Source organism: Myotis myotis, unplaced genomic scaffold, assembly GCF_014108235.1.
Source record: "Myotis myotis isolate mMyoMyo1 unplaced genomic scaffold, mMyoMyo1.p scaffold_m19_p_11, whole genome shotgun sequence".
NCBI classification, from domain to species: domain Eukaryota; kingdom Metazoa; phylum Chordata; class Mammalia; order Chiroptera; family Vespertilionidae; genus Myotis; species Myotis myotis.
In genome coordinates, this window is record NW_023416315.1 from 45,136,230 (window position 1) to 45,692,009 (window position 555,780).

The 555,780-nt window shown below is 37.4% G+C and overlaps 1 protein-coding gene and 2 non-coding genes across 3 annotated transcripts; 2 read left to right on the forward strand and 1 right to left on the reverse strand.

Annotated features, from left to right (window-relative positions):
• Positions 1 to 125,038: 125,038 nt before the first annotated feature.
• PCLO (piccolo presynaptic cytomatrix protein) lies at positions 125,039 to 399,030 on the forward strand. Its single transcript, XM_036328338.1, has 25 exons — positions 125,039 to 125,588; positions 131,450 to 133,127; positions 155,253 to 156,659; positions 246,017 to 246,904; positions 257,849 to 262,922; positions 263,287 to 265,301; positions 287,440 to 289,627; positions 293,439 to 293,575; positions 299,429 to 299,519; positions 306,555 to 306,680; positions 329,448 to 329,556; positions 330,100 to 330,167; positions 331,310 to 331,524; positions 333,120 to 333,170; positions 336,449 to 336,573; positions 338,997 to 339,023; positions 343,471 to 343,564; positions 344,232 to 344,303; positions 346,225 to 346,405; positions 349,975 to 350,169; positions 366,747 to 366,888; positions 375,141 to 375,214; positions 391,913 to 392,047; positions 392,467 to 392,612; positions 394,424 to 399,030. Exons 1-25 carry the CDS (start codon positions 125,332 to 125,334, stop codon positions 394,562 to 394,564), a joined length of 15,636 nt encoding a protein of 5,211 aa, XP_036184231.1. The 5' UTR covers positions 125,039 to 125,331; the 3' UTR covers positions 394,565 to 399,030.
• LOC118666644 lies at positions 211,283 to 211,387 on the forward strand. The gene has a single exon (XR_004971003.1). It is a non-coding gene; the product is annotated as a U6 spliceosomal RNA (small nuclear RNA).
• A 29,314-nt stretch (positions 399,031 to 428,344) lies between the features above and the next one.
• LOC118666643 lies at positions 428,345 to 428,451 on the reverse strand. Its single transcript, XR_004971002.1, has one exon. It is a non-coding gene; the product is annotated as a U6 spliceosomal RNA (small nuclear RNA).
• Between the last annotated feature and the right edge of the window lie 127,329 nt (positions 428,452 to 555,780).

The window sequence follows — 555,780 nt, forward strand, 5'->3', positions numbered from 1 at the left end:
AATAGGGGAAATTAGAACATATCTTAAATTTTTGAAATATATTTAACTTTTGAAAAATTCTCTTATGTCTTAAGATGTTGAAACCTTAACTCCTTCAAAGTTTTTTCTAGATACATCTTTATAAAACTCAGAGTTAATCCCTAACTCCTAAATCTACATTAACATTATGGTATGTATGATCAAAATAAATGGTTAGTGATGTGCCTAAATCCCACTCATTTCTATTTCATTTTTAGGACTTCCTTCCTTAGTTTCATGAAGGAAGCTCAAATAATGTCAACTACATACAGGTCTAGACCTGCCTTAGTCTATGCACAAATTCTAGCAGAAACAGGAATTTTTTTAGCACCCGCTGTTCCACATTTAAAAAGTCAGATCACTTCCCCCAATATTGGATCTGTGGCAGCCTGCATACCATTTTTTTTTTTTACCATTTCCCCTTCTGATTATTATTTTACTTCCAATCATACCAAAAATCCCCTGAGATTGGGGTAAGTCCTATTTATCTGTATAACCAACATGGAGAAACACCATGGCATAAGCTTTTATTTAAAAATTCTGAGTATACGGTAGCTCAGAAGAGTGTTCTACGTCAGGGGGAAAAAAGAATAGAAATTGATAGAGTTAATAATGGTCCTCAAAAGAGGAAGAAAATGTTCCTGTGGATTAGTAGCTATTGGGATGGAAAGGAAGACCTAGGGGATGAGATTGTGGGCAAGAGGGGGTGAGAGGAACAGCTCTGGAGGTCAAGGACATAAGAGGGACTTAGTAAAAAACCCTCTGTCCTTCTGGTTCCTTACACCTTGAACTCCAACTTCCTACTTGTCCCTAGGCATCTCATCCCCTTCCCATATCCTAATTTCTGCTCACTTATCATGCCCCAGGTTTCAGCCTTACAGGTTGGAAGCACTGATAACGGGAACTACCTTCCATGTTGGTAGTACTGATCATTTCTTTTATCCCAGTGTTTTACACTTTTCCCTTTGTCCCTAACAACCTTTCAGGGCTCACCATTTAAGGACAAGTCTCATGTTGCTATCAAGCACATTGCCTTATTTTTAATCGGACAACAGTCACAAGGTTGACTTCTTCTATAGCTGTATCCTACTAGTAAGAGGATCCTAAGCTTTACCTAAATTTTTGGATTGTCTGATTGCCCTCACAGTAGCAGGCAAATCTTTGCCTTACAAAGCACGTCTCTGTCTGGCTCGTTTCTCTTCCCTACTGTTTCCATTACTCCAAGGTTATGAGTTATTTTGCACCTACACATAATCCTTCCCAACCTGAAAAAAAGATAGGGTTTTGAGAGGTAAATACTAGTAAGATATAAGAACACGGAACATCATTCATTAACAAAAGTGCAAAAGGCAAAATGAACTCAAGAAACTGCAAGTTGCCCATTCTGACCATTGTAGCTAGAATGCTTCATGGAGAGTTTATTTAGCAAGGTGGTTATGGATACAATAGAAACCAAAGTGTACCTTTTGACTGTAAAGACACACACCAACCTACACTCCCTTGTAGTTAGGTAGAAACATGTGACCACACTCAGGCCAAATAAACTAGATCTGAAATTGATGAGGAAAATCCCTACTCAAGAACTTTGTTTGTTTGTTTTGTTTTATTTTGCTTTCTGTTCCCTCTCTTTCCTTTCCATACTGACAGTAAATAATGTACATTAGATCTGCTGCCTTGGACTCCAAGCTAGAATTAATGTCAAGAATAGCTAGGGTACCCTTGCTATTAGTCCCGAACCTTTGCACTTTTATGTAACAAAGCAATAAACTTTTTATCCTAGCCTCTGTTTGGGGGTCCCACTTTTACACTAACCTATATTTTTATTAACGAAGAGCATTTGAAGACTTTGGAGTAAAGTGTGAATGAAAAATTCAAGGTTGCTATGCCAAAAATAGATTCTACCCATCAAAAGATGCTCAGCCCTAACTAAACTGATGCCAGGGTGAGTCTCACATTTTCTCTGGTCCAGTGTTTTTTCTGGCCAATATTGTAACATAAATATATCAAGAGACATCTCTTTCTCACTGAGCTGGAGAGATGCTCTTTTAAAAAACGAATGGACTTTGGAACAGGAATGTTGCCTTGCAGTGTCAGGCGTCAGCAGCAGAGGAACCATGTTTTCAATATGATATATTCAGCCTGGCACAAAGCACCTCTTTTATCTTCCTACCAGAGTGAGTTAGCTCTTCCCCTTGACATTTTTAGTTAAAACATTGCTAATGTTCATAGGATGCCTAGAAGAGAGAGAAGACCAGAGTCTTCTAATATATTGTCTATTTGCCCAGGTAAATTGTTCTATTAGGAGTTTTCATTTAGAAAATGTCAAAACGTAGATACTAAGTAATTCAATTTTCCCTGGAGCTTGGGGTGATAAGGCCTTCTTCCCTTTCACCGCAAGTGGTAGTGTCCAAACCCAGTAAGACTGACTTCATGGCTTTGGGTTAAGCTATTCACTCTGAAATTGGAGTATCCTTTTCCTACTGAGTGCTCCCGGGCTGCCAGAGGAATCCTTATGATATATCAAGAAAAAGAATTTTTTGAGACTTATACAGGAGAATGAGTGATTTTTATTTGCATGGAATTGCATCTCTGACCTTACAAAGTCTCATTTCCCTTAGTCCAGTTATAGAAGGGTAGCTGGGGTTTCAATAAAGCTAGAAGCAAAGCCAGTGTCCACAGTTTCCATTTCATATTGTGGCTGGGTCCAGTTTAGCTTCAGGCTACTTGCAGGCCATTAGTCCATTGTGTGTTGGGGTCTACATGGACGTGGGCCATGTGGGAGAATGCAGGCGAGCCCAAAGAGCTCACCCCTGCAACAAGAGTCCGAAGGGCAGCCAAGAGCAACCAGGAGAGTGAAGTCCTTTGTTCAGGTGATTAAATATCCCATATTTTGTGTTCTTGCAGTGGTCATGCCCATTCTGGCCAATGACCTGCTCCCAGTTGTGACTGACACACAAGTAGCTACCTTATGTCACCCCAACTTTGCTGGGCATGCATCTATCTCCTCTCCTTTGGATCCCTGGAGTGTGCAAAGTTATAGCTTCCTGGTGAAGCTGCCCAAATGGCATGCCTATAATATTTGGCCTTCCCTTTGCTCCTTTCCTATCCTATCTAATAAAACAGAAACATGGTAATTAGCCGTACATCCGCTACCCTTCCCATTGGCTAATCAGGGCGATATGCAAATTAACTGCCAGCCAAGATGGTGGTTAACCACCAACAAAGATGGCGGTTAATTTGCATATGTAGCACAATGCTGGGAGGCAAAAGGGGAAGGACTGAAGAATGGTGATCCGCAACCCAGGCGGCAGGCAAGAGCTGGGGGGTGGGCAAAGGCCGCCTTCAGCCGGTGATCGCCATGGGAAAGCCAGTTGGGATTGCCGGCTGGCCTGCTGGAGCAATTGCCATGGCGATCCGAGGGTGGGAGGGCCTGCGCCCCATGATCGGAGTGCGGGAGGGCCAGGGCACAGGCCAGGCCGCAACCCCTGATGCCCCGGCTGGCCTGCACCCAGTGATCGCCATGGTGATCGGAGGGCGGGAGAGCTGGGGAGCAGGCCAGGCAGCAACCCTGGTCCCCCCGGGGCGGGGTTGCCGGCTGGCCTGCGCCCAGAGATCACCATGGTGATCGGAGGGCTGGAGGGCCTGGGAGCAGGCCAGGCGGCAACCCTGGGCCCCTCAGAAGCCGCCTGCCCGCACCCGTGTGCGGCAGCAGAAGCTGACAGCCTGAGCCCGTGTGCAGCCTCTGAAGCAACCCGCCCACAGCGTGTGCAGCCACAGAAGCTGCCTGTCGCCGCCTGTGACCTGATCCGGTCCCGGGTTGCAGGCCCGCACCCGTGTGCGGCTGCAGAAGCCACCAGCCCATGCCTGTGTGCAGCCGCAGAAGCTGTCACATCCCACTATGATCCACTGAGTTATGAGGCCAGAGAGCAAGGAGAACTTCCACCCCTGAGTCAAAGTGGGGAGCGGAGGACACGGCCTCCCCTCCTAAAGTCGCCAAAGGACAGGACCTAACCTAAGCCACATCCTCTGAGACAGCCGGGCAGGCACCACTGACCCTCTCTGCAGGCCGGGCCCCTCTCCCCCTTCCCCTGTCCCTGCACAGCTCCCATAGCTCCCCACTGGCTGAGGCAGGCACAACAGGTTTGCAGCCACAGGGCCGATTTAGCAGCTGATGACAAATTCGAGAACGAACAAATGAAGCAGCTACTGCAGTGGGGAAAAGACGTTCATCAAATTCGTTGTCTCTGTGAAACTGAGGCAGCCAGCACAGGCCCCTGCACAGGATGAGGCTTCTGCTTCTAAAGAAACGTCCTGGGGTTAGAGGTGAAGGGGTGCTGCCTTTCCCAACTCAGAGCTCTAGGAGGAGTCTGTGCTCCCCCTCCTGGTATTCTGAACACCCAGAGACCCCTCCCCAGTCCAGGCAGGAATGTTCCACGCTGACCGCCTCCAGAAAGCAGAGAACAAAGAGGCACTTCTTGACTTTAAGCCTCTAAACCAGTGGTTCTTAACCTTGGCTGCACATTAGAATCACCTGGGAATCTTTTTAAAATCCTGATTTCTGGGCCTCATCCTCCGGAAATTCTGTTTCTTTGTTATGGGGTGAGGCCACAACATTAGTAACAAAGAAACAGAATATCCGGAGGATGAGGCCCAGAAATCAGGATTTTGAAAAGATTCCCAGGTGATTCTAATGTGCAGCCAAGGTCGAGAACCACTGCTCTAAACAGACTTGACCACTGCGGGCAAAGACCTGCAGCTGAGAGGGGGCAGGTTCTGAGTGTCCAGGTCCAGAGCGTGGAAGACCTTCTGGGGGAGCAGTGGATCTGGAAGCCTGTGTGCTGGGTCAGAGACACGCCTGCCTCCCACCCTCCCCTGCCCTGCACATAGACGTGCCTGGACTGGGGTGAGGAGGAGAAGGAGAACTAGAAGGAAGGAACACTGAGTGTTTGTTGGCGGCCACGTAAAAAGGACTGTGATCCTCCCCTCCCACTGAGTAACTCCCTAAGCAGCAGGAGACGGAGGGTCTGAGAGCAGCCACATAGCTTTATGGCCGTGACCAAGGCACCAGGATGGTGTCCATGCAACGGGGCTGAGGAGGTGTCAGAGGACCTCAGCCCAGAAAACCCAATAGCTCTTTGTGTGAGAGAGAGAAGGTGGCAGGGAGGGAGAGAGCAAATTGGACTCAAGAGGCCTCAAGGCCCAGATGAGGAGAATATACCAGGGATCAGCATGGACTTGAGCTCTGAGGTGAGGGTCAAGGGCAGCTGGTGGGGGCCAGCCCAGACAGAAGACTGAGGTCCAGATGTTCTTGACCCTGCTTGGTTCTTTGGCACCTCTGCCTGAGATATAAACTGTCTGACATGGAAGTACAACTCCAGAGAAGGGGGGTGGGGAACCTAAGTTAAATAATATTTTGTTTTTGTTTTTTCACTTGGCAGAATGGGGGCTGAAGTTGAAGTTAGGTTTGGTTACTAAACAATAAAGAAAGCAACATTTCTTGCACACCCGACTGTGTGGTCTGAGTTTGCTGCTGCCTATAAACCGAGAAAAAGTTGTAAAATGAAGTACTAATCTCTAGGGTTTAGGTCAGACCGAGGAGTAGTGCCACTCAGCCAGAAGCTGGCTCATGGCTGGCCAGTGCAGTGATGGTGGCAGGAGCTTCTCCCACCTCCGTGGCAGCACTAAGAATGTCCAACTAACAGTTTAGGCCCGACCCTTGGGGGCCTAAGCCTTTAGTCAGACATCCCCCGAGGGCTCCCTGGCTGCCAGAAGGATGTCTGACTGCAAGCTTAAGCCTGATCCCCTGGGGAGTGAGCCTAAGTCAACAGGTGGATATCCCCCAAGGGGTCCTGGACTGCAAATGGGCGCAGGCCGGGCTGAGGGACGCACCTCCCCCCCCCGCCCCCCGAGTGCACAAATTTTGTGCACTGGGCCTCTAGTTATTAATAACTAGTTTAACTACAACAGTATCAACTATACTACTTCAACATTCCATGGCTCACATGAGGAGCTGAGTACAATTTATTCTTACCTCTTGGTATGGCATGGAATCGGCCTTAAAACCATTGGGCATTAATTCCTCATCTGGAAGCAGTTGATGTGATATGGCAGAGTAATAATGTAATTTAAGTCAGAGTGCTGCTATTCCTGACTGTGGAAAGTCACTAATGAGAAAAAAAAATACATGCATAGTATAATCAAAGTTTGATAGATGTTTTCAAGATAAAAGTTATGTGCAGTTTCTAAAGACATCTGAGCCTAACTTCTCATTTCATTAGTCAGTTATAAACCAAGTTAATGTTTCTTTTTTTTTTTTTTTTAAATATATTTTATTGATTTTTTACAGAGAGGAAGGGAGAGAGATAGAGAGTCAGGAACATCGATGAGAGAGAAACATCGATCAGCCGCCTCCTGCACATCTCCTACTGGGGATGTGTCTGCAACCCAGGTACATGCCCTTGACCGGAATTGAACCTGGGACCTTTCAGTCAGCAGGCCGACGCTCTATCCACTGAGCCAAACCGGTTTTGGCAATGTTTCTTAATAAAAATCTTGCAAATCCAGGTTTAGGATCATTTCCCTTTCCTTTGAAATTTTCTCTTTTAAAGTTTTTAAATAGATATTTCACACCCCTCTTCTAAATATATTATACCACTTATTTTCCATTTAGCAATAATTTGAATTTGATATATAAAGAAAACCTGGAATGACCTTAGTCCAGAAACAAGAGCAGCCCGCCATCCCCTGTGATTTAATCAGTGGGTCTGGCTGTGAATTTTTCCAGTGAGTGAGCTCGGTAATGAGCTGCTTATTTTCCCAGTTATCATAATAGAAAGGGCACGAACCAGAAACTGGTTCCAGCGGGAGTGCCTCGTGACTGCCAGGTAAGAGGAGTTGCTTTGAGAATGCGCCTGTGACTCAGCTCTGTGAAGTTCACCAGCATGCTTCTCCGAGATAAAGACTACATGGCAGAATGAGAAATCTCTTTAAGCCTCTTAGTAGAGAAGAAGGATTCTGAATACTGAAGCTCTCCTAAAACTCAAGGGATGCTGATTGCTGATCTAGATAAGAATGGAGCGAAGTCCTTGGTTTTTTATGGTACTGAGATTAGCACCATTTATGGTCCTGTTGATTTCTAAGAGATGACAAGCTTCATTGACTTCACATATGATTCTTAGCCCAATGTGATTTTAAGCTCTCTAAGCTATAGGAATTTGGCTGTGCTTTCTTCATGAAACTAATCACAATGTGCCAAAACGTGCCTCATAATATAGTTGCTTCATACATATGTCAATACTTTTACATTCCCTATTGAATTCAGTTTCTCAAGGTTTCCAGTGTCATATTTATATTTGTTTACTCCTGAGATTAGTGATTTGCACATATACATAAATAGACCTATTGTATAATAAGGGGGGTGATTCCTCTCTTTTAGGTATTCTGAAGATTTTTTCCCTCTAGTTATCCAGTGTTATTCTTTGACTCCCTGGTGACAGACTACTTATTAAATGAATGAAATTATTTATATTTTACTAGAGGCCTGGTACACAACAATTCATGCACTCCGGGGGCAGGAGGAGTTCCTCAGCCTGGCCTGTACCCTCTCGCAGTCCAGGACCCTTCAGGGGATGTCCAACTGATGGCTTAGGTCTGTTCCCTAGGGGATCGGGCCTAAACTGGCAGTCAGACATCCCTCTGGCAACCCAGGAGCCCTTGGGGGATGTCCGACTAATGGCTTAGGCCCGTTCCCCACGGGGAACAGGCCTAAACCATTAGTCGGACATCCTTAGCACTGCCATGGAGGCATGAGCTGGCTTCTGGCTGAGCTGCGCACCCCCTGTGGAACTGCACTGATCAGGGTGCAGCTCCTGCATTGAGCATCTGCCCCCTGGTGGTCAGTGCATGCCATGGAGACCGGTTGTTCTGCTCTTAGGGTCAATTTACATATTACCCTTTTATTATATAGGATTATTTGTGACTTACAAAAGCAGCAATATCTATGTTTCAACTTAAAGTCTTCACAAGTCATAAACTTAAATAAAAGTTACATTAATAAGCTAAACATACTGTAAACCGTATGTTATATTTAAAATGCCATATTTGGATATCTGTTAGATGAGCTTTAGAGTGTAAGTTCTTGGAGGTGCTTCTCAATATTTTAGATTAAAAAAAAACACACACATAAACTCTCTTTTTCCATAAGAAATCTTTTTATGTCTTAGTTTAGGTTTCACAATATAAGAATGTACTAGTTGCTACCTAAACTAATTTATATATTATTCTGAGAAATTTATGAAATATAAATCTAGCTTGAATGCAAGTTATGATGGAAAGAATTATTTTAATACTAGAGGCCCAGTGCACAAAATTCGTGCACTCGGTGCTGGTGGGGTCCTTCAGCCTGGCCTGTGCCCTCTCCCAATCCAGGAGCCCTTGGGGGATGGCCAACTGATGGCTTAGGCCTGCTCCCCACGGGCCTAAGCTGTCAGTCAGACATCCTTAGCACTGCCATGGAGATGGGAGAGGCTCTTGCCACTGCCACTGTGCTCGCCAGCCATGAGCCCAGCTTCTGGCTGAGTGGTGCTTCCCCTGTGGGAGTGCACTGACCATCAGGGGGCAGCTCCTGCATTGAGTGCCTGCCCCCTGGTGGTCAGTGCGCTTCATAGCGACCTGTCGTTCCACCATTCAGTTGATTTGCATATTAGCCTTTTATTATATAGGATTTGTAGATTGCATAAATATTAATACTGTAACTCATTGCATTATAACATATAAAATGTTTATTCATCCACTTAACAAGCATTTCTTAAATGCCCAACATGGGGAGGGGCACTGACTCTGGGGATACAGACATGAAGGAAATGACCTATATCATCTCAAGGAACTACAAAAAGGAGTTGAACAACATCCACTGTTTATATACTTATGTCACTGATAGTCTTACTTTATGTAATGAAATCATTCTCTAGTGCAGTGGTTCTCAACCTTCTGGCCCTTTAAATACAGTTCCTCATGTTGTGACCCAACCATAAAATTATTTTTGTTGCTACTTCATAACTGTAATGTTGCTACTGTTATGAAACATAATGTAAATATCTGATATGCAGGATGGTCTTAGGCGACCCCTGTGAAAGGGTCATTCGACCGCCAAAGGGTCGCGACCCACAGGTTGAGAACCGCTGCTCTAGTGATTTATGCTCTAATTTATTGGGTAAAGAAAATTCTTTCCTCTATTATTATAGTTTAACATCTAAACAATTGTGACATAAATGTGTATATGTTATTCTAAGGATTAAGTACCATAATTCTGTCTAAATCTTTTCTTTCTAAGCCTGTGTCTAGTGAGAGAAAGGCTTTAGGAACCAAGGCTTTTTTTTTACGTGAGGGGGCCTTTTAGAGATCAAAAGTATAAGGCAAAACAGTTCACAGAGAAATGCTAATTAGTGCCAACTCACTCTTACTGCCTCCTGTTCAAAGCTATTTTAAAGAGCTATCAAGTGAACCTGTGAACATACCCACTCACAATAACGGAGGCGGAAGGCTTTCTACTGCTCCCAAGCCTGCATTGGGCCTGATGTATCTGCATGGGTAGCACCTGAGCCTTTTACTAGGCAGGTGGGAGTCTGTTAAAGTTATGTGGTAGTGTGAGCCCTGCCTCTTCGTAGTCACAGTCTTGTGAAAGCCCTTCCTTTAGTAACTTGTATTTAAAGAACAAATACAGCAAAAGTGATGTCACTTCCAGGATTAGGTTATAAAAATATCAGTACTCCCTCTTTTGTTCTCTCGCTGGAACATTCTGATGAATCCAGCTATCATATGTGAGCTGCCCTTTAAAGGGCAGCCTCCAGCCAACAGGCAGTGCACCATCCCACGGGGAACTGAAGCCTGCCAACAGCCCTGTGCACGAGCTCAGGAGCAGATCCTGTGCCAGTTGAACCTTGGGATGATGGCGGTCTTGGATACCACCGTGACTGCAGCACGTGAGAGACCCTGAGTCAGAGGAACCAGCAAAGAGGCACCAGAAACCTGACCCACAGAAACTGTGAGATAATGACAATGGGTTATTTCCAACGACCACATTTAGGGGTCATTTCTTACACAGGAAGAGATAACTAATACAAATTTTTATCTCCTATGGTTGAAATGAAAGATTTTAGCTATGAAGTAAGATGAAAGTAGGATTGCTGAATCAAGGGAAGGCAGATTAGATTCATGATCATAGGCCATTTTGGGGGGCTTTTTTTTGCTCTCAATTAATATATTGAGAATCAAGTGAAATAAATAAGGACAACCAAAGGAAACAGAACTTTTTAACAGGTCAAGTTTCAACTGGAAAAAAATATATATAAACCCCAGAGACACAGTTAATCAGTGAGAAATCCTTTTAATTGTGGTATCAACACAATATTTATGAACAGGATCAATTCCAATGGCCATTACAATTAATTTTAAGATATTCAAAGACTTCAAAATATTAAAATAACACACATATACATGCAGGAATTCCTCAGAGATATTGCAGGCTTGCTTCCAGATTACAGCAATATAACAAGTAGTAATATTTTGCTGGTGGAGGGTCTTGCCTTCAATTTGTAAATAACCCAACACCTGTGAAGTGTAACAAAGTGAAGCTCAAGAAAACAAGGTATTCCTGTTTACTTACTAGATAGGTGAACTTTGGAAAATTACTTGACCACCCTATCCTCTGTTTCTGTATGTCTGAAAGAAAGATTGTCCTAGCCATCCCTTAGGATTGTAGAAATGGGAAAATGTGTGCAAATCGCTCAGTGCAGTACCTGGATCCTACCTGCATGATTTAACTTTCCTCTTTCATTGTATACAGTGTATGAGAGTCTCATTCATTGATTATGGCCACTCGGTATTTAACTTGAATAATGAATGCCCAAATGCTCACAGGAGCCTTAGAGGCTGTGAGAGATGCTGGTCTACCTGCTCATTGAGGCTTCACCATAATGAGTTCTGGGGAGAGAGCTTTTATAATCACAGTCAGAAGTTTCCTAATTTGCTTCCAAGTGTGGAAGTGGAGTTCACATTTCCAGAAAGAAAATCCATGTTAACACCCACTCTTTAACACATATATAGATCTAAGTCTGTGACATGCTGTCTTAGTTGAGTTCTGCTTTGTTGGGGCTGCCTGAAACAGAATTGTTATTTTCCAAATAGCCATGGAGGCTCTGTTTATTTCTCTCCTTCTTTCTTTCCTACTTTCCTTCCTTCCTTCCTTCCTTCCTTCCTTCCTTCCTTCCTTCCTTCCTTCCTTCCTTCCTTCCTTCCTTCCTTCCTTTGTGTCTGAAATATCAGTTGGTAAAAATTCTGCATTTTTTACCACATTGATTTTTTTACTCTCATCTGGCATTAAACTTTGACCTAGATTAATCCTTCAAAATTATCACATAGTGTTTTAAAGCAGCTGGTGTCAGAAACCCAAGTAAGGGAGGAAGGGAAGACACAGTTATTGGTGAATTAAAAGTACTTCTTCCTGGAAAATGGCAATCCTGGGATAACTAATTATTCTGTACTTACAATATGTCACAGTTGGAAAGTAATGGACACCAACTCTAGCAAAAAGGGAATCTATTAAAACAATACGAAGACACTCAGGCTTGAACGGAAAGGAACTTTTCACCCAGAGAAGGTCTCCATAGCAAGAACCATAGTCTTGGTTCTTGGATAGTCTTGCTCAGGTACTACTGCTAGAAGAGGTAATAACTGAATAGATTTGTTGTTGTTGTTTTCTCCTCCATTTAACTAAAATTTCAAAGTGTAATGTCCAAAGCATTATACTAACTGGGTAATAACAATTATAATCAAAACAGGTATCTAAACTTGAAGAATCCACATTCTAAGGGGAAAGACACGAATACAAGCAAACAAATATTTAAAATGCAGTAAGTGCAGAAATAGAGGTGTTGTGTGTTCTTTAAAGCCCAGCTGGTCCCAGCAGCAGTAAAATTCATAGTGTCTGGGCCACAGCAGGCATGCACAGGAGTGAGAGGAGCAAGACAGGAAAGGCAGCTGAAAACACACAAGAAGGGACTTAAACACAGTGTCAAGGAGATTGTACTTCATTTTCTCAAAAATAGAAAGACAGCAGGGTTAATGTGTTAATAACTCTGCTGGTTTGATTGAAGTGGAGAAAGATGGGCAATAAGAGGCCCAAGCAATAATCTAAGGCCAAAATGATGAGGGCCTGAAGTGAGGTTGTAGCAGTGGATCATGCAGAATCAACAGGGGTGAGTGGCTGATTGACTTTCAGCATGAAGTCAATGGGGAGATGGTAACAGTATAAATACATACATACATACATACATACATACATACATAAATAGGAAAAGCAGATTTGTCCAGGGTAGAGAGAAAACCTTTCTTGTAGATACATACCATACGACATCTGAAGCGTTTTTTAATGTGAAGAAGGAATTTGAGCACATATAATGATGTGAAATTACATATTTTTGTTGTAAAGCGTTACATGGGGCAGTAATTCCATTAGCACAGCAGAGTTTGTTTTTTAGTTGCTATTTTCTAAGAACTTAACTCCAGTGCTATGAGTGAGTGACTTTAATGTAGTTTATTCGGCGGTGATTTAATATAAAATCTTCTTTCTCTGGCTGCTGTTTTAATCTTCTAGAACTAATTGTAGCTCTGTTGATAATCTACAAGACACAGTTTGGGTTTACAGTACCCTATCATTGAAGTTAGTGGCTAGGTCTCATTTTGATTAAGTCTTTGAGAAAGTAATTTTCTCATTTGAAAAATCATCTGCGAAATCTTTCCTATAACTTCTTAACTTGAAAGACTATAGCCCTAGGATAGAGGAAAACTTATCTAAATAAAGGGCCAGTCAGGAAAAAAGCATGAAATCTAATGTTCTGAGAACATAACTGTCAGACAGTTTGAGTCTTCAGTTTGTTAGAATGAAGAGAATTTGTTAGAATGTTGAAAAGTACCAATTGGCAACTGACTCTTCACACTGTTAATTGACTGACTTCATTAATATATTTAAACATAAGAAGTCTCTTACTTAATTGCTCAGCCAACAAGATAATTTTCCAACTTTTCTGAGGTATAATGGCATACAAAAATTGCATATAACTAACATATGTAATTTAGTGAGTTTGGACAAATGTATACACTTGTGTTACTATCACCACAATCCAGGTAATATATCATCACCTCCCAAAGTCTCCTTATATTCCTTTGTTTTTGCCCCTTTTTTAAAAATATATTTTATTGATTTTTTACAGAGGAAGGGAGAGGGATAGAGATAGAAATATCGATGAGAGAGAAACATCGATCAGCCGCCTCCTGCACACCCTCCCCCCCCCCCCCCCCCCCCCCCCCCCGTACTGGGGATGCACCTGCAGCCAAGGTACATGCCCTTGACCAGAATTGAACCTGGGACCCTTCAGTCCACAGGCCGACGCTCTATCCACTGAGCCAAACCGGCCAGGGCTGCCCCTTTTTTATGGTAGCATAAGGACACTTGACGAGATCTACCCTCCTAGAAAAAATTTAAGTACACAATACTTTAGTTAACTCTAGGCACTATATAGCACAGCAGATCTTTTGACACTTGCTCATTTTGTATAACTGTAACTGTATACCATTGAATAATTCCCCATATACCCTTCCCTTCATCCTCTGGTGACCATTATTCTATTGTATACTTCTATATTTTGACCTATGTTATATTCTTTAAAGTTTAGGAATCGCTAGACCCAGAGTTAGATACGGAAAATTGAGATAAAGTATTTGACAGTATTTTCTTTCAAATAATAACACATAAATCTATATACACACATGTATATGTGTATATATATGAGAAATAGAAGTCTCAGGTTGCAAAGAGGACAAGCATGAGTGAATACATTTGTGATTAATTGCCTTTTTTGTTTTGTATATCTGAGAAATGGGTAAATATAGATTTTGACCTGTAAATGTATATTTTTGTTTGAGATGTAGAGTATAGGCCTTGATAAAACTCTCACAGAATCTTTGTTGTTGTTGACACACAAAGCTTTTAATTTCTTTGCTTTTTTATTGCTATTAAACAGATCTATTTTCTACTTTTATATTCTTGAAGGATTAATGAAGAGAGATATCTAGCAGAAGTTACATACATTAATTGTTTGATTTCCATATGGTATTGCTAGTTCCAGTTTGTACAGTCTGAAATTACCTATTTTTACCTCAAATATATTAATTATATTTGAAAGGAATAGTTATACAAATATAGGGTATTACATAAACTATCATATTTTCTTGTTCATCCAAGTAGCATCTTAATATTTAATGAAGAGAAAAATCAATTTACAGATTTTAAAAACAACATTATATTTAAATATCTAATCTAAGGAACTACATAAAGTGGGTCACGAGCCATCAGGAAATGTTAAAACCTGAAAGCCTAATTGTCTATGACAATGGCCAGCACTTGCCCTCCTCCACGTGCCCTCTGCTCTGGTTTTCTGTTTTCCTGTCAGAATTGGATGCACATATGGTCATTCTGTGTTTGTCTTGTTCATGATTTTAGTGTAAGTGGCCCTTTCTCACAAATGATTTGGTCTTTGATTTTGTTAAATTTCTTTTTATAGCTAATAAATTGTGGCAAATTAATTTATGAAGTTGGTAGAGTCACAAAGGAGAGTCAGAATGAAGGGAATGGCATTGATAAACTAGATTTTCTTTGCCTCTTTGGACCTTTTGAATGCTTGATTAATAGCCCCTTGATTTTTTTTATTTATTTTGTATACTAAAAAGAGAAAATAGTGTTTCTGGACATGAAACTACAATCTGCTAATTGTTATATCAAAATCTCTGCTCTCCCAAATTCTGTTCCCATTTCAAATCTGTTTGGTTGCCTATTACCTTCTTAAAGTATTTTATCAAGGTTGTAGTGCAATCTTCATTATCATTACTATCCTATATAATAAAAGGCCAATATGCAAATTGCCCCCTTGGGAGTTCAACCGACCAGGAATTCAACCGCTCGCTATGATAAATTGCACATGGTATAATAACCATACAAATCAAGTTAAAACGAATAACTCCAGAAAACTGCCTAATGTATCTTTCTAGTCATTTCTCCCCTGTCTACCCTGTAATTAGCACAATGAATGATCTGAATCATTATTATTAATTGAACCTGATCTAGTGGAATTGTATGGAATGTACTCTTTTTTTTAATATATTTTTATTGATTTCAGAGAGGAAAGGAGAAAGAGAGAGAGATAGAGAAATCAATGTTGAGAGAGAATCATTGATTGGCTGCCTCCTGCATGCCCCCCTCTGGGGTTTGAGCCCACAACCTGGGCATATGCCCCTGACTGGAAGGTACTCTTTTGAGTCTGGTTTCTTTCACTGATAAAAATGTTTTAAAGATTCATCCATGTGGTATAATTATCAGTAGTTCACTCTTTTTATAGCCAAATAGTAGTCCATTTTTGAAAATATGTCAAAATTGATTCATTTATTTGTTGGTGGATACTGAATTCTTTCCAGTTTGGGCTCCTATGAGTGAACATTCTTATACAAGTCTTGTATAGACATGTGTTTTGATTTCTCTTGGGGAAAATCCTACGAGTGATATTGTTGAGTCACAGAGTAGCTTTGAAATTTAATATTTTCAAAACTGCTTTTCCAAAGTGGTAGTATTATTTTACACTCCCATCAGTAAAGTATGAAAAGTCAAACCGCTTAATAGCCTTGCAAGCAATTGAAATTTGTCAGTCTTTTAAAAATGTGATATATAATGGAATCAAATTGTGGCTTGAATTTGCATTTCTCTAATACTTAGGATGCTGAGAACATTTTCATGCACTTGGTCATTTGTATATACTCCTCAATAAAGTGTACAGTGGGGCCTTGACTTATGAGTGTCCCGACTAACGAGTTTTTTGAGATACCAGCTGTCTCTCGGCCGATTTTTTGCATTGAGTTGACAGAGTAATTTGAGTTAACAAGCTCCTTAACGAGCTCGGTCTCAGAATGAATTAAACTCGTAAGTCAAGGCCCCACTGTATTTTCAAATGTTTGTCTATCTTTATTAGCTTGTTTGACTTTATATTATTGAGTTATAGGAGTTTTTTCTTTAATGCATTCTGGATAAATTATAGTTTCTTTAATATAATCTAGATATAAGTCTTTTCATTTATATTTGTTTTCCAAATAATTTCTTCCAGTCTATGGCTTGACTTTTCATTTTTCAATCTTGTCATTTGATGAGCAGAAGTTATTAATTTTGATGAAGCCCAGTTTATCATTTTATTCTGAGTCTTTTTGTATTCTGTCAAAAAAATCCTTGTCCACTCTATGTTTGCAAAGATATCTCCCTATATTTTGTTCCAGAAGCTTTGTGGTTTTAATTTTTATGTTTAGGTCTATGATCTATCTACAATTAATTTTTGTGTAGGTGTGATATAGTAGTTTCTTTTCATTTTAATCTTTTCAAACTCCAATTGTTCCAAAACCATGTTGAAAAGATGATTTCTTTCTCATTAAGTTACATTGGTGCTTTTGTTGAATGATAATTGAACATATATATACTTGGGTCTAGTCATGGTCTATCTGTTTCTGTCCCAGTGATATATTTATATAGCTTGGTGACAATTATACATTATTCCCATAACTTTAGCTGCATCTAGCTGTATTGTAAACATTAAAATTAGGGAAAATAAGTAAAATCAGGCATGATGTACGTAATTATGTTTCCAAGATAATTTTTTGCTAAATTCTTGGCATTTCCACATAAATTTTAGAATTAGCCAGTCATATTCTTCATATAAACTGCTGGAATAATGACTGATATTTTGTTAAATTATAGGCCAAACTGGGGATACCTAATATCTTGATAATATTGATTCTTTAAATTCATGAACATGGCATATTTCTCCATGCATTTGGTTCAAATCTTTATCTTTTGAGTTTGTCATAGGGAATTTCTTCAATTTGTTATATGGTAAATTATTACTCATTTTCAAATGTTGAACTAAATTTGCATTCTTTTCTTTTTCATTGAGGAATAATTGACATGTAACATTATATTCGTTTCAGTTATATAACATTTGATATTTATTTGGATGTATTCTAAAATGATCACCACACTAAACTTGCATTCTTGAGGTAAACTCCTCTCCTTGGTAATGTATTATCCTTAGGTATATTCTGGATTTACTTTGTAAAAACTTTGTTATAGATTTTTCAATATGTTCATGAGTGATATATATAAAATGTTTTACTGCTCTTCTCAGGTTTTGCTATGAGATTTACACTCTATTTTATTTCGCTTTCCAGTTACCTTCAGCACTCAAAGGAGATAACAAGTTGATCATCTCACTGTACTTACTATCTTGGCAAGTTGCATCAGTTTCTAAGCTGATGTAAAAAACACACAAAACAACAACAACAACAACAAAAACATACCACAAACTTAAATTTGGTGGCTTCAAATTACAGAAATTTATTCCGTCACAGTTCTCCAGACCAGAAGTCCAAATCAAGGTATTGGCAAGACTGTACACCCTGTAAAACCTCTAGGGGAGAATCCTTCCTTGCCTCTTCTTGCTTCTGGTGGATCTAGATATCCCTTGACTTCTCGCTACATAACTCCAATCTCTGCCTCCATCTTCAAATGGCCTTCAATTCTGTGTCTTCTATCTCTTATAAGCCATTGAATTTAGGTCTCACCTAGATAATTAAATGTGATCTTATCCCAAGACCTTTAGGATAATTATAGATTAGTTACTGTATTATTTTTCATATGAATAACTGAAGAAATATAGTTAATACAGAAAAATCTCAGGCAGGGATAAAGTCGGTTAATGCAGTAATTCAGGTAGTCAACAAGAAACTAAAACAAAACAACTGATAATACTGAATGTAAACAGATGATAGATAGATAGATAGATAGATAGATAGATAGATAGATAGATAGATAGTGATCATTAAAAAGGAAAAGATTCAATGTGCTGCTAAACCACCTTACAGTGGTTTTAAATATCTGCCATGTTAGTTACTTAAAGCCCAGACATAGCAAAGGCTATCGTCAATGAAATTAAGATAATGAAGCATCCAAGGCACACTAGGAGTCTAACATTAAGGTGATAGGGCTGATGGAATAAGTCATATTTTTATAGCTTGCTCAGCCTAACTGCGCTGGAAGGACTCAGAGAACACTTCCTTGAACAAGGCATTTAGAAATCCATAGCCCTTCAGGAAAGGCTGAAGACTATGCTTAGACAATGAAGGACATGCCTCCTCACCAAGGCTCAGCTGGCCTACAACTGCTAACTACCCAACTTTGTTTCAGTAAAGGCAGATGCTGGGTTCCTGATATGTCACCATTCCCCAGGTGGCCCACAGCTACCTGGTGTCTGGCTGATTATATCGTACCACTTCCATTAAAGAGGGGGCAGGAATTTAATGAGAATATATGTGCATTCTGCATGCAGATTTCTCTTTCCTGACTGAAATACTTCAGCCTGCACTATTACTTAAAAATGTCTAGAATGCCTCAATCATCACTGTGTCTCTTCTACAACATACATATTCTCTAACTAAGGATTTTAGTTTATGTTGAAAGAAATGAAACAGTGCTGTCAGACTTGTGAAATCTTGTTTTATTATGTGCTCCATTATCTGGAAAGATCTTAGTCAATAGAACTACGGACTTGCCTGAGTCCATGGAATAACATCTTTTATAATTGTAATGGCCTCAGCCATGGGATAATCTCCTGTGGGTTGTTGATTTACAGGATGTAGTTAATCTTGCAGCAAATACATGGCTCACCATGAAAAGAATCCTTGGTTCAGGAATCAATTGCTATTGCCCTTGATAACTTACTTGCTGAATTTGTCAACGAAGTCACTAGCAAAACAACAGAGGGTAGAGGGAAAGGATGAGTTTGGTACATTATTCCTCCCCTTTCTCTTCCTACCTTATTGATGTTTGGGCAGTGGGTGTGTTCCTTAAGGACAAATCAAATCAGGTGCTCCTTGTTCCATGGTTTCAACGCTCACTGTCTCACTGGGCTCTGGCAACATCATCCCTTTGCCTTCTCTTTTCAAAACTAAGGGTAACAGCTCCCCCAGTTCATTCCCCTCTGCCCCCCATACCCGTGAGTGGTCCTTGGTATTTGACCATCCCTTGTTGGTTTACTATCCAGAACTCTGCCTATACCTCTGTACATAATCCCCAAAATCAATCCTCTTTACTTAAACCCTTTGAGCACTCCATCTGTTTCCTCCCCCACACTGTAATTTATAGAATAAAGAACCATTTTAGTTACCCTGTGTTTATAATTTAGAATCACATATATAACCCATCTTGAGTGAACTTAAGTATAGCAGAAGAAATAAAGCATTGCTTAAACATAAAGCTATAATAAAATACTTGAAAGGTAATTCTTTAACAGAAATTCTTTAATGAATAATCACGAGTGGTTTTAGATAAGGCAGAAAATATTTACTTTTTTAGAATAAAAGAAAATTTTAAACATTTGAAGAGAACTTAGAAATATTGTTTCAATTTATACCTATGGTGAGGTGGGTGCAGGAGCCAGGTAAAGAACATGTGACCACAAATTTGGGGAAGCACTGGTGTACTTCAAAGTGCGGTTGGGTCACCCAGACTATGCCTGGGATGTTATAAATTAGTGTGGAATGTACTGGAATTTAAATAGTATGAAATTTAATGTATGTTAATAAAAATACTATCCAAGATATTTTTAAAACTTCTTGCATTTACAAAAAATTCAATAGCCTTGTAATGGTTGAAAAACTAAAAACTGGTACAGTAGCACATCTAATTCTATGTGTGAAGGCTATGACCATTCACCTACTGCATACATCATACAGTTTCTGAAAAAGTAAACAAGTCATGAAAAATATGGGTGACTCAATACTAGTAGATGAAACTCCAAACAAAGGACATCTCCTGTACTAACAGGAAAATAAGCCAAACAACTTCAATATCAAGTTAAATGGTAAAAGATAAAAGAACTCAATTTTGCAAAATGTGGCAGATAAGATCTCTAGAGCAGTGCTTCTCAAAGTACTATGTATATGTGTATATGTATATGTGAATCACCAGGAGATTTTTTTTAAGTGAAGATTCTGACTCGGGAATGGGTATGAGATTCGGCATTTCTTCTCAAAAACTCCCAGGTGCTGCAACGTGCTGGTCTATAGAGAAACAAGAGTCTAGATAACAACGCTCTGATTATATACGACTATAAAATGAACAAGCTATAGTCCTATTAGCTGCTGGAAGTAAAGACATCAGCTAGAAATATTCTGCTGCTAAAGACAAATCCCCGACCCTGTTCACTGAATGCCAGGAGAGGTCTCCGGTCATTGCAGCAGACATTCCTCCGGAGACGTTTAGCACTTTGGGCTGGGAGTCTTACAAGCAAAAAGGTGCTCTGGGTCAGCAGAGATGTTGACTGTTTGGGAAGTTGACCACGAATTCGGAGGGAATAGCTAAAGTGTTGAGAAACTGGAGCCATGTGGGGCTTGAGTCATATTAGAGGCTCTACAGAGGTATAAGGGATGAGGTACAAGGGATGAGCGCTGGGCGATGAGGCCTGGGAGGCTTGGTCTTCAGTAGTGACTGCCAGAAATAGGAATCTAGAGCTTGATGGAATTTTCTTGATCTCTTAAAAAAGTGTGAATGATAGGTTCTAATTGCAGCTTTCTTGTCAAACGCTTTCTTCTCTCAGGAAGTTTTTAGTTGTGAAGCAGATAGTGTCGGGAGGTCCCTGTATCCGCACCTCACTCCAATGCTGAGCAAGGTTCAGCCAGCAGGGGGACAGCCACACGGATGGAGACATATTCAGAAAAAGTATTATGATCATAAGTGATCAGATTCTTATCATTTCAATAGAAATATATTCAGTTTATATTTTCTTACGATGCTTTTCTACAATCCCACAATTTTATATTCGAAGCTAATGTACATTTGGTGGGACATTAATCATATTACCCATTATAATAATTTCTGCCAAATAATCATCTTTATTTTTGTTATCCTGTTTTAGGTTGTTTTAATCTTTTGTGTCAAACCATTCTGCAGGCTGTTATCAATTTAAGCAAAGCCTGGTTAAAACTTGTTAGAAATCAAAATTTCAACATTTTATATGTGAGGGGAATGTTATAGCTAATTCTGATTCATTTCAGATGATTCTGAATTTTAATTTAACCTAAATTAAAATAATTTAAATCGAATTGACTGTTAGATTTTTAATTAAATTCCTAATTTAGATGTTTTTCAAATTTAATTTAGAATTTTAATTTATTTGAAATATAAGCTAATTTGCATTCATTTTGAAATTCAGATTTCTTTCAGATTTAATTTGAATAAACAGCATTCCTTTTACTCCGCTATTTCAGCCTATGAGGGTAGATTAATTATGTTCTTTTATCACAGCTTCTTTCCTTCCCTCCTTCCTCCAGTGGCTTACCAAAAGTTAAGAGAAAAGGTCAGCTGCCTAGATATAAGCAAGAAAGGCATGTATTGTAATGTAAAGTCAATAATAAGACCAACCAAGGGAAGTCAGTCTGACTTTTATGTCACAATGCACCAGCAGTTATTACAAACTGATGCATTCTAAAAGAGATGCTACAGCTCTGTGATAGTAGTTTGTTGGCCTAGTTATAAATTGGTGCTTAATGTTCAGTTTTAATAATATGAATATACATTCCAGGTTAGCACAATTTTATTACAATTTTTAAAAGACATTATATTTTATTTGGCAGCTAATTTGGAGAGCTCCCTATGATATATATTTGTGAACTCCGCTGCCTGTCTTCATTTGGAGAGTAAGCTTATAATGGCTTAGAATCATTCCAATTAGCTTTGGTTATAATTCCTGTTGCCACCTCCAGTTGATATGATGTATTTCTATATTTAAACACTCAATTCAAACAAAGAGTGACAGCAGAGCTATTGTAAAGATGAAGAACCTGAGTCACTTCATTCTGTCACTTGATGTGACCACTCAGAGTTATTTTTTATTTATAATTTTAAAAATGACAGAGCAGAAATTCAAGGTATAATACTTTATTTCTTAAATGCAACTTTTAGTTCACTGATAAAATACTTTTTGAATTTAAATATCTTTAAAATTAAAATGTTTTAAATTGTTATCCTTAGTTGATATTAAACCATACTGTTATTATTTACTCCTATTACAGACCAATGTATAGGTGTCAGTCTTCCCCACCTTATAAAAAATACATTAGTATAATTAATAAAAATTAATCCACTGTTTTAGTTTAATATCACAGTTTGCACTGTGATATTACTTGTTTGTCTGCGTATCTTAATTGTGGCATGATTTTACATACCATATATATATATATTTATTTATTTATTTATATTTAGTCTTTATTGTTGAAAGTATTACATATGCCCCTTTTTCCCCCATTGACCCCTTCTAGCCTGCCCCTGCCCCCTGTCCCAGGCATTCACCACCCTATTATCTGTGTCCATGGGTTATACATATATGTATACAATTCTTTGGTTGACTTTTCCCACCCACCCACACACCCACCCCTGCCTTCCCTCTGAGCCTCCACAGTCTATTCCATTCTTCTGTCTGTGGATCTATTTTGTTCAACAGTTTATTTTGTTCATTAGATTCTACATATGAATGAGATCATGTGCTACTTGTCTTTCTTTGACTAGCTTATTTTGCTTAGCATAATACTCTCTAGGTCCCTCCATGCTGTCTCAAAGGTAAGAGAGCCTTCTTTTTTTACTGCTGTCTAGTATTTCATGGTGTAAATGTACCACAGCTGTTTTATCCACTCACCTACTGATGGGCAGTTGGGCTGTTTCCAGAGCTTAGCTACTACACATGTACTAGTATATTTCAATAAAAGAACATTTTCACTGCCTTTTTTCTAGCCATTATTTTATTAATTATATGTCTTGATTGCTATGCTAAAAAATGATCTGCCCTGCTCCCAGTGTCAAATATCTAGGAATACCATTCTGTTCCTCCATCTCTTTCCTCCTCTTTCTTTCTCCAAATATAAGGGTTGAGTGGACTTGGGTGACTCTCCTGAATCTACAAGTTCTGAATCACATGTTAGGTGCTCAGGAAACACTCATTATGGAAAGGACCATATTATGCCTAATTCCCTTATATTTTAATATATTGGGTTATTTTATGAGAAATAAAGAATGAAAATTAAATGCCTGTTAGGATTATCATAGATTATATTGTCATTTGGAATTCAAATTTTCTTAAAGAAAATACAATTATAAGAAAAATCTATGAAATTCTATCCAAAGAATGAAATAAAATTGAATGACTAGAAAAGACTGTGGAGAGAACTGTTAGGATAAATACATGTCCACTATTTCACTTGAGTTATATCCTGTACCTTTCAAGTTCCTGAAGAGCTACGGAAAATTTCCCAGTTCTGTGACTATGAATATATAGAAGAAACTGTTGTTTGATTCACGGCCTTAAAGACGTTTTGTTGTAGCTGAGTCTGAGCAAACGGCTGGAGATTTCTCTGTGCTCTGAAAAGTAAGGCAGACTTTATTACTTCCGCACGGTACTCATCACTAGAAGTGAATCACAAAGACAGAAACCCAGACATTAGGCATGAGTACCTTTATGACTTTTGTACTATGAACTTCATTTTTCTGTAACCTCTACAAGTAAGGACTCTGGAGAGAGACAACTTCGGTCTGAATAGCCTGCTAGTCACTTACCTGTATGATCTTGCAGGTGACTTAGCCTCTCGTTGGAAAAAACAAACAAACAAAAAAAGCTGTCTGTGAGTATTAGGTGGATTAATATACGTAAAATGTTTAGAACATATTGACATAGGTAAAGTGCTTAGAACATAGAAATGCATGTTATCGCTATTATTTCAATAAGTAACATATTATTAATATACTAAACATGTATGTGTCTCTGGTTCTTTAACTTTATTTCAATCCAGTGCAGTATGACTAAATGACAAGTAAGTGATTTTCTTAAAGTCAGCAAAATGGAGTTAGAAAATATATTTGAATTCTTTCATATAGTTTGGTGCAACTATAGTTGATAGAGGGCTTACTTTAATATTAAAAAACATTTTACCTCATTTCTCTTTCCCAATAACAGTTACATAGCCTGCAATTGTTAGTATTTTTTGTGATACGTTCTTGTGCGTCATGGAGGATAGGGCAAGTGCTCTGATAAAAATGTGTTGTTTGTAATGTGCTGATTGTTGAGATTATGCTATTCCTAAGAGACCATCGATAATGATTCTGAGAGATTGGGGCAAGAACAACAGAACACGCGGTTTTGAAAGACAAGTCTGAGGCTACATCCCAGATACAAAATGACTCACCATCCTTTCTTCTGAGTGATTGCTGCCTTTTTAACAACAATATCCCCAGTTCTTCTTCATTCTCCCACCTAATAAACCTAAATAAGATACGGAATTACTCCCAATTCTTGACAGCACTCAATGTAAAATTCCCCTTATCCTTGCTTAGAATAATCTACACATGTCCAAACTCTCTAAGAGGCACGCTATTGTCCAGTTCCTGTGATGTGCCATCTCTTGCTACAGTAAGTCAAGAACCTTTTCTTTTTTAAGCTACAGGTATGATTCCTGTGATTTTTCATCAATGGACTTGAAATTATTCTCTAGCTCAAAGGATATAAAAATCTATAAAAGAGAACTGCACACTACACAATCTTCATCTGTCATGTGTCTGTGCAACTACACTGTATTCCATAGTTGACCATCCTGGTCATTAATCGGCTGTGAAGCAGAAAAGTTAGAAAAGACAGTGTTTTATCTTCACTAATGTCACTTTAATAAATCAGTAGTTTGTCTTTCCAAGTCTATTCTAGTCTACAAATCATCTATAACAGTGGTCGGCAAACTCATTAGTCAACAGAGCCAATTATCAACAGTCCAAGGATTGAAATTTCTTTTGAGAGCCAAATTTTTTAAACTTAAATTATATAGGTAGGTACATTGTTATTAACTTAATTGGGGTACTCCTAAGGATTAGGAAGAGTCACAGTCAAGGGGCCAAAGAGCCACATGTGGCTCGCGAGCCGCAGTTTGCCGACTACGGATCTATAAGATTAAAATAAATAAAAATAACTCTCGTTTTCTAGATTTATTTTTGTTTTTTAAAATAAGACAGCAACCCATAGGAAAACGCTATTAAACTAAGATTATAAAATCACTGTATATTCCATTATTTTTAAGCAGATTGTGGGAATAATAATATTATTTAGGAATGCATAGATTTCTATTTTATGAAAATAGTTCATCTTAAAATTGATAGTCTATCACATTAGGGAGGATACTGTCAATATTCATGCCCTTCTCTTTCTTTCATGTTTCTGCTAGACACTATTGACAAGCAAAACCTTAGTGCATAAAAACTTAGTGCATAAAACCACTGTTGCATGGTTTAAATAATATATCTGAGTAACAGTGCCATTTAGTAGTTCTTTTACTCTTTTTTATTTATTTTTCCTTTCTTTCCTAGTTTTACTTTTATGTTTTATTAGGAATTTCTCCAAAGTGTTTAAGCTTTCAGAGTAATTCATAGAATTAGGTCTTTCGCATCTTTATTTCCTAATGAAAATCACATTGGTCTATAAAAAATTCAAGAATAGCCCGGCTGGTGTGGATCAGTGGATTGAGCGTCAGCCCATGCACCAAGAGGTAGCTGGTTTGATTCCAGGTCCAGGCACATGCCCAGGTTTCAGGCTCGATCCCCAGTAGGGGGCATGCAGGGGGCAGTGGATCCATGTTTCCTTTGCATCGATATTTCTCTCCTTCTCCTTTCCTCTCTCTCTAAAATCAATAAAATCATATTTTTTAAAAAAAGAATAAAGAAATAATTTTGGCCACAGCAGACTGAAGAATTTAAAAATGAGATGGAGCTCCCTAACCCACCTAAACCAGTCTAAACACCATGTTTTCTCAATCTAATATTTTTATCACATTTCTTGCTGTATTTGATGCTGGAGATGAGGAGCTGTAGTGGTGTTTGGGTGGCAGGCTCACTACACTGTGAAATGAAGCTCCAAAATAGATAATGCCTGCATTCGATAAGCCCTCAAAAGTAACTAGGCTTGTAATTCTATTATGAACACTGGTCAGGTTATTACTGTAGGTAGATGCACAACTTGAGGCTTATTGAATTTTAATCTGCTTCTGCACTTCCAGCCGTTAAACAGAGTTGCATAATAGGCCTGTATTTTTCACTGAGAATTGCTGTAAAACAAAAAAATATCCACTAGCAACAGGCAGAACAAGGAGCCATTATTTTTAAATGTCACATTAAAGATCAGCCTGAAAGAGCCTCATCACTTTAAAGCCAGAAGCTGAGTGAACAACATTTTGCACCCCAGTGATTTATCATCAGTCTAGATTTTAGAACTAGAGCCAGACAACTCAGAAGTGGCCACAAGGAGCGACTGGGGGATCGAGGGCTGGCAGAGGAGCCTAGCACACCTGGCATACGACTTTTCTCACAACATACACAGTATAAAGCTAATGTTACTATTATTATTGGACTGTATTTTAGATTTTAAATAATGTCCCCTGGAAGCATTCACAACATATTTTTGAATAGGGCAGACTGAAATCCCTTAAGGTTGGCATATAAAAACTATGTGTAGACCTAGTTTTCATTTTCATTTTTATATGGACATAAGTTTTTTTCTTATTTTGTTTTTATTTCTATTAATGAAATAGGTAAGAGTTGTATGAAAAGTTATCCACTATAAAAAATTTGCAACTTCATAAAATTTTTAAGGAAAGGAAAAACAATAACCTACATTCCCACTATTACTATTTTGTGATTTTTCTTTCTATGCACAATATTTTTATTGCTGTTTATAAATAACTATGATTAGGATACATAAGCGAAATTTTATAATCTGATTTTTTCCTTTATGAAAAAAATTTTACCAAAAAATGTAGGGAATATATACACATACCCATGTAAACATATGTTTATTTGAAATAAAGCATAATCTAATCTAGTAAAAGACAAACATGCAAATTGACCGTACCTTTGCTATGCCTTAAGCCATGCCCACCAGCCAATCAGAGCGACTATATGCAAATTAACCCAACCAAGATGGCGCTGGCAGCCACGGAGCTGAAGCAAGCAGGAGGCTTGGTTTCTTCAGTGATGGAGGAAGCCAAGCTTCCTGTCCAGCTCTGAGCTCCACTCAAAGCAACAAAGTTTCAATTATAGAAGATAAATAAACCCCAGATACCTGCTTTCAGCCGGCCGTGGCCATGGAGCTGGAGCGAGCAGAAGCCGGCTCTGAGCTCCACTGAAGGCAACAAAGTTTCAATTATAGAAGGTAAATAAATCCCAAAATAAAAAAAAAAGAAAGAAAGGAGAGGCTGGGAACGTCCATTGCCGGGGGGCTTGGCCAGCCTCAAAACAGCCATCAGCCCCTCACCCAAGCTGGCCAAACCTCCATGGGGTGAGGGTCCCCACCGGGGGGTGGGGGGGCTTGACCAGCCTGCAAACAGCCATATGCCCCTCACCCAGGCTGGCCAGGCACCCCAGTGGGGACCCCCACCCTGAAAAGGGTGTGACCAGCTGCAAACAGCCATCAGCCCCTCACCCAGGCTGGTCAGGCACCCCAGCGGGACCCCTACCCTAATCTGGGACACCCTTCAGGGCAAACCAGCCGGCCCCCACTCATGCACCAGGCCTCTATCCTATATAATAAAAAGGTAATATGCAAACTGACCCTAACAGCAGAACGACTGGGAATGACTGGTCACTATGACACACACTGACCACCAAGGGGCAGATGCTCAATGCAGGAGCTGCCCCCTGGTGGTCAGTGCGCTCCCACAGGGGGAGCTCTGCTCAGCCACAAGCCAGGCTGACGGCTGCCAGTATAGTGGTGGTGGTGGGAGCCTCTCCCGCCTCCTCAGCAGCGCTAAGGATGTCCGACTGCAGCTTAGGCCTGCTCCCTGCTGGCAAGTGGACATCCCCTGAGGGATCCCAGGCTGCCAGAGTGATGTCTGACTGCCAGCTTAGGCCCAATTCCCCAGGGAGCGGGCCTAAACCAGCAGGTGGACATCCTTCGAGGGGTCCCAGACTGCGAGAGAGCACAGGCCAGGCTGAGGGACCTCCCTGAGTGCACAAATTTTTGTGCACCGGGCCTCTAGTAGAACAATAAACACCAATCCCCAAGCCCACCACCCAGTGTAAGAAATAAAATACATTATCACTGCTAACACTCTCTTCAGGCCTCTGTGTTTCACCCTTTATTTTAAAGGTGTTTTTCAGGAGATCTTGTCAATCAGACTGCTGAAAACAGATGTCATATTTTCTAAGCAAAACTTTAAATGAAGAAAATCAGGAAGCCTCCTAACATTCTTCTTAACTTACTGTGACTAGTATTACATCTCCTTTCTTTCCTCAATACTTTTTTCAAAAATAATCTTACTGGGAGCATCAAAACTTTCTTTCTTTGAGAATTATATGGTTTAAAGTTCTTCAAAGTGAAGGGCCAATTATTCCAAGACTGTAGTCGACCTTTATAAAACCAGTGGAATTTTAAACCTTACCTGTGAGCATTGTTCATAATTTATGTTTGTTGTATAGTTAAAGCAGCTGGTCAGTCGTTTTTCTCCATTATTATTGAGATGGAGGGCACTACTCTTGAATTGAATATCGATTTTTCTGGATATGAATTAGTTTTACTCTATATACTGCATCAGAAAGGCTAATTTTTTGGGGGGGAGGCATCATTATGCAGTACATGATGTTTGCTTTGTTCCTTGTACTTTACCTCTAATAAATATCATAAAAGTCAGATACTTTAAACTATAATTATTCCATCTTTCAGGGGAATGTGAAATTTGGATTTATACATACCCATCTTTTTTCTAACGTGTCAGTGTCAGACTCTCCCTCATTCCCAGGAAAACTGCCACTGTTATGCTTTTTATTTGGAGCATATTAAAATTTTAATAGAGACTCAAATCACTTGAACATAATTGGAAGTAGTACAAAATCAGATTTGGGAAGCTACACATAGATTCTAATGATTTTCAGTCTGTTATTATCTGCTGGATATTCAGAAAATTCAACATGAGAAAATGCCTCTATTGAAATCTGTGTCAGGCGTAGCAGAAAGGCAGTGATCTGTAGGTAGGAGGGCAAGCTCCCTAACAGAGCTTACAATGAGACACAGGCATGATAACAAATTCTGCAGTTCAAGCAATTCTGCTTTCACCTGGTCCTTGGCCTGGTGATAATTTTAGAATACAGCCCTTTCTAGAAAAGTGATACTAAAACTGTGACATATTGATTAAGGAAATGAAACTGGTGGCAAACACACATTAAATACTGGCAAAGAAAATGGTCACGATGCTCCAAGATGAAAATTGATCCTCATGTATGACCCTAACCAGTGTCCTCTAGATGTCCTACCCATTTTATTCTGAGACTTTGGGTTACATTGTAAATAATATACATATCATATGCATATATAAACATTTAAATTTAATTTTAATGAATAAATTGTGGAAACTTTAACTCTTACTCTCTACCTTGCACTTGTTGAATCATTTACTGTGTATTAAAAAGAAAGAAAACTTTAGCCCTTCAGTCTGGTAGAAATCCAAATTCTTTGTATGATAGCCAAGAATATCTTGGTTTTGTTTCACGGACATAAAAATGGCTTTAGTCTTCTCAGTTGTGAAGTGGCTCAATCAATTGACACATTCTTATATTATTAGCTCCCAAAGAGGGCTGATGAACAGGAGGCAGAAAAATGATAATTTTGACATGGAAATAGAATGAGTGTATTGTTCAGATTTTAATTTTTAAGCTATCATAAAGGAGTTTTCATAAATGTGAGCACTCCTGTTAAAAATTGTCCATGACTCAGAGTAAGTTAGAAAAGGGATTATCACCTTCTAAGGAAAATGGGAATATCAATGACAATTTCATGAAATAGAGCTCCTTGACATGTTATTTTTGACTTAAAAACCTTATAATTATGCTTACTCTAGAATTAAACTGTTCTTTAAATTTGTTTAAATAATGTATAAATTTGATAGCATTAATTCTAAAATGACAACTAAGATCACTATGTAACAGAGAGAATATATCCTATATAATAAAAGAGAAACATGCAAATTAACCATCCCTCCACTACACTCAAGCCACGCCCACAAGCCAATCAGGAGCGAGTATGCAAATTAACCCAACTAAGATGGCAGCGGCCACAGAGCTGGAACAAGCAGGAGGCTTGGTTACCCCTGGCAATGGAGGAAGCCAAGCTTCCTGCCTGCCCTGGCCAACCCTGGGCTCAGCTCAAGGCTACAAAGTTTCAATTCTAGAAGATAACTAAATTCCACAAAAAAGAAAAAAAGGAGAGGCTGGGAGCTTTGGTCACCAGAGGGCATGACCAGCCTGAAAACAGCCACCAGCCCCTCTCCCAGGCTGGCCAGGCACCCCAGTGGGACCCCCACCCTGATCTGGGACACCCTTCAGGGCAAACCAGCTGGCCCCCACCCGTGCACCAGGCTTCTATCCTATATAATAAAAGGGTTATAAGAAAATTGACCCTAACAGCAGAACGACTAAGAATGACTGGTCACTATGACTCATACTGACAACCAGGGTGCAGACGCTCAATGCAGGAGCTGCCCCCTGGTGGTCAGTGCGCTCCCACAGGGGGAGCTCTGCTCAGCCACAAGCCAGGCTGATGGCTGCCAGCACAGCGGTGGTGGTGGGAGCCTCTCCTGCCTCCTCAGCAGTGCTAAGGATGTCCAACTACAGCTTAGGCCTGCTCCCCGCTGGCAAGTGGACATCCCCCGAGTGCTTCCGGGCTGCCAGAGGGATGTCTGACTGCCAGCTTAGGCCCAATCCCCCCGGGGAGCAGGCCTAAGCCAGCAGGTGGACATCCCCCAAGGGGTCGCAGACTACGAAAGGGCACAGGCCAGGCTGAGGGACCCGCCCCCCCCCCCCCGAGTGCACAAAGTTTTGTGCACCGGGCCTCTAATATATATATATATATATATATATATATATATATATATATATATAATATCTTTTTAGAAAATAAAGTTATAGGAACATATAAAAGTGTCTCTGGAAAGATTTAAATATATGTTTTCATCAGGGAAGAGTAATTGGGAGTGAGAGGAATATTTTCACTCTTTCATTTTATACCTCTTTATTATTGATCTTTTTGTAATCATTATTTGAATATAAAATTTTATTTAAAGCAAAAGAAAAAAGAGAGAGAGAGGAAAGGAAATAAAAATAACATATATTGGTAAGTACTTGCTGTTTATGTAGCTGCATTTAAAAATCTATGGGTCCCCCCAGTTTTAAAAATCTTCTGAGAGCCCTAGCCAGTTTGGCTCAGTGGATTGGGCGTGGCCTGCAGACTAAAGGGTCCCAGGTTCGATTCTAGCCAAGGGCATATGCCCAGGTTGCGGGCTCGATCCCCAGTAGGGGTGTGCAGGAGGCAGCCAATCAATGATTCTCTCTCATCATTGATGTTTCTATCTCTCTCTCTCCCTCTCCCTTCCTTTCTAAAATCAATAAAGGTATATTTAAAAAATAAAATAAAATAAAAATCTCCTGGGAAGTAAAAATAATGAGTAATATAAACTAAGCATTTTTTATTTATTTTTGTTTTTAAGATTTTTAAAAATTGATTTTTAGACAGGAAGGGAGAGAGAAACATCAATGTGAGAGACAAACATTGATAGGCTGCCTCATGCATGCCCCCTACTGGGGACTGAGCCCCCCAACCCAGGCATGTGCCCTGACTGGGAACCCAACCAGCAACCTTTTAGTGCACAGGAGGATGTCTAACCACTAGCCAGGGCCCTTTATTTTGATGGCCCGGTTACCTTTTGGTTAACATTTTATCTTTAACCCAGAAAGGTATCGCCATGCTCTGTGAAATCACAAAGTGTCACATCTGAGAAGAACCTGCTTATGCTGCAGCCTGGGGAGCATTGTGTCTTCTCAGACCACATGTCATTATTAATTTTTTTCAATTTTTGAAATAGCTGGAAATGATTTTTTTAAAATATATTTTATTGATTTTTTACAGAGAGGAAGGGAGAGAGATAGAGAGTTAGAAACATCGATGGGAGAGAAACATCGATCAGCCGCCTCCTGCACACCTCCTACTGGGGATGTGCCCGCAACCCAGGTACATGCCCTTGACCGGAATCGAACCTGGGACCCTTCAGTCCGCAGGCCGATGCTCTATCCACTGAGCCAAACCAGTTTCGGCTGGAAATGATTTTTTGAAGTTAAGTAGAACAAAACAGTTATGGTCAAATCAGATATATTATACACTAGAATATTATTCATATACACCCACAGGCTAAGTCCTGCAGTTTTTTAAGCATTTTGTTTTGGCCTAACCAAAATTTGTTTCACACATTTGACAATTTAACCTCCCTCCCCCCTCTCCCCCCTCCCACTGTTTCTAACAGTGTTCTATGAAATAACTAGTGGCAAACAGAGAATTTAAAAAACTCTGACAGAGAATAATAGCATTCTCATAGCTGAACAATACTTCCATGTCTTGGTCATCAGCCAAATGAGAATATTGAATTTAAATATAAAGATGATATTTAGAAAATCCTATAATGATAAACTCAAGACTTCAAAACTAAAAGCTCACCTGAATTTGGCAGTTTGGGATTTATTATTGAGTTAACCTTAGGGAACTGGTTTGTGGACAGTAGATCCAACTGCATAATTCAGAAACAAATCAAATCAAGCAGAAAAAAATTGAACTTTTGGAATGCTTAATGTTGGATTAATTCTATAAAATAATAACCTTTCTTTGTCTGAGTCAGAGTACAGCTAAAACTGAGTGATTCAGTAATATTTGTAGTACAGTGTTCTATGATATAGAAAAATCTTTGCATTGTGGAAGACAGAGGAAAAGACTTGCCAAGTGCATATTTAGGTGGCAGGCAATGTGCTGTCCTTAAAGCATACAGGTGGGAGATGGCAGCTGATCCCCTGACAGTTATTAGCACTAATCACAGAAGATGAGAAATACAGAGAGTATAGTGGTCTAAGTGCTGTTATCAGCACAGGGCATTGTGGAATCATAAATCATTAGAATGCATAAAAACTCTTATTTATGAATTTACACGTATAATAAAAATAAATCAAATTTTCTTTCTGAGTAGTGTTCTGGGACAGAGTGTGGAGCATTAAAGTATTTATTTATATTTACAAGCAGTTGACTAATGGATGACTAGCATATGCAATCTATGATCAGGATTCAGAGGGGTAGACATAAAGGGAAAAACAGCTAACACTGAAATAGAAATATTAGAGAGAATGCTGTCACCATGATGGTAAGATGTGTGCCGCTGAAAAACAATTGAACTTATTTCTGCCATCCTTATCAAATCAACTTGGTAAGTCAATGGTATAATTTTATTTGGACATTACGAGAAAATCATATTCTTTGAATATCAAAAATCAGCTATATTTCATGCCTGATGATATTAAATATAGAAGATGGAGATCATTAAGGCATCTAAATCAGGCAGAGTGATAAAAAAAATAAATAAAACCATGGCATTTCAAGCAAAGACAGGAAATAATTTAGCGATACGGTCAGTTAGCTTTCCTAAGGAAGAGGGTATTGGGAAGTTGTGCTGTCACCGGGCATGCAGAGTGTGCAGCTTCCTGGTGACGGGGAGTTTTAATTAATGAAGACTAGTGAAACAGTGAGGCTGTGGACAATTTCTGTTTTGAACCGGAGGGCATTAGACCAGATGCATTCAGGGGTCTGTGGCCAACTTCAGAGATTTGCTGCGTAAGGATGGCCGAGTCTCTGGGATAAGGCAGGTTAATTACGCGCAAGTTCCAACAGCACGGGAAGACCACGCCAGAGGCTCATGAACGCTGCCGGGTTGGAATAAGCATGCTTCTGGAGGATGTCAGCAACTTGAGACATTCGTTTAAAAAAAATTAAGGTTCTTGTCCTTGACTGGGTTCAACTCTGTACTGAGCTCCACCACAGTAGCTTTCAGACAGGAGCCATTAACAGGTGCCGGTGCATTTTTAGGCAATGAAGTTTGAGAAATCCTGTGACAATAGTAGGTTTACAGTTGTGAGTATGTGAAACACAGAGTGTACTCTTGTATTATTGTTTATTAATTATTGTATTATTTTCCATACAAACAACTGTAAACCTACTTTTGCCCACCCTGTCTATAGACCAAGAGATCCATCACACTGCATGTTTTGATTTGTTTAAAGTTTGCTCCCTTTATGTTTCTACCATGAAGAAAATTCTTTACTTAATTCATACAGTTTGACTACCAAAGGTCTGTATTTTGGACAAAGAACTGTTGCCTCAGATCCCATGAGTTGCTTTATAAAGACTATTTCCAATCACTTTAATTCATTGCTGGCAGAAGTCGCTTCCCTTTGAAAAGCTGGAAATGCCAGAGATTCATTTTCTGTTCTTCCAGCCTGATTTTGAAAAGGGAATTGGAGAATTCTTTGGCAGAGTTCCTTCCATGTTACAAAGTCATACTTAAGGAGAACCCTTTTTTTCTCCTTTCTCCTTCCTCCCTTGAATGTTTTGTGTAAATGAGGGTGCTTTTATGGACATCCAAAAGACGTTAAGAGAAGCTGGGCCAATGGCCTAACATCAGTGAATCAGGTCTAAAACCATCTGCTCTGGACTTCTTATTTCATACATTAAACTTCCATTGTTTAAGCCACTTTTAATCAAAAATGTGGCATTTGCAACTGAAAGCAACTTAAATGATCTAACCTGTATTTAATGTATTTACCTCAGATCACCATGGAGCAGTCAGGGTGGAGAATCCTTCAGGAAGCCAGTGCCAGGCTGGACCAAGTGGGTGCACATATGCAGAGGAACCTGGGAATGCCCACTCCTTAACGCAGCCATCCTGGGGATTTGGTTAGTTAGATTGGACACAACTAAGAAAACTAACTCAGTCATGGAGGAAAGCAATGGGGTTGAAGCAGTTCCAAGTTGTCTTGGTTGTTTTTCTCAGATAAATCTGGAGGGAAACACAGGCAATATAACACGTCATCTTGTTTTTAAAAACTCCATAGTCATCAAAATATCCAATGGAGGTTGAATATATGTGGCAATAAGGAAAAGGATAGGTGAGTTACAATTATATCAGCATCAGCAAGAAACCTAAAATTAACAATATTGCACATTTGGATGCATGTAGGACACACTAAGTATTTTCTTTACTTATAATCTAAAGGGATATGACACAATCCAAACACGCTACTACCCATGGTGATAATAAAAACACATATACCCAGGTTTAAAGAAAACAAATGCTAGGGACATTCTGTCCTTTAACAACCTTTTGTTATAAAATAAAACATCTATAACAGAAAATATGACCAACTAAATGAGTAGATGTGTAAGTTAATGATATATAAAGCAAATGTCCTTGTAGTTACCAACCGGATCAAGAAATAAAATATTGCCAGCAAGCCAGGACAATTTTAAGTACTTGCTTCTTCCAAAAGAAACCTCTAGCCTGGTTTGCATAGTTATCACTTCCTTCCATTCTTTTACATTTTTTTTTCACTCTAGTGCAGTGGTTCTCAACCTTCCTAATGCCATGACCATTTAATACAGTTCCTCATGTTTATGGTGACCCCCAATTTCATTGTTACAAATTGAACATAATTAAAGCATAGTGATTAATCACAAAAACAATATGTAATTATATATGTGTTTCCTGATGGTCTTAGGCGACCCCTGTGAAAGGGTCGTTCGACCCCCAAAGGGCTCGCGACTCACAGGTTGAGAACCGCTGCTCTAGTGGGTCTCCCTAAATAGTACAGTTTAGTGTTGTCCATGGTGAAAATTTACTTGATAAAGCTCTTTATTCTCTTTTAATCTCCACCCCTTGTATTTCCTTACAATTTATCTGTTAAAGAAACTGATCTAAGTGATACTAGAATTTCCCATAGACTAGGTTTTAGAGATTAGAAAATCATCATGCAGTTTAACATATTGATAAGTCCTTTGTATTTTCTGATCATTGGCAGCTGGATCTGGAGATTTGAATAGATTCAGATTCTTCCTATTTGAAAAGGCCACAGATGGTGGTATATTCTTTCATCAGGAACACTGGTTGTCTCTCATTATAGCAGAGGTTAATGCTCAATGTGTAGATCCATTAAGAAGTAGCAATATGGGCCCTAGCTGGCTTGGCTCAGTGGATAGAGCATCAGCCTGTAGACTGAAAGGTCCCAGGTTCAATTCCAGCCAAGGGCACATGCCTGGGTTGTGGGCTCAATCCCCAGTGCGGGGTATGCAGGAGGCAGCCACTCAATGATTCTCTCTCATCATTGATGTTTCTATTTCTCTCTCCTTCTCTCTTCCTCTCTGAAATCAATAAAGAAATACATTTAAAAAAAAAAAAAAGAAGTAGCAATATGGTTATATTTTAATCCTATAGTTTCTTTGTTACTTACTAGCTGGGTAACCTGTATAAAAGGATTCCTTCCCTCATCTATTCTTTTTTTAGAGTTCAAATACTGAGAGGAGACAAATGCTAGGTTTTCTCTTTTATTTACCAGTTTTCAAAATAAAAGTTTTATTTTCTCCCATGTGTAACCAGTTATTTTATATTATGATGGCCATATTTGCTAGATTTATCTACTTCAATAACTATTTTTATTAAAACTCAAGTTGGTCCCATCTTTGGTCAATGAGGTTTCTTGAAACAGGGTCTTGCATCTTTTTGACATGACCCTAGCAGTATAATGGCTTCCCTGCTGTCTAGTATAACAAAATGTTCCAAGCTTGCATTCGTTTCCTAATTACTGAGTGACAAATTACCACAAATTTCAAGTCTTAAAATAAAATCCATGTTTATTCTCTCACAGTTCTGTAGTTCAGAAGTCCAGCACTACGTGCCTGGGTTTTCTGCTTCGATTCTTAAAAAACTGAAATCAAAATCTTGGATGAGCTGCATTCTTATCTGGAGACTCAAGGGAAGAACCTGCTTTCAAGCTTATTTAAGCTGTCAACAGAACTAGTTCCTCCAAGCTGTAGGACTGAGGTCCCATGTTCTTGCTTGTGGTCACCCTCAGGTCCTGGAGGCCTTGTTGTTTCCACAGAATCACTTCTCCGTCTTCAAGCCAGGAATGGCACGCCAGATCTCCCTGTGCTTTGTGAGGTTTTCGTTCGTTTAAATTCCTTACTTTCTTTTCCTGATGTATTGATGTATAATTAACAAATAAAAGTTTAAGGTATTATTGGTTGTTGTTGTTGTTTTTGCAGAGCCCACTCCCCTAAGTATCCAGACCTTAAAAGAAACTGCTTTATTTCCATTTATTTCCCATTCTAATTCAAGAGATGTCCCCCCTTTCTTAAAGAAATAACACAATGAGGACAGAATCCTTGGCCTGCTATTGTTTTCCTTTGACCAAGAATCTTTAACCCAAGTGCAACCCAGCGATTTTTGTACAACGTCAATATTTCTTATGTATCTCCATTCATCAAACCAGGAATTCCTGGGTGTTGAGGAAGACACTTAATGACTTGATATATGTCTCCCTGGTGCTTTAAATCTCTGACCTCTTTTAAAACCTGCAGAAGAAAGCTCTGTGCTTTTCAAGTGCTCATGTGAGTAGGTCAGCTCATCAGGATACTCTCCATATCTTTGGGACTTTAATTACATCTGCAAATCCCTTAGGTAGCAATATTAATATTTGATTGAATAACTAATATAGGAATCTGGGAGTACAAAACACACATATGTATTAATATTATGTATAATAAACCTCATGAACTTATATTTTTATTCAAATTCAGGACTTTACAATTTTTATATAACTTCAATATTTCTTATGTATCTCCATTCATTAAACCAAGAATTCTGGTTTTCAAAGATACATATGATAAAGGAATTAGAGTTTCCTATAACTGCTCATTGCTTTATAACATATTACACACACAACTATTTCAGAATGGCAGTATCAATAATACAACCATTAATAAGCTTCTTGAAAATATGTAAACTTTACATTTAATAAAAGATCTTGCATTTTCTCTAGCCATTAAAAATAGTTGTACTCTGGCTATATTTTCCAATCATATAACCTCTACTATACTCCTTCTTTTTTTAGCACTCATTTTGTCTTAGTTCTACAAGTAATTGCATGTTTGATGCACATCACCAGTTTTTATGTAGATGACTCTCTAGTTGCTTTAACTATCTGAAGATTTTTCTCTTGTAAATACCTCAGAAGGATTCTTGAAAATTACATTCCTTGAGTTTTTGCATGATGATAAAACTTTATCTGTGCTCTTTATAATTAGAAGTCAGTTTTGCTAGACATAAACCTTTTTGTCCACATTTTGTTTTCCTTAGACTCTTAAGTACATTATTCCAATTTCTCCTCACATAAAAAAACTGCTGTTAAAAAGTGTGATGACAAGCTAATTTTATTTCCTTTATGAGTCATATGTTCTTTTTTCAAGAGCAAAGAGATCCTTTCATACCTAAAAGATTTTTTAATGTCAGTAATTTTATACATTGTCTTGTTGTCATTCACTTTAAATCAATATTCTTAACTATGCAGTGCATTCTTTCATTAGGTAGTTTCAAAGTTTTTTAAAAATCAGAAATGTTTCCTTGAATTATAATTTTTAATATTAGTTTGGTTTTATTTCATTTGTTTTTGTCTTCAGGTTTTCTATTATTCCTGAATTTGATATTCTTTGTTTTTCTTTTTTTTTGGGGGGGGGGGGGAGGGGTTTTTATTTTCTTATTTATTTTTTGCTGATTTCCTTCTCTATTTTATTTTACTTTTTATTTTCAAAAAAATTTTGTGGCCCAGTGCAATAAATTCATGCACATTAAAAGGGAATTAGTTAGAGGAAATATTTTAATATTGCTATTTGCCCTTTCTCTAAATAGAAGTGTCTGAGATGAAAGAAAATCAGTAAAATGTATATTAAAATATCCCTCCTGGCAGAGTCTGGGTGCACCATGGGACCTAGAGTCAAGTCCCCACCCACCACCCACACGAGCTTGGAAAACACAGGAGACCCAGACCCATCTGGCCCCACCCCCATTGGGTGAGACCCAGACCCAACCAGCCCCGCCCCCATCAAGCCCCTCCAGGTGAGGGGCGCAGCCTCAGGTCCCCCAGCCTGGCACTGGGTGGGGGGCGCAGCTTCAGGTCCCCAGCCCATCCCCGGGGCAGGAAGTGCGGCCTGAGGTCCCCTGTCAAGCCCTGCGGGGTGGAGGGTGTGGCCTGAGGTCCCCCAGCCTAGTACTGTGGGGGGGGGGGGGAGATGTCCTGAGGTCCCCTTTCAAGCCCCTGGGGTGGGGGACGCAGCCTGAGGTCCTGCACCCTGGTCAGGCGCCATGTAGTCTCAGGTCCCTGCTGTTCAGTTGTGACATTACAGCATCTGGGCTAATTTGCATATTCCTCTATTATATAGATAGATATACACATACTAGTATATATATACACATACATATATATACACAACTGCACAAACATACACATATATATTACTTTTTATTATTTTTAATTTCTTTATTCCTTTCTAATTTAAAAATTTTCCATTTTTACCTTTTTTAAAGCATTACTTATTATTTTTCTTATTCCGTTATTGTTAATGTTTGAATTTTCTAAATATCTGTCTTTCCTGAGTTTTATCAACTCTTTTTTAAAAATTGTTTTAAAAATTCTTATTAGTGCATTTTTCTCTTGTAGTTTTAAAATCATTTTCCTAATATCTTTTGCTCATTTTGTTCTGTTCTGGGTGTGTTTTTTGGTGTGTTTTCATTGTTTGTAGAAATGTTATCCTGCTTTTCATTCTATTTTTTATTATCACAACTATGTAAAGAATTACATATTTATGTTTTCTTATTCTTAACTTTTCTAAAAGTTTTCCTTAAATTTTAGAAGGGGGTTTGGTTCTGTGGACGAAAGGGGCCACATGTTGACCTGACAAGCTCAGGGGAGGCCTGCATGGCAGTCTTGCAAACTGAGAGACCTAAAGTAACCACAAAGGATGGTCTGAAATTAAACTTAAAAAGCCATTATGGTGAGCAGTTACATCCTAGGCTGGTATCTTCACCGACAAGGTCAACCTTTACCTATGTTTCTGTTCAATATTGTATATTGTGCAGTTAGCACAGTGTCTGACACATAAGAACTCAGTACTAAATGTCTATGAAGATAAGAATAAGTGAGTAAATGAAAATATGCTACTGAAAGGAGTTTGGGGGTAAACTAGGAGTTTTGGGGGTGAAATAAGCAGGTTTAGGAAATTTTTAAAAGTTAAGGGGTCCATGGGAAAAGTCCAGAGCTACAGAGCTGCAAAAGGTACATTTCCATAGAATAAGGAAGCTGGAAAGACCAGAAGGCACATTTCCATAGAATAAGGGGATTGGGAGCTGCAGAAGGTGTACATTTACAGAATAAAGGGAAGGAAGCTCTCATTCGCACAGAGAAGAAGAAAGCCCAGAGAGAATAGGGGGACGATGAGGGAGGAGGGGAAGAGAGCCTCACTTGCCCCAAGTGAGGTTTGACCTTTGGGCTCAGGAGTTGCTATAGTGACCAAGTCAGAAGGATAGTGACCAATCAGAGGGGATATCAAGGCACAAAGATCTGCAGCCTTTATAAAAGGGACTCGGTGGGGCTTTTTCCCCCTCCCCACATAGGAGTCTGTGCTTGTTTCTCAATATGTGGTTTCATTCAAGAGCCCCGGAACCATCCTGCCCAGGAAACGCGAGGTGTTAACAGAGCATCGGACGATCACTGCATAGGTAAACTTTTAGTTTTCCCACAGTAAGGCAGCAGCGTTAACCTATTTCTACTTTTGGCATTTTCAAAGGAAGACTTAGATTAAGTAATGTCAGTTACTGGTACTAAAGAGTAAAAAGTGGCAGGGCTTGCCTTGTGTAGTGTAAGGGAAAACATGTGACCTAGGCTTTGCTGGAGTAAGTACAGGCATGCCACCGTTTGTTGCACTTCACAGGTGTTGTGTTTTTAACAAATTGATAACAAGATCCTTTACCAGCAAAAAGATTGCGACTCGCTTCATTGTGGTGTCTGGGATTGAGCTCACAGTATCTCCAAGGTATGCCTGTATGCTATCCATAGTACTTGCATAAAAGGGGTTCCAACACCACCTTTCTTCTCCTTTTTTTGGTTTGGGGTGGGCCAGGGAACTCATTCGCAGTGTTAATTATGCTGACATCCAAAACAACCTGAGACTTGATCAGCTGCGGAAATGGGCCTTTGGGCCGTATTCCAGAGGAAAGATCTTAGAGACAGCCCTGGAGGTAACAGGAAGCAAGCTAAATGTAAGGGAAACTCTCAGTTTCTCTTGCCTTTTAAGTCCCACAACCCTCTCTTCCTAATTCACTTAGAGTGCTTCACAACATTCACTGTAATGACAGATGAAATTTCAGTGAAAACAGTTGGGTATGGTGTGCAGCCTGCTCTCACAAGTTACAGTAGACTGAGTGGCTTGTCAATAGCACGCGTTCCTTTCTCACAGCACCGGAGGCCGGAAGGCAGAGAGCCGCAGGCAGGGTTCTGGTGAGTACCTCTTCCAGGTGACACACTGCCAACTTCTCCTGGTGTCTTGTGTGGTGAGAGCAGTGAGGGCGCTAGCTCTTCCTCTCTCTCCTGATACTGCTTTTCGACAAAGAGTTCTTGGGGGTCAATCTTTTGCTGTTCTTTAAAAATTATGTAGAAATGTTCATAAGGAAGGGTTTTGGTTTCGCACTTCTGCAGGTTTTTCCCATTGTTGTGACACTTCTTTTCTCCTTTGGAGTAACTTGCCCCCTGGCAGTAGCTTGTGGGAGCCTGGTTAAAGTTATGGACACCATCTTGAGGTTTCTTCTTCCCCTGCCTGCAGCAATCCTGGAAGGTAAGCCCAGGTGTTATTCCTGCATCGACATGAGCTGATTTATTAAAATATTAACTTGCTTAAAGATGAGATTGAGTTAGCCATGCTTCACATTTTGAATTTTTTAGGGAGAATTTGAATGCAAGTAGTTAAACTAAGTGCAGAGTAAACACAGCTGTCCAGATGTCTGAATTATCAAAAGATTTCATAAGTAAGCAGTTCTTTAGAAAAATGAGCTATTTTGTTCAATTCCTGTAGCAGAGCCCATATTTATCTGTATAGGAAAATTCCGTTCCACAAATAGAGTAAGATTAGAAATTAAGAATTTTTATAATTCCTTTGTCATGGGAATGATTATGGAGAGATATACATTAATTTACATCTTTTCTTGATGTTACAATCTAAATTTCTTTTTAAAAGTTTGGATTACTCCAGGTTTCCTCGGCTGTCTCCTTCAGAGTTTTACTTAATCAAGGATTTGTTCAACTTCATTAGAAAAGGAAAAAAAAAAATGGAGAAATGTCCTGATTTTTTTCTGCTGGCATGGTCAACATTCTGAATAGGCTGATGTCTCTTTTCCTCGTTCAATCTACTCACTTAAAGACAAAGTCCGAATGTTATCCTATTCCATCCAGTTTTTGCAAACAGGACTTTTATATCAGAATTTGAAAACATTGTGACTAAAATAGCAGAACCCAGAACACTGTTTCATATGATGCATACATTCAATAATATTTAGCAGGAAACTATTTTCCACGATTTTAAAAGAAAAGATTTCTCTGCCTGGTGGGCATGGCTCAGTGGTTGGGTATCAACCTAGGAACCACGAGGTCACAGTTCGATTCCTGGTCAGGACACATGCACAGGTTGTGGGCTCGATCCCCAGGGTAGAGCATGCCGGAGGTGGCCAAACAATGATTCTCTCTCACCATTGATGTTTCTCTCTCTCTCCTTTCTCTCTGAAATCAAGAAAAATATTTTTTTTTAGAAAAAGAAAATATTTCTCTTAACTAAAATTCAAAACTTTTCTATATTTTTGAAAGTTTCCAGACAAAAGTGCTAAGTGGAGCAAGAGCTATAATAACAATTAAATCAGAACTTTGTGTTCAATCTCATATACACAAGAACTCGTTACAAGAAGTAATGTGTATGTTTGGTTGAGAATAATGGTGTGCCAACTGTGAACCATGTACTGAACATCAAGGATGAAATTTCTTATTCCTGCTGGAAGAGGAGGGCTTTTGGAGTGTCATCACCTGCACTCCCTCCAGCATAAAATAATTATGATTCAATATCTAGAAAATTTTACCCTGGGAAATGCTAAACACTTAAGCCAGTCGTGTAACCTCTGGCTTGTCTTTGCATTAATCTAACCTTTTTTAGTACAAACAGGATATAACTATTTGGAGAGGATTCATAAAATTAAATAATTTAAAGGTTATTGCTTTAAATTCCTAACTTCAAATTTTCAAGGGAAAAATCAATATGAAAACACTAGGAAACCCATACCTGTTCCTTACTGCCACTGACTTTATAAAATCTCTAAATTTTGATGTGAATTATGCAAATCATCAGATTGTAATATACTCTTCCCTAAAAGCAGTTATTTCCTTTGTCACAAGGTGGCGCTGCACACAGTTCTAAATGAGCTATTTTTCCTTAGGGAAGAACATTTTACATATTTGAAAGAAATCAGCATTGCCCTTGAACATTCACACTTTGTTTCCAGGGTATTGGGAAGTAACATAGAAGGAAAAAACAACTTTCCAGACTCCAAGAGTGTGTAAAAAAAAAATAGAAAAATTTCATTTTTCAGAATAATTTTAATGTGGAATAAACAAGTAAAAGAGGAGATAAAACTATAAGAGATTTGCCCAGATAAGTCTATCCACTCCACTTTGGGATTAAACAGAACAGTCAGGACAAAACTGAAAGGGAAGGGTGAAAAAATAGAAATATTAAGTTGGGATTTTGAACACTGTGTACGTTCTTTAAAAAAAAAATGTGGGGGTGGGGGCATTATATTGCCAAAAGAAGAAACCCTCTTCCTTTTCCTTCCTCACAGGACCTAAGTATGGAGTCAGGCTTGGCAATAGAATCAGCTATGATTACATTTTAGATATGCAAATGTAAGCAATGGGTAGAAAACTTCATCTCTGGTTTTCATCACATTCACAGTCACTTTTTGCAGAATTCATATCACTTTCTGCTTACTGATCCTCAGTGGCTCTCCACTGCACTCAGAATGCAGCTCAGACTCCTGGAGTTGCTTAGTGCCAGGCTTTGAACCCTCTTTTACAGATTTCCATGACATGATATACTTACGACAGATGGAAAAAATCAATCATGTCGTCAAGCACAGTGTGTAACTCAGCGGACCTTTTTCCTTCTCCTCACGGCTTTCTCAATGAAGGAAGCTATGCATTGATTACCTCAAAGCACATCAGCGCTGTCTTAGAGGACCACTCTGCTCTTCCTGACTCTCTCCCTTGCTGCAAAGGCTCAATGCACTGTGACCGTTCTGCACCTAAAATGAAGGAGCCAAGTTATTTTTCATGATTCAGGGAATCTGTGCTTACTGCTTCTATTTCTGTCTGTCACCACCCTAGTGACTTCATCCTTCATACCTCACAGAGGTATTCCCAGGCCACCTAATCTAGAGTAGGTTATCCTACCTGATAGCACCTTTTTATTTTATGTTTATTATCATAAATTGTAACTACAGGGTGGGGCAAAAGTAGGTTTACAGTTGTTTGTATGGAAAATAATACAATAATTAATAAATAATAATACAAGTAAAAACTCTGTATTTCCCATACTCACAACTGTAAACCTTCTTTTGCCATGCCCTGTATATGAATAAATGATGTACAAGTTTCGTGTTTTAGATAGATTTGAGAAAGGCAAGTCATGGGCCCTCTGGTGAGCCAATTTCTACACTAGCCTATGACAGATTCTGGCAAGTCCTATTCTAAAGAAACCTACTGAACTTTATTTAATCCAGAGCTTCCAAAAATTACTTTTTGGTATTAACATGTTAGGAAGCTATATGGAAGATCCTTTAAAAAACACTAATCAAGCCATCAAAGCTCTGCATTTTATAGAAGACAGAACAGGCTCAGATTAGTGATTGTCCATGCTATTTAGCTAGTAATAGTTCCGGGCTATCTTTGATGGACACAATCATATTGACAGCAAATATATTTCCATGGAGTGAGTGAACCCACCCTTACTGTTATTTTTTATTACCCCTGTTTTACTATATTTGGGCTAGGCTTTTTTCTTTATTTTCTTTTATTAACTTTTTCAATTATAGTTTACATTCAATATTATTTTGTATTAGTTTCAGGTATACAGCATAGTGGTTAGACAATTAAATACTTTATAAAGTACCCCACCCCGATATTTCCAGTATCCACATGACACCATACATAGTTATTACACTATTATTGACTGTATTTCCTGTACTGTATGTACATCACCATGACTATTTTGTGAATACCAATCTGTACTTCTTAATCCCTTCACCTTTTTCACCCAGTCCCTCAGCCCCCATCCCTTTTGGAAACCATCAGTCTGTTCTTTGAATCTATGAGTCTGTTTCTGTTTTGTTTGTTCAATTACATTGTTCTTTACATTCCATATATAAGTGAAATAATATGGCATTTATCTTTCTCTCACTGACTTCTTTCACTAGGCTGTTTTTACTAATCTTTATTCCAGTAGCTCTCTTTAAAATTAGCACAGCCGTAGCCGGTTTGGCTCAGTGGATAGTGTCAGCCCGTGGACTGAAGGGTCCCAGGTTCTATTCCACTCAAGGGCAGGTACCTCGGTTGCAGGCTCGATGCCAAGGTCCCCCCCCCACCACCAGGTTGAGCACGTGTGGGAGGCAACCAATCAATGTGTCTCTCTCACATCAATGTTTCTCTCTCCATGTCTCTCCCCCTCCTTCCCACTCTCTCTAAAGATAAAAATATCCTTGAGTGAGAATTAACAACAACAAAAAAATTAGCACAGACTAAATATTATCAGAATATATTTATTTGGTTACATGCTTCTGTTCTCTCTGTTTCTATCCACAAAAAGAAGTTTTTCATTATTTCATTGTATTTTAGTAGGTTTCTATTGTAGCATGGATCAAATAGAATAACAAAGATTCATTTCAATATCTCTCTCCCATTTCTAGTGAGTTATTAAAGGGAAGAGAGTTTACATTATTCATTCAAATTTATTTAGGGCCCATGAGAAATCAATACCAGAGGATATAAATATGCAGACTGTCTCTCTGGAGGTAGTGAAGTCTAGAGGGGAGATTAACATAAATACAAGCAATCATAATGTGTCAGGCTGTGATGTGTTCTATGCGAGAGAAAGGTTAGTTGTGAGGAAGGGTTCTGGGATTGCTTTTCAAAAGTGGTAATAGGTGAGTTAAACGGGACAAACAATTAGGATTTCACCATATGGAGGAGGAAGGGAAAGGTAGAGGTAACATCATAATGCAATCATGCTATTTCGCCCACCTGGAATAGTTTACCCTGGCTAAATTTTAATCTAGGTGCCATTAATTCTTATCTCCTCTAGACTAACTTATTACGTTGATTACTTGCAAGTGTTTAAAACCAGTCTTAGAAGGTAATAATTAATAAAACCATTTAATGCTTTAGAGCTGAGCTTTCTAGGTAGCCACTACCTAGATGTGTTCACGTAAATTTCTTTAGAACTAAATAAAATTTAAAATCTAATCCATCACTTACACTCACAAGTGCTCATAGTTATGTTTTCAAGTGTTTATTTGACCTCTGCAGAAAGTACTCCTGAACAGTGCTATGGCTTAGAGGGAAATAACGAAAACAAATAACCGGGAGCTTTATCGTGCTAGCTCCCATTTCTGTAGCACCATATATTATTCAGAATCCTTTTCCTATGCTATCTTACTTGATTGTGAGAAAGAGCTGTTGAGTGGGGTGCATAGGGATTAGTATCATTGCCATTACTAAGATGAAGAATGTGCTAGACAGCCACTCAGCTGACTCACCAACTTCACTTGGTAGTAGCTGCAGCAGGGCTTAAAGAAAAGAATTTTGACTCAACTACAGACACCTTTTCTTGGTAAGAGATTAAAACAACAACAACAAAGAACAAAACAAAAAAGAACATAAAGGGCCCTCTTCCTCTTGGTCATAAATTCTGGGAAAGTCACATTCTAAGAGGAAGCTAAAAGCAATGAGGAAAATAAGAGATGAATGTTCACCTTTATTGAAATCACTCCTGTGATTCAGTATGACAGTTTCTTAACAACATCTGTAGAACCACATGACAAGATATGATGGGAAGAAGAACACATGCATTTTAATCCAACGGAAGGAAATACAGCTAGGAATGTGATCATCAGCAAATAACGTGAAGAGCTCAAAATCCCCTCGTCATCCAGGCCAGGCTGTTTATCTGCTTGCCTGGAATGAGCAGCTAATTTATAGTGAGAGCAGCAGCAGCAGCTTCCTAACAACGCCCTTGCAGTCCAGCATTTCACAGTCAGCCAGGCATCCAGGCAGCATGGCCATGGTGTCGTTCTCTGTCCTACTTTTGTTTAGACAAACAAGCAAATGAGGGGGAATAAAGGAGAGGGTTAGAAGAGCAGCTCTACTTAGGAGGATGCTCTCCATAATGTAGATTAACAGGAGGAATATGTTAACTAATAAAACAGATTGTAAAATCTTCAGCTTAAAATTCAAAGCTGAGAACCACATAAAACCCAGGGCCTAGAGTACAATGTGTGACTCATAAAATTGTAATTTGTGTAAGTGTATGTTGTTTCTGGTAACACATAAAGACGCAAAGCTGCAGTACGGTTTCCAGGGAAAGCATCGATCACAGCAGCCTTGCTTTCTGCGTGGCCTATGAAAGTTTTGACTGAGGTTCTCAGGATATACACTCGAGGATGCTAAGGTCAGCATCTGAGTCATGACACCAAAAGGAAAATTCCATTTGCTTCCTATTGAGTTTAATAAAGCAGGATGAGATTGTAGGCACTTTACAAGAGAGCCTAAATATCTATTGAATGAATAAACACATTTCTGGAGGATACGTTCTTACTGTTGTGATATCTCTTATATAGTCAGTATTTTATTATTCATCACAATACAAAGTCTGATTAGTCGGATAAGATACGTTTGCTGCCGAAACCGGTTTGGCTCAGTGGATAGAGTGTCGGCCTGCGGACTGAAGGGTCCCAGGTTTGATTCCGGTCAAGGGCATGTACCTGGGTTGCGGGCACATCCCCACTGGGGATGTGCAGGAGGCGGCTGATCGATGTTTCTCTCTCATCGATGTTTCTGACTCTCTATCTCTCTCCCTTCCTCTCTGTAAAAAATCAATAAAATATATTAAAAAAAAAAAAAAGATACGTTTGCTACCAGAGGAGGACTGGGACCAGTGCGGATCTGCCCCAGCACAGTCCGGAAACAGGATTCTTCGGCCATGTCCTAGGAAAAGAATTTCGGTGACACGCGTGTAGGAGGACTTTAAGCGATAGTGTCAAGATTTATGAGAGTAAAAAGAGATAGTTTATGAATGGCCCTGGAGAGGCAGAGAGTGGGCAGGCTATGGGGCAGCACTTGGTGGACTCAGGAAGGAAGTTACAAAGGCCAAAGGAGAGGCCCCCGCCTCTGCTCACTGCTCCTCTGGTTGCAAGTCTGTGGAGACCCTTAGAGTTTAACAGAAAAGAAAGCAAAAGTGCAGTGCATGCCCCAGAGAAGGGCGGGAGTGTGCTCCACGGAGGGAGGGCGCATGCTGGTTTCCTTGTCCAGTTTCCATATATTTCCTTGGTTTCGACCCATTCTCTATCCTGTCTCTTCCTGGGCTTGTGCCCTGCTCCCTTCCAATCTATTTTCTGGATTCTCTGAGGCTGTACCTTCTCTAACCCTATCCGTTTCCCAGACTTTCCTAGCCTCGTCTCCTCCTCCTTATGGTCACGATCTTAGCTTCTGCTGCACATGCCTCAGAGTTCTGCTTCCTCATTTGGCTTCCAAGGCTTTGCATGTCTCAGAGAAAGGAATTTCCCTCGCCATTTCCTCCCTCCCCAGTTCATTCAGAGGAAGGTGTCAGTTGCTTCCTAGGGTGACTGGAAAGCATCTTTCCTGCCTATTGATGCCTCAGTAACAGTGAAACTGTCCTTTCCTAGTTAATCCAGCTTAATCAAATGTCTGCCTTAACCACATGTCTGCTTCCCTTTGCTCCCTTCCTTTTTGTTAATATCTAACTAACTGCCTACTGTATTGAATTACCCCCTGACAGTTACTTGGCTTTCCCTTTCTCCTGGTGTCCTCCCTTCCTCCCTGACCCTCCCTGACCCACCCCTCTCTCTCCAATCCTGATTACAGCAATAGCTCTCTTTGTACCATTGATATGATCAACAGCTAGTGGGCTATTTTAACACTGGAAATGTGTACTTTAACATATATTATGGTAGGGAAGAAGAATTAAGAAATTTTTAAAAAATATTGATTTCAGAGAGGAAGGGAGAGGGAAAGAGATAGAAACATCAGTGATGAAAGGGACTCATGGATCGGCTGCTTCCTGCACGGCCCCTACTGGGGAACAAGCCCACAACCCAGGTATGTGCCCTTGACTGGAATTGAACCTGGGACCCTTCAGAGCACAGGCCAACGCTCTATCCACTGAGCCAAATCATCTAGGGCAAGAAACATTTTTTAAAAAAATATTTTTATTGATTTCAGAGAGGAAAGGAGAGAGAGAGAGAGAGAGAGAGAGAGAGAGAGAGAGAGAGATGAAAACAATGATGAGAGAGAATCATTGATTGGCTGCCACCTGCACGCCCCCTACTGGAGAACAAGCCCACAAACCTGGTATGTGCCCTTGACCGGAATTGAACCAGAGACCCTTCAGTCTGCAGGCTGACACTCTATCTATTGAGCCAAACCAGCGAGGGCTAAGAAACATTTTTGGGAGGGAAAACTGGTAGGATAAGTCTTTCAACTGTCAATAAACTTACTAATTTCATAATCTATGTGCAAATATTTTGATAGCAAGGGTAAGATTATTTTTGCTATATGTATTAACAGAGTATTCATCTTAAAAACTAGATAACCTTCCTTATATTTACACATTATTACTAACCCCCAGATAAGTACTGTAACCATGTAACTTATCTTCCAAGCCAGGAAAACTTTAAAAAGTGAAAGGGCATCCTATATAATAAAAGGATAATATGCAAATTCACCCTAACAGCAGAACAACTGGGAATGACTGGTCACTATGACACACACTGACCACCAGGGGGCAGACGCTCAATGCAGGAGCTGCCCCCTGGTGGTCAGTGTGCTCCCACAGGAGGAGCTCTGCTCAGCCACAAGCCAGGCTGACAGCTGCCAGCACAGCAGTGATGGTGGGAGCCTCTCCTGCCTCCTCAGCAGCGCTAAGGATGTCCCACTGCAGCTTAGGCCTGGTCCCCGCTAGCAAGTGGACATCCCCTGAGGGCTGCCAGGCTTCCAGAGGGGTGTCTGACTGCCAGCTTAGGCCCGATCCCCCAGGGAGTGGGCCTAAGCCAGCAGGTGGACATCCCCCGAGGAGTCCCAGACTGTGAGGGCACAGGCCAGGCTGAGGGACCCCCTGCCCCGAGTGCACAAATTTTTGTGCACTGGGCCTCTAGTTATTAATAATTAATAAACATAAAAAGAAGTATACATAGGAACAATAGCAGGCAACCTGTGATGTATGTGTGTCTTCTTGTCATATAAGCTGATTATAATCAAAACAATAACATTCTATATATACTCACTGACAAATGTAGAATATAATTGCTTGGTAATAAATATTGTAGAATACAGTGACACTCTTTGCCTACCTACTTCAAAGACTCTCTGTTTACCTCATGGTAAAACGCACATTATTATTATTTATTTATTTATAAGGGTCTGAGGGCTGAGCAGTTAGAAAGCAACTTGTCTTTCTTAACTTTCAAGAATCTATGGCAATAGTCTCTACTTTCAAATTCTGAGGCTCTTTTTCTCAGTGTCTCTACTGTCTAGAACAGTGATGGCAAACCTATGACACGCGTGTCACAGGTGACGCGCAAACTCATTTATTTGGTTGATTTTTCTTTGTTAAATGGCATTTAAATATATAAAATAAATATCAAACATATACATCTTTGTTTTACTATGGTTGCAAATATCAAAAAATTTCTATATGTGACACGGCACCAGAGTTAAGTTAGGGTTTTTTAAAATGCTGACACGCCAAGCTCAAAAGGTTCGCCATCACTGGTCTAGAATGTCTGTCTCTTTTTGATACAATATAAGTCCAGAGAACTTTGAAAATGGTTCTGGGCATTTGGTTCAAATAGTATTCTCTCTGCTCAGCAGTATTTGAGTATATTATTAGATGGCTATTTTTATGATTCTTGTCTCAAATTCTCACTAACTAGCAGGAGATAGTACAGCATAATATGTTACTATCTTGTGGATTTTTTTTTTCTGATTCTATCCATGGTATCCCTGAATTGATTAATAATTATGGAATTGATTAGTAGCTGCATACTTCCAAATAATGTGTTAACACTAAAAAGTGATCAAACTTCACAGGAAGGCAATATAATCTGACAGCATAAGTTGAGAAAGATTGTAGAGATTTCTTCATTAGGATACAGACATATAAGTGAAATAAGATAAAGAATTGAAAGCATAGGAATACCAGTGTTGAGAGAAAGCCAGGAAGGGAGACTAAAGATATGTATAGATATAGATTCACAAATCTGATGTATAACCAGAATTTTGTTTACCTGTCCTTTTTAGGAGAATGATACTAAGATAGTCAAGAAAATTTCTTGAAAATAAATAAATGAACAATATACCAAGTTTAACTTCCAGCTCCTCTGCCTACCACGCTCCTCTCCCCCTCTGCCTCTTTATTTATACCACTGAGGATACTTCCAACAGAAAGAAACAGAAAACGCAAACCAAACTTACTGAAATATTGATGGGGATTTGGGTTCATATCCCTACAAGTTCCAGAGGAAGTGTGCTGTGCCGTTGAACAGGGCCCAGGGCCAGCTCACTGCGATTCTCTTGGGATGCGTGCCTCCGAGAGCCATCTTCAACTACAGGAGGTTCTGTTCCTGGTGGTGACATGGCTATTGGTTAAATAGAGATAAATGTTCATGGTATGGTATTCCTGGCCCACCCACGTCTCAAGTTCTATCCCAATTGCTTAGGCTTGATTAACCAGAACAGATTTTTTTTTTTTTTGGAAGAGACATACTCTGTTCCCAGAGTCAAGGGGGAATTCAGTCTTACCTCCAACTGTATGGCTGTCACACCGTTAGGTGTAAATAAAAAATTAATATAAGTGACACAGCCCCCCAAAGGAAAACTGGCTCCTAATAAAGAAAGACAAAGGTAGGAAGAGACAGGCATGCAATAAGTACATATTTATTTCTACCAGATGCTGCTCTTACTTTGCACCTTGCCATCTTTCTTTCACCCATGGACTACCATGTTCTCATATTCTCATCCCATTAAAAGAACTTGTTATTATAAAATGTTTATTTCAACAATATATGAAATATATTTTTCAAGAGACTATTATTATAGTAGAGCAAACCCCCATCACATTTTTATTTTTATCTTATAGGTAGTATTGATGTTTATCTAGCCCTAGCATTCAATCTGGCCTATTTTAACACAGTCCTATTTTTTCTTCTTCCAATCAATTTCCTCCTAGGTGGATTGAATCCCACTCTTTTCCATACTATTTTAAAGAGAATTTGCAATATAGTTATTTTTATAGAAAACCAGATTAGGTGCAAGCAACAAATCCAAACATATTTCCTAAAATAAAATGATATGTTCAAACTAAATAGTAACGTTTGTGAAGCATATTTTTCTGCCAGATTAAAAAATGATGAAGCCAAGTGAAAAAATGCAACATTTTAAATAATTACAATAAAATGCCACTAAAAATGCTCCAATATCTTTACTTAGAGTGATGTCAATAGTTGCCTATCAGGGAAAGGTTGAAACAAACAAAAACAAATACATGCTGCATCCATAAAATTGAATTCTGTGGAGTTATAAATAATTGGGGAACCTCTTTTTAATCTGATATGGAAAAATGTCCACAATATTTTGCTGAGTAAATTTTAAAAGTAATAGAACACTGGGTATCTTATGTGGGCATTTTTGCATAAAAAAATCAGGAAGAGAAATCATTTCCTCGAGTTTGCATAATGGTCTCGTGGAGGATGTGTAAGAAACCAGGAGGAGAAGCTCTCCGTGCTGAGTGTCAGGGGAACTAGGCAATTAGGGACAGGTTATGAAGTCTAATTTTAATGTTGGATTATGTCATACAAAGGGTCATGTAAGTCTCTATGTACTGACAATGTAAAGATGTACTAGAAACTCGGATTCAGAATAGTAATCTGATTTTGCCAACTGTAGCATATTTAGTATAATGTGGTCTAATTTCTTTGGATGCTTCACTACCATGAGTTGCCTTGTGATTTTGTTCTGAAGATCAGTTTTTATCTTACAAATCTGGAGAGGAAGATGCTGTAGAGGACTGTTATTCTTTTGCACTATCACCCCACTAAATATCTCTTTTTATTCAGGTTTCTCTTTTCTATTAAACCTTATTATTCTCTTTGCTTTACTGAATGAAAAATTCATGAGGTAGGGGTGTTTCTCTGTTTTTTTCATTTCTGTATTCTAGCACATAAAGTAGTGGCTGGTATATGGTAATCAATTCATAAATATTTCTTAAATAAGAATATTTTTTAATCTAATACTGATTTCCATGAATGTAATCAGCCACTCATATATTTAGCAAATTTTCTTTTGTGCCATCAACCAAGGACTTGTATGCATGCATATAAGCATAACCAATGGACACAAGACACTGAGGGGTAGGGGGAGGCTGGGGGAAGGTCAAGGGGGGAAAAAAAGGAGACAAATGTACTACTCTTTGTAATATTTTAAGCAATAAAAAGTAATAATACAGTGGGGCCTTGACTTACGAGTTTAATTCGTTCCGAGACTGAGCTTGCTCAGATTACTCTGTCAACTCAATGCAAAAAATCGGCTGAGAGACAGCTGATATCTCAAAAAACTCATTATTCGGGACACTCGTAAGTCAAGGCCCCACTGTAATAAAAAAAGAAAAATAAATAAAAGCTTCTGTATTAACTCTTATTATACTTAATTACTATTTTGTGTAATTTATTAATTACACTTGAGAATAATTATTGTGACCTTTATTGAAGAAACAGCTAAAAATTGAGTCAAGAGGGACACAATCGAGAAGTCAGGCAAATTTTCATAGGGTAAGTTTCTGAGTAATCTATAGATTGTTCTCATAAAACAAGCAATTATTATCAAGACAGTATCTGAGTTGATGTGGTGGATTATAGAACATTATGTAAGATCATCCCTGATGTAAAAGGGAATATAAATGTATAACTTCTTTGAAACATCAGTGTCTCTAATATTTTAGTCACTCTAAATATTTTAGTCATCCTAACCCTAACCCTAAACCTACCCCTTAGCCCTAATGCTATCTATTTTCACAATATGCGTTAGATTTCTAAAAATGCATTGTAATGATATTTCTATTAGTGGCTATCCATTTATCTCTTGAAGATGTTGCAGTGGCTTGCCAACGGTTGTGGGTTGTGTTATAGACTCCCTAAAAGGTTAATAATCAGTCACAGACAGCCCAGCCCTCAGGGCTCTAACCAGGACAGAGAGGATTGCTGGGGCACCAGGAAGGACGGACGGTCTGCCTCACATCTCAGGTCCCATCCTCCCTTGGCCTGAGCCAACATTCACCCACATCCCAGCCCAGGTGGAGGCAACCTGGAGCCTCTGCCACTGGCTCCAGCCTTCCAGGGCCTTGGTGTTTTCAGTGATTCCCCGTGACCTGCTCCTCACCTACCTCAAAACCACCTGGGTAGGTGTTTAAAACCACTTTCTAGGGCACCACCCCCGATCTTCCAGAGGTCAGCATGGAGCCTCTCACCAGGTGAGGACCAGATTCCCCAGGCCAGGTTCAGCGAATCCCAGTCCTGTGCCCCCTTGAAACAGTTACAGCCTTCACCCTCTTCTCCAGCACCCCCAATGCCGGGCCATCTCTGAGCTCTCCCCTGAGAAGCTGAGCTCCTTGTGCCTTAATCATACCCCTAATCCTAACCCAGCCCTACACCTAACTGTGCCCTTGCCCTTGCCCTAACCCTAACCCTAGCCCCAACCGTATCCCTAGCTCTAACCCTAACCTTATCCCTAGTTCTAACCCTAACCCTAGCCCCAACCCTAGTCCTAGCTCTAGCCCTAACTCTAACCAAAACCCTAGCCCTAACGCTAACCCCCCATGCCAGGCCATCTCTGAGCTCCTCTGCTGATAGGCTGAGCTCCTTGTGCCTTAACCATACCCCTAGGGAATCCTAGCCCAGCCCTAGCCCTAGCCCTAACACTAACCCTAGCTCTAACCCTAATCACGCTGAAGAAAATTTTCTTGATTTTCGGCTGGAAAATTTAAAAGTCATGCATTTCTGCAACTGGCAGCTTGTAGCAGCTGCTTAATCTGAAGACACATGAATTGATACCGACAAAATAAACACTGGCTATGACACCAAGCTACATTTAATAGAGAATAAGTTTATTTATGGCAAATATCCTTGACAACTCATTTCAAATTTAGCAACATTTTTTTCTTGGTATCTTTCAAGACTTCCTCTTGTATCTATAAATGATGCAGGAGGAAAGTCATTTGATCTCACCCAAATTATTATCATAATAACTTTAGTAAAATTAATGTAAATTAATGTAAATAAATACATTATACAGTACATATTTGGGGGGTTGGCTGAAGGATATTCTGTTTAGACTATGTTCATCTCATCTGGAAGCACAGATTTTTGAAAGATTTCCTTTAGAGTACTGATTTTATTATTGCATTCTATTCCTGAAAATAAATTTTAAAATACTGAAAACCTTAGGATATTTTCTTCATCTTATCAAATTCCATTGAAACCCAACGACATTAAAATACATGGTGTCATTTAATTTTGAAAAAGAAAGGTATTAAGGCAGTTCAAAAGTAAAACATGAACATAACCTTAATATATGCTAGCCTTTAAATGAATCAAGTTTATCTTCATTATTTAGTAGTAAAACTTACATTTTGGACTTTATTTTACTTTAAGAAGTCACTGAGTTTGAAAATTATAACTCCAGCATTCTGAAATCTATACATTTTCCTTCATTTTAGAGGCCATTATCTTTTTCTGCTTTTACTTTCAAAATGTACTGCTTATCCAGCTTAGCAAAGACATTTCCTCTTTCTTCCTTTGTTCTTTTTAAATTGCTTCTTCATGAATCATTCAAATTCATTCTTCACATAAATCAGCAGAAAATTCTTTTTGAACAGAATGGCTCAACCTTACCAACATGATGGTGTTTATTTAGTTCTGACTAAATTTCAAGAAAATTTTACCAACTTCAATGCAAACTCTTCTGCTCAGTCAGCTTTCTTATTGAATAATTATCTTCCTTCTGATAAGTATTCATTCAGATCCTTTTCAGCAAATGTAATTCGAATCTGGATTCAAAGAAAAAAATCTGTCTTATAATTTAACGGCTCATGAAGTTTCCTTTTTGACTAAATTAATGATTACTCCACCGTGTGTGTCACATGCTAGGCTCCTCTTTACTTTCTATGTCACTGGTGTCACTGGTACAACATTTACAGTCCCAGGAAAGCACATGCAATTGTCAGACCTTAGGTTAGTCTCATGCCGACCGCCTGGCTATACCCAAGGTATGAAAGGAGGGGAACTCTGACTTCTATAATGAAGATTTTTCTCATGCCAAGACTAGACAAACCAGAGAATTTTACCCAAAGAGAAATGAAATGGGATTACTGGAACAATAAATGACTACACAAGTGGCCTAAAAAAGAGAGAAAGCCTCTTTGTACTTTACTTTAGTACATCATGGTTGTTCCTGAAATTCTAGTTGCTCTAGCTCATCTCTTTCCATGAAGACAAGCAATTCAGCTACACCCTTTGCAAGCCACAGTGCCCTGAATCTTGGCAGAGACAACGTGCTTAGGGCTTCTTACTGGGCCCTCTGAGATCCTGCCACCACCTAGAGGCCTCGCTAGGTCAAGCTGATCGCTGCTACTTCCCAATTATGGAAAGTTTACTTCCTCTCTGTCACCATGACCCTTCTTAGACCCCAAAGGCACTCCAATTTTATTCCTTCCCCTGCAAATTACCTAATGCTCCAACTGTCAAACCCTTTCTCTTTTATTCTCCTAAAAGTTATTGAGGATCATAAAAAGGCTTTATTTATGTGAGTTCTATCCCATCAATATTTATCCTATTAGAAACTAAAACTGGGAAAATTTTAGAGCAAAAGAATATGCAAGCATATAGAGGTAGGGAAAAGGAGGTTTATAATTGTAATATAAATAAATAATATAATATTTAATAAATAATAATACAAGAATAAACTGTGCTTCACATAGTCATAATGTAAACCTACTTTTGCCCTCTCCTGTATATTCTTAGTTGTAAACATAATGATACCACCTGTCATGTAGCTAGCAATAATAAATTGCTATAAAAATGTGAACCACTACACACACCCCACGATCCTTACACACATTTTGAGTCTCAGGGACACCTCAAGATCCTTACACACATTTTGAGTACCAGTGACCTAGTCTAAATTTCTTAGTAACCTTAAGATTTTTTAAAAGAATATTTTAATACAGATGGTGAGTTAAAACTTATTTAAGAAGGTTGTTTTCATGAATTTCTATTTTCAATTCCACAAAATATCTGGTCATATTGGAATGGAGAGAAAAATATAGTAAAACACAATTAATCACTATTTTTCAAAATGTTTACAACAGTGAAAATAGGATATAATTTAACATCACAGTATTGTAGATTAAACTTCCCCTCGTGGTAAAGCCACTGTCAGGGAAAGAAAAAAAAATTGTATCCATTTTCATCACATAGATTGATACTGGATAAGTAGCTTTTTACCTGTAGGGATACATTTAGAAAGTACCTAAAACATACACAACCATAATGATCAAGTCAATTATTTCTATACTGATAAATTCCTTCATTGCAAGCTTTAAAATCAGTCCCTTTAATTACTAATGAATTGTGAACCAAAATGTAAGGTGTGTCGGAAGTTATGTGTCATGATTTAAAAAATCTGGAGTTTTCAGGGGTTTTAAGGTTCTCCTTTCCCAAATGTATATATGAGTGAGTGAGGCTGAATTTTATTTGTTCTTCAATAAATAAACAACATATCCCCACACTTTGACTATAGCAGCAGATACAGTACATACCTATCTTCTATTAGCGTGGCTTGAAAGGGATTTGCACACATGTAAACAATAGCATCCTCCTCATATTATTTTTGGGAAAACATTTTTTGGCCGAAATATATTATTTAGGTTAATATATAATGGGGTTTCTTCTTGTTATTTTAAAATAAATTAATAAATATTTTAAAATGCCAGGTTTTAATTTTTAATGTGTTAAATATCAATAGTTATAACTTGCATAAGCAAAAATTGCTTGACTAGAACTGCCAATCTATTTCTCCAGGAACCACACATATCCTGCAGTCTGTTTTATCTGTGTGAAAACACAAACTGGGTTTGCCCATGGGAGCATGCTGGACATGTGAGCATCATCCATCTTGAGCATCAAGGGGAAAAATGATACCTCTCTCTACCCGTGGGTTCTAATGAGGAAACTACTAAAAGCTGGCCCGCCACCAAACCCTTAAAGAAAACTTTCATTTCAGTTTATATCTTTGTGTTATTTGTGCATGGTGACTTCCAAGAGGAATAAATATTCCTTTTAAGAGAGATATAATGACTTACTTTAATAGCTATATTCCTTAGCTCATCTCCCTTTTCCTATTGAGAATAGAGATTGGTATAAAACAAAGCACTGTTCCCTGGAGTTATATATTTATTTAATAGATTTTAAAATATTATGCCAATGAGTTAATGTCAAAATTAAAATACACCAAAAATAAACAAAGTGGGTATGTCCAACTAAAAAGGTTTTACACAGCAAAGGAATCCATCAACAAAATGAAAAGACAACCTACTGAATGGAAGAAAATATTCACAAACAATATATCTGATAAGGGATTAATAACTAAAATATATAAGAAACTCATGCAGCCCAGCCAGGTGTGGCTCAGGAACGTCCGTCCACCCAGGAACCAAGAGGTCACTGGTCCAATTCCCGGTTAGGGCATATGCCCGGTTGCAGGCTCCATCCCCAGTGTGGGATGTGTAGGAGGCAGCCAATCAATGATTCTCTCTCATCATTGATGTTTCTAGCTCTCTCTCCCTCTCCCTTCTTCTCTGAGATCAATAAAAATATATTTTAAAAAACTTCATGCAACATCAATAAAACAAACAATGGAATAAATTTTACTGTTGGGACCAACAGAGCCCATACTCCTGTCCACTACTTAATTGTGGCCTTGCTGTGGTCCCAAATGATAACACAATGAAAGAAATGATCAACAGAATCTGAAGAAATGCCATTGAACTTCTAGTAACTCCCAAATTATTTGAACAGATAATGGTAATTCCCAAACTTAGCTTAAAGGACAAACATAAAAATAAAATGGCTCATTTGGGCCACTTCTAATATCTGAGATTAAATGAACAAGCTGCCTAAAGTTACCCTTATTTCTATAATAATAGCTAAAATGCATTAAGCTTTTATGATATGTCAAGTATTATGCAAAGTATTATCACTTATTACTCAGAATAATCTTATAGATGAGGCAATTGAGATTCAACTTATCATACAGTTTACATATGGAAGAGTTAAGATTCCATTCCAAACATTTAAGTTTTATTAGCAGTTTGGTGATGGAGTGGGGGGTCAGGTCTCCAGCTCAGGTTGCCAGATAAAACACAGAAAGCTCATTTGAGTATAAGTATGTCCCAAATATTGCATTTGTTATTTATTTAAATTTCAGATTTAGCCTTGTCTGGTTTTTCTCAATGGTTAGAGCATTGGCCCGTGGACCTACAGGTCTGCAGTTCAATTCCAGGTCAAGGGCATATACTTAGGTTGTAGGTTCCCCAGCTCCTCTAGGGGCCAGTGCAGGAGGCAACCAATAGATTTGTCTCTCTCTTTCTGATGTTTCTCTCTCTCTCTCTCCCCACCTTACCTCCCTTCCATTCTCTCCAGAAATCAAAGGAAAAAAATACCTCAGGTGAGGATTAAAATATAAATAAATAGCATTCAGATTTAAAAACAAAAAAAGCACTAAGAATTATTTTTTAATTAAAACAAAATCAACACCATATGGGAAAGTGCCTAGAGAAGGTATCTGGAGAATATAAACCTGATAGTTGGAGAACTAAACCTCAAAACGTTACTTAAATAAGAAAAACAGAGTGAGCTGTGAGAAAGACATGGTAATGAGTAAAATGACAATTAAAAATATTTATCTTGAGATATAGAATACTGTTAATCCACATCTTTCTGGTTTTTACCAAAAAAAGCACTACACAACCCTTCAGAGCATATAGAAATCTCTAAGCAGACATTGATTATTTGCAGCATCAGATTTTTAAAAATTAAGTAGGGAGGGATACATTAGCAAATCCACTACAATTCAATCTTTCTGTAAATAAAATTTTTATACAATTTCAGTTCATTTTTAGCTTTTTATCTAATACTGCAGGGTGTGGCAAAATTAAGTTTACCATGGTGAGTACATGAAACAGTTTATTCTTGTGTTATTATTCAATAATTATTGTATTATTTTCTATATGAATAACTGTAAACCTACTTTTGCCACAGCCTGTATATGTGAAAATATCTGGCGTTTATTCTTCTCTTCTGACCTATTTCACCCACAACAATAACCTCGTCAGTGGTCGGCAAACTCATTAGTCAACAGAGCCAAATATCAACAGTACAACGATTGAAATTTCTTTTGAGAGCCAAATTTTTTAAACTTAAACTATATAGGTAGGTACATTGTTATTAGCTTAATTAGGGTACTCCTAAGGCTTAGGAAGAGCCACACTCAAGGGGCCAAAGAGCCACATGTGGCTCGCAAGCCACGGTTTGCTGACCACGGCTCTAGGTCATCCATTTGTTGCAAGTGGCAAGATTTCATTCAGGTTTATGGCTGAATAATATGCCATTGTATATACACTTCTTTATTCATCTATTGATGAATGCTTAGGTTGCTTCTATATCTTGGCTATTGTAAATAATGCTGCCATAAACATATGGATGCATATGTCTTTATGATTTCATTTTTGTGTTTCTTCAGATAAATTCCCAGAAGTGGAATTACTGGGTCCTTCTTTGTCTCTTGTTATGGCCTTTTTTAAAATTCTGTTTTGGCTAGAGGGGAAAACCAAGATGGCGGCATAGGTTAACGCCGGAGATTGCTGCCTCGAACAACCACTTCAGAGATATAACTAAAGGACAGAACGGACATCATCCAGAACCACAGGAAGGCTGGCTGAGTGGAAATTCTACAACTAGGAGGAAAGAGAATATCATAGCCAGACTCAGAGGAGGCGCAGTGCTGAAGTGAAATACTCAGATCCCCAGGGATCCGCCCCGCCCAAGCCCTGCACAGAGCCATTTGCCAGATAGCCTCAGGCAAACACTAGATTAATACCGCCCTAGAGATCCAGCACAGAAGCTCTCCCACTGCAGACACAGCTGACTCTCATAGCCAGTTAGCCTGGAGGTCAAATCACCCCTGGTATTGCCGACAACAATCAAGGCTTAACTACAACAAGACTGCGCACAAAGACCACTAGGGGGTGCACCAAGAAAAGATACAAAAATGCCGAGACAAAGAAACAGGGCGCAAATGTCAGAAATGGAAGATATAGAGCTCAAAACCACACTTTTAAGGTCTCTCAAGAACTGTCTAGAAGCTGCCAATAAACTTAGTAAGGCCCTCGAAAAGACTGGTGAGACCGCCGATAAATGTAGTGAGATCCTCAAGAAATCTAATGAGACCCTCGATGTTGTGATAAAGAACCAACTAGAAATTAAGCATACACTGACTGAAATACAGAATATTATACAGACACCCAACAGCAGACCAGAGGAGCGCAAGAATCCAGTCAAAGATTCGAAACACGAAGAAGCAGAAAACACCCAACTGGAAAAGCAAAATGAAAAAAGAATCCGAAAATACGAAGATAGTGTAAGGAGCCTCTGGGACAGCTTCAAACGTACCAACATCAGAATTATAGGGGTGCCAGAAGATGAGAGAGAGCAAGATATTGAAAACCTATTTGAAGAAATAATGACAGAAAACTTCCCCCACCTGGTGAAAGAAATAGACTTACAAGTCCAGGAAGCGCAGAGAACCCCAAACAAAAGGAATCCAAAGAGGATCACACCAAGACACATCATAATTAAAATGCCAAGAGCAAAAGACAAAGAGAGAATCCTAAAAGCAGCAAGAGAAAGAAACCCAGTTACCTACAAGGGAATACCCATACGACTGTCAGCTGATTTCTCAACAGAAACTTTGCAGGCCAGGAGGGAGTGGCAAGAAATATTCAAAGTGATTAATACCAAGAACCTACAACCAAGATTACTTTATCCAGCAAAGCTATCATTCAGAATTGAAGGTCAGATAAAGAGCTTCACAGATAAGGAAAAGCTAAAGGAGTTCATCACCACCAAACCAGTATTATATGAAATGCTGAAAGGTATCCTTTAAGAAGAGGAAGAAGAAAAAAAAGGTAAAGATACAAATTATGAACAACAAATATGCATCTATCAACAAGTGAATCTAAGAATCAAGTGAATAAATAATCTGGTGATCATAATAGAATCAGGGACATAGAAAGGGAATGGACTGACTATTCTCGGGGGGGAAAGGGGTGTGGGAGATGCGGGAAGAGACTGGACAAAAATCATGCACCTATGGATGAGGACAGGGGGTGGGGAGTGAGGGCGGAGAGTGGGGTGGGAACTGGGAGGAGGGGAGTTATGGGGGGAAAAAAGAGGAACAAATGTAATAATCTGAACAATAAAGATTTAATTAAAAAAAAAAAAAAGACAATAAACACCAGAACTTCGCTGGAGATCCTGACCAGAACTTGGCTAGAGATCCTGGCTAGGCTGCTGATCAACTGAAAAAAATAAATAAATAAATAAAAATAAATAAATAAAAAATAAAAATAAATAAAATTCTGTTTTGTCTAGTATAAGTACTCCAACCTCAGCTTTTTTGTGTGTTTCCATTTCCATGAAATATCTTTTTCTGTCCCTTTACTTTCAGTTTCATTGTCTTTTGATCTAAAGTAAGTCTCTTGTAGACTGTATATGTAAGGGTCTTGTTTTGTTATCCATTCAGTCCTTTTGATGGGGCCATTTAATCCATTTCACTGAAAGTAATTGTTGATAGATACATATTCATTGCCATTTATCATTCATATTTTTTTATTTTTCCCTTCTTCTTAGAGAAGATTCTTTAACATTTCTTGTAATACTTGTTTGATGGTGATGAGCTCCTTTCAGCTTTTTCTGTTGGGGGGTGGGAGGGTGGTGAGGGGAGGTCTGAAGCTCTTTATCTATCCTTTGATTCTAAATGATAGCTTTGCTGGGTAAAGTCATCTTGGTTGTAGGTCCTTGCTTTTTATTACTTAGAACATTCCGTGCCCATCTTTTCTGGCCTGCAAAGTTTCCATTGATAAAGCAACTGACAGTCTTATGGGAGCTCCCTTGGAAAACATTGCAGGTAATTGCTTTTCTCTTGCTGCTTTTAAGATTCTCTCTTTGTCTTTAACCCTTTACGTTTTAATTATAATGTGCCTTGATGTGGGCCTCTTTGGATCCACCTTGATTGGGACCCTTTGTGCCTCCTATACTTATATGTCTATTTCCTTTGCCAGGTTAGGGAAGTTTTCTGTCATTATTTTTTCAAATAAGTTTTCAAATTATTGCGCTCTCTCTCTTCTCCTTTTGGCACCCTCATGATGCAAATACTGATACACTCAAAGCTGTCCCAGAGGCTCCTTACATTATCCCCATTTTTTGTATTCTTTTTTTCTTTTTGCTGTTCTAATTGGGTGTTTTCTGCTTCCTTATGTTCCAAATCACTGATTTGAAACTCCGCTTTATTTCCTCTACTGTTAATTCTGTGTAATTGTTCCTCACTTCAGTTTCTGACTGGTTCTTTTTTATGTTTTCCATGTCCCGTTTTATGCTGTTGAAGTTCTCACTAAGTTCCTTAAGCATATTCATAAGTATTGTTTTGAACTCTGTATCTGGTAATTTGCCTGAGTCTACTTTACTTAGTTTTCTTAAGAGGCCAAAGGATTTGAAGTAGCACAAACCACAACCTCTTTCCTATGTTTTCTCAACTCAAATTAAGAAATATTTTATAAGAAATAAAGAAGCAGCCCAATGAATATTTATTTTATACATAATCCTTTCTGATTATTGTACAAATATACTTAGGTCCCTACTGAAACCTCTCTAAAAGTTTACTAAACAACTGTTAGATTCAAGCATCTTTTAGTTTCATGATTATCCAGGATATTTTGGAAATATTAATTTGGAAGAAGATCAAACTTACCATTCTGCATTTGTGAAGTCAGTATTTTAAAAATATTAGTAGAGCTCTCAAATTAGTAAAACTACTATAAAATATGTATTTGTATACAAGCCATCAATGGATTTTAAGCCCTGCGTTAAGACTTATGCTTTTTTTCTTGCTTCCTCTTTATTATAAATCCTAATGACTGTTCTCAAATATTCATCTTTCTAAACAATAAGATTCATTATAGACAATATTATAATAGATTAAACATGTTTAAATTCATGTCAGACCCTTTAGTGAGTCACAAGAAAACTTGGTAAAAGAAAATGGAAATGTATTTTGGGTAATTAAATAAGCCCTTTTGTTTTCTTCCTGGCACCACTTCCACACTCCCATCCCCACCCCAGAATTTTTTTCCATTAAGCTTCCACTCTATTGCCTTTACTTAGTAGGGAATTAAAGATGGCTGAGCAAGAGGCAAAATCTATTATTCAGGACATGACTTGCATCATTCTTTCACTTTCACAAAACAAGTTGAATTTTTATTTTAGGATTTCTTATTTCTTGAGTAATAAGCTTTGAAGGCATTATTCTTTGGAAATATTGAGAGGAAGATAAGTCAAACCTAGAAAATTACAGTTTCAGCCTAGTATTTAGAGGATTAAAAAAATCCCAAAACTTACTTATTTGAGCAGCTTCCTGCAGTGAACATGTCTCATTTCCTACTCCTACATTCTTTCAATTACAATTTCTCTCTATATATAGAGCCATGGTAACTATGGTTTTTGCTGCCCAGCATGGTCTCCTTTTCCTTTTTCCTGATAACAACATGTATCTTTGCAAATAGTGGATAACCATTTCCTGTACTTTAAGTGCAGCAGGTATAGGGACAGCCTATTATTTAAGCCTGGCCAATTAGATTGCCTGATCTTGATTGCCACAGCTAGTAGTTCAGGGAATGGTAAATAATACAGATGGAAAGGAAAGAAATGCATAGTAGAGTAAACTGAAATTGATCATTAAGTGCTAAATATAAGACCATGTGTGAAAGCTATCTGTTTTGTTCAGTTTTTAAAATGTTTGAAAGTTTTTAAAATGTACCCTGATAACCTGATAACAAGCAGGCACATGTTACAACAGAAATGTCTTTCATGAACAGAACACTAAAGACAAAAGACGAAAGGATAGAAGTGACTATTTCTTTGGGGGTGGGTGGACACATTAGAAATTATTACATTCAAGAGACTACATATCAGCAAATTCATAAGTTTTATAGGTGTTATTAGGCTTTTATGGTAAATATTTCAAGCAAAGAAGTTTAGAAGAAACAACAAATGCTTCATAACTATAGATCAGAAGGATAAAGGTAGAGCTTCCAGCAATAGAACAGCCACCTAGTTTAAGCAGAATAGGTTGTGTGCTATTGGTGAAGTACTAATGGAAAGTCTCTCTGTATCTTCATAATGAGTAAGATGATAAAAAAGAAATGGGGATCATAGAGTGAAGAGAGCAGTTGTAAAATTTTATGTATGCCAACACTTAAATTATTGTTACTTATAGCTTTTTGTCAACCAAGCTTCTCACTATAAATACTATGCAAGAATGTTTGCAGGGTAATGCAGTAGATTAGAGTTAATGATCATTATATTCTGATATTAAAAGAAGATATTAATATAGTAGTTAGGTTATAAGAGTTAATTATAGCAGGATTGATATTAGCCTGAGATGTTTTACTGAAATAAGAATGTCCAAAGTACTGATGCCTCGTCAAAGCATAAATCATAGTGATTAATAGTTCTGTAATCATGGGTCTGAGGAGATTTGAGCAGTTTATATCAGCTTTCAGTATTACTTATTGACAACAGTGAAATTGATGATTTGCAACGCGTCTTCATGAAAAACACCTTGAGGGCTCTGTCGTTGAGGCTTGTTACATAATAGGAATATGTAACAAGTGCCAGCAGGATATAAGAAACCCTGATTGAGGCTTCATTTGGGTTTTTGCGTTCTGAGGTATTCTACACACATAACAGCGATTCCTGATCTAGGAGAATAAGTGCATCCACAGTGGTCTATACAAAGGAAGACAGTTGGAATTTATATTTCTAGATTGAAGCTTGGCCTCTCTAGATTGGCTGTGATGCATATGCTTATTTTAATTATGTGAAATCATTTTATATTATATAATTAAATCATTATGTGTGGTGTTATATGATTTTTCCGGTAATAAATTATAGATTTTTGTCATTTCAAGTTTTATTTAGCAATTGAGTACCAGCTCATTAGTACAGTTGGTACCAAAATTGGATTCCTTAGAAGACCACTGACTCATTGCTAACTAAAAATATGACTAAATTATTATTTAGAAATAAAAATGATGCTTCTGTAAAGGAGACCAAAATGAATTTTTAATGCTGCATGGTTGCTTAACTAAGGTTTTGGAATCAATTACTAATAATAAAACTTTACAGTGGAATCTGGTAATGGTAGAACCTGAACATCAGCAGCTATGAAAATTGGATTAAAAGGAACTTAAAATTGATTTTTTATTTTATTATTTTTTAATTTTTTAATTTTTTTAATATATATTTTTATTGATTTAAGAGAGGAAGTGGAAGGAGGGAGAGATAGAAACATCAATAATGAGAGAGAATCATTGATTGGCTGCCTCCTGCACACCCCCCAACTGGGAACTGAGCCCACAGCCCAGGCATATGCCCTTGACCAGAATGGAACCCATGACCTTTCAGTCCACAGACCGACGCTCTATCCACTGAGCCAAGCTGACTAGGGCTAAAATTGATTTGTTAAATGGATAAAAGTTTAGTTCCCATTCAGGGCGCATTCCTAGATTGCAAATTCCATCCTGGTCCCAGTGTAAATGGGAAGCAACCAATCAATGATTCTCTCTCGCATTGATCTCTCTCTCTCTCTCTCTCTCTCTCTCTCTCTCTCTCTCTCGATCACTTTCTCAAATAAATAAAAACATGTCTTTGGGTGATGATTAAAAAATTATTAGTAAAAAATATGGTCTTAAGTAGTCAGTAAATTTTAAGAAATTTGACCAGCGAAACAGAAAGTATGAAATATAAATGAAATGGAAATTTTAGAAATAAACACATTGTATGCGGGAAACGTATTTATACGTTTTACATTGACTGGTAGTAGAGCGCGGGACACGTATTAATACATTTTTTATAGACTAGCGGTAGAATGCGGGTAACGTATAAATACTTTTATTTTATACTTTTTTATTGCTCTAAAGGGATGCTAACATGCAGATATATGAATTCCAAAGGACAAAATTTAATTTGGGTCTCTAACACATACAATGGTGAATTATGTATGTACTTCCAGGTATAACGGTAATCTATTCAACTGCATAGAGTCATCCCTTCACGCAATTCTCTTCCTTGCCACGCATTCAGTGTGATTCTAAGAAATATAATTCAGTATACATTTTATAGTAAATCACAAAAAGTTTCATTGAAAAAAAAATATGTAAAACTAAAGTTATCGTAATTTTACTGAACATTGCCATTTGCGCAAAAAATTAGCAAAAATGGCCCGCGCCACCTGTTAGCACGTGATAAAAACTACCCGCAAACAATGTGTAAACAGTAAAATAATTGAAATGAAGATTCACTGAATGAGCTTAATAACTGATTAGAAAAATATATCAGTGAAAATCTAAAAATATTGCAGAAAAATAGACCTTTAGCTACCTATGAAACAATATCAGAAATCTATAATATACATGTAATTGGAGTCAAAGATAGAGAAAAAGTAGTTATTGAGGTAGAAAAACTATTTAAATGTAAAAACTTTCCAAATTTGACTTTAAAAAATGCTTTCCTAGATTAGGGAAGTTCAGCAATCTAAGTCAGAAAAACAATAGCCGGAACCGGTTTGGCTCAGTGGATAGAGCATCGGCCTGCGGATTGAGGGGTCCCGGGTTCGATTCTGGTCAAGGGCATGTACCTGGGTTGCGGGCACATCCCCAGTGGGAGATGTGCAGGAGGCAGCTGATCGATGTATCTCTCTCATTGATGTTTCTAGCTCTCTATCTCTCTCCCTTCCTCTCTGTAAAAAATCAATCAAATATATTTAAAAAAAAAGAAAAACAATAAAAAGAACTATAAGATCACTGTCTTTTTATCAGAAAGTAAAGGTTGAACATAATTTTATGTTGTTAAGAGGCATTCACATTTGTTTTTCCTATTTATTTATCTGAATTTTCTACTATGTTTGTACATTCATGTGTTTTTTATTTCAGAACTCTTTGCATATTAGAGATAGTAAACCTTTGTCTGTAATATAAGCGTCAAAACTGTGATACAGGCTTTATTTCCCTTTTCACTTTGCTTATAGTGTCTTTTCCATGCTTTTTTTTAAAGTTTATGCTTGTGGATTTTGTGTTATAGTTAGACAAGTTTTGCCAATTCTGAGTTCATATAGAAAATCAACCATATTTTCTTATGATACATTTATGGTTTAATTTTTACATTTAATTCTGTTTTACTTATCCTGGCCTATCAAATAAGTTATGGATCCAATTTTATCTTTTTCTATAGTGCTATCTTATTATTACCATACTAATTATTAAAGGGAAAGTTTCATATTCTCCTGAAGCAATAATAAAAGTAATATGCTTATAAAACAAAGAAAAATAACTAGAGTATATGACCATGTGTGGAATAACAAGGATTCTGGAAGCTTAGTACTAAAGAAAATATGTTTACTCCCTAATATTTTACACAAATAATTGGCTAAATTTAGTGTTTAAAAATTTTTATTTTGCAGGATTACTCAAGATGTTGTTTCTTTGTTTAATTAATCACTCTTTGCAGGAAACATAACATCTATTGATCAGAAAATAGACCATTTTATTCACAGTATTTTAGCAGTTCCACACCCCAATTTCCCATGCAAAGTTCAATGAGTATCTGATGTCATTTGTGCCCTTAGTATAATTTGCATCATAAGGAAAGAACCCCAAAATTCTGAGACTTGGTACTTTTATAAGAAGGCAGAGAGAGACAGAGTAAAGGAAGAAGGGATGAAGGGATTGGGGAAAAAAGTCAGAGAGAGAGAGAGAGAGAGAGAGAGAGAGAGACTTGCTCAATGCTCTAAAGCAGTGGTTCTCAACCTGTGGGTCGCGACCCCTTTGGGGTCGAACGACCCTTTCACAGGGGTTGCCTAAGACCATCGGAAAACACATATATAATTACATATTGTTTTTGTGATTCATCACTATGCTTTAATTATGTTCAATTTGTAACAATGAAAATACATCCTGCTTAACAGATATTTACATTACGATTCATAACAGTAGCAAAATTACAGTTATGAAGTAGCAATGAAAATAATTTTATGGTTGGGGGTCACCACAACATGAGAAACTGTATTAAAGGGTCACGGCATTAGGAAGGTTGAGAACCACTACTCTAAAGTAAACCAGTTCTCTAAATTCTCTAAGGGAGGAGAGAAGGCTACTACTACCCTGGAAGTAAACAAAAGTATTTGAGCGAAAGAAAAAGATTATCACTGGGTTTTACAACCTTCAGAATGTAAGCAAATGGCTTTGGGAGATATGTCTTTAAGTCTTTCCAGAGCAATTCATTATTTTTAACTTCCAAGACAGTTTACCATTCAATCATCCTTTAATCTAGGTTGTCAGTTCTCTGCTCACAAAGCCCAGACTATGCAGAAATGTGGAAATACTCATGAAGAAATTTTTTTCTGACAAAGACTGGTTACAGGGAAACTGAGATTAGGCATCTAGCTAAGAAGATGCTTAACATTTAGGTTCTAGAAAGTATACAGATTAAGACCAGTCTGGTTGAAATAAAGAGGATAAAATATGAAAATCATATTTTATATAAAACTTTGTAGGACTTTCTGGAATAAGTATTAAGAAAAATGAGATTTATGAGTTAAAATTAATATGCACTTTCAAGGGTGAATTTCAAAAATTATAGAAAAATTAAAGAGAAGCATTTTTTTCAATAGTGGGCAAGAGAAATGGGTTTAAATGTACAGTATGTAAAATATTTGAGATATAATTGGAGTGGCAGATCAGAATTTACTCTATTAAGTACTATCAGAATTAAGATATTTTGAGGCAGAAATACATACTTATGTAGGTTAAAAGAGGGAATCTAGAAAGGAGCAAATATTTTTCAATGAAACAGAGGAATAAAAAAATATTATTTGTCTGGACAGTATAGGGTCATATATTCCAAAGGAGACAGCTCCCAGAGAAGTAGATTACATATAGCACACAGTGCTGAGAAAGATTATAAGCAGAAGCTATTTAATTTAGTCATAGCAATCTTACTGTAGTTAAGCAGAAGCCAATTATATGATTAGAAGAGGAGGTAAGTGGAAAATAAATGAAAAAAAATATATATATAATTTCATTACACGGAGGGACCACTATCCAATTAGCACAAATAAAACAATTCTTCACTGTTTTGACATCTTTGCCTGCGTTTCTCTGACTGTCTTTTACTCTCAGTGACCTCTCTGTTTCCCTCAGAAACCCCAGATACAAATGTATTTTTTAAATTTCAATTATGTTATAGAAAAAGAGAAAGAAACATCAATTTGTTCTTTTACTTATTTATGCATTCATTGGTTTATTCTTGTATGTACCTTGATCGAGGATCGAACCTACAATTTTAGTGTATTGGAACAATGCTCTAACCAACTGGGCTACCGGACAAGGGCCTTATACTAGTAAATGCATTTAGAGAAGCAAGTGTCTGTATTGCACTGAAACACCAGCATTTAAAAAATAAATTAATTCACTATGTTTCTGGATGAGTACTTCTAGGACTATATATGGTCTTGAGGATTTTTTTCATTAATTGAATTTATTAAATAAGCAAAACACAGTTACAACAGGTCACTCTCTATGGTTTGAAGATAGCTCCAGCAAACAAAAATTTTCATTTGAAATGTATTAGGTTAGAATATAATTGTATCTGAAAATTATAAATAAATATATATATTATTTTTTTCTGTGACATATTATGTTTTTCAAAATTCCTTGTCTTTGACAAAAATACTTTTAAGAGGTCTTTTTAAAATAACCCTCAGACATAAATAGAACTAAAGGTTATATGTGAGTATAATTATAAAACAGAATCTCTTATGTTGAGTCAGGGGATTAATATCCAGGCTGGCATTGAAAATCTAAAGAGTTTCTAAGTGGTAGCAGTGTTGGTTTAAAGTATTACACAGCTGTCTGGCTGTCTCTTGTGGAGAGAACATTAAAGGCTATCTTGGCTTCATGCTTCTTCTTTTCTTTAGATTAATTCGTACTCTGCCAGGATTTCTGGGAAATCCCATTGTCAAGGTTTCAAGTGTCTAAAGCATTCACTCTCATGGACAGTTTGAAATTGTACTAAAGTAACTAGTAAAACCTTTGTGATTCATTTTAGATGCCCATAACATTTGGCTTCTCTCTGCCATCTAATCCACTCTGTCCAGTGAGTTTTTAGAGAAAGTTCAAAAAGTCCCAAATTTTCCAGATGGAAGCATATGTCAAAATGATAGTATAATGCAGCTGAGTTATTTTCATAAAATTTTGTTCAATCCTTTTTGTCACTACAAAAGAGAGCAGAAAAAGAACTGCCATTTATTGTCATTATTTTAAAAAGGCTTTCTTCCAGCCAGGACCAGGTAGCTCAGTTGATTGGAGCATCCTCCCATGCACCAAAAGTGAGTTTGATTTCCTGTTGGAACATACTAGTATATCTAGGTTGTAGGTCCAATCCCAAGTCAGGGCGAGTACAATGTTTCTTTCTCACATCGATGTTTCTCTCTCTCTCTCTCTCTCTCTCTCTCTCTCTCTCTCTCTCTCTCTCTCCCTTCATCTCTATAAAATCAATAAACATATCTTTGGGTAAGGATTGAAAAAAAAAAGGTTTTCTTCCAAACAATGGCAAGTAATTTGTCTTATAAATAGTGTCAGAATATTGAGGGTATTTTACACTTAAAGAAAGCTAAACAATTGTTTTTTATGTCATCTAGAAAAGATTTACACATAGTATGTCATATAATTTCCATTAAGAATTTCGAGAGTACATTATAGATTACCCAAGTTTGTAATGAACACATTTAACAAGTCTCTGTGTCATGTCATCAATAACGGGGAAATTTTCCATATACATCTGTATCACCTGATATCCACCAGATAATCTCAAAGTCTCTCACAGCATATTATGAGGAAGCTAAACAACAATCTAATGCCCCATGGCTGTCCCTGGTTTCTCTTCAGGCATGAAAGCTATGCAGATCCCTGACTACAACTTGTTTATAGACTAGTAAGAATAGATTGCGCTGATAAAATTTCAGTAGCTAGACTATATTCTGTGAGTTTTATACCTATTCATTCACTTCTCTAAAGTAATTTCATGAGGTCATTGCTATTATTATTCCCATTTTTACAGAAGAAATTAAAGTAATTTGCTAAGAACATGCTGTAATCAGTCTCTAGTTACTGGAGAAAGCATGAAGGTAACATTCATAGAACAATTGAAACGATGCTTCATGGATCATGCACATCAGAATTTCCTGGGTCTTTTTAAAAAATGGAGTTTCTTAGCCTTGTCTCTTCAAATCAGAGTCCATCAGGCTCCACCTGGATTCTTCCTCCTTTTGCTGTGGCCTAGAAAGTCTCTCAAGGCAGTAAGCGAGGCAATCCTAAAGGTCAGTTTGTTTACCTCCTCTCAGGGTTCTCTGTCCTTCATTGACTAATGTCCACTGTCTTGAAACTCAGTGATTTATATATTTCGTCTATGTTTTTTATTATTTAAGATTTAAGACAATAGAGTTAATTCTGGTCCCCATTCTTTCATGTTGGTTAGAAGTAGATGTCCTTTTGAGTTTAAAAACACTTTTGTAATCTCTATATAAAAGAAAAGTGTACCTATCATAAGTATGTGGTAGAATAAATGTTTATAATCTATAAACAAAGGATGACAAGACCAGCATCTAAAATAAAAGATTGTTGTATTTATTTCTTACTTTTAGGAAGGGGAGTTGTACTTGTCAGGCACAGTGCCTCTGAGCAGAGCAGACTGCTGATCTTATACAAACTTTTGGGGGGAGCGTGAAAGCCTTGTATTGACACCTTTTAGAGGTCAACTGAGTTAATATTAGCTGTTGTGTTCACTCAGGTGAGAGTTTGTATTGATTAGTTGTCAGAGGTGTGCTTACTGCAGAAAATTCATTCCTGATAAACGGACTTTCGGAAGCAAGAGGCTGTCACTGATTATAAAAGCACATCCGCTGAGGTGAGTTTTTGACCGTCTAAAGAAGTTTAAAACCAGTGCTGGTGGCTATTTGTTATCACAGATATAGGACAATCAGTCTTTGGTTAGGTGTGTGAGAACATTTTTTGTCTTTGAAAATAGCTAAGCAAACAACACTGACAAACAAACAAACAAATCAGACCATTGCTCCCTCCCAGAAGCCCTACCTTGTGCTCTCCTCCGACTATTATCCTGACTTCTAACAACATAGATTAGTTTTGCTTGTTATTGAACTTACAGAAATGCAATTACCATATATGATTTCTTGTTCTAGCTTCTTTTGCTCAACATTATAAGATTCATCCATATTTAATTCTAATTGAAATCTATATGAATGTATATACACACATGTGTTGAGTATATACTAAGAAGGGGAGCTGCTAAATTGTAGGACTGGCATATGCTCAGCTTTAGTAGATACTGATAAATCATTCTCTAATGTGGTCCTACCAATTCATAATCCCATCAGTACTATATACTAATTGCTCCCTATCTCCCTATCTTCACCAACACATATTATCTGATACATATGGTTGTACCACATTGTAGTTTTAATTTGCTTTTTCCTGATGACTAATGGGATTGAAAAGGCTTTCCATGGTGATTAATCTCCCAGCTGTGTCCATCTCGTGGATCCTAGAGCCTTGGAAACTAGGCTTACACCCTCTAAGCAAGTGATATAAAAATTATTCTCCAGGAAACTTAAAATAATTAGATATTGATATTGGTAGTTTCTCCAAAAAGTATCCAATCATACCATACTACCAGGGAGCCATATTTGACAAATCTGTCCATGCACACAGAGCTCCCAATTGGCATTCTAAAGTCCAACTTTTTACTATCAGTAGTCAGCCGAAGGTCATTAAACATTTTAGAAAAGTACCTATCATGAAATATAGACCCAAATAAAAAAAAGAGGGAAAATAATTTGAAAGAAACAGTAACTTATCAAGGATAAGCATTTATTATCATAATAAAAATAAATGCTTATCTATCCAAAATTATGCTATAACTCATAAGGACATATGTACTGCATGCATATTTGCAGTGGGTATATGTATTGAGTATGTGCATTGGATACTAGCGTGTAGTGGCTGTGGGGGAAGTTATGAAAATGATATAAATTTTCATCTTCCATTGTAAAAATAACATAATGCTTAAAATTGAAAAATAACAAATGAGTATTAGTGTCTGATTGAATGATAGAGATGATAAGATAAAAGGAAATAGCTAATAGTTGAAAGTGACTGCCTCTGGGCAGATAAATAATGCTAGGCAGGGAGAACGGTTTTTGGTAAGAATCTTTGTAAAATCAGTAGCCTCTAAAACTTTGCCTGGATAATGTTAGAAAAATAAAACCAAATTTAAATTTTTTTAAAGGCTGAATGATATTCCATTGATGTGGGCAAAAAGAAAAGATTTTTTAAAGTGGAATGGTGGTTGCCGGGGGCCAGGGAGAGGGGTAACGGGAAGTTGTTCATTTATGGGCACAGAGCTTCAATTTTACAAGATGAAAAGGGGTCTTGAGATGGATGGTGGTGATGGTTGCACAAAATATAGACATACCTAAAATTGATTAAAATTAATAAGTTTTATGTTAAGTGTATTTTGTGACAATAAAGGAGTCAGGAAAAATTCACACACACACAATAAACATGTGGACACACTTGGCCACCTTTAACCAGGAGTGCTTCAGTAGATGTTGTAAGGGGAAGGGGAAAAGAGTATTCAGGTTCCCAGTATGAGGAGGTAAGAGAGAAAAATTGCATATTTTAAAATAAAACTAAAATCAAATAAATCAATTTAGCATCATTATATTAGTAGACATGATCTCTGCAATGAAGGGATACATTGATTTTTACAAAAAAGTAATAATAAAGTAATATCACTTTCTAAATTGGATTATTCATGTTATCTCATGTGCTTAATGAGAGAACAGCTAAAACACATTACTTTAAACCGTTGCTAGAGTGGGGGAAATAGAAAAGCACCCACACGATGGCTTTGCAGTGCAAGGCGTACCGCGCAGAGGGGAGAGCTCAGAGCAATGAGCACACGGTGGAACATGTAAACAAACCTAGGACACTTCCCCCAGAGAGCAGATATTTGAGCAAGTCCTGCAGATTGGGTAAAATAAAATCATGTGAAATAATGTTGCAACCTTCCCAAATGAAATACATTTATTTGTTGCTGTTTGTTTCTTATTCATTTGAACAGTTACTGCGAGAAAGGGAAAGCAAAAGCATGAGGAAGCTAAGTCAGTAGCTGAAGGCCCAGACTCAGTAATATGACTGAGTCAGTTCTCAAGTCAATCCCTAAAACTTGTCTGTACATCCGACAAATCTAGTAAGCTTTAATAGATACTAATACCTGGGACCTACAACCATAGACGGAGCTTTAACTGGTCTGTCGTGTGGACTAGGCATGCCATTGATCCAGCAATCCTACTTCTGGGTATATATATCCAGAAGAAATGAAAACAGGATGTGGAAAAGGTATCTGTACCACCATGTTCATTTTGGCATTATTAACACTAACCAAGATATGGACAACCTAATTATCCATCAGTGGATGAATTGATAAAGTTGCAGTGTACATAGCCAATAGAATATTATTCAGCCATAAAAAAGGAGATTCTGCCATTTGTGACAACAAGGACGGTCCTTGAGGACATTATGCTAAATGAAATAAGTCAGAGGAAGACAAATACTGTATGATAACACTTATGTGAAATCTTAAAAAAAATGAATTTGTAGAAATGAGAGGAGAATGGTGGTTACCAGGGGCCAGGACTGGGGACTGGGTGTTGGGGAATTATGGAGTTGTCAGTCAAATCGTACAAACATGCAGTTAGAAGTCAGTAAGTTTTGGAAATCTAATGAACAGCATTGTGATCATAGTTAACAATACTGTATTATGTACTTCAAAGTTGCTAAGAGACTGGATCTCCAATGTTCTCACCTCAAAAAACAAATGAATATAAGTGATGTGATGGAGTTGTTAGCTATAAAACATTACTATGGTAAAAATATTGCAATATACAAATGTACACTTTAAAGGTATCTCTATTTAAAAAAGGATTTATGAAATAAGTATATACATAGATAGATGGTAGATGATAGATAGATGATAGATAGATAGATAGATAGATAGATAGATAGATAGATAGATAGATAGATAGATGATAGATAGATATATAGATGATACTACATAGCTAGGTAAGATAAAAATTCCCCAAGGAATTCAAATGTATGTCTATGTTGAGAACCAAAGATGTCAGTTATTTCCTATAATGAATTCAAAAGTGAGAGAATATCTCAAGAAAAATGACCACCCCATAAAATAAATTATAGCAGAACTCTAGGACTACCAAATATACATATAATACATGTAGTATTTTTCACATAATACAAAGGAAAATGTGGCCCTTGCAGTTGTGATGCAGGAATACATAGGATTAGGAATTTAATTTTCTCTTTAAAATAGTAAAATCTCATCATGATCATGCCAGATTTTGGATTCATGTGAACATTTCTGGAATAGCTTCAGGAATCTGGCATTTTTCAGTCGTCCTGTTCATAAGATTGATGTTGATGTATTATCTTGGAGTTTGTTTCTTTGTGATATTTCTCTGTCTTACCCAGCACATACAGTTCCCTTCCAACAAGTATTATATTCTCACCGGAACATTAGCTCCTTAAAATGTCTATTTATCTGGGGCCCTTACTGAGTGGCTCCTCACTATAATTGACCATATTTTTCACTATAACTTACTCCAGCAATTTGAGTAGAATCATATTTCTCAGAGTAACCTAAAAAACAAATTTTAAGTATTTCTTAAAGTAGAGAGTCCCTTTCCCTACCTTTCTGTCAATATTGTTTCTTGGTTTTACAATTACATACTGTGAAAAATGTAAATACCCAGATGAGCACATAAAACAATGTAAATAATGAGGCAACAACTAAGCAGATACTATTTTGTGTGTGTTTTTTTACACTTTTCTTTTCAGGAATAAGATACATATAGATACAGATAAAAGTCCTTTCTCCCATCAATTTCCCCCTCTTTATTTTTTTTATTCCAATAGGTATTTTTGTGCTCTGCTACATGAGTTTAATTATAAAATAAACGGATTATTTGCTACTGGTTCCTCATTGCCACCACTGAATATTAGGTATACATGTTGATACACATAGAACCAGTTCAGTTATGTTCTTATAATTTATTGGATAAAGAGAGTACAGTTTTTCTATGCTTCTGAAGTTAATTTTTAAAAATATTTTTACAATTCCTAGCTGGGCAGCTCCATTTGTTAAAGCACCATCCTGATAGGGAAGGCTACGGGTTTGATTCCCCAGTCAAGGCACACACAAGAATCAACCAATGAATGTATAAGTAAGTGGAACAACAAATCGATGTTTCTCTCTTTCTCTGCCCCCCTATTTCAAATGAATAAATAACAATTTTTATAATATATATATTTGCAATTATAAAATACTTTTTGAGCATTTCCATAAATATTTCTATCCTGTTTCTGTTCAGCTGTTTTATTCATTACTTAATGGTATCACAGTGTAGCTTTGATTTGTTTCCTTATATGACTACTCTGTGTGTTTCTTAACCATTTATATATTATCTTTTTTTTTTACAATATTTGTTTGTTTAATTTAAATTCTTTATTGTTTAAAATATTACATAAATCTCCGTTTTCCCTCATTGACCTCTCCCTGGCTGCCCCCACCCCCAGCACATGCCCTCACCACCCCCAGTACATGCCCTCACCACCCCACCCCACCCCCCGTGTCCATTGGTTATGCTCATATGCATGCATACAAGTCCTTTTGTAAAATGACTGCTACCTGTCTTTTACCTTTTTTAAAAAAATTGCATCATTCCTTATTTTCTTATTAATTCGTGGGGGTTCTTTAAATATTCTGAATATGAGCCCTTGTCAGATATAACATTTGGAATATGCACATTCCCTTAATTATGTTTCTTGTGAGCAGATTTTTAAAAATATTTATGCCATTTTATTAATCTCCTCTTTTTAAAACTTATTTATGCATTCAGTGGTTGATTCTTACGTGTGCCCTGACCAGGTATATCAGGAGGATGCACTAACCAACTGAACTACCCGGCCAGCACTTACCTTCTCTTTCATAGTTAGTGCTTTCTGTCTCCTATTTGAGGCATCTTTCTCTACCCTAAGGTCATGCAGATATTCTCTTTTTCTTACCCCTTCAAAATGCTTAATGGCCTTACCCTTCACATGTAAGCCACATGATCCATTTTTTTTTTGGGGGGGGGGCGGGGGGGCTCTAAAATAGGAGTTAGGATTTATTTTTTCCCAATTAAAATTTCTAATTGATCTAATTCATTTCATTGAAAAGACCATTTTTCCCCCAAGTATTTGCTTTGGCAACATTATTATAAGTCAGTAGATAGAAAATGTTTACATCTGTCTGAACTCCCAATTATGTTCCACTTTTTCCTTTCTTCTGCCCAGTCACTTTCCTACTCTTCACTCTTTTTCTCAATTACAAATAGATTGTTGTGGGTAGACTTCTATGACTCTAATTTGTGCTAAAGGTGTGAGTTAGGGTGATTTTATTTGGTATCCTAGTCTATACTGTCTCCCTGAGACTTTTTGGAGCATTTGGAATGTATGTGGCCACCATTTCTTATAGGATTCCAGAACACATCTTTAGTTTTTATTTATTTTTATTTTTTTTAATAATATTGATTTTTTTAAAAATATATTTTATTGACTTTTTACAGAGAGGAAGGGAGAGGGATAGAGAGTTAGAAACATCAATGAGAGAGACACGTCGATTAGCTGCCTCCTGCACACCCCGTACTGGGGATGTGCCCACAACCAAGGTACATGCCCTTGACCAGAATCAAACCTGGGACCCTTCAGTCCGCAGGCCAACGCTCTATCCACTGAGGCAAACCGGTTAGGGCACATCTTTAGTTTTTAAACAATAAACTCCAAAATACTAGTAAACTGACAGAAAGCATATCTATATAGATTTCTTGACCTACAACAGCATGTTTCTTTAAAAATTTTAAAATATGTTTTTATTTTTTTTAGAGAAAGGAAGAGAGAAGGAGAGAGATAGAAACATCAATGATGAGAGAGAATCATTGATTGGCTGCCTCCTGAACACCCCCTTCTGGGGATTGAGCACAATACCCAGGCATCGAACCATGACCTTCTGGTTCATGGGTCAACACTCCAACACTGAGTCCCACTGGCTGGGCTACATTGGCATATTTCATACTCCTCTCTACAGGGGTAAATATTGGTTTATCTGTTATTAAATACTCCTATATAAATTAGCTCACCCCATAATTCTTTGGATCGATGGGATTCATACCTCAGAATTCATAAAGGTAAACCCAGAGCTTTTAAAAAGTTCATATTTTCCCCTAGTTCCTGGTCTGAGAATGGGGCCTAGGAATCCACATTTTTAAGAACCCTCTATTCCGAGGCAGGTGGGAGAAAAGCGAAGTTTTCTGTCTCTTCTTACTTATTATGTAATGAGATAATACAAGCCAGTCTCTGCTCAGTGATAAGCAAAATTCCCTCACTTCTAAGAAATATATTTAGGCATATGGACCCAAAACCTGATTAAAAACCTAAGGGAAATTTTAAGCTCAAAATTATATGTCTAAAAATTCAGAATTCCTGCCATTTAAGTGCTCTCTGATCTCATTCCTAGAAATGTTCCATGCTGACCATTTTCTAAGAACTGGTTTAAAAAAGAAAATGTATGATTCTGCATTTTGTATTCTATGTTCTACATTTCTGATTTTTAAAAATTAATGAGTGGAATTATATGATATCTCATTATAAATAGTGCCTGAAAAAATCCTTAAATTGCACATATCTTTTGTAGAAACCCACTAAGAAGTCATGAACTATAAAACTCAAAAATGGACTTGTATCTAAGGATTTGAATGCTGTAGCTTAAAGATGCAAATTCTATTATCAAATTTATTGTTCTCCCTCAACTTGTAAAACTACTGTTTTAAATAAAATTCCCTTAAACTAAGCAGTTTTTATTATAGAATTTAATTCTTGCTCTCAAGAGTGGTGCAATTAGCCTAAAATATACAACCTTTAAAAGGTAATGCACCATTTCTATATGATATTTTTTTCTCACACAGAAATATGGCTATGTACTTCAGCAATGTATTAAATAAAGAGAACGTTAGCTGAAATTTAAAATTTAAAAATGACTTACCTATTAATTTTGTTCACCTATTTAAGTACTATATATGTTCATGTATCAGGTGATACCAAATATAAGTTAATTCCACATTTTTGTAATTGTAATGTCCCAAAAATGTTGTGATATAAATTTTCATGTTTGTAGATAGAATTATCTTTTTCACTTTTATAGTTATATTTGAAATCCTATATGCAAAACATTGTAAAGAACATTATTTTTTATTCCCACCGTTTTATTGTTGAGAGAAAGATAGAGACAGAGAAGGAGAGAGAGAGAGAGAGAGAGAGAGAGAGAGAGAGAGAGAGAGAGAGAGAGAGAGAGAGAGAGAGAGAGAGAGAGAGAGGTGAGAGTAAACATTGATATGCTCCCTGACTGGGCGTCAACCTGGGTATGTACCCTGTCTGGGAATTGAACCCACCACCTTCTGGCATATGGGACAATGATCCAACCAACTCAACCACACCAGCCAGGACTATTTCCACATTTTATGAAACTATTTTACTTAAAGTCTTGATACATAACTAGACATTGGTACCTTTGTAATGACTAGAATCATCTGTGGACTCATCTAACAATTTTTAAGAAATTATTGCCTTTACTTCTCACTGCCTAACTTGTTTGGATTCAGTTTCTGAATCAGCATATGAAACTATCATTGGAAATTTTACACCATTCATTTACTGATTTATATAACGGCATAATTTGGTTATTGTTTTTAACATTTTTCCTGTTGGTAACTGTTGATACCTCAAGAATATACTATTTAATGTATAGCTTTAGAAAGGATCTTTAAAAGAATTATTTTAATAGTGACATCCATCTCTTGCAAGTGTAAAATATATCACTTAAGGTCATTACAGGCTAATGTAATATTCCCAAACAGTACTTTAAACTGGGACTTAAATATAAAGCAATTACCTCTTTAACAGGAATGGTTTTGGAAACAAAGTTTTCCAATCTTGTAACCTACATCTATTACTTATTTATACCTCAATTTATTTAAAAAAATATTCGAAATACATCGAACATAGGTCAGTGTTTTAAACTGCCTATTCTATTTTTCTGTTTTAAATTTAAAATGAGGACTTTTAGAGGCCTCCCTTAATCACGTTATTATTATGCCTTTTTAAAAGACATAAGAGTTCTCCTTGACAGCAGGTTTTTGTTTTTCTTGTTGTTTTTTTAAAAATATATTTTATTGATTTTGTACAGAGAGGAAGGGAGAGAGATAGAGAGTTAGAAATATCAATGAGAGAGAAACATTGATCAGCTGCCTCCCGCACACCCCCTACTGGGGATGTGCCTGCAACCAAGGTACATGCCTATGACCAGAATCGAACCTGGGACCCTTCAGTCCAAAGGCGACGCTCTATCCCTGAGCCAAACTGGTTAGGGCTTGACAGCATTTTTTTACAAGATTTATGGGAGCTCCTGCAGCACTTTTCTACTCTGCCCAGTGGATGCTGGGATTTAGTGCAGAAGAGTGCCTTTTGGTGCCCACTTCCAGAGGGACTGCACCTCGTGATGGCTCAGAAAGCTTCACACTCTGCTTCCACCTCAGTCCACAGTGACATCCCTGAAAAGAATAGATTGTACTTTCAGATTTTTGAAATAATTCCAATAATTCATCTTGAACACTCATGTTTCTTTTCCATATTAAGAAAATATCCGTAATTTTTAATATGAATGGAGAATTGCGACTTTTAAAAAACTATTTCAATGATTTCTCTTCCCCAAAGCAGAATAATGGCCATCTTGACTTTTGTGTATCAGCAACACATCAAAATGAATCAATAAAATTTTCATTAAAAACATGAAAGTTTTTATGATGCTCAACTTAGTTAATGAAACATGACTTTACTTTTCTATGTTTATAGAGCTATCTAAAATAATTCTGCATGTAAACTATACAGATTGATACTGAGTACTCTAAAAGCAAAGTAAATAAATATTAGTACCTTAATTGTGATTCCATATAGGAATAAGTGATGCAATGAAAATAGCAACCAAGAAGCATATCTGCTTTATAAAGAAAGTTCTTCTTTCCATATATTAATTTTCTGACACAGTCAGTGAGTCATAACCTAATTTCTTGATCATTACTAAGTATAATAGATTAGAATCATTCTTAAAATTACTGATAGCATTTCATGACCATTTGTATTAATACAGAAAAAAATAGAAAACACCTGCTTAAAAACACAGTATTCAGGCCTGTGGCTGAGTGGGGAGAGTGTAGGGGCAGGCTAGAAGAGGTCAATGGGGAGAAAAGGGGGACATATGTAATACTTTCAACAATAAAAATTTTTTTAAATGAAAATAAAAGTAAATAAAAACATAATATTCAGCTTTTATTAAATGTGTAGGCACAGTCATAGGTTCATAGTCTAAAGGATATAAAATTGCTTATTATAGTCCAGCTGGAATGACTCAGTTGTTGAGCCTCAACCTATGAGCTAGGAGGTCACAGATCAATTCCCGGTCAGGGCACATGCCCGGGCTGCAGGCACAATTCCCTGTGTTGGTTGTGGAGGAGGCAGTCGATCAATTATTATCTCTCATCTTTGATGTTTCTATCTCTCCCTCTTCCTCTCTGAAATTAATAAAAATATATTTTTTAAATTGCCTATTATAATAGATTTTTAAATTCTTCACAGATTTTAGAAGTACAGTGGTTATTTGGTGGTCATATTTAAATGTATATGTTTAGTAATACTTTACTTAAATCTATTAATAAATCTACTAGAGGCTTGGTGTGGCTGCACAACCAAGGGTGATCCCAAGTGGGGGGGGTGAAAGGATTAAGGAAAAGACAGACAAGAGAATAATAGCTGGGTCTCGGTGGGACGCTGCCTCCCCGATGAGGAGACAATGACAGCGCCCACAAGCCATGTCTTTATTTTATAGCAGATGTCACAAGGCAAAGCAGGGGTGTGATCACGTTGTTTACAGCATTCTCGTGAGCTCCAACCCTACTCAACTACATGCACCTGAACTCTAGCACAAGGCACGTGGGGCTACGTGTTTGGACCATAGGTTCAAGCTTACAACCACAGCCGTTGGCTATGATTGTGCTGGGAGGGCCCTGCCCTCCAGCTGGGACTTGCACGTGGCAATGAGAGGACCCTGTCCTTTCATTAGTCCGAGGTTTGAACCTGGCCAAAACACCGTAACTGTGCCCCACAGCCTGGTGCACAAAAATTTGTGCACTTGGGGGGAGGAGTCCCTCAGCCTGGCCTGGGCCCTCTCGCAGTCTGCGACCCCTTGGGGGATGACCACCTGCTGGTTTAGGCCCGCTCCCCGGGGGATTGGGACTAAGCTGGCAGTCAGACATCACTCTGACAGCCCACGAGCCCTCGGGGGATGTCCACTTGCCAGTGGGGAGCAGGCCTAAACTGCAGTCAGACATCCTTAGCGCTGCTGAGGAGGCGGGAGAGGCTCCTACCACCATCGCTGTACTGGCAGCCATCAGCCTGGCTTGTGGCTAAGCAGAGCTCCCCCTGTGGGAGCACACTGACCACCAGGGGGCAGCTTCTGCATTGAGCGTCTGCCCCCTGGTTGTCAGTGTGTGTCATAGTGGCCAGTCATTCCCAGTGGTTCTGCTGTTAGGGTCAGTTTGCATATTACCCTTTTACTATATAGGATAGAGTCCTGATGCATGGACGGGGGCCGGCTGGTTTGCCCTGAAGGGTGTCCCGTATTAGGGTAGGGGTCCTGCTGGGGTGCCTGGCCAGCCTGGGTGAGGGTTTGATGGCTGTTTGCAGGCTGGTCAAGCCCCCCTCCCCAAGTGGGGACCCTCACCCATGGATGTTTGGCCAGCCTGGGTGAGGGGCTGAGGGCCGTTTTCAGGCTGGCCAAGACCCCCGGCGATGGAAGCTCCCAGCCTCTCCTTTTTTTCTTTTTTATTCTGAGATTTATTTATCTTCTGTAATTGAAACTTTGTAGCCTTGAGTGGAGCTCAGAGCCAGCCAGGGTGGGCGGGAAGCTTGGCTTCCTCCATCACCAGGGGCAACCCAAGCCTCCTGCTCACTCCAGCTCTGTGGCCATGGCCAGCTGAAAGCAGGTATCTGGGGCTTATTTATCACCTATAATTGAAACTTTGTTGCCTTGAGTGGAGCCCAGAGCCGGCCTCGGCAGGCAGGAAGCTTGGCTTCCTCCATCACTGGAGCAACCAAGATTCCTGCTTGCTCCAGGTCCGTGGCTGCCAGCAGCCATCTTGGTTGGGTTAATTTGCATATAGTCACTCTGATTGGCTGGTGGGCGTGGCTTAAGGCATAGTGAAGGTACGGTCAATTTGCATGTTTGTCTTTTATTAGATTAGATGTATTTAGTATCTATATTCCAAAATTTCCACCTCTCTGGGCTACCTGTGCAGTGTACACTAAACAATTAAATGCACTATCATAAGTTGTAATTTATTTTGTGGACTTTGGGATTTCTAATCATAAGAAAGAAAAAGGTTCTCCATAATTTACTGGGTAAATCAAGTGAATATTTTAAGATAGAGATATCATTATATTAAAAAATTAGTGTTTTTATTACAGTGGGGCCTTGACTTATGAGTATCCCGACTAACGAGTTTTTTGAGATACCAGCTGTCTTTTGGCTGATTTTTTGCATTGAGTTGATAGAGTAATTTGAGTTAATGAGCTCCTTAACGAGCTCGGTCTCAGAACGAATTAAACTCGTAAGTCAAGGCCCCACTGTATATTAAAAATAATATCTCAAAAGTATATTTTTAGCCCTGGCCAGTGTTTTCAGTGGTGAGAGTTTCAGCCCACACACCTAAGGTTCTCAGGTAGGGTCCTTGGGTTAAATTCCCAGTCAAGGGCATATACCTGGGTTGCAGGTTCTGTCCCTGCAAGAGGCAATGAATCAATGTCTCTCTCTCTCTCTCTCGCTCTTGCTTTCTCTCTGTCTCTCTCTCTCTCCCTTCCACTCTCTCTAAAAATAATCACTGGAAAAAGTATTCAGGGTGGGGATTTACCCCAAAAAAGTATATTTTTAAAATTTCATTGATATTTTTAATGTATTGAGAATTTTTATAATGCATATAAGACCCTTTAATTTATCTAATTTATATGTATAAGCTTTTGTTAATAAAGAATATACTGTTCTAATTCAGATATTTGCCTAATATTTATTGAGCACTTAAATGAAAAGTTAAAAAATATGTGAAATGTAAGCATAAGTTCAGAAGCTATTTCTTGTAGTCATATGAGGTCTGGAATTTCATCCCTTTGGGTTCAGGCTCATTTACCTTAAGGTGATCTGTCCCATAAAATGCTTATGACTCATTATTAACATCACCTTTGATAGAATGATTTATATAGGCTGTTCTCGCTTCATTTCCAATTTTATACCTGGCTAAGTACCAGAATCCATATCTGCATAGGGCATCTTCTTCCTGTGGGGCATGTTATCAATAATAATTCAAAATTTAAGGTAAGAGAAAGTGCATGATAAAAACAGAACAATATGGTTCATGTGTTGTCATCAGAACAACATAGTCCAATAAATTGCTTTTCTCCATTCCTGGAATTTATTTGCTTGAAAACTGAGACCCTTTTTCTAGAACACTCTCTCCTAATTTGTGCATGAGAGAAATGTTGATACATTTTAATTTTCAGCTCTCTTTTTCACCCTTAATTTTTTAAAAATATCAGTATACATTTCCTACTACAGTGACACTTTATTAGCATCATGGCAATATTTTTTCACCTTTGTGTTTTAAGTGATATCACCCTGGACATAAATTTCTTACTTTTTTCTGTGTTAAATTATCAGCTTCTTAATGACATAGAAAGTCTCTTTAAAATGTGGTATGAGTAAAGGGAGAAGCATGAGCTCTGAATCTGACAAGTTGGGCCTCGGTGTTAGCTGTTCAATGCTCAATCCAATAACTACAAAATTATAAGTAAAGAAATCGTGAGGATCCTGAGCCTTTTTTTGAATGTGTCTTCCTTCATAAAAATAATGAAGTAGATTAAATAGTCACTAAAACGTTATCACGTAACTATCCTGGAATAATAAAAATAATATCTGAGCCCCCAGCAACTGTCCGCGGCCCCTCCCCCTGGCCAGCCTGTCCCGAGGGGCAGGCCAGCTGGACCGCACCCATGCATGAATTCATGCACAGGCCTCTAGTAGATAACATCTATCTAGCTATTTTTCACTAATAATAAACCTCAACTCTAGTTAGTTATTTAACTCTTAGCCATGTAATTGCTATTACATGCAATTGCACTTTTTCCCTGCCAGAATTCAATACAGTATATATTTTTCAGGCTTAAGGCTATAGTCCCCAGCTTGAATAAAGTAGTAATTATATAATAAAATGTGTCAAGAGGCAAGGGCCAGAATATTACAATTGTATATCTTTATTTGTGGCAGATAATTTTATTGTTAACTGATGATGCACAGCTCATATTTCACTTCAGAAGACTCATTCCCTTGTTGCTATGGGTTTCAATAGGCACCCTTTAGCTCTCTGCCCTTCTGTGATTGTCTCAGCTGAAGAGCACCTCATTGACCATGGCCACATGGCTCACATCCAATGAATTATGGACATGGAGGAACAAGGGACCAGTCATCTTTGAAGTCAAGAAAATTTTGGAGGACATTCTAGCTCTTCTCCCTCCCTGTGCAGTCAGCTAAGGCTGTTGCTTCCCAGTCCTGCTTCCTCCCCCTCTTCTGCAGATGCTTATCCCAAATGTCCCTGGTGAACACCCTGCATGTGCAATTCTCTCTGAGTCTGCTTCCTGGAGAACTCAACTTGCAAAAAGTGTTTATGAGATTTAAAATTATGTACAACCTCTGAGGAGAAATTCATTCACATGACTTCTATAAAGCACTATAATGGTAATTAAATGCATCCAGATGATCAAAATAGAAAGGCTATACCTCTCTTGTGATGAGAAATTATGTTAGTATGTGTGTGTGATGTAATAGTAACAAATACTTAGGTCAGTGACAGATAAAGGTGATTTTAAACCAAATATTAAATTTCATCCTTCTTCTTTACTAACTAAATTATAATCTTGATCAGAGCAATGCTATTTCTTATTGCAGGCGCAAATCATCATTCTTCTAGCCTGTCTTTATCATAGAACATATTTCAGGACTGTGAAATAGAAACAGCCTCCTGCTAGTTGTCTTGGGAAGCATTTTCTCCTTTTAACAAATGGGGAAACAGGATTGGCACTTCCCTTGTTACCCTCCTTTCTGCCTTTTGGGCAGATGTGCTGTCTGGAGCGGAGATATCCATCCATTGGCTGTGAGAAGAAAGAAAAAAGGACAAGGTTAAAAAAGATCTGAGCCCTGGCCCTTATATTGCTAAGTGGCTGAACCAGCCTCCGCAGCCATCTCTGCCCAGACTGCTTGATATGCATGAAAAATAAATCCCGTAGCTTAAACAGAGGCCTGGTATTAACTTTTAGTCGCAGGACTGACTTTCTTAACTCTTAGAAGATATGAACACCACGTGTGGTTTTTTTTTCCATGAAATTTTAAAAAATCAAATCCCTTTAGCTCTGCTTTAATGTATTAAGACTGTACTAGAACATCACATTTTTCATAAAAAAATGAAGAGGAGGAGAAATGAACAGTCTTTCAAGTTCTGGTAGATTATTGGGAATAAAAATGGCAGGTGAGGAAGAACAAGGATGCCAAAGATCAGAGTTCTTATCCCTCCTCATCCCCTATCTCTTTTACACCTCATGTTGGGTGTTATAGAGGGAGGAAGGGAGGGGGGTAGAAGGGAGAGAGAGAGAGAGAGAGAGAGAGAGAGAGAGAGAGATGTGAGAGAGAGACATCAATTGGTTGTCTCCTGAACATACCTTGACTGGGGCTGAGTATTGAGCCTGCAACCCAAGTACTTGCTCTTGACCAGGAATCGAACCCATGGCCAACTCTAATCAGTGTGCCACACAGGCCAGGGCCTTGCATGTAATTGTTTATCTTTTTGGTGGTCTCATTATAACCAAAATCACTTATAAGAGTGAGATAGATAGCCCTGACCAGTTTGGCTCAGTGGATAGAGTGTCAGCCTGTGGACTGAAGGGTCCCAGGTTTGATTCCGGTCAAGGGCATGTACCTTGGTTGCGGGCACATCCCCAGTAGGGAGTGTGCAGAGGAGGCAGCTGATCAATGTTTCTCTCACATCGATGTTTCTAACTCTCTATCTCTCTCCCTTCCTCTCTATAAAAAATCAATAAAATATGTTTGTTTGTTTTTAAAGAGTGATAGGTAAATAATGAAACTTTCTTTACCTCCATATCACAATTCAAATAATGCTATAGCTTATTGTGGACATCCTAATAATTATAATATACTAGCAGCTGGTGCACAAAATTTGTGCACTGGGGTGGGGGGGCACCCTCAGTCTGGCCTTCACTCTCTCCAATCTGAGACCCCTCAGGGAATGTCCAACTACCTGTTTGTGCCCACACTTTTAACAGATAACAGCTCCATTGTTGTTTCTTTCTTATGCTTAGAGCCATTGGAATTAGTAGGTATTCAAAGTGTGTATACATTTTGGGGAGACACCCTGTATATCTCTAGTCAGCGGTGAAAGAAACCAACAGCAGATTTGGAACCCCCAGACAGGGAACCTCGCTCACTCCCCACATGCCTCCCCACTTCAGCAGCAGGAGAATCAACATTTTCTCTCATTAATTTGGAAAAGCACGTCCTGTCACCCGCTGCCTGGCAGGAGTGCGCTAGGCCCCAAGCAAGCGAGGCTCAGTCAGGGCAACCTTCCCTCATGGGTGCTGGCACCCAAAGTGCACATTCCTCCTCTACAGTCGCCCCGACTATCCCACTGTTTCACTGAGAGGACAGAATTCCTCTCTGCCTCTGGGTTCTTGATCTTGAACGCTGACCGAAGGCACCTCAGTGATGGCTGCCCACGCCCACCAGGTGTGTCTATCTGCACCTGCTCCTGCCTCAGCACCTGCATTAACCCACCAGAGGTGATCTCGTTACTGCACTGGCCTCCGTGAGAACAGAGCATCACCACTCCGCCCTCTCACTGCCATCTCACAGGCGCCCACCCTCAGCACCCAGAACACCCAGACACTCTCCAAAGGACGTGAGCGCATCAGAGGGGATGTGTGCACATCCTGTGGGGGTGGTAGGCATTCTGGGTGGATGGAAGTGCAGTGAAGAAGCGGGGGGACCTTGTGCACGCCTTGTTTTGCAACTGTTGCAGTCATGGGAGGGTGACAGTGTGCTGGGGGATGTTCGCACGCCAGCGGGGGATGTGCACACTGGAGGCCTCTGGCTTTGCAGATGCACAAACTCCCGTGGTGTGGCCAGGAGGATGTCAGTCTGGCCTGCCACGGTGGCTGTCCCTGCGATCCTGCACCTTCTGGGCCAGGAGGCGGATCTTGTGCAGCCACTCCTGTGCGCTGATGGCCTGCAGGAGCTACTTCAACTCAGCCTGCAGGCTCCGCTTGGCATGCTCACAGCTGTCACTACCGCCATGTGGGGAGTACAGGCTGCACTCCGCTGGCCTGCCTCCCCTGTCCAGAGGCTCTCTGCGCTGCTCACCTGCCCAGAGTGACTGGGGCTGGGCGGAAGTCAGGTGTCCTGGCCAGCCTGGGTGAGGGGCTGAGGGCTGTTTTCAGACTGGCAGGTGACTGAAGCTCCCAGCCTCTTTTTTGTTTTATTCTGGGATTTATTTACCTTCTACGGCTATTACTAGAGCTGAGAGCCGGCTTTAGTTCTGAGGCTCGACTCCAGCTCTGAGACCTCGGCTGCTGAAAACAGGTATCTGGTTTGTTCGGGTTCTATAATTGTAACACTGTTGCGGTCCTGCTCGCTCCAGCTCTGATGGCTGAAAGCAGGTTTCTGGAGTTTGTTTAGGTTCTATAATTGCAACATAGTTGCTTAGACTGCAGCTCAGAGTCCAGCAGCAGCAGGTGGCGAACGTTGGCTTCCTCCGTCACTGGAGCAAGCAAGCCTCCTGTTCGCTTCAGCTGCCTGGCTGCCGGCTGCCATCTTGGGTGGCAGTTAATTTGCAAATCCTGCTGATTAGCCAATGGGAAGGGTGTCGGGGTTATGGTCAATTTGCATGTTTCTCTTTTATTAGATAGGATGGTATCTCTAAATATTAAATGAAAGATAAAGGAGCAATCTAGGCATGGTGCTGGATGGGTTTGGGATTTGTTGGGATGATCACATATTAAGTTATATAATGTCTGGTCACTGGGGTGTACAAAAAATAAATAAATAAATAAACAAACAAACAAACACAATATCTGCAAAGTGTAATAAACTAAAGCACAATAAAAGGAAGTAGACCTGTAAAAAAAAGATAAAGGAACAGATGTACAAATAGAAGAGTGAGTTTTAGTACTGAACTTCAGCTGGCATGTGCAACTCAAAATTTGGTCTTATTAAAAATACGTGTAGGAAGCACTGATAAATAATAATGTATTACCTTTAGTAACTTTGTGTTAATATGTACTATTATGCCACTAGAAAGCCATCTGTGCAATCTTTCTGAAGATGTCTTTAAAAACGCATATATGTTAGTTAGTACCCAATAGTAATGGGTTTCATTAACTTACATTAGTAGTAGCAATTTTTCTTTCTTTAGTTGTGCATCCACATATACATAGCCTACAAAAATATCACCATGAGTGACACTGTAGAGAACCCTACAAAAATTGTTTGCAAGTTTTTAGATCCACAATAAAGAGAACAAAATTTTTGAATAAAATTCCTTGCCAATGAATAGTTTTCATTTAAATGATGGAAGGAAGAGATGGAGAGAGGGAGGAAATGTTAAAAGGAAGCTTCCTCAAACGAATTTTAAAATGTAACTGCCTTTTAACCCAGCGATCCCACTTCTGGCAATATATCCTAAGAATTCTGAAACACAAATCAGAAAGAATATATGCACCCCTATGCTTAAAGCAGTGTTATTTATATAGCCAAGATCTGGAAACAGCCCAAGTGCCCATCAGTAGATAAGTAGATAAAAAAAACTGTGGTACATTTACACAGTGGAATACTACACAGGCATAAGAAGGAAGGAACTCTTACCCTTTGCAATAGCATGGATGGACCTAGAGATTATTTTGCTAAGTCAAATAAAAAATATCATGTGATCTCACTTATATGGGGAATCTAATGAATAAAATAATCTGGTAAACAAAACAGAATCAGAGGCATGGATACATGGAACAGACTGACAACTGTTAGAGGGAAGGGTGGGAGGTCTGGATGAAAGGCAGTGAAGAGATTAGCAAAAGAACGTATATGCATAATCCATAGACACAGAAAACAGTGAGGTGCTGGCCAGGGAGAAGGGGGTGGGAGGTTGTGGGAGCTGGGTGGAGGTGGCAAAGGCGGGGGAAATGGGGGCATCTGGAATAGGGTCAACAATTAAAATAATGTGTGTTTTTTAAAAAAGAAGAAACAATGTTTTGTTCTTAATTTATTCTGTCATTAAAGTCAAACATTCTTCAAAGTATAGGTTTTCCTTATCTTTAGGTGGCAAAGAGCCAAAATAGTTAAGATAGAAAATTATATTTCTTAAAGAAAAAACAATTCGTTTTCTTCCATTGACCTTACTTCCTGGGTCAGCTTGGGTCTACTGAGAAGCATATACCAAGTTGGGACTAGACATGCAGATGATGTATGGGGGTTAAAGCATGTAAAGGATAGAGAGGAGAGGGCGCAGAGCAAGGTGTGGAGAGCCTTCAGACAGATGTGTCCCCGATGCCTGACACTAGACACCCATGAGAGAGGAAAGAAAGGCAAGGAGGGAGGATTCGGTAGGAAGAACTTCAGACTACAGTGCAGGTCTGAGAGTCTTGCTCAGGCCTATGGAGAGGTTTGGGCATAGGTTGCCCATTAGTGAGTCCTGGTACCGGCAGTAGTGAGCCAGCTCTGGTACAGCTGCTGTGGTCAGTCAGTGGTCAGGAGCTGTCCTCGGCAGCTTGAGCACTCTGATGAACATGAAGCTGTAGCTGCTGGAGGCTGTCAACCAGCTAGGCGCCTTGCAGCAGGTTCTCTTGAAGGGAGTTGAGTGGTGCAACTCCATGGCCACACATCTTTACTCAATGCTGCCGTTGTCTCTTTCTTATGTTGTAGAAGCACCAGACAACAAAAATGCTGGTTTTCTGTCTGTATTTATTTGCCTGCATATTTCCAACATCCTCTTTGGGTCTATTGCAGGTTTATTTTACAATATAGCACCCAGCCCAAAAAAGGGGGAGAATTTAATGGAGGCAATGTTTTAGACTTCTGGCTCACTTAACTCTGGCAAGTTGATGGCTTCTTTAAGGCCATTATAAAAATGCGATAAACAATTTTCAAACCTTCGCTTCCCTATGCCTATAGAGTAATGTTTTTCCCCCCTAACGTGTAAGTTTAGTACCACACACCTGTGGGAAGGAAATGGGGACTGCTGTAGTTCAGTTCCCTTAGCCCACATAATATAGAGAAGATGTTCAACACAACCTCAGAGGTGAAGTTGAAATAATTATTTTACCTCAATTAAGTCCAAATTCTCTAACTTAGTAACCACACAGCATGGTTTGATGAAAATTGTAATGGGCTATATAACTGCCAAAATAAATTTAATGGAAGACTATAAAAGAATGTCTATTTGGTGGAATAGTTGCAGGTTGTTATAGAGACTTCAATTTAATGTAAAATAAAGAATGCATTACAAAAGGATTTATTACATGAAAGTTCTCGAGCAAGGACAATGAAAAATCTTGATAGACCTTAACACAGAAGCCTATAAAGGTTAAAATACCCATTTATAACATTCAGGGTGATTTGTTTTTTAATCATGGAATCAAGAATTCTTTCTTAGCTGTGTGAGAGGTTAGCTCTGAGGTTTTCTCGTTTTTGAGAAAAACTGCATGAAAATCTTGAAATACAAAAATTTGCATGTCTCTGGAGTATTTTAATTGTTAGACATTATACTAGATGAAAATAGAAACATGATCATTGTTGAACAGATGATTCAAAAGTTTGTGCTATGCATATTTTAAAGGACACAATCACAGGGGATATCTCTAACTCCTTGGCAAATAGTGTGTATTTTTCAAGAAAGTCATATTCACGCATCAAATATTTGTCTTAAGTCTTCATAAGTATAATAACCAATAAAGGCATAACCTCTAATTCTTACAATTCTGTAATTACTCTTTACCATGACAAACCTTCAGCATAAATCATTCACCAGTATCCCAAATTATCAAGATGTGCATATTAAATTCAATAGCTTTCCTAAATACTTCCCACACTATACTTTTAAAAACTTCAAAATACTTAATGATTCACATTTCCTGTATAATACTGAGACCTTCGTTGCTGGCCTTCATAGGACCTCACTGAAGGAAGCATTTGTCATCATAAACACATAATTGAGGTGATGTGCTGGTTGGGTGACTGTGCTGAAGGCTTGTCATGGCAAAGGGTAATTGTAGTCACTGGAAGTAATTATTATTATCTAGCTTTTATTCTACCATGTTTTAAGAATGGACCTGTGCTTCTGAGTGCCACTGACATCAAAATAGAACTTAAAAGCATTGTATTTTTCAGCAGCACTGTTGAGGCTTGTATTAGTTTGTTAGGACTACCATTAACAAAGTACTGCAGACGGGGTGATTTCAACGGCAGAAATATATTTTCTCATAACTCTGGAGGTTAGAAGTCTGAGATGAAGGTGTTGGCAGGGTGTCTTCAAAGGGCCTCTCTCCTGGCTTGTAGATGACAGTCTTCTTCTGTTACCTTCACATGGTCTTCCACACACCCTCTGTGTGTGTCTGGATCCTAAGCTCTTTTTATAAGGAAACCAGTCATATTGGATTAGGGCCCAATCATATGACCTCATTTTATTTTAATTACCTCTTTAAAGGCTCTGTATCCAAATACATTTCCATTCTGAGGTACAGGGGATTTGAATCTCAACATACTAAGGTGGGGGATGGACACAACTCAGGTCACAACAAGGCTTATCAATAAGGGTAGATTTGAGCCCGAGTGGGTTAGAGTGTTGGCCAGCGCACAAAAGGGTCTCCGGTTCAATTCCTGCTCAAGAACAGGTACCTGGTTGGCGAGTATTCGGGAGGCAACCAATCAATGTGTCTCTCTCACATCAGTGTTTCTATCTCTCTCTCTTTCTTCCTCCCCCCTTCCACTCTCTCTAAAAATCAATGGAAAAAGTATCCTCAGATGAGGATTAACAATATTAAGAAAAAAAGAGGGTTGATTTTGAAAATATCTTTAGGTTTGGAAATAAGAATCAAGTTTAATTATATAAATAAATATTTTTACAATGACTTCATCTTCTGTTTTATTGTGATGGGTAATGTGTGCATATGTGAAATTCTTGTGGGATTACCGGTTTACTTATAGGATTTGAACTAAGAAGTAAAAATGGATATACTTGGATTTCATTTTCATAAAAATCTGATAATCTTTGGCAGGGCTCAACTTTTGTTATGGCCATGTTAGCAACACCTTTTCTTGTCATGTGAGGTTTCCTATGTTTTCCAGCATGAACATCATAACTTCAATACCATTTTCTATGTAGACTGGTTAGAAAAGATTTGAACGATGTCAAAATTATTTGCAACATTTTCTATTAATGATTCTACAATTTCATAAAATTACTTAAAGGGCAGTCACTATAAAAATGAGATTATGAAAGGGATCTGTTATATCTTTCTGGAACAACACATTATCAGGTTATTTCTGAGCATGTTTACCTGGAGCATGAATCAAACATGTTTACTCTCCACTAATGTTAACTTTTATAATATACTAGAGGCCCGGTGCACAAAAATTTGTGCACTGGGGGTTGGAGGGGGGGTCCCTCAGCCCGGCCTGTGCCCTCTCGAAGTCTGGGAACCCTCGGGAGATAACGACCTGCTGGCTTAGGCCTGCTCCCGGGTGGCAGAGGGCAGGCCCAATCCCTAGGTGCAGCCCCTGGTCGGGCTCAGAGCAGGGCCAATTGGGGAGTTGGGGCACCGCCCCCTGTCATGCACAGAGCAGGGCGGATCGGGAGGTTGCGATGCCACCCTCAGTCATGCTCAGGGTAGGGCCGATTGGGGGGTTGGGGCACCGCCCTCTGTCACACTCAAGGCAGAGTCGATGGGGAGGTTGTGGTGCCACCCCCTGTCACACACAGAGCAGGGCCAATCTGGGGGTTGGGGCGCTGCCCCCTGTCACGCACAGAGCAGGGCCAATCAGGGGTTTGGGGAGCTCCCCCCTGTCATGCACAGAGCAGGGCGGATCAGGGGGTTGGGGCACCGCCCTCTATCACCCACAGAGCAGGGCCGATCAGGGGGTTGGGGCGCCGCCACTGTCACACTCAGGGCAGGGCCGATGGGGAAGTTATGGCTCTACCCCATCACACACAGAGCAGGGCCTGTGGGTGGGGGAGGGCATTGGGGCGCCGCACCCTGTCACACACAGAGCCGCAGGGCGATCAGGGGTTTGGGGAGCTCCCCCGTATCAGGCACAGAGCAGGGCTGATCAGGGGGTTGGGGCGCCTTCCCCTGTCAGGAACAGAGCAGGGCAGATAGGGAGGTTGTGGCCCCGCCCCCTGTCACACACAGAGCCGCAGGGTGATCAGAGGGTTTGGGCGCTGCCCCTGTCACGCTGATCCCAGTGCCTGGAGGCCTCTCAGCTCCGCTGATCCCGGTGCTGGGAGGCATATTACCCTTTTACTATATAGAATAGAGGCCTGGTGCACGGGTGGGAGCCAGCTGTTTTGCCCTGAAGGGTGTCCTGGATCAGGGTGGGGGTCCCCACTGGGGTGCCTGGTCAGCCTGGATGAGGAGATGATGGCTGTTTGCAGCTGGTCACACACCCTTCAGGGTGGGGGTCCCCACTGGGGTGCCTGGCCAGTCTCGGTGAGGGGCTGAGGGCTGTTTTTAGGCTGGGACTGAAGCTCCCAACTGCTCCTTTTTTTCTTTTTTCTTTTTTTATTCTGGGCCAGCTTTAGCTCTGAGGCTTGGCTCCAGCTCTTAGGCCTCAGCTGCTGAAAGCAGGTATCTGGTTTGTTTCGGTTCTATAATCGAAACTCTGTATCAACTCCAGCTCTGAGATCCCAGCTCTCTGAAAGCTGGTTTCTGGGGTTTTGTTTAGCTTCTATATTTGTTAGAATGTTTTAAACTGCAAGCTCAGAGGCCGGCAAGGCAGGCGGGGAACGTTGCAGTCCTCCGTCACTGAAGCAAGCAAGCCTCATGTTCAGTTTAAGCTGCCTGGCTGCCGGCCGCCATCTTGGCTGGCAGTTAATTTGCATATCACCCTGATTAGCCAATGGGAAGGGTAGCGGTTGTACGCCAATTACCATGTTTCTCTTTTATTAGATAGGATACTTGAGTTTGGTGAATGATGATAAATGATAATTTTCAATAGCAATATGGGATTTTGGGGTAAACATATTCAAAGAGAGCCTGCAAATGATTATGAGAATCCTCTAAAAAATTTGTCAGTTGTTTATTTCATGGACAAACTGACCTTCCCAACAGCATTACAAATTGTGCATCCTGATATGGTAGTTATCTTTATCACTAACAATAATTTCTTAGGTAAATATAATATACTAGAGGCCCATTGCACAAAGAGATTCATGCAATAGGCCTTCCCTTCCCCTGGCTGCTGGTACCGGTTTTCCTCCGGCACCCGGGACCCAGGTCTTCGCTCCAGCTGGAGCCTTCAGTCTTTGCGGCTCTGGATGGAGCCTTCAGTCTTCACTCCACTGCTTCGCCCCTACGTATGCAAATTAACCACCATTTTGTTGTATTAATTTGCATACTCTTCTGATTGGCTGGTGAGCGTAGCAGAGGAATGCTCAATTTACATGTTTGTCTATTATTAGGAAAGATTACTAAAAGATCATTTAGAATGACAGTGTTCATTTACCTTACTTGTTAGATCAGCCGTGGGCAAACTATGGCCCGTGGGCCGGATCCGGCCCATTTGAAATGAATAAAACTAAAAAAAAAAGACCATACCCTTTCATGTAATGATGTTTACTTTGAATTTATATTAGTTCACACAAACACTCCATCCATGCTTTTGTTCCGGCCCTCCGGTCCAGTTTAAGAACCCATTGTGGCCCTCGAGTCAAAAAGTTTGCCCACCCCTGTGTTAGATCATCATTATATTTTGGCTTTCCATTTTGGGATTAACAAAATACACCAGATATATTCCAAACACAGAATTCTTTCTTTTACTTACTTCTTACTAAGTCAATCACTTTTATGATACTCCTGGAAGAAAGTCTCATTTAGGGCTAGGAAGAAATCAAACGGGGAGTTGGCTCTGTCATTTAACTTATAACAGTTCCCAATAGGTCATTCATCTATTTTATAAGGTGAATTTAAATATGTCTTTATCAATATCTGGTTCAATAAACAATGAGTGTTTTTTTTTAGGACTTAATCCTAAAAAAAAAAAAAAAAAAACCAGACCCCATATTTTGTTGTTGTTAATCCTCACCTTTTGCATTTTTATACTTAATCACTGCATGGAGTTAGTTAACTGATTTTTCTTGGCTATGAACTATAATTGAGCCTTAAAAAGTACAAATACTAGTATTTCACAATCTTGAGCATATAAATTAATTTTAACAAATATGAAATAGTTGGATAATTACCATGGTCTCTAGAGGGAAAATTAATTGCAATAATTTACTTACTAACTCTACTAGATCACAATTTAAAATATTTATTTAGAAAATGAGCAAATATTTTCCAGAATGTGAATGGATTGCCTCAAAAAGGGAAGTCATATTAATTTAGATATTTATTTTGTTAGATATATCATCATTAAGTTTCTCTAATTAAAAAATAATATTTGTGATAAAACTTTAAATAAAGCAAACATTTGTCCAGTAGAAATAGAAATGCTCCTATAGCCAATCCCCATGTATAAATCTACATAAATATATTCACCTCTTATAACCATCTTGGTTAATAGTGTGACTACATATATTCCAAAATTTATTCACATTTAAATGTATTTTTAAAAATACAACAACACAAAGGAGACATTGCTCTCTGCATAGTGTCTTGCAAATTGTTTTAAAAAAGCTGGCACTGTGTATTTTCTGCCCATATTTATATCTCCATTCTATTCTTCCCCATATTGTATTATATTGTATTTAATGGGTTTTCATTATTTATTTTAATCAACTTCCTATTTATAATATTCAAATTGGTTAAATATCATTTGATCTTCATTGGTTAAATGTCAGTTGGGTGAATTTAAGTGAAATCTGCACAGGTGTGGTTAAGCTCAAAGAGAATTTTCTTAGACAGGTCCTGGGATATCACTTGAAATCCCAGGAACCTGGAAGAATCATGTCTAGAGAAGGTGAAAAGAGGGGAACAATCAGCTCTGGTCAAGGTCTCAAGCACCAATGTGATTTATAGAAACCAATGTGATTTATAGAACCCAATGTGATTTATAGAACCTAATGTAGTTTATAAAACCCAATCTTGAGTATGTTGTTCTTCCCCTAAAGGGGCTTAAAAAACAAATAATAGGTGATTTATTCACAATGTTAAAACTGATGATAGTTCTTTCACTAATACAGGCAGTATTATAATCACGATGTAATGAACATCTGAACAATATTGGATATATAATTTGTAAGACCCAGCTCAAAACAAAAATATGGGGTCTTTTGTTCAAATGTTAGAAGAATATCAGGATGGTGACAACAGAGGATTAACCAAACATAGGGTACTTCCAAACACAGAGCCCTCTGTAATCGTACTGTTGTCTCATGCTCATGATATCAGCCCTGTTTTTGAGCTAACTGCCAAAGTTGCATAAATTATTTTTCATAAACCTTACTAAAAATGGAAAGGTAAAGAATAATGAACCTGAAATTTATGAGTGTATGTGTATCTTCAGCCATCCTTTCTCCCACAAAAATATTTTCTTACAAAAGTTTGAAATGCAGTTATGTATAGGACAATTTTCCTAGCTTAAGTAAAGTATACCGTGAAAAGCACATTTGGTAAAAATAAAAATATTTTTATTTCTTTTGTTGTTGTTGTTAATCCTCACCTGAGGATATTTTTTTTTTCATTGCTCTTTAGCAGGAGTAGAAGGGAGGGAGGGAGGGAGGAGGGAGGGAGGGAGGGAGGGAGGGAGGGAGGGAGGGAGATGTCTTCCACTGGTTGCCTCCAGCAAGTGACCCCACTGGAGGCAGAGTGAACCCACAACCCAGGTATGTGCTCTTGACCAGGAATCAAACCTTCAACCCTTTGGTGTGCAGGACAATGCTCTAACCACTGAAAAACACTGACCAGGGCTTATTTAATTTTTAATTTAAAGTTTTTGTTTTGCCAATGCAGGCCAAAGTATATTTATTCCTAGGAGTATTTATCTCGCTATTTGAACTCACATGTCACTGTAAATCAATGTTGTCATTTGATGGTAAGGAAAGGAGCAATTTTATGGTTGGTTTAACAGATGAAAGACTTAATAGTAAATTATTCAAGACATGTGAATGCTCTAATATTAGTAGATAAAAGTACCAGAGAAAACTAGTTTAGAAATCTATTTATGTTAGACATTGTATCTTTAAATTTTACTCAATTAGATTTTGTCTGTTGACAATCAAAGCTTTTCATTTTATTTTAAAGTATTATATATCCATAAATTAAAACAAATGTTTATGTTAATCTAGAATATGCTTCTGTTTATTAAAGACTGTTTAGGTACCATAACTCAACTAACATGCGGCTCTCCGCATTCAAAAAAGCAGTAGCGCAAATGTAGGCGAAGTTGCTAAATGATAAAGCAACAACATGGAAACTGTCTAAAAGGAAATGATGTCTAGCAGATGAATACTTTTCCTAAATATATATAATAATTAGGAAAAGTATAATAATATATTATTTTGTTGTTAATCCTCACCTGCAAATATTTTAATAAAAGGCTTAGTTCAGGTATAATAACTCTGGGCCCTGGAACCAAACATCATATATATATATATATATATATATATATATATATATGACTTTTTTATGCATGCAATACTTTTTTACGGGCACAGTGTTCTTTTTAATTGCCAAATTATTTTATTTGGATTTTCATTAGAATGTCTTTGCCTCTTTTTTTTTTTTGCCTCCCAATGAGTTATCTCCAAAATTCTTACTAAAAAGTGATGAAATATTAGAAAGCAATGGATAAAATACTATATGCTTAACAAGTCATAATTTTAATCAAGCTTGAGGAAATTAAAAGTAGGCTATCTGAATTTTTTAAGCAATATAAGTTATGGTAGTTTCATGTCATTGTACAAAGCAGCTACTGAAAGGCAAGCCAATTAATAAAACTTTGAAAAGCTCTATTTTTCTTTAGCTAATATAATTTTTTAATCAGTGTCTAGATTTGGCTGTTCTCTGTGGAGATTATACATATGTTAGGAAAATTTAAACGACAGCAGTCATACATACAAAGAAAGAATTATTTGTGAAAGTAATAACAGGCACGGGAGAATTCTCTACGTTGCACAGAACTGAAACACTGGTGCAAATATTTTAATAAAAGGCTTAGTTCAGGTATAATAACTCTGGGCCCTGGAACCAAACATCGTATATTGACTTAAAAATATACCATGTCACATACAATCATTGTTTTTAGACATATAGCCAATCCATTGTCATCTGGTTTATTGTTGCCCCTTCATTTCCCAACCTTCCTTAAATATACATTCACCAAAACAGCGTAAACTCCTCAGTATATGATATAGTAAATTTCTTGACAAACATTGAGGACACAAATCAAGACTGCCTTGTATAAGTTCCTGGTATATCAAGGTGCTAACATCTTTCTTTAAAGAAAACATTGCAGAGGCCCACAAGGGTTAATGAACACTTTCCTAAAGATGTGCAGACTGTGTCTAGAGGATAAGTCTATGACCTACGAGGACACTGCCCACTAAATTTTGCCAAGCAGATTCCCAGTGTGGAAGCCCATGATACCCGACATTATATATGAAAACTAATAATTATATGTGACTTGAGAAGCTATGGGTTCAGTAGCACTGGGACACCACCAGGCTTTCAACCAAGTAAATTCTGTGCTAGAACATTATTGTCAGTGTCAATCAACATCTAAAACTGATTCCTGTTTTTGCCAATGGGTAACTACTTTTTTAACCCTTTATTTCACACGAAATGTTATTTGTCTTTTTCAAAAGTCAAAATTCTGTGCACTACCATATAGCGCTGATATTTCAAAATAAGTTTATTTAATTAACATAGTCCATGGTCCTGGGAAGTATCTTCCCTTTCAAGATTAAATCTGATTTATCTGATTTGGAAATGTAAATTTAATTTTAAAAAATCAATCTCTAAAACTCCATGTTATGATTCCAGACACTGTACCTACTTTGTCACCAGCTTAGTAGCTGTCAACACATAAAATACTTAGGTATTTGACATCCATATGATGACAGTAGGCTGAGTGCTCAGTAATACTCCGCCATGCCATCTTTTTGTATGGGTGTAAAATAAAGCTTGAAGGGCTGTAGATTTGTGGTTAAGAAGAGCCTGGGCTATGGAGATGAACTACCTGAGAGAAAATCTCAACTCCACTACTACAGTGGACATGGAGAAGCAGAGTCATCTCAATCTCCTAATCCATAAAATAAACCTGTTGTGAAGCTCAAATGACATAGAGCTGAGAACAGCGTATGGCCCATTGTGAGTGCCCCGGGTCCCTGGGTAGGTTAGTTATTATTCCTACTCAGCAAATAGTATAGGTCACAACGCAGAGCTTGGTTTGAGCCCTTGCGTTGAAGCACTAGGGTATCCTATGTCTCTGTTGCGGCTGTCTACCACCGCACCCCTTTTAACTAAACTGTGCCATGATTCCCAGCAGAATAATGTACCTCAACATATTTAAGGAGTAGATTTCTGAGTGCAGAGTGGAGAAAATGAATGCAGGATTTTGTTGAAAAAAGTGATTTAATATAAAAAATTAGCCTTTTATAGTATGGTTAGTCTTTTATATCTTCCACAGCACATCTACCACAATAGTAGGAACATAAGGACTGTGAGAGAGTTGAAAAACCTAAACAGGGGAACCTAGGAATGGATTTCTTTAGGTCATGTTTCAGGAAGTGGTAATAAGATTGTCTTGAGAATGGAGCAAGGCATATTTTCCAGTGAAAAGGAGGAGTCTGGGGTAGGTCTTTAGCACATGCTGGGAGGTGTGGAAAGAAAATTAAAACAGAGAAGATAGTTTCTCTGAATTGGAGTTCTAGGGAAAGATAATTGCCTTATACTAATATGCATATGAGAAAGATAATTGCTCAAGGAAGAAACCAGCAGAAGACATATTCTAGGATAAAGGCAGTGATACAAGAGGTTCTAGAACTGCCTTGGAAGTCAGTTTTTCTTTATTGAACATGGACTACACCCTGGAAACTGTGTAGGGATCACAGGCACCACCCCTTACCACTTCTGCTTCCAGACTGGTTCATGCCGTCGTAATATTTTGCCTAGATTTTCGGAGTAGCTTCTAACTGGTCTCCCCGCTTTTGTTTTTGCTCACTATGCACCACAGCCAGAGTGACCTTGTACAAATTTCAGTTAAATAATGTCCCTCCTTTGCTCATAACGCTCCAGGAAATTGGTCTTACCTAAAGGAAAGTCTTCATAACGTACCAGCTCCAATATGTCTCCAGCTCCCATTGTTTTTCTTTTTTTTTTCAATCTTTAATTTCTTTATTGATAAGGTATTACATATGTATCCCATTGTCTTTCTCACTGCATCTCTCACTGCCTGTACCAAATGCTCTGTCTGCCCTGCTACGCTGGCCTCCTTGTTGCTTTAGACTAGAACAAGCAAGGCAGCCTGCTGAGACAGGCCTTTTAAACTTGCTTTCCCTGACCTATATTCTCTCTTCAATTACGTGCATGGCTTGTTCCCTTACCTCCTTCAAATCCTTGCCTAAATGGCATCTTTTCAATGAGTTAAGCCTTACTTACCCCATTTAAAATTGGAATCTTTGCACCCCCATGAGGGTGGGGACTCTTCAATCATTAATTTGTTAATTTACGAAATTGATCACTTTTTATCCCTTATTATAAACAGGAATTGGGGATAAAATGGAAAAAGTCCCAGCCTTCATAGAGCACATATTCTTTTTTTCCCCCCCTCATTTATTTATTTATTTATTTTTAATTAAGTCTTTATTGTTCAGATTATTACATTGGTTCCTCTTTTTCCCCCCCATAACTCCCCTCCTCCCAGTTCCCATCCCACCCTCCACCCTCACTCCCCACCCACTGCCCTCATCCATAGGTGCACGATTATTATCCAATCTCTTCCCGCACCCCCCACACCCCTTCCCCCCCCCCAAGAATAGTCAGTTCATTCCCTTTCTATGTCCCTGATTCTATTATAATCACCAGTTCATACTGTTCATCAGATTATTTATTCCTTTGATTTTTAGATTCACTTGTTGATAGATGTGCATTTGTTGTTCATAATTTGTATCTTTACCTTTTTCTTCTTCTTCCTCTTCTTAAAGGATACCTTTCAGCATTTCATATAATACTGGTTTGGTGGTGATGAACTCCTTTAGCTTTTTTTTATCTGTGAAGCTCTTTATCTGACCTTCACTTCTGAATGATAGCTTTGTTGGATAAAGTAATCTTGGTTGTAGGTTCTTGGTATTCATCACTTTGAATATTTCTTGCCACTCCCTTCTGGCCTGCAAAGTTTCTGTTGAGAAATCAGCTGACAGCCATATGGGTACTCCCTTGTAGGTAACTGACTTTCTTTCTCTTGCTGCTTTTAGGATACTCTCTTTGTCTTTTGCTCTTGGCATTTTAATTATGATGTGTCTTGGTGTGGTCCTCTTTGGATTCCTTTTGTTTGGGGTTCTCTGTGCTTCCTGGACTTGTAAGTCCAGTTTTTTCACCAGGTAGGGGAAGTTTTCTGTCATTATTTCTTCAAATAGGTTTTCAATATCTTGCTCTCTCTCTTCTTCTGGCACCCCTATAATTCGGATGTTGGTGCACTTGAAGTTGTCCCAGAGGCTCCTTACACTATCTTCCTATTTTTGGATTCTTTTTTCATTTTGCTTTTCCGGTTGGGTGTTTTTTGTTTCTTTGTATTTCAAATCTTTGACTTGATTCTTGCGCTCCTCTGGTCTGCTGTTGGGAGTCTGTATAATATTCTTTATTTCACTCAGTGTATGCTTAATTTCTAGTTGGTCCTTTATCACAACATCGAGGGGCTCATTAGTTTTCTTGAGCATCTCACTACATTTATCGGCGGTCTCACCAGTCTTTTTGAGGGCCTTACTAAATTTATCGGCGGCTTCTAGACAGTTCTTTAAAGACCTTAAAAGTGTGGTTTTGAACTCTATATCCAGCAGTTTGCTTTCCTCCATTTCTGTCATTTGTGTCCTGTTTCTTTGTCTCGGCATTTTTTATGCTTCGCTGTGTCGATAGAGTGACTTTCTGTGCTAAGTGTCCCAATTACCTCAGGTAGACACTCTTGGTGCACCCCTTTGTGGGCTTTGTGCACAGTCTTGTTGTAGTTAAGCCTTGATTGTTGTAATTATCACTGGGAGGAATTGACCTCCAGGCCAATTGGTTGTGAGAATCAGCTGTGTCTGCAGTGGGAGAACTTCTGTGCTGGAGACACCCTTATGGGGCAAGACTTACTTCAATGGGTCTTTTGAGTCTGCCCCCTGAGTGTAACCTTTATGGTTCCACGGAGCTGCAAACTGGATGGTCCCACTCTGACCTCTGGATTTCCTGGCTCCTGGATCTCTAGGGAGGTGCTAATCTAGCCTTTGCCTGAGGCTGTTCAGCAAAAGCCTCCCTGCAGGACTTGGGCGAGGCAGGTCCCACAGAATCACCAGGGCAGGGCTAGCAGTTATGGCTGCTCTCAGTCTTGCCATCAGAGGCTCTGCTTCTCAGTGTCCCAATAATCACTGCAAGCCCCTTGGAGAGAAAGCTGCCCTCAGGTTCTGACCAATGCCAGACAGTCCCGCTTCTCCTGTATGAGTCTGGGTCCCTAGAGACTTGCCCAGAACTGGAGCTCAGAGCCTGAGACTCCCTCCCGATTGAAAATGACAACTGCGCCCTCAGCCCGCTCCCAGCGCGCGTGCGCCTCTGTACCTTAGTATTTCACTTCCACACTGTGCCTCCTCTGAGTCTTGGTATGCTTTTCTCTTTCCTTCTAGTTGTAGAATTTCCACTCAGCCAGCCTTCCTGTGGTTCTGGATGATGTACGTTCCGTCTTTCAGTTGTATTTTTGAAGTGGTTGTTCGAGACAGCAAACTCTGGTGTTTACCTATGCCGCCATCTTGGTTTCTCCCCTAGCACATATTCTTAAGCATAGAGAGGAAGAGAACTGGAATTAATAAAAGTGTGTGTGTGTGTGTGTGTGTAAAGCAGTGATGGCAAATCTATGACACACGTGTCAGAGGTGACACTCGAATTCATTTTTTGGTTGATTTTCTTTGTTAAATGGCATTTAAATATATAAAATAAATATCAAAAATATAAATCTTTGTTTTACTATGGTTGCAAATATCAAAAAATTTCTATATGTGACACAGAACCAGAGTTAAGTTAGGGTTTTTCAAAACGCTGACACGACGAGCTCAAAAGGTTCGCCATCACTGGTGTAGAGGATAAGTGTTCAGAAGAGAAAGAAAATGGTGGGGCAGTGGAGGTGCTAGAAGTGGAAGCAGAGGGTGTAATTTTACATAGTCAGCTGTATTTGAGCCAAGACTTCTATACTAATATGCATATGCGAAAAAACAATGAAGTGTTAAATAAACATTTTTTTACCATTGGATTAGCTTCCAGGCAGGTTTTGTTTGTTTGTTTGTTTTTTAATATATTTTATTGATTTTTCACAGAGAGGAAGGGAGAGGGATAGAGAGTCAGAAACATTGATGAGAGAGAAACATCAATCAGCTGCCTCCAGCACGTCCCTGCCTAGGGATGTGCTCACAAGCAAGGTACATGCCCTTGACCAGAATCAAACCTGGAACCCTTCAGTCCACAGGCCGATGCTCTATCCACTGAGCCAAACTGGTCAGGGCTCCAGGCAGGTTTTAAAAGCTTTCCAAATTATCATTATCTATCTATCTATCTATCTATCTATCTATCTATCTATCAATAATCTATCATCTATCTATATGTCTATCATCTATCTAACTTACTCTGTATATTGAGAGGCAGTATAGAATAGTGTAAAAGTAGTACAAAAGACTGGATTAAAATTTCAATTCTTACATTTACGAGGTGGGTGCCTTAATATACTTTACTTCATTTACTCATCTGAAATGGTAGAACCTACTGGATTTTAAAAATATTTTTTTTATTTTGAAATAATTTTAGACTTACAGATAAGTCACAAAGATAATAGTTATTGTATGCTTTATTCAGCGTCTGCTAATGCTCACATCTTACATAACCATTGTGTTTATCACAAGTAAGAAATTAACATTGGTGCAATGCTATTAACTACACATTTTATACAGATTTCACCAGTTTTCCACTATTGTACATTTTCTTACCCAACATTCATCTAAGTTCCCAGGCTGCATTTAGTTTTCATGTTTTTTTAATTCCTTCCAATCTGTAACCATTCTTAAGTCTTTCTTTGTCTTTTATACCTCTCTGAACTTATCAGGAGAAGTGTATTATAATTACATTTCATCTGTAATCTAGTATTGCAATAATGTTAACCTGTTAGTCCCTCATTCATTCATTCAACCATTGTACATGCACAAAATATTTATTGAATTACTATTATGTGCTAACCACTATTCTGGACATTAGGGATAAATCAGAAAATATCACAGAAAAATAAAACCCCTACTCTAATGGAGTATACTTTCTAGTTGGGAAGATAAAATAGATGTTATATATATAGTATATCATATATGGATAAGTGATATGAAGAAAAATTAAATAATGGAGGATAATAAAAAGTGCTAAAGTGGGTAGAGATTGCAAGTTCAAAGAGACTCTTCATGGAAGGTCTCAATGAAAAGGTGACACTGGAACAAACAACTAAAGAGCAAATACCTAAAAGCGGGAGCTGTGTGTACACAGGAAGGAAAATTGTATCAGGCATAGGGAATGTGCAAAGATTCGGAGGTGTCATGGATGGTATGTTTGAAAAACAAGTTGGCCAATGTGGATATGAGTAAAGGGGAGAGTACTAGGGTGTAAAGAAAGTTGGATTAATATAACTTTGTAGGCCCTTGCAAATTTTTTGGGTTTTCCTTTGATTGACATGGGAAGTCATTGGATGAGTTTGAGTCAGAGTAGTGGTATGATCTGATAGTAGGATTCTGGCTACTTATTGTACAGAGAATGGACTAAAGTTGGGCAGGGGTGGACACTAGCAGAGCAGATAGAAGTCTACTGCAATAATCTAAGTAGGAATGATTGAGTTATCATAGTAGCAGTGTGGATGCTGAGAGTATTTGAATTTGGATAAATTTGAAGGTTGAAGACAATAGGTTTTGCCACTGGATTAGACACTGGATTTAGGAGACAGAGCAGGGTCAAAAAATTGAAGGTCAGAGAAAGAGCTTCACAGACAAGAAAAAGCTAAAGGAGTTCATCACCACCAAACCACTATTACAAGAAAGGTTGAAGGGTATTCTTTAAGAAGAGGAAGAAGAAGAAATAAAAATATGAACAATAAAATGGCAATAAACACACATCTATTAACAATTGAATCTACAAATCAAAATAAATGAACAAAGAACCTAATGAACAAAATAAACTGATGAACAAAATAGAACCAGAGAAATGGAAACATGCAACAGACTGACGGATTTCATACAGAAAAGGGGTGGGGTGGGGTGGGGTGGGGTGGCAGAGAAGAGATTAACTAAAGATCGTATATGCATATATGCATTACCTATGGACACAGACAATAGGGTGGTGAAGGCCTGGGGCAGGTAGAAACTGGATGAGGGGGTAAAGGGGGGCGGTAAAGGGGGCAGATCTGTAATATTCTGAACAATAAAGATTTTTAAAAAATCATCCCAAGATATCTGACCTTAACAACTATAGAGATGGAGTTACTGTTAAAATGTGAAAAATGGCAAGAGTAGTGCTTTGCATGTAAGGGGTGGAGATTAGTATTGATTTTAGACAGGATAAGTTTAATATAACTATTACATATGCATGGGCTGAACATGTAAATCCCTGAATATCTGGTAAGATCAGATACAAAGGGGAGGATAGAAGTGGGCTAAAGCTATAGGGAGAAATAAGGTTAAAAGAGAACTTTTTAAAAATATACTAGGGCCATGGCTGGTGTTTCTCGGTGGTTAGAGAGTCAGCCCTGGACCAAAGGGTCACCGGTTTGATTCCTGGTTAAGGGCACTTACGTGGGTTGGGGGTTGCCCCCCACCCTATCCCCAACCCCCATCACGATGCGTGAGGAAGGCAATCAGTAGATGTTTCTCACATGGATGTTGCTCTCTCCTCTTCCCTCTCCCTTCCCCCCTTCCACTCTCTCTGAAAAATAATGGAAAAAAAAATCCTCTGGTGAAGATGAACAAAAACAAAAACATACTAGGAATAGAAACATGTTTGTCTGTTGATAGGAAAGATTCATTATGGAGAGAAAATGTCATGGTGTAGGACCTTTGATTTAATCTAAGAGATCTCAGAACTAGGCTGTCGATGGATATTTATAGAGTCTTTTTTTGTGTGAAAACCAATATTATGGACAAAAAGCATGAGCTACAGTTCATTTCTTTTATAAACATATTGCTAAAAGAGTTTAAAACATATTTACTTAATAAAATGAATAATATTTCAATCTGGTGCATGATCTGAGACATCTTGGAAGGGAAAAAAGTTCACATAAGGAGCAAGGGGAAATAAATCAGGAAAGGCATATTGATGCTAGAGACTGTGGAATATATAACTTAACAACCTTCAGGAAGGGAAGTTGTCTTAACTGACTCATATTTCTGACTTGGTTCAGATTTTTTTTCTGAAACAAGTTAAAATTGCATTGTGGTCATTAAACATTAGATATAATTTTATTTTCATATAAAATTTATGGTCATATATATGACATTAATTTTTCAAATTGTCTATAAGGGATATTAAAATATTGCTAACATCTTCCAAGAGTTAGTAAGCCCTGGAGAACTCATGAACTCCAAATACAAGGTTTCATAAAAGGAGGCAGGCCGATGTGAACGCTTTACCTCAAACAGATTTTTAGAAATAAGAATAGCTACTTGGAAAGCAAGGTCATGTACATTTATTAGAAATTATTTTGGGAGAGAAATTATTTCCAACTAAAGGAAGACATTCATTACAAAAAACCTCCAGACGCTAAATAAGGAGGAAGATTTCTCACTTTATATATTGCCGTCACTATTATTTTACTCATGTGATTGTTAATTGCAAATCTGACACATGCAGGTGCAGAGAAAGTTCAACCTGTCACTGTTTATAATCCAGGCACACAAACCGATGTGCTCCAAGGAAGATCAATAGTAGAAATTAGTGAAGAGGCAAAGAAGAAAATGTGGCTGAAGTCTATAAGATATTGAACATCTTGTCCCCCATCTTTTAAAAATGAAGTTCAGTTGACAGGTCTAAAATCAATGATGAATTTCATGAGCCCTAACTAGTTATATCAAACTAGAGGCCCAGTGCATAAAAATTTGTGCACTCAGGGGGGAGGGGGGTCCCTCAGCCCGGCCTGTGCCTGGGACCCCTCGGGAGGTAACGACCTGCTGGCTTAGGCCTGCTCCCGGGTGACAGAGGGCAGGCCCAATCCCTAGGTGCGGCCCCTGGTCGGGCTCAGAGCAGGGCCAATTGGGGAGTTGGGGCACCGCCCACTGTCATGCACAGAGCAGGGCGGACCGGGAGGTTGCGAAGCCACCCTCAGTCACGCTCAGGGTAGGGCCAATTGGGGGGTTGGGGCACCGCCCCTTGTCACACTCAAGGCAGGGTCGATGGGGAGGTTGCGGCGCCACTCCCTGTCATGCATAGAGCAGGGCCAATTAGGGGATTGGGGAGCTCCCCCCTGTCACGCACAGAGCAGGGCCCATCAGGGGGTTGGGGAAATCCCCCCTGTCATGCACAGAGCAGGGCCAATCAGGGGGTTGAGGAGCTTCCCCCCCCCCCCCCCGTCACACACAGAGCAGGGCCGATCAGGGGTTGAGGAGCTCCCCCCTGTCACTCACAGAGTAGGGCTGATAGGGGAGTTGGGGCACGGCCCCCTGTCACGAACAGAGCAGGGCAGATAGGGAGGTTGTGGCCCCGCCCCCTGTCACACACAGAGCCGCAGGGCAATCAGGGGTTTGGGCGCTGCCCCCTGTCACGCTGATCCCGGTGCTGGGAGGCCTCGCGGCTCCGCTGATTCCAGTGCTGGGAGGCATATTACCCTTTTACTATATAGGATAGAGGCCTGGTGCATGGGTGGGAGCCAGCTGGTTTGCCCTGAAGGGTGTCCTGGATCAGGGTGGGGGTCCCCACTGGGGTGCCTGGCCAGCCTGGATGAGGGGATGATGGCTGTTTGCAGCTGGTCACACACCCTTCAGGGTGGGGGTCCCCACTGGGGTGCCTGGCCAGTCTCGGTGAGGGGCTGAGGGCTGTTTTTAGGCTGGGACTGAAGCTCTCAAATGCTCCTTTTTTTCTTTTTTCTTTTTTTATTCTGGGCCAGCTTTAGCTCTGAGGCTTGGCTCCAGCTCTTAGGCCTCAGCTGCTGAAAGCAGGTATCTGGTTTGTTTGGGTTCTATAATCGAAACACTGTTTCAACTCCAGCTCTGATCCCGGCTGGCTGAAAGCAGGTTTCTGGGGGTTTGTTTAGTTTCTATATTTGTAACAATGTTTCAAACTGCAAGCTCAGAGGCCTGCAGCGGCAGGTGGGGAACGTTGGAGTCCTCCGTCACTGAAGCAAGCAAGCCTCATGTTTGCTTCAAGCTGCCTGGCTGCCGGCCGCCATCTTGGCTGGCAGTTAATTTGCATATTGACCCGATTAGCCAATGGGAAGGGTAGCGGAGGTACAGCTAATTACCATGTTTCTCTTTTATTAGATAGGATTGTTACACAGATTATATCCTCTCTAGATGGGAAGTGGAGACTGTGGCCTAGTCAAATACAAAAATATTTACAGGTGGGCAGGCAGGGAAAATACACTGAGAAGTTGGGTGGGAGCAGGTCTAAAGTTGCTACCCCACTATAGTGAATTGTGTCCAGGCAGGAATGGGCTCAGAATTGTCAGTTTCATTTTTCCAATGAAGCAAGAAACCTAAATGTTTAAATGAGAAAGCTCTCAATTTAAAAGGGGAAAAAAACATGTGAAAACTACTGTGTGAACAAGACACACCACCTGTGGGCCACATTCAGTCCTCTAGTACTTGGTTTGTCATCTTAGCCACTACTGGAAGAGGAAATGGACACGCTATCACCATGTTATCCTGGCCGATACCTAGGTAAGGATTCCTAAAGTTTCCCAAAGATTCAGTCCAAGTCTGAAGATGAATCTGTCTCCCTTTGTTTAACTCAGAACTTGTTCACTTCCCATTTTTGTTTGTTTTAAATGTAAATTTTTAAAAATATTGGCACTGCATGTGATGTTTGATGAACAAATTATAGTACAGTATTGTCAAATAAGTAATGGTAAAAAAAAGTTGTGAAAGATTTTATTAGCACATCTTCATGCTTAAAGTAACATGTGTATCAGGGTAGTATAAATATTTCAAATTTTTAATACAGTTAAATTAATTTTTATTTTATTTTGTTTGTTATGCTATTTTTTCTTATAACCACAATAAACTAGTACAGAGACTGCCCTGTACAAGACAACATAACAGAGGTCCAAAGGTCAAGGAGCTCCCTTAGTAAGGCTAAAGAACTCAGTCTCTAGTCATTGGAATTTAGGCCATAATCCTTGTATTTTGATGGATCACTGTGTGCATGGCACACAGTCCATGCTTTTAACCAGGTATGAACAAGTGATTGGCAACGAGGCCCAGGTAGAAGTAGATAAGGTGGTTGCTTTTTATGTGTCACAGGACTACCCTAAGTTCCTCTTCACAATGCAGTGCCCAAAGGTGTTGGACTTCTTGTCAACCTCCCTACCCAGATGAGTCTCAATGTCCTTATGCTGTAGCTCTTCAGTGCTTGAGTAGCGCACTCCACCAAGTCCCGTTGCATCTCCACTCTCATGGTTGTATCTATGATCATGGCTTTTTGCTCTCACAGAAAAATTAAACTTCTCTAGTGGCAAGTGTAAATGATACAGGAGTTATGCTGGAGACTGGCTCATTAATTCACTTCTGCAAGTTACCTTACAGCAGTGATTTTCAAGCAGTATGCTGCAAGAATTTTGAAAACATGCAATACCTGACTATTTTGTCAGAAGCACTAACATCTTTTCCCTTAGACTGTCGAGCAAAAAAATGACAACAGCCAGCACAACAATTGCCATCAGCTGTGAATGAATCAAAATTATACCTATTTTTTGGTCAGATTGGCAAAAAATATATTTTTGGTGTGCCGCAGAATTTTAGTGATTATTTTCTGGGTGCCATTAGATGAAAAGGGTCTAAAATGCTGCCTTAGAGCATGGACTGGCCTACCACAACAGTTCTCCCGCGGGACTGATTTCTTTTTCATATTTAGCCTCGCTCATTACACTTGAAAAAAACTCTCTCCGAGATTATGCTCAGCTGAGCAATTGCTGGTTCCTGACTCAAGATACTGAATTCCAATTATACCTCCACTATAACCAAATGAATGCTCTGTCTAAATACCCACATACTCTAAGCGGAAGCGTCAGATGGAAAAAAAAAAGATTAGAAATAATAAATAACAAAGCCTGATTGGCTCTGTGTACCAGGGAATTTGAAAGTATGTTGAACATCTTTCCTGGTACCTAAGTTAGAAATTACCGTCTGTTAAACAACCCATGGCCTCTAAAATCAAGATGTAAAGTATACAGTATACATTTTTCCAGTAGTCCTTCTCCCTTCCCATTTTCACTGATCCTATTCAGTCTTCTTTATTATCATTTATTATTTCAAACTTTAAGGGGCATGTAAATCATCTGAGGATTTTGTTACCAAACTCAAGGAGTTCTATACTTGGGGTGTTCTATCCCAGAACAAGATGCTTAAGCTAGTTTAATTTAGTTGTAGCAAGTAAGAGACAAGAGATTCAAGTGCAAAGTTCTGTCACCCCAAAGGGGTGGGCGTGGGGGGGGGGTTGGCCATGGCTTAGAAACACTATTAATCAATTACCTGTTGATTTCTTCATTGCAGTTGGCAGAATTTATCTGGTTGAGTTCCTGTCAAGAGCATTCTGTGTACAGCAGCCTCTGCAAAATATTTAACATTTAGCAATAACCGCATTCAGTAAGAATCACCCCGAGCTTTAGACCCTTGTCCTAACATTTTCGTTAAAGTGCACATTCTAGGGCCAGGCTGGAGAGTCTATTTTCCCACAAGCTCTTAAACCGTGCTGATGTGGAAGGTCAAGAACCACACTTTTCCCAGAAAGATTGCAGACAATTGTTACAATTTCTGGCTCAAGGATTAGTTGGGCTCCTCTTCCTACTCAGTGTTTTTAAATTTTTTTTTAATTTCACTTTCCTTACTTTTCTTCTCTCATTCTTCTCATGAGCTATTTCAATTTTGAGCTGCCTTTTTACCAGCTCCCGTGAAACAGAGGTCTAGAGTGAAAGTACCTTCCTCCAGGTAAGACTTTCATTTGGCTTTCACCTTTTATCTAGAGGTACAAAGGGTTCACTTCAACCAGTTAACTGCCACGTGTCCAAAACGGAAACCATCCTTGCGTCTATAGACACTTATGGCTTACAAAGGGTTAATATTGGAAACATAAAGTTTGAGACTTAAGTTTTCTTGCAGAACTTAGGCAATTTACCTGTAAAACAGGCAATTGAAGGGTAAATGTTGAGTTTACCCTCCCCCTGCAGCCCTCTGGTGTTCCAGCTCATTACCTGGAGATCTCATGTCAGACCCTTCACCATTTCAGACTCAGGGTTTTTACTTTTATTATTAATTTTTTAATTGACTTGAGAGAAAGGAGGGGGGGGAGGGCAGAAGGAGAGAGAGAGAGAGAGAGAGAGAGAGAGAGAGAGAGAGAGAGAGAGAGAGAGATTTGTTGTTCCATTTATTTTTGCATTCATTGGTTGTTTCTTGTATGTGCCCCGCCTGGGGTGGAACCTGCAAACCTGGCCTTTCAGGATAATGCTCTAACCAACTGAGCTCCCTGGCCAGAGCCTCTGGGCTTTTATTTTAGACCTTCTCAAAACTCAACAAGGCTGTTGAAAGGAAAGATGAAACTTTTCTGAATCAGCAAATGCTCTCAGCACAAAAGCAGCTTGCAGGTTCCCATTTCCCTTCAGTTTTTGTAGTAATTCACCATATTGTATCATCAGCTCTTTGATACACTTTAATATTCTCTTTCAAAAAATCCTCACCCAAGTGTGGTTCTTTAGTTATTTTTTTTTAAGAGAGAGGGAGGGAGAGAGAGAGAAATATCAATATGAGAGAGGAACATCGATCAGTTGCCTCCTATATGCACCTGACCGGGGATCAAACCCATAACCTAGGTATGTGCCCTGACTGGGAATTGAATCCGAAACCTTTTTGGTGTATGGGATAACACTCCAACCAACTGTGCCACCTGGCCAGGGACATCACATTATCCTTTTAAATGTATTTTGACGACTAACTTCTTAGTTGTTGTTGTTTTTTAACAAGGGGACTTGTCCAAATAAGTTGGCTTGCCATTTTTGAAAATAAGAAATCTGTAATTTTAATAATATCTGTCTCCCCCACTACATTGTACACTTGTTAAGAACAGGAACTGGGTCTCTTTGGTAAGCCACTATAGTTCTAGCTCAGCGCACAGTAGGTGCTCACACTGGCTGCTGAATGAAGGAAGCCTGCCCCACTGAGCAAAGCCAGGAGATGATTTATAGCTGCTAAGGCCGGCAGCAGGCAAGCAGGTGAGAGAGATGGTTCTAAGATGGGCATCTAAAGCAAACTAGTGAGCTGCAAAGTCTGACCTTGCTCCTGAGCCAGATGGTTCGCCTTTCCTCCTGATGCATTTGAGAATGAAACTTATAGGATAACCAGAAAGAAACTATGTATATTGTTCTCTTCACAAGGAGCCTTTCCTCTGAGGAAAATCTAACAGCTTCTATTTGAATCTTTTACTCTCTATGATTAAAAATAGCCTCTGCTTCCTGCCAAACGTTGCAAAGAAATCAATAAAAGATCATGATTATCTATCTTGGAATGTCATTTATTAGATTGATACGATTACTTTTTTTTTTTCTTTGAAGAGCTCGGATTTTGAGTCTGTGATTGGTATGTCTTTGATCTTATGAGATGAATGATGAGAATAAAATGTGTGAAAAATTAAACTTCTCTAGTGGCTAGTGTAAATGATACAAGAGTTATCCTGGAGACTGGCTCATTAATTCACATTTGCAGTTTAACCACTTATAAAGCAGACCTGTGATGGTTATTGCAGTATCGTATGGCTGTCAGTTTTCAAGTTTGACACCCCTGCAGTGAACATGAAGTAATATTATTATTGACAGGTTATGGACCATCTGCCAATAGCAGACACTGATCTTTGTATATGAGCACTAAGTCCAATGGGGAGGAGGGAAGACATGGGAAACTTCAGGCATAATTATATAAAATCTTTGCCATCTTCTACTTACTGAACAAGAATTAAAACTGGCAAATCTAGATCTTGGTTGGAATAAAGGGCTTGTGAAATGGTGAACAATAAAATTATTGCTCTATGATTTGAGGCAAAGGCATCTAGCCCCAAATGCAAATAAAACATGATAAATAGATAATGACAACTTTTTATTAAATAATCCTTTAAAATCAGAATAATAAAAATAAATTTATTACATTTTCCCAATGTACTTATTTTATTCTTTGGCTATATGGAATACTTCTTAGATAATTAAAGGACTGCATGCCACTTTCTAACTTTCATTATAATTTTTGGTCAGCTTGTTAAGAACGTATATACACTTCCATTATACTTTAAGTATTATAAAATTTCTGAAAGTGGCCACAGACATACCACACCACGAGTCTATGCACTCAGTAGGAACTACGTTTTCCTATCTGAGTGCTTTGGTAACATTTAAATATAATATGATCAAGTTCAAATTCTGTCATTATAGAATATCCCTTATTCTTAATGAAAGCATTCCCTTATTCTCTTCCGCCATAAGTGTTCTCTACAAAATAACTAATGTGTTTTTTGCATTATTCACATTTTTCATCTGAAAACTTCTCACTAATGCATTTAATGTCTGTTGGTTTGAGCATTCACTGTATGAACTGGATACTGATAAGGTTGCAAGAGAAATAAAAACATTGTTCCATCATTCTAAGGACTCAGTCCTGAAACACTTAACAAGTAAAGCATGACCATATGTAAATAAATGTCAAATGAATAGTAAGATTCTCAAATAATAATTGAAAACAACAGTGGCTTCAGAATAAGAAAAGATCTTTTCAAGATAAATGGGCTTTGAGTTTGGCCTTGAGAAATGAATGGATGGGTAGAGGCTAGAAGACAATCTTCCCAGATTAAGGAAAAACAGAAACTAGAAAAGAGGTGAGTTTGGCATTTTGGGAGTCAATGAAGAACTCAAAAGAAAAACAAGACATGAATCACCGATGTGGAATGAATAAGGGGAGCTTGTGTTTTATTAACATTAGTTTCTCCTGTACAGAAATACCTCTTTCTATTCTATATTAGTTAAGATAACACTACTGCTTTAATAAAAAGACTAAAGAAAAAAAACATACTCTGGCTCACATACAATAGACATTTCCCCCCCCTCATTCATGAAAGTGCACACAGAACGTGGTCTTAGAAGGGGAAGGCAGAATTCCACACATGGTTTTCCAAATAACCCTCCTAGTGGTTCTGCCATCTTCAATTCATGGAACCTCTGGAGTTCACCTGTCTCCATCCTGTCAGCTATAGAGGCATACACTCCAGAATTCCACTGGGCTAGGCTTAGAAACAGCACATTTTCATTAGGTGGAGCTGAGTCATAAGGCTACACATACATAATGTTACCATAGATAGTCAGTTTGAGTTCCAGGGAGTCTCCCCCATTGGCCAAGATGGCTCAGGGAGAGGTTCTTACACTGAGTGAACCAAAAGCTAGCAAGATAATTAGATAGGAAAAAAAAGCCCTCCCCTTCCTATCCCTATAAGAACTCCAGGCTTGAGCTGGAAGGGGGATGGTCTTTGAGACAGGATTCCACAGTTCTCCCAGGTCATGACATCTGAATAAACCTCTTTCCTTTTGAATCAACACCTGCTTCATGAGTTTGGCGTTCGTTTCGGCAGGCAGCTGAACCTGTGTTTTTTTGGTTACTGTAACTGCAAGAGAAGTTGGCAATTGTGGTCAAGCTACTTGCCTAAAAGGGGAGAAAACTGATACTGGTGAAGAGTTAGCATCCTTCATCCCAATATGGGATGTAAACAAATCTATAAATGTACTATATCCTGTCTTCTTTTTTTCTCTTAAGTATGTCTTTCCCATGTATCCAAAAAGCCCCTTATATTGAGTTTACCAGATTTAGATGAACATTTTTAATTCATATTCTTCAGTAAAAGACTCTAACATTTCTAGATTTCCTTCGATCTTCTAAATTGCAGTGATTGATATCTTCTTTGATTTGCTGTGCTTCTCTAGTTCTATTACACGTTTTGCAAAATGTGGTGACCAGAATTGTATACCATATTCCAAATGCAGAATTACCACTTTGAACAGAGTAAATCTGTATTTTTTAGCTTTCTCTTAAAAAATCATTTCTGATAATGGCAACCATGTTGCTGATGCCTTTGGTTCCAGCTTCAAAGAAAAATCTACACTGATTCCCAAGTGGCTCTTTCTTGTCTTCAGTCTTGTATTTCTGACAGTAAAATCTACTATCTTTTCAAAGCAGTAATTCTCAACCCACACTGTATGTTACAACCATCTAGGGAGCTTTAAAAAAAATACAAATGCCATCCTTTCCCTCAAGATTCTTAATTTGTAGGAGATGAAGCACAGCTATTGATCCTTTTCAAAACATCTATAAGTAATTGTAATATCCTCTCAGGGTTTTAAACCATTTTTTTTACTATTGTACTTTACATATGCCTATTGACAATTATCTATTATTTTTCTTCTAACAGAGAGATGAGAGCAAATCTTTCCAAAGAATCCTCCCATTAGTTTTGAATTAGCACATGAGAAAATTGTAGGGCTCTCTGAAAACCATAATAAACTTTGAACTTCAGCACATATGATAATAATGACTGAAACACAGATGTCAGATACCCTTTGTCCTCCACTCCTGTGTATGAACATGGTATCTACACTCCCTATATTTTTAATGTACTTCAACTTGGAATAAAGGCTGCATCTCTTTTGGTGCCACCCCTCACTCCTACCCCCTCTCAAAGAATCCATGTACAAATGCCTTAGTAATATGGACTTTCCTGGAATTTGCGTGAGAGAGACAAAGTTGGGCTTTACATTCCACCATCCACGGAAGCCACCTTGAAGCCTCACTGACTTGTCAGTCCTGTAAAGCTCCCTAGGTCACATCACCACTAGAGGCAGCAGTGAGGACATTTCCATTTCTCCTTTCCACCAAATAAGTGGCATCAGATATCCGCCTTCCAATCCATGGTACTCAACCAATTCAAATTGCTCTCTCTTTATTCTGCAGAGCAATGCAGATAAGCCCTGGATATGTCTTCCTTATCCATTCATGTATCAGTGGACATCTAGGTTGCTTCCATATTTTGGCTATTGTAAATAATGATACAGTGAACATAGGGTGGGCATATTTTTTTCAAATTAGTGTTTTCATTTTCTTCAGATAAACACAGAAGTAGAACTTCTGGGTCATGTGGTAGATCTATTTTTAGTTTTCTTTTTGCTTTTGAAGAATCTTGATACTGTTGTGCATCGTTCTAGCCACCATCTTGAGTGGACCTTAAAAGTGTCACCCCCGCCCCCCAGCAGATTCTCCAATAAGTACATTGGTCTCCCTCAGAAAAATTCTCATGCACACGTTTTCCATCTTTGTAGTTAACTTTTTACTTGGATAGTATAGTGTTACATCATTAAAAACCCATCCTCCTATTTTTTCCTGTGAGCCTTTCATGAAACAAGCATGTAAGTATTCAGTATAATTGGGTTCTTTCTCATTCATAGATGAGAAGAGTGGTATTTGGAAATTTTGAGCCAATAAATCAAGTACAACTGGACAGTAACTGGGAAAACAGTCACTAGAAGTAAAAGAGTGAAAGGGGAATTTTGAATGATTATGCATAATCATAATGTGTAAAAACTGGAATTTCTAAAACCTCCAAACTTAGTGATCTGAAGTGATTACAAAAGTAACTATTATCATTCCATTTCATGATTCTTTCGGCTTATAGTTCAGCTCTGGTGCTGGTTTGACCTGATTCATTGATGTGACTGTAGCCAGCAGGGACCTCCCCTCAGGCAGGTTGCTCTAAGGGCACTCATTAAGGCTTCAGCTGCGATGGCTGGAGGCTGGAGCAATGGGTTCCTCTCCTCACGGAGTCCCACCTCCTGGGCTTCTTCAGAGCATGGAAAATCTCCAGATAAGTGGGAGGGACAGATTGGAAGGCTAGCCTAGGAAGTTATATGCCACCACTCTTTTGGTAAAAATAAGTCAGGGTTTCATTTCTCGTCAAGGGATGAGGAAACAAACCCTACCTCTTTTTTTAAAAAAAAAAATATATATACATTTTTTATTGATTTCAGAGAGGAAGGGAGAGGGAGAGAGAGATAGAAACATCGATGATGAGAGAGAATCACCATCGGCTGCCTCCTGCTTGCCCCCTACTGGGGATCGAGCCCACAACCCTGGCATGTGCCCCAGACCGGAATCAAACCTGGTACCCTTCAGTCCACAGGCCAACGCGCCATCCACTGAGCCAAACCAGCTAGGGCCAAACCCAACCTCTTGATGGGAAGTATGGCAGTCCCACTGTAGAGGGCGGTGGACAGGCAGATTTGAGTCCCTGAGGACCAGTATTGTAAGAACCTACCACAGTTGCGATATGTTTCTTACTTTACAAGCGCATTCACATCCTTTTCTCATTTCGTTATCACAAGAACCCTGAGAGTTGGTAGATTTTTTCCATTTTTGGAGGTGAGGAACCTCAAGTTCTGAAGAGTCCAAATTGGTCTATGATGGCGGAGCTAGGATTTAAAATCAGACATTGTCAATCAACAATCATGAATAAGACATGCACGCGTAACCCCGCTTTCCAAAGAGTAGGTTATAAAGTCTAAAGCCTACTATACACTGGCTAAATAATGCCGAAACGTCTGAGGTATAATCTCAACACTTACTAGAATTTTCACATCACACAATATTGTAAAGTGACATAGAAACTAATTTTGTTCTTAATATTTTATATACCTTATCCCTATAGGAATGTGTTTTAAATACATGTGTCTTTCTCTATTTTAAATCACAGATTTGTGTTGGAATAAATATAAAGGGAAAGAAACTGTCTGATATTCCAGATGTCAGAATTCAAAAATAAATTTTTCAAACTCTTCTCTAAAACACTTCTCGTGCTTTCCCCCCTCAAAATTGAGAAGGCAGTTTATAATCAACCGTAATCTCACTTGAATTTCCTCCATTCTAACTGCAAATCTCATTTTAAAGCAGAGCGAACAAAAATGGCTGAGGAAAGCAATTGAGAAGCAGCTCAGCCATAACAAAAAATTATGTTGGACCTTAACGTCCTGCAGGTTCTTGCTCCACTAAATTAACATAACCCTCTCTTACCTTCTATCGGAGAGGGAACATTAAAAAAAGGTATGTGCCTATATAGAAATTGACATAATGTGTATATTTACACAAACATAAAGTTATACATCCACACATACACTAAAATTCATGGGCTTTTAAATCCAAGGAATCATTATGGAGTCATGTTTAGTTGGTAACTATCACATTTAGATTGGTTCTAATTTACCAAAATCGAAACTACTTGGGGAACTGAGACAAGAACAAAACAAATAGGAAAAGATCTGGATTTCTGGAGTAAAGAAATCATTTTAGAAAACATAATGGTATAGAACAGTGGCGGTTTTAAACAACTAATGATTCCTTTTATGACCCACCTATCAAGATGAGTGAATTGGACCTGAAATAGCATCTTGTTAAATTTAAATTCAAATAAATGATCATTAGAGTAACAAACAATATGACAAACAGGGAGCAATAAAGATTTTGAACTCAGCACCATTAATTTGCAGAATGAAACAAATTATGATATTTTTCTGTGTAAGTAATTAGAAACTTGATAAAGTTATCTACAACATTTAACTCCTCATTTTTGTACCTTTAGATTTCTGAGAACACATACAAAAGGAATTCATTGTTTCTCTTTAGATCATAAACACTTCCAAAGCACAATAAGTCTTAAGCCCAAATGGCGGATTCAAAAGAGAAATGTTATTCAAAACTCCCAAAGGCAAAATCATTTTTAAAAATCAACAACCAAAATTTTCCCAAGTGTCAACATCGTATCTTTTGTTTTCACAACCCATTTACTCTTCTCACCATATACCCCAATTTTCCTATTTTTGTTTATAATGTTTGCTCCTAGGAGAGAGAGAGGAGGGAAGGAAAAGGTGAATGCACATTTTTGCACAAATGATTACTTTTTGGTTAGCCTAGCAACATTACTTTGCGTATTGATGATCATTTCTTATTTCTTTCTTATTACTTCACAGGATCCTTTTTATCGGCAGTGGGAGAGAATATGGAGTTAACTATATATTTTCTTATTTAATATTACTCTGAGGTTAGAGTTGGAAAGCATATTTATCTGATTATTTTTTAGCTTGTGGTTTGTGGGTGTGATTCCTTCAAATATTTTATTTTCACAAACCTTGAGCATATTATGAGAAAATAAGCCAATATGTGACTCTCCTCCTTTCTTACCTTCATCCAGACTGTTACTGATTCACAGGGCAGTCTGAACCATGGAGCAGTTACTTGTTTTGTCAGAGAAGGAATGGTGACTCAGAATTGTGTACCAAATTATTTCCTTTTTTGAAGTAAACTCATTTCTAGGAGGTATGACCATAATGTATTTGCCTCCGAGTGTGGCCATCAGAATGATTGGTTGCCTCATCTTGATTTCTTTGTATGAAGTGAGAGCATTCTCTTTTTTATTTAAATGAATGGCTCTTAGCAGTTTTGACTTTTAAAGTCACATCCGTTATTTTTGAGAGATTCAAAGTTTATGCGAAGTTCTTGTAGGAACTCAACCAGGAATGATACTTCATCTGGTGATTAGCTAGAGTCATATAGTCACACATTGTTATAACTGTGCCAAGTGTTTATTTTTTTCTGCTCAAAACACCTTTATTGGCAATTCAATTAATATTGAGCCCTCTCCACACACTATACTCCAAGTCTCAAAGCCTTTTCACATTATTTTTCCACCTAGAGTTTCCTTCTTTTCCCACTTCTGCATGTCTACAAACTTCTTAGTTTTCAAAATTCAGCTCTGCCTGAGTCCTTACTGAGCTTCCTGTTGAAAATGACTTATTCATCTTTAACCCGCTCCCTCCCTGAAATAGTTTTGTTCCATGGACAGAATCATAATTCTTAACAATCGTTTCTAGTTTTCATATAAGTGAAATGCAGTGTCAAACTATTATAATGATTATTGCAAAACCTTGGTAACATACTTTCTGAGCAACTCATTTATTTCTGTTTTATTTATTTTATTCATTCCCAGTTAGCTTTTTATTTTGTTGAACCTCAACAATTGGGACCTTAAGACTACTTAGTTAGGAAAGGCAGGCAGTAAATTTGGGGCTGAAGATCCAGTGCTGATCTAAGTCATTCCCTTCTAAGAAATGGAGTAGCAAGATAGAGTGTATGTTGGGGATGAGTGGGGAGTGGGTCCAAAAGAGCGGTTAGTTACATCTCTGCTGCTAACCAGCTGTGTGACTCTATACAAATGAATTGACCTTTTCGGGTTCTTCTACCCACATCTTTTACCAAAAAAAGAGAGATTGAACTCATGTTTTCTCAATTCCACATTGTAACATTTTAATATTCTACAATCTATATCTTACTAGAGTAGCCTACCCCCAATTTCCCATAATCCTTTACTTTTGTGTAGTCCCTTTAGGGTACAACACAGTTATATGCATTAAAAGACCTTACCTGCTTACTGATTCTGTATCTAAGATTTTAATCTAATTGTTCTGGGAAGGATCTAAATGGAAAGGGTCAGTTTTAGCTCCTTTGGGAAAATTTAACCCAGTGATATCATGTTTTTCCTGTGAATCTCCAGTTACCTGAACCCATTCCTAGGATCTTTTTAAAAACCCTCCTGGAGAAAAAAAACACACACACAAAAAAACCCCCAACACCTCCCCCCACACCCTTACACACACACTTGCGCGCGGCACACAGACACAGACACACACACACACACACACACACACACACACACTTGAAACTACAAATCCCATGAACCAAGGATCAAGGCTGGGAGTAGACAATTCCGCTCCCGTCCCCTTGCGCCCCCGGAGTGCAGACGGCCGAGAGTCAGGCTGGGGCATCCCACCATGTGCCTGAGAGAAACCACGGCCGTTTCCTCCCGGCTTTCACCGGCGCTCGCGCTCGGCTCCTTTAAATCGGTGCTGAGGGCGAGGAAAGATGCTGAGCGACGCCGGCGGGATGGGCGTGGGCCCGGACATCACCTGTTCCGCGGCGCGCATGCGCACTGCGAGGGGGCGGGGCGCGGGGGCGGGGCCGACGGCGCGGGGCCGGCGCGGCTCGCAGCTGCTTCTCCCCGGCTCCGGGCGGCGAGGCGGCGGCGGCGGGGAGGTGTCTCCTGCCGAGGTGGCCTGGCGTTGTCCAACATGGAGGAGGCACCGGCCGCGGGCGTCCCCTGCGAGCGGGACTAATCCCCGCCTGTCGTTCTAGGGAGCGGCGCCGGGTCCCGAGCCCAGGACTCCGCTGCTGCCCGCACACCCCGCTGCGGACCCCGGCTCCGGTGGCTCCTCGGGCCGCCGGCTTCCCGAGGGGACGGCGCCAGGAGGGAGCGCGGCGGCTCCGAGTGCCCCCGAGCCATGGGCAATGAGGCGAGCTTGGAAGGGGAAGGGCTCCCCGAAGGGCTGGCGGCGGCGGCAGCGGCGGCGGCGGCCGGAGGAGGGGCTGGCGGGGCGGGGAGCCCCTTGCACACCGTGATCCCGGCCGGCATGGAGGCGGACCTGAGCCAGCTGAGCGAGGAGGAGAGGAGACAGATCGCTGCTGTCATGTCAAGGGCGCAGGGGCTGCCCAGGGGGAGCGTCCCCGCGGCCGCTGCGGAGCCGCCTCCCATGCACAGGCACGCACAGCATGCTCTGTATGTCCGGGCATATATGTACAGCTTCCCTGCACATACGTGTCGGCACGGCGGTACATATATGTCGTCTCCGTCCCTTTTACGCTCCCGAATGGGGTGGCGTTCAAGGAAGCGTAAGCCTCCTTTCTGATGGGCAGAGTAAAAATGGTGCATTTGTAGACTTTCTGGTGGGATGGTCAAGGGTTGCGTTCTTGGAGCTGTGATTTGGGGTTGTGATTGTTGGCCTTTTGGAACCTTTTCCCTCCAGGATGGCGAGGAGAGACGCCCTCCCGTGTTTTTACTAATCGGAAAGTCTTCCATTAATGCAGAACGGATGTGCTGGGACATAGGTAGATAGGGGCATCTACCTGTCTCTGCTTAGACCTCCTCATTCTGGGGGCTTTTTTTTTTTTTTTTTTTTTTATAAATGTCTAAATGTTTCTGTAACAATACCATTAATTCCCGGGAGGTGTTGTGTTTTGTCTTTCCTTCCCATCCCACCCCCCAGAGGAGAACGGGAGCAGTTTGGGTAGAAGGTCTAAAATGAATGCATCCTTTATATTCCATGCGGGGCCCGAAAATATGTTGTGGCATTAAACAGATGGGTTGGTCACAGCAGAGCAGGTGCTGTGCATGTATTTCTGAATTGGCATATGCTATTTTTTAAGCCACTGCTCTTTTATATACAAAAAGTGCCTTACAGTTTATGGAAGAACATGTAAATTTGTGGTATCTTAAAATTAGTTTCCAGTCCATACTTTTAAAGACAAAGCAAATCAATGACAACTTGCCCAGGCAATCAGGTGCTAGTCTGTCATGTTAACGTATTCATTTCTTGCGCTAGCTCCCCATTTTCCTTCATCCTAATAAATTAGTTGTTTTCTAATTAGTGTACTAAGAGGGTATAATCATTGTGCCTTGCTCTGCCTTTATTATTGTAAACAAATCCTTTAACTTTCCCCCTTCCCATAGAGAATAGTTTTCTATTGGTGGTCCTGAAACCATTCCCGTTTTATGATAACTGAAAGGAAAACTACAATTTTTTCATTTGAAGTATTAGAAATATTACAGATCTGAATATATAGGTGTAGATTATTATACTGTACTTCATAAAATAAAAATATTTTAACTTCAGCACTCTCATATAAGTATATGCAAATGATTGTCAAATAATTACAATGTTAAATTTAATATAGGAGAACTGTAAAATGAATTATGGATACCTAAAATGTTTTATGACAATATTTTTCATATAAAATCCTAAAGGTCTAAAATCTATCAGGTAAAAACCCTATTTTCTTGAAATGAAACCACCACTGCTAGTTAAGTTAGCTCCTTATATTGACTATGTTTTTCTGTGTTTTTAAACTACTAATATATTGGGCTATTTCTTTGGTAAAAAGCCTTTCTTATTCGTTATTCTAAGTAGTACAGCTATGTACTGTTTTTCTCTAACGGATGAAAATTTGACTTGGAAAATATTTTGAATGCTCATATACTAGATTCCCATAATGAGGCACAATATTTTTATTAACCTTTTAGAAATGTATGCCTGCTCTACAGTTTTTCCTAAGAGGCACAAGCAACAGGTTTAGCATGCTCCTTGCACATACCAAGAAAAGTATGAGTTTTGATTTCTAAATTCCTAACTTTTCTTCTTTCAGAGGACGTGTGAAAAATATTTCAGCCTTTGTTTTATGCACTATTTATATCAGATAGCATACTTTTAAACTCTCTATTGATAATTTTATGGTAGAATTTTTATTAGTAGGTAATTTATGACTTCTTGATTAAAGCTTCATCTAATTACATAAACAATGTAATTTTTAATTTTTGCAGCTTACATTTTATTGAAAATTTTCTATAAGAGGCACATAATTTTTAGAAAATTATTATCCCCATAGGTGATAACCAAAGAAATACTTGGCTTATCATTTAAATATTTAGAAACACATTAATTTAAGTATATATGAGAAAGTATATGCAAATTACTTGAAGTTTTAGGAGATTAAGTGTTGTGAATTAGACACGGTTGGGTCCGATTTTTTAAAATCTTTTTAAGAAATATGGGTTGAGAGCCCAGGGACCTAGGTTCATATTTTGTTAATTTTAACTGACTCATGATAAATTAAAAATACTTCTCAGCCATATGTGCCTCAGTTTCCTTGCTTCTAAATAAGGCAGGTGATACTTGTCTTACCTGTCTTGTGAAGTCATTCATTGTGAGGATTAAAAATTCAGAAGGACGTTTTGTTTGAATTTTAATATGAAGAAACCTTATAAATAAATAAAAAGTAGTAATATTAATATCAACAGTGAATGGCACTGACAGTGATGGCTACAGACAGGTTGTATATTGAGTTATTCATTATTATGAATTAGTTTGACATGTCTATATTTTACATATGGGACAGTCAGTGCAATATAGTGGAAATCCCCCAGGAATCAGGACACCATATTTCTGTGACTAATTTTATAACGTTGGATTAATTTCTTAGCCTCTTTAACCCCTAGTATCCTCTACAGTATAAAAATGAATTCCTGTAGTTGCTTGTATTTCTAATATAAAATTTTATATGACTCAGCATATGAAGTTAAGTGTCATTGCCTATTGTGTTACATTTAACAAAATATTTCAGCATTCCAACTGATTTTACATTCTACTCTTAAATACATGTGTACCTCATTTGTAGATGAACCATTTTTCTCCTGCTAGCCTATAAAAGAAAATTCTACCCTGGGGATGACAATAGCAAAATAGTGATATTGTATAAAGCATGAGGAATTATAAGCTAGAAGTTACAGGTTGCAAAAGTAATGCTCCTAGATTTTTGATTCGTCGTAGACCCGGGAAATGCCATTTTATTACTTCTTCTACTATTCTTTATACAGCTACAGATGAAAAGGGCTTACTAAAATCCACTTCTGATTAGTAGAATATTTTATAAGAATTCTGTGTTTCTCAATTATTTTCTTTAGAATTCCTCTGGGCCTCCCCTCCTGTCTAGACACTTCCTCACCTGTTTGTCTTCCTAGAGCAGCAGGCCAAATCCAGGATCTAAAAAGAATATGGCATGTTTCCAGTTATATCTCAGAAGGCCTGTACAAGAATTTGAAGTGGAAAGAACTCAAGAAACATTAATTTATAATAATACAAAACTTGCCATGTTCATCATTCGCTCACTCATTGCTATTCACTCGTCAATCATTAATGCTCATTTCCTAGTTGCCAGATTTGGTTCTAGTGGTGCAAGGATGAGTGAAACACGTTGTCCAGGAGTTCATAGTCAAGTGAACAAGACACAGATTGCATTGTAGTCATTTTTCTTTTTAACAGAACAACTGTTAATACTAAACAAAAATTCACCAAAAGACCACAATTTGCTAAGACAACTTTATATTTTTGTTTGGTATTAAGCCTACATTTTCTCTTTTTATATTTTATTTTTCCATCTATCCCCTCTATGCCCTCTTCAATGACTGTCTTTCTATTTCTCCAAGGTTTCCATGTTTTGTGTTTATTTACATAATTGTAGCAACTAAGATTAAGTGTAAATTGTAAGGCAGTCTTTATAGCTGTAAGGCAATCTTAATAGGTATTTTTTTCACAAGGGGAGCCTACAATATAATACAACTTATATTTGTAGGAGGTACATGAAATTATAATTTCTGATCCAAGCTGCTTTCTTTGAATTGTTTATTGTTATACATATTTGGTATTCATGAACTTTATTTTTCATTTGTTCAGTTGTATTATGTGAAATAATATCATAAAACAGTTGTTAAGTGTAAGTAGTATTTCCAATAGAGGACAATTTAGTTAAATTAAGAATAGATTTTTAGGTACTCGGTTTAAATATACATTTCTAGGACTCTGAACAAGGGAACCAATTCAATAAAATGTCTAAATAATTACTTATAAGATAGTCACTTGTATAACAGAATCCTGAAGCATATGCCCTTCAAGGGAATGGTCTATTTTATTAATTGAATGTGAAACATTTCTAGAACAATATAAAGATCTAAACAATGGAACTCTGAAAATAATATATTACAGGTTTACTATGGCTTTTTCTTTCATATGGAAGAGAACACATAGGAAGGCCTATAAAGAAACATTCAAGATCATTTTCCCCAAATGAAAATATGTGGCTATACATTTTAAAACATATCTTAAAATTGTTGGAGTTAATATGGGTATTAATTTTACTTCCTTGTTTAAGTAAAGGCTTCAGAGACATGCCAATACCTGAAGTTTTGTAACATTTTTTCCTGGAGGAAATTGCCAGAACTACGAATTTTATGTACTTATCTTCTATTAAAAAATCACTTTGTGTATACATTGCCATTTATAGGTTATTTTCTTTCTGACCCTTTTCTAATTAGAAGTAATATTTCAGTGTTTCTTTCTACCATGCTTTACATTATTAACTTACAAATGATCTGAAATTTAAAATTTATTCTGTCCATGAGTAGGTATATTTTGATAAAACAAATAAAAACCTGTAGAACTTTACTGTGATCATCTCACATTTTAAGTGTGACTGAATCACTGTTTTTTCCTCCATTTTTTTCTATTAATTAAAAAGAAGTAAAACTTTTCCAAAATGGAAAAGCTACATATATTAAACAGAATACTTGAAATTTGATATTTTTCTGTGATTCTAATGCAGCATGTTTTTAGTTTCAAGTTTATAAATAAAGGATGGCTTCCTCAAAAAATTAATGTACTTGATTTTTGGCTAAAGGTATATATAAGAAACAATTATTTTAATTCTTTAATATAGTGATTTAAATTTGATCCTGTTTCCAAAACTATTTTAAATTATCCATCTTGTATATTTGTCTATGATTTAAAAGATATCCTTCAAATTAATTACTTCTTACGGTTTAAACTCAATGCCAATAAACATTATTAATAATCTAAGAATAGCAATAGTATATGTTGTAGAAAACATTACGCAAGAATATCATATATTTTCTTCATCTAAGGAAAGTAGCAGCTAAGGAAAGAGGTCACAGCTAGCTTGTTGCGTTTGGCATAGCAGGCTATATCTCACGATGCTTTAAACATCTATTGTTCCCTTGCAAACAGATCTCAGAATGAAAATTAACTATTAGAAAAAATAATTAAATGATATAACATTCTTCCATAAGACAGATGGAACTATTGCCTAAAAATTGCTAATTAAGTAGAATTTTTCATTCTATAAACTTTAATATTTGAGGGATATTACCTTTTTAGACAGAATAGGGTAAAATTGACTAGATGATCAACTTTATCAGAGTCCCTATTATGTGTAACCTTCTGTACTGGAAACTCCCCTGATGTCACATTGTGGGCAAACAACAACAAAAAACAGTTGCAGCGAGCTCCCACATTTTAAAATGAATATTTTTACTTATTAGTGCTGCTAGTATTTTGGAGGCTAACATACTTTGGCCATAACTTTTGATGGAAAAGGACACATCCTATGAACGTGAATGTACTGGAATATAATGTTGCATGATTTACTGAGTTAATATATTTAATTAGGTTTGAAGTATGGCCAGATTCTATTAAGTGCAGATGTAAATTATTTTTATTATGAATACTTTCTGACTAGATATCTTAATTTTTCATAAATCATAGTAGCAAGTATTGTCTTCTTCCCCATTTTCTTTGCCTTCCTGTTGAAAATCTTTCTTTATAAAGAAAGTAATAAAGGCATTAGATGTTTTAGATCACTTACAGGATGTTATAAAAATGGGTTCTAGTTATATTTATACTCTTATAATTTTGAGGATTTAAGGAAGTTACACCTTTTTGCTTTCAGTTGTAATAATTTTAATTTCATTTTTTTTTGTTTGTTTCACTCTTGTAGGAAACAAGAATTCGATAGTAGTCACCCTCCAAAGCCGCCAGGAAAACCGCCGGATCCTGGACGTCCAGCTCAGCCTGGTCTCAGTAAAAGTAGAACTACAGACACTTTGAGGTCAGAACAGAAATTGCCTGGAAGGAGTCCTTCCACTATTAGTTTGAAAGAATCAAAGTCCAGAACTGATTTTAAGGAAGAGCACAAGTCTGGTATGATGCCTAGCTTCCTCTCAGAGGTTAACCCGTTAAGTGCTGTCTCCTCTGTTGTAAATAAATTCAATCCTTTTGATTTGATATCAGACTCTGATGCATCCCAGGAAGAAACTGCCAAGAAACAAAAAATATCTCAGAAGGAACAAGGAAAACCTGAGGGAATCACAAAACCTCCATCACAACAACAGTCACCCAAGTCAGTTCCTAAGCAGCAAGGACCTGTGAGGGCCCCGCATCAGCAGGATGGCTCTCCCAAATCAGTGTCTTCTCAGCAACCAGAAAAAATGAAATCACAACCTCCAGGGACCGGAAAGCCAATTCAGGGACCTACCCAGGCTCCTCAGACAGATGAGACAAAATTGCCACTCCAAAGAGATGCAACTAGGCCTCAGACTAAACAGTCAGACACAGTAAAGGGAGAATCCCTCAAACCCTTGCTGCAAAGCCCATCCAAACCACCGACTCAGCAAGCAAGTCCTGGAAAACCTCCAGCCCAGCAGCCTGGACCTGAAAAATTTTCCATGCCACAGCCTGGACCTGCAAAACCCTCAGCTCAGCAACCAGGGCCAGGGAAGACCCTAGCCCAACAGCCAGGGACAGCAAAGCCCTCAGCTCAGCAGGTGATAGAAAAACCCCCAGCCCAGCTACCAGGGACAACAAAGCCTGCAGCTCAGCAGCCTGGGCCAAAGTCTCCAGCTCAGCCTCCAGGACCAGCAAAGCCGCCTGCCCAGCAGACAGGGCCACCAAAATCCCTAGCTCACCAACCTGGGCCACAGCCTCCAGCTCAGCCACCTGGGCCTACAAAGACACCTGCGCAGCAGGTTGGACCGGTGAAGTCTCTGGCTCAGCAGCCTGAGCCAGGAAAGACTCCTGCTCAGCAGCCTGGCCCAGCAAAACCCTCAGCTCAACAGCCTGGTCCAGCAAAACCTTCAGCTCAACAGCCTGGTCCAGCAAAACCTTCAGCTCAACAGCCTGGCCCAGCAAAACCCTCAGCTCAACAGCCTGGCCCAGCAAAACCCTCAGTTCAACAGCCTGGCCCAGCAAAACCCTCAGCTCAACAGCCTGGCCCAGCAAAACCCTCAGCTCAACAGCCTGGTCCAGCAAAACCCTCAGCTCAACAGCCTGGCCCAGCAAAACCCTCAGCTCAACAGCCTGGTCTAGCAAAACCCACACCTCAGCAGCCTGGCCCAGCAAAACCCTCAGCTCAACAGCCTGGCTCAGCAAAGCTCTCAGCTCAGCAATCTACAAAACCAGTAAGCCAAACAGGAGCTGGGAAACCTCTGCAGCCACCGACTTCTCCATCTGCAGCCCAGATCCCAGTACAAGGCCTCCCTAAAACCATCTGTCCTCTTTGCAATACTACTGAACTTCTGTTGCATGTTCCAGAAAAGGCCAATTTTAACACATGCACTGGATGTAAAACCACTGTGTGTAGCCTCTGTGGTTTTAATCCCAATCCTGATATAACTGAGGTGAGTGCATTTATTCACTGTGTCCATGCTCTTAAACTATTACCGTCTTCCACAAAGGATGTTTCACTTATCGCTAATATGATAGGATGGCATTGTTTTCCTCTGGTTCTTCCCTTCTTTCCCTCCTTCTTGTCTCCTCTTTCTCTTTTCTGCCAATTGTAAGTTAGAGTTTTTAAAAACCTTTTCTTCAATAATCCTAAAATATTGCTGCAATTTCTGATACATTTGGCATATAAAGCAAATATGAATTGATTGAAAGATGCTGCACTCTGTAAGAACCACAATATTTATTATTTAGTATGTAGTGATATTACTTTAATTTTAAATTCATGCTCCTACCTACCAAAATTATGATACTCTTACCTGGGATTATATTTGTGCTGGGAGAACAAGTTTTCCAATTCTAATAGAATTTTAATGTAAAGTTCAATACATTAGTCAAACCACACATTCCTTTTCCTTGACAGAGATTTTGATATCTCCTATGAGGCATTCTTCCCTCATTAGTTGAGAGTCATTAATACTAGCATAGTCAGTTCATAAAATGAAGAAGTCATTAGAGAAGGGTCAACATTGATGGGTGACCTCTCAGAAGGACTATAGTTTATATTCCAAGTATTTGGGCAAACCTTGTTGACATATCAAATTATAATGGAGCTGGTAGTGCCACAAATGAATTCAAAGTTGTTTATTCTGAATGAGGATAGAAAAGTAATTTTCATCAAGTCAAGGTAAAAATTTGGCAATATTGGTGGGAGAGGGATAAAAAGCACCAAATAGCTGAAAAACTCGGAAATTCTCTTGAGTTAAGAAGTAATACAGTGAAGATAAGATAATAACATAAAATAAAGTGAGAATAAAGATGCTTAGCATCCAAAAGAATATATTTTTAAAAGAAATCTGGTAGCCCGGATAGGCACTGAAACGGTTTACTCTGTCGGGAGGACAGCTGTTGGTGGGCTGTGTGCATTATGTCTGGAACAGCCCAGGAAAAAAACAAAAACGACAGCAGGCAATGAAGAATTATGTGATTTAAATACCCTTGAGAGGGGAGACTTGTGTACCTTTTTTATAAAGGAAATCTATTTTATGATAATAACAGGAATGAGGATTGATAGCTATTATGTTAGTTTGGATACTTATGGTGATGAAAGATGAAAATGATGTGCATTTAAAATGTGACAACTTCTTGTTATTTTGTAAAGTATATTTTAATCAAAAGTCATGTTGAGTACCTTAACTTTTTAAATAAGTCATTCTTTAATGATAAAGTTTCAATTAATAAGAACATGCTGCTTTCAAGTTATGGAGGAAATCAGATTATAAGTAGTTTGTTTATGTATTAATATATTTTTAAATGTTGATAAAGGTATATTTCTACCTATAATATATGATCTTGATAGGACTGTCCAGTAATAATGACTTCAAACAATAGATTATTACTTTGTAAAATATTTTCTATGTTTTTATGGCAACTTATAAGGCAGAAATATGCAGTTGAACACTCAAGCCACATACATGGTGGGGCACAAGTAGGTTTACAGTTGTGAGTATGCAAAACACAGAGTTTATTCTTGTATTATTATTTATTAATTATTGTATTGTCTTCCATATGAAAACCGTAAATCCACTTTTGTCCCATCCTGTATATTATTTGACTACATACCATATAGAAGACATCTTACTATATGTTTTGTGGGATATAAAAATAACTAAAACATAATGCTGATCTTAACATGATCAAAATGTACTAGGTTAGATAATAAATGCACAATGAAATATACTAGGTGGTCAAATGATGATGACTGTCTTAAGGGTAGGAAGTGTCATTTTCAATGGGCGAGATTAAGGCAAGCTCAGTGGAGAAAGTGGCATTTGAGCTAGGTTTATAAGGCTGGATACTGTTTCTATAGATGAAGAACAGGAAAGACTGTAATGATTTCGTCCAAGACCTAGAGCCAAACTATTGCAGGCAATATTTACAGAATCAGGGATAAATCTAGGTTGGCTGAAGTGGTGGCAAAGAAGAAACAGACAATGAGATTGGAGAGAAGTTGAAGTCAGATTTTGGTCTTCCACTTTTAGCAGGTAGTGATGGGCATTCTGCTTTATGAAACTTAACTTGACTAATGTAGTCATACCTTCAATCCTTCATTCATTTTAGAAATTTGTATCAAATACATAGTTTTGAGGCACACAAATAAGTGACATGATAAAATCAAGTATTCATTAGATATAGAGTCATCCTTCAACCAGAAAATAGGGGAAATTAAAGTTGTATATAAGATATATATAAATAAATTTGTGTGTGTGTGTGAAAAGTAACTTTGTATAGGGCTTTATAGTTCACATAGTTTTTTCCTATTTGTTTTATCAAAATTAAATTTCCAAATAATTCTATGGGCATATATTCTGTTTTCTCTATTATACTAATGAGAAAACTGATGTCCTACTGGTTACTATGGTTAGTTTACTTTCAGGATCATCCTGATAGTAAATTGCTAAGCAGAATCCAAGCTAAATCTTCTGATTCCAAGTCATGGTGGGAAGAGAGATAAAGTGCTGTGAGGTCAAAGGAAGAAGCCGTCACTGTCAGCAGGGGGTATCACGACTGTTTTAGTGAAAACAAATATTTGAGCTGGGACTGTGAAGATTAATAAGAATTTGGACACACATGAAAGGAATTGTGAATGTGGAGGCTGGTAGAGGGCCTCACTTGTAATAAAGGAAACATCTCCATATTGATGAGATGAGCTTGCGCGAGTCTTTTACACTTTGTGTGACAATGACATCATTTGAAAAATAATAACATGTTCTCTGTCAAACACATTGGGTTGTTAGGAGGATTAACTGAACCTTTGTATGAGAAAGTGTTTTGTAATATATGAAGTGCTTTTCAAGTTGTAACATAATGTGACATGGGTATTCTACCTTAAATAGATTTGACTTTTGAAGCTACTCTCAATTTGTTCTCTACATAGATACTGCATCATAAATTATTGGCTTCTGAGGTTGCAATCAAAAGACATTTGATCTATGATGTTAATAGTAACATTTTAACTTTAATTTTTTTCCCCCCTCTAAGGAAAAATGCAATCCAAGTTCTAATTCTGAACTCTAGGAATGCATCTTCCCTAATCCTGTTCACCAAATGGCCAGTTCCTCAAACTCCTGAATTATTAGGAGGTCAGAGTTGGGAAGTTCAAGCTCTGGATAGAGACTGAGAGCCTCTGTTTTAAGAGAGATAAGACAATTTAAGAGAGATAAGAGAGAAAAGAAATTTTAGGAAATATCTCCATTTCTAAACTGTTAAATATATGATGAGAGAGTTAACTTCTCTGCATCTTTCAAGGAGGACCTTACACTCTAGGTCTAATCATCCTGAAATATTCAAGTTGAGTGAACAGTTTTTCCATGCAAAACAGGAAAAGAGGCTGATGAACCTTCTGTAGCATTTTATGTATATGACTTTTTGGTTTTCAAGTTAGATGTTTATATGCAGTAACGCAATATTATTGATTTGTAGATGACGGGTAAAATAGAATATTGGTCTCTTGTATCACTCCTTGAAAAGACTAGGAGAATTTCTCTGATACTTCTTGTTACTAACATATCAGAATTATGACTACATTTGCTTATGAAGATCCTGGCTCTTAAATAACTACCAGGTCTCCGGGGGAAGCACTGGAAAGATACCAACACTCAGAGAAGAGCTTTAGGGAAGGGAACTTGTACTTCCTTAACTAAATTGGCCAGTTTCCCCCATCTCTCTCTCTCTCTCTTTTCTCTTCTCTCTCTCTCTCTCTCTCTCTTTCTCTCTCTCTCTCTCACTTCAGGTCACCCAAATTTCTGTGTGAGGAGGATACTGTTTAAATTGACTATCCTCTCTGGTACTGTCAAGATGCATGCTTGCATGCTTTTCCAAATAAACCTTAAGAATAGACTGGTTCCAAGCCTAGATTTTGATGCCAAGAGGAGTGTATAGCTCTATCTCTTCTTGCCAGTCCATTAATGGAATAGATCTCAACCATGAAGGCTCTCTCTTTGGGCTTTCTTTCTGATACAAAAACAGTATTTGCTTTCTAATTAGTAACAAAAGCATTTTGTTGTTGTTTTTGTTATGTTTGATCTATTTGTCTCTTTTGATGTGTAGCCTGGGGCACAATAGATTTAGGGACAGATTTAAAGACTTGTCCCTAATTTATGATAATTATCCCGGCTCTTATGAAATTTTGTAATATATGAAATGATTTGTCATTTTTCCGAATGTTGATAATAACCAACTTTTAGTGATGGAAGTTTTTCTTTTTGTCATAATATTTTGATTATTATTTCCCATATGGTAATAAGTCTTTTGGCTGAATCTAGATATTATATTAAACAAAATATGACCATATCTTAACAGCCAGAAAAACCCAAAAAGCATACACACCTAAACTTGCATATAGACTATCTCCATTATTAAAAAACAAACAAACAAAAAATGACTGGAATTCTTCAGATTGGTCAAATGATTTAAGTTGCCACCTCTTAGGTGGATAGGCCTACTACTTCTTCCATTTATATTAAGAGAAACTGGGGGGAGAGTGGGCAGATCTGTTAGGAATTGCTGGTGAGAAAAGACTAGAGTTATGGGAAATGTCAGGAGGCTGAAACCTATGGAGAAAGAAAACCAATAAGACATTTTTAATGGTGGAGTAGCTTAAAGAATTTTTAGAAAAGTGGAGAGTCTCTGTTAAGTTGCTTGCTATTTTAGTGGTAAGGTCAAAAGATTGAAAGTATAGTAGTTCCTGAAAATAGGAAAGATCACCAATAGCATAAGTTGGCATGTTGAAGATTCTTAAAAGATAGAAAGAAGATAGGAAGGAGGGAACAAAAAAAGAGCCAAGGAAGCCACTGTACAAGTGGGTTTCTAAGAGAAAGCTCAGTGAAATTCTAAGCTTGATATCAACATATATAGAAAACAGTAGTGGGTTGTGGGTAGTGATCACACAATAAGTTAAAGACTGCAGTAGGAAAAATATATGACAAGCGGACTCTTTCCTAATCTCCAGTGGGAAGACATGGAGTAGGGAGAAGCCTTATTTTTTCCCTTCAGGCTAATGCCAGAGAATTATCCAAGTGAAGGGATGAGCTGCTTAAAGAAGGACCCTCATGAGAAAAATAGGGCCTTCAAAAGAAGCTCAGAAGAAGTAATGCTCTTTTCCCACAACAGAGTGATACAAAGGAAAAAACAAGACACTACTCAACCAAAAGTCGAATGTACTACATCTTTTAGCATCGGAGTAAAGCAGTCCTTACTTGGGCTCCAACCCTCCACCTTTCTATTTCCTCTCATTCAAAGGAGAGGGCTAATGAGAAAGCAGACCTGTCCATAAATACAGAAAATATGCTTTTGATTACCTCTGCTAAATAATGGAGACATTCACTATAAATGAATGGTTTGAAGAGACTAACGACATTTTAGCAATAATATCACATGAAGGACATAGATGAACTAGTGAAACAAAAGAAAAAAAAAATCTGACCTCATAGAAAATAGGTCATTTAAGAAACATAAAGAACTTATAAAAATTTATTAATCCTGAGAAATATTTAAGAGGATAGCTCATCAATAACTGCCAGATTCAAATTTCAGTGGGCTGATAGAGGATAAAAATGGGTCCAGGCCCAGTTGATGGTCTGGAAAAAAAAAAAGACCCAGATTTTCCCCAGATAATAGAGCTAAAAGACAATAAAACATTATTCAACTACTTACTAAGCATCCACTATGTTTCAGAGACTCCTCTAGACTCTGGGGATATAGTAGTGAAAAAAAATAGGTAGAAAAATCTTGCCTCATGGAATTTATTTTTTAATAAGAGTAACAATAAAACATATAGTGTGATAGATGATAATAGGTGTTATGGAGAAAAATGAATTAGGAGAAGGGCACAGACCAAGGGAGGGGTGGGATGGGGTGGTAGGATACCCTCCCTTCCATTGGTAGATTAGAATCTGGGATGGACGATTTGGAATTCTGGGATTTTTAGTGGTAACTAAAGGTCTGTCTCATTTGTGTGTGTAATCTTAACTGAAGCTGGAGATTTGAGGGGGAGTTAGTGGTTGGTAAGGAAGGAAAGGGTAAGAATGTACTCAGGAATATGTAGAATTCTGAGATTCCCATCTTCACTCCTTCCTTTATTTTTATTTTTTATTTCTATTTTTATTTATTTATTTATTTTATTATATATATTGGTTTCCAGTGTACAGCTTAGTGGTTAGACAATCATGTACTTAACTAGTGTTCCCCTTGATAATTCCAGCACCCCTATTGGTACCACGTATATTTATCACCCTATTATTGACTGTATTTCCTTTGCTTTACTTACTCCCCCCTTACTCCTTCCTTTATTGATGTGGAGGCTGGGATGGGACTTATCCCTAGTATGGAGAGCTCTTTCTGGACTGCTGCCCATGGAGTTGTAGGCATTTTTGGGAGGTTGTTATCTATAACTCTGGAGCTCCCTTAGGACTCTGAGAGCTTTGGAGTGTTAAGAGACATTAAAAATCATGGAGATTATATCTAGATCTCTAATAGGAGTTCCAGAATCAAGACCACAGAGGCAAGCTCTAGAACATTTTTCTGAGCTAAAGAAAGATTGAAGCTTTCAGATTGTACAGCTCCACTGATGGCCAAGAAAGATTGATAAAATTACTGATAGATAGGTCTTGGTGAAATATCAGATTCCCAAGATAAGGAGAAAACTTGAAGACTTCATAGAGGAAAGCAGTATTGTCTACAAAAAGATGAGAAATCAGGTAGCTATCATACTAATTATCCAAACACAAAACAGCGGATAGGAGGCACTTTCTTTACATTTCTAGAGTTGGTGATAAAATGAATCCTGTATCTAGGCACAATATTAAGAGACTATGAGGGCAGGTTAAGAATTTTTCTCATGTGAAAGAACACATAATAGTCATCATCATTCTATCTGCCTATTTAAATAACGGTCTATCTCTACAGAATATATACATGTATAAATGTGTATGTATGTGTGTAGAGGTGTGTGTGTGTGTGTGTGTGTGTGTGTTTGTGATACAGTGATATCACAATCACTGTAGGAGTTTCTCTATTAAAGTGGATAATAATACAAAAAAGAATGGGATGGAATAGCTGACTATACCTCAGAATGAAGAAAACTCGAATGGTATTAAATCAGTGTTTTCCAAAATGTGATTACATAACAGTGGTGGAATGTGAGATGATATTAGGTGGTACACAAACCAAACTCAAGAAATTATGTATTATTTTATTGTGTATTAAAACATATAATACAATAAGTCCTTATTTAACACCAGTGTTAAGTTCTTGGAACTGTGGTAAAATAACCTATAATGAAACCAATTTTACTATAAGTTAATTGCTATAAACAAGTGTTAAGTTTCTTTGGCATCTCATCAACATTATAACAAAAAGATACTGAATGAAACAACTGTTAGTTGAGGGCCTACTGAATATTGCTTATGGCAATCCTAAAATAGGTGATAATATAAGGTTGTCTATTAAAAAATGTGGCTTTTATAGTAAGGTGAAAATCCACAATATTTTAAATTTGAATCAAAGCTTATTATTTGATGTTATAATGGCAACCGTAAAAAAATCTCAAGGCAAAAGTTAACACTGATTGATTCTGGAGAGTAAGGCTTTTACTATTAATCTCATAACTTTTTGTGCTATTTTTTTTAACCTTCTAAATGTTTGTTAAAATTAACACTTTGGTAATTTAAAACATTCTCATTCATCAGATGATTGATTAAATGATTATAGAATGTTAAGGGATGGATAAAGGATTTAGATTCTTGATTTTTATATCTTCAGCCTTGGTGAAATGCCTAGAAATTTTGGTTCTAAAGAACAGTGATGACTTGAAATGCCTTATGCCTGTGATGCAAGTTTGGTCAGTTTTTTAATGTAATCTTATCACAGCCCTGTGTACTTTAACTATCACCGTTTTTATATGAATCCGACAAAGAGAAAGTCCCTTAATTTAAACATAAGGTTTTTAGATGATAAAGGATATTGAGGTGTTTTTTTTTTTGCTATTTTCTGGTGATCCATATGTTATCATTTATAGTATTTAAAATAATATCCTGACCATAGCAAAATTAATTTATCTTCATTTAGTTTTAAAAATGAATTTAAAGGAATAGAAATACTTGATTAAATCTTTTTAAAATCAGTGTTACTTAAATATGTTTACCAGCACTATATTTGCTTAACTCTCATTTTTGATGAGGTCCAATTTGCAGCATTTCCCTCATGACTTGGATGTTCCTTATATAAAATGACTGTATATTCCTCATGTTTTACTTGTAGGTTTAATCATTAGAACCAAAGCCTTTTTTTTTTTTCACATTCAGCTTTTAAATAACTAGATGTTTTAAATAACTAGGTGTCTTTCTGCATAGTCAGCATTTATATCTATTAAGCTTGTTGTTGTATATTACTGCAACTGGTGTAATGATCTGTATAGCTTAGTAAGAACAGGTGTTCTGCTGTGAAAGCAGATACCCACACTTAACAAAATCATTTCTTGGATCTGTAAACTTAATACAATGATGGGTTAACTTTCTTATTGTCTACATCCCTTGGAAAACACACATATGTAACAGTCTCTCCTATTCCATATCTTAATTAGCTTAAATAAAAATGGGCTCATGCTTATAAATATGTCAGAGGTATTAGATTAAAGACAAAGATGTGAATTATTTATGCAAAGTTTATAAATCTTTTCTTAAATTAATGCCTATATCACATGCATTTATAAGGCATCAAAGATCAGAGTTGTAGTTCTAGTAGATCTGCTGCTCACATATGTACACTCCTGCTGATGTAAAACAATTAAAAAAGTGAAAGGCATGTTTCATTATATGCTGGTTGAATTCCTGGTCAGGGCACATGCTCAGATTATAGCTGGATCCCCAGTAGGGGGTGTGCAGGAGGTAGCAGATCCATATTTTACTCTCACATTGATGTTTTTCTCTCTGTCCCTCCCTCTCCTTTCCTCTAAAAATTAAAAACATAAAGGAGGTATTTTAAAAAATGACTAAACTATAAGTTATAAGGGGCTTCTAGTAATAGGAAGTTTAAACAGGCTGAAATCACTTACAAAAAGTCATTTTACACAAGCTTTAATATGCTTTTAGCATTTCATATATATTTTTGTCTTCCATTATAAAAGTAACATATGTTTATTTTAGAAAAATAGAGAAGAAAAAGGAAGAAACAAAAATATTATCTATGGCCCCAACATGTAGTAACAACCACCAGTTATGTTTTCTTCTGTCCATAATTTTTTAATTAAAGTAAAACATATACTTTATATAACATATACATATATATATGTATATGCACACACACACACACAAATCAACTCAGTGAATTTTCACAAACTGAACCCGTGTTAGCAGCATCCAAAATTAAAAAATAGAACATAATCAACATTTGAGCAATCCTTCACCTTACTGCTTCCAATTACTACCCACTGCCCAAGGGTAACCACCATCTGATTTCTAACCATAGATTAGTTTTGTCTGTTTTATTTTAAATCTTCACATGAAGATATATATATATATATATATATATATATATATATATTTTTTTTTTTTTTCTTTCCATTGTTTTATAGAGAGTGTGGAAGAGAGAGGGAGAGAAAGAGAGAGAAAAAACATCAATATGAAAGAGACACATTGATTGGTTGCCTCCCACAGGCCCTCTTTCCCCCAAACAGGGCTGGGGAATCTAACTTAGAAACCAGGTATATGCCCTTGACCTGGAACCAAACTCACAACTCTGGTGTGCAGGCAGACCCTCTCACCACTGAGCATCATCAGCCAGTCTGTTTTTGAACTTGATATAAACCATACATACTTATAAAAAATACTAGAGGCCCAATGCACGAATTCGTGCATGGATGGGGTCCGGTTGGCACCCCCTCTCATGGGGCTGATTGGGCCAGGTCAGTGAGGGGGGAGGTGATGCAGGAGGTTGGCCCATCAGCCCCACCCTCAATCAGGGTGGGGGGTCGATTGGGGACCAAGCCAGCGGGGGGAGGGGCCATGGGAGGTTGGCTGGCAGGCCCCGCCCCTGTTCTGGCCAAGCTGGCCAGGGGGAGGGGCCGCCCCTCCCCACATCAGGCCAGTTGGCCAGATGCAGTGCACTTCATAGCAACCAGTTGTTCTGCTAGTTCCAGTCAGTCTGGCGTTTCGGTCTCTTGGCTTTTATATATATAGATAGCTTGATCATTGTTATTTCAAATTATAGCATAAACATTTCTATTTTGTTAAGCACTTTGTAAACATACTTTGAATAGCTGCATAATCCTATACACAGGAGGAACTGTAGTTTACTTAACCATTCCTTTCTTGCTGCAAATTAGCACATTGTGCACCATTAGTTTTATTGCTAGCTTTACCCAGTGGCCAGATAAGTTTCTATTGAACGAGTACAAAAAATGTTTTACAAAGTATCATACTTTAAAAAGATATTAGCTTGTAAGAACATGTAATAAATAACTTCAAAATGCAGTGGGTATTTAATTTTGAGGCGTGCCTTTAACATTTATGTAAAACACTGTGTAATGTGAAAACACGAGAATGCTCGTGATCCGCCCGCAATGTGTTAATATTCTGCAGACAAAAATTTTCCTGCTAGGTAGCCAAATCCAAAATCTATAGAGCAAGCCATCAAGGAAGGGCAGACTAGAACTCTCAGGCAGGAGCCGAAACTATAGTTCACAGGTGGAATTTCTTTTTTTTTTTTTTTGCTTTTTTTATTGAATTTTATTGGGGTGACACTGGTTAACAAAATTATACAGGTTTCAAGTATACAATTCCATAACATGTCATCTGTACACTGTTTGTGTGTTCACCACCCTGCAGATATATTTTTTTAAAAAGTTTCTTTCCTTTCCAAGTCAACATACAAGTGATTGTCTTAATTCCAGTGAGCATCTAATTGGAAAAAAAAAACAAAAACATGTAGCTTTCAGTATACTTAATGAGTTCACAAAGTTTATGAGACCTTAAATTTTCACTAATATAACTGATTTTTTTATTTTTAAATGAAATAATAGCACAGTTCAATAACTTACTCAAATAATTGTACAAACACTGCCGAATTAGAAATATATATTACAAGCTACTAAATGTGTGTAAAAATTATTTGAGGTATAAAAGTTTGTATTTGCCTTATGAGAGGCTGTTCAGAAGTGTTAATGTAAGTTCGTATACTGTTATGGGATCTTCTCTTTATGTAACTGTAATAGAGTACAAATATATTTTCATGTTCGTGCACTGCAATTGTTTTGTAAATTGTGCTGTGATGAATGTGTTATGTCAGTTTTCTTGTTTTAGACTGCAGTGACAAACATTAAAATATGCTGTTATCATTGGATCCTATATTGTGAAGATTTATAAATGTTATTGCTAGCATTCGGTGAACATTATTATACTTTATTTAGGAAAAAGGGCCCATTTAATTTACATTTCACAAGGTTTGTAGACCACACTATTTCTGGATGGACTGTTTTGAATAAAATTGTTTCACCAAATTGCTGGGTATATCATCACAGTTCTGAGGAATGCTAGTGTCTAGTTTTTAACCAAAATACATTTTTCATTAATATGCATAGCTAAAGATGTCACCTGCAGTGAGCCATCTGTACCCAAAATGCTTCTATAATGGAGTTCATGTGGTTTGGGAAATCCTGAATAACACAAAGCATAATCTGTTATCAAACGTTAGCTTGGTTTCCTCTTTATAATATTGTACGTTATATTATTATCTAATGTGTATTATAGTATAATTATATTTTATGTGGCATTCAAAATAATACAATATAAATATAATATACGTAGTTATATTTATAACTATATAACTATAAATAACACATTCAGTAAATATTTGGACGTAATTTGATGAGAAATAGAAAAAAAGTTTAGAATAATTTATCATTAAATAATATCTAAAATTTTCTTGGTATCCAATATAGAGACGTAGTCACTCCTTTTAAGAGTCTAAGTGAGGAACGGAGAGGAGAGGAAATAATTGGAAAGAAAGATTTAAAACACTATCTATTTGAGTCCAGATGTTGTGGTTCACACTATTGTTTAATAGTTGAGAAGAGACAGACCTTAATTGATGATGGAATATTAAGTGATAAAGGAGGAAATTCAATGTAGACCATAAAAAGGTACCATTTTGATATATGGGTGAGGAATACAAATTGGACTGTGAATTATAACTCACATTAGAGAGAATGATAGTACTGCTTTAATGGAGTAAGTGGTATATTTTGATGTCATGGTTTGCAGAAAAGCTTAGTTGTGATGTATCAAGACCAAGAAACCCAACAAGTTTTATTGTAAAGGACAAGATGAAAGCATGATTGAAGAAAACTTATTCAATGGCTAATGTGAACGGTATGAACACCAGCAAATAAAGATTCTATGTGCTTGTTCTTTTGATATTCCATTCTTCCAGGTATTATGCTATGTTGTTGAGCAAAGATTTTATTATAAATTTTATGTAAATTTTGTGTTGAAAGTGTCCAGTTTGGAGCATATCGAAGGGTAGATGTTAGTCATTAAACTTTCTGGACTTTTTTTTTTTTTTTTGAGAGGCTTCCATTCTGTTTTGAAGTTAAGCAGATTAGTAATAGATCAGAATAGGAATATGCTTTAATTCTGGAACCCCACATTTGCTAATTCACCTTATTGCTTAGGTGTCTTGAGTTAACTCGGTTGAATGATTACTGAAGACATCCTCTTAAAATTCAGAATATAATTTTTCTTTAAATTTTATTTTATTGCTTAAAGTATTACAAAGAATATTACATATGTCTCCTTTTTTCTCCCCTTGACATTCCCCTGGCCTCCTCTACCCCCCAGTGTCTTGGGCCCATTGGTTATGTTTATATGCATGCATACAAGTCCTTCGGTTGATCGCTTACCCCCCGCACCCCAACCCTCCCCAGCCTTCCCGCTTTAGTTTGACAGTCTGTTCCAGGGGTGGGCAAACTTTTTGACTCGAGGGCCACAATGGGATCTTAAACTGGACCGGAGGGCCAGAACAAAAGCATGGATGGAGTGTTTGTGTGAACTAATATAAATTCAAAGTGAACATCATTACATAAAAGGGTACGGTCTTTTTTTTTTTTTTTTTTTTTTAGTTTTATTCATTTCAAATGGGCCGGATCCATCCCGCGGGCCGTAGTTTGCCCACGGCTGGTCTGTTCCATACTGCTCTGCCTTTCTATCTATTTTTGTTCATCAGTTTATAATGGTCTTTATTATCCATAAATGAGTAAGATCATGTGGTATTTTTCTTTCATTGACTGGCTTATTTCACTTAGCATAATGCTCTCCAGTTCCATCCATGTTGTTGCAAATGGTAAGAATTCCTTCTTTTTTACAGCAGCATAGTATTCCATTGTGTAGATGTACCACAGTTTTCTAATCCACTCATCTGCTGATGGGCACTTAGGCTGTTTCCAGATCTTCGCTATGGTAAATTGTGCTGCTATGAACATACGGGTGCATATATCCTTTCTGATTGGTGTTTCTAGTTTCTTGGGATATATTCCTAGAAGTGGGATCACTGGGTCAAATGGGAGTTCCATTTTTAACTTTTTGAGGAAACTCCATACTGTTTTCCATAGTGGCTGCACCAGTCTGCATTCCCACCAGCAGTGCACGAGTGTTCCTTTTTCTCCACATCCTCGCCAGCACTTGTCCTTTGTTGATTTGTTGATGATAGCCATTCCGACAGGTGTGAGATGGTACGTCATTGTTGTTTTGATTTGCATCTCTGGGATGATTAGTGACTTTGAGCATGTTTTCATATGTCTCTTGGCTTTCTGAATGTCCTCTTTTGAAAAGTGTCTATTTAGGTCCTTTGCCTATTTTTTGATTGAATTGTTTATCTTCTTTTTGTTAAGTTGTATGAGTTCCCTATAAATGTTGGAGATTAAACCCTTATCGGTGATAACATTGGCAAATATGTTCTCCCATGCAGTGGGCTTTCTTGTTGTTTTGTTGATGGTTTCTTTTGCTGTGCAGAAGCTTTTTATTTTGATATAGTCCCATTTGTTTATTTTTTCTTTAGTTTCCAATGCCCTAGGGAGCAGTATCAGTGAAGAAATTGCTTCGGCATATGTCTGAGATTTTGTTGCCTTTGGATTCCATTTTTAATAATCAATAGTTTTGATATTTTTTAAAAAGTGTCACCATTTATTAAAATTCTATACGTGAAGTTCAGAATTAAAAGTTCAAGTGGTACCTCTCCAAACAGCTGTAAATAAGATATTTCTCATCCAGCAAAGGCCTTAGCCAGGAAAGTTGTAATACTGTATTTTACAGCTCTGATACATAACAAAAGGGAATGGAATTAAACAGGGAGATGTGTTATAGACATTATATGCAGGTCTATCTTATAAAACACAGAGACCTCCGAATGAACAGAAATCCTGGCTGACCACTCTCTTAACTCCATTTTTATAGCATATTAAGTCAGAAGACTGAATGAATAACCTTATGCCTTTCTTTTGTTCCTTTCCATTAGAGCTAATTGAAATAGAGTAGCTCATTAAACAATTGTGTCTCCAGACCTTGCATTCTATTTATCCACTTTCTATTTTACTTATGCACTTTCTGTAACTAGGGCGGAGAAAGCAAAAAATGACTCTTTTTCCTTAATATATGAACCCTAAATTTTAGCAATAATTGAGGCATAACATATTTATCTAGTACAGTTAGAATTTTTCATTTTAATGCTTATATTTTGAAGGTAAGAATTCTTCTGGGACACATGATCCAGTTGTAGGCTCTCCTAGTATTGTTTCTTCTATTTATCTCATAATATTTCAAATGGATGTGGATGATCAGAGTGCAATATAATTAGACCTAATTAGAGCATAATTTTAGGGAGTGGGTGCTACTTGTGACAGGTGACCTGGGAAGTTGTTCATGAAATATGGATTGAAGGCTTCTGCGAACTGTGGCATGGGGAAGAAGTGATAAGGACTAAAATCTTTTAAGATCCTCATTCATGGTTACAGTGGAATGAAGACCAATCATGCAGACCTAGGGAAACCAACTGTATCATAGACATGGGTACTAGATGGAATTGGCAGTTAAGTGTCTAAGGCAATGATGGTAACAAATTCAGGTTCATTTCTGCTCAGAGTTAGAGATAAACATTTAATTTTAGGAGAAAACAAGGCAGTAATTTTCTCCAGGCAAGGAAAATATGGTTAGCAGGCATGGTGATTAAGGAGGACTCTTTCAGTTTGAATGAAAGGGGGACCATGGGCAGAGATGTCGACTAGAGTTCTAGAGAGAATGGCATGTAACCAGAACATGAGGGCAGAAGCCTGTCATTCAGGGTGGGTAAACAGTGGGAATTAGCAGAATAAATACAGATATGCTGTAGATTGAAAAGCACAAACATTTTCAATTAATTTACTTAATTCAGATCAACTAAAAAAATATTTTTGAACATCTATAATGCTTTATGGGTTAGTTATACCCTGGGATCAATAGAAAGACCACATTGCCAGGAACACCTTACCATTTGTTGCTTACAGCCTTTTGATGGGTACAGATCGGGAAATAGAATTATGTAAGTGCTTGCATAAGAACATTAACACAACTTTATATATTGAATTTGTTACAAAAACTAAACTTTATTTCACAGTTATTGGAGATGAGGATTGAGGGGAAGTAAAGATAACCCCTTCGATGGTTTTTTTTAAACAGTGTATTTTTGGTGGAGTTATAAGGTATTTGAGAAATGACAAGGAGGACCAAATGAGGAACAGTGACTTGGACATATGAAAGATTGAATGGGAAATTACCTTTCATAAGCAGTATAGACACATGAGTAACAATTGAGAATGCAGGTACAATATGGCAGAAATTGTAACTCAGATGGCTGAGAGGGTCAAGGTTCTGTTATTACTCCTTATGCTCCCTAAGTGCATCGCAAAGAGAAGTAGGAGGTTGTTCATGATGTTAATGCTGGGGCTGGTTGTGGCCTTTTTCGTTTTCTCAAATGTATCGGAAGGTTTTTTGTTATTTTTTTCTCAGTTGAATCAAGAAATTTGAAAATCATCCTGTTTTCAGTATTAAATTGTTAAATGCTGAGATAAAAATAATTTTTATTTTTAACAGATTTAGACTGTAGAACTAAATGAAAGGGAGGTTCTTTCTAAAAAATCCTAAAAATACAGAAAGCTTTTTATATTGTGACAGAGGCCTGGTGCATGAAATTCGTGAACTCAGGGGTTGGAGGTGGGCAGAACCTCAGCCCAGCCTGCCCCCTCTCACAGTCTGGGAGCCCTTGGGGGATGTCTGACTGAAGGCTTAGGCCCACTCCCCAGAGGCTCCCGCCACTGCCACTATGCTCACCAGCTGTGAGCCAGCTTCTGGCTGAGTGATGCTCCCCCTGTGGGAGTGCATTGACCACTAGAGGGCAGCTCCTGAGTTGAGCAGGATTGGGCCAAAACTGGTGCTTCGACATCCCCTAAGGGGTCCTGGATTGTGAGAGGGCGCAGACCATGCTGAGGGACCCCACCGGTGCACAATTGGAGCTGGAGAGGGATGCAGGAGGTTGGACAGCTAGGGAGGGACCTTGGGAGGGCTCCAAGGCATGTCTGGCCCGTCTCACTCAGTCCTGATCAGCTGGACCACAGCAGCAAGCTAACCTACTGGTCGCAGCATCTGCCCCCTAGTGGTCAGTGCACATTGTAGTGACTGGTTGACCGGTTGACTCTCTGCCCCTTAGTGGTCAGTGCACATCATAGCAAGAGGTTGAGCAGCCTTAGCATATCGTTAGCATATTTTGCTATGATTGGTTGAACGGCCAACTGGATGACCGGACACTGAGCATATTAGGCTTTTATTATATAGGATAACTATTGACAATGTATTCTAGCAGTGGGGAGGAACATTGAGGGATCACATATCTTAATAAATGTTTGAATAAAGAAATGAATAAATTTGGCATCTCCTTTGCTTTGACACTTGTCAAAAAGAATAGTAGTAATTTAACTATAATAAAAGTGTTATATGCTAATTAGATCAGACAGGCCAATGACCTTCCGGATGTCCTTCTGGACAACCTTCCGGATGAAGCCGGGACTGTGAGGGCTGAGGCAAGCCGCCGTGGCTGCAAGGGCCAAGCCCCTTGCACAAATTTTGTGCATCGGGCCTCTAGTTTAACTATAATGAAAGTCACTGACCCTAGGCGTTTGTAAGTTAAAGTGGTTAATGTGGATGCAGATCTCACATAATATTTTATAGGAAAACTAGAGGCCTGATGTGTGAAAATTCATGCAAGAATAGGCCTTCCTTCTCCCAGCTGCCGGCACTGGCTCTCTTCAGACCCCAGGAGCCGAACTGCTTCCCTCCTCCGGCCACCGGCAGGCACCCAGGACCCGGGCTGCTTCCCTTCTCCGGCTACTGGCAGGCACCCAGGACCCGGGCTGCTTCCCTTCTCTGGCCACTGGCAGGCACTTAGGACCTGGGCTGGCTTCCCCTCTGGCCCTGGCTTCATCAGGAAGGACGTCCAGAATGATGTCTGGTCTAACTAGCATATTACCCTATTATTATGGATGTGAGTAATAGAGTATAGTTAAAGAATTATGCTTTTAATTATATTTTCTTCTGTGTTGCCTGGCTGCATGATTATGAGGTGATATATCATTGAAAGCTGTGGAAGAAGAAAAATAAATAATAGAACAGAAGAATTGACATTGACAATAAGGGAAATGGGAGATGATTGAGTGGGAAGGTGCATAATTATAGAGGAATTTCCTTCCATCAAGAAGGAGGCAAAATGGAGTGAAAGTTCCCTTACATTCTAGCTCACTTTAATCATGGTATTTGCATAAGGAGCAATTGCTTGATTATGTTTTGGGATGTACATATGTATATTATATGTATATATGTATGTATATATGTGTATATATATGAAGTTAGTTTGTGAAATGTTTCAAACATACAAAAAGGTAAAGATAAAAATATGCATAGGTATTCAACACTCATATTGAGAAAAAATGTAGTGAACACCCCTATCACTCACTCATACTTAATAAATATTTTAATTCTACTTTTTGATACAGATTTTTAAACAGAAATATAACATGTCAGTTGGAATTGAAAATCTCCTTTAACCTCCAAATAAAAATTTGCTCTCCTTGAAATTGAAAAATAAGGCTTTTTATATAGGTGTATGAGTTTAAATAATTTCAATGTGCTTTTTAAAATTTTAAAGCCATTTTAATGATTAAGAAAAATATTCAGTATAGTTTTTTCCCATTAAAAAAGCTTAACTATAAACTGTCATATTACAAAAAAAAGTTTAGTGATTATTCAATTTCTTTTCAAAAGGAAATTATTTGCAAATAAAGAGTATGTTTTTTACCAGCTGAATAACACTTCACGATTTTATATGGAGGAAAACTTTTCTGGTATCTGTGCTCCATATATTTACTTTTTTTAACACATAGAAATCTATACAAAGATTTCAGTGTTAAATTGGTAACATTGGTTACTTTGGTTGGAGAGATTGTATCATGTAGAGTTTGCCATTCTAAATTACTTTGTTACTATTTAAAATTTTATATAGTAAGCATATATTATTTTGGAATTAAAAAAGGTAATGTTAAACATAGGTACTTTTAAATTATCTCCTAAACCAGTGATGGCGAACCTACGACACACGTGGCAGAGGTGACATGCGAACTCATTTTTTTGGTTGATTTTTCTTTGTTAAATGGCATTTAAATATATAAAATAAATATCAAAAATATAAATCTTTGTTTTACTATGGTTGCAAATATCAAAAAATTTCTATATGTGACACAGCACCAGAGTTAAGTTAGGGTTTTTCAAAATGCTGACACGCTGAGCTCAAAAGGTTCGCCATCACTGTCCTAAACTATATAGTACCAACTTCAACATCTCCTTTTCACATTGAATGTGATTTGAAAAGAGCATCTATACCTATACTTATACGTACACATATATATACATATATATGTATATATCTATACCTATACTTATACATATACTAGAGGCCCGGTGCACAAAAATTTGTGCACTCGGGGGTGGAGGGGGGGGTCCCTCAGCCCGGCCTGTGCCCTCTTGAAGTCTGGGACCCCTTGGGAGATAATGACCTGCTGGCTTAGGCCTGCTCCCGGGTGGCAGAGGGCAGGCCCAATCCCTAGGTGCAGCCCCTGGTCGGGCTCAGAGCAGGGCCGATTGGGGAGTTGGGGCGCCGCCCCGTCATGCACAGAGCAGGGCAGATTGGGAGGTTGTGATGCCACCCTCAGTCACGCTCAGGGTAAGGCCAATTGGGGGATTGGGGCACCATCTCCTGTCACACTCAAGGCACGGTTGATGGGGAGGTTGCGGTGCCACCCCCTGTCACGCACAGAGCAGGGCCAATCCGGGGGTTGGGGCGCTGCCCCCATCACCCACAGAGCAGGGCCGATCATGGGGTTGGGGCGCCGCCACTCTCACACTCAGGGCAGGGCCGATGGGGAGGTTATGGCTCTACCCCATCACACACAGAGCAGGGTCCGTGGGGGGGGGGGGGTTGGGGAGCTCCCCCCTATCAGGCACAGAGCAGGGCTGCTCAGGGGCTTGGGGCCCCTCCCCCTGTCACACACAGAGCTGCAGGGCGATCAGGGGGTTTGGGTGCTGCCCCCTGTCACGCTGATCCTGGTGCTGGGAGGCATATTTTACTATATAGGGTAGAGGCCTGGTGCATGGGTGGGGCCGGCTGGTTTGCCCTGAAGGGTGTCCTGGATCAGGGTGGGGGTCCCCACTAGGGTGCCTGGCCAGTCTGGGTGAGGGGCTGAGGGCTGTTTTCAGGCTGGGAGTGACTGAAGTTCCCAACCGCTCCTTTTTTTCTTTTTTATCCTGGGCCAGCTTTACCTTGAGGCTTGGCTCCAGCTCTTAGGCCTCCGGGGCTGAAAGTAGGTTTCTGGCCTTTGCTCACAATGTTGCAAATCTGCTGGCTGAAGTCCGGCGGTATTTGTTACAGTGTTTCTTAAACTGCCCGCTCAGAGGCCTGCAGCCACAGGTGGGGAACGTTGGTTTCCTCCAATGATCCTCCGTCACTGAGGCAAGCAAGCCTCATGTTAGTTTCAAGCTGCCTGGCTGCCGGCCGCCATCTTGGCTGACAGTTAATTTGCATATCTCGCTGATTAGCCAATGAAAAGTGTAGCGGTCGTACACCAATTACCATCTTTCTCTTTTATTAGTGTAGATGTATATATCCTATATAATAAAAGAGAAACATGCATATTAACCATCCCTCTGCTATGCTCAAGCCATGCCCACCAGCCAATGAGGAGTGAGTATGCAAATTAACCTGACAAAGATGGCGGGTAATTTGCATACACAGAACAGAGTGGGAGAGCGGGTAGTTTGGGGGGACGTGGCTCCCTCAGTCGCTCCTTAGGTCGCTCCCTTAGGGGAATGTGGCTCCCTTGGTCACTGGATGGAGAGCAGAGCAGGAGAGCCGGAGGCTTGGGGAGATGTGGCTCCCTTGGTCGGGGAAAACTGAGAGAGTGGGGAGCACCAGGAATCCTGGGAATAGTAGTTTTGGTGGCAGCCCCAGGACCAGAAGTGGAAGCCAGCGTGCAGGGAGCACCAGGGATGCTGGGAATCGTAGTTCTCCTAGACACTAGAGCATTGGTTCTCAACCTTCCTAATGCTGCGACCCTTTAATACAGTTCCTCATGTTGTGATGACCCCCAATTTCATTGTTACAAATTGAACATAATTAAAGCATAGTGACTAATCACAAAAACAATATGTAATTATATATGTTTTCCGATGGTCTTAGGCGACCCCTGTAAAAGTATCGTTCAACCCCCAAAGGGGTCGCAACCCACAGGTTGAGAACCGCTGCACTAGAGCAAATTGAGCCTGGAGCAAGTTACTGCTGTGGTTGGGGCTGGAGGGAAAGCAAAGGTGAGAGACATAAGTAAAATCAGAGTGTCTAGAAAAAATTAAAGGGAAGATATCCTAAAACTTCCAGGAAATCTCCACCAATGGAGCAAAGACAAAAAAATGCCTCTATTATTCTGTGAGCAACAAACCAAACTGGGTTGTGGGTCTCAGACAATTTGCTCATATGATTGCAAAGACAGACAGAAACTCTCGGATTGGAGAGGGCTCCCCTGAGGGCTCCCTGATTGGAGAGGGTGCAGGTCGGGCTGAGGGACCCCCCCTCCCCACCCCCTGTCGTGCACAAATCTTAGTGCACCGGGTCCCTAGTGTGTGTGTGTGTGTGTGTGTGTGTGTGTGTGTGTGTGTGTGTGTATGATGTATATCTCACTTGTATATGTATCTCCCCAGTCAAATAAGAATATTGCTTCCTTGTATTCCTTACATTGCAGTTTCCAGTATATTCAGAAAATTCAAAGGAAACAATATTTTCTCTATTAGATCATGCTATTTAGGCTAATTTGATGGGAGGGGATGCCATTATTTTTTCTATATTTTGTTAACAGAGAATGTTCTCTTTTTAATCCAGCATGGTTAACAATTTTTGTTTTTCACACATTTGATTATGTCTCCTTGGAGGGGGAAGTAATGCTGTGCTAATTTAGGAAATTAGCAATGTGTTAATAATTTGACAAGCCTACTCTGGGTTGTATAACTAAAATCTGTTATGAACCATCAATAGAGAAAGTATCTAACATAACTGATTTATGGAATCTAATATATATTACAATTTATTTTTTATGATACTTGCTTTTCTATTTCTGGGAGTAATAAAACTTTGAGTAAACCAAAGGTGAAGAATAACAAAATTAACTTTAGAAGAAAAATACAACTCTGTTGATTTTTACTCTTATATTTCCTTAAAAAATAAGAGTGCTTAAGTCTCTGAGGTTCATTAATTACATTTTAAGGTAATTACTTGAATATTATTTAATTAAAATAATTTGATCTTTTATGTTTTGCTTGATGAGAGACATAGTTTCAGATGATACCAGCATTTTGAAAATGTTTCACATTGTTTTTATCTCAGTGACTGTTGTTTTATTTTATTTCTAGGTAAAAGAGTGGCTCTGTTTAAATTGTCAGATGCAAAGAGCTCTAGGAGGTGACTTGGCTCCAATTCCGTCATCACCCCAGCCCAAACCGAAGACAGCCGCAGGTATTCTTGCATCAGTGGTGAGCAAACCATCGCCACAGTCACAGCAGATTTCTCCAAAGAAGGATGCTGTACCCAAACAGGATATCTCAAAGGCACCTGAGTCTAAAAAGCCTCCACCTCTTGTGAAGCAACCAACCCTTCACGGTTCTCCCCCTGTCACGGCCAAGCAGCCTCATGTGGCAGAATCCTCACCCAAGCCAGCCCCTTTCAAAGAGCCTTCTGTCCCATCCGAGCTGGCCAAGGTCCCCATGGCTGATGATAAACCAAAGCAGCCCAAGATGGCAAAGCCAGCCACAGACATTGTGTCTTCATCGTTAACAGCAACAAAACCTGATATTCCAAGCTCCAAAATACAATCCCAGGATCAAGAGAAAACAACTCCTCCTCTGAAAACAGACTCTGCCAAACCTTCACAGAGTTTCCCACCCACTGGAGAAAAAGTCACCCCATTCGATTCTAAAGTCATACCTCGACCTGCATCAGATTCGAAAATTATATCACATCCTGGGCCCAGTATGGAGAGCAAAGGTAAAAAACAAGTGGATCCAGTTCAAAAGAGGGAAGAACCCAAGAAAGCAGAAACCAAAATCAGCCCTAAGCCAGATGCCAAGCCTGTGCCAAAAGGGTCACCAACACCTTCCGGCCCACGACCTACCCCTGGCCAAACTGCCCCCCCATCCCCACAGCCACCAAAGCCTCAGGAGCAGTCAAGGCGTTTCAGCTTGAATCTGGGAAGTATTACTGATGCTCCTAAATCACAGCCCACCACTCCTCAAGAAACTATGACTGGGAAGCTCTTCGGGTTCGGAGCATCCATCTTCAGCCAGGCATCAAATTTAATCTCCACAGCAGGCCAGCCGGGATCTCATTCACAAAGTGGGCCCGGGGGCCCAGCAAAACAAGTCCCTCCTCCTGCACAGCCGCCTCCCTCTCAGGGGCCACCCAAGTCTACAGGTCAGGTACCAGCAGCACCTGCAAAGGTTCTACCTGTGAAAAAGGAAACAAAAGCCCCAGGAGCTGAAAAATTAGAGCCCAAAGCTGAGCAAGTTCCAACAGTCAAACGAACAGAAACAGAAAAGAAGCCTCAGCCTATTAAGGATGGCAAACCTTCAATAGCTGAGCCTCCGAAGGCTGCCCTTCCCCCCAAACTGGAGAAACCCCCCAAACCAGAATCAGCCTGTCCTCTCTGCAAAACTGAACTCAACATAGGTTCTAAGGAGCCTCCTAATTTCAACACTTGCACCGAGTGCAAGCATCAAGTGTGTAATCTCTGTGGATTTAACCCTACACCACACCTGACTGAGGTAAGCAATATTTATATTACATATAGATGTGAGATGATTGTCTTCATTCTGAAATATTTGGTAGCCAAATTGCCGAGCAAAAAAAAGAAAGCAAGTAAATATTGATACCTTAGAAGTTTCAATTACTTTTTATAGGTTTACGTACTTATTAAAAAAGTTTATGTAATTTATACTTTTCTGGGTTAATGCACCAAAAGTAAGAGGATGATATAAGCTGAGAACTTAAAATACAACTATCCCAATCCTTTATGAATTAACCACCTATAGCTTTGGAGGACTGTCTGGTTTTCACCTGTAAACATCAAATAAGAGAAGTAATTTATTATTTCCAACCTTTCTAATCCTTCTACTTTCTTTAATAAAAAAAGAAGTTTGATTGGTTGCAGATCTGTTATTTTAAAAAACATGAGATCTATTATTTACAAAAATTGTTAAGAACTCTGTTAAGGGAATATTATTGTCTACTAGAAAATATCAGTTCAAATATATTATGTCTAGACTTTTTGATAGTTCTGTTTGAGCTGTTATTTGGCATAAATATAATAAATTATTTTATTAAGAACTATAGAAAGAAAAAAAATATGGATTTAACTGACTAATATAAGGGAATTTTTTTAACGGAGCAACAAGAAAACTTTTTCCACAAAGTAAATGACTAAAAACCACATAGCCAATTTCTACCTAACCCTATATAATAAATGGGTAGTATGCAAATTGACCCTAACTGCAGAATGACTGGATGCTATGATGTGCACTGACCACCAGGGGGCAAACACTCAACACAGGAGTTGCCCCCTGGTGCACTTCCACAGCGGGAGTGCTGCTCAGCCAGAAGCCGGCTCATGGCTGGCCAGCGCAGCAGTGGTGGTGGGAGCCTCTCCTGCCTTCGCAGCAGCACTAAGGATGTCCGACTGGTGGCTTAGGCCCGTTGCCCTCCCCTGAGGGTTCCCCCCCTCAAGTGCATGAATTTTCATGCACCAAACCTCTAGTACAGTTATAAAAGAAGGAATCTATGAGCCTTAGTAATGTGTTAGGGCTGTTAGAATTTTGGATCTTTGGAGACTGACGGGTTAAATGACAGCTGCTATCTTAGATAAGTAACAACAATGTTTTAACAATCATTTTGGGATTGAACTTTAAATAGTTGTTCATTGTTTTTATACAAATCAAAAATACTTAGGGATTATTTTATTTCATTCTCCTTGATTTTGTAATTGATTGGAATGAGAAATTATACCAATTTTTAGTAACCATACAAAAAAAACTTTAGAAAATCTTGCTGTTGTTTTCAAGTTGTTTTTTTTTTAAAGAATATACCATACAATATTTTAATTTTTCACCTTTGAAAGATATTAGGTTGCTTTGATATTATTAACACTGTTTGAAAATATTGTCTTTACAGACTTAAGCAGGTTTTTATTCTCTTTAACTGTGATGAATAATGTTAACTAAGGTTTATTTTAAAAGGAGGTAAAATTTGGTTTCTTTCAGTGTCATGAGTGGTAACAACTATAATTGTTACTTACAGTAATATTTTGAGAAGAATTGCCTTTGGTTGAATATTCATGAAGAGGAAATTTTGATTTTCCCAGTAAGCAGGTTCTCAATAATGTTGCTTCATTCAACGTCCTTTCGTTATAACGTTGATGAAGAATAAAGAAAATGATTCCTGGCTAGAGAAGTGGAGTTTGCACCTTCTCCCCATGTCTTTGTCGGTTTTCTCTGAGGCCTTCAGTTTCCTCCCAGGTCCCAAAGAGGTACACATTAGGTGAAGTGGCGTGTTGACATGTTCCAGTCTGAGTGAGTGTGAGTGTGTGTAAGTGTGCCCTGTGATGGAAATGTTCTGTCCAGGTGGGCCCCACCTTGCACTCTGACCTGGGATGGGCTCCAGATCCCTACAACCCTGAATGACTGGAAAATCATTGTCTTATCTACTTTTATTATTCTTTCTCAAATGTATGTATAATTCACATTTATTTCAATGTTTAATATTGGGAGTATTTTGGGTCTTTAGTTAGAAGTTTGGTGATGTTTTTGTGACCAGAAATATGCTGTAGGAACTTAACTCTTGTTTATATCAAGTAACCCAGGGTAGAATTTATTTCGTTATATGTTGTTTCCTTAAAGTTGAAGTTTCTAAGATCCTAGGAACATCACCAGGTGAGGACTTCCTGTACAACTGTGTTAATTTCATTGATTTAAAACTTTGTACTTAAGCCTAACCAATGGACACAGACAACAGGGGGGTGAGGGCATGAGTGGGGAGATGGGGGGCAATGGGGCAATAAGGACACATATGTAGTACCTTAATCAATAAAGAAAAAACATTATTAAAAAAAAGGTGGGACAGACAAAGGCAAAGATTTATTGTATTGTAGAATTAATCTGAACTTGTTATCAAGAGATAAAAAGGTTGTAGAAATTAGTTTGTTACTTTAATCAAGCTTTTAAAAGTATACAATGGAAAGATATAATTAAGAAGTACACCAATTTTGTTAGGCTATTTGCTTTTTAAGAATCTTATTTTTAGGATACCTAAAAATGAAGAAGAGGAAAAAGGTCCAAAATGCATTTTTAAAGGATATATATACTTCCTCTTAAACTACATGATTATAAATGATGTAGAAGAAATGAGAAAAACTGTCTTATTTAAATTTAATTGTTTCTGTTATTCTAACTTCTAAGACAGAGAATAATAGAAGTGCTGAGTGAAACCCAACTAGAAAAAAAAATTTAAAAAAACCCAAAACATTGTAACATTTAATGAGGAGCCCTGTTGTACCAATACCAGGCAGTTAATTTACATAGTTACAAAACTGCACCACTGAAAACAAAACGATAATGTCTATGTTTAAAGTGCATTTGGGGTACACTACAAAAAAGTGGCTGCATTGTGGAGGGATAACTATAACTTATACAATGGGGCCTTGACTTACGAGTTTAATTCGTTCCGTGACAGAGCTCGTAACTCAAATTACTCGTATGTCAAATCTCAAAGTGAACGAGTGAGACATGTGATGCTGGGCTGATGTTGTGGTGTTCACTGTGACGTTCGCTGTGCCAACTAGCTGTAGGGTATCTGAAGCTGGCTCGTAACCCGAATTTTAGCTTGCAACTCAAAGCAAAAAATCGGCCTAGAGACGGCTTGTATCTAGAAAAACTCGTTAGTCAGGACACTCATAAGTCAAGGCCCCACTGTATGAACATTTGTGTGTGTATATGTATATATATATTTGTATGTATACATTTGGGCCAATTTTGTCAGTGTTTGGAGCTATGAAATGAGAGCCCTGAGTAGAGAATCAATAAACCTTTCACAGAAATCTTTGATTTTTTGTAGGTTGCTCAATTATACTTTAGAGGTGGTAATTTGGAAAGGAGAGTTCTTGAATAAAGCAGAGAGCTATCTAGGCATGGAATTTAAATAGTTTGAAAATATAGATGGTTTCAAGTTTTTAAATGGTTTAGGTGAATCCAATTTTAAATGTGACCAGTTAGACAATCTTTCATTGTTCAGATTATTTTGTTGTGTAGTAAATTTGGAAGATCACGTTTCAGAGGAGAAGAAAATTTGCTGTAATTAAAGCGTGTATTAGTGTTCCTGGCTCAGTCTGACTGCACTAATCCATAAGAAGTTTTCAGTTAGTAGGTCTTAATGCCCTCTGGTCTCCAGCCGAAGTCCATTGGCTGACCTGGCATCTAGGGAGTGTTTAATCCATGTCAAATAGTTTTTGAATTATTACCTAAAGGACTTTAGAGGACTGGATGAAGGGGTTGGTTGAAGAGAAAGGCACAGTGTGTATGCATATGTGTGTGCGTGTGTGTGTGTGTATACATACACATATGTGTCCAGGAAATTATAAATGTGATATATAGGCTTAACTCATGGTGCTATCCCAGTGTTCATACTGTGGTTAGGAAGGCACCTCCTCCTTGATCCTTGTTTTATTTCTATGGGTTTTTCATTCTCTTTGTAATATTTTTCATGTGACCCAATATTTTCTGCTGGGCTGGCACTGTACTTCCATTGTAGTTTTAGAAAACACATTCTGAAAATGCTCACACTTTATGCCTGCATTGTAAAAAGATATGGTATTCCTTAAGAAAGATTCAACTAATTTCTATTTATTTTTCTAATAAAACACATTTGACTATTTTATAAGCTTCTGCTCTAATAACTATGAGACAGGACTTCTTTTTCTGTTGGTACCATCCTGCCCTCCTCTTTGGTGTTCTGTTCCTCTGGTGGTCAGAGGTGCCAGTACTAGTTTGTCATGGGTTAAGGAGCTCTCCATAGTATTCCGCCTTCCTCCCCGATTAATCAAACACACCTTTCTCTAGGGTTGCTTCCTGTCCTGTAGTTCACCCTCCATATCCCCCACAACACCAGTAGAGCGCCAAGGGCTGCCTGCAGGGCTCTGGGGTGTAGCCAGGCTTCAGCCTAAGCCTTACGGTTTAATTAACTGTTTGATGGCCAGTATGTATAAATGGTACTATAATCCATCAATCTGCTAGCAAGGAACACTTGTTTTAGGCATTAATTTCTGCCAACTCAGGGAATATTTCATCTTGGGAGGAATTTTAAAATTGGCAGCAAGGCTTTCTGGAAAAGCGAGTTTATAGAATTTGGAAGCATGCTAGGAAAAACAGATTAAATGGGTAATCAGTTTACCTAGTGAATTTTAAGCATTCTGGTTCAGTTCAAATGCAGAAAGATGTCAAATTACTCATAGTGGGTATTTATTGTTTGTACTATCCTTTATCAAAGTAACTTTTACTATGAACATAAGACTTAAAATTAAGTTTTTTTATGTTTCATGAAGTCCTAGAGGAGGGGTGGTCAAACTTTTTGACTCGAGGGCCACAATGGGTTCTTAAACTGGACCGGAGGGCCGGAACAAAAGCATGGACGGAGTGTTTGTGTGAACTAATATAAATTCAAAGTAAACATCATTACATAAAAGGGTACGGTCTTTTTTTTTTTTTTTTAGTTTTATTCATTTCAAACGGGCCGTAGTTTGCCTACGGCTGTCCTAGAGTCATACTTTTGCTTCCCTAGTAAAATAATTATGCATGACCTAAGTGGTGTAGGAATAGCTTGCATATATTTGACACTTTGCTTTTACTAAAATTTGTTAGTATGCAACAAATGGGCCTTTTGAGCCAATTAAGACACAGCAGTATAATGGAGATCCCTTCAGATCTTCACTCTCAAGCCAGAGTGGCTTCTGCATTCTCTGTCAGATACTCAAGGAAGGCCTGGTGGGGACAAGCTGCACTTGTTAGTTTGGCAAACACATAATATCTTGCCTTTAGTTGGAAGATCATTACATAAGATTTTAAAATCATATATATGTTACTGTAAAACATTTTTTACATAAACATATGAAAAATTAAAGATAGAAAGAATGATAAAAAATCAATAAGTAGAAAAGAATTCTACTAATTAGTTTTAAAAGAACTACATATAATGGAGATCTGCATTCTAAGTAAAAATTTTTGTCATGTATGGCAAAGAGTGACACTTGATGGCACTTTTTGATTGACATAAGAAAGTTGATAAGTTTGTTGGCAGGACTGTAATTACTCTCATTTTTTAAAAAAAGGAGTAAGTTTTGTTAAACTCATTTGCCTTAACCTGGCACACCCATTTCAAGTAATTTATCTAACAAATCAAAATACAATAAAAAAAATAGTTATAAGTGTTTTACTCCGGCCTAGTTTATACAGTAACAGGAAGTAGAACACCCTTAATTTCTCAGTTTTCAAGAGGGAAATGCACTTCAGTATTGAGATACTGCACAGTTATATACCTTATAAGTAGTAAGAGGTAAGTCAATGAGTGTTCACTTGAAAGAATGTACAATGTATAAAGTTTTGTGAAAAAAAGAAGTCAATAAAAATATGTAGGTGTCTGGTCAAGATGGCAGAATAGATAAACACTTTGCTCGCTTCCTCCTATGACCACATCAAAATTACAACTAAATTATAGAACAATCAACCTGGAGAACCATCTGAAGACTAGCTAACAGAACTCCTATACTTCCCTGAATCTTTATCTTCTATCCATTCTTTAAGATTCATCATTTCCCCTTTTTGTTCTATGCTCCAGTCAGCCCTCATAAATAGTATTGCAATTGTCTGTTTATGTAACCTCGCCAGAAAGTGAGTGACTCCTGGAGTACAATCAATACTATCTAAATGCCAGCACATAGTAGGTGGTCTACATATTTATGCAGTGGAGGAAAAACAATTTATGAAAATGGCATGTAGAATGAAATACTGCTGGGGTCCAACCCCAGCAGGTCCAGGGGTCCCCAAAGGTGTGGACGGAGTCGGCGAAGAAGGAATGACACAGAGGCAGCGTTCAGTTGATCAGCATGGCCGGGTTCTCTTGTCAGGGTCTCCAGCCAAGTTCTGTTCAGGATCTCCAGCGAAGTTCTGGTTAGGATCTCCAGCCAGGTTCTGTGTCCGTGTTCTCTTGCTAGGTTCTCCAGCCAGGTTTTCCAGGTTCTCCAGCCAGGTTCTGTAGCCATGTTCCCTCGCTAGGTTGTTCTGTCCAGGTTCTCCAGCCAGGTTCAGTCACCAGGTTCTAGTCAGGTTCTCTTGCCATGTTCTATCCAGGTTCTGTAGCCAGATTCTGTCTCTAGGTTCTTCAGCCAGGTTCTCTTGCTAGGTTCTGTCTCTAGGTTCTGTGGCCAGTTTCTGTCCAGTATCTTTTGCCATGTTCTCTCCAGCAAAGTTCTTCTGTCTGTAGGTTCAGTGTAGGTTCTGTGTCTAGGTTCTTTGCCTAGGTTCTGTGTCCTGTTGTCTTGTTACATCTGTATTTATACCAGTGATTCCAATCCTATCAATCTCTATTACAAAGGTTAGGGCGTTTCTTATCTCCATTCCAGGGAGTAAAGATTATGTAGCTTAAGCATGATTGTTCATAGTTAAAGTGATTAATTACCCGCCTGGCACTTAGTTAAGGGGTTTTATTCCCTCCCTAACTTCAGGGGAAAATCCCTACCTGGGGAAACAACCTTTCTCAGAGAGGTGACCTTGGTTAAAACACATAGTGCCAAGAAGGTGAGCAAACATATTAAGAACAGTATGCCTATATGCCAGGTCCCTTGAAACAGCAAGGATGGACCGGCTCCCGGCAAAATACATGCTCTATGTTAATAGTATTATAATTGTAGTTGAAAATAGTTTGAAACTCATTTAATTTTATATTGGCTACAAGAATTTTAAAGTCCTCCTAAAAAGTCTTTCATACTAATATGTATCCCTTTGCCTATGTTCTTAAAGTATGGAAGGATTAGAAAGAAGATAATTTTTACATGAAAAAATAAGAGCTTTATATTTTTAAATTATTTGCTTAAATATAACCTCAATGAAGCCAACCACAACCACTCTATAACCTGCCAATCTCCCAAAATGCAGTTTTCTTACTCTGCACCTTGTTTCTTTTATCCACAGCACTTATTACCTTGTTATGTAATATTTAATTTACTAATTTATTATTTTTTTGAACAATTATCTCTCTACCTCACTAGAACACAAGTTCCATGAGTGCCAGGCCCTTGACATAAAATGAACTCACAAAATCTTTACTTGGCATGCTATAGACTCACAAAATCTTTGTAGAATGAATAAATTTTTCCCACATAGTTATTTCAGATATAGTATCTGAATTAGGTAAACTAGAATATTGCATCAAAATGCTAAGAGGTCAACCTCATATCTGGTTAGCTGCAAGTATTTTTCATAACCTTTCTAACTCACCTTTTCCTAGTATGCCTCCTTTCAAAAGGTGAAGACACACGCCACATATACTGAAAACTTTCTCCAAACAACTTTTCATTACAAAATTGAGCCCATAACGGATAATGTATCTTCTGAGGGATAAATGAGTGAAATTAAGCTTTAAGAAAAAGAGACAATGGCTTTGGTGATTCATAGAGAGGAAGCGTAGCAGGGGTGTCAACAGAGCACCTATGTCCTCTCTTAGTGGCTTGGTTTCTTCTATAAAATGATATGTGGATCTACCTCATTGGGCTGTTTTAAGGATTAGAGAGTTCAAATAATAGTTTTCATAGCTACAGTTGCCAGATCTAGGAGGCATATGGTGTCAAAATACACCTTTTGTTAAATAGATAATATAAAAATGATTCTTTTCTAAGTAAGGTTTTACCTATAAGAAAAGTTAAACTGCTTAATGAAATGTATTTTGATGTTAAATAGCAAGTGTCGGCCTTTTCTCCAGGTTTGAAAGATTTTATCAGATTATTTTATATAGTACTAGAGGCCCAGTGCATGAAATTCATGCACGGATAGGGTCCCTAGTGTCTGCAAGCTGCCAGCCAGGGCCTTCCTTTGTTCTGTGCCGCCCCCTGGTGGTCAGCGCACGTCATAGCAAGTGATCGAACTCTAGGTAAGTGAAACTCCTGAGGGACATTTTGCATATTCGGCTTTTATAGACTAGAGGGCCAGAGCACGAAATTGCAGAGTACAGTCCTTAGGCCTGGCTGTGATCAGGGCCATCTTCTCTGGCTGCACGTAGCGCGCCCCGCCCCCCGCCACCACCCACCCCTGCTTCCCTGTTCGCCATCGGGTGATTGGAGCCTGCTGGTTGGGGGGAAGGAACCGAGAGGTCGCCTGTTCTGCCTGCTTGCCAGCCCCGACCCCGCCACATGTTGCCCTCTGTGTGGGGGGCGACTGGTGGGGCTGGGGCCTTGGCCTGGCGCCACCTACGTCCCCTGCCACCCACCCTTGGTTCCCCGTTTGCCATCAGGTGATTGGACCCTAGGTCAGGGAAAGGGACTGAGAGGTGGTCAGTGCGCCTCATAGTGAATGGTTGAGTGGTCATTCTGGTTGTTCCGCTATTAGGGTCAATTTGCATATTACCCTTTTTATTATATAGGATGGTAAAAAATAATTGGCCCTGACTAAAATGAAAACACATGCATTGCTCTGTTCTTTTATTTGCATTGTCAACAGTGCTTCTAATTTTACTTATTTAATGAGCTACGATTATAGTATATTAATATGAACGTTTTCTTTACATATGAAAAGAAGCAAAGAACTTTTAAGATTTTGAAAACTTTTATTATGAGAAGTTTTATCATGGATTTTCTTTAAAATTAGTATATTTGGAAATCCTTAGAAAATTCCTGAAAAGTGATTACCAGTGAAAGTATGTTGACATGAGAAATTCTCACTGAAACTTTATAGCTAAATGGCTTAATTCATGTCAGCTATGGTTTGAAATTTATTTTATTTTCTGACATTTAAATGAATTGTTCACATATTTGTATTTTTAAAACAAATGGAATTATATAAAGGTTTTATAGCATAATGACTTTTTGCTAAATGAAGCCCAGTAACCAGAATGTTATAATGATTTATCCCAGTACTTTAAAAATAAGCATATATTTCCTAATTAAAACACTCTGTCACCCTCAGGGAAATTGTAAATATAGTTTTTGACAGAATATTACTTAAATTACACAAAGTAAACAATCATATCATTTTTAGTTTTAAAAATGATATTTTCTCTATTTCTAAACCACCATGTAACATTTAAAGGAAACCTAAATATGGAGTCCAGTTTAAAACTGACGTTACTCTGAATTTATATTGTAAAGTAAAAACTTATTTTTTTCCTCCAGTGGTATTGATTTGCTATATAATATGTTATCACAAATTTACAGCTTAAAACAATAACTTATTGATTACCTTACAGTTGTATAGCTCAGAAGTCTGGTATGGCATGACTGGCTTCTCAGATCACAGTCTTAATAAAAGACAAATCAAGATATGGTTGAAGCTGTGTTCCAAGTTTATCCAGGTTGTTGGCAGAATTCAGTTCTTTGTCATTGTAGGACTGAGGTCTTAGTTTCCTTGTTAACCAGAGGCCATTATTAATTCTTGAAGGCTTCTGGCATTCCTTGTCTAAAGGCTCTCCCCCATCTTTAAAGCCAGTAATGAAGAATTTCCCTGAAGTGAAATCCATCTCCCTCTTTTAAATCATGTCTTACAAAGGATCCAGGCTTCTTCAAAGACTAGGTGATTGGATTGAGCTTGCCTGGATAGTACCTCTTTTGGTTTACTCAAAAGCCAACTAATTAGTAACTTAATCTTGGAGAAATAGCCCATGATGTTTGCAGTTTATGCCCACACAGAAGGGGAGGGAATTAAAAATAAGGTGTGTATACAAGAAACATAAATCTTGGAGATGAAGATACATCTTAGAATTTCCTACCACAGCAACAAGTAATTGAATTTATTATAGCATGAAAATTTTGTAAAGGAAGGCACATTTATTTGATTTTGTCACAGGGCATGCATACATCAATGTACATGGGCACTTCATTGACACATGGCTCTAAAGAATTATTTTATCTCAAATTCCAAGGCAAGAAGAAGAGTTAGAGCAGTACCAGAAGTGATCTTTATGGTGCCATCTCTCCTTTCAGACTTTCCACGTAAAAATAATAATGCATCATTCTCCTTATTTGGGATGGTAATGAGAGGTCTTTATGAATTTAGAGTTAAATGCTTGAGCTTTATTTTTTTAAATCTTATAATTAATTTATTAAATGAACAAGAATCTTTTAGAAATTAAAGTTAGGATTTCCTCTAAGGGAGGACATGGACTTGACAGGGCTTACCAGATGACTGAGTATCTGGAAGTTGTTTTCATTCTGGGATATTGGGGCAGTAAAATCAGGTAAAAGTGGAATAATATTATTATTTCATACTCAAGAAAACTTGAAGTACTAAGCTGACTTCTAAAAATTGTCATGCTCTTAATTGGTCAGTGAGATGAATATGGAATGATTTTAGAAGGATACGGAACCAAACACCCCAAATATTAATTCCAGTGCATGGTATTTCATCATTAGAGATTTAATTATCTGAGTAATAAAGACACCCTCTCCCCCCAGCAGCCTATTAAAATCTATGTATTCCTGCCCGGCCAGCGTGGCTTAGTGGAACTAGGAGGTCATGGATCAGTTCCCAGTCAGGGCACATGCCCGGGTTGTGGGCTCAGTGCTCAGTTGGGGGTGTGTAGGAGGCAGCTGATCAATGATTCTCTCTGATCATTGATGTTTCTATCTCTCTCTCTCCCCCTCCCTTCCTCTCTGAAATCAATAAAAATATATTTTTAAAAAGTTTTAATTGTTATAGCTAGATTGATAGGTAAAAAGATAAGTAGTCAGGTAGATAGATAGACACATCCATATATAGATAGATGCTCTATGCTACAGTAACAGTTCGAATATATGGTATGAAAATGACCAAGTAAATATGTACTTAGGCACTAATATACAGATCAGAGCAAAGCAAAAGAAAATCCATCAGTTTCTCCATTAATCAACATTTTTTGCTTCTTCCTTTCTCAACTGAGTGAATTTTTAAAGATGGATTTTGGGTTACTTTTTTCTCACACTACCATGAATACACACATGTAAGCACATAAAAACTAATTATTTGACTTTAAATAAATTATGTTACCTTACCTATGATGGTTCATCAATGGCCATAACTGTTGCCAAGGTATATGTTAAAACTATTATAATTTGAAACTATTCATACTATATCTGTAACACATATATGTTATTTTATGGGTAGTTTTGCTTATTTTGAGTTAAAATTATATCTACCAAGAAATAAATTTTCTGGTGAATTCAACTGGGTATATTTATATATTTAAAAACCCAAAATGCCAACTCAAAGTTAATTTAAAGTGACTTAGAATTGAGTTTTTAATACTTTGGTAATGATTGATGTATAATTTAAGTCATATTTAAATCTCAGCAAAGGTCTAAATAAAGCAGACATTTTTGTTAATTGTTTTGTGTGTGTGTGTTTACTGTGGTTTTTTGTTTGTTTGTTTTACTTTGACAAATGAGAGAAGGGTAGGCTCAGGTGAAATGGATTTGCGTTGGTTTTAATTGAATATTAAATTTTGTTCTACACAACACTTAACTCCAGCAAGTGCTAAATGGAATTCACCCAGGAATGGCAGTGTGACGTAAAAGTGCTGATGTCTAAATATGTTCTCTTCCTGTTACTTTTGTCAATGGCAGGATAAATCTAGGTACACAGGTGCCTGGCTGACGATAGTGCAGCTTCTTTAGTAATTCGGACGAATGTCCACTTGCAATTAATAGGTAGTAAATTTCTTTGTTTTCAATGTTGTTTGTACCATTCTTTTAAAAAATGGAATGGCTCTTGGTAAGAAATATTTAATTATTTTCGTTGTTATGAAATGTATTTGTGATCATAGGTTATGAATTTTTTGTTGCCTTCCAAAGTCAACCAAGGCTAAGGATTTGACCTGTAAGGTAATCTTTGATACCTCTTCTTTGGTGTAGTTATTGGCTAACATAGCTATAGCAATTGATACTCACCTAGGATGAGATCTAAATCCTAAAAGGAAAATTCTGGAACATTGATGGGTTGAAAAAAATAATAAAATCATTCTACAATTAATATTAGATTTTCTTTCTTCACTTAATTGTTCACAGAATTACACAGTGAGGCAGTATATGGTACACAGATATATGAGGATGAGCAGAAAGTAAAAAACAATCACATTTACAAAGATGAAGATAGCTTAAATAAATGACTACGTTTTCTTTTTTTTTAAAATTCAGTGAGTCTGTATTCTTGCCTTCAAATATTTAGATGTATTTTCTACCTTATTATATAATGCTAATATGAAAGCAGCTGGTAAAAATCCTCAAGCTAACAGGATTTTTAAGAGATTCTGGAAAGATGGGTAAACATGATCACACTATTAATATGCACGTATGTTTGCTATGTTAGATCATGTTGATTAAACTAAGTTAAATATATTTTTTTTCTCACAGCAGAGAATACTCAGAATTTTGAATGTGATTAAAACCTCCAGTAAAGGGCTGTTCATACATTTCTCATACTTATTTTCATGAATGTGTCTAGGGATCTGTGTGTGTTATTTGAAACATGCTTCTTGAAATGTTGACCTAGCTAAATATGTTATAGTCTGTTAAAATTGACTAATCATGAGACATAAAATACACCTATATTTTTCTTTTCTAGTTGGATATTTTTTTTAATATATTTTTTATTGATTAAGATATTACATATGTGTCCTTGTCCCCACGTTACCCTCTACCCCCCCCCCCCCCCCCCCCCGCTCATGCCCTCACCCCCCCGTTGTCCATGTCCATTGATTAGGCCTATATGCTTGCATATAAGTCCTTTGGTTGATCTTTCTCCCTTACACCCACCCTCCCCTACCTTCCCTCCAAGTCCCGACAGTCCAATCAATGCCTCTCCGTCTCTGGATCAGTCCTTGTTCATCAGCTTATGTTGTTCATTATATTCCACAAATGAGTGAGATCATGTGGTATTTATCCACTCTCCAGTTCCATCCATGCTGTGGCAAATGGTAAGAGTTCCTTTTTCTTCTTCCTCTTCTTAAAGAATACCTTTCAGCATTTCATATAATGCTGGTTTGGTGGTGATGAACTCCTTTAGCTTTTTCTTATCCGTGAAGCTCTTTATCTGACCTTCTATTCTGAATGATAGCTTTGCTGGATAAAGTAATCTTGGTTGCAGGTTCTTGCTATTCATCACTTTGAATATTTCTTGCCACTCTCTTCTGGCCTGCATGGTTTCTGTTGAGAAATCAGCTGATAGTCGTATGGGTACTCCCTTGTAGGTGACTGACTGTCTTTCTCTTGCTGCTTTTAAGATTCTCTCTTTATCTTTTGCTCTTGGCATTTTAATTATGATGTGTCTTGGTGTGGTCCTCCTTGGATTCCTTTTGTTTGGGGTTCTCTGCGCTTCCTGGACTTGTAAGTCCATTTCTTTCACCAGGTAGGGGAAGTTTTCTGTCATTATTTCTTCAAAAAGGTTTTCAATATCTTGCCCTCTCTCTCCTTCTGGTACCCCTATAATTCTGATGTTGGTACGCTTGAAGTTGTCCCAGAGGTTCCTTACACTATCTTCATATTTTTGGAATCTCTTTTCTTTTTTCTTTTTCGGTTGGGTATTTTTTGTTTCTTTGTATTTCAAATCTTTGACTTGATTCTTGGGATCCTCTTGTCTGCTGCTGGATCTCTGTAAATTATTCTTTATTTCAGTCAGTGTATGCTTAATTTCTAGTTGGTCCTTTTTCATGTCCTCCATGGTCTCACTATACTTATTGAGGGATTCATTAAATTTATCGGCGGTTTCCATAAAATTCTTGAAAAACCTTATAAACGTGGCCTTGAACTCTATATCCAATCGTTTGCTTTCCTCCATTTCTGCCATTTGTGACCTGTTTCTTTGTCTCCGCATTTTGGCAGCTTCCCTGTGTTGATAGAGTGGCCCTGTGCGCCAGGTGTCCTGTAGGGCCCAGTAGCTCAGCCTCCCCAGTTACCTGGGGTGGACACTCTTGGTGCACTCTTGGTGCCTTGGTTGTTGTAGAATCACTGGAAGGAATTGACCTCCAGGCCAATTGGCTGTGAGAATCAGCTGTGTCTAAAGTGGGAGAACTTCTGTGCTGAAGACACCCTTCTGGGGCAAGACTTGCTTCAGTGGGGCTTTGGTGCTCACTGAGTCTGCTCCCTGAGTGTGTCCCTTATGGATCTGAGGAGTTGCAATCTGGGTGGTCCCCCTCTGACCACTGGGTACAGTGGCTCCTGGATCTAAGGATGTGCTAATTCAGCCTCTGCCTGAGGCCACACAGCAGGAGCCACGAAGAGGCTCAGCTGTGAAGCAATGCAAGCCGCTGCGGGGCCTTGGGCCTTCTCTTGGAAGTTCCGGGTCTGCCTGGTTCGGCTGCAGTTAGGTACATTCACATGCAAAAGCCTCTGCCGCAGCCTGGGTGGGGCGGGGTCTCAGGGAGTCAAAGGGCGGAGAAAGCAGCTATGGCCAATTCTCCGCCCTGAGTCGCGCGTCTCAGTGTCCCGGTAACGGCTGCAAGCACCTCTGAGGGAAAGCCGCCCTCAAGTTCGCCCGCTGCCGGACAGACCAGCCTCTCCCCGTATGAGTCCTGGGTCCCCAGAGACTTCCCGGAACCGGAGTTCAGAGCAGTCGGGAGCTTGTGATTCAAAAAGACAGCCGCGTCCTCAGGCACCACCCCCTTTCCTCGCGCGCGAGCCGCCGTACCTCTGCACTTCACCTCTGCAGCGCCTCTGGCTCTCAGCGTGCTTTTCTTTCCTTCTAGTTGTAGAATTTACACTCAGCCAGCCTTCCTGTTGTTCTGGATGATATTTGCTCAGTCCTTTGCGGTAATTTTCAATTGTTGTGTGAGGCGACAATTTCCCAGTGTTTACCTATGCCGCCATCTTAGTTTTCCCCTTCTAGTTGGATATTTTGTTTCATATAAAATTCAATTAAAATTTTAAATCCTTTGGAAGATTTTAGAAAAAAAGGAATGATACAGCATCTGTCTTCACAAAACTCATAACTCAGTAAAATAGGAAAACATATAAAATGGCTATTAAAAGTTAGAAAATGGTAATTACTATACTTAAAGTACAAAAATATGTGTTCATAAAATATGGAGAAATGAGCAATTTAAACTATTCTCTTTGCTTAAGTGGAATTTGACTTGTCTGTAAAGGTGGGCAGGACTTTTGTGATGGATGTTTGCTGCGTTGTTTTGGTTTTCCACAATCTAGGCATCATTCTAGTTTAAGATAATGTTCACTGGATAATTTTGTTGGGAGACACAGCCTTGTTTCATACAATGGATGGGGAAGGGCAAATGCTCCTCCTCCCTACTCCACACAAGCTAAGGCTGGTCTGATGGGAGTCTCTCAAGTGACTTGGCACCTTGAGAAATGCTAAGATGTGCCAGTGTAGAGTTTACATTTGTCCTTGGTGGTGGAGGTCAGCCACTGCTCTGAGCAGGGCTCTGGTGGCAACAATACCAGCACAGCATTTTTACTAGATAATTCTAATCTTTTTTATTGTTGTTGTTGTCAATCCTGACCCGAGGAAAATTTTTTCCATTGATTTTTAGAGAGTGGACGGAAGGAGTAGAGACAGAGTGAGAGAGAGAGACACCAATGTGAGAGAGACACACCGATTGGTTGCCTCCTGCACACGCCCCGACCTGCACTGTGGATTGAGCCTGCAACTAAGGTACATGCCCTTGACCAGAATTGAATCTGGGACCCGTCAGTCTAGGCAGACCCTCTAACCACTGAGCAAACTGTCTAAGGCAATGCTTCTAATCTTGAAATTGACTCTGGTTTTTATTGCCTCGTCTCCTAGTTTCCTCTGTATTTTCAGACTGTTCCTGCAAAATTAGCTGATTTTGAGAACTACTAGAATGTCATATTCCACCAAACAGTCTTCCTTTTTCTGCCTGTTTGTCAGAATTAGGTTTTGTTAACTGTGAGCAAGTGTTACCTGTGGAAGTGGGGTATCCCTTGCTCCACTGAGTGCTGGGGGTGGGATTCTTATTTTATCTAAAGAAAAAGAATTTTCTGTGAATTGCACGGCAGGATGAGTGACTTTTGTAAGATAGCATAATTAAGATTATTTTGAAAATGTGTGGCCATAAAATATGGAGAAATGAGCAAATTAAAGTATCATTTTTTCTATGACAAATTGATAACCAGGAAAGAATATTGAAATGAAGTACTTATTATGATTTGGCAGAGTTGCTGTTAGTTGAGATTCTAATTTTCTTTTCTGATTTAATTTTCTTTTACTAAGTTAAATATGGGTATATTGAAACAGTTGTGAGATTCATAATTGCATGTCTCATAAATACAATTTCCCCCTTAAAAAATAAGGATGACAACTGGAGGGGGATTAAGTAGATGATCTCTGAAGGTTTTCCTGGTCAAAATTTTATGTCATGTTTCTTTTATTCTGGGCACTGTTCTAAGCACTTTGCCCACCCACTATGTTATTACTAGTTCTATAATTCTTAAGAAAGATATAGTAATAACAGGAGTAAATTGCAAATGTTTTATAGTAGAAGTTCCCACCATATAGGGAATTTGTAATTATGTAATTGTGAAGTATGTTAAAAATACGAGTTTCAAATATAATCAGACTGTATCTATCTGTATGTATTGGGCTCTCATTATGCCAGATCTTGTATCAGGTTCTAACTCTCTAGTGAATAAAATAGGCATCCTTTGCTATTTCAGTTCATAAATATGGGAGAGGGAGGAATATAAGTAAATACTACTAAAACAGTGTGGTTCCCTGAAGACCTCTTTAAGGTTGGATCATTTTAGCTGAGACCAATAAAATGAGAAGTAAATGGCTTATGGGGCATGAAGGGCAATTCAAGCAGAAGGAATGGCACATGTAATGGCTCTGAGTGGTAGAGAATATGCAATTCTGATGTTAAGTAGAGAGAGCCAGAAAAAAGTGTCAAGAAACAGCTCTCTCCAGACTGTGGAGGACTAATATTTGTAAATAACTTCTGTAAACAAGCCGGATGTTTATAGGTTTAGAAAGAGCCTAGCCTGTTGGTGTGTTCTTTCTCAGGTTAGCCAATCAATATTCCTAATTATCATCTTTTAAAAATTTCAATATAAAGGTTTCAAATTCCTTGGAAAGTTTGATTTTAATAGACATATCAAACTTGTGAATGCCATATGATTGTGCTTATAAGGCATTTAACATGCTTAAATAAGAAAATAAAACATGCCTTTTTGGTGTGCAAATACATGTAGTTTATTGAAACAGTAGATCTTATCTTTTCTTCTTCTTTGAGAAACATCATACTCATCACTTAGATGGATTATAGAAAGTGCTATACAGTGCACAGAATTAAACTATTCATTCTCCATGATTAGAAAAATCATTATGAACTATTTGGTTGAATTTACATGACACAACAATTTATGAACTCTAACAAAACTTTTCCTTTCACGTCTTAAAGTACCAGATACAATGATTAGAGTTATTCTTTGAGTTATTTCCAGTCTACTTGTTCACTTGATTAAAATCACTTTTGGCTCTGAGTCAAAAAAGTAGTGATATTTGCAGACAAAAAGTGTGGGTTTATTTGAATTTTAGCTCTTATCAGTGAAGCATTTAGATATCTACTAAGAAGTATAGACTTCATGATAGCTCTGAGGAGAATGATCTCCAAACTAGCAATTTGGAAATTTTTTGGAGTGTGAGGTAGGAATGCATCGTGATTAGTAAAGTTAACTTTAGAAGATTTATTCTTAGAAGCAATATATTCAGCCATTTCCACATTGAAATGTCACAGTTTCTTGTGCCAAAAGTAAAACACATATACCATTCAAATTATCCTTTACTTCAACATACATTAGGTAACTAACGTCTATCAGTGTGTCAATTAGTAGGCTTTTTCTATGTTAATGATTGTTTTCAATTTAAAGTTATATTTGTATACAAGTATACTCTCTGCCTATGTTTCGAAGAGTTTTAAAGGAAGGTTAAGGAAGGTCTTAGTTTAACATTATGTAACATTCATGAACAGTTTATCATTTTATGTGGATTATGTAGTATCAGTAGAATTTATTAATGAGGTGAGTAATCATGAAGTGAATAAATCATTAACTTGAGGAAAGATTTGCCAGTGGATGTAGTTTATACTATACCAAATGTGTTAAGCAAAGAGAAGTAAAAAATAATAATTTTTAATTATTGAAAGCAAAACTAATATTTAGCTAGAGATAAAAAACACATCCTGAGTTTTACAAGCAACATATCTATGTAGTTTTAAATAAGAAAGTCATTCGACACATATTGATTGTGTGCTTACTTTATGACAATCACTTTAGGGGGCACAATTTATATTATCATTATGCTATAAAGAGGGTATTGCCATTTCAGGTCTACAATGGAAATAGCTAAATGTCAGAGATTTTAGTTAACTCTTGATACCACAAAGTGGCACAGGTAGAAATCAAACGAGATCTTTCCAATTGCAAAATTTCTATTTTTATTAAACTGAGTGCTCTATTTGTGTGTCTGTGGGGGGAGAGGTGGTGTAGGGTATGGGAAAATGATATAAAAGGTAGGAACTGACCATTGAGATAAAATGTAACTTTTGATTTTGAGCCAATTCACTGATGTAATTGGCATTGAGGGGGTATGGAATATTAATACATTTTTGTACAAAAAAAGTACAATTTTTTTTTCTATCAAGAAAGAATAACCATCATTACACTCTGCTTTTGTGAGTTCAGCTCTTTTTAGGTTCCATATATAATGCTCACATTGTACCCTTAAATGTACACAATATTTTTGTTGTTAATGTTATCTCAATAAAGCTAGAAAAATAAATATTAATTTTAAAAATTTTAGTAAAAATTCTGTATCCTATAAGCCAAAACATATTGTTTGTTTCTTCTTTAATATTGTTTCTTCAATCCAATTATTTTTTCCTTTCATAATTCTTGTTTGGAGCTTTCTCACCACCAGTCGTTTCTTGTACACTCCTCTTCAATATTTTATTTACTCTGGATACCTCCACTATTTCTCCTTCTCTTCCCTTATCATGCTGTCATCAGAACAAAGTATTTTTTGTCTTTATTTATTAAGGTATTACATATGTGTCCTTATGCCCTCTTTGCCCCCCATCTCCCCCACTCATGCCCTCACCCCCCTAGTGTCTGTGTTCGTTGGTTAGGCTTATATGCATGCATACAAGTCCTTTGGTTGCTCTCTTTCCCTTACCCCCACCTTCCCCTACCTTCCCTCTGAGGTTTGACGGTCTGATTGATGCTTCTTTGTCTCTGGATCTATTTTTGTTTATCAGTTTATGATGTTCATTATATTCCACAAATGAGTGAGATCATGTGATATTTATCTTTCTCTGACTGGCTTATTTCGCTTAGCATAATGCTCTCCAATTTCATCCATGCTGTTGCAAATGGTAAGAACTCCTTTTTTACCTCAGCGTAGTATTCCATTGTGTAGATGTACCACAGTTTTCTAATCCACTCATCTGCTGATGGGCACTTAGGCTGTTTCCAGATCTTAGCTATGGTGAATTGTGCTGCTATGAACATAGGGGTGCATACATCCTTCTGATTGGTGTTTCTAGTTTCTTGGGATATATTCCTAGAAGTGGGATCACTGGGTCAAATGGGAGTTCCATTTTTAATTTTTTGAGGAAACTCCATACTGTTTTCCACAGTGGCTTCACCAGTCTGCATTCCCACCAGCAGTGCACGAGTGTTCCTTTTTCTCTGCATCCTCGCCAGCACTTGTCCTTTGTTGATTTGTTGATGATAGCCAGTCTGACAGGTGTGAGATGTACTGCATTGTCGTATCTCGGATGATTAGTAATTTTGAATATGTTTTCACATGTCTCTTGGCCTTCCTTACATCCTCTTTCGAAAAGTATTTAGGTTTGTTGCCCATTTTTTGATTGGGTTGTTTATCTTCCTTTTGAGAACTAAGTATTGCTAGTAAATGTTCAGGGGCTTTGTTTATAGAGGAGATTTGAAATTTCTTACCCTGATATTTTAAATCTATAAAATTTGTATTTAATTTATATGCTTAGACTTTTTATAAGCTATTCAAATTTTGTAAGCTTATCAAAGTTAATCACCTCAATATTCCAGGTGTACTTCATTGGCCTTAAAATATGTCTTGTGCTTTCTAAACCCAAGGCCTTTATTCACACTGCTCTTTAGGACATAAATCCCTCCTATCCACGTTCTATTCATCCTTCAAGACCCAATTTGAATCCCACTTTTATAGAATAGTTGCTGACTACTGCAACTTACCATTGTCTTTTCTTATGCTGGTCTCCTATAATTCTTATCACCCAAGAGGAATATTGAAATATCAAGTCAGCAGCAAAGGAAAATCATATATTTACTGGAACATGAAGGAATGTTTCTTCTTGAGTATAAGAGAGAACTTGGTCAGGGAAGGTAACTATGTTAGAGAATGCTGAAAGATGCTTGCAGAGCAAAGAGTGTAAGACATGCAGATGCTTTTATAGTCATGTGCTGAGGCATTCAATAGGAACATCTGTTTAGGACTGTTACTGATATTACTGGTGTTATTTTAACTCATTTATTGATATAACTGGTGTTACTTTAAGTCAATTTTGCCATACAAAATTATAATATGCAAAGGTCTTCTACAGATACATAAGGCTTAAGATTAATCATTGTGACATATAGTTGTCACTTTTTGTAGACTGAAAACTCTAAAGGAAAGAATTTTGCTTTCTCTTGGTGTTCAGTACAAAGCCATAGGTGAGGCAGATGCTTATTATTTTCTTTTTTAGTTACTTGATTATTGACAACACAGTAATATAGAGATGTAGTTGTTATACGGTGCATCTGAAAGATAGAGAGTACCGTCTATACTCACTGTACAATATTTACAAAAAGTGTGGTATTTCTCAAAATTAGAAATCAATTTGTAAATAAATTATTTTCTGGGATTGATATTAATGCTCTTTATTCTGATTATCTTAATTGTTGGACTGATAAACAGGTCAATAAAAATTATGCTTTTGATATCTATATGAGGTACATTGAGAGGCAATTTCTTAGCTGAAAAACCTAAGCTGTTCGACTTGTATTATGGAAATATTCTCATTCATTTCTTTATTAACAATGTGGAAATCTGAGGCAGTTTAAAGTTCCTTTTAATATTTTATCTTTTTCATATTATTATTTTATCAGAAAATAATATTAATCTAAGAAGAGAGAGAAAACACGAATGGTCAATATAAGTAATGAAAAGGGGATATCAATATTGATCCTGCAGACATCAAAAAGATAAAGAATGCTACAAATAGCTCGACAAAAAGACAGTATTGACAGAATATAATAATTTCTTGAAAATCACAAACTACTCAATATTAAATAATTTGAACAGCTCTATAACTATTAAGGAAATTGAATTTGTAATTTTAAAAATTTCGAAAAAGAAGATCTTCAAGTTCAGATGATTTCTCTGTAGACTTTGAAGAAGAATTAACCAATTCTACACAATCTTTTCAAGAAAATAGGAAAGGAAGGAGCACTTCTCAATTCATTTTGTGAAGTTAATATTATCCCAATTCAGAAACAAAACAAAGACAGACAGTATAAGAAAATAAAATTACAGACCAATATACTTCATCAGGGCAGGAACCAAAATCCTTAAAAAGTATATTAGCAAAGAGAATTCAGCTGTATATAGGAGAATTATACCATCTAGAAAATGTTTGAGGTTTCTTATAAAAGTAAACATGTAACTACTATATTACCCAGCAGTTGCATCCCTGGTTCTTACTCCTTAAAAAATGAAGGCTCAAGTTTATACAAATATGTGAACCCAAATGTTTATAGCAGTTTTGGTCATAATAACCAAAAAAATGGAAACAACTCAGATATTCTTTGGTGGGTAAACATGTAAACAAACCATGATACATCCATGGAATACTCAGAAAACCACAAAAACCCAAACTGTGATACACGCACAACAACCTGAATGAACTCCAGATAATTATACTGAATGAAAAATTTTAAAAAAATCCCCAAAGGAATACTGTGATTCTATTCATATAACAATAGAACATTCTTGAAATGACAAATTACAAAAATGGAGAACAAATTCACATTTGATTGGATTTGTATTTGAGTATCTAGAATATTAGCCTGAGAATGTGATCCGGGTTTAGTTTTGGTTCTTCCAATAGTTTTGGGAATTAAATTTTGGGGCTGATTGCAGGCCAGTGGCACAATAAGTAAATGAGTATGTTTGATGCCATCCTACCTCCATTTTTCTGGGCTTTTCCTTCTCCTTATTCTCATTGGCTATTTTTGTCCATTCATCCCCATGAGTCTTGCTCTCAAGTGGTTGCCAACTCTGAGGATGTGTGAATTAGGGTTCTATTTTAATATAGAATCTCTCAAGACTGAAAGATGTTCAGGACTGTAATGACAGGTAGTGAAGAGGATGTTCCGAAGACCCCCGCACTGACTCACAAACGATGTTTTCTGGACAGCTGCCAACTATGAGGCATCCTAAGTTATTCCTGACTTAGTGTTTCCCACATATTGCATCAGAACTAAGTTAAAAACTTTTAAATGCATGTACTGCTTTTCCTCCTCCTATCCAAATGTAATATTCAATAGTCATTAAATTCAGGTGGGAAACAGGGCATATTTTTAATAAACAAATATGAGATAAAAGAAATTTTGAATTGACATTTCCATTTTTCAGTGTTACTTATTGTCAATTCAACTTACAACTCCAGAGTGATTTTTAATTATGGCATGTAGAAACTTCCATCAGTAAGTACATTTAAAAAAATTTCTTCACTGAACTAAAGGCATTTGTTTTTTAATATGGCACATGGTTAAAACCTTCATGTTAAAATATTTATAAGGGCTTGGTAATACATTGAATGGCCTCACTTTAAAAAACACATGTTTTCTTTTAAGCTCTGACTATTTCAAAATGCATAATCAATAGAATATTTGTTACAAGCAAAGCCAAGTGTGCAAAATCTATATCAGTAAGTGCGGAAAGAAAATGAAGAGAAGAAAATTGGAGTGATTCCTTCCCAAGACTGTTTAGCAAAACTACAAATTGGCAGCTGATTAGAGGTTTTAGCTCTTGCAATCACTTCAGCCCTTGCGTGTCAGATTACACATTCTTATTCAGCAAATCTCAAAATCAGAGTTTTATTCCTCCTAAGCCCTCAAAGAAGTGGCAAAATACTAGGGAAATAGATCCATTTTCTTCAGTTGCCAAGAGAGAATATGATTCTACTTTTCATAGCTATTTTTGTCGCATCATGTCTTTGATATGCTTTGAAATGAGTATTTGTTATTTTCCACTCTAATATTCAGTGGGCATGTTATTTTCCAGTTTTTTGATGTGGATTGACATTAAAGAGATGAACATTTTTTTTTAATCCCTTCATCCATAAATCATTATTTAGTGGTGAAGAATATATCTATATATCTACATATATATATCTATATATCTATCTATATATATTTACATTTGAACTCTTTTCAGAGAATTAAGGACATATATATATTTAAATTGCCTATTTCCTAGGTAACTAAAAATGAGTTGTTTGGATAAGCATACTTTATTACTTATCAAAACATCATTTAGGCAAGGGATTTACATTATATACAAATTGTTTCTTTAATTGGTACAAAAAAGTACTTGGTACATATATGTATTCCTCAGAAACTATAACTTTATTGTGACCCCACTAATACTCTTGTTGAGGGAAGGGCGACAATAATAGGATGATATATTTTGCATTTAGCACATGGGTAAGATAGCTATATTTATTTGGAAAAAAATTTTTTTTTTAATATATTTTATTGATTTTTTACAGAGAGGAAGAGAGAGAGATAGAGAGTTAGAAACATCGATGAGAGAGAAACATCGATCAGCTGCCTCCTGCACATCTCCTACTGGGGATGTGCCCGCAACCCAGGTACATGCCCTTGACCGGAATCGAACCTGGGACCTATCAGTCCGCAGGCCGACGCTCTATCCACTGAGCCAAACCGGTTTCGGCTGGAAAAAAATTTTAACAGAAAATATAACACTGTTTCAGTTCCAAGTTTGTCAGAAAATGTTAATTTTAAAAATAGTTTTTAGAATATTTTTGACTTAAAAACGAAAATGATAGTCAAGTTGTAGATTATCTTGGATCCTCTGGAAACCCATGGCTTCTCTTTGTACGCTTTCTAGAGCTTTTTGTTATTGAATTATAAGATTTTTAGCCGGAGCCGGTTTGGCTCAGTGGATAGAGCGTCGGCCTGCGGACTGAAGGGTCCCAGGTTCGATTCCGGTCAAGGGCATGTACCTGGGTTGCGGGCACATCCCCAGTGGGAGATGTGCAGGAGGCAGCTGATCGATGTTTCTCTCTCATCAATGTTTCTAGCTCTCTGTCTCTCTCTCTTCCTCTCTGTAAAAAATCAATAAAATATATATATATAAAAAAAAAAGATTTTAGACATGGAAAAGGATGTCAATAAAAGGCAAGTTAATTTAATATTGAGAAAACAGACTCACAGAGTTTAAATATGATGCTCAGTTCACACAGATTATTTAGAACTGATCTGCAACTGATATTTTTCTGTGAATGCAGAATGTTTACTGTTGGTTAAAATATTTTTGGAATGAAGTCATGCTTCCTGATTGATTGTTTGAGAGGAATCAAATGTATGGTTTTGTTTTGTTTTTTTTAAGAGACAAATAAATGTCACCTTTCATTGACTTTTCTGCTACTTGGATTTCTAGCTATATGTTTTTTGAGATTTTTATGTCTTCAGCAAATGTCAACCAATCAATAACATTATTTTATACTAGAGGCCCGGTGCACAAAAATGTGTGCACTCAGGGGGTCCCTCAGCCTGGCCTATGCCCTCTTGCAGTCTGGGACCCCTCAGACGATGTCCACCTGCTGGCTTAGGCCTGCTCCCTAGGGGATCGGGCCCAAGCTGGCAGTCAGACATCCCTCTGGCAGCCCAACAGCCCTCAGGGGATGTCCACTTGCCAGCAGGGAGCAGACCTAAGCTGTAGTCGGACATCCTTAGTGCTGCTGAGGAGGTGGGAGAGGCTCCCGCCACCACCGCTGTGCTGGCATCAGCCTGGCTTGTGGCTGAGCAGAGCTCCCCCTGTGGAAGCACACTGACCACCAGGGGCAGCTCCTGCATTGAGCGTCTGCCCCCTGGTGGTCAGTGTGTGTCATAGTGACCAGTCATTCCCAGATGTTCTGCTGTTAGGGTCAGTTTGCATATTACCCTTTTATTATATAGGATAGAGACCTTTTGCATGGGTGGGGGCCGGCTGTTTTGCCCTGAAGGGTGTCCTGGATCAGGGTGGGGGTCCCACTGGGGTGCCTGGCCAGCTTGGGTGAAGGGCTGATGGCTATTTGCAGCTGGTCATACCTCCTTCAGGGTGGGGGTCCCCACTGGGGTGCCTGGCCAGCCTGGGTGAGGGGCTGATGGCTGTTTGCAGGCTGGTCACACCCCCTTCCAGGTGGGGGTCCCCACTGGGGTGCCTGGCCAGTCTGGGTGAGGGGCTGAGGGCCGTTTTCAGGCTGGCCAACCCTCCCCCACCCCCCCACCCCCCCAGTCTGGCGATGGAAGCTCCCAGCCTCTCCTTTTTTTCTTTTCTTTCTTTTATTCTGGGAATTATTTACCTTCTATAATTGAAACTTTGTAGCCTTGAGAGGAGCTCAGAGCCAGCCAGGGCAGGTGGGAGGGAAGCTTGGCTTCCTCCATTGGACAACCCAAGCCTCCTGCTCGCTCCAGCTCCGTGCCCACGGTGGCTGAAAGCAGGTATCTGGGGTTTATTTATCTTCTATAATTGAAACTTTGTTGCTTTGAGTAGAGCTCAGAGCCGGCTGCGGCAGGCAGGAAGCTTGGCTTCCTCCATCATTGAGGCAACCAAGCCTCCTGCTTGCTCCAGCTCCATGGCTGCCGGCTGCCATCTTGGTTGGGTTAATTTGCATATAATCACTCTGATTGGCTGGTAGGTGTGGCTTAGGGCATAGTGAAGGTACAGTCAATTTGCATGCTTGTCTTTTATTAGTGTAGATAGATAGTACCTGTGTTATGCATAAAAATTAAAATTGCTGATTTCTTACATTCTATGTTAATTTCAGAAAGTTGGTTGTAAATTTTACATGAACATGAAATACTGGATATTAATGAACTGAAAGAATTGCTTGCTGTAAAGTGTCCTTACTCTATAGTCCTGACAGACACAAGGCAGGTTATTCAGAAGCTTAGGGGGACTTGGGCAGAATCCCTGTAGATGACTGAAGTGGTGTGGTATGTAGTACGATGGCACACCAGGTTTGCTGCAGTGACCGCAGGTCATTAGTACTCAGCAGCCTATCCTGTGTCTCTTCCTGCTCCCTCCGTTTGTAGGGTTGCACTGACTTTCATAGTGGACCATATCAAATCCAAACTAATGAACAAATAAACTCATGAACGAACCGAAAGGCCCCGGGTTCAATTACGGTCAAGGGCATGTACCTTGGTTGCAGGCTCCTTCCTGTCTAGGATCCTTGTCAGGGCTCCTGCAATCAGTGTGTTTCTCTCACAGAGATGTTTCTCTGTCTTTCCCTTTCTCCTCTACTTTTCCCAAAAATCAATGGAAAAATATCCTCCTCGGATGAGGATTAAAAAAAAAAAAGTAATTTAAGTCATTTGTAAATTTTAACAAATTATTCCATTTGAATTTGTATTTGTATCTGGATAGCTTCTCCCAATCTCCTGCAACATGGCTTCAAATATTTTGTGTACCCCAGAGCCTTAAAATAGCGATTTCAAAAATATTAATGTACAACTTCTAGGATGCTTTCACACTACCTCCAATTCAAATTCCCAAATTCATAAGGATGTCTGAAGAAAAGCTTATAAAATTAATTATAGTATGAACTGAAAATTAAGAACATCATATATGAATTTCTGTCACTTAAAGACAGTTCAGCCCTGGCTGGCTTGGCTCAGTGGACAGAAGATGGGCCTGTGGACTGAAGGGTCCCAGGTTCAATTCTGGTCAAGGACACATGCCCAGGTTGCAGGCTTGATCCCCAGTAGGGTGTATGCAGGAAGCAGCCAATCAATGATTCTCTCTCATCATTGATGTATCTATCTTTCCTTCTCCCTTCCTCTTTGAAATCAATAAAAATATATTTTAAAAGAAATAAGACAGCACAGTGTTATGTGTTTTCAAGATCTCTAATTCACAAAGATGTGTGTGCATTGGGAAGAGATCCTCTTCATCATTCTCACCTTTTCTTCCAGTCTTTATCTTTCCCATTAAGGAGGCTGCTCTGACTTCCATTTCCCACACAGAGGGTGCTCTCATTTTAACCCTGCCCTACTCCTCCTAACAACTTTTTGTAAGGAAGAATTTTGAAAATTATATTTACCCTATCATTATTACAAATGGCAGATAAAACCTAAATTAACTGCTTCTAAGTAGATTTTTTGTTGAAAGGAGAGAGATTTGTATCAAAGAAATAGATCACTAATGGTGAAATTTTTAAAAAATGGTTCATTTGCTGGAAATATTTTTTTGGTGATAGGATCATTACTAATACTCTTTGAAATCATGACATAGCACTGAATTCTGCCTTCTCTACATGTACACTTAAAGCACATACTTTTTTCTTTTTACCATTTTAAAACCTATTCACTGATAGGCAACAGATGGAGTAATTTTCCATCTGCTTTAAAATGGTGGATCCAGCCGTTACAGTGGTGATTATAATTTGTCCATGAAAATATGCAGTGTTGCCCCGTCAGTTTGGGAACAATCAAGGAGCACATAGAACTAAAGGTTAGAGAACTAGGGAAACAAGATTGTCTAGATTAATTTTGTGTATACTACGAGCAGCGGTTCTCAGCCTGTGGGTCGTGAACAATGAAAATACATCCTGCATATCAGATACTTACATTACGATTCATACCAATAGCAACATTACAGTTATGACGTAGCAACGAAAATAATTTTATGGTTGGGAGTCACCACAACATGAGGAGCTGTATTAAAGGGCCGCAGCATTAGGAAGGTTGAGAACCACTGACTATGAGATATAGAAAACCTCATAATATTTATTTTCGTTCAATGTAAAAAGAAACCTTCAAAAACACAAAAAGCTAATATTTCACCTCCACACATAATTAACATTTTTGTTGAATTGCTTTTTATACATATGGATTAGTGAAGTTGAGATCACATTTTCTATGTTGCTTTTAAGACATGCAGATAGTTTAAACATTATAGTTTTTATTTAATAGTTTATTAGCTTTAACATGTATTAACATTATAGCAGTGTTAGGTTGTTGCTAATCAAATAAGATAAACATGTTTCTCAATAAACATGTGACTTTACACTTTTTCACATTGGCCACATTAATAATCTGAGATTAATTTTGTGTATAGAATACGAAATAAAGTTCTAAAATGAATTTTTTCACATAGTTGATTGTAACAGTGTTTCTCCTTAAATAACAGTTTTCCTCCTCACTGATTTATGAAATCCCTTTTCATACATAAAATGCATCAAATAAATTTTTTAAAAATATATTTCATTGATTTTTTACAGAGAGGAAGGGAGAGGGATAGAGAGTTAGAAACATTGATGAGAGAGAAACATCGATCAGCTGCCTCCTGCACACCCCCCACTGGGGATGTGACTGCAACCAAGGCACATGCCCTTGACCAGAATCGAACCTAGGACCCTTGAGTCTGCAGGCCGACGCTGTATCCATTGAGCCAAACTGGTTAGGGCGCATCAAATTTTTTGACATTGTTTCTAGATGGTCTGTTTAGTTCTTTGGGTGATTCTGACTATTTTAGTAGGTAGATCATTCAAATTATGTAGGGACATAGATTTTCTAATTAGCCTTTATAATTCACAATTTTGAGTTCATCTTTATATTAATGTAGTTTGAGAAAAACTACGTATTTCTTTATTCATTAAATGCAAAACATATTAAATCTATATATATACATATATATTTATATACACACACTTATTTGAGTTAGTAATAAACATACTGATAAATACACCATCCACTAACAAAAATGAGAGTTCATTGCTAAGTGGAAAGCTTCCAGAAACCAGTTAGTTATTTTATCTTTAAAACCAAACCAATTTTAGAAAAAAACTTAAAAATGAAAATTGAAATGCTGAAATAGGGTTTTTTTCTTCTTCTTTTCTTCATCAATGGTTCTATCAGAGTTATTTCTGCCCCCCTGAATAGTGGAGAGGGAAAATGAGAGCTGATTATTCATCACCACTCCTATTTTTATTTCAGTTGACCCGGTTTAGAAATAAGAATAAAAATAATTTCTGGCTAGTTATATGGGCCATTCTGCAGTTCTTATGTTGGTTTTGAGTTAGCACTACTTTATTGGTTAACAATTTTGATAAATATGTTACTTTAACTTTTGTTAGTATTAAATGTTACTATACTGAAATACATATATTATTTTTGTGCCCCCTAATTTTATTTTATTTTAAATATATTTTTATTGATTTCAGAGAGGATGGGAGAGGGAGAGATAGAAACATCAATGACGAGAGAGAATCATTGATCTGCTGCCTCCTGCACACCCCCTACTGGGGGTCGAGTCTGAAACTCTTGCATATGTCCTGACCTGGAATTGAATCCTGACCTCCTGGTTCATAGGTCAACACTCAACCACTGAGCTACGCTGGCTTTTTAATAATATCTGTCAGTACATATATCTTCATTAGCAACAATATGTCAACTGGTAATGTAAAATAATGACATTTGACATCATGTTACTTGGTTTATATTTGTACATTAACTTTGCCTCTGCTTATTGGCTTAGATTTAGAGAATTCTAGTAAGAATCTTCCAATAACTTGTTTTTCTTCTAAACATCACCTATGTATGGTTTTAAAAATATTCATTTGTTTTAAGCTAGCTGTATTCATAAGCTATATGCTTTACTTTGCTTGTATTAATTCTTAAATTCCAAGTTCGACTAAATAGGTTTGTATTAGCAATGAATGCTAGCAATATATGGAGTATCATTTTAATCATAATAATTTGGCCAGATAGGGTGATTTTATACAACCTGCAAGTCTACTTTCTTGTGTCATAAAAAAATGTTCTCCTGTTTGTGTGCATCTTCACAAGTTCTGTTAAAAATAGGGCAGTAAAAGTTGATATAGGCTATTTTGGGAATAAATAAGAATTGGCTCAGAGCCTACCAACCTAAAATTCTATTTGCAGATAACTCCTTGATAGTAAGGCTTGAGTGCTTTTTGTGTCTAGCAAATCTCTTGGCTAAATGTCATCATTTTTATGTTTTAATAATGTATGTTTGCTGATTACAGGATATAGTGATAGGTTCAATTTGCATTTATCTGGTTATATTCCTGAAATTAAAGATTTATTTCTCTAAGTAGCCATTATTAGGAGACTTGAGAGCACAGAAGGCAGGACATAGCTTTTCCCTGTACTCTGAGTGCTGGAAATGGCTTTGGTGGACTGTTTTAAAATGCAATCACCGATCTTCTTTTTTTTTAAATATATTTTTATTGATTTCAGAGAGGAAGGGAGAGGGAGAATTAGAAACATCAATGATGAGAGAGAATCATTGATCGGCTGTCTCCTGCATGCTCCCGTCTCCCTCTAGGGATTGAGACTGCAACCCTGGCATATGCCCTTGACCGGAATTGAACCCAGAACCCTTCAGTCCACAGGCTGACACTCTATCCACTGAGCCAGATCAGCCAAGGTGCAATCACTGATCTTGACCTCTGATGGTCTTTTATGGCCTGTCCTCCTTTTCCATCTGTTGTTGAGATAATTTGGATCTCTTCCATTAAGTCTTCTAAGCTCCTGTATTTTAGACTTAACTGTTTTACCTTGAACATTTCTCCTTAATGGATCTCATGAGTTTCTATTATCATCTCCTTCAATAAATAATCTTTTCAGATGCTTATTTAGCTGACTTCATGTGAATCCATTTGTAGGAATGATTAATCCAGGTGTGATTAGATTCCATGTGAACTGTAATCTCAAATCAGACATACTGGCAGAACTTCTAATACTAACAAATAACTCTTTTTCACCTGGTTGAAATTTTATCGAGACTGGCTTGTCTTTATTGCTAAGAGAATGCATCTACTTAAGCATTTTGATCTGTAGTTAGAGATCAATTTTTTTTTTTTTACTTTAAAACTCTGCATGAAGTCTAACAGAAGTTGGTTTCAGCCTTCACACTTTATTTTTTGGTGGTGAAACCACTTAAAAAGCCCAACAACAGCTCTGAATGGGTAGCTCAGTTGTTTGGAGTGTAATTCTGTACACCAAAGGTTGTGGGTTCGATTCCTGGTCAGAGTACATACCTAAATTGCAGGTTCGATCCCCAGTCTGGTGCATATAGGAGGCAACTGATCAATGCTCCTCTTTCATATAGATCTTTCTTTCTTTCTTTCTTTCTTTCTTTCTTTCTTTCTTTCTTTCTTTCTTTCTTTCTTTCTTTCTTTCTTTCTTTCTTTCTTTCTTTCTTTCCTTCCTTCCTTCCTTCCTTCCTTCCTTCCTTCCTTCCTTCCTTCCTTCCTTCCTTCCTTCTTTTTTTCTTTCTTTCTTTCTCTCTTCCCCTTCTTCTCTCTCTGAAAAAAAAAATCAATACATACATATCCTTGGGTGAGGATTAAAACAAAAACGACAACAACAAAAAACCCAACAACAGTAATAATAGTAGGCATCAGGGGTAAGACTTGGGAAAGAAGTGATAGATTCGAAGAAAAGGAGTTAGGGAGCATTCATTAATTTATGCTGGCCCCTTTAAAATTCAGTCCTAATATTATCGAACGAGATCTAGCCTTTCCTCCCTCTTTTGTTGACCTGTTTCAGTCTCACAAACTGGAAAAAGAAAAGTATAATAGAGTAGCAGAGAAGTAGCAATGATTAAAAGACAGCAGGGCCCACTAATGTAAGTGTAAAATTTCACTTCGTTGTTGTACTCTATATACTAGACTTTATAAAATAGCTTCCTATATGCAGAATATAATATTTTAGTCTAAAAATAAAATAACATGGATTTTAAAACCCTTATTATTTTGACACACATTCATATATACAAGTATCTAAAATTATACTTTTAAATTGTTTAAAGCAGGATATCATGTTCTAGATATAGAAGTAGTGCCCCAAAATATCTTGAGAGTAACCATATTAAAATGTACTGTTTACTATTCCACATGTACACCTTATTATATCTATAGTAGACAGATTTGAGAGCTGATTATTAGCTCTTTAACCCTAAGAATTTCGCATATTCCTTAGACAGTTATCATTCATTGATGAACAGAGGATTAGAAATATTCAAATGTTTTGTATGTTTTTATATATTATTATTTGTTTCTTTTTGCTTTGTTTTTAGCCAGAGGAATATAACATTAAATAGGAATGGGAGTTTTTTTGGAGTTAAAATGTCATTATTTAAAAGTTTTATTATTAAATCAATTGAGGTGACAATGGTTAATAAAATCATAGATTTCAAGTGTACTATTCTGTGATACATCATCTGTATATTGCATTGTGTGCCCACCACCCAGAGTCAAATTTCCTTCCATCTTCATATACTTATCCACTTTACTCTTCACTGCCTCCCTACCCCCTTTCCCTCTAGTAAGCATCTATGAGTTTTAGTTTGTTTTATCTGTTCATTTGTTGCTTTCAGTTTTGTATCTCACATATGAATGATATCATATGGTTGTTGACTTTTTCTGTCTATGACATTTTGCTTAGCATGATACTCATAAGATCTATCCATGTTGTCACAAATGGAAGTATTTCATCTTTTCTTATGACTGAGTAGTATTCCATTGTATATATGTACCACATCTTCTTTATCCAATCATTTATCTGGAGGAACTTGGGTGTTTCCATGTCTTGGTTACTGTAATGCTACAATGAACATAGGGGTGCAAACCTTCTGAATGTTTTTTACAGGAAGGTTTTAAGAAGTGAATTTCTCAACCATTTACCTTTTGAAGCATTCCTTGGATAAATCAACTGTATAGCAGGGATAAACTATGAGAATATAATGATCTATACATTTCAATATGAACATGTATAGGAGACTTATGTAAAACTAGAGGCCCGGTGCATGAAATTCGTGCATGGAGAGGGTCTGTAGGCCTGGCCAGTGATCAGGGCCGATCAGGTTCCCCGCCTCCATGCCTCCTCCTTCCCTAGCCACTTGTGTTCCCCCCACTTACCTGCCTCCTCACCTCCTCCTTGCCTCGCTCCCTCAGCACCCCGCCTTTGCCACTGCTTGCCCGCCATGATTTGCGCTGGCCCCTGGTGGTCAGTGCACTTCATAATGAGCTATTGAACTCCTGTTCTCCCGGCCGTACTCTCAAGGGGACACTGTGCATATTAGCCATATATATACCCAGATAAATAGATAGATAGATAGAGAGATAGATATAGATATAGATAGATAGATAGATTTCAGTTTTATGAAAGCCTGAGAAATTAGGAGTGGTTTGAAGAGGCATCCCCAAAGTAATGCAGAGAGGCATTAAAGACCAGACATAAATAACTAAGACATAAATTTTTATTTCAGACCATACAATCGTGGTAATCCTATCTAAAAAAGAGGGAATATGCTAATTGACCCTCACACCATCGCAAAGATGGCAGTGCCCACAGCGAATAAGGAGGGAATATGCTAATTGACCATAGCACCGTCATAGATGGCAGCGCCCACAGCCATAAGATGGCGGCACCCAATCCCCTCAGCTCCAACTGGGTGGCCTTGCCACGTGCCTGCTTCCAGAGACTCCCAGTCACCTCAGCCCACCAGCTGCCCATGGCTGGCCCAAGGTGCAGGCAAGCCTCAGATGGCGGCTGCCCAGCCGCCCAGGGCTGCCTGAGGCTCAGGTAACCAGGGCTGGCTGAGGCTTGTGCTGCCGGCAGTGGCAGCAGCAGAGGTGTAATGGGGCATCACTATCCCCTGATTGCTGAGTTGCCTCCCACCTCTGAGGGCTCCCAGACTGTGAGAGGGGACAGGCCGGACTGGGGGACCCCCCCCTCCAGTGCATGAATTTTCATGCACTGGGTTGCTAGTGTTTATAGAAAAATTATGGTTATGATACACTCAAAATTATCTGAAAACAAATGAAAAATGTTTTTGTATTAAAAGTTTGAATCAGCATTTCTTACACACATAGATTGTCTTTTATTTCTAACTGTATCTCACTGTAAACCATAAAAAGACATGGAAGAAAATCCTTTGGATGTATTATAAGGTTTACTTAAAGGATGTAAATTAAGCTTTTTTTGTGTTAACATTTATAATTGTTAAAAACTTTTAAATTATATCCAATCAAAAGTTTATACACCACATGAATAATTTTCCAACACTCTCTTTTGATGTGTGATGTTTAAGTTGGCATTATAGGGAAATATAATGGTGACTGACTATTTTCATGTACAAGGTTTAAAACTGCATTAGAATCTAATGATTCATCCCAGTGTTATACTACTTGTATCTTGTCAACCCTTAGTATCATTTCACTTACTTTTGACAAAAAAAACATTGGCCATAATTTAGAATTCATGGATTTTTTCTATTTTTTTGCAGTCATTTTATACTTAAAAATGTGTAAGATATACTTTAGAGTTCAGTCATCTTTGGGTGAAATCTAAAACAAAAGTCCAATTCAACTAGCTGGGATCTTTCAGAATTGAATCAAGGCACTCAGAAATTAACCAGCTGCATTGGTGACAACATGGGTGGATCTAAATGGGATTTGTTTTCATTACTCATAAGGTTTTTATTTAATTGGTCACCTTCACATGTCATTTGATTGCATGATTATGATTTCAGTAAATTATATTTTTATTATTGATACTAAATATTTTTAAGGATCATAATTTATTTAAAAATAAAACTTAATTTTGACTTTCAAAGTTATACTGTCACAGCATATGTAGTTGCATTTCACTATTACTATGTAGTTCTTGGGTATTTTAGAATTCATATGGTTCACTAAATTTTTATAGCAAAGTAACAAGATAAATACAGGGTAGTTACTTTGTTTGCATTAAAAAAGGTTCTTCCTTGGTAACTGAATGGAAAAAAAGCTAAATGCAAGGCAGAAAATGTATTACTCCTCCAGTGCACAATTTTGTTCTGTTTACATTGCGATCTATTTTGTTTACATTTCTATCTCCCCTATAAGGCAGGAAACCTTGAAGGGAAAAAATAGTAATCTCTACTTCCCCAACCACTAGCACAGTATCTGGTACAATGAAATATTCTCAGTAAATTCTAATTGTAATGAACTATGGCTCACAATGTGGGAATATATTAGCTCAGTGCCCTTTCATAATGATTCTTAGTTTATAATTTCAATACCAGTGTATTTTTAATCAGTTTGTGGGATATTCAGAAGTTTGGGCTAATTGATACCATTTTCAATTGTAAATAGTGTCTACTTACCATAGGGCTCAAAGGTGAAAATTGCATTATCACTTCATTTAAGTGATATTTCCAATCTGTCACTGCCTGATGCCAGAGAAACTAAATTAGAACCTTAGCAATCGTCTAGGTGACTAGCAATAACAATCAGAAATAGTATGGGGGAATGGAAATGGAAAGGTACAAGACTACAGAGAGGGGGAGATAAAAAAACTAAAAAATGAATATTGCAATTGAGTTGATATTGAAGATACAGGGAAGAGAAGACTCAAGAATTATAGATTTCAGGTCTGGATAATGGAGAATTTTGGTGACCTTGTCAAGAAACACAGGAAATGGCTATGTAGTAGGGCTTTTTCATTAGTTTAAATAAATTTGAATTTGAGGTAACTGCAAGAAGGAAAATGTATATAAAGAGAGAAATACCAGAAAATCTGCAACTCAGGAGACGTGTGATATCAGATTTGAGAGTTATAAAATGTTGTAACTGAACAAGAACTGGCATAAAGCTTAATTTGTTAGCTAAAGAAAGTGAGTCCCAGAAGAATGAAGTAATATGGCCAAGATCCCAGAGATACTGGCAAAGTGAAGACTAGAATCTTCATCTTTTCTTAATTCTTTTTTTTCTAATTTTTTACATGTAATTAAAGATATAGCAAGAGAATTATTTAGAAAATAATTTTTGGGAAATAAACAAAAGAATGAAAAAGAGAGTAAATATTGAGGTAACTGGCTGTAAGAAGCTCTCTTGGCATGAAAGGGGAGAGTGGTCAAGTTTTCATGCCCTTGAAGTGAGTGTCTGCCTCAGGAAACTGGAAGACCAAATGGTTCAAAATGGGCACAAGCTGGTTAGTTTCCACTTAGTTTCTGTCTCGGATGCAAGCATTTGTGAAGATGATTAGGCCCAGGTAATTTATGCGAAATGATTCCTATGAAGGAAATGAAATGTCTGAGGTGCTAGATAGGGCAAGGCAGTCGGACCCTGTGTTGTGGAAAGAACTGATCTCCCACCTCCCAAAATTTCTTGTTCACTTGAGGAGGGAAAGATGACTTTAAAAGTGTTAACTTAAAGTAAAAAGCCAAAATGAGAGGCAACAAGTGTTTACTTGAGATAAAAAAGAATTACAGTCTGGGGCACAGATACAGGCAGAAACCTAAATTATGGAGTGAGAAAGCAAGGTGGGTTTTTTGTTGTTTTTTTTTTTTGTTTGTTTGTTCGTTTTTTATGAGAAAAAGAAGGGAAATACATGAATAGAAGAAAGGAATTTCTATTGGTGCTAACCAGCTAGATTACTCTTTAGCTATACATGGCTGGTTGTCATTAGTCCTTGTGGTCATGGTGTTTGCTTTCCTGAATCTTTACAACCAGTTGTTTATAAGCCGATGTTGGTTTGGCTCAGTTTCTCTGGAATGGCTGCTGTAACTCTATTTTAAAATGGCTTCACTTTTGTCAACTTTTTACAAGGAAGAGCTACTTAGAATTAATAATTTGTATCCTTTTCCCATCCATTTTGACATCTCTGAGGGAACATGAATGTCCATGGCATCAAAGGAAAGACAAATTAACTTTTTTTTATTGCACCCACTATGTTTATTGAGCTTCTGTGAACGCAGAGCCTCTCTCTTCTTTCAGGGACACGTTAATTGGAAGTTTGCCTCCTTTTCCTTCTTATTCTGTCCCTATTCTGTGAAATCAGGGCAAGTTTTCTGTAGAAAGCAGAATTCTGATCAGTGAACAGTGACAAGGCATACTTCGGTGAACATCTGTGATGTTCCAGGCCCCATGCTAGGAGTCTTACAAACACTGTCTTTTTTAATCATAACAGCAACTCTGTATGGTAAAATGATGTGTTTGTTATGAGTGGTGTTCAAAATCACACTACATTTCAAAGAGAACCCAAAATCCATAGCCTGCCATCCAGGATGCTCCCTGCTTGCTTCATCTATTGTTTTATTAATTTCTAGTATTTCATTTCCTGTGTAATATTTTTTCAGGCTACTCTGTGTAATCCTCCTAAAGTATAAAACCTGTGCTTCCCTTCTCATGTTTCTTTTTGTAGTTCTCATGATATGACATCACCCAAAATAATTTTACTCAGCCTTACTTGAGTCTTTCTGATGCAACATGCCAGTATCTTTTTTTTGCTGTGGTTATTGTGTTTGTAACAAGTTATATGTATTTGTCTCATAATTTGACTATATATTATTTCATGGCAAGGAAACCCTCTCAGGAAGCATATATATTCATCTCTATATACCTAACCCTGCTCAGTGTAGGTGCTTGTTCATGGAAATTTCTTAGTATGTTTGTATTGAATGATGGCCCACTATCTGCAAAGCACTTTCCTATTGTAAGTTAGTACCATATATTCTGGGAAGGTAAATGAGAGTATAAGGCAAAGTTCATATCCCTAAATAATTTGTACCTTCTCAATAAGGCAAATGTCACAGAGCACAGTCAAATAAGTCAAATATCCACAGTGTGAAAAAACATTTTATAGTGCAGAAATGAAGTAGTTGTTCAAGAACTTTAAAGGAGGGGATGCCACAATAATTTGGGTGGTCAGACAGGACTTTATGGAAAGGTCAGAGCCTGAGATCAGCTTGAAAGATAAATCACATTTGATTAGGTTGGGAAAGAAGGCATGCCAAATGACAGGAAAAGGGCAATGATGGGCGTGCTTCATTTAGTTTCAGGGATTAAGAAGAGTAGATTTGAGGTCTTGGTTTAAGCATTTAGTCTTAACTTCATGGATGATGGGCATGCTTCCAGGTTGTTAATTTACATGGGAAGAAAATACACTAGTTATTATAGGACAGTGATGACGAACCTTTTGAGCTCGGCATACCAGCATTTTGAAAAACTCTAACTTAACTTTGGTGCCGTGTCACATATAGAAATTTTTTGATATTTGCAACCATAGTAAAACAAAGATTTATATTTTTGATATCTATTTTATATATTTAAATGCCATTTAACACACAAAAAATCAACCAAAAAATGAGTTCGTGTGTCACCTCTGACACGCGTGTCATAGGTTCGCCATCACTGTTATAGGAAGTGGCTTTGGAGTCAGATACCTGGCTCTACCTTAGGAAACTTCCTTGGTATTTGTTTCATTAGGTTTCTTCTGCAAAATGGAGATAATAAGAATTCAACTTGGTGGTTGCAAGATTTAAATTATGGAATGCATATAAAGTAATTAGAAGAGAACCTGTCAAATGGCACTCAAATATAACATGCAGGAAACATTAACTTCTGTTAGGAATTTGATCATCGAGCAGCTGTGTATATAAGAAAATTTGGAAGGGATAGTCCATTTTAGGCAGAAAATGTAGTTCAGTGTTAGAGAGCTAATGCCTCACGTAATATTGTGGTTCAAGGTTCTTTACAAGAGTGCCAGGAGAATGAAAGTTAATGGAATAGTATGGTGGGCATTAAAATAAATCTTTTAACAAGATTGGTTATGGTGAGTAGAGGTGATGTGAGATATCAAATAAAATATGAAGTTTTGAGCTTGAAGGACAAAAAACGTGATAATAGCACGGGTTGAAACAGAGAGAAGTGGAAGTTGGATGTAAGATAGTTGATACCAAGTAGTTGTGTATTAAATCTGATGTATGCCTCACACTCAGGACTCAGTGAATGTCTGCTGTTGAGCAGGGCTCCTATTGGTGAGGCTAGTTTTGCTTTCATTTAAATAATCATTATATTTACACTCATTATTTATACTCAACATCCTATCATGAAAGGGAGGAAATGTAAATAAACTGATTTTTTTTTTCACTTCAACCCAGAATATTTGCTCAGTTGCAAATGACTATCCTCTGTCCCTTTAATATAGGATTTAGATGTAGTAATTTGCCTTTTATCTAGAAAGGCATTGACTGCTATATTTAACAATATTTTTATTTTGCTCATGACATAGCATATTGATGAAGGCAAATATTAATTTTCAGTAGGAACATTAATTCCCATAATTCTATAATGACAGCAATTACATGAAAACTTTGAAATCAGATCCAATTACAAATACAGTTCTTACTATTTTATAAGCGTTTTATTCATACAGTCTTCCAAGAGGACCTGTCATGAACTACATGAAACCAAATTTGTATTTAACATATCCAAAGACATACTTCTGAGAGCCCTTGCTAACCATAAAGCTATGCCTGTTGGCTCTTAGTCATCAACTGTCAAATTAAAAATTCTGAAATATTTGAAACATATGACCTTGTTGCCAAAATAACTTCAGGTTCTCAGGAGTAGGATTGGATTAAGTCATTTTGTATGTATTCAAAGTACTACCCTATAAGCCAGAGTCAACCCAAATAATTAGAAAGTGAGTCCAAATTGACTCAGAGTTATTCTGAGCTTTAAAGCTAATGGTTTGTGACTTTGTCTAGTTGATGGGGCACTGCAGAGGCTGGAAGGGTGTTATTTTCAATAGGAGATAAATGTACCTGTTCTAGAAAAGGAACTGAAAGTTGCATGTGAGGTTAGCATGTGTAATTTGAATACCAGTCTACCTGTGGTAAGAATAATTTTAAGATTGTCCCTAATATTCCTGCCCCCTGATGCTCATGCCTTGTACAGTCTTTTCCCCTTAAGTGGGAACTGGACTTGTGAATAAGATTATCACTCCCTTCATTATACTATGCTTGCTGTATGGCAAAAGGTATTTTGCAGATGTAATACATTTCTTGATCAGTTGACTTGTTGACCTTGAGTTAATCAAAATGACCTAATAAGTTAAGCTTTTTTAAAAAGCAAGAAACAGGAGCAAATGTTATTTACAAATTGGCCTTCACAAGACAAGCTCCCATGTTTTGGGGAGGGCCACATGGGGAGTAATGGCTGGAGACTCCTAGTAGCTGAGTTACCTCAGTTCTCTAAGCACAAGGAACTGAATTCTGCCAACAACCTGAAAGAGCTTGGAAGAGGACCCCAAGCTCTACATGAGAGTGCAGCCCAGCTAACAACTTGATTTCCAATGTGTGGGACTCTGAGAAGGAAACTCAGTTATGTCATTCCGGAACTTCTGACCTCAGGAGCTATGAGATGATAAATTGGTGTTGTTTTAAGTCGCTACATTTCTGGTAATTTTTTTTACATATCAATATAAACTAATATGCCACCTACACATCTATTTTCATTTTACTAAATTTGTTGAATATTAGCCATATTCTGGTGTGTCTAATAAATTGTGCACTGCAGTCTGTGGTTGACAGCAGTAACAGAAATCATGTTATCAGGATGTACTGTGTTGCTCATAGTAAAAAAAAATCTTTAAAATTATCATCATTGTGAAGTTGGACTCAGCAACCATGACTAAAGGGAAGAGTAGTGGTTCAGATCACTGCATCTTGAGCTTGTCCAGAACCAGCCAGTACCCACCTCCTGCCATTGGTGACTTCTATGCAACTAGCAGAAACAGGTTCTCGAGTAATATTGGAAGAACCATGTGATTCTTTGTGTCTTGCTCCAAAGGTGCCCTCTGAGAGAGTTGTACTTGGAGGACTGGGTGTGTTTTCTTGATATCAGAGAAGAGAGAATGTGTGGCAGAGGGCAGAGTGGTAATGTCATCACACTTAGGGAAGGGGCAGCGCTGTGAGCAGCAGTCGGGGCAGGTTTCAAGCCCTTATCTTGTGGAAGCTGCAGCAGAGCGAGCAATAATGAGCAGCAGGTCAGGTGGCATTTCTGGCAGAGCAACTGGCAATTAATGCGAGCACAGTCACAAACAGCAGCCTCAGCACCAGCCAGAGCTCAGCAGGAAGGAGCAGCATCCTGATTTTATCCCTGGGAGCATATGGGACGCTTCATGGATAGGGCTATAGTGTGTGTGTGTGTGTGTGTGTGTGTGTGTGTGTGTGTGTGTGTATTAAGGGGGTAAAAAAGGGGCCTGAGATCTGACCATTTTACCAATGAAGGTTATTAAACTATCACATTTGGGTTTGGGTTTCTAAGGTGACATTTGTTACCTGCTGTCTGCAGTATGTAAGCACTGGGTTGTACAAGTTAAAAAATAACTTTACCAGGGCTATTTATTCAGACGTGTTATATCTACACAACTCTTCTTATCATAGTAAATATGATTTAAGCCACAGAAAATAAATATTAATTACAACTCCTTATAATCCATGGAAATATTTAAATAGCTTTTGTTTCTTTTCAGATTATCCCAATGACCAAGAGAATAATGCTGCTATCATTTTAACCTTCTCTCACATGCTAGTTCATACTCAGCACACTTCTGAAAGACAAATATTTCTTTATCCATTTTGTGTTAGGACATGGCTTTCTGAATCTTAAACTATTCCACTACATTTTTTGCTTTCTGTTTAACTGGGGAAACTTGATTGCTTCCCCTATGTTGACCTCTCTTTGACCTCTTTGAGATTTCCATCTTGATACTCCTTTCAAATGGCATAGCACCTCACTTCTTACCCACCAGGATGAATGAATCCACAATTCAGCACTTACCTCAGATCCATCTCTTCTGGCACATTGCTTATCAATAATGCATAGTAGATTTGTTAGTTATATGTCTGTCATGACTGTATTTTAGGCCTACTCTAATTTTTTTATTAAAAAAAATCAATTGATAGTTACTTCTGTTTATATTAGAACTAGAGGCCCGGTGCACAAAAATTTGTGCACTCGGGAGGGCCCCTCAGCCCGGCCTGTGCCCTCTCACAGTCTGGGACCCCTCGGGTAATGACCACCTGCTAGCTTAGGCCCGCTCCTCAGGGGATTGGGCCTAAGCTGACATCCCTCTGGAAGCCCGGGAGCCCTTGGGGGATGGACATCCTTAGTGCTGCTGAGGAGGCGGAAAAGGCTCCCACCACCACCGCTGTACTGGCAGCCGTCAGCCTGGCTTGTGGCTGAGCAGAGCTCCCCCTGTGGGAGCGCACTGACCACCAGGGGGCAGCTCCTGCATTGAGCGTCTGCCCCCTGGTGGTCAGTGTGTGTCATAGAGACCAGTGATTCCCAGTCACTCGGCTGTTAGGGTCAATTTGCATATTACCCTTTTATTATATAGGATAGAGGCCTGGTGCATGGGTGGGGGCCGCCTGGTTTGCCCTGAAGGGTGTCCCGGATCAGGGTGGGGGTCCCGCTGGGGTGCCTGGCCAGCCTGGGTGAAGGGCTGAGGGCCATTTTCAGGCTGGCCACACCCCCTTCAGGGAGGGGGGTCATGCTGGGGTGCCTAGCCAGCCTGGGTGAGGGGCTGATGGCTGTTTACAGGCTGGCCAAGCCCCCCAGCAGGTACCCTCACCCCATGAGGGTGTGGCCAGCCTGGGTGAGGGGCTGATGGCTGTTTGCAGGCTGGCCACAGCCCTCAGCTACCCAAGCTCCCAATGGAGGCTGGCTGGAAGCAGGTATCTGGGATTTATGTAGCTTCTATAATTGAAACTTTGTTGCCTTTTGCGGAGGCCACAGCCGGCCAGAGCAGGTGGGAAGCTTGGCTTTCTCCATTGCCAGGGCCATCAAGCCTCCTGCTTGCTCCAGCTCCGTGGCTGCCGGTCGCCATCTTGGTTGGGTTAATTTGCATATAATCATTCTGATTGGCTGGTGGGCGTGGCTTGGGCATAGCGAAGGTACAGTCAATAAGCATCTTTGTCTTTTATTAGTGTAGATGAGAGTTTTTTGTGATTTTTATTTTTGCAGTCCTAGCCAGGAATTCCATAGTGATTATTGCATATTAACCAAATCACTCATTTATTGGTTGATCCTCTCATTTTTAAAGAATATTCATGTCCAATACTATATATACTTATATATATGTATATATGTCATATAGTATGTCACGTTTTCTTGATTTTTAAGATGTTGTAGCTTATAAAACTTGATAATTGTGCTAATAACAAAATAAAAGTAATTTTTAGTTTTTTAAAAAAATCTGAGGTTATTTATAGTTTGCATTTTATTAAAGACAGGGAGGGAACAGCTGTTTCTTAAGGAAGGAATAGTAATTTTGCTCAAATTAGTATTGCCATTGCTCATGTTTGATACTTCATTCATAAAAGCTGACATGTCATGAATTCCATTATTAAATAACTGGAAAGCCCTGGCTGCCTGTATGGATATGACATTTCACAGTTACTAAGAGGGCAAGATGTAGAGTCAGATTGCCAAGGTTCAAATTTAACTTCATCACTTGCTGATGATATGAATTTGGTCGTAGAACATAACTCCCCTCCCCTATCTCTCAGTTTTTTTGTTTGTAGAATAGGAAATGGTAGCAGTGTAGTTGTGAGGATTTAAATGAATTCATGTGATGTTCTTAGAATAATACATGAAACATACTGTATTTGATAAATATTAGCACATGTATATATAATTGATCCATATTGATATATTTGATGAAATTCACACTTGCCCTTGAGAATTGTAAGCTGCACAGCATACAAGAGAGTTTTAGTTTTGCTGTGTAGTTTAATGCTATACCAATGTAAGGCTGTGTGTAAGAAAGTGCCTCAGATTCTTTTATGGTTTTTATCTTCCAAAAGGATTAAATTCTTTTTGAGAAATTGTTCCTAAGTACCGTGACAGGCATTCAAAATATGCTGCACTTTGAGTTTTCAAATGTAGAGGTTGCAGTTTCCTTGGAGTTACTTTTAGCAACTGACACTAAAAACAAACAACTCCATGTTAAATACCTATGTCTTCAGTAGAACATGAGGCAGACTGTTCCGATTTCAAACAACTCTGAATGTGAGAATATTCCTCCAAAAAATGAACTGAAGTCTATATTCTTATGACTTCTACCCACAGTTCTAAGTTCTGTAGCCTTATGAAATAGGCCTGAGCCTTAAATATGTATGAAGACTGATACCAGGCCCCACCTGTCTTCTCTTCTTCAGAGCAAACTTCTCTAGTTAAGCTTCACAAGCCCTGAGCTATCTTCTTTCTATTCCCCCAAGAGACTAGTTCATTTTGTTCTGTCTTAGTGGAAATGGCAATAAATTCAGGATCTAGTTTTCTGATCTCTCATATTATTATAAAATCAAATTAGTTAATTGTATTTAATCCAAAAGATTTGGAGTAACACTATCTGTATTCTTTCCATCATAAAATAAATTTCAAAAGGTGATATAAAACACTCCAAGTCTTCACTGCTTGAGGTTTATTCTTCTATATAAATGAGTATTGACTACTTGAATTACTTAATATTTGATTGAGGACCACTATATGTAAAATACAGGGTTTTTTTTTTCTAAAAATGTTTTAATTTGACTTAATTTACTAGTAAATCCTAAATTTTGAAAAGTCTGAGTTCATTTTCTGTCCTTTGGTATAGAAATAGCACGGTGAAATATATAGTAAGCTTTTCTGGGAGCATATATACTATTTATTTTAATGCAGTGGCTCTCAGATTTTATTGTTTATAAAGATCTCAGGGTAAGACTGTGGAAATGCAAGGTTAATATAATTATTAATATCCAGTACTTACTCCTAAAGTGATTCTGAGATTCAATCTGTGGTGTAAGGCCTAGGAACCTACCTTTTTAATAAACATGATAAGTAATTCTAATTCAGAGGCCCCATACTTTGGAAAGTACTGTGAAATTACCTGGATCAAGAAAACAAATATAAGTTGGCTATACACTATTGTATTAAAGTGTGTGTACCCACAAAAATCGTGGCACCTACCCAAGAGAGAAGCTAAATATCTTCTCACACATGACTTGAAGCCTTAGGTGACTGGATTTCTAAAAGAATAGCAGCATTTGAATAATTGGACTGAATTTAAATGTGAAAGAAGTATTTTATTTACTTTGAATTATCTTCCTGTCTTAACCCAATATTTTTTTCTTATTGTGTAAAGTCAAAACTAGGAGTAAAAAAATATTAAACTAGTAGAGTACTTAACCCCACACGTTGTTCTTTTTTTGTTTTTTAATATTCAACAATATTGTTCTATTTTCTAGAAAATTCACAAGTTTGCAAAAGCATTTATACCTACTGACAGCCTTTTTTATTTCTGCAAGTAATTTACTTTGCCAACTTTGCAAGTGCTGCCCTTTAAAAATAGACTCAAATAGTGTCTAACTGATGGAGACAATCCTAAAAGGTCCAGGTGCATAATGGACATGTAATATTGGGGCTAATAGACCAACTAAATAATTTTATGTTGATGCTTTTAGGTCAAGTAAGATTCTGCAGAAGGTTCCCATCATCCCTTGCTCCCTCCCAAAAAAAACCAACAAAAGATCATCATTTTAAATTTATTTTTTTCCATAAAGCCTGTAGTGAGTCTCTTCAAATAAAATCAATAATTGTGACAGAATGTCACAGGTCATTACAGATCTCATTCTAAAATTCTCTAGGCACTTTCTTCTCCACATTTCCTTATTGGCCAGTGGGTAGGAAGATGTCCCATTTTATTCCACAATCTATGTGGCCCTCTAGGGTTTGAATGTTTTAGCATTATTTGTGATGCTGCAGGGAGGGGGTGGGGATTGTGTAAAAACAAGTCAAGGTTTTTATTATAGAAAACATGGTCTTTCCTATTAATGAAGTCAGGATGGCAGTGCAGTAAATATCTAAGCCCTTTAGGAGATCTTCAGGTGTGGGAGGATTAAATTTCAACTAGGATGGCTCTGATTTAGTTCTTTGAGCAAATAAAAATATGCAAGATACTGCATTTAAAAAATAAACTATGGAAGTGGAGATAGAAAAAATTAGTAATTTTTAGATTTGCAGATTTATACTTACTTTACCATGCCATAGTTAGAACATTTAAGTTAATTTGAACTAATGTACCTACCTGGGAAGTTGGTCAACTGATTCAACAAAATTGAATTCCTGAGCAGGTAATTACTTATCATTGACAATGCTTTAAAAAGGCATTTATCTGAGCAAAGAGGGGATTGGAATCCAGGGCACATATTCAGGTAGCAACCTAATTGTGCTCTGGAGAGTACAAAGAAAAGCAGGGCTTGTAAAACGAGGGCTGCATGCACTGTCCTCAGTCCAGTCTTCTTTATCTAAATGAAGGATTCTGGCTAAATTAATAAGGATTGGTTGAGCCCAATAATCAAATGAAAGATGTTGATTGGCAAAATGGGTTGGTTCCTTTCAAAGTAAGAAATCCAGTTGTCATGGTGAGGAGGGGATTAAAGTTCAGGCCTGGGGGAAAGTTTAAAAGTTCATGGAGAAACGTGCTGGGTGGAACATGTTTAAGACAGACTTCATAGCCTCCAGCCTCCAAATTAGTTCCTGGGACATAAATGACTCCAACTGGCTCCATCACGGCTCCATTCAGAGTTTCTATTTTAGTGCACACTTGCCTTGTAATTATTTGTATTAAAGTTGTACTCAGTTAGCCAATTGCTGATGAGCTACTATGCAAATTTTATCTGCATGTTGCTTTTTAGTCACGTGAGAAAATTGTTGTTCAGCCACTTGATCCCTCTGTATCTGGCTTAATGCTTGCATTATTCCTTGAATCCCACCATAGAACTAATATATTTTTTTAAAATTTTAGTTTGTTTTTAAATAAAATTTGTCTGATTTACTAATCAATATTATAACATTACTAGAGGCCCGGTGCTTGAAATTCATGCACATGGGAGGGAGGGGGCGAGTCCCTCAGCCCGGCCTGCAACGATGCCAGTGTCCCTTACCCTGGCCTCCGGCCCAAGGCCCCTCCCCTCCCCTCCCTCCATGCGGCCGTGGTGTGGACGTTGGTCTCATGTTGCCGTTGCAATGCTGCCAGCTAACCACCCCAGCCACTATGGGTGCTACCATCTTTTTTGTGGAGTGACGGTTAATTTACATATTATTCTCTTATTAGATAGGATAATATTGAAGAAAAGAACCTGTGAAACATCCTATATAATAAAAGGCTAATATGCAAATTGTCCCCTCAACTGGGAGTTCGACCAGGAGTTCGACCAGGGTGCGGGACGGGCTGGCCAACTGCCTGCAGCCCCTCCCCCTGACTGGCCCTGCCCCCATTCGGCCCCCGCTACCCCAATCAGGGGTGGGGCTAGCCACAACCCACCCATGCACAAATTCATGCACCTGGCCTCTAGTCCTATATAATAAAAGCCTAATATGCTAAGTGTCTGGTCGACTGGTCAGTTGTTCAACCAATCAAAGCATAATATATTAATGATATGCTAAGGCTGCTCAACCACTCGCTATGACATGCACTGACCACCAGGGGGCAGACAGTCGACTGGTTGACCAGTATCTATGACATGCACTGACCACCAGGGGGTAGATGCTCTGACTGGTAGGTTAGCTTGCTTCTGGGGTCCAGCTAATTGGGACTGAGCGAGACGGGCCAGATATACCCTGGAGCCCTCCCACAGTCCCTCGCTGGTCCTGATCGTGCACTGATGGGGTCCCTCAGCCTGGCCTCTCACAATCTGGGGCCTCTTGGGGATGTCAGAGAGCTGGTTTTGGCCCAATCCCGCAGGCCAGGCCAAGGGACCCCACTGGGGCATGAATTCATGCACTGAGCCTCTAGTTAATTATATTTGGGCATATATTATGTCAGTCTTTGAAAGACAAAACATGAAGCTTGGTTGGGTTTGCAATATTGAGTTGAACTGAGTATTGCATAAGAGCATTTCATGGAATTGGTTGTAAGGCAGTCCTTTTTGCATAGGAGAGCTCCAAAGAATTAACTATTACCTTTGATAAATTTTTTTTTTGTCTTTGTAGCTAGAATAATTTGTTTTGCCTGAACTCAGAATGTTTTATAGACCCTCTGAGTCATGTAAAATATCATGTTTCTCTCTTGGCAGTAACTACTGTAATTTTAGTGCCATAATTAAAATTATTCTGTGGTTCTCTAACTGGTATTTGCAGACCCCAGAGTTATAAGGCAATATTAAATGGTTTTCTTTCCTTTTAGGGTACATAATGAACAGTCCATAAGAATTATGTCACTTTATTGCTTATATTTCATAGATTCCACAATATTTTTTTTCCCACATTTAACATTTCTGAAGTGAAGATGTCCTTATAATTTTGTTAGAGTTTATTTGATACTTTTTCTTTTTCAGGGTTACATAAGGTATTGTAATCTTAAAATAGATGTCATCTTAGAATCAATTAAATAAAATATTATAATATCACTAGAGGCCTGGTGCACGAAATTTGTGGACTTGGTGGGGGGGGCTCCCTCTGCCCGGCCTGTGCCCTCTCACAGTCCGGAAGCCCCGCGATCAATCACCCCAAAGAGGTAGGCCCTGCCCACCTGGCAGGCACTCCGCTATGGATCGCCCCTGCAGAGGGAGGCCCCACCCACCCGCCACAGTGCTACTGTGGGGGAAACTGGGCCTCCCTCTTTGGGGCGATTGATCATGCCCCGCAGAGGGAGGCCCCACACACCTGCTGCAGCCTGCTGGTCAGTGGCCTGGGCCTCCCTCTTCGGGGCACTTGTGGAGCCCCCTGATTGATCGATTGCCCTGCCAGCCAGTGGCCTGGGCCTCCCTCTGCAGGGCAATCATGGGGTGATGGCCAGGCCCCCGACCAATCGCATTGCACCCGCCTTGACTGGCCTGGCACCAGTGGGTGTCATAGCATGGTCATCCAGAAGGTTGTCCAGATGGTCGTTCTGCTGTTCGGTTGTTTGGTCTGTTTGCATATTACACTTTTAGTATTATAGATTGCAGTTTAGGGAATACTTATCTATATTGAAAAGAAGAGTGTTATTGAAAACTCAAAATGATTGAGTGGATTTAGAGTGAATTCCCAGATTATTATACATAGTCAGATAACTCTAAAATGTAGCTCAATTCCTTATTTTCTGTTAAACTCACAAAATGTTTTACATTCTATGTGTTTAAGTTATCTTTCCAAAATAATATCTGCTCTAATTTGTCTCTATTCCTCCCTTCTTCTATCACTCCTTACCACCATGGTTCTTTCCATGCTTTTCACCATCTATTCCTTTATTCTTTTCTTTCAATATTTACAAATATTAAGGAAGCACATTTTATATTCTAATGACTTTCTAGTTGTTATTATATTGGTTTGAACTCAGTATAACCCTTGATGTCAAGTTGCTTGTATTGAGTCTGCAAGACAGGAAAACAAACCTCTGTGGTAGTGCAATGGTTTACAGAGGAGGGAAAGATATGGCAAGGCATATTATTTGTCAGAGTAGACTGAGAAGGGAACTGATTTAGTGAAGCTAAATGTGGCACTCAAAGGATAAGAAAAAATAACCGGATAAAAAAAGTACATGGGCCTCAGTAAGAGGAAATGGCAGGAAAGAGTAGAAAATCTACAGAAAACTTTAAGCTAAAATGTCTGAATAGTGATGTTAACTTGTGATGTTGGCAGAAAAGGCCAAAGAGGTAGGAAGACCAGACCATAAAAGGCCGGCTGCATTTTACTGTGGAAAATGCCATCATAAGCTTCTCTGGATGGCAATGTGAACCCAACTTAAAAATTATAATTATATTTGCCTTAAAAAAAATCATTCCAGCAGCAGTGTAGAGAATTAATAAGAAGCATGAATATTAAACTGAAGCTAGAGTCTTCAATATGGGGGATGATCTCCTTGATTAGATGAGAGATGATCAGTACAGAAAAGTAAAAGGACAGGGGTATTGGATTATAAACCTAATTACATGGTAGAATCTATGTGCAGTAATGCTGAGAAGGAGAAGTCAAGATCATTCCTATTTATAGCTAATGACTGTGTAACACTGACAAGATAGAGGGATATAGATTGCACAGCAGGTGTGAAAGCAGTGAAATAATCATACTTTAGTTTGTGGTCATGGTGATTTTTTGATTCCTGTGAGATAGCCAGTAAATTGTTTACAAATACAAGCTTGGAATAAAAGCATTAGAGAAATTGTGCTAAACATGTGGCATGAAAATTAATTGACAGTATTTTCCTGTTAAGTCAGACTATGAATGTTTCCTTTTTACAGATGCAATTGTAGTCTTAGAGAAGTTACTACCTGACTCAAATCACTAAAAAGTAGTGGAGATCGTTTTGGACTCCAAATATTTCTAACTTTAGAACATGTGTTTCTTTCTTCCTACCTTCCCTCCCTCCCTTCCTCCCTCCCTTCGTCTCTCTCTCTCTCTCTCTCTCTCTCTCTCTCTCTCTCCCTTCCTTCCTTCCTTTCTTTCTTTCTTTCTTTCTTTCTTTCTTTCTTTCTTTCTTTCTTTCTTTCTTTCTTTCTTTCTTTCTTTCTTTCGTTTTTTTTACATTCTTTTTATAGGGCAGTTTAAGGCTCACAGCAAAAAATGAGAAGGTACAGAAATTTCCCAGGTACCTACTGCCCCACACATGAATAACCTCCCACATTATCAACATAGCCCACCAGAGTCTTTCAGTTGTTCCAGTTGAATCTACATTGATATTATAATCACTGAAAGTTCATAATTTGTATTGCAGTTCAGTAATCATGTTGTGCATTCTATAGTTTTGGAAAAAATAAAATTATATATATATAATTATTATTATTACTAGAGGCCCGGTGCACAAAAATTTTTGCACTTGGGGTGGGGCGGTCCCTCAGCCTGGCCTGTGCCCTCTCACAGTCTGGGACCCCTTGGGTAATGACCACCTGCTGGCTTAGGCCCGCTCCCCAGGGAATTGGGCCTAAGCTGGCAGTCAGACATCCCTCTGGAAGCCCAGGAGCCCTCGGGGGATGTCCACTTGCCAGTGGGGAGCAGGCCTAGCTGCAGTCGGACATCCTTAGCGCTGCTGAGGAGGCGGGAGAGGCTCCCATCACCACCGCTGTGCTGGCAGATGCCAGCCTGGCTTGTGGCTGATCAAAGCTCCCCCATGTGGGAGCGCACTGACCACCAGGGGGCAGCTCCTGCATTGAGTGTCTCCCCCCTGGTGGTCAGTGTGTGTCATAGTGACCAGTCATTCCCAGTCTTTCTGCTGTTAGGGTCAGTTTGCATATTACTCTTTTACTATATAGGATAGAGGCCTGGTGCACGGGTGGGGGCCAGCTGGTTTTCCCTGAAGGGTGTCCTGGATCAGGGTGGGGGTCCCGCTTGGGTTACTGGCCAGCGTGGGTGAGGGGCTGATGGCTATTTGCAGCTGGTCGCAACCCATTCAGGGTTGGGGTCCCCATTGGGGTGCCTGGCCAACCTGGATGAGGGACTGATGGCTGTTTTCAAGCTGGCCACACCCCCTTCAGGGTGGGGGTCCCCACTGGGGTGCCTGGCCAGTCTGGGTGAGGGACTGTGGGCCGTTTTCAGGCTGGCCGGCTACTGAAGCTCCCAGCCTCTCCTTTTTTTCTTTTCTTTTTTTTTCTGGGATTTACTTACCTTCTTTCATTGAAACTTTGCTGCTGTCACTGGAGCTGAGAGCCGGCTCCAGCTCTGTGGCCACCGCCGGCTGAAAGCAGGTATATGGGGTTGGTTTAGCTTCTATAATTGAAAATTTGGTGCTTTCGAAGCTTAGAGCCGGGCTGCGGCAGGCGGGGAACCTTGGCTTCCTCCATCACTGGAGCAAGCAAGCCTCCTGCTCGCTTCAGCTGCATGGCTGCCGGCCGCCATCTTGGTTGGCAGTTAATTTGCATATCACCCTGATTAGCCAATGGGAAGTGTAGTGAAGGTATGGTCAATTACCCTTTTTGTCTTTTATTAGATAGGATTATTATTATTATGGTATTATACAGAGACTTTTCACTGCTCTAAAAATCCTGTAATGCAATTATTCATTCCCCCACCCCACACACACTTTCTAACCCAAGCAATCACTAATTTTACTGTATCCATAGTTTTGCCTTTTTCAGAATGTCATACAGTTGGAATTATACAGCTGTAATCTTTTCACATTGACATCTTTCACTGAGTAATATGCATTTAAGGTTCCTCCATGTCTTTTCATGTCTTGATAACTCATTTCTATTTAATATTGAATAATATTACATTATATGAATGTATCACAGTTTATCTATCTATTCATGTTTAAGCATTTAATATAGTACCTGAAAAATAGTAATCTCTAAGTGGGAATTGCTAATACTTGTGACCAAAAGTACTGATTGCAATCATTTATGTATATTGTGGATGTTTATGGTGGCCTGTCTGTCATCATTAATATGAACACCAAGAGAAATGAATTTTGAACTCAATATGCAAGTCAAATTGACTATGATAATGTAAAAAATAGTTGTAGCATTTTCAAAATTAGCCAGTATTTAATGAAAAATAAAATATATGAAGAAACTTATTTTTAATATCTTAGTTTCTTATATATATTACATTGGGCTTAAGGTAGAAGCTGTATATAATGCTTTTTAGAAAATTTAATCATATATACATTTTAAAATATGTATATTTTTTATTGTTGATAGTATTACAGATGTCTCCCATTCCTTCCCCCCTTTACCCTCCTCTGTCCAGCCCCTACCCCCTCTCCCATGATGACATTGTATGTTAACAAATGTCATATCTGTGCATATAAAAATACATCCATTTGTAGGTAGATAATAAGCAATTCTTTCATAATCTCTTTGATGTTAAAAATATTACCAGATAAAGGCAAATTACTAATTGTCATTCTTTCCAAAGAGGTGGCAGTGTTATCTGGGGAAAAAAGGTAAACAACTGATTTATGTAATAAAAAAGCTTTCTTTGTCATATTTATTATCTTTGGTATTTAGAGTTTGAGCTGTTTCCTATTTTTGTTTTAGTTTTATATTCATAATGAAGTTTTAGTAGCTCCCAAGTTGAGAAAGCACAAATTAGGGTACAATATCTAGCTGGAGCATTTCAAGGTAACTAATTGTTTTCTATTTCTTAAATGCTACTTGGACAAGTTTGCTATCTCATATTGATTTTCCTTTCTATCCTTAAAATAATTGCTCCTGGGCAAAACACAACTATTATTTTGTTGTTCTATACTTATGAAAATGCTAAAGCACAGAGTGTAAGAAATGCCAGTGACAGCCAAATCTGTGTGTTTAAAAATTGATTTCTCAGCCAAGGATTCAAATACCTAAAATATAAACACACATTTCCGTTTAGGGCTTTGGATATGAACCAAGTTTTATTCCTATCAGAAAGGGGATATTTTAAAACCAGAATTAATAAGAATAAAATAAGAATTTGGAAAATGTGTGTATTCATAATCTGTGATTTATATTTTATATCTGGATAAATTTAATATTATATCTAAAAACAGAAAAAATATAATTCAGGAATTTTGAAAGTCATTTAGTGTTTATGAAATGCTTTTAGAATCTCATTCTTGAAAAAAGTTTTGGAGAAGTAGAATTATTATCATTCCTCAGAAAATGCCTTTTCTTATTTTAAAATTAGCACTTAACCTATTTAGAAAATCTAAACCAACATGATAAATAAATACACTAGAAAACAAGCAAAAAAAATATGTATATTTGTATTAAGTCTGAGAGTTTATCATGGGGAAATATTAAGGTAACAGTATAGTTAGAAAGTTAGATATTCAAATAGGCAGTGTCATGGGATGAATTCTCTCCCCCCCCCCTCGTCCCTCCCACTCCCCGCCCTATGTTGAAGTTCTAACACCAGTACCCTTGAATGTGACTGTATTAGGAGATAAGGTCTGTGAAAAGGTAGTTAAGTTAAAAAGGAGTCAAAGGAGTCATTAGAATGGTCCTAGTTCAAATGACCCATGTACTTAATAAGAAGAGGTTAGGACACAAATTACTTAGACTGAGGGACAGCCATGTGAAGACACAATAAAAAGGTAGCCAGGAGAGAGGCATCAGAAGAAACCAAACCTGTGCTCGCTTCGGCAGCACATATACTAAAATTGGAATGATACAGAAAATATTAGCACGGCCCCTGCACAAGGGACACGCAAATTTGTGAAGTGTTCCATATTTTTTAAAAAAAGAAAAGAAACCAAACTTGCAGCTTCATTGATCTTGGATTTCTAGCCTTTACAATTGTGATAAAACAAATCTCTGCTGTTTAAGCTCCCCAGTTTATTTTGTATGGCAGCCTAGGAACCTAATACAAATAGCTATCTTACTATGGTAATATTAATATTATGGTTCTTAGAATTCTCACCTGTTGAAAAAGGTCTTCCTCTATTAAAGTATTGAACAATTGTAATTAACCTTTAGTTCTATGAATGAGTCCAGGAACAGATCTCTCCGGGATCATCATCTTTCCAGACTTCTAGGAAAGTCATTGGCTATGGGCTAGGCAGAAGAAAAAAGATTATTAAATAAACAATAATTGGAGATAGATAGCATCATCAGTGTACCAAAAGAGCTTAACAACCAGTAATGGTGATAAGCTCTGAATACAAATAATTATAATGTGAGCCAAAACATGCTCAGTGCCATAAGAAAGATCCATGTAGGAATAAAAAGTTCTGAGGAGATAAAAAGTTAATCATTTGTATTCTTTGTTCCAGAGGGCAGATTAAGGAAGTCTCCTTGGAGCAGTGGGCTTAGCTGGATTATAAAGAATGAGTAGAATTTTGACAGAGGATTTTTAAAACAAATTACATTTTTTGCATTAGCAATGCCTAAGCAAAAGTACACTTATGGAAAAACCAATCTCACTTTCTTTCCATCCCTGCTATAACAACATCACCCTTTTCCTTTTCCTTTGTCAAGTGCTGATCTTTTCTCTATAAAAGGATATAGACTGGATTTGAGAAGACAGTAGACACTGTGACAATGTGGCATCTAATAGCTATTGGACTGGTATGTTAATTAGTTCCACAGTGAATAAATGATACCATTAAAATTGAATTGCCTCAGGCATGCTTATGTGTCCAGTCCTAATTGTCATTGGACCAGGACCAGTCTGGGACTGCCTCGGGCAGGCCTGTATTGTGTGGGTTTTTGACTTAGTGTAGAAAAGATTTCATCACATGAGTTTTGGTGATTTTGTATTAAAGTTGACGATAGTGAAATGAAGGAAGGACTTAGGGCAGAAGAAGCAACAGGAGGGAGACTAAGTGGTGCTCTGCCTTAACTCCTAGAAATGTTATAGGAAAGAAGTGAGCCAAGACAGGACTGCTGTTAGCTCAGTGGGAAGTCAGAGAAAAAGGGGGCTTTGGAGACAGGTTCAGGGGGGAAGCCTGAGAGGAGCTGCTATTACCCTCTGCTCCCCTGGTTGTAAGTCTCCTGGGGACCCTTAGGAGAAGGAAAGTAAAAAGGTCGTGCCAGAGCACAGGCATGGGCATGCTCCAGAGCAAGGCCACACTGGTATTTTTTGTCTTGAGGGTATGTATATATATGTATGTATGTATTTATGTATGTATGCATTTATTTATTTATTTATTTATTTTTCTGTGGGCAAGAATCTTAGGGGAGGGTTTCAGCAGAATGTTAGCTTTCTAGGTGTGTTTTAAATATGTTGATGTATTAAAATGAGCATACAGGGGAGTTTGGTATTACTTTTGGTTGGCTTTATTGTTTGATTTTTACTTGGGGTCTGTCTGGCTCTAATCAGGTCTTTGTTATTTGTTCTCCATCTGTCCTTGGGTTTGGCTGGCACAAATGGTATTAATTGGGTCTCTGTCCTCTATCTCCCTGACCATGGTGCTTTAAACTATTTATTCTCTGGTCTGGGGGGAGAGGTATAAGCCATTTGTTCTCCAGTGTCCTTGGTTAGGAAGATAAGTTCTTGTGATTCACTAGCTGGCTATAAATTGGTCAGATTTTGTTACCTTATTTATCTTGTCTCAGTTTCCCTATCCCACTTGCTCAGGAATGGTTTTGCTTCTTACTACCCTGCCTTACTAACCAATTAAATTACCGCTTTACGGTCAGATTTTAAAACTCCCATCAGTTTATAAGACACACTGAGTAATAAGAGTATATCGTGGTTTTATAAATATTTTTGCTATACACTGTGGCTAGGAAGATCATTTTTTTTAAAATATATTTTATTGATTTTTTACAGAGAGGAAGGGAGAGGGATAGAGAGTTAGAAACATCGATGAGAGAGAATCATCGATCAGCTGCCTCCTGCACATCTCCTACTGGGGATGTGCCCGCAACCCAGGTACATGCCCCTGACCGGAATCGAACCCGGGACCTCTCAGTCCGCAGGCCGACGCTCTATCCACTGAGCCAAACCGGTTTCGGCTAGGAAGATAATTTTATTCCATCATTGTGGCTTTTATTTGAAGCCACATTAAGTGACAAAAGAAACATCTTCTCATACTTTGACTGCCAATAAGCTGAATATTATCCTCCTCACCAGCTACAACCTACACCCCCACCAGTTGTAGGCAAGAAAAGTTCACACAATATTGGGGAGGTTCTTATTTAGACTCTAAATCAAGGTATATATTTGACCACTATTTGTTCTTTTCACACATGTAATGTGTGCAATTTAGCATTCCGAATTATCAATCAGTAAAATAGTTACTTTCTTTTCCTGTTTTGTATAGACTGGTCTTTACTTGCTTTTCTTCATTATATAATCCTCAATAAAGTTTGTGGAGCAGGTTCATAAGGGACTATGTACCAAAAAACAAAACTAAACAAAACAAAGACACCTAAATAAAACAAGATAGTTTCGAGATTGTTATAATTTTAATGGTAAAACATCTTGTTTAATTACAACCACTCAAACAGTTAATATTCTGTTGATCATCTGCTATATAGAAGATGCATTTAACTACTTAGATTTCTGTGTTATATTAACCCTTTAAGTTGAAATAATTGTGTTATTTTACCTAAAATGTTTAGACTTGCATACTTTAGGGATATTCAGAATAAAGATGTATAAGGACACCCCCCACACACACACACACAATAATAAAGTTGACTTATTAAGGCTGTCTTTTTGGTTTCATGTGAAGGAAGCAAGATTCCAATTTCTTTTCTGGAATTAAAATAATTAACTAAAAATAGATTTGTGTGCAGTGAGCTTTTGCAGCCATGGCCGACTTCTGTCCACCCTAGTCACAGCCTGAATTTTTAAGTTTCTGTCAGAAGAGGCAGGAAGTCTTCTGTGTGGGATGCAAGTGAAAATTGAGGACAGTTCAAATGTTGCATGCAAGAGAAACCAGCACCACTTCAGTTCTCAGTTAATTTGCAACTTATGTAAGAAATTGCCATATGACTAGTAAGTATAATATTTTGGCAATTTTTATGCCTTTTTGGAAATCAAGAGGGTGCACATAATTAAATATCCAACACATTTTCCTTCTGACAAATTTGAAATAATGCCATATCAAATCAGTTTATTTACTATCTTGCCAATATGCTATGGCTATGAAGTAACAATACTGAATCAGATATAGTTCTGCATTCAAGAGCATATATATTGAAAACAAAAGAAATGGAGAGGATAGGCAAATTCCCATATTTTTTTCTTGATTATTATTACTGTCTTAATGCTTTCTCCAGAACTTCAGCTTCATTAATTTTAAGGCAGTGGCTGCAATTGTTGAGATTTTGTACTACCCAGGGTATATTTGATAATATCTGGATACATTTTTGGTTGCCACAACCAGGAAAGAAATACAACAGGCATCTAGTGGGTAGAGGCCAGGGATACTGCTAAACATTCTGTAATACTCAGAGCAACTTCTACAATAAATCAGTGGGTCCCAAATGCCAATAGTGTAGAGTTTATGTGGTTTAAAGAAAGAAGTAACTTGAGAAGACAGAGCATAGCATAGGGAGGCAGTTGTTTCCAGTTCTGTCATCTGCTTTGCTTTGGATCCCCTGTCATTTTAAACAAGTCCGTTTCCCACCCTGGTCTAGTTTCCTTCTTTAAGTCTATAAATCTTTAAAATTAATTTATAATTATCTCACTTTTTGAGAGGGGAAGATATAGGGGATTATTTGAAGAGATCATTTAATTAACATTTTTAGGTTATAGCCTTAGAGAATTAATTCAGTTTATATTTATCAAAGCAGAGATACAAATGGGGTTCACATCAATCCCACTTCTATGTTCTAACAATGAACTATATGAAAAGACATTAAGAAAACAATCTAATTTACAATACCAACAAAAAAAGAATAAAATACTTAGGAATATATTAAACAAATAGATATCCAGTGTTCATCAATTAGAAGAATTAATATTGTTAAAATGTCCATCTGCCCAAAACAATCTATAGAGTCAATATAATCTCTGTCATAATCCCAATGGCATTTTTTCACAAAGAAGTAGAAAAAAAATCATCCTAAAATTCATTTTTAACCACAAATAGACCCCAAATAGCTATGAGCAAGAAGAAAAAAGCTTTCTGACTTCAAAATATATTACAAAGATATAGTAGTCAAAACTGTATTGGGATGGCATTAAAGTAGACACATAGACTAATAGAGCAGCATAGAGTCCTGTAATACACCCATGCATATGTGATCAACTAAATTTTTGACAAAGACACCAAGAATATACATTGAGGAGAGGATAGTCTATTCAATAAATAATGTTAGAAAACTAGATAGCCACACACAAAAGCATGTAATTGAAGTTTATATTACACCATACACACACACACACACACACACACACACACACACACACAAACACACAAACAAAAAAACACACTCTTAAATGGATTAAAGTCTTAGTGAAAGACCTGGAACCATAAAACTCCTTGTAGAAAATGGGAAAATTTTGACCTTAGTCTTGACAATGGTGTTTTTGGAATTGACACCAAAAGCACAGGCAACAAAAGGAAAAGTAAACAATGGGATTACATCAAACTAAAATGGTTTGTATGTCAAAGAAAACCATCAACAACTTACAGAATGGGAGAAAATATATATTTGCAAACCATATGTATGATAAAGGGTTAATATTCAAAATATATAAGGAACTCATATAATTCAAAGGCAAAAAAAAAGCTATTAAAAATGGGCAGATGAACTGAGTAGACGTTTTTCCAAAGAAGACATACAAATGGCCACGTGGACGAAAGGGGCCACATGCTGACCCTGACGAGCTCAGGGAAGGCCTGCATGGCGGCCTTGCAAACTCAGAGATCTAAAGTCACCACAAAGGATGGTCTGAAATTAAACTTTAACTAAAAGCAGTTATGATGGGTAGTTACATCCTAGGCAGGTATATTCACTGACAAGGTCAACCTTTACCTTAACTGAGCCTATCTGTCTTTTTGTATCTATAATAACATACCCTTGAAATGTCTGGGTATCTTGTAACTTACCTTTTTATGGACCCCTTGGGGCACAACCTAATGTGCCTGGGCTCCAAGACAGATACCACAGATTCCTTCATTGTTATGTTAATTATTCCTGCACACACACACCCCCCCCCAAGTATATATCTCTCATTTTTATCCAATCCCAGGGGTTTCCCTGCTTTGCTTTCTGCTGCCTTTCTAGTCTATCACCAATGGATTTCATGTAACCCACATACATCCCTTTCCTTTGATTGCAATGTATAAATACAGATGTAACCCACCATTCTCTGGAGCATTATCTCAATTCATTGAGGTTCTGCTTCCCAGCATATGTTGACAGTTTGGCTCAAATAAACTCTCAAAAATTTTTTACAGGTTTAGTGGTTTTTTACATTAACAGCCAGCAGATATATGAAAAGTTGCTCAACATCATGAATGATCAAAGAGAGAAATGCAAATCAAAACTACAAGGAGATACTACCTCAGACCTGTTAAGATGCTATTATCAGAAAGTCAAAAGTTAAGCGTGGGTGAGGATATAGAGAAAGAGAACCCTCATGCACTGTTGGCTAGGATGTAAATTGGTACAGCCATTATGTAAAACAGTGTGGAGGTTTCTAAAACAAAAAAAAGTAGAACTACCATTAGATCCAGCAATCCTACTTCTGGTTGTATACCCAAAGGTAATGGAGTCAGTATCTCAAAAATATGTCTGGACTCTGAAGTCATTGCAGCATTATTCACAATAGCTAAGATATAGAACAACCTGAGTGTTTTTTGACAAATGAATGGATAAAGAAAATGTAGTTATAAAAAATAGAATGTATCCAATCCTTAAAAAATAAGGACATTCTCTCAAGACAAATAAACCAGACACCGAAAGACAAATATGCTATGATCTCATTTATATGTGGAATATGTTTTAGAGTCTTAATGAATAGCTTGGTGACTATAATTAATAATAATGTATACTTGAAATTTATTAAAAGAGTACATTTCAAGTATCCTTACCACACAAACAGATGCAAAAGGTACCTATTTGAGATGATGGTTATGTTAATTAGTTTGATTGTGTTAATCATTTCACAATGTATATTATATCAAAACATCACATTTTATACCATATATACACAATTGTCATTTGTCAAAAATAAATGTTATTCACAATTTTTCTATGAGTGTGCAAGAATTGAAAGAAGCTTGAAAATATAGAATTCACATTCATACTTTATATGTGAGGTAACTGCACTATTATGGTCTATTAAATTTTGAAATAATACCATTAATTGTATCTTATGCTTCTCAATCAGATGAAAAGAGGTGGCACATCTATAAATCTAACTTCTTTTAAAACAACTTCTATTTTAATTCAAGTTTATCTGTAGCACCACAGAATCTATCAATGTTGATGTTGTAAAATGCATTTGACTTTAGTAACTAAAATCTGGGTTTCAGCAGATTTTATTACCTCTTTTAGACTTTACTTTCCCTATTAAATAAACACATCTCTTTGGAAGCCCTAGCTGATGTTCATATATTATTTTTCAGAAACACTTTCTGATTTAATTTAGTAGTATAATGATAAATGTAGACCAAGCTCCATATTTTTATATCTTTAAAAAAGTAATTGTAGGAATTAAAGTTAAAACTTATCAAAAAGTAGAATTTAAAGTTGTATTCATTCCTAGATAATTGAATGGACACTTGATTAATTACTGGATTGGAACTTCATGCCCTGGGCTACCTCATTTTTATGCTTTACATTTCTATAATGACTTTATAGGTTAAGATTTGCTAAGGAAAGATAAAGGATGCTGTTACTAGATTTTTTTCTAAGATTTGAATTGTAGAATTATTGGAGAGTTTTAAGACACAGAACTTAAAAAAAATGGGCTTCGCTGCTATGAGAATATAAGTCACTTTTAAAGTGTAGGTGTTAACAGACTGTGGAGAATTGGCAGGAGGTACAACAGCAAGTCTGATGAAGTTAACTTGAAGCAAGAAGCTGCAGGCTCACTTCACATATATACCTATTTTTTTTATATTTCTGATTCTTTATTCCTTTTGATAAAAAATTCATATTGGCCTTATAACCACATAGATCATTTCATTTTTTGAAGGGCACACTTCATTTTTTTTAAGTTTGAACTTGCTTTGAACATTAGTGCAATATTGGTGGTTTTGCTATATTTCTAAAAGAAGCAATGGTAAAATCAGCAGTTATAATTTTTAAAGGAAAAAATAATCATTGTGTTTGTCATCATATTTGCCATTAAAAGCTATGAAGTTAAATTTCAGAGAAGTTAAATTTCCTGATTAAATGGTATTCTCAGTCTAAAAACCATTCACAATTGTTCTTTAAAATTAACCTATTAAGAGGTGTAAGTATGCATAAGAAATGAGAGCTCATGATAAAAATACTATTCTATTTATTGTGTGATTAGTGCAGCATTGCAGATTTTGTGTCTGAATATGTATACTAGAAACTTTGTATGAAGCAAAATATGGCTCATAATGAATTATTGGCTTCCTTAATGGGAATTATATTATTAATATCGTTAGTTTATATTTCACTGTTAAGGTTAATGACTACCTCTGAAAGGAAATTTTTTTAATAATTTACTGCGTCAATACATTACAAAGTTGGCTAGTAGTTTACTTGTGTCTTGCTCAGTCCCAATCTGCCGGACCCCAGCAACAAGCTAAATTACTGGTCAGAGCATCTTCCCCCTAGTGGTCAGTGCATGTCATAGTGAGCGGTTGAGCGGCCTTAGCATATTATTAGCGTATTATACTTTGATTGAACGGCTGACTGGTCGAGCAGACACTTAGTATATTAGGCTTTTATTATAGAGGATGAACCCCCTGGAGTTCCACTTTGGCATGATAGCATATGGATCTTTGATGTCTGGGTGGGGGGCGGGGGCACACTTAGAAGGGGTTAATGGGGGGAAAAGGGGAGCATTTGTAATACTTTCAACAGTGGAATATCATTCAGCCATAAAAATGAGTTGAAGTGCTTATACATACTGAAAAATGGGTGAACTTTGAAAATATTCTAAGTGAATGATACCAGGAATAAAACACAATATAATATTTCATTTCTGTGAAATGCAGCATGGTCAAATCTGCAGAGAAGTAGTTTAGTGATTGTTTAGGGATGGGGATAGGCTAGGGCAGGAACAAAATAGGATTGTGATAACCACAGGGTATGAAGTTTCTCTTTTAAATGAAAATATTCTAAAATTCATGGTGGTAATATTACATATATCTGTGAATGTACTGAAAACCATTAAATTTTATTTTATTTATTTATTTTTTATTTTTTTATTGCTTAAAGTATTACAAAGGGTATTACATATGTGTCCATTTTATCCCCCCGCCCTAGACAGTCCCCTAGCCTCCCCTATCCCCCAATGTCTTATGTCCACTGGTTATGCTTCTATGCATGCATACAAGTCCTTTAGTTGATCTCTTACCCCCCTACCTCCTGCCCCGCAACCCTCCCCGGCCTTCCTGCTGCAGTTTGACAATCTGTTCGAGGCAGCTCTGCCTCTGTATCTATTATTGTTCAAAAGTTTATAATGGTCTCTATTATCCATGAATGAGTGAGATCATGTGGTATTTTTCCTTCATTGACTGGCTTATTTCACTTAGCATAATGCTCTCCAGTTCCATCCATGGCGTTGCAAATGGGAAGAGTTCCTTCCTTTTTAGAGCAGCATAGTATTCCATCGTGTAGATGTACCACAGTTTTCTGATCCATTCATCTACTGATGGGCACTTAGGCTGTTTCCAGATCTTAGCTATGGTGAATTGTGCTGCTATGAACATAGGGGTGCATATATCCTTTCTGATTGGTGTTTCTGGTTTCTTGGGATATATTCCTAGAAGTGGGATCACAGGGTCAAATGGGAGTTCCATTTTCAGTTTTTTAAGGAAACTCCATACTGTCTTCCATAGTGGCTGCACCAGTCTGCATTCCCACCAGCAGTGCACAAGTGTTCCTTTTTCTCCACATCCTCTCCAGCACTTGTCGTTTGTTGATTTGTTGATGATAGCCAGTCTGACAGGTGTGAGATGGTACCTCATTGTTGTTTTGATTTGCATCTCTCGGATGATTAGTGACTTTGAGCATGTTTTCATATGTCTCTTGGCTTTCTGAATGTCCTCTTTTGAAAGGTGTCTATTTAGGTCCTTTGCCCATTTTTTGATTGGATTGTTTATCTTCCTTTTGTTAAGTTGTATGAGTTCCCTATAAATTTTGGAGATTAAGCCCTTATCAGATATGACATTGGCAAATATGTTTTCCCACACAGTGGGTTTTCTCGTTGTTTTGTTCATGGTTTCTTTTGCTGTGCAGAAGCTTTTTATTTTGATGTAGTCCCATTTGTTCATTTTCTCTTTCGTTTCAAGTGCCCTAGGAGCTGTATCAGTGAAGAAATTGCTTCGGCATATGTCTGAGATTTTGTTGCCTTTGGATTCTTCTAGAATTTTTATGGTTTCCTGTCGTACATTTAAGTCCTTTATCCATTTTGAGTTTATTTTTGTGTATGGTGTAAGTTGGTGGTCTAGTTTCATTTTCTTGCATATATCTGTCCAATTTTCCTAGCACCATTTATTGAAGAGACTATCTTGGCTCCATTGTATGTTCTTGCCTCCTTTGTCAAATATTAATTGAGCATATTGGTTCGGGCCGATTTCTGGGCTCTCTATTCTATTCCATTGATCTATATGCCTATTCTTGTGCCAGTACCAGGCAGTTTTGAGAACAGTGGCTTTGTAATACATCTTGATATCTGGTATTGAGATCCCACCTACTTTGGTCTTTTTCAGGATTGCTGCAGCTATTCGAGGTCTTTTTTTATTCCAGATGAATTTTTGGAGAGTTCGTTCTAGATCTCTGAAGTATGCCGTTGGTATTTTAATGGGAAGTGCGTTGAATTTATAGATTGCTTTGGGTAGTATGGACATTTTAATGATGTTGATTCTACCAATCCATGAACACGGTATGTTCTTCCATCTGTTTATGTCTTCCTCTATATCTTTTTTCAACGTCCTGTAGTTTTCTGAGTAGAGGTCTTTTACCTCTTTAGTTAAGTTTATTCCTAGGTAGCTTAATTTTTTTGGTGCGATGGTAAACGGGATTGTTTTTATAATCTCTCTTTCTGAAAGTTCACTATTGGTGTATAGAAATGCCTCGGATTTCTTGGGGTTAATTTTGTATCCTGCTACATTGCCAAATTCATGTATTAAGTCCAGTAGCTTTTTGATGGAGTCTCTAGGGGAAAACCATTAAATTTTAAACTTTAAGTGGATTAATTTATTGCATGTGAATTATATCTCAATAAAGCTGTTATTAACAAAAGCCCTTTCTTCACACTTATACTTCACCTAGCACAGGTACTTTACTCGAAATTTAACCCACAGTTCAGCAACCCGTAGAGAAAAGCAACATTATTTGATAGCAGTTAATGTGCATTTCAAAATAATAAAATAGCTCTGGCTGGGTAGCTCAGTTGATTGGAGAGTCATCCCGTACACCAAAAGGTGGCAGGTTTGATCCCAGGTCAGGGCACTGCGGAAGGCAACTGAGGATGTTTCTCTCCTCGCCACCCCAGTTAATTAAAATAAAGTAATATGCACTTTATCCCTCAGTAGTCCCAATAAAATCAGTCATTACCATAAGACAATTAGTGGATTACAAAAGGATTGATGATAGATGAATTATAAGTTAGGTGATTTCTAAGTGGATATTAAGCAGACATCATTTCAATAGCTGCTACTCTTGAATTCTTCTGGAAAGGGTATCATGGGAGAAGTCAGAGGAAGCTGGAGCCCCAGGATATGCTTTTTCTTTTTCCTTTACTATAAAAAGATCAGAATTGATATCCTATTTATGAAAGTTATGTTAGAGGTATTGTTTAAAATATACCTACTTCTGTCCGTTTGCTCTATTTCTGACCAGAGCCCATTGCCAGTTTCCTCTTGGTAGCCATCAGAAATGAGTAGAGAGCACTTTCCATTGTCCATTGAATCTGGTTCTCTTGTCACTTCAGCAAGAATCTATCAAACCTTTCAAACCAACTTATAAATACATTAATACTGATAGCATCATATACTTTGGCCTTGTGATGTGGTTATAGGCTGAGTACCTACTGTAAAATCTCCTAATAAGAAAATGACCTGGAAGAAAACCATTTTAAAAGCACATTTGGAAACCAGGCCTCTGTCAATAATGGTGCATTAAGCTTAATGTGACCGAGCAACCTGCTACAGTTTGATCAACAAATAGGTTTGCTTACCTGTTAAAAAAGGTTTGTTCTGTCAATAAGTAATAAACAATACTATTTTCCCTTTTTTCAAAATAAATGTTTTGCTCTTTACCTTTCTTCAAAACCAGTGGAAATACCATCAGATAGTTGAATGTCAGATCTGTTTACTCCCTATTTCTTTCTTTTTTTTTTTTTAAATATATTTTATTGATTTTTTACAGAGAGGAAGGGAGAGAGACAGAGAGTCAGAAACATCGATTAGAGAGAAACATCGACCAGCCGCCTCCTGCACATCCCCCACCGGGGATGTGCCCGCAACCCAGGTACATGCCCTTGACCGGAATCGAACCTGGGACCTTTCAGTCCGCAGGCCGACGCTCTATCCACTGAGCCAAACCGGTTTCGGCTCTCTATTTCTTATTACTGCTTAACCAATATCCTATTGACCCCATAAATCATCAATGCCAGATCAGGACTAACTTTGAAGAAAGGACACAGTGCCCATAAAGTTATTTGGCCATGAAGAGGCAGCCTTGGAGCTAGGAAGCAGTAGGGGATAGGATGGAAGCAATTACAATAGTAATGGGAATAGGAGCAATGTAATTAGCAGCTGTGTCAAGGGCAATAATTTGCAGGCATTATGACAATGGAGAGTTGCTGTCTCAGAGAACTTCCCACTCCCTCACCCTCCCCAAAATGTTACTTGTCCTATATTCAGATTAAGGCAGGAGTGACAAATAGGGCTGTGTTCTGGAGTCTTTAGGAGAATTTGCGACTATGCGGAGGTCAGCCCCACATTTCAGAATATTTACATCTATAGTTATAACGATGCATGCGAGGACAAATGCTTCTATGGTAACAAAAAGAGGCAGAGGAGAGGCTACAGTCATCCAGGGGTAGCCAGTGTCTATACCAGTAAAAGTATCATGATCAAGAAGTAGATGATGTCCAACCTAGATTAATTAGCTGTCGACCTGTAGGAGATTTAGCAGTATATCCTAAGACAGTAATTTTCAAAGTGTGGCCTCTGCACAGTGTCAGCATCATATAGGAACTTTGTAGAATTGCAGATTCTTTTTCCCCACCCAGACCTACTGAATCAGACACTTTGGGGATGGGGCTCAACAGTCTGCATTCTATCAAACCTTCCAGGTGATTCTGCTGCATAGTAAAGTGGGCGAACTACTATGCTAAAATTGTTCATAAGATGTGAGGGTCACTGCACAGATTAGACATTAGGCATCGCTTAGGAAGGCATGGGGGATATAATAGAACAGTTGGCAATGAATCTTAAAAGGAAAGGAATCAAGATAAGATGTGAGTCCATCCCCATCCACCCCCAACCCCTAATAAAAAACAACCTATTGGGTAGGAAGACATGGATTCAGAAAAATGCATGGTTTTAACAAGCACTATACAGAGTCAAACAAATATTTTGGCTTCAAATACAGATATATAACCCTCAACAAGCTAGATCCTTATGCCTCAATTTTCTCATCTATAAATTAGTGTGATGATAATGATTATAGCCCTGTAGAGCTATTATGAAAATTAAGTGAATTAGACAACACTCAGAATATGTCTGTCACATAGTAAAGATAGGATAGATATTAACTCACATAATGATATTTATATTATTAAAACTGAGATATGTTTTGGGCTTCCTAAATTATAATTTTAAAGGATTAAAAACATGACTATCATGTAATATAAAATAAATGTGTCAAAAACTTCAAAAAATTCATTAGTTAATGAAGTAACTAGTAAAATATCAAAACTGGGTTCAAAGGAGATTTTGGAAAACATCTGTCAAGAATGCTGAAATATTTCTAATAGATGTAAAACTGGATAATATCCTACATAGCAATACATTGTAATACTTGGAGTTATCTTTTTTTTTTAATCAGACTAAAACCAATTGCATCTCTCCTGGACAACATTTATATACATATATATTATTATGGACATGAATTATTTGTATTACGCCCAGATAAGGATCACTTGAATTGATATCAGTTTTCCAGAGGGTAACCTCTAGCCCTACAAAATTTTAGAAAAGCTTAGTCAATAGAAAGTTAATCAAAGATGCACCCACTCTACTATGAAAAAAACAAGCAGTAATTGATTTTACTTACTTTCAGTTCTGGAATTATTTTTCTTGATGGATGTTTCACAAGAAATAGTATAAGCGCCAGGTTATTGCAGTTGATTTATAGGAACAAAGCACAACCAGAAACAAAGGTGGCCTGGCTAGCATGTATGCCCTGGAGCATTTGAGCCTGATAGTGGTTAAAAAAACAAAACAAAAAACAACTGTGAAAATTAAAGAGACCTGTTGCTAGAGCATCTGAATGAACATTACAGCATTTAAAGATGTGTGCATTACGAAAGAGAAATTCACCCTTGATTTGAAATATTTTCATTTTTAAATGGTCAACAGAAACTAATCGGAACATTATCCTCAGATGTATGAAATATTTACTTATTAAAAATAAAACTGTAACCAAGGGTATAAGATAAATAAGGATTTTACTGTGGTGTCTGGTGTTGTAACATTCACTGTGTTTTTCTCTAATGCAAATGGTATCATCAAATTTGACTTAAAAAGGCCTCAGTAAGAGGTTTTAAAGTATCGCATAAAGTGTGGATGCTGCCTAAGCATGCTATAATTAAGTCACCAATATGGTCTGTGTTGGACAGTGATTTTAATATAGCATATATACAAGGATTAGATTGGTAATTCTCATGTCAGAGACGTGGCTAAGAAGAATAAGAAGATAAAAAGTAGTTTGCTTATTTTTTTTAAAATATATTTTATTGATTTTTTACAGAGAGGAAGGGAGAGAGATAGAGAGTTAGAAACATCGATGAGAGAGAAACATCGATCAGCTGCCTCCTGCACACCCCCTACTGGGGATATGCCCGCAACCCAGGTACATGCCCTTGATCGGAATCGAACCTGGGACCTTTCAGTCCGCAGGCCGACGCTCTATCCACTGAGCCAAACCGGTTTCGGCAGTAATTTGCTTATTTAAAAACCCTGCATCATTATGGGAAAATTATAGCACATCCTTTTTTTTTTCTTTCCAAAAGTTTTTATAGAAACAAACTCGTTCTTAGGAAAAAACATAGAAGAAATTTATATTTCTTTTTGTTTTTTAATGTATTTCTTTTCTTTTTTAAAGATATTTTTATTAATTTCAGAGAAGAAGGGAGAGGGGGAGAGAGAGATAGAAACATCAATAATAATGTACTGTAAAAAATAATGTATTTCTTTTTTTCTTTTTTTTTTTGATTTTCTGTCATGGAATGGAACAACAGGAGATGGTACGAAGTACTTTTGACTTTTTTCTTAACTATATTGAATTCATTAACAATTTACAGGAATTCAAATTAAATTATTTAGCAACTTGATTAAGGCTATGTACTAAAGATAAATATGATACCATTTATCTAAGAAATTTTCCATTTTATCTGGTAATGAACTATTACTTCAAATAAAGGGAAAATGAATGTAGTAAAATCAATAATAGTCTACGTGAGCAATGACATTGTAGCAGGAATATTTTGAGGAATTTGAAAATATAGTGGGGAGACATGTCTAGGGAATAGAGAAAACAAAAAAATTGAAAAATACAGAATTGGCTACAAAGCAGTATAAGTGTTAAAAGGAAGAAAGATTATATTAGTATGGAAGGGTAATTTACCTTCATAAAGTCTTTATGAAGGGAAGAATATTTAAGATGGACTTGAATGATGGTAGAATATAAGTGGTATGTGATGGGAAGATGTTCTAGGCTGAAGAAAAAACTGGGATATGTATGTAGATAGAAACATTTAAATAATACATGAGGAATAGGTTACTTATAGGAAAATGGCATAATAATGTCATATTGTATCTAACTTTCAAATGTCATTTTATTTTGTTTGATCTTTACAATAACCTATTAGGTGATATTATAACTTATTTCTGGATTAGTAAGTTACCTGGCTAAAGTCAAATAACTAAGGAGTTAATAGCAATTCTGTCTGATTGGCTTGATAGTCACTAAGCCACATCTCAGGCATTTGGAGTGTTAGATGGGAAAACTTCATGATTTGATTCTAGATTATAGGAAGTGAGTGTAAAGGTAAAAAAAAGTAGTCAAATAGATGCCAATGTTTCATGCCTGGGTGATTTGGAAAATGGTAGCACCATAAATGAAAATAATTTTCATTATAGGACTAGTAATCAAAAGGTGCCAGTGGGCCTGAAGGGAATTACTATAACAAATAAAAATGGATACTTGTATCCAGAATACTGGAGAGATCTGAGCTTAAGACAAAAAAGGATAATAAGACAAAAAAATCCAGGCAAACAGTGATGTTAAAAATAGAAAGAAGAGGAGCCAGTAAAGAATAAAAGATTAGCCAGGATGAAGCTAGAGCTAAGGGAGTCCTGTGCTTCTGCATTAGAAGGAAAAAGAAAAGAGAGTGTGAAGTGAAATGTCCTGTACTCAAAGGATAATGAGTTTGTCAATTGTAATACTCAGGATGCCTCTTTAGACACTAGCTGAGCTGTATGGTGAAAATTTTAGAATCCAGATTGAAAGAAGAATAGGAGTGACTGGTTGGTAGACAAATGGATGCCAGGGGCATGGATGAAAAAGTTAAAAATTATATTGTATGTCTTAAGAGATGGTCACATTTTTAGTAAGTAAGAAAAATCAAAATGAAAACCCCATACTATTTAAACACTCACATAATAAAACCTGCAGCTGAATTGAAGAAGTAGATAATCAACACATCTACCTACTACATAGAAACAAGCACAAAGAGACAGCCATAATGGGGAGACAAAGAAACATGCCCCAAATGAAAGGACAGGAGAAATCTCCAGAAAAAAAAAAAAAAAGAGCTATGTGAAATGCAGGCAAGCAATTTATCAGAGAGAGAGTTAAAAAAAAAAAAGGTTATAAGGATGCTCAAGGAACTGAGACCTTCAACTGCATAAAAAATGACATAGGAACCATAAGAAGCAGTCAGAAATTTCTACCTGAAATGAAGAATGCACTAAAATGAATAAACAGTAGGTTGATATAGTATGAGCTGGAAATTACCTTTACAGAGCCCTTTCATATTACTTTCTTCACAGTAGCTCCACTGTTAGCGCAGTTACTATTATCTGTAATTTATGAGTAAGTTTGAACATTGCAAGTCAAAGGAGCTCAGTGACTCCTCCAAGATTCCACAGCAAGTCAAAAGCAGACTGGAAATAGATTTCTGCAGCGCAGTGTCTTCTGGAAAAAGAAGTACCCTTATATACACTTACTTAAGAATTTTTAAATATATTTTTATTGATTTCAGAGAGGAAGGGAGAGAGAGATAGAAACATCAATGATGAGAGAAAATCATTGGTTGGCTGCCTCCTGCACGTCCCCCTACTGGGGACTGAGCCCGAAACCAGAGCATGTGCCCTTGACCGGAATCGAACCGGGAACCCTTCAGTCTGCAGGCCACTGCTCTATCCACTCAGCAAAACCAGCTAGGGCAATTTAAGTATTTTTTAAGTGACTGTAGATACAAAGTCCTGTACTGCCCTATCTGTTCACACACCACTGTCAGTCTTCCTAAATCCAGCCATGGTAGGACCTGACAGGGACCTGAAGGGGCTGTTGCCAACTGGGAACCAATGGGCTGACTGGAATGTCTCCTTTCATTGCGCAATGACACAAGTTGTAAAACAAAGGGACAGCAACCACCTCTCTGTAATGTATTTTATTCTTCATGAGGTTTTTTGGCATTAATTTTGATTTTTAAAAATATATGGCTACTGAGCTTTTTCATGATCCTTTATTTTTTAAAATTGTCAATTATAGGTTACATTCAATATTATTTTTTATTAGTTTCAGATGTACAGCATGGTGGTTAGACAATCATATACTTACAAAGTGATCTCTCCAGTATTTCAAGTACCCACCTGGCACCATACAATATTATTGACTACTAGAGGCCCCTGTGCACGAAAATTTGTGCACTCAGGGGGGTCCCTCAGCCTGGCCTGCACCCTCTCACAATCTGGGACCCCTTGGGTAGGGTCCCTAGGCCTGGCCCTGAGATCAGGGCCTATCTGGGCTTTCCTTCCCCTAGCTGCAGGCAACTGGCCCCATCCCCGCCACTGCCACTGCTTGCCATCTGTGCAGCGCTGCCTCCCCCACCTCCCACACCCACCCCTGCCACCAGTGGCCTCCCTCTGAAGACAATAGGCATAGGGTATGATGACTTGGCTGGCATGGGCCTCCCTCTGCAGGGCTATCACTGGCCTGATGCACACCTGCCATAGAATTGCCACCGGTGGCCTGGGCCTCCCTCTTTCTTTGCTGGGGAGTGGAGCCAGCCCTGCGAGGGGCTGTCTGCCTACCTGATTGCCCCTAACCGCTGGCCTGCCTACCTGATCGCCCCTAACCACTGATCTGCCTGCCTGCCTGATCACCCCTAACCACTTGCTTGGGGGCGGGGCCGGCCCTACCAGGGGCCCTGGTGGTTCTGGTCTCTGGTCATTCCAGTTGTTATGCTTATTGTGGCTGGCCTTTTATTACATAGGATATTCCCTAAGCTGTACTTGCCGTCCCTGTGACTATCTTGTGACTCCTAATTTGTCTATACCCCTTTAAATTTGCTCCAAAGTGTGTTCCTCACTTGTATCACTCTAGTCCCAGCTCTGCAGCATAGTTCTTTCTCCATTATGCTACTCTGCAGTATAAATTGCATAAAAGCAAAAGGACCAAAGAGACAGAGGGTGAAGAAATCAAGGGCAAAGACTGATTTATAGTTGTTTTTAGAAGATAGCTTCCAGGTGTTCTCACCTAACCATACCTTGGCTCATGCCATCATAAGGGTGGCATATCTTCTTTCCTCTTATTTTGATAAAATCCCAACCATTATTCTAGGCCCGTGGTCGGCAAACCACGGCTCTCGAGCCACATGCGGCTCTTTGGCCCCTTGAGTGTGGCTCTTCCACAAAATACCACGTGTGGGCGCGCACGTACAGTGCAATTGAAACTTCGTGGCCCATGCGCAGAAGTAGGTATTTTGTGGAAGAGCCACGCTCAAGGGGCCAAAGAGCCGCATGTGCCTTACGAGCCGCGGTTTGCTGAGCGCAGTTTGCCGATCACTGGGCTAGGCTTATCAAATTGTATTAGAGTTTTAAATGTCAGTCTCATTCCACCAATTGTGAGGCTTTTAAAGCTGAGCTGGGCCTTTTCTTCTCTAGTGAGTGTCAGTAGTACCTAACATGGGGACTGGCCTGCAGCCAGTGGGCAATGATGATCACTGAGTGACAGAATGGTTAAGATGAGTCAAGTCACGGAAATTACTCAACAGGCAGCTTTTCCATCTCCTTAGTTTGAGGTGTGCATTCCAGAAAATAACAAGTTTCCTGGAATGGCTATTGAAATTTCGAGAGTGAGAAACCATAAGATGTTTAGGCACTATTGTTGCTACTGTCATTGGCATTGATACATTAGATAATTATTCGTTTAGTTACATACTTGCACCACACTGGCACAAGACATGTTTACTTAGTTTTTGACTGAACTAGTAAAGCTTGGCCCCAAAGTGTATTAAGCTTTTCTTAGTCATGGCACCCAGATACTACATATTCTAACCCTATTTTCCCCCCAAGTAGAGACATTGTTGCTGAAAACATAATCATTTGTCTTGCTACTCAGGGCCACAGTCCTTTGTGCTAAAGCACTGAAGGACTAATATCTAGTACTTTCACATAGTGATCAGTTTCAAAGTTAAAGACATGCCTTATTCTATGGCTCTCTCATTCTCAATGGAATGTCATATATGTACTTGGCTATGTGAATACTGTTTCTCTTTCAATCTCATCTTCTTGTTCAACACTTAAGATTAGAAGACAACCTGTTATAATAGATTAAAGCCAATACATTAGGTTATAAAATATAGGTTTTATATAGTTTTGCCTAAATTGATTTAAAATGGAAACAAGAGAGCTCAGTTCTTTATTTCTGCTCCTCTTTCTGCTTTACCCCTGAAAGATTTAAAATTCATTTGGTCTAAAGTTAAAATAGCTATACTATTTACAAGCAAAGCAAAACACATATGTTGAAAGAACTACAATTTCTTTAAGATATTTTAACAACTCACTGTTGACACTTTCATTCACTTATTCGTTCACACATTCATTCGTATATTCATACAAGGGTTCCAGAAATATTTATTGAATATAGCTTCAATATTAGTACGTGTAAGTTATAAGCAAACAGGAAGATGTCACGCGCCTTAGTATGTGCCATCATAGTTCTTTCATTTTCATCTCCATTATTTCACCTTCCAGAGATGTATTTTCCACATAACTCAAATTTTAAAAAAGCTTTCCTCTAATATGTATTCTAACTGAGTGCTAAATAACCTTTAAAACGTATTATACGTTAAAACTTGCCATCAATTCTTTGATGTTGTGGAATACTTCACTAAGTACATCTCAATTATGTCCTTATTTTTAGGCTGCTAATTTAAGTTACAAAACAGATTAACCAAAGATGTCATATGCATATATGTATAACCCATGGACACAGATAATAGTGTGGTGAAGGCCTGGGGGTACAGTGGGAGATAATAGGGAAAAGGGGGACATTTGGAAGACCTTCAATAATAAAGATAAATTTTAAAAACCCAAACAAACAAACAAAAAAACAGTTGTATAGTAGTCACAGCAAACGATAAACCACTGATTCATGCTACATTGAACTCCTCCCTGAAATTAAAAGCAAATTAGTATTTTCTTTAAAATATCAATTAAGATTTAATATCTGTGTTTTCAAGGTGACTTGTAGATCCCCACTTAAAATGGCGTGGTTATAAAAATGATTTAAATATAACCCTACTAAGCATATTTTAAAAGTATGTAATTCTGTCAGATATATTACCGTTCAAATACCAAAATGCACAAACACTTTCAACAGAAGACCAAAATTTGACATTTTAATCTTTTTTCCCTGATTATAATAGAAAAAAATGGTAGAAAATTTAGAAAATACATAAAATTATTTAGCAAACCAAAACAAAACTGGACAATGTATCATAACTGATTTCCCTGATGTTGCAACTATTCTTAACATTACGTATTTTCTTTATTCGTCACATTTATTCTGAGATTCTATAGATATTTATTAATAGCTATATTTGCAATTTTATATTTTATTTTTCACTTAACAGAATTATGTGCTACACATTTTCTGTGGCATTAAAAATATTTTGAAGGCCTGGTTGGTATTCTCAGTTGTTAGAGCATCGGCCCAGGGACCAAAGGGTCATGGGTTCAATTTCTGGTCAAGGGCACATACTTTGGTTGCTGCATCCCCAGCCCCAGTCGATTGGGGTAAGTGCGGGAGGCAACCAATCAATGTGTTTCTCAACTTGGTGTTTCTTTCTTTCTCTCTTTCTCTCTCCCGCCCTCCCTCCTTTCCTCCGTCCTTCCTTCCCCCTTCATCCTTACCTTCCAATCTCTAAAAATCAATGGAAAAAGTATCCTTGGGTGAGGATTAAAACACACACACACACACACACACACACACACACACACACACATTTGTAAACATTTTGATACATAGATTTTTTTTTTTGTCAGTGCATGACAATTTATTTTGGAGCCCTTAGCATGCTTCTAATTTAGTTTTTATAAAAATATAAATAATACTGCTATAAACAATTTTATGCATTTTAGAGTGTTGCACTTATAGTACAGCTATTCCATTTTGGAGTTCTTCATGTAGATTTATTGCTTAGCAATTTGAAATGTGTTGTCAAGATATTTTTCCCATGAAAATCTTATAGTTACTATTACATGAATAGTCTTTATATTACCTATAATAATAAAAGCATAATATGCTAATTAGACCAGACGACCTTACAGATGAAGCCGGGGCTGTGAGGGAAGCCCAGGTCCCAGGTGCTGGAGGGAAGCCAGTGCTGACAGCCAGGGGAAGGAAGACCTACTCTTGCATGAATTTCGTGCATTTGGCCTCCAGTACATTATATTTATGTAATGTATTTCTATGTCATCATATAGAAACTTGGTTGTGTACAGTTTGTATTTTAATGTCTCTTTTCTCTGAAAATGTGTAAAAATATTATCTAGTATGCAGTGATACAGAAGCGTAATCTCATTTTGCGGCGGTAAATGTAATATGAATTATAATATCTCCTTAAGAAAAGCATGGTATAATGATTTTAAGATAATAAATATAGTTATATCACTCTGCAATGATTTTTCCTGGAGCTTAGTCAACCATCTGCATACGCTAGTCCTTTTCAGCAAATGTGCCTGTGCTTACTGCTCCTGTTCCAGTTCTGGTTTCATTCTCTAGAGTGTTTGTAGCTATTTCATGTCCTTTCATTGACCAACTTAATTTTTCTGTCTTTGTTCTCTTCAACTCCACTCAAATATTTTAAAGTTTATACTTTCTTTTCTGACATCAAAATACAGTTTAACTCTATGACTGCATTATTAATTTACTGCAATTATTCCTCTCCTCACCCATCTTCCTTGCCTTATAAAAGACGTATTTTTATCTCCAGATCTTCTCCCTCCTACTTCATAGAAAGCATTTTTAAACATTTTATCAACATGCCAAATTGTTTTCTAATTATTTTTCTTATACTTTAATAAATCAATTTTAGAGGCCTATTTGTCTTCTTATTCTTTAGAAAGATTTTCATTTTTCTTGTTCTCCTTTAGACCCATGGAGCCAAAGTTTATTCACTAAGGGAACAGAGCCAGATTCCCCCTGTACCCACTTTAAGCCTTCCTCAGGTGAGGACTACTCACTCCTAACATGGTTTAAACCAGAAAGTCAAGCACATGAATTGCCCTGGGCTCTACAGTCTTACCTAGGATTGCTTGTTGATTGCTTCCCATAGTCTGAAAGGAAAGTTGATGTGCAATTTTTGCAGCCTCCCTTTATTTAGCATACTTTTCAGCTAAGTCAGTGCCGTGTCTTTCTGTCATTTTAATCTACCCTATATAGCACTCAGAACAATTTTCTTAATATTTATTTTCTTCATGTCATACATTACATTTTTCTACTCAATACACTGCAGTGATTTCTCTCTTTTTAAAGGATGACTTTCATATTCATGAACCTGGCTTGCAAGTCCCACCAATAATAGACCTATTTCTCCAACCTCATCTCAACTCTTCATCTCTACCCTCTCCCGAATCTACTGGTTGCCCAAGCAATAACCTTTCTTTGAAGCCAAGATTAAAAAAATAAATAAATTCTTTAGCCCTGGTAGATTTGCTCAGTTGTTAGAACATCAGCTTGCAGACCCTTTGGGCTGAAGGGTCTCGAGTTTGATTCTTGGTCAAGGGCACATACCTCAGTTGCAGGTTCTCCCTGGCCCCGATTGGGGCACATGCAGGAGGCAACCAATTGATGTGTCTCTCTCACATAGATGTTTCTCTCTCCCTTTCTCTCTCTCTCTCTCTCTCTCTCTCTCTCTCTCTCTCTCTCTCTCTCTCTCTCTTTCTTAAAAAAAAAAAAGAGTTGAAAAAAATATCCTCAGGTGAGGATTAAAAAACAACAAAAACACACATTCTTTAATGGCTCAGACCTCTATATTTGCTTATTAGCATAAGCTTCCTAAATAAACAGAAGAAAGCTAAGACAATTAAAACAGACTATCAAAAAATAAGCATCCTCCTGGCTTCTGTAGCACATGTTCAAAAAATAAGGGCCCGGTTCATTCTCTTTTTAAAAACATCCACACTTGAACTGAATTCTTGCAGAAACCGAAAATGCATTTTTAATCTTACTTTCTTCAACATTGATTCTAATTTCAGGTTCCGTTTTCACACATACTACTTTCCCATTTCCCTCAACCTCTGTGTTGTGTTTTATTTTGACATTTCCAGATTTTGGCAGCAGTGCTCATCTTAGTCGGTCCATCTGTTGTTGGGCCTCTGATAGTGGGTGTCCAGCCCTGTGCCATGTCCTTTTCACATGGGGACCTCGGGGAGCAGTGGGGAGAGCAGCACCTGCTCCCAGTGTTTGATTATCTCCCCAGACGATGCACTTGCATGAAAACAAATGGGAGCTGGTGCTAGAACACTGCCAGGTTCCTGCACTTTTAAAAAGGAGATAGACATAAGAATGTGTAGCGCTGCAAAACTAAAGAGTGTGCGAAGAACAATTGTCTGAAGGAAATGATTTTTTAACCATGGCCATGATAAAAAAGCACATGTTCTTTACAGTAAAATAAAAGAGTTATATTTTAGCCCTAGCTGGTTTGGCTCAGTGGATAGAGCATCAGCCTGCAGACTGAAGGGTCCTGGGTTCGATTACGGTCAAGGTTACATGCCCAGGTTGCCGGTTTGATCCCCAGTAGGGGGCAGGCAGGAGGCAGCTCATTCTCTCTCATCATTGATGTTTCTATCTCTCCCTCTCCCTTCCTCTCTGATATGAATAAAAAAATATATTTTTAAAAAGAGTTATATTTTAGGACCTTTTCTAAGAACCTGTATTGTTGTGGGGGGGAAAACTTTATAAAAAGAACTAATTCATAATGTGGTACAAGATTGTTATATCACTGCTAAGGAAATGAAAGGATAATGACTATGCATCCTTTAGCTAGTTCACCATGATACATTTATGGGTAACGTGAGCTTTTATTTAGCCTGATTGTCACAATAATAAATTTCAAATGATAATTTGTTATAGAGTATTGTCTATAACACCTACTTATATCAGTAAGCAGTATCTCATTGATAAAATCCATTGATACCATTATAACTAAATCTGTTTATGTACAAAATACATTTACTTATTTCAGAGATACACAGTGTTATGTTTTATGTATATTTTATAGAAATATATGGAACTTTGTAGAGTATATGTGTATAGGAAAGTAAAAAGAAAACACTAAACTCTGAAATAAGAAAATATATATTTTAAATAAACAGATTTAGTAATAAAAGTACCAAGGTTAGTTTCCTCGTGGAGGAGGATGACTGACCACCCCAAAAGTTATGTTTTTTTCCTTAATGTAGACCTAGCATTGAAAGCCCAGACATTTAACCTTCACAGTGGCTAGAACTCGTGATGGGTTTCGAGTTACTGACTTATGCCCACCAAGCTCACAGAAGTATTTTGTACAAATTATGTAATGTCAGTAAAGAAGTATTCTAAGTTTAATGTCATTAAGTGACTGTGAGAAGCACTGTAGAGTACTGTTTAAGAAAGATCAAAGACTTAGGCACCAGAATGCCTGGGCCTGAATCCTGTCTCAGTGGCTCGCTGCGTAATCTCAGCAGTTATTGTTCCCTTCTTTGCCTCAGTTTCCTCATCTGTAAATGAGAATAATAACCTGGCATAGCTCATAGAATTGTTGTGATGGTTTAAAGAGTTAACTTAGGTAAAGCACTCAGAACAGTGTCTGGCACATAGTCACTGCTCAAAAAAAATGTTCCCTATTGTAATTACTATTACTGTAAGAAACAAGTAAAAAGGACCAGCATACTCACATTGGGTTTTTGTTCGTTCGTTTGTTTTGTTGTTTGTTTTTGTTTTCACTCTCTGGTAGTAGCTACCAGAGAAACTGAACTTCTATGTCAAGCAAAAATTTGCTCTTTTAGGCAGGAAATTAGGACAACGATGTTAGTTACATAATTGGATTGTCTAATGCATGTTGAAAGTCTATCTTCTGTTGCATTTTCTTTTTGCTTCTATCTCACCTTTAATTGTGTAATGATGTAACAGTCTCTTAATCTTAGGATTCTAAGATGGTATCAAGCCCGTTATCTCTCCCAACGATATATTGAATTTCACATCTTTTGGTGACTTACAACAACTAAGAGGTTATTAGGCAACAGAAAGTGATGAAGCCTTGCCCTGGCGGGGGGCTCAGTGGTTAGAGTGCTGGCCCAGCCACACCAGCCAGGGCTTGTCCTGTATTTAAATGGCTGAGACTGGAGAAGACATACACAAAGAGGAACTTACTGGAGTATGCTTTGGGAGTACTAGCTAACAAAACAGTTTCTGAAGGACAGGCAAAACTTGGCGAATAACCTCTGATGGAGTTATTATTGTCACCAGTTTTATGTGAGAAAAGAAAGGGCCCCTGAGCAGATAAACTGTGAACAATGAAAACCATTTAACCCTGAGAGAGAAAATGCATTCACTGACCTTCTGCTTCCGAATGCATGTGGTGGGGCTTACAAATGGACAGTTTTATCCGAAAGGAAGGAAAGTCATTCTAGGAGTTTGTCATACACAGATTTGTATTTCATGAACATTGTTTGGACAGCAGTATATAGCTAACAAGATTTTTGATTCTACCTCAGGGATTTGGATAGAAAGGCCAGAGATGACTCAGTGGCCGGAGATTGTTGGCCCGAGATTGGTGGCCCAGGCTCAGTACTTCAGTATCAGCTAAGTAGCTTGGGTTCTGATCAAGCCCTAATTTATAGACTTCCAGGATCCAGAGAAAAATGTCTTTAATTTTTTAAGTAGTATTTTCCACTTACAAATATATAATTAATATTAATTGCAGAAAATGTAGAAAATAAACAGGAGCAAAGCAAATAAAATCAAAATACTCTATAACTCTTGTCACTTATAATTAGCTACTGTTAATAATTTTGGCAAATATTCCTGCAGTATTTTTTCTGTTTTTATACATATATATATATATATACACACACATAATTACATGTAAGATTTTCAACAAAAGTAGATAAATATAATAGCTTTTATCATTGTTATTCTTTTCCCAAGCTTTTATCATTGTTATTCTTTTCCCAACATATATAATTATGCACAATTTTATGACATGCATTTTTTCTAAAATATAATTAGTATTTTATTATAAAAGTGATAAATGCTCATAAAAATAGAATCTTCTCTTAAGCAAAAATGAGATGATTAGAATCATCAATTTCTCCTCCTAAAGATAATGATAAATATATTTCATTTTTTCTTCTATGTTGGATTCTGTCAATCAGCATTTGAGTGCGCTAAAGATTTTTACATGTTGAACTAAACTATAACAAATATGTATAGTATCCATTATTTATCAGATATGGTTCTAAGAACTCCACATATGTCATGTGTGTGTGTGTGTGTGTATGTGTGTGTGTGTGTTTTCACAAAACCTCTGATGAAGTTATTATTGTCACCAGTTTTAAAATTAAGTCATTGAGGCACAGAAAGATTAAGTAACTTATATAAATCCACACAGCTAGGAACTAGCAGAGCCTGTCTCCAAATCCGGGATATCTGTTTTCAGATTTTATGGCCTTGAATTTATATTCATTTCATGCAGTGATTTATTTCTACTTACCCTTCACCGTGAAACTTCTCTAAAGTGTTACTTATATTTTATGCTTACATTTCCCATATCCCAACCACTCTGTTATAACAATTTACCAAAACAATTGGTTCTTGCTAGTCTCTAATAAATTTCAGGAATCCAGTTTATTTGCACCATCAACCCACCCAGGGCAAGGACTGCTTCTCCTCACTCTCTTTTTCTTGGTTTATTTGCCTTTTTTATTTTGTTAATTCTCACCAGAAGATAGTTTTCCATTGATTTTTAGAGAGAGTGGAAAAGGGGAGGGTGTGAGAGGGAAACAGAGAAACATCAATGTGAGAGAGAGATATCGATTGGTTGCCTTCTGCACAAGCCCGGACCAGGACTGGGGATCCAACCTACAATCTCAGTATGTGCCCTAGACTGGGAACCGAATCCGTGACCCTTTGGTACATATGCCAACATGCTCTAACCACTTGGAAACACAGGCCAGGGTTTTTTTTCTTGGTTTCCATGGTTCATGCTTCTTTTTCTGTTCTACCTATGACATTCCCTGCTCATTCACAGGCTCTGATGTTAGGTCATTACCTTCAACCAAGCTTCCGAATGTTATACAGCTTCAGGGTTTGGCTATAGCTCCTCATGTCTTCTACTCTATATCCTTTTCTTTGGATTTCATCAATTTCCATAGCTTAAAACATTATAGATTTGCTGTTACTCCCAAATGTGTATCTCTGTATCATATCTCTTTTCTGAGCTTCAGACCCATAGGAACAATTAACTCAGCATCATCACTTGATACATTAAAGAATGTCTTTAAAATATTGGATATTCAAATATCTCCTTCACCCTGTTGTTCCTATCTTAGTAAATGATACAACAATCCAGCCAGAAATTTATGGCAGAAATTTGGGAGTGATCTTCATACCTCCTCTCTTCCTGCTGCCCCAGAGAGAGAGAGATAGAGATAGATAGGAGGGAGGGAAGGAAAGAGGGAGGGAGTTAGGAAGATATTAGGGAAATGAACACTATTTTGTTCTTATCCATGCAAATAAATATATATTTTGCATAAATATAAATATATATTCATTTGCATATAATAGTTATAAAAAGAAACTAAGCCTCTGATTTTCATGAATAAGTTCTGATAAAATTGTGTTCATGTAATAATTCAGAGGTATTTGAAATAATTCATTTGCGTATTTATATATTATTTATGTAATGGTATTTAAAATAGCAAACACTCTGAGATTACTTTTTAGTTTAGGAAAATACATATGAACTGTGATGAGAAAGTGGCTAGAAAAATTATCCTGCTATAGTCAAAGAAGAATTGACTGAAAAAGAATATCAATTAGGAGTATGAAATTATAATCTAAATATAGCTTTAATCTCTGATGTAAAATACAAGACTTTAGTTGGCATGTTTCTATTATAGAAATTTCTGTTAATGTAATTTACATTATATAGAAACTTACATTTAAAGATTCTACTGAATGAAACAGAGACTTCATGTGGGTGTATAGGGGTGTGAGGGTCTTAGAGAAATAAGCATAGACATAAAAGAAGAGATGAGTAGGGACAGAACCACTGATTAATTTAGACCTAAGAGTGATAACTTCAGTACAAGTTCCTAACAGTATCCAATATTCTATTAGAATCTGTTATTGATTCCTACCCTTCATATTCAGTAATTCCTTTAAAATTAAATGCCGTTTTTTCTTAGTTTTTATATGAGTGGTTATGTTCTAATATACTCTGATATAATTCTTATAACTACATATAAATTAAAGGAGGATGAACCCCAATATTTCAATTAAGTATTTTGGATATGAGTTAGTTTTGTTTCAATGCTTGTAAAGGGAACAAAAATACTGAGTAAGTGTATATTCAAGTCAAAAAGAGTATGATAAGAAAAAGAGTCGACTCACATCTTATTCACTTTTAGGAAGCAAGGAATAAGAATAGAAATATTATAAGTACATTATTGCATATAGTTGCACAGTGCAGTCTCATGAGTGATCACAGATTTCTAATACCCTAATTGTGTAGTCTGAACAACTTATTTTGTAATCTGAAAAAAGAACGCATGAACTGTGATTTCAGTCTTTTTCCCTTTCAAGGACAAAAGGAAATAATTTAGACTTTTAATAAGCAAAAAATGATTTTCAGGATGTAAATTGAATTGTAAGAGTACATGGGCCTTCAATAAACAGAACACCCTAATGCTAAGGCTGTAAGTGACATTGATACAAGTGACCATTTGCAGCTAACATTGCTCCCAATTTTTGGATCTGTCAATGAGTTATAGTGATTTCTAAGAAGATTATTAGTGTAATTATTTCTCAACTTAAAAAAAAATAACATTCTGAACGATAAATAAACAGAAAAACAAAAACCCATGTAAAAATTTTATTGTTGACTCAAAATCTTAATAGTAAGCAGGAAACTCAATGGTATTATACTAGTAGTACCAATTCCTTGATTGCTGGCTTTTTCTTTACAGAATTTTGAGTAGGGGCAACCAAGTCTCTGCTTAAATACCTCATTGATGGAAATTATATAAACTTCAAAAATCAGTCCAGTTGGTCTTTTAATGAAAGTTCTTGTGAAAATGCTATTAAGATTTTTCAAATACAAATATGCATGCTGTGTAGGTTTTGCAACCATAGCTTTCCTTTCATTTTAAGTCTAATGGCAAATTTCAACCTGCTGTAGGTCTTATTATCATGCTTCAGTAAAGATACTTGGAAAAATAAATAGGCAAGCCTGAAGTTCTCAGATTTTTCTTAATGGTATTGTTGCTATAGTTACAGCTGAACTGTTATATAAAGGAAATTGCTTATTGATGGAAAAATGCTGAGTAGCACAGCAGCATCCTTTTTTTTGTGTTTTTATTGCCTTCATTTCCCACTCTCCACTTAAGATTAATGGATTTTTGGAGGTTTATTTTGTTTGGAACAAGCCCTGATTATTTAATTTTAAAATAAATACATTTTATTAACATGTACTAGCTGACAATTGAATATGTTCTAGTATGTTTGATCAAAGTGGGGTTACAGTTTTTATAAACTAACAGAATTTTTCCCACTTGGATGAATATTGATATATTGGTTATTAATATTAAAACTTTGAATAAAATGTTTTTGATTTTACAGAGTCTTCTGCATTTATTTAATACATTAAAAATCTAGATGAAGCATAAACATTTTTAAAAATGCATATTTTTATTGATTTCAGAGAGGAAGGGAAAGGAGGGAAGAGAGAGAGAGAACATTGATGATGAGAGAGAATCATTGATCGACTGCCTCCTGCATGCCCCACACTGGTGATCAAGCCTGCAACCCAGGCATGTGCCCTTGACCGGAATTGAACCTGGGACTCTTCAGTCTGCAGGCCGATGCTCTATCCACTGAGCAAAACCGGCTAAGGCTGAAATATAAACTTTTATTATGTTTTGTACTATCAAGAGACTAAGAGTATACTAAAAGTAATATCTATTTTAAAAACAAAGAAAAACAAAAAGAAATGGTCTGAGAGCATCTATATTGATGACTAGTATGTTAAAAAGCCTACATAGGCATTTATATTTTGTAATTTTCTATGTAGTAAACTAAGTAAATAATAGAAATGCTTTCAGTATATATATATATATATACACACACACACACATATAATACATTATACATAATTTATAGTGTATATTTTTTATTGCCTAACTGTCTTTATTTCAAAGAGAAAACCATAACTTGATATTTAACTATAAGGCAAAATACGAATAGTCATGTGTTTCACAATTGCAAGTGTTACATAATGGTATGTCTGGTAAAATCTTTTCAGCTAGTGAAAATCATATATGGCAATGGTTTATTATACACTGAATTCTTATATAATTTAAAGAATCTTGATTAATTTATCTTCAGATTGCCACTGGACCAGAAACATTATGAGTATTTAATGGTATAGTTATTGAGGAATTAAAAGTACAGATAATATTTTTAGACCTAGTTATATAATACATCTTAATTAAATTCCTGACTATATTGATAAAAAAAAATCTTTGGGATTATTTTTTGGTAAAGAATGCAAAAAAAAAAAGTGAACCACAGATTTTTACATCTTCTTAGGTGTTTACAGAGCATTTCCCAAATTATTTTTGTGAAGCAAATTATTCCAGTAATTGTGTTTGTATTTAGTGATGTATGATAATGACAATGACTTTTGTTGTCCAAAATGAAATTTCATTTACTCATGTTGGTCCATTTTTCTTTTCTCATTTCCACTTTAGATTTTACTGTTGCCCTGAGTTTTTCTACCCTCACAATAAATAAATAAAATTAAATGTACGTGTTTAAAGAAATATAAAATTTTGGTGTTACTATAAGTTTTTTCTCTGTCTTTCAGTTCTTTATTGATATTAAAATGTCCTTGTTGATTATGTTGGCATTCTAATTTTGGTTCTAGGACTGCAGAAAGAAGAGACACATATTTGAGACCATCCATTCAACATTTCCGATTGGTGAAAAAATACTCTTGTGAGACTCATGATGTATTAAATCTATGTTCTAAATGGGTTCATCAGACAATCCTGTTAAATCCATTGCATTCTTTTTATTTTCCTTATTTTTTGAAGCAAATTGTTAGTATACTTATTTTTACTCATGTCCTAATTGTCCTACTTTGATGTGCATTCCTTGATAGAATAAGTATTACAAATACACTTTCCAAATGCTATGTGTACACCATAGATAGAAATAGAAAGAAATATACAGAATCATATATAATAAAAGCCTAGTATGCTAAATGTCCAGTTGACCAGTTGACCATTCAACCAATCAAAGCATAATATGCTAATGATATGCTAATGCCACTCAACTGCTAGCTATGACATTCACTGACCACCAGGGGGCAGATGCTCCAACTGGTAGATTAGCTTGCTGCTGGGGTCGGGCCAACTGGGACTGACCAATATGGGCTGGAAACACCCTGGAACCCTCCCATGGCCCCTCCCTGGCTGGCCAACCTCCTGTGTCCTTACCTGGCCCCAACTGTGCACCGGTGGGGTCCTTTGGGCTGCCTGCACCCTCTTGCAGTCTGGGACCCCTCAGGGTATTTCGGAGAGCCAGTTTCAGCCTGATCCGGCAGGCCAGGCTGAGGGACCCTCCACTGGTGCAGGAATTTGTGCACCACGCCTCTAGTAATTACATAGTTGTCATAGTTATTTGTAACATAATAAGAATAGTAACCTCAGTTTCCAGATTAATTTTGGTGACAGTAAAAAAAAAAAAAATTAGGCTTTGCCTTGTAGTTTTACTCAAAATGCAAGTCAATCATGCAACCAAGAGACCAAATAAAGCAACATCATGTTAAAAATATTACAAAATAGCAATGATTAAAAATATTAAGTTTAAATGAATATGTACGAGATATCAAGCAAAACATGAATTTGAAGTAGCCAATGAAACTGTAAGGATAAATTCTGTTTCTTTTAGATTGGCACTATTGCCTTCTCTTTGCCTTGAGACCTTAGTAGTGTGTGGGTTATCACTGCTTGTATGTTTATTAAGCATTATTTCAAATCAGGAGAATGAAGTGTTTTATAATAAGATTAATTAGAACATACCTTTTATCCTATCTGAACTTCAAATGTGTGAAAATACTGAATATACTATACTATTTTGAAATAGTCACTGTGTTAATTTCCTCAACACACCTTTTAACAAGAGTTGTGTGCCACTGTGGTATTATATACTGAAAGTAGCAAGAGAGGAGAATTTTGTAAGAATTATATTTCTCCAAAACTCAGGTAAAATAATCATATTTTAAATTGACAAGAATTGCCAATGAACATAGACACAAGGAGGGTAAGGGCATGTGTGGGGGACAGCGGGTAGGGTGGCCAGGGAGAGGTCAATGGGAGAATAGAGACATATGCAATACTTTAAACAATAAGGAATTAAAAAAACAGAATTGCCAATGTAATTAAACCTGTATTCTTGGTATACTAAAAATTTCCTTGTTTACATTAGGATATGCCCTGGACGGAAATGGTTAACACTCGCCTGATTTTGGATTTTAGAATCCATTTCACAAAATGGCACAGTGATCCAGCTCTTTGTGTCTGTTTTGTTTTTTAAAATATCAGGTTCTGAATGAAGATTTCTTAAATGTGGCTCAACCAAGTTTTTAAACCCACAGCAGAGATTAACATTGATTTTCTGTAAATAATATGCAAGTATCTCCTCCAGGGACAATTCTGCACATGGGCTGGAGCTTTTAGTATTTGACATAAGGGATCAAATCAGGTTTTTTCCCCCTAAGACTTTTATATTAAAAAGCCACAATTCACTTCAGAGCTGCTTAAGAAGGAATTAAGAAGGGAATTGGTACTGGATGATCATACAAAGAGCAAATTAATCCATAATACATACTAATGTTTTGTAGACAGCATTTTCCTGAAGTTAAATATTTGACTTTTGACTTTACTCTTTTAGATCAGCAAATAAGAATTATAGTGGCTTACAGATTTCAAAAGAGCCATTATAAAGCAACCTTTTTTATGTCTCTAATGAAATTGGGAGCTGTAGTAAGAAATGAAACTTAATATATCTGATAATATCTTAGAACAGTAAGTGATTTTTGTCTCTAAATAATTTAAGTTATGCAACTGAAAAGAGTGATGTAGTAGTATGAAAAGCATTTTGAAATTGAACTTTGCAGAAGACAATGAAACATATGAATGCAATACTATTTTGTATGAACCTCCAATTGTATACTTTACAGAATAAGAACTCATTAAATGGTAACAATTAGAAGCTATACGTATAGTTTTTACTTTGTACATGATAGCAAGTATAATGTAAGAAAAAGCACAACGTAAATCAGCAAGGCAAGAATTCTATAATAATATTAGTTGAATATAATGTCTCCCTTATAATTATTTGTACATATTTTGAGAGAGTTTTCAGTCCTCAGTTTGCAAAAGAATTAACCAACAATTTATTAAAAGGGCAGATCCACCTTCTTCTACGCCAGGATCCTGCTAAAACAGTTTTGGTGTAGTTCCCATGAATTTGCATGTCCTCACCATAGTTTGGCAAAGGTAGCCCATGAATTACACTGAGGAGCAGAGATAAAAGGAACTGTTTTGGTCAGCAATTCAAAAGACTGTGGGGGTAAAGATACCAAACAGTTGGAGCCTGTGAATGTGTCTTGCTCAACTGCATGAGAAGTGTGAATGTTATTAAAAATGAAATTTTATTTTAATCCTACAGCACATAGAGAATTATGCCTAAGTGATTCTTGAAAAATCTCCATGTACTTTGTAAAGTTCTACTGTGGTACATAGAGCTACCTTTGACCCAAGTCAAGAGATACGCGACTATAGGCTAAATTAAAAAAAAAAAAAATCTTGATTAATTGGTGATTAAATGAAAATTACTATGAAATTTAATAGTTCTATTTGGAGCAAATGCAGATTTTTCACACAGAGAAAGGAAAAAGAGAGGGTATTTTCCTGGGTCCATCTTTATTGTTAAAGATTTATTTTCTTTTTTATAGTGAGGAGAGTAAATTAGTCATCTTTAAGGATCCCTCATATTTTTTTTATTTCAGATAGTCTTTTTGCAGTCTTCTTTAAAATCACTGTTTCACTGATTTAGAAAACAGTGATCCAATTCTCCATATACAAAATAGAACTAGAAATTGCCAGATTTAACCTTGGTAAATGCAGTGTAACAAATACATGATCATATAATTAATCTGTTTAATGCTGTTTTATTTGCAGATTCAAGAATGGCTTTGTTTAAATTGCCAAACCCAGAGAGCGATGTCAGGGCAGCTTGGAGACATGGGCAAAATGCCTCCTGCACCATCAGGGCCAAAAGCCTCTCCTCTGCCTTTCCCTACAGAACAATCACCTCAGAAAACTGCAATGCCTGGTCAAGGGAAAGTTAAAAAGAAGGAACAAGAAGGAAAAACAGAAGGTGAAAAAATCATACCAGAAAAAGTACAAGAAACACCTTTATTTGAAAAAATGCTTCCCAAGGTAACCACAGATAAAAAACGAGAAGAGCGTAAACAAGAAAAAGACCAAGTTTTAGCCCTTCAAGAAAAAAAGGCAACCCCTGAAGATAAAAAACCAACCACTGAAGAAAAACAGCCACCTCCTGAAGAAAAAAAGGCAACCATTGAAGGAAAAAAACCACCTCCTGAAGAGGAAAAACCAACCACTGAAGAAAAACAGCCACCTCCTGAGGAGAAAAAGGCAACTACTGAAGGCAAAAAGCCACCTCCTGAAGAGAAAAAGCCAACCACTGAGGACAAAAAGCCACCTCCAGAAGAGAAAAAGCCACCTCCTAAAGACAAAAAGCCAACCCCTGAAGACAAAAAGTTTCCTCCAGGAGCAAAAACATCAGCTCTAGAGGAGGAACAGAAACAGACTTTACTTAAAACTCAAGTACAAGTTGCTGAAGAAACGCCTGAAGACAGCAGAGTGGCTCCTCAGGCAGTGCAAGAAAAGAAACCACCAGCGATGAAGATGGAGGGGGTACCGCCTGGGGTGCTCCAGACATTGCCTGAGGGAGATGATGGGGCAACTCAAAAAATAAAAGATCAGCCACAGGAAGTATGTGCAGCGAAGCCTGATCAGGTGGAACCTGGGAAAGAAAAAACGGTAAGTTATGTTTTCTTAACTTTGCACAGTCTTATGTATATAATTGACTAATTTTTACCTAAGAACCTAGAGTGCTTAATGGTAATTATACAAGGAAAATCCTTTGATTAATATTTTTTTTCAGAAAAGTGTAACAGTTGATTGCTAAAATGAAGAACTTTTTTGACAGCTTAAAGCATAGATAGAAAATTTATTTTTCTAGCTTTTATGTCTATCAGATAATTTATCCACATCCTATAGAGTGATAAAGAAACGTTTGTTACAATTTTAAGTTATTCCTTTTTCTCTCCACTATGAACATAAAATCAGTATCCTCCTTTAATATGAAATATGTGTGTTTTTAAGTTTCTATTTCCTTATCCACTTGGTTAATTAAGAGTCAACAAGTTCCTTTCAAGTTTCGTTCAACCATAAAATTATATAATTATGATTGCAAAAAGAGTGGAAACATTTAAGACAAATGTCATTTTTTTTAAGTTCATTTTAGTATTTAGTATGATTTTAATTAATGTATTCTGTTTGTGGTTTTGCTCAATGTGTTTAATATTGAAGGGTTATTTATAACCCAAGCATAATCTGCAATAATATATATATATATATATATATATATATATATATATCATTTTCTTTAGTAGAAACTTTTAAGAGTGCCCCATCTTAACCAATATTTACAAAAGCAATAATATCAATTTTAGAAGAACTATGATTTTTCAGATTACAGGAAATCTTACATTATATCTGGTTGAATAAATTTATTTATTTTATTTTTATTTTATTTTTCCCCCCATCACCATTTATCTCCCATATACCCATCTCCACCTCCACTGACCCCTCCCCCTACCCTCTGTAATCACCACTCTGTTATTCCTGTCCATGAGTTGTTTTGTTGTGTTTTTCTTACCCCCTTCTTTTTTGCTCAGCCCCTCCACCTTCTGGATGCTAGCAATGATTTGCTGGAAAAATGAAATGATTTATTAGTATTAAAAGTTAATATGATAAATCTAATTAGAACCTATAGTCCATCCAGACTCTGGTTCAGTTGTTCTGTTTTGTTGTTTAAATTTTTTTAACACATGGTTACTAACCTACCTTTGGTATGTGATGTATATCTCATTAAATAAATTTTGATCTCCCTTTGTTATATGAATGAGTTTATTTGAGTCAGAGAAAGTAGATGCTTATTTATGTATTCCTTACTCTAATATCCTGATCAGCCACCACCACCACCACCCATAGCCTCTAGCTAACCACTTGCAGAGCTTCATGCTTTTCACCATTTCTCCCTTTGTGAAACTATCCTTTTCTTTCGTGGCTCTTCCCTTAATGTTCTCTCTTTGTCTTTCCGATCATCCCTCCTGAGCTTTTTATTGTGACTATTACTTTCTCTTTCCCAATCTCCATACCATGAGGTTTCTTGTTTTCTTTCGAGTTCTGTCTTTTCTCCTAGTGAAGTCACATGGACAATTCCTAAATCCGCTTGTGTACTTAGACCCTCTTTTCATTGTGAGACCTGCATTTTCAAATACCCAATAGATTGTCCCACTTCAAAGCCTGATTGCAAGCTGGAAGTCTGTACAGAGGCAGTTTCTGCTTCTGACTTTTCTATTTCTGATAAAGGCACCACCATGCACCCTGTCTCTCGTTTCCCAGGATGAGTGATCTGAGATTTCTTCTTGCATGCTCTTTGCTCTCCACATCCAGCTTATCACACTCCAGTTCATTAGCTCCTATTCCTAAGGACACTGTCCTATGCATGGCCTTCCTGACCTTTCACCAGTGATTTAAATAATCTCTTACTGGCCACTGTGCCTTCTGTTTCTCCCTTCTCCAGTATGTACTCATCAGGTAATTATGATTTTCCAAGGTTTGGACAGTTTAACTCTATTGCTCACATACATCTACTGATTCTCTATTGCTTGTTAAATACAATCTGAACAATGTGTCCTAATGTTTGTTAATGCACCAGTTTTTATATTATTTTGCACCTTTATCACTTTCTATCATTTTTTTTCCTGACTTTTTCTTTTATTTTATAACCTCAATATATACATCTGTATATATATACTTATTTCTAAATTAAGTGTATATACTAAGTTACTAACATATTATTTACTATATAAAATATTGACATATAAATAAAATAAAAATCAGTGAAATAAACAAAAATTGTTTTATTATATGTATTTAAATGTAAATACTTTTGACCACATTAAAATTTGATTAAAGATAGTGTTTTATAGAGAACATTGATTGACCGTGCTTCAATATTTTAGAAAATCTGGGTCTGAAATATTTTGATAGAGTTATTTGAAATTGAACTTCTAAGTTAAGCTTATTTTTATATTTTGATATTTAGTTTTAATGGCTATTATAACAACAAAAAAGATAGCTCACAAGCTTATACCAGAATTGGAAGAAGTGGATCAAAGATTGTACTTGTCGCATCTTTCTGTTTTCTAAGTTTGAAATTGAAAACAAAATTTTTCCTTAATTGTAGAAATTCCACAAATTAATGTTAATCTTCCTTGATACCAATTATCAGATAATGAGGTGTTTTAAAATATTTTAACAAATGTCTTTGAAGCTCACCAGAGTTCTTTATCTGAAAGATCTATAAACAGTAAAAATATTCTCTGCAAAGTTTGTTAAATGAGCAGATCTGAAAGCCTTTTAGAATCACATGCCATTTCATATAGCATAATCACATAATTTCCAAAAATCTATATCTTCAAAGGAGTGTTTTCACATATAATTTTTTGAAGAGACAGCTATTGTTTATTTTTTTCCTAATTAAAGGAAGCATATTGCTGATAACCAAAAGGTAGCATATTGCTGGTAACCAAGGTTTACTTTCTTCCTAAATACCTAATAAGTAGTATATTGCTGATAACCACTTGTCATCACCCAAAAGTTGGGCAAATTTTCAATTCTTCTACTTTTGTTAAAAAGGAATTAAATCTTCACATTTACAACTTTTCAAATTAATTTCCTGTGAGGTAATCAGTAAACCTCTGTGGCTAAAATACATAGTTATTCTCTAAATCAGTACAAAATATTAAAGATATACTTCAAAATATAAAGGTCTCAGTAGTATGCAACGTGTACTACATCTGTAGAATCATAAGGCACTCTCTGCATTTCTAGCTTACTTGTAACTTGAAGTAAATGAATTTTATATGTACTGCTATCTCTATAACCTTACCCTTTAAAAAAATAATTTCAGTCAGAAAAGCTATTCTTCAATAATTAATATGTAGGTTTTTGTATTTTTTGTTTTTTAATGTTTTCATTGATTTTTAGAGAGAGAGGAAAGGAGACAGAGAGAGCGAGAGAGAGAGAAACATTGATGAGAGAGAAACATCAACATCAGTTGGCTGTCTCCTGCACACCACACCCCTTCCTGGGGATTGAGCCCTGATCTGGAATCAATCAGTGACCTCCTGAGGTCAATGCTCAACCACTGAGCCATACCAGCCAGGCTAATATGTAGTTTTTTATTTAAAAACATATATACCTTTGTTATACAAATCCCTCAATATGGAGGCTATCTTCATTGGTATATTATTTCTTTGTGTCTCACAATAGTACTTTTTAAAGAATTTTATTGAAACAATTATTGAACATTATAAACTGAACATATTTCTATTATTATATAACCTTTTGTTACTTACTTTGCTCTAATAAGATTTCCCCAAGCCTTCCAGTTATTTTTTTTTGTTTCTTCTAATAATATTTGCTAATGAAGACATGCAGTTTGATTTGTCACCATATTAGTTTCTACATATTACTTTAGCTATTTTTACATGGCAGGAAAAACAATTTTCACCAAATGACATGTGACCTTTTTTCTTACATTATTCAGTAAGAAAATGCATATGAATATTATGTCTTTATTACTCAATTTACTACAAATTTATGAAGTACTAGAATACTTATTTGCTGAAAATAATGTGAGTTTCTGATCCTGTCATATTACTTACTATAATGCAAAATGTTGGCAATGTGTTATTAGCAATAATAGATGTAAATATAATTACTGAATAGTTTTCTGGTACCATCAAACATTTTTGGCCAACTTGTGTCAGAACTGATTCAACTTGGTAATCATTGCTTTTACCTTGTAAAGTTACTGATGAAAAGCTTATAACAATATGGAGTGTAAACTTCTTTATTACTGTGCTTTATGTTTCTTACATTATTAGTATTATCCTTAACACATGCTTTTTTTTGTGAAAATATTTTTAAAGAATATTTTGTTTACCACTTAACTATTATAGAAAAGGTGGTTTAGTTGAAACTGGGTAATACAAGCCACAAACCTGCGTAACAACAACAACAAAAAATAAGCTGTTATATAAAGGTGAGCAAATGAAATGACTGCCTCACTATATCTTTTCCTTATAGTATAACTTCCAGTTTTCTCCCAGGATTCTCACAGACCATGTGACCAACTAACATGAGAAACAAATAAAGAGTGGTGTCAGTCTTTTCATTAAAGTTAGCAAAATATAACTTTAGATTGAAAATACAATAAAAATCTTAATGTTTCCTTCTTATAGTCCATTAGATAATTTGGTATATTTGCCCAGGTTTCTGTATCCCACGGTCAAGGCTACAGACAACAGTTGAGCTTGGCTTTTTCAGCACTCGGAAGTATGGCTGCAATATAACTTCAAACAACCTAATATTGCCCACAAGTAAGAAACAGAAAACCAGTCACTAGGCCTTTGTGTAACTCCTGAACGTAACTTGTGTGCTCTCCCGCCTGAACCTGTACGCAGTCCTTCTCTGTGCCCTGACAGTGCACCCTCCCTTCAGCCCTGTTAGGAAAGTCCCCCTGGGCCTCTAGGCCGCTCCTCTCCCTCGGGGCACTCACTTTAGCTGCGGAACTCCCCATACTGATCAGCTTTAAGTTAGCTTTTGTTGGAAACAAAAATAATACTCTTAACTTACCTGTTACTATATTCTGTGTACTATGTTAAGTCCATTCTCTATCATTTAACCCACATAATTAATGATAAGGTAAATATCATAGCTGTGTTAAAGAGGGGTAAGCTCTAGGAAACAGCAAAGCTAAGATTCTAGTCCAGTTCTCATTACAAAGGCTGAGCTTCTCAAACACTATACACAGTGCTTCTTTCTGTTTTAAAAATTGTTGATAGTATTACAGATGTCCCCAATTCCCTCTTCCCTCTTCCCTTGGCCCCTCTCTTCCCAGCCCCTGCCCCATCTAGGTCTTCACCACTATTGTCTGTGTCCCTTGTTTATGCATATCTCTCTCTATATAAAAGCGTAAGCGACCGTTAGGACCAGATGATCAGATGACCGGACGATCAGACGACCAGCCGGTAGCTATGACGCGTACTGACCACCAGGGGACAGATGCTCAATGCAAGAGCTGTCCCCTGGTGGTCAGTGCGCTCCCACAGCCAACCTCCCATCCTCCCATCGCCAGCCAACCTCTGCCATCCCCCCCCCCCCCCCCCCCCCCCCCGGGGCCGGCCGGCCCGGTTGAGACTGGGTGAGACAGCTCCGATCATATAAAATCTTTGGTTACTCTCTGTCACCCACTCCTCTGAGATATGTCAGTCTGTTCCATGCATCCATGCCTCTGGGCCTGTTTTGTCCATCGGTTTATTATGGTCATTAAATTTCACGTATAAGTGAGATCATTTGATATTTGTCTTTCCCTGACTGACTTATTTCAATCTGCATAATATTCTCCAGGTCCTTCCATGCTGTTGCAAAGGGTAAGAAACACAATGCTTCTTTTTTTGATACGTTTAACATACTGCCTTTTCATTATTATACTTATTTATATCTCTTGGCAGCTTCCACTATAATCCCAAACACTTCGTGTAATTTTTTACTTTATTAATATGTTTATTTATTTATTCATTAATTTGTCTCTGTGTGATTCATATTGTTATAGTATATCGTTTGCATTTCTTTGCTGCCACATCATTTTCTTTCCATTCATTCCTGTCTTTCAAAATGTTTTGTCAAGTGGAATTAAAATTTATTTTGAAATGTAATAAATAATTTGAAAGGTACATTCTTTTTAAAATTTATCTTTATTGTTGAGAATGGTGCAGTCTTCTTTACTTTTTTAGCTTAATAATTTTAAAATTACATGTTACTACAGAATTCTCTCTTTTTACTTACATGCTTAAACAGAATACTGCTTATCTGCATTTGATACATTGAAACACTGTAGCTTTCTTGATAAAACCCAAAATTTGAACATTCTTTAGCATAAACTTTAATTTCTGGTTACAATGATCCAGGGGTTAGCATTCAAGTTCTATATAGGCAGTGTATGTAATGGCAGCATAATCAGATAAGATTAAAAATTAAGAGGTTTTCTGTAGTGAAAAGCATTCCCATGTAGGTGGGATTATGATTTTTCTCTCCAGGCTCAGTGAATTTTATGGACTTAATCAGACTAGCAATCCATTTTGACCAAAACATTCTATAAATGATTAAAGATTTTTCTTTCGTTATTTTACTTTGGCCCGTTAAAATAAATGACTTAGGGGAAATTAACCAAAAACGTAATATTGCATCCTTTCTTTGTACAATATTATATTTAACCAGAAACTTAGTTCTTAACACCAATACTATTCAGGTAACTTCTATTTACTTTCAACATGAAAGGCTAAAAGTTTCCTTTGGGAAAAGGGCAGAACTAAGTGTGGCAGTGCAGATGTGTCTTGGTATATTCTTCACTACTACAGATGTCTCGAGATATGACATTATGGAAAGAGTGTCAAATGGGTCTCAATTTACTGCCTCTCAGCAGTAGAATATTGGAAGGAAAAATAATTCTCTATTCTCTGCTTTCTATTGGCAAGTAAAAATATTAATTTTAACCACTGAAAATTTTAAGTTATTATTTCATATACACAGACTAGGAAGGCTTAATAGCCATATTACTATACATGGAAAAAGCACAATACATAATACAAAATAAAAGTCAGTATAATATAGTCTAATGGAAAATGTACTTAGAAAAATACAGGGAAAATGTATCCTTCAGGGAAGCTGAAAAATAACATTTCTATTAAAAAAGTAAGCTTAAATTATGTCTGTTCCCACTCACTGCCTCGATCTAAGATGACAAACAAAATTCTCATGCACAGGGTAGATACCTAGACTTTTATTCTTATGTAATAATTTCAGGTCATTCCAGATGTATTTTGTAAGAAATGAAATGGATAATTTCAGCATCCGATTATCGATTCAAATGAAGAAAATAATAAATGTAAGGATATTCAAAGATATATATACACATATGTATGTGTTATATATGTATGTAACTTAGAAGGAACCCTTTGAATATATTCACTTCATTGAACCTTAAAAAGTTATTAAGTGGTTTAATATTCTTCTCAAAAGTAAATTTGCAGCCACATATTTTTAAAAATATATTTTTATTGATTTCAGAGAGGAAGGGAGAGGAAGAGAGATAGAAACATCAATGATGAGAGAGAATCATTGATCAGCTGACTCCTGCACGCCCCACATTGGGCATGTGCCCTGACCAGGAATTGAACTGTGATGTCCTAGGTTCATAGGCCAACATTTGACCACTGAGCCACGCTGGCCAGGCACAGCCATGCATTTTTTAAGCAACTAAGATAAAACTCAATCTTTTAGTTCTAGAGAAATTTGGGAGAAAATGATCCCAATTATTCCTTCCTCACATACATCCTTTGATCGTGTTTCTCAAGTTACAGTACTGCAGACATCCATGTGAAGCTTGAATAATTAGAGAAAAATCAGACCCAACTTACACACTGTGTTTTACATTCTTCTCAGTTCCATCTACTCTTTCATTTTTGATCAAATTATTACCTTGTTAGGAAACATAAATTATGAAGCAAGGTTTTGCTCTGTTAAATCTGTATAGACTGGTTAGCCACATGGATACAAACTGTACTAGTCCTCACACCAGGTATCTCATGAAGGAGAGCGGATAGCCACAAGAAGGACAAATGGGGCGGAAAGATGAGTACCTCATTGTGCCTATCTTGGTATATGAAGGAAAGCATTTTGTTTCCATTTTAGCAGCAGGATTAAAGATGAATGTATAGCTGCCTTAAATCAAAGAGGCAAAGGGCCTGATTTATGTATGCTCTGATGATTAATAAGCTAACAGCAAAATGAAGAAGCAGGCCACTCACCTGTGTCAAGAGACATTACACCTATGCTACTTAGTATGATAAAAATTGACTTTGATTTTTTTTCAATATATTATGGTACAGTAAGTACATGACCAAATGTTCGTTCTGAACAGTGTCGCCAAATGTCTCTTGGTCACCTAACTTGATTTCCTTATTAACCACTCTAAACATTGTATCTAGACCCACAAATCTGTAGTGCAAAACCTTCCCACATTTTGCCACCTTATAATATAGAGAAGAGGAGTCCTTAGTGGGGGGAAATCATCACAACATCAGTATTGGTAAATTATGAACGGATCCTGTGAGAAGGCAGAGGGGGAAGGAGGTAGAACATATTTACTAAAGAAAGAAGGAAAGGATGAGCACAAGGTGAAAGGCTACATAAAGGGTATTGTAAGGCAGGTATTTTGTTATTTATGTGTGTTAGTCTTCTGTATAATGTATCTTCATTTCCTTTGACACATTATATATTTCTGGTCCTAATCTTATTTTTGTAAAATGTCACTAGAATATTCAGAACCTATTGTATAAAATTATAATTTATATTTTATTATACTCAATGAATTGTTATATATAACAATAGTAACACTTCTTATATATGTATAGCTTCCTTACGTTGTTATGTTTTATGATATATGCAGACACAAAATAAAGAATATAAATTACACCATCAAACTTTAATTATGAAAGATCATTTTCTTGCCCTTTTATTGAAAAGGAGCTTAGATACTCCACCCATGTGCTTATGGTGTTTACAGTGATTTAGTGAAACTTGGGAAAGAAGACAAGGAAAGACATAGAAAGTATATTGGACTCAAAAAAATATGCTCTTGCTTTCTGTGGAATGCAAGGATATAGAAATGCCCCTCCACTGTGACCATCCAGAAAGCGTTTATTGGGAGACTGTTTTGTAATGCTTGCCTCTTCTATGTGCAGCTCTGAAGAGAAAGGAGCCGCAGGTGGTTGGGGACTCATTAGCCACTAGCACAGTCTCATAACTGCAGACAAGTAACCCTTCTCTGCACAGACATCTGAAATGGTCCAGATAAACTAACTATTGATCAGTCAAAGAGTCGGCATTGCTTTTTGGACTAATGGTGCGAAAAATATGTCAGACTGTCTTTTTTAATTAGTCATATTCTAAATTCAGCAAAAGTATTTTACTCTATGATAGGTTCAAGATACATATCTAACCATACAGAGTAAAGATAGGTAGTAAGATGAAAATGGATGTAAAATTAATATCAAGCCAACAATTTTTATATTTGAGAACTTTATAGATAAAAAGAGGACGAGGAGAAGCAGTCAGAGAAGGAGAAGGAGAAAAAGAAGGAAGAAAGGCAGGAGGGAAGGAAGGCAGGAAAGAAGAAAGATGTTTTTGCATGTTTGTCGTTTGTTACCTGACCTGACACCTGTTCATTTTGGCTGTAGATAGGTTGGAGGAGCCCATGACTACACACCCACTAAAATATTGAGATGGTTAGTTCAAGATACACACTTAGTGGAATCCAGGGTGACTCCATAGGCCAGCGTCAAATAGAGCATGTCTTGTGCAGCTCTTCACCTTCCTCCTTCCTTTCCTAGGGCTGTTTTTTTGTTGTTGTTGTTTGATTGTTTGTTTTTTATGTTCTCCTCTGAACATGGAAACTAACTGGATCAGCTGGGTTTCATTTTGCTCATAGTTGGTTTTTTTGTTGTGTTGTTTTGTGTGTTATTTTTCATTTAGACTTATGCACAAAGTCTTTATGTTTAACATTTTTTTTTTATTTAAGGCTTCTGATTCTTGAATCAAATTGTTATCCTTGTCTTAGCAAATAAAATAAGTAGTTCAAACCTATGATTTGTCTACTCTGTGTCCCAGCTCCCTGAAAAGCCCATATGTCCATTCATACAGTTAGTTGTTGTGCTGGTTGAAGGAAGCTGACTTTGAAATACCATAGAGGTAAAAATACAAGTATTTTCAAAGTCAGAAGACATTTATAAGAGATATTTGATAAATATCTTTGAGGTGGGATACTGAAGATAAATGTGATTCACAACTCTACAAAAATAATAGCTATTTCTCTTTTACTGAAGCTATGAGCCAGACCAATTACTTTTTCAAAGTTTACAATTTCTAAACAGTCACATTTTATAGCATTATAATATTAACTGTGATGCCAATTAAATACAGTGTTTTACATTTTTTAAAAAATACAGCCTTGTTTGAATATCTCTCAGAAAAAAAAAATAACATTCTTTGTGGTCGGTGGGGCAAATATCATTATGGCATCAGATGATATATGCTTACTTTTGTTAAGTCAATTTTCCAACATCCCGTAAGTCTTATAGCCACATGAAGGCCCGTCCTCTGATTCTTCCTTTCTTTGCCTGTCCTCATAATCCAAAAGTATTAATTATGTCAGTGGAAATATATCATTAAAATTTTTCTTTAATAATTTGAATTATATCCCAAAGTAAATATGCTGAGAAAGAAAATCATGTTTTTGAAGGAAAATGATATTGAAATGTAGAAGGATAGAGCACTAGTGGACTAAAAGTGTCATTTCAAATTGACATTTAATCAAATGAAAACTAATCTTAATCAATATGTATTAACTATTTTCTTTTTTCCCCCATGCAAAGATTTATTTAAAACAGTTGAAAAAGTTTCATATACTTTTTTTCTCTGTTCATAATAGTTATTTGGAAGTAATGGAGAGGCCATTTTATTAGTTTAATCATGTTAAGTTTTCCTGTATCTTTTCCTCCCTGCTAGGAAAAGGAAGATGACAAATCAGACACGTCAAGTTCTCAACAGCCGAAAAGCCCACAAGGTCTAAGTGACACAGGATATTCTTCTGATGGCATATCAGGTTCACTTGGTGAAATCCCAAGTCTTATTCCAAGTGATGAAAAGGATTTGCTCAAGGGACTCAAAAAGGACTCATTTTCACAAGAAAGCAGCCCTTCCAGCCCCTCAGACTTGGCTAAGTTAGAAAGTACAGTCCTCTCCATTTTGGAAGCGCAGGCAAGTACACTTATTGAAGAAAAGTCAGAAAAGAAAACACAACCCCAAGAGGTTTCTCCTGAGCAGCCTAAGGAGGAGCAGAAAACTCAGAGTTTAACTCAAACACTAGAAACTACAGTTTCAGAAGAGAAGCTCAAAGAGAGTCAAGAAGCAAAAGATACTTTTACAAAAGATGGCCAACAAGACACTCCTCCCAGAAAGGACCACAAAGAAAAGTCTGACTTTGTTGATGACATAGCTACAAGAAGACAGCCTTATGATTCAGTTGAAGACAGTAGTGAAAGTGAAAACTCACCTGTTCCACAAAGAAAGCGGAGAACTAGTGTCGGTTCATCAAGTAGTGATGAGTATAAACAGGAAGATAGCCAAGGATCAGGTGAAGAGGAGGACTTTATTAGAAAGCAAATCAGAGAAATGAGTGCTGATGAAGACGCTTCAGGTTCTGAGGACGATGAGTTCATTAGGAACCAGCTCAAACAGATCAGTGGTATTATTGAGAGCCAGAAGAAGGAAGAAACAAAAGGAAAAGGGAAAGTAACAGCAGGGAAACACAAGCGACTGACTCGAAAAAGTAGCACAAGCTTTGAGGAAGATGCAGGGAGGCGCCATTCATGGCATGATGAAGATGATGAGACATTTGACGAAAGTCCTGACATTAAATACAGAGAAACTAAAAGTCAGGAGAGTGAAGAACTTGTAATTGCTGGAGGAGGAGGGCTGCGTCGATTTAAAACAATTGAACTCAATAGCACAATAGCAGATAAGTATTCTGCAGAGTCATCACAGAAAAAAACAGCTTTGTATTTTGATGAAGAGCCAGAATTAGAAATGGAAAGCCTGACAGACTCTCCAGAAGATAGGTCAAGGGGGGAAGGATCTTCTAGTCTTCATGCTTCTAGCTTCACTCCTGGCACATCCCCTACATCAGTGTCATCGCTGGATGAGGACAGTGACAGTAGCCCAAGTCACAAAAAAGGGGAGAGCAAGCAGCAACGCAAAGCTAGGCACAGGTCACATGGTCCTCTTTTACCAACTATTGAAGATTCTTCAGAGGAAGAAGAATTGAGAGAGGAAGAAGAATTATTGAAGGAACAAGAAAAGCAGCGGGAATTAGAACAGCAACAAAGAAAAAGTTCTAGTAAAAAATCAAAGAAAGACAAAGATGAACTTCGAGCTCAGAGAAGGAGAGAAAGACCAAAGACACCACCCAGTAATCTCTCTCCTATTGAAGATGCATCTCCAACAGAAGAATTACGTCAGGCTGCAGAAATGGAGGAGCTCCATCGATCTTCTTGTTCTGAATACTCACCTAGCATAGAGTCAGATCCAGAGGGTTTTGAAATAAGCCCAGAAAAAATAATTGAAGTGCAAAAAGTTTATAAATTGCCCACAGCTGTGTCTCTATACTCACCAACAGATGAGCATTCTGTTATGCAGAAAGAAGGTGGCCAAAAGGCATTAAAAAGTGCTGAGGAGATGTATGAAGAAATGATGCATAAAACCCAAAAATACAAAGCTTTTCCAGCTGCAAATGAACGAGAGGAAATGTTTGAAAAGGAGCCTTTGTATGGTGGGATGCTAATAGAGGATTACATTTATGAGTCTTTAGTAGAGGACACATACAATGGTTCAGTCGATGACAGTCTGCTAACAAGGCAAGAAGATGAAAATGGATTTATGCAGCAGAGAGGGAGAGATCAAAAAACAAGACTTCCAGAACATATTTATGATGATCCTATGCAGAAAATTACAGACCTCCAGAAAGAGTTTTATGAGTTAGAAAGCTTACATTCTGTTGTGCCTCAAGAAGATGTTGTTTCAAGTTCTTATATCATCCCAGAAAGCCACGAGATAGTAGATCTGGATAGTATGGTAACTTCTACCAGTGAAGAAAAAAAGTTACTAGATGCTGATGCTGCCTATGAAGAACTCATGAAGAGGCAACAGATGCAGTTAACACCGGAATCCAGTCCAACCCAGCCCCCCATCAGGGACGACCTGACAGAGTCCACTATGGACTTTGATAGGTTGCCTGATGAATCTTTGACATCAAGTATTCTTTCAGGAGCATCTCTTACAGATTCAACCAGCAGTGCAACACTCTCTATTCCAGATGTCAAAATAACCCAACATTTTTCAACAGAGGAGATTGAAGATGAATATATAACTGATTACACAAGAGAAATTCAAGAGATAATTGCCCATGAATCACTGATTTTGACCTACTCTGAGCCTTCAGAAAGTGCTACTTCTGTCCCACCCTCTGACACACCTTCCCTCACATCATCTGTTTCTTCGGTTTGTACCACAGATAGCTCCTCACCCATTACTACTCTGGATAGCATAACTACAGTTTATACAGAGCCAGTAGACATAGTAACTAAATTAGAAGATCCTGGGGATATTTCTTCATCAACATATTTTCAAGGCAGCATCATAGACTACCCAGAAGAAATAAGTATATCTTTAGATCAGACTACTATACCAGATGGTAGACCTAGTACTGATCATATTGCAATTTCCTTATCTGATATGACACCTTCTATCTTAGAATCTGAAGAAACTAAACCCAAGGGGCTAATTGCTGACACTATTTCCACTGACTTATCTATATCTGAAAAGGACTCAGTGAAGAAAGCCAAGAAGGAAACTGGGAATGGAATTATTCTGGAAGTTTTGGAAGCTTACAGAGATAAAAGGAAGGATTCTGAGGCTGAACTAGCTAAAACTAGCTTATCTGAAACCGTGTTTGATCAGCCACCTTCTGGAATAGCCTTTCCAATGAAGGAGCAAGTTTCAACTGCATGCTTTGTATCTGGAGAGATCTTTGGTCAAGCAAAACCTGCATCTCAGTTACCATCTGGCGGTCCTTCTGTTTCCTCTCTTCCAACTAAAACACACCCATTCCTACGAAGTTCTTCTTTGGACACATCAGCTCAACCTCCTCCTCCTCCTCCACCTCCACCTCCACCTCCTCCTCCTCCCCCTCCTCCTCCTCCTCCACCACTTCCTCCACCAACCTCACCTAAACCTGCTATTCATCCTAAGAAAAAGTTAACAGTTCCAGTTCCAGTGACTCTAACTATGACAGCTGCATCTCTGGTTGACACTGTTACTACTATAGAGACCACAGCTGTTCCAAGGAGTAATGGATTACCTATAACAAAAATTTGTACCACTGCACCTCCTCCAGTTCCTCCTAAGCCATCTTCCATTCCATCTAGACTTGTATTTACCCACAGACCTGAGCCAAGCAAACCTCCCATTGCCCCTAAACCCCCCATTACTCAGCATCCAGGAACTACACAAAAACCAACAGATACACACCCCAGACCAACAGGATTATCTTCAAATATGACATTAAATTTAGTCACTACAGCAGATTATAAATTGCCTTCCCCTACCTCCCCACTTTCTCCTCACTCTAATAAGTCCTCACCAAGATTTTCCCTCATGGAAACTTACGTGGTTATCACGTTGCCATCTGAACCTGGGACTCCAACAGACTCTTCTAGTCAAGCAATTACCAGTTGGCCCCTGGGATCACCTCTCAAGCATACAATTGCCACTGAACCTGTATTTTCTGTAGTTCCTCCTGTGACAGCTGCAGAAATGTCATATTCATCAGAACGGAGCCTGTACATCTCAGGGGCTTTGGAGACATTTTCTGCTATCCCTGTCACAACACTATCTTCATGTCAAGCAGCCCCAATTTCAGTTACACAGTTTCCTACAACTGAAGTTTCTAAGGCTGAGATTTCAGCAACCAGAAGTACAGTCCCTAGTGTTGGTCTCAGCAGTGTCTCTGTACCAATTCCTCCGGAGCCTCTTGCTTTAGATACCCTACATTTAGAAAAGCATCAGCATAAAGAAAATGGAAAGTTGCAACTTACCGGTGATGCCATCGATTTGCGTACAGCACCAAAAGTAGAAGTGAAAGTGACTGAAAAATGTATGGATCTTTCTGCTTCTGCAATGGATGTGAAAAGACAGACCACAACAAAAGAAGCCTATGGGAGACAAATCAGTGCTGTCCAACCCTCCATTATAAATCTAAGTGCAACTTCATCAGTAGTGACTCCGATATCCCTGGTCTCTGAGGCAGTGACTGCTGTCACGTGCACAGCTAGTGCAAGTTACACTGCAGGCACAGAAAGCCTAGTGAGCATAGAACATGCAACAGCAACCCCACTTCAGCTCACTACATCAAAGCATACTGAGCCCCCTTACAGGATACCAAGTGGCCAGTCCTTCCCTACAGTTAAGCAGGAAGCACCAATAAACTTATCTTTAAGCACTTCAGCACAGGCAATGACACTGGCTACTACTATGCCTATTACTGTGCCTCCTGTTGGTGTCACAAATGGATGGACTGATAGCACCACATCCCAGGGCATCACTGATGGAGAGGCAGTGGATCTCAGTACAACAAAGTCTCATAGAACTGTTGTAACAGTGGATGAATCTACTTCAAGTGTGGTGACCAAAATAATAGAGGATGATGAAAAACCTGTTGATCTGACTGCAGGGAGAAGAGCTGTGTGCTGTGATGTAGTTTATAAGTTACCTTTTGGAAGGAGCTGCACAGCACAGCAGCCTGCAACTACTCTTCCTGAGGATCGGTTTGGTTATAGGGATGACCACTATCAGTATGACCGATCAGGGCCATATGGTTACAGAGGGGTTGGGGGAATGAAGCCTTCCATGTCTGACACTAATTTAGCAGAAGCTGGACATTTTTTCTATAAAAGTAAGAATGCTTTTGGTTATTCAGGAGAAACTGATGCAGCAGTAGATCTAACTTCAGGGAGAAGTTCTACAGGTCAGTATGATGTCGCTGCAGACCTTTCCTTGAAATATCATTATGGTGTTCCTCATCTCATTTCAGGATGAAAATGTGGCCCCTTTTTTCATTTTGTTACTTTTTCTCTTTCTTTGAATATTTTGGCAACATATTTTGGAGTACATGTGCGCTTTTATTTCTTCATTTTTTAAATTTATTCTGCCCAAAGTCGCCTGCATGTGCCTGCATGTTCAACATTGCTTTTCTTCGGCATCTAATTAGGTTAACCAGTGAATTTGCATGTGGTTCCATTCATTATGTTCATCAAGATTGAGAGCTCTTTCAAATCCCCAAAGCATCATTCATTCTTGGAACTGGACTATAACTCTACCCTGTATTTCAGGTGAGGTAATGGATTACTCAAGCAAGACTGCAGGTCCATATCCAGAAACACGTCAAGTCATTTCAGGAATTGGGATTAGTACCCCACAGTATTCCACAGCGAGAATGACTCCACCTCCAGGATCCCAGTATGGTGTGGGGAGTGTTTTGAGGTCAACTAATGATGTTGTCTATTCTTCAGAGGCAACTCCAGTGCCCTCCACATTTGCTATCACCACACAACCTGGCTCCATTTTCAGCACCACTGTGAGGGATCTGTCTGGTGTGCACACAACTGATGGAGTAACTTCATTATCCACCCTGCACCAGAGCCAGCCAATGCCTAGATCATATTTCCTCACAACAGGTGCATCTGAAACAGACATTGTAGTAACTGGTATTGATATCAATGCCAGTCTGCAAACGATTGCTATGGAAACTCTCACCACTGAGACAATAGACTCAGTTCCCACGTTAACCACAGCATCTGAAGTGTTTTCTGAAGTGGCGGGAGATGAAAGTGCTCTTTTAACTGTCCCTGAAGAAGATAAACAACAACAGCAGCTAGACTTAGAGCGTGAGCTCTTGGAGCTGGAGAAAATTAAGCAGCAGCGTTTTGCTGAGGAATTGGAGTGGGAGCGTCAGGAAATCCAAAGGTTCCGAGAACAGGAAAAGATGATGGTTCAAAAAAAGCTGGAGGAGCTGCAGTCTATGAAGCAGCACCTTCTCTATCAGCAGGAAGAAGAGCGTCAAGCCCAGTTCATGATGAGGCAGGAGACGTTAGCTCAGCAACAGTTACAGCTGGAGCAGATCCAACAGCTGCAGCAAAAGCTTCACCAGCAGCTAGAGGAGCAGAAGATTCGCCAGATCTACCAGTATAACTATGATCCCTCTGGAACTGCCTCTCCACAAACCACGACAGAGCAGGGGATGTTGGAAGGGCAGTATGCTGCCCCAGAAGGCGGTCAGTTTTGGGCGGCTGAGGATGCAACCACCACAGCCTCAGCCGTTGTGGCGATTGAAATCCCACAAAGCCAAGGATGGTACACAGTTCAGTCTGATGGTGTTACTCAGTACATTGCCCCACCCGGCATTCTGAGTACAGTTTCAGAAATACCTTTAACAGACGTTGTTGTAAAAGATGAAAAACAACCCAAAAAGAGAAGTTCTGGAGCTAAAGCCCGTGGACAGTATGATGAGATAGGGGAAAATATGGCAGAGGACCCCCGCTGTTTTAAAAAAATAGTAGACAGTGGTGTACAAACTGATGATGAAGATGCAGCAGATCGGAGTTATGCAAGTAGGAGAAGGAAAACTAAAAAGAGTGTTGATACAAGTGTCCAAACTGATGATGAAGATCAGGATGAATGGGACATGCCTACTAGATCAAGGAGAAAAACTCGTGTAGCAAAGTATGGTGATGGCACTACAGAGGCTGAGAAGACCAAACCCCTTTCCAAAGTCTCCAGCATAGGAGTTCAGACAGTGGCAGAGATATCTGTGCAAACTGAACCAGTGGGAACCATACGAACACCTTCGATACGGGCGCACGTGGATGCCAAGGTAGAAATAATTAAACACATTTCAGCACCTGAAAAGACTTACAAAGGGGGCAGTTTAGGATGTCAAACAGAAGCAGATTCAGAAACACAAAGTCCTCAATATTTGAGTGCCACATCTCCACCCAAAGACAAGAAACGCCCAACACCTTTAGAGATTGGTTATTCATCTCACCTTCGGCCAGATTCCACACTACAGCTGGCTCCTTCCCCACCCAAATCTCCAAAAGTCCTTTATTCACCCATCTCACCACTTTCACCAGGCAAAGCCTTAGAATCAGCCTTTGTACCTTATGAAAAACCCCTCCCTGATGATATAAGCCCACAGAAAGTACTGCATCCAGACATGGCTAAAGTTCCCCCAGCGAGTCCTAAGACAGCCAAGATGATGCAGCGGTCCATGTCTGACCCCAAGCCTCTGAGTCCAACAGCAGACGAAAGTTCCAGGGCTCCTTTTCAGTATACCGAGGGCTACACGGTAAGAGTGATTCTTTTCAGTTAGAAGACAATGGATGAGTTGATGCTAACCATGTGTTTGCGGACTTTAGGAAGCCCTAAAGCCCCTGGTACCTTGGGAACCTAATACACAGTTTCAGTGAGTATCATTTCATTAGTGATTTGAGGAAAAAATAGAAATGTATACATTCCCACAAAAAGAAATATACTATTTTGTGAGGCAAGATGAGAAAGAAGTTTATTATTTTATGACAATGAGACGGAAAGTTTTGTTCTCATCTTGAAATCTCCCAAGCATTCATTGTAGACTGTGATTTCAGTGAATATAATTAACATTCACGGTTTGAACATATGACATAAACAAATAAGACAAAGGATGGCCATAAATTTCGACCCATGGATATTGGAATTTTTAGTGGGAACATCTTTGGAAATTATCTAGTTAGTCTCTTCTTCCTAAGCCAGAATGTTTTCATAAAAGCAACCCAAAAAGAGAAGTTCTGGAGCTAAAGTCCATTGACAGTACGATGAGATAGGGGAAAATATGGCAGAGGATCCCCACTGTTATAAAAATAGAGTAGACAGTGGTGTGCAAACTGATGATGAAGATTCAGCAGATTGGAGTTGAGCAAGTAGGAAAAGGAAAACTGAAAAGAGTGTTGGTACAGGTGTCCAAACTGATAACTAGGACATTTATTGCTCAAAAGAGAACATTTCTAGGGCAGGCTGATGAAATTGTAATGTAATGTTCATAGTTCATCCACACTTACTTTGTTTCTGGCAACCAGTTTAATATAATCTCAGGTAAGCTTTAGTCCTGGTGCTTATAAAAGCAAAAAGATGTATGTTTCTTTGAATAATAGATATTAATAATTACTAATTATTTAGAAATATATAGGTATGCTTCAAAGGGAAAAGAACATATATAAATATTTGGGATGCATTTGTGAAGATCTCAATAGCTAATAATAAGAAACGTTTATAATCAGCAATAAAAGCAGACATATCCTACTTAAAATCTAATATATATTTCTTTAAAAGGTTATTGATAAATATGATAATTCAGTTTAAAAGTTGCCCTTAGTGCACTGGCCTTGTTGATAATCCAAACTGATATCTCCTTTGCTTAAAATGTCACTCCCACTTTATTTTTATGTAGACATCTGAAATACTGAACACCAGTTGAACTAAATTTAGCTAAGACATGAGGAACTAAGCCCAGAATAGTCTATTGACTTTATAATAGTTCCTTAATATAGTGAAAACCTGGCCAGAATTAGAATATTAAACTCTGCACTTTACAGTCTTACCCGTATTTGTCTCTTCTGATACTTACTGAATGTTTTTAATATTCTTTTACTAATTCAATATCGTGCTTGGTGTCTGTCTTTTAGTCTTGTCATTAACTCTGCTCTTTCTAAAATTCCAGTTTAAATTCCTCTTAATTCAGTTTATTCATTTTAAAATTTATTCTTGTTTGTATTCAGTCATTATCTCATTCATTCATTGCTCTTTTTCCAGACACTCTGGAAAACTAAAAATAAAGGATGAACCAGAGAGGCAGCGGTCGGTCACGTCTAATCTCCTACCGCTGAGATAATTTTGTTCTTCTTGCCTATGTATTGTATTAGTTTGCCAAGGCTCTCATAACAAAGTATCATGGGCTGCTGACTTGAACAACAGAAGTTTGTCACAGTTTTAGAGTCTAAATGTCCAAAAGCAAGGGGTCGGTTGGGTTGATTCATTCTGGGGGCTGTTACACGGCTCTCTCCTAGCTTCTGCTAGCTTCTAGCATTCCTTGTCTCGTAGGTGATGTTCTCCCTGTATCTCTTCACATTGTATTCCCTCTCTGTGTGTCACTCTTTGTGTTAAATTTCCCCCCTTTATAAGGACAGCAGTCCTACTGACTAGGTCCCACACTAATGACCTTGATTTAAATTGATTACCTTTGTAAATTCTCTGTTTCTAAGTAGTTTCACATTCTGAGGTATTAGGGACTAGGGCTACAACATATATTTTTGGGGGGTGGGAGGGAGGAAAGCACAATTCAAGCCATAGCACACATGAAAGCACTATGCTTTTTGTTTGTTCACAAGCAAATGTTGACTGTTTTTCAGGTGTTTTTTTTTCTCTCCTCTTTCCCTACACAATTTTTTTTTTCTTAGTGACGATTTCACAGCTTTATTGGAAAGCTTTATTATTTTTTCATTGTGGGTAAAATCCCCCTTCCTGGGGTTTCAGAACATTTGTGTTAGTTGTGCAACCTGGGACATCAGAGGTTTAAATTGTATTCTATTCCCATTCAACTCTGTGGCATAAGAAACTTTTAACTCTAATATGGTTTTATCATGATAGACTTGTGGTCGCATCTTTACACAGAAGTTCCAAGGCAGGAGCATATATTGTCTAGTTGGTGTTCCACTGGCATTTGAGCTCTGGCAAACCAAGATATCATATACATTTGATTGATTAAAATTAGCATTAACATAAAATTATAAAATATTAGACACAATGGGCTTCACTAGAGCGGAGCGTTATCTCAGACCATTTTATTGAATTATGTAATAATTCCTCAATATCTGAAAGAGGTGAGTGCTATCCCTTTTCTAGACCCCTTCAGCCTGGTATTAAAATCACAGCCCCATAGCCAAATTCTATTTTTTTACATTTATGTAACCAAACAGGTCTGGTAACCTTCCTTTTACAAATAAAAATTTTTAACTCTGAGTAAAGATGGAAAAAATTACCACCTTTTCTCTTAAGTCCTATAGTTTGCTCCCTGGGAAAATTCCCAACAGGTACAGCTAAACCAAAATCAGAATTTATTCCTTCCCATAGTTAAACTTGCTACTTAGCTATGATTGATAGTAATGTGTTTTCATTATGATTTAGAAAAATCACAGGAATCAGTATGGTTTCAAATGAAAGGTAGTATGTAAACTTTTATCAGTAGAACTCTTTTTTTCAAATGAAATGTTTTATGGAAGCCAAGGAGTTAAAAAGGGGTGGAAACGAGTGTAGAGTGATCAAATACCTATCTATAATGATTAGACGAAGTAACATTTATAACCCTCCATCTACTAAGTCTGGCAATTGTATCCAATAAATTTGGTTCCCTTTCCTCTGATTGGCATGTGGCCATATTTGTATGTCCTCAACAGAAATTTGTCAACTCTCATTAAAGAGCTTTATTTTAAGAGTCAGTAGAAATAACTCTCAAATCTCCTACTAACTGTGTGCCTTTCATATTCGGTGGGTATATAATGCTGCTTCTCCAGAAATTTCAGATTCCTATTCTCTATAACCATTTTTAATTTACTCTTTTGCATCATGAGGCCTTCCTTAACTCTCCAGTTGAAAACCACCATCCTTTTTAACACTCTGTCATTATGCTCTTCTTGATTTGCCTGCATTATGACATATCATCATCAAAAATATTGTTTGTTCCTTTGCAAATTTATTTGTCTTTCTTTTCCCACTAGAATTTATGGGTGAGAGTTTTTTTAAAATGTATTTTATTGATTTTTTACAGAGAGGAAGGGAGAGGAATAGAGAGTTAGAAACATCAATGAGAGAGAAACATCCATCAGCTGCCTCCTACACACCACCTACTAGGGATGTACCCGCAACCTAGGTACGTGCCCTTGACCGGAATCAAACTCTGGACCCTTCAGTCTGCAGGTTGACGCTCTGTTCACTGAGCCAAACCGGTTAGGGCAAGGGTTTTTGGTTTTTATGTTCTCTGTTATATCCCCTGTGCCTAGGAAGATGCTTGATTCATAGCTAGGTTCTCCATAACAATAAATTAATGTGATAAATTAGTGAGTGAATGGACCTCTTTACCCATCAAACTGCTTGTCACTCCCACATATAATAAAAATAAAAGCAAAGCAAATAACATCCTATTCATCCTCGCACTGCACTTTTTGTGTACTTCTGTTGCAGTTGTTTCCCTTTGCTCTCTCCTCTGTGTTTTTCTTCCATTTGCTAAATGAGTGACGCTTCATTTTCTCAAATTTATTTCAATCCAGTATTTATGTATGTATCTGTGGATTAGCTCTAGCATCACATCTGTAGAATTTTTATAAACTAGAGCACAAAATGTGTTTCTTATGCCCTTTCTCTTTCTTCTACACAATGAAACTGATTATATCATTAACCTCAGAAGATCAATGACTTGAAGAAGGAAGGTTAATAATATAGCATGTTCTTAACAAAATCAGAGGAGAAAGTGACGTTATCCATTGGGAGAAACAGCAGTGTGAATTTAGATAATTTGAAGCTTGAAGGGATCTAATTCATTCCAAGATTTCTCTGTCTTAAAAAAATAATATTTTTGAATGATTTCTCTGTTTTAAAAAGCATATATTTCATAAATAGCACATATTTTGTCTATGACACACACCACTTTTTTGTACTAAAATGAGCTGCATTTCAAATGTTATCACCTTTACAAGGTCTTAAAAATACATAGACTGTTAAGTGTTAAGCTGATTTGTCCGTCTCTTAGACTTAATGTACAGGTTTAGTGCTTTTTTAGTTATTGGCAAATTCCTTATTAAAAAATATTTTATTCTAGAGTTTAAATCAGAATTCTATTGCTAAGCAGTTAGAATTCATGAGGTGATTTTTACAAGAATATTTTGCTTCACTGATTATTGTTTTGATAGCTATTTTTAATATTTTTGGAACCATTTCATGTCTGTTTCTAAGAGTAATTTCCATAACCTAAATCAAGAAGTTTTATTTCTGTCAATTTTATTTCTGTCAGAATGTACAGTTTAAGAATAATTACTATGATGTCCAAGTGTGATTTGAAGAAAAATATTTATTAGGTATTATTTTTCATTACTATCTTTGAAAATCAGTGTAAGAAATCATTCTATTAAAACTGATTATGATGAAAACACCTGTTTATAATGGTGGTATTTACGTATGTCAGAAAGACTAATGATTATGGTCTAAAAATTTGTGAAAGCTTGAGGTATAAGGTACATAGTGGCATAGTCTAATAGTTGCTAGACATTTTTCTATCATAGTATTCACCATCAAAATATACATTTATAATAGATATCTATACATATAAAGGGTGTCCCAAAATTCACACAAGAAGTAATTTTGATAGAAAACCCAGGTTTATAATTAAAAATTGTAAAGTTTTTATTGATTCATAAAGTATACAGTATAGGGCTGTGTATGGAATAGCATATCGGTTAAATGGCCTCCACGGCTTTGCTGGCACATACACACTCTTTTGTTGAAATTTCCCTTGACTGTTTTGCATAAATGTGGCTGAATTTCAATGAGGCTCATTTTCATCTTGATGGCTTGGTTAATCGACAAAATTGTCGCATTTGGGGTTCAGAAAATCCATGAGTGATTGTTGAGAAACAAATGCATCCACAACATGTAACTGTTTAGTGTGGATTTTGGGTGGAGGCATCATCGGACCATTCTTCTTCGAAAATGTGGTTGCTCAGGCAATAACAAAAGAGTGCGTATGTGCCAGCAAAGCCGTGGAGGCCATTTACCCGATATGCTAGAATTGATAATTGAAAAAGAAGTTAACCTCTTAAATATATAGGTTATACATATTTATTGTCATGTTTATATTAACCCATGAGCTTTATCTTTTAGAAGACTATATTTCTTGTCACTTAGTTTAATTGCTATCATTTATCCATTGTTAATGGTATTGTCTTCTAAAGAGCCAAATGGTTTGGCAGTTTATATTGAATAAGGGCCATGGTCAAGTACTTTACAAGAACATTTAATTTGGGGGATCTATTTTATGTGATTTTGGTTTATGAAGGTGAAATATTTCATTCACTGCAAACATATGTGATAAAAGCAACTTTGAATTATTTTGATGTCATGTTCCAGTTTGTGTTCTAATCCATAGGATAATCAATGAGAGAGAAACAAAAAACAGAGACTCTGACTTTTGTGATTAGGCATTTCAAGAGTCTGAATGTAAAGTACCTATTTATTATCTCAGGGTAATTTAGAAAGACTTTGCACCACTATTGAAATGGTCATTATATTTCCCATAGCTTTTGATAAGTAGTTATTAAATCGTTTCTCAGAATGCTAAAGTTAAACTTGTTCTGATGAGCAATTGCCAATGAGAAAATATAGAAGCATTGGAGTCACTACAGTCTCTCTTATGGATCAATAATTTGGTCTAAAAATGGAATAATTCACTGGCAGGCAGTACTACACTATTCAGCCTGCTGGAGCATAAGAAATCACTTGCTGTAAAGAAAAAAGGGAAGGTACTTTATACTTTTGTTTTACACTTATGCTTTAGGATAAGTTTTAATGTTAATTCTTGGAAATTTTTTATTAACTTTATTATTCTACCTCAGATTGCCTGCATGAACCATTTAACACATTTCCTGATAAAGGGAGATAGTTATTATTTCTAGGTAAGGCTATTAGAACTGTAACGATTTTTTGACCTTGAAGAAGGAACCAGCATTAGATAGTTGTTCATAGCATTCAGTATCCCAGTCCAGCAGCAATTAAAAGTTAATTGAGAAAATAGCCGGTATCTGTGTTCATTTTCCAGTGAGCTGATCTGTTATTTCAATTCTTAGGCTATTATGTTTTCATAGGCTTTGGGTTGTCAATGCTTTTAAATTGCTTTTTTATTTCTATTTATGCTTACGGGTCATCAAGCCTTCTTTCTGCCTAGCTAAGAGCACATAGGCAAAATATGTTTTGCTGCTTTGATAAATTTTTGAAGTCATAACTACAAAAAGAGTTATTTTAAACTTAGTAATGATAACGACATTAGGTGACTAAAAGGAAGAGAAAAGGTCATTGTTACCTTCAAGCATTTTCTTTTCTTCTAGAAAAAAATAATCAAGAAAAAGTTATGTTGAATGAAGCAACAAACATCTGTATTCTTACATAGCAGTGCATCTTTCAAATGAAAATATATTATCTGCATATCACTAAGATAAAGATATTTCTTCCACCAATTTTTATTTCTTCCTCTGAGTCTACCCCAGTTTTTTTATGACAAACTAGAGGCCCGGTGCACAAAAATTTGTACACTCAGCCAGGGGGAGGCGGGGAGGGGAGTCCCTCAGCCCAGCCTGTGCCCTCTCACAGTCTGGGATCTCTCGGGGGATGACCACCTGCTGGCATAGGCCCGATCCCTGGGGGGAATGGGCCTAAGCTGGCAGTCAGACATCCCTCTGGCAGCCGGGAGCCCTCAGGGGATATCCACTTGCAAGCGGGGAACAGGCCTAAGCTGCAGTCAGACATCCTTAGCGCTGCTGAGGAGGCAGGAGAGGCTACCACCACCACCGCTGTACTGGCAGCCATCAGCCTGGCTTGTGGCTGAGCAGAGCTCCCCCTGTGGGAGCGCACTGACCACCAGGGGGCAACTCCTGCATTGAGCGTCTGCCCCCTGGTGGTCAGTGTGTGTCATAGTGACCAGTCATTCCCAGTCATTCTGCTGTTAGGGTCAATCTGCATATTACCCTTTTATTATATAGGAGTGCCTGACCAGCCTGGGTGAGGGGCTGATGGCTGTTTTCAAGCTGGCCACAGCCCCTTCAGGGTGGGGGTCTCCTCTGGGCTGCCTGGCCAGCCTGGGTTAGGGGCTGATGGCTGTTAGCAGGCTGGCCACAGCGCCTTCAGGATAGGGGTTCCCCTTTGGGGTGCCTGGCCAGCCTGGGTGAGGGGCTGATGGCTGTTTTCAGGTTGGCCACACCCCTTTCAGGGGGGGGGGGTCCTGCTGGGGTGCCTGGTCAGTCTAGGTGAGTGGCTGATGGCAGTTTGTACGCTGGCTAAGCCCCCTAGCAGGGACCCTCACCTCATGAGGGTGTGGCCAGCCTGGGTGAGTGGCTGATGGCTGTTTGCTGGCTGGCCACAGCCCCTTCAGGGTGGGGGGTACTGATGGGGTGCCTGGCCAGTCTGGGTGAGGGGCTGAGGGCCGTTTTCAGGCGGGCTAAGCCCCCAGCGGGGACCTCACCCCATGAGGGTGTGGACAGCCTGGGTGAGGGGCTGTTGGCTGTTTGCAGGCTGGCCACGACCCCCAGCCACCCAAGCTCCCAGTGGAGGCTGGCTGGAAGCAGGTATCTGAGATTTATTTAGCTTCTATAATTGAAACTTTGTTGCCACGAGCGGAGTCCACAGCTGGCTCAGAGCAGGTGGGAAGCTTGGCTTCCTCCATCGCCCGGGCAACCAAGCCTCCTGCTTGCTCCAGCTCCGTGGCTGCCGGCCACCATCTTGGTTGGGTTAATTTGCATATAGTCACTCTGATTTTCTGGTGGGCGTGGCTTAGGGTGTAGCAAAGGTACAGTCAATTAGCATCTTTGTCTTTTAAAGTGTAGATTCTACATACAGATTAAACAAATAGGGAATAAAATGTACTCTTGCTGATGCCTTGGCTATAGGAAATCATTCTATCTTTTCACATTCTGTCCTGACAATGGCTTCCTGTCCACAATATAGGTTACACTACAGGACAGTCAAGTGCTAAGGCATGCCTGTTTCTTTCAGAGCAACCCATAACTTCTCATGATCCACACAGTGAAAGGCTTTACATATTCCATGAAACATAGACCAGTGATGGTGAGCCTATGACACGCATGTCAGAGGTGACACGCGAACTCATTTTTTTGGTTGATTTTTCTTTGTTAAATGGCATTTATTTTTATTTATTTTTAATATATTTGTTATTGATTTTTTACAGAGAAGAAGGGAGAGAGATAGAGAGTTAGAAACATCGATGAGAGAGAAACATCGATCAGCTGCCTCCTGCACATCTCCTACTGGGGATGTGCCCGCAACCCAGGTACATGCCCTTGACCGGAATCGAACCTGGGACCTTTCAGTCCGCAGGCCGACACTCTATCCACTGAGCCAAACCGTTTTTGGCAGTTGTTAAATGGCATTTAAATATATAAAATAAATATCAAAAATATGTCTTTGTTTTACTATGGTTGCAAATATAAAAAAATTTCTATATGTGACACGGCACCAGAGTTAAGTTAGGGTTTTTCAAAATGCTGACACGCCGAGCTCAAAAGGTTCGCCATCACTGACATAGACTAACCACCTTCTGAAATTCTTAGGCAAAATGCAATACAAGCGTTTTCAGTAACGTCTCAAGTGCATCTTCTTTTTCTAAAACCAGCTTGAACATCCAGCATCTCCTGTCCATTTAAGATAAATATGTTTTGCTGCCTCACCTTTAGCATCACGTGTTTGGATGGGAAATGAAAGCAATGGTCCTACTGTTATTGCACTCCTTGACATCTCTCTCTCTCTCTTTTATTTAAATTGGGATTTATATTGAATCTTTCTACTCCATAGGCCATTATTTTATTTTCCCTATTTGTTGACATATTCCTGTTAAGATTTTTACAGATTCAGTCTCTTTGGCTTTAAATAATTTTATCGGTATCCCATCTAACCCTGGTGATTTATTTCTTCAAAATGCTTTCATGGCACCTTTCACTTAACTTTTTAGAATTATAGGTTCTTCCTCAGAGGAATCTTCTTCCTCATAGATTTTGTCTCTTCTGTATAGATTTTCATTGTACTGGTTTCACCTTTCCTTTGTTTTCTCCATGTCAGATAATGTGCTTCCTTATAGAAGTTCAGCACTTCAAGTTTAGATTTGAATGTCCCATTTATTTCTTGAATCTTATGGTAGAGATTTCTTGATTTGTTGTTATTGTTCTTTTATATCTCCTTACATTTTGACTATTGTAATAGTTCCCTTTTTTTCTAGATGATAGTTGTTGAAAAACTTTGTTCAGGATTCCAACCCTGCTTTTGTCACCTTTTACTTTTGCCCTCGTCCATCTTTAACAATTTACAGTGTTTCTTCTGTCATCACTCTCAATTTTTATTTTCTTATTACTTCTGGCATTGTCCTTTTTTCATTCTTCCCTAATAGTATTTCTAGTTTCAGTCCACAGTTCATCTGGTTCTTGGTCAATTGAGTGTAACAGTGCAAATATGTTTTTATGTGGACTTTAAGTCCATTAGGAATGTTATTTACATTATATTTTGACACTGTGATTCTTTTAGTGCTCTAATGTTGTGTAGTAACAGTTTATAGTCAATACCACAATCTGCTCCTGGTCTTATTTTGGCAGAGAGAATACAGTTTTTCCATCTCCTGCTTCCAATTACATAGTCTATTTGATTTTGGTATTGGCCATCTGGTGAAGTTCAGTTGTTTGAAGCATGTGCTTGTGATGGGCAAGTCTTGCTTCATAGAAATCCACAAGCTGATTCCTGCTTCATTTCTGACCCTTAGTCCAAATTTTCAGTAACATTTGATTCTGTTTATTTTCTACTTTTGCATTCCATTCACCTATAATTATTAGTATGTCTTGTTTTGGTGTGCGATCAATTTCTTCTGTAATACTTACTTAAAAGCTTTTCATTTGAGCTTCAGCCTCTGTAGTTGGAACATAGATCTGATGTGTATTCAGATGATGCGTATATTAATAGATTAACCTAAAAGTTAGATTGATACACAATTTGGTCAGACCTTACCATTGTAGCCCCTAACTGCCTATGCTAAATTTTGCATAAGTCTTAAAGCCACTTCATTTCTATTAAAGAATTATTGCTGACATTTTCAAGAAATAGATCCTATAATAACAATCAGTTAATCATATTTAATAATATCTACTATTTATTGTATCCTTTTTTTCTAGGCTTTTAAAAAAAATAGCCCCAATTTAAAAAAAATTTAATCATTAGGTTCCCAAGTAAAAATCATTAGCTACCAATAAGGGTCATAGGGGACTTCCCAGTGTCTTTGGGTGGTCACCATAAAAATCTGGCCATTTTTTTGTAGGAACATTGAATAATTTTGCCCATTATTAACAACCTATAAATTATCTCCATTTCTTGAGAACACTTCAAAGACTTGGCCTTCTTACCCAGTAGGAACTGATTAATGAAAGCAGTTATTATTTCATATACAAAGACAACTTGGAGTAGTAAGCCAGCTTCTAAAAAATGTCATGCTCTTAATTGATCAGTAAGTTGAACATGTGGAGTGATTTTAGAAGGGTATGGAACCTAATGCCTCTGATATAATTCCAATGCATGGCATTTCTTCATCATTAGAGATTTGATTATCTGAGTAATAAAGACCCCTCCAACAACCTATTAAAATCTATGTATTCCTAAGACAGATCTAATTTCTAGCTTTATGAGAAAAGACAATTCACTCATGTATAAAGAATCACAAAAAGAACAAAGGATCATTTGACCTAGGCAGTATTTTTATAAAGGGCCTCAAAATTTAGACTTCTGATGTTATTTTCAAGTACAAGTCAATTTGTATTTTTGTTTGTGCATATTGAAAAACATGATTTCAATGTCAATATTTTAAATATATCACAGCTTGGTAATCTCATTTGGAAACATTTCTTCATTGCTTATGTATTAGGAATACTTATTAAAAAATGGAAATAGTCTGTGTCTCTCGTAAGTACCAGTAAAGCCTGCACGTGTTGATTTAGCCATGTATATAAGGCAAGCCTATGATGGCTGGAACTGTTCAGGAGCTAGGAAGACCAAAAAGGCATATTATTTTGCCCAGAGTAAACTGTTTTCTCAAATACTTACTCTTTCTGTAAGCCAGTGTGAGAAACACAGAATCATTTTCACTAAAAATTCATTCTAACATTCTAGAAAATTAAATATTATCACCATTTCTTGGGAACACCTCAAAGACTGGTCCCTCTTACCTGATAGGAATTGTCAGCCAGGAAAGAAGGCTGAGACAGTAACCTACACAGGGTCCTGCTAACTCCACAGTGAGTCACTTCTGGCTCACGAGTAAGACTTTACAACAGAAAATAACACAAAAAAAGTAAGGTGAAACAAACAGTAAGAGTCTATCCCTATAACACAGGCTTTCCAGAAAGTACTTGTCAGAGTACATGGACTGTCTGTCTAAAGAGCATAAGACCAAATTATTAGAAATATAAATAGTCATATATTCAGATGTACAATACTGGAGAAAGTCAGTGAGTATATCAGTGATATACTGTTATGTAACAAATTACTCCAACATTTATTTAAAAAAATACAAATAGAAGGGAAAAAAAACCTAGAAATGTTTGCTTTTCTCTCCAAGAACACATTTGTGATGCAGCATGTTTCATCTATAAGCATAACTATCAAATGATTTCACCTTTCTATAGTAAATTGATACCTTACCATCAAAAGTCTGGCAGCTTTTGAATAACTAACACGTCTATGGAGATGATGTAATACCTAGTTCTCTATTTCTTTATCTTTTTGATGTTAGTCGCTGGTGATCATTACTTCTGAACACTCTTCTGAGGAGATTTGTGATGAAATATGAATATTCCTCTTGAATACTAGACCTGTGTCGGATTGTTGAATAAAGCAGTTGCCCTTCTGAAAACAAAAGCCATACATATTATGGCCATTATCAAAGTATATGAACAGCTATAGTTTGTTTCATTCAGTGGAATATAGCTATCTGATTTAATGTTATGAGAAATAAAAAGAGAGAAGAGACGGAGAGCAGGCAGGATGGAAGGAGGAAGGAGAAATACATATGCTACACACACACACACATGCATGCACACATACATACAAAAATATTCATCTTAAAAAAAACTTATAAGAAGGCTTTTTAAAGTACTTTAAGCAGTTTTTAGGAAAGAAAATAAATTCATCTCTGGGACATTCCAGAAAATATAAGGCAATAAGTGTTGCAGGGACGGACATGTCTAATGCTTCTATCTAGTGAGGTAGAAACTAGTTTTCTGCTTGGTTGCTCAGCCCAAGAGCAATGACTTTGAGCAAGACAACAAAACAAACTGGGACACGAGGCACATTAAGGAAAAGCTTGAAGATGTCTGCTGCAATATTGAATGCCATTTTCACAATATTATTTGAAGAACCATTTGTCTGTACTCCTAAACTTTGGGAAATAGCTTGTCAGTGTGTGACTTTTAAATATCTTTTGCTACTTTGTCTTGAGTCTCCTGATAATAGGGTACTGTAATTGAGTTTCTCATCTCACTTTTTTCTTGTTATTAAAATATAACAATTAGAGAAAAATTAATTTTTTAAAGCTATTTCAATTACATTTACAAATGGGAAATTCTCTCCCGTGGCAATAGAGAGTCAAGACTACTTATTGGTAAAAGTGTCTATAATTTGTCATCAATTCAATGATATTCTCATAGCACTGATAATACTGCTTATTTACATTTTTGGTTTATAAAAAATAGTTATTACATCATTCCACAGTACTCTAGTTGAAGAAATTTGATGGCTTTATTTTGTGTGTGCCAGGCAGTGTGCCTATTGCAATTTCTAATGGATTTTTGTCGAGTAACACTCCCTCCATGTTCTGCGTGGAGTAGGGTTTGGTACCTGAAAGAGGAGCCGCACAACAAATTGAGAGAAAAAGACAGGAGATAATTTTGCAATATTGGGGGACCAGGTGGGCAAGTCCCAAAGGACTTCCACCCATGCTCAGGCTGTTCCAATCTTTTATTGATCTGGAGTAGCCCTTAGGGTAAGGAGGTTTCAGTGACACACAGATCAGCAGACAATTTCCAGGAATAGTCAAAGTATCTGATTAGCTCATCAATAGATTTCCAGGAATAGGCAGAGTATCTGATTAACAATATTCAACAAGGATCTACATAAGTATCTAAGGAATTAAGTGAACTAAGGTGGGGATGCTTCAACTATTATTACCTAAATTAACTGGGTGGTTCCTAGATTAACTGGGTGGTGCACAGTTCTGACCTTTGCTAGGACTTCAAAGGTTACTAGCTTTTGGGGGACTCTGTCTAAACTCAGCTAGTGAAGACAATGAATGGACTCCGGCAGATTTTAAATGTTTTATCGTATTTTCTTAACGTGATAGAAACTATTACACTAAACATTTTGTGTGTTTTAACTCTGTATGGGGGTGAGGGTGGGATGGTGTTAAACAATGTGTCTATTTTGGAAACATGCTATTAATGATACCGTGCATAAAACAGAATGCTGAACATTTTTACATGCAGCTGCTATTTTGTCTTAAGATTGGAAACTGTTGATATTGGTGTGGGGGAGACTCCTCGAAGGTGAATTAATGTTTACATTGACATTGTATAGTAGAAATCTGCTTCCATATGAGATAGGATGCGTAAAGGCATATTTTCCAGTCTGCAGCCTTATCTTTTCCTTGTTTTATCATTATCCTTCACCCTAACTTCCAAAACTTAAAGAAATATGCTAGCCTATGTCATATATTTTTAAGAGCTATCTTGATTGAAGAAGGAAAATCCTAGATATTCACCTACCTTCCTAATACCTAAAACACATAGTTCTTTATAAATGATATTTACATCCTAAGAAGAATGAATGGCCAGATACACATAAGAGTAAATAAAGTCAGAGGGCATGATACTACATATGACTATTCTTATCAAGACAGAGACTTACTGTCGTCTACAAAGTAAATGAAAGCTCTGGATGAAGGTCCAGATAGGGTGGGACAAACCCCAAGAACAATTTCTACTCAACTTTAAAAAAAATTTTCACTGAGCTATCAGATAAATGTTTTTGTTTTTTGTAGTTACTGTTCTAATTCTTTTTTCTTAAATTAGTTTTAAGATGGCAAGGATTTCTTTTTTTCTTTTTCTTTTTTGTGGTTATAATAATTTTTTAATTAAATCTTTATTGTTCAGATTATTACAGTTGTTCCTCTTTTTCCCCCCCATAGCTCCCTTCCACCCGGTTCCCACCCCACCCTCCACCCTCACCGCCCCCCCCCCCACTGTCCTCATCCATAGGTGCACAATTTTTGTCCAGCCTCTTCCCGCATCCCCACCCTTTTCCCCCCCAAGAATAGTCAGTCCACTCCCTTTTTATGCCCCTGATTCTATTATAATCACCAGTTTATTCTGATCATCAGATTATTCACTTGTTGATAGATGTGTATTTGTTGTTCATAATTTGTATCTTTACCTTTTTCTTCTTCTTCCTCTTCTTAAAGGATACCTTTCAGTATTTCATATAATACTGGTTTGGTGGTGATGAACTCCTTTAGCTTTTCCTTATCTGTGAAGCTCTTTATCTGACCTTCAATTCTGAATGATAGCTTTGCTGGATAAAGTAATCTTGGTTGTAGGTTCTTGGCATTCATCACTTTGAATATTTCTTGCCACTTCCTTCTGGCCTGCAAAGTTTCTGTTGAGAAATCAGCTGACAGTCCTATGGGTACTCCCATGTAGGAAACTGACTGTCTTTCTCTTGCTGCTTTTAAGATTCTCTCTTTGTCTTTTGCTCTTGGCATTTTAATTATGATATGTCTTGGTGTGGTCCTCTTTGGATTCCTTTTGTTTGGGGTTCTCTGCGCTTCCTGGACTTGTAAGTCTATTTCTTTCACCAGGTAGGGGAAGTTTTCTGTCATTATTTCTTCAAATAGGTTTTCAATATCTTGCCCTCTCTCGTCTTCCTGCACCCCTATAATTCTGATGTTGGTACACTTGAAGTTGTCCCAGAGGCTCCTTACACTATCTTCGTATTTTTGGATTCTTTTTTCATTTTGCTTTTCTGGTTGGGTGTTTTTTGTTTCTTCGTATTTAAAATCTTTGACTTGATTCTTGCGATCCCCTAGTCTGCTGTTGGAACTCTGCATAATATCCTTTATTTCAGTAAGTGTATGCTTAATTTCTAGTTGGTCCTTTATCATAACCTCGAGGGTCTCACTAGATTTCTTGAGGATCTCACTACATTTATCGGCGGTCTCACCAGACTTTTTGAGGGTCTTATTAAATTTATCGGCGGTTTCTAGAAAGTTGTTGAAAAACCTTAAAAGTGTGGTTTTAAACTCTATATCCAGTAGTTTGCTTTCCTCCATTTCTGTCATTTGTGACCTTTTTCTTTGTCTCCGCATTTTTTATGCTTCCCTATGTTGGTAATGTGGTTTTGTGTGCTAGGTGTCCTATAGGGCCCAGTGGCTCAGCCTCCCCAATTACCTGAGGTGGACACTCTTGGTGCACCCCTTTGTGGGCTTTGTGCACAGTCTTGTTGTAGTTATGCCTTGATTGTAGTAGGTATCACTGGGAGGAATTGACCTCCAGGCCAATTGGCTGTGGGAGTCAGCTGTGTCTACGGTGGAAGAACTGTGCTGAAGACACCCTTCTGGGGCAAGACTTGCTTCAGTGGGGCTTTGGTGCTCACTGAGTCTGCCCCGCACAAAACAGCCACCACCACACCTAACGTAGAATTATTTGGTCAAAAATTTCATTACTGACAAGGCTAAGAAACATTAATTGCTTACTTCCATTGATTCTGGACCATGAATAGCCATGGTATAATTACGGATCCCCGACAAATTATAAGACCACTTTTCATTCGTATGGCCAAAGCTATATTGTTGATTATGTCATGGGACAATGTAAAGCTTTACTGAATCTCTACAGATTGCATCTCTTGTTTCTGTGTCATCTACATGATGCATTATCATTGAAGGAACTTAAATTGGGCTGTCACAATTTTCTCTCTGACAAAGCAACACTGATTGCTATCCACTATACTACGGTACAAGTCATTGCCAGTGATTACACGTTTACATTTTCATGGTTTGCCCTGGCATTTCACATGATATTGGAGTTAATTTGACCAGTATGTAATAGGCAGGATTGCTTTTTCTATCTTTAAAAAAAGGAAATGGATGAGTAGAACTTTTAAGATAGATACAGCTATTCAAGGTATTCCTTATAATTTTTTTTCGATTTACATTGGATACTCTCTGAATGTGTTTCCATCTCTCAGGTATTTTTTTTTAATATATTTTATTGATTTTTTACAGAGAGGAAGGGAGAGAGATAGAGAGTCAGACACATCGATGAGAGAGAAACATCGGTCAGCCGCTTCCTGCCCATCCCCTACTGGGGATGTGCCCGCAACCCAGGTACATGCCCTTGACCGGAATCGAACCTGGGACCTTTCAGTCCGCAGGCCAATGCTCTATCCACTGAGCCAAACCGGTTTTGGCCATCTCTCAGGTATTAATTCATCACTAGGATGAAGTAAAACCAGATAATCATTGGTATCTCTGTGAAAATTATATTTTATACTGCTCCCTCCACATAGAAAATATTCTCCTGTTTAAGTCCCATCCATTCTTCAAGAACCAGGCTAGTTGTTATGTCTTAATCCATCTTTCCTTCCCTAAACTAAAAGTAAACCCTTCTTATTCTAGATCCCAATACACTCTGTTTATAAAATCTCAAATTCACCTTCTGGCTTGTTATATTGATGATCTTTTAATAGATTATACAATATTTATCTCCATCAAAATATCTTCTTTATTAATAAATCTGTGTGGATTTGTACTATTTGTAAGTGAATCCACAGCTCCATTATCTAAAAGTAAAAGGCTTTCATAAAAATATTTTCTGCTTAACTGAAAGAACAATCTTAAAAATCCAAGATATTTAATCATTATGAATATTGATTTTCAACAGCAGCTATAGTTTTCTATATTTATAAAATGAAAAATACATTCCTAAGTCTTTATGTCTCTGATATTAACAAGAGCTATATTTAGCAAAAGACTGAAGTATTTTCTTCATACAACATTATAAAAAAAAAATTCTAACTTTGTGAGTTCTTTGAAAACAGGTTTTAAGTCCATTTAATCACATGCCTTTTTACTCTATGCCATTAGTATCTAAAACAAGGGATTTTAGAATTACACTTAACAACAACTGGAATAAATTAGCAAGTTGAATTTTGCCATATTTATTATATATAGCAATTGATAAATAATTTTGATCCAGCATCTATTTTTATCTTATCCACTTTTGGGAGAGAGAGGGAATGGGTATCCTTTAATCATCCTTAGATTGAGTTTAGATTATTTTGCCAATGAGTTCTTAGGATAGTATTACCTTAGCTACTTTTATTAATAGCCCTGACACCTCAGAACAAGGACAAATTATTTTCCTTTGCATATAAGATGCATGGTTTAAATTGATTCCCCTGAGAAAAATGTTGTTTAAAATAATTTTGACTTTGAGCATGTTTTCATATGTCTCTTGGCCTTCCTATACCCGCTTTAGAAAAGTATTTAGGTCTATTGCCCATTTTTTTTATTGGGTTGTTTATCTTCCTTTTGTTAAGTTGTATAAGTTCCCTGTAAATGTTGGAGATTAAAACCCATATCGGTGATAACATTGGCAAATATGATCTCCCATGCAGTGGGCTTTCTTGTTGTTTTGTTGATGGTTTCTTTTGCAGAGCAGAAGCTTTTTATTTTGATGTAGTCATTGATCATCCGAGAAATGCAAATCAAAATGACAATGCAGTACCATCTCACACCTGTAAGAATCTCTGTCATCAACAAATCAACAAATGGCAAGTGCTGGCGAGGATGCAGAGAAAAAGGAACCCTTGTGCACTGCTGGTGGGAATGCAGACTGGTGCAGCCACTGTGGAGAATAGTATGGAGTTTTCTCAAAAAACTAAAAATGGAACTCCTATTTGACCCAGTGATCCCACTTCTAGGAATATATCCCAAGAAACTATAACACTAATCAGAAAGGATATATGCACCCCTATGTTCATAGCAGCACAATTTACCATAGCTAAGATTTGGAAACAGCCTAAGTGCCCATCAGAAGATGAGTGGATTAAAAAACAGTGGTATATCTACATAATGGAATACTACACTGCAGTAAAAAAGAAGGAATTTTTGCCATTTGCAACAGCCTGGATGGAACTGGAGAGCATTATGCTAAGTGAAATAAGCTGGTCAGAGAAAGATAAATATCACATAAAATAACTTTGTACAGCAAAACTTACCTTGGAGTGTATTTGCTTGTTCTCATAATTACTTCCTAAATACTAAAATTGAAATGAATATTCTTCCAGGCTCCCTACAGACTCCATCCATTCTATGGTTAAGACTTTCCATGGGTCTGCTATTTGCACAACTATTTGAAAATAATTTAAATTTGTATATGCAGTTATTTATATTTAATGTGATATTTTTTTTGTTTGTTTTCAGATTAAGGGCTCCAGAGCTATCTAAAAACATGTTTTACCAAGCTGGTCATCAAGGAAAATCTTATTAAACACTAAGATTTTTCTAGATTTTTGTTGTCATCTCTAATCATGGTGTTCAACTATATCACCTTTAATCATGACAAACTTTCTTTTATAAATCGATTGACTACTCCCTGGCTACTCCCACCCCCCAGGACAAGTCCCCAATGCCCCAGTGTCCCTGTCCATTGGTTATGCTAATATGCATACATACATGTCCTTTGGCTGATCTCTCCCTTGCCCTCTCCTCCCCCCACCTCTTCTGCCTTCCCTCTGAGGTTGGATGGTCTGTTCGGTGTTTCTTTGTCTCTGGATCTATTTTTGTTCATCAGTTTATGTTGTCCATTATATTCCACAAATGAGTGAGATCATGTGACATTTATCTTTCTCTGACTGGCTTAGTTCATTTAGCGTAATGCTATCCAGGTCCATCCAGGCTGTCGCAAATGGTAAAAGTTCCTTCTTTTTATAGCAGCAAAGTATTCCATTGTGTAGATGTACCACCATTTTTAATCCACTCATCTGATGATGGGCACTTAGGTTGTTTCCAAATCTTAGCTATTGTAAATTGTGCTGCTATGAACATAGGGGTGCATATATCCTTTCTGATTGGTGTTTCTGATTTCTTGGGATATAATCCTATAAGTGTGATTATTGGGTCAAATGGGAGTTCCATTTTTAATTTTTTGAGGAAACTCCATACTGTCTTTCACAGTGACTGCACCAGTTTGCATTCCCACCAGCAGTGCACGGGGGTTCCTTTTTCTCCGCATCCTCGCCAACATTTGTCATTTGTTGATTTATTGATGATAGTCATTCTGACAGGTGTGAGATGGTACCGAATTGTCATTTTTGATTTTCCTCTCTCGGATGATTAGTGACTTTGAGCATGTTTTCATATGTCTCTTGGCCTTCTGTATGTCCTCTTTCCAGAAGTGTCTATTTACGTCCTTTGCCTATTTTTTGATTGGATTGTTTATCTTCCTTTTGTTAAGCTGTATGAGTTCCCTGTAAATTTTGAAGGTTAAACCCTTTTCAGAGAAAGCATTGGCAAATATGTTCTCCCATGCAGGGGGCTTTCTTGTTGTTTTGTTGATGTTTCTTTTGCTGTGCAGAAAGAAATTTTTTTTTGTGGTCTTTAAAATCAGTCCTTAAATTATAAGTTGCTATGACATCATTTTAGATTTTTTATTATATTGTCTGCCATCTTGGACAGTAAGTAATTTAGACTCTTTACTTTTTTTTTTTTTTAACTCATTTACTCCTTAAAACAATAATATAAGGATAAATATTAAACTTCTTTTACATGTAAGAAAACGGAGACCCAGGGAGTTTAAGCAACTTGCTAAAGGTTTCACGGCTTATGAAAGGCAGAGCCAGGATTAAAACAAGCTCTTAGTCACTATGTTATATTCCCTCTCCCTTATAAGAAATATGGTGGAGATTTGGAGCCATCTTCACATTTGTGACTATTTCTATAGTCAGAGTAAAAGCTATTAATGTTGGCAAGTGGAGAACAGCAAAGCTAGTTTGATTTGTGGAGGCTAACTAGGCCAATTCAGTGAGTATGTAACTTCTACCAACCAGTTTTATCTCTTGCTTCCTAACTCACATCCATGATACACAAAATATTAATTAACACAAGTCATCAATGATTAAGTATTTGCAACTCTGGAGGATAATTAGAAATCCCCAGTACCTGGAATGCTTCTTTAATCTAGGATTTCACTAACAAAAGAAAAAGAATTTGACTAAGCCTACTGTCTCGTAAAGTTAAATTAGGAAATAATTCATACATGTATGAGCAATAAGTAGTAAGAACTACTATCATTTTCTAGTTCACTTTATTAACCATTACTCTTAATTCAATAAATGGTCTTCTTTTGTGGTTCCCCGTGGTTCTATTTTTTCCTGTGGTTTCATGTATACTCTCATTCTATTCAGTGAATTCTGAGAAATTCACTTCATGACTCAGGACCTTTAAAATTAATCACAGCAAGTTCTTATTTCACTCTTTTATTTTCTCAATCTTTCACTTAACAAATATGTGCAGCCATTTAATGGATACCTTCAATTTTTTAAAAATTAATTTTTAAAATGTATATATCTACCCTAGAAATTCTTTTTTATCCTATTTATTTGCTCCATTCCATAGTTACTATCTTTGTTTTATATGCTTTCTCTCTGCATTTAGGTTCATCATTTACTGTTGCATTAATTGATGGGTGTTTATAATCCTCCTTTGGAGGAAAGAGGGGAGGAGGTACTGGAAGAGATTAAGGAATTTATATGCATATATGCATAACCATGGACACAGATAATAGTGCTGTGAAGGCCTGCAGGGTGTAGGTGTGGAGGGGTTAAGTGAGGGAAATAAAGGGGTCATTTGTAATACTTTCAACAATAAAGATAAATTTAAAAAAAGAAAAGAATAATAAAATAGAAAGAAAATAAAAGACCCAAATAGTCACAAAAATATTGAAAGATTAAATGGGAAATTAGTTGATATTACACTTTCTTGGAGAAAAAAGATTAAAGAACTTGAGGGTTTAATTTCAAAACATTTCATGATTAGAATAGAAATAATGGCTATTCTAGGGAGTAAAAATAGGAATGGAAAGATTGAGGCAAACAACTGAACTTAGTGGCAAATAGGCATTATCTCTAACAAATATAACTTAACCTTTAGATAATTAATACAAATATTTTAGAAATACATTCAGTAAATAATCTTATATTAAATAGGATGGAAAATCAGTTTTTAGAGTTCTCCTAAGGTTCTAACTAAAATATAAATCTGCCTAGCAATGAGTTCTGTGCTTGATTTCAAAACTAACTTCTAAAGTTGCAGAAGTTACAATAATAAGAAGCCAATCTACCAAGAAAGAAAAATAATTTTTCAGTTAATTGCACTTGTGGCTAATACTTAAAATTATATAAAAAAATCTTATCATATTATACTGTCATACCTAAAACATATGAAATCATATTTATTTAAATGTAAAGTGTGAAGGTTTTTTATCTTTAATTTTTCCTTGATAATAAAGTACTATATTTTGTTTCTTTAATTATAGACAAAAAGTTCTCAAACCATAACACCCTCTGGCACCCAGAAAAAAGTTAAGAGAACTCTGCCTAACCCACCTCCTGAGGAGACCTCAACAGGGACTCAGTCGACGTACAGCACAATGGGTACAGTTTCCAGGAGAAGGATCTGCAGAACCAACACAATGGCACGAGCCAAGATTCTCCAGGATATAGACCGAGAACTTGATCTTGTAGAGAGAGAGTCTGCAAAACTTAGAAAGAAACAAGCAGAACTTGATGAGGAAGAGAAGGAGATTGATGCCAAGTTGCGGTACCTGGAAATGGGAATTAACAGGAGGAAAGAGGCATTGTTAAAGGAGAGAGAAAAGAGAGAGCGAGCCTACCTCCAGGGGGTAGCTGAGGAACGGGATTACATGTCTGACAGTGAGGTGAGCAGCACCAGACCATCCCGAATAGAAAGTCAGCATGGCATAGAGCGACCAAGAACTGCTCCCCAAACTGAATTCAGCCAGTTTATACCCCCACAAACCCAAACGGAATCTCAGCTAGTTCCTCCTACGAGTCCTTATACACAATACCAATACTCGTCTCCTGCTCTTCCTACCCAAGCACCCACCCCATACACCCAGCAGTCCCATTTTCAGCAACAGACTTTGTACCACCAGCAAGTTTCACCTTATCAGACTCAGCCAACATTCCAAGCTGTGGCAACGATGTCCTTCACACCTCAAGCTCAACCTACACCAACCCCACAACCTTCTTATCAGTTACCATCACAGATGATGGTGATACAACAAAAGCCACGGCAAACTACATTATATCTGGAGCCCAAGATTACTTCAAACTATGAGGTGATTCGAAACCAACCCCTGATGATAGCACCTGTTTCTACTGATAATACATATGCTGTTTCCCATCTTGGTAGTAAGTACAATACCTTAGACCTGAGAATGGGTTTGGAGGAGAGAAGTAGCATGGCAAGCAGTCCAATATCAAGCATTTCTGCAGATTCTTTTTATGCAGATATTGACCACCATACTTCACGAAATTTTGTCCTAATTGATGACATTGGAGAGATTTCCAAAGGAACAGCAGCATTGACCACTGCATTTAATCTTCATGAAAAGGATCTGTCAAAAACAGACCGCCTCCTTAGAACCACTGAAACACGGAGGTCTCAAGAAGTGACAGATTTCCTAGCACCTTTGCAGACTTCCTCAAGGTTGCATAGTTACGTGAAAGCAGAGGAAGATCCAATGGAAGATCCTTATGAGTTAAAGCTTCTGAAACAGCAGATTAAACAAGAATTCCGTAGAGGGGCAGAGAACTTAGATCACCTTGCTGGTCTTTCCCATTATTACCATGGTGATACTACCTATAGACATTTTCCAAAATCTGAAAAGTACAGCATTAGTAGACTCACACTTGAAAAACAAGCGGCAAAGCAACTACCAGCAGCCATACTCTATCAAAAGCAGTCAAAGCATAAGAAATCACTAATCGACCCTAAAATGTCAAAATTTTCACCTATTCAAGAAAGTAGAGACCTTGAACCTGATTATTCAAGCTATATGACTTCTGGCACTTCTTCTATTGGTGGAATTTCTTCCAGAGCAAGGCTGCTTCAAGATGAAATCACTTATGGCCTCAGAAAAAATATTACAGACCAACAAAAATTTGTGGGATCATCTCTTGGCACAGGACTAGGCACATTAGGAAATACCATACGGTCAGCTCTGCAGGATGAAGCGGATAAGCCATACAGTAGTGGCAGCAGGTCCAGACCTTCTTCCAGGCCTTCGTCTGTCTATGGGCTTGATTTATCAATAAAAAGAGATTCTTCCAGTTCTTCTCTAAGACTGAAAGCTCAAGAGGCTGAAGCTCTAGATGTTTCCTTCAGTCACGCATCTCCCTCTGGCAGAACTAAGCCTACCAGTTTGCCAATTAGCCAGAGTAGAGGAAGAATACCAATTGTGGCCCAGAATTCTGAAGAAGAAAGTCCACTCAGTCCTGTTGGCCAGCCAATGGGGATGGCCAGGGCTGCAGCTGGACCCCTGCCACCAATATCTGCAGACACCAGAGATCAGTTTGGATCAAGTCACTCATTGCCTGAAGTTCAACAACACATGAGAGAAGAATCACGGACTCGAGGCTATGACCGTGACATAGCGTTCATCATGGATGACTTCCAACATGCCATGTCTGACAGTGAAGGTAAATTGGGCCTCAGAATTCCTTGTTACTCTCAAAACTCAAACTCTCATTTTCCTGCATGTTTAATCTTCCTTCTCTAAAGATGTATTGTACTTTCCTTGGTTTGTCTTTTGCATGTTTACTTCAATTTTATTTTTTGTAAATGGAAATTGTATCTTGTGTATAGATTTTATAGCATGCTTTTCTTTATTTCTTTTTAGATTATTCTTTTATTGGTGTTTCTTAATTGCTTGATTTGTTCGATGTCCTCTTTTCCAAAATCATTATCAATAATTGTGTCAATAAAATGGTCATTCTTTAAATTCATAATTGGCTAAAATCATTGGAAACTTTTTGTCTGTTCTTTTCTTTTTAAAATTGTCAATTTCTTTCAGTTTATGAAATTATTAAGGTTTCAAGCCATTAACTACTATTCTGCTAGACTTTGTAATAGAAAATTACTTATGGTGTTTTTGTGAGACTAGTATTTATGAATTCAGATAATGTTCTCATCTCATATTAGTATAATGCAGAATTTTATAATTCTTCTTAAATGAAAGGTTTGTATTTTATCTCTCATTATGAATACCGTAATTGCCAAGTCTGTACCTTTGCATTATATACTAGAAAACAACACAAAATATGACATTGAAAATAAATAATCTTATCAAGTATATATAAAGTATTTTTTATATTTACAATTCAAATTTTGTACAATGCTTTTATGAATTTACCTAGTTGAAGCTGAAGCCCTCCAGGTCTACCTGTTTAGTCTTTTCCTTGACTTTGCTTTTTGCATCATCTCTTTTTTTGCCCTAAATCGTTTAACTGGTTTTTCATATTGAATAAGTGATTTAGGGCAAATACATACCTAACTAAAAACTAGCCTATGGTGTTTTTGTTGTTGTTTAATCATATAGAACCATAAATACTTTAGAAAGTTACCTAGTCCAAATCTAATTTTGAAGATGAGGGAGGAGAGGTACAGTGATGTTAAGAGGCTTGCTCATACCAAGAGGACTCATGATTCTGGATCACGAGCCCTCTGCGGTTTATTTGAATGTAGGCATGGTTTTGAGTCATGGAAATAAAATATTTTTGATCAAATAAAAGTGTATTACTTCATGCCTTTGGAAACTGCAAAGCACTGAGCTAACATGAATATCTCCCCTTTTGAGTCCTACATTTTCTTTGAGAACTCACAGGAAAATATATTTTCATGAAAAGGATTTTCTTCCTACTTCTGTATCTAGCCAGCAATATGATTTTAGAAATTCAAATCTAGATTTGAAAAGGACTAAAGTAATCACTGGATCTGGAGGACAAGCTGCTTTTTCTAGTGAAATTCCAACAACTAATCACTTTCTTCTGTACTGGCTATTGTAATGACCAGTTTGAATGAATCTAAATAGAATTAAACTATTCATGTAATAATTGGCTGTGAATAATGTAGATCCCAAAATAGCTTACTTGTATTTTACATTTAAGAATACAAGAAAATATCAATCAGTCTAAAAAAGGGGAATGTTTATCTCTAGCAAATTATTTAAATTAATTTGGAAAATGCTATTATAAAATTTATTTTTTTAAGTGCAGAACTACCATGGCTAATAATATAATTGTAGTTATAAAGAATTAGCATTTATATCTAACTTACTATAAAGTATAAAGACAGAATATAATATGAAAATAGATTTATTCAATCGGGTTTTTTTCTTGGTGGTTCTATAAATTCCTATGAAAAGCATGATAGACATCCTAATTTACACATAGAATTAGTATAAGAAATATCCATCAAAGTATATTATTAGAATTGTAAATAAATTGACAAAATTTGGAGTAAGCTGGGATTCTGCCTTATTTGTATAGACACAGCCAAGAAAACATGTTTTAAAGGATTGTATTTCAAATGCAGTTAGCAGAATTATATATTCAAGTGAAATCATGTATTGCATTATCCAATATATTCATTTATTAAGAACAGTATAGATTATTTTTTCTTTTCATAATAAATATAAAATAAATATATAAAAAAGTAAGGTAAATAGTGTTGATGTTGGGACAATCATAAAATTTTAATCTGATGATTAAATAATGGATTTGTTTTCTATTTGCTTATCAAATTTTATTATGCTAAATATTTTTTCATAAGTGTAGTTAATTCATATCTAATTAAAACTATGAAAAACCATAAATATCCGGTAGATTATGAGAAATTATTGTGTAACTATTAATAAAGTCCAAGGGATAATTTAATATTTATTTTAAAACATGCATATTATTATTATGATATTTAACTTCTTTCTCTAGTTGATGGCTAATTTTTCTGTTTTATTCATTTCTAAATATTTATTGAATGTTATGACATTTGCAAGGCATTGTTTTTAGTGTTGAGGGAAGGAAATAAAAAATCAAGATATGAGCCTTGCCCTCAAGCAGCTTAGAATCTAAGAGGGGAGATCAGAGAAGCACATATATAACCACAGATCAGGTACATATCAGTGTATTTCATCAAATCTAAGACTGACTGAACTATGACACATTTCTCATCTTCTCCTGTTTTGTTTTGTTTTTGGAAGAAATCTTGTGGTTAATTACTACCTTTGACCAGGATCACAGGAGGTAGAAGTAAGTAATGGTGTACATGCTGTGGGTTTGCCAGCCCTGCTAGCAAAGAAATAATAAAAATTGCCTTTAAAAAAAATCATGGGAGAAGGTTTTGAAAGAGAAGGCAATCAGGTATGTAGATGTTAAACGAAAGCTATAGTGTGATAGAATTCAACAGTGTGGCATTGTAGAAACTTAGCTTTCCAGAAAGAATAGACTGATGTCATCGCCAACCAATCTTTTAGGATGAGCACTTGAGAAAGCTGCTCCATCTCCCATTTAGGAAGCAACAAATATTTCCAAAGACTGTTAATTACAGATCTTTTTACCAAGAATAAAACTTTACAAGTATAAAGTTAAATTCTGTATATTAGGTAAAATAGAATTTTTGGTCACTAAATAATAGCTTCAAAAAACCTTAGCAGTACTAAGAACTGAAGTAATAATTATGTACTTAAAAATGGTTGTATTTTCAGAAAAGTATTTTAAGATGTCAAGTTTTGTTACATTATAAGTACAAAAGAAAGTCAAATTAACTCTTCAATCTAATTCCTAGATCTCACAGAAAATAATTGTTTTATTTTTAATAAGAAAAATTTTAAATGACATATTTTTTTAATATTAGGCTACCAGATGATTATGGCACATATGTTCCTAGCAATAATATCTGAAATTCTTGTAGAAGTAATGTTTTCTTTTATATATGAATGTCATAAAAACAATGTTTTCAAAAAATACTCACTTGATATTCAAAGCCAGCAGCCACATCTATATATGAACTTGTTTGATGTGATAGTGGGAAAGTGACAAAATCTTCTGTATTTGAGGAATACATTTTCCTTAGACTAGAGATGGGCCATGGGAGGAGGTGAAGAGGTGGGAACTAATGGTTGAATAAAATGACTTCTAAGGAATGTTCACTTCTTCCTTTATTTATTTCAATTACTGTCTAAATTTTTTTTCCTTATTTAAAATCTACCTTTGTTTTGTTTTCTTTGGCTCTGAGAGGTTGCACAGGTGTGTAGATGATTTTTTTTCTAGGTTATTCCATGACACATATTTTTTAAACATAGTATTGGGAATGGTTTTGCTCCATTTGGAGTCGTATTTGAAATGCATGAATGGTTAACAAGCCTGGTGCATGTTGTACTTCAGAACGCCCGTTGCCCTCTATCATTTGTATTAGTTGGGGTTACAATGTTTGATATTTCCTTGGTCCCCAAAGCCTACCATCTGCGTCGTGAAGAAACAGATTGGTTTGACAAACCCAGGGAGTCTCGTTTGGAAAATGGACATGGTCTGGATCGAAAACTGCCAGAAAGATTGGTCCACTCTAGACCGCTCAGTCAACATCAAGAGCAAGTAAGTACTCTATTGAGCACTCTCTTTGAGATTTATACCGCCCCCAAAAAAATTCACCCTAGAATAGTCATAATTATACTAGAATGCAGGAAATTTCCATCATTAAAGTTCACAATTTTGAAGTAGTACGTAATTTACTTTTTCAGCCACAACTGACCTCGCAGCGTAGCTGTGATTCTTCTATCAGGCAATTTAAGTGATTCATCCCTCCAACAGATACCGTTTGTACATCATACCCAACACTCTGTACAAGGAGAATACCTAAAGCTCCTAAAGAATTTACAGAGTAGGGGGTGAAATAGATTTGGGTACTTTCAATATTTTCCAATAGCAGTATGTTCAGATGTTAGGAATAGCAAATAAGATGACCAAACCAAGTTAGCTGGGGACAGGGAAGGCTTCCTTGGGGAATGAAGGAAACATATTTTAGAGTGTGTTGAATGGAAGTGTTTTGTATTCATTTTTGTATTTTATTATCAGAACTCACATAAAGTAGGTGTTATTAATTAATATCTATTTATAGATAAAGAAACTGAAATGTAGAGATAAATTTCACAATTAGCGAAATATGATTCCAAAAGGAAGTTATTCACTTTAGAACAAAGGATGTAATATTTGGGTTAGATTTTGAAAGATACATAGGAGATCAACAGCTGAATACATTGAGAAAGGTTTCTCTGGTAAGCCAAGTGGCTTTCAGTGATTGCCTAACAGATCAGATATTTGCAGGCTGTTCCTCAAAATCATTAAAACAATCACAAAAGAGGTACTTATTTTACATACATTAACTCCCAAATCATCCTGCCTGATTCATTTATGCAGCAGACAACTATGTTTTAAACAACAAAAAAGAACCATATGAAATTACTATAATTTATCTCAGTGTTTGTCACATTAAGGTATAAAAGAAAAGACTTTTGCATGAACAATAAGTACTGTCCGAAAGATATTTATATGCTTAGATGTGGTTTCCTCCTAAGCAATTTCTGTTTTCATAGACAGATTTCTAGCTGTTAAATAGAATTTTCTTTTATCAGAATTTTCATGTGTTTTGTTTTCCTATATGCTATTACATTTTCTAGAAATTTTGGGATACTTCTCTCTGTGTTGCAAATATTCTTTTTAATTTTTGATATCTTTAATAAGTTTTGGTTTAGGGGTATGTTACCTCTATGCACATATTAATAAACTTCCATTTCTTTGTACTTCATTTTAAAGTATCAGACTATTATCGATTTATATTTTTCTTAGCTTATCTTGAATTGTATTTATAGTTGTATTTCAATCTCATCAAATAGATCTGGATGGGGAGTAATAAAAATTAATAAAATCATTCTCAATATGTTTTCAAAATGTAAATTTACATGTTTTCATCTATAGTTACTAAATTAATAAATTTGTAAGCAAAAATTAATTTCATTAAATGTATTTTAAGAATCTCTTCATAATTATTATGCCTTAGCTATCATCATTTGTTTCTTTGAAGTTTAGCATTTCCCACAAACCTAGATCAAGTCACTGAAAGCATAAATCCTAATAAGATGAAATACATAAACTGGAAAGGTAAAAAATATAGTGGCTTTCATATAGTTATTTTCTGACACTACTGTTTTCATATATACTCAGAATAGTCTTGTCCAACTTAATTATTCAACTAATATTTTTGGAGAATACATTTTAAGAAATCTGTGTCCACATCAAAAATATTTTCTAAAATTCCTTTCTAATGTCTGTAGATAAAACATTAATATCCCTAATGACACTTTTACTCCTCATTTTGTTACTAGCATCTATATATTTATGAGTTTGATCCACTGAGCATGTAGTACATTATATATATATATAATATATATATATATATATAAAAGCCTAAACAACTGTTACAACCGGTCAACCAGCCAGTGGCTATAACATGCACTGACCATGATGGAGCAGATACTTAACACAGGAGCTGCCCCCTGGTGGTCAGTGCACTCCAGCCAACCTCCTGTGGTTCCTCCCGATCAGCGGGATCGGCCCCAATTGGGACTGGGTGAGACATCTCCAATCAGGTGGGAGGGACCCCACCTGTGCACGAATTTGTGCACTGGGCCTCTAGTGTTTAAATAGTATAATTGGAGACCAATATAACCCCAAAATTTAAGAATCACTTAATGAGTTTTTTGTGTTTTTTAATAAAGTAGAAAATGTAAGGATCCCTGTTTGGACTATAGCTAGGTAAGCATAATAGATTAATGTGTAATTTTTTTGCTAAGTTATATTTTATATTTTTATAATTTTTATATGTTCATTTTGATATCTAACATGCAAAAAGAAAACTATAAATGTATTTATCAAAATTGCAAATATATAGAATTATAAACTAGTTATAAAATGAACAACCATATAACCACCACACAGGTCAAGAAAGCGAACATTGCCTGCCTTTGGAAATCCCAATGTGCCCCTTCCAGATTGTAATATTCAACACCCCCCCCCCAAAAAAAAAACACAAAAAACAAACACACACAACTATGTTGACTTATGTAACAATAATTTCTTTGTTTTTCTTTGTAGTTTTTTTTCTAAATAGAAGCTACCTAAAAGACAATATCTTATTATTACAGTTATATAAAGTTCAGAATTTATGCCTTTTTGCATTGATATTTATTGTCAAATACCATTTTACCCCTTCACTGACTATAACTATATTTTGGCCTAGAGAAAATAGCAGAATGTCATTCTCATTTTATTCACTTCTTTGCATCTCTAATTATAAAAAGGTAATATTGAGCTCTATGTACCGATAAATCCAGATGCTTTTTTTAAAAAATATATATTTTATTGATTTTTTACAGAGAGGAAGGGAGAGATAGAGAGTTAGAAACATCGATGAGAGAGAAACATCGATCAGCTGCCTCCTGCACATCTCCTACTGGGGATGTGCCTGCAACCCAGGTACATGCCCTTGACCGGAATCGAACCTGGGACCTTCCAGTCCGCAGGCCGACGCTCTATCCACTGAGCCAAACCGGTTTCAGCAATCCAGATGCTTTTATTTGAAAACATGCATAACAAAAATTTATGCTCATAAAATGCTCTGGAGGCAAGAATAATAAAATCAAGTTGACTAATACAAATACTAATTTATCTTTTTAAAATATTCTATGTGCAACATACATTGGAGACATACACATTTTTATTCGACTCAAAATCATTAACTACAGGAGTAAACCAAATCTGCAGATTCATATCATTTTCTTTTAAATATACATATACGTATAGATGTATACGTATAAATATAAACATACACATACATATTCATTTGGAAATGCAACTGCTATGTGAATTGAGCAGATTACTTGACCTCCTTTTTAAAAAACTTTTCCTCAGTTACTTCATCTATAAATAGGACTAATACCCTTCACAGGATAGTTATAAAGGTCAGCACTTCTTTTTATTTGTTTGTCTGTTTGCTTATTTTTTATGGGAAATGGGTCAACACTTCTTGACCAGGACAAAATGCCTGCACTCTGCACTAATGCCCACACCTACAGTTCTCATGTAAATTGCTATATGGACATATATTAAGCTCCTCTGAGCAAGTCATCTTTCTCTTTATTCTGGGTTTTTGAATGCCTTTCTTCCTCCACCTGAATGCTCTTCCACCTCTCTTTGCTTGGCTAACTGGACACATCACTGAGGTCCCCATGAACATGACCCATCTTACAAGAAGCCTTCCTTGGTACTACCACTCACACCTCCCACTAATACAGGGCAAGTGTTCTTCCAATAGTACTGCAAACGTCATGTCACAGCTGTGAGCTCCTAGACAGCAGGGATCCCCTGTTCCATCCACCTCCACACATATACAGGGTTTAGCACAGTGCTTGGGACACCAAAAGAGCACTCTCTGTAGTCTGAACCAAGCATGCCTCGCTTTGAGGTGAAGGAAAGTATGAATGTCTGCATTAACAAAAGATATGTTAACACAAGTGTTATTTCATAAGTACGAAGGCTCATTTCATGAAAATGATTCCTTTTGAAATATGTGTAAGTAGGATAGAGGAAGAATCCTTTTTTCTGCGAGGCAATAGGTCCTAGTTCTCTCAATGCAGAGTCATCAAAAGACAGTGCTATCAGACACTGGCCTCTTGGGGAGACAAAGGTGCCACTACTTGACATCAGTCCTGCCCCTCTGGCCTTGCTCCTGCTCTTTCTTATTTGGCAGAAGAAACACCCTCCCTGAAACTCCAACTGCTGGAGAACTCACTCAACATTCACCTGCAGTAGTTAGGAAAAAGCAAAGATCTAGCTGGGCCATGCATGGGCGACAGATAGCTCTGCTTTCTGCAGACAGTCACAATGATTATATTTGTGGCAGGTTAATGTTTCTGATTTATTACGTGAATTCATGAAGGTGGTTGTAGACAATCTCTGAAACGACAGGAGATTCTATGAGATGTTCTGAAAGCAACATTTATGATAATGATGTTTAACATCCCTTCTACCAACATCATCTTAGGTACAAATTGAAAGGCCATTCTGGCTAGCTGGTAAAGCTCTGATGAAAAATTTGGGAAACCTTACTACTCTTCTAGTAAGGGCAATAGATGCACTAAGAGATTATATCCACTTGTTACTCTGGAGAAATGCAAAGAACAGCAATATGCAAAACTGTGTTTTCTTAGTTTCTTTTTAGCCAAATGGGAAAATTGCTTTTTAAAATATAATACATAAATTTAGAAGATATTTGAAATAAAGTAATATCTACCAATTTGAATAAATTATCTACAACACTAAAAAAGTTGTTATATTTAATAGCTGTAGAATTTCCAATGCACATGGTTTAAATTTAGTAAAAAAAGATCTTTAAATGCAGATTAGGGGATGGAAGGAGGAGAGGAGAAGAGAAAGACAGGAAATAGAAGGAGAAAATGATGTGATGGAAAGTAAGTGGGGCAGAGGAGAGAAAGTAAGAGAAAGGGAGAGAGTTAAAGAGAAAACAGGAAGCAAGAGGATGAAAGAAGGAAAATGTACAATTGTTATGAATATACATGAGGTTTTTAGTGGCTTGCAAAGTTAGTATTAGTATAAATTATCAAGATTGACTGATTGTATTGACCATATATTTTTATAATCTTGCAAACAGTATTTTAGTTTGTAGGATTCATGTAATATTCCTGGACTTAACAGGGTTCTGCTGTTGTTTGGGAAGTTTCTATATTCATCACTGATTTGATTAAGCTTATTCTTTCCTGAGGAGAATTAAAACTAAAGGCTTTATTTAAGCTTGTATTTTTTCAATTTGTATTTTACTTTTAATACCTAGAATTCTAACAGTTTTACAGCTGGATTGACAGATTAAAACCGCATGAGTATTCCAATGAATCTTTCTACGCCAAATGTACATCTCTTTGGTTCAGAATTCTGTTTAACATTTCTGTTTAGTATTCCCACACACTTCTTTTTCTGAAGTATTACAGATGTCCCCTTTTTTCCCTCCTTTGCCCCCTTCCACCTGGCCCCTGCCTCACCCCAGGCCTTCATCTCACTATCTCACTGTTGTCTGTGTTCATAGGCAATGCATAGATGCATATATGTTCTTTGGTTAATTTCTTTTCCCCTCTTTCCCTTCCCTCTGAGATCTGTCAATCTGTTCCATGCATCCATGTCTCTGGACCTATTTTGTTTGTCAGTTTCTGAGGCCATAATGAACACTGAAACCAATAATATTATTTTATAGTGTAAGATGCTTCAATGGTGATCATTCCAGAAACTTGCATTATGTTTTTATTGACTGACTCAATATGCTTTTTAAAAACATTAAGTGTCTTCACGTTGATTTTTCACCTTATCACGTGTATGTCTTAGATTATACAGATGAATGGGAAGACGGTGCAGTACATCTTTCCTCATGCAAGGATAAAAATAACAAGGGACTCTAAGGATCACACAGTTTCAGGTAAAGAAAAGCAAACCATCTAGTCCTCTTCATTTTAATGTCAAATTGATAAATGTATTTGGTTTTCAGTTTTGGATAACTGAGTAAATTTTAGAAAACACTTTTTTGTCAAAAACTTGTTTTGGAAAATTTCAAAAAATAATCATGCTATCCATATGAACATAAAAAACAATAATGGCATGCTCATTAATATGACAAATTACTAAATGGTACATATTTAGATCATTATTTTCATTAGCTGCATTTTTAAAAATGTACATGACATTGTAATACTCCATAATTCTTGCTCTATTGTGTAATATGGTCACTGATTTTGGGACTATAAAACATTCTTACACAGGAAGTAAAAAGCTATCTTGGAGTCTTCTAAGGAATAAATTTCCCTATACCTTGAACATTATCAGTTATGCCAAGTTTTTGTTTAACTGTGTTCTTCTGTAAACCAAAGCTCATGATGTAATTTTTGTAAATGATTTATTTTGAGATAATTTTGGACTCTGAGAAAATAGTATACTTAGTTCTTTTTCCCACCCTTTACCCAGCTTTCCTAAGATTCACATCTAACCACAATAAAACGATCGAAAGCAAGAGTTAACATTGGTATGATACTATTAAAACACCTACAGGTCTTACCTAAATTTTGAGTTTCTCCACTCAATCACTAAGTTTTCCTTTTTCTGTTCCAGGATTGAGTTCAAATCTCACATGGCATTTAGTTACCACACCACTTTCATCTCCTCCAATCTGATAGTTTCTCAGTCTTCCATTGGCTTACTGACTTTGATGCTTTTGAAAGAAAATAGAATTTTTATATTACAAATTTTAAATTTTTAAATCTGAGTCAAAATATAAATTTTGTCAAATTTAATAATTTTTAAAATATAAGTACTAACTACTATATTCTCACTCGAATATATTTTTTCTGTTTCATTAACACTGTACATCAAGAGAAAATATTTGTAAAGATATATGTTCTTATATGTGTATATATTATGGATATATGTATAGGTGACATATCAACATGGTTGATGTGCTGGAGGGTTGTTGTTTTTTGTAGGACTGAGATAACAAAGAACAAAAAGAGGTATTTTTTCAATGTACTTGCTATTGTTCCTGGCAGATTTTAGACCAGGAAGCATGTGTGTATAGAACAGGTTTTGCTTTGAGCAATTTTTCTGTCTTTATTTTCATAGAGAATGAATCGATTAGGAGGCTAATGTTCTTTCCCTTTTAAGATTGGGTAATTTGTCTTCCACCAGAGACAGATAATTCAACCTTTATAGTTTTATTGTGTGCAGATTGTATTTTAACTACTAATGAAAATTCCAGGGGTGAATCTTAACTGTTTTTGTAGAAATAATTACTTGCTACAAACTACTTCAGTTCCCTCCAGCTCACAAGGCAAAACAGCATAATACTTTCCAGCAATGCCAAACCTTATTTTTTAAAACAGAAATATTCAAACCATTTTTTACTAAATCATTAGGACTCTATTACAATGTATCTATTTTTAGCTCTGTTATTATTTGTATACTATATGAATCACTTCATCAACTGGTTATATTTTGCCACTCATTATTTTAATTTGTTTGCTTCTGCTACAATTAGGAAAATTGTTTTAAAATATAAGAATAACAGAAATAAGAGCTATTGATTTCTCATAAGTATTGTAGTCTGAAAACTAAATTCAATTTTATCAGTACATAGATTTTGCAGAATGAGAAATGAAGATTATTGTTTTGAATATTAGGTTTATTAATAGTATACTATGTCATCTCTCTGAATGTCCCATTTTCTTCTGATATTTCCCTAAAATAATTCAAATATTTTCCATTATATTACCCTGTATTGGTTACCTTGTATTGATTATCACAGGGTAAATATATTTTTCAGGTGTCCATAGGTCGAGTGATCTCAACCAAGCACAAGGCAGCAAAATGGAGAATAGGTAATGAATTTTAGAATCAGAAAGACCCGAGTTGAGGTTCAGCTCTATCACTTATGTAAATTTTGTAATAACTTTGCTCTATAAGAACAGTAAGACCAGTTCTATGAATCTCACATAACTGCAACTGAACCTAGCGCAAAATCTTGTACTTACTACACTCCCAACAAATGTTATTTCCCCTTCTCTTAGAAATTATCAGGGAAAAATAAGAATAAAATGTAAAACTTAAAAAATGAGTCTCTTTTACTTAGTACTCTATCTTATGGCTCTAGAAACACAGCTGTTTGAAACAAGCCAAACATATTCTCTGGCTTTAAAAAAGATATTGCTTAAATGGTTCCATAATGGACTGGCTACATCTGCAAGGCTAGAAAGCATGATTAGCAAGTGTAATACTGAAGAACATAAAAAGTAGCAATGTCTTCTATGGAAATAGTGGCTCATGTTCTATTTCTCATTAGTTCACCATCTTAGTGGGCTTTCAGGAACAAGAGACAAATGTAACGGATCTCATTGGATCTGAGTCAATAGCAATACCAAATGTGGGTAGCTCTTTATATTATTATTTTTCCATCTTTAATAAGGTATAATGTACATATCATAAATGTACACATTGTAACTACACAAATCAATGACTTTTAGTGAATTTATGAAGTTGTGCTACCTTCACCACAATCTAAAACAAGGTTTAGAATGTTTCAGTCATTACAAAGTTCCCTGAAGCCTGCTAGCAGTATCAACGTCCAACACTCCTCTCCCAAACACAGGTGAGATTTGCTTTCCATTTCTGTAAGTGATTTAGAGAGATATGTCAGTAATCAGAATTGAGATAGAATGGTAGCAATAGTTTTATATATATTTTCCAATATTAGGAAAAAATAAATAAACCTTCATGTTCCACCTCAATAAAAATACTGAAAACACAATTTAGCCACCCCTCTCTGTTAAATCTTCTTTAACATTTTTCAAAGAATAAGAGATCACGTAAAGGAAATTTACAATAAATAACTATCTTCCTTCAATGAAAAACAGGTAGATATTTGATATCAAATACAGAGTCAACCTTAAACTAGATATGAGGCAGATACAGGAAAATCCTATGCAAGAGTTCTGCTTCCAAGAATTTGCAAGATATTTGAAATGGAACTGATACACAAAAATGAATATTAGAAACTGTATATTGAAAATTAAAATATGTGCAACAAAATATGAGTAAGTGCATGCATGTACATGTATAGTTTTTGTACTGTATCTCTTCATTTGCTCAAAGAATTTTATCTGTGGTGTAGATAAAACATCTTTTTCCATTTTTTCATGAAGATTTTCATTTCTGTTTTCTCTTAGAGGTCTCAAAAGCTCTCAGCTGCCAGTAGCTAAATGCATGTATTATTTTCACCCCTCTTTGTGTATATATATAAAATGTGTGTGTGTATTTGTGTTGCTAGATGGATGGATGAATGGATGGATGGATAGATAGATAGATAGATAAATGACCAGAAACTTTGTAGAATATAACAGTGGTGAAAAGTATAAAGGTTAAAATAAAAGCCATCATAATTTTATAATTTATATTTTCTTCTTTTCCTTCCTGTTTTCTTTATACCATGCATACACACACTGAAAGTTGAGAGTATATTGTAAAGGAGTTTATATACATATTTTTAATATAGTACAAGTTGCCTGGTAAAGTCATTTTCCTGTCACATCAAATATTCTTTGCATACTTATGTTTGATGGCAGTTTTTATTATATAGATATTTACTTCAGCCATTCCTCAATTGTTGGACATTATTTTGTCTTCTTCTTTTGACTATTATATACAATGCCACAATGAAAAAAAAAAAAGATATATATATATATATATATATATATATATATATATATATATTAGAGGCCCGGTGCACAAAAATTTGTCCCTCAGCTTGGCCTGTGCGCTCTTGCAGTCTGGGACCCCTCAGGGGGTGACCACCTGCTGGCTTAGGCCTGCTCACCAGGGGGGATTGGGCCTAAGCTGGCAATCAAACATTTCTCTGGCAGCCCGGGAGCGCTGAGGGATGTCCACTTGCCAGCGGGGAGCAGGCCTAAGCTGCAGTCAGACGTTCTTAGCGCTGCTGAGGAGGCGGGAGAGCCTCCCACCACCACCGCTGTACTGGCAGCCATCAGCCTGGCTTGTGGCTGAGCAGAGCTCCCCCTGTGGGAGCGCACTGACCACCAGGGGGCAGCTCCTGCCTGCATTGAGCGTCTGCCCCCTGGTGGTCAGTGTGTGTCATAGTGACCAGTCATTCCCAGTCGCTCTGCTGTTAGGGTCAGTTTGCATATTACCCTTTTATTATATAGGATAGAGGCCTGGTGCACGGGAGGAGGCCGGCTGGTTTGCCCTGAAGGGTGTTCCATATCAGGGTGGGGGTCCCACTGGGGTGCCTGGCCAACCTGGATGAGGGGCTGATGGCTGTTTGCAGGCTGGCCACAGCCCCTTCAGGGAGGGGGCTCCTGCTGGGGTGCCTGGCCAGCCTGGGTGAGGGGCTGATGGCTGTTTGCAGGCTGGTCAAGCTCCCCCCACCCCCGTGGGGACCCTTACCCCATGGAGGTTTGGCCAGCCTGGGTGAGGGGCTGATGGCTGTTTTCAGGCTGGCCACACCCCCTTTAGAGTGGGGGGTCCCCACTGGGGTGCCTGGCCAGTCTGGGTGGGGGCTGAGGGCCATTTTCAGGCTGGCCAAGCCCTCCCAGCGACCGAAGCTCCCAGCCTCTCCTTTTTTTCTTTTTTCTTTTTATTCTGGGATTCATTTACCTTCTATAATTGAAACTTTGTAGCCTTGAGAGGAGCTCAGAGCCGGCCAGGGCAGGTGGGTGGGAAGCTTGGCTTCCTCCATCGCCAGGGCCAACCCAGCCTCCTACTTGCTCCAGCTTCGTGGCCACGGCCAGCTGAAAGCAGGTATCTGGGGTTTATTTATCTTCTATAATTGAAACTTCGTTGCTTTGAGTGGAGCTCAGAGCCAGGCCGCGGCAGGCGGGAAGCTTGGCTTCCTCCATCATTGGGGCAACCAAGCCTCCTGCTTGCTCCAGCTCCATGGCGGCAGGTGCCATCTTTGTTTGGTTAATTTGCATATAGTTGCTCTGATTGGCTGGTGGGCTTGGCTTAAGTCATAGCAAAGGTATGGTCAATTTGCAGGTTTGTCTTTTATTAGTGTGTGTGTGTATACACACACACACACACACACACACACACATACACACACACACTAGAGGCCTGGTGCATGAAATTCGACCATGGGTAGGGTCCCTAGGCCTGGCCAGCAATCAGGGCCGATAGTGGCCTTCCAGCTGCCAGCAAGGGCCTCCCTTCATTCCATGCTGCCCCCTCGTGGTCAGCGCATGTCATAGCAAGCAATCAAACTCCTGGTATCCCGGTTGAACTCCCAAGGGGACACTTCACATATTAGCCTTTTATATATATAGATAATGGAATACTATTCAGCCATAATAAAAGATGAAACACTGCCATTTATGACAACATAAATGGTTTTTGAAAATATTGTACTAAGCGAAATAAGTCAAACAGAAGAAGTAAACAACCATAGGATTTCAGTAATATGTGGGATATATAACTGAAAGCAACAAATGAACTAACAAGAAAAGCAAACAAACAAAAACTCATAGACACAGATAACAGTATGGTGGTTACCAGAGGGAAGGGGGTTGGGGAGTAGTAAAGGTGATCAAATATACAATAATGGAAGATTTGGCTTTGAGTGATGGGCACATAATGCAATATACAGATGATGTATTATAGAATTGTATACTTGAAACCTATGTAATTTTATTAACCAAAGTCACTCTAATAAATTTAATTAAGAAAAGATTATCTCTTTATCTGTAACCTTTGGCATTTTAATTATGATGTGTCTTAATGTAGAGCTTTGGGATTTATGTTTATTTCTTTCTCCAGGTTAGAGGAGTTTCAGTCATTATTTCTTCAAATAGATTTGCAATTCCTTACCGTCTTTTTTCTCCTTCTGTTGCTCCTATGATGCCAATTTTGTTGTAGTTTAAATTGTCCCAGAGGTCTCTTAAACTATCCTAATTTAATTTTGTTTTCTTTTTGCTGTTCTGATTGGTGTTTTCTACTGCCTTGTCTTCCAAATCACTGATTTGATCTTCTGTTTCATCTAATTTACTATTGATTACTTCTAATGTGATATTGATTTTAATAATTGTATTCTTTATTTATGACTGGCTTCTTTTTATGTTTTTTACCACCATTTTTATGTTTTATGTTACATTGTTAAACTTTTTACTGAATTATTCTACTCTTTCCCTAAATTCATTGAGCATCATTAGAACCAGTGTTTTGGACTCTGCTTCTGGTGGTTTGCTGGTCTTCATTTTGCTTAGTTTTTTTTCTGGAGTGTTGTTCTTTTCTTCATGTTAGACAAGTTTCTTTGTCTCCTCATTTTGGCTGACTCCCTGTGTATGTTTCTATGTTTGTGTTTGTTTCTAGGTAGATCTGCTATGTCTCCCAGTCTCAGTAGAGTTGCCTTATGTAGTAGGTGTCCTGTGGAGGCCAGTGGTGCAATGTCCCTAGTCACCAGAGCCAAGTAAATAATAATGCATATGTTATGATCATGTTTGCACTTTGTCAATTATAATCATCTGTACATTTGGATTATGTCATCTCAATTTATGATAGTCTTTACTATCTTTTTGTAAGCAAAATGCTCCTTAGTTTTGTAAGTAAATTGTATGCTCTGGAGTTTCTTACACTGGGAACATATTCATATAAATTTTTAACAAAATAGCTGGTTAATAGGGACAAAGTCTTAGTGTGTTACTGAAGATAGCTGAACTTAAAAAGTATTTGTTAATATCAGATTAATTATTACAGCTCCTACTAAGATCTCAGAAAGTTCTATTTTATATAAACTACTGTAGAAATCAGAAAAATGTTCTTTTGTCATTGGTGTTCAGTTCCAGTACCCATGTTCTAGTTAACTTCTGGGCAGCAAAGCCCACTTCGCACCTTATAATTTGTGATAATTGTTGTCCCTTCTTAAATTATTAATAATAGTTTTTTTGCTTCTTCAATACAGGTAATGGATTAGGAATTAAGATTGTGGGTGGTAAAGAAATCCCTGGACACAGCGGAGAAATTGGAGCCTATATTGCCAAGATTCTTCCTGGGGGAAGTGCAGAACAGACAGGGAGACTTATGGAAGGTAAGAATAAGGATGTCAAATAAAACATATGAACTCATTAAAAATGAAGCAATTTAATATGTAAATTTTCTATTTTTTTACTGTCTAGGAAAGCTTTTTCTTACAGTTAATTGTAAAAGTCTTATGTAGTAATATAGAAGATATGTCCATAACTATATTCATTTTATGTTCAATTGCATTGTCCTTTTGGCAAGTGGTTTGCTATGGGAATATGTTGCTTAAGAAACAGTAATTAGTCAAGATTTTTTTACTGACTGGCACTATAGTATAAATAAAAGGTTCTGTGGTTGTAGAGATTAATGTTTCATAAATTACAAGAAAAATAATATTGAAATCAGGGCCATAAAAACATAAGATGATTCAGTACACGTTAAAGTCATGTCAGCAAATTGTGGATGACCCAAGTGCAAAATCCATCTTTTGCCTGTTTCTGTAAACATTGTTTTATTGGAGCTCAGCCAAAATCATTAATTTACTTATTGATCACGGGTGTTTTCCCACTACAATAGCAGATCTGTATTCACAACAGAGATAGTAGGTCTACAAAGCCTAAATCATATATTCTTTGATCCTTTATGTAAAAAATTTGCCAACTCCTGTGCTAGGTACTATCTACTTTAGGTAACATTCACCTTGTTATGTCATAATCATTATCATTTTAAAATAATGAACTTTACAGATGTACCTAATGACCCATAAAATTTATATTTGATCAGTTTCTTTCACTAAAATATTACAGCTTGATTTTCAAAATGCATAATGATAATTTCCACTTGTTAATTAGATAATGCAGTCATTTGCATTTTCCAAACCATAGCACAGATAATAGTTTGGAAGTTTTCAGTGATATTGTTTATAATGAACATTTTTTATCATAATGTAGCCTCAACCTATTCTTTTATTTTTGCTCTAAATTAAATACTTATTTGAGAAAGTGTTTTTTTGTCATTTTAGAGTTTAATAAAATGTTGCCTGTTATTGTTTAAATTTTTAATTATGTTAAAATTAGTTACTGTAATGTCTTTAGTGGAATGTATTGGAACCCACCAAAATGTTTCTGGATATTTTGGTAGACTATTAGAATAAACACAAACTTGAGGTGTTCTGCTGGAAAGAGTCTGCACATCTCTTCCCAACTTCACATTCAGTGTCATGACATTGATAGCTTGAATTGGCCCTAGTGAGAGTATCTATAGCACGGGAATAGGCAGATGCTATACATCAGATCATTTTGTTTGTTTGCTTTTTTGTTGGGTGGTTGGTTAGTTGGTTGTTAGAATGCCAGTATAGCAGGATATCACCAAATATGTAGCTATTCTAATAGTATTCATAAAACGAAGAAAGTTAGAAGTGTTAGCCAGATAGTTAAATGGACTAGACTAGTGGTTGGCAAACCGTGGCTCGCGAGCCACATGTGGCTCTTTGGCCCCTGGAGTGTGGCTTTTCCACAAAATACCACGTGTGGGCGCGCACGTACAGTGCGATTGAAACTTCGTGGCCCATGTGCAAAAGTCGGTATTTTGTGGAAGAGCCACACTCAAGGGGCCAAAGAGCCGCATGTGGCTTGCGAGCCGCAGTTTGTTGACCACTGGGTATGAATAAAGATAAAATAATTATGAGCAAATCACTTGGTCTGTATGAATTGTCTCTGACTGTCATCCTGTCATACCCAATGCCACTCTTTTGGTGTTGCTAGTTAAGATACAGGAACTGAGACTCATGTTTAAGAATGGTAGTGTTATGATTGCTCTCATATAGCATACTCCAGAAGAAATAAATATGCTATTTTATTTTAAAATGGAATATACAGCAATGACTGTGCATGATATAATTTGAAAGAGATATGAGAAAGATTTCAAGATAAAATTACCCTTCTTTGTACTTACATGCTGGAAATTGGCAAGTACTACAAACTGAGATGATTTTAAACACAATTTCAACAAAGCATACTGTGATGAAGTAATGCTCCTTGTATGTGGTAGCTTATGTGGCCATTTAGATTCATAGATTTAAATTAAAATGAGATACAATACAAACTTATTCAAGAGAGAAAATTGAAGTGCACCTTTGATTTTACAAACACAAGGACTGCCACTGATTAGAGTCCAGTTCTTGCATAACCCACACGCATAATTTTTTATTGATAATTCCTAGCTTTGCTTCATTCTTAGAACATAGGTAGTTTTTCTGTTCGGATTATGATATTATTTTTACTGTCAAACTTAGAGTCTGACTTTGAAACATGAAATATATTTGAGGAGTAATTTTGACATATAATCAATCATTTACTTTCTTCCAACCTTGTGTTCTATGCCACCAGGCTGCTAGAAGGCCGTCAGACCAAATGTCTACCCATAAGCATTCACCGTGTTTAGACCAGTACACTCTCTTGTTTTATATATGTATGTATGTGTGTGTGCATTATAAACTATTATGTGTGTAGTTATATATAGATATTTTTTATATATAGTTGTTAATATATATGTATATTATTTGTTTTGCCCATAATTATGTGTTTCATTTATACATGATATCTTTAGAGTCCTCAGCCTCAAAACCCTAATACATTATTACAAAATTTCAAAGCAGTAGATTGGCTGAGGCACAACTCTGCCTGATGTGAGGAATTCCTATAATAATACCAATTTTTTATCGATGGATTTTAAAAAATTTTTCAAATACTTTTCATGACTGTTGATTTTTAAAATTTATTTATTGAAGGTAATAAAAATGGGTAACTTTCCATGAAGTTAATTCTTTTCTGAGAAAAAATTATATATATGAATAGATAGATAGATGTTTGTGTTTTTGTGACTTAACTTCTCCATCCATATAATGAATACCAGGTTGACATAGGGGTTGATTTGATTTCTTCTGAGTATATCTTTCTGCTTTTATGAATGCAAAAGTATATAGACTGAGCCTTTATGATTCAATATTTTCTCCCAGCTGATTTAATACATGACTGACAATTAGGTGACTATAGAATTCATAGACTCTACATTTTTCTCCTCAAAACTATGAAACTGTTGGTCAGAAACAGTTTGAGTCCATTGTTTTTTCTAAGTCTGGTCATTTCTCCTATAATTGGCTTTACAGACTCCTTATGTTCTGACATGTTAATACTCTTGCAGTACTAAATTGCGTAGACTCTGTTAATTTTTGGACGGCAGGAGTATTTTTCAATTTCTTCTAGCTTTTTATCCTCTGGATTTAAAGCATACTGACCAATCATGTAGGTTTTCTGATGTTCATACGCCAAGTGCTATTCTGAAAGTACTCTCCTTATGTAACTAACATTAAATGGATATGAAAAAAAAATCCCAAGTATACTTTCTGAGTCACTCCTCTGTTTATTTTTTGAAAAGAAATTTTTATTCAACCTCTTTTTGAAAAATCTTTCTGAACAAGGCTGTCTGTCTTGTTAAATAATTTAGGAGAATTTTGTGTTTCAGAATGCTGAGAATTAGCAATAATTATTACTCTACTCAATAAATTAGGCTACATTCAAGAAATTAGTTTTAAAACATTCCTAAAAATAAAACCAATCTTTCAAATAAAAAAAAAAACATTCCAAATATTACTTTGTATGCCATCCCCTGAAATAAAAACAAAGACAGTTGAAGAGTGTTCCATTAATCAAAATTTCCTGAACCAATCTTTTAGTATTATAACAATCTGCAATGATTTTCTGAAGGAACTCAGGCAGTCAGGTTCTGGAGGGATCTTCCAATATCTTAAATTTTATTTTCCAGGAACATTTAGTAAACATTCTTAGTCAAATACTGAACAAAGAATAATCTTTTCCTACCTATCATTTTTCCTTTTAATGTATAGAATCAGTTTTCTTCTATTGAGAAAACGAAGACAAAAGATCTGGAGAATTAAACTACAAATCTAATTAAGTTCTAAAGTGCCATTTCTTGCTTTTTGCTTTAAGATTAAAATTTTAACTATTTTAGACTAATAGTGTCCAGGCGGTGAAATGTTCAACATTGGGGATTTAAATGGTATCTGGTATCTTTTCATTTTGGGCCTTTGATATTGTCACTTTGAACTAATTTGAGCATCTAAAAGCACACTCAAACATATGGACTTTGAATGTGTGTTTACAACTTGCCACTTCCATTTTAATTCCTTAGACAAAGCATTATAAACTTTTTTTGTATTATAGTATCAAAACAAATTCAGTATATTCAACACTTTAGATAATGGCCTCAAAAAATTAGATGCTTCCTCTGTAATAAACTTACTTTTTTCTAGACTCTTTCTCTGGTGAAACTTACTGAGTATCATTACAATTTTAGGAAGTTTTGAATTTATGACACGCTTTAAAAATCCCATGTTCATTAATTCATATTACCCTGTGGGTACTCCCATTTTTCTCAGATCAAAGTTCCAACCATCTCCAAATTTGGGAAGTCCATAATACAGTTCTCATCTCATGACAAGCACAGCCTTTACTTTTTATCTGACAAAGACCCAGCTCAGTCCTTCCTGGTGCTCCTTACCACATTGTGCATATATCTGCTGTATCCCTTAACCCTGAATTCTTTTGTTCTGCATATTCAATTTCCTTTCATAGTGGCTAATAAAACAAGATTTCAAGCAATATACATAGAAAGGAGTGATAAAGAATTCCTTTTTGCTTACAAGAATTGGGTGTTTATTAAGATGTCATTCCTCATAGGGTCATGTGAAGCAAATAAACTGATACCCATAGTCATACTCTAGTATTTGTAAAGAGGAATGCACACTTAAGACAGCATCGATATTTGATAATAACTTTTGATTATTTTTCAAAGAAGATGTACAAAATTGAAGCTGTTTCCTCTGGATACAGGTTCTTAAAACTTTTAGATTAACTGCTCATTAATTTACATAATTTTTTTTTTTTTTTTGCTTTGAATTTAAATTCAGATCTCAGGAATGGGGATAGGAAATTGGATTGTTACTGATAGAGAAAAACCCCTCCAAACTGGAAAATGCAGCACCACTGCCCTAACCGGTTTGGCTCAGTGGATAGAGTGTCGGGCTGCGGACTGAAGGGTCCCAGGTTCGATTCCGGTCAAGGGCATGTACCTTGGCTGCGAGCACATCCCCAGTAGGGGGTGTGCAGGAGGCAGCTGATCAATGTTTCTCACTCATTGATGTTTCTAACTCTCTATCCCTCTCCCTTCCTCTCTGTAAAAAATCAATAAAATATATTTAAAAAAAGAAGAAAAAATGCAGCACCACTTCCCTGTGCAGTGCAAAGTGTAAGAAGGGGTTTTTTCTCTGGCAGTTCTCTAGCCCAGAATCTCCCCAGTCATTGTGTTTGCTGGGTGGTTAAGAGAGAGTGACGGATACAAAACAGGAATTTTAAATTAGAAATTAAAATCTCAGTGTCCCTATGGACACAGACAGTGGGATAGTGAGGGCCTGGGGCTGGAGGTGGGGGTGAGCTGGAGGGGGTCAATGAGGGGGAAAAGGGGACATATGTAAAACTTTCAACAATAAAGATAAATAAATAATAAATACATAAATACATAAATAGAATCTCAATTTTAACTCAAGGTAGTGTTATCGGAGAATTGTGTGGATTGCCTCTCTGTTGCTAGTGGGAGTGGGGTTTTTGGGGCACCATTGGAATAAGAATTTCCGGAGACCCCCACAGGATATGAGATGTGGTAGAAAGCTTTATTTGTGTGGAATTACATCCATCTGTTTCTGGTTCATTTGCACTTAAATGGTGAGTGTATTTTGCTCTCAGTCTTACCGTTTTTACTGAAACAACTCAGAGGTTGATTTCTTCATTACATGGTAACCAAAAAAGTTAGCATTTGATGTGTACTAATTCATTAAAAGTGGATGTGATTTTCTTTAGTGTGAGCCCCCTCTCAGTCAGGAAAAATGCCTTATAAGATTCACACAGCTTAATCACACTCTTCATCTCCTTTAGTGAGGCTGAGGGAGCTTCTTGGAATTTGTGGTTTGATGTATGAAATTTAACACTTAACTGCTGACTTAGACTTTACATTATATTTGGCAGGTGTACAAAAAAAAAATTGGAGAGAATAATATGGCAAACATCTATGTACTCAGCTTACTATATTGTATTAATACTTTGCTGTATTTTTCATATTTTTAGAAAAGATAAGGACCTATAAATCAAATCTGAAGTCTCCTGTAATCACATCACCTCTCCCAAACCTCTCTTTATGCTCCAGAATAAACCACTACTAGACTTAACTCATTTACTTTTCTTTACAATTTTATGTATGTATTAATAAACTACGTAAGCATTCATTTTGTTTGTTCATAAAATTTTGTTTATTCATTTTGTTTATTTATGAAATTTTATACAAATATCTTGCCACTTTTTAGTTACATAGCATTTATGAGATTTATTCAAGTGGTATATGTAGCTCTAGTTCATTTATTTTAGCTAAGGGGCAGAATTCTATTATTGCATTTCTCAGCTATAGTTTAATTTAAACATTCTCTGGTTACTTTGGTTATATATGAGGACTTTTTTCTTTATGCTACTCAAACAACGCTATAATTAATTTTTAAAGTAGTCTCTTTATGCACATATTCAGGAGTTTCTTGTATAATACAAGTTAATTTCTGAGTTATAATGACTATCTTATTAGGTGATGTAGGAAATGGTGTGTGGTTTCTTCAACAATAGTTGGTGTTTCCAAATTGCTCCCCAAAGTGGTATATTATGTATTTTTACATCCAGCAGTAGTAAATTAGTGTTCTTGTTTCTCTACGTCTCTGTTCCTCTTTCTCTACATTTGCTTTTTTAAAGATATTGTGCCATGGTATGCTATTGTCGTTTCACTCCCCTTCCCTTCAGAAATGTTGAGTATGATACTATTTTATTACTCTTGTTACCTCTTGTGTTTTCTTAGCTGTGATTTGCTGTTTCTTTTGCCTATTTCTTATAAATGGATTTTTACAAATGATTGTTTATGTATTTTAAATTGAATTTAGGGAATCTTTATATAGTGAACATAATCCTTTGTCAAGTATGTAGGCTGTAAATACCTTCTTCCAGTATGTGGCTTGTATATTTAGTTTCTGGTTTTGTTTTGTTTTACAGAAGTTGAAAGTTTATGTAGTCAAATTTTTCATTTTGTTTTCATGAAAGTTTATAAATATTCTATATCATTTAAGAAGTTCTTCTTGTCCTAAAGTCTTTAAAATACTCATGAGTTCTTTGTTCTAGCCTGCTGGTCTGTTTGTCTATCCTTATATAATGTCACACTGTTTTAATTCTATCTTTATATTATGTTTTGACAGATCGTAGGTGACTTTACCATAATACTGTTTTTAAAAATTCTCTTGAGACAATTATTGACCTTTGATCTTACATGTACATTCCAGAATCAGCTTGTCAATTTTCATGAAAATCTCTGTTGAAGTTTGATAATGATTATATTGAAGATATAGATTAATTTGGAAAATAAAGGCTTTTATATGTCTATTTGAGTTTTCAGTGGATTCGTAATGCTGGACCGTTGTTCAACCTAAAGATGTAATCATTACATTCTGAATCAATACAGTAAAGTTAGAACATTAAAAAAAACAAACACATAGCAATTGTTAAATTTAATAATTTATTATCCTTTTACAACTTATAACATTATAGCTCTAGAAAAGGCAAAGTATAAAATATAAATAAAATGAAATTTTGTTTAGGAAATATAATGGGCCAAATCTAATCATTTATGTGTATTTCTTTGACTAACTTTTATTTCATCACTGGATTTTTTGAATTTGTTCTCTAAATTGTGTTTTCCTGGTATTGTGTATCATGATATCATAATTGTGAAATATTATATGAGCATGATACTTTGTTTTTAATTTAGAAGGCACTGGGGGCCAGGTGGAGCCTCTTTCTTGAAGAGACACACCAGCTTCTGGCCTGGTCTGCTCTTTATTTACTTGAATACACATTTGCCCTTTAGCAATGCATACAGGCAGATCAATGCTAAGCAGGGTCAGGCCTGATAGTACTTGGATGGGACATGATACTTTTAAAATTCAAAAATTTTATAACAATAAATCTATAAGATCTAAACATCTTTTAGCCAATGAACCAAAAATAATTATTTGTTTATATTGATAGGTTGTTCAACTGGAAGTTACTTTAATAAAGTCCTGTGAAGATAACATATTTATATTATTGGTAGTATTGGTAATTAAATCAAATTTGTTTGGAAAATTTTTGGAAAGCTGTTTGGTGCTAAGATAGGAATGTAGTGTTGGGATCTAAATGTAGTTTCAAGAACCTTCTTAAGGAATCAGTGGGAACATAGGAGAGCAAAGAGTTAAAACCAGTGATATCCAATGACTGCTTGTGGATTTAGCCAGACTTATATGGAAAGTTAGGGTCTCACAGGCCATTAGGGATATAAAGAAATGAGTTCATCTTTGTTTGTCCATATGCTGTTCTGTGAGGAAATGTGCCTGTGTTAGAAATTTTAACTCATGGATATGTTTAAATCTGTTGTTTCAGTGTAGGTGATATTGGTACAGCTAGCTAGCTCTTATTAAAGATGAACTTGACATGGTTTTGGGCAAGAAATCATGGTTGGATTTATGGTTGAGAATCCGTGTTGGAGTGAAGGCGAGGTTAGCTGTCTTTAAAGTGGTTGTTTTGATTTTAGAAGTTGGCCTCTGGAACTCCCTGTCATGAAGAAGTCTACAGTAGAAGAACTAATTCCAGTAGTATCGCTAGAAGACACACTCCTGTGTAACTTAAGGGAGAATGTTCCTAGGCAAGAAAGTCTCTATTTCTGCTTATGCTTTTTTGGCATATGTTACAGATGGCATGGCAGTGATCAAGGTTGGCGATCAAGAAACACACCACACAGATGAGTGAGCTTCCTTGCTCTTGTTCCAGGGGGATAACCAGGTACGGATTGGTAATTAGCATGAGATTTCTCACAATTCCCACAAGTTGGTGTGTTAGGTACACGTGACACAAGATCATACTTTATGTTAATACAAAGGTTTTCTAATAAATATGTAGGTAACTATCTTCTGGGAAGAAAATATAAAATTTGGGTACCTGGACTGGTAGGTTGTAATATATTATTTTTGGGATGCAGTGATCATACTTACTTTGTCAGGATATTAATGATTAGCTATACTGCCAAGAAAAGATGTATTTTGAAATTTATCAGAAGAAAAGTATGTTTGAGATATAATATTTCTGATGAGAACATAAAGAAAACTAAATAATTGACCTGATTTGCACATTTTTAGTATGTGTAATACTCCAAACTCTCATTTTATTGTTTTTATCAACAAGGGTGACATACCTTGAAATATTTATGTATGTTCTGGTGATATTGCTTTTGTACTTTAATTTCTGGATTTTTCTAATCAATGAGCCATAGAGCAAGCTGCATTTTGTTTGTGGGTGAACTTGGAATGGTTATTTTTGAAGCAAGGATGCTGAGCACTCTAATAACCATACTAAATCTCTAACTGCCAATGCTATGGCATCCCTGATATATAGAGAAAAATGTTTTTAAAGTCTGGTATTTCAATATCAAGATTTAAATTCAGCTCTGGCACTTAAAGTCTGGATAACTTGTTTAACTTTTGGTATCTTCGTGTACTCCTTAGGAAATTGGGATAATAGCAGTCGTTGCAAAATTGTTACCAGAATTAGAAATAATGTTTCAGAAACATGTAATGTAGTGTTGACCATGGTGCTGCATGTACTAGTAAGTGGTGAAAAGACTGTGCTTGCCTTCACTTTGGAGGTCTTTGATGGTGAGAAGAACATTTGCTATACTAAGCTTGAGTTCTTTGTCCCCCATATCTGTACATGCTTGGTAACTGACCATGGTCAAGTCTGCATTCTGAACTACAGGCGCATAGGTTATTTATAATGGAAACAACACTAAGCTTGGAATCGGAAGACTCTGAATCAATGCCATTTTCATGACTTTGGGCAAGTTACTTATGGTTCTGAGACTCCTTTTGTGTCATCTGTACACTTAAGAGGTTTCAACCTACCTCACCTGTCCGCAGGGTTAACAGTGAGTGTGAAAGATGCTGATGTATTGTGTGTATTTTGTTAACTATACAGCACTGACTGAGCTATGGGAGCTATTTTGTTGAGGATAGATATTTTCATAGATGACTATTAATCTTATAAATTTTAGGCTTTCTGTAAGGGAGTCTTGAAATACCAGAGGTATTTGCTATGATGGCATATTAATTAAAATATCAGACCTAAATCAGTAATAAATAGATGAAAATGCCTGAAGTGATTAAGCCATTTATCATATAACTATATGACCTCCTCACTGTAAAACTATAGTTTTGGCTAATCTTTTAAAACTGTTCTAGGGTCTCAGACCCGACCTCAGTGCTGCGTAGGCTCTTGCAGCCTTTCCCTACATTTTCTCCAAAGGACCACCTCACGGATTCCTTAGTAAGTGTCGGAGGCCTCCACGGGGAGAAAGGTCCATTTCAGCCCTTGTAGGAGTCAGAGGCAGCAGGGTAAGGGTTGGGGCGCTCCATGGATCCTTCCCTTTCACTAAATAAATGAATAAATAAATAAATATTTCTAATTTTTTTTCTTAACAATATATTAATCAGTAAATCTCATGCTCTGATTAAAACCTATGAACATGCATACAGTTGAATATCTGTCCATGTAATTTCCATGGTCTATTAGTCACTGAAAACATATTAGTGAACAGAATCATGGTTTAGGTGTCAGATGTCTGGCTCCCAGTGTCTGGGCCAATCTTTCTCATCAGTTTGTTTTGTGTGTGACTTTTGAAAACTCACAGAAACTCACTGGGTCTTCAGTGTTAAATGTGAGTGATCCTCCATAAGACCCTTCCATAATGCATACTTAGGAGCCACCTCACTGATGAAGAGTTGTGGGGAAGAGATTAAGCCTTGAGAAGAAACATATAGTTAAGGTTTAGAAGGGGGAGCTGAGAGAATGGTATGTGAGGCACTATAAGCTGGGTGTCTTACATGATGGAAATTCAATCACTAGAGTTAAGAATCTGAGGTTAATTATATGGGATTGAAAAAAAGAAGAGGAAAGATCAGAATGGATAAATTATGACACTAATAAAACTTAAGTCTCAGGTCTTCTCCATCAATTGTACTGGCCCCTTACAGGAAGCTTCTAAGCAATATGTGATGTTTGTGGTGCTAATCAGAATTTTAACATTTGTAATTTTTTGTGTTTTCTTTTGTCTTTTTAATGAATATTCATTTGTATCTAATATTACTAGTATATCCACAATCTTAGATGATTTATTATAATTGCATCAGCTTCAGGCCTTACAAAATTTGAATTCATTCCTATATTAGATGTTATTTCTTATTGGAAAAAGACATTGAGGTACTTACAGCAGAACTACAAGAAACTGCTGATGTACAGTAACAATATACTGGAAAGGCAGATAGGAGTGATAGATTAATGTGGAGTAGAGGTAAGATTATTGGGAATACTGGAAATAATAAAGACTGCAAGTGGATCAAACATTTATTCAGTAGCCTGGTTGGCATGGCTCAGTGGTTAAACATCGACCTATGAACCAGGAGGTCATGGCTCAATTCCTGGTCAGGACATATGCCTAGGTTGAGGGCTCGATCCCCAGTGTGGGGCATGCAGGATCAATGATTCTCTCTCATCATTGATGTTTCTCTCTCTCCCTCTCCCTTCCACTCTATAATTGATAAAAAATGTATTTTGAAAAGCCACATTTATTCAGCAACTCTTCAGAAAAACATTTATTCTGTACAAGTATATCCTAGAAATGATATAGAATAATAGGATTCTATCTTCTATTCAAGGTGCCTTCAGCCTGGAAATGCAGAAGTTAGATGTTCTTTAAGCCATTTATATATATATATAAAAGCCTAAGCAACCGTTATGACAGAATGACCGGAATGACCAGTCAACCAGTTGCTATGATGTGCACTGACCACCAGGGGGCAGATGCTCAAGGCAGGAGCTGCCCCCTAGTGGTCAGTGCACTCCCACAGGGGGAGCGCTGCTCAGCCAGAAGCCGGGCTCACGGCTGGTGAGTGCTGATGCCGCGGTGGGAGCCTCTCTTGACTCCGTGGCAGCATTACCGAGCGGCAGCAGTGGGCCAGGATGAGTGCAAGTGGTGAGGCGCCCGGCCCTGGCTCTTCCCTGGCTGCCTGCCATTTGGCACACTGCTACATCCCCCCAAGGGGTCCTGGATTGTGAGAGGGTGCAGGCCGGGCTGAGGGATACCCCAGTGCACAAATTTCATGCACCAGGCCTCTATTATAATAATTATATAGTATCTTTGAATCAGAAATAAACAAAGTATAAAAACTTAACGTTATATTCACAGCAATGACCAAGTTATAATATACCTCGAGTTATGATAAAAATAATTCCCCCTTCTTTGTCAAAATAAATATTTTCTTTTCTTATATTATAGATAAGTATATTTGAATTTTATTTTTGTTCTTAAATTTTGGGAGATTGTATAACTGTTTTGGAAATACAATTTCTTTTTTGTCTGATTTTATTAGTATACATGATTTAAAGTTACACCTCAATAATCAAGGTAAAGTTCTACATATTTTATCTGTCAGGTAATCTAATAAAATGGAATTTATATTGTCCTTATATATGTGCTCAATGGAAATGATGATGATTTTGCCATTAGTTCAGGCAGCACCGGCATTTATTAGGAAACAATTTTCCTAGTATAAAGTGATGATATTTTAGGTTAAAATGTATTTTTTTTGTAGTAGGATCCATTTAAATAACATTAAAAATGGATCAGTACAGAATGCATGAATATAAAAAAAGGTTAAGAACATAAAGGTAAAGGCCTTAATGATTCACTAGGGATACTTAAAGCAGAGTAGGCAGTAGTTAAGCATTTCTCATACCCAGTTGTGTCATTTATCCTAGCTCCCAATGCCCATTCAATTAACTATGAATCTCTTTCTAATCATGAGGGTATTTTTGGATTATTCTGTTACTGTTAGTTACTCATGGTATTCTTCAGATTTGATGGTATTAATCTGTTAATGTAATTTAATTAAAAAGTCAAAAGAAAAATTCATTCTGAGTTTTTTGTTTTGTTTTTTAAGCCTCACCCACGGATGTTTTTCCATTGATTTTTAGAGAGAGGGAAAGACAGAGAGAAATATCAATGTGATAGAAACACATCGACTGGTTGCCTCCTGCACGCTCCCAACCAGGGCCCAGGGTCATGGAGGAGCCTGCAACTGAAGCATGTGCTCTTGACCAAAATGGAACCCGGAACCCTTTGGTCTATAGGCCAGTGCTGTATCCACTGAGCCAAACTGGCTAGGGCCATTCTGAGTAGTTTAAAAAAATAGATTGGGAAATTAAACTAAGAAAAGTTTATAAATCTATGAACTGTAATCTACTTTGGATTAGATGATTACATACCTATCATTAGAAAACTTAGTTATATTATTTTCTTGGGATCAATAAAATTTTACTGATCTACCCATACCCGTTCCCCTGTCTCATTCAACACATTATGTTTTAGTCTGTTTCAAATAACATATCTAATTCTAAACATCATAAATGATAGCCAAGGAGTGACTTTGACATCTATTCCAATCCTCTCAGAAATTTTTGGAGTGGAATACAAGATTATTTTAATGGTTATAGTGGTTACAAACAGAATCCTACCATGATAATATTTCTCAAGTTCAACCACAAATATGGCTAATTATATTTCCACTAGAGGCCCAGTGCATGAAAATTCATGCACTGGAGGGGGGGAAGGTCCCTCAGGCCGGCCTGCTCACAGTCCAGGAGCCCTTAGGGGTGGGAGGCAACCCAGCCTTAAGGGAAGGCGATGCCTCCATCACACCTCTGCTGCTGCTACTGACAGCAGCGCAAGCCTAGGCTGGCCCTGGTTACCTGAGCCTTGGGCAGCCCTAGCCGGCTGGGCTGCCACCATGGGAGGCTTGCCTGTGCCTCAGGCATTGGCTGGGCAGCTTCCATCGGAGGCTTGCCTGCGCCTAGGGGGGCTGAGGGTGGGTCCCTAAAACTAACTCTCCACCTCCTATTCCTTTCATTCATCCTACATTCTTTTCTTTTGTTTCTTCATTTTAATTAATACTCTTAACATGAGCTCTACAAATCTTTACAGATTTTAAATGTACAATGCCATGTTATCTACAGACACAAAGTTGTTTATCTAAAATTTATTTGTCTCGCAAAACTGAGATTTTGTATAAATTAATTAGAAACTATCTCCCCCTTCCACATCCCTGGCAACTACCATTCTATTCTTTGCTTCTGAGTTTGACTGTTTTAGATACCTCATATGAATGGAATTGTGCAGTATCTGTCCTTCTGTGACTGGATTATTTCACTTAGCATAATGTCTTCAAGGTTCATTCATGTGAAGATTTAAAAGATTTCCTCCTTTTTAAAAGCTGAATAATATTCCATTGTATGCACAAACTACATTTGCTTTATCTATTCACCTGTCAATGGATATTCAGGTTATTTCCACAGTTTGGCTGTTTGTATAGCACTGCAATGAACGTGGGAGTGAGACTATCTTCAAGTTCCTGATTTCAATTTTGGGGAAAGATAAATACCCAAAAATGGAATTGCTTGATCCTATGGTATTTCTATTTTTAATTTTTAGGAAACTTCATACTATGTTCTATAGTGGCTGCACCATATTGCATTTAACACAGTACAAGAGTTCCAATTTCTGCATCTCCTCACCAATAATTAAATTTTGTGTTTTTGACAATAGTCATCCTAATAGATGTGAAATGATAAATCATTGTGTTTTTGATTTGCATTTCCCTGATCATTTGTAACACTGAGCAACCTTGCCTACATTATTTTGTGTTCCAGTATGACCCTGCTTAATTTCTCATCAACATGCATGTAGAAATGAGATACTGACTTTTTTTCTGGGAGTGGAATAGAAAAAATAGATGAGAAAGCTAATCAACTTTTATTTCATTCCTAATTATTGTTATTTACCCACCACAAAATGATTTATCCACAAGAACTTTTTATTTATTCAATAATATCTTCAATTATTCAAGCCTGAGTCTTCAAATAATATTGTCATATAGATCATGTATACAATTAATAAATTATCTTTATTGTAATTAAAATGACATTATAAATAATATATGTGTCCATTGTGCTATATTTTACATATTTGAACACTTTATATTCAGGTGGTCTGGCATGTATATTAATTAGTTGAATGAGTTTTCCTTTTAACTGATACTAGCTTTGGCCTTAGAAACAGTTAGATGGAGTTCATATTTCTTGTAATACCATTAAGTAACTTTGTGAAGTTAAAAAAGTCATGTTACCTCATGTTTCATTTTTTCTAATATATTGTATAAAACACTAAAAGGAGAACATCTACAAGGATCTTGCCTGATTTATAACAAGTTTATAAAATAGTTGTGAAGTGCTTTTAAAACATTTTTATTATATAATTTAATTTATGTATGCTTTCTTTGAAGACCTTTTTATTATTGACCATTAATACTGCAAGATATGTGATAATTGATTTTCTTTACAATTATTTTTTTATTGTTGAAGCTAAATCTGTTTTAGATCTACAAGTGTAAAAGTCATTGATACCAAATATTTTCAATGTACTCAGACTTAAAAAGGAAGTATGGATGAGCACAATTCTTAGTCTTTGATTTATCTTAAATAATTTTCTATTGAAAATGTGAGAATTTTTTATTTTCTTTTTTATTGAATTTATTGGGTGACATTGGTTAATAATCATATAGGTTTTAAGTGTACATTTCTATGATACATAACCTGTATATTGCAGATGATTTGACCACCCAAAGTCAAATCATCTTCTGTCATTTAGGGTGTGATTTTGAGCAATTTATTTTCCATGTTTCTTCTTTCACTCACACATTTTGTAAAGAACAAGTCATTAAAATCAGCAAAAGATGGCTTACATATATAATTCTCAGGTGAAATAAATTTGCATATTTAAAAATTCTCAAGATCCATCTATGTTGTCACAAATGGTAGTATTTGATCTTTTCTTATGGCTGAGTAGTATTCTATAGTATATATGTACTACATCTTCTTTATCCAATCTACTATAGAGGACACTTTGGCTGTTTCTATGTCTTGCCCACCATGAATAATTATGCTAAGCAAAATAAGTCAGTCAGAAAAAGCCAAGAGCCATTGATTTCACTCATATGTGGGATATAAAACTGAAACTCATAGACACAGACAACAATATAGTGGTTACCAGAGGCAAGAAGGTTGAGGGGGGAGTAAAGGGTAAGCGGGCCAAATACATGGTGGGCAAGACATAGAAACAGCCAAAGTGTCCTCTATAGAAGATTGGATAAAGAAGATGTAGTACATATATACTATAGAATACTACTCAGCCATAAGAAAAGATCAAATACTACCATTTGTGACAACATAGATGGATCTTGAGAATTTTTAAATATGCAAATTTATTTCACCTGAGAATTATATATGTAAGCCATCTTTTGCTGATTTTAATGACTTGTTCTTTACAAAATGTGTGAGTGAAAGAAGAAACATGGAAAATAAATTGCTCAAAATCACACCCTAAATTAATGACAGTCATTATAAAACTTAACTTCAACAATTCTGAACTATTTAAAAATATACCCAAGCTCTATAACATTTCTCTAAAGAACTCTTTTTTTTTTGGTTAGTCCTCACCTCAGGATATATTTTTCCATTTATTTATTTTTTTTAGTGGGCGGGGGAGAGAAAGAGAAAGAGAAACATCAATGTGAGAGAGACACATTGATTGGTTGCCTCCCACATGTGCCCCAACTGGGGCCAGGGATCAATCTGCAATCCAGGTATGAGCCTTTGATCGGGTATCCAACCTGAGCCCCTTCAGTTCATAGGCCAACACTCTAACCACTGAGCACAGTGGCCAGAGTATTTCTCTAAAGAACTCTTTTCATTAGTCTGCCCAAGAATGAAAATGGAGTATATTATCATAGCATATACTTTTGCTTAACAATCTTTTTTATTTATTTTGGGCACATGTCTACTCAATATAAAATATGCAGTAGCTTAAAGCAAAAAAGTAGAAAGCTACCCCAAATCTTCCACATATGTGTACTTAATAGTAATGAAATTTGGAAGAATATAAATTTATAACATTTACATTAAAAAGTCTAATGAGCCCAGCTGGTGTGGCTCAGAAGTTGAGTATTGACCTATGAACCAAGAGGTTGTGATTCTATACTGGTCAGGGTACATGCCTGGGTTGCTGACTTGATCCCCAGTAGAGGGTGTGCAAGAGGCAGCCAATCAATGATTTTCTCTCATCATTAATGTTTCAAGCTTTCTCTCCCTTTCCCTTCTCTAAAATCAATAAAAATACATTTTTATAAATGTCGAATGAGTTTAATTCTATTATCAAATAGCTATGGGTCTCTATAGAGTGAGAACTGGAGAATGAGGAGAATAGCAGGTACAGGGAACTTGCTTCAATGAAAGTAGCTCCATTTTTGTACATTTTGAATACTGAGGCACTGTTTTAAGTTTTGTTTGAACTATGGGTTCCAAAAGTAAAAATTATAGCAATAATAAATAATGACAATGACAAAAATGGCAATGTTATGAGATTCACTATTCAACAAGATAGTTTCCAACTTTAAGATTTTATACATATACATGAGTTCTCGCAGAAAATATCCTATCTAATAAAAGAGTAATATGCAAATTGACCATCATTCCAATATACAAGATGGCTGCCCCCAGGTTAGCCGCCACAAGATGTCCGGCAGGGGAGGGCAGTTGAGGGGAACCAGGCCTGCAGGGGAGGGCAGTTGAGGGGAACCAGGCCTGCAGGGGAGGGCAGTTAGGGGGGACCAGCCCTGCAGGGGAGGGCAGTTAGGGGTGAACAGGCTGGCAGGGGAGGGCAGTTAGGGGCAATCGGACCAGCAGGGGAGCAGTTAGGCATCGATCAGGCTGTCAGGGGAGTGGTTAGGGGGTGATCAGGCTGTCAGGCAAAAGCAGTTAGGGGCAATAAGGCTGGCAGGCAGGCAAGCAGTTGGGAGCCAGCAGTCCTGGATTGCTAGAGGGATGTCCGACTGCCTGTTTAAACTGGCAGTTGGACATCCCTTGAGGGGTCCCAGATTGGAGAGGGTTCAGGCTGGGCTGAGGGACACCCCCCCACCATGCACGAATGTCATGCACCGGGCATCTACTATATGTCTTATCATATTATTTTTTTCTTTATCGAAGATTTCCTCCTTTTATACTTTTCCCCCTTCATTCTTTCCTTTCTTCTACCCATCTTTCCTTGTTTCCTTTCTTTCATGTTAATGTATAATAGGTTAAAAATGTAAAATATAGAAAATGTAATTAAAAAAATAATAAAGCCCAACTGGTTTGGCTCAGCAGTTGAACACTGACCTTTGAACCAGGAGGTTACAGCTCGATTCCTGGTATGGGCACATACCCGGGTTGCAGGCTGGATCCCCAGTGTGGAGTTTGCAGGAGCAGCGGATCAATGATTCTCTTTCACCATTGATGTTTCTATCTCTCCCTCCCTCTCTTTTCCTCTCTGAAATCAATAAAAAATATATTAAAAAATAAAATACAATAAAATCCATCCATGTACTAGTATATATTTCTCTTATATTAACACTACATAACTTGAGAATGAATGAGTAATTAACATAACAGATGTGGACAACATATTGGACTCCTGAAACTCATTTGTAAGATTTGCTCGCTATTTAGAAAGTCAGGGCAATGGCCAGTTCAGCTGAAATTTTGCTGCTGCTGCTCGTTTATAAAGGGCTCTTGAGAGTGAATGTCCAAATTTAGTACATTAATCTATAGTCATGGTTAATAATATCAGTGGAGAAAAAGTATTAATTGTTTGTTTTTTGTTTTTACCCCAGCTGCATCAGATTCTCATTTTATAGCACATTGGTTCATGTAAGGTCTCCTCCTGTGTGTGTGTGTGTGTGTGTGTGTGTGTGTGTGTGTGTGTGTGGTTTTTTTTGTTGTTTATTCAGTCATTTATTAACTCATTCCTTCTTTATCTCATTTTCTTTTCCAATTCCCTTTTTTTCACCATAAGTAGCTATTATAATTTATGTGATGTATTTATTTGTAAAATGTGTAATGATAACTTGTGTCAATATTATTTTATGTATATAAATGTCATTGCCCTATAGATCAGATCCTCTTTCTCACTTGTCTTTACTTGGCAAATGATTTCAAAATGGTTTTACCTTTTGACCTCAACACCTATATGTCTGTTTCCTGCTAACGCTGTGGAGTGTTTTCAGCATTTTCTTCCTGTCATTGTCCATTTCTCCTGAAACTTACACCTCCCACAAATAAATACTCAAGAAGATTTCCCGGTCATTGGGTGTAAATGAGCTTAATTTAACAATATTCTGCCACATTGCCCTCCAGAGTGGTTGCACTTCTCTGCATCTCCATCAAAATAATCACATGTTTGTAAATTGTAAATAAGCAGTTGTTTTATTTTTCATGTTGATGTATTCTTTTCACATCTTAGAGTGGGGATAAAGCTGAAAAACCATCTAGCAAGTATAATTTCCCTTGAAGTAAAGTCCCATAATCCCACATATGGTATTTTCTAGCTTTTGATCTCTTTGAATGATGATAGTTAAGTAATAGTAACATGTCATTCTTGCTAATTTATACTTTCTAATCACTAATGAGTATGGGCTTTTCTTCATATATTTATAACACTTTTAAATTTTCTGTAAATCATCTTTATTTTACTAATTGCCGAGATATTTCTGTTTTTTTTTCCACTGGAATGAATGTATTTTATTACTTTATATGACAGCATAAAATATTAGCATATAACAGCATAAAGATGGTGATCATTACAAAGGTGATGAATTGTGTATCACCTGCCACATACAAGGAACTGGAAAAATATCTTTGAAATAAGTAAATAAAGGTCTTGATCTTTTGTGTGATATATGAGTGGATGTACAATAACCTATAAAAAGTTTGACTGTTAACTCAATAATTTTAATATATAGATGTTTTTGCAGTAATGGCAAATATTAAATATGGACAAAGAAATAACATACATGAAATTTTGTGTTATAAAGATAAGAATAGATTTGGCAGTTTGAGGAACATATAAAATTAAGTAATCCCATAAAATATGAAAACACATTTGAGAATCTTTTATGTGGATTGATTTTTTAAATTCGAAAATTAACCTATTATTATACTTTTAAATTTTGATAACCTTTTAAATATAAGATTTTGAACACCAAGTCCTATCATCACTGTTGCACATTCAGCAAAATTTAGATTATGTTAGTTTTTCTAATAGAAACTATTAGAATAGGTACTTTCTAGGAATATAATTGAAGAATCATCTGAACACTCTCAAACTTGAACAATTGGCTAACATATATGTTGATAAATTTTAAATACTATAAAATGTAATTATTTGCTCATAATGCTAAGTAATAGGTTTAACCATTTATGTGTACAATGTCTTCCAGGAATTATTTCTCAAAGTCAGAGTAAAAAGTTATCTGAAGTTTGAATATGCTTACATTCAAATCAATTAAATGGTAAAAGACTGTTTTAGTGAACTATATTTCCATGTAGTATAATAATTTTCAACAAATTTTTGCACGCCTTTTACAATAGAATTTTACAATTAACATTTTTCAAAATTACTGTATTTGGTGTCACATGATACTTAATTCTCAAACTGTTAAAACCATCTAATGAATTGATAAGGAGTTATTTGTATATTCACTTGGTTATTGTAGTGTGGTTTTTGTAGGATTCGTAGGAAGTTGGAAAGGCAATGCAAAGGGGAAGTGTTAACTAAATGACTGTTCAAGTAGTCACGTTCCCTGTGTTATCTGATACTCACCTTTGGAACCAAGAATAAGGATAAAAGAACTGGAAAAATCTTTTGAGCTATAGTATTGCACCAACTCTGGTGGGAAACTGAGTGAATGGAAAAATTTAGCAGAGCATATTATGTAGTTCATGATCTCAGATAAATATCTAGGCCAGACCCTAGTTTTCTTTATATTTTTTCCAGCAATGTTATTAATGATTGTAAACAGTTTTTTATGACTAGAAGCATTTTTCATTTCACTGGATAATTATGTTTTGGAGATTTGCACTGTTATTTTTTGAGATGTGAAAAATAAACAGGTAAATCCAACAGAAGTAGCATCAAAATTATGTGGCTGTTTCTTTTCATAGACTATGCTCTGCAGAAAAGTGACAATGCAATTTCTGGATTACAACACCAGTAATTTGTTTCCATTCAAAATCATCTGTCATAAATAACTCTTACTCCTGACTAACAGAAAAAAGTGTGTTTTTCCTCTTTCAGTACTAAATTTTTCTTTAGTGGTGTCACCACTGTCTTTTATGTTATTTTCTCATTTTATATGTACAACAGCCTGGGATTATTGAAATAAACGTAAGGCCCATCTGAAGATAAAGTTTTCTTGGAGTAAGTTATGGAAAAGTCGTTTTTGTTTGTGTAATTGTGGACATTTTTATGGACTTCTTTTGCCACTTCATTAAAAGCTTTTCCCTTGCTTGCTACTGGTAATATGCTTTTCAATATATATCAAAATCATTAAAATGTTAAAGACTCAATCGTGCCATGTTTAGCATTTCCCATTGAAATCAATGTTGAGCAATAGATAATTTCACACAGGCATCTGTGAAGCACATTGGAAATGTAATTTGTCGACAAGTATTTATTTTTATTTAATTATAGCCTAGTATGACATACATACATTTTTCTCAGGTAAAGCTGGTAGCATCCATAAATATGTAGGCACTATAACTTTGGATAGTTTTATCTAATTTATATCCAGCTCACATAGCCACAGATTAGGACCATCTGATTTGTGCCAAATATTTGTCCCTAGATTATTTTGACAGCTCATAATAAATGGACCAAAGGATTAAATGTAAGATGTTGAAATATTATATAGTACTACTTTTTTATATGAAAATTACATTTTTAGGTAACTAAATTTACAGGACCCAGTGCAAAATGAAAATGTAGAGCTGTTTGTTCAAACATTATTAAGAATTTCAAAATGACAATGGCAAAGCTTAATGAAACCAAGCATTGGACCTCTTGAGCACAAGGCCTTGTACTACTCAACTGCACAGGCAATACACATACATGAAGTTGCTCTCTCTAGCATTTCTGCTGCTTCTACTCAGGAATATCTCACAGGTAATGAAGAAAAGACACAACATGGAAATCGGTTTATCTGAGCCAAGTTGAAGGTATAGCAGTTCCTTAAGGGGAGCTTCACAGCAAAAGCCTAATGGCTTTTTTCTGCCACTCCCATTCCACGATAGAATATGGAACTTGATACTTTTCTAGTTGCTTGTTCCCCATGAAATGATTATATTGGTGGTTGTACAAAATTGGTCTAAGCAATATAAATTCAGTAATGTTTTCTTCATAGCAGTGTGAACAAAATGCATGTGTTTGACAGCATTTCATAGATTTCCAAAAGCAACATTTTGCATGTTGTGTTAGATACATTTCATGTGTTCAGGTAAGTTGATGAAACCAAAGTACATGTGGTTCCAGAGAACTTTGAACTGATGTTCTCTGAAATAGTGTGCTGAGTTGGTTTGCAAATGCAGAGCAGTGTCTTCTATGCCCTATGGACCCGGACTAGAAATACCACACAATTTTCACATTATACTTGAATTTGTCTTTTTAGGGATGCAAGTTTTGGAATGGAATGGAATTCCTTTAACTTCTAAAACATATGAAGAAGTGCAGAGTATCATTAGTCAGCAAAGTGGGGAAGCAGAAATATGTGTAAGACTGTGAGTTTTTCCCCATCTTTTTGTTTCCATTTTTTTGGCTATTCATGGCTCTTTTAATTTAAAATTGTTAAGGTGGAACCTTTGCCAGTCAGCAAGATTTTCTGTAATTAGAAAATAAAAAGAATGCAAGTTTTATAGATTTCTTGTGTTCAGAATCAAAGTTTAAAGTACAGAAATAATTCAGATCATTTTGTCTCTGACTAATGTCAATAGCTCTCCCCTTTCATCCTTTTATTGAAACACGCTTCATATAAACGAAAACTTAAACCCATTTAGATTTCATGGATGTGTATAGTATTTCAAAATAAACTTACATTTAATCCATAAAGATTTCACCTTAAATAACCATTTTTATCAGCTGACGTTTAACAGCATTGCCAATATATATTTGGTTAGAAGGGTGAGCATGCTTTGAAATTGCTTTATATCATTAACCACTTCTCATTTATCTACTAAAAAAAATATTCAGGGTAGTTGGGGAAAAGGGTCTTTTGTGTCAGGCTTCCTCAAATTCTTCCTTAATTTTTTTGTTTTAATTTTTAGGGACCTCAATATGCTCTCAGATTCTGAAAATCCCCAGCACCTGGAACTTCATGAACCACCAAAATCTGGTAGGTGAAAGCAATCTGCTTTTAACTGTGAGTAAAAATGTAAACGTGGAAATGTAGACGTGGAAGTACAGCTGCTCCTCCACATACAATGGGGTTTTGCCCCAATAAGCCCATCATAAGTTGGAAATATACTTAAGTCAAAAATGCATTCAATACACCTAACTTCTCAATCATCACAGCTTAGACCAGCCTACCTTAAATGTGCTCAGAACACTTACATTAGCCTACAGTTGAGCAAAATTATCTAAAATAATGCCTATTTATTATAAGTTGTTGAGTAGCTCATGTAACTTGTTATGTGTATCACTTTTGCCCCATTGTAAAGTTGAAAATCGTTAAGTCAAACTATCATAAGTTGGGAACAATCTACAATTATTGAGGCAGATGTAGCTGTAGATAAAAATACAAACATAAACATAGATATAGACAAAAATAAAGCGATAGACTGATGGATGTTTATAAATTTATGTAATGGTAAAGAAAATCAAAAGCATTGTAGCTACATTTTTAGCATTCCAGGGAAACACATATTGCATGTTAAACTCATTAAAGAAATGTATATGAAATTCTTGCTGTGTGATTTCACATTTTTACATTTAGATCAAATGTAAGATTAAAATATCACTTATCCCTTTGTTTAGCAATGATGTATTGAGCACTTCCTATGCATTCTGAGTCAGGGTTATTACACTAAATAAAGAGACCAGGGCCTGTTGAAACAATAATACACCTGGAAATGTAAATATACTCTTTGAAATTTCCTCCTTAGAGAAAGTTATAGTTAAGATTTAAAGAAGGAAAAGTAGTTAGTCATGCAAATTAAATTCCAGTGAATAAAATGAAATATTTTATCTTCGTACAATTTTCTGTGTAAAACATTAAAAACATTTTCTGAAGATGGAATAGGAAGCTCAATTTCCCTCTGTAACTCAGAATTCTTTTACTCTTCTGTGATCCTTCTAGACTTCTTAGAAATAGATACATAAAGGTACAATTATTTATGTATTTTTTATTTATTTTTTAAAATGTAGGTGGTTGTATAAATAATATTTTGACTTTGTAATCTAGAATTCAAATCAGTTCCATGGTGTTAAGTACCTGTGAAATCCAGGAACCTATAAAGCCATTTTATTTTGTTGTAGTGGATAAAGCAAAGTCCCCAGGGGTTGATCCTAAGCAATTGGCTGCAGAGCTCCAGAAGGTTTCGCTACAGCAGTCACCACTGGTTATGTCCTCTGTCGTGGAAAAAGGATCTCACGCTCATTCAGGCCCTACATCAGCAGGATCAAGTTCTGTCCCAAGCCCCGGGCAACCAGGGTCCCCCTCAGTGAGCAAAAAGAAACACAGCAGCAGCAAGGTGAGAAGTGCGCCATGTGACCTTTGAGTTACTTTCTAGTTCCTCCTTATTTAGACTAGCAGATAGGAAATACAATATTTTCTAAGATGTTCTTATGTTTCCTCATTTCCTAATTATATACTGGAGCAAAAAAACCCCAAACAAACCAGTTTTCCATTTCTGTATTCTTATGTGTTTTCTGTCATACCCCGAACAACTAAAAATGACCAGTACGTTTATTCTCTATGTTGAATCTAGCTAGGTTTGTGTGCTCTTGTCAAATAAGCTATGACTGTTTAAAAAAAAAAATAGGTTACCAATAATCACACTTTCCTTTTTCTTTTGTCTCACTTTTGACTTTTTATCTCAGTTATTCCCCAACTTTCCTAATTGAAATGCAAGGATATCTGGTGTTAGAAAGCTTGTGTCTTTAATTGAGGTGTAGTTTCAGGAACTTGTGTGGTCCTTCTTTTTCTAGATTCAGTTTTCTTTCCTTGAATTTTAATAGTAAAATAATTTTAAGTAAATATAATTGTTCACCAACTGACATTTTATCCTTTGTAACCAGAGCATAGTTTTGGTGTTAGTAAACGATTATTCGTATAAAGGAGTTGAACGAATAAAGGGTACGTGGCGTAGAAAAGTTAACACATAGTCCATAACTTTGCCAATGATTATATTAGGTTTTTGGGTTTTTTTTTCTGTAAATATTTCACAGAACAAGACCTGGAATATTGCTCTTATTTCTAGGATAAAAATTTAAAGCAAAAGGTGGCAGAACAAGTATATACACCTAAATATTAAGGATCTTTCCTTTTCCAGTTAATTATTAAAACAGGCCAATATATAACATGTAGGGAGACTAGGGCCTTCTTTGTAGAGTGGTAAGCTGGCCTCCATTTTGGGAAATGTCTCCCTAAATTGATGCCACATTCCACATTGCCTGAAATTCTGTAAGATCCGGGGTCAGGTTTATCATCTCTCATTTTCTACAAATATTTCAAGGAAATGTAACAAGTCAACAGTCAGTCATTTTTTCAGCAGTGTGAATCAGTTTACTAGATCACATTCCTGTTTTTAAGGCTCTACTAATATAAGGGACTTACTAAGGAAATGAGAACTTAAATAGAATGGGATGGAATTATAATCAAGTGTGAGATCTTAGAAAGTAATTGCCTGGTACCTCAGTCTAGAAGAGAACAGGAATACCCAACAAAGGAGTATAAGCATGGATTTTCATAACTTCTGTCTCCTAGGCAGCTGGTGTATAAAAAAAAATTATTCCTCTATAGATCTTTAAATCCTATGAATATTTAAATAGAGTACATTGAACCAAAGCGTTCATTTCCTTAAGTAATTGAAAATACATTACTGCAGGTATAAAATTATAGCTTCAAAACAGGCTTAACAAAATGAAAAGCAGATTCATATGGCTATAAAATTAAACATGTATTGAGAAGTATAAGCAGACAGCATAATCTGAAGCAGACAAATGGGTGAAATATATTTTCCAGGCAGTGTGCTCTGGCCAAATAGAAATTAATTTCAGGAGGAAGTTGAAACAGTAAATTCTATGAAGGGTTTATCTATGATAATGTATGTTTTTAATATTACAGCCTACTGATGCAACAAAGGTTGTCTCTCATCCAATTACGGGGGAAATTCAGGTATGAACATTTTTTTTTAAATCATCATTTTGCAATCTTTTCTGATTATTTCCACCCCTGGTCTGTTGAAGTTGTAAACACTTTTAGAACCTTTTCTGTTTTATAACATATAGATCTATAAAGGGAAAAACTACAACTGCATAGAATAGTATTTTAATACAAATATATGTTTTATGAAATCTAATTATATCTGTGGAATTAGATGCCTTGAAACATGCCTGAAACCTTAGTAGTATTAATACATCTTACATCTCAGTTACTTTATATTTCTTGAATGTGTTTCCAACATGACAGATTCTCCTAGACTTTAAAGTTTCTTCTTCAAGAGTTTCATGAGTTGAATGCTGTCCTCATTTCTTCCTCTGGTTAACAATTGTTAAAAAATTGCTAAACAATTCTTGTAGAGCTGTGGGTGGGGGTTGGGGAGAAGGGGTCTGGACTAATTGGAAATTGTTTAAGTCATTTTAGTAGATTTTGACCAGGAAAATAGAAGAAGAAAAAAGTAGTGTTAATCACTCTTTTTAATTCTATGTATGTATGTTTCTGTATTAGTGTAATACATTGTAACATGTATTTCCTACTGTGAGTCATAGTAAAAATGGTAGAAAATTGTGATTTAGATGATACCAAAATGTAATTTCGAGTAGATAAGAAATGTCCCATAGAAAAAATTAACACAGTATAAAATAATAACTTTGAAGATAGTAAGTTCCTGATAAAGGAATGAGAACAGTGAGTCTTAGTGCAACTCCAACACGTTCTGGAGGAAATGTGCATGAAAGGCTTCACGAAGGATCAGAGATTTGACCTGATTTGAGGATAAGCAGGGAGAAAGGGGAGTGTGTTCCTGGAAGAAGAGAAGATATGAGGAAAGGCTCTGCTGCCAGAGAGGCATGAAATGAAGAGGTCGGCTTTGCTGCAGTGAAAGGTTCCTGTAGAGATAAGTTGACTAAATTTGAAAGAACCTTCAATGTGAGCTGAGGGGGAGTGAGCCACTAAATAATAGGGTGATCAGTAAACATTTCGGCGTAAGGAAAAGACTAATTAAAAGGTCATACAGCAGTGGCCAACAGGGAATATTATAAAGGGGCTGACACACAAAGTAATAAATTAAGTGATTGTCTAGGCACTCACTGATTAAAACAAACGTGAAGTGTGACTGCGGAAATAGAGAAAAAAGTGCTGAAGGTGGACGGACACCTTTCTAAGAAGGACCCAGCAGGATGAAGCCTGATTGCTTATGTTCTCTAAGTCTGGTGACTCACTGCTGTTTCCCACTCCTAGGCCAGGCCCTGATCCTTCATTTCAGACAGAAAAAAAAGAAAAGAAAAAAAAAAAGCTAGCTTTTCTGATTCACAGTTTTTTCTTTCTCTCTCTCCCATTTTTTAAAATTTATTTTTATATTTTACAATGTTTTTTCTTTATTGATTAAGGTATTACATGTGTGTCCTTATTGCCCCATTTCCCCCCCCCCCGGTCCCCCCACTCATGCCCGCATCCCCCCCCCTTTTTTTCCTTTAATACTTCTTGCTCCTGGACCAATATTTGTTGTGGTTTTTGTTGTTGTTGTTGTTGTTTGTTCTTAAGTTTTTTTTTTCCTTTCCCTTGAGCAGTAGTGTTTAATTCTATAGTAGAAATTTACACTAAAAACATTCCTTCGTAACTCTTGGGATATTTTTCCCTTTCTTTTTTTAAATCCACTTATAACATTGGCTTCATCTTTTTTTTTTTCTTTTAGCAAAACCTTATTCTAAGTAGCACCTTATGTAGACACCCAAACAATGACTGCCAGCGCTTGAGTAGCTCTGGTAAGGATTACAGGGGGGCAGGCATCTCCTTCTCTCCTGGAAGTAACCTGTGAGCAACCAAGTGTTCCCTAAGGCCCCGCAGAGTAAACTTTGAAAAGCACTGTCTTAAAGAAGCCTGCAAGTTTTCATTTCAACAATAAATGGTTTTGGGGGGAAAAAACACAACAAGACATAGTTTGGGTGCTTTATCAGTTAAAAATAAACTTTAAGGCTGGCAGAGAAAGGAGAAAATAGGAAAGAACTTCTTAAAAATTTGGAAGCTGTTCTAAATCTCAGTGAAATTAATTTCAGAGTAATTGTATATTTCAGTATCCATTGTAGCACAGAGTTACTGCAGTTCTAAACTTCCCAGTGTTCCTCTTCCTTCACAATATTTTGTTTCATGATGCTCAGACTCTGGGCTTTCCTGTATAGAGAAAAGTTATCAAAGATTCCTTTTTTGGCATAAAACATGATAACCAGATCAAAATTATGCTAAAATTAACCATTATTTTAATTATGGAATTTTAGATAAAGTTTGGCTCGTCTGAATTATCTCATTTTCAACATTACTATTACATATCTTTTTTGTATGATTATAAAATTTGTTGGTATTTTTATTTATGGATTTTCTGCTTTGAAATACAAATGTTTTGCTTTTTGTTAATTGGTAAGAACATCAAACAGAGTTAAGTCTTATTCTAATACCAAAAGACCCTTTCAATTTTGAACGAGTAAAATGGATTATTTCACTTATTTTGAATTATGCAGGCTTCTCAAATATTTATTAGAAATATAAATCTTTACTATACAGTGACAATTTTGCAACAGCTATTAAGCATCTTTGAGGCAATGCCTCTTCTTTCCTCTTCAGATTCTAAAATTGAAGAGCAAGATTTCATTATGTTAGCCTCTCACTCTACTAGAAAAACAGCAGAACAGAAAGAAAAGCTTCAGGTTTAACATCACATAATGTAATATAGGAAGAGGTAAATTTTACACCTTCTGAAATATTCCTGCATTTCAGTAGTGATAGCTTTATGTTTAAATAAGGATTCCTCCCACTGCTAATTATTTGGTGAAATGCAAACTACATTTTCTAGTAAGTGTATCAACTAGTTAATTTAATTTCAGAATTCCAATTGTATATATGAACATTCAACATTTAAAAGTAGATATTTGATATTTCACTTAAAAATGCAACTAGAATTCACTGTATGATTTTCCTTCTAAATGAATTTTAAACAGGCCAGGACTTTCACCTCAGAAAAAATGAATAGCACTTTTGCTAGTAATTAAAATGTGCCTGGGAACTCCCAATTAAATTAGACATTTACTGGTCTGTTCAATTTCAAATAAAATGGAAATGAGGATTGATGCATCTTATGAGAACAAAAGGAAATACTTGTAAAATATTGACTGGTAATGCAATTATGTTTTTTAAAACAAAACAAAAATAATATTCACCAAATATGTTTCTGTCTCTTTAAGCTTCAAATCAACTATGATCTTGGCAATCTCATAATACACATTCTCCAAGCAAGAAACTTAGTCCCTCGAGACAACAATGGTTATTCTGACCCCTTTGTTAAAGTGTACCTTCTTCCAGGGCGAGGGTAAGTAAAGAAACAATTTCTTCTAAGTAATGCATCCCCTGACTTAAAAAATAATGATATAATTTTTCTAGTCTCTAATTTCAAAGAGTTTAATATCATTTCCTTAGTTTTACCGAGATGAAATATTTACTAATAAGTAGCAGATGAGGTGGAATTAAAATGTATAATTAAGCCTTAAAGGGTTCTAGGAGAGCCATTGGTCATAATAAAGCCTGCCTCACAGAGAGAGCACATCAGTGATTAGATTCTGGAAACCATTCTTGCTACGACCAGTCAGATTGTCTGTGAAATCATTAAAGGAAATTATTTGTGGGAGATTTAAAAATGACCTTACGTTCCCCCATTTATTTACGAAACCAATGTTCAAGGACACATAACTTAGTACTTTATTTCACAGGACATGTGTGTTATGTTAAATGTTCATTAAATGACTGGTTGATGCATCCTTATTTATATGCATATTTCAAATCAGTGCTTTTAAAATACTAATAAATTTTTTAAAAAGAGTCAGTTGAAATGTCTAGTTTGGTAAATAAGTGAAAATTATCTCTGAATCTGTTGTGTGATATATAAACTGTTCATATAAAGCAAACTCTCTATGGAGATATTTAATTTTCACGTAAAATGCAAATTGCTATGTTCTAATATATAAATCAATACTCAAGGATGGTTTCAAAACAGTGATTTGGACCCAGCAGATTGTTATACCTTATGTGAACAATTTGTATTAACAAAATTAGCATAATGGAAACATAAGTGATCAACAAAAATTTTGGATTGGTAAATTGAAAATTCTGGTTTTATTTTTGTTCATTTTGTTTATTTTTTAATTTAATTTGAGAAGTGACATTCAAATATTACTTTTTCTTGGAAATTTTCTATTTCCTAGCTAGTTCTGTTTCATTTTGCCCACATACACGCCCTCCATACAGATTATTATAAAGTAGATGTCAACTATATAACTTCTTTCTGCAAATATTTCAGTATATGTTTCTAAAAGGTAACTCATTTCAAAAATAATCATAATACTACATATAACCATAATAATTTTTAAAAGTGTATAATGCCTTAATTTCCCCAATTGCCTCATGATATTTTCCTAGTTGGTTTGATGACCTAATTGATATTTATAGAACATTTTACACATCAATAACAGAATACATATTCTTTTCAAGTGCACATCGAACATTCACCAAGATAAACTATGTTCTGGGCTATAAAACAAATCAACAATTTAAAAGCATTGAAATCATACAAAAGCATGTTTATGACTGTATTTGGTTTGTTTGAACAGGATCCAAATTAGAGTTATGCCTTGCATCTGAATCTGCTATGTGTTAATTATATCACCACAGGCAGATCACCAATTCTTTGAGATTTAGTTTGCTTATTAATATTGAGAGAGCCAAGGTAGGCAGAGCCATAATTTTTCATTTGTCAGGGGAATCAAATTAGATAACATTCAAAAAATAATTTGAAAAATGCCAGGTGCTCTAACAAATTCAGTATACAGCCTTTAATTTTATCCTACCTAATAATTTTATTTAGAAACATATTGCTGGTATAAATTAAATAGTTTTAATTTATTGACTTAATTTATAAGATTACCAACTAGCCACATAGTGCAAGAAAAGGGAGTTTTTATTTTATGTTAATTCATTTATATCTTTATGTATTAGTTATTACTGTAATTTGACTAAATGTTTTAAACATGGGTATAACAACAAACTGATAACTTCATTCTGTTTTTGATTTGGGTCATTAGACCTTCAGTATTATTTAATCAGAATATAATGGGATAAGAGGAAATCACTGCCACTGGTATATCTCTATTGAACAGTTGCTAATGAATTAAAATAAAACACTGTCTTTCAGTTTCTATCTTTAATAACATCCTGGAGTATCATCTTTCAAACAATATTAGAGTACCTTTCTTTTATTTATTACAGGACTATGTTTCAGTTAGACTATTACACACTTGAATAAGCAGAAAGGACAGGCCGGTAACATAAATATGTCAGTCCATTCTGGGGTAGCAGGGTAAGGTGGGAACTATAGTGAAATGAAGAGTGAGATTCCCACCTAAAACCATCCTCATGCAGTTTGTCAAACAAAGCATTCCTGCTTGGTGGGATTTGGCCCAAAGGCAGCGAATATGCTACTCCTATTCAATTCCTAGTCCTTTATTAAATTACTCCTAATTATTACAGTGGCTGAGGCCACGGGGTTTTATTGCACTTGTGAGGTATTATTTTCACTTTAGTTAAAATATTATTTTCTGCCTCATGTCATTTGTAGGTTGTGGTATAGCTCCCTAATTATTATTCTCATGTTTTCTTCCTTACTTCTGTTCCTAACTTTTTTCTCTCTGTCTTTCCTACTTCCTGTTGTATCCTTCACTTCTGCTCTTGGAATCAATGCAGTCAAGTCATGGTTGTCCAGAATGCAAGGTAGAGTTGGCTCTCTTTCAGTGTTAAGCTATGCTGTACTCTCTAGAGTTTTTTATTTTATTTTTGCCTTTTCCTATACATGCACCTACAGCTCAACTTGGGCTGTAATTTTTATTTTCTACATGTTGGTGTCTGTGAATTAGACAAATAGCAAATTGTCCCAACCAAAACATTACTAAATAGTTTTAGCAGATGTATGCAATAGAACATAGAAAACTAGAAAATATTTAAAACATAAAAGAGTATGAATAAGGAAATATCACTGTGAAGTTAGGCATATTGCAAGTTTTGTTTGGTTTTAATATATTTTTAATTTCAGAGAGGAAGGGAGAAGGAGAGAGAACTAGAAACATCAGTGATGAGAGAGAATCATTGATCAGCTGCCTCCTGCATGCCCCATACTGGGGATTGAGCCCACAACCCAGGCATGTGCTTTGACCAGGAATTGAACTGTGACCTCCTGGTTCATAGGTCAATGCTCAACCACTGAGCTACATGGCTGTGCACAGAAGTTTTTATTCATAATGCTTACACTAAAATTCATATAGCCTCCCATGTGATAATCATGCCTTAAGTTCACCTGGGTCTTCGGTTACAAATTTTAAAAATCTAGTCATTTTTAAAAGGAATTAACTGATCTGGATGTCTAGTACTAGATGTATAGGTCATCTTAAAGACAATAGTTGTCTAATTTTTATCCTTCACTTAAAACTTGATATGGAAACATTTCCATGCCCCGATACCTTCTGCATGACAAAATGATTGCTGTGCAATATAGGATGCTGTAACTGCCTGTTCTAGAGCATTAGCAACAACATATGAGCATCTTTTGTTTGCCAATAGTCGGAAACTGTTGCATCATTACATGGTCAGCTAAGGCTATCTCTCGAAACATAGCCAGAAGTTTCCATTGGCACATCTCATTGCATTATAAATTAAATGTGTTATTCAGTTAGGGAAGAGAATCTTGTACCATCTGTAGCAATAAGGTGATGAGAATTTTAATCGCACCAGAATATTAATGGTTCAGGATTTGTTGTTGTCAGTGACATTAAAATTTGACATTTTTACTAATCCTGACAAGCTGTGCCCAAAAGAGGCTGTTTCTGATTTTTAAAGGCATAAATATTTAAGTATTTTAAAGAATAAGATTATTCACCAAGTCTTTCTACTGCCCAGAAACTTTTTTGTTTCCTTGCAGCTACATAATTGTGGCAAATAGTAAAATATGATACTGTGAAATGTTGCTTTTTAGGACTGGCTCTGTCATCTCAGGATGCCATCCAGATGTCAGACTGACAAGCAAAATTACTTATTTCAGAGAGATAGTGTCATTTTAGAACAGACATTATCAGTCACTTTATTCAGAACCTTGCCGTCTTTTATCGAGAGAAACTGGGGGGACGTTGTCAGAATGACAGTACCTGTCTATATTTACCTTAGAAGAAAACATGTTTTGTGAGTGTAAATAATGATTGAAATAGTCTAGGCTGTGTTGGATTACAATGTAGAAGATCTAGAAATCACTTTCTCATCCTATATTTCATCTGGAAGTCACTTTTACCATCATCTCTGAGAACTGGCAATGAGAGAAGGAATTATAATGGCAAGGTAATGACATTGTAAGTTAGGCTGAAGAGGCCAGTGAGTAAAGTCTTTAAAAAATCACATTTGGATTTCCGCCCTGCCAAGTACAAGTTGTGAGGTTTCTCTAAAACGACTCCTTTCTTGCTCAACAATAGGACTTACAACAGCCCCCTCCTGGGCCTTTTGTGAAACACCTGAAGCAATATCCCAAAAGTGATTATGGGTGGCACTTAATAAGCTCTCAATAAATGGCAGCTGTTATTATTGCTAATAATATGCACAATAAGCTTCATGTAGCCAATGGTCAGTTATCTCTGGGAGAAAAAGATCAGAATGCGTAGGCTACTGAATTGTTTCAAATTATTTTACAGTACTATATAGAAAATCAGACATCTTTCTTTTCTTCAATTTCAATAATAAAATGAAGTCCTGGCTGGTGTTGCTAAGTGGTTAGAGCATTGGCAGTGCACTGCGGGGTGATGGGTTGGATTCCTGGTCAAGGGCATGTACCTAGGATGCAATTTTGATCTCCGGCCCTGGTCAGGGAGCGTGAGAGAGGCAATCAATAGATGTGTCCCCTTTAAACCTATGTTTCTCTCTCTCTCTCTCTCTCTCTCTCTCTCTCTCTCTCTCTCTCTCTCTCTCTCTCTCCCCCCCCCCCACGTCCCCACCTGTCTCTCTAAAAAAAAGCAATGGAAAAAAAATATATATCCTAGGGTGAGGATTAATAAATAATAATTAAAAAATGTAATACATTTGTCATTTCACTGTTCCAGTTTTTTTGTCTTCTTACATTTTCTCTTTCTACCCTCTGCTCAATATACTCATAAGCTCAGAAAGCCCAAATGTCAGCCAAGATGAGGTCAAAGAAAGACAAAGAAAGAGCCTGAAGAGCCCATGAACTCAGTACTTGTCCCTGTATAATTGAGAAACAGAAATAAGGCTATGTGAGAGATCTCATCCTGGTTTTCTTTCATTACACTTTTGGACAAAGTACATAAGTTTTCCCATTAATGAGAGTTTGCTATAACTGAAGCTGATTTTAGCTATCATGATACCTGTAAACTTAGTTCCTGGCTGGACTTTCTCTAAACATCCTTGTTAGCATGAGCGATTTCCTACATGTCCCATGTAGAGCAGACCCAGGTGTTGTACATATTTACAATTTGAAGGCCAAAAATTATTTCACTGCAATGAATTGTGAAAGAAAAAAAAGTACAAGAATGTTTTAGGGGGTGCAGCCAATACATATTTAGCACAGACTCCTCCAGGTACTCTGCAAGGTTCTAGGGTTAGAGTTGACAACACAGACACTGTCTTTGACCTCAGGAAGCACAGAGGAAAACAAAGTGATGGTCCATAAACACACTATTGCACAGAAAAATAGCTTATAAAATGGGATGTACTCTGCACATCTTCCAAATTGAAAGAAGAGTAATTTTGGAAAAATTATATACACTTATTGAAAATATACTTTTGTATTAAAGGAATATACATATTTTTTCAATAAAGAAAAACAAAATAATTTTTTAAATGATGAACTTAAATTTTAGTTAATTTTATAAAAGGTAAATACAAAGAAACCATCATATTCCATTCTTCATTATCAGTAATTTAAAATTAAAAAGAGAAACTCAGAGAACTGTTTTCAGCTGGATTAAGGTAGAATGATTATGTTTTAAATATCTTTTTCTGTCTGTCTTAAAAGCATATCTGCTTGTGACTGGCCAATAATAAAAAAGAAAAAAAAACAAGAAAAAATTAAATTAGTTAAACCTTCACAGGAATGAAGGTTTAGTTGTTTTTTTTTTATAAACACCATGTCCCATATTGATAAATTGACTTTTTATTTTCACTCCTATTTAGAAAACTTCTCTGATTATTAGATATAGCTAATTGTCCTAATATAATACCATTATGAAATCTTCCCGTGAGGGAATTTAGTGTGTTTACTAAACATGGAAGAAAAAAGAAATTGAGCTCTACTATTTTCTCAACCTGAATTTTGCTCACATTTAATCCCCCTGTTTATCTGGCCATCTTCAACTTGTAATTGTGTAATGTGGAAACACAGCCCATTGGGATCATGCTCAAGATGGTCAGGACGTGATAATTATTTTAAAAAAACACCCAAGTGTTACTAGAGGAATAGTTTTGTCTAGCCATCTCTGCGTGTCAGGAAATTCAAGTGCAAAAAGACTGCAAAGGAATTCATTGGCATTTACACAGGACAGCCAGGACGATGGAGGGGGCTCAGAAATGAGGTGCGTTTTCCTCCATTAATGAGAAAGGCCACAAATACATTGATTCTGGAGAGAATTGGAGAGCCAACTCATTATTAAGATTAAGATACTCTATGAAAATGAACATCTAAGTTTTTTCCCAATTTAATTATTTGAGTGTATCTGGGAAAAAGTAAATATTTATAGTAATTATCTTTAATTCCACAACACTCTTAGTATATACCATTAAGAATTTCCCTAAGCAACTCTAAAATTTACCCAACTTTTTAATGTTTTATATGTACATGCATCTAAGTTATATTATCTATATGAAATATATATATATATACTTAAATATGAAATATGTATATTTAAATTGACTTTAAAAACTTTAAATTGTAGATAAAGCAAACGAGTCACTACTCTAGGGCAATAAACCTAAAGGCATCCGACATATTTTTACATTTTCATTGTGCATTTAACTTAAAATAAGGTTTAAGATGTGAGTATATGAGATGATTACATAGTGATTCAAAACAAAATATCATCTTAACATATCTGCATGCCCCTCAGGTTGACTATGAAGTCATCAGTTAAGGTGAATAATCAAGGTAACTCTTGCTTTTCTTCCGATTCAGTGCTGAGTACAAGAGAAGGACTAAATATGTTCAGAAAAGTCTTAATCCTGAGTGGAATCAAACAGTAATTTATAAAAGTATCTCCATGGAACAGGTATGTAATGATGATGTCCTATGTGACAGATTTAGTATAATATGTGAATAGTAATGACAAAATTATTGAAAGACTAGAATCTAAATTTCAGAGAGAAAGACTACAAAAAAACAGGAAGAAGACATCCATATGCAATAACTGAAATGAGGTTTATTATTTGCCCTCTGGGAAGATTTCTAAATTGACTATGAAGGTAAAGCTGGACATAAATTATAATATGGGTTTTTGAATTTAAAATAAGTTAAATTCACCTGCAGAAATAAGAATCACTATTGTGTTTTTTGGCAATTTACTGAAACCAAAAAAAAACTCTAATCCAAATACTTTGTCTAATTAACCTAGACAGTTTTGCAACCTATAGCCCATGTATTTAAAGCATATTTATCGATTTTAAATTCTATTTTTAAAGATGGGGTAGATTAACAGGATATTGATAAAATTTATAAAATAATGAGGTCTCATGGTACTATATTAGGTTGGAGTACAAAGTCATTGATATTTTACATAATATTTAGTATAAGTCCACATAATTTTAGATAATATTTCAGGTATTTTTATGTAAATGAAAATATTTTTAAGGAAGTAAAAATAAATGAGTCTATAATATGAGTGTAATGAAAATTCATGATGAGAAATGATGTGAATGACATTTTGATTTGAACTGTAGCTCAAGAAGAAAACGCTGGAGGTGACCGTCTGGGATTATGATAGATTTTCTTCCAATGACTTTCTTGGTGAGGTGAGTCTTTGCTTTGCTTTTCCTTATTTGCTTTTGTTATAAACTACCAATTAGTGCTTTATGCAAAGCATGTAATCTAAGTTTATAAGATAAGTACTTCTGGATAAAGTCCTTTGGTAGATAGAATTTATGTTCTAGTTACTCATAAAGATGGATAGCAACCCAAGAAATGGTTTTTACTTTGCCACTTGATGTATTTTATAATTAATTTGCAAGATGAAATTATTTTTTTACTCATTTGTTTTATTGCACAAAATACACATAACAGTCGAAGAATAACCATACAAATACCACCATGAACATTATTATTTAAACATTAAATATGGGCGTGAGGATTTTTGCAGTTCATTTTGTCCTTAGGATATATTTCACTAGGGATGGATGTAGAGTCGTATTGCTGTGTTTCAAAAGTTCATGGAATAATCTCTCTCAGTGTGGTTATTCTATCAACTGACTACAGAGTTAGGCTCATTTATTTTAAATTGCTTTTGATTTTTAAGGGATTACTTTGTCCAAATTTTGTATTGAATTTATTGGGGTGACATTGATTAATAAAATTATATGTCAATTGTTTTGATAAAAAGATATATGATCATGCTTTGAATTCAAATGATTACGTTAAAGATTTGATATAAATTTAAAATGACTTAAAAATTTAAAATGATTATAAAATGACTAGAATTTTTTAAAATGCATTTTCAATTTACATAATTGCTATTCCTCACTGCATCTATGAATGATGTGACATTTTATATTCTTATTTCTTGCAAGTATCCAGAGAAAAATCTTTCAAAATATTTTAAGAAGCAAACTAGAAGAGAAAACAATAAAAACAGTCTATATAAATTCTTAAAGAATCTAACCTAACATAAAATCTGGTAGCATAAGTCAGATCCTGTGATTTTTTTAAATCATATTTCAAAAATATATATTTTTTGTAGTGATCTTTGCTTAAAGAAGTTATAAATTATTGTTTAAAAATCATCTCCAAAAGATATAACATTATATATATGTCTGTGTGTGTGTGTGTGTGTGTGTGTATATATATATATATATATATATATATATATATATATATACCCTTTTGATAGAGACAATAGAACACATTTGTGTAGTCTAGGTGGTATGAGGCCTGGTTTAATTCCTAGAGTCTCCACCTAAGCCATTTGAACCTCATCTGTAGGCCCCATGCTGGTACAGCCACATAGACTAATCTTGATCTTAGACAGGATATAGTGTTACATCTGACTTAATGCCCTATGTTAAAAAACTGACTTACTGAAGTTCTTATAATTTATTATATTTACATGAACATAGACAATATCTCCATTGTGCTGATGATATTCTTTTTTAATATCTCATCAAATCTAAGATGCCAGCAACTATAAATTCCATTATTATTGATGAACCACTAAGAAAGTAAAAATGCTGCCAATTCAACATGACAACAGTGCTTTCTCATCATAAACTTAGTTACATCTCTATTTCAGATGTGAACTAAGTATGTTTTAAAATAGAGGGAATATGTTAGTAATTGCAAATTTTTCATTCTTTTTTAATTTTGTCCCTCTTGTACCTAAAATCAAGCTTCAAAAATGCTAGCCACTTTGAAGACTAGAATGTGTCCATTTAACCAAGTTTTATTTCATGAAGCAATTCTTCATTCTACCTTTTTATAACATCACCCAAAAATGTAATTAATAGTTAAAGATTTTATTCAGTTCAGTTTAACAAAACATTCATTAAATATCTAATATGTACAAGTTCTTATCCCAATACCATGGATGAAGAAAAATTAGGAAGACAACCTCATTATCCTTGGATTTGTGTCCTTGAATAAATTTCAGATCACAGAAAAAAGTAATGAATTTATTATAGCTTAATTTATAAATTATATTAACTTATTGTACTCTTTTTTCAGGTGTTGATTGATTTATCTAGCACATCTCACCTCGATAACACTCCCAGGTGGTATCCGCTCAAAGAACAGACTGAAAGCATTGATCATGGCAAGTCCCACTCTGGTCAAAGCAGCCAGCAGTCGCCAAAGCCATCTGTCATCAAAAGCAGAAGCCATGGAATCTTCCCTGACCCATCCAAGGGTAGGAGATGTTTCAAGTAGAAAAGCTTTTGTCTTTTTGTTCATTCAGTATCTTTTTGAATATGAATGCCTGCATATTGAATATATTTTGAAGGCTGAATTATATTAGAATTATTTAATATAGTATTATGCAAAGGATAAGGAGAAATGGGATATAGTCTCAGATGAGCCCATGATTAAGTTCATGATCTTCGCCTCTCTGACACTCCAATTTTCAACATTTAAAATTGAGAAGGTTGGGTTATATGAGCTATTGGTTCTTTTCCAACTCTCAAAATTCATGTTAATAGGATTTTATAAGATGAACTGGGGTATTTCATAAAGGAAATATAAAAATCCTTAAGAGTTCTTTGACTAGACATAATCATCATTTATACATATTTCTTCTAATTGTTTAAATCCCTATTTTCATAAATATATTCTTAGCCATTACATATATGATTATACACAATTTTGCACCTTCCTTTTATATATCATATCAAAATAATTTATACACTGACATTTACTTAAAACTTTCCTAAATATTGGACTTGAGCTATTTCTATGATTTTTAAAAAAAATAACAACTAATATGATCCTGGCTGGCATGGCTCAGTGGTTGAGCATAGACCTATGAACCAGGAGATCACAGTTCATTCCCAGTCAGGGCACATGCCAGGATTGTGGGCTCCATCCCCTGTAGAGGGTGTGTGGGAGGCTGCCAATCAATGATTCTCTCTCATCATTGATGTTTCTTTCTATCCCTCTCCCTTCCTCTCTGAAATCAATAAAAATATATTTTTAAAACAACTAATATTATTATTATTTTAAATCCTCATCTAAGGACGTTTCTATTGATTTTAGAAAGAGAGGAAGGGAGGGAGAGAAAGAGAGGAAAAGAGAGAAAGAAAGAAAGAGAGAGAGAGAGAGACAGAGACAGGTTGCCTTCAGTACGAGACTGGACTGGGGACTGAACCCAAAACCTGGATATGTGTCCTAACCAGGAATTGAACCTGTCATCTTTTGGTGTACAGGATGACGATCCAACCAATTGAGCAACACCAGCCAGTGCAACAACTAATAATATTTTTAAATATTAATGTCATGCATTGCATTTTGCAATAGGCACATTATTCCCATTTGAATTAGCTTATCCTTTGGGAGGTTCATTACCAATTACTGTATAACACAACATTAATCTTCCTCATAAACTGAGTTACTGCCTATATGAAATAACTATGTAGTATCTTACCTTGATATGCTAAACTTCTAAATACAAATTTTTATTTTGGACCAAAGTATTACTTCCTTCTCTCCTCCTCTCGGAGAGTACATTAAATTGAAAGTAGTTTTTTGCCCATTAGAAAGGAATGAATTTAAGGGCAAATGTTCTAGGAAATAGCAAACTGAGGCCATCCATATCCAGTAGCCAACTGAATGGATGTGATAAACCACTAATACAATGAATGCTATAGATTATTTAGATGGATGAGTTATAGATTGAGTTATAGATTAACTAGAGGCCCAGTGCACAAAAATTTGTGCACTCGGGAGGTCTCTCAGCCTGGCCTGTGCCCTCTCACAGTCTGGGACCCCTCGGGGGATGTCCACCTACTGGCTTGGGCCTGCTCCCCGGGGAATTGGGCCTAAGTTGGCAGTCAGACATCCCTCTGGCAGCCTGGGAGCCCTCGGGGGATGTCCACTTGCCAGCGGGGAGCAGGCCTAAGCTGCAGTCCGACATCATTAGCGCTGCTGAGGAGGCGGGAGAGGCTACCACCACCACCACTGTACTGGAAGCCGTCAGCCTGGCTTGTGGCTGAGCAGAGCTCCCCCTGTGGGAGCGCACTGATCACCAGGGGGCAGCTCCTGCATTGAGTGTCTGCCCCCTGGTGGTCAGTGTGTGTCATAGTGACCAGTCATTCCCAGTCTTTCTGCTGTTAGGGTCAGTTTGCATATTACCCTTTTACTATATAGGATAGAGGCCTGGTGCATGGGTGGGAGCCAGCTGGTTTGCCCTGAAGGGTGTCCCGGATCAGGGTGGGGGTCTCCTCTGGGGTGCCTGGCCAGCCTGGGTGAGGGGCTGAGGGCCGTTTGCAGGCTGGCCACAGCCCCTTCAGGGAGGGGGCTCCTGCTGGGGTGCCTGGCCAGCCTGGGTGAGGGGCTGAAGGCTGCAGGTTGGCCAAGCCCCCCAGCAGGGACCCTCAGCCCATGAGGGTGTGGCCAGCCTGGGTGAGGGGCTGATGGCTGTTTCCAGGCTGGTCAAGGCCCCCAGTGGGGACCTTCACCCCATGAGGGTGTGGCCTGCCTGGGTGAGGGGCTGGTGGCTGTTTGCAGGTTGGCCAAGCCCCCCAGTGGGGATCCTCACCCCATGAGGTTGTGGCCAGCCTGGGTGAAGGGCTGATGGCTGTTTGCTGCTGGCCACAGCCCCTTCAGGGTGGGGATCCCCGCTGGGGTTCCTGGCCAGCCTTGGTGAGGGGCTGATGGCTGTTTGCAGGATGGCCACAGCACCTTCAGGGTGAGGGTCCCCACTGGGGTGCCTGGCCAGCCTGGGTGAGGGGCTGTGGGCCGTTTTCAGGCTGGCCACACCCCCTTCAGGGTGAGGGGTCCTGCTGGGGTGCCTGGCCAGTCTGGGTGAGGGGCTGATGGCTGTTTGCAGGCTGACCAAGCCCCCCAGCAGGGACCCTCACCCCATGAGGGTGTGGCCAGCCTGGGTGAGGGGCTTTTGGCTGTTTGCAGGCTGGCCACAGCTCCCAGCCACCCAAGCTCCCAGTGGAGGCTGGCTGGAAGCAGGTATCTGGGATTTATTTATCTTCTATAATTGAAACTTTGTTGCCTTGAGCCGAGGCCACAGACAGCCAGGGCAGTCAGGAAGCTTGGCTTCCTCCATCGCCTGGGCAAACAAGCCTCCGGCTTGGTCCAGCTCTGTGGCTTCCGGCCGCCATCTTGGTTGGGTTAATTTGCATATAGTCGCTCTGATTGGTGGGCGTGGCTTGGGGCATAGCGGAGGTGCAGTCAATTTGCATGTTTCTCTTTTATTAGATTAGATTATGGATTCCATTTAGTCAGATCAACTCTGCCCTGATTAATGTTCTGGAAGATCATGAATGTAAAAACCTGTCTCTGTGACTATGTGTGAGGTATAGAAACATTCTCAAAAATCACCTGAGATGAGGATTCTGCAATCTTCACTTTTAATATCTCCTAGTGACTCACACGCCTTAATCCAAGAATTCACTACATTTTTACTTACAGGTACTCCTGTTACAGTATAAGCCTATTGTCTCTCATCAGGTCTCTACTAGAATTAGCAGAGCTGCTTTGTGAAACTGTAATATATTCATTCACATAAGGTTAGTTAGAATGTATTCCTCTTCTCAAATTTCTCTTCTCAAGATTGTCATCCATTTGCCTTTCCTCCCCAAATTGCTTTCCAAATGTGTGACCATATTACTGTATGGTGATCAGTTTCATAAAAGAGCCAAAAAAGAAACAGATTAACCTAAATCTCAAGACAGTTTCAAATAATGTGAGACCAAGCTTGACAGGAGTGCTGGGGCAACTCTAACTCGTGTTTTACTCTTTTGTAACCAGACATGCAGGTTCCCACCATTGAGAAATCCCATAGTAGTCCTGGCAGCTCAAAATCCTCATCTGAAGGCCATCTCCGCTCTCACGGACCGTCTCGCAGTCAAAGCAAAACCAGCGTCACTCAGACCCACCTGGAAGACGCAGGGGCTGCTATAGCCGCTGCTGAAGCCGCCGTGCAACAGCAACGCCTTCAACCAAGTAAAAGACGCAAATAAGTTCCTCAGCATGGCAGCTTAATGTTCATCTGTTGCCTTTCTTTCCTGCTGTCCTTTCCTGTTTGCTTTCTGTTTCTGGCACATCCTGCTCACTCTGTTCTCTGTCCCTTTGTCTGTGTAAGAACTATCAGTACATAATTATGCTCTTTCTTATTTAGAGTTTTTTTAATTTACATAGACTGCAGTAAAACTGGCTGTTTCTCCTCTGTCTCCACCATCCATCCAACCTGGCTCATAGTATTTGATAGCTGTGTCTGTGATGTTTGCAGGCAAACAACGTTGTGTGTCCTTTTGTTGTGCACTTAATTATCCTCTAGAATACAGGAATTATAAGCACAGTGGCTGCCAATTTTCCAGGCATTACACCCAAAAAGCACACACACAGGCATTTAAAGCAGATTATACATGAGATTCTTGCATCTAAAAACACTCAAAAATTTGAGGCTGGAGAGTAATGTGACCAATAGTCAAGTTCTAGAACATAGGGGGAAAAGCCATTTCAAGCTTAAAAACTTTGATAGATAACGCATGCTGTAGATTCCCATGTGGAAATCTTTATAGTCTTTTGGAAAAAGAAGTCTGAAGAAAAGCACATGTCTTATATTCTCAAGAAAGTATATAATATTAATAATATGTGACTAAGCATATATAATGAGGCAGAAACCTCATTAAGGAGCACAATCAGGTACCTCCTGTTAGATCACACTTTGTATATGATAACAGAGAATTTATAGGTGGTTTTTTTTCTAACGATTGGAAATCCTTTGAAAGTCAACATATCAATAGAAGTTTAACAATTCACTCATTTTAACTGCCGTATTTTCATTGAATTTGTGAAAACTTAGTCGATTGATATATGAAGACATTAAGTACAGATATTTTTACAGATGTAGATGCACTGTTACTTCCAAGAGGCATTAGCCAGACAATGGCGAAAGATTAACATTCTCCCCATCTCCCAAAGTCATAATGTCCAAAGAAACAGCCAGTTTTAACCCCCTTTAGTGCTGTGCATGTGGTGTCATTTTGGCATTTGAAAACACAGCTTCTTTAAATAGAGCAAAAGATCACTTCTGTTTGCATGACTAACATCTAAGCTGGTTCCATCTGAGGATACATACTCTGGGTTTCCATTTCACCCACACTGCCCCAGCAGCACATAAAAGCGGTCAGTCTAATCATGCCAGGAAGCAGCACAGACACAGCATAGCAGGCGTCCTCCCCATTCAAAGAACTCAGTCTGATAATCTGCCTCCACCAGCCAATGGCAACCAAGACCAAAGCCAGCTAGCCCTCAGGAAGGTGATGTCTGATGGACCAGTCAAGCCAGAAGGAGGTGAGCAGAAAGGCACTATTCAAAGCACACAGCAAGAACATTCCCCAAACGTAAAGCCCTCGTCTTTTCATTTTTAGAGATTGTCTGATAAAATATGTTTACCCCTTTTTTAATGTGCTTTTGTGGGCATGGCATTTCAGGACTTCATCATCACCGTGTAAGTCCCAAGATCCGCCCCATAATATATTGACTACAGTGATTTGTATTTTTCTATGCACTGGGCATCTTTTGACTTTTGTTGGGAAATAGATTAACAGTATTCATATTGCAGAATGGAATGCATGCTACTAACCTAATCTGTTCAAGCATGACTATAAATATGTTGCATTGTGATAAAACTTTAAACTGCTCACAATTCGAGTTAGCGTACCAGTGGATATGTAGATCAGTTTTTGTTACGTATCATTTCAAGTGTAACTTTTAAAAAATTCAGTGGATTTTGGAAATTCTTAGAGGAAAGTAAAGGGAAAAAATGTTAATGCACTCATTCACCTTTACATGGTGAAACTTCTCTTTATCCTACAAACAGACATTTTCCACTCATGTTTCCGTAGTTGTTAAGTGTATCGTGTTGGGCATGTGAATATCCAAGTGCCTGTGTAATAAATAAAGTATCTTTATTTCATTCATAAACTACTGGGTTCTGAGCCATTGTTATATGATGCAGCTTAAAACGAGTGTGTCAGTTTTTGCTTTCTCATTTGATTCCTCGCTATAGAGTATTTATAGTCACTGCTCCATTGTTAGTGAGAGCCATAATAATAGTGATTTGGGGAACAGACCAAAGCTTCATGTCAAAAACATTATAAAATAGGTGGGAAAGTATTTCCAAATAAAAGCATCAGAGCTTACTTAATAAGCATGTAAGTAAATAGTGGAGTTGGGGGACCCCCAGGCCATGCTTCCACTCTTTCTTTCTCCCACATCTGATCTATTTCACAGTCTTCTCAGGGTCCTGGATAGAGGAAACAAATTCTGTGAGCCCTTGCCATAGAGATGCATCTAAACTTAATTCCATGGCTGTGTTCAGAAAAGAAAGCAACTTATATCTGTCCCTCATTTGACCCAACATTTGTGAAATTTCCCCGGAGAGAGTGCCAGTGACAGGAATCAAATGAAAGCGATTATAAAATGATCTTCAAATTCAATTCAAAAACATATATAACATATAGTGTTATTTTCCTCTAAATAGAATAGCAGTGTTTGACCCCGAAGTCTCTTCTAGGCCTAAAATACTTTATTTTATGATTCTATACTTTCCACAAAATTAAAGTCAGTCCTTAAACTATTCTATAGAACTTCTCTTTATTCTCAGAAAAACTACAGAAATTAATACACCCTTATCCCGACTAATCAGATATTTAGGGGCTAAGGAAGATGTATGTGGCAGTCTGAAAAGCAAACCACTGTGATGCTTCTTTAATTAGGTACCTAACATTTTTCAGAATGGGCACTGTCACCCTTGTCTTGTTACTAGGCCTAAGCCTTTGCTTTATAAGCAATTCGCTTAAACATTAGCATAATTCTGAATGTGCCCAATTTATAGATTAGCTCCAAAGCACAAATTACCCTTTCTAGTTAGCCTTGCTAGTGCTTTTCTAAATTACTTAAATTCCTCCTCTGACCTTATTCTTCCATCAAATAAATTTTGTTGATTTCTTAATGGTATTCATTTTCTTCCTTCAAATATTTCATAATTATAAATATCAAAATAGTAAAGTACTTACCTTATTTCACATTCTATGTTTAATTACGATTTAAGTATTACTATATAATATTTTGTCTGATTTTTTTCTAGATATTATTGTTAAAATTTGTAGCACATTGTTTTTAATCCCCTTTCTTTGAATAATGTTCCAGTGGATATTCTCCTACCTTTAAAGTGCTATGATTGAATCTTGAAATCATTTTTTATTGAAATTATAATCAAAAGGAAATCAATATACCATAGCATAGATTATTATTTTATTTTATTTTAATAGATAATAAAGCAAATGCCCTGTTTTCTAAAAATATAAATATTTTATGTCCCTGCTACTATAAATGTACCAGGAATATAATTTTTGCCAAACAACTAGTGGCAAATATAGAATTAAATTTCTATAACATGCCATATAATGACTTCAAAGCTTAGAGAGAAAAAAATGGTAAGAGATGTAAACATATGAAGAGCCATCAAGTTCTTGTTCACTAACTGCAGAATTAAGTATTATTATTGATTTTAAGAGATTGGATAAAAGTCTCCCATCTCAAACCTCACAATTGAGTTCATATAATCCCATCTGCATTCTGAAAACAACACCCTGCATGGAAATAATTCTTCATGTTGTATGAACTGTTTTGTCGTCCATCTTCTCATTTTATCACACCAAGGCGATGAGGTATTCATTGCCTATATTTTTCTGAGTAAGCAATTAGAGCAGCGGTTCTCAACCTGTGGGTCGCAACCCCTTTGGGGGCCAAACGATCCTTTCACAGGGGTCTCCTAAATACATCCTGCATATCAGATATTTACATTAAGATTCATAACAGTAGCAAAGTTATAGTTATGAAGTAGCAACAAAAATAATCTTATGGTTGGGGGTCACCACAACATGAGGAACTCTATTAAAGGGCCGTGGCATTAGGAAGGTTGAGAACCACTGAATTAGAGAGTCAGTGGGCTAGGATAGACCATCCAGCTAGAAATTTTCAAAGTCGGCAATATAACCCTAGTCTTGTTATGAGGCCTAAGCCTTTGCTTTTTAAATACATTAGCTCCTTTGAAATCGAACTCCCCTGATTGCAATAAACACAATTGTCATTTATGTATTTATTTCTCACCCAAGTTCCAACACATGATTAGATGTTTCTAGAAATGAATACAATTTAGACTTGCTGCTCTACCTACATGATCCTCTTTTCTGAAGGCTGATGATTACGCTGCCACACACCACGAAAATAAAATCCTCTCACTGCACAAGCGCAATGAGGTAGGAAGCAGAGTCCATAGAGGAGTCTGTGTGTCATTTCTGCCAAGGGTGACGAAATTGTCCCTAAAGAGCTTTTCAAGTGTTTTTTATTTTTATTTTTTTCTGAGCTTCTCAGCGGATTTCTGCTTAAAGTAGCATAAAATACAGGTCAGGCAAGAATTAAGGAGTAAGCCAAAGGAATTTTTCCTTTCCCTCTGGGGTTTAGTTGCATGCTAGGAAACCTGAGGGGGAACATTAGACAGATTGTGCCAGATCACCCTGATGCCTAAACAACTCTTGCTTGTATTTGGAAATCCCTGCAACTGGCTTTTTCAAGCCAGTTGTTTGGGTTGAACACAGGCCCTGTCTTTTCAGAAAGTGATACCAACCGGGGAAGAGAGTTTAAAAGTAAAGAGGTTTTTTTGTTTGCTTGTTTTGTAAACCATACCAACATGAAAACAAATTGAAGCACTCTGAAAAACCTTGCAAATGAATTTATCCAACATTCAATATATTGCATTTTAAGTGCAATTGGAAATTCCTGAGCTATTTTTGTTTGATGCTAAGATTTTGGGTGAGTTTTAAGTTGAGAACCAGTAACACAGGGTGAATAGAAATTTCCCTTCACTCTGGGCAAGAAGACCTGTTGGGAGGGGTTGGTGAGGTTAGGTGAGAAGAATCATTGAATTAGTTGTGTGGGGGATTATGATTGAGTTCTTAGGTGGGGCCCGATTGTAGGAGAAAAGCCTGAAGCTACTTCCACAGACCGACCCCTTGCTGGAAACCACGTTCAGCAAGGCTCGCTGCGGCACCTGTCACAGAAGAGCTTCATATGCTTATGTGGCCGTGGGGAACTTGGAGTAAGCCATCCCTCTGTGGAGTGGCTCTCTTGGGCAAGTGGTAGTGGGTGGCTGGGGTGGGAAGCGGGGTGGCACTGGGAGTGGAGGGAATTATTACAAAAGGTATTTCTTTTTCTTTTTAAGAGTTTCCATATGTCCTTAGAATTGTGCATTTTCAACTTTCTGGAGTCATCTAACATTTATTGTCAGTACTCTCTGCTACACATGCAGAGTCACAGACAGTAAATGAATAGCTCTGACCATATCACACTGCCTCTTGTTTATGGACGCCATTCACAAAGACGAATCCACTGACCTACCTTCGATGGAATATGTTGGTTCTTTTCCAGTAGTAGCCATGGGTCTGCACGGAGCCACCCACATAATGTATGTCTGATTCACACTGGGAATGTATATGTTCATTTCATCTGACATGAATAGCAAGACAATTGGCGTTTCTAAGTATCAAATTTATTTTTAGTATGCTGTGCCTTAGTCAAATGATCAAGCTATGGGCCTATATAATTGGATATAACTATTAATGCATTATTTGAGAGGAAGAGAAAGGCCTAATTTTAACATGACAGAGTCCCTTAAGTACTGATTATGAGGTGTCTTTACCAAAGTTAAACTTTTTAAAATGCACTTATTTTACTTTGGGCTCAAGAAAATTATCCATATATATGTGAAATGTGTATATATATATATATATATATATATATATATATATATATATATATATATCCACACACACATATATGTAATATATATATATATATATATATATATATATATATATATATATCCACACACTAATAAAGGGGTGATATGCAAGTGGTCATGACGCCTCACGCCGTAATGACTGATCAGCAGGAGGCTGTGTGCACGGTAGGCGTGGGTGGGCAGGGCTGCATCCATGGCGAGGCCGGGGGACGTGAGGCTGCATCCCTCACCTGGTGCTGGCTGGGGGACATCAGGCTGCATCCCCTGTCAGGCTGCATCCCCTGCCTGGCACCAGCCAGGGGACATGAGGCTGCATCCCCCACCCAGTGCCAGCTGGGGGACGTGAGGCTACGTTCCCCTGCCCAGCGCTGACTGGGGACGTGAAACTGTTATTGTTTGTTTATTAATAAATTTATATATTATTTTATATACATTTTACTAATTTTGTTTCATCTCTGACACTTCTATTATAGAGAAAGGACAAATAGCAATATTAAAATATTTCCTCTAATTTCCTTTTAATGTACACGAATTTCGTGCACCAGGCCACTAGTGTGTGTGTGTGTGTGTGTGTGTATATTGATATTTAGAGAGAGAGGACGGGAATGGGAGAGAGAAACATTGGATTGGCTGCCTCCTGTATGCCCCCTAACGGGGATGGAGCTGGCAACCAGGGCATGTGTCCCAACCAGGAATCAAACCAGCAACCCTTTGGTGTACAGGATGATGCCCAACCACTGAGCAACACTGGCCAGGGCAAAAAAAATGGAGCATGATGGGGCATAGTGAGGGACCGTGGACAAAGAGTACAATATGAACATGGGGCTGGGAACATTATCATCTGGGTAGGAGGGATCCAGGGAAATGCTACCGAAGGCAGAGGAATTCCAAAGACATTGTCTGGCTACTTAATAGTATTGCCTAAATCCAGATATCTAAACTACCCATGAACTACTTACTTTCCCCCCACTTTTCATCCATATGTGTTACATTATGTAAAATCATGATATTTCACCCATTCTTTTTTGTAGGGGTGGGGGGACATATGGATATGAGATAGGATGAGAGGAATCTTCATGTGTACTGAAGCGGATTGGGAAACTATCCTTTTTTATTTTATTACTGTGTAGAATGTGTAAAAATATAATTAATCACTCAGGAGCCATTAATGGATTTTAAATTAAAATATAGTATATTAGAAATACAGAATTTTGACTGGGGTATTGAGTTTTTTAGAACAAATAGGAATAAGTAGATATATAATCATAGCTCAATCCTTTAATACTTTAGTATCTTCAAGGTAAGATACTGAAAGATAAAATTTTATTAATTAGTTAAATTGATAATTTCAACAGAAATTAATCAAAAAACTGATGTTGAAATTACAAATCAAACAAGAACAGATACGTTTTGAGAAGAAAATGCTTGCTGAAAGTCAGGATCATGGATCCCTATTTTTAAACAAATAAGAAAGACAGTAGAATAAAATTTCTGCTGTATTTGTTCATAAAAGAAAATAGAAGGAAAATTGGCTTTTCCTCATTACAATCACAATACCACAGTATTTAAAATTCTATTTGTCACATTATATTTTAATCTAACTCTTTATATAAAATTAATTTGGAATCTATATATAGAGACATAGAAAATAAACTTTTTATACTATATAATTTAAATTTCTATATACATAAATATTGAATTACTATTTTGGCTCCATTCAACTATTAATTTACAAGAAAAGTTTTAAAACTTTAAAGAAAACCCCTTTTATGGAAGAATTTACATTATTTTATGCCAGCAAATCTCATTATTTACTCTGGGTTTCTGCATATCATAAAATAGCTTTTTAAAGCAAAATAAGGGCAAAAATATTGGTATAATACATATAATTTTTAATTCAGATTTTATATTCCTAGGGTTTTGAAGTTCTGGATGTAATAAGTTTTGAAGAAACTTTATAAAGTTAAAAAGGATAATAAGAGCAATAATAAATATTTTCAAGAAAGGCTAACAACTTGATTTTTTAGTATAAAAATAGGTGACTATCAAAAAAAGCTGGTGCTAATTGGTTTCTTCTCATTTTCACACTTAACACTGCATTTCTATCACTGTAGATCTAAACCAGTAATTCTCACAGTGTGTTCATTGACCCCTGGAAGTTGCAGAGATGCTTTGTAAGAGTCTAAAAGGTCAAAAAATTCTTAAGAATATTAAGATATGATTTGCTTTTTTAACTCTCATTCTTTCTCAAGTGTACAGTGGAGTTTTCCTGCATTTACATGAGATGTCAGGACATCATTGCTTTGATGACTAATGGAAAATGTACTTACTTATTTTTAGTTTTTCTTAAGTTTTAATTAGGTAAATATTGGTAGATATAACTCACATAAAACGAAGTTCTTTGGGGAATTCAATAATTTTTTAAAATATAAAAGGGGTCTTGAGATCAAAATGTTAAAAAAGCCACTGATCTATACCTATGCACAATCATAATTATTCTAACAGCCAAAGACATTGGATAATTAGAGGTTTCTTCCAAGTTATAATTATATTTGTCTTATATCTGTATGCCTTATATCTGTAATATTACACTTCAGGACCCCTTCTTTCCTTTCTCATTTAATGTTAACTTATAATTATTCAGATTGATGAAATTTTTTATTTTAAATTATTATTCAAAATACTTTATTGGAAATGATTTAGATTAAATTATTATTATATGTCTATATTACTCCTTGCTTTCAAAATCTGACTGGTAAGTTGCCTATCAGCTAATCAAGTTGTGCCCAGATTAACATGAAGTGAGAGGGAGAATTATAAGTATAAAATAAATTTTATGTGTCCCTGTCCTGAAGACCAAATTTATTGAAAAGCAATTGTTTATAAATTTTGTTTCTTTTAATTTTTGTTGTATTATGTATAGTACTAGACCTATATACTGTAAATTAATTGTGTTGGTAGAAATAATGGAAAAACTGAAGATCATCACTTTGATTTAAATTTGAGGAAAAAATTATTTTTTTTACCTCTTACCAAATTTCTGATCCCTAATTTTCAAGCATATAATTTATCATGTTTAGATCTAAAAAGGAAATTCTGAAAAAAATATATTTATTATTTCTAGAAAATATTATCTGAATTACCTGTATTAGTTCATTTATATTCATATATACATTTGTTTATTTTTTAATTAATATTATATTCGAAACCTCCTCAAAGTGTTAGTGAAACTACAGTAAACAAAATAGACAAAAATCATTGTTATTGTGAATCTTCTATCCTAGTATTATTTATTTAATAACCAATTAAAGATATCTGAGATGAATTATGAAGAATGAGAAAGTATGAGTTTTGTCTACCTTCAACTGGTACTGAAAGAAAAAAAATGTAATTTATGTGCATGATCATGTTTAGAAATATCTAGAAGTGTAATTAATTATTTTATTTGTTTGGCTCTCATTCACATTAATAATCTTTACAGCTCACTGGAATATAATCAACTACAGGAGGAGAGAAAGTATTTGAAAATGATTTACTTGGAGAAGGTAGACAGATTAATGAAATTAACTAGAGAGGTTAGGTCCCATGGGACTGGACACATCTTTATTAAATAATTGTCTAAACTCCTTTATTTTGTGGCCATTGACTACATTTGAGTGATATGAAAAATACTATTCAGCCATGTAGCATTAGCCATGTAAATTAATCTGCTGCTATGATTAAATTGTATATATTTATACTGGACATATACTGTATTTTAGCAGGATTTTAATATAAATAAAACTGTTTGAATTCTATTTAAGATCAATGTGCTTGTTATCTAAGTATTCATGATCTAAGTTATCAGTTTCTGGATTATGTAAGATCAGTTTTCAAAACTTCTTATAATTATTCAAGCAATTCTGCATGTTTTGCAAGTAAACTTCAAGGCAGAATATTTCTGCTTCAAAAGAAAATGAAGTGAATATAGAAAAATTAAGGGTTGGCTTTAAGACTTGATGTAGATCTTGAATTATTTTTCTTTCAAATATTATTCTCCTTACCATTAATCCTTTAAAGATAAAAATTTTTAGTGTTTACAGAAATTGTGCTAGCATCTTTTATCAAAACCAAATCTTGGTATTTGATAAATTACTTGATTGTTCTATTTATTTGGACATAGCTGGAATTATAACCTAAATTTATTAAATATAAAATGAATTTACTATCGTAATTTTCATTTTTGAAAATATCTTAATCAAACTTTTTCCCATTATTTGCTCTGAAATTTTGGTCCCCACTTAATCTGCATTTACTTTAACTGACTTCTTCAAAAACCAGTTCTGAACCAAAAACATGTTAAAAAGGAAGATGGACTTAAAAGGCAACATTAGAGCATAAATGCAAGGACTATAGTAGACTACTGAGCCATTGCATATATTTACGTAAGAAAAAAATCCTCTCTACCATGTTATTAGTTAAACTAACTTTACTCTCACTTCCAAACACCTGTTATATTGAAGTTACATGGTATTATTTCTGGAATAATGATTGAAACTGTTATCTGCAAAGATAGAGAATGAGTGAGTAGAGAGTATGAAGGATACCTGAAAATTACTGATAACATTAGATAAAAACAGATTATTAAATTGATCATTAAAATATCTTGAAAAATTCAGCCATAAAGTCAATGCAGATAGAGAGGGAAGAGTGTGAACTTGAGCTTCATCACCTTTCCTAAAACATAGCAGATAGAGGTGTCACTTCCCCATCTCGTTCTCTGAATAGTACTACTAAGTGAATATGGAATATGTTAAGAGACATATTTTGATTTTTATAAGGTAAAAAGACATTCTATTCCTTATGGTTTGGTATAAATGTTTAATTTCCTTGTGCTTTTTTAACCAATAATTTTTATTTTAAAAATCCCAATATTATTATTCCTTCGTCTGCTACACACACACACCAAAGTTTATAAATAACTGATATAGAGATCAGAGTTATCTATTTTCATACTTTTATTTATGAAAACTTGTAATTTGAGAGTATGTGAACACTCCTATAAATAGCTGTATTAAAACTATGACACTTTTCTAGTACAGATTTATTTTAAATCTTTCCAAATTGGATAGTGAATACTGTATACTGAAGTAAAGTTAGAAAAAAAAAAAAGTTCTTGTAAGATACAACATCTCTTCTTAAATTAATACCCCTGAACTGCAATAAAATATATTTTTTAAAAGTGGACATAATTCAAGGGAAGCCTACCAAATAAAGTTAGTAACAATGGAACTTAAAACCTGACATTTTCAGGTACACACTCAAAACAAGCCAACAAATCAGATAAAACTACAGTCTCTTTAGTAACAGAAACAACAACAAAAATAGCAGATGGATGAAGAGATTGAAAGATAGGCAGTGACAGTGGGGAAATAGTAAAGGTCACTAAAGTAAATACCAGCTAAACTAAAGCTAGCCAAAGAAAAAACCTACGTGCAATACATACAAAATTTCTAAAATAGCCAGATGGTTATTTCAGTTCTATCATTAAATTGTTGGAATAAACAAATAATTATTAAATGATTTCTCTTAACTTCAAACAGTTGATCTTAAATCCTATAGATTGTATCAATGCAGATAATACTAATATCAACCAAGTAATTTGGGAAATTGCAGGCTACCTACATTATAAATTATTCCTGAAATATTTGGAAATAGCTTTGAGCTGGACCAACGATATAAAACGAATGATAGAAATCACAGGCAGCAGGGCATTATACATTCCTAGCACTGAATTCTAAATTCTGAAACATGCAGACACCTCAAAGTTTTTTAAAATATATTTTTATTGATTTCAAAGAGGAAGGTTAGAGAGGAAAGGAGAGGGATGGAGAAATAGAAACATCAATGATGAGAAAGAATCATTGATTGGTTGCTTCCTGCACGCCCCACACTGGGGATGGAGCTCACAACCTGGGCATGTGCTCTGATCAGGAATCAAACCATGACCTCCTAGTTCACTGAGCCAGGCTGGCTGGGCAAAAACCTCACAATCTTAATCTGACATAATTGGATGTGATAGAAAAGTGGATTAGTGGTTGTTTTAGTTTTGCTTCTTTCTCATTAATTAGCGTATGAACTGAAACAAGTTACTTAATCTTTCCTGAGCTCAGTTTTCCTCTAGGCGAAATCATGGGTCAGGAGCCTGTTATCTCTAGAGTCCTTAGCAGCTTTTTGTTGATCTCCAGGGTTTCACAATTGTCAAGTTGTCTTCAATTCTGATCTGCAGACTTTGAGCACAGCGCTGCCACCATGTGGTAGGAACAGTGATAGGTCTGCATTTTTAAGTACTATTGCACTAACACAGGGCAAACTAATTGAAGACAGATGTTCAGTCAAAGAGACACGATCAGGTTTAATTAAGATTAGCCACAGTAGAGTAATAAAACAATGATGTCTAACCATCTTTCATCCGAAGAAAATGAAGAGGTCAAAAATAATTGAAGGCAGGTTACATTGCCTCACAGAAGATACAATTTGTTTACCTGAAATGCCCCACAATCACTGAGTCTCAAAAATGATTCAAGACCCGAGGATTTATTCCTCTAGGGAGCAGGACCCTTTCTGCAAGAGTGTGCATATTTACTCATATGCTTACTTAATACATTCTTTCTCCTAGTCAGTACTTGGTAGTACAAGCAGGAATTCACAAAGAAAGTACACACACAAAATGTAGGTTCCAAAAATGTTTTCTTAAAGAAACTTCAATTCTTCTGTAAAACAAACATTCTCATATGTAATACATAGGCACATAATATACTCACGCATAATAGGTCCATGATTTCTGAAACTCTGATTAAAAGTTAAGCAGAGGTGGGATTTTTTTTTTCATTTTTAATTTTAAAATCATAAAATTATAGAAACCATATTTATTTAATGTTTTAAAATATTTTCTTCGGGAACAGAAATACAAAGATAAGAAGTGGGATTAGCACAAGTACTAGTGTCTATAAGTGGTTCCGATGCATTGTTACTATTCATATTATTTTCTATCATTTCAATTTAAATATTTATATATAACTAGTGGCCCGGTGCACGGATTTGTGCACATTGAAAGGAAATTAATTAGATGGTGGCCAGCGGTGCGGGACTGGGTGAGATGGGTTGGACATGTCCTGGAGCCAACCTCCCTCGGTCCCTCCCCGGCCAGCTGCACCTGTTATACCTACTGGCCGGTTGGTTGGACAGTCGCTTAGCCTTTTATATAATAGATAAATATCCATGGTCGGTTATGAACTTATTTTGAAGGTCACAAAGCTATGCTCTCTTGTGCTTAGTGTATTATCATTATTTCTTTCAACCAAACAAGTTTTGTGAGGATTGGGAAAACAAAACATCTTGTTGCAAAACATTTTGTTGAATGATCAAATTTTTCCACACAGTATGACATTAAAGTTGCTGTTGCTGAGAAGTGTATGATTTATATAAAACACACAGTTAGTGAGATATTACTAAATTATTCAGCTGTTTTAGTTATTTGGTTAAGGGAAACAATGATTAATTTATTACTTTTAGTAAATATTTCTTCAGCATAGTTCCAGGATAAGCTTTTAAGGAGGCTACAATGGAGAAAACACAGGTTCTGCTTTCAACAATGACATGAATATAACAACTACAATCAAAGACAAAAAGTGGTGATTGTCAAGAAAAGATGTTTGATCTTATGCTTTGAGAGTTCACTTCTGATTGGCAAGATAAGGAAAATGCATGAAGCAGGGCCTTTACTGATCTGAGCTGGGCCTTGACTGATAAATATAATTTAGGTGTGAAAAAGTGTCTGGGGCAGAAGAAGCATGACAAAATTGGAAAGAATAGCCCCAGCCGTAGCTCAGGAGAAACAAAGCCAAACAAAGGGGGCCAGAGGGAATGGCCTGAGTGGCGTTCCAGGTAAAGCATTTGAAGGGGAATCATGAGAGATACATTTGGAAAGAAACAGATGATAAAGGACTCCGGGAGGCAAACTCCAGATTTAGCTAAAATTGCTTATGCTAAGGGTAGATATAGCCCAGTAAAAAGCAAAGGTCCATTCTGCATCTTAATTGAACTAATTTTCAGAAGCAAACCAAATGTCAGGCTATCTAGTTCTACTCCACATTTACATGACCAGGTTAAGAATAAAAAATACAGTAAAGCAGTAGATGTTTTGTTAAGGTAATGCCAAACACCTAGATTTATTTAAATTAATTACCTAACATAACTACCCAACATCTCTTTAGACATAATCTTACATGAATTTTGTTTGCAAAAATATTAGGTAGACAAGACTTATATGTTCCATAGATTTGTGTGTTTTTTTTCCTTTTGCATTTATAAAAGATTATTTGTTTGCATTTAAATGGACAGCGCTTGCACAGGCTTTCTGAATGAGATTTCTATTGCCCTAGACAAGACAAAGAAAACCAACACTGTCTTTTGTTAAATTTACTTCTAGCCTTGTTCCTTTCTTCTTATATCATATTTGCATTTGAAGTTTCCCAGAAGGGAATAGAACTAGAAATTGTATCAGGAAATTCAAAGTTCACAAAAGAAAAGATTTAATATGTTTTTAATGTAAATAATAAGACATCCTTTCTATAATGTAGCTATTTTGATACATTGTGAGATTGCTCTTGGATGAAAATTGTTTTAATTTAGTAGAAATAAATTGATTTAAAATTAATGTTTGTTAAGATTTGTCTTTGAAGATAGTATATTGTGATTTTATGGTCAATAAAATTAAAATGTTTTATTCAATATCATACTAAAAACTATAAACAGTCTTGTTGGTTGGATTATATAATGACAACCAAAAAGTATGACAGCGTTCCTTTCTTTACAATCAATTGACTAATCTGACTCATTATGTGGCAATTTAATTTACTTTATAAATGCTTATAACTTTATATCATAGTGATGTTATCTTTTCATTTTTTAAATTATTTTTTAAATTATTTTCTATAACACCAAATACTCTATCTGGGTTTCTTCTACATAAATTGAAGAAAAATTAAGCAAACATTGTAATTATCATTCTGTTTCAGCAAATCTAGTCCTATGGGTTACCAGTAATTTATTGGTCATTAGTTATTTAACAAGATTCAAGCCTTTTTCCAAATAGCTATTTCCAACTTATACCTGATATGTAATTGACTAATACACATTTCCCCCTCTGTTCTGAGAAACTGATACTACTATCACTGGAATAGATATAAAACTGTCTGGTAGCTTTAGAGAATCTGTTGTCCTGAAATGAGGGAAATGCTGAAACTTTTTCAAGATTAATCCTGACTGCCCTGATGATGGTTTTCCTGCCCTCTCATGGTTTCCCTCACCATGTCTATATTTTTCACTTCACGTGGTTATATTGATTACATTAAAATTCCAACACATCAAGAGTTGTCATGCTTGTATATTGTTTCTTAAGAAAAATGTAGATATCTTAGGATCATTAAAGAATTACCAACTATTCATCCAGTGGTGTGACGCTATCTGCTTACGAAACTTCTGATTGGAAGAGAGCCTCTTAGTTTAGTAGCCTAGAACATGTCTACAATTAAATGAGGAGCCAGGCAAACTAACTGTCAGGGACGAGGTATACTCAAAGACACTGGGGAACAGCCAATAAGGAGAGAGTGGGGAGATGGCAGGATGAAGAAGAATCGGTTACTGGGCTCATGCTTTCTCTCACTCCTCACAATCACAAGCTTAGGAGACAGGCATTACTGACCCCATTATTTTCAAATGAGGAGACTGAGACTTCTTAGGTTTACTACAGAATGAGTTGGGATTCAAAATCACATCAATATGATCAAAGCTCATACTCTTAAACTGACCAGATAGAAGAAGGTAGATAACGATTTCAAAAATTTGCCTAGAGCATCTTCTCTCTACAAAAATAAGAGATACACTTGCCTTCTCTTCTTTTTACATCAAAAGTTCTCCCCTAATCTCCTCTAATCTAGAACTTCCCTAACAATATTAGTACTATACTCTTGCTGAATAATTTGCAGAACAAAATTATTATGTTTCTATGGGAATATAGATTCTTATATCCCCCCAAAATTAAACTTATTAAAATTTTAAAATAAGTCCCAGTCATAAATTAAGAGGTGCCTAAAAGGAAACAAATATCTTAAAATTAAATAACCTGCTGGAGATAGTTGGTAGAGCTACATACAAACAAGCCCAGAATTTTCAGTCACTTCTTGAAATTATCTATTGTGCATCTTCAATTCTCAAGAGAAAAACATTATTAGTTATTAATATGGAAAATAATTAAGCAATTTTTCCTTATCCGCCTATTTATATTTGCCCAAGTCTTTCTAAACTCCTTTCTCCATGAAATAGCCAACATTCTTATTTGTTTGCCATATTATTGCAATACTGTACAAATAAATCACAAATAATAATAATAGAATACTTACATACTACTTAACTCAGTCTAAAATATGATGATTTATCCTTTAAAAGTGATTGTTTTTTTTTTCCTTTATGTCTAATAATAACAATCAAGGACTGTGTGCATTATCTGTTAAGGAAAACAAAATGAAAGGCAGATTAAAAAATGTGGAGTTCTTGCCAAAGCTGTTTCTTTATCAATATAAATGAAGAAAATGCATAAGTATGCATTTGGAGGTCACTGGGAGTAGTGTCACTGATTGACTGTGGTGTTGACTCTTCCCACACCATGCAGCAAAGCCCACCAATCACCGGCCTGCAGAAAGCTCCGTGTCCACCGGCTCCTCGGGCAGCAGCTTCGGCAGTGGGTATAGCGTGGACAGTGAAGGAAGCAGCAGCACTGCAGGGGAGACTAATCTATTTCCTATTCCAAGGATGTAAGTGGCTCTTTTTTTCTCACTACAAAGCTAACAGCATCATGAGTAAGCTTTTCTTAACATTTAACAGGAAATAACTAGATAATTATCCAATTCTGAGTCATTGTCCCTGAAACGCTTCAACTGTTCATGGTTACACTTAAAAAAAAAAATACACTGTTTAGGAAAGACTGGATTCATTTAGTTAATTCGAAGGATGAATGATGGTCACTACCAGCTTTACTTATTTAGTGCAATTTGTATTAAATTAAAAAAACTGATAGAAATTGATTAGCCATGCCTGAATCATGCTTTAATCAAATACTGAACAAACACAAACATCATTGGGATTGGAGAGAAGCAGATTAATTTACTTTGAATCAGGAGAGATTAAACATATTTAAAGAACTCATGTCTTATTTGAAATAGATAACACATTAGGCTGCTTATATAGATTTTTTCAACTATAAATCTCACTACAATTAAAATTGAAGATTTTTGCCCAAATTTTCTAGAACAAATATCAAGTCTTACATAGATCCCTGAGTAGATACTCTTGGAATAAAGTTCATTTATAATACATTAAACCTAAAGAAAATCATATTGCCAATCAAATGTAAGATTGTTTTTAGAATGGATTTAGTCATATGGGTGGCAAAATCCAGCAGCAACCAAAATAAATATGTAGGTCATATCTGTTCCAATATAAAAATTGAAACAATGACCTTTCTTTCTCCTCCCCACTACTAGTTTTCTGGGCTTTCAAAAACGCCACAGCTCCAGAATCTAGGCCAGGGTGAATCCAGCCTGCCACCTGGTTTTGTTAGATCTGTAAGCTAAAAATAGCTTTTGAAATTTTAAATGTTTGAAAAAGGAAAAAACACTCACAAAAAAACAACAACAAAAAACAGGAGAGAATAGCATTTGGTGACACAGGAAAGTCCTACGAAATTGAAATTTCAGGCCCACAAGTTTCTATTGGAACACAGCCACACCCATTCATTTAAGTGTTGCTAATGCTGCACTCCCTGGGCAATCTTCAGTAGTTGCAAAAGAGACCGTTCAAGTCATTTACTATCTGGTCCTTCACAGAAAAAGCTTACAGACCCCTCGCTGGAACCCTGGGAAAGTGTCCTTTTCATTTTCTCCCATGTTGAGTGAGACTTTCTTGGGGGTGGAACTTCCTTTTCTCTTTGTTTTAATGTCATGGTTTTTATTCTTTCCTTTTGATATCCAGAATGGTACTAATATTTAGATAATGGCTCAATTTACAAAATTGAGTCTCAAAATCTTAGAGGAAATGTATTTGTACAGTGAAAAATGTGTTTATATTGTTATTTTTAAGTTACATTTTTCCTGCTTAAAATGAGTAATTATTAGATCACCTGTTCATCTTTGTTTTTTTAAGATTTTAGCTATGGATCAATACAGTTATTTGTATTTAATTCTTTTTCATTGAAAATTATTTCTAAAAGAAGTCTGATCTCATTGTTTCACAGCCTCTGGTGATCCAATTTGATGGAAGAGAATTTTAGCAAATTCATTAAATTCCTCTCTATAAATTGCAAATTTCATATGAAATTATAAAGGTTTACACCACACATCCCTTAACAATCTTTCGATTTCTCCTTACCTTTCAAAATACTAATTTAACACTGATGATAAAGTTATAACTTTCAGAGCATAAACTATATTATTTCCTTAATATCTGAATAGACGCAGATTATGTATTTTTACATACATAACAGAATCCAATATTTTTTTCCCATTTTCATATTTCTCTTGTAAATCAAAGCCTTTCAAAATTGCTTAGGAAGCTATTGTTTTTCCATATGAGTACACAAAATAGTTCTCTTTTCTAAAGCATTACAGAATATACATATGTACAAGCAGTATTTAGTAGTTATGTCTCTTTGTGTCCAGCACAATTATTGCTTGCACTAGCATAAGTGCTCAGTAATTATTTGGTGAGTGACTAACAAATATGAATTCTAAACTGTGTAGTCAGAATGTTCTGAGCTGAAGATTATTTATTGGGAATTCAGAAAAATTGCATACTTCACATGACTCACAGGTACATTTCCTTTATACTTCATTTAGTTTCATAATGCTGTAAAAATTTTCTAGATAGCCAGCCAGATGGCTCAGTGATTGAGCATCAACCTATGAACCAGGAGGTTATGGTTCAATTCCCGGTCAGGGCACATGCCCAGGTTGCAGGCTGGATCTCCAGTGTATGCAGCCAATCGATGATTCCCTCTCACCATTGATGTTTCTCTCTCTCTCTCTCTCTCTCTCTCTCTCTCTCTCTCTCTCTGCTTCTCCCTTTCTCTCTGAAATTAATAAAAACATATATTAAATTTTTTCTAGGTAATTGTAGAAATGCACCAGGTACACATTTTAGCTAAGTACCTAATGTTAAAATCAGTTTTCATTAGAAGCAATGACTGCAGCTAACTCTCACCATTAAAATGAATTCTAGGACTCAAGATCAAATAAAGAATATCAAAAGTTATTTTGTTACAATTACTAAAAATTATAATTATTTTGTTAAAGCTTGACATAGTATAAGATAATATTTTTTCAGTACTCTCATCTGCTAGATTACCACTACCAAAATGATCCACACTTTGAACTGAGTTTGGCTCATTCTACTAGGATGGTGTACTGTTAAAGGTGAGATGGCTGCTGTATTGTTGAGTTTTTCTCCCTATTTGTAACAGAGGAAAATTAATGTTTTTTAAATGATCAACTACTTATCTTGAATCTCACAGAAGCAATTATACAAATTGAAGTTTTGTGGATTACTTAGGCAAGACTTTTTTTAAAAAAAAATCCTTAGGTAATATGCCTTCCTGGGAAGGAGACTTAGCAATGTGAATCACATGATTGCACAGAACATTACAGAAAAGTCTGTCTGTGTTTTCTTCCTCCCTCCCTTCCTCCCTTCTTTCCTTCCTCCCTCCCTTCCTTCCTTCCTTCCTTCCTTCCTTCCTTCCTTCCTTCCTTCCTTCCTTCCTTCCTCCCTTTTTAAAATTTCTTTCTGGGATAGTGGCTTCACTATCTTTTCTTTTTTTTAAATTTCCATCTCCCCACCATCTCCACGTTGGCAACCGTTAGCTTGTTCTCTATATCTATGAGTCTGTTTCTGTTTATTCATTTATTTTGGTGATTTTTAGATTCTACATTAAGTGAAATCAGACATCATTTGTATTTTTTCTGTCTGACTTACTGCACTTAGCATAATACTCCATGGTTCAATCCATATTGTTGCTAATGGCAAGTTTTTGTATATACCACATCTTCTTCATCTATTCATCTATCCATGGACATCTAATTTGCTGCCATATCTTAGCTATGACAATAAGCTGCAATAAAGAAAGAGCTGTATATATCTTTCAAATTAGTGGTTTTGGTTTTTTTCAGATAAATATTCAGAAGTGAAATTGCTAAATGGTATGGCAGCTCTAGTTTTAATTTTTTGAGGAATCTCATACTATTTTTCTATAGTGGCTGCACTAATTTACAATCCCAGCAACAGTGCATAAGTGTTTCCTTATCTCCACATCCTCACTAGCACTGTTTGTTGATTTACTGATGATTGCCATTCTGACAGGTGTGAGGGGGAATCTCATTGTAGTTTTAATTTGCATTTCCCTGGTGATTAGTGATGTTGAGCATGTTTTCATATGTCTGTTGGAAATTTCTATGCCCTCTTTGGAGAAGTGTCTATTCAGGTACTCTGCCCATGATTTATTTATTTATTTATTCATTTTATTAATCTTCACACAAAGATATTTTTTCTATTGAATTATAGAGAGAGTGGAAGGGAGGAAAAGAGGTGAAGAGAGAGAGAGAGACAGAGAGAGAGAGAGAGAGAGAGAGAGACAGAGACAGAGACAGAGAGACAGAGAGACAGAGAGACAGAGAGAAACATTGATGTGAGAGAGACACATATACTGGTTGGCTCCTGCATGCGCCCCCACCTTGAACAGCAGGGGATTGAACCTGCAGCCCAGTTACATGCCTTTGACCAGGAATTGAACCTGAGACCCTTTGGTGCCAGGGCTGTTACTCCAACCACTGAGCAGCCGAGGCATCTGCCCATTTTTAATGGGATTGGTATCTTGGGGTGTGGTTTTTTTTTTTGGTAAAGTTATATGAGTTCTTATATTATTTTCTTAAGTATTTTTATTGATTTCAGACAGGAAGGGAGAGGAAGAAAGAGATAGACACAGAGAGAATAATTGATTGACTGCCTCCTGCACAGTCCCTCCTGGGGATTGAGCCCACAACCCAGGCATGTGCCCTGACCAGTAAACCAACTGTGATCTCCTGGCTATAGGTCGATGCACAATCACTGAACCATGACAGCTGGGCAGTTCTTACTTTTTTATATTAACCACTTATTAGATGTATCATTTGCAAATATGTTCTCCCATTTAGTAGGCTGTCTTTTGTTTTGCTGATAGCTTACTTTGCTGTGCCAAAACTTTTAAGTTGGATTTAGTCCTCTTTATTTTTTTCTTTTGTTTCCCTTGCTTTTGGAGATATATCTAAAAAGGTATTGCTGAGAGTAATATCAGAGTTTACTGCCTGTTTTCTTCTAGAAGTTTTATAATTTCAGGTCTAATATTTAAGTCTTTATTTTGAGTTTATTTTGGTATATGGTTTAAAAATTTATGACAAAGGATGCAAGGATATATGATAGAGTAAGTACAGTCTCCTTAGTAAGTATTGTTGGCAAAACTGAACAGATATATGCAAAAAATGAACTCAGACAACTTATTTACACCATATACCAAAATAAATGTACATGTGTATGTATGTAATTTCTAATATTTTTGGATGCACTTGGTGTTTCACAGTCAGTTAATAAAAATTGGTGCTTAAACCTTTGACCTTGAATGTCAAAATGAGACAATGTAATGGCTTGCAAGATAAAATAATTTCTGAATTTGTATCTATTTCTTTTTCATAGTGTGCTAAACCATTTTTAGTAAAATGATAACAGGATCTTTAGAGCAGTATTCAATTAAGATATCATTTGATTCATTTTAAAAATTTATTTTCAATTATATTTGACATCCAATATTTTATTAGTTTCAACTAGTACAACATAGTGATTAGACATTTATACATCTTATGAAGTGATCACCCTGATGTCTACTACCCATCTGACACTATACGTAGTTATTGCAATACTAGAGGCCCAGTGCACAAAAATTTGTCCACTCGGGGGGAAGGGGGGGGCCCCCTCAACCCGGCCTGTGCCCTCTCGCAGTCTGGGACCCCTCGGGAGATAACGACCTGCTGGCTTAGGCCTGCTCCCGGGTGGCAGAGGGCAGGCCCAATCCCTAGGTGCAGCCCCTGGTCGGGCTCAGAGCAGGGCCGATTGGGGAGTTGAGGCACCACCCCCTGTCATGCACAGAGCAGGGCAGATCGGGAGGTTGCGATGCCACCCTCAGTCACGCTCAGGGTAGGGCCGATTGGGGGGTTGGGGCACAGCCCCCTGTCACACTCAAGGCAGGGTCGATGGGCAGGTTGCGGCACCACCCCGTCACCCACAGAGCAGGGCCAATCAGGGGGTTGGGGCTCCATACCCTGTCACACACAGAGCAGGGACCATCAGGGGGTTGGGGAGCTCCCCCCTGTCACTCACAGAGTAGGGCCGATAGGGGAGTTGGGGCACCGCCCCCTGTCACACACAGAGAAGGGCCAATCAGGGGGTTGGAGCGCCGCCACTGTCACACTCAGGGCAGGGCCCATGGGGAGGTTATGGCTCTACCCCGTCACAGAGCAGGGCCGATGAGAGGGTTGGGGCACTGCCCCCTGTCACACACAGAGCAGGGCCGATCAGGGGGTTGGGGCGCCGCACCATGTCACACACAGAGCTGCAGGGCGATCATGCGGTTGGGGAGCTCCCCCTATCAGGCACAGAGCAGGGCTGATCAGAGGGTTGGGGCGCCTTCCTTTGTCACGAACAGAGCAGGGCAGATAGGGAGGTTGTGGCCCCGCCCCCTGTCACACACAGAGCCACAGGGCGATCAGGGGGTTTTAGCGCTGCCCCCTGTCACACTGATCCCGGTGCCGGGAGGCCTCTCAGCTCCGCTGATCCCGGTGCTGGGAAGCATATTACCCTTTTACTATATAGGATAGAGGCCTGGTGCATGGGTGGGTGCTGGCTGGTTTGCCCTGAAGGGTGTCCTGGATCAGGGTGGGGGTCCCCACTGGGGTGCCTGGCCAGCCTGGGTGAGGGGATGATGGCTGTTTGCAGCTGGTCACACACCCTTCAGGGTGGGGGTCCCCACTGGGGTGCCTGGCCAGTCTGGGTGAGGGGCTGAGGGCTGTTTTTAGGCTGGCAAGTGACTGAAGCTCCCAACCGCTCCTTTTTTTATTTATTTTTTATTCTGGGCCAGCTTTAGCTTTGAGGCTTGGCTCCAGCTCTTAGGCCTCCGCTGCTGAAAGCAGGTTTCTGGCCTTTGTTTACCTTCTGTATTTGAAACAATGTTGCGATCCTGCTGGCTGAAGCCCGACGGACTAAAGCAGGTTTCTGGGGTTTTGTTTAGCTTCTATATTTGTAACATAGTTGCTTAGAGTTGCAGCTCAGAGGCCTGCAGGGGCAGGTGGGGAATGTTGGAGTCCTCCGTCACTGAGGCAAGCAAGCCTCATGTTCACTTTAAGCTGCCTGGCTGCTGGCCGCCATCTTGGCTGACAGTTAATTTGCATATTGCCCTGATTAGCCAATGGGAAGGGTAGCGGTTGTACGCTAATTACCATGTTTCTCTTTTATTAGATAGGATTATTGACTATATTCCCTGTGCGGTACTTTATATCCCCGTGTCTGTTTTTATAACTGGCAATTTGTAGTTCTTAATTCCTTCATCTTTTATACTCATCCACTCAACCGCCTTCCCATCATGTGACCATCAGTTTGTTACTATAACATTGTAGTGTAGTTGATATCAGGTACTTTGTTCTTTTATTTTATTGCTTTGGCTATTTGGGTTCCGTTGTTGGTTCCATATAAATTTTAGGATTACTTGTTTTAGTTCTGTGAAATATGCCATTGATATTTTGATAGGGACTGCATTAAACCTGTATATTGCTTTGGGTAATATGGTATAATTAGGTTCTTAAGAAATAAATATGGTTACATTTTTAGCTAACCAAATATTTTTGTGAAAGTAAGAATTGTTAGTAAATCCTGCTATGTTAGAATTATTGTCTAGAAAGTAGAGTATCAAGATGTTCTTTTGTTCAAGCATCCTTTTGAATACTTAAACATTTTTATTCCTTTTTTTTTACATCTTATATATGTACATACAATGCGATTCCAAAAACTTTTTATGTTATGCAGCTTTCCTCTAACTAAAGAAATAGCCTATAGTCTTTTGCCTGTTATATTATCAATATTCTGAACCCACAGTACTTCCAGTATCATAAATTATCTATTTGGCCTTCCAAAAAGTTTGAGGCTGCAACTAAAAATGAACAGCAGACTCTGGCTGAATCCTAAGGCCATTATGTGCATGCCTATTAACACTTTCTATTTATTGAATTCTATCATGTTTTAAGCACAGTGTTAAGCACTTTACATATATTTTTTCATGTAGTTTTCTCATAACCAGAAGGTGGCTAATGTGACTACCCTTCTATTACAAAAGAAGAAATAGTCTTCATCAGATTAGGTAGATATGCCTTGGATGACACACAGCATGAAATAACAAAGCTGGAAGCAGAAACCAAGCGGTCTGACTTCAAAACCCAATATGCTCCATCTAGCTGAAAACACAGGAAGGATCTGAAAGGAAGCCACTAAGTGAAATAAAAGTCTGTGTTATTGCAATATGATTTTATATAATTTAATTCACAATTTTCATTCTCACCAAAGGATCAATACAACTCATCATAAAAAGTGTAAATATATAAAAACCCTTCTCAGTTTTGAGTTTAAAATGGAAAAATAACCACTCTCAAATTCTAAAACAAAATTTCAAAATGTCATGCTGGTCTGATCATAAATGAGTCAACAATTAAGACGCTGAGTTTTGAGGTATTAGGTTAGACCATGTAGGAATAATAAACAAATTCTCATTTTAAAATTAACACTATATAGAAAAATTTATTGTATTTATATTTGCCATTCAGGAAATTTATTGCAGATATGAATATAAAATGTTATTCTATTTTTTGCAAACTTGGCTTCCTCATTTACATTTAGGAAAGCATAACTGAAAATAGTATAATTTTATTATTTTCTTTATGAACAGAGGGAAGATGGGGCATAATGGGCAAGATCCTATAAAACAGCCAGGAGTAGGAGTGGGCCTATCAGACACTGAAGGTAAGTTAAAATTTATGATACTAAATTTTGATTGAATCTATAGGCTACACTAGAAGTGTTCTTCTTTTAAACATGAATGTTGACTTCTAAATTAACATTTTAATGGATACTAATGGCAGGAGCACTATGAAATGAGTCATTGGTATCAACATTATTTACTAAATTAGAATGATTTTATAACTTCATTTAACAATTGTCCAATTTCCTTGTTCATATTTAACATTTAATTGTCTAATTTCTTTGTTCATGTTTAACATTTAAGTGTTCATACTTAAAAAATTAAGAGGAAGAAGAATGAGAATGATGACATGACAGAGAGAAGACTTAGGAAAAAGAAAATCTTCACATTTTAAAACATTTTTTTGTTTAAAATACCATTCAAATAAAAAATAAATCATGAAAGCTCATTTAAGTCAATAAAAATTCTTAAATATATAGAGCTAAGAAGAAACTAATGGTATAAAAATTATTTTGCCAAAAATGAAAGTAATAATGACTGAACTAACTTCTAAAGTGAAAAACTAATTTGAAATTAAATTTGGTTGTATTAACAAATGGTAAGATTATTACAGATGAAAAAGAACAAAAACCCAAAAACCAAAACAAAACAAAAAGACAACACAAACCACCCTTAACTTTAGCAAAAATGTAACCAGTATCTGTAAGTACACAATGACTGGCTTATTTTTCATAATATTGTGATAAGATCAGATGGCACTGTTATTCTGCAAGAATTTACCAACCTCTCAATAATTTTAACTACCCTTATTATTTTACACTATTCCAAGTACTTTCATGTATTATGTCGTTTATTTCTTAAAATTACCTATATAGGTCAATCATACCATGTACTGGTTTTACATAAAAAGAAACTGAAGTGTAAACAGCACACAAGATAAAAGCAAGTGACTTGAACCCATGAAAACGATGCCAAATCACGTGCCATTGAAAGAATGATTAAAGGCACAATATCACAAGGACACTAGATAGGGAACTAGGAAACCCAGAATTGGGTTTCAAAGCTGGTCCTGATACCTAACTAATGACCTGATCTCTCTGTCTTCTCAAACCTCATCCAACAAATGCAGGGTCTAAGTGATGCCTAAGGTGCCTAGTGGACTTAAGCAGACATCACATATTTCTGATTCTACTTAAAAAAAAATCTGGATTTATTTAAAGATTGTGCTTCCTCTCTGTGTTGCCATGTTCCCCAGGGTTCCATCCTCAGTCCACCAGTCTGCTTCCCCACCCTCTCTGCATACTCTCATCAATGCTTGTTGATTAGTCCCAAATCTACCATCCAGACTCTGTGGACACCACTCTGAGTATTTAAAGCCTAGCAATTATTATATACTCATGGGAGAGCCTGAGAAACCAAGCAGGAGATAGTAAGGTAGCAGAAAGAAGCCGCTGTCCCTGTAGGGATTGCTGAAACCAGGACAGGTCTGTCTTATTGGGAGAGGGAAATACTAGAAATACTAGTATATCTTGAGACAGACAGGATGGAGAGTAATATCCCAGTTTCTCCTTCCTCCCAGTTTCCAATCTCTGTCAGTGCCTAATCAAATCCAGCCTGAAGCCAAGTGGCAGGGAAACAGCCCAGGGAGCAGCTACTCTGGGAAGAGGGCAGGAGAAAGACCGAGAATGCATCTCAGGGCACACAGGCTTAAGGCCAGCACAATATTTTGCCTGGAGATGCTGTAGATACATCAAAGTACATATGCTCTAAACTCAATTCACCTTCTTCCCTATTTTGCCTCTTTCTTCTCCTATGTGCTCCTACCACTCACAAAATCTATGCCTATTTACACCATAATTTTCATATGCTGTTATCATTGTTCTTTGATTCAAATTTACCTATTTCTCTGCCTGTCTCCTCTATAAATCTGAACAACTCTAAGACCAGAGTTGTGGCTTCCCAGCACTTAGCAGAAAGTCTTGAGTCTAGGGTTAACTTCAACAATGTTTGCTGAGTGAATGAATACGCAATATAATCAAATACAGAAGTAATAGTCATTGATTTTCATATGACTCTAGAATTCAGGTATAGAGAGAAGCAATTCATGATCAGTTTTTTCAAAGTTTTAGCTATTTGTTTTCACATTTCTTTTAATCTTAAAGTTTATAAATAAACTTCCTTTTGTTATCAGTCAACATAAACAGCCAATTCATGGGAAAACAAAAACAAACAAAACAGAGTTATTCAGTTTGTTTTTAGACATGATATACTTTCCTGACATGGTTATTCCTCCCTTTAGTTCTTTATAATGGTACACTGCTTTGTGGATTAATACAATTTTCTTGAAATTGTAGATCTTGCAATTTTCCCTTTCTTCTTGAATCTTTCATGTTAACCATTTAAGTGCTTTGTTTTATGAACACCTTGGTTTACTAGAAGGGAAATTGATCTACAAAGATATGCTCTAGGACAGCACACTTTACATCAAAAGTATATTATAGATTTGAAGTAATTACCTTTACACAATTTGTTTTCATAAATGTTTATTTCTGTTTAAGAAGTATAATATACAGAATCCAAAAAGTTATATAATATGGGGATGAAATTTTATGTTGAACATCTTAATGAAAAATTTATAATGCTAAATAGTTATGTTCTTAATCTACTTATTGAGCATGTCTACTTACTTGGTGTTCTGATTTTTAAAATATATATATATATATATATATATTTCCACTTAATCATTTTGTCTAATAATGTTTCATCTTCTCTATAGCAGTGACTCATATATTTTAATCCCAGTATAAGATTAATTCAGGGAGCCAGAATGTGAGATCAATTGAAGGTTCTGGGGTTCTGACCCAAGATGTAGTAGAAGATATTAATACTCTTGTGGACTATCTCTACTAATAAAATGTTGAAATTCTATAATTTAAGTTCAAAGTGTGAAGTTCAAATAATCTCTATGTTTGGCACATGACTAACATCCTTTAAATTGTAACTATTATTAAATTAGAAGTGAATTTAAGATAGGGACATTTGGATCCCATCCAAAGGAGTGAAATTAATCAAAATTGATAAAATATCATGCACTTGTTGGGAGAGCTATACAAGACCTTTTCTCTTAAAGATTTAAATCATATGAATTAGACTTTCCAATCATGTTTTCCCAATTTACATTAAAAACCTGTAATACCCTCAAGACAGATGATATGGCCCGTTATTATTAGGTGTATTCAATAGTGTTTTATTTTGCTAATGGGCATTCATATATATATAACATATAACAGTGATGGTGAGCCTATGACACGCGTGTCAGAGGTAACACACAAACTCATTTTTTTGGTTGATTTTTCTTTGTTAAATGGCATTTAAATATATAAAATAAATATCAAAAATATAAGTCTTTACCTTACTATGGTTGCAAATATCAAAAAATTTCTATATGTGACACGGCACCAGAGTTAAGTTAGGGTTTTTCAAAATGCTGACACGCCGAGCTCAAAAGGTTAGCCATCACTGATATAGTGACTGGCTTGACCCATTCATTCTTGTAAACCAGGTGTTCACAAGCGTTAGCATCAGGCATCTAAATCATAACTTTGTGTGAGGCTTAATTTGCGTGGTTGCATTCATTTAAAAACAAGTAGCCCTAATAAGTCATTTCTTTTCTTAAGTATATTTGGATGCTTGAATTTAATCCCTTAATTTCCATTTTCAATGGGCCAGAACAAATAAATCTCTACCATTCCAGAAGTATGTTAAGCTCTACTCCCAGATGTTTTCAAACAACTGAGTGTGTGAAAGCCCATCACCAATAATGTTAACTAAGGAGACAGTGGAGAGGGTAGGGCCAAGAATAAGATTTGATTCAGTAGCTTACTGGGAATGTTGTGGGATTTTTTTTAAGCATAACAATTTATGTTGAAGTAATGGAAATCTATAATCACCACAATGATCTCATTCAAATATATATATATATATATATATATATATATATATATATATATATATATATATATATTAGAGGCCCAGTGCACAAAAATTTGTGCACTAAGGGGGTCCCTTAGCACGGCCTGTGCTCTCTCGCAGTCTGGGACCCCTTGGGGGATATCCACCTGCTGGCTTAGGCCCACTCCCTGGGGGGATTGGGCCTAAGCTGGCAGTCAGACATCCCTCTGGCATCCTGGGAGCCCTCGGGGGATGTCCACTTGCCAGCGGGGAGCAGGCCTAAGCTGCAGTCAGACATTCTTAGCGCTGCTGAGGAGGCGGGAGAGGCTCCTGCCACCACCACTGTACTGGCAGCCACCAGCCTGGCTTGTGGCTGAGCAGAGCTCCCCCTGTGGGAGTGCACTGACCACCAGGGGGAAGCTCCTGCATTGAGCGTCTGCCCCCTGGTGGTCAGTGTGTGTCATAGTGACCAGTCATTCCCAGTCTTTCTGCTGTTCGGGTGAGTTTGCATATTACCCTTTTATTATATAAGATAGGCCACTTACTCAAATTCTCAAAATCTCTAATTCCTAAACTACAAAATTAAGAATAACAACTATATTTTGTATTTATCAAGAATACTAATAATAGAAGTGTGTCATTTACTTGAATATTAAGAATGTTAATAATGTTGAGTATGTCATTTACTTGGAATCCTGAGGTCAGTGCCACCCATGTATGGACAAGTACGATGTGCCCATCCCAATTCCAGGATACACTGTTCACATAAACTAGTGAGTGAATGGAGTTATTAATGTGGCAGAAGGATGTGGTATATTATATTGCCTGGACCTGGGGTTTAGAATGAAATGGGGTTTATAGAAATTGGATAAGGAAAATTTCCCTTATTATACAGAACTGTTAATAACTTATACCTATTGAGAGCTTAACTATTCTGGGCACTGTGTTAGCTCATTTAATTTTCCCTAGAACTCTGGGATGTAAAAACCTTTTGTCCCTAACCCATATTATTGAGTCTGAAGGTAGATGTGATGCCTGGATAAGCAGCATTCATCTTGCAACTATTAGACAAAAAGAATGTAACAGAGAAAAATTACCTGGGTTCTAACTCATCACTGAAAAGGCAATCCTATACCTTTAGGATTCTCGTTATATTAGAAAAATAAATCCCTATTTATTTAGTTATTATAAGTAAAGTATTTTGTTCTTATAGCTGAAAGCATTTCTTAAGAATGCAGAAGGAAAAGAATTTTTAAAGTGCAGTAAAAAGAAGGAATTAAATGGAAATAGTATCTTGGAGTTAACTTATAAAATAATCAAGATATCTACAGTAACTTCTAAGCTTCATTTAAAGCAACTTTAAGACTCTATTACAGGGGGGGAAGGAGACATGTACTACTATTTGTAATACTTTAAACAATAAAATAAAATTTAAAAAGAAGAAAAAAAAAGACTCAATTAAAGGGCATAAAAAAGATCCTAATAAGTATAGAATCATTCCATGCTTTCTAGTGGAACAACAAAATATAAATCTAATAAAATTCTAATTAAATTACCAACTGGGTTTTTTTGAGGAACTCATTATACTTACTCTAAATTTAATATGAAATAAAGAACCTCCAACATCCAAGTCAACTTTGAAAAAGAGGAGCAAAGAAAACTTTGGTGCTCATTAGTGTTCCTCAAACACTGGTTATTTTCATTTCTCGGACTCCAAGACCATTCTGCTCTTTCTGATACAGTGGGCCCTTTAACCAGTTGTAGCCCACGAGGCATGATGTGTGACATTTCTAGACTGAGCATTTGATTAATGGAGTGAGATTTGTAGAGTCTTTTCTTTTGGGCATGGCAGTCACAAAGGAGAAGATAAGTGACTGTCCCATCAACCTAAGATGTTGTCACTGTAAAAAGCAGAGACCCTGCCAACTTTCACAGTGAGAGAGTATTAAATCTTTCCATTTTAAATCATTAATACAGGTTGTCCCCCCCCCCAAATGTATATACACATTAACAGCTGATAGCTCAATTTTGAAAATTAAATGTATTTTAATAAACACTGCCTTTATAGTTATTCAAAGTATGTGTATACATTTTTGGGGACACCCTATATTTTGGGAATATTTGTTACTGCAGCAGAATATAATCTATCCTGACTGATACAGGGGTGAAATCAACCTGTGAGATATTAAGACAAAATGATAAAAAGAGTTTGGAATGTGCGCAAGATGAAGGGAACAATGGCATAGAGTACAAAGTGTAGAGACAGATCCAGGACTAATGGGAACTAAAAGTGGCACCACAAATTAGAAGGGACCCTTTCTCCCTATAAGGAGAAACAAAACCAAACCAAACCCTGAATGATTGTCTAACTTTATATGCAATAGTTGATGTTCCATGAGGATCTAGCAGGAAGCAGTTGACACATTCAAATAGGGTAGTTAGTAGACTCATAAAAAAGGACCATTTACACAGGTGAAAGGAACTAACAAGGAGAGGTGAAGTATAAGAGGACTAGCCACATTTCCACCTGGGCCTAATGAAGCATGAGAGGGGAGGCTGTTGCCAGAACCCACCAAGAGCTCCAGCCATGTTACAGGAGATTTGACTTAAGAGCCGTAGCCTCTGTAGCAAGGCACAGCCACTGCAAACAAGCCAGCAAGAGAGGGTGGGGGGAGAGAAGGCAATAAATATCCCAGCCTCTCTCTTCCTACCCGCACATCTCCTGCTGGCTCTTCACTGCTACAACCTCACCGAAGTCTCAGGGTAAAGGCAGCCCAGGGGATGAAGTCCAAGTGTTTTTTTCTTCTTGGGGCAAAGCAAGGTAAGAGGAGAAATGAAGAAGCAACAGAGAATATCTAGCATCAGAGAATTGAAAATAAACAGTTGAGGTGGAATTCTAGTTCGTTCTTTTATTTTGCATGGCAGTTAAGGGCATTGGAAGTAAAATGATACCTGGGCCTGAGGAAAAGTTTTATAGAATGGATCAGTAAAATATTACTAGATTTTGCTTTAGTAGAAAGTGAAAAACCAAAGAATCAGTTAAAATTGAAAGTAGGATTGAAACCACTGTATGTTGCACTAGCCAATTTGCCTCAGTGGATAGAGCATCTGCCTGCAGACTGAAGGGCCCTGGGTTTGATTCCAGTCAGGCGCAGGTCCCTTGGTTTCAGCCTCAAATCTCAGCCCGCATGCAGGAGGCAACCAATTGCAGTGTCTCTCTCACATCGATGTTTGCCTGCCTCTTCCCTCTCCCTTCCACTCTCTCTAAAAAAGCAATGGAGAAAATATCCTGGGGTGAGGATTAACAAAATTTTTTTTTAAAAAAAATCACTGTATTTTAAGAGTGGCAAAGTTAATCTAAGAACCAAGAAAAAGAAATGATGTAATGGGCAATGGAAACATTTGATTTCCATAATCTAATGAACCCTCATGTAATGCCAAAGGTAAGTAATCACAGGTTCATTCCTTCAGAGGTTATTTGGCTGCCTGGTCACCATCCACTCCTGTAAGAAGCTTGAGGTTCTTCTCTCATTAATTGGTAGTCTCACTCTTAAAAAAAATTGTTCCTCAAGGAGCTCCTATTATACTGTTATCTGGTTTTATTTTTCAAGTTCATTACATGGTAATGCTATTGTTTCTCTGTATTCAAAAAATATATATATTTAGACCCCACTCCCCCGTACCTCCAGGTGGGTAATCTGCCTGCTTTTAGAAGGTCGGGGCAACTTGATCTGTTTTGTTCTGCAACTTAGATGGGAACCCTAGCCAAGGCCTTGTGGACTCCGGAAGCCAGTCTTGACTTCTTAAGCTTAACACTTCTCTGGAAAAGAACTTCATGAGCTCTTGTTTTATATGACAGCCTCTCCTACTTCACATCCTGGGATTTGTTTTCCTGAGGTTTTTGTCAGTTATTTCAAAACTCCAAACATTGTAAATGTGATGTTCACTTAGGTTCTCTCTCTCTCTCTTTCTTTTTTTAATATATTGATTTCAAAGAAGAAAGGAAAAAGGAAGAGAGATAGAAACATCAATGATGAGAGAGAATCATTGATCAGCTGCCTCCTGCTCACCCCCAACTGTGGATCAAGGCTGCAACCAGGGCATGCGCCCTTGACCATAATTGACCATAATCAAACCCTTTATTCCACAGGCTGAAACTCTACCCACTGAGCCAAAGGGCTCCATTTAGGGTTTTAGTGATTCTTCTGATGGCGTAAGTTTTTTGTTTGTTTTCTGCTTGTATTTTTGTCTTGAACAAGATAATAGGAGGCTTTCAATTAAAAAATTTTAAAAGAACTCTGGTTATTTTCAGACACAGTAAAATGAATGCTAAGAAGCATGTACCAAAAGGACAAAAACTGCACAAAAAATTGAAGAAGATCAATCAGAAAAATCTATTTATTCCTACTAAAATTATGTTCTTTCTGGCTTTGTCTCAGAGAGAAAGGATTTCTTTATAGAACAGAATACCGAGAGATTGTGCAGGCTTGCCCTACTTTCGCAGAACTCTTAAATCATATTAAGCCAGAATGCCTGCCTTATTGTATAAGATATCTCCTTGAATCTGGGTTATTTCAAATACTGGCTTAATGAAAAGCTTACAGAACTCTTCTCCCCTGGAAAAAAATTGTAATGAAATCATAACAAAATGCCTCCTCCCTCAGCCCCACTCAGCCCTGGGACGTGAACAGTATTCAGATGTAACTGCATAGCTTTGAATAATAGAGGCTTGGATATATATGTAAGCAGAATGAAATTAATAAAGTGACATACAAGCATTTATTTTAGGTGAAACTAGGTTTGGGGGGAAATCCAAAAATATCTCACTTTGGTGGCCTCTGCTTAGTTTAGTAGGAAGAGTATGGGCTTTTCAATCAGACTTGCTAAAAACCACTTCCTTAAGACCTAGACAGAAATGATAGACACCTTATAAATTTTCTGTAAAGATTAGAGAAATTTTACAAATTCCTTCATTGATCATCTAATATATACTAGGTATCTTTTCAATGAGATAAACAGGCAAGGGTGAATAGGCACGGCTCTTGCACTTTCGGGCTGTAGAGTATAATCCCTAAGGTGTCTGGAACACAAGAGTAATTCAATAAATTGAATGCATTATTATTACCCTTAAGTAAATCATAACTCCCTACATGTAACAGGTCAAGAAGTATATGTTCATAAATTAATGCCTTGGAAAGGAAATGGGTGAGCATATACTCTCTCTCTCTCTCTCTTGATTGTACCTGGTCTTTTCAGGACAACTTTCCCACAAATCCTGAGAGACCCCCCCTAAATCCCAAGTGCCCTCCCTTCAACACACATAAGCTCAGAAGCATGTACCTGAATTTGGCATACAATTACTATTATTTAATAGAGACATTGTCACAATTTTGACAATAACCTTCAGGTTGTCTTATTATAAATATCTAATCTAGCTATGTGACTTACAGAAAATTAGCAAACTTAAAATTTAGTCTCCTTTCTTGAAAGTAAAATTAAAATACCTGTATTTCACATGTTTGAGGAAAAAATGAGATAATGACAGAAACTTGTGTTAATTTTAATACTATTTAATTGGCATTCATCATGCAGAATATCACAACACTGTTCACTTGTGTTGAAAAATAACCTTCAAGGTTATTTTTTTTTTTCAGAAAGGGTTTATTGAGCTGCCGCTAGACAGAAAAAAGGCCAGATTGGGCATTCAGTCTGAGCCTACCAGCGGGGCTGGATGGAAAAGATAAGCCTTTCTGCCATCCTGGGGCTAACGGGCTCTTTCATTCAATGAGTTTGGGGAAGAAAAATATAAGTTGTTTTGAAAGAATTGACATTGGCCATAGACAAAAGGAGCGGGAGAAGGTGAAGCTGGGCTAGCTCTGGATAGGTGCAGAGTCCATAATGAAAAAGTGTTTGCTCTTTTGCATCGGTGTGGCCAACAGTCCAGAAAGTTCATGTCTATAAGCCGGATGAGGTGATGTCTGGTGGTTGGCTAGTCTCTCTAGATAATCATAGAAATTAATTTCTAGATAAACTTGGAAGTTAACCCAAAGTTTCAACATGCACTCAGGAATGTAAGCAGTCCTTTGTTGGTTTTGCCCTGCAGTTGTTAACTGATTAAACTCTCTTGTCTCCTCCTTCCCCCCTCCAGTCTGCTGCAATTTAATTTAGGACATCTCAGAATTTTCTCCTTGTCACTGGTTACAGATGAGTGTATACTTAAACTCTGAGAGAACTGAAATTTAGATTTCTTGAAATATATTTGGGTTGAAGATTCATTTATCTCTTGAAAACCAAATTCATTGAATTGTACTGGAAAGAAATTATATCTGACCACCAAGCACTTAACAAATCCTATCTTAGGAAATCTCTTCTAACTCTTTATTAATAAATAGTATGTGTTAGTAAAAAGTGCTGGACCCAAACACTGTAGTCATCCGTGGGATACAGAGGTAGAAAGTGTAAAGGAGCTAGCTGCCTGGGGTCATTTCCTTTGGCAGAGCAAGTTGATTTATCCAGTGTCAACTTCGTGAGATCTTACAGTGAGAGTAAGAGCTCTCTGTAGATACAATTTACTACACTATAAAATGAAATAGACTAGTTCCATTATTGCTTCCCCCTTCAAACTAATGTTTATCTCATTACTAGGATAAACCTTCAGAAACTATATTTCTTCACGCCTTTTATTCTGTCCTGCACATTAAATGTTCTGAATAGGTAAGAACATCCAGAGAACATGTTTCTGAGGATTAAGCTAACACATATAAGTGGCTTTCATACAGCCTCTGAAAAACAGTGCTATGCCAGGAGATGAAATTCAATACAAACAAGATTACCAGTCTTATTAAAAGATCTAGTAGCTTTCCTTGCTACTCAAGTGCATGGTATAAAGAAAAGGAAAGTACCAATTACAGATAATTATTAAGTATCACAGTCAAATTACTGAGTATTGGGATTTTTGGAAGAAAGAGATAATTCCAGCATGGAAAGTAAAATTATTATAGATTCTAGGGCAGGGTTAATACACCCATTTTAAAATTATAGAGAAGGATTAGTGAATAGAACAAATTATAGCAAGCTGACTTCCTCTCTGTAACAGGCTCAGCAAGTGGAAATATAAATTTTATTTGGAAATTTCAATTTTAAATATTGACTTATCTGAATATTTCAAGACATTTTGCTTGTTTGTTACTTGAATATATTGAACAATTGACCTAATAGTTTAGATATGCTTGTTAGATGTAAAAGTTTATTTTCCATTGCATAAAGTGTTGAGAAATAAAAAGAATTTATGCTTATTGAATAATCACTATTTCAGGCATTGTGCTAACAATTTACTTTTATTATGCTAGCATGTGTAAAAAATTTATTGTTTAGATCTGAAACTGATAGAACAGAAACAATTGAAAGGGAGGGAAATGCAATTATACATAAGGAAATATGCATCACTACTTTGACTATTGGCAGGTATTAGGACATTAATAAGACTTTCTGTAATGACTGGTTTTAAAACTTTGAGTAAACAACAAAATTATTTAAAACATAACATGTTTAGTACAGGGCCAGGACTAAGTAATATCCAGGTAATAACACAATATGTCCAAAAATGTATTAAACCATAAGGCTGAAAGAGATATCATGAATAGTCTATAAATAATCTTATTATATATTTTCACTTTATAAGATGAGAAAACACAAAGCAGATATATTTAAGACTGGTATGCCATCTCACAAAGCTAGAAGCCGGAATACCTGGTTTCAAAAATCCGTCTTAATTCCCTATCAGGCTTTTCTTAGATTGGAAATGAGTGGTAGAAGGCAGATAACAATTTATGAGGTGATAGACTATCGGGGCTAAATATACATCGGATCCAACACCAAATGAGACTTGTTAGCTAGCAACAGTGGCCTGAGGCACTGATAGGAAGTATTTATTTGTAAATGCAAAGAATCTAAGTGTTAGTGAGAATTTTATTCACTCTGTTGCTTTTTTCCTTACACAGACATTCCTTTTACAAAATACTATTTTTTCCCCTCCTTTTTCACATTTTCTTCATTTCCAGTTCATTAAACACTGCCTCTAAAGAGATTTTTTTTCCTAAAATTGTCTTGCACTGACTAAAGCTTCTCAGGTTGCAAGAGAATTCTTAGAATTCTGAGAGCGAATAAACCTCAATTTATACTATGTTCAGTTAAGTGTTACAGATACCAATAATGTAAATAAAAAAAATACTTATTAATCAATAGTCACTTATTTTAAATCACTTTGCATGTTAAAGTCAATTCCATATAAAATCTCATGTAATTATGACTATTTAAGAAAGTATTTATTGCTGTTTTGTTGTTTATTATAAATAACCCGCATAAGTGACCTAATGTGTACATGTAGACAATAACTGCTAGCTATTGTTTAAACACCTAAAAGAACTGCCTGCTATGCCTTCTCTGCTTTTAAGGTCCTATTTGTGGCTAAAATAAAGTATGAAAATAGCCCCTAGCAATAATTTTATTCTGATAACATTTTAATAAATATTCTTAAATGAATATCTACATAAATTAGTCAATATTTTAAAAATTGTATTCATAAAAAATATGTGTTCAGAAGAGAATAGAGCCCTAACTGGGCCACTAAACAATTTGGCAAGTTACTTAGAACTCCCAAGCTACTGTTTTCTTGTCTAATATGGGGCTTATAGCAACCTTATTTCTTGTTGTGAAATCTGATTATGTTTTGTTAATTGTAATGTTTTTTTAAAATATCATGTTCTACAAATATAAATTAGATATATGAAAATATAGATATAAGTATGTGTATAAATGTGTGCATGTAGACATGACATACACACATTTTCCAAAGGTAAAATATAGGTAAACTCTTTTTCTGAGAAAACAAAAAGTGGAAAGAGCACTGCATACCTAATGGAGAATGCAATGCCCGAGAGTATGAAAAAGAAGGCTGTGGAAAATAAAGATAGGCCAATTGTGCAATTATACTTAGTTGGAGCATTTTAACTAGCTAAAGACATAGACACAATTTTGTTAACATGGAATTAAATTATACATGCTGTGTCGAAATAATTATATTTTTTAATTTAATGAAGAGAATATTATCACAGTAAAAAACAAGGGAATAGTTTAATTTCAATAAATACAGGGGTGGGTAAAAGTAGGTTTATAGTTGTTCATATTGATAATAGTACAAGAATAAATTCTGAGCACTCACAACTGTAAGCCTTCTTTTGCCCAATCTGTATTTTAGCGATATTACTTTACCAAATATCTCACTAAGTTTAAGAAACTAAAATATTGTTGATTTAAGAATTAGTATTGAAAAGGTTGAGCAATTATTATGATTTTAATACCATATTTCAAATTTGAATTTTATTGATTAATTTTCTTCTTAAAGGAAATCAGCACACTACCTTCCACTAGATTTCTTCTTCAGATTTTCCTCCCTTCCCTTCCTCCTTCTTTCCTCCCTCCCTCCCTCCCTCCCTCCCTCCCTCCTCCCTTCCTTCCTTCCTTCCTTCCTTCTTTCCTTCCTTCCTTCCTTCCTCCTTCCTTCCTCCCTCCTTCCCTCCCTCCCTCCCTCCATTACTATAGTCTCTGCTGTGGTCTTTTAAATATTTTAGAAAGGCTTTCTGTTTCTTTTCCCCAATGTGCTCTTTCAGGGAACTTATTTCTTTCCTTGAACCCTTTAAACATGTTTTCTCTATTATTGGTAGTTTAAATGGAGTAGATCAGTGTTTCAGCTTACCAATATTTCCAGGAATATAAGATGCTCCTTTGATCCACAGATTTATTCTTCTGTTATTTCAGAGAAATGTTATATTTTAAATAGAAGTTATTTTCTATTCTCTTGAATCTATTTTTTCTGAGCCCTCGTGGACACAGTGGACAAAGAGGTTTTTGTCACTATCTATGTACCTGTTTCTAATGAAAAGGCATTCAGATACTATGAAAAAGGTCAGACATGATTGATAGTGATGACTCACAATTAATACAGTTGTCCTTTGAGACCTCCTCAGTAGGCATGTCCCTTTCATCCTTTAGTAGAAACATTAAAGAACAATTTGGAACATTTTTTCAAGTAGGAGAAACTTATCAAGAACTTCACAAGTATCACACCCTGAAGCATATATATTTAACCATCCAGGAAAAAGCAGGCAATGTGACGACTTGAGAACTTCAATTAGTAAGTTTTTAATTCCACCTTCCTACCCAAGTAAGAAAGTAGAAAACAACAATAAATTACATATGTGTTAGAGTTTTAAGGCCTATAAAAAAAGGAATATAACCTATAAAAGTGAATTTCTCCCAGAAAAACTTGTCCTGCTGTTTCATTTCTTCATTCTCATTGATGTGATCAATTCTGTCCACAACCTCTATTGGCCCTACATAGTGGGAGTTTTTCTGACTCCCCTCCTTACCATGTCAGAATTCTTCTTTTCTTCCCCTATTCCATATAGGCTTTGAAAGATGGGGCAGTAGTTCTATTTGCTTTTCTATGACTTTGGAGAAAAGAAATATTGCTGTTTCACAGATAGACTTGCACCCTGGAAGACTAAGTTTTACTTTCTTTTTTAAGATATAATATCATTTATTTATTTATTTATTTATTTATTTATTTATTTATTTATTGCCAGCGTTCACTGCAAGTTGAGGTATGTCTTTTTCCAATGAAAAGATACTCTTAGGTCTGAATTTTTTTCTCTACTTTATACTGGAGCTTAGTTGTTTTTCCTGATTCCACTGAAACCCACAGATCTTCCTAGTGATGAGTCAAGACTGCTGCTCTCAAGGGTTTTGGTGTGACTTTTCTGGGGCTGCCTACTCTCATTGCTCATCCACTTCTCTATGATGGGAATTTAGTGATGATTCCCAAGGTTTTGTCAATTAATCATTCTTTTCCTGGCAAGATTTTGAAAATATGGTTCTTTTTCATTAAATATTTATATCTGTATTATTGTCATTTTAACTAAAGCAATAAATATTTAAATATGTAATTTTATATTTTAATTCAATATTTTAAATTTATGTTATTGATAGCTGTATTCCACACAAACAAAAGTTCTTTGATGACCTTCCATTTTTTTAAGACTATGAAGAGGTCCCAAAACCAATATGTCTAAAAACAAATGATCCGTATTTATTTTTAAATACCTTCAATAAATTTCTAATGTTCTAAAAGTTAAAACCAAATTCTTAAGATGGCATCAATTAACAGTGTTATACTAACATGGACATTTATTTGGTTTTGTAGGCCCATGAGGTTCCCTTAGTGAACACAGTATTCCTTCTCTTTAGAATGTTCTTAACCATCCATTTCACTTAGTTAATTTTTTCTCATCCTTCTGGTTTCAACTCAAGCAGCACTTCCGCAGTCTCTTCTGAACCATGCATGCTCTGGCACTTCATAACTCTTTCTTTCTTTTTAATTATAGATTTATCAATTTACATATTTCATTAATGAATTTCTTTTCAATAGATAGAAAAACCATAAAGTCAATAAGCATATATGGCTTAGCTCACAATGGGATCAATTCTTCCTAACAGGGTGCTTAACACAGAATGGGGTGGGAAGTAAAATATTTGTTGGTGAATAAATGTATGAATTGATAGAGGAAAGGGTAAATGAATAAAGAATTTGACCTAGCTTGTCTAACTTCTCAAAAATATGTAAAGATCCAAGATAAACATTGAAAAGAAATACATTGGATTCATTTATTTATTATTAATTTTTAAAATATATTTTTATTGATTTCAGAGAGAAAGGGAGAGGGAGAAATATCAATGATAAGAGAGAATTGCCGAAACCGGTTTGGCTCAGTGGATAGAGCGTCGGCCTGCGGACTGAAGGGTCCCAGGTTCGATTCCGGTCAAGGGCATGTACCTGGGTTGCGGGCACTTCCCCAGTGGGGGATGTGCAGGAGGCAGCTGATCGATGTTTCTCTCTCATCGATGTTTCTAACTCTCTATCTCTCTCCCTTCCTCTCTGTAAGAAATCAATAAAATATATTTAAAAAAAAAAAGAGAGAATCATTGATTGGCTGCCTCCTGCATGCACCCTACTGGGGATCGAGCCCACAACCTGGGCATGTGCCCTGACAGGGAATCTAATGGTGACCTCCCAGTTCATAGGTTGATGAACCACTGAACCACACTGGCCAGGCTCGGATTTATTCAAATAACTCATTGTATTTTCCCTTGTGCAATTTTATTACTATGTGTTTTTGTTCACTATTTATTTTGCAAAAGAAATAAAAAGGAAGCAGAAATAACATGCAATGACATTTAATTTTGTTAATAAGTGTTCTTGAGAAGTCTGATAATGAGCAATTATTGGCAAACAACTCATATTTCATATGACATTCATTCCTATTAATTATACTAGAATCCTATCTTTCTTCCTATAGTTAATATTTATCATCTCTTTTGGCTTAAAAACATCCATAATTGAGTAATATTTATCTACTTGCATGACCTCCATAACTTTCTTATTACTAGTTTCTCATTATACTTTACATACTTTGTTGTGAGTATATAATTTATCAATCTCCCATGAAACCTTAAATTCTTTAAGGGCTAGGACCATAATTTATTTATCTGTAGAATGTAATAAGGTGTTTAGCCACTGACAAACACTCAATTAATGATTGTATGAATGAATTTTTCATCTAAACATTTAATAAATGTATATATTTCTTTTTTTCTAAAGTTTTACATATGTCTCGTTTTTCCCCAATTGTGTATATATTTATTAACAGGTGTTTTTTTTTTAATTCTTACAGTTAAAACTCAGGTAATGGGAGAAATCAAGATTGCATTAAAGAGGGAAATGAAGACAGATGGTGAACAACTAATAGTTGAAATTCTCCAATGCAGAAATATCACCTACAAGTTTAAATCTCCTGATCATTTACCAGGTATCTGATTTTATGAAAATGAGCAATATAATACGTATAGGAAATTTTTAGGAATATGTCCTAAATAGTTTGCAAAATATGAACTAAAAGTTGGGCTGCACACCAAATATATCAGGAAAAAAATGTGAAATAAGAAATTTCTGTTATATAGAATAAGTTGATATTTTATTAGCTTTTAGTGAGATATTTTTTCAACACATAAACTTGGTGATTCATTTATTATACAACCGGAAAACAAATTTAAATGGCTGAGGAAATTGACGTTACCTTTTAATCCTTTTATGTTGTCTGGAACAAATTGAACATAATCTGCTGGCTTTGTATAAGTTATAAGAGAGTACTCAGGGTACAATTATAATGCTTTCAAAAGGACATTGTATGATTAATGGACACTTAACAAGCTGAATTCTCATTTTTAGATTTATATGTGAAAATATATGTGATGAACATTTCTACCCAAAAAAAGGTGATCAAGAAAAAAACAAGAGTATGTAGACATGATCGAGAGCCTTCATTCAATGAAACTTTTCGATTCAGCCTAAGTCCTGCTGGACATTCTCTTCAGGTAATTGTGCATTATACAGTTACTATTGAAACATATTTATTCATACAGTATTTATTTTCCATTCAGTTATTCAATATTTATAACCTTATCTTATACTATGGTGCATTTTACAAGTTGATTAATTCTTAGAGGTGTCTTCCCTGTAGGGGCCCTTTAGGATTCCACAGACAACCTATCCAATTAGTTACTAAGTCTTCTTTATTCTGTCATTTGTTTTATACACAATTATTTCCATGCTCAATACCACTAATCCTCTTTGGGTTCTCATCTTTGTTATTCAAATTATTTCAACACTATACCTGGCCTACTTGCTATCAGTGTCTTACCCTTTTAATTCATTTCATCCTACTGATGGCTGATGTATCTTTTTAAAACATGGCTAGGTTACAGTAAAGGCCCTCAAACACTCCCCAATATCCTGACTCATTCAGAGTCCTCTAAGGTGAGTTCTGATTCATTTGATTTTATCTTATCTCCTTATATACCTTCCCACACACACTATATTTCAGTCACAACAGAATATTTTCAAATCAGATTAAGCCTCCAATCCTTTGCTTATATTTTTACTCCCCTTAAATAAGCTCTTCTCCATCTCTCTTCATCCATCACAGTACTCCACATCTTTTCATGTAAACTCAGCCCTTTACGGATGAGCCTAGATATAATTCAGCACTCCTTATTCATATATCATTTTGCTTATCTTATTAAGCAGCCAATCCCAATCTGTCTTGTAAAATTATTTATAGACTTCCCTGTCATTGCTTGTATACAGTCAGGTTCTCTAGGGCAAGTCTTGATTTTCAGTGTTCTTTGTTCCACAGCCTAATACAATGCTTATACATAGTATGTCTTCAGTAAAAGTAGAAATAAAAAAAAAATAAAAGAGGTCCAGCCAGAGTGGCTCCGTGGTTGAGCATCAGTCTATGAACCAGGAAGTCATGGTTCAATTCCCGGTCAGGGTTATGGGCTCGATCCCCAGTGTGGGGCATGTAGAAGGCAGCCAATCAATGATTCTCTCTCATCATTAATGTTTCTATCTTTCTCTCCCTCTCCCTTCCTCTCTGAAATCAATTAAAAAAACATATATTTTTTTAAAGAATAAAAATGGAGCCCAGTTGGTGTGGCTCAGTGGTTGAGCATGGACCCATGTACAACTGGTTCGGTTCCTGGTCAGGCCACGTGCTGGGGTTGCTGGGTCAATCCCCAGTAGGGGGTGTGCAGAGGCAGCTGGCCCAATCTTCTTCATTGATGTTTCCATCTCATCAATGTTTCTATCTCTTCCTCTTAAAAATCAGTAAAAGCTTATTTTTTAAAAAAATAAGGAGGGAGAAGGAGAAGGAAGGAAAGAGATGAAAAAATATGGGAAGAGAAGACCATGGTGCCAGCACTTAAAACAAAGGCCTTCAGAGACAAAGATCAGTGCTATTACAAAGCAGAGACTGAATAGAGAGAGTGAACTTACATTAGAACGAGAGAGAATAAAAAAGTGAAAGGAGACTCTGCAGTCTGCGTGAACAAATGTCTCGTTTACAGAGATGAAGTAGCTAGAAAAGGAACTGAGAGGGAGAAAGGTCATCCATTTGTGGAAATGTGATAAATTTGATGGGAAATGCTGATGTGAATTCATATGCAAATCTTTTGAAGAAATTCTTGTTATCAGTTCACTTGCAAGTATGCCTGCTACCACACCTCAGTCCCCAGTGTGGGGACTCCTGTTATTGTTTGTGGGATTTCTTTGATGATAAAATGTCCTTAAAAGAGATTAAAAAATATACACATGTATATATAATTTAGGCTCTTTTTTTTTCTAGGTTTTACTTTTCTCCAATGGAGGGAAATTTATGAAAAAGACCTTGATTGGTGAAGCCTGTGTCTGGCTTGACAAAGTGGATCTCAGAAAAAGAATAGTCAACTGGCACAAACTTTTGGCCAATTCTACTCAAACCCATTGAAGAAATGTGTCTTCTCAGGTTATAGAAACTGCACTAAATGATCTCGAATCAAGACTATAGTTGGATACTATTGTATTAAGCTATGTTTTCAGGGGTAAACATGAGAGGAGGAACAACAGGCAAAAACATACTTACAGCCTTGTGAGTGTGTTGTTGTGAAACACAGAAAGAAACTCAATTGAAAATGTTTCATGTGTGGAAGGCCAAAAGGAAAAGGAGGTCTGAGACCTCGGATTTCTTGCAGCTGTCAAGAAAGACAGTGAGAAAATGTTTGGCTACTTAATGCGAAAATCTTTGAGCAGAGGTGAGCTAGAGCTAAAGGCAGAGGCTCGAAGTTTAAAAATGGTTTCTAATGCCGACAAAAGTAGTCCTTTAGGCAAATAGTCCTTGGTTGAAAGGAAAGAACTGATGTGATCAATCTGTTTTCAAAAGTTTTCTTTTATCTTCTCAGACAATGTATTGTTTTGAGATTGTTACATAGGATACACCTACAATATGTGTCCAAGGCTAGAAGTAAGGGAGTTGTGGTCATAGGAAAAAGAGAACCCAAAATGTAGAAATTATGGTTTTCTCTGTGTTTAAATGTTACAAGGGTAAACCACATTAATTTTGGAATCCATGTTGTAAAAGCACATTTGTACAATCTGAAGTAATGTAGACTGAAGATAATACTAAGTAGAAATGGGATTACATTTATCTAGAAATAAAGCCAGGATTAGCTAAGAAAGAATATTGCACCACAAAATGTTGGGACCTTGGTTGAAAACAAAATCTTCATAATTTACCCTTAAATCAAGACATTTTCATTCTACATACCAAAGGACATAGATTAAATTAGTATGTTCTAGGAAGCATGATAATTTTTTTGTGGAATTACAAATGAATGTATTATCCCACAGATTTCATTTCTCTTGAGTGATGTATTGACGGAGTGAAAATTATTCCTCTGGCAAACAAATCCTAGTAATCTCTGACCCTGATTTATTAAACTGGTATCATTTTCTGCTTTTTCATGATTGTTTTTTTTTCTTAACACATTAACTGATTGTACAATGAAAACCCTCAGATTCTCTCTCTGCTCCATTTTCTTCTTTTAGTGATGATATCACAGTGATCAAGTTTGTTCATGTTGGGAAAAATGTATGAAAAGTTCACATTATATTGAATATATTGTGAGCTGTTTGAATAGTATAGAATGAAAGCACCAATGTCTAAGTCACTAAAAGGAAGCACCCTCTCCTCCATCAGCCAACAACATTAACAAGGCAAGGGACACACAGTTGTAGGAAACACTCTCAGTTGGGATTTAAAGGCCTGCCTTCGGGTCTTGGTTCTGCCACTGACTAACTGGGTCACCTTGCACATGTCACTTAAACTCGCTTTCCCCCAGTGTCCTTATTTGTAGTATAAGTAAGCTTAATATTTCTAGCCTTCCTGGAGGGATGTAGGATGATCAGACTAAGTGATATGAGAGAGAAAATGAAAGCACATTTCCAAGTATAGTTTTATACACATAAGTGAGGAATAATTATTATGCAGCTTTTTATTTTTCAAATTTTATATGCAAAAAAGCATCTTCCTAACCAGTGGCACTCATCATCATGGGTAAGAGCAGTATATTAGTTCCAAAAAGAATTTTTCTTAAATATACATTTCCATTTAATCTAAAAAAGGTGAAGAATTAAATAAAAACTATTTGTAAATTGGGTTATTTGCAAATTAAGTAACATACTGATTTTATCCCATTCCCATATCCTATCCCAAAATAAATTAATTAAATTGCTTCTCAGAGCATTCTAAACTTAAATGCTACTTCTTTATTGAAGGGTGAGGTTTTAGTGAGTTTAGAGAAATCATCTCCAAATATATTATTTGGATATTGAATTTTCTCATTTTTAAAGAAAGCATACTTTAAATTCAAAAGGAATTGGTTAAATGTAAAACATTAAAAATAAAATAATTTCTTATCTTTAATGAAAAAATACAAATTCACTCTTACTCAGTCTAAGAAAGCTAATAGTCATTTATTCTTTCCTCCATTGTTTTTATCCTTCCTTCCCTGACAAAACAATGTTGTTTATCATTGATACTTCTTTAAAATGAGCATGTGTGGAGGGGATCACTCAAGATTTGATATTGCTAGAATTTTATTTTTAGAGGCAACTATATCTGTTGATGGTTGCCATGGATATTTCCAGCAGAAGTTAGCACTTTAGGAAGCTGATAATCATCACTCATAATTGGGGAAAGAAATAGTTCAGAAAGATATCCTTCTGACATAAAAAAGGCTCTGCTACTTTCCATTGAAAGGGAACTCGAGCTTACCTTAGGTCCTCTTCTGCAGCCACTTATAGAACATCCAGAGGTATGCGTGACAGGTTATATAACCAGTTAGTTACCAGTTGTTGCAACTTCTTTTAGAGTAATACAACTGAAGGTGCCACCAAAACAAAGAGCATCCCTTGGTAGCTATTTGACCTGTAAGAGTAGGGGTCTTTCCATTACAGGTGCCTCTCTGTTCCAAGGAACTGGTGATGAGGCCAAGTCAATCAAGAGAGTTAACAACAGGGCTTCTTTTTGTGCACCAGCATCCCCCTTCAGAGAGCATAAGATCCTGCCATGGTTTACCAAGAGTGCAGCTCACCACTCCTAGGTTGTACTGGAACTATTCTATGCAACATTGATCCTTATATGAATGCACTTCTGAATGATCTTGATAACCCTCTAACTATTTCTTTTTTAATTGCAAATAGGGCTCTTGGTGTTTTTTACTTTTTTTGTATATGTCACAGCACCTGCTTTTCCACTTTTTATTTTATTGGAATTAGCTTTTTTTCTTTATCCTAATAGTTACAAAGTTTGTAATCTTCAAAATAACACATTAGTCCAAAATAACACAGCTCTTATACCTTGAAAAGCATCCTAATTTTCCCCACAGTTTCATTGCGTCATCAGGGACTGAAGTTGCTTCTTAGTTGAAAATTTGGTCCTAAACACCTTTTAGCTATAGAAGCAAAAGCACAGAGTAAATTTTCACCAAAGACAGGGATTTACAGAATGGTTGTTGCAGACATAAATAACATTAGTTGCAAAAAGGTGGTGTTTCCCCTGTTCTTACTTAAGATAAAAGAGATTTTTGGTGACTCTGTATTTTTTATTTAGCATTTTAGTTTAAAAGAATAATATCCAGGACTAAGGAGCAGTGATTGCTTTGCTCCTTAAGGTTGCCCATATTGTAATTACTCACACTAATAAAAGCATATTTTCAGCATCAGTGGAATTAATTTTGTGGATCACACACATTAAAATAGTCATATTGTGGGACTATAATAGCTGGTAACCAGCTGATATTGATTCTTATTATAGGAATAGTTGTGATGATAGGGTGATAACCATAGTGACACTAGGTTGGTGGTGATGTGAAGTAAATTAAAACTATACACTATATTGTGCCCAATTTCTTAGAAATTATTTAATCAATGTTTCATTTCATTATGATATCATAAAGATATAGTATTTTTTTACTTTATTATTTAAATCATAACAATATTTTTAAAAACTTATTTTCATTGCTACAATGTCTAATATTCCAAAGTCAGCCGACTACAGCTATATATGTTTATAACTCTAAGTGTGACAGAGTGGTGTTCCCTATTTTGAGCTTGAGATGGAAATGAAAGAAAGCTCAATGAATAATTATAAACTGTCTGTTTAATAATTACTTGCCTTTGATGTAATACAAGAATGAATGAGTGAAATAGATTTTCTCATTGAATATGAAACATTGATATGTTCATATCATATGTTCCATGTTGTTATTGTTAACGATCCCCATTAAATCTAAATCATTTAATCAAATGATTCCTTATCTGATAGGTAGATTGAGAGCATTTTCTTAATTTGTCGCCCTGTATATAATTATACACTTGGTAAATTAGACAAAGTCGAAGTATTCATCTCACTTGGCATTCAGCATGTGAATATGATTATTGTTTGATTGTGTCTATATATTTGTTGGTGATGTGCTCAGGTGCTCCCACTACTGATTAACGTGTGTGCTGATATCCTAACAAAAACACATCTGGAGTTAAAGAAAAATAACTCTTGTCTGAAAAAAACAAAAACCGAATAAAGTTGTTTTCAAAATAAAAAGTAAAATACTTGGAAATATGTCTTGTTTATAACTATATGTTGCATGCCATGTTGGTGATTTGGTAATGTGTTCTTTTCTGTTCTACTCCAATCTCTCTGGAAAATCTAATGAACAAACTCTTGGGCTAAAGGTTGTATAAATTGAACTGAAATACATGAGAATTGAATTTAAAAATGCTTGTAAATCTGTCTTGAGTTTTACTTTATGTGAAAATACGTCTTGGTTTTGTGATTGTACACAAGATGTATCTTGATAACTTATGCAAATTGTGCTGTTTAAAGGCTGTTGCCTCAGCCTTACTAATAAATATTGAAAACATCAACATTGACTTCTTGTGGTTAACTGATAAATTGATATTTAATATATAAATACACTTTGAAACATTTTCTGTGAAAAATATATCATCAATGCATTTACTCACCCACTTTAAAACATATTTTAAACACAGAACAGATACAGAAAACAAATTTATAGCTTAATAAATTATATGTATGATGCTCTTGTAATCACCACTCAGATCAAGAAATTGAACTCAGCCAGCCATCTCATAAGACCTCCATTTAACCCATTTCTATCACAATTCCCTCCCCATCCCTTAATGCAACCACTATCTTGATATTTATGATAATTATTTCCTGGTTTGTTGCTAGCATCTGCCTACTAAACACTAGTGTCATTTTCCTGTTTTATTTTTAATATGTTTTATAAGCCTCTTCTAGTCTACATAGTCTCCTCCTCACCCCTTCTTTTTCAATGAATCTTATTTTTTGAAGAAACTTGGTCTTTCTACCTGTGAGATTCCTTGAAATCTGTATTTTGCTGACTGCCTACTCAGAGCGTAGTTAAGGAGTTCCTCTGACTCCGTATTGTCTGTCACTTGCTCCTTTGCTCTACAGATCTGACTTGGTCCACAGGTTCCTATTATATTCCTCCATTAGGAGACGCATAATATCTGGCTGTCTCATTTTGTTCTGTTCATGGCTACTGTTGCTCAATGCCTAGAATAGGTCCATTAATTCACTAGCTGTTACAAAATGGCGATATTCTATTCAATCATCAGTTCTACCTGAAATATCTTTAAAAATATAAATTTCCCCTCAACCAATATTTGATTATGCAGTAGTGTAGTTTTTGTAGAAAAGTTGGGATAATGAGAGAAAGATGGACACATTTTTCTCTATCTAGTTACCATTTTTAAAAAAATAATAGCTGGATTATTTAGTAAAAAATAGACTTCCAACAATTTGATTATTTGAAAAGATCAATGAAACTAACAAACCCATGGCAATCAAAGGAGAAAGAAGGCAAAGTTACCTTCATCAGGTATGAGAAATTAATATAGTTACCAATATCCAAAGCCAAAACTGATCAAATCCAATCTAGCAATGCATAAAAGTGATAAGAATCAAGACCAAGTTGAATTATCCAGTTTACACAAGATTATCTCAATGTCGGAACACAAATTAATGAATTTCAGTACATTGATAGTATATTAAAGTATAAAATCATAATATGCTGAAACACTTTTGATAAAAATCAAAATCCATTCTTAATAAAAATGTTACAGCACACTTGGAGTGGACGAGTGTTCTTTAAATCTGATGAATATTACCTACCAAAGAAACACAAAAATCCTGCTGGTGAAAAGATTGACGGCTTTTCTTTTGTGACCAGAAAAAAGCAAGTATGCCTATTACCATAACTTTTTTCAATACCTTTATCAGAGTTTCTAGCCATTGTGTCAAGGCCAGAAATCAATACAAATAAAGGAGTAAGAAGTAAAAGAAAAGAAATATAATTATTGGTAGATTTTATATCTTTGTGTATAAAAAATCCAAAACAACAACAATTTCTTTTAGAATAGTATATGAGAATTTGTCAAGTTTACCAAACATAAAAACTACAAAATACAAAAATAAATTTCTTTTCTGAAAGTTGGAAAGTGAAAAGTTCAAGACAATTTTTACTAGCAGCAAAAGTATCAAAGACCTGGACATAAATTAACCAAGAAGTTCAAGACTTGTCTATAAAGAAATTAATAAAATTGTCAAGATATTAAGTAAGACCTAGATGCAATGTTTATTGATTGAAAAATTGAATATTATAGTTGTTATGCAAAGTGCTGAGGCCCCAGAAAACCTCAGCATTCTTTTTGTAGATTCCAAATAAATAAGCAGAGGACTGGCTGTGAAAGAAATGCGTTTGCTAGGATTCACGTGTGCACCCCTGGTGGCCGACAGGTGAAATTGTCCTGCTAAGCTCCGTCCGGCCTGCGGACAGGCCACGCCAGGGACAGCCAGCCAGTGTTATGTTTGCTGCCACCCAGACATTCCCAACACAAGGTTTTATAGAGCTCAGAAAACAGAGAATGAACTTCCAAATAGCATGGACCAATTGAGTAACTATTTGAAAAAAATAATATTGAACCTTGTCTCTCACAATTTGAAAATATACATTCCATATACAATAATTTGAAACAGAAATTTATAAAACATTTAGAAGATAATATAGAAAAATAACTTCTTAAATTTGCAAGAGGAAAAGATTTACTAAACAAAATACTGAACAACTACAAAAAAATTAAACACTTCTGTTCCTCAGATGCCATAAAGAAGTTGACAGAGAAAGCAAAAAAAAAAAAAAATTAGGAAGGATATTTGACACATAAAACAAAAAGGATTAGTGTCAAAAACTCATACAAATCAGAGGAAGAAGAAAAGCAATGCAATAGAAATATAGGAAAAACGCTTGAACAGGGATTTGAGATGAGAATCCAAATAACCATTTGGATAAACATATAAATAGTTGCTCAACCTCATTAGTTTTCAGGATATACCAGCGCACGGGTGGACACCTTCAGACTGCACCAAAGCACCACCCAACTACCTTCAAAAAATAAATAAATGTTATGTCTGGACCAAGCCTGTGATTCTTATGATTTTAAGATGCCCTTCACCAATAATCATCAGGAAACCTTGAAAAGACACAGGTTGATTGCTTATAAGACCTGGAAATGACACAGCACACCTGGGGCCACACAGCGAAGTCCCAGGTAAAGAGAATGCACGTGGGCCTGGGTTCTGCTTTATTTGGGTCAGAGTGGGGCCTAGAGTTTCACGGGCTCCTGCGTTACTGGTGAATTTAAAACAGAAGAGGAGGAACTTAAAATTCAGGAAGAGAAAACAAGTAGCTCAAAAGGTCAGTATTGAAATCAACCCTAAAGGCAGCAGTGGCTCTTCAGGCTCATGGCTGACAAAGTGTTTATTTCAGTCTTTGGAATGGATGCCTCTGCCATCAAAACTTAAATCACATACTTGCATTATAAAAAATGGGGGAAAATGTCAGGGCTTGCACTACATCTATGCCTTGTAAAATGTTTTTGTTTTTAAAGAGCAAGGATAAGTAATGGTTAACTGCAATCATGCTTTTTGAGAAAGAGATTGAAAATGTGTTTGGCAAAGTGTGGTTAATTATAACGTGTAGGTCGGTTCTGTAGAATGATGGGGACTGAAACCAATTTTGACAAGTGGACTCAACAGGTATTTGATTATTTTTAGACATTTGGGTTTTTTCTAGGGCAGACTAAAAATGCTCAGGCAGAAGCTGACACCGCAATCTACAGGTGGAATTTCTTCATTTTGGAATCTAAGTTTTGAAAGGTTTTTATTTTTTTATTTTTATTTTTTTTTTTGCTTAAAGTATTACAAAGGGTATTACATATTGGTCCTTCCCCCCCCCCCCGCCCTTGACAGTCCCCTAGCCTCCCCTATCCCCCAGTGTCTTATGTCCATTGGTTATGCTTATATGCATGCATACAAGTCCTTTGGTTGATCTCTTACCTCCCTCCCTCCTGCCCCCAACTCTCCCCGGCCTTCCCACTGCAGTTTGACAATCTGTTTGAGGCAGCTCTGCCTCTGTATCTATTATTGTTCAAAAGTTTATAATGGTCTCTATTATCCATGAATGAGTGAGATCATGTGGTATTTTTCCTTCATTGACTGGCTTAAAGTCTTTCAGCTGGTGAGATCCGGCATGCCCACCCAGGTTATCTAATCTACACCCACCAGCCACCAGCCAATCAGGAGCAGATATGCAAATTAACCCAACTGAGATGGCAGTTAGGCAGTTAATTTGCATACTAGGCACCAGTAGCCTGGGTCCGGGAAACATCATAGGGCACCCAGGTCACTCCAAGGTAGGCCCCGTGTGGGCCCTGAGCAGCCTAGGAAGGGCCTGAGCCAGGGGACTCCTGGGCAGGGCCTGAGCCTGCAATCAGAGCTGAGGGGGGCCCCTGCTGGCTATCGCATGGGGATGGGGGTCCCCTGCCCAGGCCTAACACCCTGGCCAGAGGACTTAGGCCTGGGAAGGGGCAGAGCCGTCAATCGGAGGGGGCTGGGGGTCCCCTGCCCAGGCCTAACCCCCCCGGCCAGAGTCTTGGGGCCTAGGAAGGGGCAGAGCTGGCAATCGGAGCAGGCTAGGGGTCCCCTGCCCAGGCCTAACGCCCCAGCAAGAGGACTGAGGCCTGGGCAGGGGCAGAGCCGGCAATCAGAGCAGGTTGGGGGTCCCCTGCCCAGTCCTAATGCCTGGCCAGAGGCCTTAGGCCTGGGCAGGGGCCGAGCTGGGGTTTGGTGTGAACTACAGAGGAAGCACCTTTTCTGACTGCTCATTGGCTAAGCACCCTTTATGCCACTGGTAATATTCTTAGTAACTTGGGTAATAAGAATCTAAGAAGGTGATGTAGGGTTTTTCCACCTCACTCCTGGAAAAAAAAACAAAGGTCCGCTGCTGGAGAGCTAAGAAGTGTCATATCCTGCCCTAGCCGGTTTGGCTCAGTGGATAATGCCTCGGCCTACTGACCACAGGGTCTGGGTTCAATTCTGACCAAGGGCATGTACCTAGGTTGCAGGCTCCTCCCTGGCCAGGGCCCAGGTCAGGGCTCATGCAGGAGGCAACCAATCAAAGTGCTCCTGTCACTTTGATGTTTCTCTCTGTCTTTCCCTTTCTCTTCCACATTCTCTAAAAATCAATGGAAACATACCCTCGGGTGAGGATAAAAAAAATAATAAAGAAATGTCATATCCTATGAAAGACACACCTTGAAAATGCCTAAAGAAAGTTGTCATTTTTTCATGGTGAAGGGACTGGAGTCCATGTTGATGAAAACACCTTGGTGGCTGCGGTGACTGGCAGTGGCTGAAGCAGCGGGGTGATGGGGCTGGCGCCTTCCCCTGATCAGCCCGGCCGCATCCCACAAAGGGAGGCCAGACTGTGGCTTAGGCCCGATCCCCAAGGGGAGCAGGGAGTGGGCCTAAGCCATCAGTAGGACATCCCCTGAGGGCTCCCAGTATGTGAGAGGGGGCAGGCTGGGCTGAGGGACCACCCCCCTTCAGTGCAGGAATTTCGTGCACTGAGCCCTTAGTTGAATATAACCTTCTTACTTAAAATCAGCTGATTAGAGATGTAATTTGTCTCTACAAAATATGGTTATACCTTGTTTTATTGTGCTACAAAGATGTTAATGTTGTTTGTTTTTTTACAAAGTGATGGTAACACCCACCACCAGCAAGAAGATTACAACTCTATTCATTGCTGTGAGCTGGAACTGAACCTGCAGTATCTCCCAGGTATGCCTGGAACAAATTAGTAATTTGGGAATTTTTAATCTGCTGTCCCTTTTCAGTTTTCAGTATTATCACAATTGTCTTAAATTGCATTCTTGATACTCTTTTTGTAAGAAGCAAATGCAAGAGTCATTTAGAATGAGAGCTATCATTCGGACAGATTAAATGAAGAGTTGAGTTATTGAAGAAATATGAATTTCATGTGGGTAAGCACAGTATTTTCAAATAACATAATCCTAGGCACAAGAGACTCTATGACAGTGGAAAAACACTAGACAGCCTGAATAACAGGTTTCTAACCATAGTTTTACCACTAATTTGTGCTGTAACGTAACACTATCTCCCTTCTCAAGTCTCAGTTTTCTAAGACTAAAGGACTACATAATCCACAAGGTTTTCTATAGATCTAACAAAATTGAGAACACTAAACAAAACCTTTCTGTTGACTAATTTGTTGCTCATTTTATGGAACCTCCCCCCAAAAGTCACTATAATTAGTCAAGTTTTAAAACAAGATTGTATGCTTACCATGAGTCAATATCTGAATCAAATATGTGTAATCAATAAAATAAAGCTCACTTTTTGTAGCACTTACTGTGCTTCTGGTAGAATTCTGTTTTGCTAATTCTGTATTGGTAATTCATGATGTCTATGCATTGTCATAAATCTTGGCTTCTAGTTTATAAGTACAATAGAAAGGTATGGGGACAATTAAAAGAAAGCAATAAGCATAAACATCATCTAATCTTTGCTGATGATCAAGAAGTACCCATATTGTGACTGTGGACATTCCAAAATGTCAGTTCTGGAATGGTCAATGACAAAGAAAAAAAAAGGTTTAAGGAAAATCAGTGTGAAATGCTGATTAGCTAGTGCCTCAGAAATAATCTGAAGTTTAGAATCTAAAATGAAAAACACCCTGAAAGTGAATTGTTGTCAGTAAAGTGAACAAAGGCATATTAAAATTTTATTAAAAATGGCCAATGTCAAATGGCCAAATTATTTTCTCTACCTCATTGTTCAATGCCTCTTTTTTTGGTGGCTGCTTTGCCACCAAAGGTCCAAATGCTATTTCATACTTTGATGTCTCTTCCATTCTTTTCCTTCCATGTTCCTGACCAGTCTACTAGGCCATTAGCAAATGTCTAGACATCTTCCTGTATTCTCCCTCTCAGGTCACTTTTTTCCCCACAAAAAACAAGTTCTCCATTTGTACCTCAACCCACTGGGAGGATTTTCCCTCCTCAGTATTCCAGTATTGATGTTATCTGCCATCTCAATACAATAGCACTACTTGGTATTCTGCCCTATATCAATCAATACTGCTGTCTTTGTTATCCAGTTTCAGTTTGGACTCCTACACCGAATCTACCCATCCATAAATCAAGCTAGGGCTTTTCCTCTTTCTTCAGCTGGTCATAGGGAATTTACTCACAAAGGGGAACTAGTGACATGGAGTCTGGACCATCTGCTTGTGCAGCTTGCCGGTGCGCTCTGTTGTCATTTAAACTTCATTTCAAATGACAGTTTCTAGCTGATCATGGGTCCACTGCTGAGCCTTCTGACTTTATGACATTGAGGCTCTAAGACAACTCGGCTCATTCTGAGTAGTCCCAGATGTGTGGCCACTTGGTTCCCCAAGGTTAAGTCTCTAGCAGGGCCAAGTATCATGCCAGCAGGTGATTGTAAAATGCAGTATAATTCTCCAGTGCAGGTGGCATGGCCTTGTTCCAGAATCCAAGTAGCTGCATTTTGATTCTCCTTATGGGACTTGCCATAAACTTACATTCCATCTTTTCCCACACCGAGGCTTCCAACATTATAGAGCCTATGAGATTGCATGGCCCAAGCAGTCGGGCTATCTGTACCTCAGTCTGACCAGCTGCAGGGCTCTTTTTCACTCTGGGACTCATTCCGAGTTGGGAACCTTCCATATCATTGAACGTAAGGCTATAAAAGTACTGCTGTGTGTAGACTGTGTTCCAGCCAGGACCCAGAAAGATCTGCCAGCTGTTGTGCTGCCTTTCTGTTTTAGGCTTTGGAAGATGCATCATGTTGTCATTTACCTTTCAGGGGATCTCAAATACTCCTGACAGCTAGACACATAAAAACTAGATTGAAATAGCAGTTTCCTGAAATGTGTCTTATCAAGGCCTCAGTGTGCTAGCCACCAGTTTTTTACATAGCACCCAATTTAATATCAACATAATGTCATCAATGTACTGATCAATCTGATAATATGTAAAATATCCACATGATGTAGATCTCTTTTGAATATGACAGTGGGTTGGGAGAGTTAATACAGCCTTGGTGCAAAACAATATGTATTGTTGTCTATTCCACATAAATGCAAATTTTTCCTGATCTTTTATTATCAGAATTTTAAAAATGTGCATTTGCAAAATCCATGCCTGTATACCATGTAACTAAAGCCTTATTCGTTAGCTCTAGCACCAATGCCACATATGGCATCGCCACTCTGGACCAGAGCTATTACTAGGCTGAGCTTACAGTAGTCTACAGTCATTCTGCATGATCCAAGCATTTTCTCCAGGGGCCAGAATGGTGACTTAGAGATATGTGATGGCCATGCTTCTGTATCCTTTAGGTTTCTAATGATGGTGTTTATTTCTACTCTTCCTTCCTAACCCTCATGGATGTTTTGATCTATGATCATGGTTGGGAGGAATTCTGGAGTCCTCCACTTGGCCTTTCTAATAAGTCCAAGGTCCTAACATAGACAATGCTCCAACTGCCAAGTGGCAATCTCAATTACATAGTTAGAGACCAGGAAATGACCATGACCATAAATTGTGTCTATGGATACAGTGAATTCACTATAAGCCATACTTTAGCAGGTTTCCATTTATAACTTGACTCGTATAATCCCCACCCTAACTCGGGGGTCATGAGGATACACTGAGTCTCCAGTTGTCAATGTCAACTTAGACTGTGCTCAGTAGTCCTCTGGGTATTTCTCTTTTCCTAGTGTAGGGTCACACGAGTAAATGGCTATAACTCTCTAGAGAGTCATTACAGTATATACTTACTGTGGTGTTTCCTGGTCATCTCTTCAATTAATAGATTCTGCTTTTCAAAATTGGTTTAGGTTTGAGAACTGGGCAAAGAATTGCAAGTTTTATTGAGACAACCACCTCAGCTTCCTGTTCCTCTATTCTAACCTCCTTCTGATGGGAGAGTTAAACAGCACACTCATTGGCTACCTATCTAATTTGTACTTGGCGATGTCATGTTCTATTAACAATCTCTAACTTCCTGAGGGTCAAGCCCCCCTTGACTGCTACACCAGTTTTGTGGGTTCTTGCTTTTGGCAGTTAAGCACTGCCACCTCACCTCAATTACTTTCAGACTTCATCATCTTCAAGGATACTGATCAGACCAGCTCTGTGTATACCTCTCCTACTGACTGCCTTGTCACTTCAAGATGATCTGCCACTGAACTTCTTATGGATGCTGACACCCCTTACCAATGCATTAGCCTTGCTCAGTGCTGGATTCCCTAGGACCTCCCAGAAAGCATAATCCTCTAATGGATATTCTGGCCTCGCATAGCATCCATTCCACCTTTTTCTTCTTCCTTTCTTTTTAAAAATATTTTTTATTGATTTTAGAAAGGAAGGGAAATGGAGAGAGAGAGATAGAAACATCAATAATGAGAGAAAATCATTGATTTGATGCCTCCCCCATGCTCCCCACTGGGGATTGAGCCTGCATCCTGGGCATGTGCCCTGACCTGGAATCAAACCATGACCTCCTGGTTCATAGGTGAATGCTCAACCACTGAGTCACACCAGCCGGGCTTCTTCCTATATTTTTCTTCTTCCTCTACAGTTTGCCAGGCAACATAGGCATTTGCACTTTGTTCAGTGTGGGCCATCACCTATTCCTGGCTTCTAAGAGCTACTCTTAGCAATGACTTTGTCCCATTTCTGGTGTCCTTACCAGGTTATAAAATCAAATGTTCCAAGAAAATGCTGCCAAGTCTATAAGTTGTTCTTACTCGGTTTTTAAGGTTTTTAATTCTGGCCTCCTTGATCAAACGACCTCAGAATTTAACCCCAGGGGTACTCCCTTAGCTTCTGCTGGTACATGGTAGCTAATTCTTGCAACTTCTTCAGTGTGTAATCCTGCTCTTCTATAATCAGGCCCATCTTGTCTCTCATTAGATTCGTCTGAAATTTAATCACACTTGTTAGCCTGTTTGATAAAATGGGGTGAGGGGGCAACTCTTGAGAGGGCCACCTGTTGTCTTGCAGCCTCTTCCTGCATGGGAGAGAAATCTAAAGAGGTACAATTCTCAGGGGGATTGTTGAAGCAAAAATTGCTCAGGAAGACTTTCTTCAAAGCTATTGAAACCAAAGAGGGAGGCCAGAATTCCATCTGAGCTCAACTCCATGGAAAGAAAGGGCCGGGAGGGTTTTCAGACTCGGGGTGAGCTAGTGGAAAAGTGCTAGAGAATCGGGGGAGGGGAGGCAGGGAGTTGATCGATAGGATGTGTCTAGCAAATTGACTTATTCCTGAGTTAGCAAATGCTTTTCTCTGAGATTAGGTCATCTGTGTTCGCTAATTGGTGTCCATGGAAGCTGGGCTCCTACCCTGCCACAGAGACTGTGACATGGTGCACGATCTCCCCTGATAATGAGATTTGGAAAGGATGGCTCTGAGGCCCTTTAGAAAAACACTTCTCAGTTGTGAAACAGTCCAGAGGGTTTTAAAAGGATTTATATCTCATAAGGGCAAAGCAAAAGTATATAATTACATGTTGTCCAAAATAAATGCTCTAAAGCAGTGGTCGACAAACTCGTTAGTCAACAGAGCCAAATATCAACAGTACAACGATTGAAATTTCTTTTGAGAGCCAAATTTTTTAAACTTACACTATATAGGTAGGTACATTGTTATTAACTTAATTAGGGTACTCCTAAGGCTTAGGAAGAGCCACACTAAAGGGGCCAAAGAGCCGCATGTGGCTTGAGAGCCATAGTTTGCTGACCACGGCTCTAAAGAAAGGGAGGTGAGGGCCTCAGAGGCAGAAAGAAACCTGTGTGAAGTTTAGCCAAGCTGAGGGGAACATTAAGGCCATCTTGGCTGGCATTCACTCAGGTGTTCCAGTTCTGTCAGGTTCCAGGTTTAGGGTGCCCGTTTGGTCTTTGCTGAACATTTAAATGTCTCTGGAGGTCTGCAGTTCTAACCATGAAATCAGGGTCAGCTGCTCTTCTGCATCTTCTCTTCCAATGCAGGAAGCAAGGGCTTCTATTTAAACTCCCATGGAGGCCCTCCAGCTGTCACACTTTAATTATCTTGTGAACTGCCCTCAGTTTATCATGATCCCTCTATAAGGCCTCAATTCACTTTATCAGTAACAGTCACCATGCTGTGCTGATTGGCGTTTTTCACCCTGTATCTTTCAAATATCTTTGTTGCCACATCAGCAAGGACAATCCTCTCCATGGCGCCATCTTTCTAAGTCACCATTTATGAAATCATAACTGCCACTTGGTTATCTATGCCTAGAATTTCTCTTACTTGCCAGCTGGATAGTGAGTAACCTGGTCCCCAAATCCCATCTTACCACCTGTTTCCTCAGACCACCCTATGTATCACGTGTGCCAGTCTGGGTCTTCCAAGCAGTAGATAACAGGGTGGGATTACATGTACAAGGGATTAAGGGAATTCCTGTGAAGAATAAAGCTGGGTGGTGGTGGTTGGGATGTGGGGGGAGTAGGCAGGGAGAGACTTCAGACTGAAATGGCAGGATCACAACAGTGAAGACTAAGAAGGATTGGGGAAGAAGAAAGCCTCAGATTACACAAAATAATTCTGAAGAAAATCTTGGACAAGCTGAGGCACGAAGGAAAATTTGTCCATTAGAGGAGTGCCCTTTCAGGCAAGCATGGGCTGGCTCTTCTCCCCCTGCTCAGCCAGCGGGGGAGCCCCTTTTGGGACCAATGGCCTCAGTGTTCACCGGGCCATGTCTGAAAGTTGTTGGTTTCATGTGCTCCCCACAGCAGGTTTTCAGGAATCAGTGAACACTTCCACAGCCGCCACCACAGTCATTAGCAAGAATTCACTGTAAAATACAGAAACATAGTCTAGAGAGGTTTCATAGCAATTAAAATTTAAGACTTATGGACAACATTGCAATTAGATTTAGAAACCAATGTACCTCATATGTCATTCTATTTTAGAGAATACCAAACACGCTGTTTAAGTATAATTTAGGTGTTTAATCTACATGAATAGGTTTCTTCAAATAGTCTATTTCTTACATCAAACATGATATTGTATGGGCAAAGTTTGCCCTTTAACAAAATATACAAAGAGAATACTAAAAATCTTAGAATCAGAGAGTAATGTTGGCTCAGTGCCTTATCTGTTGAGGAGTAAACAAGGAGAGACCCTTTTAACAAAATCATTATGTATTGCTTGATGTTCTTTTAATGTATGAGAAAAAATGTGTTAGCCTGGTTTGAACATGCTTTTAGTACCTGAAATTTAGTATTAGCTCTTAATATATATATATAATATATATATATACACATATATATGTATATATATATTATATATACATATATGTGTGTATGTGTATATATATTATATATACATATATATGTGTGTATGTATATATATTATATATACATATATATGTGTGTATGTATATATATGTTATATATACATATATGTGTGTGTGTGTGTGTGTGTATATATATATATATATATATATATATATATATATATATATGCCAATCAGCACAGCATAGTGACCGTTTACTGATAAAGTGAATTGAGGCCTTATAGAGGGATAATGATAAATTGAGGGCAATTTCCATATATATATGCTTTTATTGAGTTTAGAGAGAGGAGAAGGGAGAGGGAGAGAGTAACACTGATGATGGGGATTGAACCCAGAACCCAGGTATGCGCCCTGACCAGGATTTGAACCAGTGATCTTTTGGTGCCTGGGATGACACTCAACCAACTGGACCACATCGGCCAGGATGTAACGTTGACTCTTAACGGTGGTGTAAACTTTTAGTAGAGACTGAACTGTCTCCTTTGTATTCAAGGAAATGCTGAGCTGCTGCCTCTGCAATGTAGTACTTTCATAAAATGGAATATGAAAGTGTGTTTCCCCCTTAGGAAGAAAAGAAATCCCAGGACCTAGATGCATTCAAATAATAATTGAGACAAAAATATACTTTCCTTGGGGTCTAGGGCCTCAGTTGAAGCATACCTAACCTTTTGCTCTTTCCACTAATGTTTATTTTCTATGTTCTCCCTTATTCTTTTCCCCCCGTGTTGTTCTTCATCTTCATCACTATGATCTCTTCTACAGCATTATCAAAAGTCACTATTTAACTATCTCTTTGCCTTAAATATTACCCAGTCTGAACTAATGTTTCCTCTGTACAACAGGACAGATGCAGGGCTGAAGGCCAAACACAAGTTAAAGCTAAAAACTCAAACCCATAGTTCTCAGAAACATCATGACCAAACATTGGGATCTGGAGTTGGAAGTAAGAGAGCTTCTGGGACTTTTTCTGCCAGTCACTGAATGTAGCCTGACGTGGCCCTGGAGTGCTCTGACGCCATCGAGGGGAAGATGAGCATGGCAGCTGTTCTGAGGTCAGGAGATCCTGAGGCGTCTGAGGATCATGCAGATGGAGATTGGCTCCTTCCCTCTTCCACCAGCTTCCTCATATTTTCTGAATATTTGGCACCAGAAATAATCTTTTTAAGCACAACATATATAATAAGACACTGGCCTAAGAAGTAACATTCATTATTATTCAGTGGTAGTGGTTTGTTTGTTTGGGTTTTTTGTTTTTTTTTTGTTTTTTTAGTGCTGTTTGTAATTCATTAGGAACTCTTATTGAGTTGTGGGTACATTCTCACTACAGTCACTTTTCCTCCCTAAGATAGCTGTTAACTTGCCATAAAAAATGTGAAATTTTTTCTTCCCCTGGATGATTCTGGGTTCAATACAGCAGCCCATGTCCACAAAGAAAGAGACATATTCAGACATTTTAAAAAATTCAATTTCTGAAAAAGTTCTCTCTCTCTTCCCCTCCCTTCTCGCTCCTTCTCGTTCCTCTCTCTCCCCATCTGTGGATGCTGCTGCATTTGTGACCCATGCCCTCTGCTAGAGCCCCACGGTTTGGTTTAAGGCTGTAGAGTCAATACTGCATGATTATACTGAGTGCACTAAGGAGAGCTTTCTGATCAGTGATGGACTCACTAATGGAGAAGGTGCAGCAAATGTGTGCTCAGCAGTGCCTCAGGGACAGAGCCTTTCCACATGATCTCTTTAAGGTTTATTTCTTAAATGACTAATGTAGCTTAGTCAGGTTTTTCTGTCAGCTTTGGGTCCTCAGCTTTCTGCATTCATCATTTCATCATTTCCATAATAGCAAAGTCTCTATTTAAAGTGTTTTAGGCCCCAGTGGGTTTGGCTCAGTGGATAGAGCATTGGCCTGCAGACTGAAGGGCCCCTAGTTCAATTCCGGCCAAGGGCACATGCCTGGGTTGTGGGCTCGATCCCCAGTAGGGGGTATGCAGGAGGCAGCCCATCAATGATTCTCTCTCATCATTGATGTTTCTTTCTCTCTGTCCCTCTCCATTCCTCTCTGAAATCAATAAAAATATATTTTTAAAAAATAAAGTATTTTAATTTTCTCTTCAGCTATCCTATATAACAAAAGGCTAATATGCAAGTTGACCAAATGGCAGAATGACCGGTTGCTATGACGCACACTGGCTACCTGGGGGCAGACGCTCAATGCAGGAGCTGCCCCCTGGTGGTCAGTGCACTCCCACAGGGGGAGCACCGCTCAACCAGAAGCTGGGCTCATGGCTGGCGAGTGCAGCGGTGGTGGAAGGTGCCTCTCCCGCCTCCGCAGCAGTTGGACATCACCCAAGGGCTCCTGGACTGTGAGAGGGCACAGGCCAGGCTGAAGGGACCCCCCCACTCCCCACAGCCGAGTGCACAAATTTTGTGCACCAGGCCTCTAGTATATAAATATATACATAGGAGATGTATGTATCCCATACAAATGAACCCTCCCCTACTTCTACCTCCCAACATTTTGTGGAGAACTTTGTCTTCTACAAAAGGTTTCTTTATGCAAAAAGTGTAGTTGTGATGGTGGGTGAGTCCCTTATTTAAAGAAAATTGCATTTAATATGAACCAAAATCAATACTTTATACTTTTTAACACCACCGATATCTACTCAGGCTGTCCTAAAAGGATCCCCAAGGCCATTCCAGTGGAAAACAGAAAATGAGCTATTTGCAGTTTGTTAAGGACATCCCAAAGCTATTCCATTGTATGTTATGTCCAAATAACAAACAAATAAGAAAACTATAAGTTTAAGAGCTTAAACACAGACAGCAGTATGATGATTACCAGAGGGAAGTGAGGTTTGGTGGAGGTAGAAGAGGCTAACGGGGGATATGGTGATGGAAGGAGACTTTACATGGGATGGTGCACACACAAATACAATACTATCTGTATACAGTAGTATGCAGATGATGTATGATAGATTGTGCACCTGAAACATGTAATTTTATTAACTAATGACACCCTAATAAATTCAATAAAAACTAAAAAAAAGGTTTTGATATTTAAAAAAAGATAATTATTCCTGATACCAAATAAATTGCTTCCAAGAGGACTTGTACAGTAAAAAAAATAGTTAAGGAAGCATCACATGCTAGAAAATTTGGATATAATAAGATGCATTTATTTTCCTTTCCCAACTAATCTAAACTAATAGCAATAATAATAATTTGTTCAGTATCGACTATATTATACAAATTTTGCAATCTTTACAACACACTGACAGTGTATGTATTAGAATTTCCATTTTAAAATGAGAAAATTAGAACTCAGAAAGACAACATAATTTATCAGAGTTACATAGCCAATGAATGGCAGAGCTAGTATTTACACCTGTCTAATCATATTCCAAAGTCTGTATCTGCATTAAAATAGTAAGACTGTAACTTTCTCATATGCAGTATACCTAAACAGAGTGAAATTCAAAGACTATGGTATATTATTTGGCCACTAAAAAAGATTGAAATCTTATCATTTGGGACAACATGGATGGTTCTAGAGGGTATTATGCTAAGTGAAATAGGTCAGACAGAAGAAGACAAATACTATATGATTTCACTTATATATGGAGTCTAAAAAGCAAAAGAAACAAAACAAACACATGCATAGTTACAAAAAACAGAGGTACACATTGGCAATTACAAAACAGTCACAAGGGTGTGAAGTACAGCATAGGAAATATAGTCAACAATTCTGTAATAACTATGCATGGTGCCAGGTGGGTACTAGACTTACCACAGGATCATTTCATAAGTTATATAAATGTCTAACCACTGTGCTGTATACCTGAAACCATAAAATATTGAAAGCCACTGTAACTGAAAACACACACACACACACAAAGGCCAGTGATTTAATCAGTCATGCCTATGTATTGAAGTCTCCATAAAAACCCAAAGGGACATGTTCAGAGAGTTTCCAGGTTGTTGAGCGTGAGAAGATTTGGGGAAATTGGCACATCTGGAGGGAGCATGGGTGCATCCCAACCTTTCCTCATACTTCGCCTTATGCATTTCTTTCATTTGGCTGTTCCCATGGCATCTTCTTTTATAATAAACTAGTAATGTAGTGAATAAACAGTTTTTCTGAGTTCTGTGAGCTGTTCTTGCAAATGAATGGAACCCAAGTAAGGAGTGGTTGGAACCTCTGATCTACAGCTGATAGGTCAGAAGCACAAGTGACAACTTGCACTTTTGATTTGCATCTGAAGTATGTGTGTGTTTGGGGCTGGGGTAGGGGAACCAATTTTGTAGGACTGAGCCCTTAACCCAGGGAATCTGGATAAATAGTGACAGGTTGGATTGAATGTAGGACACCCAGTTGGTGTCCAGAGAATTTCTTGGTGGTAGGAAACACCCTTCTTCTACCTGTTGGAATTGGGGTGTTCAGAACACCAATTGTGAAGTCCCAAATAACAGAGATCTGTTTTTTTAAAAAGTGACAGTGAGATGTGGGAGGCACTCACACAAAAATCCTTCACTGTGTTCTTGAAATTCACTTTATCAAATACAGCAGCAAGTTTGGTGGTGGGTGGAGGGAAGAAAAATATAGGAAAGTACAAACCTCACCAAGTCAAAGTAAATAAACTCATATTAAACATTTTTGCATTTTTAGAATCAGATACAAATCTGAATATAGTCACATTGTGTTAAATATCGTCAGGGAGAGAGTTAGTAGCAAGGGAGTAATTAGAGTAAATGCTGAAGGGTTAGCAGTTGCTATTTTGCATTAGAATTGTTCCCATTGTATGTTTTCTTTTTCTTGTCCCTGTCCAAGAAGCTCATTAAAAGCCATAATTTCCAAAGTACAACTTGAAGAGTATATGTGGATGACATGATGCATTGTAACTAGAAAGTTTTTAATAATCATTGAGTAATAAATAAGCTTCGTTGAACCTTGTATCATCTCATTATCAAGTACAATAGCCCAGAGGCTTTCATTTTTTGTTGCTGGAAATAATCTTTCTATGTTCAATTTTTAAAACTGTTTTTAAAAAAACACACAGGAATTTTTTTCAAATTATATTGGTTTATGGACTATTGTGGTTCTCTAAATTCAGAAAACTGCAAATTAGGAACTGTTCCTGTCCACATCGCCACATTCATGGATAATCCCCCAATAATGATAAATTCAGGAAGCCATTATGAGTGTACATGTTAATAGAGTGATAATTGGATACCAATGGGCGAGAATTAAATAGGAAATTTCAAGGTGTGTTCAGAGAAGCTTCATTTAAAAAAATACAGAAAATGCTGAGAAGCATTTACTTAATTATTAAATATCACGTGGCTTTTTAAAATTAATTTCATCTAGTCAGAAAAATATCAATAGCAGCAAAATCTACATTTGAGCTTATGAAAGTTGACCAATAAAAATAGCAATGTAGTTCACAGTAATGGTAGATCACATATATGTTTGATTTTTATATATTCATTTTGAATATTGAAACTGACATGTAAAATGTTAATGAAAGTTGTGCTGCCACACTAAATCAATTCTTCCCTCATTTTGAAAATTGTTAGGATGGGAAGTGGAAGTATTAGGATGGATTCTATGTAAAGCTCATTTTAAATGTTTGTGAGGATTTTAAAAACATACGTATGCATTAATTTTTAGAAATGTGCACTCTCTATGTGTTGTATGCATCCACAAATAGGCTATGGTGAGCACCAGTTGGCTTACACACTTGTCTAATATCCTACCTAAGATGAGTTGTATGAGATCTGGGGGGAGTTGCCTCTAACCTGGACACTTAACACCCCAACAGCACTGACTTTTCAAAGATCAAATTGCAGCTATTCACTTGTCTCTCTGCAGGCCCAGGGGCAACTTGCACACCTGGCATCACAGTAACTTGACAGATTCTGGCCTCTGAAAGATTTGCAATTCTCAAGTTAATATTTTGTTTCTAAATTTTACTATTTTTAGAGATTTATATGTTCATTTATTCATTTGCATTTATTGGCCAATATTTGTAGAATTGCATTTGTTTCCTCACTTGTATAATGATTTATTTTTCCATAATAACTAAGGAACAGGCTGGTAAATTGTTGCCTTTGCTATACAGTGATTTTGCCACAAGGTGGTGGTATAACTCTTTGAGGTTTAATAAAAACCTTTCAAAAGTGGTTATTTCAAGATTTATAAAAACAAACATAAGACATGGGTACAACTTATTTTATTTCACAGTTTAATTTCTCTGTAGTTTTAATAATTGTAGAAAATTGTCTATTGTGAGTTATTTCTTAAACAACTATATAAATTACAAGAATGAAATCACTGTGATAATGATAAGCAATAATCACAACTGACATAATATAAGCTCTTATTTTTTGCTAGACACTGTGCTAGGGGTTTCACATACATGATTGAATGATTACTGCCAATCATTACTTAAGTACAACCATTTTCACCCTCTTTACAGATTAAAAAAAACAAAGCTTAGATTAGCAGGGATTTTTATGTGATTTTTAATATATCCTACGTTAAGTTTTTAAGTTGAATTAGAGTTGTGTTTTGTAATTGAACGTGAACAATATACAGAGAGTACATGAGTATATATATATATGAATGAAAAAAAAATTAAATGAAAGTTTCAGACTCCTTACCTAAAGATTCTAATTCATTAGGTCTGCAATGGGAATATAGAAAACTGTACTATTTTATACAAATGTGCCTTATGATTCTTATCATCAAATACATTTAAAAATTATGAATTTATTGCTGTATTTAGGCTTAACTATCCTTGTTATAATGTTTAAAATAACTTATTTCTAAGTTTTATCTCAATACTTAAAAATAAAGATTATAAAATCAAAATAATGTTCATTCAGGTACTTAAATGCTTTTGTTTTTTTACTTTAAATACTTTTTAATTTTTTATTACAGTTGATATACAGAATTATATTAATTTCAGGTGTACAACCCAGTGATTGGATATTATATAACTTACTAAGTGATCATCCCAATAAATCTAGTGCCAATCTGACACCATGCATAGTTACAATATTATTGACTATATTACCTATGCTGTACTTTTGAACCCTGTGACTATTCTGTAACAACCAATGTGTACTTCTTAATACCTTCACCTTTTCACCCATCCCTCCAACTCCCCTCCCATCTGTCAACTGTCAAAATATTCTCTGTACCTGTGAGCTTTTCTCTTCTTTTTAAAATAATTCTTTATTGTTGAAAGTATTAATATGTCCCCTTTTCCCCCTAGACTGCTCCCTGCCCCAGGCCCTTATCATCCTGAGTTGTTTTCTGTTCTGCTTGTTCATTTATTATGTGTTGTTGTTTCCTGCGTCATGATTGTAACAGACCTTAAATGGATTAATTAATTAGTATTTTAGTGTTGCCAATACACCTATAATTTCTGTTCCTTTCCTACCAATTTGACCAGTGATATTGTCTTACAAATAATAAAACCAAAAAACCTGACATATTTTGAAACTCTTGTTTGCTATACCAAGAAATGACACTAGGTGCCACTAAGTCACTAGAAAAACAACCTAAATCTGGACGTAACCAACATTAAAGGAGATTCTGTAATATGAGAAATATAGTAGGATTGTGTCTCTGATTGTATGTGGTTTTCATTTTCCTTGAACTTTCCTTTTATTTTTAAAATTTTTTTTTTATTGATTTCAGAGAAGAAGAGAGAGAAACATTAATGATGAGAGAAAATCATTGATTGGCTGCCTCCTGCACGCCTCCCACTGGGACCAATCCCACAACCCTGGCATGTGCCCTTAACCAGAATCAAACCTGGGACCCTTCAGTCTGCAGGCTGACCTCTGTCCACTGAACCAAACCAGCTAGGGCTTGAACTTTCCTTTTAGAACTTGGTAGTTTGTCTATTTAAAAAGTTTATTACAAAATTGGATTTTTAAATATTAATTTTTTCCATTTTCCCTTTTAAAAATATATTGACAGCAGCTTTATTCATAACCTCCTCAAACTGAAGCATTTATATGAGTTATTGTTGTAGGTATTTCAGTGTACCTTCCAGATGTGGTCCACAGGTAGCCTCTAGTGATAGCTCCTTTTGTCTCAGCTGCAGAGAACAACCTGCAGCTGTGGAGGTTACGTTCTTCCCAGGGCAGCCCGCTCCTACTCACTGAGGGTATGTACACCTAGGCATTTTGGCTCTATGTAGGACTTCTTTTAACTTTTAAAAGTTGAGTATAATTAATATATAATATTACATTAGTTTTAGATGTATAGCATAATGATTTGGCTTTTATTATATTGAGACTAGAGGCCCAGTGCATGAAAATTTATGCACTGAAGGGGGGTCCCTCAGCCCGGCCTGCCCCCTCTCTGAGTCTGGGTACCCTCAGAGGCGGGAGACGACCCTGTGATCAGGGGAAGGTGACGCCCCATCACACCTTTGCTGCTGCCACTGCTGGCAGCACAAGCCTAGGGTGGCCCTGGGCGGCTGGGCAGCCACCATCCGAGGTTTACTTGTGCCTTGGGTCGGCCCTGGGCGGCTGGGGGTTGAGAGAACTGGGGGACTCTGGAGGGAAGCGAGTGGAGCAGCTGGACCCGCCTGGGGGGGTGGGCCTGGCCTTGCTGCATGGCTGCCACCCCTGCAGGGCTGAGGGGACTGGGCGCCGCCATCTTTGAGGGCGTGGCAGTCAATTAGCATATTCCCTCCTTATTAGCTGTGGGTTCCGACATCTTTGAGGGTGGGGCAGACAATTAGCATATTCTCTCCTTATTGGCTGTGGGCACAGCCATCTTTGTGACAGCATGAGGGTCAATTAGCATATACTCTCTTTATTAGATAGAATATGTTTCCTCTTTACCAGGGGTGGGGAACATCCGGTCGGAGGGCCTGGCCCTGCCATGGCATTAGTGCTGAGTTAATTAAATGTTTGACCAAATATAGCAGGCTATTGTTTAAGTTGATAATTTTGTATGGCCCTTGAATGATGATATAGATAGCCAAATGGCCCTTGGCAGAAGAAAGTTCCCCATGCCTGCCTTATACCCACTTTTTGAGAGTTTTTATCATGAATGAATGCTGAATTTTGTTGAAGCCTTTCCTGTAGCTCTTGAGATGATCATATGATTTTATCCCTCATCTTGCTAATGTGGTGTATCACATTGATTGACTTAAGAATATTAAACAATTCTTGAAACCCTCGAAAAAATCCTACTTGATCATGATTTATGATATTTGTAATGTATTGTTGAATTTTGTTTGCTAACATTTTATTGAGAATTTTTACATCTATGTTTATTAGGAATATTGATTATAATTTTCTTTTCTTTTAGTGTCCGTATCTGATTTTGGCATCACTTGATGTTGGCCTAAATACTAAAGTGATATAGTATGAGTTTGAAGTGTTTTCTCCTTTTCTATTTTTTGAATGAATTAGAGGATTGGTATTAATTATTCTTTAAATATTTGGTAGAATTTATTAGTGAAGACATTCAGTCCTAGAATTTTTTGTTTGTTGGGAGGTTTTGATTACTGATTGAATATCCTTACTAGTAATAAATCTGTTTAGATTTTCTATTTCTCATCATCCCCTCTTGGTAGGTGTGTTTCTAGTAATTTACCCACTTCTCTGGGTTGTCTAATTTGTTGGCATATAATTTTTCATAGTAGCCTCTTATGATTTTTGTATTTCTGTGGTATCAGTTATAATATCTCCGCTTTTATTTCTGACTAGTGGCCCGTTGCATGAAGATTTGCGCAATAGGCCTTCCTTCCCTTGGCTGCTGGCACCGGTTTTCCTCCGGCACCTGGGACCCAGGCCTTTGGTCTGGCTGCAGCAGTGAGGCTTGGATTCTCCTCTCCGGCTGCTCCCAGCCCCTCTTTTTTTTTTTTTTTCCAGCTCCTTGAGCGGAGCCCAGGGCAGAATGGAAGCCTGGGTTGCCCCCAGTGACCTAGGCCCCAGCCACTCCCTGAGTGGAGTCCCAGGCCGGCGGGAAGCTTGGCTTCCTCCATCGCTGGGACCAACCTAAGTCTCCTGCTGGCTCCAGCTCTGTGGCCGCCACCATCTTCAGTCTTCTCTCCATGCCTGTGTATGCAAATTAACTGCCATATTTGTTGGGTTAATTTGCATAGTCACTCTGATTGGCTGGTGAGTGTAGCAGAGTGGCTGAGTGATGATTCATTTACATGTTTCTCTTTTATTATATAGGATTTTACTTATTTGAGTACTCTCTCATCTTTCTTGCAATGAAAAGACCTGTAGTCCTGTCCCCTGGACACTTGAACTTGGGAAAAGACTGCCCAGTGTGCAGGTGCTTTCACTCCTGCCACTCACCACTCACCACTCTCCCCTCTCCTCCAGAGAGGGCAACCACGTGGGCCATGCCCCATTCCACCAGAGGGCTCTGTGCAGGCACAAGAGCGAAGACTGGGGGGTGGAAGTTAATATTGGAAAGTTAAAGTCTAAACATCACTGATTGTAAGTATAGGACAGAGGATAGGAAGTTTTGAACAGTAAAACTCTTAGCCCCTGGAGGGATTTTTAATAATTTGCTCAAAAGGGTCAGGACATGCATGCTGTGCACAGGAAGAGATATACTCATAACTTGGGCCCGAGTCTAAGATCCTACCAAAAAGAGATCAGGTTAAGAACTTTTCTTTTGTATTCTACCTGCTACATTTTTATAGGATCCTATAATGAAAATCCTCCTATATAATAAAAGCCTAATATGCTAAGTGTCCAGTCGTCCAGTCAACTGTTCAACCAATTAAAGAGTAATATGCTAATGATATGCTAAGGCCGTTCAACTGCTCACTATGATGTGCACTGACCACCAGGGGGCAGACAGTTGACCAGTCAACCAGTTACTGTGACATGCACTGACCACCAGGGGGAAGATGCTCTGACTGGTAGGTGAGCTTGCTGCTGGGGTCCAGCCCATCAGACTGAACAAGACGGGCCGAATATGCTCTGGAGCGCTCCCATGGCCCCTCCTTGGCTGGCCAACCTCCCATGTCCTTTCCTGGCCCTGATCGTGCACCGGCAGGGTCCCTCGGGCTGGCCTGCACCTTTTTGCAATCTGGGACCCCTCAGGGGATGTCGGAGAGTTGGTTTCAGCCCGATCCCACAGGCCAGGCCAAGGGTCCCCACTGGACCACGAATTCGTGCACTGGGCCTCTAGTAGGCAATAAAAGGTGCTGGGAAGAGATGTAAATGAAAATGAAATGTGAGGTAACTAGAGTTAAGCCAATCCTCCTTAGCAACAGAGCAGATGGAATTGAAAGTGAAATTTGAACTGTGTTATTAGGCAGATCATCACCTACAAATAGCAACAAGTCTGTGATACAATAATATAAAAATTGACACCAAGTGATTCCCTGTCCCACGCTAAAGAGTAGGAGAGAAAACATACTCTTATGTCCCTGTGTTAAATACTGAGGACAAGAAAAAAAATAACTTAGCTACTTCACCCAACAAATATTTGCTCTTATAGAAAATAACACTGAACAAATTAAAATAGCTTAATTATCAAAATGAAAATATTTGTCCCTCAAGGCTCATTTCAAGATGCTTGTCTTTATCCAATTATTAACCAAAATTATTATGCCATAAACTCAGCCCAGTTTCAAGCAGTTCTCCACCTTTCAAGACCTAGTTAGCCAAAGCCCTGACACCTTATAAATATTCTCCCTTAAATTCTGCAATTTAAGACCTACTGAGACTCTGATAAACAAGTATCTGCAGTCAATCTAATAAACTTTGTTTTGCTTAATCAATAGCTGTCCCTGATGACCTTTCAGGAGGTAAGTGATATAACTAGTTCACTGTTGAAAGACAAAGATCAAGTGTCAGTGGCCAGAGGCCTAAGACCACCACAAATACCCAACAGCTGAACAGAGTTGGGATTTGGTGGAGTTAATGATTGCAAGAAGGAAAATGCACACCATGGAGAACTGTAGGTGTGTCTCAGTAGAAGTGTGTTAGGATTGCATTATTAAAATTTGGGCCTTTGTTAGGTAGTTTTGGGACAGTTTGAAGGAAGTGAAGCTTTGCTATCATTGAATGTTGTCCGGAATTGGAGGCAATTCGACAGACTAGCCTATGAACTATCTATTGCTGCATAACCAATTACTGCAAACTTAGCAGCTTGAAACAGCATGCATTTACCTCACGATTTGTGGGTCAGGACTCTACATACAGCTAAGCTGGATTTTCTGCTCTTGAATTTTTCACAAGGCTGCAGTCAAGGTGTCAACTAGTACGCTTAGAGCATTGGCCCTTCTACTCTCTCTAAAAAAATCAATGGAATAAATATATCCTCGGGTGAGGATTAACAAAACAAAACAAACAAAAAGCATCCAAAACTTATAAATAAACTAAAGGGATTGCTCTTTTTTTCTTTCAGTGTTTTTACTGAGCGTTGCCAGGCCCACCCAGGAATTATCTGACTCCTAGGAGTTTTGCCTTTGCTTAATTTGCTGTTTTGCTATTGGTTTAGATAATTTACAACTCTGTAAAGACAGCTTTAAATGATGCTTGTCCTATAGCAATGTGGTTTTATTGCCCTGTGAAACATTAACTACGTTCATATCTAAATTAATAATCTTATTCAAGCATTCATTCTTTCAGCCTTTCTAAATAATTTCTTTTTTCCAATTCTTTTTGAACCATCTTGCAGGTCCTATCTTTAATTAATGAATTAAATATTTGACATGGGCTCACTTTATGTTCATATGAAAGTTATATATTTAACTTTTTGAAAATTATACTTTGACATCACTAATCTCTTAGAGACTGTGCCTACTAACCCTACATAGACAGTTTTTAGAATATAGCTGGTGCTCCGAAAGTGTTTACTGAGTGAAGTGAATATTGCAGATAAAGAAACTGTGCTTAAGGTAAGAACTTGCTTGAATTCATATGGCTTCTGATGTAATAATGAACTGGGATTGAAAACTTCAGTTTTTAAATTCTAGTCCAAGGACATTTTTAATGGAACATGACAGCTTGAACTCCATACATATTCAAATACTGCGGTTACCACATGCTTGGAACAAAATATTCTGTTACCTGAAATAAAACTTAAAAATGGTACAACTGCCTTAAATTTATTATAATATTTAATCATCTTTATGGATGTCAAAATTATGTATAACTGTAATATAAAGTAAGTAGTTAACATAACAGTACAACTTATTGTATAATTAGTGAACAGTTTTATTACTATAATACCCACATATTAAAATTTCAATAAGAAAATATAATAAATATGAGTTATTTTTAGAAAAAGGAACATAGCAGTTCAGAATAATGCCATATTTAAAACATTTTATATATCATAATACTTATATTACAGTTTTAAAAAATGTGCATTTGTAGAACAAGGGAGAACATCACACAATCTTGCATAAACTTACTCTTTCTTTCAGAGGATAAATTCTAGAAATCTGGCTAAAATAATGCCCTTATTTTGATTATGGAGAGAGAGAGGTAAGAAAACTAATTGTCATGAATCTCAGAAAAATGACTTTTGACAGATATCATTTAGAATTTCTTAAAATAAATACACATGCCATCATAATCACAAAAATATTTTATTGACACGCTTGTCTATGACAAAATAAGATGTAAAGGAACATCCCTTTCTCTAAATATATAAGTTCTGAATATATAGACCAGTTAGTGACACACTGGCCAATGGCAGACTGCATATATGATAGTGGTACCCTAAGGTTATAATGGAACTGAAAAATGCCTATCGCCTAGTGACGTAGCTGTTGTAACATCATAGCACAGCACGTTACTGTGGTGACGCTGGTGTAAGCATCTATTCATATGACTGCTGCCGATCGTGTAAAAGTACAGAACATGCAATTACATAATACTCCATAATATGAATGACTATGTCACTGGTTTATGAGTTTTTACTCTACCTTTTCTATATTTAGGTACACAAATACCATTGTATTAGAATTGACTACAGTATTAAGTAGAGTAACATACTATATAGGCTTGTTGTTTTTATTTGGGACAGGAAAATCATTTATAAAAAGCAATAGACAGCCCTACTCAGTTTGACTCAATGGATAGAGCATCAGCCTGTGGACTGAAGGGTCCCAGGATCGATTCTGGTCAAGGGCATATGCTTAGGTTGCGGGCTCAATCCACAGGATGGGGCGTCCAGAAGGAAGCCAACAATGACTCTCTCTCACTGTTGATGTTCCTCTCTCTCCCCCTCTCCCTTCCTCTCTGAAATCAATAAAAAAATATTTTTTTTTAAAAAGCAATAGACATGCAAAAGGTTTTTAAATTGAAGTAATTTGATATACTCTACCCTGAACAATTTTAAGACTTTCTTTCAAATTTTCATCATAGATATGTCAGGAGCTAATTCTGGTATTTCTGCAGCAATTCTGAGCAAATGGCATTTACAGTTTTGTTCAAGAATGTTTGCAAAACTGCTTCAAAACAGGAACCAGACTGGCTAACATCTCAGGATAATAAAGCTAAAGTTTCCCTCCTTGGAGACATTCTACAGTATTACAGATAATGTTTCTTTCTAGACTGCAGGAAGGCAAGGTCAGCCAGCAAGTCCTACAAAGATAAAAATCGTAGTCTCACATTTTTTCATCTGTGACACAGATGTACCATTTGTGGAGTATCAGCCTAGCGCTCCGCATTGCCCCTTTGGGATGTGGGGCACAAGGGAACCAATGGGAACATGAAGCTATGCTGCCTGCTGTGCCGTGAGTAATAATCTACAGGCATTGGGCTTATTTTCTCCTTACCAATCAAGTACACGGAAGTGTGGCAAGCTGGCCAGTTTCTGCTCCTTGCCATCTACTTGACTGCTTGACAGAATAAAATTGGAGATTGTAAGAAAATGTGGATTTGGAAGAAGAGGCAAATGATTTGGTCTGCATGGACATCTACTCCCAAAAGGGGAGGGGGGTGAAAAGAAAACACATACAGCATTCTTGCTGACTATTCTGGGAGTAGTTCTAAAGTATACATTTCCCATTACCATCCCTTGTGGTTGGCAAATCCTTTAAGGAAAATGATGTGTCAAGATACCTTAGTTGGATATAATTATCTGTTAAAATATCAAAATAGCCCTGGCTGGTACGGCTAGGTTGATTGGACATTGTCCTGTGCATCCAAGGGTTGCAGGTTCGATTCCCAGCCGTGGGCTCAATCCCCAGTAGGGTGTGTGCAGGAGACAGTCAATTGAATTTTGCTATTACATCAATGTTTCTCTCTCTCTCTCTCTCTCTCTCTCTCTCTCTCTCTCTCTCTCTCCTTCCTTCTTTCCTTTCTCTAAAATTAATTTAAAAATCTTACAAAAAATCAAAATAAAGCCTTAGTTTGGATCATATATTCACCAAATAAATGTAAATGTGAAAATAATTATTTATCATTTAAAGATGATGATACTCCTCCTAGCAGTTATATTTCTAATGTAAACAGTAGATCTCTCTCTCTCTCTCTCTCTCTCTCTCTCTCTCTCTCTCTCTCTCTCTCCCTCTATGAGAGTTTTATTACAATTACTCAACCTCCAAGTCTAACCACTTGGAAAAACTTAAGTTTAGAAGTCTATATAAACTGAAACTAGTCCTGGACTTAGTGAAAAACAAGGCTTCCATGAGAGACAAATTAAATTATATAATGTACAGAGTATGCAGAGAGAATACTATAACATAGATTCACATAATAATATGGAGTATACTTGTCATCCTTATTCCATTTTTAAGTAAAGAAAAGTCTTCTAAAAACTTACTTTATGTTCCAAACTTTGGCCTTGAGAATTTTAATGTGACTACACTCAGTATAATAATTTAACTCAAGAAATATTTATTACATATCTAAATGGACTTGCACTGATGTAAGTGCTGGAATTACAATAGTGAATCAAACACTGAAATAATAACTCCATTCAGCCCTGAAACTGATCCTCAATTATTAAGGTGTTACTCTTGGTGTAAAATGGCAAGCACCAAACTTGTCATTTTACAAGCTACAGGAAGACACCAGGGAAGTTTGAACCGCTCTAAATATGTATATAAGCTGAATATCACCCATTACTGCTGATAGTTCTATTGTGTGTCGTGTTAGTCTTCCACTCTGTAACTCATATTTCATTGATGGCAGCTCTCGCAGAAACTCCTCAGGCTTCTGCCAGTGCAACCCCCGCGCTCAGTCCCTTCCTCAGCGCAAGTGCTCCTTCAAATAAGACTTCTGTAGATTTGCAGACAGATTTCAGGAGCAGCTTTTCCTTCATTCAATCCCTTATCTTGCTTGTCAAATCAAAAACAAATCTGGACTAAGGAGGAAGAGACTATTTGAAAGGATTATTGCAAGGAGGTGGAGGTGGAGGGGCCAGGGAGGGGCTATTGCAATAAGAGCTCTGACCATAAAGTCTGCAAGCTTCTCAAGGGTTAGGCCAGAGGGTATTTCTTCTTGTACAGCGAGGAAGAAACCAGGCTCCAGAGAAGCAAGGCGAAAGGGAAGCTTGATTGGATAGTAGATCAAAGAATGTTTTACCCTGAGGTCAATGTACACTCAAGAAAGGCTGAATGCTGGCACTGGCTGAGGGTGGGTCAAAGTTCAGGTGCCTGGAAGGAGAGAAGCTTCAAGTTTAAGAATTATTTTGTTTCCATTCAACAGTGGGCGAAAGCAGTTCATCTAATTATTTATGAGACAAAAAAAAAAAAAAAAAAGGGAATTTGGACAGTCTGTGTCTTACCTCAATCATATGGGGAAGCATGTTCTTGCAGTAAGCTATCTCCTAGACACAAATAGGATTTCTTTTTTTCTTTTTTTTCAAAGGGGATTTTTTTTTTAATATATTTTATTGATTTTTTACAGAGAGGAATAGAGAGTTAGAAACATCAATCAGCTGCCTCCTGCACACTCCCCACTGGGTGTGTGCCCGCAACCAAGGTACATGCCCTTGACCGGAATCGAACCAGGCCAATGCTCTATCCACTGAGCTAAACCAGTTAGGGCCAAAGGGGATTTCTTAAATTGGCGTTATTTCGCAGTATCACAGAGCTTGGGTAAAGTTCAAAATTCTTACACTTTATAATTTTATATTCATTGGTATAACTATCTGACTTAGGTGTATATCAGTCATTAAATTTTGATACAGGAAAACATGGCCTCGCCAGGCAATCTGTGCGCTAACTAGCAGTCAGAGCATACACAGGAAAGAATGAACAAATGATTTTGAAGTCAATGGAAACTTTACATCTCAGTTCCCATATCCAATAAATGAAGGGATTTAGTAACTATCTTCATTTTCTGAAACTGTTTAATTTTATAAAACAAGGTGTTTACACAAACACTAGTCTGGGATGGAACCGATTTAACATAGCTTTTAGCTGTGGAGGGCAAGATGACATTTTTCTTTTTTTCTTTTTATGGCACGCTTCACGCGTTTGCATGCCATCCTTGCGCAGGGGCCATGCTAATCTTCTCTGTATCGTTCCAGTTTTAGTATATGTGCTGCTGAAGTGAGCACAAGATGACATTTCATTGGGTACTTTATCTTGTGCATTTGAAGTTTTGTTGGAGTATAGTGAATAATTGCAAAAATAGAGATTTTAAATTTTGAAAAGTATAACATTTTAGTTTAATTGCCTTTCTCCTCCATCATCCTGAGAAACAGAATTCCATTATCATCACTTTTGTGTTACAACCCCCACAATGTCTGATGATTCTCATGCATTTTTTCTTCACTTAGAATCTAACCTCATTTCCATCCATCCTCCTCTTAAGAAATCAACCGATCCAAAGACATACCCTCTTTTGATTTCTTGCTCTAACAACTCCAGAGCTTAATGCATGAGAGATAAAAAAAAAATTGTCCCCCATAATTAGCTGCCATTTTGGACTGTCAGTATGATGTTCTTCCGTTAGCAATAAGTCATTATAACTCAGTTTGTTTCTATAATAACAGGTTACTTTATTCAAGGGGGCTTTTCTACACTTTATTTTGATGAAACTGGAAAAAGCTCCACCTCCTTTAAGAAAATAAAGGATTTTAAGAAACTCATCATGTAAGTAACCACTCCTTTTGTGGGTAGAACCAGAGGGAAATTCTCACTCAATAAACCAGGGTCCCAGTTATAAGCAAAATGGGAATCACATAACTCATGTAAACCAACTGAGGGTTTCAGCAGTAAAATAATTCCAAGTCTAAGATATGTCTGTACTTGAGAGAAACATTCATGGTAACTCAGGAGTTCAAGAATCCCAGGGTATTTTCTCCCCCTGCCAAGGTATTCCCCAAAAGGAAGTTAACTCAGTATAATTTAGAAGAACTTTGAAACACAGGAGGGAACCTAAAACTCAGTAATTTTAGTGGAGGAGTACAGTGGTACTTAGAATAGTTGTGATTTAAGAGATAGAGCCTGTGAGGACAAAGTGTATCTATCAGGAAGGTGGGGATCCCCAACTGTGAGACCCCCAAAAGCTTAGAGCAGTGCTTCTCATTTTATAGTGCACGTGAAGCACCTAGAGATCTTACTCAAATGCAGATTCTTATCCAAAAGGTCTTGAGTAGGGCCTGAGATGTTGCATTTCTAACAAGCTTCCAAGTGATGCCATTCTATTGGTCCTTGGCCCATCCTCATCCTTTTTTTTTTTTAAAAAAAAATATTTTTATTGATTCCAGAGAGGAAGGGAGAGGGAGGGAGAGACAGGAACATCAATGATGAGAGAGAATCACTGATTGGCTGCCTCCTGCACGTCCCCTACTGGGGATTGAGCCTGCAACTTGGGCATGTGCCCTCAATTGGAATCAAACCTGGGACTCTTCAGTCCACAGGCTGATGCTCTATCCACTGAGCCAAACCAGCTAGGGCCTTGGCCCATACTTGGAGCACCAAAGTCCCCATGAAAGTCTGTAAGGCACAGCCTGAAAACAGTGACGTTCAGCAGTAACAAGGAAGTGGTAACAGGTGGTGTATCCTCTGATTATCAACCAAATGACTAAACTCCATCTGGATTCATAAAAGGAAGCCTTTTGTAAGGATCTTTGCAAATTTTCTTCAGGGAGACCAAGATTTCTATTAGCAGCATGAATCGAGTAGGCGTGTTCAAGGGTTCCTTTCATATGTATATTAAAGCTTACATTTCTTTTTTATCCTTTAACATTCAAAGTGGTTTCTATATAAATATATATGATCCTGGTTACAAATTTAAATTTGGTAAGAAAAAAAAGTCTATTTATTAAGTCGGGACTTTGTCAAATCTTTCAATTTAGCATTGTCAATCTTTTCCTTTCTGGTGCCTGATTGCTAATTCCCATAGACTGAGACTTGAGGCTAAAATTGTGACTAAGTATTTAACACTGAATGATGAAGTGAAAGACATCTTGTTCCCCTGAAGCAGAATGTAAATTCATTCCTAATGGAAAGCATGGCTTTCAGTCTCAAAGTACCTGATGAATTAATGAGCCACCTCTAGCATGTCAATATTTGAGCTGATTTAGGATTATTTCTTATGATGGCCAATGATTTGTCAGAAACATATTTAATTTTTCCATTGAATTTTTAACATTTTAAATTAGATTTTTAAAATTTTTATAATACGTTTCTTATATATTTTATAAAAAGCTGTTTGTAAATGGTGTATCCATTTAACTGTAAATGAATTTTCAATAGTGAGAGCACAGTGGAAATCAAGAGGAAAGCATAATAAGCAAAAATACATGCACCAGTTCAGCTCTTCCTAAACCCAAAGCTAAAACACATTTCTCCAGAACAAAACAAGAGTAATCTTTTTAATTAAACCTCCATCTCCCTAGGCTGGAGCAGAGGGATCACTTTATATTGAGCTGATTCACAGAGATAACCATTTCCCCTAAATTTGCATTCCATCCTCAGCATTCCTGTGGAATTTTTAGGCTGGTCAGTATTTAGTTTACTTGATGGGGAAATTTACAAGAAACCATGTGAAAAAACGAACTCATTTTTTAAATAATTTTAAATGTTATTATTATTTGTTTTCCAGTTAATGATTGTGGAGGAGAATATATAGTGAGACATTGCTACTAAACATTTGATCTTATCATGATTTTAAACCATTCTCTTTAGAGTTGGGTATCTTAATTTTATTTACTTGCAGTTATAATGCAACTATTTTTCTACTATTAACTACACTTTAAAAAACTATATCTGATAATGTTGGTATAATGTGTCATGATAATGAGGAGAAGGAAGCAAGGTAGACAGGGGCAGGACCAGGGAGGAGAGAACCAGGAAACCCAGCTGGGCAGGAAGGAAGGATGCACACAGGAGACAAACTTTAAAATGTATGGCTGTTGCTAAGACAGGCAGTTTGCAAATAACCAATCACAAGGCAGTGAAGCATATAAACCAATCCCAAGGATGTCGCTGAAGCAAAATTCTTTGAGAGGACCAATAAAAAAATGAGCAGGGCATGTATCTGCCCCTAGATTAAAAAGTGCTTTCTTCCTCTTCTCCCCTCTCCCCTCTCTCTCCCCAGAGCACAATGGGTTCCTGGGGGCCCAGGAGCCCTTCCTGTGTCGGGGACCACAGCCCTGCGCCCACGCAGCTTGAGGCCATGTGGAGCTCCCTGTGGACTAATAGACTTTAATACCTGATGGTAACATGGAAAGGAAGCTCTGGACGCTGGGCTGCTCCTGCAACCCCAACTACACCTTTCCAGGACTGGCCTGCTACCATTTTTGTCTGAGACCCATTCTTCAGTTTTCTGAGACAACGAACTCAGACTAAAACACCTAACATTTTGGGTTCAATAAGATGTCTTATATTTAGCTTGGAGATTTTTCTTTTCCTAATTTTTCACCAGTCTTGGAAATACATTTTATCTACTTGACTCTGGTCTCCTCTAAGAGATATTTAGGTCTGTTTTGTTTTCCTTTCCACTTCTAGTATATTGTTGTGATCCTAAAAACATGATTTCACTTCCTAAAGGATCTTATAAAGCACTGAAATTTCCTTGTTAACATTTTGTTATGGAGTTATTAGTTGTGTCTTTTAAAGCAACCTGGAGACTTCTCATTCTGCCTATGTATTTTAGAAGGGAGGAAAGCTAACTTTATTATTGTGCCCTTTTTTGTTTCAAGGACAGATTACATTTGATGTATTTCAAAAGATATACAGAACTTTCCATTTTTATTCTAATTACCTTTTTAACAATGTTCAATGTTGTCACATAGAGTGAGGCCATAAAACACTATACACTAAGGAGGTAAATGGTAATGACTGCTTCAAAAGTGTATAGTTCAGGGAATGTGCAGTATTGGAGTCAGGAACAATTCCCCCTATCTCTGAAGGGGTTTTCAATACAGCAGTGCTCAGAGGAACTGCATTTATGATTTTGCTGTGTTTACCTCAAAGACATTTGATGTTTTATCCTTTCTTTATTTGCCAGGCAGCCCTCAAGCAAAAAATTTACATGAGAAAACCATAGTGCACTGCGTTTTAATTAAAACTTCACATCCGAAATGCACTGGGATTTAATTTAAATATTTAATTGAAACACAACTTCAAACATAAAAAAGGAGAAGGGATGTGAGAATAAATGATTGCACGACTAAGAGACACTTGAATTTAACCATAAATACACTGATAGATTACTCCTCACTGATAGATCACTACATTTTTCTTGCTAATGAATATCCCACCCTATGTATATTGTAGTTGTTACTGGACTACAGGGGTTCCTTTGCCTTCGCACATCAAAGCCTAATAAGACCAGAACATTAGTTGGCGGGAAAGAAAGTGTTTATTTTGGGAAGTGGCTATGCTCAGAGACACAGGTGAACTAATGCTTAAAGCCCTGGCTCCCTGGTGGCTTCCAGGGGATGGGTTATAGAAGGGGAAATCATTAATTATGATAACTAAGGGAGTTAGGGTTGTGGTCTCTACTGATCAGTCGATGCTAGGGTATGGGGATGGTTGATCATTGCATCCATTCCTGATGTCATCCATAGCATGTGCCATTTCCTCTGGTTTCCCTGCTTTTCTGGGCCTGGAGCTGAGGCACAGGGTAAGCCTAGGTGTTATCTCTAATTTGGTTGGAATTCTGTCTCTGTGGTCTTTGTGTCTAAGATTATTTGATGCTGATCAGAACTTCATTGTCCTGAGAACTGAATGATTGAGGGAGTGAACCTGTAAGGAGAAAGAGGCAGGTGAGTCAGGGTTCTGTTTGAGGCCAGTTTGAATCAAAAGGAAAGAGAGGAGAAAAGGTCATAGTAAAGAAATGAAGCTCTTGCATGGTTACACAGGCACTAAAGCGTAACTCAATCAACACTGATAGAATCATCCCCTAATTCTCCTGTATTCTCTATTGTGATGAATGATACTGACAATCTAGTTGCCAAAGCTTGAAGTCTTGATTTCTCCTACTTCCTCTCCTTAATAATCCAGCCTCCTTTATGAAGATGCCTTGACACAAAACTTTGCTTACACGGGGACAATGCTTACTGGCAGAGTTAGTCTTTCTCTACAGTTTGAACAAGGAATTTAGAAGAACACAAAAAAGTACAAAGTGATGTCAAATTAATTCCAGAACACAGTCCTAGAGATCAACGTACTCTGCTGGAGAGGGGGCAACCGGATTATGCAAGAGCCAGAGTTGCATTGAATTCAGAATGGTGTTCTAATATCCTGTGGGCTATGGCTGTAGCAAGTCTTTGCTTCTTTCCTGAAAGTTGGATGTCTGGTTTTTATAGGTCCCAATCAGACTGCAAAGTACAATTCCTGTTTTAAAAAAATAATAATTTTAATTGATTTTTTAGCAAGAGAGGAAGGGAGAGGGGAAAGAGAAAGAGAAATATCGATGTGAGAGGGGAACATCAATCGGCTGCCACCTGAATGCCCTCTACCAGGGATTGAGCCTGCAACCTTTTGGTTCATGTGATGACTCCCAACCAACTGAGCCACACCAGCCCGGGAAATTACTATCCTATATAATAAAAGGCTAATATGCAAATAACTTGAGCAAGCCTTTCCTATTGACAACCAATACAAAAATGCTCTTAAGCTATAACTATTAAAGGGACACTGTTCAGGCAGTATATCAAATGGACATTAATGGTTAAAAGCATGTACTTCTAATTGAGTGCTGGCTGTGTGACTTTAGGCAGATTACTTAGCCTTTCTATACTTCAATTTACTTATATATAAAATTATGATAATAAGGCTTACCTCATAAGAATTACTGTTTATGTGGTTGGACTTTTTTCTCTAATGGATGTGTTTTTTATTTTGATTTATAAGAATATTAAAATGTATTATGAATAGTAAATTTCACATGCATTGCAAAGGGCCTCCCATAATGTGCTATTTTGGCATGTGGATTATAATGAGGCACATGCAATCAAGACCCTATAGGTTCAGGAGAAACTTCTACCCCTCCCTTAACTACCTAGGAGACTCTAAATTGGGGTCTTGCACATAATAACAATTAATATGAGAGATAATGTTTTATGACCTACCTATAGGACAGGACAAACTTCTAACTACTGAACGGCTGTTCTTCTTATTATTCTGCAAATTTCCCTCTTCCCCTGTGAAGTCCCAAGGAACCTTACCTCATTCCTTGGCTCAGGATGACATATATACCCCATTTTACCATTCTGTCTTGGAACCTCTCATGTATGTGGGCCTCTGATTCTCTCATATATGTGAGGTTCCCAAACATACATATATAATTAAATTTGTTACTTGCTCTTGTTAATCTGTCTCATGCCACTTTAATTATTAGAACAGCTAAATGAATCTAGAACGTTAGAGGAAAATTTCTTCCTTCCCTACAATTGCATATACTTGGGGAGACTTACTAGTACTATGCACTAACTTTTAGTTCTTTTACTCCTTGCCTTGTATATAAGTAAGAATTATTCTGATTACTTGATATATAATTACAATGTTAATTCAAGTAATTGTTATATACCACTATAGTGACCTTAATTTCCATTATTTATTGTTTTAAATGTAGAGTCCAAAGAAAGTAGGTACTTACAGGAGGATTACACCCAAAGCAATTCACAATATGAGAAAGAGATCTTTTATGTCATTTTTCTAAAGATGATTTATGGTTTTCTTCTATATAAAAGCAATAATACAGAAACATTTTTGTGTGTGTGTGTAATAAGGGCTAAAGTTCATTGTCCACTTTCACTTAAAAGATGAACTGTAATTCTTCTTTTGAACATGTTATTAATGAGCTTGAGACAGATTGCTAAAACTAAATCTCATGTTCTATTTACCAGTGTGCTGAAGCCAGCTTATAATTGGGATAGCAAAGACTAGCAATGAAGTGTTAGGAATTTGTAAACCAGTTGACATCACATTGGTGACTTGAAATTAGAAATGGTGAAAGTATTTACAGTAGGGAAATTAACAAATGCCACAAGTCAGGGTTGTTTTTGTTGTTTTAATATACTTCTATTGATTTTTAGATATAGGAGGGAGAGGGATGGATAGAGAGATAGAAATATGGATGATTAACATTGATTGGCTGCCTCCTACACGCCCCCTACTGGGGATCAAGCCCACAACCTGGGCATGTGCCCTGACTGGGAATGGAACCATGACCTCCTGGTTCATGGGTCGATGTTCAGCCATGGAGCCACACTGGCCAGGTGGGTTTGGGTATTTTGTTATGTTGTTTTTCCCCAGAGAGCTCGCTTTTAAACATTTACCATTACACCACTGATAATATTCTTCCATCATCCCATGTTTTTTACATTTTAAAACAGAATGGCTCTTTCAAACCCTGAATTAGTCCACTCAGAATTTGACTATGATATTCATTCCATAGCAAATATGAACAGATTAATGAGGGAAGCCTGGCATTTTTTGTTCTTTGTAGGAAACAAGAACATAAATCCTGTCTGTCCAGAATATAGGCAGAGTTAAGAATGTTGCTCTGTCTTTCTTATCCCATCTGTCATCATAGGTAAAATTTCAACTAAATCTTTTGAGAAATCTGAGTAGAATATTTATGAAGTCTTATATTACAGTTTTTACTCTGCAACTTTAGTTTTACAAAAAGTAGAATTTTCATCCAAGAAAAAAGTCAAGAATGACCTCTAAAGGAATATAGATAGTAATCACAGAGGGCTTATAAAATTGTTTTGAAAAATATGCAATCCAAAATTAATTAGCTTCTAATCTCATTCATACTGCCTTTGAGAGATTTTTTAGGTCATCATTTTTTCTGGTAGGTAGTATTTGGGTATTAATAGAAAAACCTAGACATATTTTTTTAAAATATGTTTTTGTTGATGTTAGAAAGAGAGGTAGGGAGAGGTAGAGAGAGAGAGAAAAAAAAAAACACATCAATTGGCTGCCTCCTGCATTCCCATACACTGGGGATTGAACCTGCAACCTGGGCATGTGCCCTGACTGGGAAATGACCCAGTGACCTTTTGGTACATGGGATGATGCTCAACCAACTGATCCACACCAGCCAGGGCAATAGATTCTTACCTAGACTTGGCTCCCAGTAACCAGTGATATGAAACTGACTCATATAGTTTTAGTTTAGTTTTTATTTAAATTTGATATATTTGTCAACATTTAAAATTCAGGAGAATTCATACAAACTCTGGATTCCTGTTTTCACTTTTATAAATTAGATCTTCCCACTGTGGGACCACCTGTTTTTCAAGGCAGCAATTCACTCCTCCTGTGCAGTCATAAGCCCTTAAGACCATTAATACGATCTTATGTCCTTCAGTCGTCCCTACTCATTAAGTTCAATCTAGCTCAATTCATATGGTTACATAACCTGCCCCATTCGTGCAGACATTTAATTCTGTACCTCTCATTCCAAGCTGACTTTATTTCATATAAGCACCACTAAATATAATTTATAACTAATCACTCATAATTATTAACCATAATTATGTCATTATTCCATAATCACTCTTTGTTTTCTGCTTCTTAAACTTTAAAATAAATAGCACCAGAGGATGCTGAAAGAGAGCTACCATAAGCTGTTTTGACAAGCCCTGCAATATCTTTGGATTTTCATACCCGGGTCATAGTGCTTAATGAAAGTGACTAGTCATCCTTGACATGCTAAGAGCCACGAAGGAATGCCACGAATAAATTACATGGCCTTCAGTTTGACAGCATCAATGTATCTTAAGGCTATAATTTTATAACTTCAATTTCTATTTCCAAGTGCAACAAAGAAAATAAAATTGTGGATGAAAACTTCTAGAACAACAACAAAAGGAGTTTTCTTGATCAAAGAAAATTTGAAAAGAAGAACTACTAGAGAAATATGTTAAGTCTTGAAAAATAATTTCTATTATAAAAAGATACTTTTAGCATACTGAATTGAAATATTTAATTCAGTAGCTCCTAGCAGACAGGACAATTACTATGAAGTTATTTTTGTATAGCATATACCATTTATTTATGAATTCACTAAATTCATAAATACTGAATAGCTACTATGTCTGCACTATTACAGGGATATGGTCCTCAAGTAGCCCACAGTCAAATAGGAGAAATGGACATGTCAACGAAAATGTGATGGAGAGTACCAAATGCTATTACTGAAAAATCCCATTGGCAGTTTGTATTGGTTAAGATCCAATTGCAGGGAACAGAATCTGTTCTACCTAAATTAAGAAGCAAGAGATTTACTATGGGCTAATAGGATAATTTGGAAAGCAGAAGATTCAGGCTCTAACTTGAGCTTTTAGAAATAATTTCCAGAGCTATACCGCAAAGCCAGGCTGCTTAGGGAGCCCTTGCCTCGCCGGCTGGATTGGGATGCTGCCCCACAGAGGCCAGCCCTCTCCACCACCATGCCTCACAGCCAGGATGGAGAGAAATAAAATAGTACTGTATTGGTGACAGAACTGGGTATGCACCTGGAAATGACAGTTAAAGCATGAGGGCGACGCATAGATTTTAAAAGATGTCCAATGTGAAGCAAATTAAGAGTTAGAATGCTGAGTTTTGAAGAAGGTAAGGATAGGCAGTGTTCAGTTGTGGCTGTGTGGCGTTTGAATAGGCTGTGAGGCATCCAATAGGAATGTCATTGAAGCCGCTGAATATATGAGCCTCAGAATAGAGATCAATTCAAATTCAAAATATAGTTTTGGAAATTGTAAAGTTAAGGGTGGCAGCAGAGGTTGAGAACCCAGTTCAGTTTGCCTAAAGAGAGAGGAAATGAGGAGAGGAGAGCTCTGGCAAGGGCTACGTTTCCTTTTTTGTTGTTGCTAATTCTCACCCGAGGATATTATTTTTCCCCATCTATTGGACCCAGGTTCCAATCTGCAACCAGGTACATGCCCTCAACTGGGAATCAAACCTGTGACCCACTGGTTCCTGGGCTTACTCTCCAACCATTTAGCACACCGACCGGGGCAGAGGTTTCATTTTTAGAGCAGGTAGTAATAGAAAAATCCAGTGAAGGTGACTGAGAAGTGAGTTCTAGAATGCAGCAGAGGATAAATGAACACTTTAAAAAAATTAAGAAATACAAAAGAGAGGCAACCTCAAGGCGGCAAATCTCTCAGATGTGTTTGTGCACTAAGCAGGCAATCCTTTGGTGAGTTCTAGCTGTTCAAATAGTTAAAATTTCAAGGAGAGATTCCAAGGGTATCTCTCTCATCGCCATTTTTCTGACATCATCTCGTGTCAATCTTTTAATTAATGGCCACTCTGCATGCTCTCCCTCCAAAGAGCACACCTTCCTCTTCTTATTCCCCCGCAGGCTTGCATCTCCTAAACTCGAAGGGACCCCAGGAGACTTCCAACCAGGGTAGTAATGGGCTGTGGCAGCTCGTCTTGGGCTTGCTCCCTGAACCTGGATCCCAGGCCCCCTGTCCTCTGACTTCTCAGTGAGCCAGAGCAGCCCTGCCCAGGCTCTCTCCTATTGCTCGTATGCTGAGCCCTTCCTTGTTTCACTGTCCCCAGCTTTAATAAACGTACTCTCAAAAAAAAAATTAATGGCTATGCAAAAAGCCTTTCTGTATTCCAATATTGTGAATAAATTCACTCACACTTTCCTCAGTTTTACTTATAACCTCACATTCTTTATGTTTTAATACTTCGAACCATTGAGAATTTATCTTTTGTTGTTGTTTGTTCCAATCAGCAGTAGTTTCTATATCATTTATTGAAGAATACTTTTTTGTATTTAAAAATTTGATATATCACAATAATTATCAATCTAATGCTTCTAAGTGCTTAGGGCTATATAAAATAAATGTGTGGGTTTTTTTGTTGTTGTTCTTCCATCGCCCCATTTTTTTTTTCTGTATCATACTGGCCTTAATATTTTCAATAAGAATAGAAAAGTTTTTCTGGTTGCCATGAAACACCTTATTTATTTATTTTCCATTAATTTTGTAGTTATGACTCCCTAGACGTAGGTGGTGGGGGAATACCTGACATTTTCTGTATAAGCTATCTCATTGAATTGCTTAATTTATTCCTAAACATAATGCTCCTATAATTATCCAGTATTGCAGATAAAAAAAAACAAACTTTAAAGAGGTTAAGCATCTGGTGTGAAGTCACAGAACTAATAAATGGCATAGCTGAAATTCAATCTTATGTGTGTCTGATCCTACAGACTATGTTTTTTCCACAACCATACAGTTTTGACATTCTGTGTTAGATGCAGGAAACTATTTGCCAAGCTCAAATACAGACAATGACAGGGCCCTTTCCCAGCATTAAGCATCACACAGTGAGCTGGAATTTGAGGTAGAACGCCAAATATTATAAGGGAGGTAGGGACAACAGGCATGAAATTAATAAATCTCAAACAGAACAAAGACCATTTATTATAAAGGAACGTTGGAGAAAGGAAAAACTGAAAATGGAGTTTGGGTCAGATGGTAGAAAGTTTTGATTACCTGGCTAGAGGGTTTGTGATGTATTTATGGTTTCATTAGGAGAAAAAATTTTGCTTCTATGCAATTGTGACTATTCTTTTAATTTGAATAGGACAAGGGTCAACAAAGTGTTTCCCAGAGAGCTCTTTCAATCAGCCAAATGTTTTGTTGTTGGGAATAAGTTTTATGGGAACAGAGCCACGCCCGTTTGCTTATATATTGTTGGTGACTGCTTTGTGCTACAATGGCTGAGTTGGGAAGCTGCGTGCAGCCTGAAAAGCCTAAAAAGCTGTCCTTTATAGAAAAAGCTTGGCAACCCTTGTACTTTATTTTCTCAAAGCTTTAGTATAGTTGACTTGCATAATCAGAATCAATTTTGTTTATATAGACAGAATACCAGGTAAGGAGTTCTTGATTTAACATTAATTTGATTCTTTGACTCATATTACCATCTAAAAATGCTTGAGGCCCATTTATATTAAAACTTGTACTTATTTCATTTTGTTGTTATATGATGACACTTAAGATTTGATATAAAGAAAAGAAAGACTGAAACATACATTGGTCATTGAAGTTGTTTATAAAGCCTTTTAAACTTTATAGTAATACAGAACATTTTGGAAATAATCCAAAAGATATAACAAGAATTTAAAAAAAGGTCTAATATAATTAGGAAATAATACTGCCTATACTATGCAAATTAAGTTACTCTTCTTCAACAAGAGGAGGCTTGAATGGGTATTAATGGCACTGCTTATTTACTTGAATTTTCATTATTAAAACACTTGAGCCATTAGCTAATTGATGCAAAGTACATTTGTGAGTTGTGGGAGAGAAAATAATGTTGCTAGAACGCATCAAAAAGTGATTTGGTTCCAAGAGTCAACTGAGCTCCCAGCAGCGCCCGCCTCTCCAGCTCTGGCGGGGCCTGCATCCCGTGGTGCTCCGGCATGTCCTCCAAAGGTCACCTTCCTGTTTAATGAGCTCTTCCTTCTAAACTTGTGTTGAGTTTGAATTGCTTCTAAATCAATTGAGTACCCTTTTTAGAAAAGTATAAACACAAAAATTTAGGGGTTGTTTTGAACTGATATGGAGTAAAAATTAATGATATGCTTTAATCAAGGTAAAACACGACTACCTATAATTATTTACTATAATAATGTTTTTCATATTTGAAGGTGATCTATATATTTTACCCACACCCTAGACCAGTGGTTGGCAAACTGAGGCTCGCAAGCCACATGTGGCTCTTTGGCCCCTTGAGTGTGGCTCTTCCACAAAATACCACGTGCGGGCGCGCATGTACAGTGCGATTGAAACTTCATGGCCCATGCGCAGAAGTCGGTATTTTATGGAAGAGCCACACTCAAGGGGCCAAAGAGCCGCATGTGGCTCGTGAGCCGCAGTTTGCCAACCACTGCCTAGACCAGTGATGGCAAACCTTTTGAGCTCGGCGTGTCAGCATTTTGAAAAACCCGAACTTAACTCTGGTGCCATGTCACATATAGAAGTTTTTTGATATTTGCAACCATAGTATAACAAAGACTTATATTTTTGATATTTATTTTATATATTTAAATGCCATTTAACAAAGAAAAATCAACCAAAAAAATGAGTTTGCATGTCACCTCTGACACGCGTGTCATAGGTTCGCCATCACTGGCCTAGACCAAGGCTTCTCCACCATGGCATTCTTGGCATTTGGGGCTGGATAGTTCTTGGTTGTGGGGCTGTTCTGTATATTGCAGGATGTTTCCAGCCACCCAGTCTCTACCCACTGGATAGTAATAGCAAAGCCCCCCTTTCCATTTGTCACAACCAAAAATGTCTCCAGACATTGTCATGTCTCCATCTCATTTCTGGGCAAAATTACCCTGGTTAAGAACCACTGCCCTCGCCAAAGATTGAGACAGAACCTGTATACTTTATCATCTATTATTCTAGTTAGTAATCAAAAATCATAATTTAAATAGGCAGCCTGTTGATATCACTTCTGGTATTTATTTATTAATATTTTATGGGGAAGAAATAGCAAGAGTCAAATGTTTGCTGTATGATTTGATAAATTACTTGATCTCTACGAGCTTCAAGTTTCTTGTCATAGGAATAGTTTATGTAAGGTACTGAATACCATCCTAATTATATAATTACTAGAGGCCTGGTGCACAAAAATTTGTGCACTCAGGGGGGGGGGGGGTCTCTCAGTCCAGCCTGTACCCTCTTGCAGTCTGGGACCCCTCAGAGGATGTCCACCTGCTGGCTTATGCCTGTTCCCTGGGGGATCGGGCCCAAGCTGGCAGTCAGGCATCCTTCTGGCAGCCCGGAAGCCCTCAGGGGATGTCCACTTACCAGCAGGGAGCAGACCTAAGATACAGTCGGACATCCTTAGCACTGCTGAGGAGGTGGGAGAGGCTCCCACCACCACCGCTGTGCTGGCAGCCATCAGCCTGGCTTGTGGCTGAGCAGAGCTCCCCCTGTGGGAGCGCACTGACCACCAGGGGACAGCTCCTGCATTGAGCATCTTCCCCCTGGTGGTCAGTGTGTGTCATAGTGACCAGTCATTCCCAGTCGTCTGCTGTTAGGGTCAATTTGCATATTACCCTTTTATTATATAGGATTACTAAGTTTTGGGTTATTGTGAATGATTATATTAAATTGTATTGTGATTTAAAATAATTTTTCCTTCCCTCTGGAAAGATTTTATATTTTCATCCCATGGGTTTCCTATATGACTTGCCTGGGCCAATAAATTGTGAGTGAAAGTGGCCACTTTTAAAAAGTAGCTTTAAGAACTATTGTGTAGTTCCACAACCTTTCCTCTGTTCTCTCTTGAGATTAGCAATATTTCAGGTAGTTCAGGGCTGTTCCTTCAGCCTGGGTCCCAGAATGAAGAAGACATGGAACAGAACCATAACTAACCTGTGATAGATGTATAACTTGAGCTAGAAATAAAGTTTGGTTGTCCAGAATGAATGAGTACTAAGTTTTTTTTTATTTTGTTTTCAATTGCAGTCTCACTTGGCCTAAGCTAATTGATAAGCAACTTACCAAATATTTCTTGATCACTTATCACATTCCAGACATTATAGTATGAATAAAAAGATCAGCAAAACTTTCTGTTAGTGTTTTAAAATATAGATTCTAGTGATAGAAAAATGAATCTGGAAATGGTAGGCTCATTTCTTCATCATTTGAAATCTCCCTATTTGGGATTCTTAAGGAATCACAGTCATTTTTTTTACTGGGTTAGTTAGGGTAAATCTATTGATAATGATCCTATCTTTTATGGATTTTCTGAAAGCTCTTTCTTGCTATGGAATACATTCCTTACTGATAAATTAGGACAATCAGCTTGTCCAACAGTTATGAATCCATCATCATCATCATCATCATCATCATCATCATCATCATTATCATCGTCATCATTACTATTATATACCAAGTGGTTCTGCTCTCATAACTATACTGAGATAGTCTCATCAATCATAAATATGACATATGGCCTCATCAATCATAACTGTGACATATGGCCTCAACCTCAAAGGCATACCTGTATAGCTACTCTGTCCAATTTTGTAGCCATGAGCCACATGTAAATGTAAATTAATTAAAGTTAAAATTAATAAAATTTAAGATTTAGTTCTTCAGTCTCAGCAGACACATTTAAAGTAGTCAAAACTACATATGCCAAGTAGCTACCATATTTCACTGTGCAGGAGATACAGAATATTTTCTTCATCACAGAATATTCTGGTGCAAAGTGCTGCTCTATAATAAAGTTCTGCCAAGCTTCAAAATGCCTAGCAGTTCTAATGTAAGGAAGGTCCACATTCTAGGGTTGTTTAAAAATATTAATAGTTACTTATCTATTTTTGTTGTAAACCAAATGTTTTATCTCTTCATTGATATATTTTATATTTAGAATGGGAAATATAAAAATGAATAAATTGAAAATAGTGACTCTAGCCCTGGCCTGGTGGCTCAGTTAGTTGGAGTGTCATTTGGTACAGCCAAAGGTTGCAGGTTTGTTCCTGGTCAGGGCATATACCTAAGTTGCAGGCTCAATTCCCAGTTGGGGCACTTACAGGAGGCAACCAATCGATATTTCTCTCTCTCTCTCTCTCTCTCTCTCTCTCTCTCTCTCTCTCTCTCTCTCTGCCTTCCTTTCTCTCAAAAATCAATAAAAACAAAAATCATTAAAATCAATAAAAATGAGGATTAAAAATATAATAATAACTCTAGATTTGCCTAAAATTCAGTGGAATAACCTAAAACTTTGATCCTTTACTGCTACTACAAAATTCAAGTAAATGCATAAAATAAACAAGACAGCAGCCTCTCAGAGATTTAATGCCACTTTCTGTGCCAACCATTCTATAAAATATTGATGAGGACATTTGTGGTAATAAATGTTAATACATTCTCTTGAACATGTGAACACTGGCTGATGATTCTTTATAGTGACATTCAGTGGTAGGAAGAGTTTATTAAAACAATATATTAATTTTGGGGAAGCTAAAAATAATACTTAAGTTGATATCTGTAGTTTTAATAGCTTTCTACTTATTTTTTTTTTTAATTAGAGGAAACTAATAGTTTGTAGCAAAAAGTGTTTGAAACCAGGAACCAGACTACTGGGTCCATGAAGTAAGTACCTAAATCTTGCTGTCTCTTCTTCATGCTAACGTTACTAGGGTCAGGAAAGAGTAACAAGCATTATATGGGCCTTCTGTATGAAACTGAGAGATACACTAATCCATGCCTACTGAGTGAACGTGATTTAAAATATGGCATCACTAAATATATGATATTGAGAGACAGGTCAAGAAAGTCTCTGATATACTAAAACCAAGTCTAATTTGCATACATACATACAAATATCCTCAGGGGAGAAGTAATTGAATGGATACTTTCTTCTATCTCTTGATGTAACAACTATGGTCTATAAAATTTATTTGCTATTTCTTGGACAACTCAAAAATGAGAGCATGATTTTGAAGTTTCTTTTTTCACCAATCTAAGTCATGTAACTGTTGACATATGTGTAACTTAACTGTTAGGATATTTGCAAATACTAAAAAAATTTGCCTTCTGTGAAGTTAACAATTTCGTTTGATATTTTTATTTATGGCCATAAGAATGTAAAATTATCTTTTTGGAAATTGGATAGTGAAAATAGAGAGAAATGCTCTCTGGCAATCCATAGTCAGATTTAAAAATTGAAACCAATGATTCCTATAAAGCTGTAAAGGCAGGCCAAGAAGATTACTGTAAGGCCTCAGCTTGTCTGGTACTGTTGGTGGTGAAAATGGCACCAGAGGTTAGAGTGAGGTTCCACAACCTCAGTATTTGAATTCTGGCGGAGAAAGAATTCAGAACCAATACTCAAACTATAAGAGAAAGTTGATTTAAAAAGTCACAGAGGTAGAAGAAATGAGCCGTAGAAGATACTGGCTCAGGAAACAAGTTACAGAGGCAAAAGAAGGGCCTTTGGAGCTTAGGCAGGGGGCGGGGGAGGAGGGGTAGAGAAAGAGAAAGAGAGAAAGAGATGCAACGAAGTTACTAAGAGATGAAACTTGAGAGATGAAAGAGAGAGGAAAGATGCAGGCGAGCTGTGGAGAGAGAGAGAGAGAGAGAGAGAGAGAGAGAGAGAGAGAGAGAGAGAGAGAGAGAGAGAGAGAGAGAGAGGGCATTCATGGTTCCTGTCACATTGCGGACGGATCACGAGAATTCTCTCTTCATATCACATAGCGTTTTACAAAGTATCATACTTTAAAAAGATATTAGTTTGTGAGAACATGTAATAAATAACTTCAAAATGCAATGGGTATTCAATTTTAAAGCGTGCCTATAACATTTATGTAAAGCGTTTTTTGTTTCAATAGAAGCTTATCTGGCCACAGGGTAAAGCTAGCAATGTGACTACTGGTCCGCAATGTGTTAAGGGCTTTTATCTGGAGGCCTCAGGGAAGACTCTCAATAGAAGATCAGTCAGCTTTCCAGGTGTGTCCCCTCAGGGCTGTGGTCTCCACTAATTGGTCGGTGCCAGGACAGGGGGGTCATTATTCACTGAAGCTGGTCTTGATGTTAACCATGGCTTTGCTCTGTCTGATTTTGCTACTTCCCTGAGCCTGGAGCTGAACCTCAGCTGAGGCCTACAGGTATCTCCAGGGGTTAATGCTTGAGGCAGTGGTTGTGCAAGGGCTTGTAGTTTTGCCCATTGCTAGGCACCCAGCCTCTCCGCCCTGGTGACCCTCTGCACCTGGCCTATTGTTCCCACTGTGCCATGTCTATCTAACCGACTACTACAGCATAGCTCACTTATTCAGCAAATATGTATGAAGCACCTTTATCGCGCAAATCTTTGTACTGCATACATTGAGGGGCCAAAGGAGTTAAAAATGAAACAACAAAACAATGCAACAGTTTGTCTACAGTCCCTAGCACTCATTTTAGTCTGACAGCATATTGGAATCACCTGGGAAGCTGTGATAACCTGAATGTGGTGTTCCCCGCTCCCCCCCTCCCCCCCTGCTCCCTGCACCCTGAATTCAAATGCTAAAGCTTTACTCCCAATGTGATGGTATTGGAGCTGGGGAGGTAATTAAGGTTAGATGCAGAGCTCTTAAGGCAGTGGTTCTCAACCTTGGCTGCACATTAGAATCTCCTGGGAATCTTTTTAAAATCCTGATTTCTGGGCCTCATCCTCCGGAAATTCTGTTTCTTTGTTATGGGGTGAGGCCACAACATTAGTAACAAAGAAACAGGATTTCCGGAGGATGAGGCCCAGAAATCGGGATTTTAAAAAGATTCCCAGGTGGTTCTAGTGTGCAGCCAAGGTTGAGAACCACTGTCTTAAGGGATGGGATTGGTGCCCTTATAAGGGGAGACACCTGCGAGCTCGCTTCTTTTTCTGCCCTCCCCAGTCCTTAGGTGGGAGCGCACAAAGCAAGATGGTGGCGGTCTCCAAGCCAAGAGAAGAGGCCTCGGGATGAAACCTTCTGGCTGGCACATTTCTCTTGGACTTCCCAACCTCCAGCATGGTAAGAAAGAAATTTTTTGTTGTTTAAACCACCTAGTCCATGGTATTTTGTTATGGCAGCCTGATATGACCTACACAGAAGCTAAAAAATATATATTTTAAAACCGGATAACAAAATCTCAAGCCCAATCCCACTTCCAGGCATTCTTATCTATTTTGTCTGGTTCTCAGGGTATTATATCCTAAGAGCGCGGCAAGTGATTATTCTACCACCAGGTTTGTGAAGTACTGCGCCAGGGAAGGGGTTTCCACATTTTTTTTCACCCATGAACTCCTCGGGGATATACTACTCTCCAAAGAAGCTTCTCTCAGTTAGTAGTGGGAAAGGAGAGGGCTGGGCACAGCGTTTGAAGCTTTAAAGAAACTACCTAGCTAAGCTGCTGTCTTCTTGCTTCTCATTGAGAGTCACTATGTAAGATAAAGAGCTGTTCGGGCAGAAAATAAAGATGTTATTTCCCGGAGAGGCTTTTTGAGACAAAAATTGTTACTTTGGTGCTCAGGCGATAAATATTGGCCTTGTGTTTAATGGGAAGTGAATCTTCCTTATTCTCCATGACCTTTTATGGCCCCCACATTCTAAGATCAGAGCTAGAATCTTTGGGAGATCCGTGGAAAAGCTGTTGGAAATGTAGAGTTCTCAGAAGGTGCACTTTCGTGGCAGGTGTGATACTTTCCCTTTGGGGAAGTCCTGCAAACCACTGCAAAACTTTGTCAGGAGAATGGGAGGTCTTGGTGTGCAGGCTGGAGCTGAAACAGGAATTTGGGGTTATTTACGTGACTAGATGCTTATTTTGGAATAGCACTGTAATTTCTGGATGTCTAGATTTAGTCATTTATATTTTTGTGTGAGTTTAAGCTCATGTGCCATTAGTAATACTAATAATTTGGAAATTAAAGTCTAAGTTCCCATTAAGGGAGTTTTAATGTCTGGGATTACTGGGGAAGCCTCTTAATTAGCTCACTAGAGTCTGAAAGGGGAACAAAAGAAAAGAGAATGATTAAATAATGAGAGTGGCCAAAGAAGTGTGATTTTTAGCACGGAGAAGAGGGTCTGATATCCCATGGTAACCTGGTAAACGAGCTGTGCTCTGGCTGAAATACTGTAAAACTTCCTCCGTCTCCTCCCCGAATCTTCAGTCAGGCCCATGAATGCTTCTGTTTGTTTTTGACCAATCTCAGGAGAACAGACTGAGTCCCACTTTTGAGTTAAGGCCAAAATGCAGCTGGAGGATATAACATGAATTCAGGATTTCAGAAAGCAATAAAACAAAACAAAATACAGATGTGAGCCCTCATGAACTTACAGATTTGGGATGCAAATTTCTTCTTAGGGTATAGAATGGAATTTTAAGACAGTCTTATGTAGATGATAGGAGTCAGGTGAGTTATACTATTTTCTGAGGAACACATTAGTGGAGAAAAAAATGTGCTTTTAAATAAAGTTGCATTTTTTAAAAAACATGACCTGCTATTATTGAACAAAGTAAAATGAACCCATTTTTTTTTCCACTTGGACCCTGGTCTCACTTTCAGTATTTCATACACAAATACTTTATCCAGTGCCGAGTGAAATTTTAGTAATTCAATTACTTAGGAGACTTTGTGAACCTGCTTAAAGCCCTCACATCCTAGAGACAGTAGATGTGCCCCCCCCCCCCCCCGGGTTATGACATGGAACATGATCTCCCTCAGTCCATTTCTCTTCCCTTGGCACAAGCAATCAACACAGGAGTCTGTAAGGCTACTCACTGTAAAGCAGTGGTTCTCCGTGTGGGTGGTGCTGGGTGGGTCACATGCATCAGTTTCGCCTGAATCTTGTTGAAAATGCTCATTGTCAGGCCAACCCAGGGGATCAGAAGCTCTGGGAGTGGGTCTCACAGTCTAAGCTTAAACACTCCCTACAGATGATTTGCAAGCAAGTGTCAATATGAGCACCATTGGTTTAAAACAACATCAGCTGTGGGAAAGTGCAACTGTGGCTGTGGAAACGGAGTATTCAGTGAACACCTGCACATAATAGGAACAAGGATAATAGGCTTGGAGAATGCTCCCTTTGTGACAAGCATGGCTTTATAAACATTGATGAGGGGCAGTGTGGCACAGTGATTAAGAGCATAGACTCTGGAGTCAGGCTTTAGGCTGAATCCTCACCCTTAAAATGTAAGAGCTCTATGGTTGAAAAAGAATTCTTTAAATTCTTTGTGCTTTAATTTATTTATCTGCAAAATTCCTAACTCAGAGTCTTTATCGGACTAATGAGTTAATATGCATAAAGCATTTAGAACAGTGCCTGAAACAGAGGTATTAAAGTATTGGCTATTATTTTTACATTTATCAATATATAATGTATAATTTTACATTGCACTATTAAAACCCCTTAACCCAAGTGTAAGTTCTGTATTATCCTTTTTGTATGCATACAGACAACATCTTAGTGTTTCAATAATTTGATGAATTAATCAAGGTCCTTTAAATTACAAGTATCAGATCTAATCAAAATGCTCTGAATCATTTAAAAGAAAGGGATGTGTAGGGGGGCATATTTATTGATTTCCATAGCTAAAAATTCCAGAGGTAGAACTCATGCAAGGTCTGCATTCATGGGGTTCAAATGATGATTCTATCAGGACCTCTGTTCTTTCCAAGTCATTTTTTCCGGGAGGAAAACTCCATACCCTGGTTTTATCTAACTTCTGCTAAGTCCTAGTTGAAAAGAGAGTGACAATGTTAATTCCTGTATCAGGACCCACAAAGTGGAGGGCACCCCAATGGCTGGTCCACATCACAAATCTAAAACGAAGTTACCTAAGTTTAGGGATTCGACATAACCAGTCACAGTCCTCCAACTCAGTTTAGCCAGCTTTCCCTAGAAAATAAGGCCTTGAAAGGAAATGTCCTAGCCACCAATCATGCCTTGTTTCCCAGGTGCCTCTATAGAATTCCCTCTTGCTGCAAATGTGAATGTTTCACTACTTGTGATGCACTGTACTCCACCAATCCAGGATGGATTTCCTTAAAGCATGTCAGACTCCTTACTAAATTGTTTTAGTTTTGCCATTTGAGGAGAGACTTTCTTCTTCTACTGATTGATAACCCCAGGCTTATCTGATAAAGCCTGACTTCTATGATGTACTTGTCTTTAAGCCAAGTCCAGTTTAGTTAGCCTGAATCATATGACCATTCTCCAGCTGAGGTGGGGTCAGACCAGCTGTGGGCAAACTACGGCCCGGGGGCTGGATCCGCCCGTTTGAAATGAATACAACTAAAAAAAAAAAAAGACCGTACCCTTTTATGTAATGATGTTTACTTTGAATTTATATTAGTTCACACAAACACTCCATCCATGCTTTTGTTCCGGCCCTCCAGTCCAGTTTAAGAACCCATTGTGGCCCTCAAGTCAAAAAGTTTGCCCACCCCTGGGTCAGACCAATCAACCCACACCCTCTTGCCTCAGAAGGAGGGGGAAAAAACCTCAGGGTTCAGCAACTAGAAAGAAGAGAAATAATGGCAGGAATGAGGACAACATTTGCCTAAGATTACCCATGTTTCCAGTGAAAAGCCACGCTTCAAAATGAGGTCTGTTTTCACTGGAAGGCAGTGCCCTTAAGTGCTCCCCCATACTACCTCTTGTGATTAAACATTTTTCCTGTTCACTATGTTCTAACCAAGGTCCTAGGAATGTAAACCTGTTTAAGACATACTCCTGCCTTGAGGAGCTTTATGTAATGGTGGAGACAAGTGTAAAGATTAAATAATGGAGCTGTGATTAAGGTGCTCAGAAAGAGGCATGAAGGCCTCATTAGCAGCAATTAGAAGTACTTCCTATATGATCATTAATCACCAACCTACACATCTGAACTCCAGGATCCCACCTTCCTTTGCCAAGGAGCACCAGGGGAGAGAATATGTTAACACACAAGATTTATGTCCTAGAGGAAGGAGAAATTGTCCCCAGCTATTCTAATTTGACTTAAAGGAAAAATTGTTGGACAATTTCAGGGAAGTTAATGTACTAGATAGACAAAATAGGAAAAAAGAAAGTAAATAAAATTACAAAAAATTACACCATAGCACAATGATGCATTTGAACAGATGTTCTTCAAATATGGTGATCTTGATCCTGAAACCCAACATTTTTCTCCAAAAAATATTTTAATGCTTCAAAGAGATCCTGAGCTTACTCACAAGGGAATAAAAACAAATTCATTTTTCTTTGGCACTTAATGGTGAAATTGTTCATTTAATATAAAAATGACACATGGGGTACAACCAGATCTACCTGGAGAATGACTTGACAGTGAAGCTCCACTGAACTCCAATCAGAGTTCTGCATTTGTATTAAATGCTGTGCTTGGCTTATAAGACAGGATGATCACACTATAGCAGACAATGCAGAATTTTTCATTCATTTCAAGTAAATTTTGTGAATTTAGAATGAAAAATAAACACAAGGTGAATGGCACACAGCATTCCCTTAGTTACATTCCTGAGCTAATGTGAATAATAATGCTATCTCTGATTTGGAGTTAAGTGAAGATTCTGGTACAGAGACAAAGATGAAAACTATTCTGGCATTTTACTCAACTTTAGATATTTGGGAGTCCATAAGCTATAAATTCCAAGACTGTTGTTCAGCACTGTAGACATTCAAACTGTTCATAATGGACTTGTTTAGCTACTGTTCTGGTTTGGAATATTCTCTAGCAAGAGCCACAGTCCTGTGCTCAATCAGTGGTCTCATTTTGCACAATCTGTCATGGACATCTGCTAAGGAAAATTTTGGACTTAAAAAAAAAAGCACCAAAGCATTCAGACCTCAACTGACTGCAAAGATGAATACAGGAAATTTAAAAATCAACTCTACATACTTTGAACATAAACAATGAAGAGTATATTTCTATTTGGTATTGAACCAAATAAAATATTGGTCAATATATTCAATTAAGTTGCTAATTATTTTTGTAGAATAATTGACTTCACTAATTCAGTAGCTTAGGTTTAGACAGATGTTGGATTGAATGTTTGCAGCATACCTCCAAAATTCATATGTTGAAGCCCTAACATCCATGTGAAAATATTTAGAGTAAGAAAAGGATTGCAAGGCTTGGGCCCTGATCTGGTAGGATTAGTGTCCTTCTAGGACAGTGGTTCTCAACCTTCCCGATGCCGTGACCCTTTAATACAGTTCCTCATGTTGTGGTGACCCCCAACCATAAAATTATTTTCGTTGCTGCTTCATAACGGTAATTTTGCTACTGTTATGAGTCGTAATGTAAATATCTGAAATGCAGGATGTATTTTCATTGTTACAAATTGAACATAATTAAAGCATAGTGATTAATCACAAAAACAATATGTAATTAAATATGTGTTTTCCAATGGTCTTAGGCGATGCCTGTGAAAGGGTCGTTTGACCCCCAAAGGGGTTGCGACCCACAGGTTGAGAACCTCTGTTCTAGAAAGAGAGACCAGAGAGCTCACACATTCTGTGAACTGTCAAAAGAAAGGCCATGTGAGCCGAAGCCAGTTTGGATCGGTGGATAGAGCATTGGCCTGCGGACTGAAGGGTCCAGGTTTGATTCTGGTCAGGGGCATGTACCTTGGTTGCGGGCACATCCCCAGTGGGAGATGTGCGGGGGGCAGCTGATCGATCTTTCTCTCTCATCGTTGTTTCTAGCTCTCTGTCTCTCTTCCTTCCTCTCTGTAAAAAATCAATAAAATATATTTTTTTTTTTTTAAAAAAAAGAAAAGCCATGTGAGGACAAAGCTATTTGGAAGTCAGGAAGAGAGCTCTCCCCAGGAGCCAAACCCTACTAGAACCTTGATCTTAAACTTCCCAGTCTCCAGAACTGTGAAAAAATAAATTTGGTTTTGAACCACCCAGCCTACGATATTTTGTTATGGCAGCCAAGCTGACTAATATAATAGATAAGGTCATGTTCATATATATGACTATTATATAGGCCTATCCATATATTAATGAATTGATATTATAGATCTTATTAAATATCCATTACTAGATTGATTTATTTATAGTGATAATTATTTTTCCAGATGTACCATTCTAGTAGCCCCTTTAATAAAAAGAAATGACATTTCATGATATTGTTTACACTTAAAATTAAATTTTGTAATTATTCATTGGAGGTAAACTTCATACTATTTTTTAATCAATATTTATTGTTAAGAGTATTACAGAAGTCCCCCTGTTTCCCCTCAATGCCTCCCTCCACCTGGTACCTGCCCCACTCCAGGCCTTCACCACCCTACTTCCTGTGTCCATAGGTAATGCATATATGCATATAAACACTTTGGTTAATCTCTTCCTGCCACCCTCTTCTCCCCTTCCCTCTGAGATTCATCAGTCTGTTCCAGGCCTCTCCTTCTCTTTTATTCATCAGTTTATGTGTTAATTATATTTCTTCTTCATTTATTTGATTTTTATATTCAATTGTTGATAGATATGTTTTTATTGCCATTTTATTGTTTATACTAGAGGCCCGGTGCATGAAATTCATGCACAGGGTGGGGTTGTCCGTCAGCCCAGCCTGCACCCTATCCAATCTGGGACATCCCTATCACAATCCAGGACTGCTGGCTCCTAACCACTTGCCTGCCAGCCTGCCTGATTGCCCCTAACTACTCTGCCTGCCAGCCTGATAGCTCCCTAACCGCTCCCCTGCCGGCCTGATTGACACCTAACAGCTCCCCTGTCAGTATTATTGTCCCAAACTGCCCTTCCCTGCGGGCCCAATCACCCCCAACAGCCCTCCCCTGCAGGCCCGAATGCCATCAAATGCCTTCCTCTGCAGGGCTGAGGGGACTGGGGGACTAAGGCTGCATGAGGCTGGATGCTGCAGGGTGGGAGCACTGATCATCTCAGTCAGCCAAGCAGCGCTCCCACTGTGGAAGAACACTGACCACCAGGGGGCAGCTCCTTCATTGAGTGTCTGCCCCTGGTGGTCGGTATGTGTCATGCAACTGGTTGACCAGTTATACTGGTCGTTCCACCTTTTGGTCACTGGGCTTTTATTATATAGGGTTTTCTTCCTCTTCTCCCTCCTCTGTCCTCCTTCCTCCCTCCTCCCAACATTTCATGTAGTACTGGTTTGGTGGTAATGAACTCCTTTAGCTTTTTATTGACTGTTAATTATAAATAATAGTTTTGCTGGGTAGAGTAATCTCGGTTGTAGGTCCTCCAACCATACTATTTTTCACCAAAACAAATAACCATGAATTTTACTTAGGAGATAATTAATAATTAGTTTTTGAATAAGCAGTAAAAAAGTGTTAGTATATTTACGTCTTTTGACTATAGTTCAAGAATTGAGATATATATTGTTTAGGTATAGTTAACTGAAATGACAAAACAAATTCAATTTATTCAATTAGAACCCAGATACTAAAATATACGCAGTCGCTCCAGAGGCGGGTTTCTGGGTTCCCGGGTTCCCAGGGAAAGCGCCCTCCCCGCCTGACTCCCAGGGAGAGTGGGGTCAGAGGGAAAGCACTTCGCCTGGAGCAGAGCACCCGTCCTATGCAGGGCTCATGCCTCTGAATCTGCCCTCAGCAGCCCCAGCGCCAAGGTGGTGGGCCTTGGGGCTGCTGGGTGCCTGCCCCCGCTGTAAGTTTGTGTCTCTGATCCTGCCCCCAGAAGCCCCCCAACACTGTGGTGGCCGGCCTTGGTGATGCTGGGATCAGGGCCCCCTGCGGGTTTGTGTCTCTGATCCAGCCCCAGCAGCCCCAGTGCCATGGTGGCAGGGCTTGGACCTGCTGGGTGCTGGGGCTGCTGGCTGCCAGTTCCTCAGGTTTGTGTCTATGATCCCCCCAGCAACCCCAGCATCACAATGGTGAAGCTTGGGGCTCCTAGATGACTGGTCTGCTGGCTGCCAATCCTTTGGGTTTGTGTCTCTGATCCCCCCAGCAGCACCAGCATCACAATGGCTGGGATTGGGGCTGTTGGGTGCCCGGCTCCCCTGCATGTTTGTGTTTCCAATCACGATAAAGCAGGATAAGCATAATGTTGAGGATTATGGGGCTAACATTGAAGTAGCAAACTGTCTCTGGAGAAGGACTGGGATAAGAAGGATTGAATTTCGTATTATTTGAGTTGCCATTACGATTGTGTATAAAAGCATAATATGCTGATTAGACCGGACATCCTTCCAGATGAAGCTGGGGCTGCGATGGAAGCTCTGTCCCGGGTGCCTGCCAGGAGTTGGAGGGAAGCCTGGGTCCTGGGTGCCAGAGGGAAGCCAGTGACAGCAGTCGGGGGAAGGAAGGCGTACTCTTGCACAACTTTCATGCATCAGGCATCTAGTAAAAATTAAAAGACTGTATTTAGAAACAGCTTCAACTGTGTAAGTGCATCAAACATGAAATTAAAATCATTTTTACATCTCATGATTTCATAAATATTTGCCTTATCAGGGATCATTATCTTTTAGCTTGAAACCTTGCCTTGTTTTTCTAATAATAGCACTAACAGGTATGTTGTTGTTTTTTACTGACAATCCATATTTTCTTGCTTACCAAATCTGACAAAGCACACACTCATTATAGGATTTCTGCCTGGAGTTACAATGCCCTGGCACAGAGCTTTCCTGGGTATAAAACCACCGGGCTCACAGGAGAGCTGAACCTGATTTCAGTTGGCATCATAATGTTCTTAGCTTGAAGCCCTTTTAAAAAGGAAAGTCAAGAAGTATGCATTTGGGGTCTGGCTGGGTAGCTTATATGGTTAGAGTGTTATCCTGATAGGCCAACGTTGTGGGTTTGATCCTCAGTCAGAACACATGCAAGAATCAACCAATGAATGCATAAATAAATGGGAATAACAAAACAACGTTTCTCTCTTTCTCCTCTCTCTTACTCTTTCCCTCCCCCCTTCCTCTTTTTTTAAAAAATATCAATTTTAAAAGTAGTATAAATTTTAAGAATATGTCCCTGGTAGTATTGCCAGGCATGGCATAGAGCCTGTGTGGGACTCTTAGAAGCAAAATGGATTTCAACCCTACTTCTGAGAGGCAGTTATGCCTATACAGGGCAGGCAGTTCTCTGAAGCCAGGGAGCAGGAGCTTTCATCCTCCGGAACTGTAACAAAACTTCGAGAGAATGAATCAGCATCAGGGTGCTGGAGGAGTCCACAGCCTCTCATAATGGTGTTTTTGTTGGTACAAGGCTAATCTAAATGTTGCCCTAAACTCAGTGCTGTGCATTTTTAGGCACAGTTATATTTTTTCCATGTGTTTTACTTCATAAAAGCAAACACCTTTATGTTCCCTTAAAATGAGGATCTTCTATTTGAATTGCCTAGTGAAGGCAAAGAATGCTGCCGCAGAAACGCATTGAGCATAAGTGCTACACATGCATATGCTCTCTCTCCCCCAGTCTCTGTGTATTCATCATCTATCCATCTGCCTGTCTGTCCACTTACCTTCCCACCTGTGTTAGTCTGCTCAGGCTGCTGTACGACCTTATCATAGACTGGGGGACCTCAACCACAGACTCTCATTTCTCACTGTTCTGGAGGCTGAGAAGTCCAAGGTGAAGGCAGGTTCATTCCCCAGTGATGCTCCCTCTTATGGCTTTCAGACAGCCGCCTTTTTGTGGTGTCCTCACGTGGCAGAGGGGCAAGGCCTTGTCTCTTCCTTGTATTTTAACAGCACTAATCCCATCACATCAGCTCCATCCTTAGGAACCCTTCTAAACGTAATTGCTTCCCAAAGGCCTCATCTCCAAATGCTATCACATTGTAGGATAGGGCTTCAACATCTGAATTTTTGGGGGTGAGGGTATGTGTGTGTGTGTGGGGGGGGGGGAGGGGGTTGAATTCAGTTATAACACTATATTCTGCCTACCTCGCTATTATCCGTATGTTAATATATTCTGACGTATAGAACAATAACAAGGGGGTTTATATGTCACTTCCCTTCATTATTTTGTTCTTCCAAAATTCTTGCAAGGTAAATAGGCCAGAGAAAAAGCACCAAGTTCACTGAGATACTTGGAAGTCGAGAAATGGTGGTGCAGGCAATCTAACCCACATCTTCTCTGTCCTCTCCTCCCACTGGGCTCTGTTGCAGCCACATTTGTTCACGCACTGCTCCCTGAGCACATGCGGCATCCTTCCGCTGGGGCTCTCAGGGATGATTTCCTTTCTCTGGAATGCTTTTTCCTCTGATGTTTCACACATCCGTCTAGACCAGCGGTTCTCAACCTGTGGGTCACGACCCCTTTGGGGGTCGAATGACCCTTTCACAGGGGCCCCCTAAGACCATCAGAAAACACATATATAATTACATATTGTTTTTCTGATTAATCACTATGCTTTAATTATGTTCAATTTGTAACAATGAAAATACATCCTGAATATCAGATACTTATATTATGATTCATAATAGTAGGAAAATTACAGTTATGAAGTAGCAACGAAAATAATGTTATGGTTGGGGTCACCACAACATGAGGAACTGTATTAAAGGGTCGCGGCATTAGGAAGGTTGAGAACCACTGTTCTAGACTCTTCATATCCCACCATCTCAGTGAGGCTTATCCTTTCCACTGATTCAATGAAAACACTGCTTCTCTCTCCCAAAATCTCAGAACTCAGTCCTCCACATACTGCTTCATTCCTCATGGCAGTTGTTATTGCAGATAATTTACATGTGTTTATTACTTCTCCCCTCTCCCCCCCCCCCCCCAACCACACCCGCCCAAACCAGAATGTAGGCTCCACAGAGTCAGGAATTTGGCTTTGATTAAGTCTAGTGGTGACCCTATAGAACTGTAGGGTCATCCAGAATGGGGCAAAATTTTAACTTGTATGATGTAATATTGTAGCACTTTAGATTAGAGCCAGGCTAGTTATTAAAGAAGATCTTTTCTGATATTTCTTAGCAGCCTGGTAAATTCTAAGTAAACGTAAATTGTCAATAATTACAATTTAATTACAATAATTACAGAGCAGGCATGAGTTCTATCTCATTTTGTTCCTCCAGATTCAAGAAACTAGATGCCAAATTCATCTTTTCTGGGTGAAGTGGAAACGCGTTGGGGATGACTGGCCTAAGTCTAAGTTAAATAAGCCACACACACACTCACTCACTCACTCTCTCTCTCAAACATCTTTAAAAACTAAAACCATGAAGTGTGGCTTTCTTTTTTATTTATTATTTTAACTGATTTCAGAGAGGGAGAGAGATAGAAACATGAATGATGAGAGGGAATCATTGACTGGCTGCCTCCTGCATGCCCCCTACTGGGGTTCGAGCCCGCATTTGCCCTTGAGCGGAATTGAACTCGGGACCCCTCAGTCCGCAGGCCAACGCTGTATCCACTGAGCCAAACTGGCTAGGGCTAAAGTGTGGTTTTCTATACACATTAGAGATTCTCTGGCCTCAACTGAGGTCAGAGTGGTGGGAGAGGAGAGAGAAGCATAGAGGGAAGAGGCAAGAGTGAGTCCCCAATCGCTCCCTCTTCTGGACCTTCCTTCCTCCTGGACTGTTATTCCTTACACTCAAAACGAGATTTCAGGAGTCAGCACGTGCAGCCATAAATTGCTGCTGCTTCTGCATCCCAGTCACTGGGACACACAGCATTTTTCATAGTTAATTCTGGCTCAACACATCTCCATTGATATGCCAGCTCTTCCCCTACAATAAAGACACAGGAGCAGAGGCAGATGAACAGTAATAAGGTTTTATTTAATGCATAGTTGGGCAATAAATACATAGATGAGGCAAATGAATAGGGGCAAAAGAAGCACCTATAAATGCTAGTAGTAATCATGAGGCAGGGGTGGTGTCCATAGCCTCAGTGTCATTCAACCGAGATTTGGGGCCAGAATGGACTAAGAGACCTTGATGAGGAGGTGTTGTATCCATAGGTTCACTGTCATTGTTGCTGGGTCGGGGGCCAGGCTGGAGACCTTCAAGAGGAGATGTAGTCTGCTTATACTTTGTGTCATTCTTCCTTGATCTGGGGCCATGCTGGGACCTTGACGATGAGGCGTAGGGTCCTTATCCTTTGTTTCATTCTTCCTTGATCTGGGGCCATGCTGGGGATCTTGATGAGGAGACGTACTGTTCTTATACTTTGTGTCATTCTTCCTTGATCTGGGGCCAGGCTGGGGACCTGGATGAGGAGACGTACTGTTCTTATCCTTTGTGTCATTCTTCCTGTTTTGGGGGCCAGGCTGGGGACCTTGATGTGGAGGTATCGTGTCCATAGGTTCACTGTCATTGTTGCTGGGTCTGGAGCCTGGCTGGAGACCTTGATGAGGAGACTTAGTCTGCTTATACTTTGTTTCATTCTTCCTTGATCTGGGGCCATGCTGGGGACCTTGATGATGAGGCGTAGGGTCCTTATCATTTGTTTCATTCTTCCTTGATCTGGGGCCAGGCTGGGGATCTTGATGAGGAGACGTACTGCTCTTACCCTTTGTGTCATTCTTCCTGTTTCGGGGGCCAGGCTTGGGACCTTCATAAGGAGATGTAGTGTCCTTATCTTTAGTGTTATACTTCCTGGATTGTGGGCCAGGCTGTGGACCTTGATGAGGCGACATAATGTCCTTATCCTTAGTTTCCTTCTTCCTGTTTCGGTGGCCAGGCTGGGGACCTTGATGAGGCGGTGTCGTGTCCATATGTTCACTCTCATTGTTGCTGGGTCTGGGGCCTGGCTGGAGACCTTGATGAGGAGATGTACTGTCCTTATCCTTTGTGTCATTCTTCCTTGATCTGGGGCCATGCTGGGGACCTTGATGAGGAGAGATAGTGTCCTTATCCTTAGTTTCATTCCTCCTGGATCGGGGGCCAGGCTGCAGACCTCGATGAGGAGATGTACTGTCCTTATCCCTTTTGTCATTTTTCCGTGATCTGGGGCTGGACTGGGGACCTTTATGAGGAGGTGTTGTGTCCATAGGTTCACTCTCATTGTTGCTGGGTCTGGGGCCTGGCTGGAGCCTTGATGAGGAGATGTACTGTCCTTATCCTTTGTGTCATTCTTTCTTGATCTGGGGCCATGCTGGGGACCTTGATGAGAAGGCGTATGGACCTTATCTTTTCTGTCATTCTTCCTGGGTCTGGGGCCTGGCTGGGGACCTTGATGAGAAGAGATAATGTCCTTATCCTTAGTTTCATTCCTCCTGGATCAGGGGCCAGGCTGGGGACCTTGATGAGGAGACGTGTTGGGGGCCAGATGTAAGCTGGCAAGGTCCTTGCACCTGTAGGGGCTAGCAAGGCTGGGACCCTTACCCACACAGTTTTCCCAGACTTCTTTGGATGGCGATTATCAGTAGAATGAGAGCAACCTTTGTAGAATAAGAACAGCCTTTCATGGCTTACCAAGAAATCTGTAACTATTTACTGAGATATGCTGTACTGAGAACTTGTCCTTCTGCTGTGTCTCTCCCTTAGAGATTAAGAGGAACAAAGAATACATTCCTCTTGACAGACCTCCTATTCAGTGTGTTGTGTATAAACAAGATTGCATGACTAATAAACTCGCTTCAGTTCATCGAGAGAACTGGGGTCCTCCTGACCCCGCTTTCCTGTCTTTCTTTCTTTTCTCAATTCCCACCTCCCTGCCTCAGCCCGGCTCAACCCTGTCAGGCTGGCCCTGACAGAGACATACTGTCCTTATCCTTTGTGTCATTCTTCCTTGATCTGGGGCTAGGCTGGGGACCTTGATGAGGAGGTGTTGTGTCCATAGGTTCACTCTCATTTTTGCTGGGCCTGGGGCATGGCTGGAGACCTTGATGAGGAGACGTAGGGTCCTTATCCTTTGTTATATTCTTCCTTGACCTGGGGCCAGGCTGGGGACCTTGATGAGGAGACATACTGTCCTTATCCTTTGTGTCATTCTGCCTTGATATGGGGCCAGGCTGTGGACCTTGATGAGGAGGTGTTGTGTCCATCGGCTCACTCTCATTTTTGCTGTATCTGCGGCCACAATGGAGACCTTGATGAGGAGGTGTTGTGTCCATCGGCTCACTCTCATTTTTGCTGTATCGGCGGCCACAATGGAGACCTTGATGAGGAGGTGTTGTGTCCATAGGTTCAATGTCATTCTTTTTGGAAATAGGACCAGACTGGTCAAGAAATTGATAAGGTGGTTTCTTGTCTATAGTCTCGGTGTCCTTCTTTCTAGACCTGGGGCCAGAACAGTAAGGAGCAACCTGATGATGAAGCCTGGTATCCAGGGACAGGGTGTCTTCAATCACAGAGCAAGATGGAGAGCAACAAGGTTCAGGCTGAGTGGTATTATGGCCAGACAAATAACCATGAATTTTACTTAGGAGATATTTAATAATTACTTTTTGAATAAGCAGTAAAAAAGTGTTAATATATTTATGTCTTTTGACTATAGTTAAATACTTGAGATATATATTGTTTAGGTGTAATTAACTGAATTGACAAAAGAAATTCAATTTATTCAATTAGAACCCAGATACTAAAATATATCCCATGGATATTTGAGGCCCTAATGAGTTAAATGGAGACCATCTTTACTAAATTTGTGATCTTATGTTCCTTTCATTTAATGATTTACCTGTAAAACTAGGTAAATGAAGAAAATACAAACTTCTATTTGGATTTTTAACTCGGCCTTTTGCCACTCTAATTAGTTTAATAAACATACACTATGTATGCAATACCATGCAAACCATATTTCTTGCTAATAAACAGCTGCTGCTGAAACCATGTCCTTAAAACTAGTCCCTTTCTAAAATGAATCCTCCTTTTAAGCAGAAAGTGAACTAAGTAACTCTGTAGCCCTAGTTCCTATGTTACACTGCTCAGGGTCTTCCCTAGATTATGACCACCTATACGATAATAACGTTAAGTTCTCTATAAAACATATCATTAGAATCATTAGATTTATGTACATTTGTATTGAAAATAATTCTGTTTTGGAACAACTTCCGAAGAGAAGCTCTCCTTGCAAGTGAAAGCTCAGGCCCAAACGCCCGTGCTTATTCAGACCAGCCACATGGATGTCAACAGTCGGCACTGTTGATGGCAGGTCTTCACAGTCACCCACAGATGCTCTTGAATACAGAGAACGAGTTGTTCTCAGTCATATGGTAAAATGTTCTCATCCTCTCTAAATATATTTGTGATAACTGATATGTCAATAGGCACTTTATATATCACCAAATTTCTATACAGTTTATTTTTCTCCAGTCCCAAACACTCCACCAAACAGTTAATTGTGTGTTTTCAGCACTCTCTTAACCCAATTAGGAGAGCTTACCTTAAGGAACTCCATAGTGAATACTTTTAGAGAAATTTCCCATGGTCATATCCATTACCTATTATTCTTCTGTAAATGCCCTTCAATAAGCCATAAAGCAGTTAATCGAAACTTGCTAAATGATTGTAGAGCAGCTTCGTATGATGGAAAAAGACACTGATGTTGAATCAGAATACAAGTGGTTTGGTGTGTGTCCTCCTGCTGCTCAAAACAACAACTTGGACCAGTCTCTTAGGTGTTCAGTTTCAGTTTCTCTACTTGTTTATCAGCGGGAAGACATCTTTTTGCTTACTATATATCCAATCACTTGTATCTATGTAGTAAGCTTATTAAGATCAATTTGAAGTTCAAATGAGATGTGTAAACTAAAAGATTATATACCATTAAAGTGGTATATAATACATGAATTGTTACAAGTAGTAGTAATCAGGACAACATCAAGATCCCATATCTCATGACCAATATGTATTTGTTGAAAAGAAAAGGACCAAGAGTATGTTAGCATTTTTTCTACTCACTTCTATCTGCCACTTCTAAAAATCTTAGCAAACACTGTAATTAAAGCAAATGTAGAATAACTTCAATAGTGAAAAAGATTGACATGAGTAAATTGGCTGTGTTTCCAGCAAGTTTCACTCATGGAAATTGTAACAATTGTTCTGATTATGTAATATGTTTTATACATTCAATTGAACAGACTATTAAAATGAGGTGAAATGATTCGACACTGATGGAGACATTGTCCAGGATTTACTCTTCATATTGAAAAGTGTACCCAAATTTTAGGAATGGCCTTTGGAGTATGAGGACCTGGTCTTTATAATTTTCAATGTCTTTCATTCAAAATTTTATGATCGATTTCATTAAATGGCATTTATGAAGCAATTTTCATGTCTATCATTGGAAAAAGAATTGACCTCTTCAAAAGAGAGAACTTGAGAACTTTCTTCTCTTTGTGACATCTAGTAAAGGAACATAGTTTCATAGACAAAGGAATAAACCAAGTGATAGAGGATGGTTAATGACATTAATTAGAGCAGAGTCTGCATTTATAATATTGAGGGGTTTGGATTCATCAGCAAATCTCTATGGAGGAAAGCAATTTCAGTATGACACACACATATTTATAGCATATGAATTGGCAAAAAAGTTCTATTGAGATCATTTAAAAAAATCTATTGATTGCTTCATGTATCCCTGGTACAAATAATTTGCCTCAGTAAACACACATCATCCTTCCCCTTTATATGTTTGGATAAATGGACACAAAGTCTAATTAGGTGTGTGTGTGTGTGTGTGTGTGTGTGTTCAACATAAAATTTAAAATGTGAAGTTTCTTCTGCGTTATAACAGCAAAGAGTATCACAGGAGAAATTGAAATAATTAAAATTGAAACCCCATCATTCTGTCCTGCTTTCTTTCCCACTGTCCCTTTCCCAAGACACATATATCAAATTAATTCAGTTGAATAAAATAAATTAATAATGATTCCTGGTCCTTACCTAATCATTATATAACTTGCAGTAAATATTTTAGATGCCCTTTAACATTTTGTAATCCTTAGGAACCATGAAAGATAGAACCCATACAAGGACTTGAAAATAATTAGAACTGGCAAAGTCCATAAAATTATTGCTAGCTAATTTAAACAAATTTAAATTTGCTTAACACACTCATTCAAAAGGCTGTTTGTACCTTATTACATACAAGCTTTATTGTAGCATTTTATTAATGTAATATTTTACAAGGTTATGTTATGTAAATATTGTAAGTATTAATAACAAGTGAAAGAGCATCTGAATCAGTTATTCAATAAGCATCAATATTCAGATACGTCTTGATACCTTTAGGAAGAAAAGCAATGAAAGTTAATTGCAAAATGATGAACACTTTCAATTTTCAACATACTTAGAAAGCAGACTGAGTTTTTGATTTACAAGTTTGATTTACAGGCATATTTGATTTATAAGTTTCATATGCAGCTACCTATTTTTATAATGCCTACTGAGGACTATAAGAAGCCCTTTTATCTGTGTACCTGCAATAAGAGGTAGCACTGCCAAACAGCTAACTGCATGTTTTAGATTCTTAACAGCCTATATACTGAGGACAGATTTTAAATCCTCATTTACGCTGATGTTCATCTATTGTCTATTTCTGGTGGAATGGGTTTTGCTCTGATCAATAAGTGTATCAGCCTAGCTGTTTATCTTATTAGAGAGGTCAAAGCAGTGACAGAGGTACATCTGTTTTCATGTCAAATAATGTTGGAGGTAATGAATCCTCCCCATGTAGATGGACAACCCTTCTGCAATTGTCCTTCAGTCGTCCATGACAGAAGTGATCACGATTAAACTGAAGCGCTCAGGGAATTGGAAGTGTTGTCACATCCTAAAAAATTTTTTTTTTTACTCAAAAATTTATTTTCATCTCTGGTGTATTTTTAGTTCTTAAGTAGTGACCCAATTGCATAGTATACATCTAAGATGATGCTTGTTACATAATGCATTTGCATAAGTGGGAAAATATAGCAGAATGATTGTTCCGAAATACAGCCAGTTCAAATTGTTTTCAGTTGCCTATAAAACAATAAGACCTCTTTGCAAGCCTAAATATGATACTTACCATGCTAATAATAAATAAAAATGCTAAAGGAGTGTAATGCAAAAATGCATATAAATGCATGCGAACATAATACATAACTTGTTAATACTTGGGGGATGAAATCCTAATGACTAAACGAGGGTAACCACAAGTTTATAGGAAGCACAAAGAGAGGTCCGGACGAATTTAGAAAGTTTCTATATTGAAGTTGAGTTGCTTTGAAGGAAACAATATCAAGGTGGTGATTTGCTTGCTTGATGTATGGGGCAAGTTGTTTCTGAGTGGATTCAGTTATTGTATTTCTTCAAACCTATTTTCTGTAGCAGAATTGGAAGTGATGAATAGAGCTGGTCACTCTGATTTGTAGTCACTTGCTGAATTGATAGCATTTATTTTAGTCCTCACTTGGGCATTGATTGACCATGTAGCCCTGCCACTTGAGGCAAGTCACTTGAGCCCTGCAGTCACCAGTGTCTAGATAGGTAAAATATAAGAAACGGCTTCACTAAACAGCCATCCATGGGGACAGAGCATTCTTCAAGCCATAGGGCAAAGTGAAATCTTGGCAATTAGCAGAATAATTGACAAGTAGTAGTAGACAGGCCATCTGTGTCTTGGGAGCACTACAGAGGGGCAACTGCAATCCTCCAGAATTATCCTCATCCCCAGCTTTGGGATTTTATGATCTAGTGAAATTTCAAAACTTTAGGCAAATATAAGATTATCAACTTGTTTTTTCCACTGAAGATATAAAGAAATATCAAACACTTAATGCAAGAATTATTCCACAAATGAAAGGGTATTTTGACCTCAAGGTTGGAAGAACATAGCTAAAAACAAAAATATATTAAGCAGTGATTTTAACTAGTTTCTTAATGTTTATCTTTTGATACAGAGAACTTAATCATTTACTGACCTCCTATAATAGGTATTTGGGAAACATCATTCCTGAGCGCTAGGAAGGCCCTGCCTGCAGTAAAGATTCTGATGATGGTCAGCCTCTGGAGACCAAGGGAAACAGACCAGCATGCAGGGTCCACAGGTTCAAAGGAAGCAGCAGAGCCTGGATTTCAAGGGTGGGGCTCATAGGTAGGCTCAACTCCTGAGGAAAGCACGATAGCCTTGGAGAAAACAGGAACTGACCAGGTTACTGAGATCTGACTCAGATTTAGAGAGCAAAATATTGAGAAAATTCTCAAGGGCAAAGGTAAAAGGTCAGTAATCACTCTGTAGCCAAGCTAACAGTACTGGCAGGAAAACAAGAGCACAAAAGAAGCTCAACTGAATCTTCTCAGTTTCTGGGTTAGAAATACTCTTTGAAGTACTGAGACTGAAAGCCATTTAATTTTCATCACCGAGGCTGGACCTGACTCTTTACAGAGCAGTCATATCCCCAGCTATGCTGATGGGAGAGGTGGGTCAGGGCTCCTTGCAGCTCCCTGCATTGGTGGATGGCATGGGGGGGGGGGGGGGGCAACACTACTCTTCATGGGAAGCCTCAATGGAGTCACTTTTTATTTCTTTGGAAAACTTGGTAAGATGTTTGCATATTTTTCTGTGTAAAACGAAATGACTATGCTTCAGTCCTGAAAAAGAGTCCGCATAACTCCCCCTCGAGGGTGAAAACTATGTAGCATTAATACTACGGCAATTCATCTGCACGTGGGTTCTCTTTCATTTGCTACCAATCAGTCTCCAACTTCTAATGGGGATAATCAAACATGAAGTTTGTAAAAAGGCACAACATATGGACTACAATTTTCCCAGAAACATCTATAGCTAATAGGATTTGGTTCCGTTCTGTTATTTTTCATTAAATCAAATAAATACAATGAAAATTTTTCCAACATTTTTGAAGTGTTCAAATTTTGTGGAAGCATCCTTTAACTCAGATGTTGACAAAATTCAGCCCATAGGCCACAACTGGCCTTCCACCTAATTTTGTATATCCTTCAACCGAAGAATGTTTTTAAATATGTGAACATTTTCAATTAACTTGATAACAAGGAAACATAACTATGAAAACCAATTAAGTAAAATGTTATCCCCTCAAAACAATTTCATTCTCATCAGTAAACTAGTATTATAAAAGCATTATACTCATTCATTATATTTTGATTATTGTCAATAAAAGTTGTTGAACTTTGTTTTCTCTCTGATATAAGAACAATTATGTAATATTGTCAATTTTGCCTCTTGACCACAAAGCCCAAAATATTGTCTAGCCTTACAGAAAGTTGACAAACCCTTTTAGAAATATCAAAGTTTACCCTTTGCATATTATACATCAATATAATGAAAGTAAATATTTACCAAAAATGTAAATGCTTTCCAAAGTATAAAGAACTAAAAGCAATACGTTTTGCAAAAAGAACAAAGCTTTTTTGTCAAAACAGGATGCATAGTTCTTAAAGGTTTTATTATTCACTACTAGACACATGTAGAAAAGTATTTATTGATGGCATAAAGTCATATACAATGTCACAGAATTTCTAATAGGTCAAAATTATTAAAGGAGCTATCTTGCCAAGAATTAATGAAAAAATTATTGCTTTCTGTCTTCTGTCCTTAAAGTATGTGCATCTAAAATAAGTGAAGTGAAGCACATCTTGGGAATCCATTAGCTAAAATAACTTTAGTAATTAGAGTATATATAGACATTACCCATTTTTCTTCAAAAAGCAGGACCAGAACAAGACTACAGACTCATCTTTGAGCTAGAATTTTAAAATCATAGATCAAATGATAGGACTATGCTCTGTTACTCCTTTTAAGTGATTGTCTGCTCATACCACATAACAAGTAAATTGTGTCAAGATGGAAATGATAAAATGTTATGTCCTTGTTAATTAAATTTTTAAACAAAGATGTCTAGATAGCTAAGTGTCACCTACTTTACTATATTACTTTACTAACTATTTTGATGATATTTCATGCCTCCTTATGTGGTCTAGTGAACAACAATGAACATAAAATGTTAAATGTAATAAGATGGTTAAAGCCAATGATATAGGCTCACTGCCAGTACATGGTACAGACTGAATTCTAATCCAGCTCTGCCTAAATTCTAACAACTATGAAGGAACTATTAATCAATACCCAGTGCTCTCTCATTAAAAGTTCTCATTGACTATATCCCAAGAAATCAGAAACACTAATCAGAAAAAAATATATGCACCCCTATGTTCATAGCAGCGCAATTTACGATAGATAAGATTTGGAAACAGCCTAAGTGCCCATCAGTAGATGAGTGGATTAAAAAACTGTGGTACATCTACACAATGGAATACTAGGCAGCAGTAAAAGAGACTTCTTACTATTTGCAACAGCATGGATGGGCCTGGAGAGTATTATGCTAAGCGAAACAAGCCAGTCAGAGTAAGATAAGCATCCCATGATCTCACTTATATGTGGACTCTAATGAACAACATAAACTGATGAGCAAAGCGAGATCCAGAGACATAAAAGCATCAAACAGGCTGCCAAACCTCAGAGGGGAGGGAGGGGAGGGTGGGCAGGTGAAGGCCTGGGGTGGGGGCCAGGGTGGGCTGGGAGAGGTCAGTGGGGGGAAGAGGGGACATAAATACTTTCAAGAATAAAGCTGTTTTTTTTTTTAAGAACTAATTTTAAAGTTGAAGAACCTAAAATATAGGAAGCAATAAATTTCTCCAGAATGCATTGTATTCCAGCTGTGCACTGATCCATTAAAATCCTGAAATGTAGAAAGTGATGTATATTTTATATTTAGGAATATTTATATAAATTTATATATCCTGGCATAGTGTTACTATGTAGATAGGAATAAATAGGGAATCAATCACATTATAATCCTATTTCAATAAAGAATAGCATTTTAAAGTCATGAAATCTTTATTCGTGCACAGGTGGGGTCCAGCCAGCCCCGCCCTAATTGGGGTGGATCAGGGCTGGGCCTGTCGGGAGGAGGAGATGGCGGGAGATTGGCTGGCCAGTCTGCCCGAATCAGGTTCCGATAAGGGCTGGGCCGACTGGGGGAAGGGGCCATGGGCGATTGACTGGCCGTCCCTGACCCCGATTGGGGTTGGGGGGCCGATTGGGAGCAGGGCTGGCCATGGGGAGGGGCTTTGGGTGGTGGGCTAGTTGGCCCCACCCCTGAATGGGGTAAGAGGTGCCAATTGGTGGTAAAGCAGCCTGGGGGAGGGGCCATGGGTGGTTGGCCAGCTAGCCCTGCCCCTGATGGGGTGGGGGAGCTGACCTGGGGTGGGGCTGATTGGGGGGAGGGGCTGCAGGAGGTTGGCGGGCTGGCCCCACCTCCTATTGAGGTGAGGGGGTGATCAAGGGTGGGGCTTGCCAGGGGGAGGGGCTGTGGGCTGATCAGGGTGGTGGGGGCCCATTGTCATGGCCAGCTGTGGGGATGGGCTGCAGGAGGTTGGCTGGCCAACCCCGCTCCCTATTGGGGTGGGGGATGCAATGAGGGGTGGGGCAACCAGGGGGAGGGGCTGCAGGAGATTGGCTACCCAGCCCCACTCCCTATTAGGGTGAGGGGGTGCGATCGAGCGGGTCAGCTGGGGGGGAGGGGCTGCGGGCCTATTATGGTGGGGCAGGCTGATCAGGGACAGGGCTGGCCCAGGGGAAGGAAAGGGACATTTGGCCATAGGCCCACTCTTGCTTGGAGTGGGAGAGTCTGATCAGGGGCAGGCAGGCAGGAGGGAGGGTCCGAGAGGTTGGCCAGCCGGCCCCATTCCCTAACCAGCCAGTTCGCTGGCCATAGTGAGCATCATAGTGACTGGTTGTTATGGTCGTTATGGCTGTTATGGTTGCTGGCTTTTTATATATATAGACTAGTGGCCCAGTGCATGAAATTCATTCACATTAAAAGGGAATTAATTAGAGGAAATATTTTAATATTGCTATTTGCCCTTTCTCTATTATAGAAGTGTCAGAGATGAAAGAAAATAAGTGAAATGTATATGAAAATCTCCCTCCTGTCAGAGTCTGGGGTGTGCTGCGGGACCCAGAGTCAAGTCCCCGCCCACCTGCGCCTTGAAATCGTGTGAGACCCAGACCCGGCCGGCTCACTCCCGTCAAGCCCCGCTAGGCGGGCGGGGCGGGGGGGGGGGGGTTGCAGCCTCAGCTCCTTCGTCAAGCCCTGCTGGGCAGGGGGTGCGGCCTCAGGTCCCCTGGCCCCAGCGCTGAGTGGGGGGGGGGGGTGCAGCCTCAGGAACCCCGGCCCTGGCATGAGGGCCCGAGGGTTTAACAACCATTTGCATATTAGCTTTTTATTATATAGGATTGCTATTGGATCTAATGACAACTGAGAAAAATGCAGAGTTCTTCATTTAAGCTCGTTTCTTGACATTCAACAATCTTAAGGTCTTTAATCGATGCCCATAAATTTAACTATCAAGTTTTAACATGATAACTATAATGTTTATCCCCCTCTTCTACCTGTCAATTATCTACAGAGGTCAAATTAGTACATATGACTTTTTAATAAAAACTTCCTTTTAGATATTTAAAGTTAAAACTCAACATATCCTAAATGTAACTTCTTCAATCACTAATGTCCAAATCCCAAATCTACCTTGGAAGTTAACTACCCCTCGCCTTTCATTATCATGCTTCCAGGTCACCGCAAGTTTTTATCCCCATAAAAATCCTTTCATTTTTTAATGTCACAACAATGTCCTGTGCCCTTTTTTGGCCTCTTCACACTGGAATTTATTCTCCACACTTCTTTCAGAAAGCACACACATACACAATCTGACTAGGACACTTGTCTGTTTACAGCTCTTTAAGATAGCCCAGAATCTGAAGTCTAAAGTTTAAATTTCTTAGCATGATAAGAAGCTCTTCATAACCTGTCTCTCTTTCTAATCAGTTCTCCCTTGCCTTGTGCCCTAATCTTTAGGCACCAGCTTGCCCTTCATACCCAAATTTAGATATGTTACTTTATGCTACTGTGCCTTTGTTACTGAACAATCCTTATCTCACCTTCTCCACTTACCCATCCTCCCCATTCTAGACCTGTCTCCTCTCTATGGCATTTCTGGACCTGTTCTCCCCGCCTCCCATTGAAAGTTACCACTTTCTTCTTTTTGATTTCTTAACAGTCTACAGCACACGTAGGGTGTCTTGTTGCAAATTTCATCTTTGTGTATTCCTACTAGAATGTGCATAGTTAGATGACAGCAGCTGAGTGTGATATTCATCTTTTTATTCTCAACACATAACAGAGCTAGTTACTTAGGAATATGTCAAATATATTTGAGAACAAATAGATATGAATAAAAGCGTAAATGAGAACTATCATATTCCTTTTTTTTCTTTTTCTTTTTAAAATATTTTTATTGATTTCAGAGAAGAAGGGAGAGGGATAGAGAGATAGATCGATGATGACAGACAATCATTGATCTGCTGCCTCCTGCACTGTCCCACACTGGGGATCAAGCCCGCAACCTGGGCATATGCTCTGACTGTGAATCAAACCGTGACCTCCTGGTTCATAGGTGGACGCTCAACCACTGATCCATGATGGTCAGGCTCATATTCTTTTTTGACAACAAATCACATCCTAACTCCTAATCATAGTTTCAGGTTCTTTTACAGCACAGCCCCAACCTACTCTAAAGAATTGTTCCTGCTTTGACAAAGTGTTCACTAAACCTATACCATGAACAAACCATGTAAATAAGAAATATATATATTAAGTATGGTATATGTCTCTAACTAGTTTGTAAATATGCTTGGAAATTTCAAACATTATAATTACATATGATTATAATTTTATAAATAATCACATATAATCATGTAAAATAATAAATATACATAGAATAATACACCCTTTTATATATTATGAGTATGATTACATTGTATAATTATATATGTTTGAATATTATAGTTTTCCCTATTGAGATAATAAACATATTATACAAAAAATAATATTTTCATTTGTAAAGCACGTTTATAATTATAATACCCTTTCATATAAATTATGGTTTTTAACTTTGTTTATCAAGACATAATTATCCCCACTTTGTAGAATATAATATTTTGCTTTAAATTGTTGAAATAACTTTTCAAGGTCACAAAGTAAGGCACGAAACAGGATAGAACACACACATTTTGTTCCCAGTGCAATTTTTTTTCCACAATATCACATTCACGGTAAAACAAAATGGGGAAAGTATACAACGGCATAATTGATTTTGCCACATTCTACTTATAAATGTGTATGAGAAAATATGAACATTCATTCATTCCAGTTGTGCATTTAGCTACTGGAAAGTTCTGGTAATGAAAATCTCAAGGAGATGACAAAAGGTAATTATGTTGCTTATACAACAGTCGTTTCATTTAAAACTCTTCCTGGTTAGCTCTACTGGAATTTTTCCACTCAGCAACCTCTTGTGCCTGTTTACCCCCTGAGCTGTCAAAAATATATCCTAATGTGAAGAGAAATTGTTCATCTTAAATTTTATCTAAAAATAAAGGCAGCCACCCAAGTTCACCCTGTCCCTGGCAGTGTGAGATGAACATGCATCTCCCTGACAGCCTAGCAGAGCAAGGGTGGAAGTCTTTCCTGGCAAAATGACAGTTGTTCAACTAAGGGAGGGAAGGGGGAAAGCCAGAGCTAAGCCTCTGATTGGTGTCTTTTAAGCAGGCAGTGTTCTTCCTTTGAGTTTAACCTCCCAGGCAGAAGATACCTCCTTAAGTAGAAAGACCTTTCTTTCATGATACCTATGCATTAGAGGAAAACACCCACTGACAGGCAGTTTCTTATTTTATGTAAAATTCAAAATATTTGAATGTGCAGATGATAACCAGGATTCCTCATTAAAATAGTTAATTTTTTTTTTTTTCTGGGCAGCGTAGAACTTACATGGAAGAGTCATGCAATTTTTCACTTTAACATTAGTATTCTAGAAATGACACCTTCTCAATGATGGAGGAATCAGACCTATTATCTTGGAATTTAGCAATTTCAACCCGTTTGATCCGTTCATTTATTCCCCTCTTTAACAAAATTATGTAAATTCTGTGTGTCAATCATTAGGAGGAACACAGAAGAGCTGGTGGGGGGGAATGAGTAATGGGCTGAATATGTGAGAGAACTTTCTGGAAGAGGCAATGCTTTTGCTGATTATTAAAAATGAAAGACAGATCACTAGTCCAAGCAGAAGAACCAGTATGTGATTAGAAGTAAAGGCAAGATAGTACCTGAGACACCCACGAGTAACTGTAAGTTCAGTAATACCAGAGCTAAGTGAGAATCCGTGGGGACGGAGAAAACTGGTTCCAGACGTCGTAAAGAGGTAGAGTTGATAGGACTCGGGGATTCCTAGTATGTGCTGGGGGTAATTCAGAGAAGGGTGATGAGTTTTCTAACTTGGGTGATTGGCTGACTAATGTGCTATTTCCCTGAATGGGAAAATACAAGAGAAGGGGGATGGGCAGGGAGAGTGGGGAGGAAGAGGCAGCATGCTTGGGAAAGGAGCTAAGTTAGAATGACCTAGGAAATAGCTAATGGGGATTACAGTACAATAATTCAGTCATGTACACACAGATATGTGGATTGGAATTTTAGACTGGTGATTCATAGCAAAGAGATTTTAAGTGGAAATTCTAATTTTGAATATTTTAATTTAGTTTTTAAGAACCTCGGTACTAATATGTTTCTAATTTATGTCAAACAGCGTGCTCTGCCTCATCTCTATCCATGCCTTTGTTCCCACTCGCAGAAGCAAACTTCACTCCATAGAATTCTTTTCTTCTATTTGCTTTCATATTTATTCTAAACAACGTACTCTACAACCATATCTTGCTTTCCCCCCAGTTTTAGGTATTATATATTCACTTCCTATTATGGAAGCTAAAGATTTTCCTCTTTTACATTTTCCCTGACCATCCTCTTAATGGAGTTATGATTCAGTGCTATTATAAAAATAACCAGAATATTTTTCTACTGTAACTATGAAAATATTATTTACAGATAAGCTATGTAATGTGCTATACTTGTGTTTCCTTTTGTATACAACTCTTTTCTCCATGAGGCAATTACTGACGATTTTTCGATTTGCTTAGTCTTCTGTGTAGGTAGCACCAATTCAGTCACAAATATCTGCCAGAAGGGTAAATATTCTCTCAATATTTCAAACAGTTCAGATAAATCTATCAGTTTGCTGTTTTTCTGGTGGAGGTCACTGTGAAAATCTTGTCTTTCTATGTCAATCTGAGTCCATTAGCGCCTGGCCTGCTACACCTGTCAAACCGGGAGCCTGCAAAGCATCATCTCTGAGAATAATGGTTCTCTCCGACCTTTATTTCATGACCTCTGTTATGGATTGAATTGTATTCCCCCAAAATTCATACCCTGAAGTCCTAACATCCAGTACCTCAGAATGTGTGACTCTATTTAGAGAGAACATCTTTAAAGAGGTAATTAAATTAAAATAAGGTTGTTAAAGTGCGCCCAAATTCATTCTGACTGGTGTTCTCATAAGAAGAGGATATTATTATTTTGTTAAATGTATTTTTATTTCAGAGAAGAAGGGAGAGAGGGAGAGAGAGAGAGAGAACCATCAATGATGAGAATCATTGATTGACTGACTTCTGCACATCCCTCACTGAGGATTGAGCCCACAACCCGGGCATGTGCCCTGACTGGGAATTGAACTGTGACCTCCTGGTTCATAGGTCAGTGCTCAACCACTGAGCCACACTGGCTGGAAAGAAGAGAATATTATATCACAGAGAGAGGCAGACAAGGGGGGGCACATGCACAGCGGGACAACCATGTGAAGAGGCAGCAAGAGGCAGGAATTATCACTCCCATTTTAAATTTAAGGAAACAAAAGCTTCTGCAATTAGGTAAACTGGCCCTGAGTCTTATAGTCAGTAGGATTTTAATTAAAATTTGTCTGTTTCCAAGGTTTTTACTTCTGATATGTAATCAGCACATTAACTTTAGCCAAACTGATATACCAAAAAGAATTTTTCTAATAATGTCTTTATTTATTGTAATAATAATCTTACCAAATATATTTTCCTTCTAAGATGGTGCAAAAGTACATTTCTGCAGAGGAAACATTACTGAGTATGGTTTTTATACCAAACATTCCAAAAGTTAGATTTACTCTGCATTCATGTGATTCATTTAAAATGAAAATGGTTAGATAACACTTTTGGAGCATTCTTCATAGGACCAGACCAACAGCTATCATTCACAACTTATAGTTAATCAATATTTATTAATTTCACATGCTGTTTGTTTTTTTTTCTAGGAGCCTAAAAGGGTTAGAATTTTACTAAATTGAAAATGACTTTGAAACAAATTGGGACTCTCTTTTCGAAGGGCTTGTCACATCACTGATCTGTTTTATAAATCAATGAGGAGTGTATTAGTATATATATATATATATATATATATATATATATATATATACATATATGTACACAATATTGATATGTACATATATATATATACTCTTCATCAACTACTTATGGAATGCTTTAATAGAACCAAATAGGTATATGAAATCAAAACATGCACTTTATTTGTGCTTATGGAAAAAGGAAGGAATTCAAAGGAAAAAAGTTAATCTAATATGACAAATTAATCATTTTCATATCAACAGAATACTCATTGGGTAAACATAAATTTTTCTGCACTTATACTTTTTTAATTCCTAATGCTTAAACTAGATCAAAGAAAAATTTTTTTACTAGTAAGCTGATGGACAAAGATGCAACTTCTGCTTATTAGGCAGTAAATGTCATTTAAATATATATATATTATATATATATATTTATTTATAAATATATATATATTATATATATATTTATTTATAAATATATATATCTAATATATATATATATATATATATATATATATGCACTTATGTATATATAAATGACATTATGGAACTTTTGTCCCAATTGTGCTATAACTAGAAGTGGCCTCATAGTTATATCTTTCTATTCTGCTGACCCCAAAGTCTCCAGTGCACTGCTAGTGGCCACCCCTGGCTCTGTCCTGTTCTCATCCCTCTAAGAAATCCATGCTTCTTGAAGGATGACTGATTTTAGGTGCCAGGCCCGAAACCATCTGGAGGGTGCTGATCATCCTCCTGAAGACACTAAAAATTTCAGAGGCAAGGGTGAAAAGAAGCAATATTCAACTTAAACTAGCTTTTAGTGATCAAATTTGATCATTTGAGCAGTAAACTACTAAAAGTTGGTTTGGCTCAGTGGATAGAGCATTGGCCTGTGGACTGAAGGGTCCCAGATTCCATTCTGATCAAGTGCACATACCCAGGTTGCAGGTTTGATTCCCAGTGGGGGGTATGCAGGTGGTGGCAGATCAGTGATTCTCTCATCGTTGATGTTTTTTATCTCTCTCTCCCTCTCCCTTCCTCTCTGAAATGTATAAAAAAATATTTTTTTAAAAAAGAAAGCATTTTATATAACACTACAGGCCCTGTGCATGAATTCATGCATGGGTGGGGTCCCTCGGCCTGGCCAGCAATTGAGGCCTATCAGGAGGGGGGCCAGCCGATGGGGGGAGGGACCCTGGGAGGTTGGCCAGTGGGGGGAGGGGCCTCAGGAAGTTAGCTGGCCAGGGTGGGGAAGGGGCCACCAGAGGGGGACGAGGAGAGAGGGGATGCAGGAGATTGGCTGTGGGAGTGGACTGACTGCCAGGGGGCAGCTCCTGGGTTGAGCATCTGCCCTGGTGGTCAGTGCACATCATATTGACTGGTGGACCAGTTGTTCCGGTCGTTCAATTGTAAGGGTTACTTAGGCTCTTATATATATAGATGGGCTTTTCAATAGGAAATAGTAGATTCTAGGCATATGTTAATCTTTATTTACTTATGTTAATTAGCATATTACATATGTTAATTTATTTAGTGTGTAATATGTCCTAGGCCAGTGATGGCGAACCTTTTGAGCTCGGCGTGTCAGCATTTTGAAAAAACCCTAGCTTAACTCTGGTGCCGTGTCACATATAGAAATTTTTTGATATTTGCAACCATAGTAAAACAAAGACTTATATTTTTGATATTTATTTTATATATTTAAATGCCATTTAACAAAGAAAAATCAACCAAAAAAATGAGTTCACGTTTCACCTCTGACAAGCGTGTCATAGGTTCGCCATCACTGCCCTAGGCTGTTCTCAGTGCTTTACAAACATGGATTTATTTAATCTTTCTAACAACCTAGTAAGGCAGGCATTTTCATTGTCTCCATTTTACAAGTGAGGGAGCTGGAGTAGAGAAATCAAGAAAATGAAAGTCTGCACTAAAGCTAGACTGTCACAGAAGTTCTTGGAATTGAACTGGTGGAAATGGCATGATCAACCAATCCTAAGGAGCCACATTTACACGGACATGATCCACTAAGAGAGCGCCTCTAGTGTGACAGTGGATAATTTGCGAGCTGCCGGAGGTCACATAGCTAGTAAATGGCAGAGGTGAACCTAGGCAGTTGATCTTCAAAGCTGTGCTCTTAATGTCACAAGGAAAGAGTGCTCTGCTTCCCAGAACTCATTGATTTCTTTGATTCTTTTGGCCCAAAATTATTAGTTTCCAAGTGTCACTGCTCAGATGCCTCTTTACTTGAAGACTATTCCATGCCCAAGCCTATGGAGGCTTATTTACTCCTCATTTATAGCCACATAACCAGGTTAAGCTAAAAAATACTTGATGATGGAGATAGGGATTAATAAGAGTGGAAAATGCTGTTGTAATTAAAATCTATAGACTTGGGTCTGGCTGGTGTGGCTCAGTGACTGAGGGACGACTTATGAACCAGGAGATCATAGTTTTATTCCTGGTCACTGATCAGGCCTCGGTTTTGGGCTGGATCCCTGGCGGGGATGTGAAGGAGGCAGCCAATCAGTGATTCTCTCTCATCACTGATGTTTCTATCTCTCCCTCTCCCTTCCTCTCTGAAATAAATAAATAAATAAACAAATAAATAAATAAATAAAATATTTTAAAAATCTATAGACTTTGAGTGGTGAAAACACAATACAATATACAGATGATGTATTATAGAGTTGCACACCTGAATCCTATATAATTTTATTAACCAATGTCACCCCAATTCAATAAAAAACTTTTTAGTGGATAAAAAGAAATGTTATTTTCTCATTTACATTTTTTCTAGTCAATGAAAATGAATCATCAGAATTAGATCAAGGTAAAGACTGGGTCAAAGAAAAGTAAAAAATAAAAAAATCTTTAGAAAATATGTGATGAGCCTACTTTCAACACCAATACGAATCCCATGTTACTAGGTGTTGTGCAAATCTGGGAAACAAAACCCATCAGTAACAGATGCCCTTTCCCTTTGTATCAAGTTCTACTCGGTGGGGTTTGATGAAATCTTTTGAATCAGATAGAATTTATAAAAATGAATATTTGAATAAGCATTTTTTTATACTTAATACATGCTGACTTAGACTACTTTCAGACTGACCTTTGGTGACAAATAAAATTGTGCACCAGTGTTGGATTCTTACATAGTTTATTGGGATTTATTGGTTAAATAATCTCTTGTATGTAGATAACACAGATCAATTCTAAGGAGCCACACTTATGAGGGCATTGTTCTGTAAGAGAGCTTACCATAGTTTACCAGGGCTAATATTTTATAAAGATTAAGCTGATGCATTTTAATTTCCCTCATTAAGTAAGGAATCGATTTTGGTCTCCCATCTCTAAAGACATATCTCGAGGATTAATTATCATTCAAGAACAAGGGGGCGAGGTTGGGGGATAAAAATGTGAGCTCTTTTCCAAGTAATACATTCAAGACTGGCTTTGGTGGTGAGATAATTTGCTGAATAAATGGGAAGACCCAGAACAGAGGGTTCTTCCATGGTGCTCGACCAATACCTTAGACACCAGGCTTGTTATGGAAGAAATGCGTAGATGGTCTTTCTCCAGTGCTAGTAGGAGTCAGGTCCTTACAATATCTCGAGAAAAATAATTTCCTTAGACTCGCATGGGAGGATGAGTGGTTTTTATTTGTGTAGAATGAGTCCCATTTCCCTTAACCCAGTCCTGGAAGATACGCAGCTGGGATTCAGCAGAGCTAGAAACAAAGCCACTAAATGGCTAAGTTTCTGCTCCATGGTGGAGCTGGGTCTGGTTTAGCATTAGGCTAGTTGCAGTTCATTCGTCCATTGTGTGTGGGGTCCGTGTGGCTGTGGGCAAATGCGGGGGAGCCACAAGAGTGTGCCCCCTGCAAAAAGAATCCCAAGAGCAACCAAGCCAGTCAAGAGCAACAAGAAAGTGAACTCTTTTGTTTAGGAAGTTAAATATCTCAGATCTTCCTGTGCTTATATGGCCACACCTATTCTGGCCAATTATCTCTTTCTGGGGGTTATTGACAGGAAAGCACCTTCCATATTTCACCCAGACTTTACTGGAAATGCCTACAATATTTGGCCTTCCCTTTGCTCCTTTCCACTTATTTATAACATGGGTTTATTACAACGGCATCAATATGAGATATTTATGGGAAAGAGGAAAGTCTGTGACATCTGGCCCTGGAAAGTTGTGGGAGGAGGAAGCAGACTAAAGAGGAACACAACAGGCAAGGGGATGTTACCAGCCTCCTGGGTCTCTAGGAGATAGCTTTAAATATTAACTTCACTTGGAGTGGTGTGAAGCAGAGAAAGAAAGGGTAAGAGAAATGGCATTTTTTAAATGACTTAGATGCTGCTAGCACTTCTTCCTGACTGAGCAGTTCCTGCATATGACCTCTGTCCATGAGGCCTGAGCAGACAGCTAAGAGTCAGACAGCTGCAGATGTGTGATGACCATCCTTTCAAAGATAGAGACCTTGCTAAAGAATCATGACTCCTTTGAGGAAGCCCCAGCTCTTCATCAGGGTTCCACAGATCATGGTCACTGCTCAGAAACCAACAGGCTGCATTATAATAGCACAGTGCAATGGCCTTCTCTGACGACTGTTAAAAATTGTCAGCGACTCTCACCCAGGGCCCATTTCACTGCCAACAGTGCTGCCCTACTCAGGGCAACTCCACTAGTGGCAACCGAGATGCTGAGAAGCTGAGCAGAGCTCCTGGCTGACTCACAGGGCAGGGGAGGAAAAACTGGAGTATAAGCCTTGCTGAAGTGTTGTGCACAACTAAAAAGGCCTCCTAGTCCTTCAGTACAAGTGCATGCAAATAAACCAGCCCTCACAGGGATTATAATTAGAGCCTCAAGATACTGCTGCAAGTTTTCACATGCAATCTGACATTTAATCCAAAATTATCATGCATTTTAGAAGGTGGAACTTGACAGAAAACTGAGAGATAAAAATATAAAAGAGAAGCAAAACCCCCTTCCCATTAGCACACTTCTGATCCCCTTCCCTTGCTTTATGTCTTTCTTCACCTTTCAGTATACAATATACAATATACTCATGTATTTATTGTGTTTATGGTCTGTCTGTCTTATTAAGCTTCTTTTAAGACATGGACCTGTTTATGTTTTATTCAATGTTGCCTGACACAATAAGTGCTCAAGAAATTTTGTTGAGTCTGGCCAGTGTTGCTCAGTGGTTGAGCATTGTCCCAGGTACCAAGAGGTTACTGTCCCCATCAGGACACATGCCCAGATTGTGGGCTCGATCCTCAGTAGGGGGATGCAGGAAGCAGCTGATTGATGCTGAGGTTTCTATCTCTCTCTCCCTCTTCCTTTCTCTCTCTCTCTAAAATCAATAAAAACATATTTTTAAAAGAGAGAGACATTTTGTTGAATAAAAGGAGTCAAGTTAATTTGCATACCAAATAATTGCTGTGACATTTTGGAGATGGAAGCTATTACTTCAGGCTGATTGATAAAAGAAAACCTTGATGAAGAATATTCATGAAAATCAAGAGTATCTTAGGTGAAAACATTAAAAGAAGATAAGGAAAAGGAAGTGTGGAGGAAGGGAAAAGAGCAAATATATAAAATTTGGGTCACAGAAAGAGTAAATCTGTCTCTAATGTATGTTAGTGTAGGGAAAATAAAAATAGGTGATACAGATTAGGGAAAATGGTAGAGTGAAAATCATGAAATTCAAGGCTATATTATAACATTTTATCCAGTATCATGATTGCTGTCAGTATTCAGAAACTTGATTAATTATCATTATAAACAATGACAATAAGTACCATGAGTTTTTATATCTCAATGAGTTTAACCAAATCCAAGTTGACAATACTGTGCATTATTATTTAAGGGAATTGAACTGTATGGAAGAGTTTATGTGGTAAGGATGAAATAAGTTACAGAATGTCTCATACTCAGAATTAATTGAATCCATACTGAACTTTATTTAAGGAAAAATTTGAAGCTTTAAATAGTTTACAAAGGTTAAAATCAAAGAGAGATTTTTGAAAAGTGAGACTCAAAGGGAAATACTTTTTAAAGTTTTTTGGAGGAAGGATAATTTTGTTAAGGTATAGGATATGTTGTAAATAAAACTATTCTTAGTGTAAAAATTATAAATATTTAAGGTTTCTGAGGAAAGTTGTAAAATCAACTATTATGTATTAGAGCAAATATTAACCAAAAATAGATTTTTTCCTTATTTCAAAAATAGATTTTTGGTTCTAATTCTTAGATTCCATTATTTGGTTAGTCATTTATATACATGCTGTTTCTAGTACAGAAATTCTTACAATGTTTCCATCAAAAAGAGATTTAAAATTTTATAAGAGAAGATTACAACCACATATTTTTTAGTTTTCACTTTTTCAATTTTTTGAAGGCTTTAAGGGTGAAAATTAAAATATCCCTTCCCCACCTCATTTTTAGAAATAGGGAATATTTCTAGAAGAACCCAGAAGGAATAGTGGCTGGGAAATTGAGGGCATGAGGGGGACTTCTCACTGTAAAATTTTTAAAACCTGTTCTAAATTTTCACCATGTTCATATATTTTAGAACACTTTAAAAATATGCTGAAGAAATGAAACACAGAGATCACAAAATAGAGTGTTGTAAAAATGAACAAGATCTAGCTGCTGATCCTTTTTCTTCTTTTTACCCAAAGAGAATTTGCCCATAAAGTTAAATTTTATTTTTGGAATATATATATGTGTGTGTGCGCGCACACACACACACACACACACACACACACACACACACACACATTGATAATTCTTGTTATGGTTGGTGTTTAGTAGATTTTAGTAGCTGGATTTGAAAATGCCCCACAGCCTGACCAATCAGTCTGTTCTTACTCCTCAAGACCTAAAAATAACCTGGCAGGTTTAGCAGGAAAAATGATCCTGAAGAAGGGATAGAAATGGAGTCCCCAGGGCTGCCTATAGTGTGTATTGAAAGCATTATGTAAGAGGAATCCGGTGGGGTTGATGAAGCCATAAGTAGGCAGCTTTCTCTAAGCCCAGTTTTACAGAGAACAGAGGAGCCCGGTGGCAATCATCACACTGTCGCTGGGTTCTTCTCTCTAGACCAGCGGTTCCCAACCTGTGGGTCGAGAACCCTTTAGGAGTCGAACGACCCTTTCACAGGGGTCGCCTAAGACCATCGGAAAGCACATATATAATTACATATTGTTTTTGTGATTCATCACTATGCTTTAATTATGTTCAATTTGTAACGATGAAAATACATCCTGCATATCAGATATTTACATTACAATTCATAACAGTAGCAAAATTACAGTTATGAAATAGCAACGAAAATAATTTTATGGTCGGGGGTCACCACAACATGAGGAACTGTATTAAAGGGTCGCGGCATTAGGAAGGTTGAGAACCACTGCTCTAGATGCTGAGAAGGGCGTTTTCCTTTCACTGATTTGAGCACAGTTGTTTCAGTGTTTTTGAGCATTGTTTCTCGAAGACAAAAAAAATACTGCATCAGCTTTTAGATACAGCCTTTCTGCCCGAGCCATGTATGGGCACTGGCGAAATGGAAGGTTTTAAATTAGTTCTTGTTCTTACAATTCATTGGCAGCACCTTCTTATTAGGTTTAGCCTTTTATGGTTAATATCTGAAATCCTTTTCTCTCTGTATCTAGCCTCTCCTTTTGTTATTTGAAAAAAATGATGTCTGTATGTTAAAATTAAACCATCACAACACACACACACACACACACACACAGGTTCAAATGTCCACAATGACACAAGAGATTAGGTTTATAGTCTACATTTAAACACACACAAATGTACACATGCACACAAGCATATACACACAGGCTGTGCTTTTGAGTGTAATCTTTCTGTTTTTGGGGAGAGTCTTTTGAATAAATACATCATTTGATATCTGATTTATTGAGTGATAATTTTATTTCCCGGACTCACAATAAATCTGTGGGGAAAAAAATGCTCCAGTAGTGACATAGTTTATCATGTATTTATGTGGACCTGGGCATTAAGCTGGCATTTCACTCTGGCCCACGAATAGTCATTAGTCACCACAGCACCTGAAGGTTCCATATGCTCCTGACAATCCCCCAAGATATATGTGCTCTGTAATTTAAGATTGATGGTGATACCCATGAATCATCACCATGTATAATGCAAAACCTGGTATTTGCCCTTGTGCTAGAACATTGATTTTTCTTATTCTATCCATGTCTACATCTATTTTAAGAAGAAGCTATAATTAGTTTGTCTTAATAAAATAGCTAATGATTTGTGTTTATGATCCAAATGTTTTAAATTACTTACAACTTTAATTCATTAATTGGAGAGGAAATACTTATTATCTCACTGAAATAAATATATGTTTGAATTCTTTGGGTTAGAAGTTTTGGTAAGTAGAAAAACTTTGGTTTCTAGAGAAGACCAAGAATTTTTGAACTTGGAAGTCAAACAAGAGCAGAAAGCTTATTAGTTTGGGTGCCTGCATGGCCTCTGGGACAACATAAATTCTGTTTCATATTCCTCGTCTGTGTCTAAGAATGGAGATGAAATATAAGAAGGAAAATTGTTGATATCTGACCTGGAGCACATAAAAGCAAGTTGGTTTTTACATACAATACAAAGTAGGTGGGCAGCTATATAATGTAACTGGACATTCAGAAAAATTAATTCTAATCTTGTAAGCACTTGTAACAATGCTAATATTAACCATCAGAGAGTCACTCTCCAGCTTAATGTATTCCCCTTATGGCTCTCTAATGTTTAAAGGATGGACTCTTTGTTTACATCACATTTCTAATGCTTTCCTTGGAAACATCTATGATTTTATAAAATTCTCTCTACTCAGAATGCTGTTCCCATTTTCCCCCTTTAAAAAACACACAACAGCCCAGCTGGCATGGATCTGTGTTTGAGGATCGACCTATGAACCAGGAGGTCACGGTTCAATAACCGGGTTGCAGGCTGGATCCTCAGTGCAGGGCCAGCAGGAGGCAGCCTATCAATGATTCTCTCTCAGCATTGCTGTTTCTCTCTCCCTCCCTGCCTCCCTCCCTGTTTCTTTCTCTCTGAAATCAATAAAAATATTTTTAAAAAACCACAGAGCAAAAAACCTTAGGTACTTTTCAAGACTATATGAAATATACTTCTGCTTATGCTTTCCCTATTTTTCCCAGGCAGAGTAATTGACTTCCTTCACTATAACCCTGTGCATTTTGTGTCTGTCTCGGCTTGAGTTTTTATCACATTGTATAGTAAGTGTATGTTTGCTGGTATTCATTACCCATTAGACTTTGGAGGAATTTAAAGCCTAGTGATTCTTAGAAGAATTTAAATTCTATGAGGAACTCACAAGCTTGAATGCATGCCAAAGAGCAGGCAGATAATGGAATTGGATTTTTGGAAAAATCACAGCACAAGTTATGAGAATAAATGGAAACTCACTAAGAGCCGATGGGAAGTGGTGGAGGCTATGGATAACTATATGCTGAAACATGTAGCTGAGTGATCCCCAAATACAAGTTAGGAAATGTGTCTACATTGCCTAATGCTTCAGTGTTCTTTTCATTGTTTTATTTATAAGATAAAGACGGGGATAGGGGGACAGGGAACTACATATGTTGACCTTTATATCTTCACTATATATCACATTGCTTAACCTTTATATATTCCCTATATATCACATTGCCTCTCGCTCTCTCTGTTCCAGCCTTTCTGTCCTTACATCTTCAGTCTTTCCACCATATGCTTTTCTTCTCTCTCATTTATTAATCCCCATGCATAGCTGTTCTATTTCAGTTTCCTCAAACAAACCACCAGTTACCTCTGCTTGTTCCACCAATCACAATGTAGCACTGCTTACAGTTTTTAAGTGGTAATCACAGTTGTCTGTCTCCATAGATAGAGACTGAGTTCCAAGAAGGCAGGGATCTTTTATCTGTTTACCCTTATTATATCCCCAAAAATAAGCATAGTGTCAGGCAGGAGAGAAATAATAAATACTTGTTAAATAAATATGTGAGTAAATAAATGAATACTACTAAAATATATTATCAAATTAATTTTTAAATGGATGGATGAATGGAAATGGGGAAGCCCTCAAAGTTCCATTATTCTAATTACACAATAAGAAGACAAGTGTGTGAAAGAGGAGACAAAACTAAGACCGTACTGTACATCTTTAATTTATGTATTAAATCTACATGCCAATAGCAAGGGATTATTAACTAATACTTCATATGTATATTAAATGTGTCTGTGTACTAAAGCTGATATAAATAGTTCAATATGATTAAATAGAAAGTACTTTTAAGAAGTTGTTTTTCCATTTCATTAGTGGTGGAGAAAAGAGGGCGTGGTGAGGAAAGACTCTGCTTCTACTACCAGACACCCTGCAGCTAAGATTTCACTGCGTTTTTCTGTTATAGACTGATCTCTCCCCTTTAGTGCTTAATTCTGAAGAGAAATGATATTTCACCCCATGTGATTTTAACCTGATAACACAAAAATGCATATAGAATAATAATAATTCCCTGCTACAAGATAGAAGATAAAAATCAGTAATGATCAAGAAATAATTTAATTACTAGTAGATGAGAGAATAAGTGAAAATACTTTGAAGGTCTGACAGAAAATTACACAATAAAATTCTCATTGCTTTCAATGTTTAAAGTTTGAAACATTTTTGTTTTTCTCAGTAAAAATATTTAAATGATGCTACTTTGAGTGCTCTTAGAAACACGTTTTGCTTTAAAAAATCTTAGATTTCATTTCTTTCCAAATATGTGTATTTCGTATACATATATTTTGCATTGGGGTGTGTATGTTATATACACTGAGTGGCCAGATTATTATGACCACCTGATGTTTGTAGGCAAATTAGCCGTACACAGCATCGTAAGGGATATGGAAGCCAAAGGCCTGTTCAAACACCTTTGCTGTCTGCAGTTACCAAGATAAAATGTCTCCAATTCGCACAGGTACACAAGGATTAGACAGTCGAGCATTGGAAAAAAGTCATGCGGTATGATGAATCATGTTTCCAGTTGCATCATGCAGATGGCAGAGTGAGAATTTGGCGGAAACAGCATGAAAGCATGCACCCCACATGCAAGAGTACAACCCTTCAAGCTGGTAGGGGCAGTGTTATGGTTTGGGGCATGTTTTCCTGGCATGATTTGGGCCCTTTAATTCATGTGGAACAACGTCTGAACAGCACAACATACCTAAGTATCGTTGCTGATCAAGTTCATCCTCTCATGTTGATGGCGTATCACAATGGAGAGGCTTCTTCCAACAAGACAATGCGCCATGCCACGGTGCTTGTATTGTGCAGGAGTGGTTTCAAGAACATGAGGGAGACTTTACCTTGCTTAGGTGGCCCCCACAATCACCAGCTCTCAATCCAATTGAGCATTTGTGGGATGAAGTTAAAAGAGCCATCAGGCAGCTGGTTCCACAACCATCAAATCTCACAGAACTGGACAGTGCTATTCATCAGGCATGATTCCTCGCATCACCTTTCAATATCTCGTGGAGTCAATGCCAAGAAGAATCGCCACAGTATTGAAGGCAAAAGATGGCCCAATGAAGTTCTGATGGGGTGGTCATAATAATCTGGCCACTCAGTGTACATATACTATGCAAATATGTGTGGTATATATTAGTCAAATGTGTGTGTAATATTAAATGTTACATAGTATATAAAATTATAATATATAATATAAAATTATGTAAATAACAGTTTATATTTTACATATGTATATACATTTACAGAGATAGCCTTTGAATTTGGGAAGTAGACTTTTTCTTGGCAATTTTTAACCATTTGCCATTTTTCAAAAAATAGACAATTTGTTCCCAAATTACCTATTTTCTCCCACTTTGTGGTTAGGTATTTGATGTACAATGAGGTTAGTCACAGGGGATGTGATCAAGAATGATATTCACTACATTGTCACACGTGGACGTGTACTGTGTGCTCCGTTCTGCCCCCCAGAGGAAACCAGTATTCTAAACTTTATGTTCATCTTTTGACTGTTTTCCTTTATATTTTTACCACATTTCTTCACAAAAATATGTTACTTTTTCTGTTATTGTGCTTTATATAACTATTCAGTGTGTCCTGGATGACAACTTTGTATTGAATATGTCTTAAATAATCAACCACATTATGTGTGAGATGTATTTCAACCACTTAACCAGGGCCATGGTATTTCATGTAGAAATCTGTTATATTGTATTCATTCATTTTCTTGTGGATATTTGCTCTGTTTTCCATATTTATCTCTTAAATACAAATCTCGTGAATATGCAAAGTTTCACTAAAGTCTCTGTCTAGGAGTTGATGGCTTAGGAGTCTCTGTCTTAGCAATTGATGGCTAAGCTTAAAACTGTTTCAAAGAGACTGCACTAATGTGTACTCCCACCAGAAGTGGGTGAGAGTTCCCACTGCTCCATACCCTATCATCTTGGCAGTATTATCCAACATTTTAATTTCACCAGTTTGGTCAAAATGATGTCTCATTGTATGTGTTTAAGTATACAATTCAGTGAATTTTAATGTATTCACAGAGTTATATAACCATCAGCACAAACTAAATTAGTAATATTTTCATCACCCCAAAAAGAAACCATTAGGAGTCACTCCCTATCCCACCCCCTCTAACCCAGCCATAGACAACCAATGATGTATTTTTTGTCTGTATAGATGTGCCTACTTTAAATATTTCATATAAATGGAATAATATAACATGTGGTCTTTTATGATTGGCTTCTTCACTTACAGTAATGTTTTCAGGGATCATCACTGCTCACATGTATCAGTATTTTATTTTTTTACTAGAGGCCCGATGCATGAAATTCGTGCAAGGGGCTCGGCCCTCGCAGCCCAGGCTTCATCCGGAAGGTCATCCAGATGGTTGTTCTGCTGTTTGGTCTAATTAGCATATTAGCTCTTTATTAGATAGGACATTACCAAATAATATTTCATTGTGTGGATATTCTACATGTTCTTTATCCATTCCTCCATTACTGAACACTTCAAATGTTTCCACATTTTGGCTATTATGAATAAAGCTGCTATGAACATTTGAATACAAGTTTTTATGGACACATATACTTTTATTTCTTTTAGGTATGTACCTAGGAGTGGGATTGCCGGGTTGTAGGTAATTCTGGGTTTATTTAACATTTTGAGAAGCTGCCAAACTGTTTTTCAAAGTTGCTGCACCATTTTCCATTTCCACCAGCAATGTCTGAGGATTCCAATTTATCCACAACCTTGTCAACACTTATTATCTGTGTTTTTGGTTATAGTCATCCTAGTAGGCATAAGGTGGTATCTCATTGACTAATGACTAATGTTGAGCATCTTCTCATATACTTATTGGCTATTTGTATATCATCTTTGAATAGATATCTATTAAGATCCTTTACCCAAATTTAATTAGAGTATTTTTCTTTGTATTGTTGGGTTATAAATTTTTTTATGCTTTTTGGACTCAAATCCTGTATTAGACATATCCTACAAATAAACTCCATGTCAGGTATAAAGAAAATTGACAACACTCTGTAAATAGGTATTTTCCAAGGAATTATAAGACAGAGTGAGTAATAACTATTTTGTGGGGATAGGACTTTTTGAGGAACTCCAAACCCAGTCTACCCATCTAGTGGCTGCAAGGCTGCTGGTTTTCACAGCTCCTGTGGTTGTGAGGTTGGTGATTCTTAAGGCCTCCTTGGAGTCATGCAGAAGAGGATTTGTATCCAGAGTATATAAATAATCTTCACAACTCAATAATAAGCCAAAAACTCGATTTAAAAATTGGCAAGATATTTAAAGAGACACTTTAAAAAGGAAAAGATAGAAATGACAACTTAGACCATGAAAAGTTAAGATGCTTAACATCATTATTCATTAGGAAAATGTAAATTAAAAGCACAATAAATAATAATACATACCCGCTAGAATGAATACAAATGAGGCTCTTAATAGTAAGTGCTGGTGAAAATGTAGAGTAATTGAACTTCTTTTGTCTCTTGGTGGCAATAAAAAAATGTATAGCCCTAGCCAGTTTGGCTCAGTGGATAGAGTCAGGCCATTGACTGAAGGGTGTGGGGTTCAATTCAAGTCAAGGGCATGTACCTCGGTTGTGGGCTTGATCCCTGGCTCTGGAGGGAGGCAACAAATCAATGTCTCTCTCACATTGATGTTTCTCTGTCTCTATCTCTTCCCTCTCCCTTTCATTCTCTCTAAAAATCAATGGAAAAATATCCTTGGGTGAGGATTAATAAAACACACACACACACACACACACACAAAAATTACAAACACTTTAGAAAATGGTTTTGTAATTTCATATATGCTCCAGCAATTTCACTGTAGGAATTTACCCAAGAGAAATAAAAATTTCTGTCCATGCAGAACCCATTAGGTGATAGTTCATAGCGGCTTTATTCATACTAGCTAAAAGTCCAGAAACAACTCAAAGGTGAGTGGATTAACAAATTGTATTATAACATACAATGTGATGCTATCAGCAATAAAAAGAAAAGAACTACTGAAATGTGCAACAATATGGATGAATTTTGAATGTATTACACTGAATAAAGAAGCCAGACACAAAAAGCCATTTTATGATTCTGTGTATATAACATTCTAGAAAAGCCAAAGCAAAAACAACAGAAATAGATTAGAATTTGCCAGAGACTGACTGTGGGTCATTCATAATATCTCATTGAACTATGCAGTGAAAAGGGTTAATTTTATAGTATGTAAATTATAGCTAAAACTGACAGAAAATATTTTATGTTATATTCTGATTTATATTATAAATATTATAAAATATTAATATGATGTAGAATATTTACATTTTTAATAGAGAAAATACACAAAAATAGTACCAAGTACATAGCAACAGGGTCATTGATGACAAATGTATAAAGTACACAAGAATAAATCTAACAAAGGTATGTGAAAACTTCATGTAGGAAATTTATAAAGCTTTATTATAATATTTTAGGGAAGATCTATATAGACGGAGAGAGCTATCATGTTTGTGGATTAAAAAATTAATGTAATAAAAATGTCAGCTTTCCCCAGTTGAGCCATATAAGTTCAGTTTAAATTCATTTCCTCAGCAAATATTTACTGAGCACTCAAGCATCTACTGTTTTAGGTGCTTGAGGCGTACGAATGAATAAATCCAAAAAGAACCCTGCCAATTTTAAATTTATAATCTAGCTAGGTAGGAAATAGGTGGCTGAGACAAAGATGAAATAACATAGGCAAATAATAAATAAACTATACAATATGTTAGAACATGATACTTAACTGTGAACTAAAAGTAGAGGCAACTAAATTATTAAAAGTACTGGGGAGGGAATGTGACAGGTTACAATTTTAAATCAAGTTTTCTTCAAAATCAACAAATTTATTTTTAAAAATATATATGCTAACAGCTGGTGTTGCTCAGTGGTTGAGTGTTAACCTATGAATCAGGAGGTCCTGGTTCGATCTCTTGTCAGGGAACATGCCTGGGTTGTGGGTTTGATCCCCAGCACTAAGTAGGCAGGAGACATGTTGTTTCTCTCTCATCAATGTTTCTAACTCTCTATCCCTCTCTTTTCCTCTCTGAAATCAATAAAAAATACATATAAATAATAATAAATAAAATAACTAACTCATTACTGAAAAAATGTATATACTAAATATTTACTAAAAATAAATGAACTAAAATAACTTATTACTGAAAATATATATGCTAAAGAAGCATATTCTATCAGATCTGAAGGCTATTTTAAGGCTATACTAATATGGTAGTATTGTGTTAGTGACTGATATAAAAAGGAACAGAATAGAGGACCCAGAAATATATCCAAAGATATATGGAACCCACATAAGTAAGCAAATCTATGATATGGTTACATTAATATAGGCTTTACTATAAAGCAAAAGGAAACAACATATTGTTTATGGATACCTAATATGTGGAAAAATTATATAGCAAAAAATGATTAATACAACTTCTTTTGTTTATTTCCTGGGGGTAGGGAAGCAAAGTAATTGAGGAGGAGCACATAGGAACTGCAAACATTGAAATGTTCTATTTCTTAAGCTTCATGGTAGATAGGTGGGCATTTGTGTATTTTTTAACTATTTTGAGCATCATATACATTCTTTTGTGTATATATATAAATATTTCATAGTATAAAAATGTTAAGAAGTAATGAATACATATTCAATCATCTAATTTAAGTCATACTATGACCATGTTATACATTCCATCTTATACAGCATACTAGAGGCCCGGTGCACAAAAATTTGTGCACTCGGGGGGGAAGGGGGTCCCTCAGCCCGGCCTGTGCCCTCACGCAGTCTGGGACCCCTTGGGAGATAACGACCTGCTGGCTTAGGCCTGCTCCCGGGTGGCAGAGGGCAGGCCCAATCCCTAGGTGCAGCTCTGGTCACCCCCAACTGCCCTCCCCTGCCAGCCCAGTTGTGGGTTCCATATATCTATTAAAGAAGTAATATGTAAGTTGACCATCACACACTCACACAAGATGACTGCCCCGATGTGGTCACAAGATGGCCACCACAAGATGGCCAGCAGGGGAGGGCAGTTGGGGAAACCAGGCCTGCAGGGGAGGGAGGGCAGTTGGGAGGGACCGGGCCTGCAGGGGAGGACAGTTAGTGGTGACCAGGCCGGCAGGGGAGGGTAGTTGCGGGGGACCAGGTCTACAGGGGAGGGCTGTTGGGGGTGACTGGGCTGACAGGGGAGGGCAATTAGGGGCAACTGGGCTGGCAGGGGAGGGCAGTTGGGGGCGATCGGGCCAGCAGGGGAGCAGTTAGGTGTCAATCAGGCTGACAGGGGAGTGATTAGGGAGTGATCAGGCTGGCAGGCAGAAGCAGTTAGGGGCAATCAGATAGTCAGGCAGGCGAGCAGTTGGGAGCCAGCAGTCCTGGATTGTGAGAGGGATGTCTGACTGCCCATTTAGGCCCGCTCCCACAGGGACCGCACCTAAACCCGCAGTTGGACATCCCTTAAGGGGTCCCAGATTAGAGAGGGTGCAGGCTAGGCTGAGGAACACCCCCACTAGTGCATGAATTTCATGCACTGGGCCTCTAGTATATACATATACTACATATATCCCATATAATAAAAACCCAATATGTAAATAGACCAAATGGCAGAACCACTGGTGGAATGACTGGTTGCTATGACATGCACTGACCACCAGGGTGCAGACGCTTAATGCAAGAGCTGCCCCCAGGCCCCAGGCCCCAGGCCAAGCAAGCTGGGTGCCAGCAGGGAGGGTCACCAGGGTCAACAAAGTAGGAAGCAAAATCAGAGAGGCAGTAAATCATATGAGATTATGATGAGAGATCTGTCTTTTACTCTAAATGAGACTGACAGGTTGTCTTCTATTGGCTTACACTTTAACAGGATCACAGAGAATGCAATGGAGAATGCACTGAGGTTGGGCAAGGCAGAAGCACAGAGAAAAGTTGGAGGACATCACCATAACCCAGGTAAGTGATTAACCTTGGTTATGTTTAGCACACAGGCAGTGAGGCTTTTGGCTTTTAAAGCCAGGACAGATAAGATTTCCTTATAGAATTCATGTGGAGTGCCAGAGAAAAAGAGGACTCAAGGGTGACTCCAATGTTTTGTGCTGGAAAACTGAAAAATAGAGTCCGCCACTCTTTCACTCTAAGGTGGGAACATTGCAGGTGGAGCAGGTTTGGAAAGAAAAATCATGAGTTCACTTTATTGTTCAGTTTGAGATTTATATATTGCCCCGGGTTTCAGAGAAAAAAGTGTGGGCTAAATATGTCAATGTTAGTCACGGTCGTTAGAGGAGCGAGTAGATAAGAAATAGAAGAGAAAGTATGCCTGAGCCCTGGGGCTCTCCAATATTATCAGGTCAGGGGGAAATATTAAAAAGAAAAAGATCCACAGCAGAAGGGAGTAAGGGGTGTGGCTGGTGATGGGGGTGGGGAAAGATCACAAGGGAATTTTTTCCTGAAAATGCACTAATGTTTCAGACAAGGGGAGCGTCATTAATTGTGGCAAATGCTGCCCAGAGGCTGTTAAGTCTGGCGCCAAAAACTGACTATTGACACCATTTACGAATGCAAAGTCACTGGTGGGTGACCTTGATAAGAAGGTTTGTGGTGGGAGTGGGTTTGGGCTAAGGTTGATTTAAATGGATTCAAGGAAATAAGTAAAGAGAAATTGGCAACAGAAAAGATTAGATAACTATCAAGAGTTTTGCTATTACCTATGGACACAGACAATAGGGTGGCGAAGGCCTGGGGCACGGAGGGAACCGGGCGCAGGGGAGCGATGGGGGGGGGGGGGGGGGAAGAGGGACATCTGTAATACTCGCAACAATAAAGATTAAAAAAAAGAGTTTTGCTAATACAAAAAGGGAAATAAGCTGCTGCAGGGGAATGTGGGTTCAGAGATTTTGTTTATTGATGGGAGAAGTCACAGTATGTCATATATGCCAATGAGAAAGTACAGAGGTGATTGCATGAGCAGCATCCTTGAGAGAGGAGAGGAAATGGAGTCTGGTGCCCAAGTGGAGAAGGTGGCTGGAACATCAACCATCCATCCTTACAGGAGTGAAGGTTGAGTATAGGACACTGGGTGATGCTAGGTGTGTAGATGTGGTACTGGGAGCCAGGAAAACATCCTTTCTCTTCAGTTTCTCCATGACCAAGAAATCACAGATATTAATTAAGAGTGACTATATCTATCTATCTATCTATCTATCTATCTATCTATCTATCTATCTATCTATCTATATCTATATTGATATCGAGATATAGATATAGATATAGATATAGGTATAGATATAGATATAGATATAGATATAGATATAGATATAGATATAGGTATAGATATAGATATATAATAGAGAAATATGCTAATTAATTAGGACACCATAAGGAGTCGACCGGACAGGAGGAGGTTGTGTGCCAGCGTCTGGGGTGGGCGGCAGGGCCTCCACGCGCCTACGCTGGGGGAGGGCCTGATCAGAAGTGGCTGAGGCTGATTCAAGGGCCGGAGAGGGAGGCAGGGCTGGGTTGGTAGCAGCTGCAGCTGCTGTAGGGCCCGGGGAATGAGGCAGGGCCAGACTGGTGACTCGAGGGTGGGCAGCGCCGTGCTATTTCAAATCGCGTGCTGGGCTCCTAGTGGGAGAATAAAGTAGAAGTTTAAAGAAAGAAGACAAAGCATGAAATATTTTTCTAGGAGAGAAGATTGAATAGACTAGGAGTATGGAGTATAATTGCTAAAGAGTTTCCCAGGGCCCACTTGAAGTTGGTGGTTATGAAGTTTAAATGAGTATGGTGATTATGGCTGTATGTTTTTCCCCAACCCAAACTGCTGTTTCAGTACAGGCAGAGAATACAGCAGAAGATAGAAGAAATTTGGGTTATAGGCAAGAGAATGATTAGAAAATTTGACTGTAGAATGTAAACTGGGTAAAAGGGGAAATGAGTACATGAGGGAAACATGGAAATGTGAATTTTTTTTATAGGATTAACAGATTGTACATATTACTGGGTTTGAGGATTATTTGATCAGAGAGTGGGCACTTGAAATTTTGATGGTGTGGGTTTGCAGTGATTGCTGGTAACTAGTCCCAGGAGATGTATGTGTTTATTGATCTTTGCCTTGATTATAACTTTTAATGAATATATTCAATGGTATCCCTTGTATTTTGTATTTCTTAGAATGACATACTCAAAAGTTATTTATCACCTTTAGTTTTTATAGATGAGTGTTTAATGTCTGCATAGGTAAGCATCGAATGCTATAATTCTGTATAACAGATTTCTTTTCATTCTTTTTTAAAATTTATCTTTAGTGTTGAAAGTATTACAGATTTCTCCCTTTTCCCCCATTGACCCCATCCACCCTACACCCTCATCCCCGTAGGCCTTCACCATATTATTGTCTGTGTTATGCATGGGTTATACATGTATGCATGTAAGTTCTTTGGTTAATCTCTTCCCACCCACCCAGCTCTGCCTTCCCTCTGAGATTCAACAGTTTGCTATATGCTTCTATGTCTCTGGATCTATTTTGTTCATCAATTTATTTTGTTCATTAGAGGCCACATATAAGTGAGATCATGTGATATTTGTCTTTCTCTGACTGGCTTATTTCACTTAGCATAATACTTTCCAGGTCCCTCCATGCTGTCTCAAAAGTAAAATATCCTTATTTTTTACTGCTGCATAGTATTCCATGGTATAAATGTATCACAGCTTTTTTACCCACTCATCTGCTGATGGGTACTTGGGCTGTTTCCAGATCTTAGTTATTGTAAATTGCACTGCATTGAACATAAGAGTGCATATATTCTGTCTGAATATTGTTTTCAGTTTCTTAGGATATATTCCTAGAAGTGGGATCATTGGGTCAAATGGCAGTTCCATATTTAATTTTTTGATGAAATTCTATATTATTTTTCATAGTGGCTGCATAAGTCTGCATTCCCACCAGCAATGTTCTAGGGTTCCCTTTTCTCCTTATCCTCACCAGCAGTTTTCATTTGTTGATTTGCTGATGGTAGTCATTTTGACAGGTATGAGGTAATACCTCATTGTCCTTTTAATTTGCACCTCTCTGATGGTCAGTGACTTTGAGTATATTTTTTTCATATGTCTCTTAGCCTTCTATATGTCCACTTTGGAGAAGTATCTATTTAGGTCCTTTGCCCCTTTTTTAAATTGGATTGTCTTCCTTTTGTTAAGTTGTATGAGTTCCTTATATATTTTGGATATGAACTCCTTATCATTGGCAAATATGTTCTCTCATACAGAGGGCTCCCTTTTCATTTTGTTGCTGGTTTCTTTTGCTGTTCAGAAGCCTTCTATTTTGATACTAGAGTCCCAGTGCATGGATTCGTGCACCTATGGAGTCCCCTGGCCTGGCCAGAGGGGATCAGGCTGAAACTGGCAGTTCAACATCCCCCGAGGGGTCCTGGAGTGAGAGAGGGCACTCTGAAAAGTTGCTGTCACTCAGCAGCTCCTTCATTGATCATCTTCCCCCGGTAGTCAATGTGTGTCATAGCTACTGGACGGTCGGCTGGTCTCTTAGGCTTTTATATAGATAGCCCCATTTGTTTATTTTCTCCTTTGTGTCCCTTGCCCTAGGACAGTGATCAGCAAACTGCGGCTCACAAGCCACATGCGGCTCTTTGGCCCAATGAGTGTAGCTCTTCCACAAAATACCACATGCGGGTGAGCACGTACAGTGTGATTGAAACTTCGTGGCTCATGCGCAGAAGTCGACCACTGCCCCAGGAGATGTATTGGCACACATATTGCTACCAAAGATGTGTGAGATGTTGCTGCCTATGGTTTCTTCTACAATTTTTATGGTTTCACAACTTACATTTAGATCTTTTATCCATTTTGAGTTTATTTTTGTGTATGGTGTAAGTTGGTGGTCTAGTTTCACTTTTTTGCATGTACCTGTCTAATGATCCCAACACCATATATTAAAGAAACTCTCTTGACTCCATTTTAGGCTCTTGCCTCCTTTGTCAAAGATTAATTAAGCACAATGGGTTGGGTTGGTTTTTGGGTTCTCTCTTCTGTTCCATTGATCTTCATGTCTGTTCTGTGCCAGTACCAGGCTGTTTTGATTACAGTGGCTTTGTAGTATAATTTGATGTCTGGTATTGTGATCCCTCCAACTTTGTTCTTCCTCAAGATTGCTGCAGCTATTCAGGTCTTTTTTGGTTCCACATAAATTTTTGGAGTATTTGTTTTGCATAATTCTTACTTAAAAAGTGGTTAATAGTGATTCTTTCTGTAATAAGTAAACAGAAGTTGATTATACAAGGACATATGAGTTAGGATATGCTTAGAGTGCTGCCACAAAATGCACCCCAAATAGATTGTCTTAAATAACAGAGATATGTTTTCTCTTGTGGTAAAATTTGACTTGCATCTTCTAAACTGTCAAGAAGCTCTTTGCCTTGTGATCATTCAGGGACTCAAGTTCTTGCTTTTCCATCTGCCAGGACAGGCAGGGTTTTTAAACGTTTTTTGTGCCACAGAACTCTTTGGAAATCTGGTGAATTCTATGGACCCTTTTCAGCATAATGTTTTCTAATGCACACAATAAATGCATCAAATTAGAATGAAAATAAATTACATGGAAATATTATGATTAAACTATGCAATTGTATTCTTTGGCACTTTATATTATGTTTAAAGCCTACATTATAGTATAAATACCATAGTTTTAAAGCAATTATAAAACATAAATACTACTTTAAGATATCTTCAATGGCTATAACAAGTTTTGAAAATATCTTTGATTTATATTTTTGCCAAAGACACAAATACTATTCGTTTATTGTCTAAGTTTTCAACAGAAGAAAATCCTAAATTCATGAAAAGGAAGATAATTTTGTTTCCATCTAAATTTCACAGATACATTGAATTTCATCCAGTGATAGCCCTTGGGTTAAGGTTATAAAAGCTCCTCATCTAAAGCATTGATGTCATCTTCAAAGTCAACTCTGAGTAGAAGTGGGAGGAGGATGTGGAAATCTGAAAACTTAGGCCTAGGAGTTGGCACATCTTCCAGTCCATTTCATTTGAGATAAATCAATCACAGGATGACATCCAACTGCAAAAGGCCGGGAAAAGTGTAGACTAGTCATACTTCAAAAAGATGACAGCACAGAGTTATCGGACAACCAGCAGACTGGGCCACAAAGGCCACACCCTTCATTTCCCACATTTCTCCTCCTCCTTTCGTTTTGGTATGATTTTCGTCTTGTTTTCTTTTAAAACTCAATCTTCTTACAGATAGTTCATTCTAAGTAGTCTATCTATTAGAAAATCTTCTAATAGAATTTTCAGAAGTTTCACATCAGGGTGCAGTAATCATATGAAGACACTTTTGGCATCACATAATACAAATAAATGTTGGTAAGATTATTTAGAGATAAGGAAAATGCAAGTATATTATATATAATCGGTGTATTGTCCAAGTCGATTTTTCTCAAATTTTATTAAATTATTTCTAGAAGTGTATGCCATCTATTAAATATATAGAGAGATATATTAATATATAGATATATATTAACTTGTTTAGAAATGTATTTATCTCATATATATGTATATATTTTACTTTTTGTTTTTTTATTGTAAATCATACATTTTACTTTTAATTCTCATACAGATTAATAGATAACAAGATAATCACATAAACCAACAATATGATCATTAAGTTAACCTTCTAACATTGCCTAAGGAAGAAGCACCAATTTTGTGCAAGGAAGATGGCAATCCATCAGATTTTTCTCCTGTGGTATCTCTGAGACCCAAATAATTGTTCCTTCTGGGAGTTAGGTTGGAAGAAGGAAAATTAGTTTGAATGACTTTTTCTTTATCAGAACATTTAAACTTAAAAAAACAACAACACTAGATCTCAGAACTTTATCTCACTTGTAATCACCTCAAATTAAAATATATGTACTAAATATATATATTTAATATTATGTCAATATATATATAATGTAGCTGACATGAACTGCTGATACAAGAAAAAGTTTGCTGCCAGTAAATCAGTTCCATGGGATCAATCTGCCTGAGGCCTGCCTTGACTTCATCCAGGGCAGAGGATATAAATCAATGCTTATTTTAATGGTGTATCTGGTGCATCTTTAAAACCATGACGTTCTTATCTAATAGAGAGTGCTGAATGCTTTTCTGGTGATTATACATAGAATACATTGTCTTAGATCTATTTAGTATTCATAATTATATCACTATGCCACATGAGTGTTTTTTTAACCTTTTTGGTGGACCATTCTGATAAAAGATATGGACTCCTCTCCTCTCCACCACCACCACACAAAAAATTCATGTAGATAAATAAACACGAGTTTTGCATAGAGTTTTTTAAAATACGTTTTTATTGATTTTTAGAGAGAGAGGAAGGGAGAGGGGTAGAGAGGTAGAAACATCAGTGAGAGAGAAACATCATGGATTAGCTCTCTCTTGCATGCCCCCTGCTGGGGATCAAGCCCACAACCAGGACATGTGCCCGGGAATCCAACCAGTGAGCTCTTGGTTCATAGGTCGACACTCAACCACTGAACCACACAGCCCGGCTGCATGGAGGTTTATTTTTTATTATTTTATCCTCACCCCGATAATATTTTTCCATTGATTTTGAGAGAGTGGAAGAGAGAAGGAAAGACAGAGAGAAACACTGATGTGAGAGAAACACATTGGTAGGTTGCCTCCTGCACATTCTCTGACAAGGGCCCAGGCTGGGGAGGAGCCTGCAACTGAGGTATGTGCCCGTGACTGGAATCGAACCTGGGACCCCTGACACTCTATCCAGTGAGCCAAACTGGCTGGCATATAGAGGTTTTTTTACTGATACTCCAATACACTTCTAAAGGCATCCGTAGCATTCGAGAGGAGTTTAAAACCCTGCTTCTTCTACTTTTTCACGTAATGGTGAAGAAATCTACAAGAGTGTGGCAAGACCATTTTTCTACAAGTCACATCTGTAACAAATAATTTGTTCATTATATTCATTTTCTTGCTAGCAAAATGATCGTGGCAATGTTTTCTTGTTCATTCTCAATGAATATATAGTAATACCTACTAAGATCTGAGGTTCATGAAGAGGGACTGTATGTTTCACACCTCACTTCAGTGCCTAGCTCAATGACTGGCTCATGATTAAGTACTTATAAATTTGGGGTAAGTAAATGAATCCTATAAATTGGGGGTGGGGATCTTCAGTGTTCACTTGAAATTGAATGGTGTTGAAGAGGCTCACATGATCCTAAAAAAAATCACAAGAGATACATTAGTTTAGCTAAGAAAAGATCAATTCTGATTAGGTGATCATGGGAGGTTTATCATATAAAGGTAAGATTGGAATAAAAATTTGAAGGAATGCAGATTTCAACAAACAAGTTGAAGAGGAAAGAAATGTAAGAAAAGGTATGTTAAATATACTTTATAATGAATAAATGAATTTGGGAAAGCAAAATAGATTGTATGGAAAAATAATAAAAGATACATCTATAATTGTGAGGGATTTGTCATTGTATATCCCCTTTAATATGATGCTAATTATTTGGATACTTTCACATAGAGTGTTAGGTATTGACATTTTTTAAGTGGAGAATGACATGAGATACATATTTGACAATGTTAAGTACAGTAAACCAAAACTACTTTAGGTATTTTGAGCAGAAAGTGACTTACAGAAGATTAGTAATTTAAAAGTTGCTGGAAGAGCCTTGTCCAGTATTGGCCTATAATTTCCTTTCTTCATGGTATTTTTATCTGGTTTTGGAATTAGGATAATCCTCACCTCGTAAAATGAGGTTGGGAGTCTTCCCTCCTCTTGACTTTTTTGGAATCCTTAAGGATAGATGTTAGATCGTTTTTGAATGCTTGATAAAATTTGCCTATGAAGCTATCCAGTCTAGGACTTTTGTTTACTTTTTTTAAATTACTGCTTTAGTTTCATTGGTTATAATTGGTCTATTCAGATTTTCTGATTCTTTCTGATTCAGTTCTGGAAATTGTATGTTTTTAGGAATTTATCTATTATACCAGTTTGTCCTAGGTGTTGCCGTAAATTGTTCATAGTATTTTCTTACACCCCTTTGTATTTCTGTGGTGTCAGTTGTTACTTCTCTTTCCTTTTGGATTTTATTTACACATTCTTTAGAAGCTGGATTTTTCCTTTGCCAACATTTCAAATCTTATTTAGAGGTGAGACGAAAAGCTCAGTATACCTTTTGAGTTATTCTCCACTGAAAGAAAGGAGAAAGAGAGAAAAGTGGCCAACAGCATAACTTGAAAGCATGCAATGATATGGGTTTAGCTTTTCAAACGAAATTCAATTATTTTATGTCATCACTAAAATTTCATGAATTTTAAAGTATTAAGAAAATATTGCCTATGAGTATTACATTTCTGAGAATAGCATCACATTGAGTTAATCATCAATAATCCATTTATCTGGTTTATGTATAGCCATGGCCAGTCACTGCCCACACTCAGCCTACATTTTGCTTTTTACAGTTCCATTTGGAAATGAAAGTCAGGATCCTTTCCAATAACAACCACCTCCAATGTTTTCAATATTGCTACCATCACCCTGGCAACAGAGGACATAAATAGTTGCTTTGCCAAACATATCTATTGCCTTGTTATACTTGTGGGAGTTGACGTTGTCAAGGGAAGTTTATACCAAAATTAAAAGTAAATTTTGACTTATCAATGGCTTTTGGGAACAGCTTAAGAGCAACAATGGGTATAACAGGTTTTATGTCACTTTAGAATGAGCTTAATGTAACATAAAAGAAGCTGTTAAATGAGAAACTAAGGAGGAAAAATAGATAGATACATCATGGGTCTCCCAGATGAGGGAATACTATGGCAAGTATAGACAACATGAAATTTGGAATCAGAGATTCCAGGTTTGAGTTCTAGCTCCACTACCTACCGATTTTTTTTCACTTGAATAAATAACTTAAAGCCTGCTTTCTCTTATTTGTGAAATAGTTAATCACAATCTGTGGCTTCCATGGTCACTGGGAGTTTAATTGATAGCATACAAAAGTATTTAGTAAAGTGTTAGAGAAATCAGGTATTGGTGATAACAATATAGTTACTATAGTGTTAGTCCTAGGACAGATCACAGAGTATTTACCCATTGTCTAATTTAACATATTAAAAAAATAAAACTTAGACATAGGGGAATCCAGTGAGACAGATTCCTAATAAAGGTGGAATAAAAATAAATTTGAAAGTAGATACAAACCACTATATCCTAGGATCTATGCATACCAATGCATTAAGTCTTACTATGTAATACAAAATGTAAGATGGCAAATCCTTGCTCTCCACATTTGTGATCAATCTAAAGTTTTCTTAAAAGCTGAAAAAAGAAAAACAGTGGTTACAAGTGCTACTGTTCTGGCCAGGCAGAAAAGTCTGATTTATAAAATAAATATTTGCATAGGGATCATGGTTTTGAAAGAGTGGGGTGGAGAGGATCATCACAAGCACCACTTTTCATTAGAGGACCAGTGGGGGCTCAGAGAAGCCTTCCCAGCTACTGGAAAAAGTTATTTGAAGAAAAAGTGAAAAAAGGGAGGCATAACAAACATATGCAATATGCCAGCACTTTTGAAACCTGGGACAGCATAGAGTGTGTATTAGCTTGGACGACTATAACAAAATACCATAGAATGGGAAGCTTAAACAATAAACATTTCTTACAGTTCTGGGTGACGTAAAGTTCAAGGTAAAGGTTCCAGCATGGCAGAGGAGATCTGGTAAAAGTTCTCTTCCTGGCCTGTATACACTTGTCTTCACTTTGGCTCCTCCATACCAATGAGAGAGAGACAGCAATGGATCTCTTCTTATAAGGGCACTAATTCCATTATGAAAGCCCCACCCTCATGACCTCATCTAAACCTAATTATCCCAAAGGTTCCGTCTCCCAAAACCATCATATTGGAGGTGAGAGCTTCAACATATTAATTTGCTGTGGGTGGGGGTAAAGGGGGCACAATCATTCAGTCCGTAACAGCGTAGGAAATAGAATGGAGATGCATAAATTCACTTAATTAAAAAAAGAAAGGAAAAGAAAACAGAAACTCCCTATCAAGATGACTCCCTAAGCAAATATGTTTACTTCTCCTTCGTATACAAATCTCTTTGAAAAGGACATAGAAATGTAAAATTAAATTCAATTTAGCCCTGAAAAACTACATAACTATACACAAATAAATAAAACTAAATCCAAACTAACACTCCCAGCAACAGTCAAGATTGATGGAGAGATTCTGAAAGTTATAAAGCAATCAGGACAGTAGATAATGAGGCAGAACTAAGTTGAGGAACTTGCAACCTTTACAGGCAAAAGAAAATGAACTTGAGAAGTGGAAGGTATCCAGGAGAATCTTAGCACCAAGTTAAAGGCAGTGGAAACTGAAAGCTTGGTCAGCTGGGAAATTAATTAAAGTTAGAAAGAATATATCCGCTTCTGCAAGAGTAAGTGACTCAGGGCTAAATTTGTCTCTATTATCAAGATTCAAATGGCACTTTATGGATGGGCATAAATTGCATAAAACCCTACAATAACACCAATTTTGATATAACATGATCATATCAACTCCTTGTTTTAAGCTAGAGCCAAATTTCCACCAGATGGCGCCAAACCACAGGGGAGATGGGAAAGCATCGCTTTTGTTCAAGCAGCCAAACCCGTGAAGCAGGTCAGGACTGGGCACTTACTAACCTTGAAATAAAGTGACCCGTTTTATTCAATTGTATTTTTAAGGCAAACTTCTTGAGTTCCAGCAGGATTTTTACTGTAAGATGAATGCTACTTTCTCACTGCCTCTAAATATGTTAATTCCTTGTTAGAAAACAGGCACCTTTAAGTTGAATGATCAGGTGAAAATTCTTGACTTTTCAACCAAGGCTTACAAACATTCAACCTATGTGATTATTGACCGAAAGATTGAATAATTTGGTTTCCATTCTATTCGCTTTCTAGTTTTTAAATAAACAAAAAAACTTTAAGGATAATTTTGTTTATTCCCAGCGTTTGACATGTGTCAGCTCAGAGAGAATTAATATAACCATCCCAATCTCTATCTACATTCAACTTAATGTTGATGATTCACTCAGTGCCCATGTTCCCAGTGCTTATTATGTTCAAAGTTCTCCAAAGGATGCTCGACTTCAATTAACATTACAGAAAGCTCTGAGCATTCAACTTCCCCTGTATAGCTATTAGAGACCTGCTTCTAGAGACTTTGTCTGTGGAAGTCAAACTTTCCAAAGGCAAACCACCCTTATTCTATTCATTTCAGTTGAGGCATCAATGGCCTGCTATTGTTTAAGTATATATGTTGAAAATATGTAAGATCATACTTTAGGACCTCAATAATCTTTGTGATATTCTTTACCACTACCATCCTACTGACATAATAGAAATCCAAAATTTATTCATCAGACCTCATTATATTTTAACTATTTTATTGTAAAATTGGTTCTTGAGACTCCAACTGGAATACAAAATTGTCATGTATATAATTTACACATTTGGGACAAACATTTATAAAGTAATTTTTTTAAATGTTGAGTTGAAAGTGTTCTTAGAGAAATAGAAATCAAAAACACTAATTTTACAAATGTGAAATCTGTGACATAGAATGAATGTATTGAAAAGTATACCCAATTAGTAAAAGAGAAAGGATAGTTGAATATTTGTTGATATTTGTTCATATTTTATTAAATCCTGTCTCTTAAACCAAGCATTTCACAGCTCACTTTAACAGGAGACCTTAAAAAGATTCAGCAGTTATCTGCTCCATATGAAAAAACCCTGGTGGGTTTCTCCATTGCCTGATTCTGGATTTAGATTATTCTGATTCCTGTCTTTGGAAGCTATTATCAGAGAAATTACCTTTTTGTTGTGGAAGAGTATAGTGGTCAAAACCAAAGCCACTGAAGTCAGATGGATTTCATTTTGAATTCAGGTTCCCTGATTTATTTGTTATATAATCTTGGGCAAATTAACCTCTTAATCTCTCTTCATCTCAGTTTTCTTATCTTTACAAGGAGATAATAATATCTCTTTTATGGTGGTTGAATAAGATACTGTTCTTATGATAGAGTCTCATGCACAAGAAATCTTCAATACTGTTGGTTATTGTTACTGTCATCACCTTTGTCCCAATATTCCTGCAATGCTCATTTTAGTGTAAGTAATTACAGATGGGGTTTATAAGAATTTTTCAAATCAGAAGGTAAATACAATATCTTAAATGCAAATCTAGACCTCAAGTATTTGATCTTTAACTTGTTGCAAATGTATATAAGATGAGACTAATTAATGGATGAGAAAAGATTAGAGTGATAGAGATATCCCAAATAACATTTACTACAGACTAATTGTATAAATAGGGAAATAATTCATGAGACTGTTTAACTCTAGTTTGGGGGGTATGTCAGGTATAAATTGCCCTAGAACAAACTATCTTATAACTAAATGTCGTAAGACAACAATGATTGATCATTTATCATGATATGCTCATTGGTGTGGTGGTTACTCTGCTGGTTTTGCCTGGGGTTGCTCATGTAGCTGCACTCACATGGCTGGAAGGTCCAGGATGATGTCAGTCACATGTCTAGCTATTGGTCATGGCAATCAGCTAGGATGCCTCTGTTCCTTCCACATAAGTCTCTTATTCTACAGTGAGCTGGACTGGATTTCTTATGTGGCAGCTCCAAGTAAGTGTTCCACGAAGGCAAGACACAATGCACACCTACCTTTAAAGCCTCTGTTTGCAACATGTTTGCTGATGTCCCGTTGGCCAAAGACAGTAGGGCTAACCCCAGAGTGAATGTGAAGGCAAATATACAAGCTTATGGTTACATGTAGTCGTCAGTTATTGAAAGCCACTGCTGGAAGTATCCTAGATGTCATGTTCTCTTTGACGTTTTTCTTGAATTGTGTATTTGTGTCTTCTTGCTGTAGGCTAAAATCAAGGTGCTAGTAGGGCTGCATTCCTTATGGAACTTTTAGGGGAGAATTTGTGTCCTTGACTTTTATACAGCCTAGAGTTTGCCTGTATTCCTTGCCATGTGTCCATTTCTCCCCTGTTCTGTTTAATTCCATTTGAAAACAAACAAACAAACACACACACACACACACAAACATTCCTGTTCAGTATTAATCTCATTATTATATGTTCACTGATGAAATTAATAATATACATTATGTTCTTTAAGTTTATATTATAGTATATTTAGTAGTAAAATAGAAACTTAAAGTCACCTTAATTCCACCCTTTGGAGAGTTGTTGTGTGTGTGTGTGTGTGTACACATATGTGTGTATTCTATAAACTTTAAAGATAACATTTTGACATATAATCTTTCATACTTTTTTCTATACATCTAAAGAGATTCAAAGAGAGTGAGGGAGTAGGCCATATGGCTAACAAAGGGAACAGTGTTCAAGGCAGAGAAAATAGTAAGTCGAAAAGCACTAAATTGGGAACATGCTTGGCATGTTCTAGGAAAATGGAGGTGGATAAAATAGCTGGAGAAGATAGATTAAAAGAAGGAGAACATTTTAAAGGGTAGCTAGTTAAGAGGCTAAATAAGACGGTGGCTTAGATCAGAGTGGTGGCAGTGGAATTGAGAATAATGTGATATATTTGGATATGGAGAGATGGATGGATGGGTAGGTAGATGTGGAAATTGTAGAAAAAATATGTATTGGTGAATTAGAAGTGGGGTATGCTGAAAGTCTGCAGTCAAGTGTGACTCCAGGTTTTGTGTATGGATAATCAGAAGATGGAGGGAGCTGTCATCTACTTGGAAAAGAATACAGAAGGTTTGGTAGGAGGCGAAGAGATGTCAGGGATTCCATTTTGGACATATAGAGCTGAGATGTATAGAACAGTTCCAAGTGGAGACATGTAGGCAGTGGCAGGCATTAATCTGGAATTCAGTGGAGAAATCTGAGCTGGAGATATAAATTTGGGAGCCAACAGCACACAGATGGTTTTTAAGTCATAATAATAGGTAAGGTCGTCTAGGGAGTGGAGGTAGAAAAAGAGTTTCCATGTCTGAGCTGCGGGGCACTCTGACTTTCTGCGTTCAGAGGGATGCTGCCGAGCCAGGAAAGGAGGCTGAGATGGAGTGGTCAGGAACTTGGGAGAAAATCAGAAAAGTGTGTGAAGAAATATTGTTTCAAAAGGAGGGAGTGACAAACTGTCAAATGCAGTCTACAATTCAAAGTACCCGACTGAGAACTGGCCAGTGGACTTAGCCTCGTGGAAGCCATTCGTTGATTTCCCACCCTGTAAGGAAATTCTTCTTCCCATTTTCACAATTCCTTTAAAATTCCAAGCACCTCCTCACTCTCAGCTAATGAGCTGTCCTTATGTCAATGTGGAAACAGGAACAAACAGAAGAGGATTCAGCCAATTCCACCTGTGTGTCTGCCCGGCGTGTGCCCTTTTTCCTATTACAGGATGTGACTCTGGGCTCTTGACCATGAATGACCCACGTACAGTATAAGATCCCATCTGCTCCTGGTTACAAATAACACTAAAACATGGGCACAAGCAATACTCCCTTCCTGTATCATTGTTTCTCCATATTTCACAATTCTCATTAGCATGTAAATTTCTAGAAGTAAGTTTATAGGTCAGGTGAATATGTGTTTCCTAAAGGATGATTCAATAGTAATTACCACTGTTCACAGACTTGCATAAAATCTCTGCTCTCCAGTTATTCTTTTGGTCAGTATTAAAATCCATCTGTGTTGAGATTGAACTTTCTTTTAAATTAAGTGGCAAAAGGTACTGTTGTAAGTCTGAGTTTGATATAAATATATAACTAACTTCAAATTGAGAGTGCCGGGTTGCCAGTCATCACAAATGTCTGGTGATTGACAAAGATTCTGATTCCACGGAGCTGGAGTAGAAGAGCACCATAACTTTCCAGTCTGGGAAATAGCTGCCATATTGCATTGGATCTTCTAATTCAGTGGTTCTCAACCTTCCTAATGCCGTGACCCTTCCTAATGCCGTGAACCAACAGTTCCTCATGTTGTGGTGACCCCCGATTTCATTGTTACAAATTGAACATAATTAAAGCATAGTGATTAATCACAAAACAATATGTAATTATATATGTGTTTTCCGATGGTCTTAGGCGACCCCTGTGAAAGGGTTGTTCGACCCCCAAAGGGGTCGTGACCCACAGGTTGAGAACCGCTGTTCTAATTCCACTGTGATGTGTGCTCAGAGCAGCTGATGCTCTCTGCTGTGCAATTCCGTCAGGTAAGGGTCTTGGATGTACCCAATCAGTGGCAAAGAAGTTATTTGCAGCTACTGGTACTGGTCTGGGTAGTAGAGTTTAAAAAGTGATTAGATTACCCTGGCCGGTTGCTCAGTTGATTGGAGCATCATTCTGTCCACCAAAAATTATGGATTCCCTTCTGGTCGGGGCACAAACTTAGGTTGTATACTCGATCCCTGGACTGACTCTCTCTCATTCTCTCTCTCTCCTTCTCTCCCTCCTCTGTCTCTCACTTCCTCTCTCTCTCTGAAGAATCAATGGAAACATCCTCAGATGAGGGTTAAAATAATAATAATAGAAAAAACACGTGTTGGTTACTATTCTCCGGGGAGTTACTCAGCCCTGGGGCTTCCACAGCCTCCCTGGTTCTGTCTTGTAAACTGTCCCTACACAGACCTCCCCGCAGTTGCTGGCTCCCTTCACCATGCAGGAACAAACACACACACAAAGGAAAAAAACTGATTATATTTGGTTTCTTTTCTCCAGTTTAAATTCAAGTAAAGGTACCACTATGCAAACAACTCATTACAGGATCTAGTATTATTTCTTTAATAGAATATTATGAGAGCACATAGGAGGAACATAACCCAGCTTAAAAGGATAAGAAAATTTGATTAAAATAGCACATTTAAGGGGTGAGGAACATGGAGGACGAGCTGACAGGAAGAATTAGGGGTAACCTGAGGACTCCTATGGCATGCAAGCAAAGATGCAATATACTTTGGGGCAGCAAAGTGAGGAAAGAAAAACAGAACTTGGGAATGGAAGGATAAAATCAGCAGTCTATTTTAGAGAAAAAAATGGAAAGAAAACAAATGTAAAGACAGATCTAACACCTCGGTGGTCACACAAAAAAAGCTAATTTTTAAAACCACTCTATTATGCTGCACAGAGCAGTGTAGTCATGACTTCATAGACACTTGTTAATCAGAAGGTAAAAGAAGATGGAGGGCAGAAGGAGCAAGCCAAATAAAAAGGGAGGCAGACACAGCACCTGCAAGAAATATCTGGAAAGGAAAGCAAAATCTTTCCTAGTTTTCTAATGGTCAGGTTTCCAAGATAAAATATTTAAGTCTTAAGGTGGCATTTCTGGCCATTCTGGCAATGGCTTGAGCTAACACTGGCTTGTCTACATGCTGTCCTAGCAACATCTCTAAATGGGAAAGAAATTAGTCAATAACCACAATATTTAATCCACATAATGCCAAACAACAAGCCCTCGCTGAAATGAGGGATTGATTTGGCATCCACAATCCATCTTGTCGATAACCACCCAAAAGAATTGATTTTGAATCAAAGGCACTTCAGACAGAGTGTGAAACTGTGAACTGCATTGAGCGCCCTCAGATTCTAGAATGTAATGTGCTGAGAAACTAGTTTTTCAGGGCGCTGACAAGGGCCTCGGCCGGCCTTGGCAGCCGCCTGAAGTAGGCTGTTGGCCAGGAGTGCCCACGGCTTCACCTTTCTCTGCCCATTTTCTTGTTGCTTGGCTTCTCTCTCCTCTCCTCCCATCAAAACTTTATTTTTTCCCCCCAGAGAGGATCTCATGTCAGTCACTTATATTTTAAACTGAGTTTAGGTAAGCGAGTCTCTAGCCCAGGGTTATTTTGCATCCAGAGTGGTAGCACCAATGCTTCACCCTCCCTTAAAAGAATCTCAGGACTTAGCAAGCAGGAGGACTTTGTACGTTGAGAGATCCTTTCCAGTCTCTGAAGGTTCAGCCCCATTGATTCCAAATCTAGCTGAACAGAGGAGCCCACTAGTTTGGTCTCAAAGGGGCAGAGCATTATTATTCCGTAGCCCTGGTGACATCTGCTGGTGTTACCCGCTCTGATTTCATTTTCCCTTTCTTAGTAACAGTACCCGATTTTTCTTTCAGAGGCTGTTAATCCCTTATTCTATCTCATTGGTTTGTGCAGGGTTAACTCCAGTTTAGGCTCCCAAAATGAGCATATGATTTTAGTTTAATTCATTGAGCCTCCAATTTCCCTGGACTCAGTCATTAGTCCATTGTTAAGCATGCCAAGAAGCTTTTACATCAGAAAAACAAAGGCTCATGACCGTCATTCTGGGCAGGGCAAGCCAGAGCCAATGAAACTCAAATCTGAGGACATTGCCTGGACCTCCTGGGGGAAGGAAGGTCTTTCTGGAGTTCCTGGGGGGAACATGTGTAAGATGGAACTACGTGCTGTGGAGAGGAGCAGCATGCCTCACAATGAAGTGTGGAAAAGAAAGTGGAGTCAAGCGTGACGGGAAAGTACTTCCACATACTTATGATCTCATTTGAGCTACTGGTCTTTTCAGTTATGCACATCAATACTTTTTGGTCAGTTTTAGTTATGTACAACTAAATAAAGCGTCAAAGCATTCCCACAGTTTCTGTCTATTGGATTGGACTTCTTGATCAAGCCCAAATTAAACCTGTAGTGATGCTCCTGCTATAGTGAGAGCTCTCAGGACTTCAGGCTACCACAGTGACTCTTCAAACCTAGGATTTCTCCCCCTTTATCCCCAAACCCTGATTTATTTTTTATAATTATTTAACATGAATTTACGTAGTCATTACCACTACCCTAACTACGATACAGATATCAACCATTTACTTAGTGTAGCAACCTCATGGGAAGTTTTAAAAAATAAATAATTTCCCAGGTCTCAACCCAGAGTACTGTTTAATTGGTCTGGATTATGGCCTGGACATTAGTAGTATCTGACAGATTTATAGGTAATTCTAATTTGCAATTCATACTGAAAACCACCAATTTACATAAAATATCAACAATTACCTTTCCTAGGTTCTGAGTATCTAAGAGGGGACTCACTCTAAAACTTCATTGGTTTCTATTATATGCTTACTAAAAAGCAATTAATACTTTTAAAGATTTATTAAGATAATCCATTATAATATGTTATACATTTACAGATGAAATTTGCTAAGACTAGAGGTGAGACTAGGGCTCATAAAACTGTGAATATGCCTAATGTGTGAAATGGATGGTAGCTAAATCAAATGTACTTACATTTAAATAACTACAAATGACCCAATTTTGTGTTCTTATTCATGTTAAACTAAAAGTAGAGTGGAATTTTTTTTATACAAGACTTGCTCGATGCCCAGATAAATTTAATAGCAGCAAAATATAGTTCATTTACATACTGTCTGTCTCCAAGGAATATAAACTATTTCCAACTTGGTTCTCTCCTTTGTATCTGGACTCTAAAATGAAGAAAAAAATAATGCCTAATTTCTCTTTCCACTCTCTACTCGCTTGTTACCTTGCCCAATCCCTGAACTTTTGTCTAGTACTTAGGGACCACAGATCTGTTATGCTTTCAGAAAAAATATATGGGTAAAAGATAGGAGTAAAGTTGTGAAGACATCTTTAAAACAATGTAGAAAATATTTTGCTTTTTAAAAATCTCCAGTGCATTGCTTTGATGAATGAATGTTCTTCATGCCTTGAACTATTTGTATAGCATTATTAATGCTCTCTAGTTCTCCCTTCATTTCCACTTCCAGAATTTCTTTAAATTTTATCATTCTAGTTCAGTGTAATTCAGATGTCTGCATGTTCAGGGTAGAGAATAAATACTGAAGCTTGTTTGATTTCTAATTCCTCTTACCTTGGGAAAAAGGAGGATGCATTTTCTTAAAATAGAAAAATACTATTGAAAATTTTCAAAATAATAGTCTGTGATCAGTAACTATGTTCGTATTTCAGGTAAATATAATCCTAATGTCTAAGTATTTCACTTTTCATTGTTTTTATATAAGAACTTTTTCCTAAATAAAATTTTAAAATTCTTATGTTTTACTAAGCTCAGCATAGCTCAGCGACACCCATTTTCATTGCTCCTTATAGTTTGCATAAGTCATTTTGTCTTTTACACTTTAACACCTAGAATAACATTGAGTTATTAAAATGGTGAACATAGAAAATGAAATTTTTTCATATTTTTATTGTTTAAAGTTAGCAACAATATGTGTAAGCCTTATTAATCATTCCTTAATTTGAGAGAGAGTTAGTCAGGGAGGGTAAAGTGGCATCCACTACTTTCAATTAGCAACAGATCAACATAGAATTAATACTTGAAACTGGTAGCCTGTCAGGGGAATGAAATTTGGCGCCTTCACGCAGTCTAAAGCAATCCAAAGCTTTGTTGGTATTTTTGTCCAGTGAAAGACATCAGGCATATATTAAAATATGTTTTTTATTAAGAGGTAACAGAAAAACTTTATTCTTACTTACTGAAGAACAATGTACCATAACAAGTAGCATTTAGCAATCCTTTTGACATAGCGTTGGATCCTGAATGAATTGCCTGATTGATTGTTGAGCCTTTTGTTTGTATGTGATGAGAGAGAATTTTGGAAAGAGCGGTGTTCAACGATTTTCTGATTTGCACCTCGGGAGTGGGGGGGGGGGGGGCACATTGCACAATTAGATTGCCCTCTGCAAAGTCCTTTCTCTTCTTCAATAATGACTTAGTGTTTATACTTCCTCTAAAGAAGTAAACATACCCAATTTTTTCCCTAACTACAGAAATTCCTATCATTTCTAGTGAATGTCCCAGCAGCCAATTAATTTCTCTCTGAGACTTCTCCAAGTTGACAGGTTCAGCTGGGGCTTGGATTTTGATCACATATGTGGTCATTAAAACCAAGGATGTTAATAGTTCTAAAAATACGACGATGAGGTGGGAAATACATCTTCCCAGACTTTATTTACTAAGTGGGCCATGCAGTCTTCTATTAAATTGTGAAACAGATAAAATATGCCACTTTTACCTCGCAGGAAGCTGACCTCTTTGCCGGGCTCCTCTGTGGTTCGATAAACATGTATTGAGTTTTTACTATAGACAAGGCTGTGCTAAGTGGTTGGAATACAAAGACGGATGAGTCACTGTTATTACAGTCTGTGCCTCAGTAAGCCCAGAAAGTTATTCTCTAAATGGGGTGACCATAAACCCCAGTTTGCTCTGACCTATTCCTGTTTACTCCTGTTGTGCCAATAGTTGTAACCCTCCATTTTACTCACAAGGAATCTGATTTCATTATTCAGACATACTAAATCTTTGCAGAAATAGTCAAAAAAATTCCTGTTTACCTTTCGACCAGTTTCCCCAAATGTCAACATTTTATATAATCACAGTAAAAATATAGAAACCCAATTGAACCTGTCAATTCAGGAGAAGTCACAGAAATTAATATGGATATAATACTGATTCCTAAACATAGACTTTATTCAAATTTTCTCAACTGAGCCCTAGCAGTTTGTCTCAGTGGTTAGAGCATCAGTACCAGGTTTGATTCTGGTCAAGGGCAAGTACCTCAGTTGCAGGCTCAACCCCCTGCCCTGGTTGGGGCGAGTGCGAAAGACAACCAATTAATGTTTCTCTCACACATTGATGTTTCTCTCTGTCTCTCCCCCTCCCATCCATTCTCTCTAGAAATCAATGGAAAAATATCCTCAGGTGAAGATTAAAAAAAAATTGTCATCTGCCTCACTGATGTCCTTTTTTTTATTTTAGCCCAGGATTTAATATGGGATCACACATTACATTTAGTTATACCTTCTCCAGTCTCCTTTATTCTGGAATAGTTCTTCAGTCTTTTCTTTCAAGTCCTTGACAGTTTCAAAAAGTACTAGCAAATTATTTTGTAAAATATCCTCAATTTCAGCTTATGTGATATTTTTTCACAATTAAATTGGACTACGTATTTTAACAATAATATGGAAGTGATATAATGTGCTTATTACATCATATTAGGATATATTCACAGAACTTTTTAAAATTATACTAAAAAGGCAAAATTTTCACTTTTCTCTTTTGTAGTGATAGTTCTCACATCCAGATAGTCTAAACCTTATGTAATAAAGTGCTTTATGGTGTGGCACTTCTCTCCGTTGGCTTTGTAAAGCACAGACACATACTGTCCTCCTAGCAGGAGATCGACTATGAGGACAGTTAATCCACCTACACTTTAAATTTACCTGCATAAACTAGAGTGGCCAACTGTGATGCTGAAAAGTTGTTACATGAGAGACTTTAACTAAAATTCAGCCTGAACAAGCAGCTGGAGAGGGCACTTCCCAAACCTTGCCCTCAATGCATACATGACAACGGTGAGTCAATGAAGTGAAGTGGGTTTTGAGTACTACTCGAAAATTTGTTGAATACCCTCAACTATGAAGATGTAAAAAATGTATTGAGCATTTAGGTCTGTCTTAAGGGTAAACGAGAGAGAAGGTTTTCCCTAGATTTAAATCAGTAAACATTGGTCTTTAAAAAAAAGTACTATTCATTCCTTAAGGAATTCCTCTTAAAAGTCCTACTTTTGGGGGTATTCAATTATTTATGTGTATAATGTTTCATTCATTGGATTTGTCTATATCTTATAAAATATTTGGAAAGAAACACTACCTAGATTATTTGCAACTTATTCACTGCCCCAACAAGGATTAATTTAGTTTAATTACTCTACATTAAATTATTCTTCATGCTTTATCACAAAATTATTTATATACTTACTTGTTGGGGTGAAGTTTATGTTTTTTTCCTTCTAAAAGAACTGGGGCTATTCATTAAAAAATATAATAACATAAAATGCTGTTTAGATAAATTAAATTTTTAAGGTTTTAAAAGGGAAAATGAATCATCACTTTTGTTCAAAGATAGAAAAATATTATGGTGAACGAAAAATATTTGTGAAGATGTGTTTTATGTAACATAGCTTTGAAAAAATATTTATTCTGTTTCCTTAAGTATTCAAAATGAAAAATTATACTATATATATTTTATAGCAGAGCTGCCTCATTATTGCTCCATTTACCGTATAAGTTAAGAAAAAAGAAGAGCACATTGTGCATGCATTTGTGGTTGTGAAGGGAGACAGGTTCTTATGTGATTAGTCTGTATCTGAATTCTGGGTCTTATAATCCACTAGAGGCCTGGTGTACGAATTTGTGCACCAGTGGGGTCCTTTGGCCTGGCCTGCGGGATCGGGCCAAAACTGGCTGTCTGACATCCCCCAAGGGGTCCCGGATTGTGAGAGGGTGCAGGCCAGCCCGAGGGACCCCACCGACTGGCCGGACTCCAACAGCAAGCTAACCTACTGGTCAGAGCATCTGCCCCCTAGTGGTCAGTGCGTGTCATAGCAACTGGTCAACCTGTTGGTCAGTGCACATCATAGCAAGCAGTTCAGCGGCCTTAACATATCATTAGCATATTATGCTTTGATTGGTTGAATGGACAACTGGACACTTAGCGTATTAGGCTTTTATTATGTAGGATGCATGCCTAGAATGATGAACTGGGGCAGGGTGGAGGGACACTTGTTTGCAAAATGCCTTAAAAAAACATGTAAAATACAATTATTGTAAATTTTAAATAAATGTTAAAGCATTTTTTTTATTTTACCAAAATGCAAACAGACAATAATAATTTCATCCAACTAAATTTGTACCGAAAGGAACATTAAAATCAGGGCCATATGTTCATGGCATGGGGTAATCAGATAAGAATAAATAGTAGGAGGTTCTGGTTTACCACAATTTAATTTTATGTTCTTAGGAGTCCAGAAATTAAGAATTTCCAGTTCTACATTTTACAACATACTTTAATTAGCTGCTACAAATCAAATCACTCAAATTTTTGGTTATATTAAATTCAAACATGATCCTGTAGGCACAGAATCAGGAATGTGGTTATAAATTAACATGGCTTCCCGTTGCTAGTAGTGTCTCTGCTGAAATATGGTAATAATACTGCCTTAGAAGTTCATTAGGACAATTAAATAAGATAATTTACATGAAGACATTTCTCACTTTGCTTCACATGTAATAGAAGTTTCTTTTTTCTCTTTCCACTGCAGCCTACGGTGATATTTTAACTTCATTGTCTTCTGATAATTTCACTGGATCCAAATTCACATTCACTATTAACAGTCTGGAATATCTTTGACCGTTATCATTCAAACTATTTTTTTTCCTGTTTATTAGAGAGCTCCACAAATTATTATTCGCAAATCATTATTTCTGATGCCATTCTCTGAGGTGTGAGCATCTGTGAATCGCTAACGGAGAGTGCAGCTGTTGTTCAGGGACTGGCTGTGTTGTGTTGCCAAGCAACTGCTGCAAACTAAATCCCGGGGCAGGTTGCTTGCCCAGGCGCACCTGCCTGCCAACCCAGCTATTTATTTAATTAAAAATCTGTCCTTGCACAACAGCTTGGCCGGAAAGGAAACAGCAGTAATCGATTACAACTATATTAAACGACCTGCCCGTATTGTTTCATTGACAGTTCATTGCAAAGCAACGGCGTCTCGGACCACCCCCACGCAATCTTAATGACTTTGCAAAAAGTATGTTGGAGCAAATACATAGATTCTATTTGCATCTCAGAGAAACTGACACCCGTTTGTCAGGTCCATCACTTCATGTAATAAAATGTGCCCCAAATACAATGATTCATCAACAGGAGCTTCTAACAAGAAGTTACGGCATTTTTATGTGCAATAGGAGGGAAATGGGGTTTAGAATATGTGTTTACTAATAATTGGGAATGTGGAAAATCAATATTTTCACAAACCAAGTTGCTCATTTTCCTTTCAAATAAACAAAAATCACTATTTTAGGTGCATTAGGTTCACTCCTATATTACCCTGGTTTTCTCTTCCTCTCCTCACTTTCTGTAACCAGATGATATTAGAAATAAAACTGTCAAGAATTAATACCAGTCATTGAAATTTCTTTTGAAAAATCAGGGGGAGCCATGGCAATACTTATATACATGTCAACTGCGCTCTGACCTTTGAAGCTCACTCCAGCTCCCCTTTCTCTCTGAGGAACAACTAGATCTAATAAGGATTTCAAGAGAAAGAAATGAAAGGCCTCAGCTGTGATTACATGACAGATTTGTTTTTAATATGTGAGGTGAAGACTCTAAAGTGAGACTCCAATAACTGAAGTATTCCTAACTTTTATGGCAGCTATAAAAGCCAAGAAAGGTCTTTATTAAGAAGTCAATGTTTGTTATATCTCTGAGAGCAGCATAAATCACTATTAATAAGGCTAAAATTCTCTTTGAGTAGATATATAAATTACCTGTGCAAAGGAAGCTTGTTCTCAGAAAAGGTACTACATAAAATACAAATAATAATAAAGATTCAATATTAACTGAAGCTCACATTTAAAGACTATAAGAATGTATTTTCTTAAAATATTCTGTCTGTTTCTAAATTGAGAATATTTGAAAATTAAAATGGGGATTAAAGCATGACAATACCTGCCAACACATCAGTGTTTTTTCTGGTTTAATGCATTTTATAATTTTACTCAGATACACAACTCACAGGGGTCTGTTTTCATAATTATCCCATATTTATATGTATACTTTTGTTTGTTCACATATATGTCTTATGACTGGTTGTAGAAACAATGCTTAATATGACTAGGTATCTCAAGCCACAAGGCACTGAAATTTCCCAATATCTACTTCAATGCAAATGTCAAAGAAGTACCTTTCATGCACTTACCTGGTTTAATATTCATTTTATTTCTACAAAGTTGTGCCAATCGAATGTCTACTTTTGTAGACATATTGTAGAATGTCTACTATTGCTCACATCAACCAGTCATATACAATTTCTATACTATGCCTACTATAGTATTTATTTATTTATTTATTTATTTATTTATTTATTTATTTATTTTTTTAATGTTTAAACAACAGTACTTGTTTATTGGAGTTTTTTTGTTGTTGTTGTTGTTGTTTTTTTGTTTTTTGTTTTTTTATTGCTTAAAGTATTACAAAGGGTATTACATATGTGTCCATTTTATCCCCCCGCCCTAGACAGTCCCCTAGCCTCCCCTATCCCCCAATGTCCTATGTCCACTGGTTATGCTTATATGCATGCATACAAGTCCTTTAGTTGATCTCTTACCCCCCTACCTCCTGCCCCGCAACCCTCCCCGGCCTTCCTGCTGCAGTTTGACAATCTGTTTGAGGCAGCTCTGCCTCTGTATCTATTATTGTTCAAAAGTTTATAATGGTCTCTATTATCCATGAATGAGTGAGATCATGTGGTATTTTTCCTTCATTGACTGGCTTATTTCACTTAGCATAATGCTCTCCAGTTCCATCCATGACGTTGCAAATGGTAAGAGTTCCTTCCTTTTTAGAGCAGCATAGTATTCCATCGTGTAGATGTACCACAGTTTTCTAATCCATTCATCTACTGATGGGCACTTAGGCTGTTTCCAGATCTTAGCTATGGTGAATTGTGCTGCTATGAACATAGGGGTGCATATATCCTTTCTGATTGGTGTTTCTGGTTTCTTGGGATATATTCCTAGAAGTGGGATCACAGGGTCAAATGGGAGTTCCATTTTCAGTTTTTTAAGGAAACTCCATACTGTCTTCCATAGTGGCTGCACCAGTCTGCATTCCCACCAGCAGTGCACAAGTGTTCCTTTTTCTCCACATCCTCTCCAGCACTTGTCGTTTGTTGATTTGTTGATGATAGCCAGTCTGACAGGTGTGAGATGGTACCTCATTGTTGTTTTGATTTGCATCTCTCGGATGATTAGTGACTTTGAGCATGTTTTCATATGTCTCTTGGCTTTCTGAATGTCCTCTTTTGAAAGGTGTCTATTTAGGTCCTTTGCCCATTTTTTGATTGGATTGTTTATCTTCCTTTTGTTAAGTTGTATGAGTTCCCTATAAATTTTGGAGATTAGGCCCTTATCGGATATGACATTGGCAAATATGTTTTCCCACACAGTGGGTTTTCTCGTTGTTTTGTTGATGGTTTCTTTTGCTGTGCAGAAGCTTTTTATTTTGATGTAGTCCCATTTGTTCATTTTCTCTTTCGTTTCAAGTGCCCTAGGAGCTGTATCAGTGAAGAAATTGCTTCGGCATATGTCTGAGATTTTGTTGCCTTTGGATTCTTCTAGAATTTTTATGGTTTCCTGTCTTACATTTAAGTCCTTTATCCATTTTGAGTTTATTTTTGTGTATGGTGTAAGTTGGTGGTCTAGTTTCATTTTCTTGCATATATCTGTCCAATTTTCCCAACACCATTTATTGAAGAGACTATCTTGGCTCCATTGTATGTTCTTGCCTCCTTTGTCAAATATTAATTGAGCATATTGTTTCGGGCCGATTTCTGGGCTCTCTATTCTATTCCATTGATCTATATGCCTATTCTTGTGCCAGTACCAGGCAGTTTTGAGAACAGTGGCTTTGTAATACATCTTGATATCTGGTATTGAGATCCCACCTACTTTGGTCTTTTTCAGGATTGCTGCAGCTATTCGGGGTCTTTTTTTATTCCAGATGAATTTTTGGAGCGTTCGTTCTAGATCTCTGAAGTATGCCGTTGGTATTTTAATGGGAAGTGCGTTGAATTTATAGATTGCTTTGGGTATAGTATTTATTTTTTTTGCTTTTTTCCCTTCTCACTCCTTTTTATTTTAATAAATAACACATACATGGAATTGTCTATTCAATGTAATTTGGAGGCCCCAAGTTCATTTTAAATCCAGAATAGTTACAATTGCTTTTAATCTAGATTGATGGCTCAACAGTACAAAGAAACAAGAGTTATCCACATATTTCTTTTCTTTTTTAAACCTGAACAATTAATAGGACCATAACCGAGTTGAAGACAATAAATACAGGTGAAAATATTGTTCTGAAAGCAAGTTCCCAAACTTTAATATATTTCTGCTTTAGTATGCTCATTCAGTACCTATCCATTCTTCAAAGCCTGACTAAATATCATTTCCTTTGTCACCATACCTTCTCCAGTGTGTTATAATTTCCCCCTTCCACCCAGTATTTAACATTTATGTTTTTTTTTCTGTTCATCAGATTATTTATTCACTTGATTCTTAGATTCACTTGTTGATAGATGCATATTTGTTGTTCATAATTTGTATCTTTACCTTTTTCTTCCTCTTCCTCTTCTTAAAGGATACCTTTCAGCATTTCATATAATCCTGGTTTGGTGGTGATGAACTCCTTTAGCTTTTCCTTATCTGTGAAGCTCTTTATCTGACCTTCAATTCTGAATGATAGCTTTGCTGGATAAAGTAATCTTGGTTGTAGGTTCTTGGTATTCATCACTTTGAATATTTCTTGCCACTCCCTTCTGGCCTGCAAAGTTTCTGTTGAGAAATCAGCTAACAGTCGTATGGGTATTCCCTTGTAGGTAACTGAGTTTCTTTCTCTTGCTGTTTTTAAGATTCTCTCTTTATCTTTTGCTCTTGGCATTTTAATTATGATGTGTCTTGGTGTGGTCCTCTTTGGATTCCTTTTGTTTGAGGTTCTCCGCGCTTCTTGGACCTGTAAGTCCATTTCTTTCACCAGGTGGGGGAAGTTTTCTGTCATTATTTCTTCAAATAGGTTTTCAATATCTTGCTCTCTCTCATCTTCTGGCACCCCTATAATTCTGATGTTGGTACGCTTGAAGCTGTCCCAGAGGCTCCTTACACTATCCTCGCATTTTTGGATTCTTTTTTCATTTTGCTTTTCCAGTTGGGTGTTTTTTGCTTCCTCGCATTTCAAATCATTGACTTGATTCTTGCGCTCCTCTGGTCTGCTGTCGGGAGTCTGTATAATATTCGTTATTTCAGTCCGTGTATGCTTAATTTCTAGTTGGTTCCCCAATATAAGATCGAGGGTCTTATTAGTTTTCTTGTAGATCTCATTAAGTTTATCGGCGGCTTCTAAACAGTTCTTGAGAGACCTTAAAAGTGTGGTTCTGAACTCTATATCTTCCATTGACAATTTTGTCCTGTTTCTTTGTCTCCGCATTTTGTTATGCTTCCTTGGTGCACCCCCTAGTGGTCTTTGTTCGCAGTCTTATAATTAAATCTTGATTGTTGTAGCTAATTCCAGGGAGGGTTTGACCTCCAGGCCAAGTGACTATGAGAATCAGCTGAGTCAGCAGTGAGAGAACTTCTGTCCTCTAGGGAGGTGCTAATCTAGCCTTTGCCTGAGGCTATCCGGCAAATGCCTCTGTGCAGGGCTTGGGCGGGGCGGGTAGAACAGGATCAACAGGGTGGGCCGGAGAGAGCAGTTATGGCGGCTCTCAGTCCTGTCCCCAGGGGCTCTGCCTCTCTGAGTCCCAGCACCCGCTGCAAAGCTCGGAGAGAAAGCTGCACTCGCTCTGACCGAAGCCAGACAGTCCCGCTTCTCCCGTTTGAGTCTGGGTCCCTAAAGACTCGCCCGTATCTGGAGCTCAGAGTCTGCGACTCCCTCCGGATTGAAAACGCCAACCGCGCCCTCCGCCGCCAGCCCGCTCCGCGCACTCCGCACCTCAGAATTTGACTTCAGCACTGCGCCTCCTCTGAGTGTCCGTATGCGTTTCTCTTTCCTCCTAGTTGTAGGACTTCCACTCAGCCAGCGTTCCTGTGGTTCTGGGTGATGTCCGTTCCGTTTTTTGGTTTCACTTTTGAAGTAGTTGTTCAAAGCAGCAAACTCCGGCGTTAACCTATGCCGCCATCTTGGTTCTCCTCATGTTTATATGTCTTGATTCCTTGACTAGTGATTGAGAATGATAGTATACATTCATCCATTCAGCTAATTATAAGCCAGACATTGTGCTGAAAGTAAAAAGGAAAATATCTTTGTAACATTCAAGATTTCAAAATTGTAAAGGGAGGTATGTACAAATGGGGGGAATTGATAGAGATCAGAAGAAAAACTACAGGGACATTAGATTTCGGTATCTGCGCTAGTGACTATATTTCCAAAATTTATATTTCTTTTTGTTTTTTTAGTTAACCCTCACCCAAGGATATTTTCTTCCCTATTGCTTTTCAGAGAGAGTGGAAAGGAGGGAGCCATGGGAGAGAGAGAGAGAAACATCAGTATGAGAGAGACATCTATTGGTTGCCTCCCACTGGGGCAGGGATCAAACCTGCAACCCAGGTGCATACCCTTGACTGGGGATTGAATCCATGACCCTTCAGTGCTTGGACCAGTGCTCTATCCACTGAGCAACATCGGCCAGGACCCACATTTTATATTGCTACCAGCAGATCCTCCTGGATGATTCAGAAGTGCTTCAAACTCAAAATTCCCAAACCTAAACACTAAATCCCTCTCTCAACCTGCTCCTCTATTCTAGGTATCAATGTCACCTATCATACATCTAGATGCACATTCCAGAAAAGCTGACCAAGGTCTCTTTTCCCACAGAGGTATTTATGAAAAAACAAATTACTGCTCCTCATTACCATCTGCTGTCCATCATTTTTACTACCAAATAATTATGAATGTCTCCTAGCAGTTTCTCTATTTCTGGTCTTGACTTTCTCCATGGACTCTGCACTATTGCTACACAGATCTTTCTGAAACACACAACGGGTCAAGTTACTTGCCTATTTAAACTCCCAATGACTTCTAACAATCAGCACATTTGGCAGTTTTTGGGGGAAGAGACCTAATAGGATAGTAATTAATATTGTGTAAGAGTGTAGAGATTTACTTTATCTCCTACTCCCATGCTCTGGAGCCTGGCATACATAAACACTAATACAAAAGCAGTCTGGTCCCGCTAATGTGACCAAAAAGTCACCAGTTCAATTTTCTATCAGTAGGGGGCATGCAGGAGGCAGCCGACTGATGTTTCTCAGTGATATTTCTATCTCCCCCCTCCCCTTTCCCCTCTCTCTAAAAATCAATAAAAACATTTTTTAAATAGTAATTGTTTTTTAAAAGCAGTCTGGTATAAGACATTGCCTGAATAGGGGCACTCATTTACCATAATTCATAAACCCATGTTAACAGGAGATTCATCTTTCCAGTGTGGATGGTGTAATTTTATTTATTTTTATTTTTTAAATATATTTTTATTGATTTCAGAGAGGAAGGGAGAGGGAGAGAGAGAGAGAGAGAAACATCAATGATGAGAGAGAATCATTGATCGGCTGACCCCTGCACTGTGGATTAAGCCTGCAACCCAGCATGTGCCCCTTGCTGGATTTGAACCTGGGACCCTTCAGTCAACAGGTCAACACTCTATCCACTGAGCCAAACCGGCTAGGGCTGAAATTTTGGTTTTGATATGTCACCTGAAGCCTGGCCAGTATGGGGGCTCCTGTCCCTCCAGGACTCACCCTCAGGGGCCGAGCCTCATGGCACTGCTTCCCTGCCACTCTTCCCAGAGCAGAACAGGATCAAACAGTGATTGATTGGCAACCCAAGCCGAAGGCAGGGTCTTAGGGGATTTATAGGATGCGGAATTGCAGAGAAGACAAAAAAGAAAGTGGTTGGAGCATGGAGCTCTCTGCCCTTTGCAGACCCTCTTCCCAGCAGGGACCAGTTTGATATCTTAGACAAGCTGCTCTCAAATATCTACCACACTGCAGATTCGATTTAACCTAAAGTTAAAAGGAAAAGAAAAGAAAAAACAAAGAGAATTGATTTAACATTCTTCAGGATTTTATTGTGTGCTCAACGAGCTAAAAGATATTTTACTTATGGAGTATACTGGCCATTTTTACACACTAGGGTCTAGTAGTGTCAGATACATAATGATACAGAGGCTTGTGGGTGTTTATCATGTCTCCCTCTTGTAGACCTGAGCCCTGTGATAGACTATCGGGTGAAAGGTATGTAACACAGAATCTCTGCTCCTAAGGATCACGGCCTGAGGGAGATCATATTAGGAGACAAGCAATTCCACAGCCCTGTGGTAAGTGTCATGGTGCAGACTGGAGGAAAAAGAAAGGCTGAAGCATGAATGGGATTTCAGTGGAAGGGTGGATGGGAATTGTTCCGATGGACAAGAATAAGGGCACTTCTAGCAATGGAAATTGAGTGCGTATAGCAACAAGGGAGTTAAATGACATGGTGGTCTATAGAAGTGAGTAGGAGACGGTATAGATGAGCATAGGCTTGGTAGAATGTGGAAACTGGAATCCCTGCATCTGCTTTTGGCAGTGACCCCCATAAACTTGACTGACTTTGTCTCTCTAAGTTTTTGTTTCCTCTACAGTAAAATGAGGAAGACGTAATAATACTTCTGTCAGAGTGCTGAAGTTTCATATTATGCATGGAAAGTGCTTAGCACAGTACCTAACAGTGCTTAGCAAAGTATTACTTAAACGATAACTTCATAATAGTTCAGTATGGTAGGACCACAGAATAAATAGAAATAAGTGTACAGCAGGAAGGCCAGGGAGGGTGGGAGGGCAGGAGAAGGGTGGGTAAGAGATCAACCAAAGGACTTGTATGCATGCATATAAGCATAACCAATGGACATAAGACACTGGGGGTTAGGGGAGGCCAGGGGATTGTCAAGGGCGGGGGGGGGAAAAAAGGAGACATATGTAATACTCTTTGTAATACTTTAAGCAATAAAAAAAAAAACCTACTTATTAGAGTTAAAAAAAAATAGAAATCAGTGAATGGAGTATGAGTCTGAAATTCTTCATAGACAGATCAAAAAATGGCCTTATGCTATGATAAAATCACCACATTTTCAAATCATGCTAAAATACCTTTGTCCTTTTATGTCTTGCAATGGAATAGAATTGATTTTGAGTATTTCCCCTGATATTTAAAAGCAACAAATTCCTCAAACAAAACAAACCTCAAAGAGAAATCTGAAGAGAATGTCTTTTCTTACAATGTTGTAAAGTGTATTTACACAAAAGACTCAGAGAAATGTATTTGTACAAAAAAAAAAAAAATCTGTACTGTAAAGAGACCTCAGGGCAAGTAAACAAGAAAACGGTAATATAAAAGTTCCCCCCCATTCACCATATGTTATTGTGTACCTAACATAAAAATCAATTTAGAAAAAAAAATACATTTTATGGTCTTCAAACAATATGCTATTGATGTTGCATTTAAAATTCAGAGCAACACATGACACAGAGTTCCGTTCACTTAGAGAGCATTCCCACTACTATCAGGACAGAAGTGCTCTATAGTCTCTGTCATTTGAATATTTGATCCTGTTGCTCATGTGACATTAGAATTTCAAGCACTGGACCGTTTGTTACACTTATGCCAGGGCCTTCCTTTCACTTCCTGTTGATTTGTTTTATTAGTACTTACTCTATTTCCATGCCCTACCTCAAGATGCATGAACATTATTCATAGATATAAATTTAGCAAAAGAAAAATTTTAATAAGAAATTTAAATATGAGAATTGTCATCTGTTCAGATTCTATAGAAAATAATATAGGGGGGGGGGAATGAGGTTTATTCCAAGTTTACCCATTAAAAAAACATTGAGCATCCATTTAGTCTGTATAATTTTAGTTTCTACACCTAGAAAATAGATCAGGGCAATAGCTGTATCTAAAATCCATCCCTGAACTAAGGCTTTTTGGCTCCCATTATTTTACTTATAATATGCCAGATATGTTCTAGTGAAACATAAAAAATACCATTGGAAAATCAACAAAAGCCCGGCTGGTGTGGCTCAGTGGTGGAGCATCAACCTATGAATCAGGAGGTCGTGGTTCAATTCCGGTCAGGGCACATGTTCAGGTTGTGGGCTCGATCCCTAGTGTGGGGTGTGCAGGAGGCAACTGATCAATGGTTCTCTCTCATCACTGATGTTTCTAACTCTCCCTCTCCGTTCTTCTCTGAAATCAATAAAAATATATTTAAAAAAAGAAAACCAACAAAATGTGTATGACAACACCATTGAGAAACCAACAAAAATATCAATATTCTTTGAAAGGGGTATGTCAGTAGTAAAGTCAATCTATAATAATAAAAGCATAATATGCTAATTAGACCAGATGTCTGACTGAATGTCCTTCCGGATGAAGCCAGGGATGTGAGGGAAGACTGGATCCTGGGTGTCTACTGGAGGCCAGAGGGAAGCTCGGATCCCAGGTGCTGGAGGGAAGCTGGTGCCAGCAGCCTGGGGAAGGAAGGCCTACTCTTGCACAAATTTCGTGCCTCAGGCCTCTGGTGTAATAATAATAAGTCAAGGTTAATTACTTTAGAATATTTTGGGATAAACAAAATTTTGGACATACATTTCTTTGAAGGTCACATTATGACAGTGTCATTTTGATTACTCTGAATGATAGTAGAGGCAAAACAGCTTCTTGCTTGTTAAGAGGTTTCCAAATCCTTTCTTTTCAAAAGAAGCAAAGAGGAAAAATGATTTAGAATGACTCTGGAATAAACATTAAATTTTTTAACCATTCATTATATATCTCCATCTTTACTAACCATACCCTCATTTTTCTCTGGGAAACAATGCTCCCCTACTCTCAGTGCAAATGTTTCTCGAAGGACTGAACTCCCCTCGTCAGGCCTACACACCATCATATTCCACTGGTCCTTGAGGTTAATCGGGGTGAGTGTCTGACCTAAGCAATCAAGTCAATTTCAGGACTCTTACTGAAACAATGGGGAAAAACATATCTTGTCCGTGGACAAGGGCATTGAATAACAGGGAACAGCAGCTGCCAAAGACCACCACCCATGTCTGAGAGAGTAAAGTAGAATCAAAAGAAATAATTGGGGCATTTATTTTACTTCTTTGCAAAGTGATTACAATAAAATATTCCGGAATCACCAAGTCGATTTTCTGCCCACGATCTTCTCAGTTCTGTAAGAAAAAGGGAAAATTTTTGTAAATGTAATGTATTTATTTATATTTATTCATGTATTTTATATTTTCAGATATATGCAAAGAGCTTTATGCTGACATTAATTCTATATATGATGCCATTGCTTACACCAGTACTGTCTAATACATAACTACGTATGGCTATTTAATTAAATAAAAAATAAAAATTTACTTCCTCAATTGAGTCATATTTGAACCACATTTAAAGACTCCATAGCCACACATGGCTCATATCTATTATTGGACAGTGTATATATAGAATATTTCCATCATCAAAGAAATTTCTATTGGATAGCATTGGCTTAAGCAATACAGTTCAATGAAAAGCAAAAAAAGAAATTCTCTTGTCCTAAGAAAGGTATATTTGGACTGGCACATACAAGAATGAATTTGTAATTATTATAGATGATGATAAAGAAAATTATGGAAGTAGACAACAGGAACACAGAAATCAGAAATGGCTTTCCTAAAGAAGTGACATGTAAAATAGAAGATAAAAAATATTATCCAGAGCATTTTCATTACCTCCAAATTTTCCTTTCATATATTTAGTTCATCTCTCTACACCAGGCCTCAAACAACTAGTCTAATGCTTTCTGACAGACGGAATGTTTTTATCTTTTCCTAAATTTCATATGATGAAATCACATAGACTATCATCTTTTATGTCTGGCTTTTTTCAATTAGTTTAATAATATTCAGATAGGTTTATGATGTTGTGTGTAAGAGTACTTTATGCCTTTTATTGCCAAGTAGTATTTCCTTGTGTGGATATACCACGGTTTACCTATTGAATGATATTTGCATTCACCCATTTTAGGTTTTTATGAATAAACATGCTATGCACATTCATTTACAAGTGTTTGTGCGGACATAAATATTTACTTGAATTTCTCTTGAATAAAATATTGACTAGTATAATTGCTTTTGAAGAAATACTAGTGTAATCAAATTAATACATGAACAAATATATAACCTTTTCCATTGTCTTCCATGGACATATCTAAGATGAGCATTAAGGAGGGTGCTCCTCCCTTCTGGTAAACATTACTTAGTTGCCTACTTCTAATTGATGACTGATAGAATCTTAAGAACAAATCTAAGTGTTGTGCAATCATACATTGTTGTATGACAACCTTGGTATTTTATTGGCAATATAACTCCAATAAAGACTTTAAAAATAGATTTATATTAGAACCTCATGTTATTTTTATTTATTAGAACAAATAATCCTTGCTAATTCTAAAATATTATCATAATTTTTTTCCTAAAATTTAGAATCTGTCCTGAATGCATTATTTGAGTAAATGAAGATCTTTTTCTTAATTCAAGTAAATAATTCTAATGTAGTTTCTGGAGAATAAAATATTACTTACCCAAGCACAATTAGAAATTCTTGATATGTTTACACATATAGATAAATAATAAATTGATAGAATATATATATATATATAATAAAATGATTTTATTTCACACCATGACAGTCTTGTGAAAAGTGGATGTTACTTCTTATGTTAAAAAATAAATAATAAAATTTTAATTTCTCTACATTAATACAGCCAGGTTGACATTTTGCATTTTACATAGAGCAGTTTTTACAGTGTAGAACCGTCAGGATCCTTGGACCTCCAGAATCCTTGGTCTGAGTTTATAGGTCATGTATTATATGTGCCATATGTAATCCCTACATCTTTCTTAGATTTACGTAATGGCACAGCTATGTCTGTGTTTATTTCAAAGAAGTTAATACTATATTCATTTATATAGTTCACTATCCTATATAATAAAAGCCTAGTTGGCATCATGCCCTTGTGTGATGCCCTCGTGTGACGTCATCGCAATATGGCCACCACAAGATGGTTGCTACAAGATGGCCACACACACAGCAGAGGCAGGGCCTGGCAGTCCTTCTGCACAGTGAGGTCTGGGGGTCCCATGGCTCTGCGCAGCACGGAGGAGGCTGGTTCCAGAATCCCTGCCACCTCACGCGGAGGAGGCGGGTCCCGGCAGAGGAGACAGGTCATGGCAGGGGAGAGCAGTTGTGGGTGATCAGGTTGGCAGGGGAGTGGTTAGGGGGAGATCTGGCAGGCAGGCAGGTGAGCGGTTAGGAGCCAGCGGTCGTGGATTGTGAGAGGGATGCCCCAGATTGGAGAGGGTGCAGGCTGGGTTGAAGGACCCCCCATGCCCCCTGTACACAAATTTCATGGACCAGGCCTCTATATATAATAGGCTAAGCAACTGGCGACTGGTCAACCAGCTGGCCAACCCATAGGTATGATGTGCACTGACGACCAGGTGGCAGACACTCAACGCAGGAGCTGCCAAGTGATAGCAACTTTGCAGAGTGCCCTCTTGCACTCCGGGTCCCCTCAGGCGATGTCAAGACTGCCGGTTTTGGCCCGATCCCCGCAGGCTAGGCTGAGGGACCCCGCCTGCCAGAGGGACCCCGCTCACTCAGTAAACGTCCGTTGAGCCCCAGCACCACCCCATGTGCAACTGGCCAGCAAGGGACTGCAGAAGGTTGGCTCCAGGGCCTGTCTGGCCCATCTCTCTCAGTCTTGCCCTTCCCTGCCGGCCACCTTCTAATTAATTTCCTTTCAATGTGCACAAATCTGTACACCAGGCCTCTAGCGTTATGGTAATGTTTTTTTTCCAACTTATGAAATGATTATTAACTAAATTATAAAATTAGTCTTTCTTTCCTCTAAGATAAGTGTATTATCATGTATGATGTCAGGCCAAATATGACAAAAAAAATCTAGACAATAATTCCTTTGATTATAGGGGCAAAAATCTCAGTACTAAGCTAAAACAAAAGTGATCATCAAACAGATTTAACAAGAATGGTAAATCAATCTCAAAAATACAGTTGTGATTGTGTTAGTCTTTTCTTGATAGTATTACTATTTCTTTAGACTACAGTGGTTCTCAACCTGTGGGTCGCGACCCCTTTGGCGGTCGAATAACCCTTTCACAGGGGTCGCCTAAGACCGTCCTGCATATCAGATATTTACATTACGATTCATAACAGTAGCAATATTACAGTTATGAAGTAGCAACAAAAATAATTTTATAGTTGGGTCACAACATGAGGAACTGTATTTAAAGGGCCAGAAGGTTGAGAACCACTGCTTTAGAGTGTCTTTATAAAAGAGAAATCATAGTGTATTTTTATTGAAAAGTTTTATTCAGTAAGATAATTAAATTAATTAATGGCTTTATTTGACTAGAAAATATTTTGTCTGCAAATAAACAATAAGAATCAAAATGCTGTAATATATATATAATGGAATTATGAGAATGTAGCTAATTATAAATATGGCTTGCCCAACAAGATCTTTCTAATCCCTCATATTCATTATTCTAATACACTTTTAATTAATTCCTTGGGGCTCAGGAATTTGAAAAAAATACTGCTTTATCAACTGCATAAACCTTCCTTAGTAATAATGATGATCCGGAATTCTATTTCCAGACTCCATTCATTCATTCTAATTAGCTGGCTTTCAAAGAAAGAAAATCGAAGGTCTTGTCTGCCCAGAGTACAGTGAAGTAAAAGTGACTCCTTTAAAAGTGACTCTCCTCCTATGTAGTTGACTATCTGATTAAAACTCTTTGTATAGTGGAAATTAGGATTAGGAATTATGTTGGGTTCTGTTTAAAAAACACTGAAATTATAAAAAAGAGATAAAAAAAACCCTGGAAGAAAACATAGGTAGTAAAATCTCAGACATTTCACCTTGCAATATTTTTTTTATGATATATTTCCTCAGGCAAGGAAAACAAAAGAAAAAATGAACAAATGGGACTACATCAAATTAAAAATTTTTGCACAACAAAATGAAAAAAGAACCCAGTGAATGGGAGAACATATTTGCCAATGATACATCTGATAAGGGTTTAGTATCCACATTTGCAAAAACTCAAACAACTCAACATCAAAATGCACACAACCCAAGTAAAAAATGGGCAAAGAACCTGAATAGACACTACTCCAGAGGACATACAGATGCCCAATAGACATATAAAATATGCTTATTGTCAATAATCATCAGAAAAATGCAAATTGAAAACACAATGAGTTATCATTTCACACCTGTCAGAACGGCTATGGTCATAAATGAAAAACAAGTGTTGGCAAGGGTGGGAAGAAAAGGCAACCCTTGTGCACTGTTGGTGGTCTTGCAAATTGGAAAGCAGCATGGAGTTCCGTGAAAAAATTAAAAATGAAACGACAATTCCCACTTATGACCCAGCAGTTCCACTTGTGGGAATATATCCAAAGAAACCCAAAACACTAATTAGAAAGAATATATGCAACCCTGTGTTCATAGCAGCATTATTTACAGTAGTCAAGGTTTTGGAGCAGCCAAGTGTCCATCAGTAGATGAGTGGATAAAAAAGCTGTGGTACATTTACACAATGGAATACTACTCAGCCGTAAAAAAAGAAGTAAATCTTATGCTTTGCAACAGCATGATGGAATTGGAGAGTATTATGCTAAGTGAAACAAATTAGTCAGAGGAAGACAAATACCATATTCTTTCAGTCATATGTGGAATCTAATGAACAATATAAATTAAACAAATTAGAAAGAGACTCATAGAGAACAGAATGACAGCTGCAGATGAGGTGGTTTTCAGGGCTGGGTATAAAAGTTGAAGGGATTAAGCAAAGAAAAACTATAGACACAGAAGAAAAGGAAATTATACAAGATAAAGGTAGAACAAGTCTTGGACATAGGATCATACTATATTCTAGAAATATCAGTTTAGAAATCCTCAAGTGATAATTGTATCCCACCAACAGTCATTGCAATTGCTAAAAATCATTCATTTTGGGTGTCTCTTAAGTCATTGAGAGTTGTGGGTTTTATTTCTTGTTTTTCTCTAAGTATGCCTAGAGCACTTTATCTTTTAGCAAAACAGAGTTTTCAACAAAGGGGGAGTCAACAAGATTGTCAAGTATTTCTAGGCACTAAACCAAATAAGAATTAAGAAGTGCTCATTTGATTTAATGATGTGAAAATTGCTGATTTCCTTGGCAACTGTAATTTCAATGGACTTGTTGGTAGAAAGAAGCCAGATTGCAATGGGTAGAGAAGTGAGTAGGAGGTAAGAAAAAATTCATGATGAGTGTAGAAAACTCTTTCAAAGTGTTTTGTTGTGAATCAACAGGAAAAAGATAGCTGGAGATGGTTGAGGGACTAAAAGAAAGTACGTTCATTATTTTTTAAATGGGGTCTCAATAAAATGCTAATGGAATAAAAACAGGTAAAAAATAGATTAGACTAGAAGATTAAAATAAATGTAGCAACTCTTTGGAGAAGGGATGAGTGAGTCTTGGGTAGGAAAAAAACGATATCACTTCCAATTTTCATAAAAACCAATTCAAGTTTTCATGTGGGTACGTTTAGAAATCCATTGTCAGTATGTTGAGAGATTTTCCTTCTAATAGCTTTCATTTTGAATGCTGCCAGAGAAGTTATTTGTTGAATACAAAGTAGGAATTGGGGTGAGGTGACACTGTTAGAAGTTCAACAAGATAAATTTTATAAAAGTAAAGAATGGGGGAAAGAGCTGACTTTATTTTTTAAGGTAGGAATCATGAGCCATGCTACTGGCAAAATCAATATTAACATCTTTACCAAAAAAAAAAAAAAAAATCAAGCCTTAATCTAAAAAACCTCTTACTCTATCATCTCATAGGAAAAATAAAGGGAAATATTAAATATCAAGTAAATGTAACCAGCTGAATTCCATGGTATTGTCATCTAGTTCCTTCAACAAATAAATGGCATTTTTATTTATTTATTTTTTTTAGAGAGAGAGAGGAAGGGGGAAGGATAGGGAAATAAAAACATTGATGAGAGAAAAACATTATCAATCGGCTGCCTCCTGCATGCTCCCCGCTGGTGACCAAGCCCTCAACCTGGGCATGTGCCCTCACTAGGAATCAAACCAGTGATCTCTTGGCTCCTGGGTTGACACCCAACCACTGAACCACATTGGCTGGGCTAAATGGCATTTTTAAAGGGTAAGGGTACACTATATTCTTAAAAAAAATTAGGAAAAGTTGAGCATTAATGGAATATTAGATCATTCAAGATTACTATTATTTTGTTAGGTGTGGTATTAGTATTATAGTTATTTTTAAATAACTTTATCTGAGAGACACATGTTGAAGTACTTATGAGCAAAAATACATGATATTTGAGATTTGTTTTGAAATATGTCAGAAAAAATGTAGCAGAATTAGAAGCAAGAACAGCAAAATGCTGATAATAAATGTTGGTATATAATAAGGAGACAGTAATCCTAGGCATCTCTTTCAAGATGTTTTGTTGAGAAGAGGCTTAATGTGAGGCTGCTGGAAAGGATGTGGGATAGAGTTTATTTGCTTTAAATGGTACTGAGACATGTTTGCATGCTGATGAAAACAATCCAGTGGATAGGAAGAAACTGATGCTGTAGAGAAGAGAATAATCATAGGTACAAAGTTTCGGAGGTGAGAGAGATGGCATTCAGAATTCAAACAGAGAAATTAAAGTTCCCCTTTGATAAAAGCAGGGAGAGTTCCACCACTGTAATTCATACAGAAGGTGGACTGCCTATGTGCAGATGTAGGTAGGCTCTTACTTAGTGGGAAGAATTCCAAGTTCCTAAATGTTTCTCATTTCCCAAATGAAATGTAAGGCAAGATAATACATAAGACTAAGGAAACAGGGAGGGATGGAAAGAAGTATGAAAGGAAAAGAGAAATATGGAATAGTCCTTAAACCCTGAAAATACTTTTCAGTTGAGTCTTTCTTCTAATAAAACCTTCTGTTTACATAGAAATGAAGGTTGTGATGTGGTCATGTTTCTCAGATGATCTTCGTGTGAAATCAATTTAGCTTGACTTTTGCTAGAATCTGGGTAGTGAACAGTTCTCAGTGATAGACTCTAACAAAGCTACTCGCCAATAATGAAATGAAGAGCAAAATGTATGTGGGTCACTCAGGCTGTAGGGAGCCTGTGCCTCTCATTTCAGCCTTCAAAACTGCTGTTCAGACACTGCTACTCCACTTTCCTGTGAGTTTGTATGGAGAGCGCTACTGTAGATTTCATGTCTTTCTTTACTTCCTTTGAAGACGTACCCTTTTGTAATCACTGCAAAAGAAGGAGAGGGGAGTGATTAAAAGGCTTGTGTGGATGGCACAATGAAACTTTATTAGCAGATCTGAACCTAGGCTGCGTTCAGTCTGTGCCACACTGCTCATATCATCATGTGAAATAATAATAGATTAACACAACATCTTGGTGGAAGTGGGAGTTTGAAGGCCAATTATACAGAACAAATTTTCTTCTAATGTGTCAAAATAATGCAAGTGACTGGGCTAAATAAATTCATGCTGGCACTCTGCTGTGAAAATTGAATGATTAATACCCTTCAGTATTATTTCAGCTTAGTTTAAGACACAGTAGATTAATAATTAGCTATCATGAAAAAGTACATTTCTATAGGGATGTTACAAGTTCAAGTTAAATTATATACAGTTGGTATGTCATATAATCCCCCACCCCACATTATGCTTTTATCCATTCTGTATTTTATATAAAATCTCACAACCTAGACTAGAAAGAAGTTTTGAAACTATAACCTAAAATGATCTTCCTGTGTGGAAATAGTTATTAATTATTTCAGTGTGCCTGAAATTCTCACAGAAATTTGGGCCAAAATAGCGTAGAAGAAACAAATATATTTATTTGTTTCTACTCTTAATGCTTATTCTGTAAAGACTTGATATAAAAAGTAATTTTAACCTGGGAGGTGTGCCTCGTGGTCAGAGTGTTGGCCTGTGGACCAACAGGCCACAGGTTCGATTCTGGTCAAGTACGAATACCTGGGTTGTGGGGTCATTCACTGCCCCCAGTCAGGATGGGTGAGGGAGGCAACCAATTGATGTGTCTCTCTCACACTGATCACTAAAAAATAAGTGGAAAAAGTATCCTCAAATGAGGATTAACAACAACAACAAAAACTTATAATGCAAGTACACCCCTCAGTTTGCCTTAGTAAATGGGCCTTTGTAATTAGAAAATTGCCCTGTTTCCAAATCCAAAGCAATATGATATAAATGTCTTGGTAAAAAATATATGTTATATATACATGTTTATAGCATATATATAAATATAACATATGTATGCTATATGTTGTATTTTTGTTTTGGGTCTTTGTTCTTTGTATGAGACACATCATTTTAACTCCTGTTCAATCTCAAGTTCAATCCCATGAAGAACTTGCCTGCTGCCTGAAGTACAGACAATAGCTGACTTTCTCACCTAACCCCCTACCCATCGGAAAAATGACAAGAAGGGACTGTAGCATATGCCTCAGTTCATAGGAGGAACACAATCCAATTTGAACACCAGCCTCTAGTTGTGCAGAAACTATTAAATTGACCCAAAGTACACCAGCAAAATACCTGTTAGGAGTCACTGAGTTCTGTGTCTACAGGGTGCATGTTATCTTGCCTAATATAACTTTCATTTTCTTCTTAGCTGCATTCTAGAGTTGAATGATAAAGGAATAGTGGTCTCCATGGCCACAGCAGGGCCTTATCTTTGGCTGATTCATATAGTATTCCTATTGAACCATTTTTCCCTCTTGCTTAAAAATAATGAAACTTTGATTTAAATATCAGGTGGTTAAGAAAACAAAAAAGAAAAAGAATGAATAAAAATGCTTCATTTTTGTCAAGAAAGGTGGTGTTTTAGTATGGCTATTTATGATTTGAAGTTTCTTGTGTTAAAAATAAGTGTTGAGCCTATTAATTTTAGTTATTAGTATATGGACTCTTGCCTTTTTTAAAGATTCGATAAAATTTTGAAGATAAAAATGGTAAATATTAACCCTTGAGGTACCTCAATAATTACCTTCTCATTTGGACACATTTAGTTTTCTTTGAGAAGATTTTCTCTACATGGCATATAACTTATTTTTCTTAATTATGGCACAAGTTTCATAAAGTGTTTTATGCCATGTTTATAAAATTGAATGTATATAAATAATTCAACATTATTTTCATTATCCACTCATTGCAAGACAATAATGATAAATAAGACTACAAACACAACCATGTATGATCTTTGCTAATTTCCCATCCCAGAGCTGTCTGCAGTGAATGAACCAGCATATAGATTAATAGTCTCATTTCAAAATTATTACTTGGAAAATTGGAGCTTTTACATGCCAAATAAATATTAAAAAGCAATCAGAAGGTAATAAATGACATTTTATTTAACATGTTTAATGAAGTGATATAATCAACAAAAGGTAATCACTTAGGCCCTTAGAATTAAAATTATAAAGTCCCTCTCTGAAGCCAAATCAAGTTCATTCAGAGGATTGATGATAGGACTACTCTCATTTGTATACTGATATAAGATATCCATCTTTTCTAGTTTTAGTTTACACAATCATTATACCATATACTAAAATGGTATGCAAAAATACAAACTTTTCCAGAACTCCTAGGGCTCATCTTTTTTGTTTGGAAATTCTCATATATAATGAATTCTTAATAAGAGCAATAAATTTAGAGCTCTGTTGCTGTAAAATACACAGTCAATAAGGAGAAATTTTATAATTCATCAAAATTTAGAAATCAATAAACTAGCTATTTAATTTATCTTTTTTGTTTTAGTTATGTTTTATTTTTAATTTTTATTTTTTTATTGTTTAAAGTATTACATATAGTATTACATATGTCTCCTTTTCCCCCCATTGACATCTCTCCAAACACCCTCACACCCCAGCACATGCCCTCGTACCCCTAGTGTCTGTGTCCATTGGTTATGTTTATATGCATCCATACAAGTCCTTTGGTTGATCTCTTATACCTCCTCCCCCCATCTTCCTTCTTTAGTTTGATGGTCTGTTTGATGCTTCTCTGTCTCTGGATCTATTTTTGTTCATCAGTTTATGTTGTTCATAATATTCCACAAATGAGTGAGATCATGTGATATTTATCTTCCTCTGACTGGCTTATTTCGCTTAGCATAATGCTCTTCATGTCCATCCATGCTGTTGCGAATGGTAAGGTTTCTATCCTATTTTTTACAGCAGCGAAATATTCCATTGTGTAGATGTACCATAGTTTTTAATCCACTCCTCTGATGATGGGCATTTAGGCTGTTTCCAAATCTTAGCTATTGTAAATTGTGCTGCTATTAACAGCTTCTGCACAGCAAAGGAAACCATCAACAAAACAACAAGAAAGCCTATGGGAGAACATATTTGCCAATATTATAACCAATGAGAGCCTAATCTCCAAAATTTATAGGGAACTCATACATCTTAACAAAAGGGAGATAATTCAATCAAAAAATGGGCAAAGGACCTAAATAGACACTTTTCGAAAGTAGACATACAGAAGGCCAAGAGACATATGAAAGCATGTTCAAAGTCCCTAATCATCCCAGAGATGTATATCAAAATGACAATGAGGTACCATCTCACACCTTTCAGAATAGCTATCATCAACAAATTGACAAACAACAAGTGTTGGCGAGGATGTGGAGCAAATGGAACCCTCGTGCACTGCTGGTGGGGATGTAGACTGGTTCAACCACTATGGAAAACAGTATGGATTTTCCTCAAAAAGTTAAAAATGAAACGCCCATTTGACCTAGTGACCCCACTTCTTGGAACATCCCAAGAAATCAGAAACACCAATCAGAAAGGATATGTGCACCCCTATGTTCATTCTGTTTTCTTTAAAATATGATTACATAATACTATTTCAGAACATGATGGCTTTTGTCACAGCCATAGCAAGAAAAATGGCATACAAGAAGCAATTGCATAAAAGCATGTTAAATGTAAAATAGACTTAGATAAGCAATCATATCAATTTAATCCTTTTCACAATTAATGCAAACCCATATGTTTTAATAGTATTGATTAGTATTGAGCAAAAATTCAGAAAAAAAATAAGCAGTTTGTTTAATTGCAGGTGGGGTCCATTTTCATTTGGAGGGAAGATGAAAATGGAAGAATATTTTACCGAACTCAGCAGGGTTTGGGCAGAATTTATTTCCTTGTAACTGTCAGCCTGAGGGTCCGAGAGGCCACCCACAGCTCCTAAAGGCTGCATACAGTTCCTTTCATCACAGTTGTCTTCAGTACGGCCAAGCACTTCAAGTGTGTCTGGAGTCTCTCACTTCAGAGAGGTCCTAGCCCTATTTTCAGGGTTTTCTCCTGAGTCAGTTTGACCCTCCCAGAACAATCTCCTTTTTGATGAATTCAAAACCAATTGATTAGTAACAAATTACAGGTCCTGCTCAAACTCCAGGAGGGGCGAATATGCCCAGTGTGAACCCCAGGGGCAAAAATCATGGGGTCACATTCAGGTCAGTCTAACATTCAAAAATCCTTGAAGGCAATCATTAGTATAATATTGAATGCTTTTATTTTTCATAACAAAAAGTTATCAAATCCTATATAATAAAAGGGTAATATGCAAATTAACCCTAACAGCAGGACTGGAAATGACTGGTCACTATGACACACACTGACCACCAGGGGGCAGACTCTCAATGCAGGAGCTGCCCCCTGGTGGTCAGTGCGCTCCCACAGGGGGAGCTCTGCTCAGCCTCAAGCCAGGCTGATGGCTGCCAGCACAGCGGTGGTGGAGGAAACCTCTCCTGCCTCCTCAGCAGCGCTAAGGATGTCCAACTGCAGCTTAGGCCTGCTCCCCACTGGCAAGTGGACATCACCCAAGGGCTTCCAGGCTGCCAGAGGGATGTCTGACTGCCAGCTTAGGCCCGCTCCCCCAGGGAGTGGGACTAAGTCTGTAGGTGGTCATCCCCTGAGGGGTCCCAGACTGCAAGAGGGCACAGGCCGGGCTGAGGGACCCCGGCCGGCCCCCCCCCCCCCCCCGAGTGCACAAATTTTTGTGCACTGGGCCTCTAGTTAATTTATAATATGAACAAATAGGTTTAGAAAGAAAAAAAGAAAGTCGACTTTTAAATTTTGAAGGAATTTCAAAATCACCCTTTTCTAACAACCATTAGTGATACTTGAAATAAGAAAGGATTCTCAATGGATTCCTAAACCAGTGAATAAAAGTTTTTGGAGAATAAGATATCATAAATTTTCAAAGTCTCACTTCAGAGATTATTCATTACAAAGTAAAATGACAAATGTTCAATGGAAAACATTGTAGTTATTAACTTTAACTAATTATCAAGTTTGATAAAACCAATAATGATGAAACTTACATCATTTTTCTCCTGATCATGAGCTTTTCTGAAGGCATATCACCAATTTATTATGTTGAAGCATATGAAGCTTTATTTTTATACATCAAAAGTGACCAAATCCCAGCAATTTATATGGTCCAACAACTGGCTAAACTTGTCTAAATTGCTGATATTATGAAAAACAAATAATTAAAAATTATTAAAGTGAACTAAAGTGACAGAACTCATTGAAATGTAAAATCCTGTATTTTTAAAACACCTAATTGGAAAACTGGGGAAATTTGAAGATAGAATATATATTAAGTAAGCATATTATATCAAAGTTAAATTTCTTGAATCAAGTATAGGTGGCCCCTGACTTACTATGGTTCTACTTATACTTTTTTAACTTTATGATGATTGTAAAGTATTTAGAAACCTTCAAATTTTGAATTTTGATCTTTTCCTGGGCTAGCAATATGCACTATGATATTCTCTCCTGATACTGGGTTGTGGCAGCAAGACACAGCTCTTAGTCAGTGACAGGATCACGAATGTAAATAGCTGATACACTACAGTACGTATTGCCAGTGTTTTTCTGGATATTGTGTTGTGAGCACAACTAAGGTAGGGTAGGCTAAGCTCTGATGCTCGGTAGGTGAGCTGTATTGAATGAATTTTTGACTTATGATATTATCAACTTATGATGATTTATTAGTTCATAACCCCATCATAAGTCAAGGAGCATCTGTAACTGTATTGTGATATCAAAGAAAACAGCCTAATTCTTAGGAGACATTTGCCAAAGTAATGAAAGATAATGTGTAGTGTCATGAGTTCAGAAAGTTAATCTCAATATATGAGCAGAAATTGTGAGTGTGTGTGTGTGTGTGTGTGTGTGTGTGTGTGCAGGGGAGGGAGGAATGGAGGGAGGGAGGGAGGGAAGGAGGGAGAAAGAGAGAGGGAGAGAGAGAGAGAAAGAGAGAGAGAGAGAGAGAGAGAGAGAGAGAGCAACAAACATGTGGCATTGACTTTGTAATTGAGTGACAGAAGTTGAAAGAGCCTTGAGGAGACTAGTAGTCAGGGTTTGAAAATGTTAGTATAAGATGAAGAGAAAAGAATTTTAGTTGTAAAGTTAAAGTTTATACTGGTACCTGCAATAAAAAGAAAATAGAAAGCATATTATCAATCTGACTAGAGAGATTCCTAGGAAGAATCTAGAAAAGTGACAACTGGCTTCTTTTAAGTGATTATTACAGGTTGTATTGGGTGTCTTCCCCTCCCCCAATTGAAGTAGTAACCCCTAGGACCTGTGAACTTGACCTTATTTGGAAATAGGGTGTTTGCAAATATAATCAAGTTAAGATGAGCGTGTTAGGTGGACCTTAATTCAACGTGACTGATGTTTTTATAAGAAGAGGAGGAGAGACATTGACACACAGGGAAAATGTCATGTTACAATAGAGGCAAAGATTGGAGTGTTGTGTGTTCAGGCCAAGGAACACCAAGTATTCCTGGCAACATCAGAAGCAAAGACAAAGGAATAGAACAGATCCTCCCCCAGGATATTCAGAAACACCATGGTCCTATCAACACTTGATTTTTAAATTCTAGCCTCCAGAACTGTGAAAGAATAAATTTCTGTTGTTTCAGCCATCCAGTGGGTGGCAATTTGTTATGGCAGATATAGGAAACTAAAATACTACCTAAGATAAAATACAAGAAGGAATAGATGAACAAACCAAGAGTATGTATGGTTTTTGAGAATTTTTAAAATAACATAAAGGAGCTAAACTTTCTAAATTTAAAAATAAAACACTTTTATATCTCTTGCCTTTCCCAGAAAAAAAATTCACAAAATAAGACATGACTTCAGGGCAAAGGACAACCTAGTGTGCCCTTGTAGAACCTTTTGTTTCTGTGAGATAGACAGATGTAATTGACTTTTAGTTCAGCAAAAAGCTTTCCAAAGATCTGAAGAAATTGCCTTGTAGTCCCTCTCTATTACATATTAGGCTTCTAAGGACGTTAAAAGTACTGGGTATAAGGACTTTAAGAGTACTGGGTACAAGATGTCTGAAGAAATCTGTGGGAAACACTTTTAGATAATAGTGTATATCCCATCATGACTCACAGGAAATTATAAGATAAACAGTACAAAGTGAAAAGAGTCCTTTTGTTCTGAACCTTTTCAGGGCATGTAGAAAGCCCAGAAATTTTTTCAGTTGCAAATACCAGCTATTTTCTTACCAAAATGGCAGAATGACTCAGGCAGTAGAATCAGAACTGATAAGGTAACTCTAAGAGTTGCAAAGAATTATCCCTGGGATCTAGACCCTAATCAATTGAGATAAATGCTCACCCACATTTCGGAATTGCTGTGGTCCACTGACTACTATAACTCAGTTTCCCATTTTCCCCTCTTTCAATGGGATCATAGGCTGATATTTAATATTTATAAGACTTTGAGTTCTTGATAGGAGTAAGAGGTTAAGTGCATTTTGCATATTAGAGATATATAAATAATTTGTGGATACAAGGTGGACTGGGACAGACTAAGGATGGCCACAAATTCTTTGATATTCATTCCATTAAGACATGGAATTCACATACTCTTCCCTTGAATGTGGACAGTTGCTGTCACTGCTTTGGCCAATGGAATATGATAGAAATAATGTTGTGCTAGTTTCTGGGCCTAAGTATAAATTGATACTATGGATACTCAGCATGCTGTCAGAAGCCTAAGCCACATAGGTATTTAAAAACGTAGATTTTATTAGTGTTCAGCTATGGTGAAGCCAACAGATCAGGACACAACTGCCATTGAAAAGACAGTTTGTTGCTCACAACTCTCAATAGGAGAGGGTACACTGCACACACCTCACAGGGCCACACAGGGAATCATCATGTTGGGTCAGAAGTCAGGAGACGTTAGGGGAAAGCTTGGAGGAAGAGTCAGTATTGCAGTCCTCATAGGTAGAGCAAGGCAGGGTAAGCACAATGTTCACTGCAGCAATATTTACAATAGTCAAGATATGGAAGCAACTAGGTGTCCATCAGTAGATGAAGGGATAAAGAAAATGTAGACACACACACACACACACACACACACACACACACACACACACACACTCTCTCTCTCTCTCTCTCTCACACTGAAATATCACTCAGCAGTTAAAAATAATGAAATCTTGCCACTAGTGACAAGGTGGATGGACCTAGAGGGTATTATGCTAAGTGAAATAAGTCAGACCAAAAATGAAAAATACTTTATGATTGTACTTATATGTAGAATCTAAGAAAACAAATGAGCAAATAAACCAAAACAGAAACAGACTCATAGATACAGAGAACAAACTGATAGTTACCAGATGGGAGGTGGATGGGGAGATGGGTGAAAAAGGTGAAGGGGAATAGAAGTACAAACTTCCAGTTATAAAATAAATAAGTCACAGGGATACTGAGTGCAGCACAGGGAACATAGTCAATAATATTGCAGTAACTTTGTGTAGCGACAGATGGTTGCTAGATTTATCATGGTGATTATATCATAAGGCTTATCCAATCACTGTTGTATACCTGAAACTAATATTACACTGTATGTTGACTATACTTTAGTTTTTAAAAAAGAATAAAGAAAACAAAATAATAAAATTATAAGAACATATAATTTAAAACAGGAGACCACTCTGGCCAATGATAACAGCCATATGACTAGGCCATCCTGAGTGTTCAGTTCACTGAAATCTTCAGCTGACTTCAGCCACAGGCACTCTGTAATCTATCTATATCATATGAAAGACCCTGGGCAAAAACCGTTCAGCTAAGCCCATTTAACCCACAGAACCATGAAAGATAGCAATCAAGTGTCTTTTAAGCCATTAAGTTTTGGGGTGGACAAATCTCAGCAATTGATAACAATTAGAATCTGTGGATATATGTGTATCTACACACCCCAGGGGAGAAGAGAGAAAGCAAATGTAGAAAAGATGAACAGTTGGACGATCTAGGTAAAGTGCTTAGGGTTGAACTTTGTAATATTTTTATAACATTTCTGTGGATTTAAATTTTTTTTAATTAAAAGTATGAGGAGAAAAAACACATAAAAATACATAAAACCCATCTTATTTGAAATATGGACATGAATTTCAATTGTGCTAGACAAGCCAAAGAAAGAGGTAAGTCTTTTTGTTAGGTTGATGATTATATGAGCAGAAGGTATCCTCATTGTGGGTGAAGTCAGTATAATTAAAGGCCTGACTTCTCTGCTAAACTATAACAAGAGAGAACAGAAGCTCTGTAAAGAAAAGAAATGTGAAAATCCTGCCAGAACTGAGAATACTCTCGCATTAGGCTACTTCCAGAGATCTGGGAATTATGGTTGTTTCCTCCCAGCAAATTTTTGAGAGAAAAAAAAAAAGGTGTTGGTACATTTTGATAATTGCCTCTAGCTTTCAAAAAATAAATAAAATAAAAATACTTTATTAGCTTATTTAACTGAGAATTCCAGAGGCAGATAAGCCTTCATGTAAAGTTGACAGTGATCTCTGAAATACATGAACAAGACCAATTATATTTTTGTCTGTTCCCTCTGTCTCGGTGCCAACTTTATTCTAAGCCTAATTTCAATATGGTAGCTAATGGATTCCAAGGCTGCATTCTCATTCCTCCAGGAAAGAGGAAGTATCTTTTAAAATCTGAGACTTTCTAAGACCAAGTACTCACTGTGCTCACAAAGCCCCTGGCCATTTTTACGTTCAGAAGGTGGAATGTGATGATCAGCCCTGCTCTTAGCATGTGGTTTGCTCCACAAAGGCAGGAGGAGTAATATTAGCATCTCTAAGGAAACAGATCTTCTGAGAATTTAAAAGGGGAAACTAGATGTTCTGTGGGCAACTAACCAACAACTACTGCTGCATATATTTTCTCTTCAGTTCTCTTCTATTTATCTTCATTTCTTCATTTTTCTCTTAGACGGCAAAGTGACTGCTGGCTACCATGTCTGAGTTTAGAATTCCTCCTCTTAAGAGGATAGCCAGACTTAGATGGGAAACTTCTTGTCCCAAGGCAAATTTATAGGAAGGGGAGCTGGCCTACTCTGAGTCAGGTGACCTGTAAGTAGGAGGTACCTGGTGCTCCAGTTGGCTTGTGGTCTGTGTGAGGACTGCGGAAGTGATGGAATGAGATCTAAGGCTAGATAATGAAAGGCACTGTAGCTTCAGCCTTGCTCTCTTGTATTATTGCTCATTCTAGGGAAAGCCAGGCTCTATGTCATGAGAACACTTCAACAACTGTAAAGAGAGGATCGCATGGAGAAAAACTTGAGGCCTTCCTCCAACAGCTAGTCTCATCTTGCCTGCCATGAGGTTTAGCAACATTGGGAACAGAACCTTGAGCCCCACTGAAGCCTTCAGATGACTGCACCTCAGCCAGCATCTTGACTACAATATCCTAAGAGACCCTGAGGCAGATTGCTCAGCCTTGTTTCTTCTGAAGTTTTGATCCACAGAAACTGATGATCCTTATGGCAGAGACATGCATTGACTGACCTAACATGCATCCTTAAATTTTTACCTATAGGTCCTCATGCAGTCAGTGTGACACAGATCTGGACAATGAGTGAATTTGTTTATTTTTAATATATATATATTATATTAAATTAAATTATATTATATTATATTAATATATATATATATATATATATATATAATTGATTTCAGAGAGGAAGAAAGAGGGAGAGAGAGATAGAAACATCAGTGATGAGAGAGAATCATTGATTGGCTGCCTCCTGCATGCCCCCCACTGGGAATCAACCCCACAACCTGGGCATGTGCCCTGATGGGGAATGGACCCTATGACCTCCTGGTTTATAGGTCGACGTTTAACCACTGAGCCACATCAGCTGGGCTGTTTTCTTTTTATTTCAAAATTCTTGAGTTGAATATTAGTACACTTTTTACTCTTAATCGGTAATGACACTTCATAAAATGAATTTGCTTGTGAGTAGAACTTTGGAGTTTTTGACATTCTTCTTTTTTTGGGGGAACAGTATTTATCTATGTCACTTTGTCCCCAGTATCTTTGATTTTTTTATCCTCATCTGAGGATATAGTTATTTATTTTTAGAGACAGAAGAAGGTGGGCAGGATGGGGGGTGCGGGAGAGAGATATCAATGTGAGAGAGAAACAATGCCTCTTGTACACACCCCGACCAGGGATGGAACACACAACCTAGGTATGTGGCCTGACTGGAATCGAACCCACACCCTTTGGTGAATGGGATGACACTCCAATCAACTGAGCATCCAGCCAGGACCCCAGTATCTTTAATTTTAATCACTCCATTTATTCCCTAGTTTTATTCTTCTTGAAGTCCACATATTTTGGGCTCTAATTTGGATTTATGTCTGCATATTTAACCACACATTCTGTACAGATATTTAATTGACTTTTACATTTTAAAGGGCCATTTTTATTCCTTTGGGCTGTTAAAATGAAAATTCTGGACTTATACTTGACCCTGCTATTCCTTTCACAATGAACTTATATTCAGATGTCAAATCCTATTTCTATCTTCAAAATAGCACAAAAATGCACTATCTTCTCAAATCTTTCACTACTATGCTTATCTCTCACCTGGATCATTTGTATTACCCGTAGTCCAGATTTGTAGCTATGTTGTCTTTGTTTTAAACTTTTTCCCCAAGAGCCTTCCATCCTTCAGGCCAGTTATTACAGATGGCTCTTTAGGCCTGCTGTGCAAATGTGACCTGAGGATTTGCCTTTATTTCTGGTATGGGCTAAATTCACCCTTTTCTGTATCCAGCATCGTAATCATTTTTATTGAATTCATTATTTTGCCAAATTATAACCTCACGTCAATCTTTTTTGCTCTTGCTCTCTAGAGTGAGCTTACCCTCTCAATTTCTAATATCTGACTTTCATTCTGAGATCTTTTCTGATTCATCTGCATGAGCCCTCCATGGGAGTTTCAGTCTGAACATTTGATTGTCCCTCTTGTATGTTTTTTAATTTGACAATTTCTCCTATTCCCACTCCTTCCATTTTCTCTAATCTTGGTTTGAGCTCCATTTAGTCAGATATTGAGACTTTTCATTTATCTCTGAGGTTTTTAAAAATATATTTTCTTGCATACATTTTTAAAATCTACATTCTAGGAGACTTTTGTACTCTAGATTCCAAACTTAATGTGGGATTTATGTTTGTCCATTGCACATTTTATTTCTAGTGTTATTTCTATTTTTTAATTGCTACCTTCACATACAATTACTATTCATGGATTCAATACATTAGTAAATGTCTTCCACTTTTCACCAGAATTCCATTGAGTTATTTAGAGACCTGTACTCTGTTGGAGTTTTTATTGGGTCAATAAACAGCCAGCAGCAGGCTGTTCTGTATGTGGCGGCTTGGGGAGGAGGTATTTCAAGTGCCTAGTTCTCAGGAATACATGACATTTCTATGTTCAAATCTGGATGCCCTCCCCTTCATTTCTGCTGTCAGGATTGTACAATGGGTTCACACAGCCTGCTCTATCTGTTGGCATCCTTCAATCTACTTACTATATTCAAGATAATTGATGAAACCCCTTGTCTGCTGATACCCTGCCTTCCTGTTTTCTTTGTAGGTGTATAGAATACAATTTAAAGAATGTTATCATTATAATGTGATTGGGGAGAGAAAGAAAATATGCCTAAGTTTTCAGTCCCTGTTGACCCAGAATCATTAATGTACCAGAGGCCGGGTGCATAGGATTCATGCACTCGGGGCGGGGGCGGGGGGGGGGGGGGTCCCTCAGCTTGGCCCTCTCGCTGCTGGACATCCTCACCACTCCCACCACTGTTGCTGCACTCGCCAGCTTTGAGCTGGCTTTTGGCTGAGTGGTGCTCCTCCTGGGAGCGCACTGACCACCAGGGGGCAGCTCCTGTGTTGAGTGTCTGCCCCCTGGTGGTCAGTGTGCATCATAGTGACTGTTCAGTCGATTTGCATATTAGCCTTTAATTACATAGGATTACTGCTGTTTTTTTAAAGATATATATGTATATATTTTTTAAAAGATATATATATATATATATATATATATATATATATATATATATATATATAGACAAATACTTGATTCAAGAGTTTTCCCCCTCTAATTAGAAATGTAAGACCATCAGGAGATCTTGGTTCTAGTGTCATTTCTGACCCTCACAGGAGATGTTGGCCAGTGAACTTCAAAAGCAGTGCCTATAAAATTGAGTAGTTCAGATGTAGGGACTTTTAAATTTCTTGTGCTCTAAAACTATGATTGCAATACTATTGTAAAATATTAATAAGTTTTAAAATATTCTTCTGGTAATCATAGAATGCATTTTTACTATATATTCTGGAAAGATAAAGTAAGAATTTGAAGGCAGTATTATTAAATGAGAATAAAAAACACTTATCCTTCAAAAAAAATCCTTTTTCTATTATAAATTGTATTTTATTTGGGGTCGGGGAGAGGCAACTGGCATTAAAACAATAAGGTTTAGCTCTTCCAGCATGGCTCGGTGGTTGAGCATTGACCTATGAACCTGGAGGTCACAGTTTGATTCTGGTCAAGGGCACATACCTGGGTTGTGAGCTTGATCCCCAGGAGGCAGGCAGTCAGTGACTCTCATCATTGATGTTTATAACTCTCTCTCCCTCTCCCTTCCTCTCTGAAATCAATAACATATATATATATATATATACATATATATATATATATATATATATAAGTTTTTACTTATAGGAAAAAAGAATGACAGCTCAATTCACTTTAAAGAGAAGTCCTGCCAAAAGCTCCTAAGAAGAAATTCTCTCCTTTGCAAATGTTCATATTGCTCCCTGAACCTCTTTTCCAATTATGAGATCCAGAGCGCATCCAGTGCGCAGTGGTGTATTTGTTTTTGTTCACAGCATGTCCACAACAATAGTATGGATTTTTGGTCAATAGGATGAAAATGAGATCTTAGATTCCTATTCTTGAAAGATTTGTTTTAGTTCTAGGGAAATAGGAGGACACAGGCAGTTGCAGTATTTTTTTTTTAAGAACAAAATCACACCGTCAATTGGAACTGTTTACCTTCATTGGTTCTTACTAGTACTTTGAGGACCCTGGACTAATCTGAGTTAGCAGCCTACTCTTGCACATGTCAGTAAATTTGCCATTATTTGAAAAGCTAATGAAGCACAGTAGTTCCCATATCCCCTTTTCAGATAAAGTACTGTTGATGAGTGAAGCAATATTTGGAACACATGTTAGGACATTTCTACTGTTTTGTTTTTGTTTTTAATCCTCATCAAAGATATGTTTGTTTTTGATTTTAGAGAGAGGGGGAAAGGGAAGAGAGAGAGAAAGAAACATCACTGCGAGAAGGAAATATCGATCAGTGACCTCCTGTCTGCACCCCAAGCAGGGATTGAACTCCCAACCTAGGTATGTGCCCTGACCAGCAATCAGACCTGCAACCTTTTGATGTATGGGATGATGCTCTAATCAACTGAGCCACCCGGCCAGGGGTCACAAGTGGAAAGCTTTATTCCATGGGCATGGAGGAGAATTGTAAGGAGGCACGAATACAGCACAAAACGTAACCGACTGTTATAATTGGGCCCTGGAGAAAAACTGTCCTTCCACAGTTTGAGGTTTCCTCCTGGGAATAGGGAAGCCATACCTCCTTTCTTACCAATTTCATTCCTATACATCTTTAGCGTCAATTCAAACTGTAGAGATGGCAGTACTAAAATTCTTATTAGGGGAAATGTTAACTAAATGTCATGGAAATAGCATTTTCATAAATCTTATACTATGTCATGAAGTTGTGTATGTTTTGGCAAACTTGTTTTCATTTTATTTTTATTTTTTTATTTTTTTATTTTTTTTTTTTACAGGATGAAGCAAAAGTATTTCTTTTTTTTGTTTGTTTGTTTGTTTTTTATAATTTTATTTTATTTTATTTTTTTTTAATTAAATCTTTATTGTTCAGATTATTACATTTGTTCCTCTTTTTTTTCCCCCCCATAACTTCCCTCCTCCCAGCTCCCGCCCCACCCTCCGCCCTCACTCCCCACCCACTGTCCTCTTCCATAGGTGCACGATTTTTGTCCAGTCTCTTCCCGCATCTCCCACACCCCTTTCCCCCCCAAGAATAGTCAGTCCATTCTCTTTCTATGTCCCTGATTCTATTATGATCACCAGATTATTTATTCACTTGATTCTTAGATTCACTTGTTGATATATGCATATTTGTTGTTCATAATTTGTATCTTTACCCTTTTTTTTTTCTTCTTCCTCTTCTTAAAGGATACCTTTCAGCATTTCATATAATACTGGTTTGGTGGTGATGAACTCCTTTAGCTTTTTCTTATCTGTGAAGCTCTTTATCTGACCTTCCGTTCTGAATGATAGCTTTGCTGGATAAAGTAATCTTGGTTGTAGGTTCTTGGTATTCATCACTTTGAATATTTCTTGCCATTCCCTTCTGGCCTGCAAAGTTTCTGTTGAGAAATCAGCTGACAGTCGTATGGGTATTCCCTTGTAGGTAACTGGGTTTCTTTCTCTTGCTGCTTTTAAGATTCTCTCTTTGTCTTTTGCTCTTGGCATTTTAATTATGATGTGTCTTGGTGTGGTCCTCTTTGGATTCCTTTTGTTTGGGGTTCTCTGCGCTTCCTGGACCTGTAGGTCTATTTCTTTCACCAGGTGGGGGAAGTTTTCTGTCATTATTTCTTTAAATAGGTTTTCAATATCTTGCTCTCTCTCATCCTCTGGCACCCCTATAATTCTGATGTTGGTGCGCTTGAAGCTGTCCCAGAGGCTCCTTACACTATCTTCGCATTTTCGGATTCTTTTTTCATTTTGCTTTTCTGGTTGGGTGTTTTTTGCTTCTTCGCATTTCGAATCTTTGACTTGATTCTTGCACTCCTCTGGTCTGCTGTTGGGTGTCTGTATAATATTCTTTATTTCAGTCAGTGTATGCTTAATTTCTAGTTGGTTCTTTATCACAACATCGAGGGTCTCATTAGATTTCTTGAGGATCTCATTACATTTATCGGCGGTCTCACCAGTCTTTTCGAGGGCCTTACTAAGTTTATCGGCAGCTTCTAGACAGTTCTTAAGAGACCTTAAAAGTGTGGTTCTGAACTCAATATCCTCCATTGACAGTTTTGTCCTGTTTCTTTGTCTCCGCATTTTTTATGCTTTCTTGGTGCACCCCCTAGTGGCCTTTGTCCGCAGTCTTGTTGCCTTTAAGCCTTGATTGATGTCGGCAATACCGGGGTGATTTGACCTCCAGGCTAACTGGCTATGAGAGTCGGCTGTGTCTGTAGTGGGAGGGCTTCTGTGCTGGATCTCTAGGGCGGTGCTAATCTAGCGTTTGCCTGAGGCTATCCGGCAAATGGCGCTGCGCAGGGCTTGGGCGGGGCGGGTCCCCGGGGATCTACAGGGCGGGCGGAACAAGCAGTTATGGCGACTCTCAGTTCCTTCCCCAGGGGCTCTGCCTCTCAGAGCCCCAGCAATGGCTGCAAACCTCGGAGAGAAAGCTGCCTTCGAGTTCCGACCGAAGCCAGACAGCCCCATTTCTCCCGTTTGAGTCTCGGTCCCCAGAGACTCGCCCGGATCTGGAGCTCAGAGTCTGAAACTCCCTCCCGATTGAAAACAACAACCGCGCCCTCCGCCGCCAGCCCGCTCCGCGCGCACACTCCGCACCTGAGTATTTCACTTCAGCACTGCGCCTCCTCTGAGTCTGGGTATGATATTCTCTTTCCTCCTAGTTGTAGAATTTCCACTCAGCCAGCCTTCCCGTGGTTCTGGGTGATGTCCGTCTGTCCTTTAGTTATATCTCTGAAGTGGTTGTTTGAGGCAGCGATCTCCGGCGTTAACCTATGCTGCCATCTTGGTTTCTCAGCAAAAGTATTTCTTGATTTGCAGCATTGCAATTTCCATGGTGTAAATACTCCCACTGTGGTCAATTTCAAGCTACAAACAGCCTGCCTCACACAGGGGGCCTGGAGCAGAGAAGAGGTCTGTTTTCATTTTATTGATTCATTTAACCTATGTTTATACTATATATATATATATATATATATATATATATATATATATACATATATATATATATATATAAAATAATTTCCAAATATAGAACATTTATCTGAGATTATTTACAAAACTGGGCAAGTTAAATTGGAATCGGAAGTGAAAGAACCTATGCTTTTCATGAAAAGTTGTTGCTGTCTTTGAGTGACATAATATTTCTAGTTTTGTTTTTACTGAAGTAGGATGTTTAGAAGATTATTTTAAATATCAATTCTCATATTCATTATAGGAATAATAAACAAGCTTTGTTTATTTGGCACAAATAAATGTGTGCCACCATTTTGTTGTGAATAATCTTTGTGGGCAAACTTAATCTCTTCTAATTGCTCTTTCTTCTCTAGCCCCAAGTCCCTTTGTTCGAAGCCTAACATGGGCCTCATTACATCTGTTTGCTTGTCTGTGTTTTACATGTGGCACTTTTCTTACTCTTATGAGATTCTCAAAAACAGAGATCACATTTTATTAGTTTTTGTTGTTCCACTACTTGGACTGGTGTTTGTTACAGGCTGAATAGGTAGTCACTGAGTTTATTGTTATGTTATCTAGATTTTAAAAAAGAAAACTGGTTCTTTTAGTCATTTCTTTTTCCATTTTATTTGTACATGACTATAAAAACAATGAGAGAATATTGCTCTTTGACCAAGTTACTGAAAAGAGACAAAATGAAACAATGAATAAATTGTTACAAAGGGGTCAAGTTAAACTGGATTTTGACAAATTTAAGCCATAGCAATAACTAAGACTTTTAATATCTATAAAAAGAAATTTTATTTTTAGTGGAAGCTTTATATTGTAGCTAAATGTATTAATGTTTATAAACTAGATTATTAAATGTTTCAATAATCTCAAAATCTGAAGGGGACTACACATTTATCATTTTCTTAAAGAATTCTCTTAGTTTCTTAACATGTTCTTACTCTCACCTTTCTTCCAATTTGGAGGGGGTCACTTTCATAAAGAAAGTGATTTCTGAGATACAGACATTTAAACTAATAATTATCAGAACATGACTACAGAAAATATTTAGTCAATGCCTTTTTTAAAAAAAACACACACAACTAAACATTGGTCTGCTCACACTTCCTATCTTCCTACATCTTCCTCTCTCTGTCTATAATCTTTGGCTTCTGCTAAAGAGCATTTTTTTTTTTTTTACTTTTTGAACCTTGTCTTTCACCCACATACATCCTGCTGCTTTGCAGGTAACCATGACAATATTTCACATAACTGAGGTTGTGTGTCATATAAAATGCAACCTTGCTGTCTTAAATTTATTAGCAGACCCACCTTTCACTAAATAATACACACACACACACACACACACACACAATCACATTAAAACTTCATCACATTTGGGAACACTTAAAAGACTGTGCAATCAGATGATTTAATGAGTGGGAAGAGATCATGATTCTTTTGTTAGGAACAAACGAAAGCATATGAATCTTTGCTAATACAAAAATAGTATCTTAATTTTTTTTCTAGATCATCTTTTCAAACACTTTTACTCCTTCAGTATATGGTTCCTTAAGATTTGCTAATTGAGAATCACAGCAAGTTGGAGGTAGTTATATTTTCTGGTAAAAAAATGATAATTATTAGTTGCTTAATATTTATAATCAGACAACTGTGGTACAGCATAAAGACTCTGGTGAAGAAGTGAGAAGGTTGAGCTTCAGATTCTGGGTAACCACAGAAATCGCTGGATCATCCATTCACAGTTTTTCAACAAGGATACTGTTTCCTGAGATGTTGTTGATTCACACTTAAGGATTCAGGTATCACCTGTTTGCTGGTCATTCAAATATCTCTCACTCTTGCTTCTCTACAGTTCGTTATTGAGTTGAAATAATATCATAAAACCCAGCAGTAATAAATATTTTTGAGCATTAATGAAAACACTGACATAGACACTGAGATTAAAAGAAAGCTGTTAAATGTGAACCCAGAACTTGGAGGATTTATAATTAAGTTGGGGACATAGTCATGTCTTACTGAGTCTTCTAAATAGCTTCTTTCCTTATTAAACTAGTATGTATTCAGTGATCAGTACTGCTACACTCTCTCATAGATGTGCCACATTAAACTCCTGAAAACAAAGTTTCCAACATATCACCAACTATAAAAGTTTGCAACAGAAAAAAAATTTGTCATTGAAGGGCCTTCAAAACCTGGTTCTCAGGAAACCTGTGTTAATGCGTTACCATATTTTTGCTGATATTTTTCCTTCTACCGGGTGCTTATCATTGTTTGTAGTTTAGCAACATTTCAAGACCAGTTTCCTTAAAAAGAACTACCTTAAAGGTTTGTTGGTTAGAAGTCCTATAGGGGTTTAACTGGGCAAATATAAAAGTATTGACAGGGTTGTTTACCTTTCTGGAGGTCTTGAGGGATAATTCATTTCCTTGCCGTGTTCAGCTTTTAGAGGCCATCAACATTCATTGGCCCAGGGCTCTCTTTCTCCATCTTTTAAGTTAGCAACATTGCATCTCTCTACCCTTTCTTCCATAATCACATTATCCCTCTGACCACAGCAGCATTTTTTTAAAAAGTTTTCTACTTTTAAGGGTCCATGCAATTAGGTTGGGACTAATAAAATATATTTTTATTGGTTTCAGAGAGAGAGGGAGAGGGAAAAAGAGAGAGAGAAAATCAATGATAAGAGAGAAATATTGATCAGGTGTCTGCAAGCTCCGCACTAGGGATCGAGCCCAAAACCCGGGCATTTGCCCGATGGGCAATCAAACCATGACCTCTTGGTTCATAAGTCCATGCTCAACCACTGAGCCATGCCAGCGGGGTGTTAGGCAATTATTTTTATTCTTAGGAGAAGCACAACTATTTAGGAATAAGTCTATAGCTCAATTATGTACTTTTATAAACATATATAATATATAACATATATTGTATATGTATCACAGATAACCAAATGTGGCAAAATATTAACAACAGTTGAATCTAGATGGAGAGTTATGGTTATTTTTGTCCTGTTCTTTCAATTCTCTGTAGTTTTAAATTTTTTTTAAAAGAGAAAACAAAGGTGCTATTGAATACCTTCAGTTCCAAGATGATCCAGGACACATCTGATTTGAAAGTGATTTCAGAGAAAAGAAAATGGGGACAATTTTAAGATTGGGTTGCTCATTAAATATCTACAGAGAGACCAACTAGAATAAGAATAAAGCTGTAATAGGTTAAAAAGCAACAGATATTCATATTTTCTGGGAGGGGTGTTTGGTAGTTTGTAGGTGATTCAATGACCTTGTTTTTGTCTGCTTAAATAAAATTCTAAAGTGGCCTTGTTTTGTCTCAGAATGAACTTGTCTGATGTTGACATGCTGTAGGAATCCTTATGTTTGACAGGACAGCAACAAGGCCAACCTGTGAGCGCCAGGCCAGCTTCTGACAGCAGTGCCCTAGCTGTCAATGTCAGACCAGTATTAATCTGCTTTACTTCATTCTCAATTATTTTTTAAATCAGTGCTCAAAGTAGAGTAATGAGTGAGTTAATTTTAAGTCCAGTGGTGAATTTGCAGAATATAGTCATTAAAATGATAACTGGGCCTAGGATAAATATTTTAAGGAAAGTGAATATTATTCACACTCATGCATTCATTTGGCAAATATATTGAATGTCTAGTACATGGAGAGCACTCTGAGTCACCCTAAGGGAATATAAACATGAATAAGAGATAGTAATTATCTTTAAAAAACTTATACTTTGCTCATGTTTATGATAGATATGTCCAAGTTAGACCAATTATTATAAATAAGGAATAACTCTCAGCATATTTACTACCTAAAGCTTTGTTTAAAGCTGAATTCTAAATAATCATGTATTATAACAATATTGTCGGGAAAGCTTTATGGAAATTATATATATATATATATATATATTCAAATACTTATCTCCCATAGACTCTTATCAAGGCTGCTATTCACTGAGCTATCAATAGAAATAAATATATGGCTGAATTTAACCAGAGAAATGAGTGTTAAATAATATATTACTAATATCTGCTCCCTATAAGGATTACCCAGCCACATAGCCTTTAGCAATGCTATACATTCACATTGATAGATGGATGATATAAAACCAAAATTATGCCATGTAATCTTGGATATTTGCATACAAATTAAATATTGTAAATTTTTCCTCATTGAGTCACAGCACAATGTGATCATCAGAAGTACTATTCATATTGCTATTATCCTTAACCTTTTATAGTCAATAAATACAACCCTCTGAAAGGAAACATTTCCCAGGAGAAAGCACACAATTTAAATGTGTTCTTAAATTTTTTTTAATTGCAGTGATATTCAATATTATGTTAGTGTCAGTAGTACAGCATAGGGGTTAGACATTTATATAAGTTATGAAGTCATCTCCCTGATAAGTCTAGTACATCCAAAACTATACACATTTTTTACTATAGTCCCTATGCCATACTTAACACCCTGTAACTGCCTATTGGTACTTCTTAATCCCTTCATATCTTTCACTAAGCCCCCCAAACCCCTCCCACCTGCCAACTATCAATTTGTTCTGTGTATCTATAACATAGTCCATTCATGTTCTCACAAAAGGCAAGATTTCATTCTTTTTCTGGTTGAGTAGTATTCCATTGTATATATGTACCACATCTTCTTTATCCATTTGTCTATCAATGAACATTTAGGTTGCTTCCATATCTTGGCTATTGTAAATAATGCTGCAGTGAGCATAGGGTTGTATATGTCTTTTTGAATTAGTGTTTTGGGTTTCTTTGGATAAATACCCAGAAATGAAATTGCTGGGTTCTTCTTTGTTTCTT

What these genes read in the sequence shown, in the direction of transcription:
- PCLO (XM_036328338.1), top strand. Translation starts at nt 125,332, where the DNA reads ATGGGCAATGAGGCGAGCTTGGAAGGGGAAGGGCTCCCCGAAGGGCTG. An exon ending in GCAGAAATATGTGTAAGACT is followed by an intron (nt 329,557 to 330,099) that starts GTGAGTTTTTCC and finishes TTTAATTTTTAG; the next exon opens with GGACCTCAATATGCTCTCAG. An exon ending in CTATTTCCTATTCCAAGGAT is followed by an intron (nt 366,889 to 375,140) that starts GTAAGTGGCTCT and finishes CTTTATGAACAG; the next exon opens with AGGGAAGATGGGGCATAATG.